The sequence below is a fragment of the Periplaneta americana genome, chromosome 2 (assembly GCF_040183065.1).
Source record: "Periplaneta americana isolate PAMFEO1 chromosome 2, P.americana_PAMFEO1_priV1, whole genome shotgun sequence".
NCBI lineage: Eukaryota > Metazoa > Arthropoda > Insecta > Blattodea > Blattidae > Periplaneta > Periplaneta americana.
The window spans coordinates 22,388,072-22,964,787 of NC_091118.1; the positions used below are offsets into that span (position 1 = coordinate 22,388,072).

Sequence of the window (576,716 nt, forward strand, 5' to 3'; positions counted from 1 at the left end):
ATTCACGAAATAGTCTTAATAAATGTCACTCGAGGTCTGAGATTTCCCAGATAAATCCACTCGCTTCGCTCGTGGATTTATCGGCAGATCTCAGACCTCTCGTGACATTACTACAGATAACTTCATTTTAACCCTTGTTTTCTACGGTTTTAGTAAATGGCGCTTGGCCCACTATGGTTCTGAACTCTTCAAACATTCTTGTAGGATATTTTGTGAACACATTTATAAAAATACATTAAAATAAAATAATATTTATGCTAGAATTAGTGTAAACTCTCGATGAGTATGGGAAGAATAACACAGCTGTCTTATCAGAAGAGCTAGCATGTGCCAGCCAATACAACAATGACGTAATTTATTTCCTTTCTTTTTTTTAACTTGTAACTCACATTGACATCCTGCCCATATGTTGCAGGCTTTATCAACTAATGTCGTCTGCGAGTGTAGCTTGACCTAATTTCCAAGCACTAACTTGCGTAATTAGTTCATATGGTAACTTAATGCTGAAATAATTGAGGCTCATTTACATGATGAAGATTGTAGCAGAGAAGTACATGAATACTTGCTTTTTAAATGCTCTTCTTTCTTACAAAACAAAGTGTAGTATACGTACACAGGAATTGAAGAGTGTGCGGGTACCGGATGGGATGAATCACACGTCCCATTCTTACAATCGTAATCGGCTGAAAAAAGGAAAGTCGTGTTACGTAATGTATATAAATAATTATAAATGTTCCTGTGATACAAGGGGGGCCAATGCAGATATAATATGACCAGTTCTCGCTCTTCCCAATTAACAGGGAGAACCGTAAGTAATGTTATTAATTCCAAACGGTTATTCTTTGAGATATAATTTAAACTTACTTACTTACTGGCTTTTAAGGAACCCGAAGGTTCATTGCCGCCCTCACATAAGCCCGCCATAGGTCCCTATCCTGAGCAAGATTAATCCATATTATAGATTTATTAATTTGTCACACAGAATAATATCTGTAATATTGACAATTAATATTTGAGGAGAAAAATTCGCTCCGGAACCGGGGATCGAACCCGGGTCTCTTGGTTCTACGTACCAAGCGCTCTGACCACTGAGCTACGCCGAATTCAATCCACAGCACCGGATCGAATCTTCCTCCTTAAGGCTAGGGCTCCACTAGCTGTATTTGACGGCTGCTGTGAGCTGCAGTCTACTGCCTGAAAATGGAATACACGCAAAACAAGTGTAGGTGGCTATATGGACAGTATTTCACTGCACCTAACAGAATTTCGGCGGCAGTACCAAGGTCTACTGCCAGGGGAGTAGAACATGTTCCATTTTCGTGCCGTTATCTGTCGCCGAAGCCTGGCTCCACTGGCCGTGGTAGTCCTGTTTCCAATTATCCATGAGGCGAAACACCCCTTATGTATGAGCATTATTACTTGGTATGCTCACTTACTTACTTACAAATGCCTTTTAAGGAACCCGCAGGTTCATTGCCGCCCTCACATAAGTCCACCATCGGTCCCTATCCTGTGCAAGATTAATCCAGTCTCTATCATCATATCCCACCTCCCTCAAATACATTTTAATATTATCTTCCCATCTACGTCTCGGCCTCCACAAAGGTATTTTTCCTTCCGGTTGCCCAAGTAATACTCTATATGCATTTCTGGATTCGCCCATACGTGCTACGTGCCCTGCCCATCTCAAACGTCTGGATTTAATGTTAATAATTATATCAGGTAAAGAATACAATGCGTGCAGTTCTGCGTTGTGTAACTTTCTCCGTTCTCCTGTAATTTCATCCCTCTTAGCCCCAAATATTTTCCTAAGAACCTTATTCTCAAACACTCTTAATCTCCGTTCTTCTCTCAAAGTGAGAGTCGAAGATTCACAACCATACAGAACAATTACTTCGTATGCCTAGAACAAAATTCCGACATCCGGTAGAACTAAACAAATTTAGCTGGATATTCCCTAAGTTTGTGATGCATTGCAGCAAAAATGCCTTCGTTTTTTTCTATTGCTTAATATTGGATGTATCCACCATTTTCTTGGATGCAATCTCCGACGACAGCGAACCAATAGCAAACATACAATCACCTTGATAAATACTTGTAGTGTGCTCATTTTCAGTGTAATTTTTGCTTGATCTTGTAGTACACAAAGAACATCACAACGCTGTTTTCAGCTGAACAACAGGAGTGGAGCCGGGCCAGAGCACAGCGGAGCGGTGAACTACATCTTTCACATGTAGAAAATTTACAGCAAGTGGAGCCACCTTCTTGCAGTAAAAATCTAGGCAGTAGAATGCAGCTCACAGAAGCCGTCAAATACAGCTAGTGGAGCCCTAGCCTTAATGTTTTCTCTTTATGGCCTGACTCTAAGCTAGGCATATATGTTGTATATTTTTTATTTTAGTAGGTTATTTTACGACGCTTTATCAACATCTTAGGTTATCTAGCGTCTGAATGAGATGAAGGTGATAATGCCGGTGAAATGAGTCCGGGGTCCAGCACCGATAGTTACCCAGCATTTGCTCGTATTGGGTTGAGGAAAAAATCCGGAAAAACCAGGTAACTTGTCCCGATCGGGAATCGAACCCGGGCCACCTGGTTTCGCGGCCAGGCGCGCTAACCGTTACTTCACAGGTGTGGACTGTTGACGTATATGCCCAATGTCAACTGCCATTATACTAGGAGCGCACTCAATAACTGCGGAATCCCGGCCAAATAAGTCACCCAGCTGAGTGCGCTCCTAGTATAATGGCAGTTGACAATGGGCATATACGTCAACATATATGCCTAACTTAGAGTCAGGCCATAAAGGGAAAACATTAAAGGAGGGAGGTTCGATCCGGTACTGTGGATTGAATTCGGCGTAGCACAGTGGTCAGAGCGCTTGGTACGTAGAACCAAGAGACCCGTTCGATCCTCGGCGCCGGAGCGAATTTTTCTCCTCAAATATTAATTGTCAAGATTAATCCAGTTTCTATCATCATATCCCACCTCCCTCAAATCCATTTTAATATTATCTTCCCATCTACGTCTCGGCCTCCCTAAAGGTCTTTTTCCCTCCGGTCTCCCAACTAACACTCTATATGCATTTCTGGATTCGCCCATACGTGCTACATGTCCTGCCCATCTCAAACGTCTGGATTTAATGTTCCTAATTATGTCAGGTGAAGAATACAATGCGTGCAGTTCTGCGTTGTGTAACTTTCTCAATTCTCCTGTAACTTCACCCCTTTTAGCCCCAAATATTTTCCTAAGCACCTTATTCTCAAACACCCTTAACCTATGTTCCTCTCTGAAAGTTTAATACAGATGAAGTTTGCAGATGATACTGTACTAACATTTAATGGGGAAAATTGGGATAACACTTATTTAAATGCTAGCAATGGAATTAACGTAGTGAAAAATTGGCTTGACTCTTATCTCCTGTCCTTAAATACTAATAAAACTACCTATATTCCATTTTCTTTAACAACGAAAGGTTTACCTCCATCTATGAATAATTATCACTTAGTAATACATAATATTTAATGTAATGAATTACAAATAATTATTGTAATTGCCCACATCTAACACCTTCCACACAAGTCAAATATTTAGGAATCATTATAGATCAGCATTTACGTTGAGATAAACAAATTGATTTTATGTGTACAAGTATAAGAAAGACAACTTATAAATTCATAATACTTCGTAATTTTATCACTAAGGAGGTATTGAGAACAATATTTTTAGCTCTGATACAATCATTAATGCAATATGATATAATAAATTGGGGTGGGGTAGCATCATCTGTATTTAATCCACAGAAGATTTAAAAAAAAAATTGTCTAACCAAAAATATGGATTACCCAACAAATTTAATTTATACAGATTTTAAAGTATTAACTATTGAAGAAATTTATAAATATAGTTTACTAACTTACTACCACAGAAATCAAATAGAACATAAATCTAATCGACATGAATATCGTACTCGAAGACAAAAGTCTACTTTCCCATTAATTGAGCCTAAATGTCATACAAGTGCAGCTCTTGAACATGGTGCTAGTTTCGGCCCAAGACTTTACAATGAAATTATAGACCATTTTCCAAATTTGAAATATTTTAAAATTGAAGCTTTTAAAAAAGAAGTTAATAAAATTATTCATGATACATAATATTAACAAATGTATTTTTTTTACCTTTTATTTCTGTCGACTATATTATTGTTTTTATTTAATATCACTGGCTTCTTTCTGGTTGCCAATTTATATTAATTGTGTTTTTTTCTCTCTTTTTCTCTTTCTTATTTTTTGCCCTTGTGTGTTATTTATTGGTTTAAATTAAGTTACTTACTGTATTTAGTAAACTGTCCTTGTAAATTTTATGTTATATCATTGGCTAAGACCACACCGTACACGAGCCGGGCTCTTACGGTAGTGGCTAGAAACATCTTTGTTTTATAATTTTAATTTGTACTCACTAGCTATCTAGCTAGTTAAATTAAATTAAATTAAATTAAATTAAATTAAATAAGTACTCCTTTTATGTTCAGAAAAAAGTTCAGAAAATACAAGGCCCAAGGGCCGGACAACATTAGCATAATACTTATACAGAAAATACAAGAGATAGTAATACCTACGATTGCACACATATTCAATAGTTCCTTAATCACTTCAACTTTCCCTAAAATATGGAAGCAAGCTTTCGTTCTTCCTCTTCCAAAAGTCAAAGTTCCCACCGACCCGAACGACTATAGACCAATCAGTATCCTGCCAGCCATTTCAAAAGCACTGGAAAGAATCGTACACAGACAAATTACTAACTACATGAACGAACACAAACTATTCGACGAGTATCAGTCAGGTTTCAGAGCTGGACACAACACAAGCACTGCTCTACTTAAAGTGACCGAAGACATTCGTGAAGCTATCGACTCTAATAAAGTAACAATACTAACACTTCTTGACCTTAGCAAAGCTTTCAACTCTGTAAATTTTGACCTGCTCACCCATAAATTGAGAAATATGTATTTGTCAGAGACTGCTGTGAGTTGGTTCGAATCCTACTTACGGGGAAGACAACAATGTGTTGTATCCGGGAATCGAAGCTCCTCCTGGCTTGACATAACATCAGGTATACCACAGGGGTCGGTACTCGGACCATTGTTGTTCACAATATATGTCAATGATATTACATCTCTTGTAAGGCATTGTAACTATCACTTGTATGCTGACGACCTTCAATGCTACATCTCTTCCCGCTTAGACCGAGTAAATGACGCTATAGATAAATTGAACGAAGACATTGACTCGATTGTGACATGGACAAAGAAACTCCGTCTTAAAATCAATCCTGGAAAGACACAAGCAATTACATTACGACACAAACGGCAAACCGACGCTGTAAAACACCTCGACATTTCCCCTGTTAAAGTAAGTACAGTGCATATCCCTTTCAGTTCTTCAGTAAAAAATCTTGGCATTCACATGGATAATAATCTCAACTGGGACATGCAAATCACAGAAACCTGCAGAAAAGTATATTCTATTATCCATGTGCTAAAAAGGATAAATGTTCATCTCCCCTCTTGCTTAAAAAAGTCCCTTGTGCAGACACTTGCATTTCCCTATTTCGACTATGCGGACATTTTACTGACTGACCTCTCCAGCGACAACAAAATGAAACTTCAACGTGCTCATAATTTGTGTGTACGTTTTGTAAGCAATGTTCGTAAATATGATCATATTACCCCATCCCTGGAAGCAATAGGTTGGCTTAAACTAGATAAGAAAAGAAATTTACATTCACTTCTCTTTCTCTTCGAAATCTTGAACTCTTCTATTCCTTCGTACCTGTCGTCTCGCTTCACTTACCTTTCTTCCCACCATAATCTGAACACACGCTCTCGTCATGAAACAATACTAACAATACCATCCCATCGCACCTCCTCATACTCATCTTCTTTCACAATAGCCCTGCCAAGACTCTGGGATTCGCTACCTGCTAGCATCAGGGACTGTCGAAATAAAATTGAATTCAAACGAAAACTTACTAGGCACTTGGTCAGTAATTGATTACTTGTAAGTAGTTTCTTTAATCTATCACAAAATATTTCAATATTCAGTAATTTCATCACTATACAATTTTGTTATTCTAGATTTAATTTGTAATTCAGTAAATATAAAATATTCTTTGTTTCTCTATGATAAATTATCTAGCTTTAATTATTCAGGTAATCTTTTCGTACTTTGATTTTATTGTAATTGTAAATTTAATACTAATTGTAATATTATTTGTAATTGTAATTGTAAATTTAATATTAATTGTAATTTTATTGTTGATATTGTAGTTGGAATCTCCTGGTAGAGGGGCAGAGAAGGCCTGACGGCCTTATCTCTACCAGGTTAAATAAATAAATACTAAATACTACAATTTTGCTCATTTTTGCTTCCTTTTCGAGATAAAAATGGTTTTATATTAAACATTTCGTGGCGTGTTTTGGGAAAGCCATTGATTTAATTCCCAATATGCTCAGTCACTTTAAGAGAGCAGTGCATTATGGTAATAAAAAATGACTGAAAGAATTTTATACTCGTGCAGAAATTTAATCCAAACTGTTTCTTAATAATTATGATTATGAATGTTATGATTATGGCTCGGAATATGATGAAATATCATCTTTTTTCTGAGACATCACTGTCAATGCACGTGCAATAGAAACTCGTTTCATTTCATCACGAACTAAGTTAGCCTACTTTTATTTTGCATTTTTTTTTTTTGTATTTTCCGGTCTTTTATTATCTATTGGTCATTTTTGTTGCATTTTTGCCCTTTTCTGCTTTTGAACGGACCTTTCTTTTACAACGTAGGAATTTTCCCTAAGCTTGCATCAATCTTGATTTCTGATCACATGTGTTACGTGCTTCCCCCAATTCAACGCATTAGAACAAATAATGTAGTTGGAGTATCCGAAGTTGGCATATTATAACTCACAAATAAAGACTCAAAAATGCCGAAAGTACAGAGCAACCGGCGATCCAACAAACCCTAGGTTCTACTTATTGCAATGTTGAATAAGAGATATGGCTGGGAATTTCAATTCGTGCTAATATTTGTGCTTTGGCGTGATTTCGAAAACATTCAATATTATTATTATTATTATTATTATTATTATTATTATTATTATTATTATTATTGTTATTATTGTTATTATTATTATTATTATTATTATTATTATTATTAAAATCTTTGTCATTTTATTTAATATTAATGCCATATTTTCAGAAATTTAAGGTCATATGATAGATATTTTTTGTGATTTTTAGATCATCAACTTCCAAGCCCTAGTTATGATAAAGCAAACGTGACAATGGCGCTGTTTCAGAGTCAGTATTGACAAAGTTATCAAAGATTGAAAAATTTACGTCTGATAAGCAGGTGACTAATGGTAACACTGAATGAACAATACATGTGCAGCTAGAGCTAATGAGGCTATAAGCAAGTGTGCAAAGACAGCAACAATTTGGGCAGGAGGAAAATATAGGGAATTTTTTTTTCTTCTCGCATTACTAGTCAGAATAATATAAAGGCCACAGCTTGAGACAACGCAGGACAAACACAATGCAAGGGACACTCAACTTCCAGTAAGAAGAGATACCTTCCAACTTCCTGCCTGACATCGGATTTTGTGTATCACTTGACTCATACATATAGAGAAGAGCTGTTTCCGTATTTATCATTGAGATATGGCTGGAAACAAAACACGCTCGGCCTGACACATCACAGAGTGAACTGAATTAGTCAGTGGTGAGTAGAGTGCGTCATACACGCATGTTTCTTTGTCCGCCGCGGAATATTTACAACGCAAACACATGTAGGACACAAAGGCGGGGGACTGCATGCTTTCCCGTTATGCGGCAGTTCTTAATTTTAATTCTGTTGCATTTGAACACTGGCCTCGTGTATGAGTTCAGAGGGTTAAACCTACACTGAGTATTAAGAAAATAAAATAGCAGATACAGGAGGCCAAGTTTCACTAATGCTATGGCGACGAATTTCTGAAGAATCACGCCTGATATACGAGGTCTTTGTACACTGGTGTTCAAAGATAACTGACCTACGATTTTATGATCGTGTAATCGAACTTCCTAACGACGGGATAAGTCAGAACCAAAGAGATATAAAAAATTGACAAACTTTGAAATAGTTTCGCTAGTTCACAACAGGAGACACCATTATTGGGGCAATTGAAAACGTGTCGGGGAAAATGATGATGTAGATTAAGCATAAATTATTCTCATAATTGACAATATCAGCGGTTTCCAGCTAAAACCAGTGTTGCTTTACAATCGGCAGAGGGGGATGAAATATTGAATTACGTTACGTGAGTATATTTAAGTACAATTGGCAACACTGACTAATATCTATTTATAGATTTTTACCTATTTCTTTCCTTACTTCTAAACTCATAAAATCGTAGATAATTTTCCGAATCATAATCATGGTATAACAATAAATGATTGCATTTAATGGCTGAATAAACTTGTATTATAGATTAGTTCAATGGTTCTGTTAGTAACTATAAGACTAATTAAATATGCCCCTGAAATTATTTTCATTTTTCTCGAAACATGAATTATAGTTTTGTTGGATTACATCCTTATTCCGAATAGAGGTTAAGGGTGTTTGAGAATAAGATGCTTAGTAAAATATTTGGGAATAAGCGGGATTAAGTTACAAGGGAATGGAGAAAGTTACACAACGCAGAACTGCACGCATTGTATTCTTCACCCGATATAATTAAGAAATTAAATCCAGACGTTTGAGATGGACAAGGCATGTAGCACGTATGGGCGAATCCAGAATTGCATATAGAGTGTTAATTGGAAGGCCTGGAGGAAAAAGACCTTTGGGGAGGCCGAGACGTAGATTTTATTTTATTGGGTTTTTTACGACGCTGTATCAACATCTCAGGTTATTTAGCGCCTGAATGAGATAAAGGTGATAATACCGGTGAAATGAGTCCGGGGTCCAGCACCGAAAGTTACCCAGCATTTTCCCGTATTGGATTGGGGGAAAACCCCGGAAAAAACCTCTACCAGGTAACTTGCCCCGACCGGGATTCGAACCCGGGCCACCTGGTTTCCCGGCCAGACGCGCTGACCGTTACTCCACAGGTGTGGACGCCAAGGCGTAGAAAAATGTTATGTTTTATTTAACGACGCTCGCAACTGAAGAGGTTATATCAGCGTCGTCCAAGGCGTAGATGGGAAGATAATATTAAAATGGATTTGAGGGAGGTGGGATATGATGATAGAGACTCAGGGTAGGACCGATGGCGGGCTTATGTGAGGGCGGCAATGAATCTGCGGGTTCCTTAAGGGGAGACGCCACTGATTATCATTAAAAAGGTTCCAAAAGAAATTTATTTGCTCTTTCACTTCTTTAGAATGGATATTTTCATACCTCTAATGGATTTAGTTCAATTCTGATTACAAATATGTTTATTTTTTAATTAAAGCTGCATGGGAGCGTGTCATTTAAATAGCTGTCAAAATTATTTTTTCATCATATAATTTTTTTTACAAATTTCTGATTACAAATCTAGTAACTTTTTGTTCTAATGTTGGCTCCCCTGAAGTTACTAGATGAATGTAGGAGAGGAGAATTTTAATAGGTGTGTGTTATATAAAATATATTCATTTTACTTTCAAATCCATTCTTCCGTAAGTTTATTTTTCTTGATTCTATATCAACTTTTTATTGGCAAATATTAATAAGTCTGGATGAAATTTTTACTGCAAGTACTCGTATTTATTAGGTAGCTACATGTGTCTATGCATTTATTTTGTGAGAAATTCTGCTAGTTTATTTTATAAATATATTTTTTCATGTATTATAAAGAAAATAACATTTTCAAAATAAAAAAGAATCAAAGTGAATAAATAAGATATCTCATAAAAATTAATGCGTAGAAATGTTTCTCTATGTCTTATGAATGTAGCTAAAAAAAAGAAAGCTTAAAAATTGAGGTGATCTAATAAAAACCTGGATTTGAAAATATTCATAAAAATAGAAAAAAAATAAAACATCAAAAGCGAACAACATTTGGAATTTCAAAATTTTGATTTTTTTTATTTCTTTGCAAAGTAAACATGCTCTCAAAATTTGGTTGAAAAATTGATTGGGAAAAAAGTTGTAATTTTTAGCGTAGTGTCCCCTTAAAAGCCATTTGTAAGTAAATAAGTAACAAAATTATTCCGTGGAAGGCTTCAATTTGACTCGGAAAGAAGCTTATGGGTCACGTTAAATTGGCTCCAGGATAGTGTAATTTCTAGGTAGAAACGAATTACTGACTTTTGACACTCTTTCATCTTTGAAGAACAGTGACACCAACTTTTGAAAACATTGGGTGGCTAAAAACATTTATGTTATAAGTTAAAATAAATAAATCTCATAAATAATAATAATAATAATAATAATAATAATAATAATAATAATAATAATGATAATAATAACACGGACAATTATTATTGTCCATGTTGAATCTTTCGTACACTACTTTTAACACTTGAATATAAATAAGTGATTAAATGGCGATCTTACTCGTGTTAATTATGTAAGCATGTGTGGCTTACAGCTGTTTCGGTGCTACTTGACACCATCCTCAGAGCCTTCTGTGTCTCGGCGCTATCTCAACATCGCTGCCTGTTGTGTGATGAAGGGTTGTGTCAAATAGTGTGTGTGTTCTGAAATTGATCTGTGTATTGAGAATTTGATTAGGGTGTGTTTTAATGTGTCTGTATATTTCATATTGTTCTAGTGTGTTGAGTTTTTGGTTTTTGGGTTGTATGTGTAGGATTTCCATGTCTGTATTTATGTTATTGTATGTGTGGTTAGCATTGGTTATGTGTTCGGCAAAGCAATAACCAGAGGACACAATACATCTACATATGCCGAACACATAACTAATGCTAACCACACATACAATAACATAAATACAGACATGGAAATCCTACACATACAACCCAAGAACCAAAAACTCAACACACTAGAACAATATGAAATATACAGACACACTAAGACACACCCTAATCAAATTCTCAACACACAGATCAATTTCAGAACACACACACTACTTGACACAACTCTTCATTACACGAACGCACCCACACAACAGGTAGTGATGCTGAGATGGCGCCGAGACACAGAAGACTCTGAGAATGGTGTGAAGTAGCACCGAAACAGCTGTAAGCCGCACATGCTTACATAATTAACACGAGTAAGATCGCCATTTAATCAATTAATTATTATTGGGTGGACTCAGGCCCGTATAGCTAAGTTGGCACACTGTTGTCGAACATACCTACGGAAAAATTTAAGCAAGGATATAGCAAAATTCGGTTCAGAAAATAACTGGGATCAAGGAAACTTAGCTACAAACGTTTATCAGAAACCTTGAATTTTGACATGTCCAAATTTTAACGACATGATGATTCAGAACGTCCAACAAGGCCGGACCAAAGCAGCACGTGTGCCGGCCGAGTCGTTGTAAATTCCCTGCCCGTCGTGTAAATTGGATCCGCCGCCGGTTGACCTCAGCATTGACCTTTCTCCATCCATTAAGCAAATCACGACCGAGTTTTCTTATAAATCGAATCTCGTCTAAGTTTGGGTTTCTCATGACTGGATGCCGGCCGTTGGCCGCCGGGCCCCCTGCGTCTGAGGTACAGAGTCCAGTTGACGCCGATCAAACACGCCCAGATAACAGTTGTGTCCTTCTAGGAAGCTCTCTGTGAATTTTGTGTGCCTCACGAGATGCATCCCTTCATATCTGTGTGTGCGAAAGACTTCCCTTAAATCAGCCGTGGCGAAAATATGATTCACGAGCACATTGTGGCTCGCAATAGTAGCTATGTGTTTCTCTTGCTTCCTACTTTCTCCAACCCCCCACCCTCTCACTCACTGGAGTCAAACTCCGTTCCATTTGTATTTGTCTCTGACTTGCGAGTGGCGTATCGTCGCAATGTCTCTCTCGAAACCATGCACCTCTATAAAAACTAAAGTTTCAAGTAGGATGGGAGGACGCATTTTTTCCTGCCAATATGATGAGAATATTAAATGTATGATTTGTTCACAAGTGTTACGAGGAAAACGGTTGTATAACATAAAACGGCATTATACTACATGTTACTCATGAAACATTAAAAGATTAAATGTTGTTGTTATTATTATTATTATTATTATTATTATTATTATTATTATTATTATTATTATTATCATCATCATTATCTCTGCATTTCGATCCTTTTTCAGCAGATGTACGAATAATGCGGTTAGATCTTCAATTTAAACTCTCAGACTTACAATGTGATGTTAAATGAAAGCTAGATGTAAGGACTTGAAAAATGTTGAACTTTCCAAATCTTTGCCAAAAATAAATAAATATCCGAAGCTTCGTTCTTTCGCTTGCTCTGTTAAAGCCATGTTCGCTACAACTTACGTGTGTGAAAAATTATTTTCAACAATGAAAATAGTAAAAAACAAATTTAGATCATGAATGACAAATGCCTTCGTGATCAACTACGACTGGCAGTAAGTGACATAATCCCTGATTTTGAAACTCTGTCGCAGAGACATTCTGAAGACAATTAATTTTAGGTTGTGATAATGCGTCCTATGTTTTTTTTTGTTAATTTATTTCTTCGTTACACGTACTAAACATTAGTTTGTAATCTTATACTTTATAAAATTATATGTAAGTGCTTGATGTAAGGAAAATGAAAATTCGTTAATAAGTCAGACAGTTGCTTCATTTCCCCTTCGGGTGTCCGCCTCCCTCCATAGGTGCTGTGCACGTTGCAGGTTACACAGTGGCTGGGCGCACGATTACATTTTCGCCATTGCTGCCTTAAATCATAATATTATTTACCTATAATCCTATATTCCAAGTTTCACAATTCCTGGCTTAAAAATCGATAATGTGTTAAATTGGAAAAATCATATTAAAGAAATTACCCCCAAACTAGTAAATTCATCATGTTTTGCTATTAGATCTATGCAAAAGATAGTAAATATCAAAACATTAAAAACAATACACTTTGCATACTTCCACTCGGTAATGAGTTTTGGAATAATATTCTGGGGAAATTCCATAGATAGTAACATTATATTCCTACTACAAAAAATGAGTAATTAGAATAATAGTAGGTGCCAAATCTAGGGAATCGTGTAGGGCTATTTAAAAAAAAACTACAAATAATCCCCATGGCTTGTCAGTATATTTTTTCATTAATAATCTTCCTCGTATGTAATCGTGAAAACTTTGTAACTAATTCAACATTTCATAGCATAAATACACGTCAAAAATGACTTTCATACTCCATCGACAAGTCTATCGTGCTATCAAAAAGGAGTGCGTTATATGGCAGTAAAAATTTTTAATAGCCTCCCTATCGATATAAAAAATGAAACTCAAAACATAAGATTATTTAGGGCCAAATTAAAGAAGTACCTAATTTCTCACGCCTTCTATTCTGTAGGTGAATTCATGACATTCAATAACACTTCATGAAATTGATACTAAAACTTTGTGTTGTACTAGTAGACTATATTATAAACCTCTTCTGTATATATTTCAACTAGACTATGATTATAAATTAAGACTTTATAGTACTATTAAGTTTTTTGACTTGTTTCACATTCTAGCTGTGAAGCGATGTACAAATACCATGGAATGTTAATAAATACAATACAATGCAACCATACAGAACAACCGGTAATAGCCTATAACCGTTTCATAAATCCTAACTTTCAGCTTTTTTGAAAGTAGACTGTATAACAAAAGCTTCTCAACCGAATAATAACAGGCATTTCCCATATTTATTCTGCGTTTAATTTCCTCTCGGGTGTCATTAATATTTTTCACTGTTTCTTCAAGATATTTTAATTTTTCCACCTATTCAAAGGATAAATTTTCAATTTTTATATTTCCATTTCGTACTATGTTCATGTCACGAGATATAATCATATACGCCTAATTTGTTTCTTTTTTTTGGGGGGGGGGATTTACTTCCAAAACTGTCTCCTTACTTGCTTCAAGTAAAATTCCCGTATTTTTCCTAATAGTTTTTGTATTTTCTCCTAAGACGTCATCCGCATAGACAAGCAGTTGATGTAACCCGTTCACTTCCAAACCCTCTCTGTTATCCTGGACTTCCCTAATGGCATATTCCAGAGAAATGTTGAAAAGTGAAGGTGATAGTGCATCTCCCTGCTTTAGCCCGCAGTGAATTGGAAAAGCATCAGACAGAAACTGGCCTACTATACGGACTCTGCTGTACGTTTCACTGAGACACATTTTAATTAATCGAACTAGTTTCTTGGGAATATCAAATTCAATAACAATATTATACAATACTTCTAAGCAAATAGAAGCATTTGAAATGTGACTATGGAGAAGAATGGAACGTGTAGTGGACAGACGGAATAGAAACGAAACTATGTTGGAAAGAGTGGGTGAAGAAAGATGCTGAAAGTGATCAGAAAGAGGAAGAGGAATTCGTTGGGTCACTGGCTGAGAAGAAACTGCCTACTGATGGATGTAGGCCTACTGGAAGAAATGGTGAACGAGAGAAGAGTCCGGGACAGAAGAAAATATCAGATGATAGACGACATTAAGATATATGGATCATATGAGAAACAAAGAGGAAGGCAGAAAATAGAAAAGATTGGAGAAAGATGGGTTTGCAGTGAAAGACCTGCCCTTGGGCAGAATACTGAATTAATGAATGAATAATACTTCTCTCTTAGTTGAATCATATGACTTTACTAGTCCGTAAATACGAGATTTTGGACGTCTCGTTGAGATCAATAAGAAACAAGCTTTTACAGACTGAAATATGGGATATAATCGTACAATACGGGACACCCGATAACCCTATCGTAACATATAGGCAAGTACGTATATGGATGCAACATTTAAAGTAAGTTTTCACACTTCAGATGTTGGTTGTAAATTTATTTACTAGTTCAGCATGAGTCATGATGTCCCCTTTCGATAACATGCAGTGCACGAGCACCTGACACAATAGCACCGACCTTTCTTCTAACTATTACCTTATCGTCACATAATGGCGATAAAAACACTCGCTGGGTGCAATCATCGTCTACTCTGTGCTCTCAGCTTGTCTCAAACAAAGACTGTAGAGGAGTTTCAAAGCTCGCGTCACAAGTCAGTCCTGTAAACAGATATGCGGATGCAAAGGTCGTTGATTTCTTAAGAAAAATGAGTAACATAATCCCCTAGCCAAGGATTCCAATCTCTCCACCTCGGAAGTCAAGCATCCTGGTTGGAATCTGGCTTAGGGTGATGGACTTCTAGACCAAAAGTTTTCTATCGAATGAGAAAGTAAAGACATAAGCGGATACTAAGAGGAACGCAGAAAATAGGAAAGGCTGGAGAATGCTGGGTTTGCAGTGAAAGACCAGCCCTTGGGCTGAACACTATGATTGGATTTTGTGTAAAAATTCGTTTGTTCATGAGCAGAGATGAATAAAGGCAAAATGACACGCACAAACGTCCATTATATCGCCATAAGTTCCCTACAGCAGCTTCGTTACTATAACAACTGTGGATATTTCTGAACAAAAGAAAGGGAAGTTACGAAGAGTAATCCATTTTGTCTACCTCTGACCTTCTTAAGACACTGGCGGACAGAAAATATCGGACAGCTGCAATTTTGAAGTTCTTTGCTGTCATGAAAGCTATTTCAAATAAATATGTGATTAATAATAACAAAAATATAAATGACACTCGAGAGGAAATTAAACGCAGAATAAGTATGGGAAATTTCTGCTATTATTCGGTTGAGAAGCTTTTGTCATTCAGTTTACTTTAAAAAAATCTGAAAGTTAGAATTTATAAAACAGTTATATTACCGGTTGTTCTGTATGGTTGTGAATCTTGGACTCTCTCGTGTTGCAACATTGTAATTAATATTGAACTTTACTCAACAGCTGAAATACTCGACAACACTGATCTCAAGGATGCAATCTTCATTCCATTGTTCTCAAACAGGCCACCTGTTCGGAAAAATGCTGTTCTGACGTGACGTAATGGATCGACCATTATCTTTAAACTAAACCAGTGCAAATGAACCTACAAGCAAACTAAGAAATGAATTGTCCTTGCTTTTCTCAAGTATGCGTAGATCTACATATAGTACATATGTACGTACGTACGTACATACATACATACATACATACGTGTAATTAATAATAATAATAATAATAATAATAATAATAATAATAATAATAATAATACACATACAGAATACGCAATGCATAATATAATAGAAATTCCCAATTGGCGGCCCGCGAGCCACCCGTGGCCTGCCAAATTTTTCTTCTGGTCAACATAACTTATGTAGGGCCTATACATATGTAGGTTGTATTGTAAAATTAGGCTATTTTATGTTTTATTATTAATTGTAATTATTGTGTTAAATTGTATTGCGTATTCTTATTGTATTCTGTATATAATTGTACTGTATGTATGTATTTATTCACACTGCAAATGGGTACATCCCGGTGGCAGTGGTAACTAATTATACTCAATAATGACAATCAATAATAAACACAACTAATAAAAAACAATAATTAGTAATAATAATAATAATAATAATAATAATAATAATAATAATTATTATTATTATTATTATTATTATTATTATTATTATTATTATTATTATTATTATAACAAGGAGCATCCTAAATTAAATTAAGCATGGTCACTTAAAATACTGTATAATTGTATTGTGTATTGTTTAATTGTATTGCGTATTGTAATTTTATTGTGTATTGTTTATATTGTTTATACTGTCACCGGGTGCTTGCCCACTTGCAGTTAAATAAATACATACATAACAAACATTACTGCGCAGAGAAAGTCAGGTATCAAAGTTGGACAACTCCACGTTTACTTTTTTACAGTAGAAGCGAAATACTAGATCCTGGGAAACCAACGTCACCGTTATACGTACATTTTTTTAACATCCTCATGGGCTATAGAATATTTTTTCAGTTTCAAAATGTGATTAAAATTAATATTCAGGTCGAAATTCAAGTTTAAAAAGTGGAGTTGTCCATCTCTGAAACTAATACATGGAGTTTTCTGTTTTTTAAACCAAATGAAGCCATATTTAAAGTGAAATTGTCTACTTTTGAATCTAACTCCATTCTAACTCGGTTTCAAAGCAAATTTACGTAAAACAGTACTTATTCATCCACGAACAAATTATATAAACAATCAGCCATGTTGGATTCGCGATGCGTGATGGGAAAAGGTGGTACGAGTGTGGGCTTCTCATTGGCCACTGAAGAAATTGTCCTAATTTGAAACCAAGCCACAGTGGAGTTGTCTACATTTTGATTCTAAAGCGCACAAAAAAGTGTTATTTTCGCTCTTTTCTGTCCGTTTTTGAACCTAAATATTTCCAGAATCGCATTTAGCACACAAAATTCTATGAGACACAATCAATATCTCGAAATCGCAAAAAATGGAGTTGTCTAACTTTGATATATACTCCTCAAATGATGTTGTTATGCGAAATAAGATTGTTTCCAAAAATAGTAATTTATAGGCGGATATGTTTCCATACTGTTCCAAATACATTTTACAGCTACAAGTACGCCTACAGTAACTGGTGGACATTTAACACTCCCAGAAATAAATAATATTTTTGAAGAAGTAAACCAATGTTACCTGGGATAGATAAAGATAGCTGACAATTTGGAATTTAATTTATGCTATAGACCAAGATAGCTTACCATTTCGAATTTAATTTATGCTATAGACCAAGATAGCTTACAATTTGGAATTTAATTTATGCTATAGACCAAGATAGCTTACAATTTGGAATTTAATTTATGCTATAGACCAAGATAGCTTACAATTTGGAATTTAATTTATGCTATAGACCAAGATAGCTTACAATTTGAAATTTAATTTATGCTATAGACCAAGATAGCTTACAATTTGGAATTTAATTTATGCTATAGACCAAGATAGCTTACAATTTGGAATTTAATTTATGCCATAGACAGCTTACAATTTGAAATTTAATTTATGCTATAGACCAAGATAGCTTACAATTTGGAATTTAATTTATGCTATAGACCAAGATAGCTTACAATTTGAAATTTAATTTATGCTATAGACCAAGATAGCTTACAATTTGGAATTTAATTTATGCCATAGACCAAGATAGCTTACAATTTGGAATTTAATTTATGCTATAGACCAAGATAGCTTACAATTTGGAATTTAATTTATGCTATAGACCAAGATAGCTTACAATTTGGAATTTAATTTATGCTATAGACCAAGATAGCTTACAATTTGAAATTTAATTTATGCTATAGACCAAGATAGCTTACAATTTGAAATTTAATTTATGCTATAGACCAAGATAGCTTACAATTTGGAATTTAATTTATGCTATAGACCAAGATAGCTTACAATTTGGAATTTAATTTATGCTATAGACCAAGATAGCTTACAATTTGGAATTTAATTTATGCTATAGACCAAGATAGCTTACAATTTGGAATTTAATTATGCTGTAGACCAAGATAGCTTACAATTTGAAATTTATACTACTCCGAAGAAAAAGACTTATTCATAGACATTCTTAGCGCGGGCTTCCGGTGGATGATCAGCGAATTAACGTTTTTCGTATTCACAAACCTGTGTTAGCGATATGATATGATATGATATGATATGATATGATATGATATGATATGATATGATATGATATGATATGATATGATATGATATGATATGATATGATATGATATGATATGATATGATATGATATATGATATGAATCCTGTACAAGTAACCAGTCGATAGCCGGGGCTAGTTTAGCACGCTCGTAGTGCGGGCTAGCGAAATGTCTATGAATAGCACCCCGAAACTATTTTAATGTCATGTCGGTTTTGGACAGAATATCTTAATAACTTTTCAAATTTTAGAAAACTTGTGTTGTAGCTTTTGTCAACGAAGCATCAAGCTACAGATGGGAATGAAGCCTCTCTGAAGTGACTGCTATGAAAAAGTTACAGGAATTGTCAAGATAGCCATCCTGTGTACAGGATGCTTTGAGTTTATCCACCTCTCAATTTAGATAAAATCTCCAGTCAATATTGTGTTAATTTCTCGCATTACTATGTTCTCGACTGGACTTAAATCGTTTACTAACAAGGTTATTACAAATTAAAAGTTACTTATTAAGGGTGTATGTACGTGAACGACCACAAATATTATCAGAAAATGCAGGGTCTAAATTTCTAAAATTTTATAAGTAAATGAACTCACAATTGGACAAAAATTACAAGGTATTACAAAAAGACTTGTTAGAACTTACATATCTAATAAAAGCATAAAAAGGTTACTAATAATATTTTTCAAATCAGTTTTATCACAGTATGAAAAAAAAATTCTGCAGTTACATCATTTGGTAACCATAACATTGTTATGGTCTCTCTGACATCTTTAATATTTTTCCTGCATGTAATAAACACTTATTTCTGAAAAGTGGACTACTCTCAGACATGTAGAGTTGTTTATTTTAATACAATTAATTCTTTATTTGTCCTATATAAATTATGTTATAATTTTCATAATGTTTTGTGACCTAATTTTTATATTGTCAAAGAAATGGGGATTATTGTAGTCTATCGTTTACATAAATTCATGTTAAATCAGTGTACAACATTTCAGAATTCTATCTCTAATGGTTGTGGAGTTATGAAATAATATGTGTGAAATTTTTAAAAATTTGGAAAATTTAATTTGAAGTAAAAAGTGAATTCTTAAAAATATTATTAGTAACCTTTTTTATACTTTGATCAGGTATTTAAGTTCTAATAAGTCTTGTTGTGGTACTTTGTAACTTTTGTCCAATTATGAGTTAATTTCTTTATAAAATTTTAGAAATTTAGAGTCTGCATTTTCTGATAAAAATTTTGGTCGTTCACGTACATATAATCTCATGTACCGTAAGAAACACATTTTCAACACTGTAGTTAGTACAAAATAGAAACAATTTTTCTTCAAGTATTTGAATGTTCAATGACGATTTCTGTTCTCTGATCCTCGCCTGAACACTAAAATTCATGATCTACAATGGGCAATCAAAGGTTCCGAAATGCTTTCAATGTAGGCAACGCACAGGACGTAGGAAAACGCCTGGAATCTATACTAAATGTATCACTTGAAAGGCAGAGAAGAAGACTAGTCCTAAGGCGTAAATGGAAAGATTCCAGGAAAAACCGTAATACTGTACTTCCTTGACATGAATAAAGGGAAAATTTGAGACGGTGTCAGGTGGAGTTCCTGGGTAGCTCAGTTGGTAGAGCGATGGTACGTTCAACCAGAGGTCCCAGGATCGATATCCGGCCGCGGAACAATTTTTCCCTTGAAATTATTCAAGTTTGCTTCACAGGGAGTTTTACCTGAAAAACTAGACTTGCATTTCCTTGACATGTTTGCACAAAATCACGTGTAGAAGCTCAGTTCTTAAAGACAATCTGACGCTGTTTGATAGACTGACTCAACAGGCATGGAAGCAATGATCTTCAGTGCAATTCGGAATTAAGTTGATTGTGATCTTTGAAGACATTTAATTTGAAATCGTCGGTATTTAATATTTCTTAAAATACAGCCGTAACTTGAAAATTGTGATTTGTATAGGTATTTCCTAGTAAAATACTGCTGTAAAATATTTTGATAAATAGGTACCAAACAAAATCTTTGATAATTTACTATTTTATTATTGTAATGAGAGAGAGAGAGAAATAACTCGTCCGGCCTTAATTAAGGATGACCACGAGGATCCGGAAATTAATAGCAAACAGATATAATCAATTGAATATGAATATTGTTATAAAAATAAAATGTAATAATTAAGCACCATTGGTTATCAATTATAAAATAAAATCTTAGAAAATAACTATAAAATTATACCGATAAAAAAAGATTTTATTTAAAATTAGCATATCTTTAATCAAGGCCTTCAGAGTAGTATAAATGAAACTGTATAATCTGCAGGGAATCTTTAAGAATTTGCGAGATGATTTTTTAAATTTCAAAAGATGATATTGATAATTGTTTTAAAAAATGATATGTAAATTTTGGTAAAGAACTCCGAGCACCAAAAAATAAACCTGTCACTGACCAATTGAAGAGAGGGATGTTATACTTGGCACTAAGGTAGGGAATACAAGGTTCATAAATGGCCCTCTTTTCCTGATCAACCTGATGAGCTTGGTTTAGATCTCTCTCCATGCGTGTAGTTGGATCTATGATAATAGCCTTTTGTTGTTGCCTGTTTATTGCTATTATATCCGCTCTTCTGTGAGAGTCGTCTTCAGAAATGCAGTGGACCTCTTCATGAACTTCCCAACCCTTGTTCCGAAGAAGACAGGCGATAGCTCCACGGACTCTATGATGCCTATTGTTACGCAATAACTCTCCTTTCCGACAAAAGCCAAACACGTGGCCAACTAGTGAAACAAAGTTGTAAATAATTTACGAAAGTAATAAGTGATTTTCGTCATATGACATGTATTTTACTGGAAGTGTGATATACCAATACGAAAAGCAGATACAAAAAGTTTCTGATCTTGGTTATATGCGAAAAAAAGCTGTAAGATATGCTAGCACTTTATCTGTATGATTATAGAAGCCATCAGATTAAAACTGTTGTGCGGTCAACGGCATTCAATGACAATCTACTTTGTTGGGACGTTATCTTAGCTTTCTGTTACTAAGAGCACAGACAAATTTTGCTCTCAAGGAATATGACTTTATTCCAGTAGTTCTAAATTTGATCTTCGATATGGGACAAAAATGTATATCAAGCCTTCGAATAAATACATTCCTATAATCATATCTATGATACTTTTTTCCAATTATATTGTAAACCAATCAATATCTATGTAATCATATCTCCAAATAGAAACTTTCTCAGTCAAAACTTAAGAGTATAAAAATATCTACACGAATTAATTAAAAAAATAATGCGACCCTAACGTTTACGAAAACAGAGCAACGATCTCTTGAATCCCTAATTTCAAAACGTATATCCAGAATTCGTTCCTCGCCCAGATAATTTAAAAGCCAGCGAAGATTGTTCATTGTGGGCTAAAGCAAGGAGATGCACTATCACCTTTACTTTTTAACATCGCTCTAGAATATGTCATCAGAAAAGTTCAGGATAACAGAGAGAGTTTGGAATTGAACGGATTACATCAGCTTCTTGTCTATGCCGATGACGTGAATATGTTAGGAGAAAATTCACAAACGATTAGGGAAAACACGGGAATTTTACTTGATGCAAGTAAAGCGATAAGTTTGGAAGTAAATTCCGAAAAGACAAAGTATATGATTATGTCTCGTGACCAGAATATTATACGAAATGGAAACATAAAAATTGGAGATTTATCCTTCGAAGAGGTTGAAAAATTCAAATACCTGGGAGCAACAGTAACACATATGAATGACACTCGGGAGGAAATTAAACGCAGAATAAATATCGAAAATGCCTGTTATTATTCGGTTGAGAAGCTTTTATCATCTAGTCTGCTGTCAAAAAATCTGAAAGTTAGAATTTATAAAACAGTTATATTATCGGTTGTTCTGTATGGTTGTGAAACTTGGACTCTCACTCTGAGAGAGGAACAGAGATTAAGGGTGTTTGAGAATAAGGTTCTCAGGAAAATATTTGGGGCTAAGAGGGATGAAGATACAGAAGAATGGAGAAAGTTACACAACGCAGAACTGCAAGCATTTTATTTTTACCTGATATAATCATGAACATTAAATTCAGACGTTTAAGATGGGCAGGGCATGTAGCACGTATGGGCGAATCCAGAAATGCATATAGAGTGTTAGTTGGGAGACCGGAGGGAAAGGACCTTTGGGGAGGCCGAGACGTAGATGGGAGGATAATATTAAAATGGATTTGAGGGAGGTGGGATATGATGATAGAGACTGGATTAATCTTGCTCAGGATAGGGACCAATGGCGGGCTTATGTGAGGGCGGTAATGAACCTCCGGGTTCCTTAAAAGCCAGTAAGTATGTAAGTAAGTAAGTAAGTGAGTGAGTGAGTAAGTAAGTAAGTAAGGTTATGTGAATTTGTGGTTAATTAATATATTCTAGAAGCCACCGGCGTGGCTCAGTCTGAAGTTGCGCTCGGGCGCGGGTTCGATCCCCGCTTGGGCTGATTACCTGGTTGGGTTTTTTCTGAGGTTTTCCCCAACCGTAAGGTGAATGCCAGGTAATCTATGGCGAATCCTCGGCCTCATCTCGCCAAATACCATCGCTATCACCAATCTCATCGACGCTAAATAACCTCGTAGTTGATACAGAGTCGTTAAATAACCAACTTAAAAATATATATTCTACAGAGTCCAGAAGAAGAAGAAGAATGGAAAGACAAAAAATAGTTGAAGACGTACAGGAGAGAAGAAATCTGTAGGGTTTTATCTTGACATTATCGTTTAACTATAGTCGATGCCATTATACGGCGATCTTCTTCGTTACAGCTTAAAATAATGAAGTCCCCTAACCATTGTCATCAAGCAGCTTCAGTTACTTTGGATGAACTTGACCTCTATTATTAAATACGGTTTTAAAACTGAAAAAGGCGGTTAGGAAATGCTCCTTAATCACGTCATTTCCTGTGTTCTGTGAAGCCGTCCTCAATTTCCTCATTTACAACAATTTAAGGGATTATTAGGGCTATCCTCCCGACAAAGGTACAATGCAAGCGTCTCTAAATTAAAATTATAGGGCAAGAAACTGTCTGTGTGTACATACGCTAATGAGGGACGAAATGAATAATTTGAATTAAAATACCATTTTCCTTTTTAGCTTTATTATTATTATTATTATTATTATTATTATTATTATTATTATTATTATTATTATTATTATTATTATTATTATTATTATTATTATTATTATTAGAGTTAGGATTCTGATAAAATTGCATGTTATGTGATAAACTGAGTGTTTTAAAACATATTTATTAGGGTATTTTTTGCATTTTTTTACCTCTTACAACTAATTAGAGCATTTTTTTTATTCGGCCATTTTTCGGGTATTTTCATTTAATTTTGGTCATAAATCCCCATTATTAATGTAAAATATTATTTATTTCCTTTGATATTTTCTCTACATATTTTTTTTCAATTAATACCCATTATTTTGTATAATATTTTAATCGTTTTTCTACACAAATATTGCCATTATAACGGTGTACATCCCATGTAATGGATCAGTCCAACCACCCCTTCAATACAGACTTCTCTATACCTGCTAGTTCCGGATAAGAGTGACCTTGTGGTGGACTACATGAAACTACATCAAGTAAAATAATTAATTGAAGTGTACTACTTAGGAAAAATTATGTAAAATTAAATAAACTGGAATGTTGGTACTAGAATTTAATTTAATTACAAGTCTAAATATTAATATTCCTACTAAACCAATTATGTAAGATCAATTTTTAGGGCATTTTAATGGCATTTTAAAAGATTTTTAGTTAATAAATGCATTGTTTTTAGGACATTTTTTCATTATTTATGGGTCATCAAAATCCTAGCCCTAGATATTACTATACATGCGGGGATGCTACAGTGAAAAGGGCAGGCGTCTGAGCCTCTTCGTTCTCCTTGTGTAGAGAAAAGTCTGTTTTTGAAAGTCAAAATAACAATTTTTTTAAACTTTGCCGGCCTCTACCGTCCATATGCCAGGGGACAGAGGGTTGTCCTTTACACTACAGATAGAGTTCGAGGAGCTCTATTCGTCGCACTTTTCAGCTTTGTTCTCACTACACACACTGCGGAGTTATAGCGGCGAGAATGTTGGCGGAATAGAGGTTTGGTGTTTTTTTTCTCGAAAATCAGCTTGTGTTCGGGATTCCCATTTTGATGCTATCGTGTCCGAAGTAAGTCAAGGGGGAATACAACACCGCATCCCGTTCCTCGATATCGCCATTATTTCCGGAGATTAGAGACCCAAACATTTTAGTTGGGCAAAAAATAATAATTGTAGAAAAAAGTGTAACGGATTTGCTCGATTTTATTGGCGGTTATGCGGGGATGCTACAGTGAAAAGGGCGCGTCCCTGAGCCCCTTCGTTCTCCTTGTGCAGAGAAAAGTCTGTTTTGGAAAGTCAAAATGATCATTTTTTGAAACTTTGCCGGCCTCTACCGTCCATATGCCAAGGGACAGAGGGTTGTCCTTTACACTACAGATAGAGTTCGAGGAGCTCTATTCATCGCACTTTTCAGCTTTGTTCTCACTACACATACGGCGGAGTTATGGCGGCGAGAATGTTGGAGGAATACAAGTTTAAAAGCCTTGGTATTTTTTTCTCGAAAATCAGCTTGTGTTCGGGATTCCCATTTTGAAGGTATTGTGTCCGAAGGAAGTCAAGGGGGAATACAGCACCGCATCCCGTTCCTCGATATCGCCATTATTTCCGGACATTAGAGACCGAAACATTTTAGGTGGGTAAAAAGTAAGTGTAGAAAAATGTGCAACGGATTTGCTCGATTTTATTGGCGGTTATTAGTAAACATGCGGTGATGCTACAGTGAAAAGGAATTATTTCTTTATTCATTGTCTCTTTGTGGTCCCTTCAGTTTTTCCTTAACGTCTCAATGCACTATATAACCGGTTCTATATTTAATTATTTCAAGATGTTCTCTTTCCTCTTGAGATTCCATCTCGTATAGCCAGCATAAACCTCGTCTCCATTTCTGTAATTATAGAGGCGTCACATTTCCTGATAGCCCACGCTTCTCTCCCATAGGCTAAGATGGATCAGACTAGAGTTATATAAATTTTTATTCTAGTGTATTTCTGTATTAAAGATGATCTTATAACTGAATTTATTGTATAAATTATTTTATGCTCGACTATGCCGAAATGTAGTAATTATACACCTGGTAGCAGACCTTTAATGTATGTCATTAAAGTACACCTACTCATTAAAGGTCAGGTCTTTCAGTTAATGACGACTCAGGTTACAACTGTTCAGCCAATGACAGGTCAGCTTTCTACCGTTATAAAACCGCAAGTATCGATTATTCTCGGATATGCAATCGAAAGAGAATTAGCGAAAAGTCACGGAGGCTGGAAATCCAATACTGTCGCAGAAGGTTATGTTCTGTTACTATAATAATTAGCGTTAATTGTAAATAATATTCAAATAAATTCAATTTGTCATCTCGTTTTTCAATGTATAATTTAATTTTAATGTTATCTCTGTAGGTTCTTATGGCCTAGCAAGGTCAATGTGAACATCTGTTCCTCGGAAAAAATCAATACTTTCGCGTCTGCGCACATCTCACAACATACGGGACATTGGCCAAGGTCAGATACAGAGAAAATTAATAATATCAAGTTAGAAATATGGTCGAGCGTAAAAAGTCCTATGAAACTCGCCTATAATGGTAATTAAGAAGCTCGTATGAAAATTATGAAACTCGCTTGCGCTAGTTTCATAAATATCCATACTCGCTTCTTAATTACCTTCATTATAGGCTCGTTGCATAATGTACTATTAATGTACCGAAGTACATATGATATTTCCATGCAGATATTCTTTCATTGTATGAATTTATTGTACCTAAAATATTGATAAATTTTATATTTTTACGTGGAATGGTTTGAAGACGAGCGAAGGCATAGAAGTACTGACCCATGCTTTCTTGACCTCGTCACTAAAATGAAATGGTGTAGTCTACACCAGCGTTTCTCAAACTTTTTTGAAGTGGGGACCACTTTTTTAAATCAGAACAGTTCCGCGGACCGCCTTACTCTTGTTCCCTTCGAAAGCAAATTTATAATTTTTGTAGCATATTTTAATACCAGACATATTTTAAAATAGAATTAGTTAATTATAATACTTTTGTAATCATATTTTTGTAGCCAATCACAAGTAACTTATAACAAATTCTGTGCAGTGTTGATTCATCGCTTGCCTGTTAGCAGTTAGTTGTTTGAAATCCTTCTTACGCTAGTAGTTGTCCATGTTGTTAATGGAAAACTGGCTTCGATCCGAATCTTTGAAAAGAAAGAAACATGAAGATACGTTTCATTTAGGCAGTGCTAATATCAGAAGCTGTGTGTGAAGAAATATATTAATTATAGTGCCATTAAAGAAATATCTAGTCCTAGTGGTAGCTATTCAAAGAAAAAATACTTTCGTAAACATGACAAGAGTTATTTGGAACTTGGATTTGCTTGGTGTGGCAATGAGAGTGTACCAAAACCTCGGTGCGTTGTTTGTTACGAAGAGCTTTCAAACGAGTGTATGAAACCCGCGAAATTGAAACGGCACTTAGAGACGAAACACGCAAGTGTAAAAAGTAAACCTGTCGGATTTTAAAATAGGCGGAGTCTAAAATTTCTTATATTAGTAGTAGTAGTATTTATTTTATTTAACCTGGTACAGATAAGGCCGTCAGGCCTTCTCTGCCCCTCTACCAGGGGATTACAACTATAATATGAACAATAAAATTACAATTAATATTAAATTTACAATTACAATTACAATACAAAGTACGACAAAATTACCTGATTAATGAAAGCTAGACATTTTATCATAGAAGTTAAGAACAAATAATATTTTTGTATTTACTGAATTACAAATTAAACCTACAATAACAAAAATCTATAGTGATGAAATTACCGGATATTGAAATATTTTGTGATAGATTAAGAGAACTATTTACAAGAAACCATGTCTGAACGAGTCTCAATTACTGACCAAGTGCCTAATAAGTTTGCGTTTGAATTCCATTTTATTTCGACAGTCCCTGATGCTAGCAGGTAACGAATTCCAGAGTCTTGGCAGGGCTATTGTGAAAGAGGATGAGTATGAGGAGGTGCGATGGGATGGTATTGTTAGTATTGTTTCATGGCGAGAGCGTGTGTTCAGATTATGGTGGGAAGAAAGGTTAAGTGAAGCGAGACGACAGGTACGAAGGAATAGAAGAGTTAGTAGTAAGGAAATGAAGCTGACGTCAAGGGTCGGAGGGTATGGAGGGTCGGAGGGGGCGTGGCCCAAGGAGGGGTGGGGGAAGTAGGCGTGGCGTTGCTTCGTCATTGGTTGAAACAGAAGTGGGGGAACTCAATTTTGATTGGTGCATGGGGGGAGGGTCTCAAATGCGATTGGTCAATGGAGTTGGAAGGGGATTGTGATTAGCGAATGAGGATGGAGACCTCATGTATGTGAGTGGTCGTAAACGGTGGTTGGGTGGGGTGATCCGCGTGTGCAATTGGATAATGGGAGAGAGATAATTTTCGGGAGGGGGGATGGGAGTGTTGAATTGCGATTAATTGTTGGTATTACAACATTTGATTGATAGTGAGGAGAGGGGAGGAGTTGTGGTTGCCCCTGTGTGATAGTAATTAACCTTGAAAGAACTAGGTCACACGTGTCAAAAGGAAGGCGATGTTTCGAATACGCATGTTCCTGTGGGTCTTATTTGACACTTGTATTATTTTTTTCGACCACCGCCTGTTCCCTGGCCAGTTGAAAATAATTTTCTGTTGTGAAATATGTATGAGTATGTATTACGCAGTCGGTTTAGCCATCTGTGTGAGAGGTGAATCCCGCACGTGGAAGTGAAAGTGAGTCCTCGACTATATGACATTGACTGGATGCGGCTGTCTGAAGCACGCAACCAGTAATTGAAAGAGAAAGTATATCACCTTGGTGGAAGTAAAACAATGCATCAAATCGAATTCAAAAAGATGAAATAGCGGAAAGGTTAGTAGAAATGAATAAAATTACTCAAATATGTGGAGAAAACTCAATTCTCACTTCAAAAATGACCTATGATTATTAGAAGTGAATAAAATGTATAACATAATAACAATGGAGAAAATTCACTTCAACAGTCACCTGGTTGCTGTATTTAAAGAGGCATAAATACATAAAGTTAGCATGATTTACACTCTATCTATGGCTGCAAGTAAAATCTTTTACCTGATTCCAGACATTCGCGGAGAAGACTGTAATTTCTCACAGCAGTTGTTAAAAGTACAAAGGGATATACATAAAAAGACTTGGACTTTTCAAGATAGATTGACGCATAACCACAGACAGAGGAAAGGTTTCAGTAAGGCAGTAAAATCTTTCACCTTACTCCTTCCGCAGAAAATTTAATAATAATAATAATAATAATAATAATAATAATAATAATAATAATAATAATAATAATAATAATAATAATAAATATTTTTCCAAAAATAAACGGTGTTTACATTTATAATTACACATCGTAACGCATGAATCTAACGCATGAGTCTTATCAAAGTGCAAAATGCTCCATGCACCATATTGTAAGAAACTTTTAATATTTCTTTTTATTTATATGTTCGCGGACTGTAATTTCTCACATCAGTTGTTAAAGTACAAAGGGATATACATAAAAAAGACTTGGACTTTTGAAGATAGATTGACGCATAACCAGTCAGAGGAAGTAAAATCTTTCACCTTACTCTTTCCTCAGAAAATTTAATAATAATAATAAAATAATAATAATAATAATAATAATAATAATAATAATAATAATAATAATAATAATAAATCCTTTTCCAAAAATAAATGGTGTTTACATTTATAATTACACGTCGTGATGCATAGATCTGACGCATGATTCTTATCAAAATGTACATCATTAATTACAGTAATCAGTGCATCACATTCAGTTTTTTTTTTTTAAAAACGTGACATTCATTTTTTAATTTTTTTTTATGATCCGCGGTTGCTCTTGCTCTAACAAATGTTACTTTACTGTTATTATTTCATTGTTGTGATTATCACGATAGCGTTATTAATAATGTGATGCATAGGCCTAAATCTAACCATGATTCTTATCAAAGTGCACATCATTAATTACATTAATCAGTGCATCACATTCAGTTTTTCAATCATTTAACTAGATTGTGGGCTTATTTTCATTTAATTGTTGTAATTACATGACGTTCCTGCACTCATAATTTACCCATACTATTCGTTTCCCATGTTTCTTAAAATAATATTTATGTACCTAATTTCATCTTAATTTATTTTATTTACATAAACAGTGATGCAGAATCGAGAGAGTTTGAGACTCGCATTGAGGTCATGGGTTCAAATTCTATGGCCGACCATAAAGACAACTGCCAAATTGGAAATTTACATGTCATGATTCATCACCACCTCAATTGCCAATACGATAAACATTAATCAAAATCTATAATTAGTTACATGAACACAAGCCATCTATGCAAAAGGATGTAATGCAAGGTTTCATTAAATGGAAAATACTATCACTATTAATGATTAATTAATACAATTTGTTAAAACTACAATACAATAATTAATGCAAGGTTTCATTAAATGGAAAATACTATCAGCATTAATGATTAATTAATACAATAAAACTAATGCCAGGTTTCATTAAGGATCTACCTGCCGCGAGTCAACAACCTACAATGCATGCAAGTAAACTTATTGTATCGGGTCCAAAGTCTCGAAGCCTGCTTATAAGTGAATCTAACATTGCAACATACGATTAGCTGTGTGTCTTTTAATGTTGCAATACTCTATCAGTCATCTCACGTTACAATAAGCTCAGTGATAGTATGTGAAAACTACATCACAATAATTCTCGTTATATTTAATATGGTATTTGAGTTAAATATAAAAAAAGAAGCTGATCAAATTCTCCCTGTTGGCTTAAAATATAAGTCTTTAAATGGAAATTATTGAATTATAAATAGATTATGATACACAACCGAGAGAGTTTGAGATTCGCTTCCGGGAGATCATGGGTTCAAAGTTTGTGGCCAACCAATCTGACTGAACTTTTTCATGGTTTCCTTAGATGTATATTACTATTGAGCTCACTGGAGCGGAGTTATTTTACAAAGGACTAATTTTATCTATATGAGTCGGGTACAAGTGAAGATTGAATTTACAGTACGTAAGGTACTCTTTTACAGAGTGGAATTATTTCAACCTGAGTTACTAGTACGAAGGACGAAACTGGTAATTGGAATTAGATGCAATAGTCTGTAGTGCGATAATATGCACAAAAGAACTGAAGACTGTATCGAAATGAAAGGTCACAATTTCCAAAAATTTGTTTAAATACCGGTAACCATATAATGATTATTTTTCAATTTAACTTCATATCTGTCTATCGGGATGTTTGTTACCTTTTACACACAATAATGGCCGAACCGATAATATTAACATTAGAATATTATTTCGTTTTTTGCACTGTCTTTGTTGATTACTCCGAGTACACATATAACAGATTAATGACTGCTGATTAGATGTAATGAACTTACATTAGCCTACTGCATAATCATGTTGACGCTCACATCCCAGCCACTCGACTGTGAAAGAGACACGTGTGAGAGTACCACATAACCCATGACCTTCCTTTAGATTTCTCAGTATGGTATTGAGTTCTCAAGGTCCATGTGTGCGTTGACTTTTACTTTCACCGCGCTAACCATGATTGAGAAATGGATAGAGAAAGTAAAATAACGAACTGTTGCATTAGCGACAATTTTGAATGCTATCGTTAAATATAAAAAAGAAGTGGATCCAATGCAACAAGTTGTCTATAGCAAAGAATAGTTGGTTTGATGAGGATGATGTATTGAAATAAAAACAAGTTTATGCACAAGTACTGTAAGTTTATTATGAGTAAATAAAAAGTATATAAAATATACTATTATTATTTAAAGATCTCTTGCACACGTCTTCTTTTACATGGGGGTTCATAAAATCCATGTGGCACTCTATTAACACCATATTGTAATACAACACAATCACATATCCAACTACCACAATTTAAATCTGATTATTGTTTCATGAAAATAAAGTCCCCACCTCTGTTTGGGGATTTTTTGTTAAGACTAAAGTACTTTAAGTAATTACAGTCACATTTCCAGCTATCACAACCACAATTTATCACAGTTCTGGAATTTGACGTTTCTTCTTTCTCATCCTCCTCCACATTCCAAGTATGTATAATCATATTACCCTTTCCTACATTCCAGGTATCTGATACAACATTCGCTTTTCCTTTCAATGCTTCTGGTTGACACCGACTGTATCTAACGCTACTGAAAACACTGTGGTAGCTCCTTTATTTATTGCTCAGGTGTTTCCTTAGATGCATACGATAATATATATGTACCTAATTTCATTTTAATTTATTTTATTTACATAAAAATGATGCAGAACCGAGAGAGTATGAGACCCGCATCGAGGAGGTCACGGGTTCAAATTCTGTGACCGAGTATAAAGACAACTGCCCTTCTGCTCCACTCCTAAGATGTTAATTCCAACATTATCGAATACAACCATCATCTACACATCATTACCTATGTTAAAATAAAACATTTCTGACACCGATTGTATCTAACGCTACTGAATATGTACCTAATTTCATTTTAATTTATTTTATTTACATAAACAATGATGCAGAACCGAGAGAGTATGAGACTCACATTGAGGAGGTCACGGGTTCAAATTCTGTGGTCGACTATAAAGACAACTGCCCTTCCGCTCCACTCCTAAGATGTTAATTCCAACATTATCGAATACAACCATCATCTACACCTTATTACCTATGTTAAAATAAAACATGTTTGACACCGATTGTATCTAACGCTATTGAAAACACTGTGGTAGCTCCTTTATTTATTGCTCTGGTGTTTCCTTAGATTCATATGAGCAATTTAGCATTGAGCTCACTATTTTAAAAAGTGTCACGAAATAACGTTCCTGCGCTTATAATTTACCCAAACTATTCGTTTCCCATGTTCCTTAAAATAATATATATGTACCTAATTTCATTTTAATTCATTTTATTTACATAAAAAATGATGGTTATTGCTCTGGTGTTTCCTTAGATGCATAAGAGTAATTCAGCATTGAGCTCACTATTTTAAAAAGTGTCACGAAATAACGTTCCTGCGCTGATAATTTACCCACACTATTCGTTTCCCATGTTCCTTGAAATAATATATATGTACCTAATTTCATTTTAATTAATTTTATTTACATAAAAAATTATGGTTATTGCTCTGGTGTTTCCTTAGATGCATATGAGTAATTTAGCATTGAGCTCACTATTTTAAAAAGTGTCACGAAATAACGTTCCTGCGCTCATAATTTACCCACACTATTCGTTTCCCATGTTCCTTAAAATAATATATATGTACCTAATTTCATCTTAATTTATTTTATTTACATAAACAATGATGCGCAACCGAGAGAGTATGAGACTCGCATTGAGGAGGTCACGGGTTCAAATTCTGTGGCCGAATATAAAGACGACTGCCAGATTGGAATTTACATGTCATGATTCATCACCACCTCAATTACCAATACGATAAACATTAATCAAAATCTATAATTAGTTATGGTTACGTCACCTTTCTCGGGGTTGGTTGCTATCCCAACATGAACATCTGGCATGGTTGCACAACCGACCTCTGGAGCGGATGCTGTCCCAATGGTGGCGCCAACATCCAGTCAAGTATGTTCTGGATCTGTGTTTGCGTTATCGGATAGAGCTTTCAAAAATCGTTTGAAGACTTATATTGCTCTAAATCTAACAAATCATGAGAGTGAATTAAAAGATATTTGAGACTGCATCACTGATGAAATCCGAGACATTTTAAAGAGACATTTAAGTGAGTACTCTGCTTTAAAATTTAACATATTTGTTGAGCAAAATATAAAAAAACGTAATGATATTTCAATAAATGTTTTTGCACTTGACGAGAATGATTATGTATTTCCTCTCAGGATGTGCGAAATGGAATTACCAAATCACAGGGCTTTGTTATACATTAGTAATGATAGAGAGTTTTGGATTTGAAATACACAAGTTCATTATATGTTTGTATGACGAATGGTATAAAACCTGAGGATATGGAAGCATGATTGAGAGTCATGAATGTCACAATTGTGTGAATGTTAATGATTAAACTGAACCTAGTCATTGTTAAAAGAAAATAGTAACAAAATAACATTATATGTATATATTGATTCATAAAAAAAAAATAACATGTAGTGAGTATTCAAATACTTTTTCAGTTAGTGAATTCCAAGACAATCCATTTCTTCCAAATTATACACATAACTGGTGATAAATTGTTCCAAGAATTCTTTCTTTTCCACACCCTTTGTATAAATACACTGAATCAGCATCATTGTAATTAACATAACCAATACGATTAGTTTCACGGCGTCCAGTGACGGGGTGGTTTCAGCATAAAACAGCATCCTTGCTGTAAATTCCCGTGGAGACGGCAAGTTCTTTTAAAATACAGTGTTGTTTATTCAAGCTTCTTGGAAACCTTGTACGTCAGTTATCATAATGGACGTCCTGAAACAAAATAAAAGCGGCGTAGCATGATACCTATTGTAAATTGTATAATGTCACAGAAAAGAAAAACGCAAACACATATACTTACATTTTTAAACATATGATATGAATAAAAGCACTTTATACATAACCCAATAAGACACTTTGAACATTGTGTTCGAACAATGCTCTTACACCCTTTTTGAGCACATCTCTTCCTCCCTTTCAATGGGATATATTGAACCCAATGATTTATACAATCATATCGAGATACTCCATCATATGTAATCGGGGAAGAAGTTAGTTGCACACCCAGTTTCTCTGTCCCCATCATTGCAAATGATGCGAAAATGGAATTCTTGTTACATATATACAACAACTTGTCGAAAATGTGACAATATGTTGAAAATGTGACATGTATGCAACAACTTGTTGAAAATGTGACCTATATGTAACAATATGTTGAAAAATGTGACATGTATGCAACACCTTGTCGAAAATGTGACCTATATGTAACAATATGTTGAAAATGTGACATGTATGCAACAACTTGTCGAAAATGTGACCTATATGTAACAATATGTTGAAAATGTGACCTATATGTAACAATTTGTCGAAAATGTGACCTATATGTAACAATATGTTGAAAATGTGACATGCATGCAACAACTTGTCGAAAATGTGACCTATATGTAACAATATGTTGAAAATGTGACATGTATGCAACAATTTGTCGAAAATGTGACCTATATGTAACAATATGTTGAAAATGTGACATGTATGCAACAACTTGTCGAAAATGTGACCTATATGTAACAATATGTTGAAAATGTGACATGTATGCAACAACTTGTCCAAAATGTGACGTACATGTAACAATATGTTGAAAATGTAACATGTATGGAACAACTTGTAGAAAATGTGACCTATACGTAACGAAATGATGAAAATGTGACCTGTATGTAACAACTTGTCGAAAATGTGACCTATATGTAACAATATGTTGAAAATGTGACATGTTTGCAAAAACTTGTCGAACATGTGACCTATATGTAACAAGAATTCCATTTTCGCATCATTTGCAATGATGGGGACAGAGAAACTGGGTGTGCAACTAACTTCTTCCCCGATTACATATGATGGAGTATCTCGATATGATTGTATAAATCATTGGGTTCAATATATCCCATTGAAAGGGAGGAAGAGATGTGCTCAAAAAGGGTGTAAGAGCATTGTTCGAACACAATGTTCAAAGTGTCTTATTGGGTTATGTATAAAGTGCTTTTATTCATATCATATGTTTAAAAATGTAAGTATATGTGTTTGCGTTTTTCTTTTCTGTGACATTATACAATTTACAATAGGTATCATGCTACGCCGCTTTTATTTTGTTTCAGGACGTCCATTATGATAACTGACGTACAAGGTTTCCAAGAAGCTTGAATAAACAACACTGTATTTTAAAAGAACTTGCCGTCTCCACGGGAATTTACAGCAAGGATGCTGTTTTATGCTGAAACCACCCCGTCACTGGACGCCGTGAAACTAATCGTATTGGTTATGTTAATTACAATGATGCTGATTCAGTGTATTTATACAAAGGGTGTGGAAAAGAAAGAATTCTTGGAACAATTTATCACCAGTTATGTGTATAATTTGGAAGAAATGGATTGTCTTGGAATTCACTAACTGAAAAAGTATTTGAATACTCACTACATGTTATTTTTTTTTTATGAATCAATATATACATATAATGTTATTTTGTTACTATTTTCTTTTAACAATGACTAGGTTCAGTTTAATCATTAACATTCACACAATTGTGACATTCATGACTCTCAATCATGCTTCCATATCCTCAGGTTTTATACCATTCGTCATACAAACATATAATGAACTTGTGTATTTCAAATCCAAAACTCTCTATCATTACTAATGTATAACAAAGCCCTGTGATTTGGTAATTCCATTTCGCACATCCTGAGAGGAAATACATAATCATTCTCGTCAAGTGCAAAAACATTTATTGAAATATCATTACGTTTTTTTATATTATGCTCAACAAATATGTTAAATTTTAAAGCAGAGTACTCACTTACATATATATTATTTCAAGGAACATGGGAAACGAATAGTGTGGGTAAATTATCAGCGCAGGAACGTTATTTCGTGACACTTTTTAAAATAGTGAGCTCAATGCTGAATTACTCTTATGCATCTAAGGAAACACCAGAGCAATAACCATCATTTTTTATGTAAATAAAATGAATTAAAATGAAATTAGGTACATATATATTATTTTAAGGAACATGGGAAACGAATAGTTTGGGTAAATTATAAGCGCAGGAACGTTATTTCGTGACACTTTTTAAAATAGTGAGCTCAATGCTAAATTGCTCATATGAATCTAAGGAAACACCAGAGCAATAAATAAAGGAGCTACCACAGTGTTTTCAATAGCGTTAGATACAATCGGTGTCAAACATGTTTTATTTTAACATAGGTAATAAGGTGTAGATGATGGTTGTATTCGATAATGTTGGAATTAACATCTTAGGAGTGGAGCGGAAGGGCAGTTGTCTTTATAGTCGACCACAGAATTTGAACCCGTGACCTCCTCAATGTGAGTCTCATACTCTCTCGGTTCTGCATCATTGTTTATGTAAATAAAATAAATTAAAATGAAATTAGGTACATATTCAGTAGCGTTAGATACAATCGGTGTCAGAAATGTTTTATTTTAACATAGGTAATGATGTGTAGATGATGGTTGTATTCGATAATGTTGGAATTAACATCTTAGGAGTGGAGCAGAAGGGCAGTTGTCTTTATACTCGGTCACAGAATTTGAACCCGTGACCTCCTCGATGCGGGTCTCATACTCTCTCGGTTCTGCATCATTTTTATGTAAATAAAATAAATTAAAATGAAATTAGGTACATATATATTATCGTATGCATCTAAGGAAACACCTGAGCAATAAATAAAGGAGCTACCACAGTGTTTTCAGTAGCGTTAGATACAGTCGGTGTCAACCAGAAGCATTGAAAGGAAAAGCGAATGTTGTATCAGATACCTGGAATGTAGGAAAGGGTAATATGATTATACATACTTGGAATGTGGAGGAGGATGAGAAAGAAGAAACGTCAAATTCCAGAACTGTGATAAATTGTGGTTGTGATAGCTGGAAATGTGACTGTAATTACTTAAAGTACTTTAGTCTTAACAAAAAATCCCCAAACAGAGGTGGGGACTTTATTTTCATGAAACAATAATCAGATTTAAATTGTGGTAGTTGGATATGTGATTGTGTTGTATTACAATATGGTGTTAATAGAGTGCCACATGGATTTTATGAACCCCCATGTAAAAGAAGACGTGTGCAAGAGATCTTTAAATAATAATAGTATATTTTATATACTTTTTATTTACTCATAATAAACTTACAGTACTTGTGCATAAACTTGTTTTTATTTCAATACATCATCCTCATCAAACCAACTATTCTTTGCTATAGACAACTTGTTGCATTGGATCCACTTCTTTTTTATATTTAACGATAGCATTCAAAATTGTCGCTAATGCAACAGTTCGTTATTTTACTTTCTCTATCCATTTCTCAATCATGGTTAGCGCGGTGAAAGTAAAAGTCAACGCACACATGGACCTTGAGAACTCAATACCATACTGAGAAATCTAAAGGAAGGTCATGGGTTATGTGGTACTCTCACACGTGTCTCTTTCACAGTCGAGTGGCTGGGATGTGAGCGTCAACATGATTATGCAGTAGGCTAATGTAAGTTCATTACATCTAATCAGCAGTCATTAATCTGTTATATGTGTACTCGGAGTAATCAACAAAGACAGTGCAAAAAACGAAATAATATTCTAATGTTAATATTATCGGTTCGGCCATTATTGTGTGTAAAAGGTAACAAACATCCCGATAGACAGATATGAAGTTAAATTGAAAAATAATCATTATATGGTTACCGGTATTTAAACAAATTTTTGGAAATTGTGACCTTTCATTTCGATACAGTCTTCAGTTCTTTTGTGCATATTATCGCACTACAGACTATTGCATCTAATTCCAATTACCAGTTTCGTCCTTCGTACTAGTAACTCAGGTTGAAATAATTCCACTCTGTAAAAGAGTACCTTACGTACTGTAAATTCAATCTTCACTTGTACCCGACTCATATAGATAAAATTAGTCCTTTGTAAAATAACTCCGCTCCAGTGAGCTCAATAGTAATATACATCTAAGGAAACCATGAAAAAGTTCAGTCAGATTGGTTGGCCACAAACTTTGAACCCATGATCTCCCGGAAGCGAATCTCAAACTCTCTCGGTTGTGTATCATAATCTATTTATAATTCAATAATTTCCATTTAAAGACTTATATTTTAAGCCAAGAGGGAGAAATTTGATCAGCTTCTTTTTTATATTTAACTCAAATACCATATTAAATATAACGAGAATTATTGTGATGTAGTTTTCACATACTATAACTGAGCTTATTGTAACGTGAGATGATTGATAGAGTATTGCAACATTAAAATACACACAGCTAATCGTATGTTGCAATGTTAGATTCACTTATAAGCAGGCTTCGAGACTTTGGACCCGATACAATAAGTTTACTTGCATGCATTGTAGGTTGTTGACTCGCGGCAGGTAGATCCTTAATGAAACCTGGCATTAGTTTTATTGTATTAATTAATCATTAATGCTGATAGTATTTTCCATTTAATGAAACCTTGCATTAATTATTGTATTGTAGTTTTAACAAATTGTATTAATTAATCATTAATAGTGATAGTATTTTCCATTTAATGAAACCTTGCATTAATTATTGTATTGTACTTTTAACAATCGATGTGATGACGTTACACAATTCATCTCCTTCGCGGGAGGAAACTAGCACTTCCTCTTTAAGTGCGTATATTTATTCAATGATCCATTTAATGAAACCTTGCATTAATTATTGTACTAATTATATCATATAACAATAGTGTTAAATGGATAATATTCCCTGTTCGTTGTGCAAGGCCACATTGAATAGATGGAGTCATTTTCGTAATGAGTTGTTTTTACAGCGATATGGGAAACGAATAGTATGGGAAAATTATGAGCGCAGGAACGTCATGTAATTACAACAATTAAATGAAAATAAGCCCACAATGTAGTTAAATGATTAAAAAAACTGAATGTGATGCACTGCGAACGCTCTACCAATTGAGCTACTCCCTCAGTTATTAAATGAGCACACGAAACAGACATGTTAAACAGCATTCTTTGAATCTCTGGAACTGTTATCATGAAAGTCAACCTGTCTCATCCTTTTGCATAGATGGCTTGTGTTCATGTAACTAATTATAGATTTTGATTAATGTTTATCGTATTGGCAATTGAGGTGGTGATGAATCATGACATGTAAATTTCCAATTTGGCAGTTGTCTTTATGGTCGGCCACAGAATTTGAACCCATGACCTCAATGCGAGTCTCAAACTCTCTCGATTCTGCATCACTGTTTATGTAAATAAAATAAATTAAGATGAAATTAGGTACATAAATATTATTTTAAGAAACATGGGAAACGAATAGTATGGGTAAATTATGAGTGCAGGAACGTCATGTAATTACAACAATTAAATGAAAATAAGCCCACAATCTAGTTAAATGATTGAAAAACTGAATGTGATGCACTGATTAATGTAATTAATGATGTGCACTTTGATAAGAATCATGGTTAGATTTAGGCCTATGCATCACATTATTAATAACGCTATCGTGATAATCACAACAATGAAATAATAACAGTAAAGTAACATTTGTTAGAGCAAGAGCAACCGCGGACCATAAAAAAAAATATTAAAAAATGAATGTCACGTTTTTAAAAAAAAACTGAATGTGATGCACTGATTAATGTAATTAATGATGTACATTTTGATAAGAATCATGCGTCAGATCTATGCATCACGACGTGTAATTATAAATGTAAACACCATTTATTTTTGGAAAAGGATTTATTATTATTATTATTATTATTATTATTATTATTATTATTATTATTTTATTTTTATTATTATTATTATTAAATTTTCTGAGGAAGGAGTAAGGTGAAAGATTTTACTTCCTCTGACTGGTTATGCGTCAATCTATCTTCAAAAGTCCAAGTCTTTTTTATGTATATCCCTTTGTACTTTAACAACTGATGTGAGAAATTACAGTCCGCGAACATATAAATAAAAAGAAATATTAAAAGTTTCTTACAATATGGTGCATGGAGCATTTTGCACTTTGATAAGACTCATGCGTTAGATTTATGCGTTACGATGTGTAATTATAAATGTAAACACCATTTATTTTTGGAAAACGATTTATTATTATTATTATTATTATTATTATTATTATTATTATTATTATTATTATTATTATTATTATTATTATTATTATTATTAAATTTTCTGCGGAAGGAGTAAGGTGAAAGATTTTACTGTCTTACTGAAACCTTTCCTCTGACTGTGGTTATGCGTCAATCTATCTTGAAAAGTCCAAGTCTTTTTATGTATATCCCTTTGTACTTTTAACAACTGCTGTGAGAAATTACAGTCTTCTCCGCGAATGTCTGGAATCAGGTAAAAGATTTTACTTCCAGCCATAGATAGAGTGTAAATCATGCTAACTTTATGTATTTATGCCTCTTTAAATACAGCAACCAGGTGACTGTTGAAGTGAGTTTTCTCCATTGTTATTATGTTATACATTTTATTCACTTCTAATAATCATAGGTCATTTTTGAAGTGAGAATTGAGTTTTCTCCACATATTTGAGTAATTTTATTCATTTCTACTAACCTTTCCGCTATTTCATCTTTTTGAATTCGATTTGATGCATTGTTTTACTTCCACCAAGGTGATATACTTTCTCTTTCAATTACTGGTTGCGTGCTTCAGACAGCCGCATCCAGTCAATGTCATATAGTCGAGGACTCACTTTCACTTCCACGTGCGGGATTCACCTCTCACACAGATGGCTAAACCGACTGCGTAATACATACTCATACATATTTCACAACAGAAAATTATTTTCAACTGGCCAGGGAACAGGCGGTGGTCGAAAAAAATAATACAAGTGTCAAATAAGACCCACAGGAACATGCGTATTCGAAACATCGCCTTCCTTTTGACACGTGTGACCTAGTTCTTTCAAGGTGAATTACTATCACGCAGGGGCAACCACAACTCCTCCCCTCTCCTCACTATCAATCAAATGTTGTAATACCAACAATTAATCGCAATTCAACACTCCCATCCCCCCTCCCGAAAATTATCTCTCTCCCATTATCCAATTGCACACGCGGATCACCCCACCCAACCACCGTTTACGACCACTCACATACATGAGGTCTCCATCCTCATTCGCTAATCACAATCCCCTTCCAACCCCATTGACCAATCGCATTTGAGACCCTCCCCCCATGCACCAATCAAAATTGAGTTCCCCCACTTCTGTTTCAACCAATGACGAAGCAACGCCACGCCTACTTCCCCCACCCCTCCTTGGGCCACGCCCCCTCCGACCCTCCATACCCTCCGACCCTTGACGTCAGCTTCATTTCCTTACTACTAGAGTTCAAGATTTCGAAGAGAAGGAGAAGTGAATGTAAATTTCTTTTCTTATCTAGTTTAAGCCAACCTATTGTTTCCAGGGATGGGGTAATATGATCATATTTACGAACATTGCTTACAAAACGTACACACAAATTATGAGCACGTTGAAGTTTCGTTTTGTTGTCGCTGGAGAGGTCAGTCAGTAAAATGTCAGCATAGTCAAAATAGGGAAATACACGCGTCTGCACAAGGGACTTTTTTTTAAGCAAGAGGGAAGATGAACATTTATCCTTTTTAGCACATGGATAATAGAATATACTTTTCTGCAGGTTTCGTCATCTAAAAAAAAAAAAAAAAAAAAGACAAACAAATAAAAAAATTAATGCAGAAACACGCCCGATTTTCAACAAGCAAAGATGCAATTTGGCACATTCTATTATTGGTGTACGACGTACAGTACCGGTACGTGCCCATTTCAATGTGCATATTGGGTCTCGGCAAAACTACTAAGAAAGTCATCAAAAACACGATAAGGTTCCTCTGTTACTTTGGTCCTCTGTTATGAATTCGGGTGATCCCTGACTGGGTTACGGGCTCGGCGCCAGGTATGCAGGAGAAAATGGCGAGAAACGTCACGTTCATAGTGCTTTAAATCCCTCTTTTGTTGCTGACAGTAGAATGGGAAGTGAGTAGACTGCTAGGATAAGAAATTTCATAAAATATTAGTACTGGGAGAAAAAGTGAAAGGCGATTGCCATGTGTCATTTTCAAACTCTGCGATTTTCAGCTATAGTGTGATACGCAATTCGATTGAATTTTATTTTTTCTTCTGTCTTTTTTGAAGGACCACAATGGCAGAACTCGAGGACCATAGGTGGTCCGCGGACCATAGTTTGAGAAACGCTGGTCTACACCATGCTCAAACCGCCTATTACCTCCGGAAATGACCTGATACCCATTTTTCCAGAGACTGAATGGATCTGAGGCAAATCTTGCAGTTTTAGCAAAGAGAAAAATCCAGTCACCATCGCTACTAAAGTATTTAAGAAGTCTATTATAATTGAAACAATAACGTACACGAATGAGTTAATTTGTTGCAACTTTATAAGGTTATTGCCTCTATCTTCCTGACTGATAATTAATTTGTGCCACCTGTTGCAAAGATTGTTTTCTTCGGCATAATCTAAGATAATGTGTGAGATAAGACGCGAATGAACACCTGGCCACTAGTTGGGTTGCCATCGAGATATATTAATACTTCCACTTAAGATAATCATCACAATTATGTCCACCGACATTGTGATAATAATAAAAGATGTCATATAAATGATATATTCTCTCATGTAATTTACGCAGTAATTCTATTACTTGAGTTTAATAAATTTAACTCAATACTAAAATGGCTTTACTGCAAGAATGAAAGAATATCCATAGCAACGGAAAACAAGAGACAAACAAGACGGCCAATAAAATAATTATAAAATTACCTGGGTTTCCAGGCTAGCCACAACTCCTTCCCGCCCATTTTTCTTAAATCAAAATTCCGAATGGATTTTATTCCAAATGACCAATCTTCTGAACCCATTTTTCCGAAAGCACATTTTCCCAAAATACATTTGCAATTCCATTTTTTAAATACACACTACCGAAAATATGTACCAATAATGAACTACATCCTCTATGTATAATAATGGAACAGTAATAATGGAAACTTTTCTGAAGTACCGGTACCCGTTTTTGAATGGAGGACGCTTTGAACAGATCTTGTAAACAAAAGAAAGCTCCTCAGTATGATAAATGTTGATGTAATACTGCTGGTACGGTATTTTCTAACTTACTTACTTACTGGCTTTTAAGAAACCCGCAGGTTCATTGCCGCCCTCACATAAGCCAGCCATTGGTCCCTATCCTGAGCAAGATTAATCCAGTCCCTATCATCATATCCCACCTCCCTCAAATCCATTTAATATTATCTTCCCATCTACGTCTCGGCCTCCCCAAAGGTCTTTTTCCCTCCGGCCTCCCAACTAACACTCTATATGCATTTCTGGTATTCGCCCATACGTGCTACATGCCCTGCCCATCTCAAACGTCTGGATTTAATGTTCCTAATTATGTCAGGTGAAGAATACAATGCGTGCAGCTCTGCGTTGTGTAACTTTCTCCATTCTCCTGTAACTTCATCCCTTTTAGCCCCAAATATTTTCCTAATAACCTTATTCTCAAACCTATGTTCCTCTCTCAAAGTGAGATTCCAAGTTTCACAACCATAAAAAACAACCGGTAATATAATTGTTTTATAAATTCTAACTTTCAGATTTTTTGACAGCAGAATGGATGACAAAAGCTATTCTAACAATAACAAATTTGTTTACGTTATTTTAATAATATTCTGATGTTACTATAATTCTAATTAAGTAATAGGAACCTCAGGTAATAGAAATCATAACATAATATCACGTGTGTTTCAAATTAAACTTCATAATATTGTATCTCTGAAACGATGCCATATTTGAAGAAAAATATATTTATATTTTTTGTTACAAATAGCTATATCTCATCTTTTGAATCATCCTGTATATATATATATATATATATATATATATATATATATATATATTCAGATACTTTACTTTTCGTCATTCAACCCTATGAAGCCAGTTATGTAGACCAATTTACCGACAGAGTCATTGCCCAGGGTGCGCCATAGGAGGCTAGTCTACACTACACCCGTGATGAGGTGATATAATGATGGAAATTTTTTTGTTTTGTTAGGATGCCACAGAGGAACCGGAGCTCCTGGAGAAATCCCCTGTGTTTCCTGGACCACCGACTTGCACAACATACAGAGGTGTGAAAATTATTAGAATAATCTTAATTTTAAAGGTTTTTTAATAGTTCCTTCACAAATATTAATTGAAGTGATGAATATTGGTATATATTACTATACTGATGTAGGATATATTTACTACTAACAATGCCGGAAAGCATTGTTGTACATTGGTATTTTTCTTATTTTACAATTGTTATGGGAATTCAGAAATTATTATATTATGTTGGCGGAATTGGAAACATAAAAAATTATATGCACAAAACAGATGTATACGTTCATTTGAACCTTCACAACAATGTAAACGCAAAGAACAATTTGTTTAAAGCATTTCTTAATTAATTTTTTATGTTTCCAATTCCGCCAACATAATATAATAATTTCTGAATTCTCATAACAATTGTAAAATAAGAAAAATACCAATGTACAACAATGCTTTCCGGCATTGTTAGTAGTAAATATATCCTACATCAGTATAGTAATATTATATACCAATATTCATCAATTCAATTAATATTTGTGAAGGAACTATTAAAAAACCTTTAAAATTAAGATTATTCTAATAATTTTCACACCTCTGTAAGTTATAAATCGGTGGTACACTGGGGATGGAACTCAGGTCCACAGGATTGTAAGTCCAGCACTCTAGCCACTAGAACACCATGGCGACTGTGCATATATACCCTGACGTATTTTGTATTAGTGAATATTCATCAACAGGATGATAATAAATCTGATTTTAATTGATTTAAAACATGTTAAACATCTGCCAATCCTGATTTCTGAAATGTGTTGAAGGATCGGTGGAGCGGAAAAAAATTCTCTCCGGCACCGGGATTGGAACCCGGGTTTACAGCTCAGTGTGCTGTTGCTCTATCCACTAAGCCACACCAGATTCCAGTTCCGATGCCGGATTGAATCATCTCAGTTTAAGTTCCACCTCTCAGTTTCCCTTTAGTGGCCAACCCTCATGTGACAGTGACATAATGTCCAACACATTAATGATAACGCACAATTCCTGATCGGAAATATCATACGTACTTCAGTACATCGCAATAATATATATATATATATATATATATATATATATATATATATATATATATATATATATATATATATATATATATATATATACCGATTTCTGAAGTTGAATGCTGATTCTCTAGTGATTTGGTTAATGGTATACTACTGGGTGTTCATTTCAAAGTGTGTCATGACGTCACTGTTGTGAGTCAGCGATTTGAAGCGAGTTTCAGCTTTTATGTCAGAGAAGTTGCCTATTATTCAAGGCGTTCAATCTGAACTTGAGAACGTGTACGATATAACTTGAACGTCGTAGCAACAGATGGCGGTGTGTACGGTCTGTGTGCTACCATAACCTCTTTCGAACTGTGTTTTGCGCGGGCAAGTCGTACGCAGGGTATTTGTTATCATCGTTTGCGTATGGCAACATTCCACAACACAAATAAAATGCTCCATGATCATGTTGATCGTCGAAGTTAATGTCAACAAATACGTAAGTAATCGTCTTAACCCTCTCCCCATAACCCAGATAGTAAGAAAAAAACTCACCTCAGTATGCGTTTCCAAACAGTTCACATTCCTGCCACTACTGGCGGTAACGTACGTATCGGTAAGTACTCGTCAGAATGAACGCCGTACTTGCTAAGCAACTTCTCTGGCACATAGATAATGCGCCTCTATGGAAGTGTAGGAAGATTGAATTCTCTAGGCTCATCGGCTAGCCACATGACGGCATACAGCGAGCCATGACACACTTTGAACTGAACACCCAGTAGTTACTGTTTACTATAGAAACAGTGACGGATCCAGGAGTCCTTGTGTGGGGGGGGGGGTTAATTTTTTTTCTATTGCCTCCAGTTCACTAGCTACTATTAAAGGGGTGACCAGCCTCATGGTCTAGTGGTAAGAGCTTCTGGCTATAGTTCATGAGGTCCCGGGTTCGATTCCTGGTTAGAGCACAGGAATTTTTCCTGTGTTCGTCCATCGTCTGGAATTTAGGTTAAGTTTAGATTTAAGACCTCTCCTGGCACTACATTATCATAATCATCCTATCACATCATCGGGGTAATGTAACTCCGCCTTCCAGGAGCCCCAACCTCAGAAGTGGGTTACAACTAAGTCACGGCCAGGAGAGAAGACCAGAAATGTCGAAAAGACAACTTGGTGGCATTGGATTAAAAAAAAAAACTATTCAAGGGGTGTACACTCACTCTTAATAATAATTTAATTATTTCTTTATTTAATCTGGCAGAACTAAGGCCAGTAGGCCTTTTCTTCCGCCCAGCCAGAATCTAATTCTAGTTGAATACAATTGAAGAGTCCACTGCAAGAATGATGGATGTCACTTTCTTGTCGAAATTGAACCAAGGCTGTCAATGCATAGCTTAAGACATATAGAATGTACATAGAGAGTTATATGGCATTAACACTGATAGTCATTGTCCCGTAATGATCGGAAAATCACAGTTAAGCTTTGAGCGCTAATCATTTCAAACTTTCAATTGCTTCTCCTGCAAAATGTATGCCAAATGACATCCATCATTCTTGCAGTGGACTCTTCAATTGGTTACACAGTTATTACATTAATATCTAGACCATAAAACAACATGAAATAAATAATGAAAGTTGGATAAGTAATGCTAGTGTGACAATAATAAACATTGGTAATAGTGATGATGATGATGATGATGATGATGATGATGATGATGATAGTGATAATGAGATAATTTAAGTATTTATTCTGTGATATATATAACCATTAAACATTGAGAAACCTGAAACAGCTATTATTGTTAACAAGAATTATTAGAAAAATATTTTGTTAGTCTATTCTTAAATTGGTTTGATGTTTGACAGTCCCTGACAGTGGCGGTGCGTCAATAAGAGCACAAGAGCACGTGAACACCTTGTTTCCATTAATGCACGACTAGTTTTATTATTTGATACCGTATTGACGTAGTGGGGATGTATATCAGAATCGAGTATTTTAAACTTCCCGCATCTTGCATAAACTTATGTAAACTTGGCAACATCCGTTCACGTACAAGCAGTGCTCTTTTCGAGTTGGTTACAGGAATTTCACGCATGCGCGGGAGAAAATTGTCTTTAGCTGGCCGCTTATGACTCGTCAAGAGCACAAAGAGTTAAGTGAACATGATGAGTATCTATCCTACAGATGTCAGGTCCATCGATGCCTATCGTGCACGTGCTATATCTCGAGGAGGAAATTTAATAGCCTGTAGATGTCAGCATCTGACTGTAGGAACGTTTACTTACGTGTACAGTGCTGCTACGAGAGTGTAGTTTGTGAATTACTATACTTCTGTGTCGGCATAATAGCATAGTTTGGCTTTCAAACACGTGCTGGCTGACTGTGGCGGTGGTATGAATTTATGTATCTGTATGGCAGTGTATAATATTTGAGAATAATATTTACTGGCATGTATTTATAGTAATCTATGCGAGTGGGATTACAGTGTATCAGTGTGTTGTGAGTCAAAATATATTACTGAACACACGCGTTTGTAAATAACGAGACCATGGTATGTATTCATTTTTAACAAACGTAAACAATGAACTCTGTTCAAGTAATTTTAAACAGTAAAGAACTGGGTAAACTGGCTTACCAAGAAAAATTGGAAATAAAAAGACTGAGTTTCATTATTATTATTATTATTATTATTATTATTATTATATGTTGTTTTGAGTTTATATACGGTTTTTTCGATAGTGAAACATTGGAATCATGACATTTCATATTAGACTAAACGTACGATTTCAAATTCTCTTCGATTTTGGAACCACAAAATTGTGAACATGCATAATATTTTATCACGAGCCGCCACTGGTCCCTGACATTACTCGGTAAGGAATTCCAAAGTCGAGGAACAGACATAGTGAAAGAAGAAGAGTATGAGGATGTTCGGTGGGAGGGAATCCTTAACAAATGCTTTGGTGACGTATGTATGTAAGATAGAACTAAACCACTTGGGCATAATTTCATCAAAATAAAATAACTCTACAAAATTAACTGTTGCCATAAAAGCTCAAGAGAGGGGGTAAAGCTCCCCTTAGCCCCTCCCTGGATCCGCCTATGCTGTAGTGTAGACTTCTGGCTGTTCATTTCAAAGTGTGTCATGACGTCACTGTTGTTGGGTCACCGATTTGAAGCGAGTTTCATATATGTTAGAGAAGTTGCCTATTATTCAAGGCGTTCTTCAATCTGAACTTGAGAACGTGTACGGTATAACTTGAACGTCGTAGCAACAGATGGCGGTCTGTACGGTCTGTGTGCTACCATAACCTCTTTCGAACTGTGTTTTGCGCCGGCAAGTCGTACGCAGGGTATTTGTTATCATCGGTTGCATACAGTAACATTCCACAACACAAATCAAATGCTCCGTGTCCATGTTGACCGTCGAAGTTAATGTCAACAAATACGTAAGTAATCGTCTTAACCCTCTCCCCATATCCCGACAGTACGTATTTCCAAACAGTTCACATTCCTGCCACTACCGGCGTTACCGTACGTATTGGCACGTACTCTTCAGAATGAACGCCGTACTTGCTAGCCAACTTCTCTGCCTCTTAGGTTATACACCTGAGCTGCGGAAGTGTAAGAAGATTGAATTCTCTAGGCTCATCAGCTAGCCACATGACGGCATACAGCGAGCCAAGACACATTTTGAACTGAACACCCAGTATATGAAACAACAACCATTATTTTCATCATTGAAAGATTGTTTATTATATCATATTTTATACATATAATTGAAACACAGCTGTATTATTTGTTACATACATTCACCTCAGTACACACTACATGCCACAGTAACTTTCAAATTAAGTTAAGGTAATTATATCTAAGTTTTATATACAATTCTTGCATAGTACTAAGTGATGACCCAGTTCTGTTACAGATCTTGGACAATAATGTATTAAAACACTAAACAAACAAAAGTTGTGCAAATATAGTGATATATCTTGATTTGTACTACAAACTATAGACAAAACACATTCTATTTTACTTAATGCAAACAATGTCTAATAGGTATGACATAAAATCACAGACTTTTAATACATCTGATAAGTTGTATGACCTGTTAAAAATAAGTATAGGTACAATAATATGAGAAAGGTTTTATATTATATTACATTACAATTAATGTCCAACATTTCCCTGTCTTAGACTACAGTCACTTAATTATGGGGAACTTTTGCCAAACGATATGCAGTTATTACATGAATAAAAATTTAATTCAGTGTCATTCTGTAAGTCAAGGAAATTGTCATTAGTTCCTTAATGAAGGAGATTAGAAGAAAAAAGGCGTAAATAACTACCAACAGATATTAAAATCATTGCCTTCGTAGTCTGATGGTCTGCATGCTGGCTTCCAGATCTGGAGGTTCGATCCCGAGGCTCGACTCTTAGGGAATTTTCCTTAAAGAAGAAAATTTGCCTGGGTGTCTAAGAGTCTGGAAATTTGTATGAATGTGAGTAATGATTGTGAGTGTATCAGGTTATTAATTAAACAATTTTCAAAATATAAAATACAATATGCAGTATATCAGGACAGTTGTTGGGCAGAAACATGAACACTCGTTTCAACATACAATATTGACAAGTAACGCCATCAGTGAGCACAACCAGAAAGCTAATGTGTTAACAATGAATTAAAAAAGAAGAAGAAAATAGAGCATAAAGACATAATTTTTTTATTATTGGGAAGATGTTTTTATACCCAGCACCGCGTCCATCGCAGATATATTGTTTTAACCCTCCAGCTAGAAGGTAATAAAAGAATTAATGTCATAGGCCAATGTTAGCCGAGTACAAGTGATACATAATAATACAAAATATACAGAATTAAAATGTGAATACAATATATTACAAATAGAGAATAATTTTTTTTTTCTTTTTTGGTTTTACAAATAAAAAAATGTATTCACATTGACATGTATACTATAATAAAATACAAATAAATTGAATAATTAAAGGAAGAAAATTTCATCTAAATAAGAGGACTCGGGGAAGGATGCAAGAATACTTGTAGCATTACCGCGCTGAATGGCGATACCAATGCGCTGACATAGATATTGACTGCTTCGAGGGTCCCCAGAATTAATATTGTCAGATCTTGGAAATCAGTGGGCAGAATGAGGGAAATATTCTCAATGGGTTCTTAATTGATTGTTTTTAATACCAGTAATTATTACATTTTCATTTTTGCAAGCTATTCGTTCTCAATTTGTATCCCTTCAGTAAAATAGTACAATATTTTCTATGAAATTTGCCATAAATTGCTGCAGATTTCCAGCTTTCACAAATACTAAGTACAATTTTCAAGACTGATGGCTAGCTAACAATGATGATCATAGTGTTGAAATATTAAGAGGGTTCGGAATGTTTTATCACTGTAATGTTAATTTTGCCTCAACAACTTCTTTTCTCAGCATCTTCCATGTGAAGGACTGTGCAATTTTTATCAGATGTTTTAATAGTATTCTTATAAATTTTAACACGATCCCTTCACTCAAATTATGTCAAATATAATTTTTTAAGAGATATTGCAAATTAAAGAGAGAATTATTCCATTTATGTTTTTTTTTTTTTTTTTAAATGAATAGACTACAGTGGACTATAGTGGACTTTATGTTGTCAGCAAACAGCTGGAACACGATCTTTTTATTGAACTTATGTCAGATATAATTTTTTAAGATATGACACAGACCGGATTAATCTTGCATAGGATAGGGACCGATGGTGGGCTTATGTGAGGGCGGCAATGAATCTCTGGGTTCCTTAAAAGCCATTTGTAAGTATGCATAATTTTTTTAAGATGATATAGCAAATTAAAACAGAATAATTCAGTTTATGTTTTTCTTTAAAAAATTGGCTTATAAAAGGAAACTCGCGTTAAAATGGAATAAATTTTAACACCATCTTTTTATTGGAATTATATTTGAGGGAGGTGGAATAGGTAGAGACTGGATTAATTTTGCTCAGGATAGGGACCGATGCAAGGCTTATGTGAGGGCGGCAATGAACCTTCGGGTTCTCTAAAAGCCATTTGTAAGTAAGTAAGAAAATAATTTTTAAGACTAGGCCTATATTGTAAGTTAAAAAGAGAATTATTCAATTTATGTTTTTCTTTAAAAAATTGGTTTATAAAAGGAAACTCGTGTTAAAATTGAAAACAATAAGTATGGTGCATGTGGTAAAAACTGCATTATTTTATATTATTTTGATAGCTGAGAAAATGGTGTATAATTTAACATTACAGGAACAGGGCATCAGAACCACCCTAAACTCTTCATATTAAAGCAATGCAATTCCTTGTAAAAATTAATTCAAATTCTGATCTTTTTCTACAAATATTTTGGGCGATAATTCTGTCTTAAAAAAAATAAAATAGGTCTAAATGAAATAAATTTTCTGCTGGTGTTCGTGTTTTATAATAATTTAGTAGGAAGTGTAGGTGTATCTTATAAATTTTGACCAACACAATTTCGTTCCTTTTCTGCAGCCCTTGAAGTACTTATGAAAATTAAGCAGGAAACATAAAATTTAATAGATGTTTAAAGAAACAATTAGACAAAACTGGTAACTACATATATAACATTGATGCAGTAGGCCTATATCTTTGGTGATGTGATAGTGATAAAAATGAGAATCTACATTAAATCATGCCTGTATTAGATATATAGATCCTTTATTGAATTCTTTGTCCAATGCCTTACATCCACAGTTGGACAAACAGAATATTCTAGTTAAATTGTTAATATTCTATGCTTTTATTCTGAAATGTTATGATGCGAAACGAGTAGAAAACAGGAAGGAAGAGGCAGGTAACTTATACAGTTTATGATAAGTGAATTTATAGTTTAATAAAAAATAATACCGATAGGTTTACAATTTTTGTGCAAGTTGCATTGCCCCTATTTTTGTTATTCTAGCAATGCCTGAACTGAATTACTTTCAGAGTTTAGAGATGGACACAAACAGTAAATAAAGTGGCTATCATATTATTATTATTATTATTATTATTATTATTATTATTATTATTATTATTATATGATGATGATGATGACGATGATGATGATTTTGTCATCAGATTTAGAATGTATAGTGAAAATATTTGGACAAGAATGCGTTAAAAGTGGTAATGTGTGTCAAAAATTAACACAATGAATTGGTTATCACGAAAAAATGTGGAATGTGTTTTAAAGACATAATTGTGCCTGCAAAATGACAAAGTAAAGAACCACAAATGTGAGACATTATGCGTAATATTGTAAACATTTTAAAGTTAAATGCAGAGTATCAGATAATTAACATACTTAAACATACTAAGGAAATTAAATATGAACAATCATGACAAAAAAGTTACCAAATATATAAATATAAAATACATTAACATCTTATCTTCATAAACAATTTGTAAACTACAAACTGTAACAAATACGATACTAATCAAAGAAAACTACCTGAATACGTTACCTAATTTTAATTCATAGATTACCATGGTAATACAAGTACAAATTAAAATTAAGCAATTTACAAACACAAACTTCAATATCCCAATAATAGCTGAGGAACATTGCACGCATTAAAGCATTCCTAATATAAAAAAAAAAATGCACTTCATTCTATTACTAAAATACAAGAAGTAGAACCTTCTTATCTTTACGGTATTACAGATATTACCCATTTTCATCAAAGGTACGTTTTTTTCAAGATTGCAAACTTACAAAACTTGCCTTAGTATTCAAGGTTATGATGACTAAGTCTAATATATTTTTAAGTATATCATCATGTATACACACATTCATAAAAACTGCACTAACACACATACACATTTGTTCTTACTCACACTCACAAAATACGTATTGGTACACTTTTACACAGAATAGTAAATGTAATGCTGTTATTTGAAGCCATTTTGCAATGATCATATCCTTACGTTGTGTATCTAACCCTGTTATATGAAGCAACTAATTATGTCTGTTGCTCTGTCATAATGCTTGAAAATGTTGACTAGTCAAATGAAGAGAGAGAGTATCAAACATGACTTTCCATTATTTAGATATTGTTTCAGTGTTTTCACTGATGTAATATCAATAATAGGTCTGTTATAATTACAGAATTCAGAATGTTGTAGAAAGTGTTAGTTTTAAAATAAAACTTTTCTTTCTAATGTTTCATCTTAGAAAAAAATGACCAGCTGCCATATGCTAAGTCCCCTTTCAGAAGACTTTGGTTGATTTCGTGAAAGCTTGTATTTATACGTGAACGAATTTCTTAATGCATATTCATATGTTTTGTTTCTTTGTTTGTTGCTTTTTCTGTCTGTTTATACATACTCTGAATAATTTCAAGGGAAAAATTGTTCCAGGGCCAGGTATCAATCCTGGGACCTCCAAGTCACACAGAGTTTGTGTGCACTCGATGTGGGTCTCTGGCATTTCGTCAGCCCACGCGAGTTGTGTGGATATAAAGGGAAAAGTTGAGACGGTGTCGGGTGGAGTTCCCGGGTAGCTCAGTTGCAGAGCGCTGGTACGTTCAACCAGAGGTCCCGGGATCGATACCCGGCCCCGGAACAATTTTTCCCTTGAAATTATTCAAATCTGCTTCACAGGAAGCTTTACCTGAAAGACTAGATTTGGATATTATACATACTCTGTTCAAAAAGTTTCTGGAATATATATGAAGAGTCCACTGCAAGAATGATGGATGTCATTTGGAATAGATTTTGCAGGAGAAGCAATTGAAAGTTTGAAATGCTTAGCGCTCAAAGCTTAACTGAGATTTTCCGATCATTACTGGACAATGACTATCAGTGTTAATGCCATATAACTCTGTATGTACATTCTATATGTCTTAAGCTATACATTGACAGTCTTGATTCATTTTCGACAAGAAAGTGATATCCATCATTCTTGCACTGGACTCTTCATATATATATATATATATATATATATATATTTTTTTTTTCACTGCTGTATCTGGTTTTTGAAAACCATGTTGGGTCCGATTAGCTGTACAATAATATTCAAATTTTATTGTTTAAATCGTCAAACTTATCAATATACAAATGTGGTTGAATGCACAGATGCTATTTACACATATTAAAAGATAAACATTTTTGGTTCCTGTATTTTTTCCCTACGTCAGTATAAAATATAATTTCAAAATTATTATTCAAAATTATTAGCCTTAATGGCACCAAATTTTGTACAGATGATAGCATTGTAGGCATAAACATGTAGTTTAAAATTCATAAAGTTTGGATGAAAACTGTAGAAGTTTTAAAAAATCACAGAAGCGTTCCCTTAAGAATGGCTAGCAAAGAAATTAAGTACATGCTTCTATTTAAACCGTACAATTATTACCGGTAGTAAATGTAATCTAATATCTTCATTTAGGGATTATAAGGAAATTTATTCTACCTAAATTATGTAATCCAGAGAACGAAAGTCGCTCTTATAAGGTTGAATGAAGAGTTGGTCATCTTTGATACTCATATGGCCTCATTCTGAAATTCGACGAACGAATATCACACAAACAACAACAACCAGTTGCCAACAACAACAATGACTGCGATCATGAAAATGCTAGGGAAATGACGTCATGAATGATACCAACACCAGAAACAGAAATATATCAGACATTATTCATTTCGGCGAAAAAAAATATATTCCAAAAACTTTTTTAATTGAGTAGTAGAAGTGTTATAAATAATCCATAACAAAGATATACTGAAAGGGTAAATTAGGTGCAAATTAACATCCTTTGCTAGTCGTGTGAATGAGATTCTGTCCGAGGTGGACGTAGAGAAATTTCACGCTATAGGAGAGTGGTCATTTTTTTGTGTCTAAGACTGAACATACTGAACTCAGCATTCAGCAACCAGGTTGTGTATAAATATATGATATTTTAATCAAATTTGAAATACATCAGAAAGAAAATACTATACCGGTAATAGTTCCTTTACAAATTGGAAAAGGACATATGTACATAACACCTATTTCGTGAGTTACTATAATTTACTGGTATGTTTACTTTAAACACTTATTTATTACCATAACTACAAAAAAAAAAGAGAAAAGGAAAAGTCTTAAATATGAATTCTGTTCTGAACCTTTTTTCTTGGCCCTTCAAAGCTTAAAAGATAATTAGGCAGTGTAGTGAAGACCATAATACATGAGAAGTGAACTTTTATATAATATCTGAGAATAATAAAGGATAGATGAAGATAGGAGATCTAATTTATGTCTTGTGCCAGTATTAAAATCATGTGTTTTGTATTAAAATTATATTTGTCACCATAGCAACAAAACGCTATTACTATTTTCTTTTGTTAAGTTTATTTATAGGCTTTAACATCTGTGGTCATATAACGTGTTTAGAATCTCTGGATATACCAGTAGGCCGTGGTTACTACTATTGAGTTTCTGTTTCTATTGTGTGTTGTAGATGGCTTTGTGTTTATGTAACTGATTTAGATTTTGATTAATCCATGTTTAATCTTTCGTACACTACGAGAGGATGGTGTCAAATAACACCGAAACAGCTATAAGATACACATGCTTACATAATTAACACGAGCAAGATCGCCATTTAATCAATTATTTAGATTAATGTTTATGATATTGGTAATTGAGGCTATGATGAATCATATGTAAATTTCCAATCCAACATTTGGCTTTTGTGACAGAGAAACTCCGAAAAACCCCATTCAGATTGGTCAGTCATGAGGTTTGAACCTGGAACCTCCCAAATGCGAGTCTCAAACTTTATCGTCTGAGCCAACTCGCTCAGTGTTATTACTATTCGTATTAAAAATCGATCCATGACTTACTGTGACTTAATAGACACTCTATTCTCTATGAACATCATAGAATAGGTTTTCATTATGAAAGCGAAATAAATTTCTTCTAGGAGATTTGTCGTTTTGTAATGGTAATAAATAAAATTATGTATAAACTCTTGTGTGGTGTGGATTGCTGAGAATTTTTCCATTCATACAAAAAAAAAGTATCTTTTTGCACACAAGTTACATAAGTAACTTGTAAGACTTACAGCCTATTTGGACAACCTTTCACCAGCCAGGATTAAGTATGTACAATTTTTTTGTTAATTTTGTTTCGAGTGACGAGTGTCTTTTGTTTACTACATTTTTATAGTTATAGTATTGTATAACAATAACGTAAACCAATGGAACACAAGCCATCTGAAACAAAATCAGGAACTTGTGAACTTACCTCGACAGGTTAAAGATTAGCCCAATTGATTGCAAAACTGTCCTCTCAAATTTTCAATAGGGAAATTAAAGGTTTATAAATTTAAATTTGTGTTCTTCAAAATGGTTCGAGACAACACATGCTTAAGATTCATTATTTTATCACCCTCTTGTTATGTAACCTCTTCCTCACTATACTTTTAAAACCATTCAGCATCTACTTCATGCACTCCAAGTTTTCTTCCTTTCTTTAGTATACTCAATTTCCCATTACATCATTCATACGAGTATATTTGGTTTCCTAATTTCCTTTCAGTCTTCTAAAAGTTTTCAATCGATCTTGTACAAATTTATGTTTACATAACTTTACATATTACTTTTCAGACAATTGCTTGCCATTAGTAACCCAGGGCTGGGCAGTATTTGAAATACATGTATTTGAAATACATTTGTATTTTGTAATTTGTAAGGATTTTCGAAAGTATTTTGTATTTAAATACATAAAATTGATGTATTTTGTATTTCAAATACTCAAAATACTTTTTTCTTCTTTTTGTTCTTCAAGTTTTGGATTTGGATTTGAAGAATGAACTTTTGTCTTATTTGCCTACCCATTTCATATGTGCTAGCCATACACTTAGTTTTCTTGCCACAACTGATTTCCTTAATGCCATGAAGAAATCTCCAACAGTATCAAGGATCCATCACCCAACACTTGCTACATGTTCAGCATTATGGAATGCGTCTAGGAGACTCAAATACTCAGAAATTATATCAGACATCTTGAAATATTCATTAAAGTTTCCTTGCCCAACTCGACTGAATTTCCTTTATGACTCAATCTCTCAAATACTGCAATTCAAACATGATATAAACAGTATAAGTGAAAAACTGGGATTGCCAACCTTCAAAGATGTTGAGTTTCAGTACCTTGAAGAATATTGTGCAGTTCTGAAACCCATTGCCGTAGCCCTTGATTTAATGCAAAATGAGAAGACGTGCTATTACGCCCAACTGTTGTCCACATTAATTTCCCTTAAAAACAGATTACATATTCTGTTACTTAGTAATATACGCAATCTATTCCAAGTAACTCCAATCCTAATAAGTTCGCTTTCATCAAGATTTAAAGCGATGTTTGATCTGATCCCAGAAGCAAATTGAGCTATTTTGGCAGCTTGCTCCACCCATCATTTAAGATGAGATGGCTACCTGACACTGCCTCACCAAATGATAAGAAGAGGACACAGAATATGTGTGTGAAATCAGCTGAGCAGTTCTCTGCTACACCTTTGGTCAGTTCAGACGATGAAGACGAAAACAATTTATATGTTTTCAACTCAAGTAAAACAGACTTTGAAAAGAAAAAAGAAAAGAATTTGTCTGCTGTGGAGTATGAGCTCATACAATTCTTCAATGGCACAGGGACAACCCTGTGCACTCTAGAGAATTACCCAACAGTGAAACAAGCTTTTATAAAGTATAATACAAGTTTGTGTTCCTCTGCGCCTGTAGAAAGACTGTTCTGTTTTGCAGGATTTATTCATTCACAAGCAAGGGGATCCTTATCTTATGAACATTTGAGGAACTGGTTGTTTTCAAAGGGAGCAGTAATTATTCATATGTAGCATAATTTCATTGCTGACTGGGTAAAGGAAGAATCTTCGGTTACAGTGTTTATATAATATTTTAGATTTTTAGTAGTATTCTTATTTCTTTAGGCCTATATATTGTATCGAGTATTTGAAATTCAAATGTATTTTAAGTATTTGAAATACAAATGTATTTTGGTTAATTTTTTTTAAGTATTTTGTATTTGTATTTCAAATACAATTATTTGAAGTATTTTGTATTTGTATTTGAAATACTTGGATGTCAGTATTTTGCCCAGTCCTGGTAACAACGATCTTTTCTCTTTATTAAGTTTAATTAATTAATTTACTACCTACGTCATTTTCACTGTACCGGTATATTACATCAGCAGGACAAATTTATAAACAATACACTCTTCTAAAATTTTAATGGAAATAAACTTTCATAGAGAGTTTCCTGTACATAATTTACTTTACTTCAACAAATATTTTTACAATCATCACCTGTTGCTTAAAATGTGTAATGTACACACAGTCTTAGGAGGGTAAGGGTGATGTTTTAGTGTTAACTCTATTTATTCCTAACAAAAGTGAGAAAAATATATGCCTTTGTCCTTTCCAAAATTATATTAGTATGGAACAAAACGAATTTTGAAAAAATTTGAACTACTGTACTTGAAACGCTTTTTTAATTCCATATTAATATTTTTTAATAACATTTAAGAAACATGGAGGGGAATAGTTGGTAGAAAATTAGAAAATACACAAAAACAACAACAAAATATCACTGCTATTATAGAGAGCAAAAATGTCACATTAAAGTGCACCATAAAAAAATTGAATTGGTCAGTACTGAACTTCATTGATTTTGATCTCAATGTAACTTTTCCTACTGAATTATGATAAGCTCACGCGAACTCATTATTACAAAAACTGCGTGAAATATTGAATGTTTTTCAAACTTCTGAATATCACCGCACATCTCTCATCACCGCCTGTTCAGCCTGACCCAAATGGCCACAAGAGTACATACGTGCAGTGTTACACAAAAACAAACAACGAAAATTGTATTTTCTTTTATGTCAACTTCGCCAATGTCAACATCTTCAAGGAATTTCTTAGGGTACTTGTAATGACAATACAGGTCCTCGCATAGCAATGCCGTTCGGTTCATTCCATACATCGCTGTCATGAGGCTGTGCAAAGAAGCTCTGAAGTAACTGATGTGGTACATCCACATGAAGTACTCGGGGATATCACGATGGAACATGTTGAAGCCGAAGTTCGACATCAGGACTGCAACCACTGGGCTGAAGAACACTGCAATCTGAACAGAAAAATGCTTGTTACACATCTTCATAATAATTGCATGTTTTAATACGAAGAACTCATGAATGAGGTCGGAATACTGTTTTATCTCAACCGTAATTTCAACTTTAATGTTAATGTGCATACGATTCATCTGCAATACTCTTAAATTTGACCATATAACACCTTCCCTCCAGTTACTTTCATGGGCACGTCTCAAGGAACAAGAACAATACATTCAATGTCTCTTCTGTTTAGAATCATGCATACGTCTACTCCGAATTATCTGTTATCGCACTTTCAATTTCTTACAACTCTTCGAAACCGACATCAAGCACTTCTTTCTATCCCTCATCATAGAACGTCTTTATACTCATCTTCCTATACTGTACTACTAAGATTTAAAATCATCCGTCTTCAAGTGAGGTTGACCACTGGGATATGGAATTAACAAACATAAAAGATAAAGGGAAATGAAACGGGCAAAATATGGATTAGATTTGTACATTAAAACAAAAATTTACGTGTTAATATATAGATGATAGTGTAGAATTTGAAGAGAGGCCTTCAGAATTTCCACTACAATCCTCTGAACCTCATAAAAGGGAATTTTAAAGGATTTAAGAATATTAGATGTAAATTTTGGTAAACAACCCCTCGCTCCAAATAGTAAGCCTGTAACATCCCAGTTGTAAAGCGAAATGCCATATTTTTCACTGAGGTATGGAAGACAAGGTACATATTTAGCTCGCTTGTCATCATTTATCTGCAGTGCTTCATTTGTGTCTCGTTCAAAGCAAATCGTAGGGTCTAAGACCATCGCTTTCTGGGTTCTTCTTGATGGAAATTATATCGACTCTTCTATGAGAATCGTCTTCAGACACACAATGAATCTCATTATGTACTTCCCATCCTCTGTTTCTTAGCAGGTTGGCAATTGCTGTACGGGCACTGTACACAATAGCTCTCCCTTCTTACAGAACCCCAGTACGTAGCCAAGTGTTTCAGTCTTGCTGCAGCCGGGATGGCGACAACGGGTAGTACTGAAGGTTCCGAGGACGAAAGACACTTTTTAGAGGAGATCCAGGAGATGGGTTTGGGGCATTCTTCAAATGTACAAACACCTTTGCCTTAATGTGGGAGCTGGCACCATGACTGCAATGATTGTTTTCTGAGAATTTCTCTGGATGTTTTCCTTTAGTTTTAGGAGTGACGCTGTGTGGAGCAATCTTTAGGCGCGTGAGAGATGTTTTCTTCTCCTCTTCTAGATTTCTCATGTGATGTGATATAGGTGCCTCTGGAATTCGTTACCTAATGACGTCAGGGACTGGGGGACTTTATCACAATTCAAAATTAAATTGAAAAATTTTGTCTTAGTTAATGTTTTTTAGGTATTGCTAGAAGTATTGATTTGTGTTTTTTTTTTCTTTTTTAATTTAGATTAAAATTGCAAGTTTCTTGTTTATGTTAGTTAATTAGTTAGGATAGAATTGATTATGATACTTAATCACTCATTTAAAGTTTGTGTGACTACAACCTGTGTATATTTTTGTGTGGCTTTACTTTGTTTATAGTGTTTTTTTCTCTCTCTCTTTATTTCTTGTGTAGCTTTACTGTGTATAAAGTGTATTTTTTTTCTGTTTATTTCTATTATTGTATTTGTATTCCTGGTGTTGTGGAAGAGAAGGCCTGATGGCCTTAACTACACCATAATAAAGAAACAAATAAATAAATAAATAAATAAATAAATAAATAAATAAATAAATAAATAAATAAATAATAAATAAATAAATAAATAAATAAATAAATAAATATGAGGGATCGGTAATTTCATAGAAGACGGGCACCTGGTTGGATGTAGTAAGTATTACCAACTTTTTTTACTTTAGAGTTAAATGTTAGTGATTTTTGGTGACTTTTACATATTAGTTCTAGGTTTTTCCAGGTGTCGCGTGATGTTCTTTCAATTTGATTGGTTATAGTTGTCATTTGTTCTAGAATTTTCGTTAATTTTGAATGGGTAATGACAATGTCAGTAAGTTGTTCTTGGTTGTTTGACGTGGTGGTGTTATGTTGTGTCTGATGGCTAAAGCTATTGGAAGTTTGTCATTGTATGATATTTGTGAAAGATGTGTGAACATAGAACAGAGTATTAAATTTTGTGTCGATTTTGGTTTAGTTTTTTCGCTGTTGAATACGAATTGTTTCGATTGTTGAGGAGAAAACTGTTTCTGTGAATCCAAGGAACTATTTACTGAATTTTCCCGTATACCTAAGTTAAAGTGTAATAAGTGTTAGAAGAGAATTTCATTTTGTGTCAATACATGGTTTAATTATGTGATGTTGACTGTAGGACAAAATGTTGGTTTAGTTCTTTTGTTGCCTGCATGGTTTAAGTTTAAATTGCCTTGAAGTCTGTGTCATAATGGAAGTATGGAAGTGAAGTGGTTGTCGTTGAAGACATCAGTGAGGAATGAACTTTGTTTCATAAGGTGATAAAATCTATAACAACAATGTTGTTGTTGTTGTTGTTTTCTAATGCCAGGGGTTTGACAATAAAGTCATTTGACCTCTTGCACTCCAATATTTTTCAAAGATATTATCATGACCAGCCACTGAAGCACAGATTTTGAGGTGTTCCGAATCCATTTCTTGGTTTGAGTTGCACAATGGGCAGTTAGGGGACTGATATATTCCAATTCTATGCAGGTGTTTGGCCAATATAACAACAATGTATAGTTTTGAAAAATGGCTTAATAATGAACAATACAATTTTTATCTTGAAAAGGAAGCAAAAACGAGCAAAACTGTATTAAACTTTTTTTCGGAATATGTATGATAAGAACTTTGTGTTAAATTTTAACGTACCTTGTTAACATGTTTCGACCTATTTTCGGTCATCTTCGGAACTGGTCGTTGTTGGTCTTGGCGCCTCTTGTTTCCTGTGTGGGTGCGTTCGTAGTGTAGAGTCAAAGAGTGTATGTGTTTTGAAATTGAGTTGTGTGTTGAGAACATCGTTGGGGTGTTTTCGTGTGTCTGTATATTTCATATTGTTCTAGTGTGTTGAGTTTCTGGCTTTTTGGTTGGCTGTGCAGTATTTCCATGTCTGTGTTGATATCTCTGTAGGTGTGGTTGGCATTTGTGATGTGTTCTGCATATGTGGAGGCGTTTTGTAATTTTGTTATGGCTGTGATGTGTTCTTTGTAACGTGTTTGAATGATCTGCCTGTCTGTCCTATGTAGAAGTTGTTGCTCCACATATGCAGAACACATCACAAATGCCAACCACACCTACAGAGACATCAACACAGACATGGAAATACTACACATCTAACCAAAAAGCCAGAAACTAAACACACTAGAACAATATGAAATATACAGACACACGAAAACACATCCCAACACACAACTCAATTTCAAAACACATACACTCTTTGACTCTACACTACGAACGCACCTACACAGGAAACAAGAGGCGCCAAGACCAACAACGACCAGTTCCGAAGATGACCGAAAATAGGTCGAAACATGTTAACAAGGTACGTTAAAATTTAACACAAGAAAGTTCTTATCATACATATTCCGAAGTGATACAGTGTTAAAAGTTGTGTAATCAAGATGTATAAACTTTTTTTTGTTTGAAATATCTCAAAGAGCAACTCCCTGAAATTAATAACATTACTCATGATTTACTCTGTATATGTATTGTCACAATAAATACTTCAAAGCACAAAATCGAAGTTTTGCACTTGTATGATCTTGGATCACGACAAATAATTGTTTTCTTTTTCCATACAAGCCACTCCATGAATCTGTGAATCAAAACGTAACTATGGTAATCTTCTATTCGAGTTTTGATCAGTTCTCTGTAAACTTTATGCCTCTTACTCTCATAAAAGCTGTCTTAATGGATAATGTGTTACAATTACTTTATCACATAAGCATAGTCTGAACCATAATTGAAAATTTCCTAGTACTTAGTGCCTTAAACAAGTAAATACTTCTATTCACATATTTTTAAGTAGGTAAAGATTAAACTCAGAAAGTACTACTTATATCAGTACTTTCTTAAAGTTGCATTACTTACTGATAAGTAGTAGTATATACCGAAATGCTTTATTACTAGATTGCAACTATTTTACTTAAATTTATCCTACCTGCAGTTGAGACATATGACCAAGTTCTCCTTATCATTCATTCTCTCTTGCTAAGTAAAAAGGTGTAGGTATACAGTGCGCGAACATGTTTTGAGCAGCATACCGGTGTGTATCAAGACTCAAGTACTGAAATGTAATTTATTGTGGAAACGAAAACAAATGAAGCATTTAAGAGAGGGAGGGGTCAATGCTGTACAATGCTCTCATACTTGCCTTGAGGGGTGCTACCACTCCAATGAAGAAGCCACATGACTGGGCTGTCAAAGTGGCGCAGAAGGCTATCATGAAGAAAAGAGCGATTCTGTGCAATTCCATTGGCTGTTCAGTGGAAACATAGCTTAAAATGATGTAGAATATAGCTCCTAATATCTGAAATGTAACAGATAAATTAAATAATTAGATTACATTACAGAGACAGAGGTAAACAAACACAATGAAATAAATGAATAAGTAAGCAAATAAATAAATAAATAAATAAATAAATAAATAAATAAATTAATTAATTAATGAATAAGCAAATAAATAAGCAAATAACCAAATAAATAAGCAAATAAATAAATAAATAAGCAAATAAATAAATAAGCAAATAAATGAATAAGCAAATAAATAAATAAGCAAATAAATAAATAAGCAAATAAATAAATAAGCAAATAAATGAATAAGCAAATAAATAAATACGCAAATAAATAAATAAGCAAATAAATAAATAAATAAATAAATAAATAAATAAGCAAATAAATAAATAAGCAAATAAATTAATAAGCAAATAAATAAATAAGCAAATAAATAAATACATAAGCAAATAAATAAATAAATAAGCAAATAAACAAATAAATAAATAAATAAATAAATAAATAAATAAATAAATAAATAAATAAATAAATAGGTACCAGTACATGAGTAAAAGAATGAACTACTGTTTTTCCTTTTTTTCTCTGACAAGTCATGTGATTTTAACTCTTTTATGGACAAACAAGGAAATAATAATGATAATAATGATGATGATGATAATAATAATAATAATAATAATAATAATTCCAATTCATGGAAACATCCCACTCTTCCGAAATTGTACTCTAGATACATTATTATATGCAGACGATCAGATTCTTTTTGCTACAAATGAAGACGAGCTGCAATACTCAATATATCACCTGAATATAATAGCACAAAATTTCAATATGAAAATTTCCATGAAATTGTGTTCTCTTTCTGTAAATGGCCCCAAGGAAACTTATTTTTTTACCGCCCTCGTAATTGCACTCGAGTGGCCAAAATTTGTGTAAGCACTTCTTTTGAGACTATTAAAATGATGGAAGAAAAAATATTATTTTTTTTTATCTGCCCCCATGAGAATGTTTGCTTGTAAGTACAAAGAAGAAAACCATATTACCAGACAAAATCGTGCCAATTCAAAGAGAGAAGCTTGATGATATACACAAACTAATGCGTTTCATACCACATGAATATGAAGAATTTTACAATAATATTCTTCAGTGGTCTATTGTGGAAAAATAAGTTCATTTATATGCTGAACTTATATATTAAGTACACAGTAAGCCTATGCATATATTATATCCCTAATTTGACAAATAAACTTTAGTTGAACTGAAATTATTATACTGCAATTTTGATTCCTTGCAGAAACAGCACTTGTCAAGCTAATATATATTGATTTATTTCATTAACAATTCATTAGATTGAAATAAATTTGGTATAAAGCAACACATCTATTAGGCTTCTGTCTGAAGAAGCCAGTACTATAACCATTGATGTGGTCTAGCACCAGTAATACTGTTTTTTGTATCTACTGAAAAATTTAGTTTTCGTAGCATGTGCTGTTTCTGCAATCCCCGATTCAAATAAGATTGCTTTTAAAATTCCTCATGGCTCCTTTAACGTGACTTATTTGAAATCATAACTTTTTACAATATTATCTGATTGGATAGATTTTCTCTCAAAGAAACTATCATATAAAGATAATAGGTTAACAAATCATTACAATACATATACTAGTCTATATCCCAATAAATATTGTAATGGTTTGTTAACCTATTATCTTTATGCTCGACCATGCCGAAATGTAGTAATTATACACCTGGTAGCAAACCTTTAATGCATGTCATTAAAGTACACCTACTCATTAAAGGTCAGGTCTTTTAGCCAATGACGACTCAGGTTACAACTGTTCAGCCAATGACAGGTCAGCTTTCTACCGTTATAAAACCGCAAGTATCGATTATTCTCGGATATGCAATCGAAAGAGAATTAGCGAAGTCACGGAGGCTGGAAATCCAATACTGTCGCAGAAGGTTATGTTCTGTTACTATAATAATTAGCGTTAATTGTAAATAATATTCAAATAAATTCAATTTGTCATCTCGTTTTTCAATGTCTAATTTAATTTGAATGTTATCTCTGTAGGTTCTTATGGCCTAGCAAGGTCAATGTGGACATCTGTTCCTCGGAAAAAATCAATACTTTCGCGTCTGCGCACATCTCACAACATACGGGACATTGATCAAGGTCAGATACAAAGAAAATTAATAATATCAAGTTAGAAATATGGTCGAGCATAAAAAGTCGTATGAAACTCGCCTATAATGGTAATTAAGAAGCTCGTATGAAAATTATGAAACTCGCTTGCGCTCGTTTCATAAATATCCATACTCGCTTCTTAATTACCTTCATTATAGGCTCGTTGCATAATGTACTATTATATGATAAGTTTCTTTGACTGAAAATCTATTCAATCACACATTACTGTACTTGCTGCAACTTATCGGAGAAAAACATGACATTAACATTTCGTAACTTTTTGTATCTTTGTTTCCTGCCTGTATAAGCCCCTGCACAAACACACAAAATAAATTAACACAGGAAACGTTGAAATAAATCCATACATTTACGAAATAAAGAAAACTAATTTCTTATTTGTAATGTCCAAATGTCTCACTTTGCAGATTTAAGAAATTAACTAGTTGTTCTGTATTTTACATTCCAAGAAGAATAACGTAAATTTACATCTGATGCTTACCTGAATAGGCATCTCCAAAAAAATTGTAGCAAGAAAACTGGGAAGTAACGAATACCATTGGTTGAAGTATTCTCTCTTCAGTACATTCATTTGCAAAGGAACTGTCGAAAGAAAAACATCCACATTAAGCATCAAATAGTGAAACAACTACAGTACAAAATTGAGTAGTTTAAGGTTGGGGCATATAAGTTTGATACTTTCTCGTACAATCGAACTTTCATAAAACGAAAACCAATATAACTAGAAAACCTTCTGCAATGATAAATTTGGTCGGTCCTATCATTCTTCTTATATTTTCAATATATTTTCTTCTTCTTCTTTCATTCTGTGCGATGTCAAATTAATAATAAAAAAAAACAAACAAAACAAAAAAAAAACATTGTTTTGAGAGAAGCCAATTAACATAAAAAATGCAATAAATTACAACGCGTTTTTGTACCTACGACTGTTGAATTAGATGTTCTACTTAAAATTGACTGGGTTAGTTTTACATTTTCTGCAACAGGAACACTACAGCAGGTGCTCATTTGATTTCTGCTCATAATGAACTACTTAAATATTACAGTTTGATTCAGTACAGAAGCCTAGAAACATTCACAACTGCACTGTCTGATAGTCCCTTCACTACTGAACAGAATACCACACCGCGAAACATTTCGTGCGCGCATGCGCAATAATCAAACTTGTTTTGTTTGTTGCTATAACATATTTTGGAAGGGAAGGAGTAACAAATAACAAATACAAATTTATTACCGTCAAATGGGCAAACTTGGAACAGTGTTTTCACTTGGAACATTATCATAGGGTATTTTCGTTTTGACTCAGTAACACCAAACTGTAATAGAACCAATGTGCTGCACAACAAAGTAACAAGTGAAGATTATGTTGCCACTGTGACAAAACGAAAATACCCTATGATAATGTTCCAAGTTTGCCCATTTAACGGTACTCAAAAACTACAAAATCAATATCACTTTCAAATATTCGATATTTAAATTTATTATTTTATTTTATTGGGTTATTTTACGACGCTGTATCAACATCTCAGGTTATTTAGCGTCTGATAATGCCGGTGAAATGTGTCTGGGGTCCAGCACCGAAAGTTACCCAGCATTTGCTCATATTGGATCGAGGGAAAACTTCGGAAAAAACCTCAACCAGGTAACTTGCCCCGACCGGGATTTGAATCCGGGCCACCTGGTTTCGCGGCCAGACGCGCTGACCGTTACTCCACAGGTGTGGACATTTAAATATAATATCACAGGAAACATAATATGAAAATTTGGTTCGAATCTCTAAAATAGGAACATAGTTTTCAAAGTTACTAACGCTGTTGCATTTTGTTCCGATCATAAGTTTCAATTTGGCAATGTGAAGTTTGTTCTCTGTTGTCTGAGAAAAAAAAAATGTGGCAACCTTATTCATAAACCGAGATTGCAACGTTTATCTACCTCCTGTAATATTTTGCTATGCTATCACAAATACATGCTTCCACTTCAGTATAGTAGTCCTACTTTTGTTAATAGATAATTTCTTGTTAAAAGAATCATGGAACCACTGAAGAAGTAGTACTTACATGTGGCTGTGACTGCCATTGTTCCGGTATATACAAGGAACAGAAGACTACCATACAGGTATACAAAGTTGCCAAAAACTGAAGTAGCCTTGGATCCAACACCTTTGTAGAGATAGCCAAATACGATTCCAATCACAATGTGCGCTAACAAACGAATCAAGAAGTATTTCTGAAAGAAAAAAAATTAACAAATCAACATTACTGCAACATTTGAAGAAGGAATAATTACACAATATATCTGGATGCATAACGACACATATTCAGAAATACTAGTATCAGCACTAAAAATTTCGTCACAATCAGGAATTGAACCCGGGATCTTCCGGTCCGAACCCACTTGCTAATAGACGCCCATAAATGGTCAGCCGTAAGTACCCTCCAAGAAAATGCCCCTGTTACTAGTTTCTGTTTGGGGTTGAGTGAAACTCAGGACCATAGAGCGGTCAGGAAGGATTAGATCAGTTTAAAAAAAATCTATGACCCCATCGTGAATCGAATCAGCGACTATCTTGCTTTGCAGCATTACTCCTTAACTGTAGCCGCATGTGGGAAGAATGCCTTGTCATAGATTGTGTATTACTAATTAATCCTTTGTGGCATGAGTTAGTGTTGATTGTAATGTCATTTTCATGAAGATGTAGGCACAGTCTAGTTCTAGTATATAGTCACGAAGCTCAATACGTAGAGAATATGCATCCCAGATAATTACTAACCACCGAGATCGCTACTATTGCCTCATCACATACAATGTGAAACAGTACCGCCACAGTCTATTGTTCCTAGTACCCTCATCAACTAAAGCTTCATGACTGTGATGTAGGTTTGTTGGCATAGAAACGTTAACAAATGAAGGCATAAATGAATGCTGGAAAAATGAAAGCATTTATTATGTACTTCGGTACATCATTATAATAAAAACTGTTTAGTTTAATCAATTTTATTTTAACAAGTGATATTACTTACTAAATGTTAGGTTTATTCATTATTAGTTGTGTTTTATAATAAATATAAAATCCCACAAAAATTAATTAGTTAGGATCTTATGGAGGTTTTTCCAACAAACAAACTGAAAGTAAGCAAAGCATTGCTATTTTTCTAAGTATTAGAGTGAATGAAAGTAAGTATGAACAAATGTTATAATCTATGTAAAAACTACAGTATAAAATCACAAAAAAAGAAAACAATTTTTTTTCTGCTGCAACAGACATTTTTCTTATCAGTACTTACAAGGAATGAAGTAATTGATGTTTAGATTGTCAAAATCAATAAATGTTAGTTTATTACCCCGTGTATAAAACAGTTTTCTACATTACACGTAAAATACGTACAGGTAACCCTGGCTATAGGTGTAGTAACCTTACTTACATAATTTCTGTACTCTTCAAGAATATTCCTGTAATACAACAGGAAGAACTGAGCAAAGAGAGACGCTTGGGCGCACGCCGTGTCTGGGATGTCTTCAATCGACGAATTCTCACTGCTCGCCAGGGTAGCACACTTCGCAGATTTCTCATCCTTTGCTTGTGAATCTGTTAAAAAGAATAATAATTATTATCAACAGCTGTGGGATGTCAACATTATTTGAGTGTGCTAGGCAAGTAGGTGAGTTACTCTTATAACACAATCTAACGCATACACACGAAATATAAACAAGATACATTCATTAGGATCAATAGTTAACTCCTGATAAACTAGTACCCTAAGTCTTGCAGAGTGACATATATCGAGATATGTGGGTTATTCATTCCGTTTTTTATATAGAGCGCGCAGTAATCGACGTAGCGATACCGTCTTTGCCGTTAATTTTGTGTGATTCAGTTCGCTTCGAGCAATGGTACAGAAAGGATCGTGCGGCTGTTACTCGCAGTGCTACGCGTGTTCAAAACGTGCTCTAATTGACAATCCCGCCAGCTGTTAGTCACGCTTTCTTGTGTCGAAAACTGTAAAGCGGCTGAAATCCATCACATTGCACGACAACGCCCGCTCGCATACTGCACAGCGTTGTGTCCGAACTTAAAAATTTTAACTGCGAAGTGTTTGGTCATCCTCCATACAGCCCTGATTTGGCGCCTAGTTATTACCATCTATTCATGCTTGCATCGCAGCGCTTTGATGATGAAGAGTTGCAGTCCAATGTAATAAACAGAGACCGGAAGTTTAGGCATTATGAATCATTAAAATAGGCAGGCAAAAAGGCATCATAAATAGCTAAAATAGGTAGGCAAAAAGGCATTATAAATAGCTAAAATAGGTAAGCAAAAAGGCATTACAAATAGCTAAAATACGCAAAGGCAATTATAAAAACCTTGCACTTTCCACAAAGGGATTTCGGCAGCAAGAAAAGCTTTACATAAGTCGAATGCAAATTGAGATTTTCGACTCGATGTTGCAATTACTGTTAGGCCTACTTCTTCCCAGTAGCCTTGGAAAGTGCATTTTTGTGTTTGGTTGTACTGATATGTTGCGATATGAAATATTTAGCTATAGTCGCGACGCTGTTATTCCGGCGTGACTCCTCCTCTTTGCTTACGTGTTAGGAAGTCAAGGCTCTATAAAGTCTAGGTAGATAGTATCGTTCGCCATTTTTGTTCTTTCGTTGCCGAGCTACCAGACGAGGAATCTATTTGCCACACCGTTAAACATTATCATGTCGTAGCTCCTATGATAATAAATCAAACGCACTGTAATTCAACAAATAAGGTGAATGCAGAGTATCCAACGCCCACAGAACGAATATTTCACTTTTATCACTGCCAATGTTGCGCTATAATCGTATATGCAAAGTAGGCTATAACAAAAACCTAAACTAACCAAACCTAACCTGTCAAAGAAGCAACAAGTTATACTAAAGATGTGTAAAATTGGCCTGTGTCTCTATAGTGGGTGGGACATAAATAACATTGCAGCAAATAAAGACTTCGTGTGCTTTCTGCGAACGCCAACGAAAGAGCCAAAATGGCGGGCGATTATATTAAGTATTTATCGAGCCTTAAGAAATGAATATTGTCTTAATCAGCGAATCACAAGACGCACACATTTAAATGTAGCCGACCTGCAACGCGATTGGCTGACGGAAATTAGAGCGACGGGAGTATAGCTACAACAACGTCGCAATTAAAACTGAAAGAAAAATAACCGTTAAAAATAACGTTAGACCCGCACTCATTGTTGCCTTGTCAAATAAGCACAAGCGATAATTAAAACGCTTACTGTTATACTTTTTGCTCGGCAGCACTGATTGTTGCAAAGAGAATATGAACTGACAAAGACAATAATATACATTCGGTGAAGTCACTTTCATTGTAGCGGTTATAGAAATAAATAAAAATATACCTGTAGGCAATTTTTAATAATAAATTAATAATAGATAAATAATCAAATAAAGGCAAAAAAAAAAGGATTTATTTTGTAAATTAGCATTTATATTAAAAAGGTAGAAAAGGGCAACATAAAACTGTGACGTTTCAATCACAAAGGTATAATTCGTGCAGGTTTACTTTCAAAATGAAGATAGATTTAACAAATTTAAAAAGACATTCTGCCAAAGTTCCGGTCTCTGGTAATAAATTAGTGGCCACGATTAGTGACTATCCAAGAGATTCTTTTGAAACTATCTTGCTGGCCGCAGAGAAGGAAACGGTAGTGCAGACGTTTGGCTTTAGGGAATAAAAGAAGTCATTGCATTTCGTATGACAAAATAAAAACGATTGAACTGGGTTGCGTGTTGCATATTGCATCAATGTAGTAAAAAAATATGCCTCCAACTATTCGGAATTACTCTTTGTTCCATCATCAGGCACACTGGATAACTGGAGCGAAACGCTATTTGGTTAGGTAGGAAATTTAGCTAACTCAGCCTGGACTGTTATGTCACGAGAACCTTGACAACTACTCTCCACTCTCATTTCATCATAGATAATGTCTGTTTTGAAACTGTGCTTCCTAGTCCGGACCGTTATGTAAACACCACAGATCATTGCTTTATTACTCGTAAAGCCACTAATTTTTGGGAACTCTGTAGCTAAGATGATGAAAAGGGATAAATCAGAAAGACTATACCAGAGTTTTTGTATAATGTAGGATCCAACTTTACCTCGAAGTCGGAGACCAATCCGTCAAAAGAAGCTTTCCAGGAAACATTTTTTAACACATTTTGACACAGATGAAACCATATTTGACTGCACTAGACGTCATACTTAGATTCAAACCTCATCATAGATGTGTTCTGGCTGTTAACTGTAAAGCAGAGGTGCAAGATTCTCTCATCAGGAATCCAAGACATGGTGATACTACCCTAGATCATATATGTAACAGATAACTCATCGCTATATTAAAATCGGCAGCACTTTGAAGAGAACAACCGCCAGGATCGCCACCCGTCCGCCGTAAACGAACACGAGATGGCAGCACAGTCGCTAATGCAGTTCAAATGGGAATTATGACGTGACTCCGTATGTAACAACTAGATGGCAGCGTAGTAAACCTGACAAAAGTTGTTAATGTCAAAGCCTATAAGGCTGACCTATCTGTTACATATATGATCTAGGATACTACGTGGTGCACACCTTAACGTCATTAAACATTTGAATTAAATTTGCAATTCAATTGATTTTATGTATATATTTCGTCTAATTAGACAGGGCCTAAGTTCTTGATTTCTTGCATTTTTGCTAGATTATGAAATTTCGTTTGAATTATTAACAAAGCCTGGAAAAATGTCATAATACAGTCTCACCTATACATGAAAAATGCGCGATAATGCAATGTTTAAATCATATTAATACTTCCAAAGAGAGTAAAGAATGAAAATACTGCACATCGCGTAATACATTCTATATTAGTATCGATTTTATTTCAATAGAACCCGATAGGAGGCCATGAGGACGAAGTTGGACATGATCTTGAAAAAAATGAATAACGAATTTTAAAAACAACTTTATAGAAACTAGCAAAAAAAAATTGAATTTTTTTCACATTTTTCTAGATTCCGGGACAAATATTTGATTTTTTTTTTTACATATTTTACATTCCAGGACAAATACAACTCAATCTAGGACACAAGACACCATTAAAATCCAGAACAATCCTGGGAAATCGAGGACGACTGGCAACTCTGATTTAAAGCCTCAAGACAACTTTATCACTAGACAGCGGTTTTTTCAACTCGAGGCTAGGACGGAAAACAAGTTTAATTGCTCAGAATATTTTTTGCTCCTAATAAGTTATACAATCGAGACATTATGGAAATACAAGTTTTTCTAACTGATTTCAAGAGAAGTGTTTTTCTTAAACACGTTGCGACTGCAATGAATGTATGGTCTGAAAAATCCAGTTGCTAGGTTTTCACAATACTAATAACAGAAATGACAGTGATATGATGGTTTAACAATGAGAAATAGATAAAAAGTACCGAAGATATGTTCTAATCTAATATCAAATGCAAGATTTAATATGAGCTCTTTTTTCCTTCTTAAAACAAATTAACGTAATAAGATACAATACACAGTCATGCAAGTAATAGTACATTATGCAACGAGCCTATAATGATAGTAATTAAGACGCAAGTATGGATGTTTATGAAACGAGCGCAAGCGAGTTTCATAATATTCATACGAGCGTCTTAATTACCATTATGTAGGCAAGTGTCATACGACTTTTTATGCTCGACCATATTTCTAACTTGAAATTATTCAGATGTATACATTTTATTTGTATCTGACAAGATCGGAAGTGACCTTGTTCTAGGTCGTGAATTGTGAGATGTGCGCAGACGCGAAAGTATTGATTTTTTCCGAAGAACAATGTCATTGACCTTGATGTAATCCCGTTAAACTTGATATAACTTTGATTATTGAATTCGACATTGAAAAACGAGATGACAAATTGAATTTATTTGAATATTATTTACAATTAACGCTAATTATTATAGTAACAGAACATAACCTTCTGCAACAGTATTGGATTTCCAGCCTCCGTGACTTTTCGCTAATTCTCTTTCGATTGCATATCCGAGAATAATCGATACTTGCGGTTTTATAACGGTACAAAGCTGAGTTGTCATTGGCTGTACATCTGTACTTTAATGAGTAGGTGTACTTTAATGACATGCATTAAAGGACTGCTACCAGGTGTATAATTACTACATTTCGGCATGGTCGAGCATAAAATAATAAAACGCTTTAGGCTTAAGTTATAAATGTTTCGTTTCTTTTCTGGAATTCGAAATGAGTTGCGGATAAAACTGCGCTTTATTATTTAATTTATCATGATTCTGACGGTACTAATGGCACTATGTGGTTTTTTTACTTGGTTATTTTACGACGCTGTAGCAACTACGAGGTTATATAGCGTCGATGGAATTGGTGATAGCGAGATGATATTTGGCGAGAAGAGGCCGAAGATTCGTCACAGATTACCTGACACTTGCCTTACAGTTGGGGAAAACCTCGGAAAAAACCCAACCAGGTAATCAGCCCAAGCGGGAATCGAACCCGTGCCCGAGCGCAACTCCGGATCGGTAGGCAAGTGCCTTAATCGACCAAGTTACGCCGGTGGCTTACTAATGTGTGGTGCCATTGATTATGGTACTAACATATTGTGTCCCGCGCAGTGGCGTAGTGGTCTAAGGCATCCTGCCTAGGACTCGCGTTATGGAATGAGCGCTGGTTCGAATCCTCATAGGGGAAGAAATTTTCTCATGAAATTTCGGCCAGTGTATGGGACCGGTGCCCACCCAGCATCGTGATGCACTTGGGAAGCTACGATAGGTAGCAAAAATCCGGTTTCGCAAACTAGCTGTAACGGCGTGGGGGGATCATCGTGCTAACCACACGATACCTCCATTCTGGTTGGATGATCGTCCACCTCTGTTTCGGCATGTGGACGTGAGGCCAGCAGCCGACTGGTCGGTGTTGGCCCTTCAAAGGTCTGCAGCGCCATGGATTTAGTTTTTTTTTTTACTAACATGTTGTGGTGACAGTACTGGTGGTACTACCTGTGGTGACGGTGTTGATGATACTACTTATGGTGACGATATTAATGGTAGTACATGTGGTGACGATAACATTGGTACCATTTGTGGTGATGGTACTGTGGTACTACCTGTGGTGACGGTGTTGATGATACTACTTATGGTGATGGTACTGATGGTAGTACATGTGGTGACGATAACATTGGTACCATTTGTGGTGATGGTACTGTGGTACTACCTGTGGTGACGGTGTTGATACTACTTATGGTGATGGTACTGATGGTAGTACATGTGGTGACGATAACATTGGTACCATTTGTGGTGACGGTACTGTGGTACTACCTGTGGTGACGGTGTTGATGATACTACTTATGGTGATGGTACTGATGGTAGTACATGTGGTGACGATAACATTGGTACCATTTGTGGTGACGGTACTGTGGTACTACCTGTGGTGACGGTGTTGATACTACTTATGATGACGATATTAATGGCAGTACATGTGGTGACGATAATATTGGTACCATTTGTGGTGACGGTACTGGTGGTACTACCTGTGGTGACGGTGTTGATGATAGTACTTATGGTGACGGTATTAATCGTAGTAGCCTACATGTGGTGACGATAATGTTGGTACCATTTGTGGTGACGGTACTGATGGTACTACCTGTGGTGACGATACTGGCACAGACGGTGTTGATGATACTACTTATGGTGACGGTATTGATGGTAATACATGTGGTGACGGTGTTAATGGTGTCGGCGGCGATGGCTGTACTATTGTGGGAGATAGTCTAAGTATTGACGTAATAGTATCGGTTGCTATTTTTAAGACTGTTCGGCAATTTTATCACCTCCGTCATCCTTAGTCATGTTTGAACGCACGGACCTTAGATCTATTGGTAAACATGATGGCTCGATCACTGACATTTTCTGTGAACTGTTGTAATCAATTTCTAAACAAATAAATTTTCCAGGGCTACAGAAATGCTCTTGAATGCTTTAGACCTTTGGATTATTTGCGTACGGTATTTTAGACGTGAGTGGAATATTTACACAGGCTCTGTCGTCACTTGCCATGCAAGTCGACAAGAACTAGGATCACTTTCCTTTCCAAGCCAGCACCCGACCTTGACCCCAATGTTTCGCAGTAAAATGCGATTACGTAAGCTGCAAATACTACATACCGTAATTTCCTTTAAGAGTCAGTTTAAGAATAAAAGAGAAAAGAAAATGACCATAACTACTGTAATTATAGCCATTAGGCTGCTATTAGTAATGTATTGTAAAATGCAGGACAACAATTACAGTGCTTAGAAATTGATACTTGGAAAAAAAATCCTAACGGGCGATCCAGACTGTACGAGTATACAGTGGCTTTCATTACAAATCACAAATTTTTATCGTTTCACGGAACTTTGGTTATGTTTTTATTTAACAACGCTCGCAACTGCAGAGGTTATATCAGCGTCGCCGGATGTGCCGGAATTTTGTCCCGCAGGAGTTCTTTTACATGCCAGTAAATCTACTGACATGAGCCTGTAGCATTTAAGCACACTTAAATGCCATCGACCTGGCCCGGGATCGAACCCGCAACCTTGGGCATAGAAGGCCAGCGCTATACCAACTCGCCAACCAGGTCGACACGGAACTTTGGTAAATAACAAAAAAACGTAAAGTAACCTCTATTTGAACTTCGACACGTAAAATTCAGCACGTTTTATTACATTATTTATATTTCAGGGAATCTTATTTTGTTCACATGTTAAATAATTTTTTTTTAATAATTTATTGATCGATCAGCGCATTTAGCGCTATACAGATCATTTCTAAATAAAATATAAATACAATACTTGACACTGAATTGAGGGCAGCCTAGATTCGGCTCCTCAATGAACAAAAATAATGGTTAATAAATAATTATTTACATAGGTTGGTGTGATGATACATTTTGATTATAATATGAGGTCCATTGGAAGTCGGCTATTGATTCTGGTGGGAAATGTGGACTTCCTTCCGAGAGAGTAGTGGATGGCGCCTGGAACATTTTCTAGGTTGTTATAGAACTTCTTAGCTTGTGAATGAATAAACTGTTTGATTGTATCAATATCAGTTTCTCTGTGTAGTTGGCTGTTACGGACAAACCAAGGAGAATTAAGTGAAATTCGTAGGACTTTATTTTGAAATGACTGGATGTGTTTAATTTTACTTATTAAATAAATTTGAAAATAACGTTTAATTTCTTATTGTCATTGTTGTTCATTTGTTATTTTCAGTTTGTATTTCAGCTTTTATTAGCATATTTTTTAAATTTATCGACCTTAAGGTAATAAATGCAGATATATTTTTTATTATGAAATAAAATATAAAATACAAAGAATAATAACGATTAAAATAAAAGTCGAATAATTTTTTAGAATCAATAAATTAATTTTGACCCAGCCATGTTTTCTGGAATCCTCGAAAAACGATATAAAAATTTACTAGGATTTAAAATGACGCCAGTATACTGTTCTCCAACCAGGAGATTAACCGGTAAAGGAATGTGCTTACTGTTGCGTCATCTATTGGAGCGAAGTAGATAGATAATATTACCGTTATAACGTCATTTTAAAAAACATGCGCTCTCCTGCATATGTTATTTCCTGTATGGAGAGATTAAAAGACCAGGGGTGCTAATCATAGACATTTCGCTAGCCCGCGCTACGAGCTTGCTAAACTAGCCCCGGCTATCGACTGGTTAAGTTGCTTGTACAGGATTCAGATCATATCGTCGCCTGAATGCAAGAACTAGGTAACTCGAAATTTGCGTTTTTTAGTTACTTCTTTTATAGCATAGCAAAAATTGCACAGAATGTAACGCAAGAACTAGGTAACTGATCGAATGATACCAGCGACATCTATTTTCCAATATAACAAATAGGTAAAAGAAAACGAGACATATTCCTTTGTGCAATAAATAAGTAAATAGGCGAAGTCACAAAATATGAAAATCAAGTTACCTAGTTCTTGCATTCAGGCGACGATATCATATCGCTAACACTGGTTTATGAATACGAAAAACGTTAGTTCGCTGATCATCCACCGGAAGCCCGCGCTAAGAATGTCTATGAATACGGCCCCAGGAGATTAACCATGATCTAATTTTGTAACTAGGGTAGTATAAGTATGTGTGTATCAGTGTTATCGCTTTTGCTTTGAGAGTTAGCCAATGGAGATGCGTGTACCCACGTGTGTGACCTTATGACATCAACATTCATTCATAGCATTGCCCCGCTGCGTCTCATTCCCCTGAGACTTTCTCCTGGTTGGAGTACGGTAGGTATTCAAGCAGAGAATGCTGTAAAACCTAGCCAAGATTTTATGTCGATATATTTTATATTCGAACAATTATAATGTTATCATTGTAATACATTATTTTCTACCTCTGAATTCTGGAGCCTCATTAAAGGTAAACACAAACAGAATGTAACGAAGATAACACGTAATTAAGTTTTTGTTTGCTGTTATTTATACTCGCTTTAACATCTGGTCATACCAGACATACAACGAAACAAAACTAATTTTATTACATAAACTAGTCGTTCTTATTCGACAGATATTGGAGAAAAAATGGGAGTATAAGGGTAAAGTACATCAGTTATTCATAGATTTCAAAAAGGCGTATGACTCGGTTAAGAGAGAAGTTTTATATAATATTCTTATTGAATTTGGTATTCCCAAGAAACTAGTTCGATTAATTAAAATGTGTCTTACTGAAACTTACAGCAGAGTCCCTATAGGCCAGTTTCTATCTGATGCTTTTCCAATTCACTGCGGGCTAAAGCAGGGAGATGCACTATCACCTTTACTTTTTAACTTCGCCCTAGAATATGCCATTAGGAAAGTTCAGGATAACACAGAGGGTTTGGAATTGAACAGGTTACATCAGCTTCTTGTCTATGCGGATGACGTGAATATGTTAGGAGAAAATCCACAAACGATTAGGGGAAACGCGGAAATTCTAGTTGAAGAAAGTAAAGCGATTGGGTTGGAAGTAAATCCCGAAAAGACTAAGTATATGGTTATGTCTCGTGACCAGAATATTGTACGAAATGGAATTATAAAAATTGGAGATTTATCCTTCGAAGAGGTGGAAAAATTCAAATATCTTGGAGCAACAGTAACAAACATAAATGACACTCGGGAGGAAATTAAACGCAGAATAAATATGGGAAATGCCTGTTATTATTCGGTTGAGAAGCTTTTGTCATCTAGTCTTCTGTCAAAAAATCTTAAAGTTAGAATTTATAAAACAGTTATATTACCGGTTGTTCTGTATGGTTGTGAAACTTGGACTCTCACTTTGAGAGAGGAACAGAGGTGAAGGGTGTTTGAGAATAAGGTTCTTAGGAAAATATTTGAGGCTAAGAGGGATGAAGTTACAGGAGAATGGAGAAAGTTACACAACACAGAACTGCACGCATTGTATTCTTCGCCTGACATAATTAGGAACATAAAATCCAGACGTTTGAGATGGGCAGGGCATGGAGCACGTATGGGCGAATCCAGAAATGCATATAGAGTGTTAGTTGGGAGGCCGGAGGGCAAAAGATCTTTGGGGAGGCTGAGACGTAGATGGGAGATGGGAAGATAATATTAAAATGGATTTGAGGGAGGTGGGATATGATGGTAGAGACTGGATTAATCTTGTTCAGGATAGGGACCAATGGCGGGCTTATGTGAGGGCGGCAATGAACCTCCGGGTTCCTTCAAAGCCAGTAAGTAAGTACTAGTCGTTCTCTTGTGAATCAGGTCGCTCATCCTCTGACCATGAGCACTGCCTCCTTTCTGGAACTTATAAAGTATCGTCCACACCTGTGGAGTAAAGGTTAGTGCGTCTGGCCCGGGTTCGATTCCCGGTCGGAGCAAGTTACCTGGTTGAGGTTTTTCCGGGGTTTCCCCTCAATCCAATATGAGCAAATGCTGGGAAACTATCGGTGCTGGACCCCGGATTCATTTCACCGGCATTATCACCTTCATCTTATTCAGACGCTAAATAACTTAAGATGTCGATAAAGCGTCGTAAAATAACCTACTAAAATAAAATAAAACTTATGAAATATCTGTGCGACAAAACTTTTTTCTCGGACTTTACACGGACAGACGTACGGCATAACCAGAACTATATTATTTCATGTTTTTTCTTCACATTTATAAGAAGGTCTACAAATCGAATCTTTTTATGATCATAAAACTTTCTCTTTACACTTTACATAATCAGAAAGTAAACGAATTACGCCGCTATTGGAAAGATAGGCGTTGGAAGTGCAAGGGAAAGAGGCCTGAATAATTTCATATCTTTATCTCATTTTCTTTTATTAACACGGAAGTGTCTAAATTGTTCTGAAAGTATTTCTATGTAAATCCAGCTGATGAGACTAGGCTGCATTATTCTGTCCCCTTTCCACTGCAGTTCAAATTCCACTTAATTAAACTAATCAAGAAAAAAATTCCCTCATTAATTTGTGAAATACAAATTAGAAATACAAATTGCTCATTTAAATGACCTTGAACTGTGACGAGCAGAAGGTCTAATTAAAAGATTCCTAGCAGCAAGATTGATTGATTGATTGGACTGATTGGACCTTGTCCAAGGCGAATACATTAGTCTTATTAACCAGTTTGCATCACCAGTAGAAATTCTGCTCCAGCTAACGTAAGCAGTGATGGGTGAATGCAGTCAGCCAAAAGTTTAGAAACTCCATTTCATCACGCTTAAATTTTATAATTAATTTTTTTTGTTCTTAAAATTTTAACGAAATATTTCATAATTGTTGAAGTCACAATATGAAACAGAAACATAACAAATTTAGGAACAGTACAATAATGAAGCTCTATTTTTTTATTAATTGAAAACTGGAGCATTTTTCAATGAATTTTACTTCACAGAGGCTAACAGCGAAATTCTGGACACATTATTCGGCGATCGTATTTAACTTAAGTAATGAAATTACATTAAATTAAGCGAAAACAAAATAAGTGCATTAAATTATGTATTTCCACAAGAAGGGCAGTGACACAGAGTCTCTCTCTCTCCACCAGCCGCCACTGAATCATATATTCAGCCCGGAAGATGTTCAATGACAATAACGTGACAGAGTAAATCCTTGAAACAAAAGAAACAGAATTTGCTTTTGCCATTTTGGGTTATTTCTTTTTATTTTGTGGGAAATCGATTTTGTTTGTAGAAAAAATTGCAACATCTCAGTAAATTCAGTCCAGAGCACTACCGAATTAATGTTCATTTTCTGAATGCCACCTTCTCAAACCGATGGATTGGTCATGCTGGACCGGTTGCTTGACCACCAAGATCACCAGACCTTACTGCTTGTGTTTGTGAAGTTACGTGGACGATTTGGTTTTCGCCACAGCAGTCAACGACGAAGAGGATCTCAGCCACAACAGCACTAACAAACCGTGCCTTTTTACTTGGTTATTTAACGACGTTGTATCAACTACGAGGTTATTAAACGTCGATGGGATTGGTGATAGCGAGATGGTATTTGACGAGACGAGGCCGAGGATTCGCCATAGATTGCCTGACATTTGCCTTACGGATGGGGAAAACCTCGAAAAAAACCAACCAGTTCAGTCCAAGCGGGAATCGAACCCGCGCCCGAACGCAACTCCAGATCGGCAGGCAAGAGCCTTAGCTGGCTGAGCTATGCCGGTGGCCAATCCGTGGTACTTCAGGGATATTGGAAAGAGTCATATAATTCATAGTATGGCGCTTTATTTGCAGATGAATGGAGGGCACTTTGGACAATTGTTTAGGGTAATTTAAGAATTATAGTCCCGTCGCTCTAATTTCCGGCAGCCAATCGCGTTGCAGGTCGGCTACATTTAAACGTGTGCGTCTTGTGATTCGCTGATTCATTTCTTAAGGCTCGATAAATACTTAATCGCCCGCCATTTTAGCTCTTTCGTTGGCGTTCGCAGAAAGCACACGAAGACGTTATTTGCCGCTCAATTATTTGCTGAATTACATTGCGTTTGATTTATTATCATAGGAGCTACGACATGATAATGTTTAACGGTGTGGCAAATAGATTCCTCGTATGGTAGCTCGGCAACGTAAGAACAAAAATGGCTAACGATACTACCTACCTAGACTTTATAGAGCCTTCACTTTCTAAGATGTAAGCAAAGAGGCGGAGTCACGCCGGAAATAACAGCGTCGGGACTATAAGTTTTAGCGTTTTCCTCATCAGTTTTTATTAATACGAACTGATCATCGCTTAGTAGGAATACGCGAATCTTAGACTTCATGTTCTCAAAAAAAAAGTTTTGTTTTGCCTCTCCAACTACCCCTTCCAGTTTGTGTACCGAATTCTGAAACACCCTGTATATATGTTAATGCGGGAGATCTATAACACTGATTAACGTACTGCAATCTAGTCAACGATGAATTCGTGCCTAGAAACCACAGGTCCGTATGCAAGATGACAACCTTTCATCAAATCTACGTGGAATTGTGCAATCTTGCCAGTTTTTAGCCATATTTAATGAAATTTGCGAATTGCTATTTTCATCATGTGAAGACCATGGTTAAATGAAAATGAAACAGAACACACTGCAGATGCACCTATTGTAATTAATGGGTATCTATTGCATAGCAGACGGCTCTGATTAAATCACGGATCATACAGGGTGTAACACAGCCATCAAAGGTTAGACGACTTACAACTTTTATTTGATAAGCTGATAAATGATGAGAATATTGAGTGAGGAATACGTGTGAAGCTATTGAGGTTGTGAGGGAACGAAGAAAGCAACTATTTGTAAGGCGGAAAAGTTTCTGAAAAAATATATAATGGCGAATTTTCCATCTCACGTTACTATATTATGTTAATATATTTACATTAATACATCTTTAAACCTGACATAAAGAAAATGTTCTCGTCCACACCTGTGGAGTAACGGTCAGCGCGTCTGGCCGCGAAACCAGGTGGCCCGGGTTCAAATCCCGGTCGGGGCAAGTTACCTGGTTGAGGTTTTTTCCGGAGTTTTCCCTCAACCCAATATGAGCAAATGCTGGGTAACTTTCGGTGCTGGACCCCGGACTCATTTCACTGGCATTATCACCTTCATTTCATTCAGACGCTAAATAACCTAGATGTTGATACAGCGTCGTAAAATAACCCAATTAAAAATGTTCTCTCTTCGCAGCTTGTGAACTACGCTTTTAACTAATTTCAGTAACGCTCCCGACTTGCTGATACTTGCTCTCAAGGTTTTCCAAATAAACTGTGTATCCAATTTATTAATAATAATAATAATAATAATAATAATAATAATAATTTATTTTAGTAGGTTATTTTACGACGCTTTATCAACAGCTAAGGTTATTTAGCGTCTGAATGAGATGAAGGTGATAATGTCGGTGAAATGAGTCAGGGGTCCAACACCGAAAGTTACCCAGCATTTCCTCATCTTGGGTTGAGGGAAAACCTCGGAAAAAACCTCAACCAGGTAACTTGCCCCGACCTTGAATCGAACCCGGGCCACCTGGTTTCGCGGCCAGACGCGCTGACCGTTACTCCACAGGTGTGGAGAATAATAATAATAATAATAATAATAATAATAATAATAATAATAATAATAATGTGAATTTATATTAAAACACTGGAAATAATTCCAGTGTAAAAGCCTCACAATGTCCTATTGCATGTAATTGGGAGGAAAATATTTTCTTTAACATTTGTGCACCAGTGGTCCCAATAATGCTTGAGGAACAATGAAAGAGTATTACTTCGAAATAATCAGTACCTATTACGTAAAATGAAATATTGTGCTCGTTTTTTGTTGTTTCGAAATTACTGCAATATTTATATTTTCTTCAAATACTGTATACAAATCATGTAAATAAATGATTCATTACAAACGACTGCTTTGTGAATTGTAACTGAGTAAGTCTATTGTTTCTTGTGTTACAAATATAGACACTGAAAATATTTATTTATTTTTTACTTCTGCTAAGTGTGTTTATAATGTCCAAATGTATATTTAATTGAACACTGGAAGCGCAGAATAGATTCTTGTACATCCCTCCGCTAAGAACTGGTAAGAGCAACACGTGAATGACGCAATCTGCACAGACCGGAGTTTCGCGCACATACACTGCACATTCAGTTTCTGATTTCTGGCATGCCTGATTTAGCTTGATGAATTTTGTGAGCGCGAGAAGCTATTTGGAGAGATGAGGTCGAGGATATGCCATGAATTACCTGACATTGACCTTACAGTTGAGAAAACCTCGGAAAAACCCAGCCAGGTAATCTGTCCAAGAGGGAATCGAACCCACGCTCGAGCGCCAACTACGGAACAGTAAGTAAATGGAGTTATTTTAACGTTGTTTCAAGATATACCGGAACTTTTAACTCCTACTTCAAGCACTGGTTAACAGAGAAGTTACGAAACGATACTGACCAAGAAAAATTGTCTGGGTCGTTGACATCGGAGACCTGCGTGGAGGTAAGGAAGTTACTGGCTGCGTGCGGGGAAGGCTGGCCGTTATGGAGGCTCGATTTGGACGTCTGTTTTCATTAAAAGAAGAAGAGGTCTAGCTCCCGTACAGCCAGTGTATTCTTTTATTATCACATCATTCCGTGCTTGGACTAGTAATGATATTGTTTCTATGGCAACTCAATTCCTATTGTAAGCAAATATGCCCTTTTCAATTAAGTAATACTTTCAATGAAACTAAAAGTTGGCATTGTAACGCGCTCCTCTTATTTTTAGTGCTATCATTCAATCAAAAATTTCAATTCCTTCATCAATTTTCGAATGATTTCTCTGTTTATGCTTAATTTCCTTGAACTATAGTCCGGGTCAGCTTAATTAATACCCTAAGAGTGAAACTTCACCAATTTTTTCCTATTACTATAATATGCTAGTGGATTATAATGATTTTATAGCTTTCAGATTGAATTTTCTTTTATCACCTTCGTTTCGAATCTCGGGTGCTGACAAATACTACAACTGGCAGTTATTTTCTAACTGTTATGTTGGCAGCAATAACTTCGCTTTGCAGTAAAGTAAACTGATGGAAATGCAAGTACCTAGGCTTGTGAATGAATAATTAATTAGTAATACCGATATTAATATTAATATCAATACATAATTCAGTTGTGTTGCCTTGTGATTCCTATTCAACTCTATATTCAGGTAAGTGTAATTAAATAAGAAATAACTTATAAACCCACTTCGTATGAATCATGCACGTAAATATATGACATTTTAATGAAATTCTTTCGTGTCTAGATTTTTATTAAAATGTCCAAGAGAGGAAATAGCAAGATAGCGGCTTCTTTTTTTTTTTAGTAGGGTATTTTACGACGCTTTATCAACATCTCAGGTTAGCCTATTTAGCGTCTGAATGAAATGAATGCCGGTGAAATGAGTCCGGGATCCAGCACCGAAAGTTGCCCAGCATTTGCTCATATTGGATTGAAGAAAAACTCCGGAAAAAACCTCAACCAGGTCATTTGCCCAGACCGAGAATCGAACCCGGGCCACCTGGTTTCGCGGCCAGACGCGCTAACCGTTACTCCACAGGTGTGGACAGAGACTTCTCCAAGAAACAAAGTGCTTATAAGTATTTTATGGTCGACCATGCCGAAATGTAGTAATTATACACCTGGTAGCAGTCCTTTAATGCATGTCATTAAAGTACACCTATTCATTAAAGTTCAGGTTTTCGATTATTCTCGGATATGCAATCGAGAGACAACGAGGGAAACGTCACGGAGGCTGGAAATCCAATACTGTCGCAGAAGGTTATGTTCTGTTACTATAATAATTAGCGTTAATTGTAAATAATATTCAAATAAATTCAATTTGTCATTTCCTAAATCAATTTCCAGGTTATATCAAAATTAGTTCATGTTACATTACACCAAGTTCAATGACATTATTGTTCCTCGGAAAAAATCAATACTTTGGCGTCTGCGCACATCTCACAATTTAAGAGCTATGAACAAGGTCACTTCCGATCTTCTGTCAGATACAAATAAAATGAATACTTCTGAATTGCTTAATTTCAAGTTAGAAATATGGTCGAGCATAAAAAGTCGTATGAAACTTGCCTATAATGGTTGCTTGCGCTCGTTTCATAAACAAACATACTTGCGTCTTAATTACTATCATTATAGGCTCGTTGCATAATGTACTATTAAGTAAGTTATACATTTTAAAGTGGTGTTCTGTTTTCGGAATTCGTACTGATCATTTCACGTGATCAAACTACATTTTTAGGTTACGTCTCGTGAATCGTGAACTGGTTAGTTAAAACAATGAATTTCGTGTTGCCAGATAAAATAAATTTTAATATTATATCATACTAATCCTAATTACCAACATAATATGCGAAAAGTCCAGGAGGAAAATATACTATTTAATAGGTAATTTATTGAACCATTTAGAAAACACCTCGCAACATAAAGATGAGATGTGGTAAATAAACAAGACATTGTTATTGTTAATTACTATATTATTATTATTATTATTATTATTATTATTATTATTATTATTATTATTATTTCAGTACGCAGCATTGTGATTTTTCTCTCTTTAGTGATAACTAGTATTAGTTGGCAACACTGAAGAGACGACCAAATTATACATGTACACAAATTAGAGAGTTTTCGCATCCTATTGGTCCGCTAAACGGTTAACGCTATGTTGACGGCATTGATGAAAGAACCAATCAGAGCCATTCACCTCACGTTTAATTCAATAGCGTACCCGCTATCTCTAGGCGGATAACGTGGAAGTGAATGAAGTTTACCGTAGGCCTAATTTGGTGTTAAAACATGGCATTTGGTTTGAGATTTACCACGGTGGGTGATATTCATCTACTTAGAACAGCTCAAAATGGATAAATTACAAGATAAGTACAAGAAGGGTCAGAAAAGAATTTTTCGTTGAGATTTCAACATCGATTCGTGAGTACTCCGACAAACGAAAACGCCATAACTCGGAAACCAGTAAAGATTTTGAGTAGCGATCACTTTTAAAATTGATTTCCATTCTTTCTTAACATTTCTCTCGCTCTGACATCCCCCCCGCCGCAACTAACATGAAAAATAAAACAAAATTTGTCGCTTACCAACTTTTGAAAGTGTAAATGTCTATTCTAAACAGATCATATCGAAATTAGTACTTTTTCTTACTTTTCAAAAAAAGATTTCAGTTGGAATTTTTTTCTATGCGTTCCTTAGACAATGAGCCTTATACCTGAAAGCTTGATTTGCATAATACACGTCACTGTCCGTTAACAGATAGCCACAATTTAAGTCACACGGAGTTAGTGTGCACTCAGTGTTGGTTGCTTGACGGTTGTCAGCCCACTTTGAGGTCTGTGGATATAGAGGGAAGAATTGGATCGGTGTCTGGTAGAGTTCCCGGGTAGCTCAGTTGGTAGAGCGTTGGTACGTTAAACCAAAGGTCCCGGGTTCGATACCCGGCCCCGGAACAATTTTTCCCTCGAAATTATTCAAATCAACTTTACAGGGAGTTATACCTGAAAGCTTGATTTGCAATGAGCTATCAATTAAAAAAATACAGCGCGATTGACTATCATAAGAAATTCGACATTATAAATGTTTAACGGAGCGGGAAATATCGTATCTTAACGTATCTTTACGTTAAAGGGATACGTGCACTGATCTCTTAGAATTTTTTCCGAAGTTTTACGAAAGTATCCTTAACATAATTCCATATAATAAAGTCCAGAGGGGTTATGTCGGGTGATAAAATGTCTATTTATCTTTGGCTTACTGACATGCAGTAAACATATAGTTGCAAATGCTTGCTCAGCACTTTATATACAGTTGAAAGTGGAATAGTCAACTGTCAGGCTGTTTTACGAACAGATATTGGAGGGCTGGGAACTAAAGGTTCACGAAGAAGTTCAGCATCCTCTTCGCTTGTATTTGGTCTACTGGCACTCTTTTATTACAGGATGCTACCAGTTTTCATAAACTTTCTCTACATTGATGGACTGTTCTGTAGTTGTTTCCTTCCATAATTAGTCATGGAATTTTATTGCGCCTGTGTATATACAGGGTGATTCACGAGGATTTACCGTCCCTTACGGAGCTTATTTCCGAAGACATTCTGAGCAAAAAAAAAAATATCATATAAACATTTGTCCTAATCTCAATATTTTCAAAGTTACATTGATTCGAAGTTATTAGTAAAATACCTTTTTTTTTTTTTTTAGTTTTACGGGTAAAAAAATATTACAAATAGAGAATAAACTATTCAGAAGTATCATTTCTTTAATTGGCTAGTGTTCTGAAGCTAAAAATGTGTTACGATGAAAGAGCAATGGAACGGAGAAAAATTCTCTCCGGCGCCGGGATTTGAACCCGGGTTTTCAGCTCTACGTGCTGATGCTTTATCCACTAAGCCACACCGGATTCCACCCCGGCGTCGGAAGAATCGTCTCAGTTTTAAGTTCCAACTCTTGGGTTCCCTCTAGTGGCCGCCCTCTGCACTACGTCATAGATATCTATGAACCTAGGACCGAAGTCCACACATGTGCTGAGGTGCACTCGTAGTGAGTGACTAGTTGGCCGGGATCCGACGGAATAAGCGCCGTCTTAAATCACGAAGTGATTTACGCATATCATATATATTATTATAATGTACCGAAGTACATATGATATTTCCATGCAGATATTCTGCGTTATCATACGATGAAAGAGTAATGGAACGGAGAAAAATTCTCTCCGGCGCCATTACTCTTTCATCGTATGATAACGCAGAATACATTATAATAATAAAAATGTGTTGTTAATTGCTTTGTACAGATTTTATTTTTCAGTTTTAACTAAAAATGACATCATTCTTACGCACTTATAAAAATTGTTACAAATAATACGACTTTAGGAACTTGATTCTTTACAGTTTAATTATGCATCCTAATGTACAGTCTTGAAGAATTTATAAGAGCGGCATGATTTGTTAGAATTGTTGTGATAAATGCGTAAAAAATGTAATTTTGTAGTTAAAATCGGGAAAAAAAATCTTTACGAAGCAACATTTTTAGCTTCAGAATATTAGCTAATTGTCCACACCTGTGGAGTAACGGTCAGCGCGTCTAGCCGCGAAACCAGGTGGCCCGGGTTCGAATCCCGGTCGGGGCAAGTTACCTGGTTGAGGTTTTTTCCGGGGTTTTCCCTCAACCCAATACGAGCAAATGCTGGGTAACTTTCGGTGCTGGACCCCGGACTCATTTCACCGGCATTATCACCCTCATATCATTCAGACGCTAAATAACCTAGATGTTGATACAGCGTCGTAAAATAACCCAATAAAATAAAAAAATTAGCTAATTAAAGAAATTATACTCCTGAATAGTTCATTTTTTATCTGTAATATTCTTTTACCCTTAAAATTAAGAATAATGGTATTTTACAAACAATTTTAAATTAGTGTAACTCTGAAAATATTGAGATTAGGACAAATGTTTATACGACATTTTTTGCTCACAATGTCTTCGGAAATAAGCTCCGTAAGGGACGGTAAATTCTCGTGAATCACCCTGTATATGATCTTGTCTCTATTATCAGGAAACACACTGTGATCAGGACAGCTGAACACCGACGTAAACAAAACACTGAGAGATTCATTTTTAAAAGAAAAAAATAGAACGGTTATATCTCACTTCATTATTTTATTTGGATTGGATAAAAGTAATGGCAACAGTTCGATATTTCTGACATGGCTTTATTCACAGGGGTACAACATTTACGTACCTTCTATATAGTCACCCCCTTATTAATTACCTTTTGCCAAATGTTTGGAAGGCGTCGTACACCATCAGCGCGTCCATCTTTGTTGATGTTCCGTATTGACCGCCCTAAAGCACGGATAAGTTCATCTCTGGTATTGTACCGGGTCCCTCGCAGTGGTTCTTTCACTTTGGTGAAAAGATCGTAATCGCATGGATCATATCGGGTGAGTACGGTGGATGTTCCACAATCTCCCATTGCCAGAGACGCAAGAGGTCCTTGACAGCAGCAGCGGTATGACTCTTTGCATTATAGTGAAGAATGATGGGGTTCTGTACCCCCAAGTGTCGTCGTTTTCTTCTGAGGGCTGAACGAAGGTGGTGCTACAGGAACCTGCAGTAGTAGTCCGCATTTACCGTCTGCCTTGGAGGTACAACATGGTGCAGTATTACCCCATCAATGTCATACGCCACAATGAACATCACCTTCACAGCACTTCCAACAAGGCCTTGCCGAAACGCTTTAACCCATCGTGCCACTGTGCGATATGGCAACGCTGCATCGCCACATGCTTCACGCAGTCCCTGAAAACATTCTTGTGCACTACGACCTCGTGCCACTTCAATTTTGATCCAGGAACGTTGCTCTAGTTTTGTAAACATGATCTTAGGGCGCTCGCACTATCCCTATGAAAGTCAACGTTCTACACACTGCAGTAGATTGACAGAGTGCTGTCGCCGCTGGCTACAGTAACTCATCTAACAGTCCTTGTTCATGTCCATACAGCTGGCAACTCTCGAACGCACCATCGTCACGTGACAGCAATGTTGTCATTACTTTTTATCCAACCTATGTATTTAGAGTTGAAGTTGTGAAGATAATTTGTGGACACCTTGTATTATTGAAAGGTCATACACACATGAAATCATTTAATATACCTACTCGCAAGTAACGAGATCAACTTTCGTTCTCTGGATTACGTAATATACGTGGAATAACTTTCCTTATAATCCCTAAATGAAGATATTAGATTACATTTACTAATGATTGTTCGGTTTAAATAGAAGCATGCACTTAATTTCTTTGCTAGCCATTCTTAACGGGACACTTTTGTGATTTTTAAAACTTTTCCATTTTTCATCCAAACTTTATGAATTTTAAACTACAAGTTTATGCCTACAATACTATTAAATGTACAAAATATGGTGCCATTAAGGATAATAGTTTTGAAATTATATTTTTTAAATATATTTTACACCGACGTCACTAAAAACGCTCCTTACGATAAACTTTTCAAAATGTTTAGTTCATATAGTTTAGTCGTCTAAAATGCAAAGAAGAACAACATGTTTATCCTACCAGAAGAAATTTGACATGTTCTTTAGATGAACCTAATTGTTACACAACCACTGGAATAAATCATAGTCAGAGTTACGAGCCAAGGTTATACAACTCTGTTTTGATAATAAATCCTGACCTAGGTTATTTTGAATTTAATAAATTTGAGGAAAAAATTAAGCAAATTATTTTGTATTCATGTCACCCTTTTCTTTTTTTCTTTTCCTTTATTTCAATATACTATTTAATAATTCCAACTTGGCGGTCTGTTTTTGACGTGATTCTCTACATTTTATCATCGTAATTTTCCCTGTTTTGTTATAATTGTATTAGTTTTGTAGTTTTATTGAAACTCTGTTATGTTCTTTAGTACAAAACATTAATAGAAACCGACCCCGATTACGATCTTGCCAAACCGGGTGTGCGCTACGTCAAAATTATGTATTTATTTTGTATTTTATGTAGCAATAAATAGTCTAAATGCTAAATATAGGCTCAAAAGCATATGATCCATATATCTTAATGTCGTCTGTCATCTGATATCTTCTTCTGCTCCGAACTCTTCTCCCGTTCACCATTCCTTCCAGTACATCCTTCAGTAGGCAGTTGCTTCTCAGCCAGTGACCCAGCCAATTCCTTTGCCTCTTCCTGATCAGTTTCAGCATCATTCTTCCATCACCCACTCTTTCCAACACAGCTTAAGTTATTATTCTATCTGTCCATTTCACACGCTCCATTGTTCTCCATATCCACATTTCAAATGCTTCTAGTCGCTTCTTTTCACTTTTGTAATGAAAATAGTCATGAGAATGTAAATTAATTAGTTTTTGAGTTCAATCTACGTAAAGATTAATTTTTTGGTCCTACAGAATACGTCTGTTACGGTAACAATTAATATTAGAGGAGAAAAATTCCCTCTGGTGCCGGGGATCGACTGTGGATTGAACTTCGTAGTAGCTCAATGGTTAGAGCGCTTGGTACGTAGAACCGAGGACCTGGGTTTGATCCCCGGCGGCGGAGCGAATTTTTCTCCTCTAATATTAATTAATTTTTTAGTTCAGTTTAAATTAGGATGACCAGATGTCCCGTTTTGAACGGTATTTTCCCTTTTTTCAGTCTTTTGTCCCCTGTCCCGAGAAAAGTATGCTCGGGACGCCAAATGGCCCTGTTTTTTTATATGGCGTCCCGTTTCTTCAAATTATCGTTAAAATATTTATTTTTCTTTTATTTTATTAAGAAAGACAAATACATTAGTTTTACAAACATAATTCAGATTGTAAGTTTTGTGTTAGGAATACCTGGTAGCAATGCATCATCATAAAGAGTATTTTCATTGTTGAATTCAATTTGCTCTGACGAAAGGAATCAGTTTTCAGTTAAAACCGTAAAGGCCGTATTAATCACAAAATGTCATTTCAAAAATTTGTCTTGCATGGACTTCTACAGTTTCCAGAAGGCAAGGCCAACACTTCTAGAGCAAATTCTCTGATCAAAGAAATATGATGCAGATTGTACAGCTGATCTTCATGGAGAACGTTAAAATAATTAAAAGGTAATATGAGGCAAAACATTTTGTTATGAAACAACTTCAGAATACAGCGACATGAATATGAGGTCCAATTAACCTGAAATATTTTTAAACAGATAAGTTAACCTAATTAATCCAGACTAGTTGCAATATAAAAAATTATCAACAATGACTTGCATAATTGTTATAGCCTAGTTATTGTAAACGATGTACAGTAATTATTACCATAAAATAAATAAAATTTGATCTCATTGCTCACTGACATTATATAAACACAAGTAATAATGAATGTTTAGACGAAATGTTGATTTATGCCAACTTTAATAAGTGTCCCGTTTTTTTTTTATTTTGGAAATCTGGTCACCCTAGGCCCGGTTTCTTCAACCTTTATTAAATTATAACATTGTGTTATTCCATTTTAACTGTATACTTAACAGTTGAAGCATTTCTTCAACTACTGTTAGTACTAACAGGCTGTTAAAACCTATGTTAATTTAACTGCCCAATTTCATGCAGTTAAATCATTTAACTCTCTGTTAGCATAGAAGTATCCAATATGGCTGGTGTGTTAGATGCTGAACTTATATATCTAGATTATTTAGAAAATGACATCCATGAATACGAGTATATAAACAAAGGGGATGATTTCAGTTATTTGACAGAACAGAAGTTCATACAAAGGTATAGGCTATTTTCTGCCAAGCCTCACTTTTTGCTTTCAACTTACATCCGTTTGTTTGTTTATTCTCATTAATTGGTTTATACTACGAAATAATTTCCAGCATAAGATTTCTTTCGAACGAAGAGAAATTAGTCCCAAGATTTCTTTTTGTTCCAGTGTTTTCCATTTCATAATAGCAATACCAATACGCCGCTCCACGCTATTGTGATACAGACGAGGAAAGAAGCAGAAATCAAACCTGAGAGAATAGAAAGACTTCTATCCTCTCTGAATCAAACAATGGAAACAAGCGAGAATCGCAATTGTCAGAGTTCAGAAAACAGAAGTGAGCCTATACTTGGTTATAGGTTATGGTTAAACTCTAGAATCTCTGGTCCTAACAGAGAGTTAAGAAACAGAATGTTAAAATGTGAAATGTAAAGTTGAAGAAACGCAATATTTTTAACAGCAATTCATACTTTTAACTTACAGTTAATTAACGCTATGTTAGGTTCATTTTAACAAAGGTTGAAGAAACCGGGCCCTAGTCTAATCAATTTTTAAGAGGATTTTCTTATTTTTTCACTATTATTTCACCATAATGTTCCTTTAAAAGCAGATTTTTAAACGCGAATTGCACATACAATTTCCACACTAGATGGGAAAATATAAAAAATTAGCTATCCATCTAATCGTAAGTGTATTTTTTTTTTATTTTAGTAGGTTATTTTACGACACTGTATCAACATCTAAGGTTATTTAGCGTCTGAATGAGATGAAGGTGATAATGCCGGTGAAAGGAGTCCGAGGTCCAACACCGAAAGTTACCTAGGATTTGCTCATATTGGGTTGAGGGAAAACCCCAGAAAAAACCTCAACCAGGTCATTTGTCCAAACCGGGAATCGAACCCGCGCAATCTGGCTTCGCGGCTAGACGCGCTAACCGTTACTCCACAGGTGTGGACTTCGTAAGTGTATGAAAATATTTCCAATACAGACAAAGGAGAGAGAGAGAGAGAGAGAGAGAGAGAGAGAGAGAGAGAGAGAGTATTTCGAGAGAGCAGACGAGATCAATCCTCCGTGAATCACTACGTATATGATAACAATGTGCCCAATTTCAAGAGAGGTTACGAAATGAGCTCATTAACAGTTTCTGAGTGCACACACATGGAGCGCTGGAGTACAGCTATGTCGTGCCCTTAAGACAGAGGCAACACGCGCAGCATTCCATGTGATTCACCTACATTCTACAACTTACCAGAAATGGTTTTGATGGCATCTCCGTTCGCCGTTTCCGTAAGTTTGATAGCGGGCCGCTTCCGTCGTTCGCTGACGTTCTTGGCCGCTTCTGCTGCCAGCACAGAGATGTCTGCGTCATACTCGCCGACCGCCACTTCGATTACTGCACAGAAACCACAACATCACGTCAAAAACAATCCCTCTACTTAACCCCTTGACGTGATTTTAAGTTCTTAAAGCGATTATGTGATTAAGACTAAATACCGTAGCATAATTACAACACTATTCCGGAACAGATGCATTATAGGGGCCAACCATCATATTATACACAAGAAAAGGTCAGCGGATGTAATGGTTCGATTAGAGTCTTTAGTATTCGATAAACATAAAATGCTACCAAATTAAAAATTAAATAAAAATAATTTAAATAGTTTGTTACTAGGTGTGATTTTAACCAGTTTGTATTATATTTTTGGTCCAGGGAAAATAAATTTTACTACTTACTGTCGTTATTTTCGTTTTGAAGTACAAGTTAACGATATAAAACCTGACTGTTAATTAAGAAGTTGGCAAAATATTTTTTTATCGATTGTAACAACAATACATATCAATAGTAACATTCATACTATTCAATCAATAAGGAGATTGGCCCCTATAATGCATCTGTTCGGATTTATCTATAGTAATGTGACAAGAAGTCTAAGATTTATTTGCGAAATCTCAGACCTCGAGTGACATTTATTAGGACTATTACGTGAATAAAATAAAAATGTAAATAATATATTCCTAAAATTCGCTTACAAAATGTTAATAATTATTGTATATTTATGAATATTTAACCTAATCAGACATTGTGAAGTCGAAATAGATGAATAACGATTACTGCAATAAAGAAACTGAATGTTATTCAGTAATGCCAATTGAGAAAAGCGAAATACAGGTTTAAAATGTTAATTACATGTACTGCGCTTTTCTCTTGTTATTATAACAGAAACACGTTTTCATTATCATTATAATTTAATTTAAACATTTTATAGTATAATAAATTACAAATAACCTGATTGATACATTAATTAAATGAACAATTGTTATGAAGGAGTGTCATTTTCTTTAGATACAATGGACATGGAATTAGAACATGTAGATGTAGATGTGGAAGTAGGATTTCGCACTTTATTTAGTACAATGGATTCATGCTCATCGATTTACGTGGAAACAGTTGGCGACAATGATTAAACTGACCATGCGATAAATTGATAGTGATAAATCGAGGTGCAGAAATTATTGCGATGTATGACTGTGATTGGTTGGAATTCAAAATGTCATTATACTGCATTGGCCGAAAATGGAATGACGTCATATAAACGGAATAGTCTATAGAAAATCTAAACTCTAGTGGGATTTAATTGACTATTATAGGATTAGAAGAAAGTATATAAAGATTAGAAGAAATAAAGTTCTCTAATACACTAAAATATTAATTGTCTTCTTAAAATTCTATTTTTCTAATGTTAGCTTCACCGAAACGTTTGAACGGAGCCGACATTTTCAGTTCACTATTTATGCGGTAAACAAATGAAGATCGCAAAGCGTGTTTTATAGTACCGCAAAGAATTTGCAGTTTGAAATGTTGGCAAACAAAGAAAAAAATGCTAGGAAAGTGGTAAAATTGTAAGACAAACAGCCATGTTTGGTTGAAACACGTCCTTTCGTACCGTTTTATTGGTCAAAAGTAGTACGACGTAGTAAAAGTGTAATAGTCATAAAAAATAATTGGATGTAAGTTGCAATACCGCGGAGCAATTGAGCACTCCCCTGTGCATCAGTTTATAATAGTAGTTTCGTTTTCATTGTGGACAAGCAGCATGTGAAAAAAAAATCATTATCGCGTCACTATTGTTGTGCAAGTCTTTGAAATCGGAACAATGTCACAATTTAACTGTCTCACCTCACTTGTTGCCAGATCTTAGTTAATGGTATCAACAATTAATTAGAATATTTCTAGATTTGGACACCGCGGAGAAAAACTAGACGTGGCAATGTCGCACACGTTTCGAAGTGGCTCACCTCGCTGCAGTAATATTGTTGTTTTTACAAGTCAATAATGCAACTGAGATCTGCAGCTCACAAACGAAAGTCACTCGTCCATAATGAGACTACTATAAAAGCTTCGATTCAGTGGCGCCAACTTTTGAAAAACACTGGATGCGATCAAACATTTGAGTTGTAAATTCACAAAAAAAAAAAAAAAAAAAAAAAAAAAACTCTCAAATCCTCTCTTCCATGTATCATGATATAAATGCTCATATAATATTGATGTGACTACGGATAGTATATGTAATATATGTATAATGCTAAAAATAACTAAATGGAGCTTTGAGGAAGATTTTGAAATGTATTGATTAGTCTAAGGTCCAGGGGCTATGTTCCATTTCCGATCACATAATATAAACGCTAACATGTGGAAGAGAACAACCAGGATCGCCACGTTGCACAGTGGTCTAAAATCCATATTTAGGAGGACAAATGCAGAAAAATGATATGTAAAAAAATGAAATTAAACCCTTAAATTATTTTTCCTATATAACTGAGTAACACTCAATTGATAATCTTAATCAGCGGAGGTGGCTGCATAGCGAGATAAGATGCCGGTAACATGCCACATTTCGCCACCCAGCATTCTTACTCAGCAAGCGCCGCGAGTCTGCCGTTTTCCTTGTGCTGTAACTCTGTTGTAAGTGGTCGATTCCATTCATATTTGGTACCAGTATGTCAAGTAGTTCTTTGGGTATGTAACATTGTTTGTTTTTGTTACATTTAATGTTATTATAGTATGTAAAATTAGCATGAATGGACACGGGACAAAATATAAATTTAACCATTGAGTGCAGACTTTGCTAAAGTAGAGAAAACAAAACCCCCTTTGGTTCGTCCAAAAATGATTTTTTTTCACTTCCTCCACTATTTACCTCTATTTTAAATCTAGTCTTAAGGTGCGCAGATTTGCGGAGGTAATAATTTATGAGCACTATTCTTTCGAGGTGCAGTAGTGCAATTTTTCTCGGTTGCAGTTATTTCAATATCTGTGAACCAAATCCGTTTCCGCAGTATAATTCAGGGAATTCAAGATGACAGCTTGTTAATTATGTGCCAAATAAGCTTCCCGAGTGTCCAAAAGGTGCAATAGTACCTAAAATGTAACATTTCCCCCCCCCCATAAGATTTTGTCTAAATGCATCCCCCTGTGAGGGGCACTTCTGTTCATGCCAATGTAAACAGAGTTTGTACACAAAACAAATGTACTAAGTGTAACTACTGTATAAAATTTCATAAAAATCTGTTAGATAGGACAAAAGTTACTAATTTTGTCTTATTGCGCCCCCCTATAAGGGGTGGTTACAGTTAGACCAACGTAATGAGAGCTTGTATACAAAACATACATGCTATCTGTAACTACTTTGTAAAATTTCATAAAAATTTGTTAAATAGGAGAAAAGTTACTAATTTTGTCTAATTGTGCCCCCTAAAAGGGGTAGTTCTCCTTATACCAACGTAATCAGAACTTGTATACAAAACATATATGTTCCTTGTAACTGTTTTGTAAAATTTCGTACAAATCTATCAAATACGAGAAAAGTTACTAATTTTGTTTAATTGCGCCCCCCTATAAGGGGTAGTTCCCCTTATACCAACGTAACGAGAGCTTGTATACAAGACATACATGCTACCTGTAACTACTTTGTAAAATTTCATAAAAATCTGTTAAATAGGAGAAAAGTTACTAATTTTGTCTAATTGCGCCCCCTGTATGGGGTAGTTCCCCTTATAAGAGCGTAATCAGAGCTTATATACAAAACATATATGCTACTAGTAACTGCTTTGTAAAATTTCATAAAAATCTGTTAAATAGGAGAAAAGTTATTAATTTTGTCTAATTGCGCCCCCACTATAAGGGGTGGTTCCCCTTATACCAACGTAACGAGAGCTTGTATACAAAACATATATGCTACCTGTAACTGCTATGTAAATTTCATAAAAATCTGTTAAATAGGAGAAAAGTTACTAATTTTATGTAATTGCGCCCCCTGTATGGGGTAGTTCCCCTTATACGAACGTAATCAGAGCTTGTATACAAAACATATATGCTACTTGTAACTGCTTTGTAAAATTTCATAAAATTCTGTCAGATAGGAGAAAAGTTTCTAATTTTGTCTAAATGCGCCCCCCTATAAGGGGTAGTTCCCCTTATACCAACGTAACGAGAGCTTGCATACAAAACATATATGCTACCTGTAACTGCTGTGTAAAATTTCATAAAAATCTGTTTTTTATTGGGTTATTTTACGACGCTGTATCAACATCTAGGTTATTTAGCGTCTGAATGATATGAAGGTGATAATGCCGGTGAAATGAGTCCGGGGTCCAGCACCGAAAGTTACCCAGCATTTGCTCCTATTGGGTTGAGGGAAAACCCCGGAAAAAACCTCAACCAGGTAACTTGCCCCGACCGGGAATCGAACCCGGGCCACCTGGTTTCGCAGCCAGACGCGCTGACCGTTACTCCACAGGTGTGGACAAAAATCTGTTAGGTAGCTGAAAAGTTATTAATATGTCCCGCAAATTTCCATTCTAGACCACTGTGCGTTGGTTGGTAACAGCCGCTAGATGAAGTATACAGTAGAACCTGTATTATCCGTGGTAATAAAGGGGATGGACGGAACAGTTACTCGAAAAAGTCGGATAATCCATACCATAAAATATTTTCGTAAATTAAGTGGATAATACTTGCACTTTTTTAATTTCCTCCCTGGTCTTGTGTTCAACACGCTAGGTAGTGAATCAGTATTTATCTCATTTAAGTCTGGTTGTCAACGACAAGTTTTTAATGGGTAAGAAAATTCCTTGTAATAGCCGTTAGCGGAAAAATAGGAATGGTACAGGTCTCGTGTTGTAGATTTACGTACTTTCTACACTGTATTGTTGATTTTTATTAATTCTTGCACAATTGTAACATCAATCTCATATTCTGATGCGAGATGAGCCACAGTTTCTTTCCCCAAACCACTAAATTATTTGCACTTTTTTTGGTACTTAGCACGACACGTTTTGTTTTGTCACTCATGGAATATATTTTATACAGTAGAAGTTCTACAGTACAGCGACTCGAATAGTAGACCATACTGTGTAAGTGTCAAGGCTTCCAATAACCCTCTCAAGAAAAAGCAAATACGTACTGGTACTAATATAATGTGCAGTAGTACCGGTATGCATAATCGAAGTTTTACTGTAGTTGCTCCATGCAATTCAAACGAGTTTTATAACATGACTTCTTTTGCAGTCGCTAGACGGCATCATAGTGAAACTGGTAAAAGTTGTTGTCTTCAAAGCCCGCCCCATAAGCCTGATTAATCTGTTATATGTGATCTGGGGTTCCATTTAGCATTCTTCTATATTTTTTTGTGAATGGGCCCACTAATTTCAACCAACAAATAAAAACTCCTCCATACTAATAACTATATAAAAAAATCTCCGTATTATTTTGTGCATAGTTGTTTTGAAAAATTAGGTACCTGTGCCTAGTTTTAGGAATGAAATAGAACGTTTAATTATGTATATTTTTAATCTGGGGTCCAGACTTCTTTCTGAAATGAAAATATACGTATATCTACTGTAATAGAACGTGGTCTCACCATTATGTTGCAAATGCGTTTTTCCTAACTGCACTTTGTTCTATACATTCGTCACATCTTCTAAATTAAACTTTCCAGCACTAGGCCTATGCCTATGTGGTACCACTGGTACCAAATTAGCGGTAGGAGAAACGAAGTGCACACCAATAGCCTACATTCTTACTCGTTAAAAAAAGTCTGTTATCTACTGATTTCAATAAGCAATTCATTTAGTTATTTATCCACTACGTATCAAGATAAGAGATGATGATGATGATGATAATAATAATAATAATAATAATAATAATAATAGTAATAATAATAATAACAACAACAACAAATTATTGGGTGGGCTCGGAAGTTGGCGCTACTATTTCGACTAACAGAGGGTAAATGGAATGGAGATCTGATTTCTGTATTGTATTAAAATATTAATATTTTCATTAGTATTAAATACAGTCTGATCCGTTTGGGTATGGTTAATTTTAATTTATTATTATAAAGCTATTACAATAGCAGGAAAAATTTCTTGCTGGTTATATTATGATTAAAAGATGGGAGTTTCCATATAATATGTCAATCAACAATGCATAATCTGAAAGGACAAATGAAAATCGTAGATGATTAAAATGGCTACTACAAATCAACAGGGGGCACAATGTATTCATTGGTATGCTAAATTTGAGAGCGTTAAAAGAGTTCAAAGAGAATTTCGACGTGAGTATGGTGTACGTAATATACCTAAATACAATTCCATAATGTTGTGGTCTCGAAGATTTGTAGAAACAGGTTGTGTTAAAAAAAAAAAAAAAACATGTAGGAGGTCACAGGCGAAACCCAGTACGAGAAGCAGCTATCTATTGGCTTGGTCCCCAAACTCCCAGATCTAACACCTCCTGACTTCTTCGTGTGAGGTTCTGTTGAAGACATTGTCTGTTCACAGAAAGCCACGAACATGAACGATCTGAGAGTAAGAATTACTCAAACTTTTCAACAAATCACCCCTCTTATGTTACAATGGACATGCGTCACCGTTATGAGTCGTGCAGGGTGCGCAATGGGGGTCATGTTGAGCTCTGAGGAATCTCCCATCTTTCAGTATTGTATGCACAACGTTTCAACAAATAAAGTTCAGTTGTAAAAGTTTTACAGTGTTTTTATTTTGTCCATACCCAAACGGATCATCCTGTATATCCTGAGTTTAACATAAAACTTCAAGGAAAGAATGTACTCACAAGTAAGATAAGGATAATATTTCTAAATTTTGGAAAATATTTCTGCAAGATGTACGAGTACTTTTATACACACACTAGTGGCTTGTGCAGCAAATGCTGCAAACTAAGTTCATTAGACGTTCAAATAAACATTTTTCAGATTTATTTTCAATGAAGAATGCCAGACATTCGGAAAGTTATTTGCTTCCATAATAATGAAAGATACTCTCTCTCGAGCCAATACTGAAGAGAACCACGCATATAAATATCTACACCACACCGCCATTAAATATATGAAAAAGACCCAACCCCACTTGATTAATAATTATAAAAATATTTTATTTTTAATAATATTATCTTACGTAAGTTTCATAGCTTTCAGTAACATATACTATATATACTATATAGCCGCCACTCAGTAAAATATAGAAATTAAAAACTAATTTAAGTTATTCTCTACATCTACTTAAATAACCCCAAAACGTTTCACTTACATATCATCAATATAGCATTAATATGTATAATTAATGAAAAATTGTCATATCACGGTATTAACTACAATAATATTTCATTTCTAATGGTAATAATGTCATCAAATCACCTCAAGTTTTGTAGTTTTTAATATCCAATACACAGCTTATTCAGAAAATTACATACCACAGAATAGAACCTGTAAATTATTTTTAGTAAGTGTTTTATTCTGAAATGCAACACGGCCGACTTGAGCTCGCCTCGCTTCTCCTTTACAAAAAAGCGAAGGCAATATCAAGTCGGCCGTGAATGCTATTAGCTAGTTCTCAAAACTGACAATAGATGGATTTTGTAAAATAGGAAAATTATGTTTAAAAATTGACATTTCACTGAAAACTACTATTTTTCCGAAAAACTTTGAGTTCCAAGCTTCAAAATGAGGGGTCATTTATTAAAATCAGTCCAGCCGTTTTCCCGTAATTTCCATTACCACTTCAAATTATATATAATGTTTATTCCAAGTAAGTTTAGTATCGAAAATCACGAACACGTTGAATAAGCTGAATACAATTCTTTTTTAAGGTTTGGAAATATCTGACAGCTGCTCCTTCTCTTAATACTCGGGGTAAATGACATTATGGGACAATCAGTACCAGCACTTGTGTAATTTCTCTATTTACAGCATTACAAGGAGAACCACTTGTTTGTGCCGTAGTTGGCATGGGTTACACGTCTCCTTTCCTTTCTCCATCTCCCACAACGTCGTGGCTGACGAACATCAGTAACAAACTCTAGTATCATACACTACGATTAAGTAATTCTACACATTTCTTATTTTTCTTAGTTATTTCTGTCAGTGATTGCCCTTTTCTTTGAACCTCATATAACATTAGACGGATATATCACAGGATTCTCGTGAATTGGGGTCAGCACGTCGCCGAGTCGAAGTAGGACATCATACTGATAAAGGAAAAAAAAATATCCATGCCCTGGGTGAGATTTAAAACAGTTGCTTACGAGATTATACAAACTGGCGCATAGCGCTTGAAATACGGGTCTAAAGTGGTTCCCGCGTAACGCCAATTCTGCCGCTCTAAGCGCTGTTCGGTTCTAGATATTCGTCGCAGAACACTTAAATGACACTGACATTTGGGACATTTAATGGACTGACCGTTGCTTATTAAAAGCTTCATACACTATTTTATGGTCAACAATAGTAATATACGTTACAAGAGCGGTATGTTGACGTTTTCATGTTCGAGGAAAAGATTGAAAAAGCGAAACGTAGTTGAGCTTTTTTAATTTCCGACAACATGAAAACAAACATACCGCTCGTGTATCGTACATTATTTTGTGCGAAGATAGTTTATTACATACCTGAAAGACGAATTTCTAATTAGTTGCAATGAAATCTCCATGTTGGTTTCTGTTTAATGACGGCAACTTCGGAAAGCCAAAATATCTTTCTTCAACATTGTTGCTATAAAATGTTTTCTGTGTTTACTATATTGCAGCAGGCCGTGATATACGCCTGTCTTTTTTTTTTCCCCAGTCTATAAAAGCGAACTTAAAACAAACGGTAAGGTTATGTAATGATTTATTTTTCGTTTTAATATTTTAACAATATTATTTATATAACATATTGCAGTAATAACATCGGCATCTGGAATCTCGTTGATTTTTTCACGGCTTCCTTAATGTTACTTGTATCAGAAATGCAATAAGTTTCGTGGAGTAGTAGACTTTACTTAATTTTTGCAAATATTTAAAAACAACAATTAACATTGCAATTTAGGTGAAATTGCAGTGGTAAGTTTCCAATTTATAATTATTTTTTATGTTAAACGTCTCTAAAAATTATATGTTAAAAGCCTAAAGCAGTAAAATGAATGTCGCGCTTAAGCGGTAAGAAGAGGGAAATTGTTATGTGTGTTACGTTGGGAATACTGAATGTGGTATTTCACACTTACCGCGTATTGGTTCTGTGCGGAAAACAAGCAAATACGCACGATCTCGCACAAACGTAATTTCAAAACTTCTACGTCTCAATTATATTAAAATAAATGGCTGTCATTCTTGATATTAAAAGATATTACATAGGCCTATAAACTAAGGCACTACCTTCCTGTTGTTCAATTCATACACCATACCTTTTCGAAAATAATGAAAGGAACTTAATACATGAACACTGTAGTCTATCCTTTTCAAGTGTTTACTATTATTATTATTATTATTATTATTATTATTATTATTATTATTATTATTATTATTATTATTGTCGACCTGGTAGGCGAGTTGGTATAGCGCTGGCCTTCTACGCCCAAGGTTGCGGGTTCGATCCCGGGCCAGGTCGATGGCATTTAAATGTGCTTAAATGCGACAGGCTCATGTCAGTAGATTTACTGACAAAATTTCGGTACATCCGGCGACGCTGATATAACCTCTGCAGTTGCGAGCGTCGTTAAATAAAACATAACATTTATTATTATTATTATTATTATTATTATTATTATTATTATTATTATTACTACTACTTACAAATGGCTTTTAAGGAACCCGCAGATTCATTGCCGCCCTCACATAAGTCCGCCATCGGTCCCTATCCTGTGCAAGATTAATCCAGTCTCCATCATCATCATATCCCACCTCCCTCAAATCTATTTTAATATTATACTCCCATCTACGTCTCGGCATCCCCAAAGGTCTTTTCCCCTCCGGCCTCCCAACTAACAATCTATATGCATTTCTGGATTCGCCCATACGTGCTACATGCCCTGCCCATATCAAACATTATTATTATTATTATTATTATTATTATTATTATTAATTTCCAATGAATTAAGGTATTGCATTATCTCCCATTTCCCTGAATTCACAATTTAATCATTTGTAAGTGGGCCTAACTTTTCCCTTTCTTTTTAAAAAAATATATTGACGTTGAAGTGTTATGACTTTTACTAATGGAAACTGTAGTCACAATGCATGGTAAGTACAATTGTGTGATTTTTCTTGCACACCTTGTAGTGGTAAAATATATATCTGATAGGCCTGCTGATTAATCTGTAGTGGATAATAATAGCAAATGCTGTAATATTTTAATGTGTATAAACAGTTTTTAAATTAGAAGTTAGAATTAAATTCAATTAGACAGTTAGTCTGCAATATATGTGATTAGAAATGGTTTCCGCATTTGACGATTTCCCAAAACATAAACAAATATCTCAGGAGTCTCAGGGACTTTTTTTTTTTTGTCCATTGGCACATGCGCATCTGCTCTCTTTTCTCTTTTAGTAATGTCTGCATCTCGCTCCACTGAGGTGCTTTCTGTCGCCACTCATAACATGTCAATTTAATTAACGCATAAAGAACAATCTTCTCTACACCATGCAGTGATAGTTGTACCTTATCACAACGAATAACTGTAGTAATTATTATTTATTACTCGTAATGTCGTAGGAACACTAGCGCACACTATAGCATGCAATAGAAAATCTCAGTTATTCTGTTACCTTTCGTGATAAAATGACGAAATTATGACGTAGCTGTGTAGCAGTTCTATTGTTGTAGCCCAGCAGTGTCAGAGTTGTAAGCTCCGAAACCGGTTGTGGTGCTAGAGACGTCCAGTCGGAGCGTGAACTTGCTTATGTCTGTGGAAGCACCGGAGCACGCAACGAGTTATAGTGGAGCGCTCCGCTCCGTTTAGGCTGTGTCTGACAACGCTGTTGTAGCCTATACGACGTATGTAGCGATTATTATTCAGAAATTTAGCTACACACGACTTATAAACGAACTATTCATTGTATATATTCATTTATTTATTTAGCCAAGTCATTTTATATTTGCGTATTTATACATCATTTCGTTATTTGAGCTGTATTTCTCCATTTACCCATTCATTATTTATTTATTTGCATAATTATCCATCATTCGTTATTAATGTATTTGCATATTTACTCATTTCTTTATTGGTCTTTCATTTGACTCATTTATCGAAGTCATTTTCAATTTGTGTGATTATTCATTCGCGTATTTATTCATAATTTCGCTCTTTACTTGATTTCTCGATTTAATAATTTATATAGTCATTTATTTTTCTAATTCATCTTCTATTTGCGTGTCCAATTACATTTGTATTTATGTGTGTGTTTATTTACTTTCGTATTTATCATTTCCTTATTTATTTCAGTGCGTGTATCTTGTAACTCATTTCTTTATTACCTTACCATTTTCTTGGAGCGTGTTTATTTGCTTTCATATTAATTCGTATATTTATTCATCATTTACATATTTATTTTGAGTGCATATGTCTATTTATTTACTCCGTGAAAGATACAAAATGAATATTAATACATGGGTAGTGAAAGGACTTCTTTTTGGCGCTAGGGGAACTTCATTTAAGTTAACCAAAACCATTCTTCTTTCTCTTAAATTTTCTAATGAGGACATTAACAAAATTTGTCTAATGGTATTGAGAGATTCATTATCCATTTTACACAATCACTTGTACTCGTATAATATTATGTTTTTTTTTTTTCACCGTATTTCATTACTCTTCAATGTATTTTCATCTCATGTTTCTCCGAAATCAAATTGTACTTTATTTTTAAATTTATCATCGTTCCGTATTCTCTCCGCAATCATATTGTATTTTTCATTTAACCTCTGCTTTGTGTTCTGGATCCTAGTGGTCAGCCGTAGATTTCGGCCAGATGTCCCAAATTGTGGAATTTGTTGTTGTATCCATCTACCCGATTCATTTTCGATTGGCACGTCAATTTATTTGTATATTTATTTACATAATTATTTATTATCCCCTTATTTGTGTGTACTTATCTATTACTCAATTTTGTACAGTTTATAGTTAATACGTGTATATTTATGTACATGTTTATATATTTTATTCACTTATTTATGCATTCAAATTTTCTATATATATATATATATATATATATATGCAATTTATTTCATTTCATTTATATTTTTGTCAACGATATTGGAACCATTAACCCACGTAACATCCGTAAACAACTTCGTGTCACTTCTTATAAGCAGTGGAGCGCATTACCTGGGAAAGGTAAAGGAATTACATTCTACTCTCACTGGAGAAAAGGTAACACCTGGATTAGCAATAAGAAAGGTCTATCTTGTGGCCAATGGACCGAGGCCATTAAAATGAGCACCAATGTCATCGCAGTTAGATCTCTCCCCGGTAGAAGCCTTAGCAGTACCCTTGCAGGAGATGCAATGAGCATGAAACGTTACCCCACGTGCTAGGTTTCTGCCCTCAGGGCGAATTACTGCGAATTGACAGACATAACACAGTCCGCTCAATAATTTCTAACAGATTAAGGGAACATGGTGAATACGAAGTACATGAGGAAGTTCAATGTCTTTCTACGGAAGGATCTACACGGCGTGCTGACATCATAATAATTGACAGAGATAAAAAAAAACTGGTCTCATTCTTGACCCCACTGTACCGTTCGAAATTAATGAAGATCAACCAAAGCAGGTACATGAAGAGAAACGCGCTATTTACCTTCCATGCTGTGATGATCTCAGTCATAAATGTAATATTCAAGATTGGAATATCATTGGACTTATGTTTGGTGCGCGAGGAACAGTTCCCAAATTTACATTGGAGATCCTCAGAAAATTAAAAGTTCCTGATAAGACTCTTCAGACAATTGCATCAACCATTTTAAAAACTTCATTGAACATCATCAATCACCATCTCTATTCAGCTTTATAATATTCAATGTATATTATTTATTTTCAATAAATTTTTATCGTTTTGATAGCTACCACAATTTGTCGCAGAATATTCTTTTTTAAAATTTCATTATGTATTTTTTTAACATTAATTTACATTTTCTTTTTTGTTCATTTGAATTGATTAGGATGCCGATATTTTAAATCCAAGATTTGGACGGCTATCATTTCGATTATGTTGTTCATTTATTTATGCAATCTGATTTTCTACTTTCTTTTTTTTTTTTACAGTTTATTTCATTTCATTTATATTTGCGTATTTCTATTTAATGTTTTTGTATTTGCGTTGTTGTTTTGTTATTGGTTTGCGTATTTAGTCCTTTCACTCATAGCAGCTTTTCCTTTCCAGTGTTGCCAAGTCAGCGGTTTTATAGCTAAATCTGGTGTTTTTAGGACTATGGTCATCTACAGAATTTTACCGTCAGCGGCTTGCTATTTATTTGGCGTTTTTTTATGATTCCAGGCAGAGAGAGATGATATTTTTAAGTTTATTTTTCTGTAAAGATGTTATCATTTTTTATATGTATTTGCGGACAATGACAGTTAATCATAAACCAGAATTTAGTATGGTATTAACACACTTTTTCATTGTGCGAGTATACAATATCAACGTTTTATGTGAATTAGATTTGGTGCAACCATGTCCATTTCCTGCTTCATCCATTGTTGTACAAATCAAGTATTCTGCATTCGTTAAACTCTTAATCTAATGTATACATTATTTTTGTAAATGAATTAATGTATTTAATCATAAAGAATAGATAGAACTGAATTATTATATATATATATATATATATATATATATATATATATTTAATTTATCATTCCGCATTAAAGTTTATGTAACACAGATATACTTAAAACTTAAAACCAGACTCATTGTTAGCAGGCATGTTTCCAGTTCAGTGTGAAATCAGATTTCGAACTGAATGGTGTGACTGTGAATGTGATTATTTCCGAAGTGTCCAGTATATTCTTGATCTACTTCATTCAATTTTGAATATGCCGCGTAAAACTACATACTAACAAAATTTCAGAGATGTGTGAGAGAGAAAAAAAAAGCATAATGTGTTGAAAGATCGTGTGGAAGAAGTTACCGGTGATATTTCGAAAGCTCGGTGTAAATGTTGTAAGGTGATATTGAATTCAAAATATTTAGATTTAATTACCCATGCTGATAATTATAGGCTACACACAAAAAAAGAAGAGTAGCGAGTGTTTTTCTGTTGTTCGACAATATAAAATTGCCATTCACAACAAACTTCTGGGCAGAGGTGAGTATTATTTCAATTTCCAGAGTATTATAAATATTAGAATTTTTTTTAAATTTGAAACCTAAAATTCTCCAGTTCCTAAAACTAGGCTATATAGTTTGTATTTCAAATTTGGAAATGATGTGTTAAGAAAAATCTGGAGTTTTTTTTAACTACAGTTTAGCGGTTTTTTTAAGCTTGTGCGGCGGTAAATGGAATTCTGAGTTGGCAACACTGGGGAACTCAATCTCTTTTGACGCGTTCAAATAGAACGACATGCCCTGACAGTAACAACGCAGGAAGCTTTCAACCGGAAACGTGCCGTTCCCGTACGCTATACGTTCGCACGCAAGTTTATTCCGACTTGCCTGTGTTCACTTTACAATACGTTTCCTTCCCCACTGTAGAAACTGCACGTCATCAACGTAATTATGTTTTGTAGTAAGGTATATTTTCCCAGCCATAGCCTTATTTGTCTCAATGTCGTGGATTTTTTAATTAATTAGCTCCCATGTTTATAGCATATAAAGTGTGACGTCCTACAATGAAACAACACAAATCTAACTACAGAGCAAAGGTTGGCAACCTTTCATGAAGGCTGTATCAAATTACTATTTTGAAGTAATCTGGAGTGCCAGCTTTCAGTAGAAATGTCTGGCTTGGTTACAGGTTTGCGCATCCACCATCATTATTAGAGTCCTGGGCTGCTATTCATAGACATTTCACTAACCAGCGCTACGAGCGTGCTAAACTAGTCCCGACTATCGACCAGTAACTTGTACAGGATTCATATCATATCATATCGCTAACATTGGTTTATGAATACGAAAAACGTTAGTTCGCTGATCATCCACCGGAAGCCCGCGCTAAAAATATCTATGAATATGGCCCCTGATGTTTAGGCATTTATAACATTTAAAATAGGAAGGTAAAAAGGGTAATAAAAACGTAAAAAAGGCACAATAATCTTTGAAAAAGTCATATTATATTTTAGCAATAAATTTAAATCATATCAACATAACTCACATATTTACTTCGTAGGTGACACATGTTGACTTATAAAATACTTTTTTTTTTCGTGATTAACTGTCTTTTCACAAACCTTACATAACAAAACTGTCCCATCGGTTGAAAACACATGGGCACCAAATTCACTAGCGTAAGCATGAAGTTTACTTTTCAATGGTTCACTGAATTTAGGCATTCTAGCTAACCGATCTTACACCTTCTGTCACCCGATAATAACTGGCTATTCGTCACTCATATTTCTTTCTCCTACAATAATAAACACGTGTAGCACAAAACTGTAACAGTAAAGGCTCATTCACAATGAAAATTAAACATAACGTAAGCGTTAACTTAAAAATTTAAACGTTACGGTAAAATCAAGAACATTCATGATGGGAACATAAACACAATCGCTAAGATACTTGGTAACCATAGAAACATAACAACGACGCCATTTCCTCATATTCTGTCGTATTCATCATCGCTCCACGATTGTGTACTGTTTGCAAATCACGTAAGCATAAGCATGAAAGTTTGGAGTTTGCAAACTTTCATGTTAACGTCTAACGGCAATGTTTATGTGACTCATTGTGATTGATCCCATTTGATAAACTGGCCGCAAACTTCTGTGTTTATGTTACGATTATGTTTAATTTTCATTGTGAATGGGGCTTAAGACTTGAAAATATGAAAGCAAACAATTGAAAATGTTACGTGACAACTTCTATGACAACGAGCTTAATATTTAAAATTATAAAGCTGATTTTTGGTACCGTGAAGACATGACAATATTATATTTGTAACTGGATTGTCGATCATTATTCATATTACACCAATAGTATTAAAGCATGATTATTAGCAGATTAAGCACCGAAATAAATTATTTCTATTTACTATTGTTAGTAAAGTTAGTCATTGTTTCAAATATTTAAATTTCATACACATTACATTATAATTAATTAGAAAATCGCAAATAAACAAGAAATATTGCTTTAAAATTACAAAAAAGACATTTATTAGTAAGAAACACCTTACAAAGTCAAAAAAGACAAAATAAAAACTGCCCCTTTCACTTTGATTTACTCCAAATCACATGTATATCTATGCAAATGATTTAATTCCACCCAGTAAAATAGGCATTTTGCCAAACATCCGAGCTCTAATCATTATTGTATTGTTTTAATTAAATCGAGATTGAACTGTTACTTCTCCAAATAGCATTTCAACTAATTCTTTCTGAGCAGCGATTTGTTTGAAAGATTACTTTCTTTGTTATGTTTTTGTATTACATAGAACTAACCTACAAGATAATGTAATATTGTGAAGTTTGTATCAACAAAAATTCAGTACATATTCCCAGGAGAAATCATTAGTATTGTTATTCACAGAATTTCTACTATGATTTTACCCCAAGCTTTCACCACTCTCTCCTCACCGGCCAGATTATTAAACATAATATAGTGGAATGTCCCTTAATGTTAAGGGATTATAGGTTATTAGCTGTAGCTCTCCTATTACAGTCGTTGAAACACAGAGGCAATGTCTAGGTTTTAAAAATAAAGTGAGGATAATTTTAATAAATTCATGCTATAAACCAGTAATATATTCTATGTATTTCGACGACATTCTTAAAACTAAAACTATTAGAAATTATTACAATATACATAATCGGTCTTACTAATAAGATTTCTCATAGGCTACAGCCCTATAACTGCATTATACTTATACAACGAACAACTCGTTTATAAGACGTGTGTAAATTCCGGACTAACAATACTGCGTAACAAATTTTAACTTTTTTTTTTTTTTTTGCGCTGGGCGTGTGATACATGTTTTCTATATAATTTGAGCCTCCTGAATACGAATATGACAATAAAAAACAGCTGTTGGTTACGGTTTTTGAGAAATTTTCGAATTTATATCGATTAAAAATACTGCTTTATATAATGACAATAAGGTTAAATACTCAAGATTACATCTTTCTTTTTCTCCATTTTCTTTTATATTGGGCAACAGGTACATCACGAGCTAAAGTTGAACAATAGTCAGTTTTGTATAACAGTTTCCTTCCCTGGCTCTAGTGATTGTCGTGTTGGTCATACTTTTATTTTATAATGCTTATTCGAACGTGACTGTCCCATTCATATAGAAAGCAGCAAAATTTTGTGTAGCCTAATTGCATTCCAAGAAGCAATGCTACAACCTTCAAATCCGCACATATAAACTATTCGTAATTTGAATATTATGACTAAAGCTCACTTTAAAGAAATACACGTCTTACACAGAATACTAACACCAAGGAAATCTCCTGGTAAACTGAAGCGATTTCATACGTGTTTCTCCCCCTCCAAATGGAATCGAAAAGGGCAATAAAACAATTTCCGCTTCTAGAAGTGGTTTTGGCAGGGTGGCTTATTGGAAAATATAAACTACAGCAATGTCATTAAAGCTCACAGTGAAAGAAAATGCACATCTCAAGTAAAATTAGGTAAACTCAAGTGAATTCATACCGCGAACCTGTTTCACCTCCTCCAAATAGACTCGTAAAAGGGCAATAAAATAATTTCCATTTCTACAAGTGTTTCTAACATGTTGGCCTACTTGTATTAATATTGTTTCCATATAATCGGTCGTCACATTTGTAAAACAAAATAGCTACACACGAAATACGGTAATTTTTTAAGTAAAATGAACAGAAAAGAAATTTACATTCACTTCTCCTTCTCTTCGAAATCTTGAACTCTTCTATTCCTTCGTACCTGTCGTCTCGCTTCACTTAACCTTTCTTCCCACCATAATCTGAACACACGCTCTCGCCATGAAACAATACTAACAATACCATCCCATCGCACCTCCTCATACTCATCCTCTTTCACAATAGCCCTGCCAAGACTCTGGAATTCGTTACCTATTAGCATTAGGGACTGTCGAAATAAAATTCAATTCAAACGCAAACTAACTAGGCACTTGGTCAGTAATTGAGACTCGTTCAGACATGGTTTCTTGTAAATAGTTCTCTTAATCTATCACAAAATATTTCAATATCCGGTAATTTCATCACTATAGATTTTTGTTATTGTAGGTTTAATTTGTAATTCAGTAAATACAAAAATATTTTTTGTTCTTAACTTCTATGATAAAATGTCTAGCTTTCATTAATCAGGTAATCTTGTCGTACTTTAATTGTAATTGTAAATTTAATGTTAATCGTAATTTTATTGTTCATATTATAGTTGTAATCCCCTGGTAGAGGGGCAGAGAAGGCCTGACGGCCTTATCTCTACCAGGTTAAATAAATAAATACTACTACTACTAGAATGAATTATATTGTGCATCTTGAAAACCCGAACTGATGGAGCATTTTGCTTGTTATTTTTTAATTCGAAATTAGTCAGAATTTGTTAGTTTTATGTCTAGCGCAAAATGACTGTTGACCAGTGTAACCATTAGTAAGTTAACTTTAATCATTAGGGAAACAAATATTTTCTTTCCAATTTCAGTGTAAATAATAACCTATATGGTAGGAGATTTTTCCGTAGCCTGGTATCGCTATTTGGGTCTTATAGCTTTAATGTACAAGAATGAGGTAATATGTATTTCTTCATCGCAGACGAGTTGTCTTGCGACATTTAATTTGCATGCTCTGGAACGGATAAGCTGCCTAGCTGTTTGTGAATAACAAGTTCAACGTAAGAAGGAACTATAATAAATTTCATTTCAAGTGTGCGGACCGTACTGTAAACATTCCGTAAGAAGTCTTCCTCTGTGTTTTGTTGCTTTTGTTTGAAATGGCCATCAAGAGAACTTCTTGTAGTTATTGGATGTAGTTCTTGAATAGTGTCACTTCCAGATTTTCCAGTATATCTTCATTTCTTCTCCGATTTCACCTGATGAATCTTGCAGTTCGTTGCATGAAGTGCATTGATATAGGAACAATTTTAATATGCACCGAAAAAGGTCAACTTTCGTTTTCTGGATTACAAAATTAAAAAAATAATCATAATAACTGACAGAGATAAAAAAACCGGTCTCATTCTTGACCCCACTGTACCGTTTGAAATTAGTGAATATCAACCAAAGCAGGTACATGAAGAGAAAAAAAAACTGGTCTCATTCTTGACCCCACTGTACCGTTCGAAATTAGTGAAGATCAACCAAAGCAGGTACATGAAGAGAAAAAAAACTGGTCTCATTCTTGACCCCACTGTACCGTTTGAAATTAGTGAAGATCAACCAAAGCAGGTACATGAAGAGAAAAAAAAATGGTCTCATTCTTGACCCCACTGTACCGTTTGAAATTAGTGAATATCAACCAAAGCAGGTACATGAAGAGAAAAAAAACTGGTCTCATTCTTGACCCCACTGTACCGTTCGAAATTAGTGAAGATCAACCAAAGCAGGTACATGAAGAGAAAAAAAACTGGTCTCATTCTTGACCCCACTGTACCGTTCGAAATTAGTGAATATCAACCAAAGCAGGTACATGAAGAGAAAAAAACTGGTCTCATTCTTGACCCCACTGTACCGTTCGAAATTAGTGAATATCAACCAAAGCAGGTACATGAAGAGAAAAAAAAACAGGTCTCATTCTTGACCCCACTGTACAGTTCGAAATTAGTGAATATCAACCAAAGCAGGTACATGAAGAGAAAAAAACTGGTCTCATTCTTGACCCCACTGTACCGTTCGAAATTAGTGAATATTAACCAAAGCAGGTACATGAAGAGAAAAAAAACTGGTCTCATTCTTGACCCCACTGTACCGTTCGAAATTAGTGAAGATCAACCAAAGCAGGTACATGAAGAGAAAAAAAACTGGTCTCATTCTTGACCCCACTGTACCGTTCGAAATTAGTGAAGATCAACCAAAGCAGGTACATGAAGAGAAAAAAAACTGGTCTCATTCTTGACCCCACTGTACCGTTCGAAATTAATGAAGATCAACCAAAGCAGGTACATGAAGAGAAACGCGCTATTTACCTTCCATGCTGTGATGATCTCAGTCATAAATGTAATATTCAAGATTGGAATATCATTGGACTTATGTTTGGTGCGCGAGGAACAATTCCCAAATTTACATTCGAGATCCTCAGAAAATTAAAGGTTCCTGATAAGACTCTTCAGACAATTACATCAACCATTTTAAAATCTTCATTGAACATCATCAATCACCATTGTAGCACTGTTTAAGTAGATACAATCTACGCCTACAAAGTGAATAAAAATTGTGAAACACTACTTGTAGCTTTCTTATTTTCAATTGTATGAAATGTATACATACAAAAGTTTTAAGGATTAAAAAAGAAATATTTTGAACATGTTTCAGAAACTAAATTTTTCATTTTTAGCCCTTAAATTGGCAAAACCAGCGAATAGGGATTATAAAGAATGGACACTGAATGAATTTTCCTGTGTTTTGTTTCTCTGTGCGCCAGCGTTTAATTCCACTTTCAAGCGCTAGAGGTTAGTGTAATCGAGCACATGCTAAGATAATAATTGAGAATAGAGTTGAGACACAGGATGCAAACATCGCCTACCTTATTGCATAATCCAGTAACGCTTTGCTTCAAATAAATTCAAGTTAACAGCTTTTCCTTATTTCTCAGTGACAAACTAGTTGTAATAATAATATTTTATATTTCAGATATCATAAATTATATTATAAAATAATATAATACATTACAAAATTAAGTATCGAATTCGTTTAATATTTGTATATAATATAATATAGGTATATGGTTTTACTTCTCGTAAGAGTTTTGTTTTTCCATTTTCAGCGCTATCAAATCATTACATATTTTAATTGTTGTTGGGGTCAACGTCTCAACTCTTATTATAAAGGAACTCTAGAGACTAGACAATATAGTTAATGACGGATTTATTATTTTATGGATCCAATTTATTTTATTTGAGTACATAATGTACTTAGATGTATTAATTATATGTGTTATATTTCCGCTGTGTCGACTGCTAGCTGGTGTGATGTCAGCGCCAACTCTAGGGAGAAAGCAGAATTTCACGCTTTAGCTGGCTTGAAGGTCATTGAAATCAGTCCGGCTACATCAAAGGTACCGACGCGAAGTGTCCATACTTTATGATCCCTATTCGCTGGCAAAACTTCATTTCTCACACTAGTTTATTAAACCGTGTCGGACTGTAAAGAAAACAACTATGGCAATGTCCATATGTTATATGTTGTACAATATTATAGTATTGTGAAATTTTGGTTAAATTTAATTTTCCTACCAATTTTTTTTCTATTGTTCTATTAAAATTATAGCATAATATAGCCTATTAACCTGTTGTATCCTATAGGATACTGTACATCGTGAATTTAAGGGTTAAAGAACAAAATAAAATTGTTGAGCGGACGAAAATGTTTCAAGATCTGTAGCGCGGGACGCTATAGTTTTAATTCCTTCTCAGCACAGTTATGTAATATTTAAACAGAAAAGAAAAGCGAACATCTCGTCATTAAGATCGAAAACTTTCGGCTCAGAGCATGCGCAGTGAGAAATCCTAGGACTTAGAAAAATCTCGAGTCTCTTCATTATTTTGTTCCTCATTGTACCTATTTTTCCATTTTTGAATTCTTCAGGTCTCAAAACTTACAGAATACAAAAACATTTTTATATAAATAAAAAAAGTACACTCAAGTACAATACTAATACAAGATATAATAATTTAAAGAAAGGAAAACTATCAAAAGCAACTTAAAAGGATGTTCTAATTGTGTCACGTGTTGATATACTCACGGTAGTCGGCTGGGTTGTGGTACGGCGGGCACTTGAGTCCGAAGTCCTCGAGGAAGGGGACCAGCCCCTGGATGCTGCCCTGGTAGATACAGTTGCCGTCCGCTACTGCGTACAGGTGGTCGAACATCTCGAAGAGGAGGGCGGAGGGCTGGTGGATGGTGCAGACCACTGTTCGACCCTGCTGGGCCAGAAGCTTGAGCAGAGACACGCACTGCGAGCACGAGGAACTGTCCAGCCCACTGCGAGAAAGAGCGTGCGATGATACATACCGTACGGGTTATCTTAACAGAGGGAGACAGCAACGAGAAAAGAGGCGAAAAGAATAATGGAAGGAATAAAGAAAAATAAGGAGGAATCAAATGGAAATGAAAAACAACAGGGTCAAAGAAAAATATATGCAGAAGGAAAAAAATAGGGAGAATCGAAAAATTATGAACACAGGAAAAAGAAACAGGGAGAGAGAAAAATAAATTAGGTAGATAGGAAAAAAGAAATAGGAGAGAGAAGGAAATTAAATACGGAGAGAGGGATAAGAAATACGGAAACAGGGATAAGCAATAAGGTGAGAGAGATAAGAAATACGGAGAGATTGAAAAGGAAGAAAATAGGAAGAAAAGAATATTGGCAAGGAGAAATGAAAAATAGGGTGGGATAAATTAAAAATAGGGAGGGAGACTTAAAAATAAGGCTGGAAACACAAAAACAGGGAGGGAGACTTAAAAAATAGGGAAGGAGATTTAAAAATAGGGAGTGAGACAAGCAATAGGTAGGGATATATGAAAAATAGGGACTGAGACTCAAAAATAGGGCGGGAGACTTAAAAAATAGAGAGGAAGATTTAAAAATAGGGAGTGAGACAAAAAATAAATAGGAAAACATGAAAAATAGGTAGGGAGACATTAAAAATAGGGAGGGAGACTTAAAAATAGGGAGGGAGACTTAAAAAAAATAGAGAGTGAGACAAAAATATATAGGAAGACATGAAAAATATGTAGGTAGACATGAAAATTAGGGAGGGAGTCATAAAAAAATAGGAAAGAAGACTTAAAAATAGGGAATGAGAATTAAAAATAAGTGAGGCAAACAATAGGTAGGGATACATGAAAAGTAGGGACGGAGACTTAAAAATAGCGCGGGAGACTTAAAAAAAATAGGGAGGGAGACTTTTAAAAAAATAGTGCGGGAGACTTAAAAATAGGGCGGGAGACTTAAAAAATAGAGAGGGGACTTAAAAATATGAAGCGAGATTAAAAAATATATAGGGAGACATGAAAAATAGGTAGGGAGATATGAAAAATAGGGAGGAAGATTTTAAAAAATAGGGGGGAGACTTTAAAAATAAGGAGTGAGGCAAACAATAGGTAGGGATACATAAAAATAGTGCGGGAGACTTAAAAAATAGTGCGGGAGACTTAAAAAATAGGGAGGGAGACTTAAAAATAGGAAGCGAGACAAAAAATATATATAGGAAGACATGAAAAATAGGTAGGGAGACATGAAAATTAGGAAGGGAGTCATGAAAAATAGGGCAGAAGATTTAAAAGATAGGGGGGAGACTTAAAAATAAGGAGTGAGGCAAACAATAGGTAGGGATACATAAAAATAGTGCGGGAGACTTAAAAAATAGTGCGGGAGACTTAAAAAATAGGGAGGGAGGCTTAAAAAATAGGGAGGGAGACTTAAAAATAGGAAGCGAGACATGAAAATTAGGAAGGGAATCATGAAAAATAGGGAAGAAGATTTAAAAGATAGGGGGGAGACTTAAAAATAAGGAGTGAGGCAAACAATAAATAGGGAGACATGAAAAATAGGTAGGGAGATATGAAAAATAGGTAGGGAGATATGAAAAAGAGAGAGGAACACTTAAAATAGAGAGGGAATTTTAAAAATAGAAAGTGAGGCACAATAAATGAGACACAAATGAAAAAGAAATAGGAAGAAACGAAAAATAATAGGGAAAGAGTAATGAAAAACAGCTAGAGTGAAATGAAATATAGGGAAGGAAAAATGCAAAGACAAATGAAAAGCAAAAAATAAACGAAAAGAGATGAAATTCAATAAAGTACGATAATACAGAAAATCAAGGAAGAAGACAAGAAGAAAGATAAAGGATATAAAGTATGTAAATATAAAAAATAAACTCTATAAGATAAACAAAGGCAGATTAATTTAAGAAATAAGTAACAGAACGTAACTAAAATTCTTGTACTCTTTACTTAATCAGCTCTTGCCACGTACCGGTAACTATGCATATAACAGCAGCTTGTGAAAAAGCCTGCGTTTGACTGTCAATTACTATGTACTCGGCAACAATAAACAGGTACGCTACAAACTGTGTGAAATTAAGGAAGACCAGAGCTTGTTTGTATGTTCATAAATACATACATAAAAAGTAGAGGGACTCGTTTTTAAATAACGTAATTATAGTGGAGAAGTAGAAAGAAAATTAAAATTTGCGAGAGAAAATTGCAGTGTATCTGGTGGCATTAGACAATAATTAATTATAAGACTGGAAAACAACGTTAATGTCGACGGAAGGATATAAATCAATTGCAAGACAGGATCTCTTGCTGACTGTCTTAACCAGGCTGTTAGCAAGTTTGTGATTAAATCTCTGTCCTGAAATATACCGCTCCACTAATATAAATTTATTCATCAAGCTCTAGATTTAGGTTCGAGCCCATTTTGTTGCCTAATGTTAACTTCAGTTTCCTTTTAAGTTTCATGTAACAGCGAACGGATATGAAGGGTCCACAGAAAGAACATGAGAAGTCACTTTTCTTTAATTTTTCAGGAAAGCATTTCTTAACTGTAATGCACTCATAAGCTTTCTTGAGATCAATAAATGCAATATGTTTTTATATTTATTATTTCTTTACATTCACATGAGAAATTGGATTTGTTTTAGTTTTTATTTTGAATCAGTGTGGTCAATTTTATTCAAAATAGGAAATATGTATTTCTATAAGTTTCAAAATGTTATGGATGATTTAATTTCACATACAATCTTATATACAGGCCTAAATACAAATACAAGGATAAGATGTTTAATTCGTCTTTTTATAGCAATATGTTTCCAAAGGGAATAGGACCTACTTAAGTAATTTTATTCATGGTTGATGTTTCCCTAATCTGCTAAGACTACAACAATAATATTTTTTGTTTAAATATTTAGCATTTTTATCAGTTCACTTTAACCAATTAGATTTAAAAGAGAAATTGAAGGGTTCAGAGCCATAGTGGGCCAAGCGCCATTTATTAAAAACGGGGAAAGCAAGGGTTAAAGTTAAGTGGTATGGTATGGTATGGTTTATTCTCACTCAAACCTTCGGTCCTGCTGGCCCTTCACATTTCAGTATTCGGGCCAGCACTCCCGTTCATATACTATTTACAACTTGTACAATACCCGATGTTAATGACCGACCTCTCTTCATCATTCAATGTTCACCCACTATGTCTTTCATGTTCGTTCACCACACTTACTATATTTCTGCGTTTATTAACTATTCCTTCTTTCCTTCTAATCCTACCTTCTACTATTTCCTATCCTAATAACAACATAATTACTTTTCCTACTCCGCATTCTCACAGATCCTACTTGTTTATAAATACACTACAATAATTATTTTACTGTACTATAGTCTTAACTAGGCCTACCCTCTATTATTTGCTTTACATCTATCTATATTACTTCTTTGTCCTACTGATACCTATCTAGTCTAATCCTACTTTTAGCTCCTCTAATCTTCCTATCTTTACAGTACGTACTACTCATTCCTACTAAAGGTAAAAGGTAAAGGTATCCCCGTAATATGCCATGAAGGCACTTGGGGGCATGGAGGTAGAGCCCCATGCTTTCCATGATCTCGGCACTAGAATGAGGTGGTGTGGTCGGCACCACGCTCTGACCGCCTTTTACCCCCGGGAAGGACCCGGTACTCAATTTTATAGGAGGCTGAGTGAACCTCGCGGCCGTTCTGAAAGTTTGGCAACGAGAAAAAATCCTGTCAACACCTGGGATCGAACCCCGGACCTTCCAGTCCGTAACCAGCTGCTCTACCAACTAAGCTACCCGGCCGCCACTCATTCCTACTAATTAAATAAACTCATCATGACCCTTCTCATACTTAAACACTATTAATCCATATTCACTGCACCCTTAATTAATCCTTCATTCCACTGACACACCGTTTTTAAAGTTAAGTGAATACCACAATTTAATGAAGATTGGCATATAATTTAGTTTTAATGTATATACTTTATATTACTTGCTATATGTTTGCATTGAATTATGGTAATAACTTCATTTTAACCCTTGTTTTCTACGGTTTTAGTAAATGGCCCTTGACCCACTATGGTTCTGAACCCTTCAATTATGCATTTAAGTATTCACAAATGTCTTTTTTAATTACATATAGACGTGTTGTATTCGTTTACATACCATTAGACATGTAATGCATTTAATTAGAATTTGTTGGTTAAGTCTAAGTGTTGTAATCATTGCGGTCGAAAATACTTTCGTCATTCTATTCACGAGCACGAGTCTCTTGTAATCCGTCACAAGGTTGCAGACGGATCAGGGAGACGTCATTCAACGCCGGTAGAATGTGGAAGGGGAGCCAATGATTTCCCCATGCTTCAACCCCTGTCTGTCTTAGTTCAGCATCCCTGACCTAATAATAGTTAATACAATGTAATAACACTAAAAAAACTTCATTATCCTTTGACGCAAATGGATGCTCTTGGACTCGAATGAAAGCTTGCGAATCGCGTAACAAATCTAAGGGAACACATTTTGAAAACACTTCATTCAGAATTACTTTCTTACTTACTTGCTTTTAAAGAACCCGGAGGTTCATTGCCGCCCTCACATAAGCCTGCCATAGGTCCCTATCCTGAGCAAGATCAATCCATTCTCTATCATCATATCCCATATCCCTCAGATCCATTTTCATATTATCTTCCCACCTACGTCTCGGCCTCCCCAAAGGTCTTTTTCCTCCGGCCTTCCAACTAACACTCTACACGCATTTCTGGATTCGCCCATACGTGCTACATGCCCTGCCCATCTCAAATATTTTCCTAAGCACCTTATTCTCAAACACCCTTAACCTAAGTTCCTCTCTCAAAGTGAGAGTCCAAGTTTCACAATCATAAAGAACAATCGTTTTATAAATTCTAACTTTCAGATTTTTTGACAGCAGACTGGATGATAAAAGCTTCTCAACCGAATAATAACACGCATTTCCCATATTTATTCTGTGTTTAATATCCTCTCGAGTGTCATTTATATTTGTTACTGTTGCTCCAAGATATTTGAATTTTCCATCTCTTCAAAGGTTAAATTTTCAATTTTTATATTTCCATTTCGTACAATATTCTCGTCACGAGACATAATCATATACTTTGTCTTTTCGGGATTTACTTCCAAACCTATCTCCTCTTTAAGATACGACACGCGGTAGAACATCTACACCGTAGTCGTGGTACAACCACTGAAGATGGGGGAGCATAGCCCCCGAAACATGTAATATAACCGTTTTATAAATTCTAACTTTAAGTATTTTTAGAGCAGATTGGATAACAAATAACATGCATTTCCCATATTTATTCTGCATTAAATTTTCTCTCGAGTGTCAATATTATATTAAATTTATTACTGTTGCTCCAAGATATATGAATTTTTCCATCTTTTCAAAGGATACATTTCCAATTATATTTCCATTTCATACTATGTTCTGGTCACGAGACATAATGATATACTTTCTTTTTGTAATTTATGTCGAAACCTATCTCATTGTTTGCTTCAAATATAATTCCCGTGCTTTCCCTAATTTGTTATGGATTTTCTCCCAACATAGTCCCGTCATCCGCATAGACAAGCAGCTGAGGTAACTCGTTCAATCCCAAAACCGTCTCTGTGTAGACTCTACTAGCGGTAGCAATAAATAATAATATACAGTAATATCATAAATAATTCTCTGAAATCCAAATAGAAATATGTATATTGTAGACCTCATATACCTACATTTTCAGGAAGTTCTGTAACCTTCATAGAAACGCATTATGCCTCGATACACGGAGCTTGTCTACGAAACCGGCTATCGACGGAAAAATAAGACAGTCATAATCGACATTAATCCTCGAATCTATTTGTTGTTTCCTAAGTAACACGATGTTGTTTTTTTTTCTTAAGAGGCAGAACCTATATGAAATAATAAAATTTGACAAAACATGACAAACGTTGCATATTTATTTTAAAAAAATCGCTCCATCTATGTGAATATCATTAAGTTTTATTATTTTATTTATTTTATCAATAAATAGTCTTCAGACAACTGTAATAATTATCTCCATTATTTTTAATCTTCACTTATGAACACTGTTGTATTTTGACCTTTTGACCACTGGGCCCAAGTAAAATTCCCGTATTTTCTCTAATCGTTTGTGGATTTTCTCCTAATATATTCATTCAGAATTAAAAAAAAATCAAATATCACTTTCACTTTTCATTTCATTTATTTAATAATAACATCAAACATAAATCGTTACATGAAAATATCCCGAAGAGCAACGCTCGTGTTCGGGGACAGATAAAATAATATGAGTATTTCACAAATGATACATAATTCGCAATAAAATCACAAAAATATCTGTTTAATATCGAACTTAAAAAAAATTGTATTTCATATAAAAATGAAGATACAAAAACTTCCTCATTTGGAAATGCCCATTAAGTTACAAGTTACGCAAATTTCAAACGAATATCTTCAATAGGGTCGACCTGGTTGGCGAGTTGGTATAGCGCTGGCCTTCTATGCCCAAGGTTGCGGGTTCGATCCCGGGCCAGGTCGATGGCATTTAAGTGTGCTTAAATGCGACAGGCTCATGTCAGTAGATTTCCTGGCATGTAAAAGAACTCCTGCGGGACAAAATTCCGGCACATCCGGCGACGCTGACATAACCTCTGCAGTTGCGAGCGTCGTTAAATAAAACATAACTTTTAACATTTCTTCAATAGGGGGCAAAGGCTAATTGAGATTTTCCGGTGTGTCACTTGCCTTCAGAGCGATCGGATGTCACGCGTGCGGTAGAACGATGTGTTTCCAGTACAGTTAAAGGCTGGTTCACAATAAACCGGGAACGGAAACGAGAACGAGAACGAAAATATTCTTAAAATAAATTATTTAAATGTGAGTATTCACAATTAACTATTGTGAATGCTCACATTTAAATACATTTATTTCAACATTATTTTCGTTCTCGTTCTCGTTGTCGTTTCCGTTCCCGGTTTTTTGTGAACCAGCCTTAAGCTGTACTGCAGTCCTTTACCGACCGCTCGCCCTAATCTAAACTCCGGAACTGTCCCCACTACTCCTATTACTTCCCCTCTTTCGCGTCGCTGAGCTGTCAGGACTAAATAATCGGTCTGTAGATGAAATTATTGGGGAGCATCAGTGCGGTTTTAGGCGTAATACATCGACTATTGATAAGATTTTTTTGTATTCGACAGATATTGGGGAGAAAAAATGGGAGTATAATGGTACATCCTGACAGAACTGATATTTAACCCTTACGGTGAATTTCGATGAAGTCCCAATTAGTCAAATCCACTCCCTTCATCTCCACGCTGGGGTTCCCTGGGATCTTTTAAGATGCGAGAGTGTGGTGTGCGGAAAGCAACGGGAAGCTACCGCATTTATACTTCCCAAGAAAACATAGACACTACGACGAAATGAAGAGAAACGAATAGAAGAATTTGAAATGTGAGTATGGAGAAATATAGAGCGCGTGAAGTGGACAGAATAAGAAATGAAGTTGTGTTGGAAAGAGTGGGTAAAGAAAGAATGATGCTGAAACTGATCAGGAAGAGAAAAAGGAATTGGTTGGGTCACTGACTGAGAAGAAACTACCTACTGAAGGATGCACTGGAAGGAATGGTGAACGGGAGAAGAGTTCGGGGCAGAAGAAGATATCTTTTTTTTATTGGGTTATTTTACGACGCTGTATCAACATCTAGGTTATTTAGCGTCTGAATGATATGAAGGTGATAATGCCGGTGAAATGAGTCCGGGGTCCAGCACCGAAAGTTACCCAGCATTTGCTCCTATTGGGTTGAGGGAAAACCCCGGAAAAAACCCTCAACCAGGTAACTTGCCCCGACCGGGATTCGAACCCGGGCCACCTGGTTTCGCGGCCAGACGCGCTGACCGTTACTCCACAGGTGTGGACAAGAAGATATCAGATGATAGACTACTTTAAGATATATGGATCATATGAGCAGACTAAGAGGACGGCAAAAAAATAAGAAAAATTGAAGAATGCTGGGTTTGCAGTGAAAGATCTGCCCATGGGCAGAACAGCTATGTATATAATGTTCTCCAACCAGGAGATAAACCGTGAAAGGAATGTGCTTACTATTGCGTCATCTATTGGAGCGAAGTAGATACATAATATTAGAGTCATAACGTCAGTTTAAAAATCATGCGCTCTCCTGCATATTTTATTTCCTGTATGGAGGGATTGAAAGACCAGGAGATTAACAGTGAGCTAATTCTGTAACTAGGGTAGTATAAAAATGTGTATATCAGTGTTACCGTTTGTGCGGTTTTTCCGTGGTTTCCCTTGAGCAATAAGACGAATGTCGGGATGAGCCCTAAAAGAAACGGGCCACGGACCACTTCCCTTCCCCCACTCCTTCTCTTCTACTATCACAAAGAACTTGCTAATTGCTTAGATAATAAACCTGTATTATGATAATAGGGGAAAATAATTATACTGTAAGTTCACAGGGCTAACGGTTTCGAAGCTGAGTACCTGGTTCTAATGAAGTGCACTGGTAGCAATCTAAACATGGGGGCATGAGATAGTTACTCTGCCTGCCATTAAAATTCACTTCAATTAATCCCCAAGGTAAAAAAAATTACCGTTTGTGCTTTGAGAGATAGCCAATAGAGATACGAGTACCCACGTGTGTGACTTTATGACATCAACATTCATTCACAGCATCACCCCGCTCCGTCTCATTCCCTGGAGACTTTCTCGTGGTTGGAGTACAATATGTATATTTAATAGTTCCAGAATTATTGCATTTTGAAGACTGAAAAAAGTAGAAAATTTAGTTCTGCAGAAATGAGAGAAGTTTCATTAGTCAAATGTCCGAGAGCGCTCATGATCACTTGAAAATAAATAACAGATCAGCTGTTTGATGTCGTCATGATGCGGTTTTCCTTAATGATATTCACATAGATGAAGCGATTTTTTAAAATAAATAAGCAACGTTTGTCATATTTTGTCAAATTTTATTATTTCATATAGGTTCTGCCTCTTAAGAAAAAAAAACAACATCGTGTTACTTAGGAAACAACAAATAGATTCGAGGATTAATGTCGATTATGACTGTCTTATTTTTTCGTCGATAGCCGGTTTCGTAGACAAGCTCCGTGTATCGAGGCATAATGCGTTTCTATGAAGGTTACAGAACTTCCTGAAAATGTAGGTATATGAGGTCTACAATATACATATTTCTATTTGGATTTCAGAGAATTATTTATGATATTACTGTATATTATTATTTATTGCTACCGCTAGTAGAGTCTACACAGAGACGGTTTTGGGATTGAACGAGTTACCTCAGCTGCTTGTCTATGCGGATGACGTGACTATGTTGGGAGAAAATCCATAACAAATTAGAGAAAGCACGGGAATTATATTTGAAGCAAACAATGAGATAGGTTTCGACATAAATTACAAAAAGAAAGTATATCATTATGTCTCGTGACCAGAACATAGTATGAAATGGAAATATAATTGGAAATGTATCCTTTGAAAAGATGGAAAAATTCATATATCTTGGAGCAACAGTAATAAATTTAATATAATATTGACACTCGAGAGAAAATTTAAAGCAGAATAAATATGGGAAATGCATGTTATTTGTTATCCAATCTGCTCTAAAAATACTTAAAGTTAGAATTTATAAAACGGTTATATTACTGGTTGTTCTGTACGGATGTGAAACTTTGACACTCACTTTGAGGAACAGAGGTTAAAGGTGTTCGAGAATAAGGTTCTTAGGAAAATACTTGGGGCTAAGAGGGATAAAGTTACAGGAGAATGGAGAAAGTTACACAACGTAGAACTGCACGCATTGTATTCATCTGACATAATTAGGAACATTAAATCCATACATTTGAGATGAGCAGGGTATGTAGCACGTAAAAGAGAGAAAAAGACCTTTGGGGAGGCCGAGACGTAGATTTTTTTAGTAGGTTATTTTACGACGCTTTATCAACAGCTTAGGTTATTTAGCGTCTGAATGAGATGAAGGTGATAATGCCGGTGAAATGAGTCCGGGGTCCAGCACCGAAAGTTACCCAGCATTTCTTCATACTGGGTTGAGGGAAAACCCCGGAAAAAACCTCAACCAGGTAACTTGCCCCAACCGGGAATCGAACCCGGGCCACCTGGTTTCGTGGCCAGACACGCTAACCGTTACTCCACAGGTGTGGACCTGAGCCGTAGATGGGAGGATAATATTAAAATGGATTTGAGGGAGGTGGGATATGATGGTAGGGACTGGTTTAATCTTGCTCAGGATTGGGACCGATGGCGGGCTTATGTGAGGGCGGCAATGAACCTCTGGGTTCTCTGAAAGCCATCTGTAAGTAAGGATATTCTATAATTTAGTTAATACGAAAATTCAGACAAGCATTAAATTCCATTTTCAGTAACAGCTGGCTGATATACCAGCATGCTACGTTAACTAGATTGCCTTACACATTCTATGTTAATAAAAAACAGCTTTCCGCTTGCGCTGACTAACGTCAACGTCACTATGACTTAACAGTCACGAGTATGCGGTTCCGTAATGTAAATATGCAGTTCCGTACAAGGCGGCGGTGACTGAGTGAGCAATGCCTCTCAGAATTCAAGTAATACCTTGGGTGGCACAGACACATTACATGGAAGTAGAACGCTATGGGTTTACATCTGCTGCATAATTTTACCATGAGTGTTCCAAAATTGCACTACATTATGATACATACCTCTACGTATTAATGGGTCGCAGTAACGAATCACAAAACGGCAATAAAAGGGAGCCAATCGATATAGTCTGTAAACCAAATATACTCACCATTGGAAACAGGAAAGAGAACCATTACAATGAAACGATACGATTCGAAGTCAAGATAAGAGATGAATCAGAACAAGCGAAAACGAGAGACGAATCACAAGTGAAAAAGAGAGAGAAAACACAAAATGTGAACATGAGAGACGAAACACAAGCCAAAACGAGAGATGACTCAAGAGACGAAATACAAAATGTAAACACGAGAGACACATTACAATACAAAACGTGAGACGAAACACAAGTCAAACGAGAGATGAATCACTAGCAAAACGAGACGAGAGGCGGATCACAAGCTAAAACTAGAGACAAATCATAAGCCAAAACGATTGAAGAATCACAAGGAAAAATAGACATGAATCATAAGAAATCAAAAACGAGAAACGAATCACACGCCAAAATTAGAGACGAATAACAAACCAAAACCAGAGACGAATCACAAACCAAAACGAGAGAAGAGAGGCGAATCACATGTCAAAACGAGAGACGAATCACACGCCAAAACTAGAGACGAATAACAAACCAAAACCAGAGACGAATCACAAACCAAAACGAGAGACGAATCACACGCCAAAATTAGAGACGAATCACAAACCAAAACTAAAGACGAATCACAAGTCAAAACGAGAGACGAATCACAGGCAAAAAGAGAGATTAATCACAAGAAAAAATGAAAGACGAATCATAATAAACCAAAACTACAGACTATTTAAAACACAACAAATCAAGAGATGATTCAAACAAGCGTAAGCATTAGACTAATCAAACAAGTCAATACAGAACATGGATTAAAAAAGCCAAGGCAAGAGACGAGTAACAAACGCCAAGTGAAAAGACGAATCAAACATGTCAAAATAAAATACAAATGAAAAAGCTAAATAAAAGACAAATAAATCATACAGATTGAAAGAAAGTCAATCATACAGGCCAAAGGAATACATGTCAATCATACAGGCCAAATGAAATCAATCATATTTAGTGAGATAAAAGACGAATCACAGAAGGCATACTAAGTGCAAGTCAAACAAAGCGAGCCAGAAAAGTTGAAGAAAAACTAATAAAACAAACAGATATGAACGAGTCTCACTAATAAGTCAATAAAAAAATGAAAGCCTTAATCTTAATACAGGAATCCTTTAAGGCAAATCGATTTTCAACTTTGTCTATCAGGTAACAATTACTTTTATGTAGTAGCTAATATTGTAATGAAGAAATAACGGAATATTTTCAACATTATAATTATAAATCATGACGAGGGGTTCGATTCCCATCACACTCTGCTATTTTCAGTAAACAAAACGGCAACAGCAAGGTCCTTCTATTGACTTGGCATGCCATTTTCGTATCATTACTACAAAGGATGGTTATTTTTTAGATCAATGTGCAACAAACAACGAGATAGAGATCGGCGACCTCAATAAGATAAATACCATCCAAACAAGTACGACATCAAGGGATATTCCACAAGGACGCTACGTTTACTGACCTGCCGGGAAGCGCCTGGAATGTTCTAAAACCTTGCGCGACAACTTTGAAGTTATCAACGAGGAAAAATGAAGGGTCACTGCTGTTGGCCAGTAGTGCAGTTACATTCGGGTCAAGGTCATAATGTGTTACATAATAGGTCTACTACGATTATCGGGACATGATGATTGAGTGGGAAGTTCCAATGTACGAAAAACTCAATCGTCTACAAAATCCAGTTCGTCTATGTTTTAAGAGGGTATGTACACCTTTCGCTAGTAAAAATTCAGTTGTTGTTTAGTCAACTGACCAAGACAGATCTGAATCTCACAAGTGACATCAAGAAGGCACCATTTATGAGGTAACTGGCCAGGAGGTAATGGGATAGGTTGGCCAGTTTCTTTCCCCTTACAAATTCAGTGTAATTCAAAATTTAATTCCGCCATATCCAGAATTAATTTTGGTAAAGTGATTACCTAGTACTTCTACATTAAAAACAGTTTTCAAAATCCAAAGAACTTTTATTATTAAAGTAATTATATTTTTACATTGGGGGATAGAATTGGTGGAGGAAAAATTGATTTCTCTGATATGCTATATAATTTTGAATATTGTGACAGCTGCCTCTGGAGTTGATCACGCGTCCCACAGAAGGGAGGGCTGGAGCGCGAGAGACAGGCGGCGCGGCAAAGGAAGTTGCGCACGCATCTAGTGCATGGGCATGTGCGGTGCGAAGCAAAGGGGGGAAGCTGGAAGTTTCGAAAAGCCACGCGAACCGATTGTTGTAACGAGATTGTTCTCGAAATCGTAATTTCTGGAAAGTGTGATTTACTAACAAAATAAAAGCGCGAGCAGTTCAGACTTCAGTTAGTTTTGTGAAGCAGCAGTGAGCGTCCAGACGGAAGCAACGAGACCAGGAGGCTTTGGTTCGACGTGAGTGAACTTGAGTAACTGTAGCAGCGCCCAGGCGGAAGCAACGCGCCCGGGAGTCTTTGGTTCGATGTGCAGTGAACTTTATCTGAAGGTCTTGAGTTCGAAGTTCAGTGGACTGTTTCTGGAAGTCTTGGGTTCGATATACTGTGAACTTGAGTGAATGAGCTAGAAGAACTAGCCAAGGCAAACGAACTGTGAACTGAGAACTGACAGTTTTGTTTTGTAAATAGTGCTTTGTGAACATTAGTTGAGATTAGGAGTACACTGTTATTCTCAATAATCCAAGTGAATTGTCATTGTCGTCTGTGGAGTGCAATAACGAATACTGTGTTGATGTGTGGAGTGAAATACCCATTGTTGAGGGGAGTGTTTAAATTCAGAAATATAGAAAGCCATTATTGTTGTAAATAAAAGTAACATTGTTGTGTGAATCAAAAGTCGCAATATTTTAAAATGCTTTCTGTCTTATATTGGTGTTAGCAATAAAACTGAATTACTGAATTATATAAATTTCAATATTTTTATTAAATTATTAAAACTGATGATAATTATTTTTTTCTACTATATTTGTTGTGTATGTGGTTTTTTTTCTAGTCGTAAATATTTACTTGTCACATTAAGTTTACAATTTATTGTTTTAGTATTATTTTTAATATCAGGCCTATATATTTATTTAAATAGTTTTAACTATGAATTATTATTATTATTTTTTTTTTTTACATTTTCTGTTTGCGAAGGAGGTGGTTTTCTTAATTGAGTTATTTTTCATACTTCTTTATTAATGTGTCTAACTTTTTATTTAAACACTGTGGCCTTGTTAGTTAGACTTGGGGGGGGAGGTGAATTGGTCTTATTTTATTCATAATGAGTATGGTAACAAACCTTGCTCTTATCAACTCAATATTAGAGGAGAAAAATCTTTACGTAGATTCTTCGCCCAACAGTGTATATACTGTGGAATCCTGGCCACCAAGTCATTCAATTGAGTGCACTCCTTGTATAATGGCAGTTGACTTAATATATGTCAACATTTATGTTGAACTTGGAGTCAGGCCACAAAGGGAAAAACACTAGAGAATAGAGATTCGATCCGACGCTGTGGATTGAACTTCGGCGTAGCTCAGTGGTTAGAGAGCTTGGTACGTTGAACCAAGGACCCGGTTTCGATTCCCGGCGCCGGAGCGAGTTTTTCTTCTCTAATAACCATTACTTACTTACTGGCTTTTAAGGAACCCGGAGGTTCATTGCCGCCCTCACATAAGCCCGCCATTGGTCCCTATCCTGAGCAAGATTAATCCAGTCTCTATCATCATATCCCACCTCCCTCAAATCCATTTTAATATTATCTTCCCATCTACGCCGAAAGGTCTTTTTCCCTCCGGCCTTCCAACTAACACTCTATATGCATTTCTGGATTCGCCCATACGTGCTACATGCCCTGCCCATCTCAAACGTCTGGATTTAATGTTCCTAATTATGCTCAAAACCTTATTCCTTTGCTGTGGTCGTGCCAGAGAATCAGTCCTATTCCGAGATTTATTTGAAGTATTCGTAACAAGCTGTTCTTTACGGTGATGGGTTGTTAGCCCTTCGCCCAACCCCCAAACTGGAGGACCACCCCTCATCGGCTGTCCGCGACTGCTTACTCAATACATTCACAGCTACCCTCCATTCTCTAATAATCATTAATAACCAAAATATCGTGCATTGTTCTGGATGCATCAAGCCTGGTGATCACCACTTTGAACAGTTGCTATGAGATGTAAGTTGTGTATGTGTGTAAAAAATTGAAGCAGCTTACAAAATGTTCTTTAAACTTATTAATTGTTCAACACCTTATAGCTTCTGAAATAAGCATTTCCGACCACTGGTTTCTTATGTCAAAATGCTCAGTTTAGAGTCCCCTACCAATTGTATAATTTTGACCCTAAAGTTTGGAGACACCCTGTATTACTTTCACTCTGTATCTATAATAGGTGAATATTAGCTATGTTGTAAATATTAAAGATATTTTTATTAATTTGTCATACAGAATAATATCTGTAATATTGACAATTAATATTTGAGGAGAAAAATTCGCTCCGGCGCCAGGGATCGAACCCGGGTCCTTGGTTCTACGTACCAAGCGCTCTGACCACTGAGCTACGCCGAATTCAATCCACAGCACCGGACCGAACCCTCCTCCTTCAATGTTTCCCTTTTGGCCTGACTCAATATTACAGATATTATTCTGTAGGACAAATTAATAAAAATATCTTTAATATTCTCATAGCTAGCAGTGCATATGTCTGTACAGATTACTGTGCACTTAACTGCGGAATCCCGGCCACATAAGTCACTCAGCTGAGTGCGCCACTTGTATAATAACAGTTGACTTGGACATAAAACGTCAATATACGAGGGGGATCCAGGAAATAACGACCGTTCGCGCATACCCGCCGCGCAGCTGACTCCTCTTCCTTGTTTGAAAGTCAACTGACTTCCTTAACATGTGTTCTCATAATGTTGTGAGTACTAGTTGCAACAAGTCGCCATTGTGCATTTTGTGTTACTGTGAGGTGAGGAGTGTGATTCGATTTTTGAATGCCCGACATTTGAAACCTGCAGAATTTTACCTGCAATTGAAAGAAGTGTATGATGATACTGTAATGAATGAAAGAAATGTGAGAAAATGGTGCGAAATGTTCAACAATGGGTGAACAAATGTCCACGATGAAACTCGACCCGGACGCCCATCACTCATCACAGAAGACCTGAAGACTAAAGTGAACGACAGAATCTTGCAAGACAGGCGCACATCACTCGACGAATTGCATATTGCCTTTCCTGACATTTCTCGTTCTTTGCTTGGTGAAATTGTGTCGCAACATCTTGGCTACCACAAAATCTGTGCACGATGGGTTCCACGGCAACTGAGTGACCAACACAAAACTCAGAGAATGGCCTCAGCATTGACATTCTTGATGCGATATCACGCCTTTCTTGATCAAATTGCGACTGGTCATGAGACCTGGGTGTCTCACAACATCCCAGAGACCAAGCGCCAATCACGTCAGTGACATCATCCCTCATCACCCAAGAAACCGAGAAAATTCAAACAGACTCTCTCGGAGTAGCTCAGTGGTCAGAGCGCTTGGTACGTAGAACCAAGGACCCGGGTTCGATCCCCGGCGCCGGAGCGAATTTTTCTTCTCAAATATTAATTATGTTGTAAATGCTAAGCGAGCAAGGAAAATCAAGCTACAGTTTCCAAAACTGATGAAAAGAATACTCACGTTGTGGGCTCATCCAGGAACAAGACGGGAGGGTTGCAGATGAGCTCCAACGCGATGGACAGTCTCTTCTTCTGGCCACCAGAAAGAGAGCCAGTGCGTGTGTTGGCGTGTTCCGACAGCCCCAGCATCTCCAACAGGTCAAAGATCTGCAACAAATACGTAAAAATATCGTGAATGCTCACAAATTTTGTGAAAAGCAACCTTCAGCCCAGAACCCATGAGAAAATATTATTCTAAAAAAAGTTTACTTTCAAATTTTCAAGGAAATATCGCTCTCCAGCGTCCTTCACGCAGACCAAGCAGTCTGCCTGTCTGTAAATACAAGCATATACTTACTTACTGGCTTTTAAGGAACCCAGAGGTTTATTGACGCCCTCACATAAGCCCGCCAGCGGTCCCTATCCTGAGCAAGATTAATCCATTCTCTATCATCATGTCCCACCTCCCTCAAATCCATTTTAATATTATCTTCCCACCTACGTCTCGGCCTCCCCAAAGGTCTTTTTCCCTCCGGCCTCCCAACTAACACTCTATATGCATTTCTGGATTCGCCCATACGTGCTACATGTCCTGCCCATCTCAAACGTCTGGATTTTATGTTCCTAATTACGTTAGGTGAAGAATACAATGCGTGCAGCTCTGCGTTGTGTAACTTTCTCCATTCTCCTGTAACTTCATCCGGCTTAGCCCCAAATATTTTCCTAAGACCCTCATTCTCAAACACCCTTAATCTCTGTTCCTCTCTCAAAGTGGGAGTCCAAGTTTCACAACCATACATAACAACCGGTAATATAACTGTTTTATAAATTCTATCTTTCACATTTTTTGACAGAAGACTAGATGACAAAAGCTTCTCAACCGAATAATAACAGGCATTGCCCATATTTATTCTGCGCTTAATTTCCTCCCGAGTGTCATTTATATTTGTTACTGTTGCTCCAAGATATTTGAATTTTTCCACCTCTTCGAAGGATAAATCTCCAATTTTTATAGTTCCATTTCGTACAATATTCTGGTCACGAGACATAATGATATACTTAGTCTTTCGGGATTTACTTCCAACCCTATCGCTTTACTGGCTTCAACTAGAATTTCCGCGTTTTCCCTAATCGTTTGTGGATTTTCTCCTAGCATATTCATGTCATCCGCATAGACAAGAAGCTGATGTAGCCCATTCAACTCCAAACCCTGTCTATTATCCTGAACTTTCCTAATGGCATATTCTAGAGCGAAGTTAAAAAGTAAATACAAGCATATGCTTATGAATAATTTTCTGCCCATAAGAAAATGTTACTTTTACGTGTAACCTCTATACAATGTGGAAGTGAAATAACCCTGCAGATTCAAAGGGGCATTAGAATACATTTAAATGAATAGAAAACGTATATTTCGTTTTGTGATTAAATGCACGGTTAATTAGAAAATTAAGTTGGAAGTTTCAGCAGTATGGCAACATCGCCGCTAACACACTGCTCTTTCTTCTCGTAATACAGAAGTAAGAGGTCAGCTAACTCATGTCTGTCTTCCTAGGTGAAGTACTTTCCAGCTCCCCCTTGGCTACGACGTTGCAATCTGCTCGCATCGTTCAGTGGCTTGAAATGAGTGATTTTTAAATTAAATGTATACGAAAACTATCCACGCTACTGAAATACGTCACAGAAATGAATCATTCTTTATTAGGTTTTCTATCGATATGAACAACAATCACGATCCTACCCTCAATAATTACCGAATAAGAGGGTGTTAAACATTTGAAGGTGGAATATTTTTTTTCTGTGAAAATTATGCACTTTTCATCAATATGGTATTACACTTTCTTGTTACACACAACATGAGCTATTCGCTTTGAAAATTTGTAGAAATTATTTCACTTCCACCCTCTAACATTACGGAGGGAGTAACGGGGTTCAAGCCTCCAAATAAGAAAATGGGGGAAGGAAAGGAAAGGAAAGGAAAGGAAAAGGAAAGGAAAGGAAACGGGAAGGAAAAGGAAAGGAGAAAGAAGAAAGCTTTGTGATGTCTTGACGCGTCTATATCTATGATTATGTAAATCATTCACTTTTACTGCATGTGAAAAGGCTTTTTAAAGCATAATTTTTCTTGTAAAAAAGCTCGAACTTTCGATAGACGAGTAGACATAACTGCTATTGACCGCAATAAGAAGATAGGTAGCCTACATCTTGGATCACACCATAAGATTTGAGACCTGCAGAGACCAGTCTTTGAAAATAGACAACGAGAAGAAGTAAATTTATGAACCAACATCTGACTTCTTTAAGAATTGTTATCATCTGGAGATAATTGAAATCATGGACCTATCCATTGGAGGCCAGGGAACTATAACAAAATATTTTTAAAATGTTTGTGAACAGTTTAATTTACTCAGAACGATCTGTAAAGAAATTGTCCTCCAATAAGATTGCTATATAAAACTTCTCTCTTAACCGAATCATATGCCTTTTTTTAAATCTATGAATAACTGATCTACTGTACCCTTACATTCCTTTTTTTTATCCAATATCTGTCGAATACAAAAAAATCTGATCAACAGTCGATCTATTACGCCTAAAACCACACTGATGATCCCCAATAATTTCATCTACATATGGAGTTAATCTTCTCAAAAGAATATTGGACAAAATTTTGTACGACGTCAACAAAAGTGATATTCCTAAAAAAAATTACTACAGCTAGTCTTGTCCCCCTTCTTAAAAATAGGTAAAATTTTATTATGGACTTCCTCCATTGTTCTGGTACAATTTCCTTTTCCCAAATAACAAGTACAAGTTTATAAATTTCGCTAGAAAATGCGTTTCCACCCTCTTGTATTAATTCTGCTGGAATTTTATCGATACATGGAGACTTCTACTTTTTCAGATTTTCTGACGCAATTTCGACTTCAGAAAGTGTGGGTTCGGGTATAAATGGCTCAGCAGTTTATATTTGAATTTCATCCCTATGTAAACAACTAGTTACTTTGCTTACATTCCAGTAAATAACATAAATAGGGGATTAATTATACAGTTCATCAGGGCTAACGGCTTCAAAGCTGGGTACCTGAATAAATTGAGTGCACTGGTTTTACAAATTAACATGGGGGCATAGGTAAATACTGTGCCAGCCATTACAACTCACTCCTCACGATTCACCCCTGTTTGATTGATTGATTGGTTGATATACATTTAGTAGTTGCCCAAAATAGCTTTTCCATCTGTTCAGGATTGAATGAGAGTCTGCAAGCAAGTTACCATTCTCATCCTTGATCACGCTTACCGTTGCCTGACATCCGTTCTTAAATTCCTTCATAGCCTTATATAAATATCGAATGTTTTTATTCTTACTGTTTGTTTCTATCTCATTCAGTTTTTCCTTCAAGTAATCTCTCTCTTTATATTTTATATAACAGAAGGACATAATTCAAATGATTTATACTTTTGTTTTTCCTTTGCAGAACGAAAAGTTACATTTGTTCGGATCAAATTTCTGCGCATTTAAAGGACAAAACTAAAAATTGTTTCAATCATGTATTATCATAATACACTGCTCTCTTAAAATGACTGAGCATATTGGGAATTCAATCAATGGCTTTCCCAAAACATGCTATGAAATGTTTCAAATAAAACAATTTTTATCTCGAGAAGGATGCAAAAACAAGCAAAATTGTATTAAACTTTTTTGTTTGAAATTTGTCAAATAATAACCCCCTTGAATGTAATCACATTACTTATGGTTCACCCCGTATACTCTAAATTCATATTTATGCTCGACCATGCCGAAATGTAGTAATTATACACCTGGTAGCAGTCCTTTAATACACGTCATTAAAGTACACCTACTCATTAAACTACAGGTGTTCAGCCAATGACAACTCAGCTTACAGGTGTTCAGCCAATGACAAGTCAGCTTTGTACCGTTATAAAACCGCAAGTATCGGTTATTCTCGGAAATGCAATCGAAAGAGAATTAGCGAAAAGTCACGGAGGCTGGAAATCCAATACTGTCGCAAAAGGTTATGTTCTGTTACTATAATAATTAGCGTTAATTGTAAATAATATTCAAATAAATTCAATTTGTCATCTCGTTTTTCAATGTCTAATTTAATTTCAATGTTATATCGAAGTTAATATTTAGTTTACTCTGTAGGTTCTTATAGGCTACCAAGGTCAACGTGGAAATTGTTCTACGGAAAAAATCAATACTTTCGCGTCTGCGCACATCTCACAATTTACGATGTATTGCTCAAGGTCAGTTAGATACAAATAAAATGAATAATTTCAAGTTAGAAATATGGTCGAGCATAAAAAGTCATATGAAACTCGCCTATAATGGTAATTAAAAAGCTCGTATGAAAATTATGAAACTCGCTTGCGCTCGTTTCATAAACATCCATACTCGCTTCTTAATTACTATCATTATAGGCTCGTTGCATAATGTACTATTATGTTCTTTTATTATTTAATATTATTACATTTTGTTAGATATATTTTGTCATTTAAGTCAGGCCACTCTGGTAATAGGCCTAAGTTTTGTAAATTAAATTATGTATCTAGGTATGACCATTGTCAAGAGTCTAATGAAAATTAAACATAACCGTAACATAAATACAGAAGTTTGCGCCCAGGCTACCAAATGGGATCAGTCATAATGATTCACATTACCGTCAGACGTTAACATGAAAGTTTGCAAACTCCAAGCTTTCATGCTTATGCTTACGTGATTTGCAAACAGAACACAAGTGTGGAGCTCTGAAGTATACAACAGGATATGAGGAAATGGCGTCGTTGTTATGTTTCCATGGTTACCAAGTATGTTTGCTGTTCTGTTTATGTTCCCATCGTGAATGATGGTATGACTTCTTGATTTTACCGTAACGTTTATATTGTTAAGTTAACGCTTACGTTATGTTTAATTTCCATTGTGAATGAGCCTTTACAGTAGCAAACCTTCACGCCAGCCAACAGTCCTGATTGCGAATTCGTAAGAAGGCGTAGGAGGTAACAAAGTTAATGTCAGAAGAGTGACACAACAAAACTGGTGTCAGTAACGGGACACCGTGACATTAACATATTGCAGCCCATGCGCATATCCCATCCCTTTGTCTGACTGTCCTTGTACCGAAATACTAACTTCTTTGTCGGACGGTTAGTAGACTCGTCTTCTATGTAGACGGCCGATGACAAAGCAGCTTTCCTGAATTAGAACGCTCTTTATTGTGGTCTGTATTACGTGTGTTTTCTTGTACAATAACTACTTCCTTGTACTCGCACTAACCTACTGTCCACAACATCTTTTTTAGGAGCAATTTTTTTTTCTTGTAATTAGCCATAATAACCTCAATGTTGGCTGACTGTTTTTGTTAGGTGGTTGGTTTGTAATAGTATTCTGCCATTTGACTGTCATTCGCCTACCGGCTTCCCAATATTTTTCAGATACCGGTATACAGAAATTTTTAAAGTTTAGGGCCGTATTCATAGACATTCTTAGCGCGGGCTTCCGGTGGATGATTAACGAACTAACATTTTTTGTATTCATAAATCAGTGTTAGCGATATGATATGATATGATATGATATGATATATGATATGATATGATTATATGATATGATATATGATATGATTATGATATATGATATGATATATGATATGATATAATGATATGATATATGATATATGATACGATACGATACGATACGATACAATATATGATATATGAAGAGTCCACTGCAAGAATGATGGATGTCATTTGGAATACATTTTGCAGGAGAAGCAATTGAAAGTTTGAAATGCTTAGCGCTCAAAGCTTAACTGTGATTTTCCGATCATTACTGGACAATGACTATCAGTGTTAATGCCATATAACTCTCTATGTACATTCTATATGTCTTAAGCTGTGCATTGACAGTCTTGGTTCATTTTCGACAAGAAAGTGACATCCATCATTCTTGCAGTGGGCTCTTCATATGATATGATATATTGGGTTATTTTACGACGCTGTATCAACATCTAGGTTATTTAGCGTATGAATGAAATGAGGGTGATAATGACAGTGAAATGAGTCCGGGGTCCAGCACCGAAAGTTACCCATTGGGTTGAGAGAAAACCCCGGAAAAAACCTCAACCAAGTAACTTGCCCCGACCGGGATTCGAACCCGGGCCACCTGGATTCGCGGCCAGACGCGCTGACCGTTACTCCACAGGTGTGGACGATATGATGATATATGATATGATATGATATGATATGATATGATATGATATGATATGATATGATATGATATGATATGATATGATATGATATATGATATGAATCCTGTACAAGTAACCAGTCGATAGCCGAGGCTAGTTTAGCACACTCGTAGCGCGGACTAGCGAAATGTCTATGAATAGCACCCTAAGTCTTTTGCGAGGTGGTACTATTCGTCAAAACAACAAAAAGGGTCTAATAAGCATGTGTTCTAAAATTAATATCTTCCGAGATTTGAGTAGCCTACTTGTTCATCAACAAGATACAAGTGTGCAATGTGATTTTTAATAAAACAAAAACAACAAAAAGTCTAATAAACATGTGTTCTAAAATTAATACCTTCCGAGATTTGAGTAGCCTACTTGTTCATCAACATGATACAAGTGTGCAATGTGATTTTTAATAAAACAAAAACAACAAAAACGTCTAATAAACATGTGTTCTAAAATTAATATCTTCCGAGATTTGAGTAGCCTACTTGTTCATCAACAAGATACAAGTGTGCAATGTGATATTTAATAAAACAAAAACAACAAAAAGTCTAATAAACATGTGTTCTAAAATTAATACCTTCCGAGATTTGAGTAGCCTACTTGTTCATCAACATGATACAAGTGTGCAATGTGATTTTTAATAAAACAAAAACAACAAAAAGTCTAATAAACATGTGTTCTAAAATTAATATCTTCCGAAATATGAGTAGCCTGATTGTTCTTCAACATGAGAGAAGTGTTCAATGTGATTTTTAATAAAAAAAAGTCTAACTTCGAGGCATCAGAAGTTAATAGTTTTATAATTATTAAAAATATTCAAATTTATCTATTTTCAAAAAATTCGCAATTTTCAACTGTTATATCTCCGAAACCCTCCATTCGAATTATTAAAATTATGATTTATTGTGATGCTTAGAACTTAAGTTCGTGCAAATATGCAGGGTGAACAGTAATAATGTCATTAATTTCAAGGTGATATTCTTTGAGATATTTCAAACAAAGTTTAATACAATTTTGTTGGTTTTGCTTCCTTTTAGAGATAAAATCGTTTTATATGAAACATTTTATAGCGGCATGTTTTGGGAAGTCACTGATTTAATTCCCAATATGCTCAGTCAATTTAAGAGAGCAGGTATTATGATAATAAGTTACTAATAGAATTTTAGGTTTGTCCTTTAAATTTGCAGAAATTCGAACTGAATAAACGTAACTTTTCGTTCTGAAAATAAATTTTAAAATAGTACATTTGTTCGGACCCAATTTCTGCAAATTTTTAAAGTCATTTATTATCATAATACACTGCTTTCTTAAATTCACTGAGCATATTTGGAATTAAATCAATGACTTTCCTAAAACACGCTTTGAAATGTTTCACATAAAACAATTTTTATCTCGAAAAGCAAAAACAGCCCAAATTTCATTTAAGTTTTTTGTTTGAAATATCTCAAAGAATAACTCCCTAACAATGAAATTATTACGCTTCACCCTGCATAAACAGGTTCTCTTGAAGAAAGTGGAGGAATTTATCCCTTTGCCAAAACAAAATTATATTTAAAAAATAGGGCCTACATGATAAGATTCCATTTTTAAATACAACAAAATAGGTTCTTTATATTGACTGTAAATTGATAAAGTAGTCTAGAAAAAATTCAATATGCGCTGTAAAAGCTCTTCAAATTATTGCATAATTGTCAAAATATAACGAAAACGTAGACAAGAAAAAAAACTGTAAACAAGATCATTATGTAATATATTTATATGAAAACAAGTTCGTATCACACGTACATAATTATACAGTTGCGTAAGAAGTTAATCCAATGTATTACTCATTAATCAGAGATAAATGCGTCAATAATCAGGACCTTGATAGCTGACAGGAGAATGTAAATCGAATGTCTGAACTTGATGCCCTTTTCGTAGCTTCTGATGGACTAGTTTCAAGAAAATGAAAACATTCTGATTATTCCTGTTATCACAACGCGGAATAATTATACAAAATCTCTTTACAGTTTGTTTTTATTTCTACACTTCCAAACTCCGTAAATATATTGCGAGCAAGAGTTTTAATTGATTGTCACATCTACTTCCTAATAGAATCAAATGTAGGTCATTTTCCAGATTTCTGTGTAAACAACAATACAGTTCTGTAAATCATACGCTAGGTCAACAATGATGTAAATGGGCAAATACATCCAAGGAATCAAAACTCTGAACCAATGCGTTATTCACTGAATTGGGCCCATTTAATTTTCTTTTGAAATACACGGGCCAATCTGCGTTATTGGAGTCTCTTTCATAAAAAAAACTAGTTTATTTAATTACAAAATTACTGATGAAAGTTGTTGTAAAGTATGAAGTTGTATCCTTCTGTTTCAAGAAAGAATTAGTGTGTTGTACATTACCAATGAATCGTTACAAGTGAGATCGTATCAATAAAAATAGTACGTCGTAACATGAAACAGCTTTTTATCTTCGCATTTCATTCACTGAATTAGGTTATGTTTGTCTCCTTAACCATAATGTCGTATTTGTAGCTTGGTTATACAGCAAAGATTCGTAGTACTGTAATATTTATATGAATTTCGTAATCCTGCAATTTGTTTATATTAGTTTACTTCTTTCATAATGAAAATTTTACTTCATTATTATTACCATTATATTCTTCCGCGATAGTTTTTCATATTAATCAACAGATGTCGCTAATAACGATTTTCACCCGTCATACTTAATTGTTGCGAAATTGCAAACACTGAAAAATGATTAAGAATTAAATGAAATGAAATTGTTTCTTTAGAAGGAAACAGAAACAAGAAATATTCCATACTACACTTTTGCTTCCTGTGTTAAAAACCTTGTAGTTTACTTTAATACGCATTTAAACTGGAATAACCAAGTAACCCATATTACCAAAAAAGTTCTTTCCATACTACATTCCTTAAACAGCATTCGAAAATTCCTTCCGCTATCACTCAAGAAAATACTAGTGGCAACACTAGTAATGCCCCACTTCGATTATTGTGATTTTCTGCTGACTGACCTCAATGTCAACCAGTCGCAAAGATTACAACGTGTTCATAATTCCTGTGTTCGCTTCGTCTCCGATGTCCGTCGCGCTGACCAAATTACCCCATTCTTCCAAACTCTGAACTGGCTACGGCTTAACGAACGTAGAAATTTTCATTCTCTTGTTCTACTTTTCCAAGTCCTTCACACTTCTACACCTACCTACCTTGCCTCCCGTTTCAGTTACCTGTCATCATATCATAATCTCTTCACACGCACGCAAAATAGCCGCATACTAGCCATACCAACACATAAGAAATCATCGTATTCATCATCATACACAATCTCGCTCTCGCACTTGTGGAATACCCTACCCAGTGACATCAGAGACTGTCGGAATTTAGTAGTGTTCAAAAGCAAGCTTATTAAGCATTTTCTTACTGTGTAGATTAGGTTTAATTTTTACTTAATCAATAAAAGAAATGTTTCTCTCTTCTTAACTTTTACAATAAACTGTCTAGCTTTTATTAATCAGTTAATCTTTTAGTACTTTGATTTTTGTTGTATTTGTAAATTTAATATTAATTGTAATTATAATTGTAATTATATTCTTAATATTGTAGTTGTAATCCCCTGGTAGAGGGGAAGAGAAGCCTGATGGCCTTATCTTTACCAGGTTACGTAAATAAATAAATAAATGAATAAATAAATAAATAAATAAATTTTATCTAAATGTGCAGAGTGATTCACGAGGATTTACCGTTACTTACGGAATTTATTCCCGAAGACATTCTGAGCAAAAAAATATCATATAAACATTTTGTGCGAGATCCTACGTATTTGCTTGTTTTTCGCACACAACCAATACGCGGTAAGTGTGAAATACCACACTCACTATTCCTAACGTAACACACATAACAATTTCCCTCTTCTTACCGCTTAAGCGCGACATTAATTTTATTGCTTTAGGCTTTTAACATTATTTTTAGAGACGTTTAACATAGTAATAATTATAAATTGGAAACTTACCACTGCAATTTCACCTAAATAGCAATGTTAATTATTGTTTTTAAATATTTGCAAAAATTAAGTAAACTCTACAACTCCACTAAAGTTACTGCATTCCTGATACAAGTAACATTAAGGAAGCCGTGAAAAAATCAACACGATTCCAGATGCCGATGTTATTACTGCAATATGTTATATAAATAATATTGTTAAAATATTAAAATGAAAAATAAATCATTACATAACCTTACCGTTTGTTTTAAGTTCGCATTTATAGACTGGGAAAAAAAAAAGACAGACGTATATCACGGCCTGCTGGAGTATAGTAAACACTCCAAACATTTTATAGCAACAATGTTGAAGATAGATATTTTTGTTTTGCAAATTTGCCGTCACTGAACAGAAACCAAGAAGGAGATTTCATTGCAACTGATTAGAAATTCCTCTTTCAGGTATGTAATAAACGATCTTCGCACAAAATAATGTACGATACACGAGAGGTGTGTTTTCTTTCAATTCTCGGAAATTAAAAAAGCTCAACTACGTTTCGCTTTTTCAAACTTTTCCTCGAACATGAAAACTTCAACATACTGCTCTTGTAACGCATATTACTAATTTTTCTTTAGTTTTAAGGGTAAAAGAATATTACAAATAGAGAACGAACTATTCAGAAGTATCATTTCTTTAGTTGGCTAGTGTTCTGAAGTTAAAAATGTGTTGTCAGATGCTTTGTACAGATTTTGTTTTTCAATTTTTAACTAAAAATGACATCATTCTTACGCATTTATCACAAAAATTGTTACAAATCATACGACTTTAGGAACTTGATTCTTTAAGATTTAATTATACATCCTAATATACAGTCTTTAAGGATTTGCAAGAGTGGCGTGATTTACATAGAGTAAGGGATAGACATAAACAAGATTACGAAAGACGCTAACAAGAGCAGGACAAAAAAAAGCAAGAGAGAACAAAGAGAAAGAGGGGGACCCAAAGAGGAAGAGAAGCTCAGAGAGCAAACGAAGAGAAAGACAATTTTGAAATTATAATGCAGGGATGAGGAAAATAGAGAGAACAAAGTGGAAAGACGAAAATAAGGGGCAGGAATTCAAGCAACAAGTACGTAAAAGAGAAAAGGGTGAATGAAATAAACATAGCAACAAGTGAAAGATAATCGAAAAAGTTACAAAATGGAAGAAAATAGAAAGCGGAAATGTAAGCGAATTCTGAAATTCACTAAAAAGTGCATCTTGAAGAGTTTATATATGAGAACATGCGTGACTTGGCTAATTGTTTTTACGAATCCTCACAAACGTTTCTAATGACTCAATGAATGAAACTGGAAATCCTAGTAGTAGCTGGGGTCAGTGCCACAACCTTCGGACACATGTAATTATTACATAGACATGTGTTAAACGACTTCCGCCGTCTCGCTTTGTATCTCACGAACGACCTTCACGTTTCTTTTCACGGGCAACATCTGCTAAAAATAATAACCTGTTCTCTAAACATCTTACACCGAATGGTTATGTAACGCGTCCAATCAATTCAGGCAGTTTCACGGATCTGAAATAATACTAATGACATAGGATTCTCTGATTGAGGTTCTGGCTGGTATGTTGGCTTACATCTATTATCAGGTAATACATCTCACTTGCCGATATTTGTCAGAGGAAGAACAATTGCATAAGTTCTAAAGCAGCGGTGACCAAAGCGGGTGTCGTGATTACATCGTGTAATCACAGACGTTCAAACGGGTACGAGGAGTTTCCTGTACATTGCTGTGTGTTTCATTCACGTACTGAAGGCAAGCAGTGGCGGTATCATGTCGCTCTACAAACTCTGTCTCTACAAGCAGTTAGAGGTGGTTTCGTAAAGAATGTGGAGACTTTTTTTTTTGTTGTTCTGTCGGACAAAATGTAATGTGTTTACTTTGCTCAACGGTTCAATTAGGAGTATATAGAAAAATTAATTGCCACGCTGAATACTTTATTATTATTATTATTATTATTATTATTATTATTATTATTAAAAATTCAAATATCTTGGAGCAACAGTAACAAATATAAATGACACTCGGGAGGAAATTAAACGCAGAATAAATATGGGAAATGCCTGTTATTATTCGGTTGAGAAGCTCTTATCATCCAGTCTGCTGTCAAAAAATCTGCAAGTTAGAATTTATAAAACAGTTATATTACCGGTTGTTCTGTATGGTTGTGGAACTTGGACTCTCACTCTGAGAGAGAAACATAGGTTAAGGGTATTTGAGAATAAGGTGCTTAGGAAAATATTTGGGGCTAAGCGTGATGAAGTTACAAGAGAATGGAGAAAGTTACACAACACAGAACTGCACGCATTGTATTCTTCACCTGACATAATTAGGAACTTAAAATCCAGACGTTTGAGATGGGCAGGGCATGTAGCACGTATGAGCGAATCCAGAAATGCATATAGAGTGTTAGTTGGGAGACCGGAGGGAAAAAGACCTTTAGGGAGGCCGAGACGTAGATGGGAGGATAATATTAAAATGGATTTGAGGGAGGTGGGGTATGATGATAGAGACTGGATTAATCTTGCACAGGATAGGGACCGCTGGCGGGCTTATGTGAGGGCGGCAATGAACCTTCGGGTTCCTTAAAAGCCATTTGTAAGTATTATTATTATTATTATTATTATTATTATTATTATTATTATTACTGATCACTAAGTATGTGTTTCTGTAATTCTTCTGTACGTGCATGAATATTGATATTTTTAGATCTTCTCCCTAGAAGGATAAAATTATTAGGTTTTATGTCAAGTTTAATCTTTCTAATCTTTAGACGAGGTAACTATTTATTAGTTATTCATTTAATAATGATGTTGTAGAAAAACTGATTCAATATTATGTGCCAACGAACTGTTAAACGCCAGGAATTGACGTAAGTCTTAAATCATAGCCAGGAAGAGAAAGATGACATAAATAAATGTAAGGAAGTCAGCTACCTAATGGGGTTTGAAATATCTCGTGCTCAAAAACTTTTAATAGAGTAGAATTTTTCAAAAGAGTCACGATTAAAATAGCTTAACCCTTTGCAGCACAAATTAACTTTTTATGTTTCTCATTTCATGGATCATAACAAAGCTTCGATCAATTTTTTTCAACATTTTAACTCTCCACACAATTTCAAAACATAGATGTATATACTCAAGAGGTGGTTCCTTGGCGGAACATCTGTGCCATAAAATTTAGAAAGAAAGAAAACGGTGGTTCTTCTGAACAACCACTATGCTGCAAAGGGTTAAATAACTTGTTCATAAGAAAGCGTAATGGAACGGAGAAAAATTCTCTCCGGCGCCGGGATTTGAACCCGGGTTTTCAGCTCTACGTGCTGATGCTTTATCCACTAAGCCACACCGGATACCACCCCGGCGTCGGACAGAATCGTCTCAGATTAAGCTCCAACTCTTGGGTTCCCTCTAGTGGCCGCCCTCTGCACTACGTCATAGATGTCTATGAACGTAGGACCGAAGTCCACACATGTGCTGAGGTGCACTCGATATGAGTGACTAGTTGGCCGGGATCCGACGGAGTAAGCGCCGTCTTAAATCACGAAGTGATTTACGCATATCATATATATTATTTTAATGTACCGAAGTACATATGATATTTCCATGCAGATATTCTGCGTCATCATACGAAGAAAGAGTAATGGAACGGAGAAAAATTCTCTCCGGCGCCGGGATTTGAACCCGGGCTTTCAGCTCTACGTGCTGATGCTTTAAGCCACACCGGATACCACCCCGGCGTCGGACAGAATCGTCTCAGATTAAGCTCCAACTCTTGGGTTCCCTCTAGTGGCCGCCCTCTGCACTACGTCATAGATGTCTATGAACGTAGGACTCTTTCATCGTATGATGACGCAGAATATCTGCATGGAAATATCATATGTACTTCGCTACATTAAAATAATATATTTGTTCATAAGAAGTTTTCAATTTTGAAAAACTACGAATTTCTAGACCAAGTATAGAGAGAAGAATTCAGAAAATTCCTGATTATATTCAAGAGAAAGGTTAAAGGAAGAAGCAAGAAAAATCGTAGGCCCTATATTATTCACTGGCTCTTGATGATAGCAGTGACATTACTGATGCAACGAAGCTTGAGATTTTTATCCGCGGGATTGATCAAGATGTTAGCACAGGAACCACCACTGGTTGTAGTTTTCATGCCAAGTACCTTTCCTCCGTCTCCTTACTTCATAGACTGTCTGTCGCATGTAATCACTGCAGTTCGAGTTTTGGTCACCGCTGTTCTAAAGAGACAAACCGTAGAAAACAGAGCTTTCTTGTGCAACTAGTAATCTAATATCATACATTTTTTCACATCTAAGGGAGAAACTACGACCTAAATAAAATTGTAACGAGACATCATTCTGATAGTGGATTGAGCAGGGACATAGACTACTTTTTAATAGTACATTATGCAACGAGCCTATAATGGTAGTAATTAAGACGCGAGTATTTTTATGAAACGAGCACAAGCGAGTTTCATAATTCTCATACGAGCGTCTTAATTACCATTATAGGCAAGTTTCATACGACTTTTTATGCTCGACCATATTTCTAACTTGAAATTATTCATAAGTATTCATGTTATTATCTGACTGACCTTTTGCAATCTCGTAAATTGTGAGATGTGCGCAGACGCGAAAGTATTGATTTTTTCCGAGGGACAAATGTCATTGACCTTGATATAATCTAGAGAGTAAAATGAACATTAATCTTGATATAACATTGAAATTGATTTAGACATTGAAAAATGAGATGACAAATTGAATTTATTTGAATATTACTTACAATTAACGCTAATTATTATAGTCACAGAACATAACCTTCTGCGACAGTATTGGATTTCCAGCCTCCGTGACGTTTCGCTAGTTGTCTTTCGATTGCATATCCGAGAATAATCGATACTTGCGCTTTCATAATGCTAGAATGGCGTTTCCTGATCGGTTGAAGAACTGAACCTTAATGAATAGGGATACTTTAATAAGGTCCATTAAAGGGCTGCCACCAGGTGTATAATTACTACATTTCGGCATGGTCGAGCATAATAGTACATTATGCAACGAGCCTATAATGATAGTAATTAAGAAGCGAGCATGGATGTTTATGAAACGAGCGCATGCAAGTTTCATAATTTTCATACGAGCTTCTTAATTACCATTATAGGCGAGTTTAATACGACTTTTTATGCTCGACCATATTTCTAACTTGAAATTATTCAGATGTATACATTTTATTTGTATCTGACAAGATCGGAAGTGACCTTGTTCTAGGTCGTGAATTGTGAGATGTGCGCAGACGCGAAAGTATTGATTTTTTCCGAGGAACAATAATGTCATTGACCTTGATGTAATCCCGTTAAACTTGATATAACCTTGATTATTGAATTCGACATTGGAAAACGAGATGACAAATTTAATTTATTTGAATATTATTTACAATTAACGCTAATTATTATAGTAAGAGAACATAACCTTCTGCGACAGTATTGGATTTCCAGCCTCCGTGACTTTTCGCTAATTCTCTTTCGATTGCATATCCGAGAATAATCGATACTTGCGGTTTTATAACGGTACAAAGCTGACGTGTCATTGGCTGAACACCTGTACTTTAATGAGTAGGTGTACTTTAATGACATGCATTAAAGGACTGCTACCAGGTGTATAATCACTACATTTCGGCATGGTCGAGCATAAACTAATTTTCAAACTTATTGGCACATGCAATAAAATTACTTATAATGTACTGTAAATGTCAAGAAATGCACAAGACACGCACCTGTTTGTGCTTCTGGCGGTGCGACGTGCAGTAGCCCAGCTTGAGGTGTGCCACGAACATCATGGCCTCCTTGACCGTGAGCGCGGGCCTCAAGTCGTCGTCCTGCAGGATGTAGCAGGACATTCTCGAGAAGGAGTCGCGCTGCTCCTTGTCCCTGTCCTGGCCGTTCACCAACACCGTGCCCTCCACGCCTCGCACCCTGAAACGCCATGAACCAGAAGCAACCAGCATGATGTTCTGGACTGCCAAGACGGTGTTCATTTCCGGGTATTTCCTGCACTTGTGGGAAGATTATATCATAGAATTGGTGGTCATGGTCATGAAGCTGCTATTGGTGATGAGGCTGGTGGTAATGTAGACCTATAGAAAGAGGATGAGATTGGTAATAATAGTGATGGTAGAGACTGACGATGCTGAGACTGGTCGTGACGGTGATGAGGTTGAGACTGACGGTAATGGTGAGGGTGAGATTGATGATGATGAGGTTGAGACTGACGATGCTGAGGTTGAAACTGAAGGTGATGATGAGGTTTAGATTGACGATGAAATTGAGATGACGATGCTGAGGTTCAAACTGACGGTGACAGTGAGGTTGAAATTGACGATGAGGTTGAGTCTGACGATGATGGTGGGGTTGAGGTTGAAGATGAAATTGAGACTGACGATGCTGAGGTTCAAACTGACGGTGACAGTGAGGTTGAAATTGACGATGAGGTTGAGTCTGACGATGATGGTGGGGTTGAGGTTGAAGATGAAATTGAGACTGACGATGCTGAGGTTCAAACTGACGGTGACAGTGAGGTTGAAATTGACGATGAGGTTGAGTCTGACGATGATGGTGGGGTTGAGGTTGAAGATGAAATTGAGACTGACGATGATGAGGTTGAAACTGCCGGTGATAGTGAGATTGAGATTGACGATGAGGTTGAGACTGACGATGATGGTGAGGTTCAGATTGACGATGCTGAGTTTCAGACGGTGTTGGTGAGGTTGAAATTGACGATGAGGTTGAGACTGACGATGATGGTGGGGTTGAGGTTGAAGATGAAATTGAGACTGACGATGATGAGGTTGAGACTGACGATGATGAGGTTGAGACTGACGATGATGAGGTTGAAACTGCCGGTGATAGTGAGATTGAGATTGACGATGAGGTTGAGACTGACTGTGATGGTGAGGTTCAGATTGACGATGCTGAGTTTCAGACGGTGTTGGTGAGGTTGAAATTGACGATGAGGTTGAGACTGACGATGATGAGGTTGAGATTGACGATGATGAGGTTGAAACTGACGGTGATGGTAAGATTGAGATTGACGATGAAATTGAGACTGACTATGCTGAGTTTCAGACGGACGGTGATGGTGAGTTTGAAATTGACGAAGTTGAGACTGACGATGTGATGTTGAGACTGTCGGTGATGTTGAGGTTGAGATCGACGATGATGAAGCTGAGACTGACGATGAGCTTGAGATCGACGATGGTGAGGTTGAGACTGACGATGATGTGAGGTTGAGGCTGACGATGCTGAAGTTGAGACTGGCGATGCTGAGGTTGAGACTGGCGATGCTGAAGTTGAGACTGGCGATGCTGAGGTTGAGACTGGCGATGCTGATTTTGAGACTGCCAGTAATGGTGAGGTTCAAACTGACTGTGCTGAGATTGATGGTGAGATTGAGACTGATGGTAATGGTGAGGTTGATGCTGAGATAATGGTGAGGTTGAGACTGGCAGTAATGGTGAGGTTCGGACTATGCTGAGATTGATGGTGAGGTTGAGACTAACGGTAATGGTGAGGTTGAGACTGACTATGCTGTGATTGATGGTGATGATGAGGTTGAGACTAATTATGCTGAAACTGATGGTAAGGTTGAGACTGACAGTAATGGTGAGGTTGAGACTGGCAATAATGGTGAGGTTCAGGCTATGCTGAGATTGATGTTTTACTTATTTTATTAGGTTATTTTACGACGCTGTATCAACATCTAGGTTATTTAACGTCTGAATGAAATGAAGGTGATAATGCCGGTGATATGAGTCCGGGGTCCAGCACCGAAAGTTACCCAGCATTTGGTCATATTTGGTTGAGGGAAAACCCCGGAAAAACCTCAACAAGGTAACTTGCCCCGACCGGGATTCGAACCCGGGCCACCTGGTTTCGCGGCCAGAAGCGCTGACCATTACTCCACAGGTGTGGACGAGATTGATTTTGAGGTTGAGACTGACGATAATTGTGAGGTTAAGACTGAAAATTCTAAGATTGGCGGTGACGATGAGGCCATTTGGCGGCAGTTTCATGTTCTTGATACTGCTGGTAACGTTACTACAGTAATACCGATTATGGTAAGAACTTGGTAATTGCGACTATAAAACTGACTGGTAAAGGTGGAGTGTCACTAATGGGGTTCATGGTATAGATGTTGATTTCGGCGGTGATTTCGTTGGTGGTGTTGTTAGTGGTGTTGCTGGTATGATAATGTTGGTGGTGCTGATTGCGGAGACAACAATAGTCCATGAATTAATTCTATGTCATTCGTGACCAGAGGCATAAGCACAGCATCATGTAACACATTCATTAGCGCACTCTTCGTGAGTTGGACTACTGCCAGAGGTCTTCATTCCTTTTGCAGATATTCTTATTAACCTTAATGATGCACAATCACTTGCACGCTTTGAGAGAACAATTTTATACCTACAGAACGTAAAGAGATCGTAACCCACTGGAACATATAAGGAAGTGCCAATTTTTTAACTATGATTTTAAGTCACAATCAAACAAGTACAAGACACAGCCCAACCAGCCACACTTAGGTTGTTGTCTCGCAGCGCTATCTCTGCCATCAGTATTCCAACTCGCAAATTATTTTCGTCTAGAAGTATGCAGAGAATTTCAAGTAAACAACATGTAGGCTACTGTTTCGTAGGATAAGGCCTCTTAAACAAAGTTTAAAACATGTTTTCCCTTTCTTCACAAATATTTGTTCATGTTCAGGGTTAAGATTTAATATCGCAATTCAGAAATTAGTTACTCCGTGCAATAAGCGCTCCATCATATTCGTCAATAGCATAACTCAAAACATATGGAATGGACTGCAATATGTAAGAGACTGTGATAGGGAAATCAATATTAATGCTGCTGCTGATGACAGCAATATTAATGTTACTACTGATGATAGTAATGTTAATGCTGCTGATAACAGTAATGTTAATGCTGCTGATGATGACAGTAGCTTAATGTTAATTCTGTTGCTGCTCATAATATTAATGCTGCTGCTGATGACAGTAATGTTAATGCTGCTGATGACAGTAATATTAATGCTGCTGCTGATGACAGTAATGTTAATGCTGCTGATGATGACAGTAATATTAATGCTGCTGATGATGACAGTAATATTAATGCTGCTGCTGATGACAATAATATTAATACTGCTGATGATGACAGTAATACTAATGCTGCTGCTGATGACAGTAATATTAATGCTGCTGCTGATGACAGTAATGTTAATGCTGCTGATGATGACAGTAATATTAATGCTGCTGCTGATGACAGTAATGTTAATGCTGCTGATGATGACAGTAATATTAATGCTGCTGATGATGACAGTAATATTAATGCTGCTGCTGATGACAGTAATGTTAATGCTGCTGATGATGACAGTAATATTAATGCTGCTGCTGATGATGACAGTAATATTAATGCTGCTGCTGATGACAGTAATGTTAATGCTGCTGATGATGACAGTAATATTAATGCTGCTGCTGATGACAGTAATGTTAATGCTGCTGATAATGACAGTAGTATTAATGCTGCTGCTGATGACAATAATATTAATGCTGCTGATGATGACAGTAATATTAATGCTGCTGATGACAGTAATGTTAATGCTGCTGATGAGGACATTAATATTAATGCTGCTGCTGCGATAGGGTGAAAACTTGCACTAAAACCAGAAGTAAGTGTAAGTTAAACCACATAAGTTGAATAATTATATGATAGAAAATTTGTTATTAAATTGCGTAAATATTGTGTATTATCATTATTTGTGAATGTATCAGTTTTAAGATTAAGTTTATGTACTTTTGAACTATTAATAAATAATATCAATAATGCTGCTGCTGATGACAATAATATTAATGCTGCTGATGACATTAGCCTAATGTTAATTCTGTTGCTGCTCATAAGGCCTGATGGCCTTAACTACACCAGAATAATAAATAAATAAATAAATAAATAAATAAATAATAATGTTAAAGATGCTGATGACAGTAATATTAATGTTGCTGATGACAGTAATGTTAATGCTGCTGATGATGACAGTAATGTTAATGCTGCTGCTGATGACACCATGACAGTAATGTTAATGCTGCTGATGATGACAGTAATGTTAATGCTGCTGCCGATGACAGTAATTTTAATGCTGCTGCCGATGACAGTAGCTTAATGTTAATTCTGTTACTATTCACATTATTAAAGATACTGCTGATGACAGTAATATTAATGCTACTACTGATGACAGTAATGTTCATGCTGCTGCTGCTGCTGATGATGATGATGATGATGATGATGACAGTAATGTTAATGCTCTTGCTGATGACAGTAATTTTAATGCTCCTGTTGATGACAGTAATGTTAATGATGCTGCTGCTGAAGGCAGTAATGTTAATGCATAGATTGTGCATTCCACTTGATCAGTGTTGTAGTAAAGCATAACCTGGGTCATAAACGAAGAAATGAAGGTTCTTAACCAACGAATACATTGCGAGAGGCATCGACGCGATTCTGCCATTTATAAAAAATTATCATCACTTGTGCAAGGAACAACGAGAACTGATGCACCTTCATCTTTTGGCACGAGGCAACTACGTAGGAATCAACGACGAAAGATCTACAAAGGAAATAATGATGGGAATCCGTGCAGTTGGCGCTTTTTGGCAAGGCAAAAAGTGACTAGAGATTGTACTAATATTTGACATGATTAGAAAACAAGTGCTACGAGTACAAAAAGAAAAGACGAAGAAGATTCAAGTAAAGAGAGGCGGAGATTTTTCTTTTTGCCTTTGTGAATTGTTTATCAACTAACCAAATAACTCTCGACGTGATTAGGTACATATTCGTATTCCAGTATTGTTTTAGTTTATTATTTCAGTCAAAATATTTGTAAATCTGAATTTCTATTTCGCTGTAAATGCAATATTTCCCCGATTACCACAAAATATGGACATCACAATGACTGGCTTTTAAAGCAGTTATTCAAGTGTAGTAGTTTTGTCTATATACAAGGAATTATTTCGTTTGCAGTATGTAAGAACTGGAAATTTATCTCTCTGCTATTGAGTCTGAGTATGTCATTTGTTTTGTATTTAACTTCTGTTACTATGGTACTCATGTGTCCTTGGCACGAGAGCATGTACAATACTTCGTAGAGTTAATATCTTATTGCTCAGTCAAAATTTCGGTATAAATAAATTACCCATTTCGGCAGAAGTATTCTTTTTGCACTATTTCATGTTAAACAAGCACATTTAGTGTCATCTTCTCTATTTAGGCTTAAATTTATTCTCAGCTGTCATCTAAATTAACAGAGATAGTCTGCTCAAACTGTACAAATTAAGTTATATTTTTTGTGTATTTAAAAATAACAGAATTTTTTACATTATTTTTTTTGCACGATCGTGTTTTTGTTGTATTTATAGCTATTATTGTTAGGCCTTGAAAGTTACAATTCCCACACAGAAACTTGTTGCTAGGAAACCATTCTTCCCAACATGAAACTATATTGAAATAGATCCATTACAGTGCACTTATTGTTACTAGTTACCATTACAGTATAGTTTGCGAAAGTTTTGAAAAGAAAAACTGTTATACGAACGAGGTTAGCTTTAGTGCAAGGACAATTTTTTGGCTATTGCCTATTATAAATCTATATTTTATGCTCAGTTTTGGCTTCTTAACTCATACGGTAAACCAGTAAAAAAATTTGAAATGAGTGGACTGATGTCATTTTTCAAAATTTTCAAAATAAAAGCATAAATACTGTGTTTATATTTTCATGAAACAATATTGAACACTAAATGAACAAAACATGTAGCATTTTATAAGTGTTAGAAATGAAAATACTTCAAAATATAACAGAAAAAATGAAAAGTTACTTAATTTTATTTTAACAAAAAGTTCCTTCAATGTCTTCCCCATGCTTGGTTAGCCAATCACATATTTCGTCATAGAAGGTTAAGTGGTCATCTAGGATGTATTTTTTCAGTTGAACGATGTCCTCAATTTTTGTTTTGTTTACTGACCACTTATTGTACGCCTTTTCAGTTGGTAAAGATATGACGTCTTGTTTAGCTAGTTTAAAAGTGATGAAACGTCAGCCCGTCAATAAAATCAGAGGTTTTCAATACACCTTCATTACCTTCCTCGCGTTCAAACAGAGTACTTCGAAATCTGAAACTCTACTCTATCCTTTTTTTGGAATTTCTTTCCTAAGGATTCTGTAGATAAAACTTTCTTCTCGTAAATTTTTCCCACCAAGCTTTATAATCAACAGTAAAGCTTTCTTCATGTAATACAATAGTAAACTTGCCATGTGGAACTGGCTGTGATTCACTTATACGACAGCCATGTACCGCCAGTCATTTGTTTTGACGAGGGCATGAGTCCGGAACTGATGCCTATTTCAAAACAAACGCAATATTCAACAACATACTGAAACCATAGTGAACCTTAGACTGGTGCCTTTAGTAGGTCTAGGCTTATAGAATGCAAAAACAACAATATGTCTTTTTCAGAAAAACTGTGACCCATGCCCTTTTCAAAACCACCGATTCAATTATTTGTATACATCTGAAATCTTATTAATGTAATACGTAGCTAGTCAGTGATGTACTGTATGTAATGGAAGGCGAAAGGAACTGGCCACTCTACCCCATTATCTCCAGGCTTAGATGCCTCATGAATGACTGTAGAGCCCGGAAGTCTGGCAAAATGCCTTTTTTTACTGGGTGAAAGTAAATCATTAGTTGCATGGATATAAATGTGATTTGGAATAAATCAAAGTGATAGGGCCGTTTTTATTTCGCCTATTTTGCCTTTTTAAGGTGTATCTTATTAATATATGTTTTTTTTTTTGTCATTTTAAAGGAATATTTCTTGTTTATTTGCAATTTTATAATTAAATTTAATGTGTGAAATTTAAATATTTGAAACAACGACTAACTTTACTAACAATTGTAGGTAAATAAAAGAAATTTATTTCAGTGTTTAATTTGTTAATTATCGTGATTTAATACCATTGGTGTAATATGAATAATGATCGACAATTTACAGTTACAAATATAATATTGTCATGTCTTCACGATATCAACAATCAGCTTTATAATTTTAAATATTAAGCTCGTTCTCATAGAAGTTGTCACGTAGCATTTCCAATTGTTTGCTTTCATATTTTCAAATCTTAACTGTTACAATTTTGTGCTACACGTGCTTATTATTCTAGGAGAAAGAAATTTGAGTGAGGAACAATCAGTTATTGTCGGGTGACGGAAGGTATAAGATCGGTTAGAATGCCTAAATTCAGTAAAACACAGCAAAGTAAATTTCATGCTCACGTTAGTGAATTTGGTACCCATGTGTTTTCAACCGATGGGACAGTTTTGTTATGAAAGGTTTGTGAAAAGATAATAATAATAATAATAATAATAATAATAATAATAATAATACTCTATTTATACTGGCAGAGTTAAGGCCATAGGGCCTTCTCTTACACTCTATCAGGTCACAAAGTATACAAGCAGTTAAAATTTAACAAAAAGTTGAAGAACAGAATACTAACACATTACAAAAAAATAATAATAATAGCATAATAAAATCGACACTAAACAACATGAAAATAATACCATAATAGAAAAAAAAAGAAAGTAAAATACATTGGAATATAGTGAAAGCAACGCATTTGGTGCAAATGGTTAATATGGAAAAACGTAAGAAAGAATATATCAAAATGGAATGTAATAAAATAATAATAAAAAGAAAAGAAATACGAAAATTAAATAAAATTCACGATAAAAAGGCTATGATAATAAATTCATCGGGCGATTAAGAGAACAGAAAGGGGAAAGCAAGGAAAAAGAAATATATAGCCTATATTTTTACAAACCTATGGCAGAGAAAAGGGCTTATAACTGAAAGGAATCTAATTCAAAAAGTGCAATTTTAATTTATTTTTGAAACTAGACAATGTCCGACAGTCTCTGACATGTTGTGGTAGAGAGTTCCAGAGATGAGCTGCAGAAACGGTGAAAGATGAAGGGTAGAAGGATGTTCTGTGTTTAGGAACGGAGAGTGTGATATGGTGTTGTAAGCGAGTATCTATTTCGTGATATGAGGACAAATGTTGAAAACGAGAAGCTAGGTAGCTAGGGTTAATACTAACAAAAAATAATAATAATAATAATAATAATAATAATAATAGCATAATCAAATTGACACTAAACAACATGAAGACAGTTAATCACGAAAAAAAAATCTTTTTATAAGTCAACATGTATCAACTACGAAGTAAATATGTGAGTTATGTTGATATAATTTAAATTTAATTTATTGCTAAAATAAAGTATGGCTTTTTAAAATTTATAATGCCTTTTTCGAAGATTATTGTGCCTTTTTTTTACGTTTCTATTGCCTTTCTTGCCTGCCTATTTTAACTGTTATAAATATCTAAACATCCTGGCTCTAGTTATGAGGTTCAAACCTGCCTTCGGACAGTTGACTAAACAAGATCATAGGCACATATTTTCCATTTGTAAATCCAAACAAAACTAAAACATTCACACCAACACAAATGCAGTTTCGTTCTCGGAACTGGGTGACTTGTACGTTCCAGTTTATGCATATCTCTGACACAATGCAGAATGTTTGATCACCAGCAATGGAATAGGTTCAATCTACATCTCTAATATTACAATTCATTTTGTTCTGTCCAACGTGTTAAGAAATAAATAGCGGATACGAAATGATGCCTGCGAGCAATGGGGCGTAATAAAGGATACGGCAGTGGCCTACTTGAAGACAAAGTATCACATCGACATCACAGTTGTGGTGATATTAAGGCTAATGACCAGCAGTCTGATTGATACGACATACGTTGATCTACAGAGTGAATCAAAAGTCTGGAACCATATACATATCTTCCATATGCTTGATTTTCGATTACTATAGGTGTTACCAGTATTTGTAACATCAAGTGCTCTACCAGTGACACATTCGATTCTAGCCCTCAGCTATCTCAAAAGCAGCCATTTTGGATGCAACTCTGAAATTTTAAACGGAAAGGGGGTCATGTACGTACTCAAAATCATGTGAAATGTTGTGAGAAAAACAATGGCGCAATCTGTTTTGATATATCTCTAATCGTTTTCAAGTTATTTAAAGATAACTGCCATAATGACATTAGTTACTGCATCTACAGATATTTTGTTATTAAGGTAGGTACCTGGGGGTATTAAGGCCCAGCATTTTATAAGGCCCACTACCTAGTTCTGCCATTAGTTATACACTTTTGCAAAGAGAGCAACAGCTCTTAAGACCTATTTCTTCTTGCATTCGAGTGAGGTATAAAGAAATTAGATTCTCGTCCTTGTTTGTAGCTGACTGGACGCAACAAGTTATGTGTGATTATTTCTGCTTTCTTCATAAAATTTTACAAAATATAAGTTGATATTTAATCGTTTCACTGTGTGATATTAATATAATGTTAAATGCACGTTATTATGTAAACATTAAGAAGTTTGGGGCTACCGTGAACTTATGCTAATGAGCATATGAGCACTCCATAAATTAAAATTTGGTCCGAAGTAACAGAGCAGGAAATAAGGCCCATGAAATAAATACGTGGAAACGCTCACAATTTCATAGAAGTCCCTGAACTATAAAGTTCAAAATCTGAAGCACAATCTTTTTGCAAGAAATGAAACAAACGAAAGACTGACAATTCCTAATGCAGAAAGGATGAACCATCAACTTCAGGATTTGTAAACATCCAGGGGACGCGGATGTGTTCTGTCTGCGAAGAGAATTGTTGTAGATATGCATGTGTCTGTTGGGTGCACGATGAATGTGTAGGTCTCACTGAGGGAAAAACTGAAGACTTTGTATGCCTAAATTGTGTTCAATACCTATATTCTTCATTGTGGGCCTTATTATCTGTCACAGCAGGATATAAGGCCCAGTGACATGATGTTAATTTACATTGCTCACAGCATTTATGTGTCTGTTTGAATATTTATTTGAAGTAAAATATTATAGGATAACTATAAAAGTACGCTATTCCATTATTTAAAAATTGTTAAACGTCTCCATTTCAGAGAAAGAATCTTGTATTCCTTAGGTGGGCCTTATTACCCCAGTTACATTATTATTATTATTATTATTATTATTATTATTATTATTATTATTATTATTATAAAAATGTGAAGACTCACTTGTAACCCGCCAAGATGTTGAGCAGCGTGCTTTTCCCAGCTCCCGATGGCCCCATTATGGCTGTCAGCTCTCCTGCCCGAAACTCTCCATTCACCCCATGGAGTATCTCTTTCTTCACTGTGGAGCAAGAAAATACAAACATGAGATATAAAGAAAATTCATGTACTATAGCTATGTATATACACAAATAATACACACAACAGCTACCGGTGTAGCTCAGACGGTTGCGCTTTTGTCGGATATGGGTTCAGTTCCCGCTTGGGCTAATTATCTGGTTGGGTTTTTCCGAGGTTTCCCCAACTGTAAGGTGAATGTCAGGTAACCACAAGGCAAATCTTCGGCCTCATCTCGCCCAATACCATCTTGCTATCATTTATTTCGACACTAAAGAACAATTATCTCATTGGGTTTTTCCGAGGTTTTCTCCAACTGTAAAGTGAATGTCAGGTAATCAGAAGGCAAATCTTCTGCCTCATCTCGCCCAGTACCATCTTGCCATCATCAATTTCATCAACACTAAAGAACCTAGTAGTTGACAGATTGGCCTACACATGCCCGGAATAATAATAATAATAATAATAATAATAATAATAATAATAATAATAATAATAATAATAATAATAATGAATTTAGCATGGAATGTTTAAGGTGTTAGGTACAGCTTACAGCAGTAATCGTTTTGGAAATATTCAACATTTTTTTTTTCTCTATTACTGTATGTTGTACAATAATGAAAATTGGTATGTGTAAAAAACTGTCCTTCTACTATATAAAAATATATTTTTACGATTTAAAAAAAATATTTTTTTTAAATAAAAATGATGGCAGTTCAGTGTGCAGTGATGAAGCATTTCCCTCATAACTCATACACTTGTTAACTTTTTCATGTTCTCTCTCTTTTATTTTATTGCTGAAACTCATATTTGCAATATCATGCTCTTTCAACTACATTCTTTAATAAATAATATATCTTTTTTATTTTGTGTTAGAAGAAAATACTGATATTTGACCATTTTTAAACGAATTTATTTTTTATCAGACAATCTATCAAAGGTAGAGAAGTGATGTTGCATCATATTGTAGATATGACATGCATCAATACACAAAAAAAATTTCATCACAGAATGTTGGATAGTTTTTTAGTTATATGGGAAACGCTTCATTACTGCACAGTGAACTGAATTTTGAAAAAAAAAATGTAAGTAATTGTTTTTAAATCGTAAAGATTTTTTTTTTTCATATAGCAGAAGGACAGTGTTTTAAAAATATCTGTTTTCATTATTGTACAAGATACATGAATAGAGAAAAAAAAGTTGAATATTTCCAAAATTTTACTGCCGGAAGCTGTATCTAACCCCTTAACTGGGCACCTGTTCCGGGAAAATGTCCTTCGCCATTTCTTTATACCTAATACCTTACCCGCATCTTTCTCCTTAGGTGAAGTGCGCTGGTGCAACATACCATTGCTCCTTGTAGTAGGCAAATGCAACTCTCAACATATAATTACTGGAAAAAAAATTAAGCTTGAAAATCATCGTATATGTACTGTATTACATTCAAGAAATTGCTAGTTGCTGAAGCGGCGAATGCTCTGGTCATATATCATCAAAAGTTCGTCCTTTGTTTCATGATAATGCTATGATTCTCGTAGAGTTATTTGATCCAGTCATTTACAACCACCAACCAGTTAAACATCCCACGCAATTATAGGCATTCTTCGAGTCTTGTCATTCTGGATTTTTTCGTTATTTTGTGCAAAATTTTCAATTGGGAACTAGCATCACTCTAGAAGTTAAATTTACATAACAGTTACATAACGTAACAGAGTGTTCTGTTTTATGAGAATTTCACATGAATTTAAACCGAAGCTTTATCACAGACATTACGTAAACCAGCCGTGGCGAAAATGTGACTCACGAGCACATTGTGGCTCGCAATGATAGCCGTGCATTTCTCTTGTTTTCTACCTCCCATAACCCCATCCTCCCACTCACTGGAGTCAAACTCCGTTCCATTTGTATTTGTCTCTGACCTGTGAGTGGCGTATCGTCGCAATGTCTCTTTCTAATACATGTACCTCTACAAAAACGATATTTCCAAGTAGGATGGGATGACGCATTTTTTTGCTGCCAATATGGTGAGAATATTAAATGTATGATTTATTCACAAGTATTACGAGGAAAACGGTTGTATAACATAAAACGGCATTATACTACATGTTACTCATGAAACATTAAAAGGTTAAGTGTTGTTGTTATTATTATTATTATTATTATTATTATTATTATTATTATTATTATTATCTTTGTATGTCGATCCTTTTTCAGCAGATGTACGAATAATGCGGTTAGATCTTAAATTTAAACTCACAGATTTACAATGTGACGTTAAATGAAAGCTAGATGTAAGGACTTGACAAATGTTGAACTTTTCAAATCTTTGCCAAAAAATAAATATTCCAACTTCGTTCTTTCGCTTTCTCTTTTGAAGCCATGTTCGCTACAACTTTCGTTTGTGACAAATTATTTTCAACAATGAAAATAGTAAAAACCAAATTTAGATCACGACTGACAGATAAATACCTTCGTGATCAACTACGACTGGAGTAAGTGACATCATTCCTGATTTTGAAACTTTGTCGCAGAGACATTCTGAAGACAGTTAATTTTAGGTTGTGATAATGTGTCCTATGTTTCATTGTTCATTTCTTTCTTCGTTACACGTACTAAACATTAGTTTGTAGCCTTGTACTGTATAAAATTGTATTTAAGTGCTTGACGTAAGGAAAATGAAAATCCGTTAATAAGTCAGACAATTGCTTCACTTCCCCTTCGGGTGTCCGCCTCCCTCTATAGGTGCTCTGCACGTTGCAGGTTACACAGTGGCTCGGCGCACGATGACATTTCCGCCACGGCTGACGTAAACTGATGTGAGAGTTCAATAATAGAATTTAACTTTATCTTAACCTATATCGAAGTATCCACAAACGTAACAAATTTACGTCAAAGTTACATTAAACACCAAGGTTTCTTACAGCAAGTTAAACTGAAATTATTTTTCACACACTCCATCATCATCATCATCATCATCATCATCATCATCATCATGATCACCATAATCACCACCACCGTAGGCCTACTATCACGGAGATGGGACGCAGTTTTTATTTCTTCTTCCCTAGAGCTTAAAACTTGATTATTACTGACTGTAAAATTCTATTCCTATCCATTTTCCATGTGTATTGGATCCAGTCCAGGACAACAGGCAGGGTTTGGAATTGAACGGGTTACATCAGCTTGTCTATGCAGAACGCGTGAATATGTTAGGAGAAAATACACAAACGATTAGGGAAAACATGGGAATTTTACTTGAGACAAGTAAAGCGATAGGTTTGGAAGTAAATCCGAAAAGACAAAGTATATGATTATGTCTCGTGACCAGAATATTGTACGAAATGGAAATATAAAAATTGGAGATTTATTCTTCGAAGAAGTGGAAAAATTCAAATATCTTGGAGCAACAGTAACAAATACAAATGACACTCGGGAGGAAATTAAACACAGAATAAATATGGGAAATTCCTGTTATTATTAGGTTGAGAAGCTTTTATCATCCAGTCTGCTGTCAAAAAACCTGAAAGATAGAATTTATAAAACAGTTACATTACCGGTTGTTCTTTATGGTTGTGAAACTTGGGCTCTCACTTTGAGAGAGGAACAGAGATTAAGGATGTTTGAGAATAAGGTGCTTAGGAAAATATTTGGTGCTAAGAGGGATGAAGTTACAGGAGAATGGAGAAAGTTACACAACACAGAACTGCACGCATTGTATTCTTCACCTTACATAATTAGGAACATTAAATCCAGACGTTTGAGATGGGCAGGGCATGTAGCACGTATGGGCGAATCCAGAAATGCATATAGAGTGTTAGTTTGGATGCCGGAGGGAAAACGACCTTTGGGGATGCCGAGACGTAGATGGGAGGATAATATTAAAATGGATTTGAGGGAGGTGTGATATGATGATAGTGACTGGATTAATCTTGCTCAGGATAGGGACCAATGGAGCGCTTATGTGAGGGCGGCAATGAACCTCCGGGTTCCTTAAAAGCCAGTAAGTAAGTAAGTATCGGATCCAGTTACTTCTGTACGCATCTTTCTCAGTTTTTTCAGTACGTTTTTTTTTTTAAATTCCTTGTGAATGAAGAACTGCTTATACTGTACCTAAGTGGGTCCAGCGGTCAATGTCAACCCAGCACTGGACTACTAAACAGAAGTCCAGTACCTAACTGTTTTATGACAAGTTCAACACTGGAGATTCAGCTCTCAAAGACTTGATAAAAAACTGAAGTATCTTTTCTGGACCCTATTCATATGGTCACCGCAGTGCAAATCAATCCCTAGAGATATAAACAAGGCAAAGAACGTAAGTCGAGATCCACACAGTGAGAAATCCGAGTGTCTCGGACAAGGCTGCTCACATCCAACCGCAGAAACCGCGGATTCTACGAGTAATAAATAGACTATTAGGCCTTGGACAGAACAGGGAAGTTACGTAAATGAGAGAGATCGGTCAGACAGCAACAATAACTTAGTATGAGACAGAGAAAGATATAGGAAAGAGACTGGAAAGAAAAGATGAAAAAAGAGAGAGTGAAAGACACAGAGGGGGAGAGAGTGAAAAAAAGACAGGCAGGGAGTGAAAAAGACAGAATAGAAGTGAGTGAAAAAAGACATGGAGGTGGGGAGAGAGTGAAAAAAAGGCAAAAGGGGAGAGAGTGAAAAAAGACATAAAGGGGGAGAGAGTGAAAAAAGACAGAGGAGGAGAGAGTGAAAAAGACACATGGGGAGAGAGTGAAAAAGACACATAGGGGGGAGAGAGTGAAAAAGACACGAAGGTGAGGAGAGAGTGAAAAGACTCAGAGGAGAGGGAAGAGACTGAAAAAAGACATGAAGGCCAGGAGAGAGTGAAAAAAAGACATGATGGTGAGGACAGAGTGAAAAGACTCAGAGGAGAGGGGGAGACTGAAAAAAGACATGGAGGCGGGGAGAGAGTGAAAAAAGATATGGAGGTGAGGAGAAAGAAAAATGATAGAGGAGAAGAGAGTGAAAAAGACGCAAAGGAGAGAGTGAAAAAAGACGCAGAGGGGGAGAGAGTGAAAAAAGACATAGAGGGGGAGAGAGTGAAAAAAGACAGAGGAGGAGAGAGTGAAAGACATGGAGGGGGAGAGAGTGAAAAAAGACAGGAGGAGAGAGTGAAAAAGACATATAGGGGAGAAAGAGTGTAAAAAAAAGACACATGGGGGGAGAGAGTGAAAAAAAATACATGGTGGAAGAGAGTGAAAAAAGACAGAGGAGGAGAGAGTGAAAAAAGACATGGAGGGGGAGAGAGTGAAAAAAGACAGAGGAGGAGAGAGTGAAAAAGACACATAGGGGGAAAGAGTGAAAAAAGACACATAGGGGGAAAGAGTGAAAAAAGACACATAGGGGGAAAGAGTGAAAAAAGACACATAGGGGGGAAAGAGTGAAAAAAGACACATAAGGGGGGAGAGTGAAAAAAGAGACGAAGGTGAGGAGAGAGTGAAAAAAGACACGAAGGTGAGGAGAGAGTGAAAAAAGACACGAAGGTGAGGAGAGAGTGAAAAAAGACACGAAGGTGAGGAGAGAGTGAAAAAAGACACGAAGGTGAGGAGAGAGTGAAAAGACTCTGAGGAGAGGGGAGAGACTGAAAAAAAGATATGAAGACCAGGAGAGAGTGAAAAAAGACATGATGGTGAGGAGAGAGTGAAAAGACTCAGAGGAGAGGGGAGAGACTGAAAAAAAGACATGGAGGCGGGGAGAGAGTGAGAAAAGATATGGAGGTGAGGAGAGAGAAAAATGATAGAGGAGGAGAGAGTGAAAAAGACGCAAAGGAGAGAGTGAAAAAAAGACACAGAGGGGGGAGAGAGTGAAAAAAGACATGTAGGAGTGAAAAAAGACACGGAGGTGGGGAAAGAACGAAAAAAAAACAAGAGGGGGGGAGTGAAAAAAGACACAGGGGGATCAAGTGAAAATGACACAAGGAGAGAGTGAAAAAGGGACAAAGGGATAGAGAGTGAAAAAAGAAACAAGACAGAAAATAATTATTTGTTATTTTATTATTATTATTATTATTATTATTATTATTATTATTATTATTATTATTATTATTATTATTATATTATTATTTTATTATTATTATTATTATTATTATTATTATTAAACTATTTAGGATACCGTCTCTCATATGAAAAAGAAAAGGATATCGATTCTAAAATAACTACTTTTGTGAAAGTTGTCGGCATTATCAATTCAGTTTTCAAACCCAATTTAATACAGAAACATACAAGATTAAAGATGTACAACATTTAGCACGACCTACTTTAATCTACGGATCAGAAGCCTGGATTTGACAAAAAAAAATATTCAACGTATAACTACCAACGAAATGAAATTCATGAGAAAAACTGCGCGATACACACTTTGTGATAGAAAACGAAATACAGAAATTTTGGAAAAATTGAACATCCAACTTACATTAAATTTTCTTAAAATATAAAGAGTTAACTGGAAACAGCATGTCGAGAGAATGCCAACAGAAAGATGGCCAAAGACAGTGCTGCATTACCGCCCTTCTGGACAACGATCTGTTGGAAGATCATTAAAAAGATGGCGTGAGACCACTGACACCACAACAGACCACTAGGTATAGTGGTTAAACTGGATGATGATGATGATGATGATTTATTATCATTATCATCATCATTATCATCATCATTATTATTATTATTATTATTATTATTATTATTATTATTATATACCGTCAATGCGGGCTACTTTGACCCTTAAGGTGTTACTTGAACTCAGAAGAAAAAAAATGTTTACTTACCATAGGAGTAACTTGGTGAAAATATTTGTACAGACGAAAGTTTGCAGAGAAAAAAAAACCACAACTTTCGACACCAAACTGTTATTTTACATCGACGAAAACATTTTTTTCTTCTGGGTTCAAGTAACACCTTAAGGGTCAAAGTAGCCCGCGTTGACGACACCGAGTTTACAGCGGTTAGGGAACGGGTCGAGGGCTTCATACAATAGCCTAGTGACTAACCTTGACTGAGTATAATGATTCATGGAAAGCATAGTCAGTCACATGAGTACAATTTCATCAGTGATTGTGTCACTACTTCCAGTCATGTGCTCGCTAGTTGGCATGAACCGATAAGCTCTTCCTGGCCTTGTCTATTGTGTTGAAATCTTGCAAGGTCTCCCAAAGCCGCGGATCTGGCGTTTCGAACCTTTGAACGTGGAAGACTCTCATACCAGTTCAGCTGCCGACGAAGAATTATATTGATCTATTACTAGGGACCGGATTTTTATGTAATATCAATGTGTGAAATATGTACCAATATAGTATTTAGTATTAATTTATTTAACCTGGTAGAGATAAGGCCGTCAGGCCTTCTCTGCCCCTCTACCAGGGGATTACAACTATAATATGAACAATAAAATTACAATTAATATTAAATTTACAATTACAATTACAATAAAAATTAAAGTACGACAAGATTACCTGATTAATGAAAGCTAGACATTTTATCATAGAAGTTAAGAACAAAGAATATTTTTGTATTTACTGAATTACAAATTAAACCTACAATAACAAAAATCTATAGTGATGAAATTACCGGATATTGAAGTATTTTGTGATAGATTAAGAGAACTATTTACAAGAAACCATGTCTGAACTAGTCTCAATTACTGACCAAGTGCCTAGTAAGTTTGAGTTTGAATTCAATTTTATTTCGACAGTCCCTGCTAGCATCAGTGACTGTCGAAATAAAATTGAATTCAAACACAAACGTAAAATCATAAAAAATATTTAATATCAATATCTGGCAGGTATAGGATAGGTAAGACTCTCCAGTTGTGATTTCATAGAGCACCCAATTTTTTACCGCACACTTGACACATTACTATTTTTCCATCTGTACTGAAAGCTTCGTTCATCGCAATCCATGATTTTATTTTTGTCGTTAGGGTTGAAGATACAGGGGCCATTTTAGTTAGTTAAAAGCAGTAGATAAACTCGCTTGCACTTTATACTGCAAGTACTAAAACTAGAGAACTGAGTGAAATGAATGACACAACAGTACTGATAGCACTGTTCGCTTTACTGGATTAGGAGAAAAAATAAAAGATGTGGGACATATGCATTTTAGCTGCTCCCTGTAAGAAACAAAGTACCTACTAAAACCTCAAACTATAGGCATTTACAAACTGTTGTTTGAAAAGTGATATTCCTGTCTCATTCAGAAGGGTAGGATTATTCCAGCCGAGAACCATACTTTCTAATTGCTCAGAAAATCCCATTTCCGTATAGGTCTACTAAATTTAAAATAAAGCGGTCAAGTAATAATCTGAAAATCTATTTACTTTAATCTTTCAACATATTTCCAGTTTGTTCCTTTACTCCAACTTCTTTTCAAAATTCGGCTACTTTATTGCGGCTCATGTCAGACTTGACACGGGTTTTCTCTCGAAGAATTAGGAAGAGGGTGGGTAAGGTTGCAAATTGCATGGGAATGGCTTGTTAAGACGTGTGCAGAACAATTATATCCCTTCTTGGGTAAGTAAAAAGGTTTTTTTTTTAAATCTGTGTATTTCAAATTGTAAACTTCCCCAGCAGAAGTGTTTTTTTTTTCCTTTTAGTGAAGTAGAAATGAATAAAGCCCCTAAATATGTAGATTTATGTAATATCACGCCATAATATGTAATGTGGGGAAAATATGTAAAAATACAGTAGAACCTCGATTATCCGTCACCCTATTAACCGATCGGCGGATTATCCGACTGTCTTTCTGTCGCTCTTTTCTTTCTTTCTTTCTTTTTTTCTTTAAAGCGGAAATAAATATGTAAGAAACTTAGTACTATACCTTATATTAGTACCTATTTTCTCTAGAGTGTTTCATTACAAGCCTTTACTTTTACATAGTACTACTGCAGGCAATAAGAACAGTTACTTGAAGGTGTTTTTCCCCAACTTGTAAAATAGTCACTATTAAAAAAAATAGTCCCAAGAACTTCCACATAGTAGTTTTATAGCAAACCTGTGCAGCATTCAGTCCTTGTTCTACTGTTCGAATGCCCGTACTTTATAACTTCTATGCAAAATATCTTCCACGGATATCAAAAGTGTTTTGCTAAGTGTCGAAATAAAAATGCAAATAATTGAGAGGTTTGGGAAAAGAGAAACCGGGGCTCATTTCGCATCAGAATATGTGATTGGCGTTACAACTATGCGCGATTTAATGAAAAATAATGATAAAGTGTATAACGTACTGTATGTAGATCTACTGTATAACAGAAGCCCTCTACTATTCCTATCCTTCTGCAAACAACCATCGTAAGGAATTTCCTCGGCCCTTACAAATCCGTTGTTTACAACCAGAATTAAAATAGTGAACTTCCGATCCACTATCTAGCATGCTGAACACAGCACTATGGAGGAAGATATGAGACTGTAGTATTGACTTAAGAAAATATTTTATGGTACGGATTATCCGATTTTTTCGATTAACGGTCCAGTCCACTCCCTTCATTACCACGGATAATAGAGGTTCTACTGTATGTATCAAATTTTAATATATTAATGGTAATTACAAGATTCGCAAAGATTTGTTATTTATATACGGTTAGCTTGAAATGAATATAATATGTAATTACAATAAAAATCCGGTCCCTATCTATTACTGATGGAAGTAACAAGAGTGTTGTACTTCCCCTTACTGCACACAGTGCAGATCCCGGGCTCCGACTAGGGCTGCCAACCCTCTCGTATTTCCCGGGATCTCCCGTATTTACCCCTAATTTTTAACAGTCTCCCGACTCACGTACTGTTCTTCTCTTCGAGCATTTTTCTCCCTTATTTTTTCAATGTAAAAATCATTATTCTAAACATTTCATTTTGCCGTGAATGATGTCTGTTTGTATGATGAATTTTGTTATTCAAGAGATACACTGGAATGTGTAATCTTTTCGGAAGGTATTGCTTGCCGGAAATGGGTTTCAGTGTTCACATGTTTAAAATCAAATAATATTAATATTATAGATTTGGAAAAACTGGCAGAGCTGCAAACTGCAATTGACTTCAACTATTACGCGAGACAAGATCTGTTTCAAAATATCAATTTTTGGTTTATTTATGCCTCTTTTACATGTCAGTTCAAGAAAATAAAACACAACTAAACGTTAACAATATCCACAACATAATTCATTGATAAATTGTTTGTGTTTGTAATTTGAAGTAGTTTGCATGATATGTATTATCAATTTCTGTATATCACAACTGATTGAATTGTTTATGCCTTAAATTTAATTAACTTACTTGTTTTGTATTATACATATAGCTCAACTGATGAATGATCGTTTGCGTTTGTAAATTTAATAATCTGATTGGCTATGTATTGTATATTTTTAGTAGAGCCATCGATGTAGCTCAGTCGGCAGACTCGCTGGGCTGCTGATCCGGAGCTGCGTTCGGGCTTGGGTTGGATCCCCCTTTGGTCTCATTGAATGGTTTCTTCCGAGGTTTTCCCCAGCCGTGGACTGAAGCATGATGGTCTATGGCGAGTCCTCGGCATCACTTCATTTCCCCCCTTTGATTTGATTACCTGGTTGGGTTTTTACGAGGTTTTCCCCAACCAAAAGGCAAATTCCGGGTAATCTTTTGGCGAATCCTCGGACCTCACCTCATCATTGTAGAAAATTACTAAATTGTAAAACTGTAAAAATTGTAAAATATTATAAAAATTTGTAAAAATTGTAATTGTAATATTGTAAAATTTTGACTTGTTCCACATCTTAAAGCTTCATTGCTCATGTAAGATTTATGGAATATAATAAATGAATGAATGAATGAATAATTTAGTGCTCTGCCCAAAGGCAGGTCTTTCACTGCAAACCCAGCTTTCTCCAATCTTTCCTATTTTCTGCTTTCCTCTTTGTTTCCTCATATGATCCATATATCTTAATGTCGTCTATTATCTGATATCTTCTTCTGCCCCGAACTCTTCTCCCGTTCACCATTCCTTCCAGTGCATCTTTCAGTAGGCAGTTTCTTCTCAGCCAGTGACCCAGCCAATTCATTTTTCTTTACCTGATCAGTTTCAGCATAATTCTTTCTTTACCCACTTTTTCCAACACAGCTTCATTTCTTATTCTGTCTGTCCACTTCACACGTTTCATTCTTCTCCATATCCACATTTCAAATGCTTCTATTCGCTTCTCTTCACTTCGTCGTAATGTCCAACACCATAATTAAGGAACCGAATTGTTAAATGTTTAGTAGGTTGTTTTACGACGCTTTATCAACAGCTTAGGTTATTTAGCGTCTGAATGAGATGAAGGTGATAATGGAGGGTGAAATGAGCCCAGGGTCCAGCACCGAAAGTTATCCAGCATTTGCTCATATTGGGTTGAGGGAACACCCCGGAAAAACCTCAACCAGGTAACTTGCCCCGACAGGGAATGGAACCCGGGCCACCTGGTTTCGAGGCCAGACGCGCTAACCGTTACTCCACAGGTGTGGACGAATAAGAAAGTATGTGTCACTCACTTCCATGATTTTCATTTTTAGTTATTACTTCTTCAATGTATGACGTCTTAGCAGAACATTTTTTTACCTCACAAAAAAGAAAAGAAGAAATACTGGGAACAACAGTTGACATTTTGAATGCTTGAATAGTTTTAGTCTTTTTGTAGACAATGGACGTTCCTCGAATAGAGGAAGGAGAATGCAATTGTTTCTGAGAGGAACAAGACTCTTGTTATGCAAATCGTCTTCCTGCTTATTTCTTATCGTTTGTCAGTTTGAAAGGAATTCTTCATAATGTATCCTTGCATGTCATTTGTCTCCAACATGCCTGAATTCTCATTTGCATTACAAATGCCTCTCTACTGCTGAATTTAATGCGACGAAAAGAATTGCAACGAGCGAGAACAAAAACAATATAAATGATTTGTCTTAGAGCTGTCAGTCTGTTTGTACAGGATATACAAAACTCGAGACAAAACACGCTATTCTGATGTACAACAGTCGCAGATTAATAAGTTGTCATCTTGAATGTTCTCATTCATGGTTTGGTGCATAAGACCAGTAAACACAAGGTCAACTTACTCTTATACTGTACTTCCACTGTATATATGAGCATGTTCACTGAAGAAAAAAACTGTTGCTTTGCATTGGTTTCGGAATTATTTAAGTGAGGTGTATCAGTAAATCTCAGTGATTAACTCGGAAAGTGGTACTATCTTGTCATGTGGTATACCGCAAGGATCAGTTTAGGGACCTCTTTTTCTTCTTAATGTTCCTTCATTTACATGGAACTGCCACTATTTTTACAGATGACACTAATGTATTTTATGTTACTTACATCATTGAAGAATTATTTGGAAAGCTTGAGGAAGATTTAATACTCTTGAAAATTGGTTGAGTGCAAGTAGGATCTCTTTTAATTTGAATAAAATTGTATGTAGAGGAAATGTTACAAATATGAAATAGGAATACAAGTAAGAAAATAGTGCAATATACGACCTGAGACGTATTCTAGCGGAAATTTTCCAAATTACTACGCACTGATACCCTCTTTCGCGAGAATGTGTTAATTTGTACTTAGAAGCTGAACTGTCGAAACGTTTATCATTATTGCGTTTTCCAGGAAAGTGAAAATTCTTGCGGTAAGTTCTTTCCTTGAATATACATTGTTATTCCTCAGTGTTAAAAGTATTAATTATACTGATATGTATTCTTAAAGGGAAACAATCTACGTTCATAACAATGTATGCTTAATTGATTTCACTTTTAAATTACAATATGTTTTGAGGTTATGACTTAATCAGTGTATCACAAAATTATTAGTATTCCATGTTTATAACTAGGTTTCCCGTTTCGTTACTAGTAATGGCACCTGTAGGAGGGAAAAAAATCACCTTCCAACTAAGAAAACAATGGAATGAAAAGGCAATGCAAGAAGCCATAAAATATGTTTGAGAAAAGACGTGAAAGACGATTCACAGGATTCAGTACTTCAGTTGGGAAAACCCCTTCTAATCAAAATACCGAATGCTTGTTCTGTGCTTTTCTTAGTAGAGGTCATTTTGACTTTGTAATTTTGTTAATGCAGTAACTTGTTAGTGGTATTCCATATTTGCAACTTTATTTTTATGAGGGAAATGTGTTAGATGTTGAGAAAATTACTTTGAATGATTAAAGTTTAATAATTGTGTAATACAAAAAGTTACATCAGTTACATTTTTAGGTCTGATTGTTGATGAACAACTCTTAACTATAAAAGAGACTAATGAAGTGCTTTGTGTGGAGTGTGGCAGAATTATCTTTTTAAATTAAAGATGAATTGAAAATTCTAAATATATTTATATAAAACGCTGTAAATATATAAGAATAAATATTAGATACGGTTTATGTTTTTTTTTAGTTCTTAAGATCCAATTTAGGTCTTCTATGTTCAACAGAATTTTAGGAAAATTATCTAAGAAATGATTAGTTAAAAAACGAAAAAAAAAAAAATAGATAAAACCTATAAATCCGATCCTTATTTATCACTGTTCTTTTAAATTGACTGAGCATATTGGGAATTAATTCAATAGTTTACCCAAAATACGCTATGAAATATATAACATATTTTTTCCTCGAAAAGAAAGTAAAAACAAGCAAAATTGTATTAAACTTTTTTGTTTGAAATTAATAACATTGCTTACAGTTCACTCTGTATAAATCTATATGAAAACGTCGGAGGAATAAGCTAGGTACAATCAATGACTACGAAAGGAACTACGACGATAAGGAAGTTCACGAAAAGACTAATAATACTAACAAAATTTGACGCATTCACGATGCGGTGGAGAAACACTCGATTGTGACTAAGTATTTTCAAGCATGGGGAAAAACTTTTGTACGAGATCGTGCGTATTTGCTTGTTTTCCGCACAGAACCAATACGCGGTAAGTGTGAAATACCACATTCAGTATTCCCAACGTAACACTCATAACAATTTCCCTCTTCTTACCGCTTAAGCGCCACATTCATTTTACTGCTTTAGGCTTTTAACATATTATTTTTAGAGACGTTTAACATGGTAATAATTATAAACTGGAAACTTACCACTGCAATTTCACCTAAATTGCTATGTTAATTATTGTTTTTAAATATTTGCAAAAATTAAGTAAAGTCTACTACTCCACGAAACTTATTGCATTCCTGATACAAGTAACATTAAGGAAGCCGTGAAAAAATCAACGAGATTCCAGATGCCGATGTTATTACTGCAATATGTTATATAAATAATATTGTTAAAATATTAAAATGAAAAAATAAATCATTACATAACCTTACCGTTTGCTTTAAGTTCGCATTTATAGACTGGGGGGGGGGGGAAGACAGACGTATATCACGGCCTGCTGGAGTATAGTAAACACAGAAAACATTTTACAGCAAGAAAGATACTTTGGTGTTCCGAAGTTGCCGTCATTAAACAGAAACCAACATGGAGATTTCATTGCAACTAATTAGAAATTCGTCTTTCAGGTACGTAATAAACGATCTTCGCACAAAATAATGTACGATACACGAGCGGTATGTTTGTTTTCATGTTCTCGGAAATTAAAAAAGCTCAACTACGTTTCGCTTTTTCAATCTTTTCCTCGACCACGAAAACGTCAACATACCGCTCTTGTAGCGTATATTACTATTACAACGCATTCAAAAGACGGTAATAGCAGCAACAAAGGCTACATGGAACATGAAAAACCTCAGTGATCCATTTTTAACATGTTCCTCGGTTTTGCAAATACAAGAAACCGAGGAGCACCGCTAAATGTGTTGCGACAGATGTTACATGGCTTCTGGCAACGATGTACACTATAGTCGGAGGAGACGAAGGTTCATGTCTCGAGAGGAATTTGAACTCATGCAGAATTAAAACAGAATTAGGTACTATCAAATAAACTGCTGCTGACGGTTAGCCCTTAAATTGACAATATATCCTATAGGATACAACAAGTTAATAGGCTATATGCTATAATCTATATATTATATAATTTGAACTAGTAATGGAAATTACGGGAAAACGGCTGAACGGATTTTAATAAACGACTCCTTATTTTGAAGCTTGGAACCCGAAGTTTTTTAGAAAAATAGTTTTCAGTGAAATGTCAATTTTCCTACATCATTTTCCTATTTTCCAAAATCCATTTGTCGTCAGTTTTGAAAATATGGCTTTTCAGAATAAAACAAAACACACACTACAATAAACAATATTACACGAAGGCCATGATCTGCAGCATTGCTGACATATTTAGAGTTCAGATGGCGTATAAAAATAATTTACAGGTCTGATTCTATGGTCTGTAGTTTTCCGAGTACAACTGTGTCTTGGATATTAAGAACTACAAAACTTAAGAATGTTTGATGAGATTATTACCATTAAAAATGAAATATTATTATAGTTAATGCAATATTATGACATGAGAGTGAAACCTTTTGAGGTTTTATATAAGTAGACGCAGAGAAAGAATATTTTAAATTAGATCTTTATTCCTATAATTTACTGAGTAACAACTATATATAATGTTACTGAAAATTATAAAACTTACGTAAGGTAATAATATTGTTATTAAAATGAAATATTTTTATAGTTATTGGTCAAGTGATGTGAGTTTTTTCATATATTTAATGGCGGTGTGATGTAGATATTTATATGTGTGATTCTCTAATTTTCCTAGGTAGTAATGAGTCATGCTTCCTATTTTAGCTGCGTCTTAAAACTAAATCAAAATTAATTTCATATTTCTTTCGTTTAATCGAACCTGAAATTTTCTTAACTCTCACCTATAAACCGCAATGACCTGAAATAGCTACTGCATTACTCCCATATGAAAAATTCCCTGATCGTCCTAACATTGTTACTTGCGTTTTTGCATTGAAACTCAAGAACTGAAGATGGATAGGTTCAAGGAAATATATTTGGCATAAAAAGCATTCAGAGGGAGTATGTTTCACTATTATGGAAGCAAATAACTTTCAAAATGTCTGCTATTCTTCATCTATACTAATAATAAATCTGTAGCCGAAATTTTTCTGGTAATTTTCGATTTTCCAAAAATAATTGGTCCTAACATATATAATTAACCACCCTGAAACCGAAAATCGCTATTTTGAAATTTTTGTTTGTATGTCTGTCTGTCTGTATGTTTGTTACCTTTTCACGCGATAATGGCTGAACGGATTTCGATTAAAATTGGAATATAAATTAAGTTCGTTGTAACTTAGATTATAGGCTATATGGCATTCAAAATACATTATTGAAAAGGGGGGTTATAAGGGGGCCTGAATTAAATAAATCGAAATATCTCGCTTATTATTGATTTTTATGAAAAATGTTACATAACAAAAATTTCTTTAAAAATCATTTCCGATAAGTTTTAGTCTTTGAAAAATTTTGATAGGACTGATGTTTAATGAGATAAATGAGTTTTAAAATTAAAATAACTGCCATCTAAAGCCGTGTAGTTCGTATGAAGCAATATCGGAAGCTAAATTAACCGATTTGTATAATTAATTATTATTTCACCATTGGAAAGTGTAGTTTCTCTGTATGGACATAATGCTATAATGTTATTACAGTAACATCTGAGTGAATTGAGGACAGGTAAGATTAAAATAGCTTCTTATGCACAGAAAACTTGATAGGCTATTCTGTGTATTCGTTTCCTGTATTTCTTAAAATAATGTTTATCTCAGAGAATTAACGAACAACGAAAGTGTATTGATTTAGTATGCAGTAATAATACGTTAGCTTAGCATTTCATTATTTTATAATCCAAATTTTAACTATGCTCAATTGAATCGAATTAAAATACATAAAATACATATGCATTAAATGCAATGCAAAAAATTTGGGTAATGCGCCAAGCAGATCATGTTGCCCTGTTGTAAAATAAAATTTGTTCCTCCTGAGATTCAAGAACCCCCATAACAAATTGAAAACTTACTTATCGGGGTACATCCCTTATCAACACACTTTTTATATAATATAATATAATATAATATAATATAATATAATATAATATAATATAATATAATATAATATAATATAATATAATATAATATAATATAATATAATATAATATAATAAAATATAATATAATATAATATAATGTAATCATAATATAATATAATATAATATAATATAATATAATATAATATAATATAATATAATATAATATAATATAATTTAAGTTATTTAAGTCATTTGAAGGGTTCAGAACCATAGTGGGCCAAGCGCCATTTACTGAATACGTAGAAAACAAGGGTTAAAATTAAGTTATTACCATAATTCAATGGAAACATATAACAAGTAAAATAAAGTATACACATTAAATGTAAATGATGTCAATGTTCATTGAACTATGGATGCATGTAATAAAAATTAAGAAACATGTTAAAGGAATTGTAATTGCACCAAATGAGTGTCTCTGGACCAAAATGATCGCATTTTAATTATTTGGATGCAATTTAAATTAAGTAACATATTAAACGATTTATCCTTCTATCAAACACGAATGTTCCCTGGATCAAACGTCCTATTTGATTATGTAATTACTTTATATTTATTTCTAACGGGTGCTGCGGAGCGCACGGGTACGGCTAGATGGAAATAAATTTGAACTTCTAATGAACTTAGTTTGCAGCATTTGCTGCACAAGCCACTAGTTTTAATAGAATATAAAAAAATTAAAATTTCACAATACTATAATATTGTATAACATATAAAATATGGACATTGCGATAGTTGTTTTCTTTACGGTCCGACACGGTTTAATAAACTAGTGTGAGAAATGAAGCTTTGCCAAGTTAAGGGTTAATTGATACGTGAAATGAAAATTAAACCGCTGAGTGACATGGACCACGCATCCATCAGCCACGTCTTCAAGAATTGCAGTGCAGCTCGCTGGACTACGTGACACCATACATCGTGCGTCGGTGTGCAGTATTCAGCATATACAATGCTGTTTATCTCGCATCCTGCATTCCCCACATGTGCTCGACAAGATTGACGCATGTGCGAGCACGATCTGGGGAGTAACAACACATTGATGCTTCAGACACAGTTGATCTCCGAACAGCGTGAAACTTTCTGACGTTCGTGCTAGCCTGATGTTACAAGCGTGGTATAAGATATGGAGTATCAAAGGTACTGCAACTGAGAAGCAGTGATGGTAAGTCGAAGTTCCCCCAAGCGTTTTTATAAGAATACCAATATATATTTTCCATATAAAAGGGAAATAAAAGTATTTTGAACATTTCAATAGTAAGAAAGTGTGTAATATTAACAAGAGTTAACTCTTTAATTATAAAGATTTTGTTAAAGTAATAGTTCCATTGGTTTGGAAGTAAATCCCGAAAAGACAGAATATATGATTATGTCTCGTGACGAGAATATTGTACGAAATGGAAATATAAAAATTGGAAATTTATCTTTTGAAGAGGTGGAGAAGTTCAAATATCTTGGAGCAACAGTAACAAATATAAATGATACTCGGGAGGAGATTAAACACAGAATAAATATGGGAAATTCCTGTTATTATTCGGTTGAGAAGCTTTTATCATCCAGTCTGCTGTCAAAAAACCTGAAAGATAGAATTTATAAAACAGTTACATTACCGGTTGTTCTTTATGGTTGTGAAACTTGGGCTCTCACTTTGAGAGAGGAACAGAGATTAAGAGTGTTTGAGAATAAGGTGCTTAGGAAAATATTTGGTGCTAAGAGGGATGAAGTTACAGGAGAATGGAGAAAGTTACACAACATAGAACTGCACGCATTGTATTCTTCACTTGACATAATTAGGAACATTAAATCCAGACGTTTGAGATGGGCAGGGCATGTAGCACGTATGGGCGAATCCAGAAATGCATATAGAGTGTTAGTTGGGAGGCCGGAGGGAAAAAGACCTTTAGGGAGGCCGAGACGTAGATGGGAAGATAATATTAAGATGGATTTGAGGAAGGTGGGATATGATGATAGAGAATGGATTAATTTTGCTCAGGATAGGGACCAATGGCGGGCTTATGTGAGGGCGGCAATGAACCTCCGGGTTCCTTAAAAGCCAGCAAGTAAGTAATAGTCCCATTATAGTACTTCTTGTACCGATACCAAAGCGTACAGAAAAAACATAATAAATGCAATTACAAAACGAAGATCTGATATATTGACCAGTTAGGATTGCCAACTAGCCGGTATTTCACCGGCCTGGCCGGAAATTTTCGCGTATGTATTTATTAACACTACAATTGGATAGTGGCAGTGATATATAGATTAATATACCAGGCGCGTCCAAAAAAGTAACTTTCCCACTAGTCCCACAGCTAGCAAACCATATGCTGCGCGAAGCGACTGCGTGTACGTGATAGAGTAATGTCCTGGCATGGCGCATGCGCTAGCGGAACTTCCCGAGTGCTCTCAGTAGCTTCGTTGCATTGGTTGAAGATGGACGTTCGTATTCCAGCTTCCGCCGCGTCAAGTGCGGTCAGTGACGAAGTTTTTGAATCCACAGGGCATAGCACCGACTCAAATTGATCGTGAGCTGTGCCAGGTCTATGGGCAAGCAGATCGTGCGTTGCTGCTGTAGATAATTTTCAACAGGACGCCAAAATATGCATGACGAGGAGCGAAGTGGGAGGCCAACCATAATGACAGACGACCTTGTGGAGGGATAGAAATGACACAAACTCCATCCTTCACTCATCCCTAAATAAAGAAGTCACATGGTGTCAAGTCTGGCGATCTGGGAGACCAAGGGCAGTAGACCAGTTCAATCCAACAATGTGGTAGATCGTGATTTCGGAAATGTCTACAAAAAAACTTTCGTACCATTGTTTTCGCAAGCTGCAAAACGCAAAACAGTTTCATGTTGTGGAGTTGACATTTTTCAACTCTTTCTCATGGTAACAGAAATACGTTTTCCGAAACTTAGAACTTGAACCTTTGAAAGTCGACTGTAAAAATTAATAACGTGTAAGCTTATGTTAATTTCTCAATAACTCCTTAATAAATAATAATAATAATACTAATAATAATAATAATAATAATAATAATAATAATAATAATAATAATAATAATAATAATAATAAAACAAAATGTTATCATTTTGAAGCACGGTGCACTTAATCGAAAGTAAATTTCTAAATCTCGGCAAGTTCGAATTCCATATGACTCATTTTCGGGTTGGGACTTTCAATGGTCTTTCCACAACTTTAAGGCCCAATTGTATAAAACTACCTGACTAGTGATCAACTTTTATCGAAGATAAGAAAGTGAACCGATCAAATTACCTTGGTTCAAATGCAATCTAATTTCACGTGAAAAGGATTTGACAACATCGCATAAACAGGTGAAGTATGTGATGCGCGGGCCATGTTTTACAGGTTTGTTCAGTGTCGCCAATTTAGTGACTAACTTTTTTTCAACGACAATTTCTTTTAACTTTTATATTGCTTAAATAGGGATTTAGCGACCTTTTTTAACACCCCATAGTGACAAAATTTAATCTTTCTTTGTTGATAATGACAAATGTAGCGACTTTCCAACTACTTTTTGGCGACTTTCCGTACACTCTGTTGGAGACACTGGTTTGTTTTGTGAAATTGTAAATAATGGCGGACAATAAGAAGAAGATTGACCGTTCTCCAAATTGTTATCATGTTATGGTGTTTGATATTGCTAAACATAATAAAGACAATTTTCGTTTAGTAATACAGCTAATTGAAAATTTATGAATGTACCTATCACATTCATTAATAATTAATGGTTGTTATAAACATAATATAATTATAGGTTATGTTATTTGATACTGCTGAACACGATAGAGCCTTATAAAATATAACAATGTTTGTGTATTAAGGCAAGAAATTGAAAAGAAATATATATATATATATATATATATATATATATATATACCATACCTATTAATAATAATAATAATAATAATAATAATAATAATAATAATAATCCGTGGCGCTACAGCCCGTGAAGGGCCTAGACCGACCAGCCGGCTGCTGGCCTCACACCCACATGCCGAAGCAGAGGTGGACGATTATCCGATTATCCAACCAGACAAAGGTTATTCTTTTTGCACAGTCTGCCACTCGGATATTTCAAACAGAAAAGAAATAACTGAACTTGATCATCTAACTCAATCGAGAAATTTCTTCAGTCAAAGTTGATTTTAGTTTTTAAAACAAATTAATCTCAGATTAGACTTTATACAACGCAAAATTCCAAGTTCAGCTAGAACGAGGATCAATTTAACCTCTGACCTAAGATTAAATGGTTTATACAATCGGCCCTTAGTCAAATGCAGCTAATCCCATTGTAAATTCTCGTCAAGTAACATTTCGGGATCGTCAATTCTATGGGCGATAGAAAACCGTGGAATTTGTATAGCTTCTTTTGAAAAACGGATTAAGGTTACCATTTTCGTATCATGTTCATAAACATCCAAATAGCACCTCTCAGTAATTCTCATATTACATTTAAAGAAATATAAAAGAAAAAAACTTTAAAGTAAGCAATATGCCATCACCCTTCTCACCAACAGTAAATGTTGAAGATGAATTCGAGGACAGGAATAAGATACAGTTAACCAAGTCTATGTAAATGAGACATAAATCATATTTTGTACAGAAGTTTTCCTCTACATGCATAACATGACATGAAGAAACGGTATCAGGAAATGACCTGTGACCACTGACCTCCTAGACTTGTTAAATGTGCACTTCAAAAGATAAATGTGTTACTCAGCAGTCTACGAGAGAAAAATGATGTTTTCACAACACAGCAATAACATAACGAACCATATTACACAGCTTGGATGTTTATATCCCCGATGTAGTAAATCCCATAAAATATATTTGTTTACAGTCATTCCTAAAGCTGTATATCTCTTAACACCAGCCGAGGATGTTACAAATCGACTTATACAGTAGCGGGCGAAAAGTATTTCTAACACTTTCTACTGTTTGCGCCTATACCAATTTGTTTCCCACCACACGTCACACGGTAGAAATCGCAACCGATCAATAAACCGGTTAAGACAACGACAGAGTTATGTTTAAAAATTGTCTTTCGTTAAGTAACGTACACAAATTAAATAAATTCCTTCAATAATTATTATTGGTAACTATATGAAACAATTAAAAATCAAACGTAATTAAAATAAATAGGAAGCAACGGGTACGAACCTGGACTCTCTCTATCTGCAGTAGAATGAATGCTCTACTGCTGAGATATAGCCTATCATCGTTTACTTTTAATGTGACTATTTCGTTTATATGACGTCATTCCATTTTCGGTCAATGAAGTGTAACGAAATTTTGAATTCAAACCAATCACAGTCATACATCGCGATAATTTCTGCAGCTCGATTTAGGACTACAATTTATCGCATGGTCGTTCTTTTGTTTAGTCAGTGTCGCCAACTGTTTCCACGTAAATCGATGAGCTTGAATCCATTGTTGCTAAATAAAGTGCGAAATCCTACTTCCACATCTACATCTTAATCATCTAATTCCATGACCATTATCTAAAGAAAATGACACTCCTTCATTACAATTGTTCATTTAATTAATGTATTAATCAGGTTATTTGTAATTAAACCATAAAATGTTCAAATTAAATTATGATTTCAGCAGATATTGAAAACGTATTTCTGCTATAATAACACGAGAAAAGCGCAGTACATGTAATTAACATTTTTAAATCTGTATTTCGCTTTTCACAATTTTCTGCTACATCACAACATTTTAGTTTTTTACTGTGTATGAACAGAAAGTAAAATGCTTTAATATTTCATTGAGTAATAACATCTAGATGTATCTAATGTTCGTCAAACTGCATCCTATAGCCTAGGGCGGTTAATTTTCATTAAAATTTCTTAATCTATATTCTCGTTAGACATGATGTATGAACACATGACAAAGCATATTATGATTTTTTCTTTTTGCGGGCAGCACTTAATGGAAATATAATTAAAATGTAGCGACCATAGTACATAAATGTATCGATAAGAAGCGGACGGTGCAAACTGCTACGTCTGAAGCAAGAACGTTTCACCTCTGGAAGCCACGTGCCAACAAATGCTGGACATACTTAGCATCTGCAACGAAGGTACCATTTGCTCGGGTATTTGTATCAAATTCCGTTCCCCTGAATATATCATTTGTGGTGGACAAAAATTATGGTGGTATAGATATTAAAGTAACATATGAGCAGTTCAGAGCAGAAGTGGTGTAAGTCAAAAATGGGTAATGAGGGTTAAAGTAAACATTCTGTAAAATATAGCGCAAAGTAGCAATTAATATTGAATTTATTTAAACTATTAGTAGTCAGTGGATAGCAATAAGGCCAAATTAATTGTTACTTTGCGCTGTATTTTACAGAATTTTTAGTTTAAACCTCATTACCCAATTCTGACTTACACCACTTCTGCTCTGAACGCCTCATATAGAACTCTCTAATATTATCACCGGGTTCAAATCCTGGTTAGGACAAGTTACCTGGTCGTGGGTTTTCCAGGGTTTTCCCTCAACCCATTAAGAGCAAATGCCGAGCAACTTTCGGCGCTGGACCCTGGACTCATTTTGCTAGCACAATCACCATCTCATTCAGACGCTATATAAACACAGCAGTGGAGGTTATTTTACGACGCTTTATCAACATCTTTGGTTATTTAGCGTCTGAATGAGATGAAGGTGATAATGCCGGTGAAATGAGTCCGGGGTCCAGCACCGAAAGTTACCCAGCATTTGCTCATATTGGGTTGAGAGAAAACCCCGGAAAAAACCTCAACCAGGTAACTTGCCCCGACCGGGAATCGAACCCGGGCCACCTGGTTTCGCGGGCAGCACAGCAGTGGATAATGCGTTGTAAAATAACCAATTAAAAACATCACTTACTCATATTAGAGACTGATTGTTATCACTAGGCCTATTTCACAAAAAAAGTTAAACCTAGCCTCCTAGAATAAGAAGGTTGTCCGATATACATGATAACTTGATAACACACTTCTCGATTAGCTGAATGTAAAGAATGGGAAGCAAAGGAGGTAGAAACAAAATAAATAAAAATAAGTATGAAATTAAAATTAAAAAAACGAAATAAAGAAAGCGGGAATCTCAATAGCAACAAAGATCAGAAATGAGATAAGAAACAGATATGGCAAAGAAAAACAAATAGAGATTGGAAAGAAATACAGAAAGAGAGAGAAATTGGAAAGAAAAACAGTTAAATGGGAATAAAAACAAATAGTGAGATGGGAAAGACGTCCTGGTTGGGACAAGTTACCTGGTTGAGGTTTTTCCGGGGATTTCCCTCAACGGATTAAGAGCAAATGCAGAGTAACTTTCGGCCCTGGACCCTGCCTGGACTCATTTTGCTAGCACAATCACCATCTCATTCAGACACTAGATAAACACAGCAGTGAATAAAGCGTTGTAAAATAACCATTTAAAAACATCACCTATTCCTATTAGAGACTGATTCATGAATAACAAGAATTTTGCTCCGACTTAAAACAATGTGACCCTTATGGTTTGGTGTGCGCTGAATCCGAAAATGCATCTCTTTTCTTCGTATCACGTAAGGGTTTTAAGATATACTATGATTTCACTTTTCGATAAGCTCTCCCCCAGGAAACATCTGGTGCGGGTTGGGGGTATAAAACAAAACAAAAGCTAATGCATTTTATGAATTTATGACTTATTTCCGGTTTCTTATGGTTGTTGACATGTTATTTTGTACTTCTAATAAATAAACAGATATTGGTCCCTTCTATCCAGTAAATTTCATAACAGTTCAAAGGCAGGTCTATGCAATGAACAAACAAGAGTGTACTTTCAATATTTAAAGGAAAGGTTTACCATTTTGAGTGAAGGCAAATTGAAAGAGGGAATTTTCATCGCTCCACAAATTCACAAAGTTATGGCTGACCTTTTGTTTGAAGAAAAACTTTCCGTTACAGAAAAAATGGCATGGCGCGCTTTCAAATACGTTTGCTCAAATTTCCTTGAAAATTCTAGGGCAGAGACCTACATTGAACTTATTGCGGAAACCATTAAGTGCATATGACAAAATGGAGTGTAATATGTCTCTCAAAATACACTTTTTACATTCTCATTTGGATTTCTTTCCTCCTAACTTTGGAGCGGTAAGCGACGAGCATGGGGAAAGATTTCATCAAGAAATATCTGAAATGGAAAGGCGATATAAAGGAAGATCATCATCCAGCACGCTTGCAGACTATTGTTGGTTCCTTGTAAAATACAGTCCCGGGTCTAATTATAAACAGAAGTCATCCAGAAAATTCTTTTAAATATCAGATTTTTCTCATTATACACATGAACTATTTTTATTATTGTTGTGTTTTAAACTATGTAACATTTTTGTATCCAGTACACATTTTCCAAGTATTATGAAGAATTTTGAATTCCTAGTGTGTTGTAATTTTAGCAGAGAAAAATGAAAAACAAACTAGTTTTGTCATAAAAGAATTCAATTCATTTTCCCCGGAAAATGGTACGTGATGGGACAATTTGGATTTTAAATTCAGAGTTAGGACACACATATCAGTAATATTCACATATTTTTATTTCGGAGCAAGACAAAAAGTAAAAATTCTTTGTTCAAGGAATTATCAGTATTTCATAAAAAAAAGTTAAGCCTAGCCTGCTAGCATAAGAAGGTTGTCCTAGATACTTATTAACACACTTCTCGATTAACTGAATGCAAAGAATGGGAAGCAAAGGAGGTAGAAATAAAATAGATAAAAATAAGTACGAAATTAAAATGAAGAAAAGTAAATAAAGGAAGAGGGAATCTCAATAGCAACAAAGATCAGAAATGAGAGAAGAAACAGATATGGCAAAGAAAAACAAATAGAGATTGGAAATAAATACAGAAAGAGAGACAAATTGGAAAGAAAAACAGTTAAATAGAAAGGAAAACCGAATAGTGAGATGGGAAAGAAAGCAGGGACAGGGGAAAGGAAATCAAGAAATTAGAAAGAGAGTGAGAAAGTGAATGGATAAGGAAGTTAATAAAGAAATGGCAAAGAGAATAAATAGTAACGAAAAGAAAAAAGAAATAAAGAAGAGAAGATTAAAACGAGATGAAAATAAACAACTGGAAGAGTAAGATAGAAAGAAAATGAAAAAAAGTTAAAATGAACTTAAGACTACAGAAATACAAAACACACTCAGGGTCAGGAAGACAAAAAGAAAGAAGACCATTGAGACACGGAAAAGAGATATAGAATATAAAAGAAGCTAAAAAAGAAACGAGAGAATATATAAGAAATGCCAACAGATTATAAGACCTACATGCTAATAGACTACTACGAATAATGAAGTAGTCAATTTTTTTTGGTTAGTTATTAATTTTAACAACGCCGTCTCAACTACTTTGTCACTTAGCGTCGATGAAATTGGTGATAGCGAGATTATATTTGGCAAGATGAGGCCGAGGATTCGTCACAGATTACCTCACATTCGCCTTACTTTTGGAGAAAACCTCAGAAAAACCCAACCACGTATCAGCTCAAGCGGGAATCGAACCCCCGCCCGAGCACAACTCCGGATCGGCTGGCAAGCGCCTTAGCTAACTGAGCTACGCCGGTGCTCGACAGTCAATTGAAATGTCAGCCATTTTGAAATGCATGAAGAAGTTAATAAAGGTTAACTGTAAAGATGTGAATTTCGCATTGTATACATTTTAAAACGCATCTCTTCTATACGAAACTCGGCTATATGGCTGTAGAAGAAGAGGAACAGATGTTGCGTTTTCTCAGATGTTGTAAGATTGTTTAATGTCATCTTTCGTAAATATCACTGCAGTAAAAAAAAAATTCCACGCATATGGCAGACATGAAGGCGGCCATGTCATTTTCTCGTAATCCATAACTCGCATGTCATAACTATCATACGATTTAGCACATTCTGTCTCTCCCCTTGATTTTACTTCACAAATGAAAGTCTCATAATTTTATCTCCATATATCTTTTTCGCCAGTTACTTCCTTGTTACATTTCATCACTTTCTGCCTCATTTCTCGATGTTACATCTACCGTAAGTGTCTTTAAGAGCCGGAGATGACATCGTCATTATTGTACTCCGGTCTCTCAAATGAACGGCAAATTGCATGAGTATTTTAATGTTACACAAATTCCATTATTGTACTCCGGTCTCTCAAATGAACGGCAAATTGCATGAGTATTTTAATGTTACACAAATTCCATTATTGTATTCCGGTCTCTCAAATGAATGGAAAATTGCCTCAGTATTTTAATGTTAGGTACACAAATTCCTTTATTGTACTCCAGTCTCTCAAATGAATGGCAAATTGCAGTAGTATTTTAATGTTAGGTACACAAATTGCATTATTGCATTCCGGTCACTCAAATGAATGGCAAATTGCGTTAGTATTTTAACGGTAGGTACACAAATCCCATTATTGTACTCCGGTCTCTCAAATGAATGGCAAATTGCGTTAGTATTTTAACGGTAGGTACACAAATCCCATTATTGTACTCCGGTCTCTCAAATGAATGACAAATTGCATCAGTATTTTAATGTTACACATATTCCATTATTGTACTCCGGTCTCTCAAATGAATGGCAAGTTGAATTAGTATTTTAATGTTACGTACACAAATTCCATTATTGCACTCCAGTCTCTCAAGTGAATGCCAAATTATATCAGTATTTTAATGTTACAAAAATTCCATTATTGCACTCCATTCTCTCTAATGAATGGCAAATTGCATCAGTATTTTAATGTTACAAAAATTCCATTATTGTACTCCGGTCTCTCAAATGAATGGCAAATTGCATTAGTATTTTAATGTTAGGTACACAAATTCCACTATTGCACTCCGGTCTCTCAAATGAATGGCAAATTGCATTAGTATTTTAATGTTAGGTACACAAATTCCACTAGGCTACTTCCAACCTGGATCTCATGTGGGGAGTCAGGATGGCGAGTCTTGGAAACTAATTTGACTTAATAGAAAACAAGATCTTTACACCTTTACCACGAATATATCGAGACATAGCCTTCAATACGTACATACCTCATTATTAAAGGTAGGAATTTATACCACAACATGAGGATATTAGGTTAGTTGTGCTTAGACTGTCGTTATGTCATGAATGAGACGAAGTCTGAGCAATTGAATGGGGATACGTTTGTCGGGCGTAGGGTTTTGCGTTGTGCTCCGGCCACGGCGTACTGTACATTGCGCTGTGGGGTTTCATGAAGAGCATTGTTGCACAGGAATGATACGACACCATTGATCAACTGAAGGACGCCATATGACGGGCTTTTCAATAGATTATACCAGCAATGCTGAGGCGAATGTCAAACCGAACCCTGCGACACATTATTTTGTGTGAGGAGAATGATGAGGGACATACTGACACTTTCGACACTTCGGACACATAGTGTAAAGTGAATGTATGTCTGCATTACGACAGGAATTACATAAATAGTGTGTATATTTGAGGTATTTATAGGAGTAACGGGACTTCGTGCTCACCCTATATATATTTTCAGTAGGTAGATCTAAAAGTTTGGTTGTACCACATGTATTTTATAACGTGTACAGTATGTAAAGCATATTTCCGACCTTCGCGTTTTAATGCGATTTTACTGTAGATAAAATAAATCGCGCTGAACAATCTAAATTACAAAAACTACTTTTTCAGTGTCAGGAATCCTGACAACAGATTTATTTTTTCAGCATCACGATGTCTTCTTTTTACACTTTGTTTATACAGGGTGATTCACGAGGAAAGGTAAAAAATTTGGTTTATGAATCCTGAAGTCATTCTGAGTCAAATGGTCATATGAATATGAGTCCGTTTTCGAATGGTTACGGAGATATGGCTCTTTGATTTCACAAAAAAATCTGGGATTGCACTGTACTAACTCGCATTTAGAGACAGATAACGGACAAATTTAAAGTTTATATTCACGTATGCCTATACCTAACATTCTAGATCTCGGGGTCGATATTTTCGCAAATTCTCAAAGGTACCTCCATCTGCTTCAATGCACTGTTACTCTCGGGCGTGAATCGCGCTCATTGCTCGGGAGAGTTGCACGTGGCTGTTCTTTATGCGGCGTGCAGCATCCAAAATACGGTCGATTAGCGCCTCTCTCGTTTTCATCTTCCTTTGGTATACCAAGTCTTTCATCCAACCCCATAGACAGTAAATACTCTTCGATATGAAGAGTCCACTGCAAGAATGATGGATGTCACTTTCTTGTCGAAAATGAACCAAGACTGTCAATGCATAGCTTAAGACATATAGAATGTACATAGAGAGTTATATGGCATTAACACTGATAGTCATTGTCTAGTAATGATCGGAAAATCACAGTTAAGCTTTGAGCGCTAAGCATTTCAAACTTTCAATTGCTTCTCCTGAAAAATGTATTCCAAATGCCATCCATCATTCTTGCAGTGAACTCTTCATATGGTACTCTTCTGTTCGCAAAGCGTCGTTCACATTCAGCGACGGCACGCAAGGAACTTCCATCTCACAAACCATAAACATACACAATATCGGCGTATTCTGTAGTCGAAAATTGATAAGGCATCTTGAAAAATACAACTTAACACTTCCATAACTGTACCTGTATAACTACTGTACTGTAGGTAGCTGACTGAACTGCTGTGAACTGATAAGCGACAGCCAAATGTATCTGTGTTATGTGCGGGATCTCTGTCATTACATCAGATAAGGGCAGGCGATTGGACATTTGTAATGCCCCACCACCCGGTTTGTGAGGTTAATGAACTTATCCACGTCGCTCACAATGCAGATTACAATGTTACGTCATTCATTTTGATCCGTCACCTTGTCTCACATCTCACGTCAGCAGCATATGGTAACGTCTGATTCACACTGGGGCGAGACATTTTACCAAAAAAAATTGCATCCAGCTCCGCCATCGTTGGAAAACGGACCTATGTTCATACAAACATACAAAACTATACCAAATTTCTAGGACTTTTTATAGACTCCAGTTTAACATGGGAAAAACATATCGAATATATATGCACATAGTTATCAAGAGTTATATATTTATTAAAGAAATTAGTGACTTGCGTTTCTCAAAATTATTTAAGATGTGTCTACTTTTCGTTCTTTCAGTCGATAATTAGGTATACCTTAATTTTCTGGGGAAATGGTAGCAAAATTGAAAGTGTCTTGATTTTGCAAAAGGAAACCATTAGAATTCTATGTCAATCAAACTATCTTGAACATTGTCGACCTCTTTTCAAATAATTACAGATAATAACTGTCATATATATATATATATATATATATATATATATATATATATAGTCGACCTGGTTGGCAAGTTGGTATGGCGCTGGCCTTCTATGCCCAAGGTTGCGGGTTCGATCCCGGGCCAGGTCGATGGCATTTAAGTGTGCTTAAATGTGACAGGCTCATGTCAGTAGATTTACTGGCATGTAAAAGAACTCCTGTGGGACAAAATTCCGGCACATCCGGCGACGCTGATATAACCTCTGCAGTTGCGAGCGTCGTTAAATAAAACATAACATTATATATATATATATATATATATATATATATATATATATATATATATATATATATATATACACACACACACGACCTAGTCCTTTACACTCGACAAAATATAGACAACCAGAGGTCCCGGGATTGATACCCGGCCACGGAACAATTTTTCCCTTGAAATTATTCAAGTCTGCTTCACAGGGAGCTTTACCTGAAAGACTAGATTTGCATAATATATACGTCACTGTGTACGTTAACAGAAAACCACAATTCCAGGTCACACAGAGTTTGTGTGCCCTCGATGTGGGTCTCTGGCGTTTCGTCAGCCCACGCGAGTTGTGTGGATATAAAGGGAAAAGTTGAGACGGTGTCGGGTGGAGTTCCCGGGTAGCTCAGTTGGTGAAGCGCTGGTATGTTCAACAAGAGATCCCGGGATCGATACCCGGCCCCGAAACTATTTTTCCCTTGAAATTATTCAATATATAGACAGTTACTCATTAATAGCCAATATACATTATCATGAAATTAGAAATAGTGAACAAATTAATATCCCATACTGTAGATTACATAAAACTAGTACAAATTTTTCTGTCATGGGGATGAAATTATATAATAAGCTTCCCAGTCAATATTATAAGTTACCAACCAATATTTTCAAAGCTAGATTTTATAATTGGCTTTTAATTAATCCTTTCTACTCTGTAGATGAGTTTCTTAACATAAATTCATACGAAAATGTTTTTTTAAAAATAAAGTTATTTACATTTAGTTACAATTATTACATTAAGAGTGAAGTGTTTTCATTAATTTTAGAGTTTCAAAATGTTTTGTGTTTTCATTCTAATTAAACTTTACTGTTTTCAATTATATGTGTATTTTCAAATGTATGTTTTTCTGTGACGAAGCCTATCACTGTATGTTTAATGGCTTAATAAATTGAATGAACACAATATAATATTTATTACTCAGTCAATGACAAATCAATGTAAAATAATGACTTATATTATATGGTCATTAAGTTTATATACATAAATTACAAATTGCAAACGTTTTCGCCCATTCAGGCATCTTCAGGCACAATTATACAATATCTCATTATCAAAATGCGTAGCTACTATATTGGTGGTAGGTAACTATTTAAGATTGATGCTGTGCAGAACATCTCCATAATTAAAATGTAATATTACAGGTCATAAAATTAAAATAATGTTAAAAACCACGTAGTGTTGTAATTAAACTTCATAATATTATGTGGAACTCTTGTTCAGTAGAGTCCAATGAGTGATGATAAATCTTAAATAGTTACCTACCACCAATATAGTAGCTACGCATTTTGATATTGGGATATTGTATAATTGTGCCTGAAGATGCCTGAATGGGCGAAAACGTTTGCAATTTGTAGCTCATGTATATAAAATTTAATGACCATATAATATAAGTCATTATTTTACATTGATTTGTCATTGACTGAGTAATAAATATTATATTGTGTTCATTTGTATTAATTGACAATCTGAATATTTCATTATGCTTTCTAAGCACCTCCTCATACTCATCCTCTTTCACAATAGCCCTGCCAAGACTCTGGAATTCGTTACCTGCTAGCATCAGGAACTGTCGAAATAAAATTCAATTCAAACGCAAACTTACTAGGCACTTGGTCAGTATTAAAAATTGAGACTCGTTCAGACATGGTTTCTTGTAAATAGTTCTTTTAATCTACCACAAAATATCTCAATATCCGGTAATTTCATCACTATAGAATTTTGTTATTGTAGGTTTAATTTGTAATTTAGTAAATACAAAAATATTCTTTGTTCTTAACTTCTATGATAAAATGTCTAGCTTTCATTAATCAGGTAGGGTAAAGGTTGGTAATATCGTGATAGCAGTAATATTGTGATACCATGTTTGAAGGTCTACCATGGGATTACCAATCGGAATGGAAGCGCGTTTGTCAAGGCAGTCCGACCGACAGGCAGTGGCCCTTTAGTGAGCATAATGGCGCCGCAGGAGAAGGCACGTATGAGTGCACAGGCTTCAACAAAGAATGAAAAGTGTTGTAAAACCAGATGAGTAAACATAAAAATTAGTGTCTGTCGATATATTAGCAGTACGTCTTTAATATGCTGTATAGACACATACTCTGACGATTTTATACAAGTGTAACATCTTCTCGATTTTTTAGAGTGCAAGCAGTTTATGTAGCTTGATACATATGGCGGAGGGAGGCTTACGAATTATGCCTTCTTCCTTACAGTTCCGTTCCGTCTTCTGCTAGCAACGGTGATAGGAAAGTCAACAAAAGACGAACGTACAGTGTTGTCAATCTACAAAATACTGTGAAAAAGGTGTTGAATGTTAATTGGACTATATACAAGCCAGCAAAAGAGTGTGGTGTACCCTGGAGTACACTGAAGGTTCATATTAGTCGTAACGTTGGAAATGCTGATGTTGGAGAGGGTGGGCCATTTGAAGTTCCTAAACTCAGGCGTCCGTTCATGCTACCGGTACCTAAATTAGTAGAACTGAGGTTAGTGAAGTATATAATTGAAATGCAAGAATTAGGTTTTGAGCTGAATGTGACACAAATAAAGCGTCTTGGATTTGAGTTGTCGAAAGCCACTTCAAAAAGTCTTCATTTAATGAAGACAGAGAAAAAACAGGACCATTTTGGTGGTGGTCATTCAGAGAAAGATATGGCTTATCATTGAGAGCACCAGAAAAGTTAGCAGTAAGACGAACTGTTACAGCTAATAAAGAAAACATTGAGGACTTCTACGATAAACTGGAACAGAAAGTAGCCAAGCTTCAGCTGCAACAGAAGCCAGAAATAATGTTTAACTGTGACGAGACAGGAGTCACGTTTGTGGTGAAGCCTTCGAAAACCGTCGCGGAAACAGGAAAGAAAATAATTTACAGCAAGACTTTCGCGGAGAAGGGAGTAACACAAACTCCATTAGGTTGCTGTAGTGCCTCTGGAACTGCAATTCCGCCTATGATAATTTTTAAAGGCGTGAGACTAGTAAATGGTTTGGGCAAAGACGCTCCAACAGAATCACTAATCAGTGCATCGAAGAATGGCTGGATAAGTTCAGAACTTTTCTTAAAATGGAGAATCACTTTGTAAGGAACATTTCACCAGCCAGACCAGTGTTGCTATTATTAGATTCGCACGCATCACATGTGGGAATAGAAGTCGTTGATTTTGCTCGTGAAAATGATATCCACTTGATGACATTTCCGAGTCATTGCAGCCACATCCTTCAACCACTGGATCTCAGCGTTTATAAATCAGTGAAGAATGCATGGGCCAACAAACTTGAACGTTACAAACATAACAATACTGCAGGTGCTCCCACTAGATTCGACTTCGGCAAGTTTTCTGTGCCGTATGCAATTGAATTTAGTGCAGAAACGATTAGAGATGGGTTTAGAAAAGCTGGAATTTATCCCATGAATCGCAATGCAGTACAATCTGAAGCAATTGCATCTTCTCGCCTAATAGCTGGAGAAGAAGATTCCAGTCAAACTCGAACAGCAACACTTCCATCAGACAGTGCCAACGGGATTGTGGGGAACACCTTGTTCTTGCCCAAATGCTCTGATGGTAATGCTGGAAAGCGCCGCAGAAATGAAGATACAAAGGCCAGAGTGCTTACTCCACTACCAGAGAAAAGATTTCGTGGTAGACCAAAGAAGACAGAAGCAGCAAACGCAGCTCCCTCAACAGAGCCTTCATCGTCTAGTTCTAAAGAGAATGAAACGGCTTGCAAAGTGTGTCATGGCATGTATTCAAGAGATGTTGCAGCTCGTAATGGGGCACAGTGGATTCAGTGCATATTTTGCACTAGGTGGTATCTTTAACTATGTGCTAATGCTGATGATTCACCCCAGTTCATGTGCTTTGAATGCGACAAATCCGTGGAATTTTCAGATGACGACAGTGATTAGTGCTTAAAGTGTTCAGTTTGCAAGGACCTTTCAGTGTTTTTAATTGTAAGGTTGGCAATATTACTTGATTGAAAGGGACTTTGTATTAGATACTATGTTGACTGAAAGTTAATGTTTCAAGCTTTAATTAAGTTTAATTTGAATTTGTATATTTGCAATCTAAGTTAAAAGAATTATCACGATATTACCAAACATCTATCACGATAATACTCTGTATATCACGATATTACTAGGTATAATTTCATTTAATCAATTAACTTTTTCCTCCAAAGTCTTAAAATTGTTTATGTTTATTCTATCATGTATGTGTAAGGAACACTCTGAACTTCCATCAGTGTCAATTTAGTTATATTATGAAATTTTGTTTTCAAGAAAACTGCATTTTATTTTGAGTTATCACGATATTACCAACCTTTACCCTATTCTTGTCGTACTTTAATTTTTATTGTAATTGTAATTGTAAATTTAATATTAATTGTAATCTTATTGTTCATGTTATAGTTGTAATCCCCTGGTAGAGGGGCAGAGAAGGCCTGACGGCCTTATCTCTACCAGGTTAAATAAATAAATCTAATCTAATCTAATCTAATCTAATCTAATCTAAGTTAATAAATTGAATTGAACTGAACTGAATATGAACTTAAAATGGCCTAAGATACCGTATACTAATTTGTTTTACCTTTCCTCGTGAATCACCCTGTATAACAGGAAAGTATAACAATACCTTACGGTTTTGATGAGAGTCAGCCAGATACCTGATTAACGGGTTGGCTTGTATAGGCCAATACTGTAATTGCAGTACGTACGTAACACACTTGTTCACAGAATCAATACTGCACAGGCGGAAAAATGTTTCATTACCTAAGAGGGCGCCTTGTCTCAAACACATTAATTAGGTCGCTGCTGTTACAACGACTGGTGTCAGTTTAGCAATACCTGAACTAATGGGAGGTGCAAGCTTTCTACAGCTTAGATCACCGTCTGCAATTTCGTATCTTTTAAGTTCGCTACTCAGTACATAGGCTCGCAAAACTTTTATCCCATATACTGTACAGTTTTCCTCGTTCTTAAGTTGGTATTTTTACTCACCCCAGGATAGTAGCACAGTCTAGTATATACAGTCGCGAAGCTCAATACGTAGTAAATACGCAAACATTAGATAATTGCTCACCACTAGGATCGCTAATATCGCCTCATTACAGGCAATGCAAAATAGAACCGTCACAGTCTATTGTTTCTAGCACCCTCAAAACTCAAGCTTCGTGACTGTATATAGTAGACTGTGATAGTAGAGTAGGCGGCAGCTAGCGTTCCCGCAGGTAACAAACCACCCTTTCTCATAACAGAAATCTTCAATAAGTTGATTCTAAACTTAAAAGAGAATCCAGTGGTCTAGGCCAGGCCTGCACAAGGTTTGCGCTCTCCGAGCCGGCTCACAGCTCATGAGCGGAATGTAGATATTAGCTGCGCTCTGTATAAGGGTAGACTGGAAGAAGGGGTGATCTCGTACAAAATATACACAAAAGGAAGTACTATTACGAGTGTTTATGAAATGAATTCCCGTTCAGTGTTTGCAAAACTATCTTGGACTATTATTAATTATACGTCTTTATTATTAATGAATGAATAAATAAATAAATATTTTTTACAGAAATAATATAAATTCTACACCTACTTAAATGTACAATATCATTTTGTTATATTTTTATTTATCAGTACATGAAAACGAGGTTTTATGCTGGTGGCAGTTGAAAGGAACAGTAGCCTACTGATCATAATGAAACATCAGTTACAGATGTTCGATGTCTGCCTTTATTAAAGTTGATTATACAAAACAGTTGCTCACAAATATAAATGTTGAGCCAAACATAGCAATCATTTTCATAGCCAGCCTGTGTAGTTGTGGATAACTCGATATTATTGCTAATGTTTAGTCTTGTAAAACTCAACCAGGCTAGTAGTATTATTCAAACGAACTTTAGCCCTTAGGCAGTAGTGTCAGAGTTGTAAGCTCCAATACCGGTTGTGGAGCTAGATCGGAGCTTGAACTTGCTTATGTCTGTGGAAACACCGGAGCACGCAACCAGTCTAGTGGAGCGCTCCGCTCCGTTTAGTCCCTGTCTGACATCGCTGCCCTTTGGTCACATTGAAGATCAATAAGTTCGAGCTGTAAATCGTTAAATGTTATGTTCCGTCTTTTATATTCCTCCATACTGTGCTGTAGCAGTAGGTAAGCAACGTGAAATAGTTACTGAGAATAGGCCTACACACTGCACTCCACTAGATAGCTGAGTGGTCGTTTCCCACTCCTCTACCTACAGCAAGTCTATGTCATTCTGACGTATCTTCCTCTCCGTTTCGGCGAGCGCTGTTTGTGCAGGTATGGTCTAGGTCAGTGGTCGTCAGCACTCGCTGAAATGTGCAATGGGTACGCGGTGCCGTCCCGTGCGCACCGTCGTGCAACAGGGAGAGATAGAGAGCAAACCAGCTAGCAGCTACGAGAGCACTATAGTGCACTGCGTTTTCCGCGGGTAAGAGAGGCTAGCCCCAGCGTGCTCTGTGCTGACGACCCCTGCTCTAGGTGAATAAACAAAGCATATTGTAGCTCCTATCTCCGAGATTTTTTTGCGTTATAATCCGCCTATAGCTATTTTTCTTTGGCTGTTGTCATTGTAATAACACTATGTTAATTACATTAATAATTAAACAGATTAATATTCTAAAAAATGAGGTAAATAATTTTATCAAGACAAATTTTTATGGGTAATTATGTCTATAACTTAAACCTTGTCAATTTATCCCGCAGGATGCAACAGTTTAATTTATATTTTGCTCACAAAAAAAAAAAAAAAAAAAAAAAAAAAAAAAAAAAAAAAGGTTTCCATATTACTCTCATACAGTAATGAACGAAAATGTGGATGTAACGAACTAAAAGATAAACAAAGCATAGAGAAAATAGCAAACGTCTGTGCTTTACACAACAAACATGATATTGGCTTGTAAACAATAAACACTAACTGAATAGTAAAAGAATGCTGATTTAGAACATGCAAAACATTCTTAAGTGTGTATTTTACACAGGGACATCATTTTATTTTTACTTCAATTTTTATTGTACCTGAGTTTTTGAATGTACTTCACTACCACCCCTTCTACTAATGAAGTTCAACCGTCCTCCACACAGATCGAAGACCGCATATACAGTCGTAATAGCCTTACGGTCATAGTAAACAGTACGTTCCAAAAATATTTTCGCGTTTTCCAATGACGAAAGAGCTTTCAATATTTAATCATTTTCGCACAGGTACTGTCGTCCATTTGCCTACGTCGTATCCCGGTTTCCACCAGTTTTTATTCGCCAGCTAGCGGCTGGGCTGTCTTGGCTCTTTTCCGAGAACATTAATTTCTGTTAGGAATTGAACGTCTACGTAATATTATACAACTGTTTAAAATAACTTAAATGAAATGGACTCGTTAAGTAATTAATTGTCACGTAATTTTCTCCCTTTCTACGACCCTACGACATAACCACTTGGACGGATAGCAGATAGTATGTCTGAGTAATTTTATCTTTTCGGGTCGGACAGAAGTGAAGATTGAATTTACAGTACGTAAGGTACTCTTTTATAGAATAGGTACAGAATTATTTCAACACGAGTTACTAGTACGAAGGACGAAACTGGTAATTGGGATTAGGTACAATAGTCTATAGTGCGATAATATGCACAAATGAACTGAAGACTGTATCGAAATGAACGGCCACCATTTTCAAAAATGTGTTTAAATATCCATATTATGATTAGTTTTCAATTTAACTTTATTCTCTATATTGTACGCTAATGTGCTGTAGACAGTATAATATACACTGCATAATGAATACGCCACATGGACAACTCAGTTCGTGAGTAAAAACACTTATTGTTAATACTGTACTGTATTTTGATTAAACAAAAACGTAATCAAAATGATCAAACTCAAAAGCGCGATATTTCCTAGTTTACGTAAATGGATGAACTACTTTTCTTCCCTCCTATACCTAGTAAAGTGATTTGTTTGCATATTACGTCAGTATCATCGAACTCCAGTCGTGGAAGGGGGTAGCAAACGGCGTTGATCCAAAGGTTAAATGTTAGTAAAAATAAAATGATGTCCCTATATAATGGAACGGAGAAAATGTTTAATTTCAAGTAAAATCAATTTATAGTACGTTATAGATCAATTTCATTATGTGTTTTCTTTGCACTCCAAAAGGATTTGAGACATTTATTTTAAAATTGAATTTTCACCAATTTAAGTGTTAATAAAAGGGAAATTTTGTAATGAATAATAGTAGCAAATAAATGGAATACTGTTTTCCTTTTTAATCTAATCAATAGCCGATCCAGTTATCATCATATCGTATAATGTTATCCATTTTTCTTCTCATGAAAATCACCAACCCATTATATAGCGTTCAGACGTGACTACATTATTCCAAGAATCCTGTAGTATTTCCCAAAACTGTTGTGAAGTCTGGGCTCTTGTGTTATGCAGGATATCATTCACCGTATCCTGAACTTCAGCCCAAATATTTTCGAACAGATTGAGATCAAAACTTTTTGGAACCCAATGAACGAGTGAAATATCACATTCATGAGTTTGAAACTATCTCTGACACAACAAAGAGTGTGGATGAACTGAACTATATATAATTCCATCAGGTTGCACCATGCGCACGCTGTTGTACTACCTCACTTAGAATTCGCAATTTTACCTTCTTTATTTTTCTTCCTATTTATTTATTTTATTTATTATTTTGCTAATAATTGTAACATAAAATATAATATATACAGAAAAAACTTTACCTCGCCCCTGAAAGAGTAGAACTCGTGCTCAGGGGCGGATTCCTGAATCGAAATTAATAATTATACAATACAATTTGTCTTATGTCTACTGTGCAATTATAGTATATAAATTTAAATTTACAATTTTTCAATTTTTATAAAATCCATACATAACTTTTTAAATTTAATACTAGAACTATTAGAATTGACAAGATTAGGATATTTAAATATAAATTTGTTATATATTCTTGGGCCTAAATTAATGCTATGATTAAACACTGTAGCAGTGTTGCATTTTGGTTCAAACAATCTTAAAGAATTCATACCTTTTGTTTCATAACTATGACAATACAATTCGATTTTTATGTATGAATTTTATTAATATAATAAATTTGTCTTACGTTAAGTACATTCAAGTCTAGAAACAAATTTTGAGATGGAAAATCAATAGGTTTACGAAGACATATTTTAATTATTTTCTTCTGTAATAAATAAAGTGGATTAAAATTGGATTTAAATAAGCTACCCCATCCTATAATTCCATACATAATTACCGACTGAAATAAAGTTAAATATATTGTACGTAATAAACTTATTGACAAGTAATTCCTCAATAAAACAAAATAATATACTATTTTACGTAATTTATTACAAAGATAATTAATGTGTTGGCTCCATTTTAAATGATTATCGAAAATTATACCTAAATACTTAACTTCAGAGGACTCTTTAATAATCGGACATTTACACTGTATAAGACAACAATCAGAATTATGTAATTTAATACTTAATACAGATGTAGGAGTTTTGTTACATTTGCATTTATCTACATCCCATACTGCTCACAGCTGTCATTTATCTCCAGTAGGATATCGTTTAGTATCATCTCTTCTGCTAACAAGCCATATCATCAGCAAATCTTATGCAATTTATTCTTCTTTTTCCCCACCATTACTCCTCCCATGTTCTGAAAACAGTTCTTCACTAAATCCTCCAAGTGGATGTTGAACAGAGTAGACTTTTTCATTTGGTTATTTAACGACGCTGTATCAACTACGAGGTTATTTAGCGTCGATGAGATTGGTGATTGCGAGATGGTATTTGGCGAGATGAGGCCGAGTATTCGCCATAGATTACCTGACATTTACCTTACGGTTTGGGGAAAACCTCGGAAAAAGCCCAACCAGGTAACCGGCCCAAGCGAGAATCGAACCCGCGCCCGAACGCAACTCCGGACCGGCAGCCCAGCGCCTCAGCCGACAGAGCTACGCCGGTGGCTAACAGGATAGATGATAAAGGGCATCTTTGTCGTACTCCTCTCCCTATTTCACTTCTTTCTGATATTTCTTCTCCTATCCTGACTTTGACGTGTTGTTTCATATGATGATTACAGAACAGACCCCTATCTTTCCAATCCACATTTATTTTCTTCAGAATCCTCGTAAGATCTTTCCAAATCACATTGTCGAAAGTCTTTTCTAAGTCCACAAATACTACATACACTTCTTTATTCTTCTCTACGTATATTTCGCCGATTTTTCGTAGCAGTCCAATTGCATCTCTCGTAGCTTTTCCCTTCCTGAAGCCAAACTGCTCTTCTTATGGAGGTTAATTTCATTTACCATGATAATATTTTACTACACGATTTTATAGCATCTACTATTATAGTACATTATGCATTACGCTCGTATGGAAATTATGAAACTCGCTTGCGCTCGTTTCATAAACATACTCGCGTCTTAAATACCATTATAGGCAAGTTTCATACGACTTTTTATGCTCTACCATATTTCTAACTTGAAATTATTCATAAGTATTCATGTTATTCTTATCTGACTGGAGAGCGGAACTGACCTTGTGTAATACCTCGCAAATTGTGAGATGTGCGCAGACGCGAAAGTATTTACTTTTTCCGAGAAACAAATGTCATTTGATATAATCTAGAGAGTAAAATAAACATTAATCTTGATATAACCTTGAAATTGATTTAGACATTGAAACCAGATGACAAATTGAATTTATTTGAATATTATTTACAATTAACGCTAATTATTCTAGTAACAGAACATAACCTTCTGTGACAGTATTGGATTTCCAGCCTCCGTGACGTATCGCTAGTTGTCTTTCGATTGCATATCCGAGAATAATCTATACTTGCGCTTTCATATTGCTACAATGGTGATTTCTGATTGGTGGAACACCTGAACTTTAATGAATAGGTGTTGAGGTCCATTAAAGGGCTGCTACCAGGTGTATAATTACTACATTTCGGCATGGTCGAGGATAAAGAATAGATCAATAATTTAATCGCATCTTTGCGATTGCCTTTCAGGTTACGACAACAATCGACGTAAAATAATTTCAATAACTGCCAAAGCAATCTCGTGTGCTTTGGAGCTCTGAGCATGCGCAATGCATTGAATCTGGACTTTGAAAATTCAGGCGGCCCATTTTTTTTTCTGGAAATGTGCATTAAATGTTTACATTATACACCACAATACCGTATTTCGAGTGTGTACATCTTGAGATTTCAAGAAACAGAAGAATACTGCAAAATGCCTTAAATTCTATAGGAAATCAAATACAAAAGACAACTCGGACAATGTTTATCTTCATCTCATGCATAAAAAGTTAAAAGTACGGACGTGGGCAGTAAATTTATAACCGATTAGAATCTGATTCTGCCTTCCTCTTCATCATGTTGACCGCAACGTTTTCCCTCAGGCTACCACTACCGCGGCACAACACCTGCAATATGTAATTATTGCATTTCTGAAAGGAGACTCGTACTAATTATTAATATCCAATTATCTGTTTTGCAAAGACACTCTACACTGTTAATTCACCTGCAATTTGATTTACGTCTACTTTTGAGTTATTACACTCGTATACTCTTGGTGACGTAATCAGTACACAAAACCACAAAGGAAATACGAATAGGTTTTATTCACAACCACGTTCGTTCATGTCACTACAAGGTGGACTTCGGGAAATAGTACAAAATAAAAAGACGAATATCAAAACAAGCATAACTGTAAAAATGTTATTTATGGCAGTCAGATGTACATGAATTGTCATTTTATGTCTTTAATATAACATCCCGCAAATAGCTTCCATCGACATAGCTTCCACTGAACAATAAGAATTTTGCTCCGGTGTCCGTTATGGTTTGGTGTGCGCTGAATCCGATAATGCATCTCTTTTGTTCGTGTCACGTAAGGTTTTTAAGATATACTACGATTCCACTTTTCGATAAGCGCTCTCCCAGTAAACATCTGGCGCGGATTGGGGATTGTAAACCAAAACAAAAGCTAATGTATTTTATGAACTTATAACTTATTTCAGTTTCTTATGGTTGTTGACATGTTCTTTTGTATTTCTAATAAATAAACATATATTGGTCCCTTCTATTCGGTAAATTTCAGAACAGTTCAAAGCGAGGTCTACGCAATGAACAAACAAGGGTGTGGTTTTCAGTATGTAAAAGAAACGTTTACCAATTTGAGTGAAGGCAAATTAAAAGAGGGCATTTTCATCGGTCCACAAATTCACTAAGTTATGGCAGACTCTTTGTTTGAGGAAAAACTTTCCGTTGCAGAAAAAATGGCATGGAGCGTTTTCAAAGATGTTTGCTCAAATTTCCTTGGAAATTCAAGGGAGACAACTACATAAACGTATTGTGGAAATGTCATGAGAAAATTGGGCGTAATATGTCTCTCAAAATACATTTTTTTTACATTCTCATTTGGATTTCTTTCCTCCTAACATTGGAACGGTAAGCGACGAACATGGGAAACGATTTCATCAATAAATATCTGAAATGGAAAGGTGATATAAAGGAAGATCATCATCCAGCATGCTGGGTTTAGTTATAAAGAGAAGTCATCCAGAAAATTCTTTTAAAAGTAAGTAAGTAAGAAAATGAATGAATGAATGAATGAATGAATGAATAAATAAATAAATAAATATGTATATACCATTGAAAAACAGTGAATTACAAACTACTGTATGTGTAATGTAATTTTTAAAGTAAGTTACTTACTGTCGTACAAAATGACTGTATTCATAATCCTATGAATGTTATAATTTTATTAAAAATATATCAAATTGTTGGTTCATGCTATTCTGAAATACAATTGGTAACTTCTGAAATACAAATCACTAATCTGAAATACAAATCACTAATCTGAAATACAAATGACGCTTTCGGAAATACAACTGATGAGTCTGAAATACAAATGAAGATTTCTGAAATACAATTGACGGGTTCTGAAAAACAATTGACGAATCTGAAATACAAATAATGCTTTCTGAAATTAAATTGACCAGTTCTGAAATATATGTGGAAAAGGTTTAGTATATTTATTTTCCTCACTGCTGCAGAGGAATGCCGATGCAAGTGAATTTACTGTGATGTGGAAATGAATAACGTAAAATGGCAAACGAAAATTCTGTTGTTCTTTTTTTAAGAGTTTACTAAGTAACGTTACTTCCACACTGTGTACTGTATACTTAAGCAGCTCACCACTAAATCTGTCGTGTACATTCTCCGTCTTGAATTATACAAAATTCTTTACGTGAATGAAAGTACGGTATTCCACAGAACAAGTTGTGAAGTACAACATTGCACAGAACTGGGCATAAATCCAAAAATAGCACTGTCGAATTGAGGCAATATACACTAAACATAAAAAGAAAATAAATAGGCTGCCATCACACAAGATGAGATTTTCAAACATGACAGAGATATGGGAACAGTAACAGTATCAGAGACGAAGAATTTAACACCATTACATGATGTCCTAAATACACAATTGCTAGCATGATAAGACTGTTCCAAAATTATATCCTTGCCATCTGCTGCCTTTTCAAACATTCATATCTGTAACGATAACATATCTAACGGTGAGAAACCAGTATTACATATTTACTTTTACACAAAAATTGATTTCACAACAATTCAGCCCTTTATAGCCTATAGTTCAAAAGATTCAAAAACGGGCTCTCAAGTTTTGTCGTAATAATTCACCATTAAAATGGGACACAATCACGGACTGGAGAACGCGAATTCGATTATGCGCACTGTTCAAAACATACAGAGGTGAGCCTGCCTGGAGAGAAATAAAAAATTGGTTGCAGCCGCCAAATTACTCTTCAAGGAACGACCACTCATATAAATTGAGGGAAAGAAGACAGAGGACGGACACTGGAAAGTTTTCTTTTCTCAATCGTACTATCAGGGACTGGAATGCTTTACCTGCAGACTTACTAAAGGCTTTACCAACAACCAAAAATGTATTTAAAAATAGGCTTAAGGACTTTACTAATAGACGGTAGTATATTATACACACTATTTAAAGGGTGTAATTGATATCTTGTTATATGAAGTGTTCTATCAGTGAGGAAGTGTGTTGTGTCAGTGAAGTGTGTTTGTTTGTGTCAGTGAAGTGGCTGTGCGAAGTATTTGAACAGTGAAATGGTTAGAAGTGTTAGTGAAATCAGGTAGGATTAGTGCAGTGAGTGAGTTGACAGCGAAATAAGTGTAGTGCCGAAAGGTACTTGTGCAGGTATGAACCTGTCACACTCGTGGGTCTTAGTTCGAACTTAGGGTTAAGATACAAATTAGATTTACTTTAAATGTTATTTTAAGTGATCATGCTTCATTTAATTTAGGATGCTCACCCATTTGCAGTGCGAATAAATACATACATACATACATACATAGTTCATTACATAAATATGATACAAAAGACACTTAAAATAGCCATACAAATCTTTCATTTATTTCTAATATCGAATTTTGTTTACTGAAATTGGAATAATAATAATAATAATAATAATAATAATAATAATAATAATAATAATAATAATAATAATAATAATAATAATCATCATCATCATCGAGTGAGAGCAAATAATGAATTGATGTATCCTCTCGAAGATATGGATCTACTCACACTAATTAAAAACAGACGTTTGAAATGATTGGGATATAGGCCTACATCCAAAAATAGCACTGGAAGGTAAACCACGAGGGAGAAGGACTGGAGATAGACCAAGAGCAAGATGGCTGGATGGGCTTAAGTGATATTTAAAAAAAGTCTGTGTCAAGACGGAGGAAAGAAGCTGATGATAGACATGAAATAGTCTGAAGACAGTCAAGGCTCTACAAGAACTGTAGTGGCACGTCGTGAGAAAAATTATTATTATTATTATTATTATTATTATTATTATTATTATTATCCTGAAGAGGGAGGGTGATCTCTTTGCACTACGTATGGTGAACTCTTATGTTAACCCCAATGTACGAGCATTCTCACCTATACCAGTTGACTGCGCTGAGGTTCGCTGCATATCAATATTATGAAATAAGAGATGCAGACCTAATCACAAAAATTTTATATTTGACATTCTAGTGACCACCTCATCTTTACATTTTCATCTTCTTGCTTCATCTTTAACCTCCTGCTCTATTTTTAACCCATGCTCCATTTTTAACCTCCTGTTTCAATTAAATATTGCCTGATTTTATCCTCTTGCTTTGATTTTAGCTTCCTTTCTATTTTAACCTCTTTCTCCGCTCTTGCTCCAATTTTAATCTCCTCTGCCCTAATAATAATAATAATAATAATAATAATAATAATAATAATAATAATAATGTTTTATTTTAACTGGCAGCGTTAAGGCCATTCGATCTTCTCTTCCACACAACCAGTTACTTCATGCTTTAATTTTTAAACCTCCTCTGCTTCAATTTCAACTTCCTCTGATCCAGTTTTAACCTCATCTCATCTGCTCCAATTTTAACCCCATCTTCTCCAATTTTAACCTCCTCTTCTCCAATTTTAACCTCCTCTGCTCCTATTTTAACGTCCTCTGCTCCTATTTTAACGTCCTCTGATCCAATTTTAACCTCATCTTCTCCAATTTTAACCACTTCTGCTCCAATTTTAACCTCCCTGATCCTCAATTTTAACCTCCTCTGATCCCCAATTTTAACATCATCTGCTCCAATTTTAATCTCATCTGCTCCAATTTTAATCTTATCTGCTCCAATTTTAATCTCATCTGCTCCAATTTTAATCTCATCTGCTCCAATTTTAATCTCATCTGCTCCAATTTTAATCTCATCTGCGCCAATTTTAATCTCATCTGCTCCAATTTTAACCTCCTCTGCTCCAATTTTAACGTCCTCTTCCCCCCAATTCTAACCTCCTCTGCCCCCCAATTTTAACCTCCCCTGCCCCCCATTTTTAAACTTTTCTACGCTCCAGTTTTAACCTCATCTGCTACAATTTTAACCTCCTTTGCCCCCCAATTTTAACCTCCTCTGCTCCAATTTTAACCTCCTCTGCTCCAATTTTAACCTGCTCTGCTCCAATTTTAACCTCCTCTGCCCCCCAATTTTAACCTCTTCTGCTGCAATTTTTATGTCCTCTGCCCCCCAATTCTAACCTCCTCTGCCCCCCAATTTTAACCTCCCCTGCCCCCCATTTTTAACCTCCTCTATGCTCCAGTTTTAACCTCATCTGCTACAATTTTAATTTCCTCTGCCCCCAATTTTAACCTCTTCTGCTCCAATTTTAACCTCCTCTGATCCAATTTAACCTCATCTGCTCCAATTTTAACCTCATCTGCTCCAATTTTAACCTCCTCTGACCCAATTTTAACCTCCTCTGACCCAATTTTAACCTCCTCTGACCCAATTTTAACCTCCTCTGATCCAATTTTAACCTCCTGTGCTCCAATTTTAACCTCCTCTGCTCCAATTTTAACCTCATCTGCTCCAATTTTAACCTCCTCTGACCCAATTTTAACCTCCTCTGACCCAATTTTAACCTCCTCTGATCCAATTTTAACCTCCTGTGCTCCAATTTTAACCTCCTCTGCTCCAATTTTAACCTCATCTGCTCCAATTTTAACCTCATCTCCCCCAATTTTAACTTCATCTCATCTGCTCCAATTTTAACCTCATCTGATCCAATTTTAATCTCCTCTGATCCCCAATTTTAACCTTTTCTCATCTGCTCTAATTTTAACCTCATCTGCTCCAATTTTAACCTGCTGTGCTCCAATTTTAACTTCATCTGATCCAATTTTAACCTCAACTCATCTGATCCAATTTTAACCTGCTATGCTCCAAGTTAAACCTCATCTGATCCGATTTTAACCTCATCTGCTTCCCAATTTTAACCTCCTCTGCCCCCCAATTTTAACCTCATTTGCTCCAATTTTAACCTCATATTCTCCAATTGTAACCTCCTCTGATCCAATGTTTATCTTTTTTCTCCCATCTGTACCTTGTCCCCGTTTGTATCCGTCTGCTAAAATTCGTACATACACACATGTCCCTATACTAGCTCACTCCACAATTAACCAATGAGTAATCGGAGAAATGCTATGAGTACGAGATCATACTGACCACATGTATATAGAGGCCCACGCTGTGACGGACGGAGTCTAGTGTTGATTCAAAGATATTTCTCTCCTACACCAAATTGTATTGTAAGTCGTTATAAAGGAGGAAGTGAAACAAAAGAAATAAAGATTGATTGTTGATGTAATTGTGTAATTTTACTAATATATTCGTAGAAAGAAATAATACATAGTTAAAGAATTATTATTTGTAATTGAGGAAGAAGTTGATGTACCATTACTAGCCCGTGTCTGACACGGTGAATTAAATTTTCTCCGAAGTGAACAAAGAACGAAACTTTTTGAACGTGAAATAATTGTAACCTTGAACTGACTAACCACACACTGGCTAATGGCAGCACATTCTTCGGCCGTGCCCTCTATAATACTATTCTTTATCTATTATTTGCTTTCATATTTTCAAATCTTACTGTTACAATGTTGTGCTACAAGTGTTAATTACAAATTGTAGGAGAAAGAAATTTAAATGAGGAACAGTCAGTTATTGTCGGGTGACAGAAGGTAGAAGATGGGTTAGCTAGAATGCCTAAATTCAATAAACCAGCGTTTCTCAAACTATGGTCCGCGGACCACCTGTAGTCCTCGAGGACTGCCCTTGTGGTCCTTCAAAAAAGACAGAAGAAAAAATAAAATTAAAACTAATTATAGCTTAAAATCTCAGAGTTTGGAAATGACACATGGCAATCGAATTTCACTTTTTCTCCCAGTACTGACATTTTATGAAATATATTACCCTATTCGTCTATCGACTTCCCACTCTACTCTCAGCAACAAAAGAGGGATTTAAAGCACTATACACGTGGTGTTTCTCGACATCTTTTCCCTGCACATCTGGCGCCGCGCCTGTAACCCAGCCAGGGACCACCCGAATTCATAACAGAGGACCAAAGTAACGAATCTTAATTCAATTTTAAAATATAAGTTTATAGTGGCATTAAACTATGCTACGAAAATGATAAATTTGGTTTCGAAGGGAATAAGAGTAAGATGGTCCGCGGAACTGTTCTGAATTTAAAAAGTGGTCCCCACTTCAAAAAAAAGTTTGAGAAACTCTGCAGTAAACCATTGAAAAGCAAACTTCATGCTTACGTTAGTGAATTTGGTGCCCATGTGTTTTCAACCGATGGAACAGTTTTGTTATGCAAGGTTTGTGAAAAGACAGTTAATCACAAAAAAAAAAAAAAAAAAAAAAAGTCTTTTATAAGTCAACATGTGTCACCTACGAAATAAATATCTGAGTTATGTTGATATAATTTAAATTTATTGCTAAAATATATTATGCCTTTTTAAACTTCATAATGCCTTTCTCAAAGAATACTATGCCTTTTTTTTTTTTTAGTTTTTATTGCCTTTTTTTGCCTGTTTATTTTTACTGTTATAAATGCCTAAACATCCGGGCTCTAGTCATTATCTTCTTGTGAGGTTTGTCTCACAAAAAAAATGATAGAAAAGCCGATAAATATCTGCTGTATAACAAACAGATTTTTTTCAGCCTACCCAGTATTTAAATCTTAGTTTCGCCACTGGATAAAAGGGGCCTTATTTCGCGGTTAATGATAATAATAATAATAATAATAATAATAATAATAATAATAATAATTTATTTTAGCTGACAAAGTTAAGGCCGTAAGGCCTTCTCTTCCACTCAACTAGCAAAAAGTATACATACATATAAATGAACTTACAAGCTACAAAGAATACAACAATTTGATTTAGATAAAATTTACGTGTATACAAGAGTTACTTTTGAATTAAACAGTAAAATACTATGAACTATTAATTATAAAATGAAATACAAATTGTGTAGCAGAATTCAACTAATATATATAGAATGTTAATATATTTCAAATAATGTTAGATAATAGAAAGGGATTATTATGAGACAACTGTGAAAATACAGCGCTATCAGGATGCATGTCTAAAGAAAGAAGTTACCATATAGTCAGAGACCGTTTAAGTCAGTATAATTAGAGTGAATTGCTAAGAAGGTTATTCTTTAAGCTGTTTTTTAAAACGTTTATTGTCTTGCAGCCCTTAACATTTCTAACAAGGAATTCCATTGTCGCGAGGTGGAGACTGAAAAAGATGATGAATAACAAGATGTTCTAAGAAGATGCATTCTTAGTGTGCAACAGATAAGTGATCTGGTATTTACGTCGTGGTTAGGGTATAGATAAGAGAAACGAGACGTAAGGTAATTTGGTGTTTAGGTGTGCAGAATTCGAAAGAGTAAAAAGACAAAGAGTGTAAATTTCTACGTTCTTTGAGTCGGAGCCACGAAAGACTTGCGAAGGACGGTGATATGTGATCATATCGTCGGATGTTGCACACGTATCTGACGCATATATTTTGAACTCCCTGTAACTTGACTGACAGTTCAGAACTTTTAGCCACTTAACAGAACGTCACAATAATCGAAGTGCGGCATTACTAGGGTTTGTACTAGGGTAAGTTTTAGTTGTTGGGGCAAGAAGTTTCTTAAGCGACTCAAACAGTGAATGGAGAAACATATTTTTTTTTACTGTTTCTTTAACTTGAAAATTCCAATTTAGATTATTATCGAAAAAGAAACCAAGATTTTTTTTACGACAGATGAATAAGGGATTGCTTCGTGTAAACCTACGAATTTTGCGATATTTCGCCGCTTTATTTAGCTGAAACGTCTAACAAGGGAAGGGTTTCGGCTCGAACAGAAATTTCGTATCCAAAATTTGTTTACAGGCCCATCTTTACATCTCTGTAAAGCTCCCAAAAGCATTCGTTTGTGTAATGTGCGGTTTGTCTGTTAGAGCACTGTACAAGTTGAGGGGTGGGGAGAGCATTAAGGGATGGGACACCTTACCCGTAAGCCTAGCCTAGCCTAGCCTAATAGCTAGTGCGAGTGGTAAAATGTCTAAAGCCCATTTAAGAACATTTTTCTCCAATGTTCTGTCTGAAAATATTGCATCTAATCAAAAGTGTACACTGTTGTGTGAGTCATTGAATGCGCACAAGGACACAACCTTAATAAATGAATCATTCCAAGGCTAGGACATAGAATGTATGATCATTCCAACTAAAAAAACTAAATATATCCAGCCTCTGAATATCTATTTCCTTAGACAATACAAAATATATCCTCGGAGGATAACAGATTGCATAAGGACTCTTGCTGAGAATCCAGAACTTAACTTGGGAAATCGAGTGTTTATAATGAAAATGTACTCTGTTATTCATAACCAGTTGTCTGCTCCAGTGTACCGCCCTATGCTTCAGTATTCCTGGCAGTCAGCTGGTTACGTGAATGCTGAACAAGTCTCGGACTTCAAAAATGTAATTCAGGTGGCATTTGATTTTTCAGCACTGGAGTGTGGTTCAGAAGATTGTTCAGGTGTTGCTTCTGCGTGTTGTGCTTATTGCTCTGCTCCATGCTGTTTCATGCATTTTATAGAGAATCCTCATGTACATTTTTAAAGAAGTGTATTGACCAATACCAACCAAACGGAGAGGTACACAAATGAATGCTTTTACAGTCTTCATCACAATTGTGAGGTAAGCCTCTGTACAAATTTTTAACCAAAAATTCCTGTTCGAGGCGAAACCCTTCCCTTCCCTTTGGAGGAATAGTATTAAAAATTGACATTTGGAATGTTTTCACATTCATCGTTGTTACCAAAAAATCAGTCCCCGACTATAAGCAAGAGTATTGAGAGAAAACCTCAACACAACTCTTTGTAACACAGACCTTAAGAGCGATGAAATTATTTCCGCTTTTATCGTCTCATTGCCTCCGTAAAAGAGCGTCTGAACAAACTCTACAGTCCTCTGCAGTGAAATATCACTAGTACAGCAATCAGTGACCCACATACAGTTATGAACCGAAAACTAGGGCGGTGCAGATGTGGGCGAGAAGTCTGCGTGATATCAGAAGCTGGCACGCAGCCTGCAATGTGTTCTCTGTGGTCTCGAGACCCGCGGATCGCGGGTTCAGACACCGCTGAGTCCGATGGGTTTCAGAGGACGATAAAATTCATTAGCAAGACTTGTTCTGGGAGGGAAGTAAAACTGTGAGGCCATTGTGTGATAGATTTAAGATATATGTTAAGAACCCTGTTTCTGATGAAGGCCTCCAGGCAAAATCTGTTACTTTATAGGCCTATAGGGCGATCCATATGGGCGAATCCAGAAATGCTTATAGAGGCCGGAGGGAAAAAGATCTTTGGGGAGGCCGAGACGTAGATGGGAGGATAATATGTGAGGGCGGCAATGAACCTCCGGATTCCTTAAAAGCCAGTAAGTAAGTAAGTAAGTAAGTAAGTAAGTAGTAATAATAATAATAACAATAATAATAATAATAATAATAATAATAATAATAATAATAATAATGATAATAATAATAGGAAACTAACTGAATATTACGTGCTAGTGCAGTAATGAAACACGCTATTAAACTCCAAGAACTGAAATCAGTCTTAAATCATCGTCATGACGACAAATATGACAAATAAAATGTAAAAAAGTCAGCTATCTAGTGGCGAACGGAATAGCTCGTTCTCTTAAGCCTTCCAACGAAGGAGAGTTTTATAAAAGCTAATGATCAAGGTGGCTGAAATAATTTGTCCAATGAAAGTTGTTAATTAATTTGAAAACCTGCGCATTTCTCGACTAAATATCAAGAAGAGAATTCAGGAAATTTCTGATTGTGTTCATGAGGAATATTTAAAAAAAAAATAAATAAATAAATAAATAAATAAATAAATAAATAAATAAAAAATAAAGAAAATTTGTATATATTTGTTATTGGTTTCTGATGACAGTAGTGACATTACTGATACAGCACAGCTTGCTATTTTTATTTTTTATTTATTTTATTGGGTTATTTTACGACGCTGTATCAACATCTAGGTTATTTAGCGTCTGAATGATATGAAGGTGATAATGCCGGTGAAATGAGTCCGGGGTCCAGCACCGAAAGTTACCCAGCATTTGCTCGTATTGGGTTGAGGGAAAACCCAGGAAAAAACCTCAACCAGGTAACTTGCCCCGACCGGGATTCGAACCCGGGCCACCTGGTTTCGCAGCCAGACGCGCTGACCGTTACTCCACAGGTGTGGACAACTGCGTATTTCTCGACTAAATACGAAGAAGAGAATTCAGGAAATTTCTGATTGTGTTCATGAGGAATATAAAAGAAAAAAAAAAAATCAAGAAAATTTGTATATATTTGTTATTGGTTTCTAATGACAGTAGTGACATTACTGATACAGCACAGCTTGCTATTTTTATTTTTTTATTTATTTTATTGGGTTATTTTACGACGCTGTATCAACATCTAGGTTATTTAGCGTCTGAATGATATGAAGGTGATAATGCCGGTGAAATGAGTCCGGGGTCCAGCACCGAAAGTTACCCAGCATTTGCTCGTATTGGGTTGTGGGAAAACCCAGGAAAAAACCTCAACCAGGTAACTTGCCCCGACCGGGATTCGAACCCGGGCCACCTGGTTTCGCAGCCAGACGCGCTGACCATTACTTCACAGGTGTGGACTGCTATTTTTATTCGCGGGTTGATGAATAAATCAATGTTAGTGCACGAACCACCACTGGATGTAGTTTTCATGCCATGTACAGTAGTGGCAAAAAAAACCGGACCGACCCTTGTAGCTGATTTCAGAGCCTTGTTCACCCAGAGCACGATAGACTGGTAACTAAGACTTTCGTGGTTCGAATCCTGCCTGGGAAGGAACCTTTGTTTGTTCCTTATTCAAATTTATTCCCAATACCTTTCGGTTGATGGTAAAATTCATGTTCTGGGAATAATAAGTTAATTAAACAGTAAAATATAGCTGCAATCCAAAAGTATTTGGAATAAATTTTAATAAGGAACAAAAAAGTTTCCTTCCCAGACAGGATTCGAACCACGAAAGTCTTAGGGTACTATTCATAGACATTTCGCTAGCCCGCGCTACGAGCGTGCTAAACAGGATTCATATCATATCATATCATATCGCTGACACTGGTTTATGAATACGAAAAACGTTAGTTCGCTGATCATCCACCGAAAGCCCGCGCTAAGAATGTCTATGAATACGGCCCTTAGTTACCAGTCTACCATGCTCTGGAGTGAACAAGGCTCTGAAACAGCTAGAAGGGTCGGTCCGGTTCTTTTTTGCCACTCTTGTACCTCTCCCCCGTCTCCTTACTTCTTAGACTGTCTCTCGCGTGTAATCACTGCCGTTCGAGTTTTGGTCACCGCTGTCTTAGATCGTCTCTCGCGTGTAATCACAGCCGTTCGAGTTTTGGTCACCGCTGTCTTAGACCGTCTCTAGTGTGTAATCACTGCCTTTCGAGTTTTGGTCACTGCTGCATTAAATAAATAAACCAAACGAGAATTAAAATAACAAATAATCTTCTCTAGATAAGTCAGTGGAACACTTCGTTATATAAATACAACGAAATTCCTCGCTTACATCGAAAAAATATGACGAATCAACTTAAAGGAAGTGCTAATAACTCATAATACACGAACTGGTATGAGCTGTCAACATACTTGAGAGCTGGGGCGTGTGATCACCCGGAACGGCCTTCTACAGTATCAGTCACGAATGACTCACGTCAGTTCCTGGCCACATAGCATTACGCTATTATATAGTTCAACTTCTACACATGAACTCATGCTGTTCGTATGACAGTTCAAATAATTTTGCAGATATGCAGATTGATTCAAAAGTTATACAGCGACATCATTTTATTTTTACTTCAATTTTTATTGTACCTGAGTTTTTGAATGTACTTCACTCCCACCCCTTCTACTAAGGAAGTTCCAACTGTCCTCCATACAGAACCAAGGCCGCATGTAGTAAACAGCACTGAGTTAGTGAGTATAGCATGTTCCAGAAATATGTTCGCGTTTTCCAGTGACGAAAGAGCTTTCAATATTAAATCATATTTTCGCACAGGTACTGTCCGTTTGCCTACGTCGCATCCCGATTTCCCCCACCTGCTTCTGCTCGCCCCTCTGTAATAGCTGGGCTGTCTTAGCTCTTTTCTGAAAACATTAATTTCTCTTAGGAATTGGAAGTTTACGTAATATTATACAGCTGTTTAATTTAACTTAAATAAAAGGGCCTCGTTAAGTAATTAACTGTCACGTGATTTCCTCCCTTTCTACAATCCTGCGGCATAACCACTTGGACGGACAGTAGATAGCATGTCTGAGTAATTTTATATTTTCGGGTCGGGCAGAAGTGAAGATTGAATTTACAGTACGTAGAGTAGGTACAGAATTATTTCAACATGAGTTACTATTACGAAGGACGAAACTGGCAATTGGAATTAGATGCAATAGTCTATAGTGCGATAATATGCACAAAAGAACTGAAGCCTGTATCGAAATGAACGGCCACCATTTTCAAAATTGTGTTTAAATATTCATATTATGATTATTTTTCAATTTAACTTCTTTCTCTATATTGTACGCTAATGTGCTGTAGACAGTACAATATACACTGCATAATGAATACGTTCGCATGGATAACTCACTTCGTGAGTAAAAACACTTATTCTTAATACAGTACTGTACTTTGATTAAAGAAAAACCTAATGAAAATTATCAAACTCAAAATCGCGATATTTCCTAGTTTACGTAAATGGATGAACTACTTTTCTTCCTTCCTATAACTAGTAGAGTGATTTGTGTTTTACGCCAGTATCATCGAACTCCAGTCTTGGAGGGGGGAGCAAGCGGTGTTTCCGGTTCTCTAAAGGTATAGACAGGTTAATATTAAAAATGTTAGTAAAAATAAAATGATGTCCCTGTACGTAGGGGGCCATCCTCGAGCCCATTCTGAATGAGGTTTTTGTGAACGTCTCGAATCCTCACAATTGAAAGACTATATTATAAAGATAAGTATGAATGTGCTTGGAGGGGCAAGGAGGTAGAGCGGCATGCTTTCGTGACCTCGGTGCTAGAATGATGCTGTGGTCGGTACCGAGTTCCGTAAGCCCCCAGGAAGAACGCAGACAAGCAAACATTCTCATGGGGCCACAAAAAAAAAAGTTATTTATTTTTCCTTTTACCGTATTAATAATGTCAAAACAAGTGCTTATTCAAATTTTGGCCACTCGACCACAATTACGAGGGCCGTAAAAAATAATCTCGCCAGGGGCCGTTAATAGAAAGAAAACACAATTTCACTACAAAGTTTATTGGAACAGACAGTAATTGCTGAGCTATTTTTCAACAGAGAGGAGCAGACGGCTGTGAAAAGCTGGTTCCGATCCCAGGCGGCTGACTTCTACGACACAGGGATAGAAAAAAATTGGCTGAAATCGTCGATACAGGCATTGAACAAGAAATACCACAGAAAGAGGATGAATAATTTTCTTGTGAAGATAAATATTTCCTCAAAAATGATTTTTTTTTTTAAATTCTTGATGATTATAAATAAATTTAAGTCCTTTTATTTGCTTGTGGAGTGTAAGTTCGCAGCAACTATTCGGTGAGGCCGAGACGTAGATGGGAGGATAATATTAAAATGGATTTGAGGGAGGTGGGATATGATGGTAGGGACTGGATTAATCTTGCTCAGGATAGGGACCGATGGCGTGCTTATGTGAGGGCGGCAATGAACTTACGGGTTCCTTAAACGCCAGTAAGTAGATATTACAAGTAAGAAACGGGTATTAAATTATAGATAAAAGATAGACATATGAAGGATTCTGAAGTTAAAATCGGCATGACTGAAATGAGATTCGAACAAAACATCAAGGAGGAGGAAATGAAGACACTGATAAAGCCTGCGAGGAGGGGGGAAATACGTACTTTTCAGTTTCTGTTATCGACTTGTCTGATTTCTTCTTTTTTGTAAATTACGGCATCGTATACAACCAATCTGAATGTCCTTGATTCAGTTATGAAATTTATCAACATCCATCAGAAATAGACGATGCGTCATTTCTGTGACGCCTCTTCAGGAATTTGACACAAACCTACTTTCCTTGACACATTTTCTCTAATTAGTTCGATAATTCCATTTGGGGCCAGCATAATCAATTTAATAACAAATGAACAACATCGTGATCGATACATAAATTATGTAGGACGAAACATTATTATTAGGACGAGTGATGCGTTAAACCTGCTTAAAGGAGAAACGGGTTCAAATACCGGTCAGAGTAAACTGGAATTTCCGAATAAAATCATTTCGGTACAGGTTTATATTAAGAAATTATTGTCATACTTTCTATCAATTTTTTCACCCGCACGCAATTGCTGCCTACAGTGTGTGAAAAAATACTTTTAAGAGGGGAGGTGCACTATTGTCCTGCAAAAATTAAGTGAAATTCATATATATATTTTAACTACTATAAAAGCTATTCCCGGACCGACCAATCTAACTGTGGTTTTTCCGTGGTTTTCCACAGTTACTTAATCAAATGCAGGGTTGGAATTTTCATTGCCACGGTCCATTTCCCTTCCTTTTCCCTGTAGAAAAATAATTTAGATTTCATATCATTCACCTTCATCACCTCATTCCATAGGCATATTCAGGTCAAGACGCATGTCTTCATCCAGTCTGAAACTGATTACATGCGCCAGACAGTCTATGAAGTAAGGAGACGAAGGAAAGGTACTTGGCATGAAAACTACAACCAGTGGTGGTTCCTGTACTAACATCTTGATCAATCCCGCGGATAAAAATCTCAAGCTTTGCTGTATCAGTAATGTCACTGCTGTCATCAGGAGCCAGTGAATAGTATACGATTTTTCTTGCTTCTTTTTTAACCTTCTTCTTGAATATAATCAGGAATTTTCTAAATTCTTCTCTCGAAACTTGGTCGAGAAATTCGTAGTTTTTCAAAATCAAAAACTTCTTACGGACAAGTTATTTAAGCTATTTTAATCATAACTCTTTGAGAAATTCTGTTCTATTAAAAGGCTTTAGAGCACGAGATATTTCAAACCCCATTAGGTAGCTGACTTCCTTACATTTATTTATCTCATCTTTCTCTTCCTGGCTATGATTTAAGACGTCAGTTCCTGGTGTTTAAGGGGACACTCAACTTAAAAAGTGTGTATCAGTTTTACAATATTATCTTTTTGAAGCTATTTATGATTTTTTAATTATCAAAAATTTAAAATTTAATTTCATAGAAATAAAAAATTAAATTTTTAAACTAATTTACGAGACAAAACTAAATCAATACACGGAATTCTGCCCCTCTTCATTGAGAAGGCACAGTCAAATGCACAAAGCCAAAAAAAAAAATAAATAAATAAATAAAAGTGATATTTCAATTAATGATTGATTAAAAATTGAAATATTTTTTTTATTTTGAAAAGTATTGGATGTAATGAGCTGAGATTTTGCATGATACTTTCCATATGTATATTAAACTTTTTCTCCAAATTTGAAAAAGATTGGTCAAAATAGGAAAAAAGTTCCAAAATATAGTTCAGTTCCCCTTAACAGTGCGTTGGCACATAATATTGAATCAGTTTTGTACAATATTATTATTAAATGAATAACTAATAAATAGTTACCTTCATCTAAAGATTAAGAAGATTAAAATTGAGATAAAACCTAATAATTTTATCCTTGTAGGGAGAAGATCTAAAAATAACAATATTCGTGCACGTACAAAAGAATTATATAAACACATACTTAGTGGTCAATAATAATAATATTAATAATAATAATAATAATAATACATTATTCAGCGTGGCAATTAATGTTTCTATATACTCCTAATTGAACCGTTGAGCAAAGTAAACATATTAAATTTTGTCCGACAGAACAACAAAAAAGTTCTCCTTCTCATTCTTTACGAAACCACCCCCAACTGCTTGTAGAGACAGAGTTTGTAGAGCGACATGATACCGCCACTGTTTGCCTTCAGTACGTGAATGAAATACACAGCAATGTACAGGAAACTCCTCGTACCCGTTTGAATGTCTGTGATTACAAATGTAATCACTAGACATCGGATTTTTAGGCACTAAAAATTGCAGTTTTAGGCGCCTAAAATAAGCTCAAAATTTGTAAAATTAGGCTCTATTTTAATGAAAATAGGCATTTTAGGCACATCAAGGTATCATACTTATTTCTTTCACTGAAATTTTTAGTTATACACTAAAATACGCACAAAAAAGTATATTTAAACATTAAAAAAGAATACTATATTATATTTATAAACAGAGCTGCACAAATTTAATATATTGAAACTAATGAAATAATTATTATTGATATCAAGATTACTCATTTTAAGTTATTGAAATTCAGTTCCATGCTCAGACTTTATTATAATTATCTGCACAGTACACCACCAGAATTTTTTCTAAATTCTCCACAGTTTAACCTTTGCCTTTTGTCACTGAGAATCATTTTCAAAGCAGAAAAACTTCTTTCAACCGAAACTGATGTGAGAGGCGCAAATTTTAAATTAGGTACAATAGAAACATTAATACTTACTGGAACATTTACACTTTCCCCCGATATCACTCTTGATACTTTTTCCAACAATGAAAATCCTACATTCTTATTTAATACGTTGTCCCACTTATTATATCTCTGAATCGGTAGCAGCACGTTGTGATTGTTGCCTGCTTCAAAACTAAGGTTGGTTCTTTGTCGGCATTTATGCCTCCAAACATGTTAAATTCGGTGAAATCTATTGCGAGTGTCGTGAGATTCAAAACATTTTGTTTCCTTTATCAATGGTTTCATGACCGGTGTGAAGCAAACTTTCCACTTTTTAAATGCCTTAAATTTCGCAGTCAATGCATGTATAAATTATAAAAAGTAAGAGTAAAATGCAAAACTTTACAGTGAGTTAGGCATTTTTAGGCGAATATTAACAAATTAGGCTCTAATAACCGTTTTAGAGCATTTTAGGGCACTATAAAAGTCTTTGAATACCTTTCAATTTCCATGAAACACAAATATTAATAATTATTTTTACTTTTCTCCTAAAGAAACAAAATAGGCATTTGCCCTAGAATCCGATGTCTGGTAATCACGATACCCGGTTTGATCACCGCAGGTTTACATAGCAATAACAGAAAAAACTTCTTACGTACTCCTCTCACCAATAAAACATGAAAGCTCGACGAAAGGTATGCGTTTTATGCTTCAATCCTTAACCACATTTAATGTTAAGATAAGGTTACACAACACAGGCCTATAAGAGCTTTGTTCTGCTTATGCCATGCCATTATTCCTCTTCAACAAGCGTCTTTTTGTTATCCGGCGTTGTGTGTGTTCTACTCTTGGTAATAGTTTCTAGAGTACAGCAATATCGGTGAAAGGCCTTGAGGGGGAAAAAACCATCATTAAGTTATTGTGATATTGTAGGTCATGTACCATATTTTTACTTTAATGCACGTTTATACGTGCTCTGTACACAAGAACAATAACAAATTGTCCATTGCATAGTAAACACACAAACAAGGCTGTAAATTCTGAAGCCTTTTAGCTCTAGGTAATGTTTTGTCTGTTCTAAACAATTTTAAACTCGACTGTCCATGAAGGTCTCAATGCCCTTGGCAGTTGAGAGATTGCTGTGCTCGCCATTGAGTCTGAGGCTTTGGGTTTCAAATACACCACCAGAAATTGGTTCATTCTAATGATCATCACTGTCTTCTTTAGCATGATGTCTTTCGAAAGAAAAGCTAGGACTATATTTATTTTATTGGGTTATTTTACGACGCTGTATCAACATCTCAGGTTATTTAGCGTCTGAGTGAAATGAAGGTGATAATGCCGGTGAAATGAATCCGGAGTCCAACACCTAAAGTTACCCAGCATTTGCTCGTATTGGGTTAAGGGAAAACCCCGGAAAAAAACCTCAACCAGGTAACTTGTCCCGACCGGGATTCGAACCCGGCCATCTGGTTTCGCGGCCAGACGCGCTGATCGTTACTCCATAGGTGTTGACAGCTAGGACTATAAATGAGACTATAAGTATATCTACCAAATTAAATGTTACTATCTTAATATAGTTTTAAAAAAATGTTTCTTTTTTAACTAATACCACCAGGTTGTCTTTCGACATTTCTGGTCTTCTCTCCTGGCCGTGGCTTAGTTGTAACCCACTTCTGAGGTTGGGGCGCCTGGAAGGCGGAGTTACATTACCCCGATGATGTGATAGGATGATTATGATAATGTAGTGCCAGGAGACGTCTTAAATCTAAACTTAACCTAAATTCCAGACATTGGCCGAACACAGTAATAATCCCCTTTAATGAAAGATTCCTATGCTCTAAGCGGAAATCGAACACGGGACCTCATGAACTATAGCCAGAAGCTCTGACCACTAGACCATGAGGCTGATCATTATAAAATAAGTTAAAATAAATAAAAATAAATCCGAAGAAACCACACGCGAAATATGAAAGAGAATAAATATACATATAGATAAATAAGTAAAAAAATTAATGAACACGAAGATATAAAAAAAAAAAAAAAAGAAGAAAGAAATTCACATACATACTTTTTAAAAAGTAACGATTAACTACAATTAAAATTTAATAAACTCATTTTTGGCAAAAGCTCTAACACGTTAAAACTTGTACTAAAGTAGAACCTCGCTAATACGGACTAATTTGGGGGAAACCCAGTTTGAATTTGTGTGTGTATGTGTGTGTGTGTGTGTGTGTGTGTGTGTGTGTGTGAAAAAGAGAGAAATAGAGAGAGAGTATGTCTAATGCCTACCCACTTCACTGCGGATAGATGGCAGAACTGTGACCCATTTTTCAAATTGCACACCACTTCGGCGGGCCACGTTATGCATTTTTTTAAACTTGGTTTTACGCTGTACCAACTACGAGGTTATTTAGCGTCGATGGAATTGGTGACAGCCAGATTCGCCATAGATTACCTGACATTTGCCTTACGGTTGGGGAAAGTCTCGGAAAAACCCCAACTATGTAATCAGCCCAAGCGGGAATCGAACCTGTGCCCGAGTGCAACTCCGAATCGGCAGGCAAGCGCCTTAACCGACCGAGCTACGCTGATGGCTACGTTAAGTATGATGTGTATCTGTGAAGAATACTAAGGTGAGTGTATGTTAAATGTAGTGTAGAGAATGGGTGAGGTTGATGATGATGGTGAGGATGGGAAAAGAGAAAACCCGGTGCCGGCACGTAGCCTACTCCTGTCGAATAGCACCAAGGAGGCCGCCACTTAACGTCCCCATCCGACGGACGAATCACTATCAACAGTGATATATATGCCTTCTCTTCATATGCACTGCGGAGAGATTTGGGATTTAACCCAGGCATATTGGTGCACAATCTAGTGATTAGAAGTTGTGCACAGCCATCTCTACTAGCACAAGAAAATTTCTGACCCCGCCGGGAATCGAACCCGAGCTGGCTAGTCTGAAGGCAGACACGGGGCAGGCTAACTCGGCGGACGTAGTTTCAATTAGTGAAAGTCCGAATTATAGAGAATTCACTGAAATAGGATTGTTTCGACAATAATTGAAAAAAAAATAATGATATTGCATAGTTGTTTAATTACAAACTTCGTGTTTAACCATTCAATTTTATAAACATTTGGAACACAAAAAAAAAATAATAATAAAAAAAATGCGAAGAGATTAAGATATGTTGTCTGCGTCTGTCTGCGCTGCAGTTCTTTATGTACAGTCTCAGTACAAAAAAAAATGACCCCGACTCTAAGGCTCCTTACAGATCACGATTCACACTACAGTGAATTAACAATGGTTATCAACCCAGTATGGTTTTAGTAACATTACAGAAAGGTATGTCACAATGCAAAAAGCACGAAATTAATCTACTTCGTTTATATGACGTCATTCCATTTTCGGCCAGTGAAGTGTAATGAAATTTTTAATTCCAACCGATCAGTCATACATCGCGATAATTTCTGTGGTGTTCGGGTAAAAGGGTATAAGTCATTTTTTTGTCCAGGTGGAATTTTGTTCCCCAGATGAACACACAAGTTAAATTATACAAGTGGGTGTGCAAAAATCAAAGAATACTAGGAGTTGATGTGTTTTATTTGTGTAGAAAATTATTTGTAATAAGGGTTCGAAGTTTAATTTTAATTTATCTCCGAACTCATTTTTATGACTTATCTCCCTTTACCCAAACACCACAGATTTATGCAGCTCGATTTATCACTATCAATTTATCGCATGGTCGTTCTTTTGTTTAGTGAGTGTCGCCAATTGTTTCCACGTAAATCGATGAGCATGAATCCATTGTACTAAATAAAGTGCGAAATCCTACTTCCACATCTACATCTTCATCTTCTAATTCCAAGTCCATTGTATCTAAAGAAAATGACATTCCTTCATAACAATTGTTCATTTAATTAATGTAGCTATTAATCAGGTTATTTGTAATTATACTATAAAATGTTTAAATTAAATTATGATTTCTGCAGATAATGAAAACGTATTTCTATTATAATGACATGAGAAAAGCGCAGTACATGTAATTAACATTTTAAACCTGTATTTCGCTTTTCTCAATTGGCATTACTGAAAATAACAATCAATTTCTTTATTGCAGTAATCGTTATTCATCTATTTGGGCTTCACAATGTCTGAATAAGTTAAGTATTCGTAAATATACAATTATTAACATTTTTTGAGCGAATTTTAGGTATATATTATTTACATTTTTATTTTATTCACGAAATAGTCCTAATAAATGTCACTCGAGGTCTGAGATTTCCCAAATAAATCCACTCGCTTCGCTCATGGATTTATCGGCAAATCTCAGACCTCTTGTGACATTACTATAGAAAATAAGATCAAAATAATGTCTGAGAGTTATTATTAAACAAACATGATATAATATGACAAACACGATTATGACAATTCATCGCAAGCATTTAGATAGCGTGCTCGCTCGCAGACTATGAAGTTCAAGGTTCCGATACTGTTCAGAATAGAGTTTTTTATTTAATTGCACAGGTTTTTCGTTTACCATAACTTTATTTTACTGCACGATTTATCAATATTCGTCTAGGCCAGTGGTCGTCAGGACTCGCTGAAATGGGTAACGGGTAAGCAGTGTATCGGAATAAGCACCGTCGTGCAGAAGGGATAAGGAGAAAGCATACCCGCCAGCAGCTACGGATGCAAGCTAACGCATCTTATCCGCGGGTAAGAGACGCTAGCCCGAGGGTGCACTGTGCTGATGACCGCTGATCTAGGCTACTGTTACGATCAGATCAATTTTCATCGCATCTTTTCAAATGCCTTTTTGGGTTACTTTAATTTTAATTTTATTGGGTTATTTTACGACGCTGTATCAACATCTAGGTTATTTAGCGTCTGAATGAAATGAAGGTGATAATGCCGGTGAAATGAGTCCGGGGTCCAGCATCGAAAGTTACCCAGCATTTGCTCGTATTGAGTTTATGGAAAACCCCGGAAAAACCTCAACCAGATAATTTGCCCCGACCGGGATTCGAACCCGGGCCACCTAGTTTTGCGGCCAGATGCGCTGACCGTTACTCCACAGGTGTGGACTTTTGGGTTACTACAACAATCGAAAGTCGGTAGAATGCTGGCCTTCTGTGTCCAAGGTTGCGTGTTCGATCCTGGCCCTAGTCGATGGCATATAAGTGTATTTAAATGCGATAGGCTCATGTCAGTAGATTTACTAGAACTTCTGTGGGGAAAAATTCCGGCACACCGGCGACGCTGATATAACCTAGACAGTTGCGAGCGTCATTAAAATAATTTAAATTTTTAAATTTAACTATCGAAGTAAAATGTATCAAAGTGATCTCGTATGTAGACCTACCGCAGCATAGGATCATAAGAGGGATTCAAACTTTGTAAAATCGATTAAACGTGAGCTTTTCGTCATTATTTTCGTTTCTGATATAGAAAGGTAACTTTCCTATACAGTATTTCTTCAGTTAGTATCCGGGTATCAGAAATTTACAAAGGTATCAACTCTAACCACTTCCGAGCTTTAGAATACGTTCATTACAGGCCTACAACGATCAGCCAGAATCTCAATCAGAAATAGTTCAATATTCAACAATGGCCTACAACGATCAACCAGAATCTCAATCAGAAATAGTTCAATATTCAACAATGGCCTACAACGATCAGCCAGAATCTCAATCAGAAATAGTTCAATATTCAACAATGGCCTACAACGACCAGCCAGAATCTCAATCAGAAATAGTTCAATATTCAACAATGGCCTACAACGATCAGCCAGAATCTCAATCAGAAATAGTTCAATATTCAACAATGGCCTACAACGACCAGCCAGAATCTCAATCAGAAATAGTTCAATATTCAACAATGGCATACAACGACCAGCAAGCATCTCAATCAGAAATAGTTCAATATTCAACAATAGCCTATTTAAAAATACAAAACCGTCCACTTTTATTAATTGAATAGTTTATTTTAGAAAAGGCACAAGTCACATTTTCCCAATTTTTCAGGAGAGACAAAAAACTATTTAAATTGAAGATTTTTTTTCAATTCTTTGTATTGCATCTTGGGAAGGATACTGAAAAATACACTTCACACACGAGTTCGATATTTTTTTTTTAATGAAAAGGGTTGTTTCTATGGATTTTTCTGTCTTGGACATGTGACGTTTCTAAACTAAACACACGAACAATGGGACTTCAAAAAGTGGACATATTACAAATCAATGCTTTAGTGAACAATAAGTGTACAAAATAGTGATAAACATGGAAATATGCCTCTTATTTTCTCTTTTGGCGTGAAAAACTTTGCTCTGTAGGTATTACCATGTGTTGTAGTTGACCAATCCACAATCGTCTCACAGAAAGACTTTGCCTGTACTTAAACATCCGAGAACTTTTTTGAAGTCGTCAATTTTTTTCTTCCATTAATGGGGTATTTTTTTCTTCAAAAGCTCGTTCATTCGATTATGTGCCCATTCTCAAATAAACGTATTTATTTAATCTCCATAGCAACAAATGTGTCCTTTCTACACTTAATAGAGTAGGCTATATTTTTAACATAACATCAATTTCCACAAAAATGTGACTTGTGCCCTTTCTAACACAAACGATTCAATTACATATTCACAAATCTGACGTTAAAATTATTGCTCATTGACCAACTGGACATCGAAAAATGGACTGAAAGCAAGCAGAACTATCCATTGACAACCGTTGCTAAAACAATGGAAGATACACACCTCTTATACTTTCCGTGTATTCTACTACAGGGACATAATTTTATTTTTACTTCAATTTTTATTGTACCTGAGTTTTTGACTGTACTTCACTCCCACCCCTTCTACTAATGAAGTTCAACCGTCCTCCACACAGATCCAACACCGCATATTATACAGTCATAGTAAACAGTACGTTCCAAAAATATGTTCGCGTTTTCCAGTGACAAAAGAGCTTTCAATATTGAATCATTTTCGCACAGGTACTGTCGCTCATTTGCCTACGTCATATCCCGGTTTCCCCCACCAGCTTTTATTCGTCAGCTAGTGGCTGGGCTGTCTTAGCTCTTTTCTGAGAACATTAATTTCTGTTAAGAATTGGACGTCTACGTAATATTATACAACTGTTTAAAATAACTTAAATAAAAGGACCTCGTTAAGTAATTGTCACGTGATTTCCACCCTTTCTACGACCCTACGACATAAGCACTTGGACGGACAGTAGATAGCATGTCTGAGTAATTTTATCTTTTCGGATCGGGCAGAAGTGAAGATTGAATTTACAGTACGTAAGGTACTCTTTTATAGAGTAGGTAAAGAATTATTTCAACATGAGTTACTAGTATGAAGAACGAAACTGGTAATTAGGATTAGGTACAATAGTCTATAGTGCGATAATATACACATTAGAACTGAAGCCTGTATCGAAATGAACGGCCACCATTTTAAAAAACGTGTTTAAATATCCATATTATGATTATTTTTCAATTTAACTTCGTTCTCTATATTGTAAGCTAATGTGCTGTAGACAGTAAAATATACACTGCATAATGAATACGTCCACATGGACAGCTCAGTTCGTGAGTAAAAACACTCATTGTTAATACTGTACTATATTTTGATTAAACAAAAACCTAATGAAAATTATCAAACTCAAAAGCGCAATATTTCCTAGTTTACGTAAAAGGATGAACTACTTTTCTTCCCTCCTATAGACCTACCTAGTGAAGTGATTTGTTTGTATATTACGCCAGTATCATCGAACTCCAGTCGTGGAAGGGGGTAACAAACGGCGTTGATCCAGAGGTATAGGCAAGTTAATATTAAAAATGTTAGTAAAAATAAAATGATGTCCCTGTACAAAACAGCAAAACAAAAGAAGATTTTTTTATTGCTTGACTGTCACTAAAAAACATGCTCTCAAACCTACATTAACTTCTAAAATGTAATTTTTATATACTTAATCGGCGTTGTCATGACGACTAACAGAATTACTCTGAAGTGCAATCCCTGTTTAACGAAATTTCATTGTACCGAATAATTTTAGGCTGCCCCGTCGAATTAGTAACTAAGGCCATGACATCTCTATATTTGTATCAGTTTCAGGTTGATTGAAGTTGAACACAAGACGCCGGACGTGTTTCAAGTACAGGCAGCGGAGGCGAATTTGACACACGCCTAAGCAAGCACTTTCCGTGTTTTGTATACGATTATTGCGTATTATAAAACCAAGACAATACAGTTATTGTATATAAGGGTAAATGGAGTCATACAAATGTTTGACGGAAACGATGCAGCTTTCATAACTAATGCCCAAACTCTTCTTGGTGACCCAAATATTAAAAAACACTGTGAATGTATTTCATCTAATTTTGGATTTATCTCCTCTACAATCGAATGTCTCGAAAAGACTGACATGAAATTGGTGGAGCAAATTTCGATAGTAAATAATCTCATCTCAAAAGTGAATGATCTGCAAGATGATACAAGCGAAAAGGTGTGTGCGAAATTGAACACAGTAATACCTACAAAAAAAAAAAAAAAAAACCGATGGTTTCAATTCATTATGCAAAATTGCAAGAGTTTTGTCAGATGACAAGTGCGATTGTTATCAACTTGATGTGGAAATGAATGATTGAAATATTTTACATATGGCCCTTGGTTTCAGCCGATGTTGAACGCAGTTTTTCCGCATACAAGGTTATACTATCCGACATTCGGCGATCATTTTCATTTGAAACTTTGAAAATGAATGTTGTTGTTCATTGCAGCGGGAACCGAAACTAAGCGAACAACATGCAAGAAAAGTAAGATACGAAATAGATGTGATAACTAAATTAATGTAACAGTTAAATATAGGGAAAGCAAACTTGTACGCCATATACGTTTTCGGTACTCTAAAACTGTAATGCAAAACTCTAAATATAAAAAAAAAAAAAACATATTTCCAGACTTATGTTTTACCACATTTGTGACAATTTAGGTATGACTTCCCAATCTCACCAGCATTTTAGACCTTTCCGATATTAACCCTTATCACGAGGTTTTCCCCCGGTTTATGGAGGTGATTCCTGGTGTTATTTGGAACAAAAAATGTAAATACAGTAATTAAGAAGTTACAACAGATTTTCGAAACACGCCATGGTGTATGTAGCACTAGACATGTTTGTGCAGTACTAACGATGTGTGTAGAATGTAATTTTAAACGCAGATTCTGTGTCAATGTCTGGTGTTATGCTGTGTGTGAGACCAGTTGCTGGGGTTACCGCAGCTTCTTGAGGAGGTTCCCCTGGAAACAAGACTCCAAATGTACGTCCAACATGACGGGACGCCTGCACATTTCTACCATGTGGTAACAGCTCAGATGAATCACCAATTCCCACATCGATGGATTGGTCGCGGGGGCCCTATCAACTGGCCTGCCAGATCCCCAGATTTAACACCCCTAGATTACTGCATTTGGGGATGGATGAAAGACTTCGTGTACCAGATTAGGGTGCAAACACGAGAAGAATTGATTCAATGCATTCTCGATGCCGCGGCGACAATAAGGAACTAACATGTGAAGTTACGAAATGCTACACGCGCGGTTCACATCAGTGCGAATCTTTGCCTTCAGATGCAGGGAGGAAATTTAGAACATTTGCTTTAAATCCACTCTACATGCAAGAGACTGGTACAAAATGAAACAATTGTTTTTATCCTAACTATGATTTCCATTTTTGTCAGTGGCATCCTCAAATAAAAAAAGTTGTTTCTGCTTTTTTTTTTTTTTTTTTTTTTTTCAAATTGCCGTAACTTCTTAATTGTGAATGTCACCTCATTACTATATTTACATTTCTTGTTCCAAATAACACCAGGAATCACCTCAATAAACCGGGGGAAAACCTCGTGATACACCCTGTATACAATTATTGTATTATCTTGATTTTATAATACGCAATAATCGTATACAAAACACGGAACGTGCTTGCTTAGGCGTGTGTCAAATTCGCTTCCGCTGCCTGTACTTGAAACACGTCGAATACATTCTGCCCGGCGTATTTGTTCGCCTGCAATCTAATACAAATACACGGCCCTAGTTAAGCTATAACGAAATTTCCTGTAAACACAATCAATTACTAAAGCAATGTGTATTACTCACCAGGGATGGGCTGCTGAAGAGTCCATATTCTCCTTCTGTAGAAAATGTCTTTGAACTGTATGTTGACGGCCAATTTCTTCGGAAACCGGTACTCTATTTTCTGATAGTTCTCTGCATGAAACTTGTTATTGTTATTAGTACCCTGTTTCGACGGATTTACGAGAGTCACCAACTCCTCACTGTCGACGATAATTCCATTTGTCAAAGTCGTTTCTTCAAATCTATTATCCATCGACGACACAGATGGAGTCTTCAAACAACACGAAGTCTCACGAAGTCCCTTCCTAGAGCCCTGAGCGCTTTGCTTCATGTTGATGGCACTCATAACACTTTCAAACAACAAAAACTCAAAGTAAATTACTTCTCATAGCTTCAGTAGCCTCTATTTTTTATGCTTTGAACCACTACGTACTTTGAACTGCGTATAACAAACAGGACTGTAGTTAGAACAGGCAATAAACCTTGCGTTTGAGGTTATCGCTTATCGCTAGCTTTGTGTTGGACAAGGAACTCGCGGCATGAAAATCGTTAACTAAAGCACACACATTGCGTTTTTATGTAACTTCAAGTTTAATTTAAAATAATACACTTTTAATATCTATCTTCGCGTTTCTAAATGGTATTAATGGATACACCGCGCAATACAACATGTATCTATGGTAACGTATCAATATTCTTGGTTAATTTTTCTTCACAGTGTAATAAAAAAATATATAGTTAAATATTTCTATCAAAATTAGGTATTAAGTATCACGTAAGGGGTTTGTTAAGAAGCCTATATTTCTCATTTACTAAAACTTCAAATGCGTTTCCTTTTATGTACAGTTTCATTGATTCAGAGCCTGTTTTAACACTCGGTAGACGCTGCCGTCCTGCAACAGGTTCCACGAACCGTCTGCACCGTTCAAAGGCTACCCCACTACTGATTCGACCGACATAGCACAGAAAGCGTCAGCTGCTACAGCTACACAGTTTATATATAGCAACAAGAGGGTAGGCTACCCAGCAGGCGCGCAGTACCCACGTGGTACACACACTGTCTATGACGATGAACAGAGATTCTGCGAATTTCTTTTTGCTCTAACACGTCTCTGTAGAAGATGGATCCCTTTCGTATATATTAAAGTCCATCTGATTTATATGCCATCAAACTTGACCGCTGTCAGTGTTGGCAACCTTTGTTCGTTAGACGTACAAGGATGAAGAAAATATTGGATTCGCTTTATATTGTGAAGGTTATAAGTTCACTTCAATATATTCTCTTCACTTGAACGTTTCGTATCACAATAATGTAAAGCAGGAAATATTGGATTAGCTTTATATTCTGAAGGTTATAAGTAAGGAGCGGATTTCTGTGTAATTTAATATTATTTTTGCGTGTGATAAAACACAATTAACAAAGTTAAAAATTCCGAACATGAAGTTTCAAGTTTAAAACCCGAATTGTATTTCACATAAAAACACATATTTTCACAAAAAAATTATGTAAATACATATTTTTCAGGAAATCTATTATAAACACATAAATCTTGGAGTATTTTTATTTGAATAATTTTTTACAAGAACTTTTAAACATTTTAAAACTAAATCAATTATGTCACTCAGAAATACGTTATCTTTTTAAGAATTCTTGGTTGCTTCGTGTTTCTAAGCGCTGTGTGGTGTATCCGTGATCCATTTTTGTAATAGTATCGCCTCAAGTTCTGAGAACTGCTAGACAGCATATCAGTATTATTATTAGAGAATAAATTAACATGGACAAGAAGGAGAGAACTTGAAACACATAATTAGGAATGTTTATTGTTTCTGAAGATGATATTTAATTTAAACAAATCTCTCGTCTCTCGCTCATGTCCATCAAGTAAGGCAATACGTCTTGTTGTGATTCCCTGTTATCGGGCTTCGTCAATCGATATCCTTCAAGATATACTGAAAAATGGTTGTTTAAAAAACGATTTGGCTTTTCTATTAGCAAATCTAAGCTTTTTGTGTGACACCATAAAAAAAACTCGAAACATCCAAAAACCTGTTGCCTGAAACAGGGAGCTGCGTGCCGTGGAAATTAAACTAGACTCGCTACCAGGTTCAGAAGTACAAGTATTAAGGGACAAATTCCAGAATGTGTTTGGGAAAAACAGTGGATATAAAAAAATGTGTAAAGTTGCTCAAGTATTGGAGGGTGTGCCTGTAGGTGAAATTGACGGTGTTTGTGTTTGTGACATTCCTCTCTTTAAATATGCACGTCTGACGTCCTGTGATGTGGACAGATCGTTTTCACAGTATAAGTCGTTGTTCAGAGATAATCGGCATGCATTTGTGATGGAGAATTTGGAGATGACCTTTGTTGTTCACTGCAATTCTCGGACAACTACTAGCACTCAAGTGTGGTTGGTGAGTACCTAGTAACATTTTTTTTTCAAGCTAAGTAAGGTATTTTTGTCATAATAAAAAAAAAATATTTTTTTTATTTTTAGCAAATATTTTCGTACTTTTTAGCACATAAAAAATAAATATATTTAAATTTTTTAGCACATAAAAATCCGCTCCCTAGTTATAAGTCCACTTCAATATATTCTCTTCACTTGAACGTTTCGTATCACGATAATGTAAAGCATCATATCTGGCGTGTGGCTTAATATTTTTAGTAGGTTATTTTACGACGCTTTATCAACATATTAGGTTATTTAGCGTCTGAATGAGATGAAGGTGATAACGCCGGTGAAATGAGTCCGGGGTCCAACACCGAAAGTTACTCAGCATTTGCTCATATTGGGTTGAGGGAAAACCCCGGAAAAAACCTCAACCAGGTAACTTGCCCCCACCGGGAATCGAACCCGTGCTACCTGGTTTCGCGACCAGACGCGCTGACCGTTACTCCACAGGTGAGGACTTGACTTAATTGGAAAAAAAATTATTTAACAATATTTTCACCGTTACAATTACAATATATAAAAATTAAATATAAACATTTACATAGAGATAAAAAATTTTACAGGAGAAAAAGTTCGTCCAAAGGGCTGGACTCTGGAAGAGTACCCAAAACGCTCATTGCATTTCCGCGTTGAATAGCAATACTTAAGCGTTGACGCAAATAAGTAGTGCAACAGCGATCACCAGTAATGGAGATCAAAATTTGGTCGATTTGAGATACCAAAACTTTAGCGTCATGACTCCAAGGACCGAAGGTCTCCACAGCAAATGGGACAAAGATATAATTGTCTAAAAGATGAGCATATTTATTGACTTTCTTCTTCACGGCTAATTCAGCAGCAGATGCTGCGTGTCTGGAGGTATTCGGTAAGTGAGATGGAGCTAGAGTGTCAACGCAAGTGGAGTCCCAAATTAAAGATTTTCTTCTAGACCAAGGAATTTAGGTGAGACCATCGGGTCGCTTACCATCTGCGCGACTAATACCTTGGCTTAATATGTTAACGGAATTTATTCACCCCAAAAAATAGATATATTTTTCTTGCAAAATTGTAATAAATTCTAAAGGTACCAACTGGTTATCTTAGCTTTAAGTATTATAATTACATCCTTCAAAATGTATTATTTCAATTTACGACACATTACATCCACAAGAAGTTTAGAGTTTATTTTTTATCTCCGAGCACATCTTCAACTTGTAACTGATTAGCTAAAATACAGCATTTTCGTTGACAGTTGACCTGTTGAAAATTTCTATAATTTCTAGCTATAAAAAATTTTTTTGTAATACCAAACTTTCTTTTCTTCATTCATTATTCATAATAAATTATACTAAATATATACGCCGTAATTATTTAAAACATGTTGAAAGCTTTACCAATAACCAAAAATGTATTTAAAAATAGGCTTAAGGACTTTACTAATAGACGGTAGTATTAATATTATACACACTATTTAAAGGGTGTAATTGATATCTTTTTATTTGAAGTGTTCTATCAGTGAGGAAGTGTGTTGTTTCAGTGAAGTGTGTAGTGTCAGTGAAGTCTATTATGTAAGTGAAGTGTGTTTGTGTCAGTGAAGTGGCTGTGCAAAGTATTTGAACAGTGAAATGGTTTTGAAGTGTTAGTGAAATCAGGATAGAATCAGTGCAGTGAGTGAGTTGACAGCGAAATAAGTGTAGTGCCGAAAGGTACTTGTGCAGGTATGAACTTAGTTCGAACTTAGGATTAAGATACAAATTAGATTTACTTTAAATGTTATCTTAAGTGATCGTGCTTCATTTAATGTAGGATGTTCTTTGTTGTTGTTGTTGTTATTATTATTATTATTATTATTATTATTATTAATCATTATTATTTATTGTTTTTTTATTAGTTGTGTTTATTATTAATTGTCATTATTGAGTGTAATCAGTTACCACTGTCACCGGGTATATACCCATTTGCAGTGTGAATAAATACATACATGTTAACGGAATTTATTCACCAGAAAAACTCTTTACTTAGAAGATTCTAATAAATTCTGAAGGTACGACTAGTTTTCTTAGGTTTGAATTTTATAAATAAACCTTCAAAAATGTATTATTTCCATTTACGATACCTTACAAGTACCTATAAGCATTTTATAGTTTATTTTTCCACCTTATATATATCTTCAATTTGGAGCTTATAAGCTAAAATACAGTCTTTTCGTTGAAAAATTATATAATTTCCAGCCATAAAACATTCCATGAAATGTTGAACTTTCTTTTCCTAGTTGATCACTGATAATAATTAATACTTTCTAGAAACAGAAACAGGCTCAAACAGGAGTATATATAAATCATCAGTTTTTATTTTCTTCTTTAATTAATCCAAGACAGTTTAAACTTGTAACTTTTATTGCATTAATTTAACGAATATCGCAGAAACTCTGTTCACAGTATTTTAGTTTCCTGTCACAAGATGCTTCCTGGTCTTAATATTTTACGTTGTCTCAAACCAAAGATTGTTATATTAACATATCGTAACTTAAAGATTAGACTGAACTATTTTTCCTATGATAATGTTAAATTTAATTAATTTATTTTTTAGTTGGGAGGCACTATAGCAATTATATAGCCTATCGCTTGAGAATATCGCGTGATTCTAGTGATATTAATTCTTACTTAATTGGACGTGCTTGTTTTGGTAGAGAAATAACATAGCAATTATATATCACTTGAAAATATCACCTGATTATACTGATTGCTGTCTCTTTAATTACAAATGTTTAAGTAGAGAGGTAATATAGCAATTTATATATCGCTTGAAAATATTATTGTTTTGGTAGAGAGGTAATATAGCAATTATATACAACACTTCAAAATATCACCTGATTATACTAATTGCTGTCTCTTTAATTACAAATGTTGTAGTAGAGAGGTAATATAGCAATTTACATATCGCTTGAAAATATTATTGTTTTGATAGAGAGGTAATATAGCAATTATATACAACACTTCAAAATATCACCTGATTATATTGATATTGCTGCCTATTTAATTACATGTGTTTGTTTTGGTAGACAGGTAACATAGAAATTATATATCGCTAGAAAATATCACCTGATTATACTGATATTGCTGCCTATTTAATTCCACGTGTTTTAGTAGAGGTAATATAGCAATTTATATATTGCTTGAAAATATTATTGTTTTGATAGAGAGGTAATATAGCAATTATATACAACACTTAAAATATCATCTGATTATATTGATATTGCTGCCTATTTAATTACATGTGTTTGTTTTGGTAGACAGGTAACATAGAAATTATATATCGCTAGAAAATATCACCTGATTATACTGATATTGCTGCCTATTTAATTCCACGTGTTTTAGTAGAGGTAATATAGCAATTTATATATCGCTTGAAAATATTGTTTTGGTAGAGAGGTAATATAGCAATTATATATCACCTGATTATACTGATAGTGCTGCCTAGTTAATTACATATGTTTTAGTAGAAAGGTAATATAGCAATTAATATATCGCTTGAAAATATCACTCTTATGGTAGAGATTTAATATAGCAATTATATATCGCTTAAAAATATCACCTGATTATACTGATAGTGCTGCCTATTTAATTACATATGTTTTAGTAGAAAGGTAATGTAGCATTTATATATCGCTTGAAAATATCATTGTTATGGTAGAGATTTAATATAGCAATCATATATCGCTTCAAAATATCACCTGATTACACTGATATTGCTGCCTACGTAATTACACATGTTTTAGTAGAGAAGTAGTATAGGAATTTATATATCGCTCGAAAATATCATTGCCTTGGTAGATAGGAAATATAGCAGTTATATATATCACTTCACAATATCACCTGATTATACAGATATTGCTGCCTATTTAATTACATGTGTTTGTTTTGGTAGAGAGGTAATATAGCAATTTATATATCCCTGTCAATTTAATTACATATGTTTGTTTTGGTAGAGAGGTAATATAGCAATTTATATATCGCTTGATTATATTGATATTACTGTCTATTTAATTACACGTGTTTGTTGAAAATATAATTGTTTTGGTAGTGAGGAAATATAGCAATTATATTTCACTTGAAAATATCGAAAAAATAATACTGATATTGCTGCCTTTTTAATTATATGTGTTTGTTTTGGTAGAGAGGTAATATAGCAATTACATTTCACTTGAAAATATCGCAAAATCATACTGATATTGCTGCCTATTTAATTACATGTGTTTGTTTTAGTAGTGAGGTAATATAGCAATTATATTTCACTTGAAAATATCGCAAATCATACTGATATTGCTGCCTATTTAATTACATGTGTTTGTTTTAGTAGTCAGGTAATATAGATATTATATTTCACTTGAAAATACCGCATACTCATACTGATATTGCTGCCTATTTAATTACATGTGTTTGTTTTAGTAGTGAGGTAATATAGCTATTATATTTCACTTGAAAATATCACAAAATCATACTCATATTGCTGCCTATTTAATTACATGTGTTTCTTTTAGTAGTGAGGTAATATAGCAATTATATGTTACTTGATAATATCGCAAAATCATACTGATATTGTTGCCTATTGAATTACATGTGTTAGTTTTAGTAGTGAGGTAATATAGCTATTATATTTCACTTGAAAATATCGCAAAACTATACTGATATTGCAGCCTATTTAATTACATGTGTTTGTTTTAGTAGTGAGGTAATATAGCAATTATATGTCACTTGAAAATATCGCAAAATCATACTGATATTGCTGTCTATTTAATTACATGTGTTTGTTTTAGTAGTGAGGTAATATAGCTATTATATTTCACTTGAAAATATCACAAAATCATACTCATATTGCTGCCTATTTAATTACATGTGTTTCTTTTAGTAGTGAGGTAATATAGCAATTATATGTTACTTGATAATATCGCAAAATCATACTGATATTGTTGCCTATTGAATTACATGTGTTAGTTTTAGTAGTGAGGTAATATAGCTATTATATTTCACTTGAAAATGTCGCAAAACTATACTGATATTGCAGCCTATTTAATTACATGTGTTTGTTTTAGTAGTGAGGTAATATAGCAATTATATGTCACTTGAAAATATCGCAAAATCATATTGATATTGTTGCCTATTGAATTACATGTGTTTGTTTTAGTAGTGAGCTAATATAGCTATTATATTTCACTTGAAAATATCGCAAAATCATACTGATATTGCTGCCTATTTAATTACATGTGTTTGTTTTAATAGTGAGGTAATATAGCAATTATATTTCATTTGAATATATCGCAAAATCATACTAATATTTCTGCCTATTTAATTACATGTGTTTGTTTTAATAGTGAGGTAATATAGCAATTATATTTCACTTGAAAATATCGCAAAATCAAACTGATATTGTTGCCTATTGAATTACATTTGTTTGTTTTAGTAGTGAGGTAATATAGCTATTATATTTCACTTGAAAATACCGCAAAATTATACTGATATTGCTGCCTATTTAATTACATGTGTTTGTTTTAGTAGTGAGGTAATATAGCAATTATATTTCACTTGAAAATATCGCAAAGTCATACTGATATTGCTGCCTATTGAATTACATGTGTTAGTTTTAGTAGTGAGGTAATATAGCTATTATATTTCACTTGAAAATGTCGCAAAACTATACTGATATTGCAGCCTATTTAATTACATGTGTTTGTTTTAGTAGTGAGGTAATATAGCAATTATATGTCACTTGAAAATATCGCAAAATCATATTGATATTGTTGCCTATTGAATTACATGTGTTTGTTTTAGTAGTGAGCTAATATAGCTATTATATTTCACTTGAAAATATCGCAAAATCATGCTGATATTGCTGCCTATTTAATTACATGTGTTTGTTTTAGTAGTGAGGTAATATAGCTATTATATTTCACTTGAAAATATCGCAAAATCATGCTGATATTGCTGCCTATTTAATTACATGTGTTTGTTTTAGTAGTGAGGTAATATAGCTATTAAATTCCACTTGAAAATATCGCAAAATCATGCTGATATTGCTGCCTATTTAATTAAATGTGTTTGTTTTAGTAGTGAGGTAATATAGCTATTAAATTCCACTTGAAAATATCGCAAAATCATGCTGATATTGCTGCCTATTTAATTACATGTGTTTGTTTTAGTAGTGAGGTAATATAGCTATTAAATTCCACTTGAAAATATCGCAAAATCATGCTGATATTGCTGCCTATTTAATTACATGTGTTTGTTTTAGTAGTGAGGTAATATAGCTATTATATTTCACTTGCAAAAATCGCAAAATCATAGTGATATTGCTGCCTATTTAATTACATGTGTTTGTTTTAGTAGTGAGGTAATATAGCTATTATATTTCACTTGAAAATATCGCAAAATCATGCTGATATTGCTGCCTATTTAATTACATGTGTTTGTTTTAGTAGTGAGGTAATATAGCTATTATATTTCACTTGAAAATATCGCAAAATCATGCTGATATTGCTGCCTATTTAATTACATGTGTTTGTTTTAGTAGTGAGGTAATATAGCTATTAAATTCCACTTGAAAATATCGCAAAATCATGCTGATATTGCTGCCTATTTAATTACATGTGTTTGTTTTAGTAGTGAGGTAATATAGCTATTAAATTCCACTTGAAAATATCGCAAAATCATGCTGATATTGCTGCCTATTTAATTACATGTGTTTGTTTTAGTAGTGAGGTAATATAGCTATTAAATTCCACTTGAAAATATCGCAAAATCATGCTGATATTGCTGCCTATTTAATTACATGTGTTTGTTTTAGTAGTGAGGTAATATAGCTATTATATTTCACTTGAAAATATCGCAAAATCATAGTGATATTGCTGCCTATTTAATTACATGTGTTTGTTTTAGTAGTGAGGTAATATAGCTATTATATTTCACTTGAAAATATCGCAAAATCATGCTGATATTGCTGCCTATTTAATTACATGTGTTTGTTTTAGTAGTGAGGTAATATAGCTATTATATTTCACTTGAAAATATCGCAAAATCATGCTGATATTGCTGCCTATTTAATTACATGTGTTTGTTTTAGTAGTGAGGTAATATAGCTATTAAATTCCACTTGAAAATATCGCAAAATCATGCTGATATTGCTGCCTATTTAATTACATGTGTTTGTTTTAGTAGTGAGGTAATATAGCTATTAAATTCCACTTGAAAATATCGCAAAATCATGCTGATATTGCTGCCTATTTAATTACATGTGTTTGTTTTAGTAGTGAGGTAATATAGCTATTATATTTCACTTGAAAATATCGCAAAATCATAGTGATATTGCTGCCTATTTAATTACATGTGTTTGTTTTAGTAGTGAGGTAATATAGCTATTATATTTCACTTGAAAATATCGCAAAATCATGCTGATATTGCTGCCTATTTAATTACATGTGTTTGTTTTAGTAGTGAGGTAATATAGCTATTATATTTCACTTCAAAATATCGCAAAATCATGCTGATATTGCTGCCTATTTAATTACATGTGTTTGTTTTAGTAGTGAGGTAATATAGCTATTAAATTCCACTTGAAAATATCGCAAAATCATAATGATTACATGTGTTTGCAAGCCTGGAATAAAAACTAGACTTGCAATATCTTCACTCACATTGTGCGCACTCTTAAGGTAGTTCTCACTTGCACTTATACACATGCTTTCTCGGTCACTTTTGCACTGTAACACGATGACAGTTCGCCAGCAGATGATGGCTGTGTTTTCATCGTCGACCGTCACAGTAGCCTCCGATGTCCAAACTGTGTTGACTGCCAGCAGCTGTTGACCATCGTGTCTCCCACACGAGACAGACCTGCAATGAATAGTAACAACTGTACTTGTCGCCTGCCAGATCTCGCATGAAGCCTGTATTCGTAGTGTGACATTCAGACCGCTTGCGTAAGAAGTGCGGTGTGCGTCAAGGTGTGGGAAATCGATCGCAGTTTTGCCAACATACTTAGGGCTCCCAGATTTCAAAACCAAAAACCGGGGCAAACAGTGCCGCCAACTTATATGCGTCCGTGGGACCAGAGACCATTCAATAATTGGTCGCATTATTATTATTATTATTATTATTATTATTATTATTATTATTATTATTATTATTATTATTGTCCCTATCACTATGGCATAGCGTCTTCAGATTGCGGATAGAGAAGACGGCCTCCAGATGTGGAAGGTAGCTGAGAATATATTGAAAAAACAGTCGCGGAGAGTCAATAAGAGGTGGTCCTCCAGCATGGGAAGTTGGGCGAAAGGCTAAAAATCCATCACCGTGAAAAAGAGCACGTTTTTTTACTTGATTATTTAACGACGCTGGAACAACAGTAACAAACATAAATGACACTCGGGAGAAAATTAAACACAGAATAAATATGGGAAATGCCTGTTATTATTCGGTTGAGAAGCTTTTATCATCCAGTCTGCTGTCAAAAAGTCTGAAAGTTAGAATTTATAAAACAGTTATATTACCGGTTGTTCTTTATGGTTGTGAAACTTGGACTCTCACTTTGAGAGAGGAATATAGGTTAAGGGTGTTTGAGAATAAGGTGCTTAGGAAAATATTTGGGGCTAAGAGGGATGAAGTTTCAGAAAAATGGAGAAAGTTACACAAAACAGAACTGCACGCATTGTATTCTTCACCTGACATAATTAGGAACATTAAATCCAGACGTTTGAGATGGGCAGGGCATGTAGCACGTATGGGCGAATCCAGAAATGCATATATAGAGTGTTAGTTGGAAGGCCGGAGGGAAAAAGACCTTTAGGGAGGCCCGAGACGTAGATGGGAAGATAATATTAAAATGGATTTGAGGGAGGTGGGATATGATGATAGAGAATGGATTAATCTTCCTCAGGAAGGGACCAATGGCGGGCTTATGTGAGGGCGGCAATGAACCTGCGGGTTCCTTAAAAGCCAGTACGTAAGTAAGTAAGAGAGTATTAACTACTACGTTATTTAGCGTCGATGGGATTGGTGATAGCGAGATGGTATTTGGCGAGATAATGCGGAGGATTCGCCATAAATTACCTGACATTCGCCTTACGGTTGAGGACAACTTCGGAAAAAACCCAACCAGACAATCAGTCCAAGCGGAGATCGAACCAGCGCCCGAGCGCAATTCCGGTTCGGCAGGCAAGCGTCTTAGCTGAATGAGCGAGAGCTTGTTACGAAACCCCAACATAAGCCTCTGACTGGAACTGATTCTTTAATTTCTATCATTACTAGTGGCTTGTGCAGCAAATGCTACAAACTATGTTCATTACAATTCAAATTAAATTTTTCATATTTATTTCCAATGAAGAATATCAGACATTTTGGAAGCCCCTATCCTAATATCCTAAGCAAGATTAATCCAGTCTCTATCATCATATCCTACCTTTCTCAAATCGATTTTAATATTATCCTCCCATCTACGTCTGCCTTCCTCAAGGTCTTTTCCCTTCAGGTCTCCCAACTAACACTCTATACCATTTCTAGATTAACCCATACGTGCTACATGCGCTGCCACCTCAAACGTCTGGATTTAATGTTCCTAATTATGTTAGATGAAGAATACAATGCTTGCAGTTCTGCGTTGTGTAACTTTCTCCATTCTCCTATGACTTCATCCCTCTTAGCCCCAAATATTTTCCTAAGCAACTTATTTTCGAACACACTTAATCTCTCTTCCTCTCTCAAAGTGAAAATCCAAGTTTCACAACCATAAAGAACAACCGGTAGCATAATTGTTTTATACATTCTAACTTTCAGCTTTAAATATCTATACCATACCGCAATTAAATATATGCAAAAGACCCATACCACTTGACTAATAACTATTAAAAATATTTTACTTTACTAACAATATTGTTATCTTACGTACGTTTTGTATAAACTTCTACGAGTATATAGCCGTCACTCAGTAAATATTATAGAAATGAAGATCTAACTTCAGATATTCTCTACGCCTACTTATATAACCCCAAAAGGTTTCGCTTTCATATCATCAATAAAGCATTAATCTATATAATTGGTGACAAATACATCATGGCATTCACTGTAATAATATTTCATTTTTAATGGTAATAATGTCATGAAACATTCTTAAGTTTTGTAGTTTTTAATATCCAATACACAGACAGCTGTACTCAGAAAATTACACACCAGAGAATTTCTGTTTAGTAAGTCTTGAAGTTTTTAATAACCAATATTACAGAAACGTTCAGAAAAAGTTACACAATTGAAGCTCGACATATTGGCATTATGTCACCCATCTGAACTCTAAATATGTTAGCAATCCTGCAGGTCATAGCCTTCGTGTGATATTGTTTATTGTAGTGTGTTTGTGTTTTGTTTTGTTTTATTCTGAAAAGGCCATTACCTATTTCTCAAAACTGACGACAGATGAATTTTGTAAAATAGGAAAATGATGTAGGAAAATTGACATTTTACTAAAAATTACTATTTTTCTGAAAAACTTTGGGTTCCAAGCTTCAAAATGAGGGGTCATTTATTAAAATCCGTTCAGTCGTTTTCCCGTAATTTCCATTACCAGTTCAAATTATATATATACAGAGACATCATTTTATTTTTACTTCAATTTTCATTGTACCTGACTTTTTTAATGTACTTCACTCCCACCCCTTCTATTATTGAAGTTCAACCGTCCTCCACACAGATCCAAGACCGCATATACAGTCTCAGTAGCCTTACGGTCATAGCAAACAGTACGTTCCAAAAATGTGTTCGCGTTTTCCAGTGACGAAAGAGCTTTCAATATTGCATCATTTTCGCACAGGTACTGTCGTCCATTTGCCTACGTCGTATCCCGGTTTCCCCCACCAGCTTTTATTCGCCAGCTAGTGGCTGGGCTGTCTTAGCTCTTTCTCTCAGAACATTGGACGTCTACGTAATATTATACAACTGTTTAAAATAACTTAAGTAAAAGGGCCTCGTTAAGTAATTAACTGTCATGTGATTTCCTCCCTTTCTACGACCCTACGATATAACCACTTGGACGAACCAGTAGATAGTATGTCTGAGTAATTTTATCTTTTCGGATCGGGCAGAAGTGAAGATTGAATTTACAGTGCGTAAGGTACTCATTTATAGAGTAGGTACAGAATTATTTCAACATGAGTTACTAGTACGAAGGACGAAACTGGTAATTGGGATTAGGTACAATGTCTATAATGCGATAATATGCACAAAAGAACTGAAGCCTGTACCGAAATGAACGGCCACCATTTTAAAAAATGTGTTTAAATATCCATATTATGATTATTTTTCAATTTAACTTCATTCTCTATATTGTACGTTAATGTGCTGTAGACAGTATAATATACACTGCATAATGAATACGTCCGCATGGACAGCTCAGTTCGTGAGTAAAAACACTTATTGTTAATACTGTACTGTACTTTGATTAAACAAAAACCTAATTAAATGATCAAACTCAAAAGCGCAATATTTCCTAGTTTACGTAAAAGGATGAACTACTTTTCTTCCCTCCTATAGACCTACCTAGTGAAATGATTTGTTTGTATATTACGCCAGTATCATCGAACTCCAGTCGTGGAAGGGGGTAGCAAACGGCGTTGATCCAGAGGTATAGGCAGGTTAATATTAAAAATGTTAGTAAAAATAAAATGATGTCCCTGTATATATATGTATATGTATATATATACATATACATATATATACAGGGACATATATATATATATATATATATATATATTTATTTATTATCATTATCTGTTATCGTGATACGTGGTGGATTTCTCATTGAAGTCAGTAAATAATAGTTTTCTTTTTTAATAAGTAAGGATGCACGGTTGGTATGCACTTTATTCGTCTCTCCTACACTAGTCATGTATCACATAAGGATACTGCTTAAACCTTCGGCTGGCGCGGTGGCGCAAGATGTCCGCCATGCCGTGATTTTCCGATTGTGTGTGGAAGGGATAAGTTCCTATTTCATCTGCACGCGCCTATTCCTCCATTAGAGTGTTCGCTTTGTATTAACATATAATTGTATTGTATTGTATTGTATTTATTAACATTCCATGGTATTCATACATGCTTACAGCTAGAATATGGAACAAGTCAAAAACTTAATACTACACTCAGGAACAAAAAAAGCCGGACACTTCTATATTTGCTTGTATTTTGTTGCCAATTATTTCTAAATGAAATAAAACCCATTTAAACAAAATAATGTTTCATTTAGCACATTATACGACAACATTTGAAAAAAAAAATACCTCTGATGAGAAAAGTTACAAAAAATACAAAGGGCGTATAATTATGGCATCGTTTGGTCTGTTTTTCATTTTATGGTGCCTTAAACATTAAAAACTCGTTTTAGTAACGGGTATTACCCCCTCTGGCTTGAATAACTGCATCCATACGTATTGGCATGCTCTCAATTTCGTTAGCAATGTCTTCTTGAGGAATAAGATCCCATTCTTCGCCAAGTGCTCGCTTCAGCTCTTGTAACAATTCTGGTCTCGGTCGTCTATTCTTAACACGCCGTCCCAGCATGTCCCACACGTGTTCAATTGGGTTCATGTCTGGACTCCTTGCTGGCCACGGAAGAACATGGATTCCCACTTCATGGAGATAATCTCCGGCCGCATGGGCAATATGCGGCCGTGCATTATCATGCATTAAAACAAAATTATCGCCTAAAAATTGGCCAAATGGCACAACATGATCAGCCAAACATTCATTTATATACCTATCAGCTGTTAGTCTTCCATTTTCAACAAGAACCAACTCTGTACGAGCATCCGTACACACTCCTGCCCAAACCATCACTCCACCATCTCCATACGACACATTTTCGGAAATGCAACACTGTGAAAATCGTGCTCCCCTCCTTCTCCAAACTCTTTCACGTCCATCAGATGAGCACAGATTGAAACGGGACTCACAGGTGAACAGAACACAGCTCCACTGTCCATTTCTCCAATCCCTGTGATCATTTGCAAAATGCAGTCGTTCAACTCGATGCATCCTGAGAAGTCTGGGACCAGTTGCAGGTCTACTTGATATCAGTCCACTTGCTTTCAACCTCCTTCTAACTGTTTTGGCCGAAATTGGGCGTCCATGCATGTTAACAAATTGCTGGGCTACACTAGTAGCTGGCAGGTTGCGCTCCCTAAGAACTCTCAACATCATATACCTGTCTTCATTTGGATTTGTAGCTCTTGGACGACCCGAACCTGGTCTTCTGGTATATTCTAGAGTCTCTCTATACCATTTTATGACATCATGGGTTATGCTTCTAGCCATATTCATAACATTTGCAATGTAACGTACACTGCGTCCATCGTCGTAAAGGGCTACAGCTCGAGCCACATCTTCAGGTCGCATCTTGTTTTAAGATAAATGTTACAACCCCACTTAAACTCAGAAAATGTAAAAATAAAGAAATAACGAACGATAACGAAAATGAAGCACAAAATGGTTGAGACAAAATTGTTATAGCTGAGACTCCGAAAGCATAATTGGAATATTTGGTTGTAATGGCTTGTTTATAAAACAAAAAAACAATCAACATTGTATACACGTCTCCATAACAACAGATGGCTACCATAATATTGTATGAGAAGATAATGTTTTGCAAAATACCAGCAAATATTAAAGTGTCCGGATTTTTTTGTCCCTGAGTGTATTATAAAATCACAGTCTACTATATACAGTCGCGAAGCTCAATATGTAGTAAAAATGCAAACATGGGTAGTTGCCCACCACTAGGATCGCTACTATCGCCTCATCATCGCAGATCTCTCTCCTAGTAGACGACAATATATGTTACACTTTCGTTGTGTTCTTTTGGAAAAATTAACACCTTCCTTCCATTATTGAAATATTAAATACATAAAGTTAATTTATTATTTTAATGAGGTATATTAAATTCCACCATAAACTCGAAGATACCTGCAAGAAATAGGTTAATATTATTTTTGTTTGTGCAAAACGTACTGAAATTTACTATAATCTCTTCACTCATTCAAGATTATAGCGATATTAACTATGCAACCAATAAATATTAATTTTCATTTCCCTTTACAACAATAATAATGGAAATATGAATTAATGGAGTAACTTACGTGTACCGGTACTTGTAGTGTAGGCTTACGTAGTTAACAAAGTGGGATGAGGTTAAGCAATAATAATCACACCAGAATTGTAAATAAAACGTGATCAATAAATTTTATCGTAACATACTTTTTCTACGTCTCTAGTAAAGTAACAAATAAAAATAACAACAAAATTAACAGCTATAATTAAAAACATATCCTTTGAAAACAAAAGTAGGCCTAAGCAATAATAATCCCACCAGAATTGAAAATAAAACGTGATCAATAAATTTCATTAAAACAAACTAAAAAATTTCTATGTCTCTAGTAAAATATTATTATTTCAATTATTGTATTTTAGCCATTAACATTTTCATTACAACCAATAACGAACATTTCACAAGCATCAATGTGAAATACGCAACGAGCTAGCACTCGATGGAAATACGACACAGTCCAAAGTCGACCGTGGACAGTCTATTGTTTCCAGTTGCTAACCGCTTGGAGCGCTTTATCACGAGATTTGCAAAAAATCACCTCAAGCTTCGCGATTGTATATAGTAGACTGTGATAAAATTTTAATTTATAGTCACAGTCTAGTTGAAATATATACAGACGAGGTATACAATATAGTCTACTAGTACAACACAAAGTTTTAGTATCAATTTCATGAAGCGTTATTGAATATCATGAATTCACCTACAGAATAGAAGGCATGAGAAATTAGGCACTTCTTTAATTTGGCCTTAAATAATTTTATGTTTTGAGTTTCATTTTTTATATCGATAGGGAGGCTATTAAACATTTTTACTGCCATATAACGCACTCCTTTTTGATAGCACGATAGACTTGCCGATGGAGTATGAAAGTAATTTTTTGACGTGTATTTATGCTATGAACTGTTGAATTAGTTACAAAGTTTTCAAGATTGCATACGAGGAAGATTATTAATGAAAAGATATACTGACAAGCCATGGGCATTATTTGTAGTTTTTTTAAAATAGTCCTACACGATTCCCTAGATTTGGCACATCTATTATTATTGTAATTACTCTTTTTTGTAATAGAACTACAGGGACATCATTTTATTTTTACTAACATTTCTAATATTAACCTGGCTATACCTTTGGCTTAAAGGTAGTGAACCGGAAAGACCGTTTGATACCCCCTTCCACTGCAGTTCGATGATACTGGCGTAAGATACAAACAAATCACTTTACTAGGTATAGAAGGGATGAAAAGTAGTTCACCAATTTACGTAAAGTAGGAAATATCGCAATTTTGAGTTTGATAATTTTCATTAGGGTTTTCTTTAATCTAAATACAGTACTGTATTAACAATAAGTGTTTTTACTCACGAACTGAGCTGTCCCGTTCGGACGTATTCATTATGCAGTGTATATTATACTGTTTACAGCACATTAGCGTACAATATAGAGAATGAAGTTAAATTGAAAAATAATCATAATATGGATATTTAAACACATATTTGAAAATAATGGCCGTTCATTTCTATACAGGTTTCAGTTCTTTTTTTGCATATTATCGCACTATATACTATTGTACCTAATTCCAATTACCAGTTTCGTCTTTCGTACTAGTAACTCATGTTGAAATAATTCTGTACCTATTCTATAAAAGAGTACCTTACATACTGTATATTCAATCTTCACTTCTGTCCGATCCGAAAAGATAAAATGATTCAGATATGCTATTTATTATCCGTTCAAGTGGTTTTGTCGAGGGTCGTAGAAAGGAGGGAAATCACGAGACAGATAATTACTTAACGAGGCCTTTTTATTTAAGTTATTTTAAACAGTTATATAATATTACGTAGACGTCCAATTCCTAACAGAAATTAATGTTTTCAGAAAAGAACTAAGACAGCCCAGCCACAAAGGAACGGGCAGAAGTGGGTGGGGGAAACCGGGATGCGACATAGGCAAACGGACAACAGTACCTGTGCGAGAATATGATTCAATATTGAAAGCGAACATATTTCTGGAACATACTATACTCACTAACTCAGTACTGTTTGTGTTCACTAAGACCGTAAGACGACTTTGACTGTATACGCTTGGTTGTGTGTGGAGAACGGTTGCAAGTTCACTAGTAGATGGGGTGGGAATGAAGTACATTAAAAAACTCAGGTACAATAAAAATTGAAGTAAAAATAAAATGATGTCCCTGTATATTGTTACTATCTGTGGAATTTCCCCAGAATATTATTCCAAAACTCATTACCGAGTGGAAGTATGCAAAGTTACTGTAGCATCCCCGCATCTTCCCTAGTAATCACCGCAAAAATCCAGCAAATCCGTCGCATATTTTTTTCTAGCTCCAATTTTTGGGTACCTAAAATATTTGAGTCTCTAATTCCGGAAATAATGGCCATACCGAGGAACGGGATAATAATAATAATAATAATAATAATAATAATAATAATAATAATAATGTGTTTAAGAACGCTCTTTAAAATATTCAGTTAACATTATACAAAAGACCGTTTTTTAATTAAAAATTGTGTGTCGCAGAGTGAGCTCCGCGCGCCTGGTCGTGTGGCCAGAAAAGACACGCCCGCCGAAGGGTTAAATTTGGACCTATAGAATATGTTTGTGACGAATTTATAGGGAGAAGTACAGTCAGTGGCGTAGGAAGCGGGGCTTACCCGGCTGAAACACCCATCCCCATTTTTTGGGAAATATTTTCAAATTTAAATTAATGCACGAAGAAACAATCTACCATCGGCATTGCGTGTGGGACAATGAGAGAAAAATATTGTTTGACTTTCTACAGGCAATGATCAATATATAGAATAATAAAATTCTTTTGTGCGAGATCGTGCGTATTTGCTTGTTTTCCGCACAGAACCAATACGCGGTAAGTGTGAAATACCACATTCAGTATTCCCAACGTAACACACATAACAATTTCCCTCTTCTTACCGCTTAAGCGCGACATTCATTTTACTGCTTTATGCTTTTAACATATTATTTTTAGAGACGTTTAACATAGAAATAATTATAAATTGGAAACTTACCACTGCAATTTCACCTAAATTGCAATGTTAATTATTGTTTTTAAATATTTGCAAAAATTAAGTAAAGTCTACTACTCCACGAAACTTATTGCATTCCTGATACAAGTAACATTAAGGAAGCCGTGAAAAAATCAACGAGATTCCAGATGCCGATGTTATTACTGCAATATGTTATATAAATAATATTGTTAAAATATTAAAATGAAAAATAAATCATTACATAACCTTACCGTTTGTTTTAAGTTCGCTGGGGGAAAAAAAAGACAGACGTATATCACGGCCTGCTGGAGTATAGATATTTTTGTTTTCTAAAGATGCCGTCATTAAACAGAAACCAAGATGGAGATTTCATTGCAACTAATTAGAAATTCGTCTTTCAGGTACGTAATAAACGATCTTCGCGTTTCGCTTTTTCAATCTTTTCCTCGAACATGAAAACGTCAACATACCGCTCTTGTAACGTATATTACTATAATATTTCCGCTGACAGTTGTTTTAAATTGTCCCGGGTTTTACCAAAGAAATTATGAAGCTACTGTTCTCATTGCATTAACTAGAAATTATTCAAATCAACTTTACAGGGAGTTATACCTGCAAGCTTGATTTGCATAATACATGTCACTGTTCGTTAACAGAAAACCACAATTTAAGTCACACAGAGTTAGTGTGCACTCAACGTTGGTTGCTTGACGGTTGTCAGCCCACTTTGAGGTCTGTGGATATAGAGGGAAAAATTGGATCGGTGTCTGGCAGAGTTAACGGGTAGCTCAGTTGGTAGAGCGTTTGTACGTTAAACCGAAGGTCCCGGGTTCGATACCTGGCCCCGGAACAATTTTTCCCTTGAAATTATTCAAATCAACTTTACAGGGAGTTGTACCTGAAAGCTTGATTTGCGTAGAAATGAGCCGTTCAGAGCAGAAGTGGTGTAAGTCAAAAATGGGTAATGAGGGTTAAAGTAAACATTCTGTAAAATACAGCGCAAAGTAGCAATTAATATTCAATTTATTTAAAATATTAGTAGTCAGTGAATATCAAAAAGGCCATATTAATTGCTACTTTGCGCTGTATTTTACAGAATTTTACTTTAAACCTCATTACCCAATTTTGACTTGCACCACTTTTGCTCTTATCGGCTCAAATATTAAATCATTATTCAGGTCCGGCGTCTGTTTATTGAAGGAAAATGGATTTTACTCTATAACAATTTTGGTGAGTCTAAACTGATTTTAAATGTCATAATATTAAATAATACACCGATAATGAAATTATTGTATTTTAAATACTGTATGATGTATGGGCAGGGCAAACTTGTCAAGCGATGATCGCAAAACTTCATCCTCCCCGCATATTAAATTCCTAGCTACGCCACTGAGTGTGCAGTCAAGAGAAAGCCATTTGCAGCACGTTTTATTATACGGGGGAGCCGTGAGAAATGTCATTAATTTCACCGGGGTTATTCTTTGAGACATTTCAAACAAAAATTGTTTTATTTTATATTATTGGGTTATTTTACGACGATGTATCAACATCTAGGTTATTTAGCGTCTGAATGAAATGAAGGTGATAATGCCGGTGAAATGAGTCCGGGGTCCAGCACCGAAAGTTACCCAGCATTTGCTCGTATTGGGTTGAGGGAAAAGAAAACCCCGGAAAAAACCTCAACCAGATAACTTGCCCCGACCGGGATTCGAACCCGGGCCACCTGGTTTCGCGGCCAGACGTGCTGACCGTTACTCCACAGGTGTGGACTTCAAACAAAAAAAGTTTCGTAAAATTTTGCTCGTTTTTGTTTCCTTTCCGAAATAAAAATTGTTTTTATATGAAACTTCACAGCGTGTTTTAGGAAAGTCGTTGAATTAATTCCCAATATTCTCAGTCAATTTAAGAGAGCAGTGTATTATGATAATAAATGAGGCGTCTAGAATCAAAACCCTCCAAGTCCATAAAACAAAATTTGTGGGAAAATGGAAAAAAACTGTTTCCATATAAATAAACATTCTTGGGATATAAACAATGCTTTTATCAAGTATTTTATTATCATTAGATACGTTCAAACAAATTACAGGATTGCCCCTTCATTGAAACTAACAAATTCGTGAGGTTAAATTAGCACCTAACTGATTTTGAAACTGAAAAGTGTATTTGGAGGCTTTTGAAAGTAAGAGAATTAGTTCTAAGCATAAAAATGAGTCAAAAAGGAAAACATTTTAACTTAAACCTTACAAATTATGTAGGCAATGAAACCCAGACATGAAGTATGATTATGCACATGCTTTAAACATAACAGCAGTATAAATTTGCATATATGTTACACTTTTTAAGTTCATACAAATTTTACACAATATTGTCACATTCCTCTTCCTCCAGATTAACAGTTTCTTCTTCGTCTTCTTATTCTTCACGTTCAATTCTATTGTTTTTCTTGTTACTACCTTTGCAACAACGGTGTCAGTTCTATAGTTAAACTCATCTTGCACTGTTATCTGTTCTTTCAATGCAGATCGTCTTAAAATAAATCTTTTACAGGCACTGAACTTAAAATAGGAGGAGATCTTAAAATTATGTCTGCCTCTTTCTTCCAGTCTTGAAGAGGTAAGCCTACATCTTCATTTTCAAGATTAAAGACTGTTCCATGTTTGCCAATAATATCTTTATATTCTTGGGGATCTACAATCACTTCCTTATTTCTTTTTCGATTACTTCAAATATGTGATCGGGAGGGAGAAATGAATGCCCAACCACAGGAAATGTAATTTACACTTTTTTAATAGTTAGAGGTGCTTCAGTGAGTAGACATTTAGAGCACATTCCAATCATTGTTGTATTTTTATTTTGTGCAGTAATAAAATTGTCTTATTGCTGATTATCTGATGAAGAGTAGTAAACGGAATGGAACTTCTTTATGTCCTACAAACTTAAACTGTTGGATTTCCATTTACTGCCAACAGCATGATTACAAGCTGGTATAGAGGGCACAAGAGGAGTACCGACAAAATTATGTAATTAATTATTAATTGGTAAGAACATTTTTGCAACTCACTGCTCACTCTATCCACCATTTCACTGAATATTATTAGAGTAGAAATTGAACTTAATAAGGTTTAACAAGAGCTTAACCACACAAATAATTAATCAACATCGCACAGCTGAGGAATGCTGGGTAAAGCAGCCCCACAACCTGATTGGCAGAAAGGGACTTGGAGGTTTTTGAAACTAACAATGGCCGAAATTCAGTTGGATCTAGCGGATATTGAAACTAACCCTAACTTTTGTCCAGCATTTTCAGAGGAATCCAGCGGATATTGCAGAAAAATAATGCCAGCATCGGATTGGCCATGCGAAGGTACACAGAAAAATAACTTTATCTCATTTTTTTTTCTTCGATGGACTTGGCGGGTTTTGATTCTAGACGCCTCAAATGATAAGAAGAATTTTAGTTTTGTCCTTTAAATGTGCAGAAATTTGATCCGAACAAATGTAACATTAAAAATTCCTTTGCAGAACGAAAAGTTACATTTGTTTGTTTTGTTTTAAAAAGAAGTCGAGTCCCCAAGTAAAAAAAAAAAAAAGTTTACATAATTATAACTTTGTATTTAATTAATATAATTAGGTACCGTAATTATACAGAACAGCCACGCACAAGACAATGCGGATATGTTTTTGTGTGTAGTTGATAGAAGGTTTCAGAATTATAGAGAAGTTTTTAATTGGTGATCGCAATGGTATTCACAAAAGAATGTTACCTACAGGTAAATGGAACATAGCCCCTGGACTTTTAGCCATACTAATCACATCATAGGCGGAGATAGAACGATTTCCTTGGCAAGGCACAACAGGCTGATATGCTAATTCACAAATACTAATGTTATCATGAGCATACGAAGCCTAGGTAGTGCTACGCTCATGGGCCCGAAAAAATGTTACGCCCCCCAGCAACTAAAGAAAATCTTATACATTTAGCATTCAACCTGTAAATAAAGTAGCATATAACAACAAATTAACATATGCTACTCTCTAAAGCAGACGTCTACGAAATTATCGAAAATTTATTTTCGGGACTTTTTTTTTTTCTCTCGAAATTTTGCAGTCCCTAAGAATTGCCTCCCTTGGCCTTGCCCATGTGATCCATCCTTAAATACGGGTCTAAGTGTAACCAAAGGAATGCGATCACATGCATAAAAAGGACAAACACATGAACATACATTATAAAAAATAAACATTCATTATGCCCTCTGAAACTTGTACAGTGCGTTCGAGCTATTCCATCTCAAATCGACCGAAATATAGAGAAAATTGACCTTACAATTTGTAAATACAATGAAACTATTTTGTACGTAGAGAACTGTGATACAATGCTTTGTGCAAAGTTTGAGGCATCAGAACTTCATAGTGTTTAAATTAAAAATATTTAAATTTATCGTATTTTCATAAAATTAGCAACTTTAAACTGTTGTGGCTCCGAAACCCTTCCACTCAATGATCAAAATCATGGTTTATTTTGATGCTGAAAAATAAAAGTTTATATTGACATATAAACATATTTTCTTACTTTTTATGGAAATGGAGAAATTTAGATTTTTCTTCATTAAGACGCCTTTGCCTAGGAAAAAATATTTTAAAAATATATACTAGTTAGATTCCGCATTGAAAGTACAAATAAACATTATTTTTTTTACTGATGGTATGTTGATAAGAAAGTATTGAAAATATCAAATAAAGAAAATAAATAGTACGCGCGTGAACTAACCAGCTGACTGTGAGGCGGGAGCTAGCAGAGACAAGCAAGGCTAGGAGACAAACACGTGATGTTTCGTCTAGTAGCGCATAGCTGGGCTACCTTTATCACAAGTTTTCATAAACACAGGAGTAAAATGACGCTCAAGGCTCGCTTATCTTCAGCTCTCGGCCAGTGCGTGTGGTACTGCGCCGTTCAAGTCCAGGCGTGTGAAAATAATAGATTTAATACCCTCGAAACTTATTGCCATACCACTAAGGAAACAATGCCGAATCCCTCTTAATAATGCAAGGTTTCTTCTCAATATTTTTTTACATTTTTACAAATTGGCAAAAAGCCTAAAAGTAAGTAAAATCAGATTATCTGTCTCTCTGTGTACAATAAAAATAAGGAATACTTAACATAACCTACCAAATGTCAGCTTCAAAATGAGCTCCCGTTCAATGTTCTGCAGTAAATGGTTCCAGAGTTCTGAGCGCTGAAAGAGGCTTGTTTTTATAAAATACGCTAAATTTGTCGCTCAATAGTACGAAAACCGTTTGACTTTCGATAGTATATTTTTGCAAATGCACTCTCCTCAGCACCTTGTATGTATAAATAGGGAAAAAATTAGAGTATAAAAAATGCGAGGTTTTTTACTGATCGATTTCATATGGAACAGCCCGTTCGTAGATCGGCCAAACCGTTCCGCGGCGGCCTTGGACTAGGTGAAGATTGGCGCGCCTGCCATCAGAGTAAAGGCTGGTTCACAATAAACCGGGAACGAGAACCAGAATGAAAACGAGAAGCAGAAGACGTGAATATGAAAATTTTTCATTCACAATAAACCGAGAACGTAGACAACTATGCATATCGATATACATGTCAATAACGATATGTAAAGTCGATATTACGCATTCTTATGTTATTTGGCGTTCTCTCATGAGTACAAAAGAGTGTCCGGGGTCCAGCACAGAAAGTTACCCAGCATTTGCTCGCATTGGGTCGAGGGAAAACCCCGGAAAAAACCTCAACCAGGTAACTTGCCCCGACCGGGATTCGAACCCGGGCAACCTGGTTTCGCAGTCAGACGCGCTGACCGTTACTCCACAGGTGTGGACAGCCCAGTATCTATTGTTCTGAGTAGAAACGATACGGTGGAGATGAAACCAGGCTTCATCAGTGAAGAACGTTAAAAGTGGGTCCACGTCGCCATTATGAACGGACTGCACAAACCAATTGAAGAGTCCACTGCAAGAATGATGGATGTCACTTTCTTGTCGAAAATGAACCAAGACAGTCAATGCATAGCTCAAGACATATTCAGGGACATCATTTTATTTTTACTAACATTTTTAATATTAACCTGGCTATACCTTTAGAGAACCGGAAACCCGTTTCCTACCCCCTTCCACGACTGTAGTTCGATGATACTGGCGTAAAACAAAAACAAATCACTTTACTAGGTATAGGAGGGAAGAAAAGTAGTTCATACATTTACGTAAACTAGGAAATATCGCGACTTTGAGTTCGATAATTTTCATTAGGTTTTTGTTTAATCAAAATGCAGTACTGTATTAATAATAAGTGTTTTTACTCACGAATTGAGTTAACCATGCGAACGTATTCATTATGCGGTGTATATTATACGGTCTACAGCACATTAGCGTTCAATATAGGGAATAAAGTTAAATTGAAAAATAATCATAATATGGATATTTAAACACATTTTTGAAAATGGTGGCCGTTCATTTCGATACAGGCTTCAGTTCTTTTGTGCATATTATCGCACTATAGACTATTGCATCTAATTCCAATTGCCAGTTTCGTCCTTCGTACTAGTAACTCATGTTGAAATAATTCTGTACCTACTCTATAAAAGAGTACCTTACGTACTGTAAATTCAATCTTCACTTCTGCCCTACCCGCATAGATAAAATTACTCAGACATGCTATCAACTGTCCATCCAAATGGTTATTCCGCAGGATCGTAGAAAGGGAGGAAATCACGTGACATTTAATTACTTAACGAGGGCCTTTTATTTAAGTTATTTTAAACAGTTGTATAATATTACTTAAACGTCCAATTCGTAACAGAAATTAATGTTTTCAGAAAAGAGCTAAGACAGCCCAGCTTTTACAGAGGGGCGAGCAGAAGCAGGTGGGGGAAATCGGGATGCAACGTAAGCAAACGGACAGTACCTGTGCGAAAATATGATTCAATATTGAAAGCTCTTTCGTCACTGGAAAACGCGAACATATTTCTGTAACGTACTGTACTCAGTAACCCAGTGCTGTTTATTATATGCAGGGTTGGTTCTGTGTGGACTGATGGAACTTCATTAGTAGAAGGGGTGGGAGTGAAGTACATTCAAAAACTCAGGTACAATAAAAATTGAAGTAAAAATAAAATGATGTTCCTGTAGAACGTACATAGAGAGTTATATGGCATTAACACTGATAGTCATTGTCCAGTAATGATCGGAAAATTACAGTTAAGCTTTGAGCACTAAGCATTTCAAACTTTCAATTGCTTCTCCTGAAAAATGTACTCCAAATGATATCCACCATTCTTGCAGTGGACTCTTCATTTCCAATAATTAACCCTACTTACAGGATCTTGTGGTTGTGAAGCATGAACTACAGTTACCCTGTACGGCTTAAGTTTCAGAAGTTTCGTTGCCACAAAAGCTGACGTTTTGGAAATGTTAACCTCTTGTGCTAAACGTCGCAGTGATTTGCTGGGTGAGTGCTCTAACCGGCGTCTACTTCATTAAGCTTCTCTTCTGTCAGTACACGGCGTTGTTGAACACGTTTCTTGTTCAAAAAAGATCCTGTACGTCTGACTTTATTGACAAGGTCATGAATAGTTGACTTGCTAGGAATTCGAACACCTGCAAACCGATGTTCAAATTCTCTTCGACACCTTCTTGCAGAAGAGTATTTAACATACGTATCATAGAGAAAAATACGTTGTTATAAAGTGTACTCAACCATTATTAATGAACATTTTATCACCACGAGACAACACAATTTTACTCACAACACGCTCACGACAGATCCAACTCGACTGACTGGCGCGTCAGCGGTAGATACAGCGCTACTCTGGCGGCAGACAACAATGTGTCCCTTATGGTTTGGAGTGCGCTGAATCCGAAAATGCATCTCTTTTCTTCGTATCACGTAAGTTTTTTTTTTTAGATATACTATGATTTCACTTTTCGATAAGCTCCTCCCCAGGAAATATCTGGCGCGGGTTGGGGGTATAAACCAAAACAAAAGCTAATGCATTTTGAGTTTATGACTTATTTCAGATTTTTTGATTGTTGGCATGTTCTTTTGTGCTTCTAATAAATAAACAAACAGATATTAGTCTCTCCTATTCAGTAAATTTCACAACAGTTCAATTTCAGGTTTCTTATGATTGTTGGCATGTTCTTTTGTACTTCTAATAAATAAACAGATATTAGTCTCTTCTATTCAGTAAATTTCACAACAGTTCAATTTCAGCTTTCTTATGATTTTTGGCATGTTCTTTTGTGCTTCTAATAAATAAACAGATATTAGTCTCTTCTATTCAGTACATTTCACAACAGTTCAATTTCAGCTTTCTTATGATTGTTGGCATGTTCTTTTGTACTTCTAATAAATAAACAGATATAAGTCTCTTCTATTCAGTAAATTTCACAACAGTTCAAAGTGAGGTCTACGCAATGAACAAACAAGGGTGTGGTTTTCAGTATTTAAAAGAAACGTTTGCTATTTTGAGTGATGGTTAATTAAAATAGGGCATTTTCATCGGTCCACAAATTCACAAAGTTATGGCTGACTCTTTGTTTGAGGAAAAACTTTCCGTTACAAAAAAAATGGCATGGCGCACTTTCAAAGATGTTTGCTCATTTATTTCCTTACAAAGTCTAGGGCAGACAACTACACAGAATTTGTTGTGGAAACGATGTCAAGAGCATATGAAGAAATGGGATGTAATATGTCTCTCAAAATACACTTTTTACATTCTCATTTGGATTTCTTTCCTCCTAATTTTGGAGCAGTAAGCGACGAGCATGGGGCAAGATTTCATCAAGAAATATCTAAAATGGAAAGGTGATATAAAGGAAGATCATCATCCAGCATGCTTGCAGACTATTGTTGATTCCTTGTAAAATATATTCCCGGGTCTAGTTATAAACAGAAGTCATCCAGAAAATTCTTTTAAAACGGAAAGTTCAAATTCCGAGATTTTTCTCATTATGCGCATGAAATATATTTATTGTTGTTGTGTTCTACACTCTGTAACATCATTTTTGTATCCAGTACACATTTTTCAAGTATTATGAAGCATTTTTAATCCCTTGTGTGTTGTAATTTTACCAGTGGCATTGAAAAATAAAAAAGAAGTATTTTATTTTTTAAATTCAATTCATTTTCGCAGGAAAATGGTACGTGATGGAGCAATTTGGATTTTAAATTCAGATTTAGGGCACACATATTAATAATATTCACCATTTTTATTTCGGAGCAAGACAAAAAGTAAAAATTTGTTGTTCAGTGTTATTAACGATCTTTTTTAAACACCCTGTATAGCAAGGATTTTTACAATTTAAACTTACAAACATTTTAATGAATGATATAATTTCATCTCATTTGCATATGATGCAGACAAAATTATGAACTCTCCCCCATTAAATGCATGCGCAAGAAGCAAGTCTTCGACCACTTCTTAGTAACGTCACGACTGAGACAGGGACGCAGAAGTCCAAGGCAAGATATTATGCAAAGAAACAAAACCAGAGCAATAAAAGCATGATTACCATCACTTCTAAAATATGGCTGAAGACGTTCTCGCCTTTCTAAAGTATGTACGATCTGGTGGATGGTGGCAATGACCTTCACTCGCGGCTGATTTCTGAACTTGCCATTTCTCGGGAGGCAACATCAGAAACTCCGATACCGGAAGTTGGAATGTTGCCAACGACCTATCACACTGGGATTAAGGGGCACTGATAATATTATTCCAAAAACCTCCAAGAGTGTTTGGTTGATACGGTTCTAGTTTCCAGCTGACTTCAAAAGTTTTTAGAATGTGTTTCTTTGAAGTCCCTCTGGTAAACTTTATACAGATTGCTCTAAAAAAATCTAACGAAGAAAAGCAATGCAGAATAGAAGAGATTAAAAAATTTAATCCGTAGCGCTACAGCCCAATGAAGGCCCAAAGCCGACCAGCCACTTGCTGGTCTCACGTCCACATGTCTCAGAGGTGAACCATCATCTAGCCAGAACGGAGATATCGTGTGGTTAACACGATGATCTCCCAGACATTACAGGTTTTCGTAACCGGATTTCGCTATCTACCGAATTAATTTAACGCTACTATTTCAGTTAGTATAATTTTTGTGTTCAGTTGTATGGTTTTGTGTGTTTTAGTTTGGATAGTTTGATTCCGTGTATAGTTGGTATAGTTCATGTATTTAGTTAGTAGGACTATAATTTTTGTGTTCAATTGTATCGTTTTTGTGCGTTTAGTTTAGATAGTTTGTGTGTTTAGGCTCTACAATTTATGTGTGCAATTGGTATAGGTTTTTGTGTATTTAGTTTGTGTGTAAGTTAAGACTATGTATGGTTCAGTTTGTGTAATTTTTTTTCTTTTTTTCTTTTTTTTATCGTGTGTTTAGTGTGGATATTGTGTGTACAGATTATAATTTATGTGTTTAGTTTGCATATTTTTTGTGGATGTTTAGTTTGCATAATTTATGTGTTTAGTTTGCATATTTTTTGTGGATGTCTAGTTTGGATAATTTATGTGTTTAGTTTGCATATTTTTTGTGGAAGTTTAGTTTGCATAATTTATGTGTTTAGTTTGCATATTTTTGTGGATGTTTAGTTTGGATAATTTGTGTGTTTAGTTTGCATATTTTTTGTGGATGTTTAGTTTGCATAATTTATGTGTTTAGTTTGCATATTTATTGTGGATGTTCAGTTTGCATAATTTATGCGTTTAGTTTGCATATTTTTTGTGGATGTTTAGTTTGTATAATTTATGTGTTTAGTTTGCATACTTTTGTGGATGTTTAGTTTGGATAATTTGTGTGTTTAGTTTGCATATTTTTTTGTGGATGTTTAGTTTGCATAATTTATGTGTTTAGTTTGCATATTTTTTGTGGATGTTCAGTTTGCATAATTTATGCGTTTAGTTTGCATATTTTTTGTGGATGTTTAGTTTGCATAATTTATGTGTTTAGTTTGTATATTTTTGTGGATGTTTAGTTTGGATAATTTATGTGTTTAGTTTGCATATTTTTTGTGGATGTTTAGTTTGCATAATTTATGTGTTTAGTTTGCATATTTTTGTGGATGTTTAGTTTGCATAATTTTTGTGTATGTTTAGTTTGGATAATTTATGTGTTTAGTTTGCATATTTTTTGTGGATGTTTAGTTTGCATAATTTATGTGTTTAGTTTGCATATTTTTGTGGATGTTTAGTTTGGATAATTTATGTGTTTAGTTTGCATATTTTTTGTGGATGTTTAGTTTGGATAATTTATGTGTTTAGTTTGCATATTTTTGTGGATGTTTAGTTTGGATAATTTATGTATTTAGTTTGCATATTTTTTGTGGATGTTTAGTTTGGATAATTTGTGTTTAGTTTGCATATTTTTTGTGGATGTTTAGTTTGGATAATTTGTGTTTAGTTTGCATATTTTTTGTGGATGTTTAGTTTGGATAATTTATGTGTTTAGTTTGCATATTTTTGTGGATGTTTAGTTTGGATAATTTATGTGTTTAGTTTGCATATTTTTGTGGATGTTTAGTTTGGACAATTTGTGTGTTTACTTTGCACATTTTTTGTGGATGTTTAGTTTGCATAATTTATGTGTTTAGTTTGCATATTTTTGTGGATGTTTAGTTTTATTGTTTTTCGTGTTTAGTTGGTATAATTTGTTTAGTTTGTAAGTGTGTAGTGTAAGCTCTCTTGGACTGGCTCCCCAAGTGTAGTAGACCTTCAGCTCACCCTACACTCTCCTGTAGGAGGCCTCTGCCCTTATGGGATTTCAGGCTTTTCGTATTTCGTATTTCAGTTCCTCTTTTTTTTTTCTTGTTTTCCCCTTCATTATTTTTTTTTTCTCCCATCCATTTTCTTTATCTCCTGTTGTCTTTTTTTCTCTCTCTTGACTATTTTTTTCGTCTTTTATCTCTCATTTTTGTTTTCCATATTTCTTTCTTTATCAACTTTTTGTCTGGCTCCTCGTTGAACAATGAATATCAGTGTGTGTTCTAATTCAGATGCAAATGTTAGCCTTACGCTCACGAGGATGGAAGCTGCTTTAATTGTACCGCGCAGGTCACCGAGAGTTGCTGGGACCAGACTTGGCCTAGTGCACTGCGAAAGGCGGTCATCGAACTCCATCGTCTGTTTACCAGGAGGCCGTTCACTCACTTTCGAAGTGGTAATGAACTTTAACGCTAATTAATTCATAAATAGGAGATTAAGAACAATTATGAACTGTGTCAGGGTTGTATACAATCTGATAATTAGCATTATGCTGCCCCTTTTTGGTAGCCACGTTCCTGTGACGCCATAATCGTGACAATTAAGTTCCCTTGCGTCATCGTCAAAGCCATCTATGAACACATCCGCTGTCTGAACCTTTTCCTTTCTCTTGTAATAACCTCGACAACATTTCGCAATCTGTGATTCTTATTAATTGACATACCGTACTCTTTCAGACGCTCTTCAGAGATGATGGAATGAAATTCACATCTTTAGAAGAAAAAAATTTGGTTCTACTGGGTAGGCTGAAAAAATCTTACTTTATATCTTTTTTATACAGCAAACGTTTCTCGGTTTTTCTATCAAAATTTTTTGTGAAACAGACCCTACAAGAAGATGATGACCACTCATTTGCACCCCCAAACAGTATACAGGTATAGCAATATAATTTATTTGCCTGAGAGTACCCTGTTAGCCAAGGATATTTTTATACAATAAAACCTGTTCAAGACGGAAGTGACATAGTCCCAATTTTTTTTTCCGTTGTGAACAGGTTTCCGTATTATTCAGGTGCGAAGTTAAAATGGAGTATTTTATCATTTGTATAAATGAAGAACAAAATGGCACGCCGGGAACTGCAAGAAGTACAAAACATTTCGTTTAACACTACTGACATTAAATCAGCTTTCTGTCGCTTATTCCAGTGGTGAATCACATTGAAGAAAAATCTCATTTTTTGTATAAATGTTATCGTAACTCGTTAAACACTATTAAATCACAATAAATTTAATATCTAACACTATACTACAATAGTGTACTGTATATCACTGCACATTATCTAACTGGTCTAGGAGCCATCCATTAGAAGCCTTGAATTGTGGCTTATCTATTTTTTTTCTAAGTTCAAGGGTTTGTTTTGCAGAATAGGTCCAGAAATTGGCACGATCTTTGAAAGGCTACCACAACAGTTCATTTATTTCCACATAAGCACTGTTTTCTGTTTCCTTTTTATATCACCATTATTGACCGCAAGCCACTCACTCATGAGACGGTCTTTATTTTCCATTCACTCATGAATTTCCCACAACTGAAATTCAACATTATTTCCCATATACTTAGTTTCTATTTTTCCTGTAAGTCGACAACTTTTACTTCATCACTTAATAATAGTGGCACATTTATACGTAACTTTTTTTTCTATCACGAAATCACTACATTTGCTGTCTTCCCAGCTACGACTCGATTGTGACATGGACAAAGAAATTCCATCTTAATATCAATCCTGGAAAGACACAAGCAATTATATTAGGACACAAACGGCAAACCGACGCTGTAAAGCACCTCGACATTTCCCCCGTTAAAGTAAGTACAGTGCATATCCCTTTCAGTTCTTCGGTATAAAATCTTGGCATTCACATGGATAATAATCTCAATTGGAACATGCAAATCACAGAAACCTGCTGAAAAGTATATCTTGTATTATCCATGTGCTAAAAAGGATAAATGTTCATCTTCCCTCTTGCTTAAAAAAGTCCCTTGTGCAGTCGCTTGTATTTCCCTATTTTGACTATGCTGACATTTTACTGACTGACCTTTCCAGCGACAACAAAACGAAACTTCAACGTGCTCATAATTTGTGTGTACGTTTTGTAAGCAATGTTCGTAATATGATCATATTACCCCATCCCTGGAAACAATAGGTTGGCTTAAACTAGATAAGAAAAGAAATTTACATTCACTTCTCCTTCTCTTCGAAATCTTGAACTCTTCTATTCCTTTGTACCTGTCGTCTCGCTTCACTTACCTTTCTTCCCACCATAATCTGAACACACGCTCTCTATGAAACAATACTAACAATACCATCCCATCGCACCTCCTCATACTCATCCTCTTTCACAATAGCCCTGCCAAGACTCTGGAATTCGTTACCTGCTAGCATCAGGGACTGTCGAAATAAAATTGAATTCAAACGCAAACTTACTAGGCACTTGGCCAGTAATTGAGACTCGTTTAGACATGGCTTCTTGTAAATAGTTGTCTTATTCTAGCACAAAATATTTCAATATCCGGTAACTTCATTACTATAGATTTTTGTTATTGTAAGTTTAATTTGTAATTCAGTAAATACAAAAATATTCTTTGTTCTTAACTTCTATGATGAAATGTCTAGATTTCATTAATCAGGTAATCTTGTCGTACTTTAATTTTTATTGTAATTGTAATTGTAAATTTAATGTTATTTGTAATTTTATTCTTCATATTACAGTTGTAATCCCCTGGTAGAGGGGCAGAGAAGGCCTGACGGCCTTATCTCTACCAGGTTAAATAAATAAATACTAAATACTAATACTAATACAGTATATTGACAATCTTTGAAGGAACTCGTCTGCCTAGTCAACAGGGTAATAAAATTTATGACTCTCAGGCCAACACACCCTCGCACTCTCCAAAATGTTGCAAAGAAAACTTGTTTTTATTAGTGACCTATATATTTCGTAAATTTATTGAAATTACACACGGTTTCAAAATATAGTTTACATTAAAATAATGTGTCCAAAAAATTAATTCAGTTTTGAACAGTATCAGACAGTTTCTGTTTCCGCGTTGGACAGTTTACGTTTTATTCAGGGCAAATTACACATAATACATACGAATTTCGCCAGAACCAATAAAGTGTTCCGAAATAGACAGGACTTCGGGTTATTCAGGTTCCGGTTTGAATAGGTTTCACTGTATCATGAAAATTGAAATCTTCTATTTGTCGTCCTCCATCCACTATTATCCTCTTATTGAGGTTCTGGCTGATACGAGTATATAACAGGGTGGAAGTGAAATAACCTTGCATATAGAAAAGGACGATAGCGTACACAGAAATGAATAGAAAACCTATAGGCTATTACGTTTTGTGATTAAATGCACGGTTAATTACAAAAAGTCAGGATAGGAGAAGAGATGTCAGAAGGAAGTGAAATTGGGAGAGAAGTACGTCAAGGATGTCCTTTATCACGTACCCCAGTCATATCAACTGATGCCCATATGGGCAAGCGCGCGCTTTAGAGCTCAGGAGAGTCTGAGCGCTTTACAGCGGAAAGGAGAGAGACAGAGGAGAGAGGTGGTATATGCCGCTTGGTCGAGCTATTACGCACAATATATTTAATTTTATTTCAATCGGTAATTATGTATGGAATTATAGGATGGGATAGCTCATTTAAATCCAATTTTAATCCACTTTATTTATTGCAGAAGAAAATAATTAAAATATGTCTTCATAAACCTACTGATTTTCCATCTCAAAATTTGTTTTTAGACTTTAATGTACTTAATGTAAGACAAATTTATTATATTGTATTAATAAAATTCATACATAAAAATCGAAATAATTTTGAATTGTATTCTCATAGTTATGAAACAAAAGGTATGAATTTTTAAGATTGTTTGAACCAAAATGCAACACTGTTACAGTATTTATTCATAGTAGTAATTTAGGCCCAAGAATATATAACAAATTTATATTTGTGCGAGATCGTGCGTATTTGATTGTTTTCCGCACAGAACCAATACGCGGTAAGTGTGAAATACCACATTCAGTATTCCCAACGTAACGCACATAACAATTTCCCTCTTCTTACCGCTTAAGCGCGACATTCATTTTACTGCTTTAGGCTTTTAACATGTTATTTTTAGAGACGTTTAACATAGTAATAATTATAAATTGGAAACTTACCACTGCATTTTCACATAAATTGCAATGTTAATTATTGTTTTTAAATATTTGCAAAAATTAAGTAAAGTCTACTACTCCACGAAACTTATTGCATTCCTGATACAAGTAACATTAAGGAAGCCGTGAAAAAATCAACAAGATTCCAGATGCCGATGTTATTACTGCAATATGTTATATAAATAATATTGTTAAAATATTAAAATGAAAAATAAATCATTACATAACCTTACCGTTTGTTTTAAGTTCGCATTTATAGACTGGGGGAAAAAAAAGACAGACGTATATCACGGCCTGCTGGAGTATAGTAAACACAGAAAACATTTTATAGCAACAATGTTGAAGAAAGATAGTTTGGTTTTCCGAAGTTGCCGTCATTAAACAGAAACCAACATGGAGATTTCATTGCAACTAATTAGAAATTCGTCTTTCAGGTATGTAATAAACGATCTTCGCACAAAATAATGTACGATACACGAGCGGTATGTTTGTTTTCATGTTCTCGGAAATTAAAAAAGCTCAACTACGTTTCGCTTTTTGAATCTTTTCCTCGACCATGAAAACGTCAACATACCGCTCTTGTAACGTATATTACTATTAATATCCTAATCTTGTCAATTCTAATAGTTCTAGTATTAAATTTAAAAAGTTATGTATGGATTTTATAAAAATTGAAAAATTGTAAATTTAAATTTATATACTATAATTGCATAGCAGACATAAGACAAATTGTATTGTATAATTATTAATTTAAATTCAGAAATCCGTCCCTGAGCACCAGTTCTACTCTTTCAGGGGCGAGCTAAAATTTTTCTGTATATATTATATTTTATGTTACAATTATTAGCAAAATAATAAATAATAATAATAATAATAATAATAATAATAATAATAATAATAATAATAATAATACAGGGATGGCCAGCACTGATTCAATGGATAAAGGAAAGAGAACTTATTAAACTATATTCATGTTAATTTTTAGATTTGTCTAAGAAGTATAAGTGCGTTATAAGAATTTAAGCTTCAATTTTAATGCTCTTTTTTCACCAGTTTCCTTTTTATTCAAAAGCAGTATTTTCTCAACTTTTTACAGAACGATGAAATTTTCAGATATGTTTATTTAGTATTCTTACAGGTACTGAGACAATGTTTTCGTAAATATGTATTACTGAAGTTACGTACTGAAAATTTTGAAAATATTCGCATCGAAAATGTTTGTAAGAAAGTGAATTAACAAAGGACCTACTGTTACATCATAAACAAAGATATGTTCCCATGTGTTGTAAAAACGTCAGCTTTACAGCCTCAGCAGATTTTGAGAAAATAATTTAATATTCTGATGATAGGAAGTTGCGCACCAACATTACCTTAAAAGCATAATGCGATAAGAGTTTTATCATGTAATATTAGTTACAGTTGAAACATATACCTAGGTAATTTTGCTTTGTACTGTAATATTGCTTTGATTAGTTTATTGATTAAATTTCTATAGCTAAAGATATCAATATCAATTCCAACTTACAATGTCATACTTAATGTCTTTCTTTGGGATATCACTTTCTTTATGAATGATGTGTTTCATCCACTTAACATAGTATAGTTTTACTACAATGAAATTTATGTGAATATTCCGTCTTAACTCTTTATAATGTTATTAACTGCAATATTAAGAAACTGGTGTTAGTACTTTGTTTTACAGACAATATAGATAATATTATACAGCAAATAGCCATATAAAATAACGACATAAAATTTCACGTTCTGTTTGAAGTATGTACACCACTGTTTTCTTAATCCAACAGGGTCCTTATTTATATACATAATCCTTGCATCTTCCATACTTAGCGCTTGATGCCCGCGCACGACTTCAAGGTCAGAAAAATGCGCTTGCTTTGACATCAGTGACCTACCCTGTTCAACATCTATTTGGAGGTTTTAGTAAAGAACTGTTTTCAGAACATGAGAGGAGTGATAGTAGGAGGAAGAAAAATAAAGTGCATAAGATTTGTTGATGATATGGCGTTGTTAGCAGAAGTGGAGATGATACTAAGGGATATGCTAGTGGAGCTAAATGACAGCTGTGAACAGTATGGAATGAAGATAAATGCAAACAAGACGAAGAAAAATAAAGAAGGTAAACTTGCGAATTCTAAATGAGGCAGTAGAGCAAGTGGACAGCTTCAAATACTTGGGGTGTACTATAAGCAGTAACATGAGCTGCTGCTAGAAAGTCAAAAGGAGGATAGCAATGGCCAAGGAAGCTTTAAATAGACCCTGCAGACCTTTGGAAAAAGAACTACGGAAGAGACTAGTGAAGTGCTTTGTATGGAGTGTGGCATTGTATGGGGCAGAAACATGGACATTACGACGAAGTGAAGATAAGAGAATAGAAGCATTTGAAACGGAGGGAGTAGAATTACTTGGAATATTCTGAAATAGGTGCCATTATCCATCATTAATTTCAGGGAAATTCGGGTGCACTCGGTATTTGTAGCCTAGTTGAAGATAAAGGTAAATTTCGCCAAAAAAGACTTTTAAGATCACTGGATTGGAATGCTTACACAAGCTTTGGATTTTACGCCAACACCTTATATTACTATGCGATACGTGACAAGATGAGTACATCCTCTAAGAACTTGAAGGCGTTTCATAGCAACGGACTGAATGCTCTGTTGCACATGATACCGAGAAGAAACTCAAAGCCATGAATCAAAGCATAAAGATGATGACGCAAGCATCATTCGGATGTAAACGTGAACAATAAATAAATCCAGGCATGTATGCAGCCATCGTAATTCGCAAGACAATGTAGCCTAGACAAGGTGACACTGATGAATCGTTATTTACAGGCCACAACAACATAAATTACACAGAAATAATAATAATGTGAGGCATAAAACTGACGAGCGATAAAATGCCAATCAAAACTCTATTCAAGTTTATATTGCACAATTATAAACAAGCCTATGTAATGCAGAAGACAACAATCGAATAATTTCCATGCCACTAGAGAGTTCGAGCTCATTATGGATGCTGTCCGTGTACATAGCGTTTGTCTTCAAGTACTAAAAAGCATATTTGCACAATCCTACGCAATTAAGAGATCCTACAAATCATCTTCCACATTAAATGTTTGCTTACGCATATGTAAGGAGTTCCTAAGAGGTGCTTAGTACATGCGTGCAAATAAGCAGACACCCACACGCCTAAATTGCCTTCACGGGCGCCTAAGATACCAATAATACGGGCATCTGAATTAAAAAGACTAAGCGAACCCCGTTGCCTATTATCAACCACAAAATTATGGAATTGTAGTCTAAGAATCATAGGATTTTCCACAAAATTATCGCAAACATCAATATTAATAATTGAGGGGTTTGCCGGAAAAAGGGCGTATACATCAATATGGTGAATTGAGATATAGGCAATTTAAGATTTTAAAATGCACCTGAATAAAATGTTATACAGAGTGTGAATAAAATTATACATTAAATTAAAAATCTTAGCGAGTATAAATGTTTTGTAGCATTTAAACAATTTATATTATTAAATTTCCTTATATTTGTACCATATAAAACTTCGATCTATACGCCCTTTATCCATATAATGATTTGCTTATAGGATTTAATGTAGATTTCAGATTTAAATTTCACAAGGACTTGAAACAAAGATACATTTTATGACATTTATTATCTACTTCTAAAGGAATTTACATTATTTCAGATATACTAAGTAGACATTAAGTACGCAAAGCAAAATCTCTGAATATAACAGAAAAATAAAATCTCCATTTTGTGTGAACATAAATAAATAAAATATATACTTTATGTAATCCTGATAACAATAAGCCCAAAAATCTTAATATTGTAACAAATCTCTTTATAGAACATAAAATATTTCCGTCTGAATCTGTGAGTTTCATAAGTGTGTTTACTCTTAAAGCAAGGACAATAATGAACATAAAAAGCAGTCAAAGGAGACAACTCGACTGATTAAATTGAACTATGAATGACTTCCTTCAATTTGACATTCAAACCATTCTCGACTTTCTTGGTCCAAAAAACGGGAACAAATCTCTCACGTGACTTTCCTTTCGAGGATTCAAGGGCACACGCTGAACAGACTTCGATGTTATAGAAATATTGAAAAATCTCCCTCTGCCAAAACGTACTTACTCTTTCGAAGCACTTCTGACAGCAACAACTTTCAATTACGTTATTTTTCTTACCGGGTACAAATTTTCCACTTCAAGAAACGTTCGGTTCTCCCTTAATCTGACGCCTTTTTGATGTGTCTTTCTTTCTGTTCGTCTTGTCAATCCTCAGCCGCTTCCGTCCCGTCATATTGCCTAGTCTCTACCAAGAGAAAACACACACAGTACAGTATGCGTAACGCGTAGCACTAGCTCTACTTGTAGACTGACTAAATCGCGCACGCACGCACGCAGCCCTGTCCTGCAGGTATGTACAGTACAATCAAAACAAAATTTCGCTACTATAATTATTCACTACATTTTAAACCGTTTTTCCGAAGAAGGAGGTATAGGTCTATCAGCCGTTCTTCCGGCAAACCCCTCAATTAGGGCTAGGAATTTGATGAAATTGCACCTTTTTTTCTAGTAAGCCAGAAACATAGCTGCTTTAATATTTATGTATTACGTGATAAACTGAGTCTTTTAAGATATATTTGTTAGGGCATTTTTTTTTTGCATTTTTTGCCTGTTTCAACTCATAAGAGCATCTTTCATTTTATTTGGTCATTTTTTAGGTATTTTCATTTAATTTTGGTCATAAATCCCTATTATTAATATAAAATAATGTATATTTCCTTTTATATTTTCTTTACATATTTTCTCCATGAATACCCATCATTTTGTATAATATTTGAATCGTTTTTCTGCATAAATATTGCCATTTTAACGTAGTACATCCCACGTAATGGATCAGTCCAACCACCCCTTCAATATACAGGATGCTCTAAAATTCCCCTTACAAACTTCTAGGACTTGTTACGGGGACTGAGTAGATAATATTTCGAATTGGAACCCATGTCCGGAAACGTACCGTTTCCGTGCTACAGCCGTTTGAAAACATGTTTTTAACGCGACTACTTTTACAAGTAATTTATTTTATTATGAGGCGTGACCCAGTACATCACTTGTTTTAAATTAATAACCACAGAAACAAAATGGAAACTGAATCATTTGTCACAAACACTTTTGTTTACAGTTCAACTTAAACTGTTTTTGTCCTTTTCAAATGATGGTTAACATTCAAATCCACTACAAATGCGGTTCGATGTGGCGACTACCAACTTCGTTGCACGCATTGTACCTACGAATGATGTTTTGGTAAACGCACTCTATCACACCTGGTGTATCTGCAATCTCTCCCGCAGCGACCACAACTCGTGCCACCAGATCTTCTGCTGTCTCTACAGGAATCTCATAAACCAAACTCTTCATACGACCCCAGAGGAAAAAGTCCAATGGACTCAAATCCGGTGATCGTGGAGGCCATGCAATTGGACCACCTCGGCCTATCCATCTTTGTTCGAATCGTCGGTCCAGATGTTCCCGAACAGCAAGTGAAAAGTGAGGAGGTGCGCCGTCATGCTGAACCGAGAGGTAGGATAAACGTCAATTAACATCACATGATCTGACGTAAGCATCCCTCATCATGTAATGCTGCAGGCGGACGAATCGCGAAGCTATTACTTGTTGAGACACGTGACGTACGTTCAGGCAGTGCTTGATTTCAAACGACTGTAGCACGGAAACGGTACATTTCCGGACATGGGTTCCAATTCAAAATATTATCTACTCAGTCCCCTTAACAAGTCCTAGAAGTTTGTAAGGGGAATTTTACAGCACCCTGTAGACTCCTCCATACCTGCTAATTCCGGATAAGAGTGGCCTTGTGGTAGATTACACGGAAACTAAAAGTAAAGTAAATCCACGACGCTACAGACCATGAAGGGCCAAGACCGACCAGCCGACTGCTAACCTCACGTCCACATGCCGGCGCAGAGGTGAACGATCATACATGGAAACTACATCAGATAAAATAATTGATAATTTAAGTGTACTACTTAGAAAAAATATGTAAAATTTAATTTAATTACTAGTCTAAATATTTAGTACAAAACCTCTTTTCCTACTAAGGCAATTATGTAAGATCAATCTTAAGGGCATTTTTGAAAGATTTTTAGGTCATAAATGCATTATTTTTAGGACATTTTTTCATGATTTATGGGTCATCAAAATCCTAGCCCTATTAATAATAATGTCATACTATCAAAATTAGGCCTATCTCTGATTGGGGTTCTGGCTAATATGTACAGGGTGATCCGTTTACGTATGGATAAAATAAAAACACCGTAAAACATTTACTACTGAACTTTATTTGTCGAAACTTTATGCATACAACACTGAAAGATGGGAGATTCCTCAGAGCTCAACATGTACCCCATTGCGCACCCTGCACAACTCATAACGGTGATGCAATTCAGTCCATGTCCGTTGCAACATAAGAGGGGTGATTTGTTGAAAAGCTTGAGTAATTTTTACTCTCAGATCATCAATGTTCCTGGATTTCTGTGAATAGACAATGTCTTTAACAAAACCCCACACGAAGAAGTCAGGAGGGATTAGATCTGGGGAGTTGGGGACCAACCCAAGAGATAGCTGCTTCTAGTACTGGGTTTCGCCTGCTATCTCCTGGATGTTTTTTAACACAGAACCTGTTTCTTCAAATGTTCGATACCACAACATTATGGAATCGCATTTAGGTACATTACGCATACCATACTCACGTCGAAATTCCCTTTGAACTCTTTTAACACTCTCAAATTTAGCATACCCAAGAACACGTTGTGTCCGCTGTTGATTTGTGGTACGTAGCCATTTTAATCATCTACGATTTTCATTTGTCCTTTCAGATTATACATTGTTGATTGTAATATATGGAAATTCCCATCTTTTAACCATAATATAACCAGCAAGAAATTTTTCCTACTATCATAATAGTTTTATAATAATACATTATTTTTCTATAATAGTTGTTGATATTCATAATAATTGTTACCAATATCTTTTCAACATATTTGCTGCTCTCCTCTCCCCTCTCCCCCTCTCTCTCTCCTCTCCTCTCCTCTCCTCTCAACTAGTCACAAGTTACGAAATGTTACTATTTTGTTGAGTCAGATACACTTTGCAGGAATATGAATTGTATAATATTGTCTTATCATTTTATGAATTCTGTAGCGCAATAAATCGTAAAACTGTGTTTCTTTAATCAAGAATTATCTGCCGTTATTTCTTGAGTCACATACACTTTGTAGAAAAATGAAATATATAATATTTATCTTATTATTTTATGAAATTCTGTAGTGCAATAAATTGTAAAACTATATTTCTTTAATGAAGAATTTTCTGCCGTGTTGGACCATAAAATAAAGATTTTTTGAAGTGACTAAATAGCCAACGAACTTAGATTTCAAATTACGAGCAAACAGGCAGGCTTTCTTGGGTCCCGCCTGGACTGAACTTAAGAAACCCGGGCTGAATGGGTTCAGTCTTAAATAAAAGTTAACTTGCTTTGTAGCGTCACCGGAACCAAAGCCTGACGGCAAGCAGGTACGGGCGTGAGTCTTGTCTGATTTGCCGGTCTCTAACCAGGCCTATTTCCTTGGAATAAAGGCGGTGGACACGTAGGACTGACTTCCCTACTGCCATTAATGCCGACAGTCTTTACAAGTGAGGACTTTAACCTCCCGTCACCCTCTAGGCAGATTTGGCCTGTCATGGGATGGCTTTACATCTCCTTTACCTTATTAGTCACTAAAACGTCATTTAATATTCTCACTTAAGGCTCATTCACAATGAAAATTAAACATAACGTAAGCGTTAACTTAAAAATGTAAAGGTTACGGTAAAATCAAGAACATTCACGATGGGAACATAAACATAACCGCAAAGATACTTGGTAACCATGGAAACATAACAACGACGCCATTTCCTCATATTCTGTCGTATACATCAGCGCTCCACGATTGTGTTCTATTTGCAAATGACGTAAACAAAAGCATGAAAGTTTGGAGTTCGCAAACTTTCATGTTAACGTCTAACGGCAATGTTTATGTGAATCATTGTGAATGATCCCATTTGGTAACCTGGGCGCAAACTTCTGTGTTTATGTTACGGTTATGTTTAATTTTCATTGTGAATGAGACTTTATCGTGCACGAAGTTGCTACAAAATTCTTGTTTGAATACTCCACTAGTAGTCCCAACATAACGTCTGCAGTGAAAGTCTAGAATCTTGTTCAGTTATGTGACAATGTTTTTTCTCATAAACCATGAAAGGTAATCCAGCAGAAAGTTTTACATCGCTATATAGTGACCTAGTCTGCAAGAATAAGCAGCCATACAAAGGAGGTTCCAGTCATTTCTGCCACGGTAAGACTTTTTATATACGTTTTTACCTTTCAGATTGTATCGGCTATCAACAGGAGTTATATAACGCGCGGCATTCTTACGTTATTTTATTTCGCTGTAAACTGTCTGAAAGGAAACTTAACTACCTAAGCCCAACTAATTTAAGGTTTTATGAAGAAAGAACCGTAGTCCAAAAAATTCAAATTTGAGATATTGAGCATAATATGGTGAGCGTATTGTAACTGCCATCAACTGAATTAGTTGTTGGGGGGGGGGGGAAACCAGGTCTATGTTATAGTAGTGGAAATTTTCAGTGGTTTTCATAAAACAGTGAAAACAGTCATTGTCCAGCATTTACAAAATCCCATTCATATCATCTTGAAACATTTATCCATACAATTTCAAACTGTATACGTACGCGGCAAAATACTTTTGTGCGAGATCGTGCGTATTTGCTTCTTTCCGCACAGAACCAATACGCGGTAAGTGTGAAATACCACATTCAGTATTCCCAACGTAACACACATAACAATTTCCCTCTTCTTACCGCTTAAGCGCGACATTCATTTTACTGCTTTAGGCTTTTAACATATTATTTTTAGAGACGTTTAACATAGTAATAATTATAAATTGGAAACTTACCACTGCAATTTCACCTAAATTGCAATGTTAATTATTGTTTTTAAATATTTGCAAAAATTAAGTAAAGTCTACTACTCCACGAAACTTCTTGCATTCCTGATACAAGTAACATTAAGGAAGCCATGAAAAAATCAACAAGATTTCAGATGCCGATGTTATTACTGCAATATGTTATATAAATAATATTGTTAAAATATTAAAATGAAAAATAAATCATTACATAACCTTACCGTTTGTTTTAAGTTCGCATTTATAGACTTGGGGGGGGGGGAAGACAGACGTATATCACGGCCTGCTGGAGTATAGTAAACACAGAAAACATTTTACAGCAACAATGTTGAAGAAAGATATTTTGGTGTTCCGAAGTTGCCGTCATTAAATAGAAACCAACATGGAGATTTCATTGCAACTAATTAGAAAGTCGTCTTTCAGGTATGTAATAAACGATCTTCGCACAAAATAATGTACGATACACGAGCGGTATGTTTGTTTTCATGTTCTCGGAAATTAAAAAAGCTCAACTACGTTTCGCTTTTTCAATCTTTTCCTCGACCATGAAAACGTCAATATACCGCTCTTGTAACGTACGGTATATTACTATAGCACGTGAATTGTTGTAATAGTTATGGAATCATCTTTAGTTGCAGAAGTAACCCCGTGGAAGAAACGTAAGCAACGAAAGGAAAAGAAACAGAATATAATAAAGAATAATAAGATTAAAGGAGAGGCACACTTCAGCCACAACAGAGAATTTGTTTTTCTTAAAACAATCATTGTCCACTGTTACCTACATTTACACATGTATTTCTATAAGGCAATTTAAGTTATAAATGTACTTCAGTTTTCCCAAGTTTCTACAACACCTTAAGAAATGGCATGGTGAATTTCATACTTGAAGTGTCAACAACACTAATGCCTGAAAATGTATGTTTTTGGACTATGGTTGTTTCTTTAACCTTCAATTTGATCGTGCAATATAAATAAGATTCTCTCGAAATCTTAATGAAGCAATATCTGTGATAACTATTTCGATTCACTCATATACAGTGAGTTAAAAAAGATATGGAACACTGCGTGTAACTGTCCTATATGTACGATTATCGACAGAGAGATGCAAACGGCTATCACACACTGGTTTTGATCCCAGGCCGCAGACTACGATACAGGGGTACAAAAGTTGATCCCACGATATGACAAATGTCTCAGTTTGGGTGGAGAATATGTTGTAAAATAGCTCAACAATTACTGTATGTGTTCCAATAAAACTTTCCATGAAATTGTGTTTTTTATGTAAACGGTCCAAGGGAGACTTATTATTACGGCCCTCTTAATTGCGCTGAAATGGCCAAAATTTATATAAGCACTTGTTTTGACATTATTAACATGATGGAAGAAAACAAATAACTTCTTTATCTGCTCACATGAGAATCTTGACTTGTTAGCATTTAGCGAGTCTCGACCTGCACAAAATTGCGTTATCTCGTAAACGGTTAATTTGCGGATCTATGTTTACTGAAAATTTTTTGCTTCTCATCCCTAATTTTTTTACCATCACTTTTGAAACACGCTGTATAAATTGCTACACGCTTCAATGTAAAGAACAGATACATAACATGTGCAGAAAATTATAATATTCCTAACTATGACTATAAGGTCTTCATGAAAGCTCTACATTTGCCAACGATCGTCAATAGAGTCCACCTGCTTTAGGATTGGTCTCGATGTACCGTTGTAATGGATCATGGACAGCAAATACAGACGCTGCGTTCTCGATTACTCAGCTGAAAATTCCACATTAATTTTGCATTATTCTATTAATTCAGTTTGTCTCTAACGTTATGTGTCGGTCTACCGTTACCTACCAAGTACAGCATTAAGAGATTCATTGATAGGTCATCGGATCAGGCGCAGTCTATAGTGAGGGTCACATAAGAACAGTTCGTAAACACCAAATATTGCTGCCGTCTTGTCAGTGTTGTCAACTGTTACCAGATATAACCATATGAAGCAAAATCACGATCTTACGTACTGAATGATTTATTTACTTACCGTACTTTACCTCTTTGTTGAAAGGTTATTCTAAATAATTCAATAATTTGTAACATATTTTCGTAGGCAAATTATACTAGAAAGGGATCAACATGTTAGGTATTTTGTCTGGCAATATGAAATTCATTGGTTTCACTAGACAATTGATTCACGAGACCTAACCTAAAAATGTATTTTGTTTGATCACATGGAATTATTAGTACCAACTTCGAAAACCGAATATCACCATAAAATGTACGCTTAAGATTACTTACTCCTAATAATTTTGCTATTCTAGTTATAATTGCTGTCTCCATGAGCATAATTCCTTCTTCATTATCTTCTTTCGGTTAAATCTGAAAGAACAGAACACCAATAGCGGAAGTTATCCCCACTCTCGCAGCACGCTTTACGCTTTCTTTGGTGGAGTCACTGCCACGCTTTTTCCTCTTTTTGACATTATTGTAATAAAACTCTAAACACGAAAGAAATTCATTAAAATGTGAAATGGTATTTCTATCGATTACCCACCTGAATTATCACACCCAAGTATATTTATTTACACTTAGGCCTACCTGACTGTAGTCTTGAATTGTAACCACAACGTAACACATCAAATAACTATTATGTATTAATATTAATACTGATATTTATTAATTATTACTATGTTAAAATTTCACTAGCTTACAGTAACCGGCTCAGAAATTTAGTACAATTTTAATTCTATAGAACTCCAGTACCGACAACGTCTATCTCAGCTGCCAATATAACAATTACAAAATCACCACCATTTGTAGTATTTGTCAGTATCGAAATTCGAAACGAAGTTGGCAAAAGAAAATTCAATCTGCAAACTAGAAAATCACCACAATCCACTGGTATTTTGAAGGGTTCAGAGCTATAGTGGGCCAAGCGCCATTTATTAAAAGCGGAGAAAGCATGGGTTAAAGTTAAGTGAATACTATAGTTTAATGAAGATTGACATATCATTTAGTTTTAATGTGCAAATTTTATATTATTTGCTATATGTTTCATTAAATTGTGGTAACCACTTAATTTTAGCCCTTCTTTTCTTCATTTTTAATATATGGCGTTTGGCCCACTATGGCTCTGAACCTTCATATGTAGTAATGGGGGAAAATGGTTAGGTTTCACCATAAGGATATGAAGTAAACTGACCCGGACTATGGAATTAGGAAGCGGAATTCGTGCTTGTGGGCGTGGGTTCGAATCTTGCTTGACCCGATTGCCTAATTGATTTTTCATGTACAACTACGCCTTTCTCTTCACTGGGTATGCCGGGGAAAGTAAGTTATGAATTGACCATCCCATAAATAAGCAACCCCCTCCCTTGTCCTCTTTACTTCTCCCTTGCTTTCCTTGTATTCACCTTGTTCTCCTTGTCTTCCCCTTGTTCTCGTCGTAGTCTTTTAACACACAATTCTGAAAAGTGATTCCAGACCATAGTTTTATTTCTCTTTGTGTTAAATTACTAATAGCGGCATGTCTGCTATGGTTTTCTAAATTATCTGCCTAGCAATAAAGAACCGTTACTATAGTAACAGTTTTAACAGCAAAGCTACTGTGGATCCTCTGTTATTTTACCACTGCATGATTTTACTGCTTCCTGTTACATATCAAGTGTGATTTTTTCCCATCTGTACCTAAAATAAAAACGTAGTCACACCAAAATTCCTACTCTGTTTTCTTCATCTGTATTTTATTATTTGTATTTTCTTGCATAATTTTTCCTAGTTTCCATTAATTTATTATTTTAATATTTTTTTAATATTCGTTATAATTTAGATCTTTCTAGATCGGAAGCTTTTCAAAGTCGGTGAATGTACGAATTCTCATGTTCAGATCTGTGTCCATTTTTTTTTATTTATTTTAAGTTTGGCTGTTCTTAATATAATGATAGGTTGACAGGTCACTTTGGTAGCTTTTCCACTTAGAATGTGGTTGTATAAGAGATACAATGATTATTATTTGCAGACACGATCATTGTTCTCGTTATGTTGCAATGTTTTAACTTTTTCTGCATATCATTTATATCCATTTACCATATATACAAATTATGGGCGTATACACAGGTCATCAACAGCGTGAAGATAACCTGCACTGGAATACGGCCAATTCACCCCGAAGGATTTTCTTGGGCCACGCGACAATTTCCCTCTCTCCTCTACCACAAGAAAGTTAAAAAATATATATCAGTAGAGTGTAATGCCCTTCAACAGAGTCAAAAAACAGTGTGTATCAGTGGCGTATGCTGAACCTGGAGTTTGGGTGTTCTGTTAAAAATATATAGTTGGTCTATATTGCACAATTATTATAGGCCTAAGTGAAATATGGGGTCAACATTAACTGCCATTTTTAATATACAGGGTGTTTCAAAAATACGGGGCATAATTTCAGGTATGTATTTCCCAGATGTAGATAATCAAAATAGTTCATTACAACATGTGTCCGGGAATGCTTTATTTCCGAGTTATGGCCTTCACAACATTGAAATTCACCGGAACGTTTTTCTTTCCGCAGGTCGTTGCCGTCAAAGGAGACATTAAGAGGGCACTCTGACAGTTCATTCCGAGGCGAAGGTTACATTCAGTGTTGTGTAGGCGTTAGACTGTGCGACATGTATTCAAATCAAGAGCTGGCAGAGATACACTTCATGTACGGTAAGGCGGACGGCAATGCTGCGCTGGCTCGTCGTTTGTACCAGGAGAGGTACCCACAGCGACAATGTCCAGATCGGAAGACATTTGTACGTCTCCATTACCGTCTGTGCGAGTATGGAAAATTTAATTCTCCTGGTTTGGGAAGGGGACGACCAAGATCTACAACTCCAGAAGTACAGGAGGAGATTCTGGAGGCTGTGAACATGACTCCTTCTAGGAGCACACGAAGGGTAGCGTTGCAAGTCAATGTTCCTCATACGACTGTCTGGAGACTGTTGAAAGAGTATCAATTGTATCCTTATCATTTTCAACGTGTACAGGCCCTGTCACCAGCAGATTACCCTGCACGAGTTAGGTTCTGTCAATGGTTCTTGCAGCAGTGTGTCAATGAGACATCGATGTGAGGTTTGTATTCAAGCAGGAGGTGGACATTTTGAACATCTTCTGTAATGACAACGACCTGCGGAAAGAAAAACGTTCCGGTGAATTTCAATGTTGTGAAGGCCATAACTCGGAAATGAAGCATTTCCGGACACATGTTGTAATGAACTATTTTGATTGTCTACATGTGGGAAATACATACCTGAAATTATGCCCCGTATTTTTTAAACATCCTGTATAATTTAGTATTATTTATAAATAATAACTATGGGGTGGATGTTGATGACCTAAAAATCTACTTAAAATGATCATTAAAATGCCCTTAAACTAAAGGAAAAATGACATAGAATTAAAAGAAAATGACATTTAAATATTATTCAAAGTACTCGCACCACATCTTCTTAAAAATTAATCACCTTGTTTCAATGACTGCCCTGCAAATGCCGGAGAAAGGAGGCAACTACAAATAACGTTATTCAAAATTGCATTATTTATGATCAAACAATAACCATGGCCAGCAAAATAACCTGTTTGAAGTTCCACAACCCGCTAACTATTCTACAATTTCATATTGTGAAATAGAAAATGTCTAGTGTATTGTTCGCTTTTTGTATTATATTGTTGTACTAAATTCGGAAGTGGCGGGGTACGTCTACCCTTATTCACTATATGTAATTTCTCTCCTAGTGGGCGAGAAGAGAATGGCTTTTGCAAAAGATCTTTTACAGTGTACATTTGCAAGTGCTATTATCATTAAATAAGTAATTTAAATTGTTCACCTGCGCTGGCACACAACTATGAACCCTAGTAAAACCTAAACACAGTAACGATGAAAGAGTAATGGAACGGAGAAAAATTCTCTCCGGCGCCGGGATTTGAACCCGGGTTTTCAGCTCTACGTGCTGATGCTTTATCCACTAAGCCACACCGGATACAACCCCGACGTCGGACAGAATTGTCTCTGATTGAGTTCCAACTCTTGGGTTCCCTCTAGTAGCCGCCCTCTGCACTACGTCATAGATGTGTATGAACATAGGACCGAAGTCCACACATGTGCTGAGGTGCACTCGTTATGCACTCCCGGCGCCGGAGAGAATTTTTCTCCGTTCCATTACTCTTTCATCGTATGATGACGCAGAATATCTGCATGGAAATATCATATGTACTTCGGTACTTTGAAATAATATAAACACAGTAAGTTCACTCACACAAACAGTAAACACACACGTCAAACACAATATTTTGTAACGCTATTGACAAGTTGAGCTGCCTGTATACAGGACGACCTGCGAGCTTGAGAGAAGCAAGTATCCCCACCATGCCACCTTGCGCGGGCAGAGAATTACAGCAGTAACTCTCAGCAGGGGTTGTTCTTTTGTACGGACAGGACAACCAGACCAGAACTCGTCCCACTTCGTTAGGCAGAGCGTACGTTATAAAACGAAAGCCGTTCTGGGGATGGTGTGCACATTCAACCAGCAGGCATTAAAAATATTTAAATGGTAGGGGAGACTGTTGTACCTTTAAACACTTTTCACATTTTATTTTTTTAAATTTTGGGAAATGAAAATTTTTTAATGAAAAAATGCTTGAAATAATTATTGAAGATTCCTTTACAACTTCCTGTATGTATTTTTCCTGTTTTACAGATCTATTAAGGATGGAAAAAATAAAATGAAGGGATATGTAATGTGTTCGAAGATACAACAGGATCATGTACCTTGGAACGTACACTCTTGTAAGTTGGAACACATGGAATATATTTTATTTTTTTAAATTTTTGGAAATGAAATTTTTTAAATGAAAATATGCTTGAAATAATTATTGAAGATTCCTTTACAACTTCCTGTATGCATTTTCCTGTTTTACAGATCTATTAAGGATGGAAAAAAATAAAATGAAGGGATATGTAATGTGTTCGAAGATACAACAGGATCATGTACCTTGGAACGTACACTCTTGTAAGTTGGAACACATGGAATATAGGTGGGAATATAGCTGTAAAATCTGACAATCATATTTAAAATGTATTTGCAATCATAAACCAGAGCAAGCTTCTCTGATTTAGATTTTATTTCCTGGAGAAGCAATAACTGCTTCAACAACTTTCTTCAAGGCATCCGGATCAATTGGGGACCTCTTTAATTCCAGACTTACTTCGTGACATGATCTTAAAATAAAAGAAAAACAAAAACCGATAGTATCGTGTAATTTGGAACATATTCCATGGTACAAGATGTTTTGTGTTCAAAGGTACAAGAGGGTGCACGTTTTAACAAATATGGCTCCGAAATCTAAGAGAGTCAAATAAATCATGGAAATTAAAATATGTTATTACTCACCAGATATAGAGAGCATATCGTACTTGAAAGATATTAACAAATGCGATCTGGTTTTGTGTTAGAAAACATACATCAATGAACGAAATGTTTACTTTTGGTACCAAAAAACTTCTTTTGTCTACGGAACTCACACTTTGCAATAAATCAAACCAAAACTACGACCAGAGCTACTTAGCGGCTTTCTCTACAATCTACTTCAGTTTGAGTCCTCTAGGTAGCAGTAAAAATTAAAAAAACAAAAAATGTTCAAGGGTACACTATGCTAAAGGTACAACAGTCTCCCCTAATGAATTAAAATTTGTCTTGAACTATATACGTCAACTTCCAATGAGATTACCACGCATTTAAATTGTGATAAATTAAAATTATTGTTGCATTATATAAAACAACTTAAAATAAAAAAATGAGATTATCGAATTTACAGGGTGTCCAGCGCACACCTTCAACATCCGCAATATACGCCCCTGGTGTGTATGTATATTTTTTTTTTGCTTGCTCGCTAAGTTACTTATTGAAATAGCGTTTGATTGATTACTGATTGTTTCATTCATGAAGAATGACAATGATCCAGCACAGACCAGTCATGTGCAACACTTCTTTTTTGGAAAATAGGCCAATGTCTTGTCACTGGGCGTGGGTTTGGACTTGGCTTTTCTAGGGTGGAACCCGGGATGAATCCATGCGCTTAGACTTGAAGGGTACAGAGAAAGAACGAACAGTCACAATTTTCTTAAGGGTGATGTCATCATCTAATTGAGTATATTACTGCAAAATTTATTGTTGTTCCTAATGAAAATGTAGGAAAGGATGATTGTATCCGTAGTGATAATAATTCTCCTTTATCAGTTTTGATAAGAAAAACACATAAATTTAGCAGTAATATATTGTCGCACCATAGAATCTGTGCCCCTTCAGCGCTGTCGTCGTTCTTGGAAAAGTTAACGCCTCTACTCACCCCATTCCACCCGCTTCTCTCCCACTACGTCAAACAGCAGGCCACGAACCTTGCCGAATAGGGATGTTGCCAAACTTCCGCCAAACAGTGTCATGTCTCTTGAATATTGCTTATACGAGGGGGATCCAGGAAATAACGACCGTTCGCGCATACCCGCTGCGCAGCTGACTCCCCTTCCTTGTTTGAAGGTCAACTGGCTTCCTTAACATGTGTTCTCATAATGTTGTGAGTACTGGTTGCAACAAGTCGCCATTGTGCATTTTGTGTTACTTCAAAATGAACGACGTGATTGATAATCCCGCCGACTGTGAGGTGAGGAGTGTGATTCGATTTTTGAATGCCCGACATTTGAAACCTGCAGAAATTTACCGGAAATTGAAAGAAGTGTATGGTGATACTGTAATGAATTAAAGAAATGTGAGAAAATGGTGCGAAATGTTCAACAATGGGCGAACAAATGTCCACGATGAAACTCGACCCGGACGCCCATCACTCATCACAGAAGACCTGAAGACTAAAGTGAACGACAGAATCTTGCAAGACAGGCGCACATCACTCGACGAATTGCATATTGCCTTTCCTGACATTTCTCGTTCTTTGCTTGGTGAAATTGTGTCGCAACATCTTGGCTACCACAAAATCTGTGCCCGCCCGCACACTGCTGCTTCAACTCGAGAATTGCTGGATCAATTCGGTTGGGAAATCTTTGATCATCCGCCCTATAGTCCAGACCTTGTCCTCGCGATTTTCACCTTTTCACTAAGCTGAAAGACTTTCTGGGTGGTACGCGTTTTGGAAGTGATGAAGAGTTGAAGAAGACAGTGAACACCTGGCTTAATGAACTGGCGGCAGAGGAGTATAACACGGGAATTCTAAACCTAGTGAACAGATACGACAAATGTTTAAATGTAGGTGGTGATTATGTAGAGAAGTAAAGGAAGCTTCAGTTATGTAACAGACTTTGTTTTTTCAAATAAATATAAATTTTTTTAATTATTACAACAAAACGGTCGTTATTTCCTGGATCCCCCTCGTAATAATGTAAGGTTAATTATTACTTATTGATAATTTAATTTAAGTAGGTCTAATGACGCTGATTGACTTACGATTGTTTGCAGATAATTATATTTTTACAGTGGATATTTATTGGTTAAATTGAAATTATATCAGAAACATCATCACTTTGCCAGCATTTTTTAACAATATAATGTGGATGTATCCATGTTTCGTCTAAATACACAATCTACTTTCCTTCTCTGCGAAATTTCGCAATTTTTCTTAAATAACTGGCCCTCCATGCTACAATATAATTTCTTTCAATCAAAATACATGTTGTATTTCTACAGTTTTTAAATCTAAATACCATGTCTCGAATCACTTTCCGTAGCGTTTCTCTCCCTCCTTGGAAATTTATTGCTTCTCTCGCAACCTTCAATAATTTCTCCAATGTCGGAACTTCTTTCTGCATCGTATAAAGTTCTTGTATATTTCTTCTTAAAATACATCTGTCCATATCATCTACAAGAATTAAAGGTTCCCTTGGTCTGTTCTTTCCTGGTGATTCTAGCTTTCATTTCCTGCACAGACTCCCTCTCTCCTGATTTTCTTTATTAGGCGCTCTGGCCTGCCTATATAAATTACATAAAAATGTTGTATTATTAGTATTAGTTAAGTAAGTAATTTTAATACGTAATCAATTGAAATAAAATAAGCTCACATGTGATCGCTGCTGCTCTTTTCGTTGCCTGATTTATAGGAAACAAATATTGTCCTGTTTGTTTCTCTTCATCGCAAAATGCTATTACGTACCTGCTTAATAATATTTCTTTCACCACTCCGTACTACAGTATTCATGTTGAGTTGACAACACTGGACTGCAAGTGCAAATAAACTGTCCCGCAAGAAGGCTCAAAATTGTGAGTAGTGGGGGAGAGAAAGAGAGAGGGGTAGAAAAGAGAGAAATAGGGATACAGGGAGAGAAATGAATTGCCGAGGCTGAAACGGAATTAAGGTTCAGTTCGCATATCTTACGGGGGCACAGATCCGATGGTCGGACTATACTGACTTAGATGATGTCGTCACCCTTATGAGAATTGTGACTCTGTTCGTTCTTTCTCTGTACCCTTCACTTGCTTTGGCCCATTGTACGTCTTATACAGGGTGTTTCTAAATTATACCGACAAACTTTGGGATCGGATAAATAACCTTCTTTCAAACAGTTTTTGTTAAGCGACCCACTGACTGCAAGAGGGGCTTATGTCATTACATGGTTCGATCGCACAGGAATAGATAGAAGTAATTTTATTAAATACGTGAAAAACGAATAAACAAATCATTAATGTTACAAGCACAATTTATTGACCCAAACACACAGAGAAAACAAACCGAATGAAAAGGAAAAATACTCACTTCAGTGTTTTTAGTGGAGTTATTTTACGACGCTGTATCAACATCTCAAGTTATTTAGCGTCTGAATGAAGTGAAGTTGATAATGCCGGCGAAATGAGTCCGTGGTCCAGCACCGATAGTTACCAAGCATTTGCTCTTAAAGGGTTGAGGGAAAATCCCGGGAAAAAAACCTCAACCAGGTAACTCGCCCCGACAGGGATTCGAACCAGGGCCACCTGGTTTCGAGGCCAGGCGCGCTAGCCGTTACTCCACACATGTGGAAACTTCAGTGTTAAATTAGCAGTATGGATCCATTGCTTTACTGTCTCACCACTACAACAAAATGCTGGAACGCACGTCCATAGACTTCCAGAGACTGCATCGACGTGCCATACTTTGTCGTACCCTAGCAAAGACACCAGGCATTTCCCTGATCGCAGACAATGCGTGTTGCAAGATCTTTAGAGTCAACAAGGGTTTCATAAACCCCAGGTAGTAATCAAATTGGGTTAATGCATGATATCGAGTTCGGGGAATAAACAAACCGGGTCGAAAAATGATTCTGTGCTCACGGAGTAAACAAACCCCTCTTGCAATGAAACGAAGAGTCCGAGTCCATGGGTTGCTTAACGAAAAGTGTTTGAAAGAAGGTTATCCATCCGATCCAAAAGTTTGTCGATCTAATTTAGAAACACGGATAGGTATAACATGGATAGGTTAATTCGACATTGGATAATTCAATTAGGTAATTCTAATAAACCTTTATTTCCTGTGAAATTCCTATTCAAATCAATGCTAAAAATTCACATTTAATTCGAATTTGAAACCAAGATTTCATTGGTTCAACGAAAACAGTACCCTATCTGGAATTCTAGAGAAAGTCCATAAGATCTTCGTGCAAATCCCGGTTATTAATTATTCCAAGGTATGATACAATTTAACACGAGAAAGACATATAAAACATATTCCGAAGTGATATAGTGTTAAAAGTTGTGTAATCAAGATGTATTCCAAGAATTAAAATTCTAATTTTAAACAAAAATCTACAGGAGTAAGATATAGGGACTTTGGTAGCCAATGCACGTGGGCGATTCGAGGAATGTGAGATTTAAGATGATATGTCTCCTGACAGCTAAAATGTGCAGGAGCTCCGTCACGCTGGAAAAACATGCCCATCCTTGTCGTCAAAGTCCACACCTGTGGAGTAACGGTCAGCGCGTCTGGCCGCGAAACCAGGTGGCCCGGGTTCGAATCCCGGTCGGGGAAAGTTACCTGGTTGAGGCTTTTTCCGGAGTTTTCCCTCAACCCAATAGATCAAATGCTTGGTAACTTTCGGTGCTGGACCCCGGACTCATTTCACAGGCGTTATCGCCTTCGTTTCAGTCAGACGCTAAATAACCTAGATGTTGATACAGCGTCGTAAAATAACCCAATAAAATAAATAAATAAATTGTCGTCAAGGTAACTACAAACAGCTGTTTCTCTACACCCATTACGAACAGAGCTGTTCTCAGCCTACATAGAATAGCGAGACGTACTATTCACTTGTACGTAGTACAGTTCGAGAGCTCATTTAATACCCAGGCGATGACAAAGAAGGCGCTTTCCTTTGAATAGAAAGATAAGAATTTGTTTATTGATAAGACCTTTTCAGATGTCGCTCCACTCACAAAGAAGCGGTACCATAATTATGTATTCACCAATGATGCGTTAGCAATTTCACTAACGTTCTCATAATCTATTCCACATGGAATAAAAACCAATGTTGTCGTAACTGGAGTTCATTGATGACGAAAAAAAAAGGTTAGTGATTTTAATTTCAATTTTAATTAAAAGTAATTTTATAGGTTAAAATGTATTTATTATTATGGTGTACCTAAGTACATATGATATTTCCATGCAGAAATTCTGCGTCATTATATGATGAAGGATGGGTGGAGCGGAAGAAAATTCTCTCCGACAAAATGCGAAAATAATCACATAGTGATTTAAGACGGGCTCATTCCGTCAGATCCCGGCCACTCAGTCACTCGTAATGAGTGCACCTCTGCACATAGTGTGTTGGACATCATCTGTGACACAGTGCATGAGGGTTGGCCACTATAGGGAAACTAAGGCCCAATTGTATAAAACTCCCTGACTAAAGATCAACTTTGATCGAAGATCGAAAAGTGAACCGAGTTCAGACACTTCTTCTATTGTATAAAACTTTTCTGCGATCAAATTACCTTGGTTCAAATGCAATCTAAGTTCACGTGAAAAGGATTTGGCAACATCGCATAAACAGGTGAAATACATGATGCGCGGACCATGTTATACAGGTTTGTTCAGTGTTGCCAATCTAGCGATTTTAACTCTTTTTCAACAACAATTTCTTTTAACTTTTATATTGCTTAAATAGCGATTTAGTGACCTTTTTTTAGCACCCCATAGTGACAAAATTTAATCTTTCTTTGTTGATAATGAGAAATCTAGCGACTTTACAACTACTTTTTGGCGACTTTCCGTATTACACTCTGTTGGAGACACTGGTTTTTTTTTTTTTTGCAATGTAAATAATGGCGGACAATAAGAAGAAGGTTGACTGTTCTCCAAGTTGTTATCATGTTATGGTGTTTGATACTGCTAAACATAATAAAGCTTTATAAAACGACAATTTTCCTTTAGTAATACAGTTAATTGAACATTTATGAATGTACCTATCATATCCATTAATAATTAATGGTTGTTATAAACATAATATAATTATAGGTTATATTATTTGATACTGCTGAACACGATAGAGTCTTATAAAATATAAGAATGTTTGTGTATTAAGGCAAGAAATTGAAAGAAATATATATAAATGTACCTAACATATCTATTAATATTAATAATAATGGATATTTTATTTGCACAATCTGTCACTCGTATATTTCAAACAGAAAAGAAATAACTGAACTTGGATCATCTAACTTAATCGGAGAAATTTCTTCAGTCAAAGTTGACTTTAGTTTGAGACAAATTAATCTCAGATTAGACTTTATACAACATAAAATTCCAAGTTCAGCTGAAACAAGGATCAATTTAACCTCTGATCTAAGATTAAATGGTTTATACAATCGGGCCTAAGAGGTGGAACTTAAAGTTAGAGGATACAATCCGGCATCGGAATGGGAATCCGATGTGGCTCAGTGGATAGAGCGTCAGTACGTAAGAGCTGAAAACCCGGGTTCGAATTCCGGTGCCGGAGAGAATTTTTCTCCGCTCCATCTATCCTTCATCGTAAAATGTATTTGCTTTGGATGGTGGTGGTAGAAATAAATGTAATGATGTCGGTATAAAAATAATTGCAACTTGGAATAATTTTTGCTAAGAAAATGTGACAACACCGCTTGACATTAGAACTGTTGATGCGTACAAAAAAGATATGTCCAACACAAAGCCTTCCGCTCGGACTTTACATAATCATTTGTCGTTTCTTCTTATCATTATCTGTAAAGCTTGTTTTGCGTAACATTCAATGAGCTGTATCTTCACACCCATTCAAAATCGGACAATGTTTATGTGAACTTTTTACTCAGAAAAAAACACGCACGCACGCACACACACACACATACACACACACGGTGAACCGTAAGTAATGTCATTAATTTTAGGGGATTATTCTTTGAGATATTTCAAACAAAAAGTTTAAAACAATTTTGCTCGTTTTGACTTCCTTTTCGAGAAAAAAAAATTGTTTTATATGAAAAATTTCATATCGTGTTTTGCGAAAGCCAACCGAGCAAAACTAACATTTTGAAACTCCTTTTCAGAACAAAAAGTTAGGGGAGAGTCGGGTAGTATCGGACATCGGGTAATATCGGACAGTGAGTTTCTTTCATCTACCACACCATGATAGTACCTGATTGACATGGTTACGTTTCTGTGATGTCGCATAGAGAAACTTAACCATGTCATTCAGATACTACCATATGGTGTTAGATGAAAGAACCTCACTGTCCGATATTACCCGATGTCCGATACTACCCGACTCTCCCCCAACATTTGTTCAGATGAAATTTCTGCACATTTAAAGAACAAAACTAAAATTCTTTCAATCATTTATTATCATAATGCACTGCTCTCTTAAACTGACTGAGCATATTGGGAATTAAATCAATGGCTTTCCCAAAACACGCCACGAAATGTTTTATATAAAACAATTTTTATCTCGAAAACGAAGTAAAAAGGAACAAAATTGTAGTAATCTTTTTTGTTTTAAATATCTAAAAAAATAACCCCCTGAAATTAATGGCATTACTTACGGTTCATTACGTATTTATAGACACACACACTGCACGCAGTATAAGATACCAAGAATTTTGTATAATACTTAATACATACTAGGTTCAAAAAGTTCCCGGAATTTGCTAGTATCATAGAAACAACGTACCTTAAACACTATTCTACAGCATTCCCTTCAAAATAGTTGCCTTCCGCAACAACACACTTTTGCCAACGCGTGTAGAGTTCCTGGAAGCCATTTTGTGAAACCCGTCTTAGTGCTCTCGTCGCGTTTGCGATAAACTCTTCAGCATTGAATCTCCGTCCTTTCAGATGACTTTTCAGACGGGGAAACAGAAAGTAATCAGGTGGTGAGAGATCAGGAGAGTATGGTGGATGATCCAAAGCAGTTATGTTGTGCCTGGCAAGAAAATTCTTTAAAATAATTGCGCGATGAGCAGGTGCATTGTCATGCATAAGCAACCAGTTGTTTTCTACCCACTTTTCTGGACGTTTCCTTCTCACTGCGTTCCGGAGGCGACGGAGGATTTCTACGTACAATTATTTCGTTACAGTACGACCTTCTGGAATGAACTCATGGTGGATGAGACCCTGAGAGTCGAAGAAAACTTCCAACATAACTTTGCCTTTGGAAGTGTCCCTAGGAAATTTTTGCTTCCGAGGAGATGTTTTCGATTTCCACTCAGATGACTGTCGTTTAGGGACTGGGTCGTACAAGTAGCACCAAGTTTCATCACCAGCAATAATTTTGTTTAAGAAATCACCATCTTCATCAGCCATACTGATCATGTCCCCAGCAAGAGTCATTCTTGTTTCTTTCTGTTCTGCCGACAACATTTTCGGAACTAACTTCTGAGACACGTAATGCATGTTGAGATGCTTGTGAAGAACATTGTGTACACTTCCGACAGATATTCCGACCTCTGCCGCTATCTCTTTTATGATTTTACGTCGGTCGTCCCTCACAACATTACGCACACGAGAAGCGATTGCTTCATTTGTTGCAGTTGTTGGTCGGCCGTTGCGTACGTCGTCTTTGGACCAGAAAAGCGTTTATGCCAGGCATACACTTGAGTTTTTTTCATTGCTGCTTCGTCATATGCTTCTTCCAACAATCTTAATGTCTCTGCAGGAGTTTTGTGTAACAAAACACAGAACTCGAAGTTTGTACGTTGCTCTGTGGACATAATTACAAAATGCGACGAACAAACAAAACACTATGATAAACAATTGCCTACAACTCAAAACCAACAATCGCCATTATCAACAAACTTTAAGAAAATGACATCATGAATATTACCAACAAAACAAATGTATAATATCCCTTGTTATATATTAATACGAAAAATGGTAGTAAAATTCCGGGAACTTTTTGAACCCAGTAGTATGACGTCTCACTGAGTTTAGTGGAAATTTCTGTGTAACAGAGCTGTTAGAAGATGTAATTAGACACTTATGAACATGCTTCTGCCTGCAGGAAGGGAAGGTGTAAGGAAGCAAACAGGTTTTTGCTTGAATTTTTATTGATGCAGCATCACATATAAATGTACCGCTGATGCGTTTGACCGCTCCTTCATTTTATTGTAAAATTACCATTATAAAATAATAGGCCAATTTAGAGAATTGCATGTTCATAATGAATCCTTAGAAATCAAACCTGTTGTTGAAGCAGTTGGCTGAATCTATTTACGGACAAAGTATTACTCATGCGCGCGTACAGCCTTCGAGAGATCACACCTACGGCCATATTATGTGAACGTTTTATATTTTCTTTTTCCAGTGCGTTTTCATTTTATGCATCGATTGTTGCCAACTATAATGAGTATCACGTAACAGCAGTTCCTAAAACGCTAATTTGGCCGTCTCTTCAGTGTTGCCAACTAATACCAGATATCACCAAAGAGGGTAAAATGACAATGCCACGTACAACAACAACAACAATAATAATAATAATAATAATAATAATATTAATGTCCACACCTGTGGAGTAACGGTTAGCGCGTCTGGCCGCGAAACCGGATGGCCCAGGTTCGATTCCCGGTCGAGGCAAGTTAACTGGTTGAGGTTTTTTTCCGGGGGTTTCCCTCAACCCAATATGAACAAATGCTGGGTAACTTTCGGTGTTGGACCCCGGACTCATTTCACCGGCATTATCACCTTCATCTCATTCAGACGCTAAATAACGTAAGATGTTGATAAAGCGTCGTAAAATAACCTATTAAAATAATAATATACTATTAACAATAACGATTTATTACATATCATCTTGATGTTGGGAGGCGTTTTCTAAATGGTTCAATAATTTGTGGACCTCTTGCACATTAGGCTATGTTCGAAATTAGTAGATTAATATGATCTAATATTAAAATTTATTTTGTCTGACAACATGAAATTCATTGCTTTGACTAAACAGTTTACGATTCACGAGACATAACCTAAAAATGTATTTTGTTTGATCACGTACAAACTCCGAAAGCCGAATGCCACTTTGAAATGTATGCTTAAGAATACTTACTCAGGCCTACTTCTAATAATTTTGCTATTCTAGTTATAGGCCTAATTGCTATCTCCGTGCTCATTTTCTATCAATCACCCAAGTGCATGTATCACATAATGTTATATTTATGTACAGTAGTGGCAAAAAAACCGGACCGACCGTTGTAGTTGATTTCAGAGTCACAGATTCAAATTTTGCTAGTCACAAAACACATCCATCTTGTATAATTAATTGTAACAATGAAATGTATTGCATTTGTTCGATTCTTACCGTCTTTTGTTTCCTTCAGTGCCTCAAACTTACAGGCGAGAAACATTTGGGAGTTTTATTTTCATTTGGCATCAATATTACATTTCTACCTCTATTCAGCAAAGATAACTGCGTATTTTTACATTAAATAGCAGTACATACCTCTGGCTTCACTATCCATATTGAAATTACCACAGTTTGACACAATACACAGCACAGGATTCTTTTGATCAGCTACAAGGTTCGGTCCGGTTTTTTTTTTTTTTTTGCCACTACTGTACACTTATCCGACTATAATGTTGAATAATTGTAACCACAACGCAACGCAACACATAAAATAACTGTTATGTAGTAATATAATACTGATATTAATTAATTATTAATATTTTTTTTAGTGTCTTACTACTTATTATTTTGTGTGATCTTCACTACCAGTCAAGTAATGCTTTGCTTGTTTCGTGTAAATTCTGTGAAGTGTTGGCATATGTGTATATAATTTCGTCCAGATATTCAGTCATTCCGTAACTAAGGTAAACAATTCAAGTTTTGTACATGTTACTTGCATACGAAGAGGAGCTTTACTATCAAGGAATAACGTATTGCTTATTCACCTATTTTTGTTGAAAGTCAATTGTGTGGAAAAACTTTTACTACTAGAGGCATTAATATTCACTTGGCCCGCAGTCACGATTCTATGCAAGAATCGCTAAATAATATTAATGAAGACATATTATACGATCCAGATCAGAAAAACGAAGACCCAGTGACTTCACACATTAATTATAGCTCTAATATAGAACAAATTATTACCTTATGGGCGATACTGATAATAACGAATCCTCAATATCCAAGATAATTCAACACCATATGAATATGAATGATATTTGCTCTTCCTCTACCATTTCAACTCCTTGCCTGGTTTCAACAGCTCTATGTAAGGCATGTGGCAAATCTTTTTCTCAACGGGGTATCAATCTTCACATTGCCCGATGTCATGAATCTTTGAATCATAATCCAACAGTTTCGTCTGACATTTCTGTCAATAATTCTCATGTTTTGATCGATCCAAGTCCTTCTTCCAATAATATTACGGAAGGATTCTTTTCATGCCCTATTTGTCCTTCTACAGATTCCAAGATTTTCAAATCTGCTAGAGGATTAAAGATTCATTGTTCTCGAGTTCATTCTCAATCTTTTATTCCAGATTCTTCTACACCTAATTCTATAGATGATTTTTTCTCTAAACTAAGTACCTACAAGAAAAATGTTAATGTATTACGCCGAATACCTAAAGGCGCTAGATCTTCAGCTGGCTGTCGCTTAAGTCAACAAATTGATTTTTGTTTATCGCACAATACTACTAACTCCTGGCATGATTTATTTCTTTTCGCATATTTAGCTCTTCGAGTTCCTGATCGTTCTGGTAATTATTAGTATGTTCGAATTTCAGTAGCTTCCAGTAATTGGCTCAGAAATCTAGAACAATTCGAATTTTCAGAATTTGCACTAAAGATAAAATCTGTCCCTACTGCCAACATAACAGTTAGAAAATCACTACCAGTTGTAGTATTTCACAGTATCGAAATTCGAAACGAAGTTGGCAAATTGTGCGAGGATTATTTGCATACAGTCTGTTTTTTTAGTAACGCTGGTTTTCTTATAGCGATGTGAACTCTGTACTGAGTGAAACATTTCGCACGGACTCGAACGGAACCACATGATCCTCCCACTTTCTAAACCCCTAGATATTTTCTAAACAGGTACCAGTCCGATCCGGTGGATATTGGCAGTGTGCGGTGGATCTCACTACTAAATGCCGCTCCGTAAGGAACCTACTGGAGCAAAAAAAAAAAGTTTTAGTTAAGTTTCGTGTAGTGTATATTAGTGCATGAACTATGTTTGACTAATTTAGGCTTTAGTTAGCGAGCAATTTGAGCCAAGCAGTAAAGATAAGCGATAATTTGTATAACGATATTGTTCTACTCGACCCTGATTGGTTGAAATTCAACGGCTTCTTACACTGCGACGTTCCGAGGTATATTACTACTAAGGAAGCTGTTGGGTCTCAAATAATACGAGACGAGAAAGAGCTTTACTTCGTTGTAGAAATTGCCGCTTTCGTAGTCCTATAGCCTTGAGAGAGGAATTGGTATAATGACCTGTCATTGAAGAAAAGATGAAAAAGTCCTTACATAAATTAAGACACCGGTAAAAAAAAATACTATTATTATACACATCAAATTATACTGTAAACATAGTATTGAAATCACTAGTTTGAAAATGGTCGTAGTTTTTGTTAATTTTTATTCGTCTTTTGAGTCTATCACAGGATAATGAAGGGTTTCCAGATACGAATTGTGCAGCACGTACAGTCTTAGAAAAAAGTTCTGTCGCACAGATACCTTATAAGTCCCAGAAAGAAGGCAGTGCGCGTGATCAGACGTACAACGAAACAAAACTAATGTTATTACCTCAACTATAGCCCGACCACTGACATTAAAACCTGCGCTACAAACCAGTGTTCGTTCGTGCGCAGGTTGTCAAAGTGGGGGATGCTCTCCCTGATCGACGTCTCGCAGCGAGTACGTTCTAAACCAGGCCTGCACAAGGTTTGCGCTCTCCGAGCGGGCTCACAGCTCATGAGCGGAATGCAGATATTAGCAGCGCTCTGTATAAGGGTGGACTGGAAGAAGGGGTGATCTCGTACAAAATATACACAAAAGGAAGTACTATTACGAGTGTTTATGAAATGAATTCCCGTTCAGTGTTTCAAAATTATCTTGGACTATTACGAGTAATAATTAATAAAGAAATATTTATTTTACAGAAATAATAGAAATTCTATAGCTATTTAAATGTACAATATCATTTTTATATATTTTTATTTATCAGTACATGAAAACGAGGTTTTATGCTGTTGGCAGCTGAAAGGAACAGTAGCCTACTGATCGTAATGAAACATCAGTTACAGATGTTCGATGTCTGTCTTTATTAAAGTTGATTATAGAAAACAGTTACTCACAAATATAAATGTTGAGCCAAACATAGCAATCATTTTCATAGCCAGCCTGTGTAGTCGTGGATATTATTGCTAATGTTTAGTCTTGTAAAACTCAACCAGGCTAGTAGTATTATTCAAACGATCTTTAGCCCTTAGGTCACATTGAAGATCAATAAGTTCGAGCTGTAAATCGTTAAATGTTAAATGTTATATTCCGTCTTTTAGATTCCTCCATACTGTACTGTAGCAGTAGGTAAGCAACGTGAAACAGTTACTGAGAATAGGCCTACACACTGCACTCCACTAGATAGCTGAGTGGTCGTTTCCCTCTCCTCTACCTATAGCAAGTCTATGTCATTCTGATGTATCTTCCTCTCCGTTTCGGCGAGCGGTAAACACAGCTCTTCCGCTCCGAAGGAGCGCGCGCGCTCGTTGAGCGCTGTTTGTGCAGGTATGTTCTAAACTATTCGAAACAGCACTCGTGTCCGCGTTGGGTATTTTCCGAGATTTTCCCCAATCGTAAGGCAAATGTCAGGTAGTCTATGGCTAAACTAATAATAACTAAGTAAAAAAATCTTCTCTTTGATGTATTAGGGTCTAGGCCATCCTTTTGTTTGGTAGTTATTTCTACTGCACAAAAGCTTCTCTTATTTTCTCACGCTCTGTATTTGACATTGTTCTCTAAAGTCTTCATGTCCTATTATATCGTATCTAGTCCTCTCCATTCTTTCAAACAGTACTTTCAACCCATTTGTCTCGAGGATTGTCGTTTTTTGTAGTACTTGCCCTTGCCCCCGCTCAGAATTGGACGGTCGGTCTACCGGCTTTTGTCTGCTTACGCATGTGGTTATTACTCCTTATTAAATCATTAAGAAGGCATCTAGACATTCTTGTTGCTTTGTTTGCTAGGATTATCATTTCATTCTTCAAGTCTGCCTCTACCTCCTGCTTCACACAATACCCATCCAAAGTTCCACTGCCAACTAGAACACATTTTATACTCTGCGCGATGACTGCGACTGTTACGCAGGCGGCCCGGGTTCAAATCCCAGTCGGGTCATGGATTTTTAATTGACGTTTGTGGCGACAAGATTGAATCTGAGATTTTTCTCGGAATTGTTCCCTTTCCCCATTAAAGGCATTAACATGATGCGTCAAAATATTTCCATTCTATTATTACATTTATCAGAATTTCTCCCATAACGGGTTTGCGACGTGAGAAGGGGGCTGATTCAGGCACAAGTGGGGTTGCATGCAAGCACACTGGATATACAGCGTGTCTTAGCACAGTCCACAGGTTTAGGTGGAAATGGTCGACCTATACGTGAAGGACTACGCGCCCTCTAGCGACATTGCGTAGTACCTCGGTATTGTGGAGAAATACAGAGGAAAAATTAATTGTTTTCATTTGAGATAGAAAACCACAAGTGCATAACTTTACGTAGAACTACGTGTGGTTGTGATCACTTATCGACAGGTGCATAGCTTTACTATGCTATAAATCTTTACGTAAAACTACGTATGGATGCGTTATCTGTCCACAGGTGCATAGCCTTATTATACTACATAATATCTTTACGTACTGTAGAACTACGTGTGGATGCACCATCTGCCTAAAAGTGCATAGAAGAGGTTCTTAAAGCCAAGAAAAATGTGACATTCGTAAGAAAGAAAATTCTGAAATTCAAGAAAAAGGGCAAAATGCAAAGAAAAATAATACATCATATAAGCCGTTCAGAGCAGAAGTGGTGTAAGTCAAAAATGGGTAATGAGGGTTAAAGTAAACATTCTGTAAAATACAGCGCAAAGTAGCAATTAATATTCAATTTATTTAAACTATTAGTAGTCAGTGGATAGCACGAAGGACATATTAATTCAGGGCTGGGCACATTACGTGATTCTGAGAAATGAGCGCTGTGTGCTTTAAAGAGCGGGTCTTGCGAGCGCTGTAACGTATGCATACTGTACGTCATTCATTACACCATTTCTGCTCTCAACGGCTCAATTATAAGAAGAAAAGAGTATTCTTAAAGTCAAGAACTTGAATAATATTTACGAAAGAAAATTATCACGTACATGAAGAGATTAAATACTTCAGGAAGAAGGACAAATTTATTATTATTATTAGTATAACTAACAAGCAAACATTTTGATAGGGACAGATAAAGTTTTTTTTTTTCTTTCACCATGTTAATAACGTCAAAATAAGTGCTTATACAAATTTTGGCCACTTGACTGCAATTACGAGAGCCGTAAAAAATAAGTTCGCCAGGGGCCGTTAACAGAAAGAAAACACAATTTTATGGAGAGATTTATTGAAACAGACACAGCAATTGTTGAACTATTTTTCAACATATTCCTCACCGGAACTGAGACATTTATCATATCATGAGATCGACAGAGAGGTGCAAACGGCTGACACACACTGGTTTCGATCCCAGGCAGCTGACTTCTACGACACAGAGACACAAAAATTGATCCCATCATGGTATGACAAATGTCTCAGTTCCAGTGGAGGATATGTTGACAAATAGCGCAACAATTGCTGTTTGTTTTTCAATAAATCTTTCCATGGAATGATGTTTTTTTTCTGTAAACGGCCCCAGGGAAATCACTTTCTGGACGGCCTTGTAATTGCGGTCGAGTGGCCAAAATTTGTATAAGCACTTCTTTTGGCATTATTAACATGGTGGAAGAAAAAATTTAACTTTTTTATCTGCGTCCATCAGAATGTTTGCTTGCAATAACACAGATGGAATATTTGAGAAAAAAAAGTTGAATGTAGTGTTCTAAGGAAGAAAATAAACGATAAAGGAACATTTCAGGTACAGCTTCTTACCTTTATCATTCATGTGAGGTTTCTCTACATGTCTTAGAACATGTTACCAATATTCATTCGAGTTAACCTTTCCTATACATAATTACAGAACACATAAGCATATGAACAACTATTAAATTGTCACGTCGATATAAGAGTAGGCCGAGATAATTTAACAGTCATTATAGTTTACGATACTGCAAACTTCTCTACTTCATAGCCAAACCACGGGATTTACGTAACTATTTCTATCAGGACTCTAGTTAATAACTCTAAGACAGGCTATCATTAAAACCTTCCGCAAGTTTTTTTTTTTCTTTTCTTGCTAAGTTTCTCTGTGTGAATAATGAAACTGTTTTTTTCTTAGGTATCACAACATCTCCTTCAGAAGTTGGATTATTAATATTTTATTGATCAATATCTTCCTGAAATTTCGTAAAGTCGCGTAAATGAGAATCACAACGTATTATCTAAGACGCAGATTGGGGGTTTTCGATCGGCCTCGAGCGCAGATACATACATACATACATTTTTATTGTTATTTTACGACGCTGTATCAACATCTAGGTTATTTAGCGTCTGAATGAAATGAAGGTGATAATGCCGGTGAAATGAGTCCGGGGTCCAGCACCGAAAGTTACGCAGCATTTGCTCGTATTGGGTTGAAGGAAAACCCCGGAAAAAACCTCAACCAGGTAACTTGCCCCGATCGGGATTCGAACCCTTGCCACCTGGTTTCGCGGCCAGACGCGCTGACCGCTACTCCACAGGTGTGGACGCCATACATACATGCATACATACATACATACATACATACATACATACATACATACATACATACATACATACATACCTGGAGAGAAATAAAAAATAGGTTGCAGCCGCCAAATTACTCTCCAAAGAACGACCACTCATATAAATTGAGGGAAAGAAGACAGAGGACGGACACTGGAAAGTTTTCTTTTCTCAATCGTACTATCAGGGACTGGAATGCTTTACCTGCAGACTTACTAAAGGCTTTACAAATAACTAAAAATGTATTTAAAAATGGGCTTAAGGACTTTACTAATAGACGGTACTATATTATACACACTATTTAAAGAGTGTAATTGATATTTTGTTATGTATTTGAAGTGTTGTATCAGTGAAGAAGTGTGTTGTGTCATTGAAGTGTGAAGTGTGTTGTGTAAGTGAAGTGTGTTTCTGTCAGTGAAGCTTTATAGTTTATAGTGGCAGTGCAAAGTATTTGAACAGTGAAATGTTTTTGAAGTGTTAGTGAAATCAGGATAGAATCAGTGAAATGTGTCGTAGTTCCAGTGCGTGAGTGAGTTGACAGCGAAATGAGTGTAGTGCTGAAAGGTACTTGTGCATGTATGAACATAATTATCATACTCGTGGATTTTATATCGAACTTAGGTTTAAGGTACAAACTAGATTTATTTTAAATGTTATTTAAAGTGATCGTGCTTCATTTAATTTAGGAAGCTCCCTGTTATTATTATTATTATTATTATTATTATTAATTTATTATTAATTGTACTTTTTATTAATTGTGTTTATTATTGTTATTATTGAGTGTAATTAGTTACCACTGCCCCCGGGTATATACCCATTTGCAGTGTGAATAAATACATACACTATCTACCAAAAAGTAATTGAGCACCCAAGATTTTAGATGCTAGGTGCCATGTTTCGGGGGCTACTACGCAGTGGTATATAGGCAATAATGTTCACCGGTTGGACTGGCCTGCACAGAGTCCTGATCTCAATCCTATCGAGCACCTTTGGTACGAATTGGACCGGCGATTGAGGTCTCGGAAAATGCGGCCAACTTCCATTGTCCAACTGAGTGTCATGTTGCAAGAGGAATGGCGACGCATTCCAGTTGATACCCTACACAAACTAGTGGAGTGCATGCCTGACAGGGTGGCTGCTGTTATAGCAACAAGAGGTGGTACCACGAGGTTCTAAAGGGGCAAAAACAGTGCCCAATTACTTTTTGGTAGATAGTGTACATACATACACACATACATACAATATACATACAGTTTTTAATCAAGTTCATCAGGCTTAATAAATTAAGACACGCTATATTTCACATTCGAATAGTTACCAAACTTGCAATTATATCCATGGTCCGTGGGTAAAAACTCTCTCGAGAATTATTAATTTTTAAGAACGATGAAGGCTGTCAGCATGACTTCGTATGGAAGGGAAGTGAAGACAGGGGTTCTGAGTAGTACACACAGGGTGGAAGTGAAATAGCCTTGCAGATTTTTAGAGCGAATATCTCATGTTCTATGTAACAAAACACTGTAATATATTGGTGGAAAGTTAATAGTTTTTCAGAAAAAAAAAAAAAAAGGTTTTTTTTTTTTTCTCTAATGTTCAACAGCCTCTTATTCGGTAACTATTGCAAGTAGGATCGTGATTTTTGTCCGTATCGATAGGAAAACAACTAAAGATTGAGTCATCTCTTTGGTGTATTTCAATAGTTAGGACAGTTTTCGTGTATTTTAATTTTAAAAACCTCTAATTTCAAGCCACCGCACGATGCGAGCTGGTTGCAACACAGCGCCAGAGAACAGCTCATCTAGCGAGACACACAGAGTTCGTTGAACTTTTACATCTGTATCACGAGAAAAGTGTGTTAGCGGCGATGTTGCCGGACTGCTGAAACTTCCAACTTAATTTTCTAATTAACCGTGCATAAACGTAATAGCCTATAGGCTTTTCTATTCATTGAAGTATACTCTATAGTCCCTTTCAATCTGCAAGGTTATTTCACTTCCACCCTGTATACAACACATTAAAAATTAACTCTGTTCCAGACAAAATTTTCCAGGCATTTGTCACTGGCTCACGTTAGATGTAAACACCGCTAGTAATCATCCCAGGTTACTTTATTATGAATTACGTCATTAATTTCGCCTTCCTCATGCCCATAGCTCACAAATGCAATTCGGCATTGTAGACCAGCATGATTTCGCAAGTTTTAAGGCAATCAGGAAGTATGAGTAATCAAAACAGACAAATGTTAATTATCTGAAAATTTTAAGACGAATATAAATCTTGATATCGTGACTTTTGCTTCTCTTCAAATAATTTAAAGAGACAGTGGACACTGAAAGACTCAATTTTTAGAAGAGATAAAATTATTACATAATTTTTGCTTCTTCCTTCCACGAGTGTTGTATAATCTATAAGGAACAGAGTACCGAAGTGCAAAACCTAGAATTTGTCAAGTATCCCGTATTCTCCGAGATCTTCAGCGTTTCGCCTTCTTTACCGCGAACTGACATCTGCCGTATTTTTCTTACTTTCCTTCGCATATTTTGCACCATGTAAAATAATACCTAGTAATGATTCAAAAGATTTCTGTAGGAGTTTGAATATGAAAAATAACTTCATGATAGTATATTTCTGAAGGATATAATTTATTTTACAGCCTATCAATGAACAGAATATTAAATCCAGACGTTTGAGACGGACAGGGTATGTAGCACGTATGGGTCGATACAGAAATGCATATAGAGTGTTAGTAGAAAGACCTGAGGGAAAAATACCTTTGAGGAGGCCGAGACGTAGATGGGAAGGTAATATTAAAAGTGATTTGAGGGAGATGAGGTATGATGCTAGGGACTGGATTAATCTTGCACAGAATAGGGCTTATGTGGAGCGGAAATGAATCTCTGGGTTCTTTAAAAGCCATAAGTAAGTATGAGAATTTAATAGTGTTAATAACTGGCCATCCTATCTAATTATTTCCTGACTCAGCGATGCCTTATTGGTGTCACTTATGAGGTTACAACCAGTCTTCTGACAGTTGACTAAACAAAACAAAACACAATACGTTTTGCGACCAAAATATACAGTATCATCTTGAGTATGTGGAAGACAGAGCAAAACATAAGTGCGAAGATTAAATCCTGCAATTTATTAAGAAATACGTGGAATTGTACAAAATAAATAACACTGCAGATCTTGAAGAAATATTATTTATTTATTTATTTATTTACTTACTTATTTATTTACTTATTTATTTACTTACTAACTTATTTATTTATATATTAATTCATTTATTCCTATTATTTATTTTATTTCATTTATTTATTTTATTTTACTTACTCCTTTTATCTATTTATTTCATTTTATTTCTTTATTTTATTTTATTTGCATATTTTACTTTACATATTTATTTTATTGTATTTATTTACTTATTCATATATTCCTATCATTTATTTTATTTCATTTATTCATTTGAGTTCATTTATTCCTTTTATTTATTTATTTATTTTATTTCATTATTTTATTTTATATACTTATTTTATTTATTCATTTATTTTTTATTTTTTTATTTATTTATTTTACTTATTTAACTCAATTTATTCAATTTAATTTATTCAATTTCATTAATTTAATTTATCCATTTATTTTATTTATTTATTAGTTTAATTGATTTACTAATTTAATTTATTTAATCTATTTAATTAATTAATTTAATTTAGTTATTACATTTATTTAATTTATTTAATTGAATTTATCTATTCATTTAATTTATTCATTTTATTTGTTTGTTTTTTTAGTTGGTTATTTAATGACGCTGTATCAACTACTAGGTTATTTAGCGTCGATGAGATTGGTGATAGCGAGATGGTATTTGGCGAGATGAGACCGAGGATTCGCCATAGTTTGCCTGGCATTCACCATACGATTGGGAAAAACCTCGGAAAAAACCCAACCAGGTCATCAGCCCAAGCTGAGATCGAACCCATGCCCGAACGGAACTTCAGACCGGCAGGCAAGCGTCTTAACCGTCTGAACCACGCCGGTGGCTACCTACCTACCTACCTACCTACACCTACCTACCTACCTACCTATCTATCTACCTACCTACCTATCTATCTACCTATCTACCTATCTACCTATCTACCTATCTACCTATCTATCTACCTACCTATCTATCTATCTATCTATCTATCTATCTATCTATCTATCTATCTATCTATCTATCTATCTATCTATCTATCTATCTATCTATCTATCTACCTATCTACCTATCTACCTACCTACCTATCCATCCATCCATCTATCCATCCATCCATCCATCGATCCATCCATCCATCGATCCATCCATCCATCCATCCATCCATCCATCCATCTACTTATCTACTTACTTATTTACTTATCTACTTATTTACTTACTTATCTACTTATTTACTTACTTATTTACTTATTTACTTACTTACTTATTTACTTACTTATTTACTTATTTATTTACTTATTTATTTATTTACTTACTTATTTATTTATTTATTTATTTATTTATTTATTTATTTAATTCTGATAGAATTATGGTCATGAGGCCTTCTCTTTCAAACTACCAGAAGTGAAATATACATTGAAACAATATCAATAGCAAAAGTAGTTAAATTAATGGTAATACTTCAATATAAAATCGTTATCATGCACAATGAGGATCTTACATATAATGAAATATTGACTAAACGTGATACATAATTAAATAATTACAATTTATAATTTAATTCTACTTTATAACAGTCTAAATGACAATTTATACAAACACACAGCATAACCTATAAAAATCAGCTAACACTCACGAATCAGTTCCATGTAAAAGTAATTCTTAATTCTCAATTTAAATTGATTAACTGTTCGGCAATCCCTGATACCACGAGATAAGGAGTTCTATAGGCGACAAACTGACACGGTGAAAGAGGATGAGTAGAAAGAGGTACGATAGCATTTAAAAGAAAAATATGTCATTATTTGCGAAGGACATCGTAATAGCGTTTTCCTGCAGAAAAACAAGCGCCATATTAGAGCGACTTAATTCAAACCTGGCAATAAATGTGCTTCAGATATCATTTTTAAATCAGCTCAAAAAGAACGGATATTTAGATAAAGACCTTGAGTTCTTTTTTTTTTTTTCTCAAGGATATGGTCCTCTAATCCATTACGTTCCCGGGCTTCTAAATTAATGACAATCCTAGTTTAAGTATTTCTTTTAATGGCCTTTCAAATGTATAGGCTACGTCATTTATCATTGACTAATTATAGTGTGGAAATAAGTATGTATAAATTTTGGCTTGGTTCCCTCTTCATTGGCAGCGTTCTTTAATGACTTATTATGAAGGTACAATGTCAGACACTCAACTTCATATTTTCATAAACACAAGCTAAGAATCTTAAGCCTCTCAAAGAGTGAGTGCTGTAGGCCGACTTTGAACCGAGTTGGATATATCAATAACAATACACACAATGCTTCAGTATAAATGCACTACTCCATCGATTTATCGAGTACTAGACGTACCCGTGCGCTCCGCTGCACCTGTTAGAAATAAATATAAAGTAATTACATAATTAAAATAGGACGTTTGCTCCAGGGAACATTCGTGTTTAATAGAAGGATAAATCGTTTAATATGTTACTTAATTTAAGTTGTATTTAAATAATTAAAATGCGATAATTTTGGTCCAGAGACCACTCATTTCGTGCAATGACAATTCCTTTAACATGTTTCTTAATTTTTATTACATGCAACCATAGTTTAATGGAGATTGGCATCATTTAGATTTAATGTGTATACTTTATATTACTTGCTATATGTTTCCATTGAATTATGGTAATAACTTAATTTTAACCCTCGTTTTCTTCGTCTTCAGTAAATGGCGCTTGGCCCACTATGGTTCTGAACCCTTCAACTAACTTAAATAGTGATACAGCATAGTGATATGTAATTATATTTCTTTCTTTCGAAAATGTAAGAATTCACGATCTCCTATGCATCATTGCCATGGAATGAATAAATGTGTTTTTTCTTCCGACTCAAACATTTTATATTTTGCACATAGGACTTACTGCAGAGACAACAACGCTATAATCTCAGGCGCCTGTGAAAATGTATTATATTGTTATTTTAAAAGTCTTGTATATCCTTAAATATCAGTCCTATCAAACTTTTCCATAGAAAATAGGTTATCGGAAATCATTTTTAAAGAAATTTTGTTATGTAACATTTTTCACAAAAAGCAATAATAAGCGAGATATTTCGATTTATTTAATTCAGGCCACTTTAAATAAACGAATGTACAGAATAGACTATCAAGTTTTCTGTGCATAAGAAGCTATTTTAATCTTACCCGTCTTCGATTCACTCAGAAGGTACTGTGATAACATTATAGCATTATGTCCATCTAGAGAAACTACACTTTCCAATGGTGAAATAATAATTAGTTATACAAATCGGTTAATTTAGCTTCCGATATTACTTCATACAAACACAGAAACAATATCTGTAGACTATCTTTCATAGCTTTCGATTGTTGTTGTCCAAGGCCCCTTATAGACGAAGTAATTTGTTTCTATTTCATTACATCGCCTTAGACAGCATTGTATTTTAATTTTAAAACTCATTTATCTCATTGAATATCAGTCCTATCAAACTTTTGCAAAGAATAAAACTTATCGGAAATAATTTTTAAAGAAACTTTGGTTACGTAACATTTTTCACAAAAATCAATAATAAGCGAGATATTTCGGTTTATTTAATTCAGGCCCCCTTATAACCCCCCCCCCCCTTTTAAATAAAGTATTTTGAATGTCATATAGCCTAAAATCTAAGTTACAACGAACTTAATTTATATTCCAATTTTCATCGAAATCCGGTGAGCCAATATTGCGTGAAAAGGTAACAAACATCCAGACAGACAGACAGACAGACAAAAATTTAAAAAAAGCGATTTTCGGTTTCAGGATGGTTAATTATACATGTTAACACCAATTATTTTTGGAAAATCGAAAATTACCAGAAAAATTTTGGCTACAGATTTATTCTTAGTATAGATTTCACATTAAGGAAAAAGCTATTCCATCAAATGACCAGTTGCCATAGAAACGTCATCTACCACGTAACGTCTACAATATACTAGGCAAGGCTCATGAAACTAATGCTTTTTTCTTAACGTGGAATCATCTATAGTAAAATGCGTTTGAGTCTAAAGAAAGCAGAAAACAGTACAACATGATCTGTTGTTGTAACGAGAATCCAAACTCCCGTATAGCGGTAAGGCATCATGTTATAAACACGTTCACGTCTGAGTATTTCTGACAACGTAAATATTATTGAACACCTTGAAAACGGCGTAAATATTAAGGATACTTATTACTGAAGAGTTTGAGGTAGTTCTAATATTAATTAATTAATTAATTAATTTATTTATTTATTTATTTATTTATTTTATAGAGAGATATATTCCAGGAGATAAAATTAACTTGCATTAATATCGTATCAGATTCACTTTTTATATAATGAATTAACAACTCTTGAACACACATTCTCATATGATCGATTTTTTACTCTCCATAACGTTCCCTGACTTTCATGCTCTACCTAAACATGATGCTTGCCGATTGCAGGGGACTTGCTCCGCGTGTTATTTCTAACAAGGGAACCTTCCGTAAATGCAAATTGCAGTGAATAATGTAACTTATTCCAGTTTAAAGATCTACTGAAGACATATTCATTCCCCAAAAAAACTAGCTACCTATGTCAAGGGGTTGAAGAAATATAAGGCTATAAACATGCCATGGAATATATTAGAGAAGAGTACTTTTCACTAATATTACCATATACTGAAGAAAATTTTGAAATATTAAGACACTTACTACAGGGACATCATTTGATTTTTACTTCAATTTTTATTGTACCTGAGTTGTTTACTGTACTTCACTCCCACCCCCTCTACTAGTAAACTTCCAACCGTACTCCATACAGAACCAAGGCCGCGTATGCAATCAAAGTAAACAGTACTAAGTTAGTAAGTATAGTACGTTCCAGAAATACGTTCGCGTTTTCCAATGACGAAAGAGCTTTCAATATGGAATCATATTTTCGCACAGATACTGTCGTCCGTTTGCCTACGTCGCATCCCGGTTTCCCCCTCCCGCTTCTGCTTGCCCCTCTGTAAAGGCTAGTGGCTGGGCTGTGTTAGCTTTTTTTCTGAAAACATTAATTTCTGTTAGGAATTGGACGTATATGTAATATTATACAACTGTATAAAATAACTTAAATAAAAGGGCCTAGTTAACTAATTGACTGCGACATGATTTCCCCCCTTTCTACGATCCTGCGACAAAATCACTTGGACGGACAGTAGATAGTATCTCTGCGAAATTTTATCTCTTCAGATCGGGCAGAAGTGAAAATTGAATTTACAGTACGTAAGATACTCTTTTATAGAGTAAGTACAGAATTATTTCAACATGAGTTACTAGTACGAAGGACGAAACTGGTAATTGGAATTACGTTCAATAGTCTATAGTGCGATGATATGCAAAACAGAATTGAAGTCTGTATCGAAATGAACGGCCACCATTTTCAAAAATGTGTTTAAATTTTCCTATTATAAGTAATTTTCAATTTAACTTCATTCTCTATATTGTATGCTAATGTGTTTTAGACAGTATAATATACACTGCATAATGAATACGTCCGAATGGATAGCTCAGTTTCGTGAGTAAAAACACTTATTAGTAATACTGTACTGCATTTAGATTAAAAAAAAAAAACAATGGAAATTATCAAACTCAAAACCGTAACATTTCCTAGTTTATGTGAATGGATGAACTACTTTTCTTCCCTCCTACACCTAGTAAAGTGAATTGTTTGTATTTTACGCCAGTATCATCGAATTACAGTCGTGGAAGGCAGTAGCAAACGGTGTTTTCGGTTCTCAACCGTTAATCCAAAGGTATAGCCAGGTTAATATTAGAGATATTAGTAAAAATAAAATGATGTCCCTGTATTAGGGCACGAAAAATAATCCGAAGAAATATCATATAAATTGGTTTTTATTTTTCAGTCAATCACTTATCATGTTATGATGGCAGAAATGGATTCTGTTACATCAAGATACAATGTTAATATACGTCACGAATATTTTCGAATTATTTTCAAGTCATCTTCAGGTGATCGTTTTCTAACAAACAAACATTTGAACTAGGTGAAAATATTATTTAAACACATTTAAAAAACACTAGCAAATAGTCTGACCATGCATACTTTCCATAAAATGGTTAAATGGCGTACATAGTCTTAAAATTAAATTGACATACAAATAGAAAGCCTTCCAATGAACTTAATTATAATACTATACAGAGTGTTTCAAAAATACGGGGCATAATTTCAGGTATGTATTTCCCACATGTAGACAATCAAAATAGTTCATTACAAACACACCATTGAAAAAAAAAACACACCTTCAACATAACACGTAACAAAGCACATCATTATATATTAAGTATGTGCTAATTAGCGTAAACTCAGTGAATTTTAAATCCTGTAAATACGAAGTGAAAAGAACCATGTTTCTAACTAATTTACTACAAAAGAAATAATATTAATAAACAGGGAACGGATTTATATGGACTAAAAATATATGAAATATGTAAATATATATGTAGTTATTTTTACCAAAATATGGAATTAAATATGGATTTTTACCAAAATATGGAATTAAATATGGATTTTTACCAAAATATGGAATTAAATATGGACTTAAAATTATAAAAAAATGACTATGTACGTTAAATATTGGTACATTTTAATCAAACTAAACAAAAAATATAATGGACGTACCTTATCTTCCAATGTAGTTTCAACAAAACACAATTTTTATTGTCTGTTACCATAACAATAGGTTACAAACATTTCTTTCAAGTGCTGAAAAGTGAATCTTCTTCTATTGTCTCTGAGGATAGATTTATACTGACTAAAAGAGCGTTCGACGTCACAAGAAGTAACTGGTACATAATTCAATTTCACAATGTCTGCTGGGGATAAGTCCAAGTTAATCTTCACTGTTGATTCACCACTCATCACAGCAACAACCTTTTGTAGTTCTTCATATCCAGGGTTTTTTGAAAGTACAGTGTCCACCTTAGCTCTTACTGCATCTGCAACTTTACCTCTACCACGATTCAGTTGTTCCACAGTACTATTTATAATTTCAAAACTTTCAGATAGTGAAAGGTGCCTATTTTGGAGACTTTTGAGCGTTTTTATGATGCATGAAAATGTATGCTGAATGTGAGCTAAGTCATTCTTCACACTTATGTCACAGGTAACTGTTTTCGCAGTATCAATTGAGACTGCATCTTCAGAGTCCAATGCAAGGAGAACATTGTTAATAGAGTCTATATGTTCGGCATAATATTCAACTGCTTCTAGCCATGTACCCCATCTAGTTAAAATTGGCTTTGGTGGCAATGGAATTTCAGGGTACATTTCTTTCAACACGTTAACTCTACTGGGAGCTTTGAGAAATACTTTTTTCACTGATGAAATCAACAAATCTACTTTAGGGAAATTGTCTCTGACCACTTCTGCCACACGATGAAATGCATGCGCCACACAAGTAAAATGAGTCAATTTAGGATATACAACAGATAATGCTTGTCCAGCTTTGACCATATAAGGGGCAGCATCGCTAATAAAGAATAACACATTATCGTACATAATACCCTTTGGCCACAGGATACCCATAGCTTCGTTGAACAGTTTAACTATAGTTTTGTTATTGCACTTTTCTAGAACATCACAATGTAAAAGAATTCGTTCAGAATATTGTTCACTTAACAAACCGATAACTACATTACCAACAAGTCTACCTTCTTTGTCGGGAGTCTCATCAATGGAAACCCAAATTGAACTATCTTTAATTTCATCTCTTATCTTCTGTATTGTCTCATCGTAGATGGATGGAGCATACGTCTTCCTAAGTGTTGACTCATCCGGGATTGTATGTTGAGTATATTTTTCAAGGAATTCCCTGAAGACCTTATTCTTTAGTTTGTAGAGAGGAATATCAGCAGAGATGAGAGAACGGCACAGGTCGATGTTAAACTCAGATCTTACATTCGATGTTGTTGGTTATGTTAAAAACAATTGTCTCTGCTTGGAATTTAGTTGTTTGTTGGCCTGATGTTTACTAGTTGTAATGTGTTGTTGCACCAGGAACTTTTGTGTAGATGATACTGCACACTGACACAAATTACAAAGTAATATTTTATTGTCAGTTGATAAACCATCTTCTTTAAATTCTGAAATGTAACTTGTTAGTTTTGATTTTAAATTGACTGAATGACGTACTTTTGGCATATTTACCGTCTTTATAGTATGATTTACAAAACTGAACCTATGTGTACTCTGACTGGCATTTAACTGTTGAGCTGCACAACTGAAGTCTGTTAAAAATTTTAAATTAAATTAATACAGTTTTGTAACTTACTTTCCCATTGTTGATAGGACTGCTAATTTTCAAATAACTCTGATGTTAAAGGGATTACTGAACGTGTGTTTAAATCTCTATTGTTGAAATGTATTTTTAAAAGTTAATGGAATTTTGTTTTGTTTTATTGTTAAACCTAATATAATATGGACTGTTTTATATGAAATATGGAAAATATATGGAAATTAACGAAAATATGTACTAAACTCTAAAATATGGAAAAATATGGAAAATAAAAGTAGGATTTTTCAACCCTACACATTGTGAAACATAAAGATAATGCAAAATATAAATTATATTAGCTTTATAAGTAAATATGTATTTACATATAAATCCTTTCCCTGTTAATAAACAAACCTTGAAAACCAACAAAGTGAGTGTACGCGTCTACAAATATAGACAGTTCTGACGTATAACAGGCATTCCGAATCTTCAACAAAACTGCAACATTTATGGGATCACAAAACAGCTGTATACAATGAACTTGAAAATCAACGGCGTAACTTTATTGTTATAGCAGGCGAGACCCAACAATTTGGCTAGAATTCTGATACGCCACAAACCACAAATAAGACTATAAAAATGTAGTTTATACAATATTTAATATTTAGAAGAATTGTCAATCATTTTGTCATTAATAATAACCGTAAAAATTGCCAAAGACTGCAGCCATATTTTGATTTCTTGTCTTGTTTTTATCGCCAACACGCACTTAGTTTATAATACATCAACAATTAACGTTTGGTACGACAGCGAACATAATTCCATCGACACACACTTATTTTGTAACATTAATTTACATTGAAAATCGGCATTAGCACAAACACGTGTTCTGGATAGTAGGCCTCCGTTTGACAGTTAATTACAGTGTTGCCGATGTATGGCTCCGGCTTGTAACTGAAGAAGGCCCTGCATATATACGTAACCGATATAGGCTATCCAATATTTCCATGACTACCATGTGAAGAGTTCGTGGCATATTAAATACAAAATGGAGCAAGACACACTGCGTGGAAAACCACTGAAATGCAAAGAAAGAAAGAAATGAAAATAAACTCGAGTTCACATTATTCAATCAGAGTTTTCTGCCCCAGATCTTTCACTTCAAACACAGGATTCTTCAACCTTCCCTAGCTTCTTAGTCTCTGCATATGATCCATACATCTTAATGTTCTGTAAAATCTGATATCTTCTTCTGTCCCGATTATTTGCAGTTTTTTTTGTGAAAAATAATGCGATAGCTTCTCGTTGCTTTCCGCACACCACTCTCTCTTTCGCATCTTAAAAGATCCCAGAGGGCTCAGCGTGGAGATGAGGAGAGTGGATTTTTTATTGGGTTATTTTACGACGATGTATCAACATCTAGGTTATTTAGCGTCTGAATGGAAATGAAGGTGATAATGCCGGTGAAATGAGTCCGGGGTCCAGCACCGAAAGTCACCCAGCATTTCCTCGTATTCGGTTGAGGGGAAAACCCTGGAAACAACCTCAACCAGGTAACTTGACCCGACCGGGATTCGAACCCGGGCCACCTGGTTTCGCGAACAGACGCGCTCACAGGAGAGTGGATTAGGTCCTCCGGACTTCACCGAAATTCACCACACGGGTTAAATATCAGTTCTAACAGGGTTTTTAACCCGATCAGGAATTCACATCAGAATAGTAATATACGTTACAAGAGCGGTATGTTGACGTTTTCGTGGTTGAGGAAAAGATTGAAAAAGCGAAACGTAGTTGAGCTTTTTTAATTTCCGAGAACATGAAAACAAACATACCGCTCGTGTATCCTACATCATTTTGTGCGAAGATCGTTTATTACATACCTGAAAGACGAATTTCTAATTAGTTGCAATGAAATCTCCATGTTGCTTTCTGTTTAATGACGGCAACTTCGGAAAACCAAAATATCTTTCTTCAACATTGTTGCTATAAAATGTTTTCTCTGTTTACTATACTCCAGCAGGCCGTGATATACGTCTGTCTTTTTTCCCCCAGTCTATAAATGCGAACTTAAAACAAACGGTAAGGTTATGTAATGATTTATTTTTCATTTTAATATTTTTACAATATTATTTATATAACATATTGCAGTAATAACATCGGCATCTGGAATCTGGTTGATTTTTTCACGGCTTCCTTAATGTTACTTGTATAAGGACTGCAATAAGTTTCGTGGAGTAGTAGACTTTACTTAATTTTTGCAAATATTTAAAAACAATAATTAACATTGCAATTTAGGTGCAATTGCTGTGATAAGTTTCCAATTTATAATTATTACTATGTTAAACATTTCTAAAAATAATATGTTAAAAGCCTAAAGCAATAAAATGAATGTCGCGCTTAAGCGGTAAGAAGAGGGAAATTGTTATGTGTGTTAAGTTGGGAATACTGAATGTGGTATTTCACGCTTAACGCGTATTGGTTCTGTGCGGAAAACAAGCAAATACGCACGATCTCGCACAAAATATTTTCTATAACATTTTTTCTCTCAATTATTATCATTTTTGATGGGGTCACTAGGAGGGAAAATTTATGTTAGCAACATTTTCATTGGGTTTTCAGAACAAAATAATAATAGTCCAAGTTTTACATACAATGCTGTAACAGGCCGTTTCGTATGCAAAAAAGGGTTTTAATGACTGACTTTATCCTTGTAATCTTTATAGCGAAAATAAAATCCTACTCCTGTTTATGAAACATGTAAACATGAACACTGACGTCAAAGGAACCATAAATCTTCAACTAACAACAATAATAATAATAATTTAGACATGAATTTTATGAAAGTCACTTATTTACTTCTAGAAGGTGCGATAACATTACCAACAATAATTGTGGTTGTCATTATTCACCGTGCATGAAAGACGAGAGTGATAGAAATATCTCTGAAACTAACAATGCAATGACGCTATATTAAAATTTCCTGTGCCGTAGGCGAAATAGAAGTGTCATGTTTTGTCTGCGCCTGGCTGTGAAGAAGGACGTGAAATAAATAAAAGCTAACACCTTACGACTGTAATCAGATCAACAATACAAGAAAAAACCCTCAAAACAAATTACAATAAGGCTTTACTGTCTTTCATACATAAAACGCCACGAATGAAACATAGTTAGTGTTTTGATGCATAGCTAGAAGCGGTTACCATGGAAAAGAGTACTTTTTTTTACTATTACACTTTTACTACGTCATATTACTTTTGACTAATAAAACGGTACGAAAGGACGTTTTTCAACCAATCCTGGCTGCTTATCGCACAATTTTATCTCTTCCCTAGCAGTTCTTTAATTTTATCGCTTCCCTAGCATTTGTTTGTTTTTATCACTACCCTAGCATTTGTTTCTTTCTTTCTTTGCCAACATTTCAAACTGAAAATTCATTACGGTACTATGAAACATACTTTGCGATCGTAAATTGTTTCCCGCATAGATAGTTGACTGAAAATGGCGGCTTCGTTCAAACATTTTGGTGAAGCTAACATTTGTGAAATAGAATTTTAGTAAGTCAAGTAGGGCCGTATTCATAGACATTCTTAGCGCGGGCTTTCGGTGGATGATCAGCGAACTAACGTTTTTCGTATTCATAAACCAGTGTCAGCGATATATGATATGAATCCTGTTTAGCACGCTTGTAGCCCGGGCTAGCGAAATGTCTATGAATAGCACCCTTAATATCTATTTTATTGTTAAATGTTATGTTTTATTTAACGACGCTCGCAACTGCAGAGGTTATATCAGCGTCGCCGGATGTGCCGGAATTTTGTCCCGCAGGAGTTCTTTTATATGCCAGTACACCTACTGACATGAGCCTGTCGCATTTAAACACACTTAAATGCCATCGGCCTGGCCCGGGATCGAAGCCGCAAACTTGGGCATAGAAGGCCAGCGCTATACCAACTCGCCAACCATGTCGACTCTATTATATTGTATTAGAGTTTTTTTTTTAATCTTTATATACTTTCTCCTACTATTTGTTTTTTTGTTTGCCACCATTTCAAACTGCAAATTCTTTACGGTACTACAAAACATGCCTTGGATTCGTCATTTGTTTACAGCATAGGCAGTCAACTGAAAATGGCGGCTCCGTTCAAACATTTTGGTGAAGCTAACATTAGTGAAATAGAATTTCAGTAAGTCAATTAATATTTTATTGCATTAGAGTACTTTATTTCTTCTAATCTTTATATACTTTCTTCTAGTCGTGTAATGGCCAATTAAATCCCACTCGAGTTTTGATTTTCTCTAGATAAAATAAAAACCGCTAGTGAGATCACTGTTGATAAATAGTTATTCCATATTAAACTGAGCAAGATGGCTCATGCGTTAAGCACAGAACTCGCATTCGGGAGGTCCGTGGTTCAAATCCCCAGACCGACTAATCTGACTGTGGTTTTTCCGAGGTTTTCCACAGTTATTTAGTCAAATGCCAGGTTGGAAAATTCACTGCCACGGTCCATTTCCCTTCCTTCCCTGTAGAAAAAGAAGTTTTGCTTTCATATCATATCATTCATCTTCATCTCATTCCATAGGCATATTCCGGTCATGACGCATGTCTTCGTCCGCTTATGGTAGGGGGCGTCCTCTCCGAAACTGTCTTGGGTTCTGAGCTTTTCGCAATATCTCTGCTAGAATTCAATCCTTAAGAGCACTTCCGAGGGCGCTTCAACACCTTAGAAGGGCTGTCGGAATGGATCCTATGCTGCTTGGTCACCTTGGCGATATGAACTTAAGGCGGGAAGGTGTAGGGGGCCCATTGGGCGAGTGGGTGAGGGATCTCATGCGGCCTGTGGGCTGGTACACCTCATTCTCATTCATCCCATAATTCGGGGTGCACAATAGGCCACTGTCGAACCGACGTGCTGAAGGGTCGATTCTAATATGCCCCTAGCCACTCAATATTACTACTATTCCATGTTTGCTAATAAAAAGTTCACCTGATTATAATATATCGTGAATTTTTTAAGAAATCATATCAAACAGCTGATTCCTAAAACCAGATATCGGTCGGTGACTGATTAAGTGCCTAACCACGACGTAAATACCAGATCACTTATCTGTGGCACGCTAAGTATACCTCTTCATAGAACATCTTGTTATTCATCATCTTTTACAGTATCCACCTCGCGTCAATGGAATTCCTTGTCACAAAGTATTAGGGGCTGCAAGACAATAAACACCTTTAAAAACAGCTTAAAAGATAACCTTATTAGCATTTCACTCCAATCATACTGATTTAAACTATCACTGACTACATTGTTACTTCTTTCTTTAAACATGCATCCTGATTGTGCTGTATTTTCGAAATTGTCTCATAATAATCTCTTTCTATTATCTAATATTATTTGAAATATATTAACATTCTATGTATTTTAGCTTAATTCTGCTACACAGTTTATTTCAGTGTTTAATTAATAGTTCATACTATTTTGTTGTTTAATTCGTAAATAACTCTTGTATACATGTAACTCTCATCTAAATCAAATTGTTGAATTCTTTGTAAGTTCATGCATATGTATATATACTTTTTGCTGGTTGAGTGGAAGAGAAGGCCTTACGGCCTTAACTCTGCCAGCTAAAATAAGTCATTATTATTATTATTATTATTATTATTATTATTATTATTATTATTATTATTATTATTATTATTAGTATTAATTCTTGTAAAGTAATCATTGTAATCTATGTTCTTTATTGTGTTGTTAACTTAATTATTTAATTTGTACCATAGTTGTTCATTTTAATGTATTAATTGTATCACTGTGCTGGACTTTTATTCGCCAATGACTGTTGTCCAGCACATAAATATCAATAAATACTTACTTACTTACAAATGGCTTTTAAGGAACCCGAAGGTTCATTGCCGCCCTCACATAAGCCCGCCAGCGGTCCCTATCCTGTGCAAGATTAATCCAGTCTCTATCATCATACCCCACCTCCCTCAAATCCACTTTAATATTATCCTCCCATCTACGTCTCGGCCTCCCTAAAGGTCTTTTTCCCTCCGGTCTCCCAACTAACACTCTATATGCATTTCTGGATTCGCCCATACGTGCTACATGCCCTGCCCAACTCAAACGTCTCGATTTTATGTTCCTAATTATGTCAGGTGAAGAATACAATGCGTGCAGTTCTGTGTTGTGTAACTTTCTCCATTCTCCTGTAACTTCATCCCGCTTAGCCCCAAATATTTTCCTTAGCACCTTATTCTCAAACACCCTGAACCTATGTTCCTCTCTCAGAGTGAGAGTCCAAGTTTCACAACCATACAGAAGAACCGGTAATATAACTGTTTTATAAATTCTAACTTTCAGATTTTTGGACAGCAGACTGGATGATAAGAGCTTCTCAACCGAATAATAACACCCATTTCCCATATTTATTCCGCGTTTAATTTCCTCCCGAGTGTCATTTATATTTGTTACTGTTGCTCCAAGATATTTGAATTTTTCCACCTCTTCGAAGGATAAATCTCCAATTTTTATATTTCCATTTCGTACAATATTCTGGTCACGAGACATAATCATATACTTTGTCTTTTCGGGATTTACTTCCAAACCGATCGCTCTACTTGCTTCAAGTAAAATTTCCGTGTTTTCCCTAATCGTTTGTGTATTTTCTCCTAACATATTCACGTCATCCGCATAGACAAGAAGCTGATGTAACCCGTTCAATTCAATATCAATAAATAAATTAATAAATTATTATTATTATTATTATTATTATTATTATTATTATTATTATTATTAAAAGGTTGTCGTACTTAGGAAGAAAATCGTGTAGAATGTTAGTTTTTCTATACAACATAAATTGGGTGTATTTTACGTAAAATATATGCCATGTAATATGCGCGGTCAATCCTGATCATGAAGCAAGTCGAGGTGTTGGAGGGCAATTGTTTAGGTGTCTGGTGATGTGCTGATGTCAGGGTGAAGCTCGAAGCGAAAGACGAAACACTTCAGTGTCTACAATCATCTTCATCACTTGCTGCTTGATTTTTAACTGGAACTGAAGGCGGCATTCATTGATTGCATAAGCAGATGTAAAAACAGTCGATGTGTCCCAATTGCTCATTTTATTTCTCTTCTGCATGAATAATAACAACTCATCAATATCTCGGTTTTTGTCGCTGTTTCTGCTCCTCTTTTTACACTCTTTGTTACTATTATTGTTCTTTTGATCTTGAGAAAAATTTTTATTCTCCTTGTAACATTCTTGCTCATACAACTTCATTTTTTTAGCCGATCTATAGATAATTTCCGAGATTCTTTCATAACCCTCGTAACAAAGTAAGATTACAAGAGTTTCCTTTCCAATAAAATCAGACTAGCCACCGGCGTAGCTCGGTCGGCTGAGGCGCTTGCCTGCCGATCCGGAATTGCGCTCGGGCGTGGGTTCCATTCCCGATTGAGTTTTTCTGAGGTTTTCCGCAACTGTAAGCCGAATGTCAGGTAATGTATGGTGATTCCTCGGTCTCATGTCGCCAAATACCATTTCGCTATCATCAACCCCATCGACACTGAATAACCTAGTAGCTGATACAGCGTCGTTAAATAACCAAATAAAAGAATCTGACTAAATAAAACCCATCTGCGTTTCATATTCCCATAGTCCCATTTTCTTTGTCCAAGCTCCACTTTTCTCTTCCCTTCTTAAGAAGAGATAGTTAAATACAGTGAAAAACCAGTACATTTTCAAAATCTCTTTGCTTTAAATTATATATATATATATACATTATATATATGTATTGTATAATCTGTGTATATTTTTTGCTATTCTGTCTAAAATTTGCAAATTGAAATATGAATCAGACTGTCAAACAACAACATGTTGTCATGGAATCATGTATGATAAGCTGGAAATAATCAGTAGATAGTCTTCTTTTCTACAAGGCCTACTTCATCACACATGGCTAGCTACATAAAAATGAACTTTCAATTTTTTATACATGAATTTCTTATGACAATGTTAATTCTCTATGTACTGTAGTTTGTGCATGTGAAAAACATATTAGGTCTACTTAAAACTTAACGTGCATTTATGCCCCCTTTTTTTTTTTGCTGTTATTTACACGCGCTTTAACATCTCTGGCCATTTCGTGAGTTAATCTTTTGGATGAAATCCGAAGGCCTGTGTACTATTGTTGAGACTGGTTCTATTGTTGTGAACTAGATGGCGTCTATAGATGTATTACTGATTTGTTATGAATTTTATTTTGATGATGAATGAAGCCGGTGATATTCAGTGATGTTGTGGCCCGAATTTCCTGTCATTTGCCTTTTTGCTTTATAATAGGCTATATATTGATATGTGAAAAATATATTAGGTCTACATAAAACTTAACGTGCCTTTATGCCCTTTTTTCGCTGTTATTTATACTCGCTTTAACATCTCTGGTCATATCGCGAGTTAATCTTTTGGATGAAATCCGAAGGCCTGTGTACTATTGTTGAGATTGGTTCTATTGTTGTGAACTAGATGGCGACTGTATATTATTACTGATTTGTTATGAATGTGATTTTGGTAATGAATGAAGCTGGTGATATTCAGGGATGTTGTGGCCCGAATTTCCTAGCATTTGCCTTACGGTTGAGGGAAAACCCAGAAAAACCTCAACCAGGAAATTCAACCCGACCGAGAATCGAACCTGAGCCCTCTGCGTAAGAGACCGGCATGCTGACCCCTACACCACAGAGATGGTCATTTATGGCCTTGTCAGGTTCTCAGGCGCTGTTTTTAAAGCTCTGGTGCACACGGTTTTTAAGGAGAAAGGACGGTTAAATATCGTGAAAAACAAGTAAATTTAAAAAATGCTTTAAAATAATCTCAGATAGTGTGTAAAAAATTATTCATTCATTCATTTCATGCAGTGTTCAGCCCAAGGGCAGATCCTTCACAGCAAATACAGCTTTCTCCAATCTTTCCTATTTTCTGTCTTCCTCTTCATCTGATTTCTTCTGCCCCGAACTCTCCTCCCGCTCACCATTGCTTCCAGTGCATTCTTCAGTAGGCAGTTTTTTCCCACTCAGTGACCCAACCAATTCCTTTTCCTCTACCTGATCAGTTTCAGCATCATTCTTCCTTCTCCCACTCTTTACAACACAGCTTCGTTTCTTATTCTGTCTGTCCATTTCACACGCTCCATTCTTCTCCATATCCACGTTTCAAATGCTTCTACTCGTTTCTCTTCACTTCGTCGTAATGCCCATGACTCTGCCCTATACAATGCTACACTCAACACAAAGCATTTCACTAGTCTCTTCCTTTGTTCTTTCTCCAGAGATCCGCAACATTTTTCTATATTTCCTTCGAAACAACTCTATATACAATTAACTAGACTTTGACGACTCAAACGAAACTACAAATTATTATAAATTTATTTTGTACATTTCAAAAATAATTTTCGTTAAATAGACGAAATGTAGATAAAACATCGTAGTCAACACGTTATAAAACTAGCTTTAATAACTTGCGGATATTAGAACACTCCCTCCGGCCTTTCTAACTTGACCCTCTCGTTACTAAGATTTCACTTTTGTAACTAGTTGTCTAAATAACTATTATAGCTTGCTTTATTTATAATACCGTAGTATTTACAGAATAATATCATAGTTTAGTATATAGGCCTACAGTTACGAAACTTGAGTTGTGAGGGTTCTAGAAACAATAGACTGTGCCGGTACTACAGTGAAACCTGCCTTTGCGGTCACTTCATTTAAACGGCCACCTGACCAAAAGGCCAATTTTCTCTGGAACCAAATGGATTTTCCATAAGATCAATACAAATTCTCCCTTTATTTAGCGGCCACCTCTTGCGCGGGCCAGCGGCCGGGGTCTATTTGGATTGGAACCTGACTATAACAGTCACTGTCCAACAAAAAATCTTTTCACGGATACTGTCTGACCTATTTTTCAATGGTTAGAGGGCAGGAAGCAATGTCACGAGGACAATAACTAAATGTACAACAGTACACCCTCCATATCTTGGGGTTATTTGGTTACTGTTTTATGACTCTTTTGTCACTTTCCACTCCGACCCTGCACAGCTATAAATTCTTACTCGTTTTTGAAGTATTGAAACACGGACTTTTTCTATCGAAAATGTCACAGTATGTTTTAGGTCAGTAGTTAACCATTCGAATTTTTTTATTTTTTTTTCTCCTCTTTCTATCTTTCTATATTTGGGCCAGCTTTTACGAATTTTTCTTCTTTTCATTCAGTTGATTCAAAGGAATTGTGAAATTAGTTTGAGAGAGAAATCATATCTAACAATAAATCTAGAGTGGTGTTAAGTTTAGAGGCGAGACGAAAAATGATTGAAGAAAGTGAGAAGGGAACATGTGCGAGAAAAATTGCAGAAATATTCTAATGTGGAAGGACACAAATAAACGGTACAATTAATAATAAAGATGAAATATTAAAAGAATGAGAGAAAAATATGCGTGGTGGCCAAAAAAGGAAGAGACAATCTGTGTTTGGTAATGTGAATGATTTCGTTAACGAATGGTTCAAGTGTGCGAGGGAGAAGAAATTGCCAGTAAGCTGGTCTATAATTCAAGAGAAAGCTCTTGAAATTACTAAAGAACTCAATGTAAGCAATTTTTTGCTAGTAATGGGTGGTTAGAGCGGACATCACACGTCCAGCCCCTTGATCAAGGTATTATCCATTAATTTAAACTGAGGTACCGTAAGCGAGTTTTGAAAAGGCTAGTTGCAAGAATGGAAGAGGCTGACATTAATATGCACGATTGTTGTATGCGCACAGTACTAAAAAATCGATGCAATTCAGAATTTTCATGCCGATTCATAAAAACCGCAACCTTAATCAAGCGGCCACCTGATAAACCGGCCATTTTACAAGGTAACTTCAGATGGCCGCTTTAGACAGGTTTCACTGTATTTCGCATTGTCTGTGATGAGGCGATAGTAACGACCCTGGTGGTTAGCAACTATCTATGGATGCGTATTCCCTACGTATTTAACTTTGTGACTGTGTATACTATACTGTGGTATAATGGTATAACAATACCCACTCATCAAATCACTAACCCACTCATTGATAGTTATTTGTCCATACTAGTGTGAACCACGCAGGTCCTCCGCATGAGACAAGACAGAATTTCACATTGACAATGAATATACAGATTCCTAGCCATGATCATGACACATGTATGTCAAAGGTAGGTCTTAAACGATGAGTGTGTCTTCATTTTTGGAGTGTAAAGAAAATTGGTTGAGAATATAGAGTTCCTGGAAGTCCGCCAGACATAGCTTGTGCATCGATGAACCGATCAATCTGTTGGAATTCATCACACGATCATCTACAGTAAGGCTGACATTATTCCAATCGATAGGCTGCAACCCTGACACTCCTGAGAAACTGCTACGTGAGTTTACTGGATAACAAAAGATGGGTTCTTGGCTCCCCAGAATATGTAGACCTTCTTGCTCAAATTGTCATTATTTCTATTCATTAAATTTATATTGTAAAGCACATATCATCGACTTCAAGTGACCAAATGTACGCATACTTTATAATTCAGTTAATCAACGTTTGAAAGTCAACGATAAAATGATCATCAGCACTGAGGATATACTCGTAAACATTCCATAAATAAACATAAATGTGATACTGTGATTTTGATACAAATTACGATACATCCTTTTACCAAATTCCGTTACCGGTAACTTTTAACATTATGTTCAATACTAGTGGCTTGTAGCAGCAACTGCTGCTTGATAGAGATTGGAAACCACAATAAAATGCTGCTACTTATGATGAAGGTGATGATAGTGGTGATATAGTAATATACGTTACAAGAGCGGTATGTTGACGTTTTCATGGTCGAGGAAAAGACTGAAAAAGCGAAACGTAGTTGAGCTTTTTTAATTTCCGAGAACATGAAAACAAACATACCGCTCGTGTATTGTACAGTATTTTGTGCGAAGATCGTTTATTACATACCTGAAAGACGAATTTCTAATTAGTTGCAATGAAATCTCCATGTTGATTTCTGTTTAATGACGCCAACTTCGGAACACCAAAATATCTTTCTTCAACATTGTTGCTGTAAAATGTTTTCTGTGTTTACTATACTCCAGCAGGCCGTGATATACGTCTGTCTTCCCCCCCCCCCCCAAGTCTATAAATGCGAACTTAAAACAAACGGTAAGGTTATGTAATGATTTATTTTTCATTTTAATATTTTAACAATATTATTTATATAACATATTGCAGTAATAACATCGGCATCTGGAATCTCGTTGATTTTTTCACGGCTTCCTTAATGTTACTTGTATCAGGAATGCAATAAATTTCGTGGAGTAGTAGACTTTACTTAATTTTTGCAAATATTTAAAAACAATAATTAACATTATGCAAATCAAGCTTTCAGGTATAACTCCCAGTAAAGTTATTCAAATTAACTTTACAGGGAGTTATACCTGAAAGCTTGATTTGCATAATCCACGTCACTGTACGTAACAGAAAACCACAATTTAAGTCACACAGAGTTAGTGTGCACTCAATGTTGGTTGCTTGACGGTTGTCAGCCCACTTTGAGGTCTGTGGATATAGAGGGAAAAATTGGATCGGTGTCGGGTAGAGTTCCCGGGTAGCTCAGTTGGGAGAGCGTTGGTACGTTCAACCAAAGGTCCCGGGTTCGATACCCGGCCCCGGAACAATTTTTCCCTCGAAATTATTAAATAATTAACATTGCAATTTAGGTGAAATTGCAGTGGTAAGTTTCCAATTTATAATTATTACTATGTTAAACGTCTCTAAAAATAATATGTTAAAAGCCTAAAGCAGTAAAATGGATGTCGCGCTTAAGCGGTAAGAAGCGGGAAATTGTTATGTGTGTTACGTTGGGAATACTGAATGTGGTATTTCACACTTACCGCGTATTGATTCTGTGCGGAAAACAAGCAAATACGCACGATCTCGCACAAAATAAATAACACATGTACCGAACTTTGAATACGAAGTTACAACATTCTCTAGCTTTTCCGAATTATTCTTAGGGTGCAAATAGGATGGTGTTGTAGAAAAATTGTTATTCATGCTAATGGTTGGTCTTAATACTTCAGAATAAACCACATTTTTGGTATCATAACCATCATGTTTGGCAATGTCCCTGTTGTGATGTTGTAACCATTTTTAATTTCGCATCTGTTGCTGCTTGTCTCATTTGATATTGAGTTCTTTGACTTTTTTATTTGTATTCGGCTCAGGGAAGGAAATTAATTAAACCATTATGGCAGCATGAACTATAATGCCATTAACGATCTCTCCCTTAAAATGAAAGGCTTGACAAAGACTACATTTTTCGTTCATTGGACACAACACTGTTTCTATACAGTCGTTTATGAGTTCTTGATGCAGTGACATTTCTAAAAAGTTCTACCACGTTTTCTTGGTCGACCAGCTACACTAATAATAATGAACTAATAAAGAAGAACTGAATTCACACGTAACAACACTATTACTGTTTAATAGCACCAGATAAAAACACGCGTATATTGAAACACGAAAAAAAAATACGTGACAGTTGAAATATGAACAAACCATCAGTGGCGCCAACTTCTGCAAAACTTTGGGTGGGCTCAATCTTGAGGTATAAGTTAAAATAAATAAATCCCTTAAGTTACAATAATAATAATAATAATAATAATAATAATAATAATAATAATAATAATAAATTATTGGGTAGGCTCAGGCCCCATGGGCCCATATAAGTTGGCGCCACTGCAAACCATTATTATCGAGGTCTCGAAAAGCATGATATTGTGACGTCAACATTTCGCATGTACAGAATGCATCGATAACTACATTTCTGATCGTTTTAAGGAAACTCAAAGTTTTATTGTTTGAAATTTCATTATTTGAACAATAGTTTTTCCTATATCAGTGGCGCCAACTTCTGCAAAACTTTGGGTGGGCTCAATCTTGAGGTATAAGTTAAAATAAATAAATCCCTTAAGTTATAATAATAATAATAATAATAATAATAAATTATTGGGTAGGCTCAGGCCCCATGGGCCCATATAAGTTGGCGCCACTGCAAACCATTATTATCGAGGTCTCGAAAAGCATGATAGTGTGACGTCAACATTTCGCATGTACAGAAGGCATCGGTAACTACATTTCTGATCGTTTTAAGGAAACTCAAAGTTTTATTGTTTGAAATTTCATTATTTGAACAATAGTTTTTCTTATACACAATGTGTGGCACATTACTGACACCATTCATGACCTTCACAAACCTAACACAGCTGTAGGCCTATTAATATCTCAAATGGTTATGAAGTTATTTAAACTTGAAGCCTGTACGTAAATCACGGCCCTCTGAACAACAATACTAAATGAACTACAAGATGTACTAGGTATACGCTTCGCTGCGATAGACGCACATATTTTTTTTTAATTTAAAGCTTTTTATGAACTTCGCTACAAACCATTTAGATTTTCCCTAAATATTAATATTATTAGCTTTCGATTGAGACATCGCACAATCTCACAGGACGTATAGTTTTCATAAAATTATCTGCCACAGTTCGAATTAAATATATAGATTCCTTAATCACGTACCTACAACATCACTATTAACAGTTTCTGTTTTAAAAATGTTGTGATTATAATGTTACATCATGTGTATTTCAAACTATAGTATATAGGGAATATAAGAAATCCATGTATAAAAAATTGAAAGTGGAATTTCATGTACAGTGAAACCTGTCTAAAGCGGCCATCTGAAGTTACCTTATAAAATGGCAGTTTTATTAGGTGGCCACTTGATTAAGGTTGCGGTTTTTATGAATCATCATGAAAATACTGAATTTCGTTGACTTTTTAGTACTGTGCGCGTACAACAATCGTGAATATTAATGTCAGCCTCTTCCATTCTTGGCAACTAGCATTTTCAAAACTCGCTTGCAGTACCTCAGTTTAAATGACTGGATAATACCTTGTTCAAGGGGCTGGAGGTGTGATGTATTTGGAGGAAGAAACACCAATTTCACGGATCACATTGCGATTTTGTCGTTTAATCTTCGAATTGAAATTGCTTAGCCAATTCTCAAACAATGATGGTGCCATCCAAGCTTTACTGTTGGCAGTCCACTTCACTCCCAGTAAGCCCATGTCAACATTTTTGAAACATCTCGGTTTCAATGATTTCCCTATCATTAAGAGTGGTTCTTTTTCTCCTGCAGCATTACAAAAAAACAGCAGGGTTATTCTGTCTTTCGCCAACTTCCCCCCTTTACACGCTTTTTTCTTAAAACTTGAAGTTTTGTTAGGGAGGGCTCAGAAAAAAAACCTGTAGGAAAAGAAGAAACGTTCGTAAAAGCTGGTCCAAATAGAGAAAGATAGAAAGAGGAGGAAAAAAAATGAAATTCGAATGGTTAACTACTGACCTAAAACATACTGTGACATTTTCGATAGAAAAAGTCCGTGTTTCAATCCTTTAAAAACGAGTAAGAATTTATAGCTGTGCAGGGTCGGAGTGGGAAGTGACAAAAGAGTCATAAAACTAACCAACTAACCCCAAGATATGGAGGGTGTACTGTTGTACACTTAGCTATTGCTTCCTGTCCTCTAACCATCGAAAAAATAGGTCAGATAGTATCCGTGAAAAGATTTTTTGTTGAACAGTGACTGTTATAGTCAGGTTCCAATCCAAATAAACCCCGGCCGCTGGCCGGCGCATGAGGTGGCCGCTAAATAGAGAGAGAATTTGTATTGATCTTATGGAAAATCCAATTGGTTCCAGGGAAAATTGGCCTTTTGGCCAGGTGGCCTTTTAAATGAAGTGACCGCAAAGGCAGGTTTCACTGTATCTGGCTATGTGCAATAAAGTAGTAGGCCTTGTATAATAGAAGACTATCTACTGATTATTGCCAACTAAAATTTTCTTTGATGAAATCAATCTTCAAACAATGGATTATTATACTACAAAAGAAAATATTTTATTTACTAAACTGTATGGAACAATTCTTTGAGAAACATAAGACACCTAAACGTAAGTAATCTTGTATAGAAAGCTCTCCGGTACAACTTACCCTAATGACAAAAAATGAAACACGCAACTGAAATAATAATAGTAACACTGTGATATAATTACGTCATTTTGGATCACCTAACCTAAAACTTTCAATTTTCAGAAACCATTTGTATGGAATTATTTCCTTATGAAAACAACAATGGCTGTACATCAATATATATCACTATTATTGTTATTTGTTGATCTTTTTAATATAATTTTGTTTGAAAATTACTAACTTAAAAGGTATGGCCTAATTTTATAATTTATTTTACGTATTGCATTGTACAGGAAATTTTTTATTACAGAACATTTATTTTGAACGCATGTATTCATATTAAGATATAAGTTATATATATATATATATATATATATATATATATATATATATATATATATATATATGTGTGTGTGTGTGTATATATATACTGAACGCATGTATTGATATTATTTATACAAAAAAATCGGCTCAATAAATTCACGTGCAACCCACGAGATTTCTGTTTTCTCTCACTGCCTTATCGTCCTGGACTCCGATCTCTTTGTCCGTGATCGCATTCCATCATAATGCCAGAGGTACGAAACAGCAAAAACTCGAGTGTCTTGACAATTATGTAAATTATAAAATGTCTTTATTTATATTTAAGGCTCAAGGCTCAAATAAAACATCTGCTCGGTACGATGGGTTTACGTACCGGGAAGCGTACGTTCGAGTCACGCACGTGCACTCAGAACACTGCTGGAGCGCGAAAATTAATATGCATGACGTTTCCCACACTGCTTCGGTGAAGACGCAACACGGCCAGGGAAACTAACTTTTACGTAAGAAAACATTCGTATGTGAATGAATTTAGCCAGAGCATCACGTGCAAAAATTGTTTGCACGAAGAATGTGGCAGGCTTAGATTTGAATTCAGTCAGTGCACCACGTGTAGAAAGTGTTTGCATGAAGACTGTAGCTTATAATTTAAATTCAGCCAGTGCATTACGTGCAAAAAGTGTTGTCACAAAAATTATAGCAGATTTACAAATTGAATTCAGCCAGTCCATCAAGTGCAAAATGTGTTTGCATGAAAATTATGACATTTACAAATTGAATTCAGCCAGAGGATCACGTGCAGAAAGTGTTTGCATGAAGATTATGACATTTACAAATTGAATTCAGCCAGAGGATCACGTGCAGAAAGTGTTTGCATGAAGATTATAATATTTACAAATTGAATTCAGCCAGAGGATCACGTGCAGAAAGTGTTTGCATGAAGATCATAATATTTACAAATTGAATTCAGCCAGAGGATCACGTGCAGAAAGTGTTTGCATGAAGATTATGACATTTACAAATTGAATTCAGCCAGAGGATCACGTGCAGAAAGTGTTTGCATGAAGATTATGACATTTACAAATTGCATTCAGTCAGAGGATCACGTGCAGAAAGTGTCTGCATGAAGATTATAATATTTACAAATTGAATTCAGCCAGAGGATCACGTGCAGAAAGTGTTTGCATGAAGATTATGACATTTACAAATTGAATTCAGACAGTGAATCACGTGCAGAAAGTGTTTGCATGAAGATTATGACATTTACAAATTGAATTCAGCCAGAGTATCACGTGCAGAAAGTGTTTGCATGAAGATTATGACATTTACAAATTGAATTCGGACAGTGGATCACGTGCAAAAAGCGTTTGAATGAAGATTGTGATATTTACAAATTTAATGCAGCCAGAGTATCACGTGCAGAAAGTGTCTGCATGAAGATTATGACATTTACAAATTGAATTCGGACAGTGGATCACGTGCAAAAAGCGTTTGAATGAAGATTGCGACACTTACAAATTGAATTCAGCCAGTGCACCACGTGAAAAAAGTACTTGCAAGAAGACTGGTAGATTTACAGAGTAATAACCTGTATCACGAAAGATCAAATTCTTGGAGTACATCCAATCTGCAATGTTTCAGACTTAAAAGTTTAATAACCATACCGGTATGGGCTGAGATTACCAAAAAGCCTACTTTTTTTTAACGACAAAACGTTCCAAATGATACACAAATATCACCAGTTTTTGTTCCGTTAGAATTATTAATTTTTTGCCCAGGAATTCTACCGTTTAGAGATCCCGTTTATCCTAATCCAGGAACAAGTCGTGTGTTTCTTCGTCTGGCATAGGAACGCCAGGGAATCTCTCTCTAAATTGCTAACACGTCTTGACGTGAACCGGTTTTCACATTTGTCATACATAAAAATTCGTTATAGAGTGAATATTTCGGCTAACATTTCAGTGGTCTAACAGTACAATACACACACACACACACACACACACACACACACTGAAATTACATTTGAAATACCTAACTAAAGTAACTAAAGTACGCAAAGAGCTAGATCTTTATTAAATTTTTTATTGCCAGAATTGTTAATAGGTGAATTCAATATTTTCTTGTTCACGTGACAAAGTAGAGCCTAATACACGTTTTAAAAACGGACATAATTAAAAAAAATTAAAATACTAAGTGCGAAACTCAGATATTCTAAAGTATCACCGTTCATTAAACCAGCAAGTTCGTCTTCTTTGGTTTGGCTCGGCAAGCAAACCTATAATCTCGTGAAATTAAGAACAATTCAAAACTGAACAAGGGATAGAACGTTTAAGCTAGAAAATAAATAATTGTCGCAAAAATGCACAAATGAAAAATTATATTTGTGCAAATTACAAAATGCTTGTTATATTTGTTTCTTCAAGTTGTATTACTTTCAATCCATCTTATCACACTCTAGATATACTTATGTAAGTAAATAATTACATGTAGGTATGTTTAGAATCAATTACTGCTGAATTTACATCACATTAAAATACATTATTTTATGGGCACTCTAAACATTGAAATTCTTTACTAGTACACCCTTCAAGATTTGTTGTTAGCAGAGTGCTAACTCTTTTACTGAAAGGTGGTTTCTAATTCCAGTTTTTACAAGGTTCAAGCAACTAAATCCTCCTTCACAAATTTACAGTATTTGATGGAATTATATAAATCAATTAGAAGAATTTGTTCACTTAACTTACATGAATTACACCAACTCTTTGAAATCAATTCCTGAACATCTATTGCTCAATACCTTTTTGAACATTGTCTATGCCATTAGGATTTCATTTAAATTCAGATCAGTTCAACCACATCTCTGATTTCATTTTCTCCATTACCATCTTCGTTTCTGAAGTCCAATGTGGTTGTGCATTTTTTCACATTGACATTTAAAGTTTGTTGCATTTTTAGAAGTCGAGGAGCAAAATGCGACAAATGCGACTGTGGCTTGAACCCTGGTATAACCAAATGGAGATCTCATGTCCTTAGAATTAGTTCTCAAAGAATATCATGTCAAATGCTAAATTATCATCCAGGAGGAGAGAAATCTTTGGGCCGTTCACTAAAACAGTGGAATGAAACCACAACAGGCATTTAGGCGTAACGTATGAAAGAAAGGAGTATATCATAACTATATTTTTGTTCCTATTTCTTCTCATTACAAATCAAGACAGACATCCAAATATTTCCATCAATTTCTTTCTGGAGTAAGGGGAATTATAAAAACCTAGGACTACTAATGACGACTTTTTACGTGCTAGTAATTTTCGAGGACCGCTGGCTGTTGCCATGGCGCTTGATATCGAAACAATTACCTACAAATACAGACTAAAGGTCACATTAATGAAGACAGGAGAGCACGTGACGGAGGAACAGCACCTTCTTGCACGTGGTTTCCTTCTTCCAATGTCACCAAGTGGCTGACCCTATCTCACGTTTTCTTTCATCACATCCTCAGGTTGCGCCATATAGAAGAAATGAGACACATTGTTCGTTCAAGGTGAAGCACATTTGCATATGAAAAGCTATTTCCTTCATTAGCTGCCATCACGCACTATACTTTTTATTGATGAGTTTAATCAGAGCCATTGTAGTTTCGTACTTGAAACCGATCCCTTATTTCATCTTCGTTTACGTGGAGGTGTTTACCAGTATTACATAAAGTAGTGCTTACATTCCATCCATTTATTCTCTATCTAGCAGGTGAGTCTGATTAAAAATACGGCCACAAGCAAAATATACAGCAAAATACCAGTAACTTATAATGAAAAATCTCCAAGAACTTTTATTTATAGCCTTCCTTTGTTCAGTTTGTGATAAACATTTACTGTTTGAACTGCCAACAAACCTAGCATATAACTCGAGGCTACCAATTAATGTTAAAAAATGGAGACCTTAAGAAGATTTTGTAATTCATACCGGATGAAGTGAAAGGTTTCTACACAGAACTGTACACATGGCCTACGACTAACAAAGATAGTAATTCCAGTGGAAGCGAAGATTGAAAAAATAAGTTTATTAATGTCGTGACGTACAAAAAGTCTATTCAGCCATGCTTTCCAAATCGATGATTAGTAATTTACCACATAAAATTTGAAAAATTATTACATTTAATGATGTTCAAATCATAATATTTACCTTAAACTGTTATACTATATAAAAAGATCTTTAACACTAGAATCATTTATTTTCAAACCCCATAAGTGACAAGAAGAAAACTTTCGGGAAATCAATAAAAAATTATTTAGTTCAATTAATTTTATTTTAATTGTCAAAATGTATTTAACAAGTGATATTAGTTGCTAATGTTAGGTTTATTCACTATTATAATATTATATAAAGTCCTCCTCCAACAAATAAATTAGTTACGGGGCTCTTCCAACAAACTGAAAGTAAGCAAAGCACTGTTATTTTTCTAAGTATTAGAGTGAATGAAAGTATGAACAAATGTTATAATCTATGTAAGAACTGCAGTATAAAATCACAAAAAAATAATTTTTTTCTGCTGCAACAGACATTTTTCTTATCAGGGCTTAAAAGGAAAAATCACGGATATTTTAAAAGGACCTCTACGCCAAATAAATTAATGAATAAACCTATACGAATTAGATGAAGTAATTGATGTTTAGATTGTCAGAATCAATAAATGTTAGTGTATTACCACAGTCTAGTATATACAGTCACGAAGCTCGAGTTTATGAGGGTACTAGAAACAATAGACTGTGCAGATACTACTCGTATTTCGCATTGTCTGTAATGAGGCGATAGCAGCGATCCTAGTGGTGAGCAACTATCTATGGATGCATATTTACTAAGTATTGAGCTTCGTGACTATATATTAGACTCTGGTATTACTGTGTGTATAAAACAGTTTTCTGCATTACGTATTTTACATGTAAATTGCACGTAAAATACGTACAGGTAATTTACTCGCCCAACCCTGGCTATAGTGAAATTTCGTTGTATCGAAGTACGTTATTTTTCTAAAGAAAAAAGCATGCTTGTTCAATTATATCTACTTAAGTCATAAATTCTGCATATTTTGCATGCCGATATAGAAAATAACCTTAAAAATAAAAATATGAACTTGCAATGCATTTGAAAGGAAAAGTTTAAATAAAGCCATAGGAAGAGTACAAAATTCAAGTTTTATGAATAGAAATGCCATGTTGTTTGGGAATCCATGTAGTGAGATTAGAGAGCTGGGAATGAAGCCGCCTGTTGCGAGATCAATGAGCTGTGATTGGTAGAAGGAAACTAAATGGGAACAACAAAGGAGCAACTGCACGAAAAAAATACCACAAAATTCGGAGACGTCTGCATCATACCAAACATACTACAGTACATTAGCATATATTTAATGATCATGTGGCCATTAAGCGATTGCAATATTATTATTATTATCATCATCGTCGTCGTCGTCGTCGTCGTCATCGTCATCATCATCATCATCATTAGATATATATAAAACTAGTGGCTTGTACAGCAAATGCTGCGAACTCAGTTCATTAGACGTTCAAATAAAAATTTTTTCAGACTTACAGTATTTTGAATGAAAAATATCAGACATTTTGAAAGTTATTTGCTTCCTTAATAATGAAACATACTCCCTATGAATGTTTTTTTTTTATGCCAAATACTTTTTCTTGAACCTATCCACCTTCAGTTTTTGATTTTCAGCGCGAAAACGCAAGTCAGGACGATCAGTGGGCTTTTTCATGTGGGAGTAAAGCAATAGCTATTTCAGGTCATTGTGGATTGTAGGTGAAAGTTAAAAAAAGTTAGGTTTGCTATACTTTCAAACAACAGACATAGCATCTTGGTATACCTAGATATTACATGTAGAGCTTGAAATGTAGAGGGTAAAATCATTTTATCCTGCTAAGAGATCTTGCTGAAATGATCGGGAGACTACAAAATTTTCTAGGCCTCTTATTTTATCATGAAGTAATACCTTCTGGTCTTTCCTTAGGAACTGTAATTTTTGCGTTCTCTCGAGCCAATACTGAAGAGAATGACGCATATAAATATCTACACCACCAATTAAGTATATGAAAAACACCCAACCCCACTTGATTAATAACTATAAAAATATTTCATTTTTAATACCAATATTATTATCTTACGTAATTTTTGTAGTTACATATACTATACTGCCGCCACTCAGTAAACTATATAATTGAAGATCTAATTTAAGATATTCTCTACTTCTGCTTACATAACCCCAAAACGTTTCACTTTCATATCATCAATATAGCATTAATATGTATAATTAATGAAAAATAGTCACATCATGGCATTAACTGTAATAATATTTCATTTCTAATGGTAATAATGTCATAAAACCACCTAAAATTTTGTAGATTTTGATGTCCAATACACAGCTGTACTCAGAAAATTACACACCACAGAATCAGACCTGGTGATTTATTTTTAGTAAGAGTAGAAGGTTTTAACATTAATAACCAATTGAATTTGAGCTCTAAATATGTCAGCAATCCTACAGGTCATGGCCTTCGTGTAATATCCTATTGTTTATTGTAGTGTGTTTATGTTTTGTTTTATTCTGAAAAGCCATATTTCTCAAAACTGACGACAGATGGATTTTAAAACAATAGGAAAATAATGTAGGAAAACTGATATTTCACTGAAAATTGCTATTTTTCTGAAAAACATTGGGTTCCAAGCTTCAAAATGAGGGGTCATTTATTAAAATCCGTTCAGCCGTTTTCCCGTAATTTCATTACCAGTTCAAATTATATATATATATATATATATATATATATATATATATATTTTATTTTTTATTTAAATTTAAATATACAGAATAAAGAATATCATTACAAAACAAACAAGAGAAATAGAAATAAAGTAATACAAGCAATATAAAAAGAAGATACAGTAGTATTAACAAAATTTGAGACCGAATGAGCAGCGCTCGTGTTCGGTCGCAGTTCAGATATAATATTAAAATAAAAAAATAATAGTACTAATAAAAATAAATAAGTAAAATAAAATAGGAACTAAAATATAATTACAGCGGCAATGGAATTATATAATATAATATTAACACTAGAGAAGAATAATATCGCACGTGAAAAGTAGGACTAATATATATTTCAAAATTATAGAATACAAATATAATATAGGTTGATTAATTGATACACATAGGCTATAAATTTATTTAATCAAATTGAAGATATTAACACGTTTCTAATTTTCTTGTTATATGTTAGTGGGTTACATGTTAGAAGTTCTGGGTGTAATTTAGTTAAAGCATTGTACAACCGAGGGCCAAAATTAATGCTATGCTTTAGACCAGCAGATGTGAGACATTTAGGTTTTACTAATGTTGAATTAATATTTCGTCTTGTGTCATAATTGTGTGTCTGTAATACAAACTTATTACGATTTTTATGATAAAATTTTAACAGCGTATACTTATAAATTTGTTCAACATTAAATTATATATATATATGTATATATATATATATATATATATATATATATATATATATATATAGAATATGTCCCTATTTGATAACGAATTGTATCCTATATGTAAAATATTTTCGTAGTCTTCGGCTTTCCACTAGAGTTACTATATCTTCGTACAGGCTCTTTATATTTCGTTTAGCCTACCTATTAAATACGTTGCCACAAAAAGTTGTTGTGCATTACTTTTCGATCCTATCTCGTATATTTAGCTGAGGGTTGCTATCAGTTTTGTACTATATATGTAAACATTTGTATTATTGCTTCCCTTACATAAAATTGCACCGCACGCCACTGGTATGTATAACATTACAAACAAAAAAGCTGCTGTTTCGAACCCCGGCTTCGCCTGGACACATGACTAAGAAATCTAAAGGCTCATTCACAATGAAAATTAAACAAAACGTAAGCGTTAACTTAACGTTACAGTAAAATCAAGAAGTCATACCATCATTCACGATGGGAACATAAACACAACAGCAAACATACTTGGTAACCATGGAAACATAACAACGACGCCATTTCCTCATATTCTGTCGTATATGTATGTGTGTATTTATTCACACTGCAATGGGTATATACCCGGTGGCAGTGGTAACTAATTACACTCAATAAAGACAATAATAAACACAATTAATAAAAAATACAATTAATAATACTAATAATAATAATAATAATAATAATAATAATAATAATAATAATAATAATAATAATGATAATAACAGGGAACATCCTAAATTAAATGAAGCACGATCGGTTAAAATAACATTTAAAGTAAATCTAATTTGTACCTTAAACCTATGTTCGAACTAAAACCCACGAGTATGGTATGTTCATATCGGCACAAGTACCTTTCAACACTACACTCATTTCGCTGTCAACTCACTCACTGCACTGGAACTACGACACATTTCACTGATTCTATCCTGATTTCACTAACACTTGAAAAACATTTCACTGTTCAAATACTTTGCACTGCCAGTATAAACTATAAAGCTTCACTGACAGGAACACGTTTCACTTACTCAACACACTTCACTGACACAATACACTTCACTGACACAACATAATTCTTCACTGATAGAACACTTCAATAACAAAATATCAATTACACCCTTTAAATTCTGTTTATAATTATCGTATATTAGTAAAGTCCTTAAGCCTATTTTTAAATACATTTTTGGTTTTTGGTAAAGCCTTTAGTAAGTCTGCAGGTAAAGCATTCCAGTCCCTGATAGTACGATCGAGAAAAGAAAACTTTCCAGTGTCCGTCCTCTGTCTTCTTTCTCTCAATTTATAAGAGTGGTCGTTCCTTGAAGAGTAATTTGGCGGCTGCAACCTATTTTTTATTTCTCTCCAGGCAGGCTCACCTTTGTATGTTTTGAACAGTGCGCATAATCGAATTCGCGTTCTCCTGTCCGTGAGTATGTCCCATTTTAATGGTGAATTTTTCCGACAATACTTGAGAGCCCGTTTTTTAATCTTTTCCAGTGTCTTAATATGTTCTAATCTGTAAGGATCCCAACATGCAGCACCATATTCCATTACTGGACGTACTAGTGATTTATATGCAATCTCTTCGGATTTATCAGAGCCTTTTCTTAGTACCCTCATCACAAAGTGTAACGCTCTCCATGCTTTTCCCGCTGTGTCTGTAACGTGTTACCCCCAGCCAAGATCGCTGCTAAATGTTATTCCGAGGTATATACTTCAGCGCTCCACGATTGTGTTCTGTTCGCAAATCACGTAAGCATAAGCATGAAAGTTTGGAGTTTGCAAACTTTCATGTTAACGTCTTACGGTAATGTTTATGTCAATGCTTGTGTGAATCATTGTAAATGATCCCATTTGGTAGCCTGGATGCAAACTTCTGTGTTTATGTTACGGTTATGTTTAATTTTCATTGTGAATGAGCCTTAACACATTTAATCGTGCTCAGTCAATGATACCGGACCTCATTTCTACCCTATCACATCACAGAAAGTTCTTGGGTCTTTAATAGTTCACGCCGTACGAGTTTCTTATATGTTTTCTGTGTTGTCTCAGCGATGACGTTGTGATGTGCTCAGTACATGACCAGGGAGGCTTTAAAGGCAAAATTACATAACAATTTGGTGGAACAGTTTTTATTACACACCTTCACGTGCCGCGGAATGCTGCAACCTGTAACACAGAGGCCATTCTACCAAGGAAATTGTACATAGTAATTTGCATACGACAATAACATCATGAAAAACTGATAAGATGTAACAGTTTGGAAGCAGTTCAAATCTTATATTACGAGCCAATTTCGTAACTTGTTTTTCTCTTAGAAACTCGTGGAGTAGCTTGTAGGAACCTTGAATTACTTGGATATTAAGTGTGAACGTGGGAGAGCCAAAGACAGCTACAGATCTTAATTGCTACCGAAACCATTTTTATTGACACTGCTTTCGTTTATAGTGCGTAATTTATGTATCTGCTTCGGAAAAATGTTCCGCGAAACTGTTAGTATTTAATTGGTGATTGGATATTCAAATTAAATCCAAGAAATGGTGTCACTCAATTAGGTTTCCTAACAAATCGAGGTACATGTTATGAAATATCCCAGATCACTATAAGCATTCTACTGCAATAAAAGTCCGATCAGAACGTCCAACAGCGAACCAAAATAAAACCTAACCTGTCGGAGATACTCAAAAGTCAGATCAAGTTTTGCATCGTTTACCTACAACACCTCAAAATCAAAATTACATGTCTTTTGCTAAAATAAAACTTGATAAATAAGTACCGTAACAGGGTTTTTGATTGGTTTGGAAAACGTATTATGTGTCTTTCACGTGTTAATTTTTATATTATCTTGTTAACATGTTTCGACCTGCTATTAGCCATTTTCAGAACTGGTTGTTGCTGGTCTTGGCGCGTTTTGTTTTGTTTCCTGTGGGGGTGTGTTTGTGTAGTATAATGTGGAGTCAAAGAGTGTGTGTGTTCTGAAATTGAGTTGTGTGTTGAGAATTTCATCTGGATGTATTTTTGTGTGTTTGTATATTTCGTATTGTTCTAGTGTGTTTAGTTTCTGGCTTTTTTTGGTTGGATGTGTAGAATTTCCATGTCTGTGTTGATGTCTCTGTAGGTGTGGTTAGCATTTGTGATGTGTTCTGCATATGTGGAAGTGTTTTGTAATTTTGTTATGGCTGTGATGTGTTATTTGTAACTTGTTTGAAATGATCTGCCTGTCTGTCCTATGTAGAAGTTGTTGCAGGTGTTACATTTGAGTTTGTACACGCCTGTGTGGTTGTATTTCTTTTCTTGTGTTGTTTGTGTGTTGAGATGTTTTTGTAGAGTATTATTTCTTCTGTATGCGATGTTGTAATTTAATTTCTTGAATGAGGTTACAATCTTGTATGTGTTTTTGTTTTCGTATGTTAGTGTGATGTATTTTTTGTGTTCTTGTGTTTGTGTTGTATTCTTATGTTTTTTTGTGATTATGTTTTGTCTTTCGTATTATGTTGTCTATTATGTTGGGGTTGTATCCGTTTTCTTGTGCTATGTATTTGATTGTGTTTAGTTCTTCCTGTTGATTCATTGGTATGTTGAGTAGTCTGTGTACCATTGCTCGGAATGCAGCTTATATGTTTTGTGTTGAGTGGTTGGATGTCTTGTGTATGTGTGTTGTTGTTGTTGTGGGTTTTCTGTAGACTTTGAATTTGTGTTTGTTGTCGACTTTTGTTACTCTGATGTCTAGAAAATTTATGGATTTGTTGTTTTCAATTTCTAATGTGTAGTGTAGCTTTGGGTGTATTTTGTTTATGTGTTCATGTAGGTTTTGCATCTATCTTTTGTATTTTTTGTATAGTATTAGTATGTCATCTACGTATCTGTACCAATACTGGGTGTTCAGTTCAAAATGTGTCACGGCTCGCTGTATGCCGTCATGTGGCTAGCCGATGAGCCTAGAGAATTCAATCTTCCTACACTTCCGCAGAGGTGTATGTATAACCTAAGAGGCAGAGAAGTTGCCTAGCAAGTACGCGTTCATTCTGAAGAGTACATACCGATACGTACGGTAACGCCGGTAGTGGCAGGAATGTGAACTGTTTGGAAATACGTACTGTCGGGATATGGGGAGAGGGTTAAGACGATTACTTACGTATTTGTTGACATTAACTTCGACGGTCAACATGGACACGGAGCATTTTATTTGTGTTGTGGAATTTTACTGTACGCAACCGATGGTAACAAATACCCTGCGTACGGCTTGCCGGCGCAAAACACAGTTCGAAAGAGGTTATGGTAGCACACAGACCGTACAGACCGCCATCTGTTGCTACGACGTTCAAGTTATACCGTACACGTTCTCAAGTTCAGATTGAAGAACGCCTGAAATAATAGGCAACTTCTCTAACATATAAGCTGAAACTCGCTTCAAATCGGTGACCCAACAACAGTGACGTCATGACACACTTTGAAATGAACACCCAGTATATGTTGTTGTCTGAGTGTTTATTGTTGTCTTTGTTTAGCATGTATGTCTGTTCTATGTGGTGTAAGAATATTTCTGCTAGTATGCTGGAAATGGGTGATCCCATGTGTAGGCCTTCGGTTTGAGTGTAATATTTGTTATTGTATGTGAAGTAATTTTGTTGTGTGATGATATCTGTGATGTGGATGATTTATTTCATATATATATAGTTGTTTAACGATGCTGTATCAACTACTAGGTTACTTATTGTCGATGGAATTGGTAATAGTGAGATGGTGTTTGGCGAGATCAGGCCTAGAACTCTCCAAAGATTACCTGACATTCGCTTTACAGTTAGGGAAGACGTAGAAAGAGATCCAACCAGATAATCAACCCAAGCTGGTATTGAACCTACATCCAAGTGCAGATCCGAATCAGCATGCATACGCGCTACCGGTAACAGAACATTAAAGAAACCAAATGCGAACTTATCCACCCTTGAAATCTGAGAATAATTTACTCAAGAAATGTTGGTGATTACTAGGCTTCGTATTCCAGCGACCTATAAACTGGAATGAGGTTGCCTGATTCGAAGTATATGTGACGTCACAGCGCAGGTACAGGTACGTTCGTGTATAAAATAGTTACGCATCCTCTGCCTTCTTCCTCTAGAAAGTCAAAACCGGGACGCAGTCATAGTGAGTAGTCTTATCGATCACTGCTCTTACTAGTCGTATTATTTAAATAACTACATCTTTGTGACTGATTGAAGGGTCATTGCACAGGTAAAATGCCTTAGGTAAGACGCTCAAGATTGTAATATTGCAGGGCATAGTTGAGGATATTTGAACCTATATCTTCAACTGTCAATATTACTATGCTCCAACCACGAGAAAGTCTCTGCAGGATGAAACGGAGCGGGGTAATGCTGTGAATGAATGTTGATGTCATAAGATGTCATATGGTCACATACGTGGGTACTCTTATCTCTATTGGCTAGCTCTCACAGCACAAACCATAACATTGATACAGACATATTGATACTACCCTACTTACAAAATTAGATCACAGTTAATCTCCTGGTCTTTTAATCCCTCCATACAGGAAATAACATATCCAGGAGAGCGCACGGTTTTTAAACTGACGTTATAACGGTAATATTATTTATCTACTTCGCTCCAATAGATGACGCAATATGATCTAATTTTGTAACTAGGGTAGTATAAAAATGTGTTATGGTTTGTGCTTTGAGAGATAGCCAATAGAGATACGAGTATCCACGTGTGTGACCTTATGACATCTTATGACATCAACATTCATTCACAGCATCACCCCGCTTCCCTTCATTCCCTGGAGACTTTCTCGTGGTTGGAGTACAGTAGTAAGCACATTCCTTTCACGGTTGATCTTCTGGTTGGAGAACAGTACACAACATCACATATCGTCGTTGTTCCTGCAATAACTTCTATGTCCAAATTTTCAACTTTTCAATAGGAAGAAAAAACACAATTATTCATTCCATTGCAGCGGTACAAAGGAGATTGTGAATTCTTACGTTTTCGAAAGAAATATAATTACTAGACTTCGTTGAATTGCCACACGCAGCATGCAATCAGGTTGCCGATGTACGGTAGTATAGAGGAGGTGAGCGACCGCCCGGTCTCGTAGTATAAGCAGTTCATGTTAAAAGTTGTGACCGGTCCAAATAGACAGAGCAGCTACAGCTAATGTATACCTATGTAAGCACTTGTTTTTGCATTACTGTGGTTGGAATAGTCAAAGCTTAACATTTGTTCAGTGCAGACAAGAATTCAATCAAACACACTACAATGAGAGTGTTTCTGTTCCAAACAATTGTCCCTGGAATATCCTTATCCCCGCAGCCAGCCTTGACCCGTTGGAAAACGTGGTTGGATGCTGTTAATTACTATGCAAAATATTACGGCAAAATAATGGAGGTAATTCATGCATTGGATAGCACAGACAGTTCCGCTGTTGCAGCTGTAAAATCATTGCCTTCTGAACAGCTATTGGAAGATATTCTGTTCCTTGATTCTAATTTTAAATCGTGTCCAAAAGCATAATCCTGTTAGAGTCGTCTAAATTACAGCAATCAGAAGCCCTTAATACAGTGTATAAAGTATCACAAACCGTTATCCAAAATAACAATTCATTAATTTCAGAAAAAGTGAAATGTAAGTTGAGAAATATTATTGCTAAAAATTCTGCCTATTCACAACTTCGTATTATAAATGATGTACTATCAGGTCACGACAAGACGTCTGAAGTTGGTGTACTAAAAAGTAGTGACTTTCCTTTCTTCAAATATGCACCTATTACATCGTGTGATGTTTGTTGAACGTACATTTTCCCAATATAAAAACTGTTTGAGTGACCATCGGAGGAGGTTCACTTTGCAATCGCTCAAAATGTACGTAACTCTTCATTGCAATGCACATATTCAAGGATGATGTGAGTATATTACATTAAATTTTAAGAGTTAATATATCTCACTACAAAATAATTGTGTATTTACATGTTTAGACGTTTCTACTTTAATGATCATTCATTATATTTCTTGAATGCAGGATACAGGTTTTATTGTAACCGCAGTATACTGCTCAGTGTTTACATCAGACGTATACTCCATCCGTTGCACGTCCCCTTCTCATACAGTCTATACCGCGTGCGTAGTAAACCTTACGATTTTCGTGGCAATTCCACGAAGTCTAATAATTACATATAGGGGATTTTATTATTTGCTGTATCACTATTTGAGTTATTTAACAGAGCAAAAATCTGAAAATCGATAAATATGTCACATGGAAGTTATTGCAGAAACAACGACGATATAAATTGTGCAAAATAAAAGTGACAAAAAAACATTGCACTGAAAGTCACTGCAATACCAAATGTACAGAAAGTGTGTTGAACATAACCGAAAATAACCATTTGTGTAGCCTACCATGATGTTCAGTGCCAAAATCTCAATTAATAAATTTAATAATCTACATTTTAGGGAATTTCTAGAAAAGTATATAGAAAATTAGTGGGTTTTCAGTGATGAGCAGGCTTCGAGACTTCGGACCCGATAGAGCAGTTCAATGGGAAATCTGCATAACGGCGTACTGAGTATAGTAGTAAAGCGTACAGTGGGTGGGGGTACTGTAGAATGAATGCCAACAAATACGCAAAGGAAAACGCTCTGGATTTGAAGGTTCTGATGAATAATTTGGTTTTCATACAAACCTATTTTCAAACTGTCTGAAACTATTACACGGTTAGAAAAGTCAGAGCAAGAGATGCCGGAAGCCCTCAAATTAGTTGAGGAAATGACACAGAGAATTAATACGACATCAAGTACAACGGTTACTGAACGTGTAAAACAGAAATGGAAATCAATTTTATGTAAAAATAACGGATATAGAGCATTGTGTAATATAAACAGCAAATTAGTGGACATAGTATCACCCGAGAATGAAGGATTCTCTTTTAGAGACTGCAATGATGTTAGATTTTTTTAGTTTTGCTCCTATAAAGTCATGCGACCTAGAGCTCATCTTTTCACAGTACAAACTGTGTTTGGTAGACAACTGAAAAAGATATTTGTGAGACACTGAAAATGTATCTTGTAGTACATTGCAATTCGGTACTGTAACTGCACTTCCTAAAGGCGACCAATAGGATAAATGAAGAAATTAAAATTGCTACATGTTTATTTTCACCATTAACACTGTGTATAATTAAACACAAATGCTTTTCATATTCTTTTGACATTGTCATTGTCTAATGTATATTTACTTTCAGAATGTCCATATGTGTGCGTTTCCCCATACTACCGTACTCTATTCTAAATAGCAACGTTGTTACCTCAACACATCTCTACCTTTCACTACCTGCAGCGAGTCAACAACCTATAGTACAAGCACAGTAAACTTATTGTATCGGGTCCAAAGTCTCGAAGCCTGGTGATGAGCGATATATGTCATAGGTATCCCAATGAAATATGAAAAAATATCAGAAAATAGAAATATCTTGTACTACAACATACACCAATAACGTAATGTGCTATTGAAATAATTTCTGGCAATATAAAATCATTTCAGGTGACATCCGCATATGTTCAAGTTCAGCAACTTACGAATGCACGTTATTATTCACTGCAAAGATCACGACGAAAATGAACATCACGGCTCAAATATGTTTACTAGTGGAGTTGACTCTATTCCACGAACACGCAGCGACTACCTGTTTGTTTATATCTTTATCCGTTGCATGATAGCTCGCGCAAGAAACGATTACCGAAAACCAATGGTGGTGTTGCTGTCTGTTTTGACATGTGTATGTAGGTACGCCGAGGGGGGAGAGGTGCGGGCCGATAGAAGTACTGTCTCTTCCAAGAAGATGAACAAATGAGGACATCGTTGTGGAAATAAAGAACATGGCAAGAGAAAAATTTGAAGCTAATTAAACACGCAACATATGTATGTATGTATGTATTTATTCACACTGCAGTGGGTATATACCCGGTGGCAGTGGTAACTAATTACACTCAATGATGACAATAATAAAGTTATTAATTAAAATACAATTAATAATAATACTAAATATTAATACTAATAATAACAATAATAATAAATAATAATAACAACAACAACAACAACAACAGGGAATATACTAAATTAAATGAAACGATCACTTAAAATAACATTTGAAATAAATCTAATTTGTATCTTAAAACTAAGATCGAACTAAAACCCACGAGTATGATATGTTCATATCTGCACAAGTACCTTTCAAATTACACTCATTTCGCTGTCAACTCACTCACTGCAATGGAACTACGACACATTTCACTGATTCTATCCTGATTTCACTAACACTTCAAAAACATTTCACTGTTCAAATACTATGCACTGCCACTATAAACTATAAAGCTTCACTGACAGGAACACGTTTCACTTACACAGCACACTTCACTGACACAAATACTTCTTCACTGATATAATACACTTCACTGACAACATAATTCTTCACTGATACAACACTTCAATAACAACATATCATTTACACCCTTTGAATACTGTGTATAATTACCGTCTATTAGTAAGGTCCTTAAGCCTATTTTTAAATACATTTTTGGTTGTTGGTAAAGCCTTTAGTACGTCTGCAGGTAAAGCATTACAGTCCCTGGTAGTACGATTGAGAAAAGAAAACTTTCCAGTGTCCGTCCTCTGCCTTCTTTCCCTCAATTTATATGAGTGGGCGTTCCTTTAAGAGTAATTTGGCGGTTGCAACCTATTTTTTATTTCTCTCCAGGCAGGCTCACCTTTGTATGTTTTGAACAGTGCGCATAATCGAATCCGCGTTCTCCTGTCCGTGAGTGTGTCCCATTTTAATGGTGAATTTTTCCGACAACACTTAAGAGCCCGTTTTTGAATCTTTTCCAGTGTCTTAATATGTTCTAATCTGTAAGGATCCCAACATGCAGCACCATATTCCATTACTGGACGTACTAGGGATTTATATGCAATCTCTTTGGATTTGTCAGAACCTTTTCTTAGTACCCTCATCACAAAGTGTAACGCTCTCCATGCTTTTCCCGCTGTGTCTGTAACGTGTTCCCCCCAGCCGAGATCGCTGCTAAATGTTATTCCGAGGTATTTACATTTGTTAACTTCCGGAATGGTTTCACCCCCTAACGTATACGATGCGACTATTTTATTTCCTTTCCTTGTAAAGCTGATGGCTTTGCTCTTTAGAGAATTTATTTTTATTTTGTTGAGCTATTGCCCAATCGTTTATTCTATTGAGGTCATTCTGGAGAAGAGTAGTATCTTCATGGCTTTTTATTTCCCTGTATACCACACAATCATCCGCGAATAAGCAAACCCTAGACAAGATATTAACTGGCAGATCATTTACAAAAGCCAGGAATAGAATATGTTTACGATCATTCAAGTTATCTCGTGACCTTTCCTCTCGCCCGCTCTTCCTTATCGCAGTGTTGATTCGCATTCCTTCCGTCGGTAATCCGTGGTTGCGAGACCTATACTGTTCTCCAACCCGGAGATCAACCGTGAAAGGAATGTGCTTACTATTGCCTCATCTATTGGAACGAAGTAGATAAATAATATTACCGTTATAACGCCAGTATAAAAACCATGCGCTCTCCTGCATATGTTATTTCCTGTATGAAGAGATTAAAAGACCAGGAGATTAACTGTGATCTAATTTTGTAACTAGGGTAGTATCAATATGTCTGTATCAATGTTATGGTTTGTGCTGTGAGAGCTAGCCAATAGAGATAAGAGTACCCACGTGTGTGACCTTATGACATCTTATGACATCAACATTCATTCACAGCATTATCCCCCTTCGTCTCATCCGGCAGAGACTTTCTCGTGGTTGGAGCACAGTATATACCCAATGTGTCTTTAACTTCAGTCTTTAGGTAGTTGGAATACTAAGGCTAGTGATTAGGAATGTTGATAAATGAAAACAATCCCATGACAACTGGTAAACTTGTATTGATCAAGATTGTCGATCAACACCTAGGGAGTAACGGTTAGCGCGTCTGGCCGCGAAACCGGGTGACCCGGGTTCGAATCCCGGTCGGGGCAAGTTACCTGGTTGAGATTTTTCCGGGGTTTTCCCTCAACTCAATACAAGCAAAAGCTGAGTAACTATCGGTGCTGGACCCCGGACTCATTTCACCGGGAGATGTTGATACAGCGTCATAAAATAACCCATCGGCCGTATGAATATTAATTGCAATTATTGTTAACTTCAGAGGTCTATTTCATAGCATAGTATTCCTACATTTGATGCTGACGTTTGAAGCGTTAACATATGACAAATTTATGATGTTGATTAATCACTGACAATTATCTTGTCGCATTCAAATAACATAATTGCGTATTCTGTATGATTCAATGCTGTTACAGCACAACAACTATGTCATCTCTCAAAATACAATTATACAACGTCTTCTGTGACGTTGCCAAAGATGCGGACGCCGATAACCATCCATTGTCTTATATTAATATAATCAGTGGTGTTTGGCGCAGAAAACTCTCAGCCGCCGGTTTTCCCACTGGAAACAATTTAAAACTTTTCATTTATCTTTCATTTTTTCAGTTGAGATAGGTCGAAGGTTTCACCCGGTTCCTCTTACGCAGATCTATGACTCGTCTAAAATCTACCACTACTGCCATCTAACCCAGTGGTTTCCAACTTTTTTTGACTGACGACACACTTTACAGAACGCCTACGATATCGCGACACACTTATTTGTTTTCAATAATAATAATAATAATAATAATAATAATAATAATAATAATAATAATAATAATAATAATAATAATAATAATGATAACCGGTGCTTTCTTCTAGAGAAAAAAGTGGTGGAACTCTGTGTAGAATATTTTATAGCGAACGGGGAGATGATTACTGTTCATTGCACGGGAATTTTGTCGCTTGTAATCTCCTTTTCGTCCAACAAAAGGTACGGTCACACGTCGCTACTTTTGCAGCGATGCAGTACAAAAAACTGCGCAACTCTCGTACTGCGACGTGTGAACAACGGTGCAACCCGAAAAGTAGCGGCTGCCGAACCTGCTGCTCGCTACTTTTCCATGCTGCGCGCAGCTTAAAAGTAGCGACGTGTGAACAGGGTTCTCAGGGTTGCAGCCGCAGCATTTTTGATATCGGTTTTGTTGAAACTTTTGCTGCGGTTGCGACCAGTGTTGCCACCCATATGTGCCAATGATACTTTTATTGTTTGGATATATTTTAATGATTAGATGTGATGAAAATAAATTATTTGTAACAGTTATTAAATACACAACACAGTCTGAGCATATTCGCTGACGGTATAATTCACTTTTTTAATTTTCTGTAGCGTAGTTCCAAACAGGAGGGTTGCCAACATTGATTACGTGAATATGCTTTTGGTTGTCATTTAAGTATATAGGCGTTTTTAAAAGCTTTATAGTAAAAATAATGCCAATTTCTGAATACTAGTTAGGACAGAAAAGAAAGTAATAGATAAGTAAGCTTTCGCATGAGTTTCTTAATAATGCGAACATAACCACAAAATGTATATTGAGAAGTCAACACGGAGATAGAAACCTGCAGCATGACTGCGGCTGCAAAAGTAGCGCCTTGCGTGTGAACAGACTCGCAACCTCCAGTTGCAACTTTTGCAGTACTCGGGTTGCGTAGCACGAAAAGTAGCGTGCAGCGCGCTACTTTTGGCTTACGTGTGAACACGACACGCAACTTTTGCAGCTGCAGTACAAAAGTTGCGCAGTAAAAGTAGCGACGTGTGACCGTACCTTAAGACTTTCAAGGTCTAAGTTGTTCCAGCCCGTTCCGCCAGAAAAGAAAGCACTGGTAACTTCCATGTAGTGTTGGACATCCAGTGTTGTAGTTAGGTCGATGTTAACATGCAATCGAAAATCCTTAAAAAAAAATAAGTAAATAAAAAAAGCAAGTAGCAACTTGAGGGGCATTAGGAAGAAAAAAAGGTACAATACCAGTGTGTCAAAAATCCTAATCTGTCTATACTGGATGTCCGAGAAAAGAATTTTATAAATTTTTAGTTTATCCGGCACCATCGACTGATTTGACAAAACATTTCCGCAAATAAAACACTCGGAAATTTGTTTATATTCATCTCCATGCCACGTAAAACCATATCCCAAGTATTCATCAGTAGGGGAGAGTCGGGTAGTATCGGACAGTGCGTTTCTTTCATCTACCACCATATGGTATTACCTGAATGACATGGTTACGTTTCTCTATGCGACATCACAGAAACGTAACCATGTCAATCAGGTACTATCATCGTGTGGTAGATGGAAGAAACTCACTGTCCGATATTACCCGATGTCCGATACTACCCGACTCTCCCCTATATTTACGAAACGCAGCACGTTTTTGTGAATCCTGAAGGAAATTTTGGTTCACATTATTTTAATTAGTACTGCTGTCATCTAACCCAGAACTTGATTCAGATTGTCTTTTCCGAATTAAAAATTTGTCTAAATAAAGCACTTTTGATAAAATAGTCGCACTATCACCTGCTCACACGTATATACTGAAATTGACCAATATCTAAGTTCACTCTTAGCTGAGAGACTACAACGTGTTCATAATGTGTGCATACGATTCATCTGCAATACTCGTAAATTTGACCATATAACACCTTCCCTCCAGTTACTTTCATGGGTGCGTCTGAAGGAACGAAGAACAATACATTCACTGTCTCTTCTGTTTAGAATCATGCATACTTCTACTCCGAATTATCTGTTATCGCGCTTTCAATTTCTTACAACTCTTCGAAACCGACATCAAGCACTTCTTTCTATCCCTCATCATAGAACGTCTTTATACTCATCTTCCTATACTGTAGAAATACCTCGCCTCTGGAATTCGTTACCTAATGACGTCAGGGACTGCCGGACTTCATCACAATTCAAAATTAAATTGGAAAATGTTGTCTTAGTTAATGTTTTTAGGTATTGCTAGAAGTATTGATTTGTGTGTTTTTTTTTCTTTCGTTTTCTTTTTTAATCTAGATTAAAATTGCAAGTTTCTTGTTTATGTTAGTTAATTAGTTAGAATACAATTAATTATGATACTTAATCACTCATTTAAAGTTTGTGTGACTGCAACCTGTGTATATTTTGTGTGGCTTTACTTTGTTTATGGTGTTTTTTCTCTCTCTCTTTATTTTTGTGTAGCTTTATTTTGTATATAGTGTATTTTTTTCTCTGTTTATTTATATTATTGTATTTGTATTCCTGGTGTTGTGGAAGAGAAGGCCTGATGGCCTTAACTACACCAGAATAAATAAATAAATAAATAAATATGTTCCGACAATTCTAATCTCTGTATTTTACTAAGTGGAAAGAGTAAACGAATTACAAAGCATTGTTGCAGATGTTCAGTTTCATTGCAATTATCGCCAGGCAGAAAAATTAAACTGGGCATTGTTGCAGGTGTTAACGTTTCATTGGTAAAGTCTGTCTCAAAATAAAATGTACCATATCAAAGACTTCATTATAAATAAGAAAATGCGTTGTAAAGAGACTTTCTGGATGGCATAAAATTTATTTTTCAGTTCCAAAATTCCGCGATACATTCCATGGGGCTGCGACACACCTGTTGGGAACCCCTGATCTAACCAATCATCCAAAATGGCAAACGATCGATTTTGTGTGACGCAAATACATGTACTGCCCTATTTTTCGAGATAAGAGATAAGAAACCGGAATTGTGCGCCACAAATACAACTCCATCATCGTCGGGATATGAACTCGAGCCTGCTGTCATCGTACTGAACACAATGAACAACAGACATATCCCAATTATTACAGTAAATAATGCCACTATTCCGTACTATTCCGTTGTCAGAAACGTTGGCATTTTCTTGGACAAAAATTTAAATTGGGAATGCCAAATAAAGGAAATATCCAAGAGAGTATGCTATACCATGCATTCTCTTAACCCATTCAGAAACTTCCTCCCGCCAGAATTAAAACAGACTTAGTGCAAACCCTCGTACTACCACTGTTTGACTATTGCGACGTAATACTTAACAGACTTGACAACTGACCTTTCGAACAAGCTGCAGCGTGTGCACAATATGTGTGTCAGATTCATCAGCAATGCTCACAAATTTGACCACATTACACCCCCGTTCAAATCGTTATCCTGGCTGCAACTTAGTAACCGTAGAACACTTCATTCGTTCTCTCTTCTGTTTCGAGTTCTCCACACTTCTACTCCAAATTATCTTCGTTCCCGGTCTAACTACTTATCCTCCAATCACAATCTAAACACCAGGTCACAGGAGAGCCAAATCCTAGCAATTTCTGCCCATAGAACATCCCACTATTCATCCTCTTTTACTGTCTCAGTCCCCCGTGAATGGAATTCTCTACCTCAGAAGATAAAGGGCTGCCAGACAATAACCACTTTCAAGAAAAGGCTAAACGATTTCTTACGGGCGCAGTCAAATTGAAGTTATAATAATTGTGATCGAGTTTAATAATTTAATTTAATTTAGGTATGACGATCATTACTATTACTATTATTATTATTACTATTATTATTATTATTATTATTATTATTATTATTATTATTATTACATGATTATTTTATTGGTGTTGTGAAGATGAAAATAATTGTCATTGTATTATATTATGTATTATAGTACTGTATTGCTTTGAATTGTATTGTATTGTATTGTATTAATTATGTTATATTCATAGCATTGTATTAATTTTATATCATACTGGTTGAGTGGAAGAGAAGACCGAATGGCCTTAACCCCTTTATTCCCACTGTTCCCAAATGGGAACATGCATTATTTACGGCGTAAATGATTTGAGAGGACCAATAATCATCTAATTTTGTTTCTTATGTGTCAATAAGTAGGAATATATAAGAAACACCATTTTTAATAAAAAATAATTTGGGCATAAATGGGTTAATATCAATTCTGAAATATTTATATTCCAATCATTGAAAGTGTCTTGGGATCAAATGGGTTAACTGTACCAGTTAAATAAACCATTATTATTATTATTATTATTATTATTATTATTATTATTATTATTAAGTCAGGACTCTGCTGCTAACTGAACTGGCATGGCGGCTGTATAAGATGATAGTACAGAGTTCCAACCTTTTTCTTTGTGCTTTATTGAAATACATTGCAGAGATTGCTGAATATTTAAATTTGAGAATAATTCCCACAGTTCACGCAACAGAGACTTTTACGACACCACAATTCTATTGTGTTGCTCATAACGTAGGTCACATGCTTTCGTGACTTCCGAAAGTCGTGAGAAATCTGCGTATAACACAGATGAGTAACACTACTGTAGGACAGTGCAAAGAGAGAACACAGCTGGTTTCGTCATCAAGAGAATCCTTCCAAATTCTCGTTTGTTTCCTAATGTCACGTTTTCGTTCGTGTGTAATTTAAAAATATTTCTGCAAACACGTGGTCTTCAGTTCTCAAGGTATGTCATTCAACGACAACAATAATTTCCATAATTTCCGGAGAAAATGACTCATATGTGTTGAATATAACTTACAACCAAACATTCTGATGGGGGCAGATAAAAAAGTTGCTAATGTCATAAGAAGTGTTGTTCTGAGGTAACGATATATTATCGTTTGAGTCTAATAATTTGCACTCGTCTGTAGACATACTTCGTACTGTGATACTTTTTAAATCTTCGTTCCATGACAATAACTTTCTTTCCATAATTCGCCTAATAAGAATTTATAATAAAAAAATGTGATTATATACACCCTATAGTATAACTACAGGTAAAAGTCCTCACCTGTGGAGTAACGGTCAGCACGGCTGGCAGCGAAACCAGGTGGCCCGGGTTCGAATCCCGGTCGAGGTAATTTACCTGGTTGAGGCTTTTTCCGGGGTTTTCCCTCAACCCAATTTGAGCAAATACTGGGTAACTTTCGGTGCTGGACCCCGGACTCATTTCACTGGCATTATCACCTTCATATTGTAAATTTTATTTACTAACAACAATGTAACTTTATTATCTCAACAATAACTATTGACTCTCTACAATTTAACTTCACTCCCGTCAACAAAGGGATTTGCTCTCCGCACAGCAACACAGCGTTCGTTATTGCACTCCACAAACGACAATGACAATTATTTGGACTATTACGAACAACAATGAACTGTTAATCTTAACTAATATTTACAAAGCACTATTTACAAATCAGAACTGTCAGTTCTCAGTTCACAGTTCTTCTAGCTCAGTCACTCGAGTTCACAGTATCTCGAACCACAGACCTTCAGAGACAGTCCACTGTACTCGAACTCAGGTCCCTCCAACTGCGGTCCACTGCACTCGAACTCAGGTCCCTCCAACTGCGGTCCACTGCACTCGAACTCAGGTCTTCGGATGCTGACACAGTTGCGGACGCACACTCGAGTCGAACTGGCTTGCTTGCTCTGGCTTACTCACTGAATGGCTGAATAAACTGAAAACTGCTCAAGTTCGCTCGCGTTTCTTCTTTTATAGCAAAATCATAGTTACGAGAAATTTCTACGGGTGTCCTCTTGGATTATCTGGATATCTCCACTTCGGACGGACTTCTCTGGAAGATTCGGGAGGGTCCGTCCCCCCTTCACTCCGCAAGTAGCAGCTGCGCGCGCACCCTCTCCTCGCCGCGTTGACATAATACACCCCCTCTGCCCTTCAGCATGCAGATGCTCCCCGTACCAGCGTTTCGTCTGCCGCGCGCCCTGTCGGACGCGTGTTCGAACCCCGTTGCAGCTGTCACAATATCATTCAGACGCTAAATAACCTAAGATGTTGATAAAGCGTCGTAAAATAACCTACTAAAATAAAAAACTATAGGTAGATATACTTCGTACTGTGATATACGTTTTAAATCTTTGTGGCATAACAATTTACTTTCTCTTCATAATTCGCGGAATAAGAACTAATAACTACAAAAAATGTGTTTATATACACCCTGTAGTATACCTGTAGGTATAGACGTGTGCAAATTATTAGATTCAGCACCACATTTTTTACATTTTCATAATTATCATGAATTACTGGCCACAAAATAATTCTGTAGGATTCTATGCGACAGGATAAGTACAAGAAAGTCCTAGAAACCCGAATTTTTCCGCAAATGAGGGACTGGTTCCCTGATGGTGAATGTGTCTTCATGCAGGATGGAGCACCCTGTCACAAAGCCAGATCAGTAGGGGAGAGTCGGGTAGTATCGGACATCGGGTAATATCGGACTGTGCGTTTCTTTCATCTACCACCATATGGTAGTACCTGAATGACATGGTTAAGTTTCTCTATGCGACATCACAGAAACGTAACCATGTCAATCAGGTACTATAATCGTGTGGTAGATGAAAGAAACTCATTTTCCGATATTACCCGATGTCCGATACTACCCGACTCTCCCCTAACTAATTTTCTGGCTGAAAATAATGTAGACATCCTTCTGTGGCCACATAACAGCCCAGATGCAAATCCAATTGAAAATCTTTGGTTTATCATAAAGAGAAAAAAGAAAAAAAAAAAAAACGACGATTACCACCAAGGTGGAACTCATAGAAGCACTTAATCCAAATATGGCACAGAGATGAAGACATCAAGAAATAATGTGAAAATCTCATGAACAGCATGCCAAACCGAATAAAATGGATGATAAAGAACAAAGGGTTTCATACTAAATATTAATTGTTGTAAACAGTGTGTAATAAATTAGTTTTATGGAATAAATGTTACTTGAATTATATAATATTATCGTCTGAGTCTAATAATTTGCACACGTCTGTAGACATACTTCGTACTGAGATACTTGTTTATTTTTTTTTATTTTTTATTGGGTTATTTTACGACGCTGTATCAACATCTAGGTTATTTAGCGTCTGAATGAAATGAAGGTGATAATGCCGGTGAAATGAATCCGGGGTCCAGCACCGAAATTTACCCAGCATTTGCTCGCATTGGGTTGAGGGAAAACCCCGGAAAAAACCTCAACCAGGTAACTTGCCCCGACCGGGATTCGAACCCGGGCCACCTGGTTTCGCGGCCAGACGCGCTGACCGTTACTCCACAGGTGTGGACATACTTGTTTAAATCTTCGTGTCATAACAATAACTTTCTTTTCATAATTCGCCTAATAAGAATTTATAATTAGAAAAAAATGTGATTATATACACCCTATATAACTACAGGTAAAGGTACTTCGTAGCTACTGTGATACTTTTTTAAATCTTCATGCCATAACAATAACTTACTTTCGCTTCATAATTCGCGTAATACAAATTTATAATTTAAAAAATGTATTTATATACACCCTGTAGCATAACTTAGACCGTGATGCTTTTTTTTTAATCTATGTATACAACGGCTTCATAGCTCTTGTACAAAACTGTATCTTACAGGATTTCATTGTAAAGGATAGAATAAACAAAGACTGCCGCAATAAACTTGTGGCATGCGGCATCACGTGATGCAGGAGAACACCGGGACCCCAGAAGCATTCAATTCATGCACACAAAGGAGCAATAAAAAGTGTCCTTAACTTTGTTAGGAACAGCTCAGAATGTTCCGTAAGCTTGTATTGTTAACAGTAATACCGAGAAAATGCTCTGAAAACGTATGAGAAACCCACCAAACTAAAGCAAAATGAAATTCATAAAAATTCTCTCCCAGTGCACTGAACAAAACACTGTCATCATCTTTACGCTTGTTCACGATTTGTAGCGTGTTTTAGTGCTAGGATTGAATAAATAATCTTTATGCTCGACCATGCCGAAATGTAGTAATTATACACCTGGTAGCAGCCCTTTAATGGACCTCATTAAAGTACACCTATTCATTAGAGTTCAGGTGTTCCACCAATCAGAAAATACCATTGTAGCAATATGAACGCGCAAGTATCGATTATTCTCGGATATGCCACGGAGGCTGGAAGTCCAATACTGTCGCAGAAGGTTATGTTGAAGAATCGATCCAAAATAAAATTAAAATCTCAAATACAATATTAAACTCAGTCGAAAAAAACAACACACAAATTAACATCAATTCACCGTCATCTTCCAGCCTTTCATAAAGCACATTCCCGCAAATTCATTTCACCAATTGCACCATAAATCACCTATATTTGAAATAAAGTCAGTTCTGTTACTATAATAATTAGCGTTAATTGTAAATAATATTCAAATAAATTCTATTTGTCATCTCGTTTTTCAATGTCTAATTCAATTTCAAGGTTATATCAAGATTAATATTTATTTTACTCTCTAGATTATGTCAATGTCGACATTTGTTTCTCGGAAAAAATCAATACTTTCGCGTCTGCGCACATCTCACAATTTACGAGGTATTGCACAAGGTCAGTTCCGCTCCTCAGTCAGATAAGAATAACATGAATACTTATGAATAATTTCAAGTTAGAAATAAGGTCGAGCATAAAAAGTCGTATGAAACTTGACTATAATGGTAATTAAGACGCTCGTATGAAAATTATGAAACTCGCTTGCGCTCGTTTCATAAACATAGTCGCGTCTTAATTACTACCATTATAGGCTCGTTGCATAATGTACTATTTACTCGGGAACACGTGTTATAATTAGGGCCAGTAAGTTCATGCGTTTGCATGTTTTTTCTTAGAGGTTAAAAATATATGTTTATACATTATGTGCACCAATTACGGAATTTTCAGTTATTTGAACATGATTTTATGATGTATATAACTGCATATTTTCGTGATTTTGATAAATGCATCGTATTTCATTATTTTAGTGCCTATATGACATATTTTAATGAGTTTTATGTTTTTTTTTTCATCTGGTTGTATTATGCTCGGCACATATTAATAGTCAACGAGGTTGTTAGTTCATCGGACTCGAATGATGCTACATCAACAGAAACAGTGCAAAATATTCTGTCAGGCACTGGGTTAGAAGAGAATCTTGTTTTCTTTTTTTTTTTTTTTTCTTTCTTACCAACAGCCATAACGTCTCTGGAATCTGTAAGATCTCCCTTAAATTTTTAGTAGGTTATTTTACGACACTTTATCAACAGCTTAGGTTATTTAGCGTCTGAATGAGATGAAGGTGATAATGCCGGTGAAATGAGTCCAGGGTCCAGCACCGAAAGTTACCCAGCATTTGCTCGTATTGGGCTGAGGGAAAACCCCGGAAAAAACCTCAACCAGGTAACTTTCCCCGACCGGGAATCGAACCCGGGTCACCTGGTTTCGCGGCCAGACGCGCTAGCCGTTGCTCCACAGGTGTGGACTCTCCCTTAAATGAATCGCGTTTTTTTTAAAAAACAATATGCAATCTAAGTTCTGTTCCTGGTAGTATAGGACAAAAAGTGAAAGAGAAAGTGAATTTTATGTAATTTAAAAAAATCCTGGCTATAAACAGATCTGCGATCTTCGAGACATCCTCGAAGAAAAACAGTCTGTCACACCAAGAAACTTCCCTCTCTCTGTGGAGCAGTTAACATCATTTAAATATGCCCCAGTAACATCTTGTGACGTGGAGAGAAGTTTTTCATGTTACAAAAGTGTTTTGCGAGACAACAGACGAAGTTTTTCAGTTGAAAATTTGTGCAAAGTGATGGTTGTTAACTGCAATTCATCAGTCAACATTGGCAGCGGGACCACTTCTGCTTCAACCTCTTCTAAGGAAAAATGTAAGTTTATTATTATTAATACTAACTCGTCTTGTCTATTGCCAAGGGACACCAATTCTTTTAATTTAATAGTGCACATTTATTGGCATATTTTCAAGTTTTTAAGAGCATATTTGCGTGTATATGTCATAGTCTTTTTTTAGGGCATGAACTTCAGGGCCCTAGTTATAAATATAAGTACTGTATTATGAACTTAAAGATGGCTTAAATGTGAAACTATAAATTTCTGTTGTGAAAATGTTACTAAATTCTCTTAACTTGTTCTCCCCATACAGTCCTCAAATACTATTTCAAGTGTTATTAAATGTCATTTCACTTATGCGTTTTTTCTTCAGACTCCATAAAAACGTATAAATGATTTTTTTTTCTTCGCTGTTATTTATACTCGCTTTAACATTTTGGTCATATCGCGAGTTAATCTTTGGTTGAAATCCGAAGGCCTGTGTACTATTGTTGTGAAGTAGATGACGACTGTCAGTGTTGCCAATTCAGCGGTTTTCCCGCTAGATCTAGCGTTTTTCGGCATTAGTTTAGCGGGTAAAATTTATGGAATTTGTATTCCTGATGTACGGATTTAGCGGGTAATTTTAGTACTCACAGCGGCAAAATAATATTATTTTACATTGACTATATAGCAATCTAGCGGTTTCTGCACTGCTTCACAGCGGAGTTTTAAGAATCGAGTTGGTACTACTGGCGACTGTATATCTGATTTGTTATGAACAGGGAAAGGATTTATATGTAAATACATATTTACTTATAAAGCTAATATAATTTATATTTTGCATTATCTTTATGTTTCACAATGTGTAGGGTTGAAAAATCCTACTTTTATTTTCCATATTTTTCCATATTTTAGAGTTTAGTACATATTTTCGTTAATTTCCATATATTTTCCATATTTCATATAAAACAGTCCATATTATATTAGGTTTAACAATAAAACAAAACAAAATTCCATTAACTTTTAAAAATACATTTCAACAATAGAGATTTAAACACATGTTCAGTAATCCCTTTAACATCAGAGTTATTTGAAAATTAGCAGTCCTATCAACAATGGGAAAGTAAGTTACAAAACTGTATTAATTTAATTTAAAATTTTTAACAGACTTCAGTTGTGCAGCTCAACAGTTAAATGCCAGTCAGAGTACACATAGGTTCAGTTTTGTAAATCATACTATAAAGACGGTAAATATGCCAAAAGTACGTCATTCAGTCAATTTAAAATCAAAACTAACAAGTTACATTTCAGAATTTAAAGAAGATGGTTTATCAACTGACAATAAAATATTATTTTGTAATTTGTGTCAGTGTGCAGTATCATCTACACAAAAGTTCCTGGTGCAACAACACATTACAACTAGTAAACATCAGGCCAACAAACAACTAAATTCCAAGCAGAGACAATTGTTTTTAACACAACCAACAACATCGAATGTAAGATCTGAGTTTAACATCGACCTGTGCCGTTCTCTCATCTCTGCTGATATTCCTCTCTACAAACTAAAGAATAAGGTCTTCAGGGAATTCCTTGAAAAATATACTCAACATACAATCCCGGATGAGTCAACACTTAGGAAGACGTATGCTCCATCCATCTACGATGAGACAATACAGAAGATAAGAGATGAAATTAAAGATAGTTCAATTTGGGTTTCCATTGATGAGACTCCCGACAAAGAAGGTAGACTTGTTGGTAATGTAGTTATCGGTTTGTTAAGTGAACAATATTCTGAACGAATTCTTTTACATTGTGATGTTCTAGAAAAGTGCAATAACAAAACTATAGTTAAACTGTTCAACGAAGCTATGGGTATCCTGTGGCCAAAGGGTATTATGTACGATAATGTGTTATTCTTTATTAGCGATGCTGCCCCTTATATGGTCAAAGCTGGACAAGCATTATCTGTTGTATATCCTAAATTGACTCATTTTACTTGTGTGGCGCATGCATTTCATCGTGTGGCAGAAGTGGTCAGAGACAATTTCCCTAAAGTAGATTTGTTGATTTCATCAGTGAAAAAAGTATTTCTCAAAGCTCCCAGTAGAGTTAACGTGTTGAAAGAAATGTACCCTGAAATTCCATTGCCACCAAAGCCAATTTTAACTAGATGGGGTACATGGCTAGAAGCAGTTGAATATTATGCCGAACATATAGACTCTATTAACAATGTTCTCCTTGCATTGGACTCTGAAGATGCAGTCTCAATTGATACTGCGAAAACAGTTACCTGTGACATAAGTGTGAAGAATGACTTAGCTCACATTCAGCATACATTTTCATGCATCATAAAAACGCTCAAAAGTCTCCAAAATAGGCACCTTTCACTATCTGAAAGTTTTGAAATTATAAATAGTACTGTGGAACAACTGAATCGTGGTAGAGGTAAAGTTGCAGATGCAGTAAGAGCTAAGGTGGACACTGTACTTTAAAAAAACCCTGGATATGAAGAACTACAAAAGGTTGTTGCTGTGATGAGTGGTGAATCAACAGTGAAGATTAACTTGGACTTATCCCCAGCAGACATTGTGAAATTGAATTATGTACCAGTTACTTCTTGTGACGTCGAACGCTCTTTTAGTCAGTATAAATCTATCCTCAGAGACAATAGAAGAAGATTCACTTTTCAGCACTTGAAAGAAATGTTTGTAACCTATTGTTATGGTAACAGACAATAAAAATTGTGTTTTGTTGAAACTACATTGGAAGATAAGGTACGTCCATTATATTTTTTGTTTAGTTTGATTAAAATGTACCAATATTTAACGTACATAGTCATTTTTTTATAATTTTAAGTCCATATTTAATTCCATATTTTGGTAAAAATCCATATTTAATTCCATATTTTGGTAAAAATAACTACATATATATTTACATATTTCATATATTTTTAGTCCATATAAATCCGTTCCCTGGTTATGAATATGATTTCGGTGATGAATGAGTCCGGTGATTTTCAGGGATGTTGTGGCCCGAATTTCCTGGCATTTGCCTTACGGTTGAGGAAACCCCCTGAAAAACCTCAACCAGGAAATTCAACCCGACCGGGAATCGAACCCGGGTCCTCTGCGTAAGGGAAAAATGAAGTTTTGCTGTACAAGAAATGTACATAAAATCTGCCACGCCTTCAAGAAAAACTCTGAAAAATAAATCTTGTATAAGAGTCTAGCAAAACTTAATTTTAAAAAATGCACCAAAGAACCTGCATTAGAAACTTTTAATTTTCATACTTGAGCAGATCTCTTGGCAAATGAAAAAGCTTACGGCTGCGTACAAAATTCGTAATAATTTATTACGTTTCTTTATGAGCCTGTCTTCTGAAGCATTCAGGCTCCCAAACAACATAATATGTACTTATTCTCTCAGTTCTTATGAACGTTTTATTTAGTGTGTATCTAGTACTGTATAATTTGCATCAAGGTAACATTTTCAAGGTCTGCTGATATGAACTTGGTGCAATAAAATAGGTTGGAATTTTCATACTATAAAGACCTTGCTTAAAAGTCTCAAATTAATTCAAGATATGTAAAGTAAAACAGTGGGGGTCATAGTTTGGAAGCTGATGCACTCACAGGGAAATCCAAGACGTCATTGCTGTGTAATTACAGTTTTTGTTCCATGAAGCGGGGATTGTCACTCATGAAATTTAGCAACTTAACGATACAGGGTGTTCATATTAAGTCGTGACGTATTTATACCACCTGATGATTTTTTATTGTCAGTTGTATAGTATGGTTTTCATTCTTTCTTCCTTTTTCTTTTACTTTCTCACTATGCGAAGTACTGAGATGCTGAAGAGTTGCTGATCATATCTCACGATTTCAATTTTGGATGACGCGACTGTTGCCATAGCAAAAAAAAAAAAAAAAAAAAAGAATAGTGACTTTACACATACTTTTAATCTATCGTATGAAACTAAAATGATTTTGAGACATTATAGCACAAGAATCAGGTTGCAAATCTGATTGGACAGGTATGTTGGAGCAGGAGGTTGTTCACAACATAAAAGTTGTGAAAATAATATGTTATGTCTCTCTTTAAGGAATGTTTAGAGTAACACTGATAATGTATCATTTAAAAGATATTTTTGAATATTAATATAGGGAAGATAATCTCCATAAGTCAACTGATTATCATACTGACGCTTATTTCAATGCTGATCTATTATCCATTTATGGTCTTACTAATAAAAACTCTATATACAGACGTTTAACTGTCTTATACTTATACAATGAGTAGCTCGTTTATAAGCCGTGTGTAAATTCCTTACTAATAATCACTACATACGTCGTGTTTAACAGTACAGCTGTTACACAGCTACGTCATAGTTTCGTCATTACTTCGTTACGAAAGGTAATAGAATATTTGAGGTTCTCTATTGCATCCGGGAGAGCGCTCTAGTGTGGCGTGTTAAATATCGATAGTACAACTGGCTCTAATCGATTACCACACTACATTTTGGTCAAAGAGTACAAGCTACAGCAATAAGTTTATTATTCTAATAATTCTATGATCTTTGGTTTGTTTTTCTGTGGTTACAAGGTAACCATCATCATAAAATGACAGTCGATACGAACAGCTGTTAGAGGGGCGGCCATTTTTTCCCTATATATAACGCTTAAACAAGGGGTTACGTGTATATAACTACTGCAAAGCAATTCCCATTGTATAGTTACAGCCTGTTTATACGTCCATAGCTTATTCACGGTTTATTAGTAAAGTTTTCTGTCTCAACTCTGCATAAGTCTAGTATAAAAACTATACACGGTTTATTAGTAAGACTGTAAATACAGACTGAAAACAAATTTTTAACTAGAAAATGGTGCAAAGTTACCCCATTTTACGGTAATCGAAAACTACTGAAGCTTTCCTGGCGACGCACAGTGATCCTTTTTTACTGTCTGGCCGCACAAAATTAAAAAATTGAGTATAACATACAGTATTTTCATGTTTTATGGACTTTTTAATTACTATAATATCCAAGGCTACCAGATTTGTTATAGTTATGTTCATTTGTGCAGCCCTTGTGTTGCAAAAGAAGTCAGAAGCATGGCGTTTCTTATCGCATTCCCCGTATAGGATAAGTGGGACCGTCTATTTGCTTATCAAATACAGTCTTACTAATAAAAACTCTATATACAGACGTTTAACTGTCTTATACTTATGCAAAGAGTAGCTCGTTTATAAGTAGTGTATAAATTCCTTACTAATAATCACTACATACGTCGTGTATAACAGTATAACTGCTAAACAGCTACGTCATAGTTTCATCATTACTTCCTTACGAAAGGTAATAGAATATCTGAGGTTCTCTACTGGATCCGGTAGAGCGCTCTAGTGTGGCGTGTTAAATATTGATAGTACAACTGGCTCTAATCGATTACCACACTACATTTTGGTCAAAGAGCATAAGCTGCAGCAATATTATTCTAATAATTCTATGATCTTTGATTTGTTCTTCTGTGGTTACAAGGTAAACATCATCATAAAATGACAGTCGATACGAACAGCTGTTAAAGGGGCGGACATTTTTTTCCCTATATACAACGCTTAAACACGGGGTTTCGTGTATATAACTACTGCAAAGCAATTCCCATTGTATAGTTACAGTCTGTTTATACGTCCATAGCTTATTCACGGTTTATTAGTAACGTTTTCTGTCTCAACTCTGCATAAGTCTAGTATAAAAACTATACACGGTTTATTAGTAAGACTGTTAATATTTAGAAAATGTGGGATCTCAACGTGGCAAGAAATTGCAGTCAGATTTGAATATCCTACAAACACAAATAGGCCACTTGCTTCAATTCACCAGCTACTACTAACTCCTACATTCTATGCTACTGGTTCTTTTCAACTATAGCCGATGTCAATAGTGCTTCAAAATACGCAGTGAGTAAATAATAAAATGTTTCAGCAGAAATGTCTCCTTTAAGACGTAATTACATATAAAATCTGCATGGGCCTGAAGCAGAGAGAGTGATTAGAGAATTTTATGTGATGTGGAATTCTCTTCGGGGTTTTGTGTACAGTTGACTACACACACACATTCCTGTAATTATTGTCACCTGGTGGTCATAATGCTGAGATTTTTCAAAAACAGAAATTTATATTTAGCATTACAACTATAACCTTACTTATAATAATTACTATTCAATAGTAGTCAATACAACTTTCATTTATCAACTCTCTGTACTATATGGATCATGGCCTACTATAATAGGTTATGATTTTATTACACATGTTTCATGACTTACTCTACAGTCCAGAATTTAAATAATACTTTCAGCCAATAAGAAATTGTCTTATATGCGCAAAATCATTACCAACTGCTGTTGAGTAGTTAGAATAATATTAATGACAGTTAAAGTTAAGTGTTGGTTATTTTAAACGAAATTATGTTGAAGAAATGGAAAACATATTAAGAAAACGTTAAAAATAAATTAGCTGTTAATTTAACATTTGTTAAGACAAATTAAACATTACTTGGAGAAACTGGTCATAACTGTTCAGATTATTTTCACCTATCTGCTTGTATAGGAATCAGCCATTTCTCTCGGGCCATTACCGCAATAGAGCACTGCAAACATTGGGCAAAGACTATTATTTTTTTTTCCTGCTTAACGGTGCTCCATTGAAGGAAAAGTGTATTAAAGGTTTGTTATATTTAACATGTAGAATCACCTCTTAAATTTTGGTGCATCGGTCCACTTTCAACCTGTATACTTTTATGTAAAATCATGTGAATATGTACAATTATCAAAATTGATAAAATAATCAAGATATGTAAAAACACGTAAAATGAAAAATCAAATTATGGTAACTCTAATATGGTGATTCTTTGATATTTCTACTTTTTACGCATCTAAATGGGAAGGAATATGTATAGTATATATGGCCAGCTTCTTCAAGTATTGTTAGAACATTTAACGAATGTTAAACTCTAAACAGATTGTTAACTATAGTTTTTTCATGTCTTCAAAACTAGTTTGGCTGAACAGATTGTTCAGTGTTTGTTAACTTTAAACACTGCCGACTTGATGCTCTTTTCGCTTCTTTGTATACGGCCTTCACAATAGTAATCTTATTCTGAAATCACGGCCGACTTGATGCTCCCTTCGCGGAATGATATTGTTCCTCTACTCTTTTTTCTATTCGAAGTACACAATGGTACACAACAATACGTCATTTTAAATCACATCACAATAAACTCACATACCAGTGGAAAGGATCACAATATTACTATGTATAATTGTACAAGAAACCATACATACATTGCTCAGTGAACCTTGGTCAGTGCCATCTGGCGGGAATTTCATCCTATTCTCGATTACAGCTTTAACACAGGGATCAAAATGAATTGTCAAGGCCGGTAAAGAGAAGCGAAGCGAGCATCAAGTCGGCCGTAGGATTTTAGGCAGTTAACTCATTTGACAGATAGTTAAATATGGCAGATGACACAACAGCTGTTCAAACAAAAGATTTGAAAATAATGTTTTATGTCTCTCTTTAAGGAATGTTTCGTGAATGACTGATAATATAACATTTAAAAGACGCTTTGGAAAGCTAATATAGAGAAGATGATCTTCAAAAGTGAACTGATTATCATATTGGCTGCTTATTTTGATACTGAGCTATTACATCATATATTGAGTATATAGAAAATGTGGGATCTCAACGTGACAAGAACTAGGAATGATGATTTATACACTATGCATGATACTCAATTTGTGACAATATAGATTTTCAAAACAAGTAAGCCTAAAAATTTTACAAGAAATTTAAACCAGACTTGAAATCCTACAAACAAAAACAGACCATTTACTCTAATTCAGCATTTACTATTTAGGCCTACTCCTGATTCTATGATATTGGCTCTTTTCAACTAACTACAGCCAATGTCAATGGTGTTTCAAAATACACAGTGAGTATTATATTGAAAATGTTTCAGCAAAAATGAGAAGCTATATGTTAGCATTAGTACTATAACCTTACTTTATAATAATAGTAATATTCGTTACAAGAGCGGTATGTTGAAGTTTTCATGTTCGAGGAAAAGTTTGAAAAAGCGAAACGTAGTTGAGCTTTTTTAATTTCCGAGAATTGAAAGAAAACATACCGCTCGTGTATCGTACATTATTTTGTGCGAAGATCGTTTATTACACACCTGAAAGAGGAATTTCTAATTAGTTGCAATGAAATCTCCATCTTGGTTTCTGTTCAATGACGGCAAATTTGCAAAACAAAAATATCTATCTTCAACATTGTTGCTTTAAAATGGTTTCTGTGTTTACTATACTCCAGCAGGCCGTGATATACGTCTGTCTTTCCCCCCCCCCCAGTCTATGGAATCTTGTTGATTTTTTCACGGCTTCCTTAATGTTACTTGCATCACGAATGCAATAACTTTAGTGGAGTTGTAGAGTTTACTTAATTTTTTCAAATATTTAAAAACAATAATTAACAGTGCAATTTAGGTGAAATTGCAGTGGTAAGTTTCCAATTTATAATTATTACTATATTGAACGTGTCTAAAAATAATATGTTAAAAGCCTAAAGCAATAAAATCAATATGTCACTTAAGCGGTAAGAAGAGGGAAATTGTTATGTGTGTTAGGTTGGGAATACTGAATGTGGAATTTTAGACTTTCCGCGGATTGGTTTTGTGCGGAAACCAAGCAAATACGGACGATCTCGCACAAAATTTTTTCAATAGTAGTCTCCTACAACTTTCATTTGTCTTTCTTTATCGATCATGGCCTACTGTACGAGGTTATGATTTTATACATGTTTCATGACTTACTCTACAATACAGAATTTAAAGAATAATATCAGCCAATAAAAAATTGCCTTACATGTGCAAAATCATTACCAACTGCTATTGTGTGGTTAGAATAGTTAAGTGTTGGTTGTTTTAAACGAACTGATGTTGAAGAAATGATTAACAAAACGTTAAAAATAAACGGGCTGTTAATTTAACACTAGTTAAGCCAAATTAAACATTTGTTGGAGAAACTGGCCATTAGACTTACATAATTTATTGAACTCCAAGCAGTGCACTTTCGACAATAAATACTCGGCCAGAGTCCAGAAAAAATGCGATACAATCTGTAGACAAGAAGTCAGCTATGGCATTCGGACAGAATGTATCCCCATAAACTTTATCTACGCTTTCCCAACAATAATACTCGCATCCACAGCAGTAATGCATTAACCTTCACCTCTAAGTGAAGGTAATAAATGTACAATCTCGACATGTTCCCTTTAATTGCATGCCATATACCGTCAATTAAATTCGGTGCACGCTATGTTCAAATGCAAATCCAATTTTATTGTAACATTACGCAATATATTTTGCAACACGCGCAGAATCCTATAGAATATGGAGTAGCATACTCATTGCAGATCCCAGGAAGGATTTCTTTCTGTGTTAAAACCTTCACTTATGCACATGAATATAAAGTAGCCTACAGTACAGGGACATTATTTTATTTTTACTGACATTTCTAATATTAACCTGGCTATACCTTTGGATTAACGGTTGAGAACCGGAAACACCGCTTGCTACCCCCTTCCACGACTGGAGTTCGATGTTACTGGCGTAAAACACAAACAGACCACTTTACTAGGTATAGGAGGAAAGAAAAGTAGTTTATCCATATATGTAAACTAGAAAATATCGCGATTTTGAGTTTGATAATTTTCATTAGGTTTTATTGAACTGAGCTATCCATTCGGACGTATTCATTATGCAGTGTATACTATACTGTCTACAGCACATTAGCGTACAATATAGAGAATGAAGTTAAATTGAAAAATAATCATAGCCTAATATGGATATTTAAACACAATTTTGAAAATGGTGACCATTCATTTCGATAAAAGCTTCAGTTCTTTTGTGCATGTTATCGCACTATAGATTATTGTACATAATTCCAAATACCAGTTTCGTCCTTCGTACTAGTAACTCTTGTCGAAATAATTCTGTACCTACTCTATAAAAGAGTACTTTACGTCATCTAAATTGAATCTTCACTTTTGCTCGATCTGAAAAGATAAAATTACGCAGACATGCTATCTACTGTCCGTGCAAGTGGTTTTGTCGCAGGGTCATAGAAAGGGGGGAAATCATGTGACAGTTAATTACTTAACGAGGACCTTTTATTTAAGTTATTTTAAACAGTTGTATAATATTACGTAGACGTCCAATTCCTAACAGAACTTAATTTTTTCAGAAAAGAGCTAAGACAGTCCAGTCACTAGCCTTTACAGAGGGGCGAGCAGAAGCGGGTGGGGGAAACCGGGATGCAACGTAGGCAAACGGACTACAGTACCTGTGCGAAAGATTCAATATTGAAAGTTTTTCGTCACTGGAAAACGCGAACATATTTCTGGAACGTACTATACTCACTAACTCAGTACTGTTTACTGTGACCGTAAGGCGACTTTGACTGCATACGCGGCCTTGATTCTGTGTGGAGGACGATTGGAAGTTTACTAGTAGAGGGAGCTGGGAGTGAAGTACATTCAAAAACTCATCATCCACAGTAAAAATTGAAGTAATAATAAAATGATGTCCCTGTACATTGTGACATTAGCGTTGAAAGGCATTCATTGCACTTTCGAGTGTGATTGGTTGCAACTGAGTTCTACCGAGGGATGCACATCACGGAAAGATTGCAATAGGACTTTCAATACTTGTATCACCTACTAGCTACCATAATTTTAAAATAATAATAATAATAATAATAATAATAATAATAATAATAATAATGTCGTTTACAATTTCAAACTGCTACAAAACTCAATCAAGTAGCATTTTAATTATGTGACAACAAATTTTATCTATGAGTCATTATTGTTTTGCTTTACGTAATGAAGTCTAGCTTAGGAAATTTATAGGTAATAGTAATGGAAATTAGCGAAAAAATTCACAAGACTTCTAAATATCTGTGCAGCGCAACTGAAAATTATTGAATCATGCATAGATGAATGTACAAAAATTTCGCAATATTTAATCGAAATAAAGGCAGGTATTACACATACGAACGTAATTTTCACACAAAAAATATTACACCTTAACTCGCAAGTGAATTATGTCTGAAGTGTCTCATAATCATTGTTTTAAATTTTATTCATGCAATTACACTACATTTTAGAGAAATACGTGTTACTCTTTATGCATTGAACTAATTTATGTGGTTGAAACGCCGCCCTTCGTGATCGGGTTAAGCGAGTCACATGGTCTGCCTTACGGCCTATGTTAGATCACGATGGCAGTGGCATAGTCTATTGTTCCTAGTACTCACAGCGCTCCAAGCGGCTAGCAACTATGGCGAGAAATGCAAAAAATCATCCCAAGCTTCGTGACTATACTAGACTGTGGTTTCATCATAGCTGCTTATATTACTATGACAACTTTCGTAAGGAAAAATGAATCATAACAATGTTTTGTCGTACGCGTAGACTACAGCAAAGAAAAGCTTTTTAAACAACAATGTGTTACGAAAAACAGCAGTTTCAATGTAGGTGTGTCAAAAAAAGATATTCAGGGCTCATGTTTAATAGACTTTTGTTCTTGTTTTCGTGAATATTATCTCCCCTCAAAATATTATACCCTTTTTTTTTTAAACATATGAAGGCCTAACTATTGACCAGATATTTTGTATTTGACAGATAATGGAGAAAAATGGGAGTATAAGGGTACAGTGCATCAGTAATTCATAGATTTCAAAAAGGCATATGACTCGGTTAAGAGAGAAGTTTTATATGATATTCTTATTGAATTTGGTATTCCCAAGAAACTAGTTCGATTAATTAAAATGTGTCTCAGTGAAACGTACAGCAGAGTTCGTATAGGTCAGTTTCTGCCAGATGCGTTTCCAATTCACTGTGGGCTAAAGCAAGGAGATGCACTATCACCTTTACTTTTTAACTTTGCTCTAGAGTATGCCATTAGGAAAGTTCAGGCTAACAGAGAGGGTTTAGAATTGAACGGGTTACATCAGCTGTTTATCTATGCAGATGACGTAAATATGTTAGGAGAAAATCCACAAACGATTAGGGAAAACACGGGAATTTTACTGGAAGCAAGTAAAGAGATAGGTTTGGAAGTAAATCCCGAAAAGACAAAGTATATAATTTTGTCTCGTGACGAGAATATTGTATGAATTGGAAATTTGTCTTTCGAAGAGGTGGAGAAGTTCAAATATCTTGGAGCAACAGTAACAAATATAAATGATACTCGAGAGAAAATTAAACACATATTAAATATGGGAAATGTCTGTTATTATTCGTTTGAGAAGCTTTTATCATCCAGTCTGCTGTCAAAAAATGTGAAAGTTAGAATGTATAAAACAGTTATATTACCGGTTGTTCTTTATGGTTGTGAAACTTGGACTCTCACACTGAGAGAGGAACATAGGTTAAGGGTGTTTGAGAATAAGGTGCTTAGGAAAATATTTGGGGCTAAGAGGGATGAAGTTACAGGAGAATGGAGAAAGTTACATAACGCAGAACTGCACGCATTGTATTCTTCACCTGACATAATTAGGAACATTAAATACAGACGTTTGAGATGGGCAGGGCATGTAGCACGTATGGGCGAATCCAGAAATGCATATTGATTATAGAGTATTAGTTGGGAGGCCGGAGGGAAAAAGACCTTTGGGGAGGCCGAGACATAGATGGGAAGATAATATTAAAATGGATTTGAGGGAGGTGGGATATGATGGTAGAGACTGGATTAATCTTGCTCAGGATAGGGACCGATGGCGGGCTTATGTGAACCTCTGTGTACCTTAAAAGCTAGTAAGTAAGCAAGTAAGTATGTAAGTAAGTAAGTAAGTATGTTCGCCGAAATATATCCTATATTTTTTACAGCAGGCAAGAACCGTGATAACGGTCGCCACAAATGAGATACCCTGTACAATTGCATATACTATTATTTCCAGCAGACCCGGCTATAATAAAAAAACTGATACATCCCTGCTTGACGGCGAGCTGAATGCTATTGCCAATAGTTTATTTTTCTTCTATGAGAATGGCGTGGTACGATACGAAGCAAGTTTCTTTCTTCATTTACCTGACGCAAATCAGTATGACAATGAGAGGACCTTGAAATGTTTGCTTAATTTATTTATTATCCGCAAAGGTCTCCTGGTTCATGTGCGCATAAAGTGGTTGAAACGAAAAACCTAAGTACTCTATTTGGCCATGTGTAGGCATAAGGACTCTTAACCCTTTGAGTGACGCACCCAACAACTGCGCATCGTAATTGTACGCAGCAACTAAAAGTGAAGTCGCATAAACAGTATGGCAGACATTTCAGCTACATTTCAATCATTCTCCCTATACAACTAAATAAGTTATTCTATGTCTATGTTAATTTAAGGTAAGATACTTTGAGCTGCTGCCAGGAAGTCAAAAGGAAGATAGCAATGGCAAAGGAAGAATACAGACATCTGGAAAAAGATCTAAGGAAGAGACTGGTGAAGTGCTTTGTGTGGAGTGCAGCATTGTATGGAGCAGAAACATGGACATTACGATGAAGTGAAGAGAAGAGGCTAGGAGCAGTTGAAATGTGTTATGGAGAAGAATAGAGCGTGTGAAATGTACAGACAGAATAAGAAATTAAGCTGTGATGGAAAGAGTGGGTGAAGAAAAAATGAACCTGAAACTGATCAGGAAGAGAAAAAGGAATTGGTTGGGTCACTGGCTGAGAAGAAACTGCCTACTGAAGGATGCACTGGAAGGAATAGTGAACGGGAGAAGAGCTCGGGGCAGAAGAAGATATCAGATGATAAACAACGCACGGAAACTAAGGGGAAGGCAGAAAATAGGAAAGACTGGAGAATAATAAACCTCTTATTATACATACAATAATTGTTTGAATTAGTAATATAAGTCCTATTGCCAATGGCTGTCTCATTTGTGTGAAGAGTATATTCTTGTAGTTAATATTATAATTAGACTATGGCATTTTTAATATCAGAAAGTAGTTTATTTAAAATATTATTTTTGGGAATTAATGAAAAGATATAATCTTTTTCCTGAAGTTTTAAAAGGTGTTCCTTATTTTTGATTTACAAGACCAATATTTTTGTTAAATTATTAAAACTAATGAAAATTATCTTTCTTTCTATTATTTTTTGTGGTATTTGGGTTTTTCTTCTAATCCATTTGGCACAAAATACTTTTCACATGCTTTAGTTGTCACAAATTCAAAATGTTTCGTGAATTACATTCAAAGTCCCTGGAAATAATGTAATTTAAAGTATATATATTCTTCCGGATCATAAAAGTATGTATAGTGAAGTAGTAATAGCTAATATTACGAGTAGATTTTAAGTACAGGGAAAACTATAATTTACCATATTTGGCACAATACTTAGGCCTACAATCTAATTTATTACTATAGGCTACATATGGACGAGAAATTTTGGAATATTGAAGGCAGAGTCATGCAAAATTACTCTCAACAAAGATGGACTTTTGGGGGAAGTCAGCAATTATATCAATAAGAGATAAAAATTAAAATGCAGTTATTCGGAAAAAAAAAATCGATAATACACAGATTACTTATTTATTTATTTATTTATTTATTTATTTATTTATTTATTTATTTATTTATTTATTTATTTACTTATTTACTTTTTATTTATTTATTTATTTATTTAACCCGGTAGAGATAAGTCCATCAGGCCTTCTCTTCCCCTCTACCAGGGGATTACAACTACAATATTAAGAATAGAATTACAATTTACAATTTACAATGGTGTTCACTATTCTTATGCAGATGACACAGTTTTACTTTTTGGTGGAAAAACCTGGCATGATGCATATAATAATTCAAATAATGGACTTCAATTAATAAAAAAAATGGTTTGACATAAATGATCTTTCTATCAACGAATATAAAACCATCATTATTCCATTCTCATTAGCTGTAAAATGTAACAAACCTCCTACATCTATATTAATTATTAAATTACATAATTCTGATTGTTGTCTTATACAGTGTAAATGTCCGATTATTAAAGAGTCCTCTGAAGTTAAGTATTTAAGCATAATTTTCGATAATCATTTAAAATGGAACCAACACATTAATTACCTTTGTAATAAATTACGTAAAATAGTATATTATTTTGTTTTACTGAGGAATTACTTGTCAATAAGTTTATTACGTACAATATATTTAACTTTATTTCAATCGGTAATTACGTATGGAATTATAGGATGGGGTAGCTCATTTAAATCCAATTTTAATCCACTTTATTTATTACAGAAGAAAATAATTAAAATATGTCTTCATAAACCTACTGATTTTCCATCTCAAAATTTGTTTATAGACTTTAATGTACTTAACGTAAGACAAATTTATTATATTGTATTAATAAAATTCATACATAAAAATCGAAATAATTTTGAATTGTATTCTCATAGTTATGAAACAAAAGGTATGAATTCTTTAAGATTGTTTGAACCAAAATGCAACACTGTTACAGTATTTAATCATAGTAGTAATTTAGGCCCAAGAATATATAACAAATTTATATTTAAATATCCTAATCTTGTCAATTCTAATAGTCCTAGTATTAAATTTAAAAAGTTATGTATGGATTTTATAAAAATTGAAAAATTGTAAATTTAAATTTATATACTATAATTGCAAATTGTATTGGATAATTATTAATTATAATTTTATTGTATAACTATTAATTTCAATTCAGGAATCCGCCCCTGAGCACGAGTTCTACTCTTTCAGGGGCGAGCTAAAGTTTCTCTGTATATTTTATAATTTATGTTCAATTATTAGCAAAATAAAAAATAAAATTTAAAAAAATATAAAAATATATAATTACAATTAATATTAAATTCACAAATACAATAAAAATCAAAGTACTAAAAGATTAACTGATTAATAAAGCTAGACAGTTTATTGTAAAAGTTAAAAAGAGAGAAGCATTTCTTTTATTGATTAAGTAAAAATTAAACCTACTCTACGCAGTAAGAAAATGCTTAATAAGTTTGCTTTTGAACGCTACTAAATTCCGACAGTCTCTGATGTCATTGGGTTGGGCAGACATGGGCATCGTGCCTCACTTGAGAATTTGTGCCTCACTGACCTTCACAGAGCTTATCACTCTGAGTGCTATCATCTTCACAGCCCTGTTCCTCCCTCACGTAGCTCCTAGGCGTGGGCAGGTTCTATATCAGTTTCATAAGCAATATCAGTGGTGGCAAAATGGGATTATCAAAGCATGTGTACGCGTTAGAAAACGATTATTGCATGAGAAATGGGAGGAAGAGTTTTTTTGCTGTTTAGAAGGGGAGAACATACGATGTTTGTTATGCGCGAAAATCCTATTAGGCATTAATAAATTTAATATACAACGACATTACTCCTTATGTCATAAAGAACATGCTGAATTAGAAGGTAAGACAAATTAAATGTTATTTTTCGTGCTATTCCGAAGAAAATGTATGATATTAACATTTGCATAGTATACTAAATATGACATTTTACCTTAAACACACTGCATTAAAAGGTAGCCTACGAGGAATTAAATGTTGTTTGTACGTATTATTTCCAAAAGAAATTTATAAAAAAAAAATATCAAATGTGTGTAGAAAACGAAATGATTTTTTGAAGTTATTTTAGGTCACGAACGTGCGAATCTATTAAGTAATCTTGATAAACGCCAGAATATTCAAGAAAATAAACGTAGACAACGTGATGGAATATTATTGGATAGTTACGCAATTTCTCGCCTGTGATTTATATCAATTCAGCTACGGAGAAACAGTAAAGAGGTTTATGATTAAAGCTGCCGAATTAATTTGCCAAATTGAATAAAAGTTTTCGAGTCTCTCACGTTAACCAAGCGCTTTCCTAATAATTCGCCATTGACCGCCTTAGCGATTACGATAAGGTGACGCAGGTCACAGCAGTTTATATTTCCCATCCTACTCTGCAGTCTCCTCTCCTAGTAAATAAACTATTTCAAATCGAGTGCCTCACGTAACCGAAAATTGTGCCCATGTATGGGGTAGGGTATTCCACAAGCGCGAGTGTTTAGAGATAGAGTGGAATTGCCGACTGTTTACATGTAAATGTGGCAGTAGGTGCGGCAACTCTCGCCCAGTTCAAGGCCGCCGCCGTCCACTCTATCTCTAAACGCACTGCATTCATCAAAAACAATTTCAATAGTATACATATGTTAAGAGAATATGACAAGAAGGTTACCCAAGATAATGTTTTGCACGATCGTGTTTTTTTTATAGCTGTTGTTGTTAGGCCTTGAAAGTTAGAATTCCCACACAGAAACTTGTTGCTAGGGAAACCATTCTTCATAACATAAAACTATACTGAAATAGACTCATTACAGTGCACTTATTGTTACTTAGTTACCATTACAGTATAGTTTTGCGAAGGCTTTGGAATAATATTGCTCTAAATTTTCAACGAAAAATATATTCTTCTTCTTCTTCTTCTTCTTCTTCTTCTCTTCAAGTATTAGGCTAAATGGCCTGTTACGATCTCACAGTTGAATTTTCAATCCAGCGCTTCTTTGGACGACCGAGAGATCTCTTCCCGTTTGGACGATAGTGGAGCATGGCTTTTGGGATTCTATCTCTATGCATGCGATGCAGATGATTTATCCAGTTGTTCTGATAATGTTTTACGTGATTCATTACAGGTTCTAGTTGTAATTCTTCCATTACATCTTCATTGCTTTTGTGATCCCATTTCGTATATCCCGCTGTATATCTCATAAATTTCATTTCATTAGCCGTTATTCTGCTTTCGTCTTTCTTCCTCAATGTCCATGTCTCACTGCCGTAACAAAGTACAGGTCTCGTCAAGGTCTTGTATAGGCGAATTCTAGTATGCCTTTGTACTAGGGAAGGTTTCATAATGTCGAAATAGTAATATGCGTTACAAGAGCGGTATGTTGAAGTTTTCATGTTCGAGGAAAAGTTTGAAAAAGCGAAACGTAGTTGATCTTTTTTAATTTCCGAGAATTGAAAGAAAACATACCGCTCGTGTATCATACATTATTTTGTACGAAGATCATTTATTACATATCTGAAAGAGGAATTTCTAATTAGTTGCAATGAAATCTCCATCTTGGTTTCTGTTCAATGATGGCAAATTTGCAAAACAAAAATATCTATCTTCAACATTGTTGCTTTAAAATGTTTTCTGTGTTTACTATACTCCAGCAGGCCGTGATATACGTGTCTTTTTTTTCCCCCAGTCTATGATGAGTGTGGAATCTTGTTGATTTTTTCACGGCTTCCTTGATGTTACTTGCATCACGAATGCAGTAACTTTAGTGGAGTTGTAGAGTTTACTTAATTTTTGCAAATATTTAAAAACAATAATTAACAGTGCAATTTAGGTGAAATTGCAGTGGTAAGTTTCCAATTTATAATTATTACTATATTGAACGTCTTTAAAAATAATGTCAAAAGCCTAAAGCAGTAAAATGAATATGACGCTTAAGCGGTAAGAATAGGGAAATTGTTATGTGTGTTACGTTGGGAATACTGAATGTGGTATTTCACACTTACCGCGTATTGGTTTTGTGCGGAAAGCAAGCAAATACGCACGATCTCGCACAAACGTTTGTGAAAAGCACTTCCCAACCCAACCTACTATTACCATGGATACCGCCTGGATAAATGAATAGCGGAATACCACGCTTTATGTTGTTATATGAGTTTTGCTTGCTTTTCGAGAGCTAGGCTGGACTGGTCCTTACACTTACAAGGGAAGGGTTTCGGCTCGAACAGGAAACGTTTTGTTAAAAATTTGTACAGAGGCTTACCTCACAATGGTGATGAAGTCCGTAACAGCATTCATTTGTGTAACTCTTCGTTTGCTTGGTATTGGTCAATACACTTCTTTAAAAATGTAACCTACATGAGGATTCTCTATAAAATGCATGAAACAGCATGGAGCAGAGCAATAAGCACAACACGCAGAAGCAACACCTGAACAATCTTCTGAACCACACTCCAGTGCTGAAAAATCAAATGCTATCTGAATTACATTTTTGAATTCTGAGACTTGTTCAGGATTCACGTAACCAGCTGACTGCCAGGAATACTGAAGCATAGGGCGGTACACTGGAGCAGACATCTGGTTATGAATAGCTAACAGAGTGCATTTTCATTATAAACACTCGATTTCCCAAGTTAAGTTCTGGATTCTCAGCAAGAGTCCTTATGCAATCTGTTATCCTAAGAGCATATATTTTGTATTGTCTAAGAAAATAGATATCCAGAAGCTGGATATATTTAGTTTTTTTAGGTGGAATGATCATACATTCCATGTCTTAGCCTCGGAATGATTCATTTACTAAGGTTGTGTCCTTGTGCGTATTCAATGACTCACACAACAGTGTACATTTTTGATTAGCTGCAATATTTTCAGATAGAACGTTGGAGAAAAATGTTCTTAAATGGGCTTTAGATATTTTACCACTCACACTAGCTTCTAGGCTAGACTAGGCTTACGGGTAAGGTGTCCCATCCCCTTAATGCTCTCCCCACCCCTCGACTTGTACAGTGCTCTAACAGACAAACCACACATTACATAAACGAATGATTTTGGGAGCTTTACAGAGATGTAAAGATGGGCCTGTATACAAATTTTGGATAAGAAATTCCTGTTCGAGCCGAAACCCTTCCCTTGTTAAGCATGTTTTGGCTCACTGTGCGAAGATAGTCTACGTCCGACAGGTGGCACTAGAGAATTCGACGCTGAAAGATGGGCCATTCTTCATCAGCCCCTGATAGAGCCAAAACCCATTCGCAAATGAGTAGCATGATAAATTCCAAGAACCAGAGCTCCAAGTCTTTCCTATAACAGCATCAGAAACCCAGGATAATATATGAACTAAGAGGAATGTGGAATGTGTTGGTGAATTGATAGAGGGAAACGGAAGTATTCCAAGAAAACAAGCAACGTATGCTTTGTCCACCACATTTGTCTTCAAGGCCTGGTCTCCAACAGTGCACGTGTTCACGTGCCATGACAGTCTCCGACTTCGCAGAATAGAAGACAATGCTTGTCTTTCTGTCCGTCAAGTCGATTTGTTCCCCTATTCATTATCAGAATTTTTCCGTGCATTGATGTCTCCCGCTGTGATACACGCTCCGAGTCTTGTCAAGTTATTACGTCGATATTTTCATAAGATTGCAGTATCACGCGATGCGACTATTACAAAGGAATTCCTCAAAGGAACGATTCACAACATAGCACGCATTCTTCTCTGTTATACCTATGATGTACTCATACAGCATAGCAGTGTGATAGAAAATTTGCTGAACTACTGCAATAAATACAAAAGGTCTTACTAATAAACCGTGTATAGTTTTTATACGAGACTTATGCAGAATTGGGACAGAAAAATTTACCAATAAATAGGGCCGTGGCATTGGTATATTTGTATTAGTTTGAAGGTCAACATACGGCACCGGACGGAATGTAGTCGACGTGTTTCAAGTACAGGCAGCGGAAGTGAATTTGACACACGCCTAAGCAAGCGCGTTCCGTGTTTTGTATACGATTATTACGTGTTATAAAATCAAGACAATACAATCATTATATTAATAATAATAATAATAATAATAATAATAATAATAATAATAATAATAATAATAATAATAATAATAATAACACTTTATTTTGGCTAGCAGAGTTAAGAGGAGAGGATGCTATTTTTTAAAACGTTTTTCCTATTTGGTGTAAAATATTAATTTTTTGTATGTAGAGAGCTCATAGCTATGGCAACTCAACCAAATAACAATATTTTGAAAAAAAAAATTATTTGGGGGCCCAAATTTGAAAAAAAAATACACCCAATGCAGAATTGTACTAAAACCGATATATCTAAACCGTTTTTAAAGATAGATTCAAACAGTTTTTTGCAATGTATTTGCAAAAGTGTGTTCTACAAACTGTCTGTAACAGAATTTCGATATTAGTCCCTACGTTTGTAAAATAAACAATTAAATTTAATAACAATTTTCTGATTTCCTTACTTGCAAACAAACAGACGTACTTTTAAAATGAAATCAATTAACAAAATTCTGTTACAGAGAAAAGTTTCCTAATAGTCTAAAGAATGTGTGTTCTAAATTTCATGCATGTATCTTTAATAGTTCAGAAATTATATCCATTTTTGTCTGGCAATGTAGCAAACAAAATGAAGTTACTGGAAACCGATAAAAGCGGGCGTGATTTAAAAATCCATAGCGCAGGAAGTTTAAAAATGACGTCTCAACATCCGATAAGGGCACAAATATCCACAAAATGTTATGCAATGCATTCAACACATATCAAAGGGTATTTTAAAGAAAAAAAATTTTTTTAAAAATTTAATTCACCGGAAACAACAATAAAAGTGGGCGAATGATTTAAAAATCCATAACGCAGGAAGTTTAAAAATGGCGACTCAACATCCGATAAGGGCACAAATACCCACAAAATGTTATGCTATGCATTCCACACATATCACAGAGTATTTTAAAGATTTTTTTTAATTTACTCATTTTTCACCAAAAAATACCATCCTCTCCCCTTAAGGTCGTAAGGCCTTCTCTTCCACTCAATCAGCAAAAAGTATACATACATATGTATGAACTTACAAAGAATTCAACAATGAACTTACAATGAATTCAATAGAGGGTGATTCAGGAGGAAAGGTAAAAAATTTAGGATACGATATCTTAGGCCATTTTGAGTGAAAAAGTTCATACGAACATAGGTCCGTTTTCGAACGAAGCATTTTTTTTTTTTTTTTTGGTAAAACGTCTCGCCCCAATGTGAATCAGACGTTACCAAATGCAGCTGATGTGAGAACGTGAGACAAGGTCATCGATCGCAATGAATGACGTAACATTGGAATCTGCATTGTGAGCGATGTAGATAAGAGAAAGAAACCAGGTGGTGGGGCATTACAAATGTCCAATCGCCTGCCCTTGTCTGATGTAATGACACAGAACCCGCAGATAACACAAATAGCCTACACTATCACTTATCAATTCACAGCAGTTCAGTCAGCTACCTACACTACAGTAGTTATACAGATACAGTTATCGCAAGTGTTAAGTTATGTTTTTCAAGATTCCTTATAAATTTTCGACTACAGAATACGCCGATATTGTGTATGCTTATGGTTTGTGCGATGTAAGTTCCTTGTGTGCCGTCGCTGAATATGAACGACGCTTTCCGAACAGAAGGATGCCATATCGAAGAGTACTTTCTGTCTATGGGGTTGGATGAAAGACTTGGTATAGCAAAGGAAGGGGGAAACGAGAGAGGCGCTAATCGACCGTATTTTGGATGCGGCATAAAGAACAGCCACTTGCAACTCTCCCGAGCGATGAGCGCGATTCACGCCCGAGCGCAACAGTGCATTGGAGCAGAATGAGGTACCTTTGAAAATGTGCGAAAACATCGACCCCGACGTCTAGAATATTAGGTATGTATGCATACGTGAATATAAACTTTAACTTTGTCCGTTATCTGTCTCTAAATGCGAGTTAGTACAATGTAATTCCAGAAGTTTTTGTGAAATCAAATAGCCATATCTCCGTAACCGTTCGAAAACGGACCTATATTCATAGAAACGTTTTGAGTCAGAATGACTTGAGAATTTTCATCATAAATTTTTTTATCTTTCCTCGTGAATCACCCTGTATATAAGGATTAACATTGGAAAGATCTAATTATCATTGATTGCATTTTATATTTCACCCGCCACCCTCACTTTCAAATTTTTATATGAAAGAGTATTCAATTGTTTATGTATCCCATTCATTTGTTTTCGCATCTTTTGTGTTCTATCGTCGCCTGGCAACCTGGATTGTTGTTATTGTTGATTAGCGCTGAAGAGAATAAAGCTACAAAAACTTAAAGAGCATTTCATGTAATAGTTGTGTTTGTGTATTAAATTCCTTCAAGAGAGAACATAAATCATCTTTATTGATTAAATTTAGGAAATTACACAAAATAAGCTGTGTTTCCATCCTATAACCACCTGATAATAATAAAAATACATTCTTTACTGACTAGGGCTACTTTTTCTTGCGCCACTCTGTATTATTGTCAGCCGAACTTAAGTGAAAGACAGCATTTGTAAATAATTCGAAAATAAGCTGTGTTTTCATCCTAAAACTACCTGATAATAACAAAAATACATTCTTTACTGACTAGGGCTACTTTTTCTTGCGCCACTCTGTATTATTGTCAGCCGAAGAAACGTGAAAGACAGAATTTGTAAATAATTCGAAAATAAGCTGTGTTTTCATCCTACAACCACCTGATAATAACAAAAATACATTCTTTACTGACTAGGGCTACTTTTTCTTGCGCCACTCTGTATTATTGTCAGCCGAAGAAAAGTGAAAGACAGAATTTGTAAATAATTCGAAAATAAGCTGTGTTTTCATCCTACAACCACCTGATAATAACAAAGATACATTCTTTACTGACTAGGGCTCTTTTTCTTGCGCCACTCTGTATTATTGTCAGCCGAAGAAAAGTGAAAGGCAGAATTTGTAAATAATTCGCAAAATAAGCTGTGTTTTCATCCTACAACCAGCTGATAATAACAAAAATACATTCTTTACTGACTAGGGCTCTTTTTCTTGCGCCACTCTGTATTATTGTCAGCCGAAGAAAAGTGAAAGACAGAATTTGTAAATAATTCGAAAATAAGCTGTGTTTTCATCCTACAACCACCTGATAATAACAAAAATACATTCTTTACTGACTAGGGCTCTTTTTCTTGCGCCACTCTGTATTATTGTCAGCCGAAGAAACGTGAAAGACAGAATTTGTAAATAATTCGAAAATAAGCTGTGTTTTCATCCTACAACCACCTGATAATAACAAAAATACATTCTTTACTGACTAGGGCTACTTTTTCTTGCGCCACTCTGTATTATTGTCAGCCGAAGAAAAGTGAAAGACAGAATTTGTAAATAATTCGAAAATAAGCTGTGTTTTCATCCTACAACCACCTGATAATAACAAAAATACATTCTTTACTGACTAGGGCTACTTTTTCTTGCGCCACTCTGTATTATTGTCAGCCGAAGAAAAGTGAAAGACAGAATTTGTAAATAATTCGAAAATAAGCTGTGTTTTCATCCTACAACCACCTGATAATAACAAAGATACATTCTTTACTGACTAGGGCTCTTTTTCTTGCGCCACTCTGTATTATTGTCAGCCGAAGAAAAGTGAAAGACAGAATTTGTAAATAATTCGAAAATAAGCTGTGTTTTCATCCTACAACCACCTGATAATAACAAAGATACATTCTTTACTGACTAGGGCTCTTTTTCTTGCGCCACTCTGTATTATTGTCAGCCGAAGAAAAGTGAAAGACAGAATTTGTAAATAATTCGAAAATAAGCTGTGTTTTCATCCTACAACCACCTGATAATAACAAAGATACATTCTTTACTGACTAGGGCTCTTTTTCTTGCGCCACTCTGTATTATTGTCAGCCGAAGAAAAGTGAAAGACAGAATTTGTAAATAATTCGAAAATAAGCTGTGTTTTCATCCTACAACCACCTGATAATAACAAAGATACATTCTTTACTGACTAGGGCTCTTTTTCTTGCGCCACTCTGTATTATTGTCAGCCGAAGAAAAGTGAAAGGCAGAATTTGTAAATAATTCGCAAAATAAGCTGTGTTTTCATCCTACAACCACCTGATAATAACAAAAATACATTCTTTACTGACTAGGGCTACTTTTTCTTGCGCCACTCTGTATTATTGTCAGCCAAAGATAAGTGAAAGACAGAATTTGTAAATTAAAAATGTAGCCTATATTGATTGGTGACAGATCCGTGATCCATTCATCCAGACATTTGTCTTAAAGCCTTACGGAAACCACGTTAAAACTATAGGCAGGATGAGTGGTCTCTATTTAGGGGATAAAGTCAACTTCGCCATTACTATTGGCTCTAATAAAAAACCGAATAATTTCCTGAACGGGAATATTAATTAAATAGAGAAAAATCTTCGAATGAAATCAAACTTAGGATAGAGTTTTTTATTGGGTTATTTTACGACGCTGTAGCAACATCTCAGGTTATTTAGCGTCTGAATCAAATGAAGGTGATAACGCCGGTGAAATGAGTCCAGGGTCCAGCACCGAAAGTTACCCATCATTTGCTCATATTGGGTTGAGGGAAAACCCCAGAAAAAACCTCAACCAGGTAACTTGCCCACCCGGGCCACCTGGTTTCGCGGCCAGACGCGCTGACCACTACTCCACAGGTGTGGACCTTAGGATAGATATGTGAATAATTGTTACGAGAGAGTCAGTCTCAGCACACGTCTATTTCGACATTTTCAGATGATGTCATAGTTTCAGCATATTTCCATCGGCACGCAGAACAGAAACTTGTAATGCATGTTTTACTCGTGCATACGTGCTCGGAAGTAACAACGATACGTCATTCCATCTGTGATCGCTTCACCTTTCCAAAAGAAATACGTTTATTACTTACATGCTCGAACCAATAAAACCGTAATTATTTCGAAGGACAATAAATGCCTAGGGCTTAAATTTATATAATGAACAAAAAAAAATTTTTCCGGCGTTTATTGTGAGCGTAACAATTTGAATATCACTGCAGGAGAAACTACGACAACGAACAAAAAATGCATCTATTTTCTCGAAAATGCGTATAAAGCAAGAAATATAAGTACAGGGTGTTAAAAGCTTAAATACTGACAAAACACATTATTTGTTGTTGTTTAGTCAACTATCCCAAAACAAGTTTGAACCTCATAAGTGACGCCAATAAAGCATCAGTTATGAGGCAACTAGGCCAGGAGATAATGGGGTAGGTTGGCCAATTCCTTTCCCCCTCCATTGCATACATCGCCGATTAGCTACATATTACGCTAATCAGACTTCAGATGCATACAAACAATTGTCCTTCCTCTGACACATATCGTCAAGTGAGATGTACTGCCTGATAATAGATGTATGCCTACATATCAAATAAATTAATAAAAAATGGTTTGACATAAATTATCTTTCTATCAACAAAAATAAAACCATAATTATTCCATTCTCATTATCTGAAAAATGTAACAAACCTCCTACATCTATATTAAGTATTAAATTACATAATTCTGATTGTTGTCTTAAACATTGTAAATGTCCAATTATTAAGGCGTCCTCTGAAGTTAAGTGTTTAGGCATAATTTTCGATAATCATTTAAAATGGAACCAACACATTAATTACCTTTGTAATAAATTACGTAAAATAATATATTATTTTATTTTATTGAGGAATTACTTGTCAGTAAGTTTATTACGCACAATATATTTAACTTTATTTCAATCGGTAATTATGTATGGAATTATAGGATGGGGTAGCTCATTTAAATCCAATTTTAATCCACTTTATTTATTACACAAGAAAAAATTAAAATATGTCTTCATAAACCTATTGATTTTCCATCTCAAAATTTGTTTTTAGACTTTAATGTACTTAACATAAGACAAATTTATTATATTGTATTAATAAAATTCATACATAAAAATCGAAATAATTTTGAATTGTATTCTCTTAGTTATGAAACAAAAGGTATGAATGCTTTAAAATTGTTTGAACCAAAATGCAACATTGTTACAATATTTAATCATAGTAGTAATTTAGGCCGAAGAATATATAACAAATTTATATTTAAATATCCTAATCTTGTCAATTCTAATAGTTCTAGTATTAAATTTAAAAAGTTATGTATGGATTTTATAAAAATTGAAAAATTGTAAATTTAAATATATACATATATATTCTAATTGCATAGTAGACATGACACAAATTGTATTGTATAATTATTAATTTCAATTCAGGAATCCGCCCCTGAGCACGAGTTCTACTCTTTCAGGGGCGACCTAAGTTTCTCTGTATATATTATATTTTATGTTATAATTATTAGCAAAATAAATAAATAAACATATAAATAAATATATAAATAGATAAATAAATAAATAGATAAATAAATAAATAAATACATAAAAATAGATAAATAAATAAGTAGATAAATAAATAAAAAGATAAATAAATAGTAAATAAATAAATAAATAAAAATAAATAGATAAATAAAAAGATAAATAAATAGATAAATAAACAGATAAATAAATAAATAAATAAATAGATAAATAAATAAATAAAATATGAGCCAGAACCTCAATCAGAGGTAAATAGACATTACTTACCAAAAATAAGTACCGGTAAGCAGTGTCGTACACATGCTTTTTGTCAAGGGGGAAGTCATTATTAAAATTGTTTACAATTTACATTATCAGTATTTTAAATGTTGTACATTATTATTATTATTATTATTATTATTATTATTATTATTATTATTATTATTTAAAGTTCGATTTGTTGTGATTGAGTTTACATATTGAAATTTTAATTTTCGCAGATAGAGAGTCCAGCCGTGGACGCTAGAAAATGGAGTGTCAAGTGGAGAGAGTGGAACATTTCCGACATATCCTTCTTTCTGAGTTCAACAGAGCGGCGAAAGCAGCGGAGGCGGCCAGAAACATTTGCGCCGTATATGGGGACAATGCTATCAGAGAGAGCACGGCAAGAAAATGGTTTTCTCGTTTTAAGGAGGGTCGTTTAGACATTAGTGACACTCCACGTTCAGGAAGGCCTTCGGAGTTTGATGAAGAACGTTTAAACACATTAATCCACAATGATCCACTCAGTGTACCCAAGAACTGGCAACTGTGATGATCTGTGACCATTCTACCATCGTGCGACATTTATTGTCACCAACTGAGACGTCTTGCACACGCAATCCAAGAAAAACAACCAACAAGACTGTGCGAATTGATGCTACTCCACGATAACGCCCGTCCGCACTCTGCTAACCTGACACAAAACACTATCCAGGAGTTGGGTTGGGAAATATTCCGCACCAACTTATTCACTTGATCTTGCGCCCTCAGATTTTCACCTTTTCCGTTCTCTATGGAACAACCTTCAAGGAACTTCCTTTCCGGATGAAAATGCGCGCCGAACTTCTTTAACTGAAAACCACGCGATTTCTACAGACGTGGAATCGAAAAACTACTCCAGCGTTGGCAGACGGTTGTAAATAGTGAAGGAGAATATACAGAGTGTCCCAAATTGATGTACACACTCTTTGAAATTATATTTCACAGCAAATACAGTAAATGAGACAGAAATACGATTTTTGCGGTTTATGATTCAGAAGGCAGTGGAAAGCATGGAAACATGTTCATCTGTTTATAAACAAACATAGCGGTACAATTATCGTTCGATGAACGTAAGTGAAAATTGAAATGTTATTGGAAAGTGGAGAATGTTATTGAGGTTCAACGACGTTGAATAATTACAACCATCAACAAGGTTAACTATCACAAGAATCCGAGACAGTTTTGAAGTCGACGGAACGGTGCAATGTGTTGAAAGGGCGATGGGGAAGAAAGAGAAGTTCCACCGATAACGAGAATGTTGATGCAGTCATGCAGGCTTTTGCACAATCCCCAAAGAATTCAATGAGGCAATGTTCTCGTGAGATTGGTATCAGCAAAATTCAGTGTTCATCGAATTTTGCGAGCTCAAAAATGGAAAGCCTTACATTCCGAGACTTGTCCACGCACTAAATGAGGACGACCCAGAGATGGATAGGACGAAGAGGAGGTGCTGCAGTTCCCGCCTCGATCTCCGGATTTAACTCCTCCAGATTTCTACCTATGGGGAGCCCTAAAAGACACAGTGTACGCCACAAAACCAGGAACAGTGGAGGAACTGCGAGTTCAGATTGAATATGACTGTAACGATATTCCATTATCAACAATCCAGTTGGTATGTCGCTCTTTTGTACGTCGTTGTTGGGAGTATTATGGCGGAAGGGGGCCCATTTTGAACATGTACGGACTTAAGGAATACAAAACCGCAAAAATCGTATTTCTGTCTCATCTCGTTGCTGAGAAATAGTTTTTTAAAATGTGTATATAGCAATTTGGGACACCCTGTATTGTTGATGATTAACTTCTTTCTTATGTTTATCTGACGTGTTTAATAAACTTATGAAAAATCGCTAGGGAATTATGCACCAACTTATTAATAAATAATCACTATTATTTCTTCCTTAACAATAATTAGACCTACTCATTTCCAAGAAATTATTCTACTCTTCCTGCAAAGCCATGTTCTCGTGCAAGCTCACAGCTTTTACAACATAATATCGATAAGTGCTTACTAAATTCAAGTGTGCTATTAAACATGCAGGCTTGTTACCGACACCTGTACTACAGTTACTGATACTGCGTAATTTTCTCTAGCCTTGTAATTCGTAATCTCCAAGCACAAACTCAAGAACATATCAAGAAGTACTAAATTCAAGTGTGCTATTAAACATGTATTACTGACACCTGTACTATATTTATTTATATTGCAATAATGCTCAAGTAATTTTCCCCAGCCTTGAATCTCCAAGTACAAACTTAAGGTAACCAGGAAGTGCATATGGGCAAAAATGACATTTTTTTTTGTTTTTAGGCAAACAAATATCTGAAGCCTCTAAGAGAGTTTTAAAGTATTGGTATGAGACATGTGTATTTAAATGTCACGCTCACTTTCAGACTTTTTTTTTTTTCAATCCTGAAATACATAGTTTTAGAATATGATTTTCTCATCATTATCCTGATTCTGGGTTTTGTGTTTAAAAAATGGACACATCCATCTCTGTTTGTTTAAAAAAAGGACAAAAATCAATCTTGGTTTCAAAAGCGAACAATGTAATGTTTCTTAATTTCCCGTAAACTTAATTTGTGCGAGATCGTGCATATTTGCTTGTTTTCCGCACAGAACCAATACGCGGTAAGTGTGAAATACCACATTCAGTATTCCCAACGTAACATACATAACAATTTCCCTCTTCTTACCGCTTAAGCGCGACATTCATTTTACTCCTTTAGGCTTTTAACATATTATTTTTAGAGACGTTTAACATAGTAATAATTATAAATTGGAAACTTACCACTGCAATTTCACCTAAATTGCAATGTTAATTATTGTTTTAATATATATTTTCAAAAATTAAGTAAAGTCTACTACTCCACGAAACTTATTGCATTCCTCATGCAAGTAACATTAAGGAAGCCGTGAAAAAAATCAACGAGATTCCAGATGCCGATGTTATTACTGCAATATGTTATATAAATAATATTGTTAAAATATTAAAATGAAAAATAAATCATTATATAACCTTACCGTTTGTTTTAAGTTCGCATTTACAGACTGGGGGGGGGGGGGAAGACAGACGTATATCACGGCCTGCTGGAGTATAGTAAACACAGAAAACATTTTACAGCAACAATGTTGAAGAAAGATATTTTGGTGTTCCGAACTTGGCGTCATTAAACAGAAACCAACATGGAGATTTCATTGCAACTAATTAGAAATTCGTCTTTCAGGTATGTAATAAACGATCTTCGCACAAAATAATGTACAATACACGAGCGGTATGTTTGTTTTCATGTCCTCGGATGTTTTCAATCTTTTCCTCGACCATGAAAACGTCAACATACAGCTCTTGTAACGCATATTATTATTTTCAAACTAATATTCAATTTTTCTCAGGATTGGTTGGGGAAGCGTCGTCTCCGCAACCGTTCCTGGGTTCCAAGCCTTCCCCAATATCTCTGTCAGGATTCAGTCCTTAAGGGCATTTCCAAGGGCGCTTCGACACTTTGGAAGGGCCGTTGGAATGGATTCTGTGTTGCTTGATCACCCTGGTAGTATGAACTTATGGCGGGGGGGGGGAAGTAGGGGGCCTCAATTGGGTGATCGGGTGGGGTCACATGCGGCCGATGGGCTGGTACACCTCATCCTCATTCATCCATAAATTGGGGGTGCACAATAGGCCTCAGTATGGCTGACATGCAAAGGATCGTCCCTAACCTGCCCCAGCCACCGTTACCTAACCCAATCTAACCTAGGAGCATTTAAAGAATTCTGCATTCATTTACAGTATTTTGACAGGGCGAGGGGTTAAAATTATATTGGACATGTCACTTTTCTGCATTTAACGTTATTTATTTTGAATGAAAATTGTTACAACGACCATTAATAAACAGCAAATACAAAAAAAAAAAAAAAATATTGAATATAATTTCTTTTTAGACTGTCTCCGTGGTCTGTTGGTCAGCATGCTGGCTTCCAGATCTGGAGGTCCCGGGTTCGATTCCCGGGCTCGGCTCTCGGTGAATTTTTCTTGAAAAAGAAAAATTTCCTGGGTGTCAAGAGTCTGGAAATTTGTATGAATGTGAGTGTGATTGTAAGTGTGCCGGGTTAATATTAATTAGCCAGTTATTAAAAAAAAACATAAAATATATCAGGACTGTCGCTGGGCAGTAACCTGAACACACGTTTCAGCGTCACATTATTGACGAGTAACTCCATCTGCCAGCACAACCATGAAACATTAATAAATGCTATAGAGTTACCAACAAAGAAAAAAAAATTTTCTTTTCTTTCAACAATGTAGGCCGATCAAATACAACAATGCAGGACAAAGTTTGTAATGCAAAATTAAAGCAAAGAAAAGGAAAGGGCCACGTCCAGGATATTTATTTATTTACTTGGTTGTTTAACGACGCTGTATCAACTACGACGTTATTTAGCGTCGCTGTAATTGGTGATAGTGAGATGATGTTCACGATATATCCCCTTTCTGCATTAAATGGATAATTCTTGTAGCTGTAGCTGCCACAACAGTTGCAGAAGAAGAGTCTCTTCTCTGTATAAAACGATGGCTTTACCTCTGAAGATACTGACTACAAAATTCATTTTCGCAAAAAAGAGAAAAAAAAACTGGACATATCACCTTTCTGTATTTAGGGATTCAATTGAAGCAGAATTACAGGGTAACTTTCGGCGTTGGACCTCGGAGTCATTTCGCCATCATAATTATCACTTTCCTTCTTTCATCAGCACCTCAGTTTCTTTTCTAGGTTTCGGGCTTGCTCCGATGTAGAATTGACTGCGGGCCGCTACCCCATGGATATGTATGTGGTTATTCGTTGTTGGTGGTGGTGCTATACACCGTGCTCTCTCCACTGGGTTCATGGTAACTCGTGGGACCGCGGTGAGGCCTATGGAGAAAGGTAAAGGGATCATGTAGGCTGTAGGGAAGTTCGGAGGCGGCGCGCAGGATGATCTGTAGCGCGTGGGGTCTTAGGGCATGCACACCATTGTTTCCCAGGTAGTACAATGGGCCCAGCCAAGCGGCCTGCGTACGAGGACAGTCGCAGTCTGTATCTTCTCCTGAAGGGGGACGCTCTATATAATTTTAAGTTACTTGTAAGTTTGTATCTAAAAATCAAACATTTTTGTTACAATGAAGTGACAATTCAGTTAAATTTACGAGTCTATGTAAAAAAAGTATAAAATTAGTTTTAATACAAAATAACTACCAAATTTAGTATTCTAGTGAAATTGTATTCACATTGATATGTATACTATAATAAAATTCAAATAAATTGAATAATTAAAGGAAGAAAATCTCATCTAAATAAGAGGACTCGGGGAAGGATGCAAGAATACTTGTAGCATTACCGCGCTGAATGGCGATACCAATGTGCTGACGTAGATATTGACTGCTTCGAGGGTCCCCAGAAAGCTGCACTAAACTTCTGCCTATGGTGGAGATGAGAGCTTTGGCTTCACTACACCAGGATCCAAACGTTTCAACCGCAAAAGGGACAAAAATATAATTATCTGCAAGATGTTTATATTTATGGTGTTTACTTACAGCGGCACTTTCTGCTGCAGATCCTGGCGTCTTAGAGGTTGAAGACAGATGAGAAGGGGCCAGTGCATCCACACATGTGGAATCCCAAATTAAGGATTTGCCTACACGCCACGGGACTAGAGTCAGACCATCGGGTCTCTTGCCGTCTGAACGGCTGATCCCGGAAGGTTCTAAGATGGATGGAACCCCTGAGGATGTTAATGCTCTTTTAATGATGTCATTGAGCGATGAATGATGCCCTTACTCATGACACAACTTAAGGCATGGTGGCCATAAGAATCTACAATATTGCCACAGATACATTTATGAATGTGACAGATTTTGCAACCGAGGCGTAAAGCCACGGAAACTTTAAAGGATCTGGGATCCATAAGGGTACCGATATTAGGGGAAGCCAAGATCCTGAAACATTTTGTTGGAGAGCCAAAAAACGAGCACGATCTGTATCTGAAGAAAAAGATGACTGAAGGGACTCCTTAACAAGAGAGATTAGTATTTCATCCCAATTCTTTTGAACCGCTGGAAAAGACGGAGGATCAGAGTTATTGGAAACCTCACCCCATCGAACTAAAGCCTCCTGCACAAAAGGGATCTGAACCGAATCACTGTAAGAGGGAAAAATAGATTTGATTCGGTCCAAAACCCCATGCGCAGAAGCTAAAAATGCCGGCGTACAAATATAATATATATAATTATTATTGACAAAAATCTACAAGAATAAAAATATATAATACACTACCATTACCCACCCTTTTATACGGAAGCGAGATTTGGTCATTAAAGAAAAAAGACATGAACAGAATCAAAGCAACGGAAATGAAATTTTTTAGGAGGACAGCAGGATATACTCTTTTAGACCGAAAAAGGAATGAAGAAATTTTAGAACAATTAGAAGTAGAGTCAGTAGAAGAAAAAATCAGCAGATACAAATTCAATTGGCTAGATCATGTAAGAAGAATGGAAAATTCAAGAATCCCAAAAATTATGATGCAATATAAACCTAGAGGACATCGTCGACCAGGAAGACCTTTAAGAAGACTGCTAGATGGGGCCGAAACAGGTCTACAGAGGCCTAATTCGTGAAGGATGATGATGATGATTATTAACATGTCGCCTTTCTTATGTAAACTTCCAGGCTGTAAGCACCTTACAGATCTTGAATAATTAGTAATTCTCCGACTAATTATAACTCCTTCCATGAACTGCACAACAATGTTAACCCTTAAATTGGCAATGTATCCTATAGGATACAACAGGTTAATAGGTTATATGCTATAATTTTAATAGAACATTAGAAAAAAACTATAAGAAAATTAAAATTTCACAATACAATACTATATGCATAACATATAAAACATGGGCATTGCGATACTTGTTTTCTTTACAGTCCGACACGGTTTAATAAACTAGTGTGAGAAATGAAGTTTTGCCAGTTTAAGGGTTAACTGATATGAAATTGTTGATCATAAAAAGAAACAAAATCTCAGTAATGGATGATTATCTCCTAACTTGTAAGTACTTAATACATTCCATGTTGGCCTACTATAGCAGACTTACAAAGTCAGTTCTTAGCCACTCCTCTTTTAATGCAGTAGCCCAAGTAAATTTAATAACTACAGTTCCTCGTACACTCAATGTCAATGACTGAATTGCTAAGCAGCATCTAACTAACTTATGTACACACTTCGCGGAGAAAGAATGCTGTTTATTTACTTAAATTCGTCCTTCTACAATGTAGTTAACCTTACGAGGTGTGTGTGAAGTAGTTATATGATATCTGATTTCCATACCATAAGTTGTTACTTCTCCCGGTATGTAAATTTTTGTTTATTTCATTTTTTTTATTTTTTTTTTTTATGTTTAATGACATCCCTTAAAAAACCTTCGATGAGCCTGTCTTGTAAAAATATTACTGCGTAACACCTATGAGGTATTAATGGGCGAGACATGGCCTGTATACACTAAAATAATTAAGTTGTTTCACTTTCTAAAAGATCGGAAGCGCATCAAATACTTGCTTGCTTATGGCTTTTAAGGAACCCGAAGTTGGTCACGGTAGCGTAGTTCGTATAACGCTGGCCTTCTATGCTCAAGGTTGCGGGTTCGATCCCGGCCCAGGTCGATGGCATTTAAGTGTTTAAATGCGACAGACTCATGTCAGTACATTTACTGGCATGTAAAAGAACTCCAGCGGGACAAAATTCAGGCACACGGGTGACGCTGATATAACCTCTGCAGTTGCGAGCGTCGTTAAATAAACCATAATTTAATTTAAGGAACCCGGAGGTTCATTGTCGCCCTCACATAAGCCTGCCATCGGTCCCTATCCTCAGCAAGATTAATCCAGTCTCTACAATCATATTCCACTCCCTCAAACCTATTTCAATATAACTCTCCCATCTACGTCTCGGCTTCCCCAAAGGTCTTTTTTCCTCCGGTCTCCCAACTCTATATGGGCTATTCCATATGAAATCGATCAGTATAAAACCTCGCATATTTTATACCCTAATTTTTTTCCTATTTATACAAGGTGCTGAGGAGAGTGCATTTGCAAAAATATACTATCGAAAGTCAAACGGTTTTCGTACTATTGAGCGATAAATTTAGCGTATTTTATAAAAACAAGCCTCTTTCAGCGTTCAGAACTCTGGAACCATTTACTGCAGAACATTGAACGGGAGCTCATTTTGAAGCTGACATTTGGTAGGTTATGTTAAGAAGTAAGCCTTATTTTTATCGTACACAGAGAGACAGACAATCTGATTTTACTTACTTTTAGGCTTTTTGCTTATTTGTAAAAATTTAAAAAAAAAATATTGAGAAAAAACCTTGCATTATTAAGAAGGATTCGGAATTGTTTGCTTAGTGGTATGGCAATAAGTTTCGAGGGTATTCAATAGATTATTATCACACGCCTAGACTTGAACGACGCAGTACCGCATGCACTGGCCGAGAGCTGAAGATAAGCGATGAAAACCTGGATAAAGCTAGCGCAGCTATGCGCTACTAGACGAAACATCACGTGTTTCTCTCCTGGCCTTGCTTGTCTCGGGCTAGCTCCCGTCTCACAGTCAGCTGGTTAGTTCACGCGCGTACTATTTATTTTCTTTATTTGATATTTTCAATACTTTCTTATCAACATACCGTCAGTAAAAAATGTATTTATTTGTACTTTCAATGTGGAATCTAACTACATATTTTTTAAATATTTTTTCTAAGCAAAGGCGTCTTAATGAAGAAAAATCTAAATTTCTCCATTTCCATAAAAAGTAAGAAAAAATGTTTACATGTCAATATAAACTTTAACTTCTCAGCATCAAAATAAACCATGATTTTGATCATTGGGTGAAAGGGTTTCGGAGCCACAACAGTTTAAAGTTGCTAATTTTATGAAAATACGATAATTTTAAATATTTTTTATTTAAACACTATGAAGTTCTGATGCCTCAAACTTTGCACAAAGCATTGTATCACAGTTCTCTACGCACAAAAAAGTTTAATTGTATTTAGAAATTGCAAGGTCAATTTTCTCTATATTTCGGTCGATTTGAGATGGAATAGCCAATATGCATTTCTGGATTCGCCCATACGTGCTACATGTCCTGCCCAACTCAAACGTCTGGATTTGATATATCTAATTAAGTCAAGTGAATTTTAAAGGAAAATCGTTTAAATACAGTCAAATTTGGCTTCGTAGCTATACAGGGTGTTTAAAAAATACGGAGCATAATTTCAGGTATGTATTTCCCACATGTAGACAATCAAAATAGTTCATTACAACATGTGTCCGGAAATGCTTTATTTCCGAGTTATGGCCTTCACAACATTGAAATTCACCGGAACGTTTTTCTTTCCGCAGGACGTTGCCGTCAAAGGAGACATTAAGAGGGCACTCTGACAGTTCATTCCGAGGCGAAGGTTACATTCAGTGTTGTGTAGGCGTTAGACTGTGCGACATGTATTCAAGAGCTGGCAGAGATACACTTCATGTACGGTAAGGCGGACGGCAATGCTGCGCTGGCTCGTCGTTTGTATCAGGAGAGGTACCCACAGCGACAATGTCCAGATAGGAAGACACTTGTACGTCTCCATTACCGTCTGTGCGAGTATGGAAAACTTAACTCTCCTGGTTTGCGAAGGGGACGATCAAGATCTACAACTCCAGAAGTACAGGAGGAGATTCTGGAGGCTTTGAACATGACTCCTTCTATCAGCACACGAAGGGTAGCGTTGCAAGTCAATGTTCCTCATACGACTGTCTGGAGACTGATCGATGGATAGGTAGAGGTGGCCCAATTGCTTGGCCTCCACGCTCACCTGATCTGAACCCTCTCGATTTCTACTTGTGGGGCCATTTAAAATCATTGGTTTATTCGTCTCCGGTGCCTGATTTGGAATCCCTTCGGAATCGAATTGTGGCATGTTCTGAGGACATACGCAATACTCCTGGAGTTTGGGATCGTGTTCGCAGGTCAATGAGACATCGATGTGAGGTCTGTATTCAAGCAGGAGGTGGACATTTTGAACATCTTCTATAATGACAACTACCTGCGGAAAGAAAAACGTTCCGGTGAATTTCAATGTTGTGAAGGCCATAACTCGGAAATGAAGCATTTCCGGACACATGTTGTAATGAACTATTTTGATTGTCTACATGTGGGAAATACATACCTGAAATTATGCCCCGTATTTTTTAAACACCCTGTAGATAGTGTGAAGAAATTAAATGAGAACTCATACATTATATTGACTTCTTCTTCTTCTTTTCCTGTTCTACTTCCCTTATTTTACCAGCTTAGAAGCCTATGCAGTGTAGAAAAGGGAGGACTTTTTTCTGTGAATCGACACGATGTCATATATAGAGGCATAACCAGATATGATTACCTATCTATCGAATTAATATTGTATTTAGAATTAATATTATATATTATTAATCTGTATTATGTTCATGGAACAAGCTGAGTCTAGTTGCATCAATATCACGAGGAAATGAAGTACCCGCATGAGTAGCCTGTAGTGCACGTGTATAAACAATCTTAAATCACGCGCAGAGGGCCACAATAACATTAACTCTCTCATCACAAGTAAGATGGTCAGAGTAAGCAGCACTCATGTGATAAACTTAAAAGATGTTATCCATACATGCCTACTATTGGCTATTGATGACCTAATGATTAAAAATACATCTACCCCTAATTGGATGCTAATGACCTCATAGGGTGGAGTTTTTCATTTCCTCGGATAATATAAGCATGGAATTCATTACCAGAGGGGTAGAGTTGAGCTTAAACGATATTTCCAAGTATCTGTGACAACTGTGACTGTGACAATTAAATATCTGTGACTTTTATCTGTGATTTTGTCACACCGATATTTTATATCGATAAGTAAGCACAATATGCATGAATTACACCGATATTTTGTCACACCGATAAAAATTAACAGGAAATATTGAAGAGCAGTGCAATGTGAATACGAATTCTCTATACACGCTACACATCAGTGGTGTATATGGGAAAATGCAACAAATAAGTTATGTACATGTACCATTAACAAATAAATACTAAGCTAACTCAACAGAAACATGTAAAAAGTTAACCTCATATGCCAAGAGGTTATATAGTAGTTGATTGTAGATATAATTTTTTTATGTAGTTGGGTATGGAGAAATTGAGGTTATGTGATTATCCTAATCGTTTTAAAAATTGATCCTGCATTAACATTATAATATTGAGTCAGAATAAAAATTAACGAAACATCAGTATTCCGAAAAACAATGGAAAATAATTACAAAACAAAACTTGTTCAGACAGGATTTTACACAAGATAAAGTATTGGTAACCAATGGTGGTATTATTACTATTTAAATCGTGTAGTCATTATATAATTTATAATAAGATGGTGAAACTAGCGCTGAAGTAGTTTCGGCGAATTCGAATGTGAAAATCGTTGCATTTATAAGGATTTTTTTTTTTTTGTGGAGAGACAGTTCCTCGGGTTAAACTAGCGCTGAGGTAGTTTAGGTGATTTCGGAAGTGAAAATCATTGAATTTGATTTTTTGTGGAGATGCAGTTGATCGTATATCCATGACATAACAAAGCCTAAACTAACCAAACCTAACCTGTCACAGATTCGTATATGCAAGGTGTATATAAGGGGAATACGAAGGGAACTACCTCAAGGTTAGTTTAGCGAAATAAGTTGCCCATCATATTAGCCAGTTTTGTCTCGTTCGGTTTTAATTGAGTGGAAAATACTTATACATTAATATAAATTCACAGTAATATGAAAATGTGAAGATCTCGGGGGAATACATAAACTATTTATAAAACATATGTACAGACTAAAATATGAAAACAAAATGTCAGATTCATGATTATATTATTATAATGCCGCTAATAACTTTGCAACACATCATCACTTTGAAAAAAATAATATTGAACAAAATATCACGAAAAAATAATCAAATACCACCGCCCGATTGCTGTTATTGTATCATGCGCATGCGCAAACCCACGACGTAGAGGAGAAAATATCAGTCACAGACGTTGCAACGGTGACAGAGTACTGAATACGGAGCAGATTTCGATAGCGATATTTTGTCACAGATATTTCGCGTCGTCAGTCACAGGTTTATCTGTGACAAAAAAATACCTGTGACAAAATATCGGTTTGTGAAATATCGGCCATCTCTACAGAGGGGCCTTTTGCTACTGGGAGCTCTACAGTTGAGCTCAGTATTTGTATTTTGTATATATTATAATAAATATACTCTACAATTTCTTCGAGTCATCATTTCGGGACTTAGGTTCCGAACGAACCCTAACATTTATAGTTTATGTGACTACACCACAAAGACACAAATTCACACATAGCGGACCTTCCAGGATGTGGGTTAGCACAACGTGGGACCACAGCAGAGATACCACAGGACAAACCACAATACAACGGATAACCACACCCAGTCTCGTTCTCGTAGACGGAAGATAATTTCTTTTACTGCCCACGCCGGGAATCGAGCCACGGACTCCTTGGATGGGGGCAACGCGTACGTTACTTCAGAGCCACCGTGGCGGTCACCATGGCGCAACCATCCCATCATGTGAAAGTCTGGTGTCAGGTCAAGAGAAAACACGTATGGATTTTTGCCGAGGCTCCTCTATAGGTTGTAAGCGTCACAATGCGAACGCGTATTTTTCGTGAGAAGGTCAAAGGTGAAGAAAACATTCGTATTTCTTCCTTCTCTCCCGCCTCAAAGATCTGAAGCCAATATTATGAATGAGATGTCGTCCCATACAGTTTATTCACACATTTCAAATGCACATATTAATAAATGGAACCTTATACAGGGTCAACAACATGAAGTGAACTCTGTAGGTATCGCAATTCAGTAATAAGAATTCAAATAAAAAGCTTTATTAATATTATAATCATTTGTTACTTCATTCGCTTGGATTGTAAATATTGCAAACCGGTTTAACTTCCCTATTGCAAAAACATTGCATTGATGTTCAGACAGCATAAACAACATATTTAGAACTAGCCGTACCCGTGCGCTCCGCTGCACCCGTTAGAAATAATTATAAAGTAATTACATAATTAAAATAGGACGTTTGATCCAGGGAACATTCGTGTTTGATAGAAGGATAAATCGTTTAATATGTTACTTAATTTAAATTGCATCCAAATAATTAAAATGCGATCATTTTGGTCCAGAGACACTCATCGGTGCAATGACAATTCCTTTAACATGTTTCTTAATTTTTATTACATGCAACCATAGTTTAATGAACATTGACATCATTTAGATTTAATGTGTATATTTTATTTTACTTGTTATAGGTTTCCATTGAATTATGGTAATAACTTAATTTTAACCCTTGTTTTCTACGTATTCAGTAAATGGCGCTTGGCCCACTATGGTTCTGAACCCTTCAAATAACTTAAATTATATAATATAATATAATATAATATAATATAATATTACATATTATATTATATTACATTATATTATATTATATTATATTATATTATATTATATTATATTATATTATATTATATTATATTATATTAGAAGTTACTGTAATAACATTATAGCATTATGTCCATCCAGAGAAACTACACTTTCCAATGGTGAAATAATAATTAATTATACAAATCGGTTAATTTAGCTTCCGATATTACTTCATACTAACACAACAACATTCTCTGTAGGCTATCTTTCATAGATTTCGATTGTTGCTGTCCAAGGCCCCTTATAGACGAAGTCATTTCTTTTTTTAATTCATTACATGGCCTTAGATGGCAGTTATTTTAATTTTAAACTCATTTATCTCATTCTATATCAGTCCTATCAAAAGTTTTCAAGAAATAAAACTTATCGCAAATTATTTTTAAAGAAACTTTTGTTATGTAACATTTTTCACAAAAATCAATAATAAGCGCGATATTTCGATTTATTTAATTCAGGCCCCCTTATAACCCCCATTTTAAATAATGTATTTTGAATGCCATATAGCCTAAAATCTAAGCTACAACGAACTTAATTTATATTCCAATTTCCATCGAAATCCGTTCAGCCAGTATCGCGTGAAAAGGTAACAAACATACAGACAGACATACAAACAAAAATTTCAAAAAAGCGATTTTCGGTTTCAGGGTGGTTAATTATATATGTTAGGACCAATTATTTTTGGAAAATCGAAAATTACCAGAAAAATTTCGACTACAGATTTATTATTAGTATAGATAACTAATAGGCCTATCCATGTTTCGTTCTAAAGGAAATTGAGCTAAGCTAACTGGCAATAACTTATGCGTAAAAATCAGTTACAAATTAGAGTTCTTCGATAGTGTAAGAAGTCCCAAATGTTATACATTTTTTCTGTGAGAAGATCTGAATGAATTTAATTCCATTTCAACAGGGGCGGCTCGTCCATAAGAGCTGCGGAGCTGCAGCACTCCCTGCTTTAACTTACTTACTTACAAATGGCTTTTAAGGAACCCGAAGGTTCATTGCCGCCCTCACATAAGCCCGCCATCGGTCCCTATCCTGTGCAAGATTAATCCAGTCTCTATCATCATATCCCACCTCCCTCAAATCCATTTTAATATTATCCTCCCATCTACGTCTCGGCCTCCCTAAAGATCTTTTTCCCTCCGGTCTCCCAACTAACACTCTATATGCATTTCTGGATTCGCCTATACGTGCTACATGCCCTGCCCATCTCAAACGTCTGGATTTAATGTTCCTAATTATGTCAGGTGAAGAATACAATGATTGCAGTTCTGCGTTCTGGAACTTCCTCCATTCTCCTGTAACTTCATCCCGCTTAGCCCCAAATATCTTCCTAAGCACCTTATTCTCAAACACCCTTAACATATGTTCCTCTTTCAGAGTGAGAGTCCAAGTATCACAACCATACAGAAGAACCGGTAATATAACTGCTTTATAAATTCTAACTTTCAGATTTTTGGACAGCAGACTGGATGATAAGAGCTTCTCAACCGAATAATAACACCCATTTCCCATATTTATTCCGCGTTTAATTTCCTCCCGAGTGTCATTTATATTTGTTACTGTTGCTCCAAGATATTTGAATTTTTCCACCTCTTCGAAGGATAAAGGAAAATAAAAATAATATTTATTTTAATTTGTAGAAGAATTGTTACAGCTTTTATTCGTAAATTGCTTTATATTTCATCTGGCCGGGAATATGTACTATTATCTTATGCATAATCTTTTTGCGCGTCGACTGTATTGAAATTGTCAAAGTCGTCCTGGGATCTGCAGGGTGGGACAGCTCGTAAGAGAGTGTGTCTTGCATGGTCAGGGGGTAGAGAGGTGAAGGGAAGCAGAGGGAAACTGCCGCTGTTTAAAACCCATATTTCGCTGCAGTGGCTTGCAGAGCCAGGCCACAAGGGAAGATCTTTACTCCCCTCCCACACCGCTATTGTAATGCTGCGTCAAATGGATTCTCTATTCCCTTGAAACTTATGACAAAATTTTTATTTTCTTTTCACATACTTATTGTTGTAGAATCTTATCGAGTTAATATAACGAAATTAATATTCTCTTTTGCCTTATTATTACGTATATATCCAGCCTCTACCAAAACCTAATATTTGCCTTAAGTCAAAATGATTGCACGAGTAGAGTCCTTTTGATATAGCATGTAAAATACGAAAGAGACTTCTTTTCCAGTTTTAGAAAATTGTTGACCATCAGTACATCTGAGTGTTGCTTTGGTGTGACGTCTTAGTACCATAACTTAACCAGTGCAAATTTGCAAGCATGAGTGTGTGTGAATTACAGAATATTAATTTTATTTTTCTCAACTTTCCCTCGCGGAGAAGATTTATATAATGAAGTGAAATTAAAGGGTCGTCCATTACCCGACTTAAATCTTACTCAAGCTTCATCCAGCCGAAATAGTGCATATATGTAAGGAAGTATAACAATGAAATTTACGCTAAGCATTTGTGGTTACGTGGATGTGAACAAAAACAAAATCTGTATTTTGTTTTCCTTGCCTCCTCTTCGGTGGTGATGCTGCATGGACTAGGAGTGGTGTGACACATTTAGGACATTTGCCCCTAAAAAGCAAAATGCACGAATCTTCGCAGTCTCACCTAAAAAATGTTGTTTCATTGGCTATGTTAGGCAAAACTAATATTGCTGTGCAATTAAGTGAAACGAACAGAACAAACATTCTCTAACATAATCAAGAAGTGAGAAAATATCGTGAAATTATTTTAAAAATATATTGATTGTATCAAATTTTGTGGCCAATATGAACTTCCCCTTAGGGGACATGATGAAAAAACGATTCGAAGAACTGTGGTGTATTTCGTGGGTTGCTACAGTTCGCGAGAAATCTAAACGAGCCTCTCAAAAATCATTTGTAACATTCCACTGTTGAAAGATAATTCTAAGACAATTCAGAATGATAAATTGCAAGTTGAGTGTCTGCCGATCTAAAATTCAGACTGAAATCAATGGTATTAGTTTTTTTAGCGATTAGCAAATGATGCCACACACATCTCCCAACTAAGTCAGGAAGTTTTGGTTTTTCGATATGTAGTGCATTTATTTTTGTCCTATACTTATTAGTAATGGTATCAAGAAGTGAAATTTGTGTGTACCAAAATCTACTGCAGCTCTCCCAATCCACTAGTTCACGAGCCGCCACTGCATTTCAAAATGCAAAAGAGAGAAAATACTAGAGTTAGGTCTGCCATACTTTCGATACCTCAGCACCCTCTATCGATGCTTTTGGGAAAAGGAATCGATATTTTATCAACACTTTTAGTTCTTAGGGGATTCCCTCTTTAATGTGGAACGTTTTCCTGCATCCCACACGGGAAAAATTGTAAGATACAGCATTGCTTCTTAAAGAAGTTGCTTCGATTCCACCCGTAATGTAAATTTTATGTTATATTATTGGCTAAGACCACACCGTGCACGAGCCTGGTTTTTACGGTAGTGGCTAGAAACATTTTTGTTTTACAATTTTAATTTGTACTCACTAGTTAGCTAGCTAGTTAAATAATAGTACATTATGCAACGAGCCCATAATGGTAGTAATTAAGACGCAAGTATGATTGTTTATGAAACGAGCGCAAGCGAGTTTCATAATTTTCATACGAGCGTCTTAATTACCATTATAGGCAAGTTTCATACGACTTTTTATACTCGACCATATTTATAACTTGAAATTATTTAAAATTAGGTATTCTTATAGTTATGTGCGAACTGACCTGAATTGTGAGATGTGCGCAGACGCGAAAGTATTGGTTTTTTCCGAGGCCGAATGTCATTGACCTTGGCAGAGAATAAGATGAAGATTACTCTGATATAACCTGGAAATTGATTTAGAATTGAAAAACGAGATGACAAATTGAATTTATTTGAATATTATTTACAATTAACGCTAATTAGTAACACAACATAACCTTCTGCGACAGTATTGGATTTCCAGCCTCCGTGACTTTTCGCTAATTGTCTTTCGATTGCATATCCGAGAATAATCGATATAACGGTACAAAGCTGACTTGTCATTGGCTGAACACCTGAACTTTAATGAGTAGGTGTACATTAATGACATGCATTAAAGGACTGCTACCAGGTGTATAATTACTACATTTCGGCATGGTCGAGCATAAAATAAAAAATTAAATAAATAAAAATAGTAATCTAAATATTAATATATGAAATGAACTTCAGTTATGGACATTATTGATTTTTACATTATGACATATTAAAATACAGGACTTCTGTGCGTCCCGACAAAAATTACGGGGACACAGAGGCCAAAAACGGGGTCTGTCCCGCTTTTTACGGGACGTATGGTAGTCTAAGCTTACTTAGTATTAGATGGACTTTTAAAAGATTCACGTGAAACATTTTTCAGTGTGTAGGCCTAAACGCTTAACAAAATATAAACTAAATCTCAATTCAATAAAAGAGTATTATTCATATACGAATGGGAGTGAAGGCGAAGGGAAATTCTCAAGAACTCCTTGTCTATTAATTGAAATGAAATTCCGAGAAAGGGCACTAAGGTCCAGAACTCACTTGTCACAATTTATTGCGCTAAACCTCAAGATAAACGCATTCCCAAACCCACACCGGCTGACTACACTAAGGTTCGCTGCGTACCCAGGTGTCGAACAGGCAACCCCACTCATTCATAGACCAGCCCCCGCCGTACGCCGTCAGCCGGCGTTCGGGGAATCCCGTGGAATGTTGACGGAAACGGTACAACCCTGAGAAAAACTCAAAGTGCGACCTTGTCTCCACAAGTGTCACGATGATGAAAAATCCCAGGTCTGAATGGGACTAGAAACCCGGAGCAGCCTGACCACTCAACCACCGCAGAGAACTTGGAATGGAATGGAATTGAATTTCTGGATAGGAGTACTACAACCCAGCACTGAGACCTGGTCAATGTAGAGTATACACCAGCCACTGAACGAATATTGCACACTTTTATTACTGCCAATGTGGCGCTATATTAGTACATTATGCAACGAGCCTATAATGGTAGTAATTAAGACGCGAGTATGTTTATGAAACGAGCGCAATCGAGTTTCATAATTTTCATACGACCGTCTTAATTACCATTATAGTCAAGTTTCATACGACTTTTTATGCTCGATCATATTTCTAACTTGAAATTATTCATAAGTATTCATGTTATTCTTATCTGACTGAGGAGCGGAAATGACCTCGTAAATTGTGAGATGTTCGCAGACGAGAAAGTATTGATTATTTCCGAGAAACAAATGTCGACATTGACCTTGATATAATCTAGAGAGTAAAATAAACATTAATCTTGATATAACCTTGAAATTGAATTAAGACATTGAAAAACGACATGACAAATTGAATTTATTTGGATATTATTTACAATTAACGGTAATTATTATAGTAACAGAACTAGTTGCCTTTCGATTGCATATCCGTGAATAATCGATACTTGCGCTTTCATATTGCTACAATGGTATTTCCTGATTGGTGGAACACCTGAACTTTAATGAATAGGTGTACTTTAATGAGGTCCATTAAAGGGCTGTTACCAGGTGTATAATTACTTCATTTCGGCATGGTCGAGCATAAACCAATTTTCAACACTTTTACCACAGCCACAGCACATTTAAATTCTTATTGTACTATATAGTGTATATAGAATTATTAATACATTACCACATTTAATATATCACAAAATATACATTAGGACGAACTAAATGTAATTATTATGAAAGTCGCCATATTTCCTTTCTCGAATTACGATCCACTTCCACTAGATGGCTACCGACATGAGAAGCAGGGCCGGCAATACATGCAAACGAAATTATACTAAATGTGAGGAAAGTTACTACAGGTGTGTAGCATTATGTGAGAGGTTAGTTTAGGTTAGACTAGGTGTGTATTGTGTGACAGGTTAGGTTAGGCTTGATTAGGTGTGTAGTATTATTACTATGCTGGCGACAATGAAGTCCGCTGTTACATTAAAGGGTCAATCTAGAGCAGCCACCAGTCACTGAACGAATACTGCACACTTTTATCACTGCCAATGTGGCGCTATAAACCAATTTTCAATACTTTTATTTTTTTATTGGGTTATTTTACGACGCTGTATCAACATCTAGGTTATTTAGCGTCTGAATAATATGAAGGTGATAATGACGGTGAAATGAGTCCGGGGTCCAACACCGAAAGTTACCCAGCATTTGCTCGTATTGGGTTGAGGGAAAACCCCGGAAAAAAACGTCAACCAGGTAACTTGCCCCGACCGGGATTCGAACCCGGGCCACCTGATTTCGAAGCCAGACGCGCTGACCGTTACTGCACAGGTGTGGACCAATACTTTTATCACAACACATTTCAAATCTTATTGTACCATATATGCATTAACACATTTAGTATATCACGAAATATGTAAAACGTAATTATTATGAAAGTCGCCATAGTGTCTTCTTCGAATTAGGATTATTAGTACGATCCACTTCCACTAGATGGAAACCAACACGATTGGCAGAGCCGGCAATACATGAAAACTAAATGATACTAAATGTGAAGAATGTCACTACAGGTGTGTAGTATTATGTGACAGGTTAGGTAGGTTAGGTTAGGTTTGATTAGGTGTGTATTATGTGACAGGTTAGGTTAGATTTGATTAGGTATGTATTATGTGACAGGTTAGGTTAGGTTAGGTTAGATTAGGTGTGTAATGTGTGACAGGTTAGGTTAGGCTTGATTAGGTGTGTAATATTATTACTAGACTTCGAGGAATTGCCACGAGAATCGTAAGGTTTACTACGCTCGCAGTATAGACTGTATGAGAAGGGGACGTGCAACGAATAGACTATGCCTCTGATGTAAACACTGAGCAGTATACTGCGGTTGCAATAAAACCTGTATCCTGCATTCAAGAAATATAATGAATGATCATTGAAGTAGTAAATGTCTAAACATGTAAATACACAATTATTTTGTAGTGAGATGTATTAACTCTTAAAATTTAATGTAATATACTCATATCATCCTTGAATATATGCATTGCAGTGAAGAGTTACGTACATTTTGAGCGACTGGAAAGTAACCTCCTCCGATGGTCACTTAAACAGTTTTTCTTTTGGGAAAATGTACGTTCAACATCACACGATGTAATAGGTGCATATTTGAAGAACGGGAAGTCACTACTTTTTAGCACACCAACTTCACACGTCTTGTCGTGACCTGATAGTACATCATTTATAGTACGAAGTTGTGAATAGGCAGAATTTTTAGCAATAATGTTTCTCAACTTACATTTCAATTTTTCTCCAATTAGTGATATTTTGGATAACGGTTTGTGATATTTTATCCACTATATTAAGGGCTTTTGAGAGTTGTAGTTTAGACGATTCTAACAGGATGATGCTTTTGGACACGATTTTAAAATTAGAATCAATGAACAGAATATCTTCCAATAGCTGTTCAGAAGGCAATGATTTTACAGCTGCAACAGCGGAACTGTCTGTGGTATCAATTTCATGTTGAAGTTTGCCGATAAGCTATTAATGTTTGACTATAATTATATGTGTACAAAACGGCCTTTGCTTATCATAAAATAAATAAATTTTCATTAACGTTTTCGATACATGTGTATCATCTTCAGATGTGAAATGTTAGATTAATATGATGAAAACCTTGCCTATTAGATGGAACTTAATGTGGTAATTTTCGGGTCATATTAGTGTGATTGCTTGGACTTAACGTAGGTTGATCTATGATATACATGCTATGTTAGGTTAAATCACTGCGAGTCATATGATAAGATCTAAAATATAAAATAAAACTGTTTAAGAATTGTAACCACCACTATTAGCGTAGTTATTGAAATGTGAACACTTTGTATAAACACTTTAAAACTTTAAATCACTTTGAACATGTGTTGGCTGTATTTGCCGATTTAAATCACTGCAAGTCATGTGATATGATCTAAAATATATAAAAAATTAAAACTGTTGAAGAATTGTAACCACTATTAGCGTAGTCATTGAAATGTGAACACTTTGTAAAATCATTGATCAACCTAAGTTAAGTCCAAGCAATCACACTAGTATGACCCGAAAATTACCACATTAAGTTCCATCTAATAGGCAAGGTTTTCATCATATTAATCTAACATTTCACATCTGAAGATGATACACATGTATCGAAAACGTTAATGAAAATTTATTTATTTTATGATAAGCAAAGGCCGTTTTGTACACATATAATTATTGTCTGTGGTATGTAATGGATCAATTACCTATATTATTTTGCCGAATATTCTGAATAATAATAATTAACAGCATCCAATCACGTTTTTCAACGGGTCAAGATTGGCTGCGGGGGTAAGGGTATTCCAGAGGCAATTGTTTGGAACAGCAACAATCTCATTGTAGCATGTTTGATTGAATTCTTGTCTGCACTGAACAAATGTCAAGCTCTGACTATTCCAACCACAGTAATGCAAAAACAAGTGCTTACTTAGGTATACATTAGCTGTAGCTGCTCTATCTATTTGGACCGGTCGCAACTCTTAACATGAACTGCTTATACTACGAGACCGGGCGGTCGCTCACCTCCTCTATACTACCGTACATCGGCAACCTGATTGCATGCTGCATGTGGCAATTCAACGAAGTCTAATTATTACTATGCTGGCGACACTGAAACCCACTGTTACATTAAAGAAATATAGCCGCATTCTTCATTCACTCGCGACAATTTTCGTATATAAGTACGAATTTAAGGCGGGTTAGGTGGGCTTACAGCTCTCCAGGTGATCACATCAATTTCTACTAATCAATACTATAAATCCAATGCATTTTCAGGATATTTTATCAAGTTCCTATAGTGGCTGGGACATAAGTAATATTCACCCTGAGACCTTTCACTATCTATTGTGCTAGCTCTCAAACTAGATGCATTCCCAAATCCACACCAGCAACTGCGACCTTGTCCGTCATAAGTGTTACTGCGGATTAGTTACTTACAAATGGTTTTTAAGGAACCCGGAGGTTCATTGCCATCCTCACATAAGCTCGCCATTGGTCCCTAGCCTGAGCAAGTTAATCCAGTCTCTATCATCATATCCCATCTCCTTCAAATCCATTTTAATATTATCTTCCCATCTACGTCTCGGCCTCCCCAAAGGTCTTTTTCCCTCCGATCTCCCAACTAACACTCTATATGCATTTCTGGATTCGCCCATACATGCTACATGTCCTGCCCATCTCAAACGTCTGGATTTAATGTTCCTAATTATGTCAGGTGAAGAATACAATGCGTGCAGTTCTGCGTTGTGTAACTTTCTCCATTCTCCTGTAATTTCATTCCTTTTAGCCCCAAATATTTTCCTAAGAACCTAATTCTCAAACACCCTTAAGGTCTGTTCCTCTCTCAAAGTGAGAGTCCAAGCTTCACAACCGTACAAAAAACATGAGTAATATAACTATTTTATAAATTCTAACTTTCAGATTTTCTGACAGCAGACTGGGTGATAAAAAGCTTCGCAACCGAATTTCCAAGATATCTGAATTTTTCCACCTCTTCGAAGGATAAATCTCCAATTTTTATATTTCCATTTCGTAGAATATTTTGGTCACGAGACATAATCATATATTTTGTCTTTTCGGGGTTTACTTCCAAACCTATCGCTTTACTTGCTTCCAGTAAAATTCCCGTATTTTGCCTAATCGTTTGTGGATTTTCGCCTAACATATTCAAATCATCCGCATAGACAAGAAGCTGATGTAACCAGTTCCTTTCCAAACCCTGTCTGTTATCCTGAACTTTCCTAATGCCATATTGTAGAGCAAAGTTAAAAAGTAAAGGTAATAGTGCATCTCCTCGCTTTAGCCCACAGTTAATTTGGAAACGCATCTGACAGAAACTGACCTATACGGACTCTGCTGTATGTTTCACTGAGACACATTTTAATTAATCGAACTAGTTTCTTGGGAATACCAAATTCAATAAGAATATCACATAAAACTTCTCTCTTAACCGAGTCATATGCCTTTTTGAAATCTATGAATAACTGATGCATTGTATCCTTATACTCCAATTTTTTTTCCATTATCTGTCGAATATAAAATATCTGATCTATTACGCCTAAAACCAGGAGCTTACTTAATATTAACCTAATTTCAATATGTATACGAGTACATACTAACTTTAACAGTACCAATTCAAATACCACTTGTCTATTGTACTTGTAACTACGTCCCCTTTTAGAGTATAGGTCCACATCACTTGAAGGTCATAAATTACATAACAACACATAATTGTTCTACAAATGGTTGTGAACACTATTCATATGCAAGCGCTCAGTTCCCAAGACCACATTGAATGTAGCTTTGTATACTGAATGAGACGTGAAGGCTAAAGCAAGACAGATGTTTAATTTAACACACAAGCAATGTAATATAAATGTAATAACTTACACACTGTTGGTGAAGTGTTTCCAGCGATATTACACGTTATTTTGATCACAAACTAAAGCAAAACTTCCACTAAACACATTGTTTTCAACCAAATCCCCCGACTCACGCCTAACGCCAGCTGTTGCCGCCACAGCCCCCTTTTTTATTGCGTGTTGGTTCTGACCATGCGCACTAATTCACCACAGCTATGGATTTCTTAAAGGGGATGTATCAGTGGTATGGTCGTAGCAGCGTTCAGGGCAGTACATTGCTCTCAGCGCCATATCTTATCGCGCGCTGACTTGAATTTGTCAACGTTCAGCCAGGAAGTTGGAATATAATGATAACAAGCTTACTATGCCATTCCAAAACTTTCACTGAACCATAAAATGTGCTTCAAGTAACTATGTAAAGGTCTATTTTTGGAGGTTATACCACAGTCTAGTATATACAGTCACGAAGCTTGAGTTGTGAGGCTGCTAGGAACAATTGACTGTGCCGGTACTATTTCGCATTGTCTGTAATGAGGCGATATTAGCGATCCAAGAGGTTAACAACTATTTATGGATGCATATTTACTACGTATTGAGCTTCGTGACTGTATATATTATCGCCGCGCTCTCATGGTTGACATGTCGGCATCATACAATAACGTGCGGTGTTCTTTTTATTTATATATATATTTATTTATTTAAATTTAAATATACAGAATAAAGAATATAATTACATAACAAACAAGAGAAAATAGAAATAAAATAATACAAGCAATATAAAAAGAAGATACAGTAGTATTAACAAAATTTGAGACCGAATGAGCAGCGCTCGTGTTCGGTCGCAATTCAGATATAATATTAAAATAATAATAATAATAATAATAATAATAATAATAATAATAATAATAATAATAATAATAATAATAAGTAAAATAAAATAGGAACTAAAATATAATTACAGCGGCAATGGAATTATATAATATAATATTAACACTAGAGAAGAATAATATCGCACGTGAAAAGTAGGACTAATATATATTTCAAAATTATAGAATACAAATATAATATAGGTTGATTAATTCGTACACATAGGCTATAAATTTATTTAATCAAATTGAAGATATTAACACGTTTCTAATTTTCTTGTTATATCACAGTCTGCTATATACAGTCGCGAAGCTCAATATGTAGTAAAAATGCAAACATGGGTAGTTGCCCACCACTAGGATCGCTACTATCGCCTCATCATCGCAGATCTCTCTCCTAGCAGCCGACAAAATATGTTACACTTTCGTTGTCGTGTTCTTTTGGAAAAATTAACACCTTCCTTCCATTATTGAAATATTAAATGCATAAAGTTAATTTATTATTTTAATGAAGTATATTAAATCCCACAATAAACTCGAAGATACCTGCAAGAAATAAGTTAATATAATTGTTGTTTGTGCAAAACGAACTGAAATTTACTATAATCGCTTCACTCATTCAAGATTATAGCGATAATTAACTATGAAACCAATAAATATTAACTTGCATTTCTTTTTACAACAATAATATTGGAAATATGAATTAATGGAGTAACTTACGTGTACCGGTACTTGTAGTGTAGGCTTACGTAGTTAACAAAGTGGGATGAGATTAAGCAATAATAATCACACCAGAATTGGAAATAAAACGTGATGAATAAATTTTATTGCAACACACTTTTTCTACGTGTCTAGTAAAGCAACAAATAAAAATAACAACAAAATTAACAGCTATAATTAAAAACATATCCATTGAAGAAAAAAGTAGGCCTAAGCATTAGTAAGCAATAATAATCCTCATCAGAATTGAAAATAAAACGTGATCAATAAATTTCATTAAAACAAACTTAATTTTTCTACGTCTTTAGTAAAATAACACATAAAAAATAACAAAATTAATAGCTACAATTAAAAATATATCCTCTGAAAAAAAAAAAAGTAGACCTAACCTTTATTTCTCTGGAAATTTAGCAGCCTAAGTGACAGAACTTTAACCGGTATCTAATGTCCTTTCGGTTAGACTGAAACATTTCATTGTGAAATTTAAGGATATAATGTAGTCTAACAGTCACAAAGAACTTCAAATTAACAGTTTTTTTTCTGCACAGCATTCTTGTGGAAACCCAGGAACCTTTCTGAATCTTTCGGAAATCGGAAAAAGGATAACTCTGGCCTCTTTCTCTTACTGTCAGTGGCGGCCGGTGAGACATTCTGGTGGTGGTGCCAAAAATGTAAAAAGGTGATAATCACAGCTCATGTTTACATTATGTTAAATAAAACAAATTAATTAAGCGAGCTGTTTTACCAGGTGTGCAGTTAATAATGCACCTAGTACAGTATATGAAACCAAAAACAGCAATAAACGCTTTTCTAACTTAAAAATATGCTTATATAAAATTTATCATTTGAATGTTAAGAGAGGAATTTAACTAATCACTAACATTTTTAAATTCCAAGCAATGTACTCACCAAAGTGCCAATCCAACGCCGAGAGATAGACATCTGCATCTGGATTAAAAAGAACGGTACTGGAAATCCATTCGTCGTTCCTTTTTGTTGGCAAACAAGTCTATCACTTTTGCATTGAAACCTTCAATCTTGCATACGAAAGATTTTTCGCACGATAACATTCCTAAAACACTCAATCTTTCTTCCTTCATAGTGTTTCTAAGAAATGTTTTTATTCTTTTCAGCATAGAAAAGCATCGCTCAGCTTCAGAAGTGGAGATGGGCATTGTAATTAACAATTTCAAAATTTTGATTGTCTCCTCGAAAGTATCACATAGTTCATCTTCTAGAATTAAGGAAAGAAATGGAACTGCTCCAGAAACTGCTCTTAATTCAGGCCTACCATAGAAAACTTCTAGCTCGCCCTTCAACTTTCGTTTGTCCAGAAATGAATAAACTTCTGTCATTTCATCAAGATATTTATCCGGAAAACTTCTAATGTATTTATCAAAACTTTTAACCTCAAACAAGTTGGTAGCAGTGAGGTGTCCCGTGAACCGAAATCGGGTTTTTATCTCAGAAAGGATAGCATCACATACTTCCAAGGCATCTCTTTTTCTGAAGTCATCATCAGTTCGCGATCTCTTAGCAGGCACTACTTCGTCACACTCATTGAAAATTGCACCAATGTCGTCTCTGATTCTCTGAATTATGATTTCAAAATTCTGAATATCTTGTTTTACTTTAATTGGCTCAGCGATTTTCTTTTGTAATTGATTAAAAATTATGTCGACATGAGGCATTATCTTATTGAAAAATGTCAACCAGAAAACAAAATCTTTATCTTGAAGTCTTTGTTTGTAGGAACCTGCTTTTTCAATAGTAGATGACGACTTTATGTTTTCATTATTTTCAATAGTTTGCATCACTTTAATAAGGTCTTCTCTGTTCTCAAAAAGATCTTTGACTACACGTGAATGGTAATTCCATCTAGTGGGTGATACTCGGGGCAAACTTTTCTCTATGATTTCTCGCATTACTTTTGATCTTTGTGGTGAATTCGAAAAAAAAGAACAAATTCCTGAGAGATGTGCAAAAAAGATGCGAGCCTTACGATTAACAGAGGCAGCTGTGGACATAATGAGATTTAGTTGGTGCGCATAGCAATGGATGTAATTTGCATTCGGGTACTTGTCTTTAATCAACTTTTGTACTCCATTTAACCCTCCGCTCATGACATTTGCTCCGTCGTAACTCTGAGCAATAAGTTTTCCTGGATTGTCACCAACTAAGGTCTCGAGTTCTTTTAAAATGCAGTCTGCAATAGCATTCGCATTTTGAGCTTCTGGGTTAATAAAGTTCCAAAATCTTTCCACTGGCTTCCCATTGATAACATATCGTAAGACAATTACCAATTGAAATTCACAAGATACATCGGTGGTTTCATCAGCTATTACAGCTACATAGTTGGCACTTTTTATTTCTTTGCGAACTTCTTCATGATATATCTGCAACATACATTCGAGAAGTTCATTTTGTATAGTCTTGGAAAGGCCTTTAAAGACTGAAGACTGAGATAGATGAACTTTCAGATCTTTATCCAATTCAGCGCTGAACTGAATTAATTCACGAAACACTCCTTTATTTTCGGATGTTTCTGTTTCATCATGTCCTCTGAGCGCCAACTCCAGCGCACCACAAAACCGAACACAGTTTATAATTAAATTTAGAATATATCTATTCTTATCCACTTGTTTATTGTGGTTGATTATTGTTTGCCTATAGTGCGTATCCAGCTTACTCTGAATATTGGTTTTCCCCAAAAATGAAAGACTTAAAACATTGTCCATGTGACGTTTAGATGACTCGTGCACTTTCATTTTAGACCATATGTGCCCTATATCAGTAATTCCGGTCTTACACCAACTTACATCTCCACCGAACAACACACATGCAAAGCAAAAGAAAGCATTTTTCTCTTCGCAGCCACAAATCCATTTGTTCTTGTAATAAATATCAGGATTGAACTTGCGGCATCGACTTTTTGTTTGTTGATGAAGATTCAGATTTGGAAGCGGTCTACCCAAATTCTTTATTGCAATTTTTTCTGCGAGCGTCCTACAACAATTCACTTATTTTATTCATCTCTCCACTTTTTCCACACCAAACTCACGTATTACTTACACCACAATCACTATAATTAACCAACACATAGGCAGCAGTCTGTTGTACTTATTTATAGACGTCCTATTCGGTAATGATACCGAATTCTAATGTCTTTGTTAAGTCATATTCCAGAAAATCGTTACAATAACATTTCCGCAACTAACAACAAAATTTGCAAATACAGATAAATGCAAAATTTTCACAGTATGGTTAAGTCAAAATATAAATAACTTTTAGAACTAGTAAAGTTACTGGCAAAAACACACGAAATGAACGGTGATACAGACAATAAATGAAAACGTTTACACTTAAACAGACAGATGAATCCAAGGCAGCAGCTTGAATAACACATGTTCATGTCCTGCACAAATCTCATATATCGTTAACAAAAGCATCAATACTAGCAACAGTGTAACGATATTTAGTTACCGCGATATAAAACAAATATCACACAAAATTAACAAATAGTGTTACATAATATGAGAAAATACGTAGTTGTCTTTCTAAAAATAACCATGACTGACTTTCTCTGCATTCGATACAGTTAAACGAATAATAATTTGTACTTTCAAATCCAAGTTGTGTGCATTAGTTTTGAATTGGTAACATTGCATTAAGATTTGGCGCCAAACTTTTCGTGTAAGTCTGCTCTTGAAACGACGATTTCCTGCCAAACTTTTCCAACAAACCCTGCCATCTATGGGAATTTCTGCATTACTGCGCTCTAGCGGGCGGAATTTTAACTACTGAGTCAAATTGAACTCGACTCAGTCTCCGCCATAAGAACCGCATATGAAATAAACCAGTAGCCTTTTGTATAGTGTTATATGGGCTTACCCGGTGCCACAGAGAACTGGCTCCAACGTTCGAAAAAACACTGCAAGAGTGCGTCCCGATCTGTGCGCGCGCTCGTTCAAATGAAATAGGAATAAAATACGTAGAAATAAATTATTACAACTGTTTTTTAGGGTATTATTTTTTGTTTCTTTCATTGGTGGTGCCATGGCACACTGGCACTGCCCCAAAAGCCGCCCCTGCTTACTGTTGCTACAATTTATAGCACTACAAACGTCTCCTCCTTGTCCCATGTTATTACTCCAATTATATTTTAGCCATTAACATTTTCATTATAACCAATAACGAACATTTCACAAGCATCAATGTGAAATACGCAACGAGCTAGCACTCGATAGAAATACGACACAGTCCAAAGTCGACCATGGACAGTCTATTGTTTCTAGTTGCTACTGCTAGCCGCTTGGAGCGCTTTATCACGAGATTTGCAAAAAAACACCTCAAGCTTCGCGACTGTATATACTAGACTGTGGTTATACACAATGTTCGAATTGATAAAAATTTAGATGGAAGGGGAATTTGTCGTAACACACTTATATTTCTCTCATGAAATTTCGGCCAGTGTATGGGACCGGTGTCCACCCAGCATCGTGATGCACTTGGGGAGCTACAATAGGTAGCGAAAATCCTGTTTCACAAACCAGCTATAACGGCTGGGGGGATCATCGTGCTAACCACACGATACCTCCATTCTGGTTGGATGATCGTCCACCTCTGCTTCGGCATGTGGACGTGAGGCCAGCAGCCGGCTGGTCGGTCTTGGCCCTTCATAGGCTGTAGCGACACGGATTTACTTTACTTATTTTTCTAATTCTTTGTTTACTTTTTAAGTACCGTATTTGCATTCATTATAACTAGAGGCCGGATATTCAGGCATTTATAAGAGTTAAAATAGGAAGCCATAAAAGGCAATAAAAAAGTAAAAAAAGGCACAATACATGTTGGAAATGGCATTATATATTTTTAAAAGGCATAATACCTATATTTTTAGCAATAAATTTAAATTATATCAACATAACTCACATATTTACTTCGTAGGTGACACATGTTGACTTATAAAATACTTTGTTTTTCGTAATAACTGTCTTTTCACAAACCATATAACAAAATTGTTCCATCGGTTGAAAACACATGGGCACCAAATTCACTAACGTAAGCATGAAGTTTACTTTTCAATAGTTCACTGAATTTAGGCATTCTAGCTAACCAATCATACCTTCCGTCACCCGACAATAATTGACTGTTCCTCACCCATATTTATTTCTCCTGCAATAATAAACACGTGTAGCACAAAATTGTAACAGTAAGATTTGAAAATATGAAAGCAAACAATTGGAAAATTATAAAGCTGATTGTTGGTACCGTGAAGACATGACGATTATTAAATTTGTAACTGTGGATTGTCGATCATTATTCATATTCATAAGCTTTGCTAATAATAATAATGATGATGATAATAATAATAATAATAATAATAATAATAATAATAATAATAATAATAATAATAACGTACTATACTTACTTACTTACTTACAGGCTTTTAAGGAACCCGGAGGTTCATTGCCGCCCTCACATAAGCCCGCCATTGGTCCCTATCCTGAGCAAGATTAATCCAGTCTCTGTCGTCATATCCCACCTCCCTCAAATCCATTTTAATATTATCTTCCCATCTACGTCTCGGCCTCCCCAAAGCTCTTTTTCCCTCCGGCCTCCCAACTAACACTCTATATGCATTTCTGGATTTGCCCATACGTGCTACATGCCCTGCCCATCACAAACGTCTGGATTTAATGTTCCTAATTATGTCAGGTGAAGAATACAATGCGTGCAGTTCTGTGTTGTGTAACTTTCTCCATTCTCCTGTAACTTCATCCCTCTTAGCCCCAAATATTTTCCTAAGCACCTTATTCTCAAACACCCTTAACCTGTGATCCTCTCTCAAAGTGAGAGTCCAAGTTTCACAACCATACAGAAGAACCGGTAATATAACTGTTTTATAAATTCTAACTTTCAGATTTTTTGACAGCAGACTGGATGATAAAAAGCTTCTCAACCGAATAATAACAGGCATTTCCCATATTTATTCTATGTTTAATTTCCTCCCGAGTATCATTTATATTTGTTACTGTTGCTCCTAGGTATTTGAATTTTTCCACCTCTTGAAAAGATAAATTTCCAATTTTTATATTTTCATTTCATATTATATTCTCGTCACGAGACATAATCATATACTTCGTCAATAATTTATTATTATTACTATTATTATTATTATTATTATTATTATTATTATTGTTGTTGTGTTTAATTGTCTATTGTTCCTATATTTCTGCTATTGTATTGCTATTGTTCTAATACTGGTTGAGCGGAAGAGAAGGTTTTATGGCCTTAACTCTGCAGTAGAAATAAATCTATTTCTACTACTACTACTACTACTACTACTACTACTACTAATACTGCTACTACTACTACTTCGAATTTAACGATTCCCTGTTGTGGAGGTGGGAAAACAAATTTACTTCTTGTTTTCTACAATCTTAAATTGTAAATAAATTTTAAGCCTGTACGCTACATGGTACCCCAGATCAGATATAGATGGCTCATTCCTATGTTAAAATCGGTTGCACTTTGAAGAGAACAACCGGCAGGATCGCCACCCGTCAGCCGTAAACGAACACGAGATGGCAGTACAGTCGCTAATGCAATTCGAATGGGAGTTATGACGTGACTCCTTATGTATCAACTAGATGGCAGCATAGTAAACCTGACAAAAGTTGTTACCGTCAAAGCCTATAACGCAGAGCAATCTGGGTATATATGATCTAGGATGGTACATACAAAATAAAAAACTTTTGAATTATCCGTTTTTCACATTATCCGGGTACCTCTTCTGGTAATTAGCCCGGATAATCAAGATTGTGCTTTATAATTAACTTAGATCATGAGCAAAACATTGACATGCAACTCATTCCATTGCCGGAGCACAAAAAGCCTACTTTAGTGTCAATCTCGCAATTAGTAAAATCTTGACGATGCGACCCACAATATGCAAAATATATTTTCGCTAGCAAATAAAAAATACTTCAAAGATATTCAGCTGGGTAAACCCACACTATTATGCAGTAAGCAATTTGGGTTTACCGGCAGAACAGCTTCATGAATGTTCATGTACGTGCATCGTAGACAATAAGGACAAGGTGACTGTTTTGTAGTAGGCAAAAAGAAGTGTTTTAAGAGCTTTAAGTAGGGAAGGCTCGCAAAATAAATACAAACAAACCATGAACTCTGAAGAGCGTACATTTCCTCATTAATTATTAAACAGCTGTTATATAAACATTTCACCCCGCGAATTTCATAATGACATGGCATTTGTAATTTCAATTTAATATCCCTTTTTAACTACGTGAGAATGCTGTACATACACAAATAAAAAATTAATTATTTATTTTAACTCGTGACGCGATAGCCCATCACCTCAGTAAGATCTCTTAGTGGGGAAAAAGTGATTCTGTCCTCTACATTTCAGGGTAGTTCACGAAACATGCAGCAGCTATACCAAGATGCTAAGTCTTTAGTTCAAAGCATGACAAACCTTACATTTTCTTAACTTTCACCTACAATCCGCAATGACCTGAAATAGCTACTGCATTACTCCCACATGAAAAACTCGCTGATCGTCCTAACAATGTTACTTGCGATTTCGCATTGAAACTCAAGAACTGAAGACGGATAGGTTCAAGGAAAAGTATTTGGCATAAAAAAAATTTAGAGGGAGTATGTTTCACTATTATGGAAGCAAATAACTTTCAAAATGTCTGTTATTCTTCATTGAAAATAAATCTCAATAATTTTTATTTGAATTTCTTACGGATTTAGTTTGCAGTATTTGCTGCACAAGCCACTAGTGATCTTATAAAGCGATCTGGATTGCGACAGTACAAACGTAGAATTACAGCAGTCGTAAACAAGAAAGTCGTTCATGACGTAAACCTGCACTGATAAATGTAACTCCTACAGGCAAAGTGACAGGAAAATGAAGTGCTAAATTAGCTTAAAAATTATTAATAGGCCATTCAGTGATGTCAAAGCAAGCGCATTTTTCTAATCTTGATGTCGTGCGCGGGCTTCAAGCGCCAGGTATGGAAGGAGGAAGAGTTATGTATATAATTATATGAATAAGCAGCCTGCTGGTTAAGAAAACAGTGGTGTACAAAGTTCAAACGGAACATGAAATTTTATGTCGTTATTTTTATATGGCTTCTTTCTGTTTGATATTTTGTATATTGTCTGTAAAACAAAAGTGTTAACACCAATTTCTTAATATTGCAGTTGTATTTTAAATGTTAATAATGAGGGAACTAAGAAAAGGCTCTGATAAATACAAAGAGATTGCATATTAAATCACTAGTACGTCCAGTAATGGAATATGGTGCTGCATGTTGGGATCCTTACAGATTAGAACATATTAAGACACTGGAAAAGATTAAAAAACGGGCTGTCAAGTGTTGTCGTAATAATTCAACATTAAGATGGGACACACTGACGGACAGAAGAACGCAAAATCGATTATGCGCAATGTTCAAGACATACAGAAGTGAGCCTGCCTAGAGAGAAATAAAAAATAGGTTGCAGCCGCCAAATTACTCTTCAAGGAACGATCACTCATATAAATTGAGGGAAAGAAGACAGAGGACGGACACTGGAAAGTTTTCTTTTCTCAATCGTACTATAAGGGACTGGAATGCTTTACCTGCAGACTTACTAAAGGCTGTACCAATAACCAAAAATGTATTTAAAAATAGGCTTAAGGACTTCACTAATAGACGGTAATATAGGCCTATTATAAAGACCATTTAAAGGGTGTAATTGCTATTTTGTTTTTTGAAGTGTTGCATCAGTGAAGACGTATGTTGTGTCAGTGAAGTGTGTTGTGTAAGTGAAGTGTGTTTGTATCAGTGAAGTTTTATAGTTTATAGTGGCAGTGCAAAGTATTTGAACAGTGAAATGTTTTTGAAGTGTTAGTGAAATCAGGATAGAATCAGTGAGATGTGTCGTAGTTCCAATGCAGTGAATGAGTTGACAGCGAAATGAGTATGAATATGAACTGGAATACGCAAATCAGATATATCTGTAGAAAAATTTTCTCTATCATGCATTCTTTGAAACGCCTGAAAAATTTCCTTCCTACTAAGCTCAAACAAATTCTAGTACAGACCCTTGTAATGCCTCACTTTGACTATTGTGATGTTTTATATAGCGACCTAAGTGCTGAACTTTTTCAAAATCTTCAACGTGTACATAATGTCTACGTCCGATTTATTTTCAATATCCCCCAACATTATGATATATCGGAATATTTTCTACGAGTCTCCTGGCTCCGCTTGCAAGATAGACGTTTAGTACATTCTCTTTGCCTGCTATATCGAATTATACATGATTCCACACCCAACTACCTTGCCTCTCGGTATACTCTCCTAGCTTCACATCATAATCGTAATACACGTTCACAGCACAATCTGTTCCTATCAATACCACGTCATCAGACATCTCTGTACTCAAGTTCTTTCTCAATAGCCATGGCCCGCTCACGGAATTCGCTGCCGCTGGAAATCAGGGGTAGTCTTAGTACCCAGTTGTTCAAAAATTAGGTGGTTTAGAAATATTTTAAATGCACAGAACTAGTTTTTTGGGTATAATTTTTATTTATTATTATTATCATTATTATTATTTTACACTGCATTACTTTATTTTTCCATTAACACTTATACCTAGGTAATTGTCATTGTCTCAATGTAACACGTGCTGTGCTGATCATACTAATTGTACTATTCCTTTAGTTGTGAGATTATATTCATATGTATTAATTCTTTTTTTTTTTTAGTTAATACTTGTATACTAGAATGTATTTTCCTGTTTGTGATTATGTATTCAGTCTCTTTTTTATTATATATATTTTTTATTATTGTTATTTTAAAGTTAATACTGATTGTGTATATGTATTCAATCTCTCTTTTTTACTTAATTATGTTTATTATTATTTTTAAGTTAATATTTGTATACCGGTATGTATTTTTCTGTATGTGATTTGATCCTGGTTGAGTGGTAGAGAAGGCCTGATGGCCTTAACCCTTTCGTACCTATAGATACCATATGGCAATAATTAACTTTATAGCATTTATATACTTGTGTGTTACATATGAAGGTAAATTTTGCTGGATAACTTCTATTTCAATACATTTTCATCAATATAGTTTTGTTTCAAATGTTGCCACTCCCGCAACTTGGTCACTGAATTGGTCCTAATACAGCTATTTGTTTCAACATGGATTGCTTGTAAATTTAATTTGGGTTAGAAAGGGTTAACTCTGCCAGGGAAAATAAAACTATTATTATTATGAGTGTAGTGGTGAAAGGTACTTGTACATGTATGAACGTATCATCATACTCGTGGGTTTTAGTTCGAACTTAGGGCTAAGATACAAATTAGATTTACTTTAAATGTTATTTTAAGTGATCGTGCTTCATTTAATTTAGGATGCTCCCTGTATTATTATTATTATTATTGTTATTATTATTATCATTTATTACTATTAGTATTATTGATTTATTATTATTAGTATTATTATTAATTTATTATTAATTGTATTTTTATTAATTGTGTTTATTATTAATTGTCATTATTGAGTGTAATTGGTTACCCATTTGCAACTGTTTTTAAACCATTGGTGCATAAACTCGGACAGTCTCTGCATCTTGTCAGATGGTAAATTAAAACAATATCTTCATCTGATTTTAAATGGTGAACATTTATTTCTCGATACCTCTATGCGGGACACGGTGTACTGTAAATTCACTTAAATCCTTCCAATTTCTCTATACTTTGTAAAGAAGGAAACATACGATAATTTAAATAACACGCTTTAGTGATATTCTAAATTTAGAACTGTAACATAGTTTTTTTTTTTTCAAAGTCTTCACTTTAAAGGCCAAAGATATTCACTTAAACAAAAACTGGTTTCAAAGACAGTGTTGAAGAATCAGGCATGTATAATAGATGTTTTTATTCAAGTATTTCGCTATAATTAATTAACATTCCTGAAAAAGAAAAGAAAAAACTAGAATATTTCCAGTTTGTCTCCACGATTGACGTCATAGCGGGGACCGGATGTCACCCTGGAGCGCCGAGTGCTACGTGACTTCATTTACACACTTCAGCGTCTGCCGCTGGACCTCTCCCCAAGAGCGTGCTTGAATTCCAACTTCGTTTTCAGATGAAAATGGCTTACGTCACAGTGTATACTGTTACTTATACTGTATATGCAGTGTTCGACTTGAACAGAGGAAGGCCGGAGGATTTCCCACTGTTTGCTTTCTCATCATACAAAGTAGCTACAGAGGACAAAATTGGGCATAGTTGCGCCCCACGGTCAGATAAAATGCAGCAGATAAAAAAGGGTCCCTGTTTTGTGGGTATAGTTGCGCCCCGTTCCCATCAGATAGAGGAAAGGGCATGGCATAGTTGCGCCCCGAAGAAATCAGGTAGCAGAAGGGACATGGCATAGTTGCGCCCCGATGAAACAGGTAGAGAAAAAGACATTACGGAAACTAGAGCCTCGTAATCAACCAAACCATATTGATTTCTTATTCGATTTAATATTTATTATCGATACCGTAAAAATGAACACCATGAAGTTGGCAGTACTTTATTAACCCAGATAAGACTGACGTCCTACATATAGGACACCGGACGTTTCACACAAATATGATAATAACATTGACTATGACAGACTAAATATAAGAAAAAAAAATTGGAGGCAATTTATAACACATAAGGATTATGGTATCATGATTGCCGACTATGAAAATCTTACACAGCAATGTTAAAAAAATAAAACGTCCGGGTGCTATATATAGGACGTCAGTCTTATCTGGGTTAACTGTTTTTCTACTGTTAATGCAGTGATTATCAATAGCCTACCGTTAAAATGAACACCATAAAGTTGGCAGTATTTTATTAACTGACATATTCAAATGAGTGAGCCGTTGGCATTTTATTAGTGATTTTCACACCATGTGTGGCGTGTAGTGAGAATAATTTAAAATGAATGTTAAGTTTAGTGAAAAGGGTGAAGAGTTAATAATTCACAATGGTTCTAAGTTTCAATTTTCGAAACCTTGCACCGCAAGTTAAAATATCGATGTACAAACAAAAAATGCAGTTCATTTATTGTGTGATCGATAGAAAAGTGTTATTTTAAATAGCAAAATTGATCACATGCTAGGCCTACCTGATTTCAATGCAGCTATCACTGTAATATTTTTAAGTAATTTGTTTATATTATGACAATCACTTTCGTGTGTACTATACCCATCGGGGCGCAACTATGCCATGTCCATTCTGATACCTGATTTCTTCGGGGCGCAACTATGCCATGTCCCTTCTGCTACCTGATTTCTTCGGGGAGCAACTATGCCATGTCCATTCTGCTACCTGATTTCTTCGGGGAGCAACTATGCCATGTCCATTCTGCTACCTGATTTCTTCGGGGCGCAACTATGCCATGTCCCTTCTGCTACCTGATTTCTTCGGGGAGCAACTATGCCATGCCCCTTCTGCTACCTGATTTCTTCGGGGAGCAACTATGCCATGTTCATTCTGCTACCTGATTTCTTCGGGGAGCAACTATGCCATGTCCATTCTGCTACCTGATTTCTTCGGGGAGCAACTATGCCATGTCCATTCTGCTACCTGATTTCTTCGGGGAGCAACTATGCCATGTCCATTCTGCTACCTGATTTCTTCGGGGCGCAACTATGCCATGACCCTTCTGCTACCTGATTTCTTCGGGGAGCAACTATGCCATGTTCATTCTGCTACCTGATTTCTTCGGGGAGCAACTATGCCATGTCCATTCTGCTACCTGATTTCTTCGGGGAGCAACTATGCCATGTCCATTCTGCTACCTGATTTCTTCGGGGCGCAACTATGCCATGTCCCTTCTGCTACCTGATTTCTTCGGGGAGCAACTATGCCATGTTCATTCTTCTATCTGATTTCTTCGGGGAGCAACTATGCCATGTCCATTCTGCTACCTGATTTCTTCGGGGAGCAACTATGCCATGTCCATTCTGCTACCTGATTTCTTCGGGGAGCAACTATGCCATGTCCATTCTGCTACCTGATTTCTTCGGGGAGCAACTATGCCAAGTCCATTCTGCTACCTGATTTCTTCGGGGCGCAACTATGCCATGTCCCTTCTGCAACCTGATTTCTTCGGGGCGCAACTATGCCATGTCCCTTCTGCTACCTGATTTCTTCGGGGAGCAACTATGCCATGTCCATTCTGCTGCCTGATTTCTTCGGGGCGCAACTATGCCATATTCATTCTGCTATCTGATTTTTTCGGGGCACAACTATGCCATGTCTCTTCTGCTACCTGATTTCTTCGGGGCGCAACTATGCCATGCCTAGGCCTCTCAATTGACCGCGGGGCGCAACTATGCCATACCGGACAAAATTAGCACGCCTGGGTTCAAAACCTACTTATGACAAATTGTCTGGTTGGGGTTTTTGAAGTAGATACTGACAGGTGGGTCATCCTGCCTGAGCCCTCACAGAGAAAGACAAGTACCTGATAAGCTCAGTGTGTGGTGTTTGAAGCTCTTTCTATATCGATATCGAAAATCATTACAAACACAAAGTCTTTACCCCAGCGTATTTTTAACTATTGCAAATGATAGATGAAATGAATAAAGGTTGAAGAGTGTTGGTGGAATAATAGAGGGAAACGGGTGTGCCCAGAGAAAACCTCTCTGCGACGTTTACTTATCCAGGACATACTATATGTATGCTGACGACTTGCAAATTTATTTGCATTTCCACCCTGACGAGACTAGTGACGCAGTAAATAAAATAAACGAAGACTTGAATTCGATATCACTGTGGGCACACAAATTTGGATTAAAGTTAAATCCAGATAAAACGCAAACAATAGGACATAATCGTCTACGAAGTACTCTTGATAGTAGTACTATACCACATTATAATATTGAATGGGATTATTGGTAAATACAGTGAAACAGTTAAAAATCTTGGCATTTTTATGGATAGCGATCTAAATTGGAACACTCAAGTAACACACATTTGCAAAAAAATATTTTCTCAACTTCACTCCTTGTTTCATATCAAAGAATTTCTACCACTTAGTCTAAAAGAGAATCTTATTCAGACGCTTGTAATGCCCCATTTTGATTATTGTTATTCCTTGCTAACTAATGTAAGTTCACTCTTAGCTGAGAGACTACAACGTGTTCATAATGTGTGCATACTATTCATCTGCAATACTCGTAAATTTGACCATGTAACGCCTTCCCTCCAGTTACTTTCATGGGTGCGTTTGAAAGAACGAAGAACAATACGTTCACTGCCTCTTTTTATTTAGAATCATGCATACTTCTTCTCCGAATTATCTGTTATCGCGCTTTCAAATTCTTACAACTCTTCGAAACCGATATCAAGCACTTCTTTCTATCCCTCATCATAGAACGTCTTTATACTCATCTTCCTATACAGTAGAAATACCTCGCATCTGGAATTCGTTACCTAATGACGTCAGGGACTGCCGGACTTTATCACAATTTAAAATTAAAATGGGAAAATTTTGTCTTAATTAATGTTTTTTTAGGTATTGCTAGAAGTAGAAAATTGCAAGTTTCTTATTTATGTTAGTTAATTAGTTAGGATACAATTAATTATGATACTTAATCACTCATTTAAAGTTTGTGTGACTGCAACCTGTGTATATTTTTGTGTGGTTTTAATTTGTTTATAGTCTTTTTTTCTCTCTCTCTTTATTTCTTGTGTAGCTTTACTTTGTAAGTGTATTTTTTTCTGTTTATTTCTATTAATGTATTTGTATTCCTGGTGTTGTGGAAGAGAAGGCCTGATGGCCTTAACTACACCAGAATAAATAAATAAATAAATAAATAAATAAATAAATAAATTCCATCACGACCTGGCAGGGGATCGAATCTGGGCCCTCCGGATGGAAAACCAACGCACTTGCACTAGAGATACAGGCGCGGTTGTACGGTAGAATACTCTGATGACGATGATGATTAAGGCTCGGATTTGTAAGTGCTAAAAATCGGGAAAATGTGACAAAAAAGGAAAAATGTTTAATTATGTTTCAGTTATTTTATGTGAATATAAACAATATGCAGTACTAACCAGTATAAATTATGCTATGTTGTCAACTGCTGAAGAATTACAGTACACAATGAGATTCATCCTCAAGTTTTCCATCACAAATGACTGACGATTATCGCGGAACACTGCCTTGTACTGGGAAAAAGAGCGCCCTGTTCATTGAGAAACAACATGCACTCGCTAGAAGTCTAGAGACGTATTTATGATTGGAAACGAAAACAGAGGCAGCTGATGTTTATGAAATTATAATTTCTTCCTAAATGAGCGTTATGGTAACTTAAGGCTCATTCACAATGAAAATTAAACATAACGTAAGCGTTAACTTAAAAATGTTAACGTTACGGTAAAATCAAGAACATTCAAGATGGGAACATAAACATAACAGCAAACATACTTGGTAACCATGGAAACATAACAACAACGTCATTTCCTCATATTCTGTCTTATATTTCAGCGCTCCACGGTTGTGTTCTGTTTGCAAATCACGTAAACATAGGCATGAAAGTTTTGAGTTTGCAAACTTTCATGTTAACGTCTAACGGCAATGTTTATGTGAATCATTGTGAATGATCCCATTTGGTAACCTGGCCGCAAACTTCTGTGTTTATGTTACGGTTATGTTTAATTTTCATTGTGAATGGGTCTTTACAAAGCACCCTAAATGACACATCAATGTTTATGTGTGTTAGTTACAGTACAATAATTGTTTAGTGGTGACAGCTCTTATTGCTTGTGGTGAGAGAGCAGACTGCAGTTCCATAGATAGGCAATTCCGAAAAACAGTTGCCAGCTGTCATATGTAAGCAACGGCTCTGAACATTCGGGTGATGATTAATTTGGAATGGGAATTTTGTCGAAAATTATTTGATGAAAACTTAATTTTTATGTGAAAAAAAATTAATATATATGCTCAGGTGACTTTGTCCGAAACTTAAAACACAATTAAGCTTATGAGTTGCTATTACAATGCAAATAAAATAATTATTTACTTAAGAATCCTAGCTCTAATGATGACAATTATTATTATTATTATTATTATTATTATTATTATTATTATTATTATTATTCCTATTATATTCACGGCCCTTCATTAACTGCTTTTTGGTCTCCCGAAGAGTCACAGCCCGCAGTTCGAAATGACTGTACCAGGTTATTTAGCGTCGGTGATAGCGAGATGGTGTTTAATAATTCAATAATAATTTATTTATTTAATCTGGCAGAGCTAAGACCAGTAGGCCTTCTCTTCCGCCCAGCCAGACTCTAATAGAGAGACGAGACCGAGTATTCGCCATAGATTACCTGACATTTGCCTTACGGTTGGTATAAACCTCGGAAAAAATCCCAATCACGTAATCAGCCCAAGCGGGAATCGAACCCACTCCCAAGCGCAGCTCCGGATCAGCAACGTCCTACTGCCTGATCTAACCGGTGCCATGATGATGATGATGATGATGATGATGATGGTGATGATGAAGAAGAAGAATGTATGTATTTATTTACACTGCAAGTGGCAAGCACCCGGTGGCAATACAATACACAATATAAACAATACACAATAAAATTACAATACACGGTACAATTATACAATACGCAATATATACACAATACAATAAGAATACGCAATACAATTTAACACAATAATTACATATGTATAGGCCCTACATACTGTAAGTTTCAATAGTCTTTCACTTTACTCTCATCTCACTCACTGTAGTGGCATTATGACGCATTTCACTGACACTATAGAACACATTTCATTGACGCTATAAATTATCACTGATCGGAACTATTCACTGCACTGAAAAACCATAACTTCACTGACTCACCTCGCTTCACTGATATAACAGTTCAAATAAGACAGATAATTGTATAAGACAGATAATTTTTTTTATAATAAAGTGAAGTGCCCTCCATGCTTTACCCGTAACATTGTCAACATGCTCTCCCCAAGAAAGTTTGGAGTTTAAATACACTCCTAGGTATTTACAACATTGTTCTTGCGGAATTACAACACCACTGAATTCGTAATGAAGACTAGGTTCCTCTCGGGTTTTACAAAATGTTATAGATTTACTTTTAGACCATTTATTTTCATCCTATGTATTAACGCCCAGTTATAAATTTTATTCAAGTATGTTTTAATAGCAGAAGAAGAAGAAGAAGAAGAAGAAGAAGAAGAAGAAGGCTATCATTAAGTTTTAAAAGATTTCTTCTCTGTTTCTTGGATTACGTTCCTGGGGATGAGAAAGGAACAGCTTGGGCTTACAGCAGGTAACAGCTGGAGGGCAAGAATTAAGATTCCGGGCCAGCTCTCAGTGTGCGACATCATCAAAATGTTAGACGCAAGTTAATTGGATGAAGATGCGTCAAGGGAGAGTGTGTGACGTCAGAAGAGTGTGCGTGGATACGTTCATCGTGCTCCCAGACGCACGCACACAATCCCAGTCCACTCTGCCAACGATCCATAAAGGAGACACGCCCGTCGCGGCATGATAGAAGATGATGGGATTATCAGTCTTTACCACTTCTCAAAACACGTCACGAAGAAGAGAAAGGCGTCAGATCGGATGGCCTTCCACACGACCATGAAGCAAACTTATAAAATATTTGTGTGAGTTATACCTGGTGTATCTGTGGGTTAAGTGCTAGCGCGATGGTCTGGTTCGATTCCTGGCAGGTCATGATGATATTACGGATTTATTAATTTGTCCTACAGAATAATCTCTGTAATGTTGACAATATTTGAGGAGAAAAATTCGCACCGGCGCCGGGGATCGAACCCGGGTCCTTGGTTCTACGTACCAAGCGCTCTGACCACTGAGCTACGCCGAATTCAATCCACAGCACCAGACCGAATCATCCCCCTTCAGTATTTCCCTTTGTGGCCTGACTCCAAGTTAGGCATATATGTTGACGTATATGTCTAGTGTCAACTGCCATTATACTAGGAGCGCACTCAGTTGAGTGACTTATTTGCCCGGGATTCCGCAGTTATGATGCATTGCTCCTCAAATATTAATTGTCAACATTACAGAGATTATTCTGTAGCACAAATTAATAAATCCGTAATATTCTCATAGCTAGCAGTGCATCATAACTGCGGAATCCCGGCCAAATAAGTCACTCAATTGAGTGCGCTCCTAGTATAATGGCAGTTGACACTAGACATATACGTCAACATATATACCTAACTTGGAGTCAGGCCACAAAGGGAAACGCTGAAGAAGGAAGATTCGACCGGGTGCTGTGGATTGAATTCGTCGTAGCTCAGTGGTCAGAGCGTTTGGTACGTAGAACCAAGGACCCGGGTTCGATCCCGGGCGCCGGAGCGAATTTTTCTCCTCAAATATTAACAGGTCATGATGGACAAAGCAGACGTTGCAGAAGGCTTTACTCGGGGTACTCCCGTTTTACCCTACCATTCCTCCAATACTCTCCACTTCATCTACATTTCCCTTCTTTCATCATTTCACCATTTCGGGCTTGACAGTCAGCTGCGAGCCGCCACTGAATTTGCACCCCGTGATTAATTGCTGGTGGTAGTGTTATGTACCCTGGGCTCGTGGGACCGCGGTGATGCGAGTAAGTGTAAATTCGGTTAAGTGAGATATGGTCCACTGTGCAATAAGTCCTCTCTACGAAAATGTCCAACGTTTAGAAATGTCCACATAGAAAATTCGTCCATACCATAAAAATGTCCTTAAACCAGTGTTGACCTATGCATCAGAGACGTGGCCTCTTAGCGAAAGGGATAAATTTAGATTGGCCGCATTCGAAAGGAAGATATTGCGAAGGATTTTTGGACCTGTAAAGGATGGTGAAACTTGGAGAATAAGATATAACAACGAATTATACCAGCTTTATGAGTCTCCCGATATAATAACAACCATTAAGATTGCTCGTCTGAGATGGGCAGGGCATGTTAAGAGAATGGATGAATGTGAAATACCTAGGAAGGTGATGGAACATGGGATTGCTGGAGGAAGAAGAGTTGGAAGGCCAAAGCTACGATGGATAGACTGTGTTATGGATGACATTAAGAGGCTTGGAGTGAAGAACTGGTGGACGGTGGCTAAAGATCGAGACCGATGGAGAAGAATTCTTAAGGAAGCCGAGGCCCGATCCGGGCTGTAGCGCTATGGATGATGATGATAAAAATGTCCTTACCTGAAAAGGTCCACTGTCAGCAAGTCCTCTCCTTAAAAATGACCTACTTTTTAAAATGTCCACATAAATTCGTCCATTTCCCTAAAATGTCCAACAAGGAAAACTGCAAGGAAAGTGCCGAGGAATTTATTGTCATTTCAATTACGTTATACATATTACATGTGTAATACAGAAGATACATCTATTGTTCATCTTGAGGGTCACTATATAATTTCAAATCGTATGACATCGCTCTAAGATACGGAAACATTTCATTCCTATCTTTGTAATCTTGGTAATTACCGACAATGTTGAAAATTCTGGTTTAATTATTTCGTTTATTTACTAGTTCCCTAATATCTGTATGCCCACCAAGGACCTGGGTTACTAAATGTTCTGTTTCCGATTGTTGTTGTTGCAAATGGCTAATGAATCGCCAAATGTTCACGTGATGTGTCTCTACAAGTCGTTGAAATTGGGAGTGGAATTCTTCAACCACATTTTTCGTACGCTGTCTCCCATTAATTACTAATTCATAGACTTTCCTTGTTTCAGGAGAAAATCTAGGGGGAACTGCTCACCTTTGCTCTCTTGCCGGATGACCAGTAATATATGTAGGCCCTAATTATTATTACAGTTAGTAACTCATTTCTGTTGAACAGCTTTGTATGTTGGACCTTTTTGTATGGATCTTTCGTAGGATGGACTTTTCCGTATAATGTGCTTTAATATGGTGGACCACATAGATATTGGGCTTTTTCATTCCATTGATGAATTATATGTAGGACTTCAAATGTTGGACTATTTAGTTTGTGGACATTTTGTTATGAACCTTATAACCTGGAAGCGTAAATTCCCCTAAGTTACCACAAAAAGAACTAAATTCCCCTAGAATTACTCTAAGCGCTCTACCTACCAATGGTAAATAGAGGACGTAGCTGCAATAAGGGTCCACACTCCAAAATGCTGTTCCGAGATGTACAGGGTGTCAAAAAAAGTATCCAATACTTTAGGACATGATAGTATGCATCAAAAGAAGAAAATAATGTCTAATAAACATGGGTCCTACAACAGATACTTTCTGAGATCTGAATACTTGTTCATAGGAGGTGCTCAATGTGACGTCCATTTATGGCAGTGCATTTTTCTGCCTTACAATACAGCAAGCGATCAATCTAGAGCCTCCACCAGCCACTGAACGAATATTGTACATTTTTTTTAAATAATTGTGAGGGAAAAATTGTTCCGGGGCCGGGTATCGAACCTGGGACCTTTGGTTAAACGTACCAACGCTCTACTAGCTGAGCTACCCGGGAACTCTACCCGACACCGATCCAACTTTTCCCTCTATATCCACAGACCTCAAAGTGGGCTGACAACCGTCAAGCAACCAACATTGAGTGCAAACTAACTCTGTGTGACTTAAATCGTGGTTTCCTGTTAACGAACAATGACGTGCATTATGCAAATCAAACTTTCAGGTATAACTCCCTGTTAACTTTACAGGGAGTTATACCTGAAAGCTTGATTTGCAGAATATTGTACACTTTTATTACTGCCAATGTGGCGCTATAAACCAATTTTCAATACTTTTATCACAACCACAACACATTTCAATTCTTATTGTACCGTATATAGAATTATTACTACATTTAACACATTTAGTATATCACGAAACATGTAAAATGTAATTATTATGAAAGTCGCCATTGTTTCTTCGAATTAGTAGTATTAGTACGATCCACTAGATGGAAACCGACACGATTGGCAGAGCCGACAATACATGAAAACGAAATGATACTAAATGTGAGGAATGTTAATACAGGTGTGTAGTATTATGTGACAGGCTAGGTTAGGTTTGATTAGGTGTGTTTTATATGACAGGTTACGTTAGGTTTGATTAGGTGTGAAGTATTATGAGAAAGGTCAGGTTTGGTTTGATTAGGTGTGTAGTATTATTACTATGTTGGCAACACTGAAACCCACTGTTACATTAAAGAAATATGGCGATATTCTTCGTTCACGCACGACGATTTTCTTGTACAGAGACATCATTTTATTTTTACTTCAATTTTTATTGTACCTGAGTTTTTGAATGTACTTCACTCCCACCCCTTCTACTAATGAAGTTCCAACTGTCCTCCATACAGAACCAAGGCCGCATGTAGTAAACAGCACTGAGTTAGTGAGTATAGCATGTTCCAGAAATATGTTCGCGTTTTCCAGTGACGAAAGAGCTTTCAATATTGAATCATATTTTCGCACAGGTACTGTCCGTTTACCTACGTCCCATCCCGATTTCCCCCACCTGCTTCTGCTCCCCCCTCTGTAAAACCTGGGCTGTCTTAGCTCTTTTCTGAAAGCATTAATTTCTGTTAGGAATTGGACGTTTACGTAATATTATACAACTGTTTAAAATAACTTAAATAAAAGGACCTCGTTAAGTAATTAACTGTCACGTGATTTCCCTCCTTTCTACGATCCTGCGGCATAACCACTTGGACGGACAGTAGATAGCATGTCTGAGTAATTTTATCTGTGCGGGTCGGGCAGAAGTGAAGATTGAATTTACAGTACGTAAGGTACTCTTTTATAGAGTAGGTACAGAATTATTTCAACATGAGTTACTAGTACGAAGGACGAAACTGGTAATTGGAATTAGATGCAATAGTCTATAGTGCGATAATATGCACAAAAGAACTGAAGCCTGTATCGAAATGAACGGCCACCATTTTCAAAAATGTGTTTAAATATTCATATTATGATTATTTTTTAAATTTAATTTCTTTCTCTAAATTGTACGCCAATGTGCTGTAGACAGTATAATATACATTGCATAATGAATACGTTCGTATGGATAACTCAGTTCGTGAGTAAAAACACTTATTCTTAATACAGTACTGTATTTTGATTAAAGAAAAACATAATGAAAATTATCGAACTCAAAATCGCGATATTTGGTATTTTACGTAAATGGATGAACTACTTTTCTTCCCTCCTATACCTAGTAGAATGATTTGTTTGTGTTTCACGCCAGTATCATCGAACTCCAGTCGTGGAAGGGGACAGCAAACTATGTTTCCGGTTCTCTAAAGGTATAGCCAGGTTAGTATTAAAAATGTTAGTAAAAATAAAATGATGTCCCTGTGTAAGTAAGGTACGTATTTAGGCCGGATTGGATGGGCTTACCGCTCTCCTAGTGATCACATCAATTTCTACTAATCAATACTATTATAAATCCGAGGCATTTTCAAGGTGTTTTGTATTTATTTATTAGTGGCTGGGACAGAAGAAAGATTCACCCAGCAGGCTACCAGATAATCATACCGTAGTTGACTGATACGTCGCAAGGAATACTGAAAACAAAAGACTGGTTGCGGATATGAGCGGGGTTCAGCAGAGATGGTGTTGTGAATTTTCGTAATCAGCATGTGTGGGCTGATGAAAATTCCCATGCAGTTGAAGATACAAAGCATCAGCACCGATTCTCTTGGTGATAGATTAATAGGGCCATACATGCTACCACAGAAATTAACTGGGGCTCGTTATCAGGACTTTCTAATTAATGTATTGCCTACCTTGCTGGAGTATGTGCCATGTCGGCAAAGACTACAGATGTGATTCATGCATGATGGCATACCAGCACATTTTTTTCGCAATGAGCGTGAACACCTGACGCTGACATTTCAGGACCGCTGAATTGATTGGGGATGCCCCACACCTTGGCCTGCTCATTCCTCAAATCTAAATCCCCTAGAATTTTGGTTATCAAGAACAACCAGGTCAATTTCAAAGAGTGCGTGATTCCTTATGCCGAAGGGCAGAGGAATGCATTGCCATGAATGGATGTCAGATTGAGCACCTCCTATGAACAAGTGTTCAGATTTCAGAAAGTATGTGTTGTAGGACCCATGTTTCGTAGACATTTTTTTTCTTGTCTTGATGCATACTAGCACCGCCTAAAATATTGGATACTTTTTTCTTAACACACTGTACAGAGTTGAAATTTGTAAAATTGTGCACTAAATGCACTAACCAATGAACATAAAACTGTTGGATAAGAAGTATTGTGTTTTTACATAATATAATATAAATATTAAAAGCATTTTAATCCAATATTATATATTTAAAGAATAATGTATAAAAGTAATGCATGTTATGGGCCCTTTTTCTGGAGAACGTACTTTCAACTCAAATAGTACATTATGCAACGAGCCTATAATGATAGTAATTAAGACGCAAGTATGGTTATTTATGAAACGAGCGCAAGCGAGTTTCATAATATTCATACGAGCGTCTTAATTACCATTATAGGCAAATTTCATACGACTTTTTATGCTCGACCATATTTCTAACTTGAAATTATTCAGATGTATACATTTTATTTGTATCTGACAAGATCGGAAGTGACCTTGTTCTAGGTCGTGAATTGTGAGATGTGCGCAGACGCGAAAGTATTGATTTTTTCCGAGGAACAATAATGTCATTGACCTTGATGTAATCCCGTTAAACTTGATATAACCTTGATTATTGAATTCGACATTGAAAAACGAGATGGCAAATTGAATTTATTTGAATATTATTTACAATTAACGCTAATTATTACGGTAACAGACCATAACCTTCTGCGACAGTATTGGATTTCCAGCCTCCGTGACTTTTCGCTAATTCTCTTTCGATTGCATATCCGAGAATAATCGATACTTGCGGTTTTATAACGGTACAAAGCTGACTTGTCATTGGCTGAACACCTGTAAGCTGAGTTGTCATTGGCTGAACACCTGTACTTTAATGAGTAGGTGTACTTTAATGACATGCATTAAAGGACTGCTACCAGGTGTATAATTACTACATTTCGGCATGGTCGAGCATAAAATAAATATAAGCTGTGTAGTCATATAAAAATGTATTATTATTTATATTTTTATATAAAATACAGCATTATTATTAATAATATCGTACTCGGCAAGATTCTACTGCGAATACTGAATCGACGTTTGTATTCTAAGATGGAAGAACAGCTGGAAGAAGAGCAGTTTGGCTCCAGGAAGGAAAAAAAGGAGATGCAATTGGATTGCTGCGAACAATCAGCGAAAGATATCTAGAGAAGAATAAAGAAGTGTAGGCTAGGTATTTGTGGACATAGAAAAGGCTTTCAACAGAGTGGGCTGGAATAAACTGATGGGGATTCTGAAGAAAATAAATGTGGATTGGAAGAGAGGAGTCTGTTTTGTAACCTTTATATGAAACGAATTAAAGTTAGGATAGGAGAAGAAATATCAAATGGAAGTGAAATAGGGAGAGGAGTACGATAGGGATGTCCTTTATCACCTACCCTTTCGACATCTACTTGGAGGATTTAGTGATGGGAGGGATGATAGTAGGAGGCAGAAACTTTCCTGATGATATGGCGTTGTTAGCAGAAGAGGAGACAAAAGGAATATGCTACTGGAGCTAAATGACAGCTGTAAGCAGTATGGGAAAAAGATACATGAAGAGTTCGCGGGAAAAACGATGAATGTCACATTTCTGTTAAGGATTAGATAATGATCTAATTGAGTCTATAACTGCAAGATGTAGTGCTGTTTCTATAGAAAATAAAGGAAAAGATTACTGTATTTGTGGTGATAATTCTCCTTTTTACCATTTTTCGTAAGAACAACATTAAATTTCGTAGTGATCCATTGAATTACATGACATCAACCTTAACGAAACTGTGACATTCATCGTTTTTCCCGAGAACTCTTCACATGTAAACAAGACGAAGACCATGGTTATCGGAAGAAAAATAAAGAAGGTAAACGTGCGAATTCTAAATGAGGCAGTAGAGCAAGTGGACAGCTTCAAATACTTGGGGTGTACTATAAGCAGTAACATGAGCTGCTGCCAGGAAGTCAAAAGGAGGACAGCAATGGCAAAGGAAGCTTTTAATAAGAAAAGGAGCGTCTTCTGTGGACCTCTGGGAAAAGAACTAAGGAAGAGACTAGTGAAGTGCTGTGGCATTGTATGGGGCAGAAACATGGACAGCACGACGAAGTGAAGAGAAGCGACTAGAAGCATTTCAAATATAGATAATGGAGAAAAATGGAGCACGTGAAATGAACAGGCATAATTAGAAATGAAGCTGTATTGGAAAGTGGGTGAAGAAAAAACGATGCTGAAACTGATCAGGAAGAGAAAAAGGAATTGAAAGGTTCAGAACCATAGTGGCCCAAGCGCCATTTATTAAAACCGTACAAAACTAGGGTTAAAACGAAGTTATCACCATAATTCAATGGAAACATATAGATATAAGTATACACATTAAAACTAAATGATATGTCCGTCTTCATTAAACTACGGCAATCACTTAACTTTAACCCTTGCTTTCTCCGTTTTTAATAAATGGCGCTTGGCCCACTATGACTCTGAACCCTTCAATTGGTTGAGAAGAAACTGCGTAGTATTGATGATGCACTGGAAGAAATGGTGAACGGGGAAAAGTTCGGGGCAGAAGAAGATATCAGATGATAGACGACGTCAGGGACGTCGCTAGGGAGGTGCGAAAGGATGCGCAAGCACCCCATAAAAAATCGGAGCACCCCTTTCCGCACCCCAAAGGGCAATTTATTAACAAAATACTAGGCATAAATTATTTTGAAGAACAAAAACAAACAAACAATTGCTTGGATGTGAAAAAACTGCAGCCCATAGTGTATCGTAATGGATGTGATGAGCAATAATACTGTAATAATAATAATAATAATAATAATAATAATAATAATAATAATAATAGTAATATTAATAAACAGATGTGCAGTATGCGCGCAAGTGCATGAAAGAACATTTTGGATTTTTTATGTACCACATTTTTACAGCTCGCACCCCATTTTTAAATCTCGCACCCCATCCGCACCCCCCTTGCTCTGATCCTGGCGACGTCACTGGACGATGTTAAGATATATGAATCAATGCGGAGACTAAGAGGAGAAAACAGGAAAGATTAGAGAATGCTGGGTTTGCAGTGAAAGACCTGCTCTTGGGCAGAACACTATGAATGGATGAATTTATCTTTCCAATATGACGACCGCCACCTCCTTCTTTTGTAGCCTACTACCGGTAGGCCTACTGTTAAAGCCTTATAAACCTTGATAATTATTTTTCACATCGTATTGATGTCATTTAGCAAGAACATCAACTGAAATATGAGTTATTGCTGTAGTATTTTAACATTAAAATGTTTTTAGGTTCTGTGTTTATGATACATTGCTGGAATAAATTTCGAAGTCCGAGACGATGCTATACTGGAGCTCAACACAAAGAAGTTTACAATTAGCTCGCAGCACAGCGCTTTATAACGGCGATCTGGCAGTGCAAGTAGTACCAACAACTTTGGATAGAGAGCGACGTTTACTAAGCTTTTAGCGAATAGATACTTCATGTTCATGCAAGTGACATCTTACAGGCAGGCACATAAACATGGCAGACTCTCACAGAATGCAAATATTCATTTTTTAATAGATTATTATCTTCTTTAGTGCACAAAAATAGTTACTAACGCAAAAGAAACTACACTCTCTTACATTCAGCAAAGACTACTGTTGTTTAGTCAACTTACTGTCCGGAATCTCATAAGCAGGGTGCGAATTAACAGGGGGGGAATGTGGAGATTTTCCCCCCTGTTGGAAAGTTATCCCCCTCTCATAAATTCATATTAACTTCTACCCCCCCTCACAAAATATAATTGTTTTAATACGAATATACTTTATGAAATATAAAGTAAGCAAAGAAAATAAAATTAATGTATTATCATCACCGGCAAGCTGACAACAATCAATAACTTAGGAATTACACATCTTATCTTAAGCTTGCTCATGGATATAATTATTATTATGATCAAGATGCAAGACAAGCAACTCAGTGCGACCAAGCGTTGAGCCGTATCGAATGAGGATAATAATAATTTTATGTATGGTATTCTCTATCTAGGATTCTATCCCCCCTCATCAGAAACTTTTTATATGAAACTTACCTTCCTGAAGATATCATATGAAATGCAAACTCTAATTATTTTATTTAATCTCCTCTTTAAGTTTAAACATTATACAGAATCACTTTTATTTTTTCTGCATTGTAGTGCAGTATGTTATTCATATTTCTCCAAGTGGCGGCCTGAACACCTGCAGACTTGTACAAGCTGTTACAAAAGAAACATTACAGTGCTTCCATTCCTCAAATAGATATAAAAATTCTTAAACATTCAGAAATTTAAAATAAATATTATAGTCCAGACACATGATCTGAAGACATTAATTCGTCAATTTAAGCACAGAAACTTAATCATAAACAATAGCAAAAAAGATGTTTTGAATTCAATATTTTCTAACGTTAATAGAAAAAAAAAAGAGTTCAGACAAGTTTGGGGGGGGACAGTGATCCCCCATAACTCCGCCTATGTCCTAAACCTAAGCCTAACCTAATTTGCAGACCATGGACGAACACAGGAACATTCCCCTTTAAGAAAAAATTCCTGTGTTCAAACTGGGAATCGAATCCTGGATCTCATGTACTGTAGTCAGAAACTCTGACCACTAGCCCATAAAGCTGGTCCTATTGTTAATATTTCGCCATCAAAATGTGTTGAGTGAAATCCTGCAGAAATATAAAAGCTGACAAATTTTCAGTGAATTCTGTCCCCAGCACATTTGTCGTTATTTAGCATTGAGTAATAAATGTAGATGTGAAGCCATTCTCTCTGTGGATATAGGGTACCAGTGTGAATATTTTATATGCTGCGAATTCAATTGCTTTTAGTAAACATTCTGATTCCGTAAGAGATCGTATTAAGTTCGTTATAATGTGGAATATACAGTAAAACCCCGATAAGACGCTGTTCAAGGGACTGGGTGTAAAATGCGTATTAACCGGGAGTGCGTATTAGGCGGGTATACTAATTTTGACTTGTATACAGTATCTATTAGCAGTTTTCTTTATTTAAATACATGATTCATGAAAGGTAATACAGTATTACTCTATTATGTAATTACTGTACTGTACGTCAAAGACATTTACAATATGTACTGTACTTAATTGTTTCGAAAAAAAAAACATTTATAGTTGTTTGCCGTGTGCGTATTTTTCAAGTCCTCACGTTTACCACACATCAGTTTCTGCAATTACATCCTCCCGACGTCGCAGCTGTAGTGATTGAGTCACGATTTTTTATTATCGTTCTTAATGTCGATGATGGGATTCCTAATGCATCAGGGAATTGTTTCTGAGTAAGAGTACTGTTTTCATCGTACTTTCGTAAGATTTCCAATTTTTCCGACACAGAAAGGGCTTTTCGTTTAACACTCATTGTAATCACATTCACAGACACTTCAATACACTAAAGGACAACAAACTGCCCAGCAAAAATTTCCAGAATTTTATTACGGCCGAGTGAGGAATGCTGTTTGAGAGAGAGGGTTAGCAAGAGGGTGAGGTATTGTAAATGCTCTGATGTTTCTAGTAATGAACACAGTATCTTCACTATTTTTCATCAAAATATTAGAGGATTAAAACAAAAAACTGATGAATTGATCACTTCTTTAGCAACTCAAAAGCATAAACCTCAGATATTATGTATAACTGAACATCATATGAAGCAACAGGAAATACTACAACTGTCTTTACATGGATATGTATTAGGTTCTCATTTCTGTAGACATGTCTTCCAAAAAGGGGGTGCCTGTATTTTTATCAGAGAGGATCTATTATTTAGTAAAATTGATATATCTGATTTTTGCCTTGAACAAGATATTGAAATCTGTGGAATACAAATTGGTTATGAGATATCAAATTTAATTATCTTATGTGTTTATAGGGCGCCAATGGGAGATTATAAGAAATTTACAACTAACTTAGATTCATTATTGAAAAGACTTTATAAACCACATACCGAATTTGTAATCTGTGGTGACATAAACATAGATTATCTATCAGAAAGCTCACGTAAAAGAAAATTAAACTCACTTCTTGAAACTTATAATCTTAGTCACACAGTAAGTTTTCCAACCAGAACACAAGCTGGAAGTAGTACTGCCATTGATAATATATTTATAGATAAAAGTAGATTGAATTCCTATTCAACAGTACCATTAGTCAATGGCCTGTCTGATCACGATGCACAAATTCTAAGTGTTTTCAATATGAGTGAAAAATTCCAAAGTGTTAATCTAAAAATGAAAAAAAGGATTATAAATGCTGAATCTCTTCATCATTTAAATACATGTCTACAAAATGAATCTTGGGAAAATGTATATAGTACCAATACCATTGATATTAATACTAAATTTAATGCATTTTTCACTACATTTACGAATTATTTCAATGAATGTTTTCCAGTCAAGGTGATGAAAAAATGTAAAAGTAAAAACATGTGGATAACTCAGGGAATTAAAATATCATGTGCTAGAAAAAGGAATCTATATTTAATGAGTAGGAATAGTGATGATCCTCATGTTCTTAATTACTACAAGAATTACTGTAAAACTTTGACAAAAGTTATAAAAGATGCAAAGAAAATGTATCTGAATGAAAAAATACAAAATTCAGATAATAAGATTAAAACTATTTGGGATATTATTAAAAATGAAACTAATCGATATTCAAAGAGTGAAAATATTACTTGCATTAAAATCAATGATAGTAAAATAGATAACCCAAAATCAATTGCAAACCATTTTAACGACTTCTATATAAATATTATTCAGAACTTAAACATTCAAGATTGTGCAGAAGATGCTGAACTTGGTTACCTAACTGATGCATTTAACACTGAGTTTTTAGGTCTCAAATTTATTCCCACTACCGCAGCAGAAATCATGCATGTGATAAAACAACTAAAAACAAAATATTCCTCTGGATATGATGAAATTCCAAGTAAAGTTCTGAAAGCTTGTTCTGAAATATTATCCCCTCCGTTAAGCTATCTATGCAATTTGTCAATGCAATGTGGTATTTTTCCAGAAAGATTCAAATATTCAATAGTAAAACCAATATACAAAAAGGGAGATAAATGTACTATTGCTAATTACAGACCCATATCATTATTAACAACATTTTCAAAAGTGTTTGAGAAAGTTATGTATAATAGATTATATCATTACCTGGAGTCCAACAATATATTAGTTTTAGAACAGTTTGGATTTAGAAAACAAAAATCGACAGAGAATGCTGCTTTTAGTTTGGTGGATGAAATACTAAATTCATTAAATTCGAAACTACATGTAGGTGGGATTTTTTGTGACTTGGCTAAAGCATTTGATTGTGTAGACCATAGTATATTAGTAAAAAAATTGAAGTTTTATGGTATTAAAGATGAGATGTTGGGTTGGTTTACATCGTACTTATCAAATAGAAAACAAAAAGTAGAAATAAATGTACCAAATAGTCATAAAGTTACTTATTCAGAATTTAGAAATATTAAACATGGTGTTCCGCAGGGGTCAATTTTAGGTCCATTGTTGTTTCTAGTTTATATTAATGATTTAGCCTTGACCATAAACAATTCATCCCATGTAATTTTATTTGCAGATGATACAAGTGTAATTATTTCAAGCAAACAATACGATCATTTTATAAACACTTCTAATACAGTGCTGAATCTAATGAATGAATGGTTCCATGCAAATAAACTAGCACTTAATGTTGATAAAACCAGTGCAGTCAAATTTAGTACACACAATAGTGCTCAGGTTTCCTACAGTATTCGATTAAATGGAACTCATCTCAAAGAATCTATAAGCACAAAGTTTCTTGGTTTAGAATTGGATAATCACTTGAACTGGAAAACGCATATAGAATGTATTACTCGTAAATTGAGCTCTGCCTGTTATGCATTAAGATCCTTATCTACTATTGGTGATATAAACTTACTTAAAATGTCATACTTTGCATATTTTCACTCTGTAATGAAATATGGATTAATATTCTGGGGTAACTCGTCTGAAGCTAAACACGTTTTTGTTTTACAAAAGAAAGCTATAAGAATAATGGCCGGTGTGCATAAAAGGACCTCATGTAAAAATATTTTCCGAAACTTAGAAATCTTGACTTTGCCTTGTCAATACATTCTTTCCCTAATGATGCTGTATATTAAGAACGAAGATATATTCAGTAATTACTAATCAAGACATTCATCATTTTAATACAAGACATAAATCAGATCTTCATCTACCCTCTGTTAGTCTAAGCTGTTTTAAAAAAGGAGTTCGCTATTCATGTATAACAGTCTTCAATGCACTGCCTAATTATCTTAAAGATTTGAAGAACAACGAGAAAAGGTTCAGAAAAGAATTAACCAAATTTCTACATACTCATACTTTCTACACAATTGATGAATTGTTTATGCTTGTGAATTGAATTATTCTACTTAAATGACATGTACAATTTTATATAGCTCAACTAAAATATGTTTTTATAGTGACTTAATCTGTTTACTATGTATTGTATTTTTTGTTTAGCATAACTGATGAATTGTATGTACTGTAAATTGAATAGTATACTGTATAGGTCAACTGATGAAATGTTTAAGCTTATAAATTGAATTAATCTACTTCATATGAATTGTATAGCTTAACGAAAATAAGTTTGTAAATTGAACTAATTTGATTGTATATGTTTGTATAGTTTGGCTGATGAATTGTATATGTTCTTAAAATGATTACTAGTCTGTGTAGCTCTACTGATGAATTGTATATAGACCTACTGTAAATTGAATGGTAATATGTATAGCTCAACTGATGAATTGTTTATGATTATAAATTGAATTAATCTACTTGATATTAATTGCACAAATTTGTATAGCTTAATGAAAGTATGCTACTTTGTATTGTATATATTTGTATAATTTTGGCCGATGAATTGTATATGCTTTAAATTGAATAGTAATCTATATAGCTCTACTGATAAATTGTTTGTGTTTGTAATTTGAAGTAGTTTGCATGATATGTATTATCAATTTCTGTATATCACAACTGGTTGAATTGTTTATGCCTTAAATTTAATTAAATTATTTTGTATTATAATAAAGCTCAACTTATGAATGATCGTTTGCATTTGTAAATTTAATAATCTGATTGGCTATGTATTGTATACTTTTAGTAGAGCCATCGATGTAGATCAGTCGACAGACTCGCTGGGCTGCTGATCCGGAGCTGCGTTCGGGCTTGGGTTGGATCCCCCTTTGGACTTTGGTTTCTTCGGATGTTTTCCCCAGCCGTGGGACTGAAGCCGGATGGTCTATGGTGAGTCCTTGGCATCAACCCCTTTGATTTGATTACCCCCTTTGATTTGATTACCTGGTTGGGTTTTTCCGAGGTTTCCCCCACCGAAAAGGCAAATGCCGGGTAATATTTTGGCGAATCCTCGGACCTCATCTCATCTCACTACATCTCGCCAAAATGTAAAAAAATGTAAAAAAATTGTACAAAATTGTAAAAATTGTAGAAAATTACCAAATTGTAAAACTATAAAAATTTGTAAAAATTGTAATTGTAATATTGTAAAATGTTGACATGTTCCACATCTTAAAGCTTCATTGCTCATGTAAGATCTATGGAATAAAATAAATGAATGAATGAATGAATGAATGAATGAACTGTATGTAGGCTTTAACCACGCAGGTAAAGAGTCGAATAAGAGAGCGTAACAAGAGGGTGGGGTACACTAAGGTATGAAGTATGAAGGTTTAAATGCGCAGGTAAAGGGTCGAATACCAATACTTTTCAGGTTAATGGCACCAGTGAGTTCAGTGACCTAGATGTTTCATTGCTGTTACAGTACATTGCTGAAAATTACATCGAAAATGTTCCACAAAAACAGCGTATTATGCGGGATTTGAGTGCAACAAACGGGGTATTTTATAAAGGCGTTATATATGAAATGTGCAGGGACCGGACAAAAAAAGCGTATTACACGGGATAGCGTAATAAGCGGGCACGTCTTATCGAGGTTTTACTGTAATGGTAATTCAATGGTGCCCTGGGGTTCAGCTCCATTTTAGTCTTAGTTTTAATATACCAGTAGGTTAAATTTATAAAATTATTCATAAGTTGATTTTCTTTGCATCGTGATTATACATTGTGATGAAGGAAAATAACCAAGAACAAAAGTAGTATATAATATATTTTAATACGTAATATATAACAAGACAATCACAATAAAAATTATAACTAATTAAATAACAACAATGTAAGAAATTGAGCATATAAAATTATTGCATCAACCACAAGAAGGTCGTGGATTATTTCACAGCCCTCCAAAAATTACAAATCTGTTTGCTATACAAACAGTAATTGACAATTTAAGATTTTTCTGAATAGGAATACAAAGGTTCAAGCAATAACAACATTTTATAGTAACATTAGACTCTTTATCCATAAAGGAAAAATAACGTTAACTTCAAGGAAGAAAATGTCTTCAAATATCACTTAGAGAGACCAAGATACGAGTACACATGATGAAAATAAATGGCATGGTTTTAATGACAGTAACAAGAACTGCTGATCTACGGAAAATCATTTACTGATTTCATATTTTGTAATGTTAAATGTAGGAATGTCTATGCAAATATTTTAGAAAAGTATATTTAAAAAATGGCGGATATGTTCTTTTAAGGATCGAGTGAAAATGTGTATGGATAAGGCTACAAAGGTGATCAAAGTTGCCAACACAAGATGACCTTTTAAATAGCAATGCATATAAAGTCTAGGCCTACATTTATTCATAAGAAATTTTTTTTATATATATATTTCAGGGTTGTATATCAAAATAATTCCCTCCTTAGTCTACAATTTTATGTGAATATCATCATAAATAAATAAATACAGTATGTAATATGCACATAATCAAATAAAAATACTCGGAAATAAATATTGATATCACACTTTTGTAATATCCAAATTCAAAATTTCTTCATATATTTGAAGCATTTTATAAATCTTTATATAAATATTCGATTTCTCCAATTCAATAAATTTACTTATTTTCTAAAAATAATCATCGTCTTTGTTTAATTTATTTTATGTTATTTTGAAAAACTGGTTCAATAGGCCTATATCTTTTTATATGGGTTTTAGTGAAATTCTTTATATTATAACCCTTTCTTTTAATATTAAATCATATGTTATTGTTATGAAAACAAGTGAAGAGGAAACACAGAAACCAAAATTTGTCTGAAATATTATAATGGCCTGTACCGAGAGACGTGTTATTTTCCAGAGATGAGGGAGAAAGTTCCACTCTTTCCCACTCTCCTTTTCTCTATGCCCAGCACAAGAAAAATGTACTTCAAATTCTTAAAAAAAATACTTGTTTTACTATGAATTATACACATGTTTATTTAATGTTTGTAAACACAATACATTTTAACATAATTAATTTTGCTATTATTCCATACTGGTAGATTTTTAAATTAAATTTCGCTATAAATAGTGATTTTATTATTATTATTATTATTATTATTATTATTATTATTACTATTATTATTATTATTATTATTATTATCATTATCATTATTATTTATTGTTGTTGTTATGTGTCTGTATTTAAGAGTGAATAATTCACAAATTCATTTCAAGGAAAATGCAATGTAGTAAGCAGTGTATGAGGAAAGAAGACATATTTTTAGCAGTGGATATAATCTCATTTGCCCTCCTCTATCGCATACTGGTAGTAACACTGTTACTGAATTAAGTCGGTAAATGTCTTTCACTTGTCTACTAAGCATCAAGTCGTGACAATTCATGAACCCTGCTACTACAAATATTTAAATTGTATACAGAAACTACAACTTTTCCTTATGGTAAATGAGGTATTGTGAAAAGTAAGAAAAAATTCTGGTATGTTATATAGGCTTACTGTAGGCTACATTACACAAATGACGTATGTTAAAATGGAAGTGAAAATAACGGAAATTTACTTAACTAACCCATACTATAAACGATGACAAACATGGAAAAGACACAGTACCGGTAATAAAATAAAATTATAAATAGATGAGATAAAATAGTTAATGGTCGAACCAACAATTACTGTATGAAAAGATAATAGGCAATATACTTAAGGAACTATTGTAGAAATACCCTCGAGGCATAGAAAATGTTTACACATGTTGGGAAAACAAATAGATTCTAACTATAAAATTACTAGCTACTCATCTACAGTATCTAACAAAGAGAAATTGAGCAAAGAAACTTAGCTTCCAAAGACTATTAGATAGCCTATACTGTTGATATCCTTAGGCAGAGTTATAGGAACAACAAAAGAGAGCTATTGTGTGACCAAATATAGGCTAAAGTAGAAAATATACATAAAAAGTATTTTGGTCATACAAAGATTCAACAGAATTGCGACAAAATATGTTTGTCTCAAAAAATTATACAGTCCATTTATGCCAGAGGTATAATATTCTTTCACCAGTGTTTATATATACTACAAGTCTTATTTTGTGCTAATTCGATCTATGTAACCCTCTTTAGAAATGTAACAATTGTTTTCCAGCTAATATCTAAAAGAAAACGTTCATACATCGAACGTATTTCCATTTCTTTCTTTACTTTTTTTAATTTCAGTCACTTTAATTATCGCTAAGTTGCATTGCCTGAGAATCACAGGTTTTTTTCTTATTAATACAAAATCAAATCAATAACAGTGACATAATATCAGTTTGGTACAAAATTCAAATTGTTGTTTTCAACATAGTTTTATCTTTGGAAAAGTGCCTGTTATTCTTTTCTTTTAACTATTATTTATTTTTCTATGACTTCTTACGGAGTTTGAACATTCCGAATTAAGTATGTATGATTTGAGGCTTTCTCGGCGTTGGTTCGCTAATATGTTTTCGCGGGATATCAGCCGAGTTAAAATTTTGGAATGTTCCAAGCTTTCGACTGCTATCTTTGCAGCCATCTTCAGGGAAGTTGTGTCTGGACAGAAAGTCGTGGGTTATATAGATGGCTGATTGGCCAATCCGCCAACCAATCCCGTATCACCTGAGACAGCCTAACATCTATATAACCCACGACTTTCTGTCCAGACACAACTTCCCTGAAGATGGCTTCAGAGATAGCAGTTGAAAGCTTGGAACATTCCAAAATTTTAACTCGGCTGATATCCCGCGAAAACATATTAGCGATTCTGAATTAAACTTAATGTTAATTTAAAAGGTTGTTTCATTTCAATTTTAATATAGGGAGCATAATCCCTCTTATTCTTAATGCATCTGTTGTTCTGAGTGTCTAATTTTTACCACCATATTACAATATGGGGATAGCTAATATATTGCATAATTTTAATCTAGTCTTCTTTATGATTTCTGCAGCTTAAACACAATGTTTATAATTCGAAATTTTCTCAGGCTTCCAGCCAGGTCATAAGTTGGTGATCCACCGACGTTTCGAGGATGTTCATCTTCCTCATCTTCAGGGTTAAATGATATCTGAGGGTACCCAGCTCCTTAATTTATAGTGCCAGAGAGAGTCAGCCGAGGAGCTGTGCGCCGTTTGGCTGTTATTAGTGCGGACCGCGGCGAGAACGCGGCCGACGTGTCGTCTTGCTTTGTGCTTTCCGGCTGAATGACCTTGGGTCTCACGGTGGGCTCGGCGGACGAGTTCTTATGTGTCCTCCGCTGATGATGGCCCGTCGTCCGGGCGGTAACCTGAACCGGGACTCGGGTCTCCAACTAAGCACGGCATGGGCACCGGCTATTAAATTTCTCACCGCCCGGACGATGGGCCGTCATCAGCAGAGGACACATGGGAACTCGTCCGCCGAGCCCACCGTGAGACCCAAGGTCATTCAGCCGGAAAGCACAAAGCAAGACAACATGTCGGCCGCGTTCTCGCCAATCGGCGCACAGCTCCTCGGCTGACTCCCTCTGGCACTATAAATTAAGGAGCTGGGTACCCTCAGATATCATTTAACCCTGAAGATGAGGAAGATGAACATCCTCGAAACGTCGGTGGATCACCAACTTATGACCTGGCTGGAAGCCTGAGAAAATTTCGAATTATCACGTCGCCAGGAAAGCTTCAGTAGTTATTTCAATGTTTATCATGCCTATTATTTTCATATAACTGTTTACTTATTATAGCTGACATCTTTCTCCCTCATAAGAAATCAAATTCCCTAGTTGGAAGTAGACCTACTCACTTATTCTATTGCTTGTTATTGTTGACTATTTTATTTCATATTGCCATTGAACTTATTTTCTTTGCTGACTTGTGAGATTGTTAAACCGTTTTTTGCTAGAATGTTATTCAATGTAAATGTAGCTTTTTGTAAGTTGCATCTTCTTTAAGCTATCTGACATTATTAACAACCAGTACTTTTATTACTTGATCATCTGCAAATAATATGGCACTGGTATTAAGTCAAATTTAATATTTCTAGAGAGTGGAATACCTGATACGGTATTTCTTCAGTTTGCCACTTTTTCATTATTTTCTTCATATATATGCTGTCCTCTGATAATCATCTCAGCTGAATTTGACAATTTTGAATTATAATTTATAATTATTTCATTTCTATTGTAGATTTCCATTATTGTTTTATTAAGTAATATGAGATCGCACTCAATGTCATAATAAAACTCCGAATAGCTGTTCTCTTTGTATACAGTAAAAGATCTAAGATCTTTTCATAATAATAATTAAAAAAAACGAATCAGATATATCAGAGAAATAGCAAGAATATGTTCAGAAATGAGATAGTGGGAAAGAATCTGAAGTAAAATACTTCATGCTGGTACCGGTATCACTTATCCAATAAAAAAGATTACTGAGCAAACAGGTTAGCTGACAGGGAACATGGCTGTACAGGTTTTTGTTGAAGTAGTAGTATTTCACTGCTGAAGTTCCAAATGTCGCCTAGTTTTTCCTTTGTTATGTTATACCTATTTCAACAATACTCGTATTTCTCTTCCTCAATAATTAGTTTCATAATGCGAGAAATAAGAAAGATGTCTTTGATGTTTCAGAAATTATAAAAATACTGAATAACAAGCACATTTCCCCTCTTTACTACTAAAAAATTGAAATTAGAAATGCGAAAGAGTCAAAATTCGATTTCTGTACTAATTAAGATACTTAACATTTCTTTTCTTCCCAACAATTCAACTTATTAGCCTCAATTCTAAGTACATGATCACCAAAACTGAGTATTATGTCACAGATGACTCTAGAAAACAAGCAGAAATCCTCTCCTTTATGCTATTGAATGCAGAGATATGCTTTGGTGTCACTTTTCGAAAAAAAAAATCAGAAGAACAGGTAAACTATATTTAGACTTGAATTCTTTTGTAACACATTTACACAAGATTCTTGTGCAAAATATGAAGTATTATTAGAATCAACCCAATTAATTGCAATTTTCATTGTATTTCTATGCACTTTTCTACAAAATACACTTCATACGAATATTTCATGATAAGTAATGAAGATTACCCATCCATATTTTGTCCAAGTTCACTGTAACTTAACTAGGTAAGAAAGGAGAATTGATTTCTCTAATAATTTTCTGCTCGTTTGAATAATAAAGATTGAAAACTGCATTGGAGAGGTATTAATTCTTATCTCACTGAGACTCAGTCTGTTTATAATAATTATTCTATTTCTAGATCACCGCAAGGACTTCAACCTCAGCCTGAGCAGGAAATATGCCGCAGACCTGAGGATCAACAATATAACACACAATGCCAAAATATCATTCCAGAACTGGTCCCCTGTCATGGTGATCTCATTTAAGAATTTGTGAGGGAACTTGTAGTGACAATAGAGTGCAACGCAGTCCAGTACTTCTCGTCCATACCCATAGATGGCACTGACATAGCCTTCCAAACCATATCGCAGGTAGCTGATGTATGTTCCCCATTTGAGGTATTTAGGCATGTCGGCGAGGTTTACTCCAAATCCAGCGAACATCATTACGGGCACAGAGAGACACGGGCCCAAGAATGTGCCATTCTGAAATCAAAGAAGTGTATTTATGATTCACGTATTATCAATATAATTAGGAGAAACCTTAATGAATCAAGATATTTCTCTCAATTTTCAGATTTATCTTATGTAGTTATGGTTATCAGGGGCAGATGCAAGGGGGGGGGGATTAAGGGGATATATCCCCTCCCGAAATTTTGAGAAAAATACGAAACAAGAAACAAAAATAATATTAATTTTAATTCGTGAATGTACATAGAAATTAGAGGGTTTTCCACGTAAATTCTCTTTGCTAAAATGTTAAATTCCAAGAACTGCAGGAAGAAAAACACAGCGTTCTTACTTCAAGACAGAGAGTCATGAAGAGTATTTTAGGCTCTTAATTTTCCTTCTCTTCTTAGACTGTTTCATTAGTCAGCTCAAGGACAGGTTTTTAAATCATAAGGTAATCCTAAAGTCCATACAAACTTTTCTGCCTAAAAACATAGTGCGAGCATCAGATGAAGATTTAGAAACTGCTGTTCAGGCTATAGTAAATCAGTGGCCCAATGATGTTGATGCATCACCAGAGTCTTTCTTCAATGAATTGAAGATGTGGAGAAGAAATTTCCTTGATCCGAAAAATCTTCACCTAATACCTACTGATTTTATATCATCTTTGAACAGGTGCAATGAAATTATTTTTCCATGCACTCCCAAGGCGCTGAAACTTTTCTGCACGTAGCCTGTAACTACAGCAACACCAGAACGGTCGTTCTCAACATTGCGGTATTTGAAGACTTACTTGAGGAGCACGATGGGAGCAGACAGATTAAATGCACTGGCCTTGATGTATATACATAAAAATGTAGAAGTAAAAGCTCATGAAGTACTGGATGAAATGTCTAAGAAGCCTCGTCACCTTCTTCTGTAAATGTCATTCTGTCATTGTTTTTGTACTGCAGTCATTATAAATGTTAAAATTAAAAAAGTATGGTTTATTTAACAACGCTCGCAATTGCCGAGATTATATCTGCGTCGCCTGTGTGCCGGAATTTTTTCCCTCAGGACTTTTTTACATGCCAGTAAATCGACTGATATGAGGCCTGTCGCATTTAAACACACTTAAATACCATCGAGCTGGGTTGGGGTAGAACCGCAACTTCGAGCACGGAAGGCTATACCGACTACGCTACTGAGGCCAACTTGTAAATACGATGAAAGAGTAATGGAATGGAGAAAAATTCTCTCTTTCATCGTATGATGACGCAGAATATCTGCATGGAAATATCATATGTATTTCGGTACATTAGAATAATATATACAACTTGTAAATGTTTGTGACTCGGAAACAAATTGTGAGTATATAAACTTATTTCTCATTACTCCATTTTTACTATCTCCTCAAATCCCTCCCCGAAAAAAAATCCTGCGTCCGCCCCTGATGGTTATGTTATTAATCATTGGCTCTTTTTTTAAAAAAAAAAACCTGATTAATGAGCATTGTGGTATAAAATAGGAAGAAATATCAAATGAAAGTACGTGAGGGAAATTACAGAATAAAATGGACCATGTAGGGTTGCCAACTTTCCCATATTTGCCCCTAATTTTTAAAAGTCTTCCAGCTCCCATATTATTCTTCTCTTTGAACATTTTTCTCCCTTATTTTTGCATAATGTAATTTTTTTTATTCTAAACATTTCATTTTGCCGTGAATGATGATGATTTATATGATGAATTTTGTTGTTCAAGAGATGTATTAAAATGTGCAGTCTTTATAGAAAGTAATGCTTGTCAGAAATGGGTTTTAGTGCTCACGCGTTTAAAATCAGACAATGTTAAGGTTATAAATTTGGAAAAACTGAAACTGACTAGCTGCAGTGTTAGCCTTTGGGTCCCTCCTCCATACAAGAGAGAGAAAAAAAATGGTCATACAAAGAGGGTGTTTCATCTCATGAACAATAACTGTACAGATGTTCGAAACATGTTCACGACACATTTAACCAAATCAGAGCTGAAAACTGCAGTCTACTTCAACTATTACGCAAAACAAAATCTGTCTCAAAATACTCTTAATTTAAGCCTAATTTCCGAAGTGTAGAATAAAGTTTTTTTTTTTAGTAACTGAACCGAATAATTTGTCTATTTTCTATGTGAAATTTTGTCGATTCCTTAGTCTCCCGTATTTTCTTCAAAAATAGTTGGCAATCCTAGGACCATGTATTTGAATAGACTAGGTTTAAAAATTTGAACTTAGGTGGCGGTTTTGAAAAAAAAAATCTTAATAAAATTCAGTTGGTGGAAATGAAATTTCTGATTAATGGGTATAAAACAAAGGGGGAGGGGGGAGTTAGCAAATGAAAATATATGAGAGAAATTACAGAGGAAAATGAACTATGTGTTTTAATAGACTATGTTTCAAATTTTGAACTTGGGTCTTTGATAAAAAAAAGTAGGGAAAAAAAATATGAAATGAAAATATGTGAGAGACATTACAGGAGAAAATAGACCACATTTTTTAATTCGGAACACCTCAAAATCTGTGCTTCAGTGGCTGGTCATGATAATATCTTTGAAAAATATTGGAGTGCAAGAGGTCAAATGACTTTATTGTCAAACGCCTGGCATTAGAAAACAACAACATTTTTGAATAGACTAAGTTTCAATTTTTAAATTTGGGTCTTTAAAAATAATCTTAGCAAAATTCAGTTGGTGGAAATGAAATTTCTGATTAATAGATATAAAACAGGGGGGAATTAGCAAATGGAAATATGTGAGAGAAATTATAGAGAAAAATGAACCATGTGTTTGAATAGACTATGTTTCAAATTTTGAACTTGGGTCTTTGATAAAAGAAAGTGTAAAAAATATATGAAATGAAAATATGAGAGAGAAATTACAGGAGAAAATGGACCACATCTTTGAATAGACTAAGTTTCAGTTTTTAAACTTGGGTCTTTAAAAATAATCTTAGCAAAATTCAGTTGGTGGAAATGAAATTTCTGATTAATGGATATAAAACAGGGGAGGGGGGGAATTAGCAAATGGAAATATGTGAGAGAAATTACAGAGAAAAATGAACCATGTGTTTGAATAGACTATGTTTCAAATTTTGAACTTGGGTCTTTAAAAATAATCTTAGCAATATTCAGTTGGTGGAAATGAAATTTATGATTAATGGATATAAAACAGGGGGGGAATTAGCAAATGGAAATATGTGAGAGAAATTACAGAGAAAAATGAACCATGTGTTTGAATAGACTATGTTTCAAATTTTGAACTTGGGACTTTGATAAAAGAAAGTGTAAAAAAAAATATGAAATGAAAATATGAGAGAGAAATTACAGGAGAAAATGGACCACATCTTTGAATAGACTAAGTTTCAGTTTTTAAACTTGGATCTTTAAAAAAAATTTTAGCTAAAGTCAGTTGGTGTAAAGAAATTTCTGATTAATAGGTATAAAACAGGCGAACAAATTATCACATGAAAATATTTGAGCGAAATTATTACAGGAGAATAAACTAGGTTTCAAATTTTGTCGAGTTAAATGTTATGAAAACAAAGAATGGGTTGGGGAAAGTGTTCTTTAGGTTCCTTATCTTCTTTGGAAAGTTTCCGAATCACTATCGTCCATACAAATGAAGAAGATGTGCAGATTCGTGTTACTGCTGTCATGTCTCCATGTTGTATGAGCCATAACAGCAATAATTAACCATCCATGAGAAGTATTTGTGGATCTGGACCTAGTTCCAGGAACTATCACAGCTTCTTGCTACATACAATGTTCGCCATACAGATCTTATAAGAGACCGTATGCTACAACAGTGACTAAATTGATTGTGAATTAGGAAGGAGTAGATGAATCATGCTCCAGTCCCATCTTTCTCCAGCATTATTATTTTGTACTTCTACTTGCTGCATTTTACAACACTAATGTTAACATAAAGTGCACTGGATTTTCAGAAAAATAGTAACGTTCATTGAAGCGTTAGTTTTCCTACATAATTTTCCTATTTTTCAAAATCCATCTATTGTCAGTTTTGAGAACTAATGAGTCTATTTAAAAAAGTATAAAATTAGTTTTTATACAAAATAACTACCAAATTTATTATTCTAGTGAAATGGTATTCACATTGATATGTATACTATAATAAAAAACAAATAAATTGAATAATTAAAGGAAGAAAATCTCATCTAAATAAGAGGACTCTGAGAAGGATGCAAGAATACTTGTAGCATTACCGCGCTGAATGGCGATACCAATGCACTGACGTAGATATTGACTGCTTCGAGGGTCCCCAGAAAGCTGCACTAAACTTCTGCCTAAGGTGGAGATGAGAGCTTTGGCTTCACTACACCATGATCCAAACGTTTCAACCGCAAAAGGGACAAAAATATAATTATCTGCAAGATGTTTATATTTATGGTGTTTACTGACAGCGGCACTTTGTGCTGCAGATCCTGGTGTCTTAGAGGTTGAAGACAGATGAGAAGGGGCCAGTGTATCCACACATGTGGAATCCCAAATTAAGGATTTGCCTACACGCCACGGGACTAGAGTCAGACCATCGGGTCTCTTGCCGTCTGAACGGCTGATCCCGGAAGGTTCTAAGATGGATGGAACCCCTGAGGATGTTAATGCACTTTTAATGATGTCATTGAGCGATGAATGACGAGAGAGACGCCCCTTACTCATGACACAACTTAAGGCATGGTGGCCATAAGAATCTACAATATTGCCACAGATACATTTATGAATGTGACAGATTTTGCAACCGAGGCGTAAAGCCACGGAAATTTTAAAGGATCTGGGATCCATAAGGGTACCGATGTTAGGGGAAGGAATTGCATGAAGCCAAGATCCTGAAACATTTTGTTGGAGAGCCAAAAAACGAGCACGATCTGTATCTGAAGAAAAAGGTGACTGAAGGGACTCCTTAACAAGAGAGATTAGCTGTTCCATCCCAATTCTTTTGAACCGCTGGAAAAGACGGAGGATCAGAGTTATTGGAAACCTCACCCCATCGAACTAAAGCCTCCTGCATAAAAGGGATCTGAACCGAATCACTGTAAGAGGGAAAAATAGATTTGATTCGGTCCAAAACCCCGTGCGCAGAAGCTAAAAATGCCGGCGTTCAAATATCACTCAATTTTCTAATACCTAACCCACCAAATTTAATAGGTAGAGAAGCTTGAATCCAACTGCAATCACTAAGAGAAATATTAAATAAAATTTCTATGTAATGACGTATCATATTGTCAGCTTGACAGAGGAAAGATGGAAACAACCATATAGGGGTAGTCCGCAAAAAGTAGTTAAATTTTGGAATCAATAAAGTTCTTAAGGAGAAAGTAAGATATGTGGGGATTAAGGGGGACTAACCTGTCAAGCACAGTTTTCAATCGAAGCAATTTCTGCTCTGCAATATCTTGAACTGCATCTAAGAAAATAGGGGTACCCAGAATGGTTAAATCAGATTTAGAAATTAGTTTAATACCATGAGCTACACGCTGAAAACAGACACAACTTTCTCGAGGTTATGAGAGCAGAAATAAAGTTCGCATTTGTCTGGGTTGAGTTGTAAGCTGGAGTTTTGATCTACTTCTTCAGTAAGAAAGCCGGTGATACTTGCTAATTGTGTTCACACTCACCACGACATTGAAGATAGCACCAATCATCAGCCCGAAGCTCATGGCCACGTACGTAATCAGCAGACTGATGGCGAAGAACATGTTGAAGCGATTCATGTCAGATGGCTGCCCACTGAGCAAGTACACCAGCATTGAGAACAGGAAGCTGCTCACCACCTGCAACACAGAGTAACTTACTGTATGTCAGCCCATCTACGTTTACAAGAAGAAAACAGTGGAGCCTTCTAGAACCTCGTGAAGGTTTTGCATTGATATGTAGGGTTTAAGCTAGAAAATAAATAACTGGGGCAAAAAAATGCACAAATTAAAAATGATATTTGTACAAATGGCGAAAATATTGTGTATTTTGTAATATTCTAAATTGTAAAGTTCGCAGAAACAAAAAATTATGTAATTTGCTTCTTGGAGTTTTATTACTATCAACCCATCTTAGTGTACTCAAGGTATATACAAATAAATAATTAGATTTGTGTTTAGAATCAATTACTGCTGAATTTACATCACATTAATTCCCGATTTACCACGCAAATCGTCTGTAGCTGCATTTAGATTGGCAACAGGCCATAATTGTTTGGCCAAACACCTGCATAGAATTGGAATAAATCAGTCCCCTAACTGCCCATTGTGCAACTCAAACCAAGAAATGGATTCGGAACACCTCAAAATCTGTGCTTCAGTGGCTGGCCATGATAATATCTTTGAAAAAATATTGGAGTGCAAGAGGTCAAATGACTTTATTGTCAAACGCCTGGCATTAGAAAACAACAACATCACATTAAAATCCATCTATTTTTATAAGCACCCCAAACATTGACAGCTCTTGGGAAATCAAATTCATTATGAGCAGGGGCTTCAAGATTTATTGTTTGCAGATTTCTAACTCCTTTTACTGCAGGCAGCTTCTAATTTCGGTTTTTACAAGATTCATGTAACTAAATCCTTGCTCACAATTTGCAGTACTGGTATGCAATGAAATTATTGTAGCATATTGTATAACTAAATCAGTTACAGGAAACTTGTTCACTTAACTTGTTAACATTATGAATTATACCAATTTTAAAAATTCATTCCTGAACATCTATTGCTCAATGTCTTCTTGAATATTGCCCATTCCATTAAGAAAGGAGGTACACCTTTCGCCAGTATAATTTCATTATATTTTAACTTCTTTTTTTTCCCTCAGAATCTACAGATTCTCAGGAAATAACAATTGGCATGCTTCATATACACCACCTGTACATCAATAAATAATTTTAATATTTTTGAAAACCCATTAGTTTTTTTTTAATTATGAAAAAAAAAAAAAAATAGAATTGTTTTCAGCCAGAAGCGTTTGAATGAAAAATCACTCAAATGTTTGAATTTTAATGTAATTCTTCGTTTGATATATTTTTAATAAACATGTCTACAACATACAGTAAAATCTCTAACAAGTTACATCTAAAAATATTTTGATTTAATTTTTTTTATACCGGTACTAATTTCTTTGAAAAAAATTTTGATCAACATTATTTAAAAAAATAAACTATACATTCAATCCTAAAGACTTTTACTGAGAGAACTTTACTTTCATTAAGATATCTTAAGTACATTTTGGGTTATCATGTACTAGACTAGAATTCAGAAGATGATGGAAATAACATGGAAACTAATCAATCAGGTAAAAATAACACCATAATTTAAATACTAATTCAGTAAAGTTATTTATTATTTATATAATCTAAATAACTTAATAATTCATCAGTTATTATGTAAGTATTGAAAGAGTGTAATGAAGAATGAATAATTACATTAAATATACCCTTTGACTAAAGACAAGAAAGTAAAATTTTATCAGTCGAAAAGGACGACTTAAAACTAGATCCCAGGTTCCAGAGAATAAGAAATGAGGAGAGCGAATGGAAGCGGAAGAGACTGTGATGGGTATGTGAGACACATGAATGAAGATGACCATAGAGGATATTGGACATGAGAGTCCGTAATGTAGAGGAAGTCTGGCGAGATTGATAAACTTGGAGAGCGGGAATAACAGACAACCACTGAGGAAATGGAGAAGCCCGTAAAGTAATATTAAATTAACTCACCATTACAGGTATGTCCACTAGGGTGATGGAGAGATAATACGCCTTAAGCGAGTACCATCTATTAAAATGTTCCTTCTGCAGTATCGACGTTTCAGCTGGAACTGTGAACAAAACAACAGTGTCATTAACACATAATTATGTACGTCATTACGAAAGCCCTAATGCGAATTAACACATTGCTTTAGAGAACAAGAGCTACCCTCTTGCAGGAGGCCTTTGCCCTTCATAGGGACACTCGGGCTCATTATTAGGCCTATTATTATTATTATTATTATTATTATTATTATTATTATTACGAAAGACAAAGACAGATTCTGATGTTAGCGATAATGATAATGATAATGAAAATGATTACACTAATACCGGTACTAATATTAAATAATATTAAATAATAATAATAATAATAATAATAATATAATAATGATGATGATGATGATGCTGATGATAATGGTGGTGATGTGTTAATAATAATAATAATAATAATAATAATAATAATAATAATAATATTATTATTATTATTATTATTATTATTATTATTATTATTATTATTATTATTACCGTGTATTTTACAATAGAAATTCTAAATCTCTCTCTCCCATCTGCAGATGTATAAAATATGCTAATTTGCATGGATGTAACTTGGATCCATTTAATGTGTACCGGTAGTATATATTTTTGGAGTTTTCCTATATCAGTTTAATTTATGTCTTTTGTTCAAATATGTATTATAATATTATTCTCGTCATCTTTTATATCATTTTGTAGTTTATTCATTTACATGATTCCATCCTTTCATTTTCAATTAGCCTACAATTACTTTTAATTGTCATTATTTTATATATTTTAATCATCCATTTCATTCCGCCCATTCAATATCATTACTGTCGTTAATAAATGTCTTTATGTGTAATAATTATCTCATGTACTTTTATTGTGATTTTATCATATTGTAATTATGCTTTGTGCTGAACTGTTATTGGCCTCTGGCTGTTGTACAGCACAATAAACAATACTTACTTACTTACAAATGGCTTTTAAGGAACCCCAAGGTTCATTGCCGCCCTCACATAAGCCCACCATCGGTCCCTATCCTGTGCAAGATTAATCCAGTCTCTATCATCATATCCCACCTCCCTCAAATCCATTTCAATATTATCCTCCCAGCTACGTCTCGGCCTCTCTAAAGGTGCACAATAAACAATAGTAAATAAAATAGTAAATAAATAAATTATTATCATCATCATCATCATCATCATCATCATCATCATCATCATCATCATCATTATTATCTTCACAAGACAGGACTGGGCAATGGCCTTACAAAGTATCACTGATGGCTTTATCTTTTCTAAATAACAATCCAGAATTTTATCATCCCAATTTTATCATACTCACAAGTGAGAATTGTAATCATCATGGGCGTCATCATGTTGTGTATGAGACAGCCGAAGAGAAGGTTGTAGTTGTCAAGAACACGAGATCCTTCATTGCCTTCTCCAATAAACAGCCCTCCCAACATGACGGCCACAAGAACGTTCACTGCAATACGTAGATGTGTCATAGTCTGGAAGCAACCAAAAGAAAAGCGTTACCTTATTTTATTATCGGAAAAAGTTATGTAAGAATATCGATGGCTCCAATTTGAACAGTTTGTGCAACAATACCTAGTATAATACCGGTACCTAACTATTCTTTGGACAATGAAGAACAACACTTCGAAACAGGTCAGCCAGGTAATTATCTAAAAATTAATACAGTAAAGAAGTTGAAAAGTTGATCAGTGATAAAATAAAACTTGATTCCTGTCACTGTGTTCACCTCTCTCTCACGAACTTGTAGCATTTTTTTATTTCATACAAGTTTTTCAGGCTTTCATGGTGCATGTGATCAGGATTAGATTTTTGGATATTCCACCGTATCTTGGAACTTGACATTTCCAATGTTTCGGAACTACATACAGGTTCTATCATCAGGGCAGATAGGTAAAACCAGAAGAGTTACCTAGTCTGTTGGGCTCGTTACATCTGGCTTAGGGTTACCAGGTTTTCAGACAGGACAGGATGAGGTCAAGCCTTGAGATATGATTGCTTATCACAAGAAAAATGCACATAATTTTAAGAATTCCATATGCATACCACGCCATATAATTGCCAAAGTTTTTGTACGTATCTAAAAAACTTCACACTGAATTGCTAATTAACAACTTATTTTATTGTAATTTTATTACTTGGGATTTAGATTAAAAACCAATTGAAAAGGTTTTCTGTTACTTAAATTATCCAATAAAATTAGAGACCAACTCTGTGGTATAGGGTCAGCATGCTGGTCTCTTACGTAGAGGGCCTGGGTTCGATTTCCGGTTGGGTTGAATTTCCTGGTTGAGGTTTTTCAGAGTTTTCCCTCAACTGTAAGGCAAATGTCAGGAAATTCAGGCCACAACATCACTGAATATCACCGGCTTCATTCATCACCAAAATCATATTCATAACAAGTCAGTAAACATCTACACACGCCATCTAGTTCACAACAATAGAACCAGTACTCAACAATACTACACAGGCCTAAAAGATTAACTCGCGATATGACCAGAGATATTAAAAGCGAGTATAAAAAAAATACCGATTTCTGGAGAAAAATATTAATTGAATTTAAGCTTACCATATTACTGTATAATATTATGTTTATTGACATTTTGTTGCTTTTTTAGCACAAGCTAGCAAAGTTGAATTTATCTTAATTGTTTAAAAAAATGAATGACAACTATGATTAGAATTTAAGTTTGAGTCCACACCTGTGGAGTAACGGTTAGCGCGTCTGGCCCGGGTTCGATTCCCGGTCGGGGCAAGTTACCTGGTTGAGGTTTTTTCCGGGGTTTTCCCTCAACCCAATATGAGCAAATGCTGGGTAACTTTCGGTGCTGGACCCCGGACTCATTTCACCGGCATTATCACCTTCATGTCATTCAGACGCTAAATAACCTAAGATGTTGATAAAACGTCGTAAAATAACCTACTAAAATAAAAATAAAAAAGTTAACTTGAACCTCAGCTGTTCTGAGATCTGTGGAACATCTGTTCCTTCCTTCTTTTCTTCCTTCCTTCCACTTATTTTCCATAATTGACAAAGTAGAAGCATAAAAAAACGAAGCCGTGTGCATCAGTCGATATTATTTCATTTCATCTATAATGTGATGATTTAACATATGATAGCCTATGATATCCGTACAGTAAAGACATGAAATATTTAAAAAATGATCAAAAATGGCCATTCTTTTACTAATCAGTAAATACGGGATTTTGACGTCCCACATGAGGACAATAAAGGGCAAGGTTTTACAGTTTTAAATATGGGTTGTACTGTACAGTACAGGGCACCTGGCAACTCTAGTCTGGCTACTCCAGGTGACTCTGGTCACCGAAGTATCTTGGAAGGCAATTTATCCCTCTTGATTACACAACTTTTAACACTGTATCACTTCGGAATGTGTATGATAAGACTTTTTTTGTGTTAAATTGTAACGTACAGTACCTTGTTTACATGTTTCGACCTGTGAGGGTGTGTTCGTGTGGTGTAATGTAGCACACACACTCTTTGACTCTACATTACACCACATGAACACACCCTCACAGGAAACAAAACAGGAGGTGCCAAGACCAACAACGACCAGTCCTGAGGATGACCCATAATAGGTCGAAACATGTAAACAAGGTACGTTAGAATTTAACACAAGAAAGTCTTATCATACATATTCCGAAATTTATCCCTAATTCAGATCTGGAGGCAAGCAAACCAATTTCTCAAAAATAAAATGTAATTTTACATGCATAACTTATAATGCTACAGTACAGTATACAAATTTCGAAGCATGTTTTTTAGTACTATAGGTTTATTAATTTGTTCTACAGAATAATATCTGTAATATTGACAGTTAATATTTGAGGAGAAAAATTCGCTCTGACGCCAGGGATCGAACCCAGGTCCTTGGCTCTACGTACCAAGCGCTCTGACCACTGAGCTATGCCGAATTCAATCCACAGCACCGGATCGAACCCTCCTCCTTCAATGTTTCCCTTTGTGGCCTGACTCCAAGTTAGGCATATATGTTGATGTATATGTCCAATGTCAACGCCTCAAATATTAATTGTCAATATTACAGATATTATTCTGTAGGACAAATGAATAAATCTATAATATTCTCATAGCTGCAGTGCATATATTTGTACAGATTACTGTGCACTTAACTGCGGAATCCCGGCCAAACAAGTCACTCAGCTGAGTGCGCTCCTAGTATAATGGCAGTTGACACTAGACATATACGTCAACATATACTGTATGCCTAACTTGGAGTCAGGCCACAAAGGGAAACATTGAAGGAGGAAGGTTCGGTCCAGTGCTGTGGATTGAATTCGGCGTAGCTCAGTGGTCAGAGCGCTTGGTACGTAGAACCAAGGACCCGGGTTCGATCCCCGGCGCCGGAGCGAATTTTTCTCCTCAAATATTAAATGTTTTTTAGGTTTATTTTGCACATTTTAACGATGCAGTTGCATATATATTGAAGGATGTTTTTAGACCAGCATAACCCTAGTTATTACATATACATCACGTGAAATCAGTGGTGTGACATTAATTTAGAAAAATTTGCTTTATCATTTCGCAGGATTACTGCCAACACGAAGTCTTTCTAGTGCCAAATGCCTGCCAAACGATGTAGATTATAGATCATTAACAAATCTCTCGTAATATGCTGATCATTTCGCAAGTTAACATTTTGCTGAACAAATTCAAGATGACATACAAATATCTTTGAGTTATTGCTTGTATGTATATGTTTCACAATCCACAACACTGCAGTGTGCTAGATAATTTATTATGTTATCATGGGTTATCTACATTAATTCTAAAGTCGACTAAATCATAAAATTGTACAAGATTAGACATACACGTGAAATATGAAAGAATTCAAGATAGGTACAGTACAGTAGGTAATATAAAGATCTGAAAGATCCTACGATAACATTACTGGTATCCAGTATTTCAGTTGGCAAAGAGGCTGTGGAGAAGGTATTCCTTGAGTACTGTACCGGTACCTTTGTTTCCCGTGGTAGTCATATTCTACTAGCACATCATTATATTCAAATAATAATAATTTATTTATTTATTTATTTATTTATTTATTTATTTAGAATATTAACGTGCAAAAACAACAGCACAAGGCCAATTACAGTTTTGCACGATACAAAACAGAACAAAACAACAAATGATGATGAGAATGAATGATAGAAAATGGCAATGAGATGAAATACAAACAATATAAATGGTCTACATAATCAATGATCAAATAATAATTATAAAATTACAAAATTAGTACAATGAGATAATTGAAATAATGGAATAGTCTACATTAATCAATTGACCAAATGCAAGAAATAAAATGGACAAATAATTATTAAAATAAGATCAGTGAGTTAAAAACTCAAAGATATACTACACATTAAATGGATCCAAATTGAATCCATGCAAATTAGCATATTTAATGCATCTGCAGACCGGAGAGAGAGATTTAGGATTCTTATTATAAAACAATTTATGAAATCTTAAACCATTAGCAGGAATACGAAGACTGATATTGCTTATGAAAGATTCACAATCAATATCACCCTTAATGACTTTGCAAAAAAATAAATAATCAAGATCCTGACGTCTGGTGAACAAACTACCGCAATTGAAATAATTGCATTTAATCTCATAGTTATAATCGGAATTTGGTAAAAATCTATAAGAACACAAGGAAATAAATTTTCTTTGAATATTCTCCAATTTAGCCGAGTCAGTGGAAGTAATGGAGTTCCATACAACAGATGCATATTCAAGCTTGGATCTAACCAACGTACAGTATAAAATTAATAAACACATAGGAGTGGAAAAAGAATAAGTTATAGACCTAATTAACCAAGCATTCTTAACGAATGGGTATAATAATAATAATAATAATAATAATAATAATAATAATAATAATAATAATAATAATAATAATAATAATTTATTTCGAATATTAATGTGCAAAACAACAGCACAAAGCCAATTACAGTTTAGCACAAAATAAAAAACAAAACAGAACAGAACAAATGATTATGAGAATGAATGACAGAAATGGCAGTGAGATGAAATACAATCAATATAATGGTCAACATTAATCATTCACCAAATGCAACAAAATAAATGACAATATCGAACAAATAATAAAAGATATTAAATAACAAGTAAGGATATATCATGCATAAGTAAAATCAAATCAGATCTTGCAAATTAGCACTTTTAGTACACCTGGCTATTGGAGAAAGGGATTTAAATAATTTAGAGAAGAAAATTCTTTGACCACGAAAACCTTTCACGGGAATTCTAAGATAGGTGTTATGTATAAAAGAATCACAATCAATGACACCATTAATAGCATTATTAAAGAAAGTGTAATCAATATCCTGACGTCTCGAATACAGACTGGTACAGTTGAAATATTACTAGATAGTTCATAATTTAAAGAAGAGGAGTTGGGTACAAATCTGAACGCACAAAGAGAAATGAATTTTCTTTGGATATTTTCTAGTTTAGCTGAATCAGTAGAAGTAATAGAGTTCCACTCAACAGATGCATATTCTAACTTAGACCTTACTAAAGCATAATATAATGTAAGTAGTGTATCAGGAGAGGAAGAGGAATAAGTAATAGACCTAATGAGACCAAGTATTCTTAATGAATGATTAAATAAATGATCAACATGGTCATGAAAGTACAATTTAGAATCAAGATATATACCGAGATCCTTTATATAGTCCTTCCTTATTATGGCAGCATTCGATAGCGAATAGTTGAACTTATTATAATAATAATAATAATAATAATAATAATAATAATAATAATAATAATAATAATAATAATAATTTATTTATACTGGCAGAGTTAAGGCCATAGAGCCTTCTCTTACACTCTACCGGTACCAGGTCACAAAATATACCAACAGTGAAAATTTAACAAAAAGTTGAAGAACAGAATACTAAAATGCAAATCAAGCTTTCAGGTATAACTCCCTGTAAACTTGATTTGAATAATTTCGAGGGAAAAATTGTTCTGGGGCCAGGCTACGAACCCGGGACCTTTGGTTAAACGTACCAATGCTCTACCAACCGAGTTATCTGGGAACTCTACCAAGAACAGATCCAATTTTTCCCCTCTATATCCACAGACCTCAGAGTGAGCTGGCAACCATCAAGCAACCAACATCGAGTGCACACTAACTCTGTGTGACTTAAATTGTGGTTTTCTGTTGACGAACAGTGACGTGTATTATGCAAATCAAGATTTCAGGTATAAGTCCCTCTAAATTTGATTTGAATAATTTCGAGGGAAAAATTGTTCTGGGAAATACTAACATATTACAAAAAAAAAAAATAATAATAATAATAGCATAACAAAATCGACACTAAACAACATGAAAATAATACCATATTAGAAAAAAGAAAGTAAAATACATTGGAATGTAGTAAAAGCAACTCATTTAGTACAAATGGTTAATATGGGAAACGTAAGGAAGAATATAACACAATGGAATGTAATAAATAATAATAAAAAAGAAAAGAAATACGAAAATTAAATAAAATTCACAATAAAAAGGGTATGATAATAAATTGATCTCGTGATCAAGAGAAAAAAAAAGGGGAAAGGAAGGAAAAGAAATATATATTTTTACAAAACTATCGCAGAGAAAAGGGCTTATAATTGAAAGGAATTTGAATTGAAAAAGTGCAATTTTAGTTTATTTTTGAAACTAGACAATGTCCGACAGTCTCTGACATGTTGTGGTAAAGAGTTCCAGGGATGAGCTGCAGAGACGGTGAAAGATGAAGAGTAGAAGGATGTTCTGTTTTAGGAATGGAGAGTGTGATATGGTGTTGTGAACGAGTATCTATTTCGTGATATGAGGACAAATGTTGAAAACGAGAAGCTAAGTAGCTAGGGTTAGAGTTTTGAAGAATATTGAAGAGTAAAGTGAGAGAGTGAATAGTTTTGCGCTTTTTGAGATGGACCCAGGACAGGATATTTAGTGAAGGTGTGATACGGTCAGATCTATGGATGTTGCAAATAAATCGAACACATGCATTATGAACATGCTGTAGTCATTTAAGAAGTTTGAAGGATTTATTGTACTGTTGTAGGAATACACGAGAAGAAGGCGTGTTCAATAACACTGCACACGCTCCTCAGCAGTCATTTCGGAATGTAAGCACATTTACTTATCTGCTACTTGACCTGATATGCCAGTCACAAGTTTTCATGCAAAATATTCTAAATTAACAGCAAAACTTAGCATACTGGTAATGCATATTGATGTAACATGCAGTGATGTTGCAAACAACAAGACGTTTGTGGGAAATCGAGTATTAGTGTGTATTCATTTCATTAAGATGGGGCAGTGAGGTATCTGGGTCATATACTCAACATTTTTTACTGTATACACGTGGAAATTGATTTCGTGTTGCCAACACTTATCCATTTCAAGGTATGAAACGAAAATAATATGATTTCCTGTTTTGCAGATGATTTCTTAATGCAATACACAGAGTAAGAAAGAAGATGATCTAGTTACCCCAAAATTCTGGGGAACTGGGTCATTGCGATATTGGAATGAAAAAAATGAAATAGTGACAAGTAGGGTTCTGATCTTGAGTGGACTGGAAGATGATTTGAAAATAAATGTTTACCCGTACTGAGGTTATCAAGACTAGACAATATCAAAACTAATGCTTTTTTTTTCTGTTGGGATGCCGGTACGGTACCTTTCTAGTACCAGTATTAAATTTTTTATCATGTACCAGTAATCAAGAAATGTGTTAGTAATTATGTTTCTAACATAATTTTTCTTTGAACTCCACTTCGACATTATAAGACTTAAGTTGGACGAGAAAGAGATTAAAAATGACAAGATTCCCATGCACTAGACCAGGGCTTGCCAAACTACAGCCCGCGGGCCAGATCAGGCCCGCGACTACTTTTGTTCGGCCCATTTACTAACTTGAAAAAAATTAAGAGTCAATAAAAGAATAAAAAGAAGATTAATTTATTGACGAACTTCGATCGATGAAATCAAATCAGAGGCCCAGATTGTTAAACAAATTGCTCGTATATTGCGGTACCAATGATGTTGCTACAATACAGGCTACTGGTTGCAAGCGTTCAGCATCCAGGCGACCATAGGTTGTCCAGCCCAAGATCGAAGTGTGGCAACAGAGCAACCAGAGATTGCACCACTGTAAGCTGACAACAGTGACTTCTTTCGGTACACGTTCACACATATTAGAGCAGTGGAAATGCGAAGTGGTAAATATTATCCAGTTAAGAATAGTATTAGCACTCTGGGTTAATCCATAAGCATTTACTAGTAGTTCTTACAGCGTAACTTTAATTATGGCAGGGAAAGAAAAAAAAAGAGAAATGTTCTGTGTTTAAATAACAATGAAGTTGGAACTATTTTATGATTCAAACTGGAAATAAAGTAATTATGTCTGATTTGTAACGAATCAGTTGCTGTCTTTAAAGAATGTAATATTCGCAGGCATTATGAAATCAAACATTTTTCAAAATTTTCACAATTTACGGGGAAGTTACGGGATGATAAATTCGAAGCAATGAAGCGTGGACTATCATCTTTACAGAATATTTTGAAGAAACAGAGATCAGACAATGAAGCAGCAACAATGGCTAGTTTCGCATGAACTGGCGAAAAGGACAAAATCTTTTAGTGATGGTGAATTTATTGTATTGTATTGTATTTATTAACATTCCATGGTATTCATACATGCTTAGAGCTAGAATATGGAACAAGTCAAAAAACGTAATACTATTATAAAATCTTAATTTATAGTCACAGTCTAGATGAAATATATACAGACGAGATTTACAATATAGTCTACTAGTACAACACATAGTTTTAGTATCAATTTCATGAAGTGTTATTGAATGTCATGAATTCACCTACAGAATAGAAGGCGTGAGAAATTAGGTACCGGTACTTCTCTAATTTGGCCTTAAATAATTTTATGTTTTGAGTTTCATTTTTTATATCGATAGGGAGGCTATTAAAAATTTTTACTGCCATATAATGCACTCCTTTTTGATAGCACGATAGACTTGCCGATGGAGTATGAAAGTCATTTTTTTGACGTGTATTTATGCTATGAACTGTTGAATTAGTTACGGTACAAAGTTTTCACGATTACATACGTGAATGACAATGGCGGCAAAGGAGATTTGTCCTGAGGAAGTAGATTTATTTAAGAAAATTAGCCTTTTGGTAGCCTACATACAGTTGCTCGCAGAGTGGAAGATATTGCCAAAAACATAACTTGCCAGTTGAATGAAAAAAGGAAACAGTTTGAAAGTGTGGTTTTAGGTCAATAAAACACAAAATTTGAATACTAATGCTATTTATGAGCTTTGTTTATTAGACTTAATTTAAACTTACGTGACTTGGCCCGCGAGTCTTTCTCGGATGGTTAATGTGGCCCTCACTATGAAAAGTTTGGCAAGCCCTGCACTAGACAGTAATCGTCTCCTCATTTGCTATAATCCATTCTACACAGAGTTCCGTCATCTTTTTCTCCAGAAGGAAAGCACTAATTAAAACCATTCCAATTTAAGAAAGGTAAGATATTATATTTATGTGGTTTATTTCTGGAGGTATAAAACTGTGGCTCACTTATCCCAGCCTATTTTATATTTAAATTTTTTTTTTTTTTGTTTAATAATAATTTTTTATTTGATACTACTTCTCGGTGGTCAAATGGTTATCACACTTACCATCAGATACGAAACTAGAGTTCACACTTGGCCAACAACATTGAAAATGTTTAACATGATTATTTCCAGAAAAGAAAAGTAAATCTTTGCATTGTTTGTGGAGTTTATCACTGCAGTAACCTTGACGGCGATGGTTTTTATGTTTCGTATCAATTAAAATAACAAGAAGCTTTATTTACAACAAATACTAGCACAGATCGCTATCTTAAAATGAAAGTATTTATGAAATTCACAACACTGTTCTAGTGAAAGCATCAGTTACATAATTTTCAGTCCTGCTCTAAATATAATTCTCCTCTCACCTGATCTCTCTTTGTCTTTATGTATCCTCTCCTGATCAGCACTTTAATCTGATTCCACATTGATGTTTCTTGAAGTCCACGATGAGAAGCTTTAGATTTTTTCACTGGTTCTGTTGAAATGACCATTGGTACAACTGAAAGGATAAAAGATACCGGTACTCAAATTTATGTGTATTTTTCTCTGGAAAAAAGATTACTCCACTCTCTTTCTGTAATTTAATTCCGTATATATGCGAATACTCTGTGCATTTTTTTTCCCGGAATTTAGCAAAGAAAAACTTCGTGATTTAAGACGGCGCTTATTCCGTCGGATCCTGACCAACTAGTCACTCATAACGAGTGCACCTCAGCACATGTGTGGACTTCAGTCCTACGTTCATAGACATCTATGACGTAGTGCAGAGGCCGGCCACTAGAGGGAACCCAAGAGTTGGAACTTAAACTGAGATGATTCTGTCCGACACCGAGATGGGTATCCGGTGTGACTTAGTGGATAAAGCATTAGCACGTAGAGCTGAAAACCTGGGTTCAAATCCTGGTGCCGGAGAGAATTTTTCTTCGTTCCATTACTCTTTCATCATATGATGACGCAGAATATCTGCATGGAAATATCATATGTACTTCGGTACATTAAAATAATATAAACTTTGTTACATAATAATAGGATAAAAAAAGCAAATCAAATTATTTACTTGCTGTTTTTTCGTCTGTGACATCTGCTGGAGTCCGGAACCATGTTAGACTGTGACCATTTTCTGAAGCTGTTACCATTTTGTCAACTTTTTCTATCCCGTATTCGCCACAAGCCAATTCAATAACTGCAACAAAAAATAAGACCCATATTTGTCATTTAACTGACAAAGAACATCTGTCAAGTTTGCCATGCAACAATATCACCAAAAATATCGTATCCCACACAGTTTCTTTTCATTATGATGTGTGAACATATATTAAAAAGTAGGGCATACACTGTTATACAGGATGATTCACGAGGAGTTCCCGTCATTTACGGAGCATATTTCCGAAGACATTCTGAGCAAAAAAGTCATATAAACATGGGTCCTATTCTCAATATTTTCAGAATTATAGTAATTTGAAATTGTTTGTAAAATACTTTTTTCTTTAGTTTTAAGGGTAAAAGAATTTTACAAATAGAAAATTAATTATTCGTAAGTATCATTTCTTTAATTGGCTAGTGTTCTGAAGCTAAATATGTGTTGGTAATTGCTTTGTACAGATTTGTACAGTTTTTTTTTTAAGTTACATTATTCTTACGCACTTATCACAACTGTTACAAATCATACGACTTTTAGCAACTTATTCTTTAGAGTTCAATTTTGCATCCTAATGTACAGTCCTAAGAGTTTGCAAGGGTGGCGTGATTTGTAACAATTGTTGTGTGTATGAAAAATATAATTTTATAGTTAAAAATCGAAAAAAATTTCTGTCCGAAGCAATTATGGTATTCACAACACATTTTTAGTTTCAGAATACTAGCCAATTAAAGAAATGATACTTCTGAGTACTTGATTCTCTATTTGTAATAATAATAATAATAATAATAATAATAATAATAATAATAATAATAATAATAATAATAATAATAATATTATTATTACTTACTGGCTTTTAAGGAAAACGGAGGTTCATTGCCGCCCTCACATAAGCCCGCCATTGGGCCCTAGATTAATCCAGTCTCTATCATCATATCCCACCTCCCTCAAATCCATTTTAATATTATCTTCCCATCTACGTCTCGGCATTCCAAAAGGTCTTTTTCCCTCCTCCGGCCTCCCAACTAACACTCTATATGCATTTCTGGATTCGTCCATACGTGCTACATGCCCTGCCCATCTCAAACGTCTAATTATTATTATTATTATTATTATTATTATTATTATCCAAATATTGTAATCCTATTTTACCCTTCGGTATATTAGGGTTGTAGCTTGTTAGACCTACAAAATAAATACCTACATTATGTATATTGAAATAATATCTTCTACCCTTAAAACTAAAGAAAAAAGTTACCGGTATTTTACAAACAACTTCAAATTAGTGTAACTCTGAAAATATTGAGAATAGGACCCATGTTTATATGACAATTTTTGCTCAGAATGTCTTCGAAAATATGCTTCGAAAGTAGCAGTAACTTCTCGTGAATCACTCTGTACAACAAGGGGAATGTCTTAATATTCTCACATTTTTCTTACATGAACTATTAGATTTCTAGGACTGTTTGGTAAGTACGGTGTTTTAGGGATATCAGATCTAATCAACCTGTTGACAGTAATGTTAGGAATGCCGAAACACATAGTCTAGAAATCCATAAATTAAAATTTATTGTGTTGTTAGCTCTTCTAAAAAATCATTGTCATAACTTACAGATGTAAATTTCTACGAGTATATTTCTATGTTTGCATAAATCTTTGTCACACTCTTATTAGTTTTCGATAAGTTTTATACGTGTAATATTAATTTTATTTTATATAATCACACCAATAATTGGATACTTTAAATAACAAAGGTGGTAAGTGCCAAAATTAAAAATAATGAGATATTATATTAGAATGGTGATATGTACCAAGCTTTATCATCTATGAAAAGTGCTATGTTCCAAGGCCTCTGCCAGTAGTTGAAAACTGTGTCACAAGATGGCACGAATGTGAACTTCCGAAGATGTTTTGCAAGAAAGGTGTCGCCAGACTGTATACATTAGCTGCGCAGCTTGTGACTGTTTAGTTGTTTAAAACAAAAAAATCATTTCTGGTGATCGTTAAACATTGTGGTAAGTAGGATGTTATATTGTAATGTACTGCTATATAATACAAATGTGTGGAATATTTTCAAGAACAATCTTAGCGACTCTCTTATCTTACTGTCTTGGTGACTTTTGCAGGTTATAGCTGATAATACGCAAGTTCTGTGCAGCTTATGGCTGTTGTTCTTAGTTGTTTGAACCAACAAAATATAATTTGAGTGATTGGTGTAATTTTTGGTAAGTATAATGTTGTGTAACATGCTACTATATAACAGAAAAGTATAGAATGTTTTCAAAACCAATATTGGCTGCCCTCTTATACTGCCTTGACGATCGTTTTAGGTTATGGATGATAATACAGCAGTGAATAACAAGCACCGCAAGAAAGGCAATGGTTCATAAAAAAAAAAGTGAACAAAAAAACTGAAGACCAAGGGCTTATCGTATAGAACTGGAAAACATGTTGAAATTCCTCCAAAGATAGCTCCTACATCAGAAGTTAGAATTTTATATATGCTTAACTTGTTATTATGTATATTATTACAATATTCTAACGATGTATGTTATTAGTTTTTTTTTTAATTCTTGATGCTTCCAAATTAAATTAATTTTTAAGAAGTGATTTAAGTTAAATAAATGATTATGGACGTTACTTTAGTTTCATTATATTTGTAATAAACATTTGCATTTTCATATCTGACTAGGTGACGTCCAAGTGCAAGTACAAATGCAAAGACCTTAGACCTGACCAAAAGCGTGTGCTATTTACGAAGTTCTATGACCAGGATCATTCTATACAAGAGACATTTTTGATGGTCCTTATTCATGTTGGGTCAGTAATTCGTCACTGGCATGAAACATATGAGGATCCTGCTTCAAGTCGTCGCCAAGGATCAGTTTTCTACTCCCTCCCAAATGGCACAGGTGACATGTTACGTGTTTGCAAATGCACATTCATGGATGTATTTGCGCTTGGTCGGAAACGACTTCATGTCATAATTAAAAAAAAAATAAATTTGGTGAAACCACATTCAAGGATATGCGTACCCAACATGCAGAAAATAAGTATGAAGAAGACAGGAAGCAAGTAAAGGAACACATAAACTCATTTCCCCGTGAAGTCAGTCATTATACCACAGTTAGGTCCCATAAGGAGTATTTGAGTCCAGATTTAAATATAAGCAGGCTTCATTCGCATTTTAAGAAAATAGTTCCTGAGACAAGAGTTACCTACATGTTTTATCGCAGCATATTCTTGAAAGAATTTCCACACCTCTCTGTTCAGAGACCCAGGAAAGACACATGTAAGATATGTGATGTCTTGAATATTGAAACCAAAAGAGGAACTTCAGACTCTAGGAATGCAAAGATGAGATTAGAGTTACATCATCGGAAAGCACAGAAAGCACAGGACCTTCTAAAGGCTGATATCAGTGCATCTCAGCTTCCCGACTGCAGAACGTGCTGCATTTCAATGGATTTGCAGCAAGTGATGTTTGTGCCAACTTTTACACACTCCGAAATGTTTTATCGATGTCAGCTGTCATGCTACAACTTTGGCATCTCCGTTGGTGATACCCTTCAATCGTAGATATGTATGTGGGACGAGCATATAGGAGGCAGGGGAGGAAATAAAATTGCATCTTGCCTCTTGAAGGTATTGAATATTAGAATCACTGAGAAGAAAAGACTGATAATATGGCGTGACAACTGCGGTGGGCAAAATAAGAATCGCATGATGGTATTTATGTCCTCTTCTTGGTGGCAGTTGGATTGTTTGAATACATAGAGCAGCGGTTCCTTGTGAGTGGGCACAGTTTCCTCCCACGTGATTCAGATTTTGCATTGATAGAGAGAAGGAAAAAAGTTACAAAAGCGTATATCCCTAGCGAACTTCAACAAATAGTGCAAGAAGCTAAGATGGTGAAGCCAATCCAAGTTGTTTCCTTGCAAAGTATGGATTTCCTCAACGTTCAAACTGTGGCGGACAACATAATTTGTACCAAGGCTCTTAATATTTCCAAAGCAGTGAGCAAAAGCATTGATTGTAGCGATTTAAATTCAATCACTGTTAAAGAAACTCACAGTGATATTCATATTGGAAAAAAGGATGAAGTTTTGAAGAAAGCGGAGAGGATGAAAGATATAACTTCAGCTCTCTTTGAGGCTATTCCTCCAGAGCACTCAATTTCGGAAGAGAAATTAAAAGATTTGAAAGCTATGATTCTATATCTACCTCAGCAAGAACATCAGGATTTCTACAGCAATCTTTGTAGTAAATAACAAATCCAACAGGTACAAAGACGAGGCACATAGCACTATTAATATGAGAATGGTACATATCACTTTTCATAATTTTATTAAGAAAATATTTTTTTCAAGTTTTATTAATGTTTGTTTGAGGTATTCACTTCCAGCATATTGATTCACGGACACACCATTATCTTTAGAGAAATTGTCTTGTATGTACCGCGCAAACTTTATCAAATAAACAGTTTTCTTAATGTATCTCAGAATCATTAATTTGGCACTCAGCACCTTTGTTATTTAAAGTATCCAATTGTTAGAGTACTTTTTCCTCGTGACAAATGGGGAAAGTTTCTAATTAAAAAATCCAACAATTGTGTTCATGTTACAATTTGGATAGTTGTACTTTTAAGAAATTATGAATGTGACTCCTTATAATTTAAGAAATTACTACAGCATTGGGATTCTAGTGATTACCTCTTTCTCATTAGAATTCTAGGATTTGTCTCTCCCACAGTAATAATTATAATTTTACCAGAATAATTAGCTATTGTCCATATTCAAATAATATTAAAGTATCAGCACGGAAATGGTGTTTTATTGTCACCATTAGCCTTAATTCTAGTCTTCAGTTACAGAAGATAAAATAGCACGCAGTGTTGCAAGGGCCAACAAGGCAATGTCCTATTATCACAACAAGTTGACAACTGTTTTAAGATTACAGACTGGACGCACATTCTTCACAGTGACCTAATTGTTTAGCAAAACGGGAAACATAGATAAGCGAAAAAACCAAACGGAAAGAAAGTCAGCTTTGTAAGTCAGTTATCCGGGTTCAGATCCCAATAACAATAGCATTGATTTGTGAAGAGCGAAGCTGGCATTGCGTCGGAGACATTTTCTCGTGACAATTTCATTTCTCATGCAAACTCATTTATTGTTTCTCCGAATTAACAACTATTCACAAAAAACTTCAGTTAACTAATACATACAGTGCTTTCTCAGGAGAAAACAAAAAGTCATTAAGTTCGGTCTGTTAACGGTTTCTCACTAAACAGGACTGTGGTTCAATCATGAGATGAAGAAAGAGCAAAAAGGAGAAGATATAGAAGATGAAGAAGAGAGGGAAGGGAGAAGGAATTAAAAAGGATGAAGGGGTAGGAAAGGTTGAAGATAATGAAGGGAAAAGTGAAGCTTAAGAAAGGGAAAAAAGATTAAGAAAGAAAGAAGGGAAATAAGACGAAGACGGGGAAGAAGGGAAATAAGGCGAAGACGATGAAGAAGGGAAATAAGGTGAAGACGAGGAAGAAGGGAAATAAGGTGAAGACGAGGAAGAAGGGAATAAGGTGAAGACGAGGGAGAAGGGAATAAGGTGAAGACGAGGAAGAAGGGAATAAGGTGAAGACGAGGAAGAAGGGAATAAGGTGAAGACGAGGGAGAAGGGAAATAAGGTGAAGACGAGGAAGAAGGGAAATAAGGTGAAGACGAGGAAGAAGGGAATAAGGTGAAGACGAGGAAGAAGGGAATAAGGTGAAGACGAGGGAGAAGGAAAATAAGGTGAAGACGAGGGAGAAGGGAATAAGATGAAGACGAGGAAGAAGGGAATAAGGTGAAGACGAGGGAGAAGGAAAATAAGGTGAAGACGAGGGAGAAGGAAAATAAGGTGAAGACGATTAAGAAGGAATAAGGTGAAGACGAGGAAGAAGGGAATAAGGTGAAGACGAGGGAGAAGGAAAATAAGGTGAAGACGAGGGAGAAGGAAAATAAGGTGAAGACGAGGAAGAAGGGAATAAGGTGAAGACGAGGAAGAAGGGAATAAGGTGAAGACGAGGGAGAAGGAAAATAAGGTGAAGACGAGGGAGAAGGGAATAAGGTGAAGACGAGGAAGAAGGGAATAAGGTGAAGACGAGGAAGAAGGGAATAAGGTGAAGACGAGGGAGAAGGAAAATAAGGTGAAGACGAGGGAGAAGGAAAATAAGGTGAAGACGAGGGAGAAGGAAAATAAGGTGAAGACGAGGAAGAAGGGAATAAGGTGAAGACGAGGAAGACGGGAATAAGGTGAAGACGAGGGAGAAGGAAAATAAGGTGAAGACGAGGGAGAAGGGAATAAGGTGAAGACGAGGAAGAAGGGAATAAGGTGAAGACGAGGGAGAAGGAAAATAAGGTGAAGACGAGGAAGAAGGGAATAAGATGAAGACGATGATGAAGGGAATAAGGTGAAGACGAGGAAGAAGGAAAATCAGGTGAAGACGAGGGAGAAGGAAAATAAGGTGAAGACGAGGGAGAAGGGAATAAGGTGAAGATGAGGAAGAAGGGAATAAGGTGAAGACGAGGGAGAAGGGAATAAGGTGAAGATGAGGAAGAAGGGAATAAGGTGAAGACGATGAAGAAGGGAATAAGGTGAAGACGATGAAGAAGGGAATAAGGTGAAGACGAGGGAGAAGGAAAATAAAGTGAAGACGAAAAAGAAGAGAATAAGATGAAGACGATGAAGAAGGGAATAAGGTGAAGACGAGGAAGGAGGGAAATAAGGTGAAGACGAGGAAGAAGGGAATAAGGTGAAGACGATGAAGAAGGGAATAAGGTGAAGACGAGGGAGAAGGAAAATAAGGTGAAGACGAGGGAGAAGGAAAATAAGGTGAAGACGAGGAAGAAGGGAATAAGGTGAAGACGAGGAAGAAGGGAAATAAGGCGAAGACGAGGAAGAAGGGAATAAGGTGAAGACGAGGAAGAAGGGAAATAAGGCGAAGACGAGGAAGAAGGGAATAAGGTGAAGACGAGGAAGAAGGGAAATAAGGTGAAGACGAGGAAGAAGGGAAATAAGGCGAAGACGAGGAAGAAGGGAATAAGGTGAAGACGAGGAAGAAGGGAAATAAGGTGAAGACGAGGAAGAAGGGAAATAAGGCGAAGATGAGGAAGAAGAGAAATAAGGTGAAGACGAGGAAGAAGGGAAATAAGGTGAAGACGAGGAAGAAGGGAAATAAGGTGAAGAGGAGGAGGAAGGGAAATAAGGTGAAGAGGAGGAGGAAGGGAAATAAGGTGAAGACGAGGAAGAAGGGAATAAGGTGAAGACGAGGAAGAAGGGAAATAAGGTGAAGACGAGGAAGAAGGGAAATAAGGTGAAGACGAGGAAGAAGGGAAATAAGGTAAAGACGAGGAAGAAGGGAAATAAGGTGAAGAGGAGGAGGAAGGGAAATAAGGTGAAGAGGAGGAGGAAGGGAAATAAGGTGAAGACGAGGAAGAAGGGAAATAAGGTGAAGACGAGAAAGAAGGGAAATAAGGTGAAGAGGAGGAGGAAGGGAAATAAGGTGAAGACGAGGAAGAAGGGAAATAAGGTGAAGACGAGGAAGAAGGGAAATAAGGTGAAGAGGAGGAGGAAGGGAAATAAGGTGAAGACGAGGAAGAAGGGAAATAAGGTGAAGACGAGGAAGAAGGGAAATAAGGTGAAGAGGAGGAGGAAGGGAAATAAGGTGAAGACGAGGAAGAAGGGAAATAAGGTGAAGACGAGAAAGATGGGATAAGAGAAGAGAAGAGAAGAGAAGAGAAGAGAAGAGAAGAGAAGAGAAGAGAAGAGAAGAGAAGAGAAGAGAAGAGAAGAGAAGAGAAGAGAAGATTCATGAAATAAATATGGTGAGTGAAAACACCGTGAAATAAAATGCAAATTAGAGATAATACAAGTCTGTGTGAAGAAGGAAAAGATGAGTGATGAGGTGTGAGAGAAAAATACAAAGGAGAAATTAAATAAAGTGGAGGAAGAAAGACTGAGAGAAAAAGGGAAAAGGGAAGGCTAAGATAGATGGAGACGAAGGTGGATGTGGAGTAGGAGGAGGAGGAGAGGAGAGGGGAGGGGATACGAAGGATAAAATGGTGGACTAGGTGGCGAAGATGAAGAAACAGAAAGACTGTAAAAGAGAAGGAGAAGTAAGAAAAAGATAAGGAAGTAGGAGGTTAAGGGTGGAATTCTCGGACATTCCTTTAACGTTCCTTCACTTAAATCTGACCTTTAATTCTCCTTATACAGCATTTCCTATTCTTAAACCTACCTTACTTCATTTAAGGAAGGTAGGCTCCTTGAACTTTTAAGGGAGTCTTAAGGGAACCAGGTAGTGATTAGGGGTCAAAAATCCGATTTTTTATTTTGTGTTTTAAAATAAATTACAAAACTGGTCTTTAAAACAATATAAATATTGCGGAGGGTATTTCTGCAGATAAGCCTTTTAAATGACCTCTTTAAATTTGGCGGTGCATGTAATTCATACATTCTTTTTTTTTATACGGTTTTCCATAAGTTGACATTTTCAAACTTAAGTGCATTTTTCTCTGAAATTACTGAATCAATTTACACGAAATTTTTACAGTGTTTTCTGCAGCCTGTGTTCTACATTGTAGACCTACGGTTTTAAGAATGTCACACACATAACACGAGAAAAAAATGTATATGCATTGAAAAAATTGTAAAAAATTTTAAACAAAATTCAGTATTTTTTTCTGTTTGACTAGGGGTGAAATATTTAACTAAATTTTGCTTTGGAATTTACAATACACAATACTGGATAACTTAAAAAAAATACAAGGTATATGAATTAAGACAGTAGCAAGTAATGTGCACCTGAAGAATGAGGTACCCTAGCAAAGTTGGAAAACAGGTTATCAGTTAGGGCCTTTCTTTTGCACTTGTATACGAAACTAATTAGTTGTCTTTAATACCACTGAATTCAGAATGATTGATTGTATAAACCTGGAAATTTTTATTCCTTTCTGAGCACTAGAAGCCTAGAAATATTCAACTAAACTTTTGTATTGAAATTTTTTAATCGCACAGTATCACTACCCAGTTCCCTTAAACGCTCATTACATTGCGATTTTCTCGGAATATCGTGAAGGTAGTCACTCACCGTAGTCGGCGGGGTTGTGGTACATGGGGCAGGGCAGGTTGACGCTGGCCAGGTAGGGCACGAGCTGCTGCGTGGCCCCCTGGTACAGGCAGCGGCCTTGCGCCAGCACGTACACGTGGTCGAACTGCTGGAACAGCGAGGCGCTGGGCTGGTGGATGGTGCACACGATGGTGCGGCCCTGACGCGCCAGTATACGCAGCAAGGACACGCACTGCGTGCACGAGGAGCTGTCCAGGCCCCTGCAGCATGCAACACACACTTACGGTTATGAAACAAATACAAGTTCATCGATACAGTAGGCGTAACGAGTAATGCTGTAGGAACATTTTTCACATTTTATTTTTTTTAATTTTGGGAAATGAAAATTTTTAAATGAAAAAATGCTTGAAATAATTATTGAAGATTCCTTTACAACTTCCTGTATGTATTTTCCTGTTTTACAGATCTATTAAGGATGGAAAAAATAAAATGAAGAGATATGTAATGTGTTCGAAGGTACAACAGGATCATGCACCTTGGAACATACCCTCTTGTAAGTTGGAACACATGGAATATAGGAGGGAATATAGCTGTAAAAACTGACAATCATATTTAAAATGTATTTTCAATCATAAACCAGAGCAGGCTTCTCTGATTTAGATTTTATTTCCTGGAGAAGCAATAACTGCTTCAATAGCTTTCTTCAAGGCATCCGAATCAATTGGGGACCTCTTTAATTCCAGACTTATGACCTTAAAATAAAAGAAAAACAAAAACCGATAGTATCGTGTAATTTGGGACTTGTTCCATGGTACAAGATGTTTTGTATTCAAAGGTACAAGAGGGTGCACGTTTAAACAAACATGGCTCCGTAAACTAGAGAGTCAAATAAATCATGGAAATTAAAATATGTTATTACTCACCAGATGATAGGGAACACACTGTACTTGAAAGATATCAACAAATGCAATCTGGTTTTGTGTTAGAAAACATACATCAATGAACGAAATGTTTACTTTTGGTACTAAAAAAATTGTTTTGTCCACGGAACTCACACTTTGCAATAAATCAAACTGAAACTACGACCAGAACTACTTAGCGGCTTTCTCTACAATCTACTTCATTTTGAGTCCTCTAGGTAGCAGCAAAAATTAAAAAACAAAAAATGTACAAAGGTACACTATGCTAAAGGTACAACAGTCTCCCTCGATTTTCATGTAATAATACAGAACCAATAATAATAATAATAATAATAATAATAATAATAATAATAATAATAATAATAATGTCCATCAGTTATTCATAGATATCAAAAAGGCATATGACTCGGTTAAGAGGAAGTTTTATAAGATATTCTTATTGAATTTGGTATTCCCAAGAAACTAGTTCGATTAATTAAAATGTCTCTCAGTGAAACATACAGCAGAGTCCGTATAGGTCAGTTTCTGTCAGATGCGTTTCCAATTCACTGTGGGCTAAAGCAAGGAGATGCACTATCACCTTTACTTTTTAACTTTGCTCTAGAATATGCCATTAGGAAAGTGCAGGATAACGGAGAGGGTTTGGAATTGAACGGGTTACATCAGCTGCTTGTCTATGCGGATGACGTGAATATGTTAGGAGAAAATCCACAAACTATTAGGGAAAATACGGGAATTTTACTGGAAGCAAGTAAAGAGATAGGTTTGGAAGTAAATCCCGAAAAGACAAAGTATATGATTATGTCTCGTGACGAAACTAATGTACAAAATGGAAATATAAAAATTGGAAATTTATTTTTTGAAGAGGTGGAGAAGTTCAAATATCTTGGAGCAACAGTAACAAATATAAATGATACTCGGGAGGAAATTAAACACAGAATAAATATGGGAAATGACTATTATTATTCGGTTGAGGAGTTTTTATCATCCAGTCTGCTGTAAAAAAATCTGAAAGTTAGAATTTATAAAACAGTTATATTACTGGTTGTTCTGTATGGCTGTGAAACTTGGACTCTCACTTTGAGAGAGGAACAGAGATTGAGGGTTTTCGAGAATAAGGTTCTTAGGAAAATATTTGGGGCTAAGAGGGATGAAGTTACAGGAGAATGGAGAAAGTTACACAACACAGAACTGCACGCATTGTATTCTTCACCTGACATAATTAGGAACATTAAATCCAGACGTTTGAGATGGGCAGGGCATGTAGCACGTATGGGCGAATCCAGAAATGCATATAGAGTGTTAGTTGGGAGGCCGGAGGGAAAAAGACCTTTGGGGAGGCCGAGACGTAGATGGGAAGATAATATTAAAATGGATTTGAGGGAGGTGGGATATGATGATAGAGACTGGATTAATCTTGCACAGGATAGGGACCAATGGCGGGCTTATGTGAGGGCGGCAATGAACCTCCCGGTTCCTTAAAAGCCAGTAAATAATAATAATAATAATAATAATAATAATAATAATAATAATAATAATAATAATGAATATGTAGCAGTGCGTAAAGTGACTACTTACTATTTTACGCATTAGTGTTTTAAAGGCTCAATTTACATCCTAATAACAGTGGGTAAAATGCAACTTTACGCACTATCACGGGAAAAAGTTTTAAATTCACAGCAGCGAATTAATTTTTTTTTTTTCAATGACAACCAACACATTAGCAACAATAAAATCCATACATTTTGAAGTTGCGTTATAACAACACGTGTTAGTCAACTGAGCTAAACAGACACGATGATTAATTACGTTTTAATATTCCTCTTAAGTTTACAGAAGTAAAATGTGAAATTATTTTAATCACATTAGTCCCGTGAACACTTCTCCCGAAACTTCAAAGAGACGAAAATATACGTTTAAAGTGAAAAATTATATATTAAAATTACATAATTAATTATAATTTGTTATTTATCCAACGCCTCAGATACCATTCTTCACTAATTATGGACTAGTAAATCATAACCTATCTAGTACACGTATCGATTCTAAAATCCATGCCATGATACGTGATTATATGAGGACTTATTTTCAACATATTTTCTTTTATAAAACATAATTTTTCGTTATGGTCATGGATAAAATTACGTATGGTACTTGTGAGCGTGATCTTTATTGCGCTCGTGTAATTTAAGCACTCGGCTGACGCCTCGTGCTTAAATCTTTCCACTCGCGCAATAAAGATGCACTTAAAATAACTATTATGCGCTCGTTTCACTCGCGGATAAAATCTAATTTTACTCTCTTGTACTATAAATTATTTTTATTTGATATTATTTATGTATAAGTACATTATGTAAAACAGTTTACTACATAGGAATTTAATGTGGGAAATCAATATTAGGCCTATTATTTTTAAGTAGACCTACTATCTTTCATGTATGTTTCATGGGAAAACTTTATAAAGAAAAATGTTCAGGGATTAAGAGTACATCAAAATGCAATAACAGTTTACTACTTTATTTTCTTAATATTTCAGTGGAATTAATTAAATGAAAATTCTGAACTGTGTGTCGGATTTTGCCTTTCCTATTGTCAGCAATGTTATTAAATTTTATGTTATTTCTTCCACGGACCCATGAAACTCGGTGTGTGAAAGTCAACAAAAATATAACAAAAAAGACTGTAGAAAAAACAAATGTAAAATGTTAAAAAACAACTGAAGTTACTCAAAGAATTTAAAAGACTATTTGAAACAAAAAAAAATAATAAGGGATTTATTTTTATTTTAGTCCAGCCTTCTGTGTGTCCAGGGTGCGAATTAAGGTTTCTGATGAGGGGGTGGGATAGAATCCTAGATAGAGAATACCATACCATACATAAAATGATCATTACCCTCATTCGATACAGCTCAACGCTTGGTCGCACTGAGTTGCTTGTCTTGCATCTTGGTCATAATAATAATTATATCCATGAGCAGGCTTAAGATATTGGAAATTAAATTGGAAAATTTTGTCTTGTTTATTGCTTTTTAGATATTGCTAGAAGTGTCGATTTGTGTTTTTTTTTACTCCAGATTAAAATCGCAAGTTTCTTGTTTATGTTAGTTAATTAGGATACAATTAATTATACTTAATCACTCATTTAAAGTTTGTGTGACTGCAACCTGTGTATATTTTTGTGTGACTTTACTTCGTTTATAGTGTTTTTTTTTTCCTTTTTATTTCTGTTATTGTATTTGTATTCCTGGTGTTGTGCAAGAGAAGGCCTGATGGCCTTAACTACACCAGAATAAATAAATAAATAAATAAATAAATAAATAAATAAATAAATAAATAAATAAATAAATAAATAAATAAATAAATAAGATAAGCTGTGCAATTCCTAAGTTATTGATTGTTGTCAGCTTGCCGGTGATGATAATACATCAATATTATTCTCTTTGCTTACTTTATACTTTATAAAGTACATATACTCGTATAAAACAATTCTATTTTGTGAGGGGGGATAGAATTTATCCCTGACAAGGATGTTAATATGATTTTATGAGATAACTTTCCAACAGGAGGAAAATCCCCCCCATCCCTCAGTTGATTCGTACCCTGTGTATGTCTCATATCAGACTACGAAGTGTTTTTCTGAAGAAGAAGAAGAAGAAGAAGAAGAAGAAGAAGAAGAAGAAGAAGAAGAAGAACAGGGCTGCAAAGTCGTTGATAAATGAAGTAATTAACTACCGGTAATGGATTGCTATATGTGTGAATACTTTCACTTACGTTGTGGGCTCGTCCAAGAACAGCACCAGAGGATTCGTGATGAGCTCCAGGGCTATGGAGAGTCGCTTTTTCTGACCTCCAGACAGCCTCCCCGCTCGAGTGTCCTTGTGTTCCGACAAGCCGAGTGTGCTCAGAATCTCATCGATCTGCAAGCAAGATATGTCTTATTTGATCTGTTTTTATATATAAATATTCTGCATTTACAGTAGCACCAGAGACTGCAGAAAAATAACAATCCATGAAGTGAAAACATAACGAAAAAAGTAAGTGGAAAGATTCACGACGTCAAAACAAGTGCAAACACAAAATGACGAAGTGAATGACAAACATACAAGATTTGTAACTGCAGAAGAACCATGCTGAAAAAGATAGAATTTTATACTCTATAAGAAGTTTTAGTGTTAGGATAATCGAAAGAAAATTGCAAATCAAGCTTTTAGGTATAACTCCCTGTAAAGGTGATTTGAATAATTTTGAGGGAAAAATTGTTCCGGGGCCGGGTTTCGAACCCGGAACCTCTGGTTAAACGTACCAACGCTCTACCAACTGAGCTACCCGGGAACTCTACCAGATACCGATCCAAAGGTCCCGGGTTCGATACCCGGCCCCGGAACAATTTTTCCCTCGAAATTATTCAAATCAACTTTACAGGGAGTTATACCTGAAAGCCTGATTTGCTTAATACACGTCACTGTTCGTTAACAGAAAACCACAATTTAAGTCACACAGAGTTAGTGTGCACTCAATGTTGGTTGCTTGACGGTTGTCAGCCCACTTTGAGGTCTATGGATATAAAGGGAGTCTGGTAGAGTTCCCGGGTAGCTCAGCTGGTAGAGCGTTGGTACGTTTAACCAAAGGTCCCGGGTTCGATACCCGGCCTCGGAACATTTTTTTCCTCGAAATTATTCAAATAAACTTTACAGGGAGTTATACCTGAAAGCTTGATTTCCATAATACACGTCACTGTTTGTTAACATAAAACCACAATTTAAGTCACACAGAGTTAGTGTGCACTCAATGTTGGTTGCTTGACGGTTATCAGCTCACTTTGAGGTCTCTGGATATAAAGTGGAAAAAATTGGATCGGTGTCTGGTAGAGTTCCCGGGTAGCTCAGTTGGTAAAGCGTTGGTACGTTTAACCAAAGGTCCCGGGTTCGATATCCGACCTCGGAACAATTTTTCTCTCGAAATTATTCGAAAGAAATTTGATCGCCTATTCGATTATATTGGAAACTATTCGATTATGGAACCGATTATTTTCCGAATGAAGACCAATTATTTTTCGGATATTTTTCTTGGTGATAATTCATATAGGCCCGTTCTTATTATAATGTTATGTATTTGATAGGTGCAAAAGTTCCTAGCGTTTTTCTGTACTTTCATTTATTTAATAGTACTATAGTGACACACTAACATAGCAACGAAAACGCTACAAACTTATGCACGAACACATTAATTCATATCATTTTCAAGTATTTCAGCTAATTTTCCTCATTTCATAATTTTAATTGCAATATATAGATTGAACCGTAAGAAAAGTCATCAATTTGAGGGGGTTATTCTTTGAGATATTTCAAACAAAAAAGTTTAATATAATTTTGTTCGTTTTTGCTTCCATGTGGAGATAAAAATTGTTTTATATGAAACATTTCATAGCGTGTTTTGGGAAAGCCATTTATTTTATTCCGAATAAACTCAGTCCACCATTTAATGCCGCTAATAAAAATCTCAAGCATTGCTGTATCAGTTATGTCACTGCTGTCACCAAAAGCCGATTTTTCTTGCTTCTTTTTTTAACCTTCCTCTTGAATATAACCAGGAATTTTTTTAATTCTTCTTTCGATACGTGGTCGAGAAATTCGTAGTTTTTCAAAATTAAAAACTTCTTATGGACAAGTTATTTAGACTATTTTAATCATTACTCTTTTGAGAAAGTATGTTCTATTAAAAGGCTTTACAGCACGAGATATTTCAAACCCCATTAGGTAGCTGACTTCCTTACATTTATTTATCTCATCTTTCTCTTCCTGGCTATGATTTAAGACATGTGAATTCCTGGCTCTTAACAGTTCGTTGGCACATAATATTGAATCAGTTTTTCTACAATATCATTATTAAGTGAATAACTAATAAATAGTTACTCTCATCTAAAGATTAAGAAGATTAAAATTGAGATAAAACCTAATAATTTTATCCACCTAGGGAGAAGATCTAAAAATATCAATACTTATGCGCTTACAGAAGAATTATAGAAACACATACTTAGCGGTCAGTAATAATAATAATACATTATTCAGCGTGACAATTAATATTTCTATATAGGCTAGTCCTAATTGAAGCGTTGAGGAAGTAAACATATTACGTTTGTGCGAGGTCGTGCGTATTTGCTTGGTTTCCGCACAAAACCAATCCGCGGAAAGTCTAAAATTCCACATTCAGTATTCCCAACGTAACACACATAACAATTTCCCTCTTCTTACCGCTTAAGTGACATATTGACTTTACTGCTTTAGGCTTTTAACATATTATTTTTAGAGACGTTCAATATAGTAATAATTATGAACTGGAAACTTACCACTGCAATTTCACCTGAATTGCACTGTTAATTATTGTTTTTTATTATTTGAAAAAATTAAGTAAACTCTACAACACCACTAAAATTACTGCATTCGTGATGCAAGTAACATTAAGGAAGCCGTGAAAAAATCAACAAGATTCCAGACTCATCATAGACGGGGGGAAAAAAAGACAGACATATATCACGGCCTGCTGGAGTATAGTAAACACAGAAAACATTTTAAAGGAACAATGTTGAAGATAGATATTTTTGTTTTGCAAATTTGCTGTCGTTGAACAGAAACCAAGATGGAGATTTCATTGCAACTAATTAGAAATTCCTCTTTCAGGTATGTAATAAACGAACTTCGCACAAAATAATGTACGATACACGAGCGGTATGTTTTCTTTCAATTCTCGGAAATTAAAAAAGCTCAACTACGTTTCGCTTTTTCAAACTTTTCCTCAAACATGAAAACTTCAACATACCGCTCTTGTAACGCATATTACTATTTGTCCGATAGAACAACAAAAAAGTTCTCCTTCTCACTCTTTACGAAACCACCTCTTACTGCTTGTAGAGACAGAGCTTGTAGAGCTACATGATACCGCCACTGCTTGCCTTCAGTTCCTGAATGAAACACATAGCAATGTACAGGAAACTCCTCGTACCCGTTTGAATGTCTGTGATTATACGATGTAATCACGACACCCGCTTTGGTCACCGCTGTTCTACACCATATAGCAGAGAAGAAAAAAAAAACGGATTTGAGCTGCCGAAAGAAACTGTAAAATCTGAACTGTGAAGAAAACGACAAAATGAAAAGGCAGTACTTGGAACATTTAAAGAAGCATTAACCTGAACCTGTCTTCGGACAGTTGACTAAACAACTTGAACTTTAAACCATACAGTGCAGATAAAAAATAAGTAGATGGAAGAATTTATGATGAGAGTACAGTCTTCAGCGACTATATTATGAAATGGAGAAGAGGAAGAGAAGATTTGTGATGGTGAAAGAAGCAATAGAGCCTAAACAACGAACTGGGGAATGTAAGATGATCTAAATACAGAGCTCTGAAGATAAAAATGTGCGAAGTTAAAGTTTCTGAGCGTTGGAACGATTTGGAAGGCACACACGTTTTGTTGCTGCTGCTTGGAAAATACGTCTCAGATAACAAGACTAACGACGAGATGACAATGATAAAGACCATGATAATGTCAAATACTCACTGCCTCTAAGGAGAAATTACTAACATAACAAGTTTTGTAAACTCATTAAACAACTTGTACGTATGTATTTAACCCATCGTTCCGATGCCGGAACATAGATACCCTTGACGGAGGTTTCAGTACCTACAAGGAATTTAGTTACATTTATTGCCGTCAGGTGGATTGGCGTTCAAAGATATCTGACCTACGATTTTGTGATCGTGTAAGCGAACTTTCTAAATACGGGATAAGTCAGAAACAAAGGCAAAAAAAAAAAAAAAAAAAATTGACAAACTTTGAAATAGTTCCGCTAGTTCTCGATAGGTTTCATTATTACTGGACCTGGTAAAAATGTTTTTTTTTTGGGGGGGGGGAAATGATAATGTAGATTATGTGTAAGTTATTCTCATAATTGATAATATCAGTGGCTTCCCGCAAAACCTAATACTTTTACAATCATTAGAGGGGGATGACATTTTTAATTATACAATGCGAGTATATTTATATACTATTGGCGACACTGACTCTTATCTTCGCCATCTATTCATAGAAGTAATAACTAAAGAAGCCACACTTACACGAACAAATTATCGATCACTATCGATTATTAAAGGTCAGTTATCTTCGGAGCCAGGTATTTATGGAGATCGCGAAAATCACGACATATTAGATATGCAATAGATTTTTATTAATCTTTACCAATTAAGTGATTCTGATTAATAATATGCGGATAAAACAATCGCGACAAATCGCGAAATAGAGTTCTAATAGCTAAATATGAACACATTCGCGAATTATTACTATTGCGTCATTTTATAGCGAATTTCATATTCTGAGTTTTTTTCGGATTTTTTTTTTCACTGAAATTTGTTATATACCCAAGTAGGCTACATTACATGGTATTCCAGGTGTTCTGATTACATTAGTGAACTCAAAAGACGGAGAATTCAACATTTCACTAATAATTTGAAAGTGTTAATTTGATGGCTGCAAGCTTTTTTTCATTTTTAATGAATGTATATTAAATACAGTCTCAATCCAACAAATATTGTCATATGGTCATACCGCACCTTTACCAGAATCCAACGCACCTTTAATGGTTTTTTAGTAGGTTATTTTACAACGCTGTATCAACATCTTAGGTTATTTAGCGTCTGAATGAGATGAAGGTGATAATGCCGGTGAAATGAGTCCGGGGTCCAGCACCGAAAGTTACCTAGCATTTGCTCATATTGAGTTGAGGGAAAACCCCGGAAAAACCTCAACCAGGTAACTTGCCCCGACCGGGAATCGAACCCGGGCCACCTGGTTTCGCGGCCAGACCCGCTAACCGTTACTCCACAGGTGTGGACCCTTTCATATTAATTGTCTGGAAAGTAATATTCATACTGAGTTTATACTCCAATTCCAAAATAATTGTATTTTCCAAAATTTCCATCAATCTCCGCCAAGAGTATAAATCAATCTCCAACAATCTCCGCCGACACCAATATTAAAAAAACACAAATGATAAAATTAATCTCCATAAATACCTGCACCTGGTTATCTTTAAACCCAGTGTACAGAGGAGCAAGTGGTAAGCTCATCGCCTCAAACGCCACCTAGTATGCAACTAAGGTATTATTAGGACGCAAGAAAGGAGAAATTTGGTTCATAGGCCTCATTTAGGTTTGGAAGTCTTTAACGTGCCGGAAAACTCCGACCCCAGAAGAGGTTGAACCTCAATCCTTGGGTCTAGAGGAGAGCGCTTTACTTCTAGTGACATTACGCAATTTATATAATGCTAAAGGCTGGTTCACAATAAACCGGGAACGGAAACGACAACGAGAACGAGAAATGAAATAATGTTAAAATAAATGTATCTAAATGTGGGTATTCACAATAATTAATTGTGAATGCTACATTAAAATACATTTATTTTAACAATATTTCCGTTCTCGTTCTCGTTCTCGTTTCCGTTCCCGGTTTATTGTGAACCAGCCTTAAATGTCAGATTTAACAAGGAACAACTGATTTGTGACAAATTCTTAACAGGCGAAGTCGTTTCAGAGATAAGAACTTATAATTAAATTCATGTATCACACAAACTGACAAGGACATTAATCTCAGAAGAGTTGAACTGGATATTCATGTTACACGCATTGCAGTTCGAAGTAAACAGTTGAAAGAAGATGAGATTCGCTAGAATGCCAAGGAATGACAACAGTGTTATCAAAGAAAACTTTGGAATTAACGCAATGCTCAGCTCTGATAAAACTTTTCTCTCGGAGTTGCGGTAGGATAAACAGCACGTAGCACTCCTCTTGCCTTCCTTATTTTCTTCTTCTTCTTCTTCTTCTTCTTCTTCTACTACTTCTTCCATCCAAGGGTCGGGTGCTTATTTACCCGTCACCAAACAGCAGCAAGTCACATCTAAGTCCTTCAAGTATTTTCTCATGGGAGTATAATAGAAAGTTATTTAGGCAGGAGCTCATCTACAATTTTATCGACTTTCTTTCCCCCCCCCCCACTTCCAGTGATTATCCTGTGGGAAAAGAGTAGTCTATAATACACTTCTTGTAGCTTTCCTATTTTTAATTTTATGAAGGAACTACATAATATTATATAGTGAGGGTCACATAAGAACAGTTTCTAAACAGCAAATATCTGCAGTGCCTGGGAAAAGTGACATAAGTCAGTTTCCACAAACCTTTTTTGATAATTTATTGACATCTTACACTGGTTTATGTCGATTTGATTTTCTTCTGTATGAATTATTGTAATGGGAGAAATACTTATGTATTTTTCCCAAGCGAGCAGTTGTTCCGTAAGTTGTCAATAAATTATCAAAAAAGGTTAGTGGAAACTGACTTGTGTCACTTTTCCCAAGCACTGCAGATATTGCCGTCTTGTTAGTGTTGCCAACTATTACCAGATATCACATGATCCTACGTACTGAATGACTTATTTAATTACCGTACTTTACCTTATCTTGGAAAGATATTCTAAATAATTCAATAATTAGTAACATATTTTCGTAGGCAAACTATACTAGAAAGAGATCAACATGTTAGGTATTTTGTCTGGCAATCAGTATGAAAATTCATTGGTTTGACTAAACAATTGATTCACGAGACCTAACCTAAAAATGTATCTTCTTTGATCGCATGAAATTGTCAGTACTAACTCCGAAAACTTACCAGACTATAGTCTTGAATTATAAACACAACGCAACATATAAAGTAACTATTATGTGTTAATATATATGTATGTAAACAAACTTCCCTAAAATAGGGGTTGCCCTGAAGGACAAAGTATACCAAATATACAAGTATTAGTAAATGCGTACAATTTTATGAAAATTGTTATCGTGAGAAATACAATTATTAGTCTATTATTTTGTTATTAATTTATTTTATATATATGATTTCTCAGAAGATAGATTGAATATTTTAGAGCTATCAAAGAAACAGTCTTGACCACAGAGGATTCAAGATTGAACTCTTTGCAGAAATTAATACATTTTTTTTGTAATAGTGCCTCTAGCACCCACTAATAACCCAATAATTTCAATAACTTGTAACTTATACGTATGCAAATAATAATGGACCATAAATTTGATTCTTCTCATTGTTGACATCTTCCGGTTGAGTTGTATTCAATTTGAAGCGGATAGTATGATCTATTATATAGCTTATTGCGTTGTTAAAGGCTAATTAATATATATTAATTAATTAATTAATTACTAGTATATTCAAATTTCACTAGCTTCCAGTAACCGGCTCAGAAATCTAGTACAATTTTAATTCCATGTAACTCCAGTACTGACAACGTCTGTATCAGCTGCCAACATACAAGTTACAAAATCACTACCATTTGTAGTATTTGTCAGTATCGAAATTCGAAAAGAAGTTGGAAAAAGAAAATTAAACCTGCAAACTAGAAAATCACCACAATCCACAAGCATATGTAGTAATGGGGGCAAAATGGTTAGGTTTCACCCTTAGGGTATAAAGTAAACTGACCCGGACTATACAAACGTTATAGGGGATCGAAAAAAGAATATTCAAGTCTGCTTTACAGGGAGCTTTACCTGAAAGCCAGATTCGCATAATATTTTGAACATGTTTAAAAATTATAAACAGTGTGCTTATTACTACAGGGACATCATTTTATTTTTACTAACATTTTTAATATTAACCTGGCTACACCTTTCGATCAACACCGTACGCTACTCCCTTCCACGGCCGGAGTTCGATGATACTGGCGTAAAACACAAACAAATCACTTTGCTAGGTATAGGAGGGAAGAAAAGTAGTTAATCCATTTACGTAAACTAGGAAATATCGCGCTTTTGAGTTTGATCATTTTCATTAGGTTTTTGTCTAACCAAAATACAGTACAGTATTAACAATAAGTGTTTTTACTCACGAACTGAGGTGTCCATGCGAACGTATTCATTATGCAGTGTATATTATACTGTCTACAGCACATTAGCATACAATATAGAGAATGAAGTTAAATTGAAAAATAATCATAATATGGATATTTAAACGCATTTTTTAAAATGGTGGCCGTTCATTTCGATACAGGCTTCAGTTCTAATGTGCATATTATCGCACTATAGATTATTGTACCTAATCCCAATTACCAGTTTCGCCCTTCGTACTAGTAACTCATGTTGAAATAATTCTGTACCTATTCTATAAAAGAGTACCTTACGTACTGTAAATTCAATCTTCACTTCTGCCCGATCCGAAAAGATAAAATTACTCAGACATACTATCTACTGTCCGTCCAAGTGGTTATGTCGTAGGGTCGTAGAAAGGGAGGAAATCACGTGGCAGTTAATTACTTAACGAGTCTCTTTTATTTAAGTTGTTTCAGATAGTTGTATAATATTGCGTAGATGTCCAATTCCTAACAAAAATTAATGTTCTCACAAAAGAGCTAAGACAGCCCAGCCACTAGCTGGCGAATAAAAGCAGGTGGGGGAAAACGGGATACGACGTAGGCAAATGGACGACAGTACCTGTGCGAAAATGATTAAATATTGAAAGCTCTTTCGTCACTGGAAAACGCGAACATATTTTTGGAACGTAGTGTTTACTATGACCACAAGGCTACTATGACTGTATGTGCGGTCTTGGATCTGTGTGTAGGACGGTTGAACTTCATTAGTAGAAGGGGTGGGAGTGAAGTACATTCAAAACTCAGGTACAATAAAAATTGAAGTAAAAATAAAATGATGTCCCTGTATATGTATTAGAAGTTCTGATACATTGCTTTGCTTCTTGAAAAAAATTAATAACATAAGTAAACTTTCATTAATAACAATAACAGTACATACACATGCACTGGTACAATTTTTTATTTTCCTACATTTCAAAGAAATTTCAAGGGACATTAAGACTGAATTTTGAAATGTTTGCAATGACATTGTACATTGTCAAGATATTTTGTGTACTACAATAATGATTATATTAAGATGACTTGGGCAGGCTGCAAATCAACGTCCTTCATTTCTAGGATTGCAATAACAAAAGCAAATCGAAGTGTTTTTCCTCTAAAGCGCGAACTTTGTAGCTTTCGCAGCACAACACTGATAACACAGATCCAGAGTGAACGTGCGACATGTGATGTGGGCTCTGGTAAAGGTGAATGACGCAAGAAACCACTGGACCTGAATTAATTGTGTATCCGAAGGTCAGGGGCAGTTGCAAGCCAAGGCAATGGTCGTTCATAAGAAAGTTTACAATTACATAATGTATTTATTTTTGTGCGAGATCGTGCGTATTTGCTTGTTTTCCGCACAGAACCAATACGCGGTAAGTGTGAAATACCACATTCAGTATTCCCAACGTAACACACATAACAATTTCCCTCTTCTTACCGCTTAAGCGCGACATTCATTTTACTGCTTTAGGCTTTTAACATATTATTTTCAGAGACGTTTAACATAGTAATAATTATAAATTGGAAACTTACCACTGCAATTTCACCTAAATTGCAATGTTAATTATTGTTTTTAAATATTTGCAAACATTAAGTAAAGTCTACTACTCCACGAAACTTATTGCATTCCTGATATAAGTAACATTAAGGAAGCCGTGAAAAAATCAACGAGATTCCAGATGCGGATGTTATTACTGCAATATGTTATATAAATAATATTGTTAAAATATTAAAATGAAAAATAAATCATTACATAAACTTACCGTTTGTTTTAAGTTCGCATTTATAGACTGGGGGGGGAAAAAAAAGACAGACGTAAATCACGGCCTGCTGGAGTATAGTAAACACAGAAAACATTTTACAGCAACAATGTTAAAGAAAGATATTATGGTGTTCCGAAGTTGGCGTCATTAAACAGAAACCAACATGGAGATTTCATTGCAACTAATTAGAAATTCGTCTTTCAGATATGTAATAAACGATCTTCGCACAAAATAATGTACGATACACGAGCGGTATGTCTGTTTTCATATTCTCGGAAATTAAAAAAAACTCAACTACGTTTCGCTTTTTCAATCTTTTCCTCGACCATGAAAACGTCAACATACCGCTCTTGTAACGTATATTACTATACTTCATCATAAATATGCTTCTTGGTTGTAAATACTCTTACTGCGCTGCAACACGTGAGGTCGGGGTTTGACTACCGATGGGGTCATGGATTTTTATCCATTGATATAGGTAACGTTTTCGCTCACACTACGGTCCTTGAATTCACTCAGTCTTTAACAGAAACGAGATATCCCTACTGCTACTAATGTCGATTGCCAGATAAAATGGTAGATTTAACCCGTCGCTATGGGCCTTCAGAGCCTTTAATAGGGAAATAGTAAATAATTGATTAAATGGCGATCTTACTCGTGTTAATTTTGTAAGCATGTGCGGCTTACAGCTGTTTCGATGCTTCTTCACACCATCCTCAGAGCCTACTAGATCTCGGCGTCATCTCGAACTTCGCTGCCTGTTGTGTGGGTGCGTTCGATTGTTGAAAAGTGTTGAAATGTGGTGTCAAATAGTGTGTGTGTTCTGAAATTGATCTGTGTGTTGAGAATTTCATCAGGGTGTGTTTTAGTGTGTCTGTATATTTCATATTGTTCTAGTGTGTTGAGTTTTTGGTTTTTGGGTTATATGTGTAGGATTTCCATCGATAACTCATCGCTATGTTAAAATCGGCAGCACTTTGAAGAGAACAACCGCCAGGATCGCCACCCGTACCCCGTAAACGAACACGAGATGGCAGTATAGTCGCTAATGGAATTGGAATGGGAATTATGACGCGACTTCTTATGTAACAACTAGATGGCAGCGTAGTAAACCTGACAAAAGTTGTTAACCTCAAAGCCTATAAGGCCGACCTATCTGGGTATATATGATCTAGGAATTCCATGTCTGTATTTATGTTATTGTATGTGTGGTTAGCATTAGTTATGTGTTCGGCATATGTAGATGTATTGTGTCCTCTGGTTATTGCTTTAATGTGTTCTTTGTATCGAGTTTGGAATGATCTGCCTGTCTGTCCAATGTAGAAACTGTCGCAACTATTGCATGTGAGTTTGTATACGCCTGTGTGGTTGTATTTATTTGTTTGTGTGTGGAGATGTCTTTGTAGTGTGTTTTCTGTTCTGTATGCTATGTTGTATTTCTGTTTTCTGAATGAGGATGCGATCTTGTGTGTGTTTTTGTTTTCGTATGTTAGTGTGATGTATTTCTTGTGTTCTTGTGTTTGTGTTGTGTTTTCTGTGTTTTGTGTTTGTTGAGTTTTTGTTTTGTCTTCCTTATGATGTTGTCTATTATGTTTGGGTTGTAACCGTTTTCTTGTGCTATATATTTGATTGTGTTCACTTCTTCATTGTAGTGTTGTTGGCTCATGGGTATGTTGAGTAATCTGTGTACCATTGTCCTGAATGCAGCATGTTTGTGTTGTGTTGTATTTATATTCAAGTGTTAAAAGTAGTGTACGAAAGATTCAACAGGGAAATAGTCCTCGCCAAGCTTCTCATACCCCAGATCACATATAGATTATTCATTCCTATGTTCGGTTGCACTTTGAAGAGAACAACCGCCAGGATCGCCACCCGTCCACCGTAAACTAACACGAGATGACAGTACAGTCGCTAATGCAATTCAATATATTTTTGAGTTTTAGATGTTTTTATTAAAAGTACTAGGTCTCTTGGACCCTTGCCTTTTACAAAAATATGATTATACAAATGTGTAGTTTAATATCAAAGACGGACATCTATTTTCTCCATTGTTTTGATCTAGAAGCACTTTTTGTTTCACAGTGTTCTTTGTAATATTTTAACACAATTTATTTTTATAGATGTAGTGTTAGAATTTGCATATAGTTCACCATAACTGAAAAGAGCATGAACAAATGTATAAGAATCCACATTATCTAAATTCCGATCTGAGGTCAGATGTTCGCCTTTGATATTAAGCTATTCAAATGTAAAATAAAAAATAGGTTACATTAAAGAAAATTGAGACAAGAAACGGGAGAATGGGTAAATTTTCTACGCATTAATACGTAAAATTTAATGGAGATTCAGAATATGTAAATTTTAATATAGGGTGCAATTAAAAAAATAGTTTACTGCCACACCCTATATGTCTGAATAACTGTTTTGGAACACTGGCATAATATTGTATGGTTTTTCTCCAACAGTTTTTGTATGAAACTTTTTTTGTAAAATTAAAATTTAAGAAGTTATTAATAATATTCAATACTTATTGTTCACTCTATATATTAAAATTTACGCACATAAAGGTAAGACATCATCTAAAATAACAAAACAATAATGAGAAATTAAATGTGACTTTCAAATTTTTATTTAACAAATCACCATCGCATCAGCGAAAAGAGTGACACAGATATAAGAAGACTAGTAGCTTTTGCAGCAAATGCTGCAAACTAAGTTCATTAGACGTTCAAATGAACATTTTTCAGATATATTTTCAATGAAGAATACCAGACATTCTGAAAGTTATTTGCTTCCGTAATAATGATTGATTAATAACTATAAAAATATATTTCATTTTTAATAATATTATCTTACGTAAGTTTTATAGCTTTCAGTAACATATACTATATATCTATATAGGCGCCACTCAGTAAAATATAGATATCAAAATCTAATTTAAGTTATTCTCTACATCTACTTATATAACCCCAAAACGTTTCACTTTCATATCATCAATATAGCATTAATGTGTATAATTAATGAAAAATAGTCACATCATGGCATTAACTACAAATAATATTTCATTTCTAATGGTAATAATGTCATCAAACCACCTCAAGTTTTGTAGTTTTTAATATCCAATACACAGCTGTACCCAGAAAATTACACACCACAGAATCGAACCTGTAAATTATTTTAATAAGTTAAGTTTTTAATAATCAATTTAATTTGAGCTCTAAATATGTCAGCATTCTTGCAGATAATGGCCTTCGTGTAATATTGTTTACTGTAGTGTGTGTTTTGTTTTATTCTGAAATGCAACACGGCCGACTTGATGCTCGCGAAGGTAACATCAGGTCGGCAGTGAATACAATTAACTAGTTCTCAAAACTGACGACAGATGGATTTTGGAAAATAGGAAAATTATGTTGAAAAATTGACATTTCACTGAAAACTACTATTTTTTCGAAAAACTTTGAGTTCCAAGCTTCAAAATGAGGGGTCATTTATTAAAATCCGTTCAGCCGTTTTTTCGTAATTTCCATTACCAGTTCAAATTATATATATATATATATATATATATATATATATATATATATATAATATTTTAGAATTGAAATAATACTGCAACTTAACTAGGAAGTTGAGTGGAAATTAAACATCAACGGATGCCAACTAAATGTTGAATAGCATCAAATATTCAATATTGGTACAGGTATTTTTTTTTTTTTGTTATTATTATTTATCAAAGCCCCTGAGAAACGACAAAAACTTAACTGGAAAACAATAACAAAAGACAACCACTGAAAAAAGAAACTCCTGTAAGTCTAGTAATAAGAAATAAAAAAATCAGTGTCTCACTAGTGAACTAAGACAGAAGATTTATGGACATAAAATGGCCGCAGTTTTCGAGGCTTGTTTTGCCCTTATCCGTTTCTTCGGCCCTGAGAGTCCGACAGGTTTCGTGTGTATGTCTACAGTTACGGACTCTTTCGACTACACGATGATATACTTTTCGTTTCGCTATGTTTATTTTTTCTAAAGTTATAACTATAAGCGATTCATTTCTGACACATTTCTTTGACATCGTTCCCAAGAGGCTGGCGACCTACAGTGCCAATACAAAGATGTAATTCTACATCAGAAACCTTCACGCTATGCTCACTTGATGCTTGCGTGGGGACGATATGGAACTGAGCACATTCTCAGCTGATTACACACAAGAATGGACTACGAGCGTGGGATAATCAAGTTGCAGTTCCTTATCTGCACATGACAGCTGACAGAGCTGCTGTTATCGGAACCGCATGTGTTAGTAATAGATTCTGTCAGCGGAGAAGAAGATAATGGCTAGCGCAAGGGTCACTTCCTACTTGACTTGTGATCCAGAGGGTTCAAGGCTTTGTAAAGGGCGTTCTGATTTGTGCAATGTTTGGTAACAGTGAATGTAGTGACATCTACTAAGAAGGAAAGGACAAATAATTGGTATCATCGGTTCTGATGCAATAATTTTGGATAGAAAATAATAATGTGAAGTTAAGTATGATACATTATTATAAAACGCTGAAAGGTTTCCAAGTTTCAGCAGCGAAAATTGCAGTCTGTCGTAAGCAATGTACTCTATCACATTCCCTTCGGGTACAGATGTCGGATTATATCTCTGCCGGTCAGTGGCCGTTAAATTTAAAATGGCTTATCTTACACGTGGGCGTCAGCATATTAAAAAGCATTACAATTTTTCTCTCATCCCCTCACTTCCCCACCGCAAATGTGACGTTGCACAGAGGTAGAGATAAAATCCGAGATCTGTTGAAAAAAAAATGTTATGTTTTATTTAACGACGCCGGCAACTACAGAGGTTATACCAGCATCGCCGGATGTGCCGGGATTTTGTTCCGCAGGAGTTCTTTTACATGCCAGTAAATCTACTGACATGAGCCTGTCGCATTTAAGCACACTTAAATGCCATCGACCTGGCCTGGGATCGAACCCGCAACCTTGGGCATAGAAGGCCAGCGATATACCAATACGCCAACCAGTCCGAGATCTGTATCGCGACAATTTTCCTCTGGCATAGTCCAGGTCAGCTTACTTAATACCCTAAGGGTGAAACCTAACCATTTTCCCTATTACTACATATGCTAGTGGATTATAGTGGTTTTCTAGCTCTCAGATTGAATTTTATTTTACCAACTTCGTTTCGAATTTCGGGTATGACTGGCAGTTATTTTCTGTTATGTTGGCATCAATAACTTCGGTTTGCAATAAAGTAAACAGATGAAAATTCAAGTACCTAGGCTTGTGAATTAATAATGAATTAGTAATAATGGTATTAATATTAATATCAACACACAATTCAGTTGTGTTGCGTTGTGATTTCAATTCAACTCTATATTCAGGTAACTGTAATTAAATAAGAAATAACTTATAAACCCACTTCGTATGAATCATGCATGTAAATATATTGACATATTAATGAAATTCTTTCGTGTTTAGATTTTTATTAAAATGTCCAAGAGAGGAAATAGCATGGTAGCGACTTCTCCAAGAAAGAAAGTGCTTGTAAGTATTTTAAGTAAGCTATACATTTTAAAGTGGTGTTCCGTTTTCGGAATTCGTACTAATCATTTCATGTGATAAAATTACATTTTTAGGTTAGGTCTCGTGAATTGTAAACTGTTTAGTTAAAGCAATGAATTTCATGTTGCCAGACAAAATAAATTTTAATATTAGATCATACTAATCCTAATTACCAACATAATATGCGAGAATTCCAGAAGTAAAATATACTATTTTATAAATTATTGAATCATGTAGAAAACACCTCGCAACATAAAGATGAGATGTGGTAAATAAGTAAGACATGTAGCTATTGTTAATTACTGTATTATTATAATAATAATAATAATAATAATAATAATAATAATAATAATAATTATTATTATTATTATTATTATTATTATTATTATTATTATTATTATTTCAGTACGTATCATTGTGATTTCCCCCTCTTTTGCGAAACTGGTATTAGCTGGCAACACTGAAGAGACGGCCAAATTAGACTTTTAGGAACTACACTTACATGATGCTCACTATATGTGCGGTAGAGGCACCGGAGTATTACGCTGGGCTCCAGATCGTAATCTGTGTTTGGATATAGGTTCGAGTCTCGCTTGGGCCATATTACACTGATCTGCATGAGTTTTGTTGTTAAAAAAATAGTGTTTCTGAATCAGAATTTCACGCTGATTACAAAAATGAAATCCGTTTTCGTGTAACAAGTCAGAATTTTTCACAATTCAAAATTTTATGTTTCTAAAATTTTTCATAATATAGTAAATCATTATTATTTTTCTGTGCTTCACATTTGTTAAAAACAATTATTTGACAAGCGCGACAGTTTATAAATTTCAACTTTATTACTTAAAATGTGAAACAATATTCTTCCTTCTAAATTGAGTAAAGCCTAGTGCAGGGATGTCGAACAGCGCTCTCAAGCTGTGAAACGATTAATACTGCTTCCTACCGTTACTGAGCTGAAACGACAGTCAGTCAGCTCGCTGTAGCAGTGTTCTGGCGGCTGGTATGGATGTGGAACGACGATTCAATAGTGAGTGGACAGATAAATATTTATTTATCTTAAAGGACGGAAAGCCGCATTGCTTAATATGTAGAAAAGAACTTGGATACATCAGCCATCATAATATTAAAAGACATTTTAATTCTACACGTCATGCTGAAGCTTATGGACCAGAAAAGTTATCCGGTTTCACTCGTGAAAAGGCTGTAGAAGAATTAAAATCAAGATTGAATTCAGAAAACCTTCCATCATCATCGGGTGTTAGTAGAACGAGCTTGGTTCGTGCTAGCTACAAAATTTGTGAAATTATTGCAACGGCTTCAAAGCTATTTACTGACGGAGAATTTGTGAAAGGCTGTCTCATAGCTGTTGCAAAAGGGATATGTCCGGAATACGTTAATGATTTTAAATCTATATGTTTGTCTCGTAATATTCTTGCAGAGCGCGTGTCATAAATGGGAGATAACTTGGAGGAACAACTGATAGCAAGAATGAAAACTTTCACTTAGGCCTATTACTCACTGTAGCTCTTGATGAAAGTACCGACCGGAAAGATACGGCGCAGCTAGCTACAATATATGCATAAGGGGTGTCGATTCAGATTTCAATGTTCATGAAGATCTTGTAATGTCATTTCACTAAAGGATCGAATTCGAGGAGGAGATATTTTTGAATCTGTAACAAAAACTATGAACAAATTTCAAGTCACGCTAAAAGTAATTAATTTTATACATCAAAACAGTTTACGTTTCTGAACTTGAAGTTGCTCTGCTACAACGCATACACACAAAGTTGATATTTTAAACATGATATTAACAACATTATTATGCTTATTATAACGAACAACATTCATGGAATGACCAAGTAGATAAAACTGTGTTATTATTATTATCATCATCATCATCATCATCATCATCATAATTCATCCTCATCTAGGCTACATTCTTTGTTTATCAGACTTCATCAAGTGCAAATCTAAACTGAGTTCCTAATCAATTGGTAAGATGTATAAAAGTTATCAAAGTACCAGCCGCCGCAGTTTCGCTTTTGTTTACGATCATTCGGCCGGACTGCCTGCTACCTGTGTTCAACCGTTGCACGGTAAGGTAGGAGTGAAGGCTCTGCAGTTCACAGCTCGAGAGCGCTGTTCGACATCCCTGGCCTAGTGTTACTATTTCCGTCCTTATAGCAGCTTAAAATGAACTCCGGGAAAGATTTTATTTATTGTTGGGGATTCTTAATTGTCTCCAACGAACATATAAATAGAAAGTTGAAATCCAGGTGTTTTCACATCATAAAAATGTATTAAAGGAAATATTTACACTTTTAAGAGCTTGCTATTGAAACAAACCATGAGGGAGTTAATATTGACACAAGGTCAGGTAGCAGAGAGTTATGGTGAGTGCGATTCAGCCTATGAAACTACACATTTAAAACTTTTTGTAGATAACCCACCTTCCTTTAAAAGTCTTGTGTTGTTCATTGTCGTGTAAAAGTGAAGTTACGTTACATAAAATGTTACATTAAAATACCCCGAAAGAAGAAAGCTCGTGTTCGGGGACAGTTCCATTACATAGATACACATACGTTGTAGACAAAATACTTAAGAAAAAAGCTCACATAAAGATGATAATAAAATTAGTAATAATACTAGTAATAACTGAGTGAAAAAAGAGACGATGTTGAGATTGGTGGATTAATATTAAATTATTATTAGTAGTATAATTAGTACAGGTCATGTTGATATAGTAACCAAGATAAAATAGAAAAATACATTTAGGATAGAAATAAACTTGTTTTACAATACATGGTAAAAAGGTAAAAGGTAAAGGTATCCCCGTAACATGCCATGAAGGCACTTGGGGGGCATGGAGGTAGAGCCCCATGCTTTCCATGACCTCGGCACTAGAATGAGGTGGTGTGGTCGGCACCACGCTCTGACCGCCTTTTACCCCCGGGAAAGACCCGGTACTCAATTTTCGGGGCCGTTCTGAAAGTTTGGCAACGAGAAAAAATCCTGTCACCACCTGGGATCGAACCCCGGACCTTCCAGTCCGTAGCCAGCTGCTCTACCAACTGAGCTACCCGGCCGCCCCACATAATACATATACAGGGAAGTCTGTCATATAAATTTTTTAATTCTGGATCTGAAAATTTCATTTCTTAAAGTAGTCAATTCTGGATGAAATTTTATTATCGAATTATATAGCCGTGGACCATAATTTGTACTGTGTAGTAAAGCAGCAGATGTGAAATATTTAGGTTCAACTAAATTAAGGATTTCATTTCGTCTTGTATTATGATCATATGGATGAGCTACAAAATTCATTCTATTTTTATGGTAGAATTTCATTAAAGAGTATTTATAAATTTGGTCAATTCTAAAAACATTCAATTCGGAATTGATCAAATTTGTTGGATAATCCAGTCGCCTTTTCAAACAAATTTTGATTATACGTATTTGCTACATAATTAGAGGAGAAAGAGCAGTTTTTGTAATGCATCCCCATCCAGTTATACCAGTGTGTCCAAGTTCAGTGTGTCAAAAGTTCTCATTTTTTCGTTATAGCCTAGATCATATATGTAACAGATAACTCCTCGCTACGTTAAAATCGGCAGCACTTTGAAGAGAACAACCGCCAGGATCGCCACCCGTCCGCCGTAAACGAACACGGGATGGCAGCACAGTCGCTAATGCAATTCAAATGGGAATTATGACGTGACTCCTTATGTAACAACTAGATGGCAGCGTAGTAAACCTGACAAAAGTTGTTAACCTCAAAGCCTATAAGCCCGACATATCTGTTACATACATGATCTAGGGTTATAGTAAAAAAAAAAAGGAAAGGGTATCCCCGTAACATGCCATGGAGGTAGAGCCCCATGCTTTCCATGACCTCTGCACTAGAATGAGGTGGTGTGGTCGGCACCACGCTCTGACCGCCTTTTACCCCCGGGAAAGACCCGGTACTCAATTTTATAGGAGGCTGAGTGAATCTCGGGGCCGTTCTGAAAGTTTGGCAACGAGAAAAAACCCTGTCACCACCTGGGATCGAACCCCGGACCTTCCAGTCCGTAGCCAGCTGCTCTACCAACTGAGCTACCCGGCCGCCCTTTTTCATCATCGTACAGCATAATAGTATTGTTTAATAGAAATGTCAGAGCGTGTGAAATTAGATTTAATGCAACAATTTGTGATAACTCTAAATAAAGACAGTAAGTGCTTTAAATATCTTTATGCTCGACCATGCCGAAATGTAGTAATTATACACCTGGTAGCAGACCTTTAATGCATGTCATTAAAGTACACCTACTCATTAAAGGTCAGGTCTTTCAGCCAATGACAACTCAGGTTACAACTGTTCAGCCAATGACAGGTCAGCTTTCTACCGTTATAAAACCGCAAGTATCGATTATTCTCGGATATGCAATCGAAAGAGAATTAGCGAAAAGTCACGGAGGCTGGAAATCCAATACTGTCGCAGAAGGTTATGTTCTGTTACTATAATAATTAGCGTTAATTGTAAATAATATTCAAATAAATTCAATTTGTCATCTCGTTTTTCAATGTCTAATTTAATTTCAATGTTTTCTCTGTAGGTTCTTATGGCCTAGCAAGGTCAATGTGAACATCTGTTCCTCGGAAAAAATCAATACTTTCGCGTCTGCGCACCTCTCACAACATACGGGACATTCGTCAAGGTCAGATACAAAGAAAATTAATAATATCAAGTTAGAAATATGGTCGAGCATAAAAAGTCGTATGAAACTCGCCTATAATGGTAATTAAGAAGCTCGTATGAAAATTATGAAACTCGCTTGCGCTCGTTTCATAAATATCCATACTCGCTTCTTAATTACCTTCATTATAGGCTCGTTGCATAATGTACTATTGTGTTAAATTTCCTTCATTAATCTATGAAAAAATTAACCTTGGTATATTCATTGGCTCACAAATTCGAAAATTGATAACGGACAGGCAGTTCGAGAATACTGTGAGTGGAAATGTAAAGACTGTGTGGAATGCGTTGAGAAACGTTGTTTTTAAATTCCTTGGAAATAAAAAAGCCCCCAAATTATGTTAACATAGCGAAAGTGATGTTACAAATTTTCAAACAGATTGGTTGCAACATGAGTGTCAAAGTACATTTCCTTCTTTCTCATCTAAATTATTTTCCTAATAATTTAGGAGATTTTAGTGACGAACAAGGTGAAAAATATGACTAAGATATGAAAGGAAGAGGAGTGGTAATATGGTGATGTTGAAAGGAACTGCTCTGAACAACATTCGATGAGGTCAAAAAGAAGAAAATTCGAAGTGCAATACTGAGGTAAGGTTATGAATGTGATTGTTAATAGTTAATATCAAACTGTAGTTCAGTTTATCACAAAATGGATGTTGAAAATAATTTTCATGATGTTTCACAAAGTTACAACTTCATTTCTACATAGTAATTAATTCATTTATTCATATTTTTATGATTTGTAAGAAAACCTGACATGTTAAAAGAAATTGGAGATTATTTTCGAAATTCAGCACAAAAAATGTGTTAATCGCATATTAGATGCTAAATAACAGAAAAAAGTTTCAAAATCCAGACCAGTGTTATCTGATTGGTTATTTTTCGACCCTTTCCCCAAATTTAGGGAAAATTCTGGGTTTATACAGCGAAATTACAATATCGCTATTACCAATTCCACCGACGCTAGGTCATCTCGCAGTTGATATAGCCTCGTTAAAAGCCTTCTTCTTTCTTCCTTCCATCTAACCATCCATCCATCCATCCATCCATCCATCCATCCACCACATATCCACGTCTTCATCTCACCATCCAATTCTTCATCCATCCATCCATCCATCCATCCTTGCAGCCATCGTACCACCTAACTATCCATCCACCCATCCATCCATCCATCCTTGCAGCCATCGTACCACCTAACTATCCATCCATCCATCCATCCGCCCGTCCATCAACCACCACAAATCCACCTCTTTATTTCACCATCTAATTCTTAATCCATCCATCCACCCATCCAGCCATCCATCCGTACGTCCGCCTATCAACCACCACATATCCACCTCTTCATCTCACCATCCAATTCTTCATCCATCCATCCATCCATCCATCCTTGCATCCATCGTACCACCTAACTATCCATCCATCCATCCATCCATCAACCACATATCCACCTCTTCATCTCACCATCCAATTCTTCATCCATCCATCCATCCTTGCAGCCATCGTACCACCTAACTATCCATCCACCCATCCATCCATCCATCCATCCATTCGTACGTCCGTCCGTCCATCAACAACCACAAATCCACCTCTTTATTTCACCATCTAATTCTTAATCCATCCATCCATCCATTCACATCTTCATCCATGAATTATTTATAATTTATTCCAAATACCTTTTGAGGTATTTATAAAACTCATTATTAACCGCCGACGTAGCTCAGTCGGCTAAGGCGTTTGCCTGCCGACCTGGAGTTGCGCTCAGGCGCAAGTTCGATTTTCGCTTGGGCTGATAACCTGGTTGGGTTTTTCCGAGGTTTCCCCAACCGTAAGAAAAATGTCAGGTAATCCTCGGCCTCATCTCGCTATCACCAATCCCATCGAGGCCAAATAACTTCGTCATTAAATAACCAAATAAAAAACTCATTACCGCACACTACAAGACTCGAGTGACATGGGTCAGCACGACACCAAGCCTCCACCTCTAAGACAACACAGATCATCGTATTGGTAACGAGCATACACAGATGATATTAGGGGAAATCGAACCACGAAATGCAGTCGGGACTGTATCTGAAATTGTATATGTTATACCTTTCAAACTTCAGAGAACAATCAGATATCAGTAGATAATAGGCTATGACAAGATAAACGAAATATTCGGCCAAAACCTGTTCCATGGCGACACCGCCTACAAGATGTATTTCTGACAAAGCATCCTGTGTCCACGTGTTGCGTCTTGAGTTGTAGCCTACTTGATATGAGCTGATATGTCAATAAAAATCTCACAAAATTAATTAATCGTCATGGAATACTTGATTATGTATTCCGTACTGGAAATCTAACCTTCATATGTCAGATATTAAATAATTAGAAATTCGTGGAGGACAAAGCATAAAGGCCCATTCACAATGAAAATTAAACATAATCGTAACATAAACACAGAAGTTTGCGCCCAGGCTACCAAATGGGATCATTCACAATGATTCACATAAGCATTGACATAAACATTACCGTAAGACGTTAACATGAAAGTTTGCAAACTCCAAACTTTCATGCTTATGCTTACGTGATTTGCAAACAGAACACAATCGTGGAGCGCTGAAATATACTACAGAATATGAGGAAATGGCGTCGTTGTTATGTTTCCATGGTTACCAAGTATGTTTGCTGTTATGTTTATGTTCCCATCGTGAATGATGGTATGACTTTTTGATTTTACCGTAATGTTTATATTCTTAAGTTAACGCTTACGTTATGTTTAATTTTCATTGTGAATGAGCCTTAACTGCGTACAGATTTCTTCAGTGGCGGCACGTAGAATTCTCACCAGAGGGTTGAAGTTTACGTGTTATTTATAGTCGCTTTAACTGGCAAGTCATATCGAGACTGTCAGTTCAGAATGACTCATTGTTGATCCACTGCGCTTGGAGCTCACAAAGGTATTTCCTCTCAACCTCAATTTCCCTTGCAAGGACGCATTTTCGTGTAGGCTACCTAAGTTTTCATTCCCTGACGATTTATATCTCCCAGTTTGGGGAGTTAACATCTTTCTGTGAAAGTCATTACAGACTATATTTACTACACTTGATTTCCCAAAGTTACTGAAAAGCTGCACCGCTGCGATTCTATTAACAAGCCGAAATTGCATAATTTACTGCCTTTGAAGCGAAGGCTGCAAGTTCAAGCTGTTTTCTTTCGAAATATTTGATACATAATCTCGCATATTCATAGAGTAAGAGTCAATCATTCATGTTACATTACAATAAGGGCAGTCAAAAGTCCGTATAGATAAGGAAAAGTGGAACACTCTACACATTCAAACAAGGAGAAAAAACTGTACAACAAGCCATTTCTTCACTATTGAAACTGGTCAATGACCCTGAAATATTATATTTGTGATGAAAAATAATATCAGTCAGCTTATGAAATTTTATTAAAATGGTTGGGGTTCGAATCCCGTAATATTCAAAAAGATTTGTGATGAATAATACGTTTGGGGAATGGAGTTTGTGTGCTTCAGTAATTTTCATTTCAAAATTTCTTCATTATCGTCATGGCAACTCATGCAGTTCTAACGTGGTTAAAAGATTTCGGATGAAAAAATTCAATACACGGTTGCCTTAAAAAATTGACAGATGCACATAGCTTTAATATTCTGCATATGTTTTTTAGTTGATTATTTTTAACGACGCTGTATCAATTACTAGGTCATTTAGCGTAGATGGGATTGGTGATAGAGAGATGGCAAGTCTTCTCTCATCATTCTTTAACATATACCAGGTTTCAGATGTATATTTTATTTATTTTAGTAGGTTATTTTACGACGCTTTATCAACATCTAGGTTATTTAGCGTCTGAATGAGATGAAGGTGATAATGCCGGTGAAATGAATCCGGGGTCCAAAACCGAAAGTTACCCAGCATTTGCTCATATTGGGTTGAGGGAAAACCCCGGAAAAAACCTCAACCAGGTAACTTGCCCCGACCGGGAATTGAACCCGGGCCACCTGGTTTCGCGGCCAAACGCGCTGACCGTTACTCCACAGGTGTGGACTTCAGATGTATATGTCACTATTAATTGTATATGCTGTAAATTGAATAGTAGTCTGTATAGCTCAACTGATGAATTGTTTATGATTATAAATTGAATTAATCTACTTGATATGAATTATACAAATTTGTATAGCTTAACGAAAATATGCTTGTAAACTGAATTAATCTGCTTACTTTGTATTGTAAATGTTTGTATAGTTTGGCTGATGAATTGTAGCCTATAGGCTTTAAATTTGAATAGTAATCTGTATAGCTCTAATGATGAATTGTTTATGTTTATAATTTGAAGGAATTTGCATGATATATATAATCAGTTTCTGTCTATCTCAACTGATTAAATTGTTTATGCCTTAAATTGAATTAACTTACTTGCTATGTATTACATTTTATAGCTCAACTGATGAATAATCGTTTGCGTTTGTAAATTCAATAATCTGACTGGCTATGTATTGTATATTTTTAGTAGAGCCATCGCTGTAGCTCAGTCGGCAGACTCGCTGGGCTGCTGATCCGGAGCTGCGCTCGGGCTTGGGTTGGATCCCCCGTTTGGTCTCATTGATTGGTTTCTTCCGGGGATTTCCCCAGCCGTGGGACTGATGCCGGATGGTCTATGGCAAGTCCTCGGCCTCACTTCATTTCAGCTCCGTTTGGTTGGGTTTTTCCGAGGTTTTCCCCAACCAAAAGGCAAATGTCAGGTAATCTTTTGTCGAATCCTCGGCCCTCACCTCATCCTCACTACATCTCGCCAAAAAATTGTAGAAGAATTGTAGAAAATTGCAAAATTGTGAAAATTGTAAAAAATTGTAAAAATTGTAATTGTAATCTTGTAAAATTTTGACTTGTTCCACAGCTTAAACCTTCGTTGCTAATGTAAGATCTATGGAATAGGTACGGTACAATAAATGAAATGAAAAAATGAGCCTAATTATTATTGTGTAAATTTTTTATTTCCCTTTTTTGAGAGATCCTTAGATTTCATTACCGGAAAAGTGCCCAATAACATTTTTGTTCCCTGCCTTCAGTCTTTCATTTATTTCTTCAGAAGTCGTATTATCTTCTGTAATAACTTCTACACACTCCTTCAAAATTATGAGCTCTAATTCGAATGCTATGTTGCTATTACAGTCCGATAGGTTTGGGAAGACATAAAATAAAATGACTATAAAATTTATAAAGGCGGTGCTGTAGAATTAATTTCAGTTCCAATATGATACTGAAGCACGGGAGTTTTGTATTTTTTTTTATTTAAGTAGGTTATTTTACGACGCTGTATCAACATCTTAGGTTATTTAGCGTCTAAATCAGGTGAAGGTGATAATGCCGGTGAAATGAGTCCGAGACCCAGCACCGAAAATTACCCAGCATTTGCTCAAATTGGGTTGAGGGAAAACCCCGGAAAAAACCTCAACCAGATAACTTGCGCCGACCGGGATTCGAACCCGGGCCACCAGGTTTCGCGGCCGGACGCACTATTCGTTACTCCACAGGCGTGGACGGGAGTTTTGTATCATCATTGTTATCGCATAAGAAACAAAAGAAGTTACTCAGCAACGACCGAATAAACAAAATTCTTTTTTAATAGATGGGTATTTTCTGACGAAGCAACTTTCCACGACAGTGGGTGAGTGAATACCCATAATGCAGTCATATGGGGGCGTGAAAATCCGTAAGTCTTATATGAACTGGAACGGGCTAGTCCTGAAGTTAATGTTTGGTGCGCAGTAAGTCGCTATAATCTGTATGGGCCGTTTATCTTCGCAGAGGAAACAGTTCGATCAGGACCATTCCTGAACATTTTCAAAAACTTTTTCGAACTGCAACAGGAAAAACAACATGGGTGCAGTGTTCCAACAGGATGGTGCATCACCTCATCGGGAAACAGACGTCAGTAACTATCTGAATGACACATTTGATAACTAGTGTGATCGAGGAGGGCCAATTATGTGGCCTCCAAATTCCCCAGACTTGACACCACTCGATTTCTTTCTCTGGGGTTTCGTGAAGATTAATGTGTATGCACAGCGACCAAAGGATATTCATGATCTCAGAGCAAAGATTTTCTCAGGTTTTGAGAAAGTTACCCCTGAGATGTTAGTCCACACATGGGAGGAATTAACCTCAAGATATGAACTGTGTTGTGTTCGCAGCGGTGGGCACGTTGAGGTCTAATTTGGACAAAAATCTCATTCTTCTAGAATGTATGTACAAATTACACTGAACAACAAATTTTTACTTTTTGTCTTGCTCCGAAATAAAAATAGGTGAATATTACTAATATGTGTGCCCTAAATCTGAATTTAAAATCCAAATTGCCCCATCACGAACCATTTTCCGGGGAAAGTGAATTCAATTTTTTATAAAAAAAACTTCTCTTTTTTATTTTTCACTACTACTAATAAAATTACAACAGACTAGGTATTCAAAATACCTTATAATACTTCAAAAATGTATACTGGAAACAAAAATGATGTTACATAGTATAAAACACAATAACAATAAAAATATTTCATGTGTATAATGAGAAAAATCTTAGAATTTGAACTTACCATTTCAAAGGATTTTCTGGATGACTTCTGTTTATAACTAGACCCCGGACTGTCTTGTACAAGGAACCAACAATAGTCTGCAAGTATGCTGGATGATGATCTTTTATATTGCCTTTCTATTTCAGATATTTCTTTATGAAATCTTTTCCCATGCTCGTTGCTTACCGCTCCAAGGTTAGGAGGAAAGAAATCCAAATGAGAAAGAAAAAGTGTATTTTGAGAGACAAATTATACCCCATTTTCTCATATGCACTTAACATGGTTTCCACAAGTTCGATGTAGTTGTCTGCCCTAGAATTTCCAAGGAAATTTGAGCAAACATCTTTGTAAGAACGCCATGCCATTTTTTTCCGTAATGGAAAGTTCATCCTCAACCAAAGAGTCAGCTATAACTTTGCGGATTTGTGGACCGATGTAAATGGCATCTTTTAATTTGTCCTCACTCAAATTGGTAAACTTTTCTTTTAAATACTGAAAACCACACCCTTGTTTGTTCAATGCGTAGACTTCACTTTGAACTGTTATGAAATTTACTGATTAGAAGAGACCATGATCTGTTTATTGATTAGAAGTACAAAAGAACATGCCAACAACCATAAAAAACCGGAAATAAGTCATAAACTGTTCAAAACATACAGAGCTGAGCCTGCCTGGAGAGAAATAAAAAATAGGTTGCAGCCGCCAAATTACTCTTCAAGGAACGACCACCCATATAAATTGAGGGAAAGAAGACAGAGGACGGACACTGGAAAGTTTTCTTTTCTCAATCGTAAGTACTATCAGGGACTGGAATGCTTTACTTGCAGACTTATTAAAGGCTTTACCAACAACCAAAATGTATTTAAAAATAGGCTTAAGGACTTTGCTAATAGACGGTAGTATATTATACATACTATTTCAAGAGTGTAATTGATATTTTGTTATTGAAGTGTTGTATCAGTGAAGACTTATGTTGTGTCAGTGAAGTGTGTTGTGTAAGTGAAACGTGTTCCTGTCAGTGAAGCTTTATAGTTTATAGTGGCAGTGCATAGTATTTGAACAGTGAAATGTTTTTGAAGTGTTTGTGAAATCAGGATAGAATCAGTGAAATGTGTCGTAGTACCAGTGCAGTGAGTGAGTTGACAGCGAAATGAGTGTAGTGCTGAAAGGTGCCTGTGCAGATATGAACATATCATACTCGTGGGTTTTAGTTCGAACTTAGGGTTAAGATACAAATTAGATTTACTTTAAATGTTATTTTAAGTGATCATGCTTCATTTAATTTAGGATGTTCCCTGTTGTTATTATTATTATTATTATTATTATTATTATTATTATTATTATTGTTAGTCTTAATTATTGGTATTATTATTATTTTTTTAGTTGGTTATTTAACGACGCTGTATCAACTACTAGGTTATTTAGCGTCGATGAGATTGGTGATAGCGAGATGATATTTGGCGAGATGAGGCCGAGGATTCGCCAGAGATTACCTTGTATTCACATTACGGTTGGGGAAAACCTCGGAAAAAACCCAACCAGGTAATCAGCCCAAGCGGGGATCGAACCCGCGCCCGAACGCAACTTCAGACCGGCAGGCAAGCGCCTTAACCGACTGAGCCACGTCGGTGACTGGTATTATTATTAATTATGTTTATCATTGTCATTATTGAATGTAATTAGTTACCACTGCCACCGGGTATATACCCATTGCAGTGTGAATAAATACATACATACATACATACATACATACATACATACATACATACATACATACATACATACATACATACATACATACATACATACATACATACATACAAAATGCATTAGCTTTTGTTTTGGTTTAGAACCCCCAACCCGCGCCAGATGTTCCCTGGGGGAGCGCTTATCGAAAAAAAGAAAATGAAATCATAGTCTATCTTAAAAACCTTACGTGAAACGAGGAAAAGAGATGCATTTTTGGATTCATATCACACCAAGCCATAAGGGACATATTGTTTTAAGTCAAAGCAAAATTCTTGTTGTTAAGTGTTATTTAACAGTAAAAAGCAACAGTTCTAATTTTATCACGTTTTTATTTTATGTCTTCCCAAACGGATCACCCTGTATATCTAGGCGGCTACGAAATGTTACTTTTGCATATGAGATGAGATAAAACTGAACTAGCTACGGATGGATCTGTAAAGAATCGAAACTGTGCCCAGTTGGTTATTAGTGCTTCCCTATATTGCGCGTCCTTGTACAATATTGGTAGGAATAAGTACACTATCACTGCTTGAGATTTGTGAGTTAAACGTTTATACAGAGTGTAACAACTTTAATGTTTAGAGTTTCAGGAACATGTTCCCTGACACGTTCTACGTTGATTAAACCTAACATACCTATATCCGAAATTGAGAGGTTACAGAGATAACAGAGCTGGAAAAAAATAGAAATTCTTGCAGCTCCAAGCATTATACCGTTTATACAAGGTCTATTTTATGGCATTACTAAGTAGAGATACATAAGAAACATTTGAAAAGCAGTGAATGAAGGAAATTTTACTTTTAAGAGAAATTAAATTAAAATTGTTTAGGTTGCTAAGGAAACGAAACAGACAACAGTTAAAAATAACAGTTGTGAGAAAAATAAACCCTATTGTGACTAGTCTTTTTATTGAGTTTTGACCATTAAAACACGCCTTTTGTGTACACACATCAGGAATACGCCGACATAGTTCATGTGTATGGACTGTGTGATGGCAATGCAACAGCAGCTGTTTTGACATATCAAGCACGGTTCCCAAATCGTAGGATTCCTAGTGCACAGGTATTTTCACGTGCCTATTGGCAAATTTCAAGAAGTACAGTGTTTGGAATCTTAAGGACATTTTTTTTCAACTTTGCACTGCTTCTTTCATACTCACAAGTAGTTGATATTAAAATGTAATATGGTAATAATAAAAATAATGACATAGACATGTCACTTTCGGAAATTGGTGTTACTTCTTTCAGTATTCAGCGATAAAATTAAACTAAAAAATTTAACTTTGAGGTACAAATAATCCAAACCTATAGAACTTTGGATATAGGTATGTTAGGTTTAATCGACGTAGAACGTGTCAGGGAACATGTTCCAGAAATTTTAAATATTAAAGTTGTTACACCCTGTATTATATCGCTCTGTATGGTTAAATATTAGCATCATCTTTCGCTATTAAGCTGTCAATGATTTGTAGTGACTCTGTCCCCAGAGATAAATGGTTATCGCAATCAGTTATGAACACAACAACATTCCAAAGTCCATTAGTATCATGTCATTAAAAACATTCCAATACTAGCATTAAAGTTTCCATGAATCATAACAACACAGAGCTTTCCTATGTTTTACATATAGGCGGTATACCCTGGGGCTAATTTCTTAGAGACGCAAAACAGCAGTATCAAGTCAAGGATAAAGATAGTTGAACGTTGCTGGATTATTATAATAATAATACCTTAATGAGAAAGAGAAAGAATACATTTTTATTTTCAAACGTGATTTTCAAGGACGCAACTTACATCCGCGTTGAAAATTCTAATCCTAATGAAAACTATTAGCATCTCATTATTGTTAGCTACTTTTTGTAACATTCCTAAATAAAAACAGAAATTCACGAGTGAGAGAAGATGAACACGTGTAGAACAAAGTTGTCCTTGAGTGAAATAGCTCCGGGCCGATTTAATGGTCTTCTTCTGCAGAAGTTAAAATTAATATATGCTTCTGACATCCTGTCATAGTGGACTATAAACTTCGTCTTGAACGCAACGTCTCTGGAAGGATTATTATCAATAAAAATGTCAATCGTAAATTAAATCTCAAAAGGGAAACATGTATAACATGAGGTCTAAATTCCATTTGAGTTTACACATAAGTATATGCGTTAAAGAGAAAAATTATCGCAAGTAATTTAACAAGAGTTCTCATCTTATCGATAATTCGCGAGTAAATTACCCAAAGAGATGAAAACTCGCTTTATATTCGAATGGTTTCTTAATAAAAGATAGATAACAATTGTTATATTACTATTAAATAAGATACATGTCATTAATTTCTGGGGTTTCTTCTTTGAGATATTTTAAACAAAAAAGTTTAATACAATTTTGCTCGTTTTTGCTTCCTTTTCGGGAAAAAAATGTTTTATGTGAAATATTTCATAGCGTGTTTTGGGAAAGCCATTGATTTAATTCCCAATATGCTCAGTCAATTTAAGAGAGCATAGTATTGTGATAATAAATGACTGAAAGAATTTTAGTTTTGTCCTTTAAACGTGCAGAAATTTGATCCGAACAAGTGTAATCGAGGACCGTTTTTGCAAAACTTGCTAACCGTAAAAACTAAATTTTACAGGAAACACAAAAAAACTGAAATAACTGCAAGTTTTACTATAGCTCTCACATAGCAGAAAGCAAGTTTTGAAAAAAAAAAAAAACGATCACACTTTGACACACTACTGTGAAGGAAATAATAAGATTTTCGTAAGAAGCCTTTAGCATCATGTATAGGCCTGCCTTATGTTAACTAATCCACCAAAAACTCAATTTTGAAAAATTTTCAGTTAGCAAGTTTTGCAAAAACGGTCCTCAATTTTTCGTTTTGCAAAGGAATTTTACAATTTACATTTGTCCAGATAAAATTTCTGCACATTTAAAGGAGAAAACTAAAATTATTTCAGTCATTTATTATCATAATACACTGCTCTCTTAAATTGACTGAGCATATTGGAAATTAAATCAATGGCTCTCCCAAAACATGTAATGAAATGTTTAATATAAAACAATTTTTATTTCGAAAAGGAAGTAAAAATGAGCAAAATTTTATTAAACGCCTTTGTTTGAAACATTTGAAAGAATAACTCCCTGAAATTAATGACAGTAATTACGATTTACCCTGTATAAATTGCTAACTTAATATTATACTCCATTTACCGGCATGGCCTTGGCCTCCTGTAACATCAAATTTATAGGTAAACATCTGACAATAGCTGTAGAAATTATGATTAGTGAAACAGCAAAATTAAGCAAAATAAATGTAACATTTTATTTTGAACTAGGTAGGCGTACTTTCATTTAGTGAATTATCAACAAGATGAGAACTCCTGATATTTAAACAGGACTATTTTGCGCATATATTAATAAATAATTTAAACATACAGAAACAGATTATATTATAAATTAAGATCTTAATACTACATTTACTACCATGGCCATCACGCATTATCATAGCCTACTGTATTCTGAAGGAAACAATTGAAATATTTAATATCTGAACATCAGGTGCGCCAAATATTAAACATATGCATATCACGTGCGACAAGATTGCAGTTTACAGTTGCCTTTGACTGGTTAAAACTTAGATTCTTACACCCTGGTGCATTGGTACATGAGCGAAATATGCACAGACAATATCACAAGATATTTTCATTTTGTGAGAGAACCTATAGGCATATAATTAGTAATTAATTAATTAGTTTAAGATGATCCTTCTTAATATTATACTATTATTATTATTATTATTATTATTATTATTATTAGCATTATTAATTTATGGACCCGTCTCAAAGAGCGAAGAACTATTCACTGTCTCACTTTACTCTTCATTATTCTTCAAACCTCTAACTCTAGCTATCTAGCTTCTCGTTTTCAACATTTGTCCTCATATCACGAAATAGATACTCGCTCACAACACCATATCACACTCTCAATTCCTAAACACAGAACATCCTTCTACTCTTCATCTTTCACCGTCTCTGCAGCTCATCTCTGGAACTCTCTACCACAACATGTCAGAGACTGTCGGACATTGTCTAGTTTCAAAAATAAATTAAAATTGCACTTTTTGAATTAGATTCCTTTCAGTTATAAGCCCTTTTCTCTGCCACAGTTTTGTAAAAATATAGGCTATATATTTCTTTTTCCTTCCTTTCCCCTTTTTGTTCTCTTTATCAATCAGCCGATGAATTTATTATCATAGCCTTTTTATCGTGAATTTTATTTAATTTTCGTATTTCTTTTCTTTTTTATTATTATTTTATTACATTCCATTTTGATATATTCTTCCTTACGTTTTTCCATATTAACCATTTGTACTAAATGAGTTGCTTTCACTATATTCCAATGTATTTTACAATGTTTGTATTATGGTATTATTTTCATGTTGTTTAGTGTCGATTTTATTATGCTATTATTATTATTTTTTTTGTAATATGTTAGTATTCTGTTCTTTAACTTTTTGTTAAATTTTAACTGCTTGTATACTTTGTGACCTGATAGAGTGTAAGATAAGGCCCTATGACCTTAACTCTGCCAGTATAAATAAAGAATTATTATATTATTATTAATTGTCATATTGAGTGTAATTGGTTACCACTGCCACCGGGTATTTATCCATTTACAGCGGGAATAAATACATACTTACATACATTATTATGATAATGCACAAAGTATGACTGGAAATATCTTTCCCCACTGAAAGAAATCCTGCGTATGCCACTTCTTATGCTTTATGAATGATATGGTACTTACAATTTGTTGTTTCTCCTCTTTGGTGACATGGACCTCCAGCTTGAGATCTGCTGCAATCATCATATTCTCGTTGACTGTGATGAGGGACTGTAGGCGGTCATCTTGCGTGATGTAACAAGACATCCGGCGGAATTCTTCCAGGTTCCTCTCGTGTCCGTTCACCATCACGGAACCAGTCACACCGGTTATTCTGCATAGATACAAATGTTCAATTAATTCTAAGGTTCATTTACAATTCAAAACTGATTTTATTTCTTGACGTAGTATACAGGGTGGTCCACATAAAGTGCTACAAGTTAATATCTCTTAAGTGAATATATAAAACCGAATGCTCTATCTTCTAATTTTATTGGAGGAAGGCGTCTTCCAAACTGTGATATGGGCAATATTTCCCCGGGGCTCCTTTAAGGGGCGCCGGGACGCATCTTCAGATTTTTAAATGAAACCATGGAATTTTATATATATATATATATATTTTCGTTCCCCTCAATAAACTAAGTAACTTTATTGAAAAATGTTTTAAATAAATTGTTGAACAGTTACAGAGTGTTTTCATTGAGATATACAGTAGTAGAAAGGATTACAACGTGATTAAGGAAATCACTTTACACTATATCATTAAGTGCTCAACGTAGCCTCCATTAACCCTTAAATTCGCAAAGTATCCTATAGGATACAACAGGTTAATAGGCTATATGCTATAATTTTAATAGAACAGTAGAAAAAATGGTAGGAAAATTAAAATTTCACAATAATATATAATATTGTACAACATATAAAATATGGACATTACGATAGTTGTTTTCTTTACAGTCCGACACGGTTTAATAAACTAGTGTGAGAAATGAAGTTTTGCCAATTTAAGGGTTAACACTGAAGTACATCGTGGTAATTCTTATGGAAAGGTTTTTCTCTAACTTTTAACAACATACATGGTCTAATAGTGCGACAAGCTTCACCTATTCGACGTTTAATATCCTCCCATTCATTCATTCATTCATTCATTCATTCATTCATTCATTCATTCATTCATTCATTCATTCATTCATTCATCCATTCATCCCTTTCCATCCACTCCAAGACAATCCATCCGTACAGTTCTCTAGACGGTCCGTCTGGGTTCATTATCTAATTATTGAATAGGATATATCATCCTGTGATAGTAAAATGACATCAAAAACTTTAGTGCGAGATCGTGCGTATTTGCTTGTTTTCCGCACAGAACCAATACGCGGTAAGTGTGAAATACCACATTCAGTATTCCCAACGTAACACACATAACAATTTCCCTCTTCTTACCGCTTAAGCGCGACATTCATTTTACTGCTTTAGGCTTTTAACATATTATTTTTAGAGACGTTTAACATAGTAATAATTATACATTGGAAACTTACCACTGCAATTTCACCTAAATTGCAATGTTAATTATTGTTTTTAAATATTTGCAAAAATTAAGTAAAGTCTACTACTCCACGAAACTTATTGCATTCCTCATACAAGTAACATTAAGGAAGCCTGAAAAAATCAACAAGATTCCAGATGCCGATGTTATTACTGCAATATGTTATATAAATAATATTGTTAAAATATTAAAATGAAAAATAAATCATTACATAACCTTACCGTTTGCTTTAAGTTCGCATTTATAGACTGGGGGGGGGGAAACAGACGTATATCACGGCCTGTTGGAGTATAGTAAACACAGAAAACATTTTACAGCAACAATGTTAAAGAAAGATGTTTTGGTGTTCCGAAGTTGGCGTCATTAAACAAAAACCAACATGGAGATTTCATTGCAACTAATTAGAAATTCGTCTTTCAGGTATGGAATAAACGATCTTCGCACAAAATAATGTACGATACACGAGCGGTATGTTTGTTTTCATGTTCTCGGAAATTAAAAAAGCTTAACTACGTTTCGCTTTTTCAATCTTTTCCTCGACCATGAAAACGTCAACATACCGCTCTTGTAACGTATATTACTATTTCCTTGCATTTTTAACTATGTCCTGATTGCATCTATGCAATGTAAAATAATACCATGGCAACTAAAACTTGCCATTAAGCAAAGCCTGCATGGTATAGTAAAAAAACAAGGTACAATAAAAATGTAAGGAAAAAGTTTTTGATGTGACTATATTTATTTAAACCTTAAATCCTGTATTCACTCTCTCACTTTACTCTTCAATATTCTTCAGAACTGTAACCCTAGCTACTTAGCTTCTCGTTTTCAACATAGAAATAGATACTCGCTCACAACACTCTCTACTCCTAAACACAGAACATCCTCCTACTCTTTATCTTTCACCGTATCTCTGGAACTCTCTACCACAACATGTCAGAGACTGTCGGACATTGTCTAGTTTCAAAAATAAACTACAATTGCATTTTTTCAATTCAGTTTTCTTTCAATTATAAGCCATTTTCTCTGCGATAGTTTTGTAAAAAAATATATATTTATTTTCTTTCCTTTCCCACCTTTTTTTTTTCTCTTGATCACCAGATGAATTTATTATCATACCCTTTATATTGTGGATTTTATTTAATTTTCGTATTTCTTTTCTTCTTTTTTATTATTATTATTTTACTACATTCCATTTTGTTATATTCCTCCTTACGTTTTCCATATTAACTATTTGTACTAAATGAGTCGATTTTTATTATATTCCAATGTATTTTACTTTCTTTTTTCTATTATGGTAGCCTATTATTTTCATGTTGTTTAGTGTCGATTTTGTTATGCTGTCATTATTATTATTATTATTATTATTATTATTATTATTATTATTATTATTACTTACTGGCTTTTAAGGAACCCGGAGGTTCATTGCCGCCCTCACATAAGCCCGCCATTGTTCCCTATTCTGAGCAAGATTATTCCAGTCTCTATCATCATACCCCACCTCCCTCAAATCCATTTTAATATTATCCTCCTACCTACGTCTCGGTCTCCCTAAAGGTCTTTTTCCCTCCGGCCTCCCAACTAACACTCTATATGCATTTCTGGATTCGCCCATACGTGCTACATGCCCTGCCCATCTCAAACGTCTGAATTTAATGTTCCTAATTATGTCAGGTGAAGAATACAATACGTGCAGTTCTGTGTTGTGTAACTTTCTCCATTCTCCTGTAACTTCATCCTTCTTAGCCCCAAATATTTTCCTAAGCACCTTATTCTCAAACACCCTTAACCTATGTTCCTCTCTCAAAGTGAGAGTCCAAGTTTCACAACCATACAGAACAACCGGTAATATAACTGTTTTATAAATTCTAACTTTCAAATTTTTTTTCAGCAGACTGGATGATAAAAGTTTCTCAACCGAATAATAACATGCATTTCCCATATTTATTCTGTGTTTAATTTCCTCCCGAATATAATTTACATTTGTTACTGTTGCTCCCAGATATTTGAACTTCTCCACCTCTTCAAAAGATAAATTTCCAATTTTTATATTTCCATTTCGTACAATATTCTCGTCACGAGACATAATCATATATATTATTATTATCATTATTATTATTATTACTATTATTATTATTATTATTATTATTATTATTATTATTTTGTAATATGTTAGTATTTTGTTCTTTAACTTTCTGTTAAATTTTCACTGCCTGCATACTTTGTGACCTGATAGAGTGTAAGAGAAGGCCCTATGGCCTTATCTCTGCCAGTATAAATAAAAAAATAAATAATAATAATAGTAATAATAATAATAATAATAATAATTATTATTATTATTATTATTATTATTTGTAATATGTTAGTATCCTGTTTTCGTTTTTTAACTTTTTGTTAAATTTTCACTGCTTGTATACTTTGTGACCTGGTACAGTGTAAGAGAAGGCCCTATGTCCTTAACTCTGCCAGTATAAATACATTATTATTATTATTATTATTATTATTATTATTATTATTATTATTATTATTATTATTATTTGTAATATGTTAGTATCCTGTTCTCGTTCTTTAACTTTTTGTTAAATTTTCACTGCTTGTATACTTTGTGACCTGGTACAGTGTAAGAGAAGGCCCTATGTCCTTAACTCTGCCAGTATAAATAAATTATTATTATTATTATTATTATTATTATTATTATTATTATTTGTAATATGTTAGTATCCTGTTCTCGTTCTTTAACTTTTTGTTAAATTTTCACTGCTTGTATACTTTGTGACCTGGTACAGTGTAAGAGAAGGCCTTATGTCCTTAACTCTGCCAGTATAAATAAATTATTATTATTATTATTATTTGTAATATGTTAGTATCCTGTTCTCGTTTTTTAACTTTTTGTTAAATTTTCACTGCTTGTATACTTTGTGACCTGGTACAGTGTAAGAGAAGGCCCTATGTCCTTAACTCTGCCAGTATAAATAAATTATTATTATTATTATTATTATTATTATTATTATTATTATTATTATTTGTAATATGTTAGTATCCTGTTCTCGTTCTTTAACTTTTTGTTAAATTTTCACTGCTTGTATACTTTGTGACCTGGTACAGTGTAAGAGAAGGCCTTATGTCCTTAACTCTGCCAGTATAAATAAATTATTATTATTATTATTATTATTATTATTATTATTATTATTATTATTATTATTATTAAATCCATCCCTACCTAATCTAAAAATTGCACACTAATAATAAAGACGTTTCACGAAATCCAAATGGATGTTATAAATGCCCTACCATTTTTTTAAACTTTATATAAAAAATGTAAAAAAACTACAGCTAAAATGATGCGAGAGATATAAAAAGATTATATTCCTTTATAAGGTTCACTAATGAAGCTGTAAACCGCAGATGTTCCCAACACTAAAAAATGTTAAAAGCACACAATGTCATGCGTACTTTGAACACCATGCACATCTGCTTAAGAGTTCCCTCTGTGCGATGTGAAATCTTCCGTGCAGAAGTCCAAAGTTGTAGCTGTTCATAGATCAAGATTCAAACAAGTTACACAGAATCTTGCTAAGAGATAACAAAGTTCTTTATGTTCTTTTGAGTAAGCCGGCATTTCGCCACGTGCTTTGCTAGCTTACTCAGAGTTCTGCGAAAACACATCTTGGTTATTTGAAGGGCAGCGAGCAGTCACGAGGTCACATTTGTTAACAATATTTCTGCGGCCAAAACATCGGATTCCCACACTGAAAGCTCAAGTCGAATACCAGTGAATTCAAGTTGGAACTTTTGGTTGACCAAGTCGGCTTTCAGTAAGGTTTCTACTCGAGGAAGTTATCGTAAGTCGAAGGAATTCCCCCCTTCCAGGAAATTTTTACTGCAATTTTCACAGAAAAGGGAGAAAAATGAATATCAAACATTTTTTAAAAAGTTAGAAGGAATTTCATTTTTTTTTACCTTCGTTACTTTACGATGCTGTATCTACTACTAGGTTATTCAACGTCGATGGAATTGATGATAGCGAGATGGTATTTGGCGGGATGAGATCAAAGATTCGCCATAGACTAGGGGAGAGGGAGGCAGGTTGGCTCAAATTTTACGTTTCATTTTTTTTCTGTAATTTGCATAGCATTTTATGAAATCCTCAAAGATGGTCTTCTACGTGATTCTTTGACTATGTGGAAAGATACTTGAATTTAGATTTCACCACGATTTAAATTTGAAATTTTGTATTATTTTGAAGGAACAGTAACAAATATAAATGACACTCGGGAGGAAATTAAACGCAGAATAAATATGGGAAATGCCTGTTATTATTCGGCTGAGAAGCTTTTGTCATCCAGTCTGCTGTCAAAAAATCTGAATTGGAATTTATAAAACAGGTATATTACCGGTTGGTCTGTACGGTTGTGAAACTTGGACTCTCACTTTGAGAGAGTAACACAGATTGAGGGTTTTTGAGAATAAGGTTCTTCGGAAAATATTTGGGGCTAAGGGGGATGAAGTTACAGGAGAATGAAGAAAGTTACACAACACAGAACTGCACGCATTGTATTCTTCACCTGACATAATTAGGAACATTAAATCCAGACGTTTGAGATGAGTAGGGCATGTAGCACGTATGGGTGAATCCAGAATTGCATATAGCGTGTTAGTTGGGAGGCTGGAGGGAAAAAGACCTTTGGGGAGGCCGAGACGTAGATGGGAAGATAATATTAAAATGAATTTGAGGGAGGTGGAATATGATGGTAGAGACTGGATTAATCTTGCTCAGGATAGGGACCAATGGCGGGCTTATGTGAGGGCGGTAATGAACATCCGGGTTTCTTAAAAGCCAGTAAGTAAGTAGTAAGCAAGTATTATTTTGAAATGTGCAGGTTGAGTCAACTTACCCCTGCCGTGGATGCAGATTGACACATGGTATGGGGTAAATTGGCTACATGTTAGATAAGAGCAAACTGCATAAGCCTAATATAAGATTAGATTTTTTTAATTTAGAATTTATTTCTTTACACAGGCAAATGATTCAATATGATGAACGCACATAAATATATATAACCATGAAGTTTAAACACTCAGATAAAAGAAGAACTGAATCCTAGAAAAACAAGGTAGAAAAATTAATTTTGAACTTGTAAATGACTACATATCATTTTGTCTTATTAAAAATATCTGAGAAGGAGTTTATGCATACAAAGTTTCTGTTTCCATCTGTAAAATTTTTATGTACCATAACTTACATTCCAGGCACTGTCACCAGGTGCACATTCTGAGTAAGATTTAACACAATACAGGCAATATGTCTCTCTGCCTTCTTCGTTACTTTCCCTTCTTGAATTATTAGACTACTGTCTTTCGACTGGTCTTAAGATTCCCTTTCTCACTACTAAAGTCTCCTTTTGTATTTTTTTTACAAATTCATTATTCTTTTTCGATATCCTCTCCTCTAGTGCTTTCTTAACTGGAGAGTCAGTAAATATCGCAGTGGATAATTTTCCCCTTATGTCCTCATACGTAGCCTACCTACAATACCGAGTGGGAGTCTGGAATTGGATATTAAAATCCTTGGCCCCTTGGCTTATACTTCTGTTTTCTAACTTTAGAGCACTGACAGCTAGTAGCATCATATTATCAGTAGAAGTAGTTGCTCTGTCAGGTTTTTTAAAGTCCTCATTTTCTCATTCACTGCAATGAATATATATATATTTTTTTATATTTCATTGAAATTAACATAAGTCAAAAGATTAAATGTAAAATTGGAACGATAAACAATACATTTTCAATACCATAATTATTAAGATGCATTTTATTATAGGCAATTTAAATATAAACAAATGAAAGTACGTATACAATATATCAAAACTGTAATAAAATATAATCGTAAAATAAGATATTATACTTCGTACAATGAAAAAAATATATATTCTCTGTATATATAAAAAATATTCCCGAAATTAAAAATAAGAGTTTAACAATAAATTTTACAATTTGAATAATACAGTATATAAAACTAAATACAAATACAAATATTTACATACGGAATACTCTAAATAAATTCTACAAGAGAAAGAGTTCATCCAAAGGGCTGGACAATCGGTTAAATTGAACTTATATAATAACAAATTGTATGAATAAGTAAATTATCTATTGTATAATTTATATAATGATTTAAAGTAACACAGCGGGGTATGTTAAACATCGTGCCAATCTGCCCCCTAACAACTGTGCTAACTTGCCTCTGGTATAGATATTTGATTTGGGTTAAAATTACGAATTAGAGTAATGAATGATAGAAATGAAATTAACACGAAACAGAGCCAATTAAATGTATTTTCCAACGATGTATGTAAAGTTCACCTAATATTACACATGTACCTTGTAAAAATAATCACGAGACGGTGAAAATTTACTTATCTTGCTGCAAAAACAATTTTATGTCTTCCTTCTTGTACCTCTTGCCACAAAGGTCTGACGCTTCCTTGGAGCATACTTTATAAAGCGGGGATCATATTCTTTGCGTGGTGCTGCAATCCATCGCATAACTACCGAAATAAAACTGGTATGCCAACGTGACCCTGCCAACCTGCCTCCATCTTCCCTATCTGGCATTCGCCTTACGGTTGGAGAAAACCTCGGAAAAAACCAAACCAGGTAATCAGCCCAAGTGGGAATCAAACCCACATCCGATCCGCAACTCTGGATCAGCAGGCAAACGTCCTACGCCCGAGCTACGCCGGTGGTCTAATTTCACTGTTTGGGAACATATGGGCTATTCCATCTCAAACCGACCGAAATGTAGAGAAAATTGATCTTGCAAGTTTTAAATACAATGAAACTTTTTCTGTCCCTTGACAACTGAGATACAATGCTTTCTGCAAAGTTTGAGGCATCACAATTTCATAGTGTTTAAATTAATAATATTTAAGTTTATCGTATTTTCATAAAACTAGCAACCTTAAACTGTTGTGGCTCCGAAACCCTTTCACCCAGTGATCAAAATCATGGTTTATTTTGATGCTGAGAAGTTAAAGTTTATATTGACATGTAAACAGTTTTGCTTACTTTTTATGGAAATGGAGAAATTTAGATTTTTCTTCATTAAGACGCCTTTGCCCACGAAAAAAAAAAAAAATATATATATATATATATTTTTTTTTAAATGTATGGTTACATTCCGCATTGAAAGTAAAAATTAACATATTTTTTACTGGTGCACCGTTGATAAGAAAGTATTGAAAATATCAAATAAAGAAAATAAATAGTACGCGCGTGAACTAACCAGCTGACTGTGAGGCGGGAGCTAGCCTAGGCAAGCAAGGCCAGAAGACATAAAAACGTGATGTTTCGTCTAGTAGCGTATAGCTGGACTAGCTTTATCACAAGTTTTCATAAACACAGGAGTAAAATGGCGCCCAACACTTGCTTATTTTCATCTCTCGGCCAGTGCGTGCGGTACTGCGCCGTTCAAGTCTAGGCGTATGAATATAAATTATCTAATACCCTCGAAACTTATTGCCATACCACTAAGCAAACAATGCCGAATCCCTTTTAATAATGCAAGGTTTTTTCTCAATATTTTTTACATTTTTACAAATGGGCAAAGAGCCTAAAAGTAAGTAAAATCAGATTATCTGTCTCCCTGTATACATTAAAAACAAGGATTACTTCTTAACATAACCTACCAAATGTCAGCTTCAAAATGAGCTCCCGTTCAATGTTCTGCAGTAAATGGTGCCAGAGTTCTGAGCGCTGAAAGAGGCTTGTTTTTATAAAATACGCTAAATTTGTCGCTCAATAGTACGAAAACCGTTTGACTTTCGATAGTATATTTTTGAAAATGCACTCTCCTCAGCACCTTGTATAAATAGGGAAAAAAATTAGAGTATTAAAAAAATGCGAGGTTTTTTACTGATCGATTTCATATGGAATAGCCTGTATGTATAGACCTATGATGTATTTATTCATGTCAACAATTACATTCATGTAATATAGACCAAAATTTTGTATGCGGTGCCTTAATTACATTCATTACATACAAGGTCGGACATTAAAGTAACGAGACTGATTTTTTCCCACCTGATTAGGCAACCCTGCAGCCTCCAGAGATAATATGTTTGACCTTGGTCCTCCGTCCACCCGAAATTCAACTGGCACCAGCCTGCAAGCCGTGAGGAGTAACTGCTTGATCAGTGGAGTTCTGTGTTTATTCCTCGGCAATGCAATGGAATCGCATAATATCGCGCATCGGTATGCAGTGTCGGATTTAGGCCTAGACAACCTAGGCAGTGGCGGCAATTTCCAGGGGATCGGCATTTTCTCTCTCTTACTCTTCCTTTTTCCTTTCATTTTTTATATCCATATTACATATTCTTCTCTATGCGGATGACGTGAATATGTTGGGAGAAAATCCACAAACGATTAGGGAAAACGCGGGAATTTTACTGGAAGCAAGTAAAGCGATCGGTTTGGAAGTACATCCCGAAAAGACAAAGTATATGATTATGTTTCGTGACGAGAATATTGTACGAAATGGAAATATAAAAATTGGAGATTTGTCCTTCGAAGGGGTGAAAAAATTCAAATATCTTGGAGCAACAGTAACAAATATAAATGGCACTCGGGAGGAAATTAAACACAGAATAAATATGGGAAATGCCTGTTATTATTCTGTTGAGAAGCTTTTATCATATAGTCTGCTGTCAAAAAATATGAAAGTTAGAATTTATAAAACAGTTATATCACCGGTTCTTCTGTATGGTTGTGAAACTTGGATTCTCACTCTGAGAGAGGAACATAGGTTAAGGGTGTTTGAGAATAAGGTGCTTAGGAAAATATTTGGGGCTAAGCGGGATGAAGTTACAGGAGAATGGAGAAAGTTACACAACGCAGAACTGCACGCATAGTATTCTTCACCTGACATAATTAGGAACATTAAATCCAGACGTTTGAGATGGGCAGGGCATGTAGCACGTATGGGCGAATCCAGAAATGCATATAGAGTGTTAGTTGGGAGACCGGAGGGAAAAAGACCTTTGGGGAGGCCGAGACGTAGATGGGAGGATAATATTAAAATGGATTTGAGGGAGGTGGGATATGATGATAGAGACTGGATTAATCTTGCACAGGATAGGGACCGATGGCGGGCTTATGTGAGGGCGGCAATGAACCTTCGGGTTCCTTAAAAGCCATTTGTAAGTAAGTAAGTATATTACAAAGAAATTTCTTTTTAAAACACTTGTTCGTAAATCTTTCCTGAAGGCTGTTCTTGAACACCTTGTGGAAGTCCGATATTGTTGTGTTATCGCATTGTCGCGGTCGTGACAAGAGTATAAGGAAAATGTGCAGCTACATAGTTATATCACAGTCTAGTACATACAGTCACGAAGCTTGAGTTGTGAAAGAACTAGGAACAACAGACTGTGCAGGTACTATTTCGCATTGTCTGTAATGATGCGATAGTAGCGATCCTAGTGTTTAGCAACTATCTATGGATGCATATTTACTACGTATTGAGCTTCGTGACTGTATATACTAGACTGTGGTTATATTGTAATACCTATATCATGTTATTATACAATGAAACTGCTTAAATTTAACTGACTGCATAAACAAGAATGCATTGTTGAAAATCAAATTGGATGTGTGTTTATTTATCGCTATGAATAGTAGCCTAACCACAACTGTCAGTTACATTTCCAATATTATAATATATCGTCAACAATAATATTTAATCATTTTCCAGCATGTACACTACATAATTCGATATGAAAGGTTTATTCCGCAAAAAATTGGAGTTTATTGTTCAATTTACTTTATACTTCCTATGAAAGTAAGATATACTCATAATAATTATGTATGTATCCTTGCTCTAGAGTATGCCATTAGGAAAGTTCAGGATAACAGGCAGGGTTTGGAATTGAACGGGTTACATCAGCTGCTTGTCTATGCGGATGACGTGAATATATTAGGAGGAAATCCACAAACGATTAGGGAAAACACGGGAATTTTACTGGAAGCAAGTAAAGAGATAGGTTTGGAAGTAAATCCCGAAAAGACAAAGTATATGATTATGTCTCGTGACCAGAATATTGTACGAAATAGAAATATGAAAATTGGAAATTTATCCTTTGAAGAGGTGGAAAAACATCAAATACCTGGGAGCAACAGTAACAGATATAAATGAAACTCGGGAGGAAATTAAACACAGAATAAATATGGGAAATAGCTGTTATGATCATTGGGTTGAGAAGCTTTTATCATCCAGTTTGCTGTCAAAAAATCTGAAAGTTAGAATTTATAAAACAGTTATATTACCGGTTGTTCTTTATGGTTGCGAAACTTGGACTCTCACTTTGAGAGAGGATCATAGGTTAAGGGTGTCTGAGAATAAGGTGGTTAGGAAAATATTTGGGGCTAAGAGGGATGAGGTTACAGGAGAATGGAGAAAGTTACACAACGCAGAACTGCAAGCATTGTATTCTTCACCTAACATAATTAGGAACATTAAATCTAGACGTCTGAGATGGGCAGGGCATGTAGCACGTAAGGGGGAATCCAGAAATGCATATAGAGTGTTAGTTGGGAGGGCGAAGGGAAAAAGACCTTTGGGGAGGCCAATATTTTTCGATAGCTGGTAAAATTCATGTTCTGGGAATAATAAGTTAATTAAGTAGTAAAATATCGCTGCAATCGAGAAGTATTGGGAATAAATTTGAATAAGGAACAAAGAAAAAGTTTCCTTCCCAGGCAGGATTCGAACCACGAAAGTCCTAGTTACCAGTCTATAGTGCTCTGGAGTGAACAAGGCTCTGAAATCAGCTACAATGGTCGGTCCGGTTTTTTTTTTGCCAGTACTGTACATCAGCATTATGAACAGTCTTTATCGTTAGTCAAAATCGTGCATAATATGCCATATTATTGAATTAGTGTCGTAAAAATATTACCATGGCAACTAAAACGTTCGGACTCGAACGTCAATATGAACCTTGTCAGTATCAAAATCTTGTACGTCTGCGCGAGTCACGTGGACTTTACGTTCAAGTAAGCACAAGAAAAAACTGCTACATGTTTAGATGCCAAAGTTCAAAATTAATATGGCTGAAGCGTCTGACGCCATCATTTTAGGAACTTGTAGACCTTCGAGATGCATAATTATACGTTATAACGCGTCATAAAAAGCAGAGGTTTTTTGTCGCATGGGCCAAAAGCATTTTTGACGTCAAACTTAAATGGCTTGGCTTACCTGTACCCAGACAGAATGTCAAGCAGAGTGGATTTGCCGGCTCCAGAAGGACCCATGATGGCGATCAACTGACTGGGAAGAAATCTGCCACCGATGTCATGTAGAATCTTCTTCTTTCCTGCAAAACCAGACAACATATCACATATTAAGTTTACATTTTTGCAATAACTGAAGTGTATGTTCATATAAATGAAGACAAAAGAGCTTTTGTTGAAACGTGCACTAACGTGTTTTCGCTTTTTTAAGGGGAGAGGATGGTATTTTTTAAAACTTTTTTCCTATTTGGTATAAAATATTAATTTTTTGTATGTAGAGAGCTCATAGCTGTGGCAACTCAACCAAATAAACATATTAAAAAAAATTATTTGGGGACCAAAATTTGAAAAAAAATATACCAATGCAGGATTGTACTAAAACCGATATATCTAAACCGTTTTTAAAGATAGATTCAAACAGTTTTTTGCAATGTATTTGCAAAAGCATGTTCTACAAACTGTCTGTAACAGAATTTTGATATTAGTGCCTACGTCTGTAAAATAAACAATTAAACTTTAAGAACAATTTTCTGATTTCCTCTCTTATAAACAAACGGGCGTATTTTTTAAATGAAATCAATTAACAAAATTCTGTTACAGAGAAAAGTTTCCTACTAGTCTACAGAATGTGTGTTCTAAATTTCATGCATGTATCTTTAATAGTTCAGAAATTATATCCATTTTTGTCTGGCAATGTAGCAAAAAAAAAATGAAGTTACTGGAAACCAATAAAAGTGGGCATGTGATTTAAGAATCCATTGCACAGGAAGTTTAAAAATGACGTCTCAACATCCGATAAGGGCACAAATACCCACAAAATGTTATGCAATGCATTCCACACATATCAAAGGGTATTTTAAAGAAAAAAAATTTGAAAATTTAATTTACCGGAAACAACAATAAAAGTGGGCAAGTGATTTAAAAATCCATAACGCTGGAAGTTTAAAAATGGCGACTCAACATCCGATAAGGGCACAAATAGCCGTAAAATGTTATGCTATGCATTTCACACATCACAGGGTATTTTAAAGAATTTTTTTTTTTAATTTACTCATTTTTCACCAAAAAAAATTCCATCCTCTCCCCTTAAAATATGACTGACGTATACCAACCAAGCAAAAAGCGTAACGATGTGTTGAACACCAACCTCGCACTTACTTACAAATGGCTTTTCAGGAACCCGAAAGTTCATTGCCGCCCTCACATAAGCTCGCCATCGGTTCCTATCCTGAGCAAGATTAATCCAATCCCTACATCATATCCCACTTCCCTCAAATCCATTTTAATATTATCCTCTCATCTACGTCTGGGCCTCACCAAAGGTCTTTTTCCTTCAGATCTCCCAACTATCACTCCATACGCAATTATTCTGGATCCATCCACACGTGCTACATGCCTCGCCCATCTCCAACGTCTGAATTTATATATATTATTTACATTTTTATTTTATTCACGAAGTAGTCGTAATAAATGTCCCTGAGGTGTGATATCTCGCTTCGCTTGTGGATTTATCAGCAAATCTCAGACCTCTTGTGACATTACTATACACTATTTCGTTTATATGACGTCATTCCATTTTCGGCCAATGAAGTGTAATGAAATTTTGAATTCCAACCAATCACAGTCATTTATTGCGATAATTTCTGCGGCTCGATTTATCACCGTCAATTTATCGCAATTCTTTTGTTTAGTCAGTGACGCGAACTGTTTTCACGTAAATCGATGAGAGTGAAGTCATTGTATTAAATAAAATGCGAAATCCCACTTTCACATCTACATCTTCATCTTCTAATTGCATGTCCATCGTATCTAAAGAAAATGACATTCCTTCATAACAATTGTTCATTTAATTAATGTAGCCATTAATGAGGTTATTTGTAATTATATTATAAAATGTTTAAATTGAATTATTTCAGAAGATAATGAAAATGTATTTGTTATAATAACAAGAGAAAAGCGCAGTACATGTAATTAACATTTTAAACCTGTATTTAGTTTTTCTCAATTGGAATTACTGAATAACATTCAATTTCCTTATTGCAGTTATCGTTATTCATCTATTTCAACTTCACAATGTCTGAATCAACCCTGGGCCATAAGCTTGAAACGGTGGAACTAAAAAGGTATACTAGTATGGCCGTCAAATTACCCATAGTTCATCTCTTTTTCCGGTGTGTTTATCAGCTGTTTTGTTCATATTATTACGATTACAAATTGTTTCGTGTTGTGAATATTTCAAAAGTGTAGTCAAGTTCAGCAGGTGTTATTTTTTTTTTAATAAATAAGCTGATATTCAGCTCGGCTCAACTATAAAATATGTCCGTTGATATGTCCCCCTATGTTTTAACATGTGAAGGAGTGCCAGCATCCTTCTTGATAAAAGAAAGAATGTGGAAATGAAATGTTCAGTCCATGTCACAACCATAACACTTTTAATAAATATACAGTGAAATGTACATTGATATAATAATTTGCTAGTACTCCTGTTACCTCCAAATCCATTCTAATCCGTTTACGAACGACGGAAACCGATAGTAGCAATTTAATATTTAGCAATTGGCGGTTTTTCGCGGTGGATTATGGGGCGTAAAAGGTGTAGTTTGACATCATATCCGTCGCACCGATTGCAAGATTATTTGTCTGGATAGACTCCCTCCTTTCTTTTTATCCTCGAAGGTCTGAATAGGTTAAGTATTCATAAATATACAATTATTAACATTTTGTGAGCGAATTTTAGGTATATATTATTTACATTTTTATTTTATTCACGAAATAGTCCTAATAAATATCACTGAGGTGTGATATTTCCCAAAATCTCAGGGTTTTTAATTAATGTATTAAACAGGTTATTTGTAATTTATTATACTATAAAATGTTTAAATTAAATTATGATTTATGCAGATAATGAAAACGTATTTCTGTTATAATAACAAGAGAAAAGCGCAGTACATGTAATTAACATTTTAAACCTGTATTTCACTTTTCTCAATTGGCATTACTGAATAACATTCAATTTCTTTATTGAAGTAATCGTTATTCATCTATTTCGACTTCACATTGTCTGAATAGGTTAAGTATTCATAAATATACAATTATTAACATTGTGTGAGCGAATTTTAGGTATATATTATTTACAGTTTTATTTTATTCACGAAATAGTCCTAATAAATGTCACTCGAGGTCTGAGATTTCCCAAATAAATCTTAGACCTCTTGTGGCATTACTATAGATAATTTTTTCAGCATTTTAGGTCATTTTCTATCATTTTTCGGGTAATTTTAACGGTTTTTTAGGTCATCAAAATTCGGGCCCTGGTTATAAGTGCCTCAGCCTTTATTTAGGTAACGAAAAAATTCAAGAAAGTGTTATGCAAGATGTTCAATTCTGATGTTGTGGCATGTCTGAAGATTATTGGCCATCTTTTCTTCTATAAAGGCCAGTTTTTCAGACGCGTAGATTGTATTGCTTCTACGTCAAAACGAAAGATGTGAGACTTATTGCTACCATGTTTTCTCAAGGTTTCCACTTCAACATGTACTGCAATAAAAACACAATGTATTATTTCACGGTCTTAGGACAAGAACTGATGTGTGACGATTACAACTGGACAAACACGCACAAAAGGATGATTGAGAACGACGGTCCTTATACTGTCGGTGACTCAGGAGAAGACAAGAGCGGACTGAGGAGGAAGGGATGTGAACAGATAACGTACGACAACACGTGCAATATTTGTACTGCAGTAAGCGGAAACATTAGGTCTCCTTCTGTTCAACTTAGCTTTAATTTCCATACGCATTGTTACTCATGTTTCCTGCACGAGTAATAACCTGGCTACTGGGATGCTTATCTGAGCGATGTTTATAATAATCAATATTTGTACTGCAGTAAGCGGAAACATTAGGTCTCCTTCTGTTCAACTTAGCTTTAATTTCCATACGCATTGTTACTCATGTTTCCTGCACGAGTAATAACCTGGCTACTGGGATGCTTATCTGGGCGATGTTTATAGTAATCAGCAGCGATAGTCAAGAAGGTCACATTCTTTCCGCTCGTCTTCTCCTGAGTAACGGACAGTACCTTTGCTCGCCCTTCGTTGATCCTTGCAGCGATGATGAACATGAGGTTTTAGTTTCACGGCAACTACTACAACCAGATTTATCATTTTGTTCCCGTTCACTGCAGTTTTATTTTGCACAGTTTTCTTTATTATCCATTATCAGTAGTTACATCGGAATCACTGATCATTTAACAAGGTCACACTCGCCACGAAGATAATCACAAGAAACACGTAATGAAACTGAATGTTGATAACGGTTATTTTAAATTTCGTAACAAATTTAATTTGTTTATTAAAATGTTGAACATTAATAATAATTTATAAATATGCACTAGTCCACAGATGTGAAGTAATGGTTAGCATATCTGACCATAAAACGAGACGACCAGTGTTCAAATCCTGGTTGAGACAAATTAACTCGTTGAAGTACTTTCCGAGGTTTTCCTTCAACCGACTAAAGTAAAAATATTACGGATTTATTAATTTGTCCTACAGAATAATCTATGTAATGTTGACAATTAATATTTGACGAGAAAAATTCGCTCCGGTGCCGGGGATCAAACCCGGATCCTTGGTTCTACATACCAAGCGCTCTGACCACTGAGCTACGACGAATTCAATCCACAGCACCGGATCGAATCTTCCTCCTTAGTGTTTCCCTTTGTGGCCTGACTCCAAGTTAGGCATATTTGTTGACGTATATGTCTAGTGTCAACTGCCGTTATACTAGGAGCGCACTCAGTTGAGTGACTTATTTGGCCGGGATTCCGCAGACATTACAGAGCTTATTCTGTAGGACAAATTAATAAATCCATAATATTCTCATAGCTAGCTATGCATCATAACAGATAGAAAATTTAAATTATGATTTATTTAACGACGCTCGCAGCTGCAGAGGTTATATCAGCGTCGCCGGTATGTCGGAATTTTGTCCCGCAGGAGTTCTTTTACATGTCAGTAAATCTACTGGCATGAGCCTGTCGCATTTAAGCACACTTAAACACCATTGACCTCGGCCGGGACCGAACCTGCAACCTCGAGCATAGAAGGCCAGCGCTATACCAACTACGCTACTCAGGGCGACTAGATAGATAGATATATAGATAGATAGATAGATAGATAGATAGATAGATAGATAGATAGATAGATAGATAGATAGATAAGAATCTATTAACAGCATTGAAGACTACAACCACAATAAATTTCAATAATAGAATACGGTATGATTCCCAATGGAAACGAGAACACCCCATTATCGTGTTATGACAAACAGCTATTGCGTAAAATGGGAAGTTAAGTATTATTCACAGATTGTGAACTTTAGTTTCTTACTGAACGTGGCCTATTGTAAACAAAAGTGACGTCTGTAACAGTTGCAGCTTTGCAACTACAATAAATGTAATCGTATTTAAGTATTATCGCAATAACAATGATGTTTTTTCTATTCTTATTAATTCTTAGCATGTTTTGAAACGATATACTTTGAAATGTACTTTGCCCTCTGTATTGATTTCACTCTTACGTCATACATATACATAAACACGTAGTAATATTTTTAGTGATAGCTAATTTTATAGCAGTAAATAACGCGGATTATCTATGGTCAAATAAACATTTACTGGTTTACATGACCTCATCCCTAGAGAAACGTGAGTTCATTGCAAGTAGGAATGTAGTAAAGTATTTTAAAGATTAAAAATCGACAAACACACAAAACGTGATAGGTCTGTTTGTCTGCTGATCTGGAGCTTCGCTCGAGCGTGAGTTCGATTCCCTCTTGATTGATTATCTGGAATGGTTCCCTCTTTGAGGATTTTTCCCAAATGTAAGGTAAATGTTGGGTAAACACATAATAAATCCTATCTCATCTCGACAAATACCATCTCGCTAACACCAATCCTTCCAACAACGCTAAATAACGTAGTCGATTCAACGTTGTTAAATAACCGAAAAAAACGAAGCGTGATCAAGTGAAACCCGTTCGAGATAATTTATGAATGTGTGTATTAAGTGATATGAAAATTTTTGTTTCTAGTTAGTTTCTTTGTTTTGTAAATCTATGACAAGGGTCCTATATCTCCACATCCTTTCCGGAGGAAACCATGACAACGATTTTGTGTCAGTTAAGAGGAGATGGTGTTTTTTTTTTTTTTTTTTTTTAAATTGATGAACATTTTTCTTCGTTTTTATGTGTAGAAATATCACTGATGCACGTTTTTCATTTTTGTATGTAGAAATGTCTTCGCTGCTACAACTTAAATTCGAGATTAGATTTTGGGGAAAAAAAAAAAACAAAAACTAATTTTGGGGCCCAAATTTTGAAAAGAAAAAAAAAGTACCAGAATACAGCGGTTCACTAAAATGCATATATCTCAGCCATTCTTAACATAAATTCAAAATCTGCTTGACATTTTGCTCCTATAAACACATTCTTTAAAATACTATCTGGAACATAATTTTGATATTCGTTTTCAAAATTTTAAAATATGTGATTACATTTCAAGAATTAATTTTAGAGCTACTTTTCTAGAAATATGGAGGAATATTTTTCAAATGCAACAAAATGACAAATTCCTATTACAGAGAAAATTTCCTAACAGCTTAAATAATGTGTTTTAGTTGGATATTTAACGATGTCGTATCAACTACTGTCCCGCGCCGTGGCGTCGTGGTCTAAGGCATCCTACATATTATTATAATGTACCGAAGTACATATGATATTTCCATGCAGATATTCTGCATTATCATACGATGAAAGAATAATGGAACGGAGAAAAATTCTCTCCGGCGCCGGGATTTGAACCCGGGTTTTCAGCTTTACATGCTGACGCTTTATCCACTAAGCCACACCGGATTCCACCCCGGCGTCGGAAGAATCGTCTCAGTTTTAAGTTCCAACTCTTGGAATCCGGTGTGGCTTAGTGGATAAAGCGTCAGCACGTAGAGCTGAAAACCCGGGTTCAAATCCCGGCGCCGGAGAGAATTTTTCTCCGTTCCATTACTCTTTCATCCTAAGCATCCTGCCTAGGACTCGCGTTATGGAATACGCGCTGGTTCGAGTCCTCATGGGGGAAGACATTTTCTCATAAAATGTCGGCCAGTGTATGGGACCGGTGCCCACCCAGCATCGTAATGCACTTGGGGAGCTACGATAGGTAGCGAAAATCCAGTTTCGCAAACCAGCTATAACGGCTGGGAGGATCATCGTGCTAACCACACGATAACCCCATTCTGGTTGGATGATCGTCCACCTCTGCTTCGGCATGTGGACGTGAGGCCAGCAGTCGGCTGGTCGGTCTTGACCCTTCTTGGGCTGTAGCGCCACGGATTTACTTTACTGTATCAACTACTAGGTTATTTAATGTCAATGGGATTGGTCATATTGAGATGGCATTTGGCGGGATGAGGCCCAGGATTCGCCATAGATTATCTGACATTCGCCTTACGGTTGGGGGAAACCTCGGAAAAAACCCAAGCAGGTAACCAGTCCAAAGCGCAACTCCAAGTCGCCAGGCGAGCGCCTTAGCCGACTGAGCTAAGCCGGTGGCTCCTAAAGAATGTTTGTACCAAACATCATGAATGTATCGTTAGTAGTTTAGAAGATATAAATATCTTATCTCATCTTTTTGTATGAAAATAAAGCAAAAAATTAAAGTTACTAGAAATTTCAATTAAGGTTTAGTGTAATTTAAAAGCCCTGTGCACAAGAACTTTAAAAATAGTGTCACAGCAACTAACAAAGTCATAAATTGCATTAAATTTTATGTAATATATTTTCCACTTACGAAGATTAGTTAAAGCAAACATACATACATATATACATACATACATTCCACACCTGTGGAGTAACGGTCAGCGCGTCAGGCCGCGAAACCAGGTGGCTCGGGTTCGAATCCCGGTCGAGGCAAGTTACCTGGTTGAAGTTTTTTCCGGGGCTTTCCCTCAATCAAATACGAGCAAATGCTGGGTAACTTTCGGTGCTGGACTCCGGACTCATTTCACCGGCATTATCACCTTCATTTCATTCAGACGCTAAATAACCTAGATGTTGATAAAGCGTCGTAAAATAACCCAATAAAATAAAATAAATAAATACATACATACTAGTTTCCCATTATAATTAATCACCCTTTCCCCACGAAAACTCTGTACTCCCCTTGCAGGTGTCCCTGAGTATGGCTATTTACTTTCCCTCCAATCCAATTTTATTTGTGTACGTCCATCTAAGCTTAATCACGTCTTATCAAATGCCTTCTCCATGTCTACTTCAAGTGTCACGTTCGTACTCTCATATTCTTCATCCCAGTCAGATTTATGAAGTCGTATAAATTTTGAAATTCATCGCTTGCTTTACTTTCACTTATAGTTTAAACTGAGATAGCGATATTTTGAACATTTCTAATCTTTGAGCATAATCTTCGCCCTTTATTACGCTTCGTGATCAAGATATAAGAAGGATTACGCCCATGTAAGAAGGCCTGACTAGCTGTATCTTGTAGGCCTAATACATTTCTCGAAATTCGAAGACGTCATCTTAGAGTTATAGATATCTGAAATCAGATAAATTATGTGAGCTAACAGAGTGTCTGTCTACCTCGTTCCTGAAGACTCTAAGGAGACCATCAGTATAATAATAATAATAATAATAATAATAATAATAATAATAATAATAATAATAATGCACTATCACCTTTACTTTTTAACTTCGCTCCAGAATATGCTATTAGGAAAGTTCAGGATAACAGACAGGGTTTGGAATTGAACGGGTTACATCAGCTTCTTGTCTATGCGGATGACGTGAATATGTTAGGAGAAAATCCACAAACGATTAGGGAAAACACGGGAATTTTACTGGAAGCAAGTAGAGCGATCGGTTTGGAAGTAAATCCCGAAAAGACAAAGTATATGATTATGTCTCGTGACCAGAATATTGTACGAAATGGAAACATAAATATCGGAGATTTATCCTTCGAAGTGGTGGAAAAATTCAAATATCTTGTAGCAATAGTAACAAATATAAATGACACTCGGGAGGAAATTAAATGCAGAATAAATAGGGAAATGCGTGTTATTATTCGATTGAGAAGCTTTTGTAATCTAGTCTGCTGTCCAAAAATCTAAAAGTTACAATTTATAAAACAGTTATATTACCGGTTGTTCTATATGTTTGTGAAACTTGGACTCTCACTTTGAGAGAGGAACAGAGATTAAGGGCGTTTGAGAATAAGGTTCTTAGGAAAATATTTGGGGCTAAGAGGGATTAAGTTACAGGAGAATGGAGAAAGTTACACAACGCAGAACTGCACGCATTGTATTCTTCACCTGACATAATTAGGAACATTAAATCCAGACGTTTGAAATGGACAGGGCATGTAGCACGTATGGGCGAATCCAGAAATGCATATAGAGTGTTAGTTGGGAGGCCGGAGGGAAAAATACCTTTAGGGAGGCCGAGACGTAGATGGGCGGATATTAAAATGGATTTGAGGGAGGTGGGATATGATGATAGAGACTGGATTAATCTTGCACAGGATAGGGACCGATGGCGGGCTTAAGTAAGGGCGGCAATGAACCTGCGGGTTCCTTAAAAGCCATTTGTAAGTAGTAGTAGTTGTAATAATAATAATAGTAATAATAATAATAATAGCAAGTCTGACCGTGAAACGAATGGGCCCGGGTTCAAATTCTGGTTGTGACAAGTAACCTGGTTGAGTTTTTTTCCGGGGTTTTCCCTCAACCAATAAAGAGTAAATGCTGGGTCATTTTCAGCGCTGGACTCTGGACTCATTTAGCTGGCATTATCACCTTCATCTCATTTAGACGCTACATAACCATAGCAGTTGATAAAACGTCGTAAAATAAGCAATAAAAACAATCGGAATAAAATGAATTTCAATAACTACCAAAGCGATCTCATGTGTACCCCGCTTTGAGTACTGAGCATGCATAATGTGTTTGTATCTGGAATTTACAAAGTTCGGGGGGATCATTTTTTTTCTGCAAGTGTACATAGCTATGCGTTCAATTACTCATATAGTAGATGTACAGCTAACGAGTTTGGAACTGATACGTATATCAATACACTCTTGCTTTTACTTCTTTAATGGCTAATCTTGTACCCATATAGGCTATTAAATACGAGTAATAAGAGATACCTGTTTTACTACAATCTTCAAGTACTATATGGTACCAGTTTGGATAGAAGAACATGTTCCGCGGCCATGACCTAAACTTGCCGCATCAAATGGCATGCGAGAAAAGGAGTGGTACAAGAAGTGCAAGAGCATAAAACAAAACACGTGACATTTACGTAACTATAGCAACTGCAAAGCTTAGAAGTAAAGAAATCCAAATTCCATGAATAACAACAAATTACTTACAAAGATGACACATATTCATATCCACCACTGTGGAGTAACGGTTAGCATATCTGACCGTGAAACGAGAGGGCCCAGGTTCAAATCCTGGTTCGGATAAAATATCTGGTTGAGGTTTTTGCACAGTTTTCCCTCAACCAATTGAAGCAGAATTGCTGGGTAAAGCCTCGTTCACACTTTTCAAGTAACTAGAATTCTGTAGTGCTCGGGAAAAGTGGCGCAAGTACTTACTTACTGGCTTTTAAGGAACCCGGAGGTTCATTGCCACCCTCACATAAGCCCGCCATTGGTCCCTATCTTGAGCAAGATTAATCCAGTCTCTATCATCATATCCCACCTCCCTCAAATCCATTTTAATATTATCTTCCCATCTACCTCTCGGCCTCCCAACTAATAGTCTATATGCATTTCTGGATTCGCCCATACGTGCTACATGTCCTGCCCATCTCAAACGTCTGGATTTAATGTTCCTAATTATGTCAGGTGAAGAATACAATGCGTGCAGTTCTGTGTTGTGTAACTTTCTCCATTCTCCTGTAACTTCATCCCTCTTAGCCCCAAAAATTTTCCTAAGCACCTTATTCTCAAACACCCTTAACCTATGTTCCTCTCTCAAAGTGAGAGTCCAAGTTTCACAACCATAAAGAACAACCGGTAATATAACTGTTTTATAAATTCTAACTTTCAGATTTTTTGACAGAAGACTACATGATAAAAGCTTCTCAACCGAATAATAACACGCATTTCCCATATTTATTCTGTGTTTAATTTCCTCCCGAGTGTCATTTATATTTGTTACTGTTGCTCCAAGATATTTGAATTTTTCCAACTCTTCGAAGGATAAATCAGATAGATGACACATACTTTCTGAAACGTTTTGCAATTATTGAAGAAAATTCAGTCTTTATCGTGTTGTGAATCGTGCTATTATTTTTAATACATGCATAATAGCTGTGCACCCAAAAAAAAATAAAATGAAATTTAGCTTTTTTGCACTGCAGAAAAAATCATTCTTTAGGCCTATATTTCTCTTGATATCGATTCATTTTGTAACCCTTATAGGCTAATACTCACTTTGAGAGAGGAACATAGGTTAAGGGTGTTTGAGAATAATATTTGGGGCTAAGAGGGATGAAATTACAGGAAAATGGAGAAAGTTACACAACGCAGAACTGCACGCATTGTATTCTTCACCTGACATAATTACGAACATTAAATCCAGACGTTTGAGATGGGCAAGGCATGTAGCACGTATGGGCGAATCCAGAAATGCATATAGAGTGTTAGTTGGGAGACCGGAGAGAAAAAGACCTTTGGCGAGGCCGAGACGTAGATGGGATGATAATATTAAAATGGATTTGAGGGAGGTGGGATGTGATGATAGAGACTGGATTAATCTTGCTCAATGGCGGGCTTATATGAGGGCGGCAATGAACCTCCGGGTTCCTTAAAAGCCGTAAGTAAGTAAGTAAATATAGGCTAATACTAGGGCATTCGATAAATAATGGCAACCATGCTGTAAATCAGTGCTCCTAGCGGTGATCATTGAAATCTTGTGCTACGTAATAGAGCAACGATTATTTAATCAATATGCAATATTGAAAGTCTCGAAGTAGCCATATTTTGTAAATACAGTGGCTGTTTTTGATTTGTAGTAAACAATACAGCCCTAAAGGTACGAACAAAGATGCTTCATAAAAATCCAATTTGCAAGAGAAAAACCTACAACTCAGTGCTTTAGGGCATATAAGAAGCCTGTGGGAGAGAAGTCCTACCATACTGAACTGTTGCAAGTTGGGTGGAAGCGAGGCATTGGCTTTCAATCAAGAGTTGGCATCCGAAGAGTTTTAGATTGATCACTCAGAGAGATATCCAGAAATGCTGCTGCAGATGGAGTCCGCGGTCTTCCAAGAATTTGTCAATGTATTGTTGACATGGGGCGGCCGGGTAGCTCAATTGGTAGAGCAGCTGACTACGGATTGGAAGGTCCGGGTTCCCAGGTGGTGACAGGATTTTTTCTCGTTGCCAAACTTTCAGAACGGCCCCGAGGTTAATTCAGCCTCCTATAAAATTGAGTACCGGGTCTTTCCCGGGGGTAAAAGGCGGTCAGAGCGTGGTGCCGACCACACCACCTCATTCTAGTGCCGAGGTCATGGAAAGCATGCCCCCTAAGTGCCTTCATAGCGTGTGACGGGGATACCTTTACGTTTATTGTTGATATGGAAGGAGATTATAATTGAATCACGAAATATGAAAAGGGAATAAGTCACAGTTTTGGCAAAAATGAGTTAAGACTGTAGTCATACTAATTTAGGCATGCTCTTTCATTCTGCATGAAAAGGGAACAGGTCCCGCATCTCCTTAGTCTAGACTTCAACACTTTAGTTTTCATGTTTACTTTGAAAAGGGGCTTAGTCCACGACTTGTTCCCTTCTCATAAGGAATTCAAGTTTGTTGTTCCTGCCATCTAGAGGAAAAATATGTATCGTGAGTAAAATGGCGTCAAACGATGAAAATAGTACTTCTTCAAGTCCTGCAAAACGAAGAAAGTGTTGCCTCACATTCCGGTCCTAGAGATATTTTACTTTAGACAACTTTGGTGTTTTGTGTTTGGTATAAAAAAATCTTAAAACAGGAAAATCCCAATTCTACTCGTATCATGAGGGTCTCGGCAGAAAAGGGTCCAATGGGGTTTGCACTCTCTTGAATGACTACATTCAAAGCAATATTCCTATTAATTTGAAATATCTGTATGTATTTACTGACAGTGTTCCAGAACAAAATCGCTATCACACAGTAGCTCGTTTCTTAGTAACATTAGCTGCCACTGGAAGGTTCTGTAAAATAGTTCAGTATTATCCAGTACGTGGGCACTCTTCCTTACCCTGCGGTAGGGCTTTCGGTGTCATAAAGCGCAAGCTGCGAAGGGAAGGCAGAGTGTACGTACCAATAGATTACACCAAGCTCATAGCTGAATCTAGTTCTCTGGGAAATTTTAGTCACTTACTTGGATTCGAACTTCAATACAAACTACAAAGTTTGGTGGCCACGATACTTTAAGAAGAATCCATTTTTAATACAGTCCATTGGACGAAGCATCCCCACCCATAAAATGATAAATTTTAATATTTTACATTATTTCATGTGTGTGTATGAGAGCTCATATCCTGGCAGAATTGTGGCATATGAGAACATTGATGGTTTGATCTCTCACACATTTGAGCTCTTGTTAAGGAAAAATGTTATTCCCAATCTGCCTGTAGAAAAGGCCTATGCAACACATTGTCCGATACATTTTGTTTAATATTTGTACAATATATTTCGTTAGATATGAAAGGGGAACAAGTCCCTACACAAAGTTTTTTTTTGGTTTATGTAATAACCGAAAGCTTTCAATGTCTCTATGTACTACACTCTACTGTTGTTCATAAATCGGTATACAATAAAGCTTTTGATTTGAATAATGGAGATAATTTAATATTTTTTACAGTACATTTCGTTAGATATGAAAGGGGAACAAGTTCACACACAAAAATTGTTTCTATAGGGCGGGTTAAATTGAGAAATATACAATTTTTTTTACATAAATATCTTGTGTGGTCACGATTGGTTCATAGAAATATTTTCAATGCAATTTGTTTATATTTCGCTGTGCGCAGAACTTATTTGTGTTTTTCTCAGAACTAACTGAAGGTGACTTATTCCCTTTTCGAATTTAGTGATTCAATTGAAGTATGTGATGTCAAAAGTAACCTGAATAAATTTAGTGTGAAACAGTAACTATGTTGTCGTTACTTTTCGAATGCCCTAGCACTTAAAATATGATAGAAGTTTAAAATTGTAAGAACTTTAAAAATTTCTTCCTTTTTAACATTTTAACACAGTGAAGTTTATAAAAGTTTTAAAGATTTTTTAAAACTTTTACTATACGTACTTTAAAATTCTTCAGGGTCTTGGTACGATAATAAATTCGTTTTATTATCCTATTTACATTCTTCTTGTTCTCTTTACTCATTACGTCTAAATCTGATCCAGGCTCATCCCTTTCACATTGTGTGAGGTCAACCTTGACTTGGTCTTTGTACAGGTTTGTAATAAAATTTGTTTATTATCTAGCCTTCTCTGGACGTGCTCCAACAATTTTTTGTAGTCATCTACATACATCAACTTCGCTCTAGAATATGCCATTAGGAAAGTTCAGGATAACAGAGAGGGTTTGGAATTGAACGGGTTACATCAGCTTCTTGTCTATGCGGATGACGTGAATATGTTAGGAGAAAATCCTCAAACGATTAAAGAAAACGCGGAAATTCTACTTGAAGCAAGTAAAGAGATAGGGTTGGAAGTAAATCCCGAAAAGACTAAGTATATGATTATGTCTCGTGACCAGAATATTGTACGAAATGGAACTATAAAAGTTCGAGATTTATCCTTCGAAGAGGTGGAAAAATTCAAATATTTTGGAGCAACAGTAACAAATATAAATGATATTCGGGAGGAAATTAAACACAGAATAAATATTGGAAATGCCTGTTATTATTCGGTTGAGAAGCTTTTGTCATCTAGTCTGGTGTCAAAAAATCTGAAAGTTAGAATTTATAAAACAGTTATATTACCGGTTGTTCTGTATGGTTGTGAAACTTGGACTCTCACTTTCAGAGAGGAACAGAGATTGAAGGTTTTTGAGAATATGGTTCTTAGGAAAATATTTGGGGCTAAAAGGGATGAAGTTACAGGAGAATGGAGAAAGTTACACAACGCAGAACTGCACGCATTATATCCTTCACCTGACATAATTTGGAACATAAAATCCAGACGTTTGAGATGGGCAGGGCATGTAGCACGTATGGACGAATCCAGAAATGCATATAGAGTGTTAGTTGGGAGGCCAGAGGGGAAAAAACCTTTGAGGACGCCGAGACGTAGATGGGAAGATAATATTAAAATGAATTTGAGGGAGGTGGAATATGATGATACAGACTGGATTAATCTTACTCAGGATAGGGACTAATGGCGGGCTTATGTGAGGGCGGCAATGAACCTTCGGGTTCCTTAAAAGCCAGTAAGTAAGTAAGTAAGTCATCTACATAGTAATTTTACTAACCTTTTCTAAAAATTTCTGCTACATTTATTTATTTCATTTAATCTGGTGGAGTTAAAGCCTTCACGCCTTCTCTACCACACCACCAGAATACAAATGCAGAGAGAAGAAGCAAATAAGAAATGGAAGTAAAATTACAGATACAATTACAAAAAGCACAAATACGAAAAGAATGAGATAAATACCATACAGGAAATGCAATTTAAACTTATTCCCAATATTATCACCATTAAATCGAGAAAAATTCGTTCCGGCACCGGGAATCGAACCCGGGACCTCTCAGCTCTGCGCGCTGAAGGCTCTTTCAAACTGAGCTATGGCAGGACACGATCCACGGTGTCGGTCGAACTCCTCTCATTGTACTGTTTTACGGCCTACTACCTGCATTTAAACCTATGTAAGTCAATATGCAGGAGTGCATATTTAAATAACTTTTGTGGTCATATTCAACAAAAGTTTATGATAACTGTAAACATTTAATACATTTCGATTTAATGGTGATAATACACATTGACTACTTCATAGTACTCATGTTAATATTCAATGAGGATGGCGAGACCTCATGTAATGAATATTTAATGTATTAAATTTTTACAGTTATCGCAAACTGTTGTTGAATATGGCCACAATAGTAATATACGTTACAAGAGCGGTATGTTGACGTTTTCATGGTCGAGGAAAAGATTGAAAAAGCGAAACGTAATTGAGCTTTTTTAATTTCCGAGAACATGAAAACAAACATACCGCTCGTGTATCGTACATTATTTTGTGCGAAGATCGTTTATTACATACCTGAAAGACGAATTTCTAATTAGTTGCAATGAAATCTCTATGTTGGTTTCAGTTTAATGACGGCAACTTCAGAACACGAAAATATCTTTCTTCAACATTGTTGCTATAAAATGTTTTCTGTGTTTACTATATTCCAGCAGGCCGTGATATACGTCTGTCTTTTTTTTCCCCCCAGTCTATAAATGCGAACTTAAAACAAACGGTAAGGTTATGTAATGATTTATTTTTCATTTTAATATTTTAACAATATTATTTATATAACATATTGCAGTAATAACATCAGCATCTGGAATTTTGTTGATTTTTTCACGGCTTCCTTAATGTTACTTGTATCAGGAATGCAATAAGTTTCGTGGAGTAGTAGACTTTACTTAATTTTTGCAAATATTTAAAAACAGTAATTAACATTGCAATTTAGGTGAAATTGCAGTGGTAAGTTTCCAATTTATAATTATTACTATGTTAAACGTCTCTAAAAATAATATGTTAAAAGCCTAAAGCAATAAAATGAATGTCGCGCTTAAGCGGTAAGAAGAGGGAAATTGTTATGTGTGTTACGTTGGGAATACTGAATGTGGTATTTCACACTTACCGCGTATTGGTTCTGTGCGGAAAACAAGCAAATACGCACGATCTCGCACAAAAGTAATTTAAATATGCGCTCCTGCATATTGACTTACATAGGTTTAAATGCAGGTAGTAGGCCGTAAAACAATACAATGAGAGGAGTTCGACCGGCACCGTGGATCGTGTCCCGGCATAGCTCAGTTGGAAAGAGCCTTCAGCGCGCAGAGCTGAGAGGTCCCGGGTTCGATTACCGGTGCCTGAACGAATTTTTCTCGATTTAATGGTGATAATACACATTGACTACTTCATAGTAGTCGTGTAATATTCAATGAGGATGGCGAGACCTCATATAATGAATATTTAATTTATTCCCAATACTTTTCGATTGCAGCAATACAGTATTTTACTACTTAATTAACTTATTATTCCCAGAACATGAATTTTACCAGTAATCGAAAAGTATTGGGAATAAATTTTAATAAGGAACAAAAAAAGTTTCCTCCGCAGGCAGGATTCGAACCACGAAAGTCTTATTTACCAGTCTATCGTGCTCTGGAGTGAACAAGGCTCTGAAATCAGCTACAAGGGTCGGTCCGGTTTTTTTTTTTTGCCACAACTGTACACTTGGTCAAAATGAAAGTGGTCGGTGGCTGAGAGACTAAGTTCGAATCGGGTATTTCCGTGAGCGCTCGGGACAGCCAGCAGGATTTGTTCAAAAGATTGCCTATATTCTAGTAGTTATAATGGGAACACAACTATTAATCACTAAAATGTTCCGAGAAAATAATTCATATACGAGATTTAAAACAGGCAGATCGTTCAGAGTGTTTAAACAGTGAATATTGTAACACAAATGCTAGGGACGCGATAAAATTGTGCGATAAGCAGCCATGATTGGTTGAAATACGTCCTTTAGTACCGTTTTATTGGTCAAAAGTAATATGACGTAGTAAGAGTGTAATAGTCAAAGTAAATAGTCTATATACCACTGTAGCTCTGTGTGCAATTTACATCCTGTTCATATTACCTGGGTTATTTGAGTGTGCAGATTACATATACAAAATCGGTGTGTGCAAATTACATGTGTGTAAATTACCTTCTTTTAGGTCATATACCTGAAACGTGTGTGCAGTTTACTGCGACATCACAGAAACGTAACCATGTCATTCAGGTACTATCATCTGGTGGAAGATGAAAGAAACTCACTGTCCGATATTACTCGATGTCCGATACTACCCAACTCTCCCCTAATTAATAAAAAGACACCGCATAATTATCATCTGTAGTTTGAAAATGCATAAATGACTAGTTAGTAGTTACATTACGTAAATATCAACAACGTTTCAAACAACTTAACCATTAATTAAACACTTTCTCATACACGAAAGTATGTCATTCATGTTATGTAGGTGGCCTTGAGACAACACAGTCTTTAATTGGAATACTTCTTTGGGTAGGCCTCTAAATTCGCGAAGTCTTACAGATACTATAATACTTTGGTAGTCAGAATTTGTTTACAAAACTTTAATACACGCTCAGATTCGACTTTTTACTGCGGAAATATATTCAAAAATGTTTCCAAAATTAGGTATACCTTCGTCTTCGGATAACGAGTTGGAGAAAAAAAAATAAACCTGTTCATTAAGATCGTTGCAATTATTGGCTAAACCTAATTTACTGATCCTGGTAATTTTTAATGATCCTAAAGAATACGATTTCATGTTCCCTTCCTTCAAATGAAAACGAAGGATCCAAACGCGAGAATTATATTTGTAGATCCAGTAACTTTGTATTGTATTTTTTTTTTTGCCACTTCGAAATGAAAACTAAGATTTAATTTGCTTCCCTTTCTTTTCACTTCAGGTTGAACGGTTTAAAATAAAATAATTTCACTTTCTCCTCATTTTCAATTCAAAAGAAACGCCGTGAAGAGTTGGATTTCCTTTCCTGTCTACTTTCACTTAAAAAAACGCAGCAAAGAGTTGGATTCATATTTCTGCTAATTTTAACTTTAAAAAGGAACGCCGTATAGGGTTGAATTCACGTTTCTCTCCACTTTCATTTAAACAAAGGCGCCGTAAAGAGACGGATTCTTCTTTTCTGCTCATTAACATAAAAGAACGTCGTATAGAGTTGCATTTTCTTTTCTACTAACCTTCACTTCAAAAAGAACGCCGCAAAGATTTGCACTTCCTTTTCTAATAACTTTCACTTCAAAAAAGGACGCCACAAAGACTTGGACTCATTTTTCTGCTCATTTTAACTTTAAAAAGAAATGTCGTAGGCTATAGAACTAAATTCCCTTTTATGCTCATTTTCACTTCAGAAAGAACGTCGTAAAGAATTTTATTCATTTTTCTGCTCATTTTCACTTTGAAAAAAAAAACAGTATTAAGGTGAATTCCTTTCTCTGCTCTTTTTCACTACAAAAATAACGTCGGACAAAGTTTGGATTCCTTTTCTTCAATTTCACTTTAAAAGAAACAACATATGGGCCTACACTTGAATTCCTTTTTCTTCTCATTTCCACTTTAAAAATAACGCTGTAAATAGTTCAATTCCTTTCTTTTCTGCTCTTTTTCATTTAAAAAGGATTGGATTTCCTTTTCTTCTCATTGTAACTTAAAAATGTATCACCGTGAAGAGTTAAAGTTCCTTTTCCCATCATTTTCACTTCAAAAAGTAGGCTACTTCGTAAAAAGTTGGATTCCACTTTCTTCTCCTCTTCACTTCAAAAAGAACGCCGTAAAGAGTTGGATTCCATATTCTCCTTTTCACTTCAAAAAGAACGCCGTAAAGAGTTGGATACCATATTCTCCTTTTCACTTCAAAAAGAACGCCGTAAAGAGTTGGATTCCATATTCTCCTTTTCACTTAAAAAAGAACGCCGTAAAGAGTTGGATTTCATATTCTTTTTCTCTTCACTACAAAATGAACGCTGTAAAGACTTGGATTCCATTTTCTTTTTCTCTTCACTACAAAATGAACGTCGTAAAGAGTTGGATTCCATTTTCTTCTCGTCTTCACTACAAAAAGAACGCCGTAAAGAGTTGGATTCCATTTTCTTTTTCCCCTCACTACAAAAATGAACGCCGTTAAGAGTTGGATTCCATTTTCTTCTCGTCTTCACTACAAAAAGAACGCCGTAAAGAGTTGGATTCCATTTTCTTTTTCCCCTCACTACAAAAATAACGCCGTATAGAGTTGGATTCCATTTTCTTTTCCTCTCCACTACAAAATGAACGCCGTTAAGAGTTGGATTCCATTTTCTTCTCCTCTTCACCACAAAAAGAACGTCGTAAAGACTTGGATTCCATTTTCTTTTTCCCTTCACTACAAAAATAACGCCGTATAGAGTTGGATTCCATTTTCTTTTTCTCTTCACTACAAAATGAACGCCGAAAAAGTTGGATTTCATTTTCTTCTCCTCTTCTCTACAAAGGGTTGTATTCCATTTTATTTCTCTCTTCACTATAAAATGAATGCTATAAAGAGTTGGATTCCATTTTCTTCTCCTCTTCACTATAAAATGAACGCAGTAAAGGGTTGGTTTCCATTTTCGTCTCCTCTTCCTACAAAATGAACGTTGAAAAGAGTTGGATTTCATTTTCTGCTCCTCTTCACTACAAAACGAACGGTGTAAAGAGTTGGATTCCATTTTCTTCCTCTCTTCACTACAAAACGAACGCCGTAAAGAGTTGGATTCCATTTTCTTCCCCTCTTCACTACAAAACGAACGGTGTAAAGAGATGGATTCCATTTTCTTCTCCTCTTCACTACAAAACGAACGCCGTAAAGAGTTGAATTCCATTTTCTTCTCCTCTTCACTATAAAATGAACGCAGTAAAGGGTTGGTTTCCATTTTCGTCTCCTCTTCCTACAAAATGAACGCTGGAAAGGGTTGGATTCCATTTTCTCTTCCTCTTCACTACAAAATGAATGCCATAAAGGGTTGGATTCCATTCTCTTCTCCTCTTCGCTACAAAATGAACGCTGTAAAGAGTTGGCTTCCATTTTCTTCTCCTCTTCATTGCAAAATGAACGTCGTAAAGAGTTGGATTCGATTTTCTGCTCCTCTTCACTACAAAACGAACGGTGTAAAGAGTTGGATTCCATTTTCCTCTCCTCTTCACTACAAAACGAACGCCGTAAAGAGTTGGATTCCATTTTCCTCTCCTCTTCACTACAAAACGAACAGTGTAAAGAGTTGGATTCCATTTTCCTCTCCTCTTCACTACAAAATGAACGGTGTAAAGAGTTGGATTCCATTTTCTTCTCCTCTTCACTACAAAACGAACGCCGTAAAGAGTTGGATTCCATTTTCTTCTCCTCTTCACTACAAAACGAACAGTGTAAAGAGTTGGATTCCATTTTCTTCTCCTCTTCACTACAAAATGAACGCCGAAAAAGTTGGATTTCATTTTTTCTCCTTTTCACTACAAAGAGAATGACCTACAAAGGTGGACTTCTGAACGCCATACAGAGTTGGACTTATTTTCTAATCTTTTCATTTCTGGATTCAACCGTGCGTGCTACACGCCCTGTTCATCTCAAATGTCTGGATTTAATGTTATTAATTATGTTAGGTGAAGAATACGTGCTGCGTTGTGTAACTTTCTCTATTGTTATTATCAGGGAACGGATTTATATGGACTAAAAATATATGAAATATGTAAATATATATGTAGTTATTTTTACCAAAATATGGAATTAAATATGGATTTTTACCAAAATATGGAATTAAATATGGACTTAAAATTATAAAAAAATGACTATGTACGTTAAATATTGGTACATTTTAATCAAACTAAACAAAAAATATAATGGACGTACCTTATCTTCCAATGTAGTTTCAACAAAACACAATTTTTATTGTCTGTTACCATAACAATAGGTTACAAACATTTCTTTCAAGTGCTGAAAAGTGAATCTTCTTCTATTGTCTCTGAGGATAGATTTATACTGACTAAAAGAGCGTTCGACGTCACAAGAAGTAACTGGTACATAATTCAATTTCACAATGTCTGCTGGGGATAAGTCCAAGTTAATCTTCACTGTTGATTCACCACTCATCACAGCAACAACCTTTTGTAGTTCTTCATATCCAGGGTTTTTTGAAAGTACAGTGTCCACCTTAGCTCTTACTGCATCTGCAACTTTACCTCTACCACGATTCAGTTGTTCCACAGTACTATTTATAATTTCAAAACTTTCAGATAGTGAAAGGTGCCTATTTTGGAGACTTTTGAGCGTTTTTATGATGCATGAAAATGTATGCTGAATGTGAGCTAAGTCATTCTTCACACTTATGTCACAGGTAACTGTTTTCGCAGTATCAATTGAGACTGCATCTTCAGAGTCCAATGCAAGGAGAACATTGTTAATAGAGTCTATATGTTCGGCATAATATTCAACTGCTTCTAGCCATGTACCCCATCTAGTTAAAATTGGCTTTGGTGGCAATGGAATTTCAGGGTACATTTCTTTCAACACGTTAACTCTACTGGGAGCTTTGAGAAATACTTTTTTCACTGATGAAATCAACAAATCTACTTTAGGGAAATTGTCTCTGACCACTTCTGCCACACGATGAAATGCATGCGCCACACAAGTAAAATGAGTCAATTTAGGATATACAACAGATAATGCTTGTCCAGCTTTGACCATATAAGGGGCAGCATCGCTAATAAAGAATAACACATTATCGTACATAATACCCTTTGGCCACAGGATACCCATAGCTTCGTTGAACAGTTTAACTATAGTTTTGTTATTGCACTTTTCTAGAACATCACAATGTAAAAGAATTCGTTCAGAATATTGTTCACTTAACAAACCGATAACTACATTACCAACAAGTCTACCTTCTTTGTCGGGAGTCTCATCAATGGAAACCCAAATTGAACTATCTTTAATTTCATCTCTTATCTTCTGTATTGTCTCATCGTAGATGGATGGAGCATACGTCTTCCTAAGTGTTGACTCATCCGGGATTGTATGTTGAGTATATTTTTCAAGGAATTCCCTGAAGACCTTATTCTTTAGTTTGTAGAGAGGAATATCAGCAGAGATGAGAGAACGGCACAGGTCGATGTTAAACTCAGATCTTACATTCGATGTTGTTGGTTGTGTTAAAAACAATTGTCTCTGCTTGGAATTTAGTTGTTTGTTGGCCTGATGTTTACTAGTTGTAATGTGTTGTTGCACCAGGAACTTTTGTGTAGATGATACTGCACACTGACACAAATTACAAAATAATATTTTATTGTCAGTTGATAAACCATCTTCTTTAAATTCTGAAATGTAACTTGTTAGTTTTGATTTTAAATTGACTGAATGACGTACTTTTGGCATATTTACCGTCTTTATAGTATGATTTACAAAACTGAACCTATCTGTACTCTGACTGGCATTTAACTGTTGAGCTGCACAACTGAAGTCTGTTAAAAATTTTAAATTAAATTAATACAGTTTTGTAACTTACTTTCCCATTGTTGATAGGACTGCTAATTTTCAAATAACTCTGATGTTAAAGGGATTACTGAACATGTGTTTAAATCTCTATTGTTGAAATGTATTTTTAAAAGTTAATGGAATTTTGTTTTGTTTTATTGTTAAACCTAATATAATATGGACTGTTTTATATGAAATATGGAAAATATATGGAAATTAACGAAAATATGTACTAAACTCTAAAATATGGAAAAATATGGAAAATAAAAGTAGGATTTTTCAACCCTACACATTGTGAAACATAAAGATAATGCAAAATATAAATTATATTAGCTTTATAAGTAAATATGTATTTACATATAAATCCTTTCCCTGGTTATTATATTGTTCTTAATTCTGCCTTTCAAGTGCTGCCAACACCGAAATTGAATTCCTCACACTATCGTATAGGAGCCTAGAAAAATCCTTATCTATATCTTGAAGTGTTAGCAAGCAGCCTTCAGTGACAAAGTGCATTAAGTACTCTTATAGATTATCGCGTCTTATATTTTCCTCATTAGTACTTTGAATTCCATTCAACTAGAGCAAAAATCTAAAGCATACGTCATTAGATTGCATTTGTGACGTTTATCGCTACTTGTAAGGTATCTGCATCGAAGTCCATGAGTGTGGATGTTATTTTCTGCTGAGCAATTGTTTTATTTGAGGTGGAGAAACACAAGCAAGGAACGTTACTGCATTCGAAGAAATAATGTTTTCACAAGAACAGGCAAACAAGTCCAACAAAAAGAGCTTGCGTAAATCTTAAGTAAACTGAAAAAATATTTCAATTTCCTGTATACCGGGTGGTCCAAAATATGACACCTAAAATATCTCTTTATTTTTCATTAATGAAGCATAAAGAAGAGGTACAGAAATGCTGTAAAAATGTATTTCGTGATTTTCCGCGTAAATACACGTTCTCTGCAACCTTGACATAAAAAAGTCGTTCTCAGCAAGAGATTTATTGGTAACTGCTCTTAAACTCTGTTCACGTTTTACATAAAATGTAGTAATAAATGATACGATCCACACAGTGAATACTATAGAAGCTTCATGAGAGGTCAATTAATTATTTTTATATGTTTGTCCAACACTTCAAATGAAATAGCCCATTACTATGTTAATATTTAATGTATTAAGTTACATTTTATAATAATAATAATAATAATAATAATAATAATAATAATAATGATTTATTTTAGCTGGCAGAGTTAAGGCCGTAAGGCCTTTTCTTCCACTCAACCAGCAAAAAGTGTATATACATATGCATGAACTTACAAAGAATCCAACAATTTGATTTAGATGAGAGTTACATGTATACAAAAGTTATTTACAAATTAAACAACAAAATACTATGAACTATTAATTAAACACTGAAATAAACTGTGTAGCAGAATTAAACTAAAATACATAGAATGTTAATATATTTCAAATAATATTAGGTAATAGAAAGAGATTATTACGAGGCAATTAAAATACAGCACAATCAGGATGATGTCTAAAGAAAAAAGTAACAATGTAGTCAGTGATAGTTTAAATCAGTATGATTGGAGTGAAATGCTAATAAGGTTATCTTTTAAGCCGTTCTTAAAGGTGTTTATTGTCTTGCAGCCCCTAATACTTTGTGACAAGGAATTCCATTGACGCGAGGTGGATATTGTAAAAGATGATGAATAACAAGATGTTCTATGAAGAGGTATACTTAGCGTGCCACAGATAAGTGATCTGGTATTTACGTCGTGGTTAGAGTATAGATAAGAGAAACGAGACGAAAGGTAATTTGGTGTTGAAGTGTGCAGAATTCGAAAGAGTAAAGACAAAGAGTGTAGAGTTCTACGTTCTTTAAGTCGGAGCCACGAGAGACTTGCGAAGGATGGTGATATGTGATCATACCGTCGGATGTTGCACACGTATCTGACGCACATATTCTGAGCTCGCTGTAACTTGACTGACAATTCAGAACTTAGGTCACTTAACAAAACGTCACAATAATCGAATGTTTCTAGAAAAAAATCGCTCTATTTCCAATTTTGTTTTTAGTCACTTGTTGCCATAACGACGAGTAACTTCAATAAACTTCTATCCACTCGTTGCTCCTAGCAACAGTAACATAAATGTAAAGAATAACTAATTGATAAACTGTGGATATCAAAGTACGTTGATTATAGGAATTTAACAAGGAAAATTAGAGATAGGACTTTTTTGATTTAGATGTGGAGAACTCATCCGCAAGAGATGATATTAAGGGTTATGCTACTGGAGTTAAACGATATCTGCGAGCAGTATGGGATGAAGATAAATGCAAACAAGACGAAGACCATGGTTATCGGAAGAAAATAAAGGTGGTACATGTGCGAATTCGAAATGAGGTAGTAGAAAAGTGAACAGCTTCATATACTCGTACTTGGGGTACAGTGGAACTCCACAAATAGACACAGCAATGGTCCGTGTGCGAGACGAGGTACCGTAAACTGGGGTAAAGAGGATCACATGTGGTAAAGTGGATCATATGTGTATTGCTTAGATAAGTGAGCGCCACATGGATCACACATGCAAAGAAAATCTTTCTTCTATAAATGCCACTAAAAATAGTTTTCTTTGCAAAGAAAACTATTTTTAGTGGCATTTATAGAAGAAAGATTTTCTTTGCATGTGTGATCCATGTGGCGCTGACTTATCTAACAATACACATATGATCCACTTTACCACATGTGATCCTCTTTACCCCAGTTTACGGTACGAACGCCGTCTTTCTACGGAGTACTGCGGACATTGGTAAACATAAGGGCTGTACAATGTTTTGTATGGCGTGTTGACCGAAACATAAATAATTAACGTACATTTTTTTTTTATTTTTAATTGGGTTATTTTACGACGCTGTATCAACATCTCAGGTTATTTAGCGTCTGAATGAAATGAAGGTGATAATGCCGGTGAAATGAGTCCGGGGTCCAGCACCGAAAGTTACCCAGCATTTGCTCATATTGGGTTGAGGGAAAACCCCGGAAAAAACCTCAACCAGGTAACTTGCCCCGACCGGGATTCGAACCCGGGCCACCTGGTTTCGCAGCCAGACGCGCTGACCGTAATTAACGTACATAATTTTAAATAATATATTTTAGTATATGCAAAACATATAACAAAACAAATCCGTGATTAATTATAATATATACGTGATACATCTGAAACATAAAACAAACTTCTAGAGGAAAAACTTTCTAAATATATATACATACGGGACTTTCATTTCAAAACTTCTCACTTTAAATAACTAGTTAATTAATCGAATTCAATTTAAACCAAAAAAACACGTAAATTTAGATATAAAGGGGGGAGTCTTAAACAAGGGTTAATTGCATTTTAGATTTCACCCCCACCCCCAGCCACTCCCACTTTGAAATTTCAGTTTGCACCCCTATATTTTTATACTTAAACTAGTGGCTTGTGCAGCAAATACTGCTGCAAACTAAGTTCGTTATACGGTCAAATACAAATTTTTCAGATTTATTTTCAATGAAGAATACTTGTCTTTTTTATAGTTATTTGCTTCCACAATAATGAAACATACTCCCTCTGAATGGATTTTTTTAGGCCAAATATTTTTTCGTGAACCTATCCAACTTCAGTTTTTGAGTTTCAACGCGAAAACGCAAGTATCAATGTCAGGACGATAGCAGTAGCTATTTCAGGTCATTGTGGATTGTAGGCAAAAGTTTAAAAAGTCAGGTTTCCTAAGCTTTCGAACAATAGCATTTTCGTATAGCTGCTGCATGTATAACTTGAAATGTAGAGCGTAAAATCATTTTATCCTACTAAGAGATCTTGTTGAAATGATCTGGAGAATACAAAATTTTCTAAGCCTCTTATTTTAACAGTAAGTAATACCTTTTTATCTTTCCTTAGGAATTGTAATTATTGCGCTCTCTCGAGCCAATACTGAAGACAATGACACATATCAATATCTACACTACACCGCCATTAAGTATATGAAAAAGACCCAACCCCACTGGGTTAATAAGTATAAAAATATTTGATTTTTAATAACAATATTATTATCTTGATATTAACTGTAATAATATTTAATGTCTAATGGTAATAATGTCATCAAACCACCTCAGGTTTTGTAGATTTGAATATCGAATACACAGCTGTACTCAGAAAATCATACATTGCAGAATCAGTTTTTAATAACAAATCGAATTGAGCTCTAAATATGTCGGCAATCCTGCAGGTCATGGCCTTCGTGTAATAGTCTATTGTTTATTGTAGTGTGTGCTTTGTTCTGAAATTCAATCAAGTCGGCCGTGGTTCAAGAAAATTAGTTCTCAAAACTGACAACAGATGGATATTGGAAAATAGGAAAATTATGTAGGAAAATTAACATTTCACTGAAAACTACTACTTTTCCGAAAAACTTTGGGTTCCAAGCTTCAAAATGAGGGGCCATTTATTAAAATCCGTTCAGTCGTTTTCACGTAATTTCCATTACCAGTTCAAATTATATATATAGATATGAAAGAGCATTCAATTGTTTGTACACCACATTCATTTGTTTTCGCATCTTTTCTTTTCTATCGTCGCCTGGTAACCTGCATTTTTGTTATTGTTGATTAGAGCCGACGAGAATAAAGCTACCAAAAACTTATTGAGCATTTCTTGTAATCTTGTGTTTATGTATTAAATTATTTTAAAATGGTGTATACCCTTCAAGAGAGAACATAAATCATACCTATTGATTAAATTTAGGAAATACACAAAATAAGCTGTGTTTTCATCCTACATTCAACTGATAATAACGAAGCTTCTTATAATCACTACAGAATGCCTCGTATTTAGATGAATTTTGCTTTATCCCATGCACTGTTCTGACCGAAATGTCAAATTCTTGAGGGATGGCTCTGATTGATTCACCTTTTTAAACCGTTCCAATAGTTGTAACTTCTGCTTCAACATAAGTACATATTTTTTGTTCCCTGCCTTGCTGCCAACGTGTACGAGTATCTGCACACTACTGCACTGGTCCAACTGGTTAGCCCTGTGCAGCACGGGACAGGATGCGTTGACTTACCTTGTATCGTGAAGTATACGAGAGTGAGCGTCTATTTGTGGAGTTACATTGTATACTATAAACAGTAACATGAGCTGAAGTCAAAAGGAGGATAGCAATGGCAAAGGAAGCTTTTAATAGAAGAAGGAGCATCTTGTGCGGACTCTTAAAAAATAATTAAGAAAAAGACTAGTGAAGTGCTTTGTGTGGAATGTGGCATTGTATGGGGCAGAAACATGGACATTACGACGAAGTGAAGAGAAACGACTAGAAGCATATGAAATGTAGATATCAAGAAGGATGGAGCGTGTGAAATGGACAGACAGAATAAGAAACGAAGCTGTCCACACCTGTGGAGTAACGGTCAGCGCGTCTGGCCGCGAAACCAGGTGGCCCGGGTTCGAATCCCGGTCGGGACAAGTTACCTGGTTGAGGTTTTTTCCGGGGTTTTCCCTCAACCCAATACGAGCAAATACTGGGTAATTTTCGGTGTTGGACCCCGGACTCATTTCACCGGCATTATCACCTTCATATCATTCAGACGCTAAATAACCTAGATGTTGATACAGCGTCGTAAAATAACCCAATAAAACAAAAAAAAAAAAAAAAAAGAAGCGAAGCTCTGTTGGAAAGAGTGGGTGAAGAAAGAATGATGCTGAAACTGATCAGGAAGAGAAAAAGGAATTGGCTGGGTCACTGGCTAAGAAGCAACTGCCTACTGAAGGACACACTGGAAGAAATGGTGAACGGGAGAAGAGTTCGGAGCAGAAGAAGATATCAGATGATAGACAACATTGAGATATAGGCATATCATATGCTGAGACGAAGAGACGGAGGAAAAGAGGGAAGGCTGGAAATCCATGAATGAATAATTGTAGGTAATGTATTTTTGGTCCAGGGAAAATTTTACGGGAATACTACTGCCGCTCACTGAAATATAGCGGAATAAAATGGCATTCAAAATTAAGTTACCTTCTTTTAAGGAGATATATGTCGACTGGCATGGAGTAAGGGTTAGCACGTCTAACCGTGAAACGAGCGGGTCCGCCTTCAAATCCTGGTTGGGCCACATTACCTTGTTGGGTTTTTTCCGTGGTTTTCCCTCAACCAATTGAAGCAGAATTGCTGGGTAACTTCCGGCGTTGGATCTCGGGTTCATTTCGCTATCATTAATTCATATATCATCATCATCATCATCATCATTAATTCACATATCATCATCCATACCATAGAGTCGACCTGGTTGGCGACTTGGTATAGCGCTGGCCTTCTATGCCCAAGGTTGCGGGTTCGATCCCGGGCCAGGTCGATGGCATTTAAGTGTGCTTAAATGCGACAGGCTCATGTCAGTAGATTTACTGGCATGTAAAAGAACTCCTGCGGGACAAAATTCCGGCACATCCGGCGACGCTGATATAACCTCTGCAGTTGCGAGCGTCGTTAAATAAAACATAACATTTAACATCCATACCATACAGTAGTCCGGGTTAAGTTCACGGTGCGGCGTGCTGTACTTGTACAAGAGCTCGACTGTTCGGTTACAAATATCATTCCAAGAATAGTAATGCCTCAGGTTGCAGAGCAAGCCTTCGGGTCCCTCTTCCGTAAAAACAGGGGGGGGGGGAGGGGAAGGGAGTTATAATACACTTTCATCTTTAAAAATGTAAATGATTTGTGATTTATTTTCCTTCATAACCTTAAATCCTATTATGATGAAATTTTATATTCTTAATGTTTTGAAAATTGCTCTTCGGTCTAAAAAGAAAAAATATATTTGCCTACATAAGGAGGAGTTTTTGGACGTATTAATTTTGAAAAATTTCATTTAGCGATTTGTACAGACCCAGAAACAAAATTTGGGGCGCCTAAATTTTCAAAGTTCCAGTTGAGCGATTCCATGAAAATCTCATATCGATGTGAATTTTTTAAATTAACGTGGAAATATTTTTGTTGAAGAAATATATTTCTTTAAGCTCGACCATGCTGAAATGTAGTAATTATACACCTGGTAGCAGCCCTTTAATGGACCTTTAAAGTACATCTATTCATTAAAGTTCAGGTGTTCCGCCAATCAGAAAGCACCATATGAAAGCGCAAGTATCGATTTCACCAATTGCACAATAAATAACCTACATTTGAAATAAAGTCAGTTCTGTTACTATAATAATTAGCGTTAATTGTAAATAATATTCAAATAAATTCAATTTGTCATTTCGTTTTTCAATGTATAATTCAATTTCAAGGTTATATCAAGATTAATGTTTCTTTTACTCTCTAGATTATATCAAGATCGTCGACATCTGTTTCTCGGAAAAAATCAATACTTTCGCGTCTGCGCACATCTCACAATTTATGAGGCAGGCTATTGCACAAGGTCAGTTCCGCTCCTCACTTAGATAACAATGACATGAATACTTATGAATAATTTCAAGTTAGAAATATGGTCGAGCATAAAAAGTCGTTTGAAACTTGCCTATAATGGTAATTAAGACGCTCGTATGAAAATTATGAAACTCGCTTGCGCTCGTTTCATAAACATACTCGCGTCTTAATTACAACCATTATAGGCTCATTGCATAATGTACTATTATAGTTTAAGTTGACTTATTTCATTAACTGATGTTTCAAATACTCTTTGTTTTAGTCTATAACTTGCTGCAGATCTTGTCATATTGCAAACACTTAAAAAATGACGTAAGGAAATGTGAATTTAATATCACAATTTTGTTTTATTTCAATCCCTATTTTTGTATACCATATTTTGGTCTTTCCTTGAACTAAATATGAAAATATTTGAAGTATCCTAAGGTTTTAAGCAACTTAAAAACATTATAATTATTTCTACTGTAAGTTACGGTCAGTCAGGCTGCAGTACAAGACTTCGAGTCCCTCCTCCGTAGAAGAGAAAAACAGCACATGTCTTGTAGAAGACTGGCTGCTCCTTGCCAATTCTAGAGCCCGGATGTTTAGGCATTTATAACGCTTAAAACAGGCAGGCAAAAAAGACAATAAAACGTAAAAAATTGATACAATAATCTTTGAAAAAGGCATTATAAATTGTAAAAAGGAATAATATTTAGCAATAAATTTAAATTATATCAACACAACTCACATATTTACTTCGTAGGTGACATGTTGACTTATAAAATACTTCTTTTTTCGTGATTAACTGTCTTTTCACAAACCTTACATAACAAAACTGTTCCATCGGTTGAAAACACATGGACACCAAATTCACTAACGTAAGCATGAAGTTTACTTCGCAATGGTTTACTGAATTTTGACATTCTACCTAACCGATCTTATACCTTCTGTCACCCGACAATAACTGACTGTTCCTCACTCAAATTTCTTTCTCCTACAATAATAAACATGTGTAGCACGAAATTGTAACAGTAAAGGCTCATTCACAATGAAAATTAAACATAACGTAAACGTTAACAGAAAAATGTAAAAGTTACGGTAAAATCAAGAACATTCATGATGGGAACATAAACAAAATCGCTAAGATACTTGGCAACCATGGAAACATAACAACGACGCCATTTCCTCATATTCTGTCGTATTCATCATCGCTCCACGATTGTGTACTGTTTGCAAATCACGTAAGCATAAGCATGAAAGTTTAGAGTTTGCAAACTTTCATGTTAACGTCTAACGGCAATGTTTATGTGACTCATTGTGATTGATCCCATTTGATAAACTGGCCGCAAACTTCTGTGTTTATGTTACGGTTATGTTTAATTTTCATTGTGAATGGGGCTTAAGATTTGAAAATATGAAAGCAAACAATTGAAAATGTTACGTGATAACTTCTATGAGAACGAGCTTAATATTTAAAATTATAAAGCTGATTGTTGGTACCGTGAAGACATGACAATATTATATTTGTAACTGTGGGTTGTCGATCATTATTCATATTACACCAATAGTATTGAAGGACGATTATTAGCAGAATGGGGACCGAAATAAATTACTTTTATTTACTATTGTTAGTAAAGTTAGTCATTGTTTCAAATATTTAAATTACAATTAATTAGAAAATTGCAAATAAACAAGAAAATTGCATTAAAATTACAAAAAAAGCATTTATTATTAAAAAATTCCTTAAAAAGGCAAAATAGGCAAAATAAAAATGAGTTCTATCACTTTGATTTACTCAAAATCACATTTATAGGCCTATCTATGCAAATAATGATTTACTTCCACCCAGTAAAAAAGGCATTTTGATAAACATCCGGGCTCTAAATTACCATATTAATACGAGAAAAATAAATTGTTTGACCTTCGAAGATGTATGTAATCCCTTAACGTTTTTTGAAACGTAGAAAAAATGGTGTTGTATATCATGTTTCACAATTTAACCCTTTGCATCATAGTGGTTGTTCGAAGAAATCACAGTTTTCTTTCTTTCTGTACAATTATATTAAGATCCCTACTGTGGCATAGTGGTCAGTCAGAGTGACTTTTTTTTTTTTTGCACAGTTATAATTTTGAAGTCCACACCTGTGGAGTAACGGTTAGCGCGTCTGCCCGCGAAACCAGGTGGCCCGGGTTCGATTCCCGGTCGGGGAAGTTACCTGGTTGAGGTTTTTTCCGGGGTTTTCCCTCAACCCAATATGAGCAAATGCTGGGTAACTTTCGGTGCTAGACCCCGGACTCATTTCACCGGCATTATCACCTTCATCTCATTCAGACGCTAAATAACCTAGCGTTGATAAAGCGTCGTAAAATAACCTACTAAAATAAAAAAAAAGTTATAATTTTGAAAAAAAAAATATATATCGAAGCTTTGTTATGATTATGATATGACAAACATAAAAAATTACATTTTGTTTTAATTTTTTGTCTTACTGTACTGCAAAGGGTTAAAATTATTAATCAATTTAACTTACCTTTTCTGAATCCAAGTGAAGCTGTGTATGCTATGTTGTCGAACTGGATGTCCACAGGGGTTCGACGGGGGAGCCGTGAAAACGTTTGCGGTTTTGAAACAGCTGGATATCCATTCACATTTTCGGAGATATTAACGTAATCACTTCCATCACTTTTGTACGAAATTACTGCAGAGTCGGCGGACGGAACTGCAGAATATTGCAGTGGTGAAGCTGAACTTTGCTTTTCAGACATTTTTACTTTCACTTGATGTTCACGGAACAGTTCTATTCCTCTCTCGTGACTAGTACAGTGCCCCTCTACCTCCCCTAACACACGATTGCAGCAGACTGAATAAAATGTTCAAGTCTTACTATAATAAAAGTAATCACAAACTGACTTTTACGTCACAGCCGAGCCTTGAACACTTGACTCTTCCCCTCTTTTTTATACCTATACCTTCCAAGGTTGTTTTGTTGTTCTTATGTAAGTTTTTATACTCCCCTGGGCGTTTTTCACAAATTCCGTGGATGCCCACAACTACCTCTACGTTCAAATATCGGAGAAAAAGATTTCAAAACAACTGAAGATAGACTATGTAAGTAACTAAGTGACAGGTTAATTTGCTATTGAAGTCTTTTTATAACTTAACGTTATCACAGAATGATTAAAGATCAAGTTAATATCGAGATACAGAGAAAAGCATCGCCGTTGCTATGACGATACGTATGTGCTATGCGGGAATGTCATTCAACTGTCTGTCCTGTGCAAAAGCTTTACATGTAATGAGGTAATCCATGCAATGTATAGCTGTCCAAGTCAGAATGTCCCCTACCACTGCTTCTTTGGCGTTTTATCAAGTACTGTGTTCGCGCGAAGAATAACAAAGCGAGAAATAGAATAAATCACATCGGAAACATGAGAGAGAATGAGGAAATATCACTTAATCAACGCATGTATGATTGTATGAGTTAACCGCGGATGGACTTTGGGCTGTAGTAATAAACTCTGTTTGTTACTTCGTTGCATATAATGACGAATGGAAATGCAACAGAGATCCTCTTCTCTTTTTTTAGCTTAATCCACATGCCTTCGTTTCCCTTCCGTGCAGCTGATTTTATCTGCAAAGAACAAAGAAAAGAATTGATATTAGCAATAAGCCAGGCAAAGAGCAGTATAAATTGTATACACAGTGAACCTTCAGTAATGCCATTAATTTCAGGGGGTTATTCTTCGAGATCTAGAATATGCCATTAGGAAAGTTCAGGATAACACAGAGGGTTTGGAATTGAACGGGTTACATCAGCTGCTTGTCTATGCGGATGACGTGAATATGTTAGGAGAAAATCCACAAACGATTAGGGAAAACACGGAAATTTTACTTGAAACAAGTAAAGCGATCGGTTTGGAAGTAAATCCCGAAAAGACTAAGTATATGATTATGTCTCGTGACCAGAATATTGTACGAAATGGAAATATAAAAATTGGAGATTTATCCTTCGAAGAGGTGGAAAAATTCAAATATCTTGGAGCAACAGTAACAAATATAAATGACACTCGGGAGGAAATTAAACGCAGAATAAATATGGGAAATGCCTGTTATTATTCGGTTGAGAAGCTCTTATCATCCAGTCTGCTGTCCAAAAATCTGAAAGTTAGAATGTATAAAACAGTTATATTACCGGTTCTTCTGTATGGTTGTGAAACTTAGACTCTCACTCTGAGAGAGGAACATAGGTTGAGGGTGTTTGAGAATAAGGTGCTTAGGAAAATATTTGGGGCTAAGCGGGATGAAGTTACAGGAGAATGGACTGCACGCACTGTATTCTTCACCAGACGTAAGTAGGAACATTAAATCCAGACGTTTGACATAGGCAGGGCATGTAGCACGTATGGGCGAATCCAGAAATGCATATAGAGTGTTAGTTGCGAGACCGGAGGGAAAAAGACCTTTAGGGAGGCCGAGACGTAGATGGGAGGATAATATTAAAATGGATTTGAGGGAGGTGGGGCATGATGATAGAGACTGGATTAATCTTGCACAGGATAGGGACCGATGACGGGCTTATGTGAGGGCGGCAATGAACCTTCGGGTTCTTTAAAAGCCATTTGTAAGTAAGTAAGTAAGTATTCTTCGAGATATTTTAAACCAAAGAGTTTCATACAATACTGCTCGCTTCTGCTTCCTTTTCGAGATAAAAATTGTTCATTTCGTGGCGTGTTTTGGGAAAGCCATTGGTTTAATTCCCAATACGCTCAGTCAGTTTAATACAGCATTGTATTATGATAATAAATAATTGAAAGAAGTTTAGTTTTGTCCTTTAAATGTGCAGAAATTTGATCCGAACAAATGTAAAATTTTAAAATTCCTTTTCAGAACGAAAAGTTTCATTTGTTCAGACCAAATTTCTGCACATTTAAAGGACAAAACTAAAATCTTTTCAATTATTTATTATCATAACGCATTGCTCTCTTAAATTGGCTGAAAATATTGGGAACTGAATCAATGATTCAATGATTTAACATTTATTTTTTAAGGTCACATGTATTTATTTAGCCTGACGAGTTAGTCCCTTGGTTTGAATTGTAAATTATTTAAAAATAGCGTGTAAGAGGGTCTTAGACTAGAAATGTTTAGTTTAAATGTAGTTCTGTTTATAAGTATGCATAAGGATGTAATTATTTGTCTTATTTGAACTGTTGTATCAGTGAAGCGAGGTGAGTCAGTGAAGTTATGGTTTTACAGTGCAGTGAACAGTTCCGATCAGTGATAATTTATAGCGTCAATGAAATGTGTCCTAAAGTGTCAGTGAAATGCGTCATAGTGCCACTACAGTGAGTGAGATGAGAGTAAAGTGAAAGACTATTGAAACTTATGTAGTACCTATACATATGTAGGTTGTATTGTAAAATTAGGTTATTTTATGTTTTATTATTAATTGTAATTATTGTGTTAAATTGTATTGCGTATTCTTATTGTATTGAGTATATAATTGTATTGTGTATTGTAATTTTATTGTGTATTGTTTATATTGTGTATACCACTGCCACCGGGTGCTTGCCACTTGCAGTGTAAATAAATACATTTTTATTTTATTTTATTGGGTTATTTTACGACGCTGTATCAACATCTCAGGTTATTTAGCGTCCGAATGATATGAAGGTGATAATGCCGGTGAAATGAGTCCGGGGTCAAACACCAAAAGTTACCCAGCATTTGCTAGTTTTGGATTGAGGGAAAACCCCGGAAAAAACCTCAATAAATAAATACATACAAAACATGCTGTGAAATGTTTCATATAAAACAATTTTTATCTCGAAAAGGAAGCAAAAACGAGCAAAACTGTATTAAACTTTTTTGTTTGAAATATCTCAAAGAATAACTCCCTGAAACTAACGGCATTACTTACGGTTCACTATATATATATATATATATATATATATATATATATATATATATATATATATATACCGGATGTTTCAGACCACGCGTATCCGCCTTTTTTCTCGAAAACTATATGATACTGGTTGTTCATAAAAAATTTGATAACCATTTGCAATTCTAAGTCACGGGCAAGCCTTCTTATGGGGGAGAATGAAAGACATGGTCTACCAGGTGCGTCCAACAACTAGAGAAGACATGAAACAGAACTAGAGAAGGCTGTGGGTTTCTCAGCTGTGCTGAAAGTGCAATAACAGATGTTAGGAGGTGATCAGAACATTGTTTAGCACACGATGGTGTACATTTTGAACATTTACTATGAAGAGTGTACCTACATAAACAACATACAACATTTCTCAGAAGATACCATTTTTGTTGCTTTGTGAGTAAACAATAAAAGTTTACTTACTTACTTACAAATGGCTTTTAAGGAACCCGAAGGTTCATTGCCGCCCTCACATAAGCCCGCCAGCGGTCCCTATCCTGTGCAAGATTAATCCAGTCTCTATCATCATACCCCACCTCTCTCAAATCCATTTTAATATCATCTTCCCATCTACGTCTCGGCCTTCCTAAAGGTCTTTTTCCCTCCGGTCTCCCAACTAACACTCTATATGCATTTCTGGATTCGCCCATACGTGCTACATGCCCTGCCCATCTCAAACGTCTGGATTTAATGTTCCTAATTATGTCAGGTGAAGAATACAATGCGTGCAGTTCTGTGTTGTGTAACTTTCTCCATTCTCCTGTAACTTCATCCCGCTTAGCCCCAAATATTTTCTTAAGCACCTTATTCTCAAACACCCTTAACCTATGTTCCTCTCTCAAAGTGAGAGTCCAAGTTTCACAAGCATACAGAAAAACCGGTAATATAACTGTTTTATAAATTCTAACTTTCAGATTTTTGGACAGCAGACTGGATGATAAGAGCTTCTCAACCGAATAATAACAGGCATTTCCCATATTTATTCTGCGTTTAATTTCCTCCCGAGTGTCATTTATATTTGTTACTGTTGCTCCAAGATATTTGAATTTTTCCACCTCTTCGAAGGTTAAATCTCCAATTTTTATATTTCCATTTCGTACAATATTCTGGTCACGAGACATAATCATATACTTTGTCTTTTCGGGATTTACTTCCAAACCGATCGCTCTACTTGCTTCAAGTAAAATTTCCGTGTTTTCCCTAATCGTTTGTGTATTTTCTCCTAACATATTCACGTCATCCGCATAGACAAGAAGCTGATGTAACCCGTTCAATTCCAAACCCTGCCTGTTATCCTGAAAGCAGTTTCCAATGGTACCTTCAATGACCCATGTTCTCATTTGAAATTTCGAAGTGACCACAGGTACCCCTACTTCCGGTTTGTTACGGGAAATGGTACTACCACCAATCGATTCTTTACATAAGTATGCGATATCACAGAAACGTAACCATGTCATTCAGGTACTATCATCTGGTGGTAGATGAAAGAAACGCACTGTCCGATATTACCCGATGTCCGATACTACCCAACTCTCCCCTAAATCTTTTGTTATCAGACACTCTATGTATGCCAAAAACATACAGCCACAGCTGCTGAGCATAGAACATTAGTCTCAGCAGTGTTTACATATGGTTTGCCACTTAAACGATTATTTTTTAAGAGTAATTCTTTTTCATGATGATGGCTGTGATTTTAACTGTGGAACTGGGACATCATCGTTACTAGATATTATACCACACACAATCATTTTGATTATTTACACTATTAGATGCGAAAAACATACCATCTCCCAAAAAATACACCATTAAACACCAAGGCTGCCACATGGGAGATAATCCGACGATGAACTTGTGCTGGTCTGAATATCAACTTCCAGAAACTTATAGTAGTGTCAGTGAATTCAGAACAGCTTAGTTTACGGATAGTAGTAGGCAATTTTACGACGCTTTTTCAACATCTTAGGTTATTTAGCATCTGAATGAGATGAAGGTGATAATGCCGGTGAAATGAATCCGGAGTCCAGCACCGGAAGTTACCCAGCATTTGCTCATATTGGGTTGAGGGAAAACCCCGTTAAAAACCTCAACCAGTAACTTGACCCGACCGGGAATCGAACCCGGGCCACCTGGTTACTCGGCCAGATGCGCTAACCGTTACTGCAAAGATGTGGACTTGATTATCGATCTTGTGATGTTTTGATTATCATTGCCACTAAAATATCCACTAAAATGCTGGTTTTTGTGTCGTTTTGATTCTCAACATATAGCTCTGAATGAGACGAATTCATCGATGCCCATAAGTCATATAGTGTGAAGACGTGGATTTGTGCTGTTCTACATCTCATCGCTTCAATTGATGTATCCGTTTCACTAACTCTTTCCATGCAAGTATGTTTTTTTCTGTAAACGGCCCCAGGGAAAATCAATTTCTGGTCGACCTCGTAATTACGGCCGAGTGGCCAAAATGTGTATAAGCAGTTCTTTTGACGTCATTAACACAGTAGAAGAAAAAAACTTAACTTCTTTGTCTGCCTCAATCAGAATGTTTCCTTGTAAGATTTTTTTAGGTTTAATTTTAATCCAAACTTATGAGTCCAGATTAGTTATTTATACAATCGGCACTAGAAGTAAGAGCTCTGTAGCTATGTGATCTAGATCTAGGGCTTTTAGGGCGTCATGTCTTGAACTAGCAATAGGGTTCTCATGGGAGGGGGAGAAGAAATATCCACTTAGCATTTCGATCAGTAAATGAGATCCTTGTCAACAGGCCTTCTGGTTGCCCTTGGACCTTCATTGGCCGTTGCGGGAAGGATATTTTTCGAGTAATAACTGAGACCTTGAAGTTAAGCTTCTCCTGTTAAATATGCAATCCTCACCAATCATTCAAATGACAGGTTCCCTGTGACAATTTCAGCAAGATTAGATTCGTCCCTGTGGAGGTTGGCGAGGTCTACACCATCAGCCCGTCACACAGGCGGCCCGGGTTCGAATTCCCGCAACTGAAATTTTTTCTCGGGGATATACGTAAACCGAATAAGTTGCCCTTGACGTAGGCCTATATTTTTTTTTCTAATTTTAGTAATCCATACCTGTGGAGCAACGGTTAGCGCGTCTGGCCGCGAAACCAGGTGGCCTTGGTTCGATTCCCGGTCGGGGCAAGTTACCTGGTTGAAGTTTTTTCCGAGGTTTTCCCTCAACTCAATATGAGCAAATGCTGGGTAACTTTCGGTGCTGGACCCCGAATTCATTTCACCGGCATTATCACCTTCATCTCATTCAGACGCTAAATAAGCTAAGATGTTGATAAAGCGTCGTAAAATAACCTACTAAAATAAATAAAAAATAATTTTTTAGTACTTACACAAATCGCCAATTAAAAGCTATTTATAATATACCGAGTCTCTAAAAAATGTTAACACTTGTAGGCTATGTGTAGTGATTCAATTTAGATTTATGTGATTATAGATAAGACCTTGGGGGCAACATTTTTCATTTCTTCAAAATAAGGTAGGTCATGATATTTCCATGGTTACAATGAATTCGTTTTCATCTCTGTTGTAAAAATGGTTAAAAAATTCAGCTTGAAGCAAAGACCAATGATTGCGGCATGGATGGAAGTGTTTCAGCCATCACAATGGATTTTGTTGTTGTTAATGTGCTAGTTGTCATTGAAAGAGTAATTTTTTTTTAAATCTTAGTTCACTGCTGTGATAAAGTCATTGTCTATGTTGCCAAGGACGGTAAAATAAAGATCAGTTAAGATACTAGTCATGGATGGATAAATGATTGAATGAATGAAAGGATTTTATTGTTGCTAAAGTTTTAGTTATCAAGGAGACAGTGAGTTAAAAATGTTTAATTCAATATTAAAAATAAAACCATTGTTTAGGTTTCTAAAGGACAGTGAAATAACACCAGTGTAGATACCAGACGTGTATAAAAATAATGTGTCGAAATAAATTAGACCTTGTTTCAGCGGTTCACTATGTGTAAAAAGTGTACATCTGCACAGATAATTTTAATGATGATAAGTAATAATAATAATAATAATAATAATAATAATAATAATAATAATAATAATAATAATAATACTTACTGGCTTTTAAGGAACCCGGAGGTTCATTGCCGCCCTCACATAAGCCCGCCATTGGTCCCTATCCTGAACAAGATTAATCGAGTCTCTAACATCGTATCCCATCTCCCCCAAATCCATTTTAATATTATCCTCCCATCTACGTCTCGGCCTCCCCAAAGGTCTTTTTCCCTCCAGCCTCCCCACTAACACTCTATATGCATTTCTGGATTGGCCCATACGTGCTACATGCTAATAATAATAATAATAATAATAATAATAATAATAATAATAATAATAATAATAATGATAATAATAATAATTATTATTATTATTATTATTATTATTATTATTATCCAGTAGTGCGTTGCAACAGTGGAAACACGATCACTTTAGTCTCATTTGAATTCTCCAGTGCCTGGGACAAGTGACATAAGTCAGTTTCCACAAAACTTTTTTGATAATTTATTGACAACTTACGGAACATCTGCTTGCTTGGAAAAAGAGACATAAATATTTCTCCCGTTACAATAATTCATACAGAAAAAATCAAATCGACGTAAACCAGTGTAAGTTGTCAATAAATTATCAAAAAAAGTTTGTGGAAACTGACTTATGCCACTTTTCCCAGGCACTGCAGAATTTATCACACATAGGGTAAACTAGGGTCTGTTGGACAGTCGGGCATGTTGGACACTCTGTACTTTAACATGTTACCACGCCACTTGTGGGCACCACATTCTGCTAGAAGTCAATGACGGAAGTAACCCCACTCGTGGCTACTTCCATCATTGACTTCTAGCAGAATGTGGTGCCCACAAGTGGCGAGGTAACACGTTAAAGTACAGAGTGTCCAACATGTCCGACTGTCCAACAGACCCTAGTTTACCCTATTTAGAGTGGCACCCCCACTCTTTGTTAAAGCAATTGACCTCTATTATGGAGGGAATTAATAAAAATTTAAGCTAAGAATTGACGTGATTAAAATAAATTGGCTGGTAGAAGAAATGTGAGTGTAAGGCAGCAAATATTACAAACGAACCAAAGCTTCCAAAGTCTGTTAACTTATTATCTACTTTACCCATGTTGGACGGGCGAAAACAGTCAGCATTGCACATTCCAGGCATTTCTGACATTAGCTTGCGTGTGGACATACGAGAACTTACTGTGTATGAACATTCCTGAAATATGGAGTAATGCTAGTGTGATTTGCGACATCAAATTATTGGCATGTGAACTACCGATGCAGAAACTACATTCCCTGAAAATAGGCCTAAAACAATAATAATAATAATAATGATGATAATGATGATGATGATAATAATAATAATAGTGAATCAAGGCGTATTCTATTAACGGCGGAATGTTTGGGAAGCGAGACATAGTCGAGGATGTTTTATTGGCCTATTTTTCGGAAAAAAAAATTCTGAAAAGGTAAGCTTTTGAAGGTTATGGTCATACGATTCTATGCTATAGGCGATTTTGTTCTTAAAAGAAAATATCGACATATAGAAGTTTCCGAAACGTTACCATTGTGTAATATACATAACTAAAAAAAAATGATGCAAATTTGGCTTTCAGGTAGTAGCTCTCTGTAAAGTAGGTTTGAATAATTTCAAGGAAAAATTGTTCCGGTGCCGGGTATCCATCCCGGGACTCTTCGCTTAGCGCACGAATGCTCTTCCGACTGAGCTACCCCAAGAACTATACACGACACCGTCACATATATTCGTTACTGGAAGTACGTTAATAGGAAGCCACAATTTAAGTCACACAGAATTTATGTGCACTCAAAGTTGGGTTCTGGCGTCTTGTCAGCCCATTTGAGTTATGTGAATATGAAGGAAAAATCATAAAAAAAATGAGTTTGGAAAATATGTTACTTCTTTCACTAAAGATTAAAGTAGAATTTTATCCATCTTTAAAATTAAAGTGTTGCTTTAGTAATGAGATTTTAATTATTTTATGTGAAATTTTATCCAACCTTCTAAAGCATAACTTTAATAATTAGATTTCAGATATTAAGTTGCAACTGTGGAATTCTATCCAACCTTATTGCTAAAGCGTTGTTTTAATAACAAAATTTCAGTTATTAAATTCCAACTGTAGAATTTTATCCCACTTACTGTTAAAGCGTTATTTTAGTAATGCAATTTCAATTATTAAATTCCAACTGTAGAATTTTATCCAACCTTATTGTTAAAGCGTTGTTTTAGTAACGAAATTTCAGTTATTAAATTGCAACTTTAAAATGTTATCCAATATTGTTGTTAAGGCGTTGTTTAACAACGAGATTTCAGTTATTAAATTGCAACTGTGAAATTTTATCCAACATTATTGTTAAAGCTTTGTTTTAACGACGAGATTTCAGTTAGTAAATTGCGACTGTAGAATTTTATGCAACATTATTGTTAAAGCGTTGTATTAGTAACGAGATTTCAGTTATTAAATTGCAACTGTAGAATTTTAAGCAACATTATTGTTAAGGCGTTGTTTTAACGACGAGATTTCAGTTAGTAGAATTTTATCCCACTTATTGTTAAAGTGTTGTCTCAGTAACGAGATTTCAGTTATTAAATTGCAACTGTTGTAATTTTATCCCACTTATTGTTAAAGTGTTGTCTTAGTAACGAGATTTCAGTTATTAAATAGCAACTGTAGAATTTTATCCAATATTATTGTTAAGGCGTTGTTTTAACAACGAGATTTCAGTTATTAAATTGTAACTGTAGAATTTTATCCAACATTATTGTTAAGGCGTTGTTTTAACAACGAGATTTCAGTTATTAAATTGTAACTGTAGAATTTTATCCAATATTATTGTTAAGGCGTTGTTTTAACAACGAGATTTCAGTTATTAAATTGTAACTGTAGAATTTTATCCAATATTATTGTTAAGGCGTTGTTTTAACAACGAGATTTCAGTTATTAAATTGCAACTGTAGAATTTTATCCAATATTATTGTTAAGGCGTTGTTTTAACAACGAGATTTCAGTTATTAAATTGTAACTGTAGAATTTTATCCCACTTATTGTTAAAGTGTTGTCTTAGTAACGAGATTTCAGTTATTAAATTGCAACTGTAGAATTTTATCCAATATTATTGTTAAGGCGTTGTTTTAACAACGAGATTTCAGTTATTAAATTGCAACTGTAGAATTTTATCCCACTTATTGTTAAAGTGTTGTCTTAGTAGCGAGATTTCAGTTATTATATTGCAACTGTAGAATTTTATCCCACTTAATGTTAAAGCGTTGTTTTAATAACGCAATTTCAGTTATTAAATTGCAACTGTAGAATTTTATCCAACCTTATTTTTAAAGCGTTGTTTTAGTAACAAAATTTCAGTTATTAAGTTGCAACTGTAGAATTTTATCCCACTTACTGTTAAAGCGTTGTTTTAGTAACGAGATTTCAGTCATTAAATTGCAACTGTAGAATTTTGTCCAATATTACTTATTGTTAAGGCGTTGTTTCAACAACGATATTTCAGTTATTAAATTGAAACTGTACAATTTTATGCAACATTATTGTTATAGCGTCCCTTTAGTAACGAGATTATTAAATTGCAACTGCAGAGGTAAAGTCTTAAAAAGCATGTCAGTATTTTGTGGCTTTGTTGTTGGTACTCACATCGTATGAAGAGGTCAGTCGTAATTTTTCGCGTTTCTTCACGCAGGAATAAACGCTAAGCGGTCACACAGATGCAGTGGGAATTCGCAGGACTTGACGGGTCCGGGATAACAGAACTGTCAAGCTGCTTCCTGTCTTGGGTCGGCGACACAAGTGTGTACTCAGCGATATGGATGGGGCCGCCCGTCCGTCAGGCAAAGGAGCCGATGGAGTGGACTGTGAACCACGGCTACACGTGCAAGATAATGATCATTTGTTTTATACAGAGCGACAGGAGGGGGAATAGGAGATCAAGAATAATTGTGATTGTAGACGCAGCGATATCTTTTACTAGAAAAGAAAAGGGAATAAAAACTTATTCATACGAGGATTTTAAATAAAGTAGTGGCAACATAGACAGTACGAACATATTATTGAGCTTACATTGAAAATACTTTTGTGCGAGATCGTGCGTATTTGCTTGGTTTCCGCACAAAACCAATCCGCGGAAAGTCTAAAATTCCACATTCAGTATTCCCAACCTAACACACATAACAATTTCCCCTCTTCTTACCGCTTAAGCGCGACATTCATTTTACTGCTTTAGGCTTTTAACATATTATTTTTAGAGACGTTCAATATAGTAATAATTATAAATTGGAAACTTACCACTGCAATTTCACCTAAATTGCACTGTTGATTATTTTTTTTTAATATTTGCAAAAATTAAGTAAACTCTACAACTCCACTAAAGTTACTGCATTCGTGATGCAAGTAACATTAAGGAAGCCGTGAAAAAAATCAACAAGATTCCAGACTCATCATAGACTGGGGCCTAGATCATATATGTAACAGATAACTCCTCGCTACGTTAAAATCGGCAGCACTTTGAAGAGAATAACCGCCAGGATCGCCACCCGTCCGCCGTAAACGAACATGAGATGGCAGCACAGTTGCTAATGCAATTCAAATGGGAATTATGACGTGACTCCTTACGTAACAATTAGATGGCAGCGTAGTAAACGTGACAAAAGTTGTTCACCTCAAAGCCTATAACCAAGACATATCTGTTACATATATGATCTAGGACTGGGGGAAAAAAAAAAGACAGACGTAGGCCTATATCACGGCCTGCTGGAGTATAGTAAACACAAAAAACACTTTAAAGCAACAATGTTGAAGATAGATATTTTTGTTTTGCAAATTTGCCGTCATTAAACAGAAACCAAGACGGAGATTTCATTGCAACTAATTAGAAATTCCTCTTTCAGGTATGTAATAAACGATCTTCGCACAAAATAATGTACGGTATGTTTTCTTTCAATTCTCGGAAATTAAAAAAGCTCAACTACGTTTCGCTTTTTCAAACTTTTCCTCGAACATGAAAACTTCAACATACCGCTCTTGTAACGCATATTACTATTACATCCCTTCAATATAGTCACCAGCGTGCTCCTGTATCTTTTGCCAAATCCGTGGTAACCGTTGAATGCCGTTAGCGAGGTTGTTTCTGTTTATCTCTCTGATGGACTGCCTTACTGCATGAAGCACTGATGCAATATCTGAAACCTCTTGCCTCTAAGTGGTTCTTTCAACCGTGGAAACAAGTCGTAGTCACAAGGACTCATGTCAGGGGAATACGGAGGATGTTCCAGTACTTCCAAATCCCATCTCTGTAGCAATTCAGCCATTGCTCCTGCGACATGACAACGAGCATTATCATGCAAGATGAAAGGTGGATTGTCTCTCAGGAAATATGAACGTTTGCTCAGCATAGCTGGACGTAGGTTGTGTTCGAGAAAATGCTGGTAGTATACTGCATTGACATTTTGGTCTTGAGGTACGACATGGTTAATGACAACACCTTCACTGTCGTATCCCACTATCAGCATGACTTTCAGTCTAGAGGATTCATATCGCATTTTTTTTTGGACGTGGTGATCCTTTGTGGTGCCATTCATTAGACTGCGTATGAGCTATTCCATCTCAAATCGACCGAAATATAGAGAAAATTGACCTTGCAATTTTTAAATACAATGAAACTTTTTCTGTCCGTTGACAACTGTGATACAATGCTTTGTGCAAAATTTGAGGCATCAGAACTTCATTGTGTTTAAATTAAAAATATTTAAATTTATCGTATTTTCATTAAATTAGCAATTTTAAACTGTTGTGGCTCCGAAACCCTTTCACCCAATGATCAAAATCATGGTTTGTTTTGATGCTGAGAAATTATAGTTTATATTGACATGTAAACAGTTTTTCTTACTTTTTATGGAAATGGAGAAATTTAGATTTTTCTTCATTAAGACGCCTTTGACCACGAAAAAATATTTTTAAAATATATGGTTAGATTCCGCATTGAAGGTACAAATAAACACATATTTTTACTGGTGCACCGTTGGTTGATAAGAAAGTATTGAAAATATGAAATGAAGAAAATAAATAGTACGCGCGTGAACTAACCAGCTGACTGTAGGTAGTCGAGACAAGCAAGGCCAGGAGACAAACACGTGATGTGTCGTCTAGCAGTCATGGCTAGGCAAGCTTTATCACAAGTTTTCATAAACACAGGAGTAAAATGACGCCTAATGCTCTCTTATCTTCAGCTCTCGGCCAGTGTGTGGGGTACTGCGCCGTTCAAGTCTAGGCGTGTGAAAATAATCTATGTAATACCCTCGAAACCTATTGCCAAGCTACTAAGTAAAGAATGCCGAATCCCTCTTAATAATGCAAGGTTTTTTCTCAATATTTTTTACATTTTTACAAATGGGCAAAAAGCCTAAAAGTAAGTAAAATCAGATTATCTGTCTCTCTGTATACAATAAAAATAAGGATTACTTCTTAACATAACCTACCAAATGTCAGCTTCAAAATGAGCTCCCGTTCAATGTTCTGCAGTAAATGGTGCCAGAGTTCTGAGCGCTGAAAGAGGCTTGTTTTTATAAAATACGCTAAATTTGTCGCTCAATAGTACGAAAACCGTTTGACTTTCGATAGTATATTTTTGAAAATGCACTCTCCTCAGCACCTTGTATAAATAGGGAAAAAATTAAAGTAGGCCTATTAAAATGCGAGGTTTTTTACTGATCGATTTCATATGGAATAGCCCGTAAGCCTGTGCCCATATCTCGTCAATAGCAACAATACGTTGCAGGAATACGTCCCCATCGTTGTGGTATCTCTGTTGGTGGAGTTGAGCTACTGCGTATCGGTGCCACTCCTGTGCTTCTGCCAGGTTATGAGGAACCCAGCGTGCTGCAGTTTTTCTCATGTGGAGATTTTTCTTCAGGAAGTGCCACACAGTTTGATAACTGAGTCCAACCTCGATGGATAATTCTCGTACAGTTCAGCAATGGTCAACAGCAAGGAGAACTCTACTTGTTTGTCACAAATGGACGAGCGACCTGTGCGAGCCACATGTGCCGTCTCATTCCGATCCGTACGAAATGCAGAGACACACCTTGCAACCGTGTGATACGGTAGTGCATCGTTGCCACAAGCTTCAAGTAACCGTTGATGACATTGGCGTGCATTTCTACCACGGGCTACCTCGATTTATATCCACGATCGCTGCTCAAGTTTAGTCAACATGCTTTAGAGCAGTTAAAACAAATACCTTACTATAATAATACCGGACAGCTGTATACTAGCAGCATTGACGTGAGTGCGAAATATTGACATCTAGCGGAGCGGCGTGGAATTACGTCCACAAATACAAATATTAGTTGAATACTACCGTATTTAATGTAACATTATTTTATACCAAAGCTGCATATTATGAGAAATATTGCATGCTTCATATTATTTTCCGTAATTAATTGTTGCGTATTTTTTTCTTTGCTTTAGTGAGATTAAATCACAGTCTAGTATATTATACAGTCACGAAGCTTGAATTGTGAGAGTGCTAGGAACAAAAGAGTGTGCCGGTAATATTTCGCATTGTCTGTAATGAGGCGATGTTAGCGATCCTAATGGTCAGCAACTATCTATGGATGCATATTTACTACGTATTGAGCTACGTGACTGTATATACTAGACTGTGATAAAATTAATTCTCACATTATGCATGAATTTACAATAGCGCTTTATATACCCATTGCTGACAACTGCAAAGATAAAAATGGTAGTATTCTGATGCTTGTAATAATTAGTAAAGGCATGTGGGCAACAATAAAACTTAATTTGCTAAAACCTTCAAATTTCCAATATATTTTAACTTCTATTCATTTATTAGG

General features: G+C 35.4%; 2 protein-coding genes, 1 long non-coding RNA gene and 3 other non-coding genes across 6 annotated transcripts; 1 reads left to right on the top strand and 5 right to left on the bottom strand.

Annotated features, from left to right (window-relative positions):
• Positions 1-1,029: 1,029 nt before the first annotated feature.
• Positions 1,030-1,103, bottom strand: TRNAT-CGU (transfer RNA threonine (anticodon CGU)). Its single transcript has one exon. It is a non-coding gene; the product is annotated as a tRNA-Thr (tRNA).
• A 50,415-nt stretch (positions 1,104-51,518) lies between these two features.
• LOC138716020 (ATP-binding cassette sub-family G member 1) lies at positions 51,519-407,895 on the bottom strand. The gene is made up of 13 exons (XM_069848948.1): positions 407,760-407,895; positions 240,420-240,618; positions 230,322-230,650; positions 160,847-160,964; positions 150,371-150,569; positions 134,299-134,444; positions 117,496-117,734; positions 95,374-95,517; positions 70,201-70,364; positions 68,836-69,004; positions 67,260-67,360; positions 64,436-64,591; positions 51,519-60,085 (listed from the first exon to the last, which is right to left on the bottom strand). Exons 3-13 carry the CDS (start codon positions 230,644-230,646, stop codon positions 59,747-59,749), a joined length of 2,100 nt encoding a protein of 699 aa, XP_069705049.1. The 5' UTR covers positions 230,647-230,650; positions 240,420-240,618; positions 407,760-407,895; the 3' UTR covers positions 51,519-59,746.
• TRNAN-GUU (transfer RNA asparagine (anticodon GUU)) lies at positions 88,250-88,322 on the top strand. Its single transcript has one exon. It is a non-coding gene; the product is annotated as a tRNA-Asn (tRNA).
• Positions 407,896-446,465: 38,570 nt separating the features above from the next.
• LOC138716178 (ATP-binding cassette sub-family G member 1) lies at positions 446,466-572,637 on the bottom strand. Its single transcript, XM_069849019.1, has 12 exons — positions 572,500-572,637; positions 561,387-562,487; positions 528,018-528,135; positions 515,371-515,560; positions 481,981-482,126; positions 477,312-477,550; positions 468,101-468,226; positions 467,409-467,542; positions 457,651-457,819; positions 456,256-456,356; positions 454,172-454,327; positions 446,466-448,566 (listed from the first exon to the last, which is right to left on the bottom strand). The coding sequence occupies exons 2-12, from the start codon at positions 561,619-561,621 to the stop codon at positions 448,222-448,224; spliced, it is 1,959 nt and encodes a 652-aa protein (XP_069705120.1). The 5' UTR covers positions 561,622-562,487; positions 572,500-572,637; the 3' UTR covers positions 446,466-448,221.
• On the bottom strand, positions 452,624-454,155 carry LOC138716188 (uncharacterized). The gene is made up of 2 exons (XR_011336585.1): positions 453,535-454,155; positions 452,624-452,952 (listed from the first exon to the last, which is right to left on the bottom strand). It is a non-coding gene; the product is annotated as an uncharacterized lncRNA (long non-coding RNA).
• TRNAY-GUA (transfer RNA tyrosine (anticodon GUA)) lies at positions 534,895-534,966 on the bottom strand. Its single transcript has one exon. It is a non-coding gene; the product is annotated as a tRNA-Tyr (tRNA).
• Positions 572,638-576,716: the final 4,079 nt, after the last annotated feature.

What these genes read in the sequence shown, in the direction of transcription:
- LOC138716020 (XM_069848948.1), bottom strand. Translation starts at nt 230,646, where the DNA reads ATGAGTGCCATCAACATGAAGCAAAGCGCTCAGGGCTCTAGGAAGGGA. An exon ending in TTGAAGAGTACAGAAATTAT is followed by an intron (nt 69,005 to 70,200) that starts GTAAGTAAGGTT and finishes TTTTTCTTTCAG; the next exon opens with AAATACTTCTTGATTCGTTT. An exon ending in TTTTGGAGATGCCTATTCAG is followed by an intron (nt 64,592 to 67,259) that starts GTAAGCATCAGA and finishes GTTACATTTCAG; the next exon opens with ATATTAGGAGCTATATTCTA.
- LOC138716178 (XM_069849019.1), bottom strand. Translation starts at nt 561,621, where the DNA reads ATGTCTGAAAAGCAAAGTTCAGCTTCACCACTGCAATATTCTGCAGTT. An exon ending in GACATTCTGTCTGGGTACAG is followed by an intron (nt 515,561 to 528,017) that starts GTAAGCCAAGCC and finishes GTATCTATGCAG; the next exon opens with AATAACCGGTGTGACTGGTT. An exon ending in AAGAGGAGAAACAACAAATT is followed by an intron (nt 482,127 to 515,370) that starts GTAAGTACCATA and finishes TCTTGCTTGCAG; the next exon opens with ATCGATGAGATTCTGAGCAC.